Consider the following 537,038-nt stretch of genomic DNA (forward strand, 5'->3'; position numbering starts at 1 on the left):
CAGAAAGCTCTGATTTATCTCCTCATCTGGGCTTCGGCTTGGCTTCTTAAACCAGCACCCAAAAGAAGAAGGCTGTAATCAGACAGTATAATAGAAGAGCCCCACCCTCACTCTAGCTTTTTAGAAATGTTTCAGTGCTTGTCCAGTTTGTTGGTTAATGTTGCATTTTAATATATCAAAACTGCAATAGAATTTACATGACGCGAGATCAATAAAACTTGAGGAGAGGTGGTAAAGGTGATTTCAGTAAGGGTAGGGGCTTGGCATGCTCCCATTCAGGATCATAGGCAGGGCACTAGAACTCGGGTTCCTGGGAACATTAGACAAGATCAAGCATGTAAAATAAAACACGTTATAATTTCATGGCAGGCTCACTTCTCAGTTAGGCACTGCCCCCTCCACTCCAACGACACTACCACCATCTGCCATTCAAGATGCAGATTCATTGGCCCTTACCCCATCCAAGAATGTCCTGCAAGCAATGGATCCTAGAAGGAAGTTCACTTAAAACGTTCTGATCTTTTACCTGGTGAAAGCGTGCGCAATAGAAATAAAAAACTGCAATGCTGACCTGGCAGCCTTGCCTCACATAGTACCAGGCATTTGGGAGCCAGACCAACCAAATACGTAGAGACTATGGGGTTTGTGAGATTATAAGATCATGAGGTTTCTGCTAATCCAGAGCTTATCAGCATTTTTATCTTATTTCAAAGAATCTTTTTGGAATGAGTAAGGGTCCCACCATTCCACCATCCTCTGGATTGCTCCCAGCTGTTGTTCTGTCTTGGTCCAGACACAGTAGTCTTTAGGACAGACTTTCACTCTCCAAGTGCCCCAGAGCCGTTGAGCTCAGGCAGGGCGACATCAGCGGCACTGAAAGCCCTTCTCTTGATGGTCTGCAGGGATTCCTCTCATCTGAGGAGGAAATACATCCCTCCGTGGCCTGGGATGCCAGGCCCCTTAGATTTCCAGAGCCTCCATCACTTCTTTCTTCTGTCTGGGACTTGTTACAAGCATGAAATCACTGCAGTCCATAAAATCACAGCAGGCAGGGGCTCTGATCAGAAGATGTGAAATCACAAGTGGAGACAGGCCTCCTGCCGAGGGCCTCCTCCTCTCTCAAGCCTAGTCACACCTTCTTGAGACTTCTAGTGAGACACAAGCAGAGGAAAGGTAGCTCCAACCCGTCAGGGCCGTGGGTGAAACTCTGGAAGACTGTGAAACCCTGAGCATAGGGCACCTGGGAGGGTGGTGCCCTTTAAAACACAGAGAAGGTTGTGACCCATCTACTGCATATGTACGTATTACATATGCATGTGTGATCCAGCAGAGAACACACACCAACACCCCGCCTTCCCCTTTCCTTAGATACTTGGTGAAAGACAGATGGACTCATGACAGGGGTCTAAAATGTCACTTAGTGATTCATTATCCATTAACATCTGGGCAGCCACCCTGACTCCCGTTTCCTCCAAGATGGCCTCTCGGGTCCTGTTGTTTAGTGTTAGAAAACGAGGGGTCTCCAGATGACAAACACAAGAGCACACGACTCTCCTAAGAGCTGGAGGGGAAAACGTGGCGTGAGTTATGACAACAACCATAAAGACAGTGACATTCATCCGAGGACCCAGAAGAGGGTGTGCTCTCCTCCCATCCCCACCACTCCCAGCGTGTGCACATGTGTGTCAGAAAGCACTTGGACGCGACCTAAGATCCATTAAGGGCAAAGTACATAAAGAGAAATTTTAATAACCTCAAAATGGGGACCACCGCTTCTCCAAGCCAATCAGAGCTCCAGGTGGGTAAGAGGCCCCTGACCACCACACCCCCCAACCCCTGCTTCTCTGGCCCCTCCCCATCACCGTCCCCAACATGCCCCCAGAAGTCGCAGAACAGGAGGCTGGGCACAGTCCAGATGATTCAGGAGGGAGAGAGTGAGGGTGAGGAAGTGGTCTGGCTCTGGAGTTGGCTGGGATGTGTGATCAGAGAAAAAGCAGAGGTAACTACGCCCCCTGCAGGACACGAAAACATCACCCGCCCCTTCCTCTGTGTGCCTGAACCAGCTCCACCAAGTTCTCTGTACTTGTCTCCAGAACATCTGGGTGGAAAGAGGAGGAATTCGGTCAAGAAGCCGGATGTGGACAGCAATCCGTATCAAACATCTGCTTGCTTGGCTAACATGTCATGCAGATGGCCTTCAGTTTTCTGGAAGTGGGTTGCCCATCCCACTCCCGCCCACTGAAGGGAGTGAGGAGCCCTCCCCTTAAAGTGAAGGTCTACCCTGTGCCTTTGGTGCTACCGGGATGGGGTGAGCAGCCTGTACCCAGGTGTGTGTTAACATGCAGGGAAATTTACACAACAAAGTCTTTAAAAGAGCCGTTACCTGTTTTCCTTTCATATTACGAGGGTTTCTATGATACATTCGTAACACACATGACCAAATAGTTTCTACGTTTAAAAGAGGTGGTATATTAATTTGATATGTTAAATATTCTATACTCTGTGCTTTCCTTTGAATTGTACTAAAAGCAAGGCACTGCCATTGCTGTCTTTGGCTTTTATGCTAAATCATACCTTGGCCCCTTTCAACTGACTTTCCTAGAGATGTAAGTAGCTGCTTTTAGAATTCATGTAACGTGAAAGTGTTCTAAGCTATGCGGCTTTTGTGTGAAAAAGCCTGAGGTCTGATCACCCGGAATCCTTGGGAAACTCCACTTCACATACTACATTTTTATCTTCGACATTAATGTAAGGACTTGAGTATTTCTTAATACTCATTTCTAAATAGAATAATTTGCTCAAACTTGAAAAATATCCATTTGGAGTTGAGTGAAAAGGAAATATGGTAAGTAAATGTCTGCAGAGTATGAGAAATGAACATTCGAGAGTTAAATAAATATTGCTTCTGAATGCTACACCTGTAAGACAGCCTTCAAAATACATGTCTCATCCAAAAGTCTGTGGTAACACTTACATTCACTCACACTTTCCTTTTACTGTCAACTATTCAAAAATGCAGGGCATTCACACTTCAAAATATCATTCGAGCCATCATATTTTCCTACCCATGAAGGACATCTGGTGGCAAAGAGAAAAACTAATACATAAATCTGTTTCCAGAGACTTTTTTTCCACACTGTAACCCAAATGGCAAATCTGTTACTTGTGTATGCTTCAGACTTTGCGCACCAGCTCGGATCTTTGTCACTTGGGGATTTAGGCTGGCTGCATAACACTGAGCAATGGAATCTTTAGAAACATCCAGATGATTAGTTTTCGGAAACTGTCACTGGATAACTGACATGTGCAGATTAAGCGTTAATTTTTTTTTTCTGAGCAAAACAATGCTTAACGCATTTCCATGACTAGCTCTACTGTCCCAGAAGAGTTCTGTTTCAAGAAGTCATTGGATATTTAGCTCCACTGGGTAGAGCTCCACGGAGGCGCCATGGCTTGTGCTGGCCCCCGAGCTCTGCCCCAGCCTGTGGTTCCTTCTGCGCCCCATGTCCAGGATGTGTCTCTTGTGTGTCAACTAGGAGGTCCCATGAAAATCTGCCGTCATTGTGCTGCCATCCCCCTTCATGAGCAGAGCTGTAACCAGTGGTGTGTGAGAGCCAGGGAAAACCACACTGGCTGGATAAATTCAGGTTAAAGAGAAAACCAAGGCCATCTGTTAATGAGGATGAGAAAGTTCTGATGTGTACCAGTAGGAAGGCAGATATCCATGCTAATTATCCCGTCTGCATTCATTCATTCAACAAATATTTGAATTCCTACAGTGTGCCAGGCACTGTTCTAGGCATGGGGATACCACCGAATCAGATTTTAGAGGGGGAAGATTGACAGAGAACAAAAGAACTAAGAAATATATATTGTGGTAGGTGGGATGTGGTCCCCATGATTTTTGCCCCTCCCTCCTCCTCTTGTTCCACCTATGAATATGTTACTGCACATTACAAAGGGGACTTACAGATGGAATTCAGTTTGCTAAACAGGTGTAGAGCACAGGGAACTATATTCAGTATCTTATAGTAACCAAGAATGAAAAAGAATATGAAAAGGAATATATGTATGTATACGTATGACTGAAACATTATGCTGTGCACCAGAAATCGACACAACATTGTAAACTGACTATATTTCAGTTTTTAAAAAATGGAAAAATAAATAAATAAATATGAAGACTATCCTGGAATAACCAAGTGAGCCCGCTGTAACCATGGGGGTCCTTAAATGCAGGAGTGGGAGGTGGTTGAGACGCAGGAGGAACTGGACCTGCCTTTGCTGGCTTCGAAGGTGAAGGGGCCATGAGCCAGTGGGGGTTGGGGGGTGGGGAAGGGGAATAGCTCCATCTGGATGCAGATGCCAGCAAACCTCAGCCATCAGCCAGAAAGGAAACAGTCTTAATTCTGAGTTCTGTCCACAACCTGAATAAGCCTGGGAGCAATTCTCACCCATAAACTCCAGGTAGGAGCCCTGCGCAGCTGACTCCTGCATTTCAGCCTGGTGGGGCCAGAGGCAGAGAAGACATGCCTACCAGCTTCCCACCTCCGGAACTGTGAGATAATAAGCTGGTGTTGTTTTAAGCCACTAAATGTGTGGAATTTTGTTTCATAAGAACAGGAAACTAGTATGTGTATAGTATGGTAATAAGGGCTGTGGAGAAAAATCAAACAAGGAAGAGGGGGCACAGAGTGTGTGGATGGTCGGGAAAGGCTCACTGAGAACGCAACACTTGAATCCAGACCCAACAGAGGAAAGCGAACCAGCCACAAGGTTAGCTGGGGAAAGAGATTTCTGGGCAGTGGAAAAGAGTAAGTGCAAAGGCCCTGAGGCAGATGCATGCCTGGTGAGTTTGAGGAAGAGCAGGGAAACCAATGAGACCGAGCCGAGAGGGGATAACAGGAGAAAAATCACATCAGAACCCCAAAGAGGGTGCGAACTGGGGCCAAGCAAGGACCCTGAGTGTTCTTGTCAGGAATTCGGCTTTTAAAAAGCATAAGATGGCACAATAACATGGATAATCTCACAAACACAATGTTGAAGAAAAGACACCAGACACAGAACATGTATCAGGTATGTATACATACAATGGAAAACCACTCAGCCATAAAAAGAATAAAATAATGCCATTTGCAGCAACATGGATGGACTGGAGATCATTAGACTCAGTGAAGTAAGCCAGAAAGAGAAAGAAAAATACCCTAAGATATCACTTATATGTGGAATCTAAAAGAAAAAAAGACACAAATGAACTTAATTACAGAACAGAGACAAACTCACAGACATAGAATACAAACTTATGGTTACCAGTTATGAGGGGTGGGAAAGGGATAGGGGAGGGACAAATTGGGGGTTCAGGATTTGTAGATACTAACTACTATGTGTAAAATAGATAAACAAGGTCCTATCGTATAGCGCGGGGAACTATATTCAATACCTCAGAATGGCCTATAATGAAAAAGAGTACATGTAAGTATACATGAACCACTACGCTGTACACCAGAAATCAACACAACATCGTAAATTGACCTTACTCCAATAAAAATAGAGCACATGTTGTAACTCCATTTATATAAAATTGAAAAACAGACTATTCTAGAAGTCAGGTTAGTGGTTACCTTTGGAGAGAAGAGTAGGACTAATTGATCGGATGAAACCAAGAGGCATGTTGCTCAGAGTCGGTCTTCCCCATTACTTGGGTTACACAGGAGTGGTCAGTTTGAGTAATTCATTGAGTGGTACACATATCATTTGTACTTTTTTCATGTATGTTACATTACAATAAAAAATTTTGATTACAAAAACAATTACATGAAAGACTGCCAGTGACAACTATAAAAAGTGTGCGATGGGAGGGTCATTGGATGGTTTTGAGCAGAGTGACAGGAGGTGACTTCAATTTTAACAGATTCCCTCAGGCCTCCATGTTGAGAACAGACTAGAGCATTGCCAGGGCAGAATCAGGGAGATCAGGTGAGAACCTCTTGCTAACACTCAGGTGGGAGATGACAATGGCTCATGGGGAACCTCAGATGGAAGCAGTGGAGAGGGAACTGGCTGGACTCTGGACACGTTTTGAAGGCAGACCCCAATGCCAAGACGACGCACTAACGGCATGTTAATAACAAGTCATGCCCACAACTTCTCTCCCTGTTACAGAGCCAGCGAAGCGCGGTCCCCCTGTCCCCGCCCACCACTGCACAAGGCCTGGGGCAGCAGCTGTGGCCTGAGGAAAACAGGGCTCATGCCCTTGAAATTGTGGGTTAATGTGATTACAGTGACAAGGGGTGGCCCGAGGGTTTTTAGCCAACCCGTAATCTCCATCAGCACCCACACCACAAAAATCAATCAAAGAAAAAAGCACACTTGCTACACAGGAAGAGCTGTAAGACAAGGGTCCTGACAGCTATTCCAACAAGACTGGTAGGCAGTAGGCAGGAATACAGGTAGGTCGAATGTAATATAATAGCTCCATCTGCTCCACCGACCATTCCAGGTAGTAATAAAGCAGCTCTCTCTGAATACCAGTCTCTTCCAAGGTATGAAGTTTGACCATTAAGAATTAATTTTAAAAGGATTTCTATACATGTGGTATCCTGGATGGAATATTGGAGCGGGAAAAAAGGCTTTTAAGGAAAAGATAATGGAATCTGATCAAAAAGTAGAATTTAGTGAATAATAGTATCAATGTTGGTTCACTAATTGAGACAAATATACCGTAATAATGTAAGATGTTAATAATTGGAGACACTGTGTATGGTATATACAGGAACTCTTCGTACTATCTTTGCAATTTTCTGTCAATTTTAGATTATGCGAAAATGAAAGGTTTATCTGAAAGAATAATATTCTTATAGCTTTAATCTTAAAATTTAATAATTAAAGCCCGGCCACCTCCTCTGTGGAAGAAAGTAACACCACGTGTCTTGACTCCACATAGATTTATAATGGCGATGGTTCTATTCACTTTGATCCATCTCTTTTCTCGGTTTTTCAGAGAGGGTGAAGCTCACTGACTGTCTTCGGTTATCTCCAATCTACTAGAGGCCATCTGGCGAGTGTTTTATTTCTGTAATTGTATTCTTTCCATTTGACTCTTTTTGTAAAGATACCTACCGTTTCTGTACTGAGAGTTTCCGCTTTTTCGTTTGTTTCCAGAGAAAATTTGTAATTGACTAGGTTTTTCTTCTTGGTTTTTTTCTGAGATTTTTTTTTAAACAATTTCACTTTTTTTTTTTCTATTTTGTTTTGAGGGGGAGGGAATTAGGTTTTTCTTTATTTATTTTTAATGGAGGGACTAGGGGCTGAACCCGGGACCTCACGCATGCTGAGCTATCCCCTCCCCCACCGTAATTGACTGACGAAGCATTTTTATGACCGCTGCTTTTACATCCTTGATGATTTGGATGAGAGGGGAAAACGTGACATCTGATAGATCTCCGTGGCTGTGTCAGCTGATTGTCTTCTCTCACTCAAGTTGGGATCTTCGTGGTTCTTGGTATGACAGGTGGTTTGGGGTTTGGTTTGGGTTTGGTTTTTGAGTTTCTTGTGGGTTTTGTTTTTGGTTTTTTGTTTTGTTTTGTTTGTTTGCATCCTGGCATTCTGTCTATTATGTTAGGAGTCTCTGGGTCCCACTTAAATCTACCCTAGGTCTGGCAGAGGTCCTGGCCTCCTTCCGTAGGCTGCGGTTTCAACGGCAACTTAACTTTCTGAGGCTCCGTGGTGTTTCTCTGGGCTGTGTGATTTATCGGGTACTGCTGGGGTTCGCGTCATCTCTGCTAGGGCTACCAGGGGGGTCTTCCCCATACAGACCACCAGCTGTCCCTCCCAGGAGCAGGGGTCCTTCAGGGTAAGGAGGCTCCCTTGGAGTCAGCTTTTCAACACTCACGTATTAATGATCTACAGTAAAACGCTGGTTCCAGGATGGCTTCCTCCAGTGACTGCGTAAGAGTCATTTGTTGTTGTTACGATATGGAGTCCGTGATGTAACTGATTTTAACTTAAATTCCACGGTGTCACGAACACAAATAGAGGTGACTTCTGGTATCAAAACCCCATTAAAGATAAATAGAGAAATCAGAAGTTATTAGGTTGGAACCAAATAATTGTGTTGGTACCTAAAATCACAGCAAATTAAGCACTGTATTTAGCTCTGAGATTCCTGAGAGGCCAGACAAAAATGGAAATAGTGGATTATACAGTTCTCATAGTTTACTAGGAAGAATGCAATTTTATCTGGAGAAATTTTTTTAATTGAAGTATAGTTGATTTACAATGTTGTGTTAGTTTCTGGTGTACAGCATAGTGATTCAGTTATATGTATATATATTCTTTTTCATATTCTTTTTTATTATAGGTTTTTACAGGCTATTGAATAGAGTTCCCTGTGCTGTACAGTAGGATCTGGTTGTTTATCTATTTTGTACATAGTGGTATATTCTGTATATAGTAGTTTGAATCTGCTAATTGCAAACTCCCAATTTATCCCTCCCTCCACCCTACCCTCCTGGAGAAATTTCTCTTGCATTGAATCCTAGGAGAAGCTTCTAATGTCTTTTCTTTGATAAATAACTCCTTCTCCCTGTTAATGACTACATGTTCATTTTTCCTTTCGCCAAATAAGTCAAATCCATGCCAATAAAATTCATACAGTATATTCCAGAAGTAAGTAGACACTGCAGTGTGGGCTCTCGTGTGGCATTCTTTTCCCAGATTTCATGTGGAGGTGAGCGAATTTACCCTGTTAACGAGCAAACTAGGGCGGAGGGCAGAGCAGGTAGCAACAAGCTAATTTTAAGTCACCCTCCAGATTGGCAGTCCGATGAGTGCAGGTAACAATCCAGCAGACCTCGCTTTTCCCCAGCCAGAAATCTAGACTGTAAGCTCTTTTGTATCCCAGTACTTAGCACAGCAACTGGCACATGCGAAGGTGCTAAACAAACATTTGTTGAATAACAGAATTTTATTGGTTAAGGGCTTGGGTGGAGACAGAGAACGCACAGGACCCTCCCCTATCGCATACTTTACCAGGAGAAGATGCCAACACACAGAAGACTAGGTGCCTTCGTAACAGTTAAACTAAACTGTAGCCGATGATAAGAAATACTAACTTATTCACTAAATATAACCAAAATGGCAGGGCCCTAAAACTACATTATTCTCTTCCTAAACAGACATCAGCCTGGGATCACAGAAACCAATTTTAGCACTCCCCTCTACTCCTTAAATGTGTATAAATCACACTCCTAAAAACGAGACTTTCATACAGAAATAAAACTAAAATTTGCCAATACACCTCAGAGTAAAATGTTATTTAAGGATTAGTAAAACATTTATTTTCCGAGCATGTGAATAGGACACTTGTTCTCCTAATTTTCCTTCACGTCCCTCACCAGAACTGAATCTTCTGGCATCTGGAACAGATTCTTTCAAATGCATACATACACCTGTTTTAAATTCAGACTCCCCAGAACCCGTAAAAACAAGCTCTTCCAGGCAGCATCAGCAAGCTGGGGGCTCCTGCTAAGGACAGAAAGGGACCTGCCCCCGCCATGAGAAGTGAGCTAAAAGGGGGATGTTTGAAATGCCACTTAGGTTAAATTAATAAAATGATATTATCATCACTTACAGGTTTAAGAAAGTGTGTGTTTCAAGTTAAGTGTTTTACCATAATTACCCTTGTTGGATGTCATTTTCTCTTACTTTTTAGCAGAAGAACTTGAGGAACATCCTTTTTGAGACTTCTATGTTCTAGTTATGAAAGTTCTAGACTGCCTCTAGTTAACTGGACCATATCGTGCACTTCAAATTTTGTTGAAGGGAGATCTCATGTTAAGTGTTCTTACCAAAAGAAAAAAGAAAAAAAAAGGTGGAGGAAACATAAGGAAACTTCTGGAGGTAATGGAATTGTCTTTGACCTTGATTGTGGTGTTGGTTGCACAGGTGTCTGCATACGTCCAAGCGCATCAGATTGCTTCACTAAATACATCCAGCTTTCCAGATATCAATTATACTTCAATAAAGCCGACTTTTAAAGTGACGTGAGGTTGAAAAGTAAGCAAGAGACATATCAGACAGGATCTTGAGATATTCAGACTTTCAAAGGATAAAGGGACAGCACCAAAGGGTTTTAACCAAGAGAAACAGTCTGATAAAGTACCTGAAACTATTTAACTGGCTGCTTTGCAGAGCATAAAAGCCAGAAGGCCAGGAGGGCAACATTGTAGTACACCAGGTGACAGAAGATGGTGGCTTAGATGACGGTGGAGACAGTGGATGGATTGGACATATACGTGGAGGTGGGAAAATTATAGAACTTGGTGATAGATTGGCATGGGGGATTACGGAAGAAAAGAGATCCAGGATTTACACTTGAGCAAACAAAGTGGCTCATGGCCCATTATTGAAATGGGAATTTGGGGGGGAAAAATAAGTTAGGGAGAGAGCAGTTGGAAAAGAGAAGTTCTATTACAGGCATTATGTTTGAGTCCCTTCAAGATTTCCGAAAGGAGTTACCAAGCACACAGTTAGAGAAAACACTCCATCATTCAGAGGAGGCACTGGCCGAATAAATGAATTTCCGGTTCATCTGTATATACGTGGTATTTAAAACCCTGGAAATGGGTGGGGTCACTTATGGAAAGAGGGAGGGAAGGAAGACAGAGGGCAGCCTGGGAAACACCGAGGTTAGAGCACAAACAGAAGACAAGCCAACAAGGAGGCCAAAGGGGAGCGACCAGAGGGGTTAGAGAAAACACATCACTGTGAACGGGAGTGTCACGGAAATCAGGAAAGGAGGAGGGAGACGAGCCACCGTGTCACAGGTGATCAAGGACAGAGAACGCCCCCTGGAGGCGGCAATGTGGACATCACTGGTGACTTTGACAAAGATAATTTCAATGGAGTGAGATGGGCAGGAGGCTGATGGATGGGAGCCCATGCGTGAGTGGGAACCGAGGCGTGGAGGGACCGTGGGAAGCCAACTTGTTCAGAAGTCCTTTGCAAAGGACAGTGGAGGAAGGCAGTGGTCACCTGCAGAGGACAAGCAGCCTAGCGGTCATTTTGTTGGAGACACAGGAGGGCAGGACGATGAGCAACTGTCCACGACAAGAGGAAAGAAGGGGAAACGGCTGACCATGTAGTCTGGTTCAGAGACACCTCTTCCCCTCTCTCTCCTGGGCCTACCTCCTCCAGATACAAGGACTAGAAGAAACAAACAAGGAAGCAGAGGTTATCCTAAACAACGGATGTCCTCCTGGCGGTGGTGTTGGGGTCCACATTTGATCCACTCTGGTTCATCAGATGCTGCCGCCCTCTGCCGATATGGTGGCTTCTGTATACCCAGTACATGTGTGTTTTTGGGGGGAGGGGCGGTTGGCGTCGGTGCTCAGGTTTACTCCTGCCTTCTCCATGGCTGAGAATCCCCCCAGAAAGGGTACCACGTATCTCTTTGGCACCGACAGTGGTCCATGCCCTCAATCATCTCCCCAAGTTCAGCATCCCCTGACTTGCTCAGATGCCTCCTGGGAAGCCCTCCTTCCGGCCTCTCATCTAATGTCCATGCTCCTTAATTTTGAGCCACGGAAACCACTGAAGTCCTTTTCCATGTCCCCTGAAGGCCAAAGAGAACTACAATGAAGCCCCCAACATCTATCTTCTTCATCCAAAGCATGTTAAACCACGGACCTCACTCACCCTGCTGGCAAGAGTCAGAAAGCTTCTCCCCTTAGAAATTTCAGGCAGAGGAGGCACCAGTTTCTATGGCTACATGGGCTCCTAAACACCAGGGGGCACACGTCAAGCCCCCCGACAACCCCCGCAGCACCCTCCCCCTGCTCCTATGGCAACACCAGAGCAGATAACAGGTTTCCAGCTTCATGACCACGAAGCCAAGAAGTGAGAGCCCAGCCTTCCCTTCTTGCGATTCGCTCATCTCTACAAGCGATTCTCTCGATGCTCCCCATGTGCACTTGGCTTTGGGGGAGAGAGGCTCCCGCCTCCCTGGTAAGGGAGTGAAAAGGCCACGCATGCCCCCACCAGGCTGCTGACTCCTGACTCCGTCGGAGCCCCCTCTCTGCTCTCCCTGGGAGAACGGGGGAGAGGCGGGAGTCACGGCGGAGGGCCGCAGGGAACCCCCTGCGGCCTCTTTAATAACCCTTGGTGGCGTGTCTGCCCCTAAACGTGGGCAGTTGCTGGGACTTATCACTTCTCTGTCCTTTATTTTGGACCCCCAGTTTCTCAGCCAGGAAAATGGTAAATGTCTCACTTTGTGTGACAAAGAGTCACTGGAGGACACTGCAGGGAGAGGGGATGGCATATGCAAAGGCCAAGGAGCAAGAAAGACCAGGATTCCTGACCAGGAGATCCATATGCTTGATTTTCAATGGCTCTGAAATCTGAGCCAAAAGCTGGGGCTAAAGGCACAAAAAGAGACCTAACTGTGGAAAGCCCTACACGCCCTTCTAAGGAGTAAAAATCAAACACAGCAGGTGATGCACAGTCACTGGGGAATTCTTTGCAAAGGAGTGACAAGACTGAGTTTGCACGTTAGAAGAGTGAGTGCTGGCAGCTGGCAGGCAAATTATGTCCACGCGTCTAGAAACAGGAGGAAAGGAAGGCAGGCTGTTGCCATTCAGGAGAGAGAGGAGAAGGACTCAAACTATAGTGAGGGCAGCTGTGAGGTGGGAAGGGAACAGAGGTGAAGGGATGTAGGACGTGGACCAGACAGGTCCCTGTGGTTAATCAGATGCACAGCAAGAGGGAGAAGGAGACTTTTACAGGGGTCCGCTGGTTTCTTACTTGAGGAACCACGTGGCTAGCAGTGATATTTGCAAAGACAGCGTTCAGCAGAAGATGATGATGGGTTCCACTCTGGACGGACTGAGTCTGAGGCCCTCAGAGGACATCTACGTGGACATCTACCTGCTTGGACACCCAGGAGTATCCCTCAGCATCACCTGGCTGAAGACGCTGATTTGGACGTTGGAACCATGAGTGGGGAGTGGGGTAAGCAGAGAGGGGTAAGAGCACTCAGGACGGAGTTCTAGGGACCACTGACAATTTAGCAGTAGGAAGAGGAAGAGGAAACCAAAAAAGACACTAAGAATTTACCACTGAGGTAGGTGGGAAACGAGGAGAGACTAGTGTCATGCTATGGGTTAAGGAGGAGATTCCACGGTGAAAATGCTACAGGACGTGCCAAGTAAGACACGTTGGAAGAGTTTCCCCTGGACTTAACCATCAGAACAGCATCTGAGACCTCAGGGAGTGAACTGCAGAGAGAGTAGAAGCTGGTGCAGAAGGCAAGTCAATGGAAGAAGTCGACAGGACAGAAGGAGAAGAAGGTCTCCTGTGAAGGAAAGACAAGACAGGAAAAGCTGGAGGGGCTGCAGATCAAGAAAGGATGTGTGTGGGGGCAAGAGGGTGTGCTTGCTGATGGATCTACTGCAAAGCAGAGAAGGGGGGAGAGAAAGCCTTTGAGGGCGGACTGCAGTTCTGCCCTCTGAGATGACTGTGGATTCTAGAGAGGCATACTTCTTCTTTTTTTTAAATCATATTTATTTATTTATAATTGCAGTACTGTCAGTTACAGTGTGTTGATTTCTTGTGTACAGCACACTGTCCCAGTCACAGAGACGCACGCTTCTAAACTAAGCATGGAACTTACTAACCTCTATTTACCAGCCTCATGAAGTATGTGATACTCCAGTAGAATTTAGGAGCCAGAAACTTAAATTTCCAACTTCTAATTCTTTGCCTAAATCTCTGCTTTTAATCCCAAGAAAGGAAATAAAGAAGCCAGGAGTCCTCTGTGGGCGCCACTGAACACCCGTGAATTCAATCGGTTCCTCTTGCAGCATAATAGCCACGTCTAGCATTTTGATAAAGTCTATAAGCATCTTCAAAAGCATGCCTAACTGTAAATTATCAATCATCTGAATCAACCAGTAACTCTTCCAGTATCCCCCCCAAACCTAGATGAACCCCAAACACTGCCTGTGTGGAAACTGACATCAAATCATACCCATCAGTTTCCCGAGGACCCTTCCTATCGAGCCTTCTCTCCACCTATACTTCAAAGTAAAATAAAAAGAAAAGAAAAAGAAGTCAGACTGTGATATCTATTCTCATGTCAACTTTAAAGGGTATCAACTGTCTCTTTAAAAAAAAAAAAACATTCTAGTGAGAGGGTATAGTTCAGTGGTAGAATGCGTGCCTAGCAGGCACAAGGTCCTGGGTTCAATCCCCAGTATCTCCACTAAAATAAATAAATAAACCTAATTGCCTCCTCCCAAAATAAAAAGTGAAAAATAAAATTTAGAAAAGGAGATACATTAAAAAATAAAAATAAATAAGTTTTTAAAATAAAAAATTTACAAGTACGTTCTATACACATTAATACTAACATATTCTTTCTTTAAAAGGGTGTTTACTTAGATCTGACTTTTCAAAACCAAAATCAGTTTTCTAATTTAGAAAAATTGTTTTTCACCACTATATATCTAGCCAGTTCCACTGAAAGGGCTTTTCATAAAACTAGAAAAATAATTCAATAGACCAGCCTGATGGTTTATTTTTGCTAAGTTTCTTTTTTCAGTTTTATAAGACTGCAGACAGATAAGACCTGCCAACACCTGTGTGTATCATCCTGGTGTCTAAAACATCCTTTGTGACTGCTAAATATGTGATAAAACTGTCAAAAGTCTATGGAGGCAGCTGCTTGAATCTTGAACCCAAAGTCAAAGCTCTGTTTATTCTATGAGAGTGTAAGACTTGCGAATTTTACAGCATATGGAAAGAAAAACCCTCACCCCAACTTCTTTTTTATTTTCTTTTATTTTATGCTACTGGGGATTTCTTTCCAAGTGCTAAGCATTTATCAAGTTGCTCTGTTCCTAAGATGAAATGCTATACATATTTTTTTCACTTTTGACTGAAGTATAATAGACTTTAAGGAAAGTGCATTTATGTCTTCATGCACAATTCGGTGAGTTTTCCCACACTGGGCCCACATGTATAACCAGTATCCAGATCAAGAAACAACATGACCAGCCTTCAGACCCGCTTCCAGCAACTGCTCATCCCAGAGAAACCACAGTCCTGACTTCGAATCATCAAAGCCGCTGTGCCCGGTTTGGGACTCCATGTAAACGGAGTCACGCAGGATGCTGACTCGTGTCTGGCTTACTCGGCTCCACGCTGCAGTTTCAACGCCTTATTAACGTGTCTGTAGTCGAAGGTGAGCCTCTACAGCACTGTAGTTCTCAGTCAGCCATTCAACAGCTGTTTGTCAAGCTCCCCGTGTGTGCCAGGAGCGAGTGAATCTTCATTCCTATATATAACATTTCAGTGCCCCCCTGTTGACGGAAAGTCAGTACAGAAAACTAGTTTCCGAACGCGTCTTTCAAAGCGGATTGCTTTGCCAAATTGAATTTCAACAACTTAAAAAATAATCGCAAAATCATGATACACATAAGGATACAGGCAACATTTTGTTTTTCTTTCAATAGGCACAAATTCCATTTCTATTCACATTCTCAGTGTTTACTCAGTATCCTGTGTTTTCTCTCATGACATTTTGTGATCAAAATAATGTTTTTTTTTTTAAGATTTGTGAATCTGAATTCTTGGGAGCAGTTAGTTCTTTGGGACACTTTGTTCCAAAGCAGGTGGTGTGAGTCCAGGGACATACTGAACCTAGCTGTGAATCCCAATCTTACCACAAATTAGCTGTGTAACTTTAGGCAAGTTCTTTAACCTCTCTGAGCTACTTTCTGCATCTACAAATAAAATGATAAACCTACATGATCTCTACAGAATCTCCAAGTTCAAAAATTCCATTAGTCTCTCTTAAAATAAGAACTAATTATACAGTGCTGTATTATTCAGCCACGAGAAAAGAAGGAAATCCTGCCATCTGCGACAACACGGATGGACCTTGAAGACATTATGCAAAGTGAAATGTCAGACTGAGAAAGACAATGCTCTTTGACAAGTGAGTATATGGATCTCATGAATATATAGAATCTAAAACAAACAAACAAAAAAAAAAACTCAGATAAAGAATACAGAGAACACACTGGTGGTTGCAGAGGCAGGGTGGGGACGGCGGGAAATGGATGAAGAGGGTCAAAAGGTACAAACATTCAGTTATCAGGTAAGTCCTGGGGGTGTGAGGTACAGTATGGCGACTGTAGTTAACTTTCACATATACAACACAGTATTGTTAAGAGAGAAGATCTTAAGAGGCCTCACCACAAGAAAAGAACTTTGTAACTCTGTGTGATGATGGATTTTAAATAATCTTATTGTAGTGATCGTTTTGCAGTATATAACGTATCAAATCATTATATTGTACACCTAAAACTAATACAATGTTATACGTCAATTATATCTCAGCTTTAAAAAGAGCTTCCTGCTCTTTCTTCCATTACAATGATACAATAAACCTCCTAGCACAAAACTATTTTCAAATCACTTTAATTTTCCTAGCTTTCAAGTATGTGTAAGCACTCACAAAACTAGTAAGGGAAGCTGGCTACAGAAAGCAAAAGCTCCATCTCTTTGAATTAAAAAGGAGTCGGTGCCTCTGTGTTCTGTAGACCAATCTCAGATGGCCCACTGGCTCAGCAGTGTCCCCCATTTTCTGTAGAGTAGATGCCTGAACACAGTGCATAAAGAAGGATCAGCTACTTGCCTTGGAGAGAGAGTTCCTGACCACACCCAAGGAGTATTATAGAAATAGAATTGTTTTTTAGGCTAACACACTTGCTCCTGGAAGAAAAGCTCCAAAATTATATTTCCACATTTTAAACTGACCTTCCAATACCCAAAATGCAGCACTGAGTCTGGCCCCAGTGGCAGCGTGCATTGGATAGCCCGGCTCTTGCCAGGGAGCATCCTCAAGCCTGAGCGATGGCAACAACAGAACATAAAATCTGGATCTACTTCCCAAAGAGAAAAGTTATCAGATGTGTGGCCTTCTCCCGTGGTTCTGTGAAACATTTGCTTAATGAGACATCTCACGAAAAACAACAGTGAAAACACCCAAACACGTTAGTCCTTAGAACTCCAAAGTCTAACAACAAAGCTTAAAAACACAGTAACTGAGGAGATAAGGGACAAGTTCCACCGTGTCTACTGCGTCCCCAGAGGGCAGAACTGGGATGTTCAAGTTTCAGTGGTGATTAATAACATGGAGCTAAACATCTAAAGAATGTTGATCAATAGACTAATAGATTGTCCACTGAAGTCCATGCCTGCTTTCCAGCCGGTCAGCCCGGAGGCCGATGGCCTCATGTCATGAGCAGACGGAGGAAAAAGCAAAACCCAAAACAGAACCAAATGATACGGGCTCTCTGACACCTCCGAGTGGGAAATTACAAACCTTCAAGTCCAACCCCAATCCTATTTTTGGTTTGTTTGAGGGAGAGATATATCAACACAGATTTTTTTTTTTTACCTCTGAAGAGTAAGTCACAACTGACGTAAAGCAAACACCCCAGAAAGGAAAGTCCGCCGTCCCCAGGCTGCAGCGGGGTCTGGGGAGGCGCTGACGCAGCTCGGAGGTTCAGGTGCCAGACAACAGCTGAGCTCATCTGTATGCAGTTGGTAAATTTGCAAAGGTAAACTACGAGAAATGTTGCATAATGACACCATAAGGGGAAAAAAGTCACTTCTGGGTTCGCTGTTCCTTAAACTCTTTGAATTCTTGCTTCAGCGGCTCTGTTGAGTCACAGCGGTGATCCGTGTTGGCAAGAACCAAAAATAACACGACGAGCTGCAAAGGTTACGTGGTTGGGGCCAGCTTTTTATGGCCACACAGCAGCGCCTTTCTGTGGAGTGGAAATGTAACATGTAGCTTGTAAGGGAAATCTTTCTCAAGCAGGTTCTTATTCAAACTTGTCTCAGGTCTGCCCAGAGGGTTGTTTCTGCTCTGCTGAAAGCAGGCAGCTAAACACAGAATTTAAAGGACACAGTTATCTTCGAGGGACCTTCTCTGAACCTCCAAGGCTGGACAAGACCCCTGACGGAGAAAACTTCGCACGTTCCTTAAGCAACACAAAATCAGTTCGACATCTGACTTTGATTAGAAAACATAAACCCTTTTCAGAATCTTTCCCCTTCCTTCCCTTCCTCCCCCCAAAATGGCACTGCTTCAGTTTTTCCAATCATACAGTGATATTTGGAAAGTTCCATTTGCTTCCATTAAGAAAAATACAGAGAAGGGAAAAATACATAATAGCCATCTATCATTTTGTATGTGGGGCTTAGTTACAGGATTCTCAAAAAACAACTGTGTTATGTGAATAATTTAGGTCTGAGGGTGATAAGACTATTCGGCTCTAAGAAACGACTGGTATATTTAAGGGATGACTCGTAATCTCTCAACAAGGGGTTGCTTTGCCCTGAATTTCCTCTCACTCATTGCATTATTATTCACTCAACACATATTTATGAAACACCCAGCATCCTCCAGGCTCTGAGACACTGAGGTGAGGGGCATCAGGCAATCAATCTAGTGGGAAAGACCGATCAGAATCAGAGGATCACAAAATAAGTCTGACAGAACGACTGCGATCAGGGCGCTGTGGGAGAACGTCGCACTTTAGAGCACGGGAGTTGAACCTAATCAAGGAAGTCAAGAAAAGCATCGCTCAGCTCAGCACTAGTGGAGCAGAGATGGAAAGGGTGGGGCAGCTCACTGGGAGTGGAGGGAGCAAAGAGCGATCCAGCTGAGGATCGCTGCTTCCCGGAGCAAAGTCCCTGCGGGAGAGCCCGTGGTGCATCTGGGGAACTGGAAGCAGGGCTGGGTGGCCGAGGGGGCTGAGCAGAGCCCCAGAGAGGGTGGGGATCAGGGGATGGGGCTGGAGAGCTGCTGAGGGCAGGGGCCACGCCGGGACTAGGAGCCACTAATAAACATTTCAGCCTTTCTCCTAAGAACAGTAGGAAGCCATTAAGGTATAATAACGAGTAAGCAGTGGGTGACTTAAACAGATTTCAGTTTTGTGTTTGTAATACAAACGAATAATTGACTTTAAAAAAAAAACTCCAAGCAATCCAAAAATGAATCATTGCCTTAATTATTAATTATTGCTAGGAACATCCCTAGCAACACAATATTAAGAATAAACTTGGTCCATGCCAATTTCCTAGCAATGACAGACAATGATTCTTCTCTTCACCGTCATAGAAAGTTGACCCAAACTCCAGTAACCTTTGCCATTTGTCATGTCCGTTTTGGCCAATCCCAACTCACCTAGTTCCAAAACATCGGGGAGGTGCTCGGGCAAGACAGGTCCGATGCCCTCAACAGGCCAGTCAATCCAGGTAGCCTCAATCCTGGGGCATCTCCAGACGGACATGGGGAGGAAAAGGCAAGGGCCAGAGGCAAATCCCAAGAGCCAGAGCAGCGACTGCCTGTCAGGATGGGAGAGTCTAAATGGAGCTATCCTGCCAGAAGGCACTCTGGTGTCTGGGTGTGTTTTGTGTGAAAGAGCCCTCAGACTTCCTGACACCACCCTGCCACGCTAAACTTCCAGGTTCTGCCTCCCTAAGCAGAGATGTGCAGGATGCTCCACATCCAGCCCACTGGGGGTCCCATTATCCTGCCCTACTCCAGCGGCTACCAGCCCCTCGCCAGTTCCCAGCCTGGCTGGGGTCCCCAGGCAACCCCGCCCCCAGCCCTATTCCCCACCTGCCTCAGCCGGGTCAGGTGCGGGGAGGCACCAGCCAGATCGGGAGGCCACCCTCGCCCCCAACACATTCCACGTCAGCTGCCAAACTGGTCCCTCTGTCTCCCTGGCATCTCGGGTTGGGTGTACAGGTCGTGCGTCACCTCCCTAGTTTCCTGATGCAGGGGATACAGAAGCGGGGTGTCTGCCCTCAGCAAACGCAATAATACCCTCCCCCTCTGCCACCCCCTTGCCCCTAGGGGAGCCCCCTCACTGGGGAGTCCGTTACCTCCGCACGGGATACATGAGTCTGCTGTCAACACCCCATCTCCCGCCCCTGCTCTATCTGTCCCCCTCAGCCCAGCCCCAGACAGAGGGGGCAGGAGGCATGATGGCAGTGGGCTTTGTATCTGAATTTGCCGTCTTGAACATAAAGAATCTACCTGCTGCTGGGGGAAGAAGGTGAGTCCACCGCTTGGAAGTCGTGGCCTGTTTCCAACTGGCCAAGGCCCGCCCAGAGTCACAGCCTCAAGACATCAACATAGAGGGGAAAAAAACCAAAAACGTGTGCAAAGTTCTCCCCAGGGAAAAAGTGTTTTTTAAGATTTTTTTAAAAAATGTTTCCAAGAACGAGGAGGGGGAGATGATGATGGGGAGGCAAGGCCCGCTCTCCCCGCAGCCTCCCTGCACAAGCTGCCCCTGCAGAGCGGCCCAGTGCAGCCGGGAAATGATGCAAACACAGGGGACGGAGCAGACCCTCGACCAACAGGGACGGTGACAGGCAGTGCTGGAGGTGGGCTGAAGGAGCGCAGGCCACACGTCGGTGGGGGACCCAGGTCGGAGGCTCCGGCGAGGGCTCCACCTCACAGCAGACTAGTATGATGAGGGACCCCGGGACTCCTGTGAGCCTTCGGCGTTTTGGCCTTCCTGGTCCCTTGGTATAAAGACATATTAATACTACATATTAAGACAGATTCTTCCAAAGTGAATCTTTTTTCTTCTGCCTTTAGAGGAAATGAGAAAATATTCGTGGATCCCTACAAATATTGTGGAGGCTCAGCCCTGAGTGCCCTGTGCCCAAGGGCCAGGCTGGCCCTGACTGTGATAACTGTGCCCCGCGGAGACCCATTTACACACCCTGATGCTTCCAGTGCTCGGTGTGCAGGTGGCCCCGGGCGCACAGAACCCTCCTCCACGCTCCTCTGTCACAGCCCTCACCCTAACAGTGTGATGATCGCTCTCACATCCCCGTGAGTCCTGGAGCTCTTTGAGGGCAGAAACATACCCTGTGCGAGCCTTCCTTCTCACTTAGCAAAGTGCCCAGCGTTTCGTAGCAACCAGACGAGCATCTGTTAAGTGAGTAAATGTATTGAGCAGGAGTTGGTTAAGGCTTGGCTGAGAAGGTAAACCCAGCCGCGGCTGCTGTGGTTGGAAGACGGGTGAGCCTGGTCTCAAGGCCCTGCGACGACCCGTTTGGCGGATTGCTGGAGAACGCAGGCTCCGGGTTAGACCTCTGAGTGCGAGCTCAGGCTGAAACTTCACAGCCCAGCAGCTTTGGGCACCTTGCCAAGCATCTCCAAGACTCCATTTCTCCATCATTAAACTGGAGGATCATGGAATTAGGAGATAATGGTGTGGGGAACTCAGCACAGAGCCTGACCTTAGAAAGAACCAATCCGTGTTAAATGGTGCAGCCACTGTGGAGAACACTATGGAGATTCCTTCCAAAATTAAAATATAGAGTTATCATATGATCCAGCAGTCCCACTCCTGGGCATAATCTGGAGAAAACTCTAATTCAAAAAGACACACGCACCCCAATGTTTTTAGCAGCCCTATTTACAATAGCCACTGGAAGCAACCTAAATGTCCATCAACAGATAAATGGATAAAGGTGGTACACACACACACACACACACACTGAAATACTACCCAGCCATAAAAAAGCAATGAAATAATGCCATTTGCAGCAACATGGATGGACCTAGAGATTACTGTATTAAGTGAATAAGTCAGACAGAAAAGACAAATATCATATGATATCACTTACATGTGGAATCTAAAAAAAAGTGACACAAATGAACTTATTTACAAAACAGAGACAGACTCACAGACTCAGAAAATAAACTGTGCTTACCAAAGGGGAGTGATGGGGAGGGATAAATTAGGAGTTTGGGATTAACAGACACAAACTACTATACATAAAATAGATAAACAACAAGATCTCACCGTATAGCACAGAGGACTATAATCAACATCTTGTAATAACCTATAATGGAAAAGAATCTGAAAAAGAATAGATACACATATATGTGTATGTATAACTGAATCACTTTGCTGTACGCCGGAAACTAACACAACATTGTAAATCAACTACACATCAATAAAAATAGACAAATGTAAATAAATACATAAAAAGAACCAGTGCACGTTAAAAACTGTCATTTAGCCCGAATCTCTTCATCTGCAAAACAGAAATCAATATACCTGAGTCCCAGGGGCACTGTGAAAATGAAGTGACGTAAAGGCTGGAGGCCCTTCTTACTTGCAACGCAGTGAGAAGGTGTTACCACAGCGGAAAGCACGCGGAGACCGGAATCTGTATCGCAGCTCCAACTCCTACAAGGCCTTCAGCACAGTATTTCCCTTACAGCACCTCACTTTATTCACCCACAAAATGGGGGTAATGCCTACCTCAGAATGTGGCTTTGGAGATAAAATGACATCAAGAATGTGAAAGATAAAAAGCTTTGTAAAGTCCACGGTGCTATTAAAAAAAGTTCCTGCCCACCTCTCATGACAAGTATTCAAACCAGCAAACCCACAGTTTAGGTTCAACAGTGGCCATCACTGCGCTCAGCCTCGTTCCTCTTAATTCTTTCCAGTCTCCCTTCTTTCCCCCTCCTCTGCTTTCAGATTCCTTTGGGTTTTCACGTTGTTTCCCTAATGAGATCGGCCTTGGAGTTTTTGCATGTTCTCAACCCCTTAAACTTTGGCTAATACCCATTGCTACTCCAAGGTCCCTCAAATGATTCGTTCCTGTGGAAAGTTGAAAATCACTCGAGGTGAAACCCTCTGGAAATATCTCACTTCTCAAATGGAACCACCCTGGTCTGTGTTGAATGAGAGAACATCAAAGTCACCAGCTACTCTATTCCCTTCCCCCCCCCCCCCCCCGCCCCAACCCCCAACAGACACAGGAGGATTTCCTGCCCGATTATAAGGCTATTGTTCTAGGTTTAGGAGGAAGTTGTAAAACAATAAAATAGAAAGAAAAAAAAAAAGCTCTCTGATAGGTTTATCCTCAAAGGTAAGGTCAAAATGACCCTCACTGCCTTGCATTAAGCCCCCAAAAGAGTCAGGCCTGACTTTGCTCTCAGACCTCAGGCATTACTACCCCAGCCAGTGACTCACCCTCCCAGAGGAAAGGGTGGGGCTGCTGAGAGTAAACAGTGAGCAGGACACCTAAGTCTGAGAACCTTGGGAAACTCTCTGGGGAGGAAGCCGCCCGGCCCCACGGATCATCAGGTTGGCGATTCGGGCTTGCTGGAGATCACTGAGAACCAGCTCTCGGTAACAGTGCCAACTTTTAGCTGAAATGCTAGAGAAGTCTGCCTGTGATTCAGCCAATGTTTCCTTTTGATTGTACGGCCATAAAGTGTAATTTCCTCAAATTTCTGAAGTTACTTGGAAGGATTCTCCTTTCTTCCCCGTGCCATCTGCATCTTCCCCCCTCCCCCGACACCTCTTCCCTGGCACTCCAGACCTGAGTGGAAGTGGGTTAACGCTCCTTCGTATGAGCATTGCCGCATCAACTCTACCCCCATGCCAGACGTGTCATTGTCTAGAGGACAGACGTCACCCAGAGCTTAAAATCCCTCCTCGAGTGGGCCCTTCGGGGTTGCCCCCTTGGCCTGGCTTCTCTAAGAACCATCAGCCCTGCCGGGTGCCCCACCTCGCCTCACACCACACAGGTGGGCCCAGGGGCCTTACCTGGACTAGAACACTATGCTTACCTCAGGGCAGAGGCGCGTTCCGCACTTGCCAAGGTAGATGCTCCCCTGAACAAGGAATTGGAAATCGGAGACTGCTAGTCAGTTTCTGTTTATGACTGAACAGAAGTCAGACTGAAAGTGACTGAAGGTGGGGGACTATGAATGTACAGGAGTTGAGAGAGAGCCATCTTCTGCCGTCTGCACCGACGCACAAGACCTGACGGTCCGCAGACAGATAACAGAGTCCTGGGAGATGAGCCAGAGAGAGAGAGAGAGAGAAAGAAAGAGAGAGAGGAGGGGAGGGGAGAGGAGGGGAGGAGGGGGCAGGGGAGGGGAGAAAGGCCAGTCTGGATGTCTGATGGCTCCTGATTCCTGACTCCTGCCCCTACCCCCGGCCCCCATACCCATCAGCTTCCCTGTCCTCAGATTCCACACCTGTATCTGTGTAATTAACTCCCACCCTTTATTTCAGCCTGTTCAGGTTGATTTCTGATATTTGCAACTACAGTAGACATCAGAGTTGCCTCCTTACAGGCACTTCCCGTTTCTTGGCAACTACCTGGATTTTCTTCCTGTTACCCACATTTCCTCAGTGCCACATACGTGCTGTAAGGGAATGTGATTTTGGAACAATGCGTATGACTCAGGCTTAAGTGAACCCATCAGCCGTGGAGGCCAAGGAGATGTGAAGAGTGGTCTTCTGGGGGCTTCCAGAATGACCCCTCACTCACTTCAGGGTCCTGATAAGATGCGGGCAGACCAGGGAGTTGCTGACATCTGTGCTATAACCACAAAAGAGGACACCACAGGAGCCTAAGTGGAAAGATGGAAAAGAAGCCTTGTTTCAGAAGACATCACTGGGCTGCCAAATCAAACCATTCCCAGCACCCACCCTCTCTCAGGCTATCCACTGACATGGTCCAATAGACCCCTTTAACTAAACAGCTTAACCGAAGTGCCCGAGACACTCCTCAAATGTACCAGCTTCCACTGCAGTAACCCCAAACTTCCTCAATGTATTCTGGGAGAATAAAAAGGAAAATAAGAAAAGAGTGCTTGACTGACAAATCAGAGGTTTCCAAGATACTGTCCCTTTTCTGTCACTAATTACCAATGGAACCTTAGGCAAGTCATGGACCTTCTTTGAGCCCAGTAACTCATTTGCTGACATTCTGTGATTTGAATTGTGGACCCTTAGCTCCAAATTTAATTGAGTCCTACGGGGTAGTTTATCATTACATGTGTGAACTGGCCTATGCTCTCAAACTCAGGAACTAACAACAACAGCAAAACGTCTGATTTGCATTAAAACTCTCACCACAAGGCAAGAAACCCAGGGTTCGAATTCTAACACGGAGAGGTTGAGAGAGGAAAGGAGCGAATACAATTGAAGAGTCTTCCGGCTGAGCTCTGTTCACAAAGGCCAGTCCTCGGGGCATTTCTGAGTTATAATAACCAAGGAATCCAGGGTTGGGTGGGCCTGCTGGTCACACCCAGCCGAGGGACATCCTTCCCTTGAGCGGTGCGGTTGTGGGCGACGCCAACAATGGAAAGAGCAGCTGGCCCATCAGGCTTCGTAAGAAGGATCTAAAGGCATAATATTTAATTTAGGCTTTGAACTAGTTGGAGAACACACTGAACTCCTAAAAGTTAGTATTGGTTACCGATATTATTTTTCAAGACGTTTTTTGTCAGAGGTTGTTTTGTTTTTCCCTTTCGTGGCGTGGTTACTGCTGAGAAAATAAAACCTGCCCCAACCCAGAAACTCAGAACTGATACTCCAGTTTCTCTCACTGGAAAGAATAACAAAAACAAAACCAGCATAATTGCCTTCCACCACAAAGGGCACATGCAAGATTGCACACGTACACACACACACACACACACACACACATTCATAAAGAATCTTGGACCCAATTGTGCAGGAATCACAGACCTGCCATATGGATTTACTTTTCCTGGAGGCGTCCAAATATTCAATTTTAGAGCAGACTTTGGTACTGTATTTTTCAAGAAGTTCCTTCTCCCCACAACTTTAAGTATAGCTGAGCAAAAGTCAAGCATGATCTCAAAAGAACAAAGCAAGAAGAGTTCACAGATCACCATTTGGTAAAGTACCAGGGAGGTATCGTATGACAAGCTCAGTCTATCAGGCCAATTTTCAGACCGATGTCTACTCACACGAGGGAAAATAATACTGCAGGAAAATATAATTCTAGAGAGCGTTAAAAAAAAAGTACAGTGTGCATTTCCCAAGTGCCTTTAGATTAGCTTAAAAAAAAAGAAAGGTAAAAAAAGATGGTTAGTTTGGTTGGCCAAAAATGTATTTCAAACCAAAAATATTTCACAACTTTCTCAACTCACAGTCTCCAAATTTGAGGACTACAAGAAATTATAGTGATTACCCATCCAGTCTCCACATCTATACTTATATAGAAAACTAGTTTGAAATATGACTAAGCCTATTAAGGGTGCAATATTCAATAAAGGATGATTTTGTTTACGTGAAGCTCAAAACCAGGCAAGACTGATCTATGGTGTTAGAGGTCGGAATATTGGTTCCTTCTGGGAAGAGGAAAGCGGGTGGTGGCAGGGGGCTCTGGTGATGTTCCTTCTCTTGATCTGGATGGTGGTTAGTTAAGCACATGAGAGTTATGACATGTATAATCAAGCTGTATGTTTATAATTTGTGCATTTAAAAAAATCTGTTTAGCGGTGGTGGGGAGATAATTAGGTTTATCTGTTTATCTAATGGAGGTAGAAGGGGATTGAACCCAGGACCTCATGCGTGCTAGGCATGCACTCCACCACTGAGCTATAACCTCCCCCAATTTGTGTATTTTTACCTGTATGTTATGCATCAACCTAGAAGGAGTTTATTTCTGAAAAAAGGATTTGGGTAATCAAATCTAAGTCAAGAAACAAACAAACAGAAAGATGTCATTTTCATTTTGATCCAACATTTAATTTAGAAACACATTAGCTTTTTGCTCCCTTTTTAAATTTATGCACAGTCAAATTCACTGTTTTGGTGTACACTTCTATGACTGGGACAAATGCAGGAAGTCAGACCCCCTTTATCAAGATATGGAACAGTTCCCTCATCCCCAAAGATTGCCTCAAGCTGCCCCTTTGTAGTGGACCCCTCCCCCCAGTTTCAACCCCTGGCAACCACTGATCTGTTCCTACGATTTTGCGTTTCCCAGCAGGTCATAGAATTAGAACCACAGGAAATGTAGTCTTTTGAGTCTGGCTTCTTTCACTTAGCAACAGGCACTTGACATTCACCCACGTGAACCAGTAATTTGCTCCTTATTGCTCTATTCTGAATCGTATTCCAGTATTTGGATATACCATCCTTTATCCATTCACCTCAAAGGACACTTGGGGTGTTTCCAGTTTGAGGCATTCATGTGCAAGTTTTTACATGAACAAAAGTTTCCAGTTCTCTTGGATAGATACCCAGGAGTGGGATTACTGGATTATATGATAAATGTATGTTTAATTTTATTTTAAAAACTGCCCAGTTTTTTTCCAAAGTGGCTGTACCATTCACATTCCCACCAGCAATGAATGAGAATTCCAATGATTCTGCATCCTTCAAGCATTTAACATTGTCTTTCTTTTGAAAGTTATTCTATGGGTGACAAGGCCATTTTCAAAGAAAATATTTGCCCAAGATTGTGCTGATAGTACACATAGTAAGTTTAAAGTAAAGAAAAAGATAGCATACATTAATACAATTCTGAGGCTCTCCTCCCTTAAAAATAATGAACCACCTTTTCAATCTGAATTTCTTTACTATTTGATATAGAGTATCTTATATTTACTGGCTATTTGTATTTCTTTCATGTGAACTGCCTGTTGAGACAATGTGCTCATTTTTGTATTAGTAGTTTAAAAGCTAATCTGAGAACTCTGTATTTTATGGAAATCAGACTGTCACTGTCATTATTTTGTAAATAAGTTTGCACTTTTACTTTGTTTATGAAGTTTGTTGCCACAAAGAGATTTTCTTCAGTTTAGAGTCAAATTTATAGAAGGCTCTTTTCCACCCAAAGATTATTTTAAAATCCTCACCAATGTTTTCTATTGTTTTTTTACTTCATTTTTTCTTCTGTGTAAACACTGATCTATCTAGAATTAATTTGAGGGTGACAACTAAGGAAAGGATGTCAACTAAGTAAAAGAAATTAAATCTGCAGGTAAAAGATGGAAAAAAATTTTCGTAAGATTAATAAGCTTCTATCCAGAAGTGTTTTTTTTTTTAATTTGTTTCTTTAGTCACTGTTGTTTGATGCTATACTCCAGCGTTATAACCTTTTGAGACTTTTACTTTTTTTCAGCTTTAATTAAAACTGAATGTGATAGAGACTTCTTGGGGAAATGTGGTATCAAGATCTGCTCTTAACTGAAATATTCGGAAAGTAAAGGTAAATTTAAATGACATAACTTGATCTTGAGTAGCTAAACAAGGTACCCAACACCATTTATTTTATTTTATTTTATTTTAATTTAAATTTTTTTTTTTTTTTTTTGGCAGAGGGGAGGTAATTAGGTTTTACTATTTATTTTTAGAGGAGGTGCTGGGGACTGAAACCCGGGACCTCATGCACGCTAAGCATGCGGTCTACCACTTGAGCTATACCCTCCCCACCTAACACCATTTATTTAAAAAAAAACTCCATTGGGAAAAATGTAAATTCAAATGGCAATAGTTTAATCCCAATAAATGTAAATTCAAATGTATCGTGTTATCCTAAATAAGTGAGAATATTCCCTATTTAACATCTGTTAAGCAATTCGTATTTCCCCTCCACCGACTTGAGGTGCCACTTCTATTATATAATAAATTCCCATTTGTTCTTGGGTTTATTTCTTGATTCTCCATGATTTTTCCTCAATCAGTCTATGAAATGGACACTTTTACAGTTTCATCACGTTATGTCTCTAAACATGAAAGAGACTAACCTGCATTTGTTTGTTATTTTATTGTGAAAATCAATAGATACAGAAAAATGCATAAAATATGTAAAAGCATTTAAATAAATAGTTATAAAGGGAACACCAGGGTAAACACCCCCCCCCCGGTCAAGAATCAGGACTAAAATTTGTTTTTTCACATTGCCTCCCACAAAGTTCCTATTTAAAACAAAAATTATCAGCTAGTTCTGATGGTTGGGCAATCACATTTCAGTCATTGAGTAAAAATTTGGATGTAAATTGATTGTGGAACTCCCAAAGCTCCAGTACATAAGAAGCACTTGGTTAATTTTGGTATTTTTTATAAATAAATGGCGTTTGAACCACCTTATAATTCCATATTGTACAACACAAGATTTTTTCCTTATTGCATAAAAAGATTTCTCTAAGTAAATCAATCTTGCAAAGAAGAACATTTAACCTCGACCCCTTTTCAGATGTTCAGAAGCATTCGTTAATTTATAAACAGTTAGGTCTGCACTGTCCAACATGGCGGCTAACAGCCAGAGATAGCTACTTAAAGTTAATTAAAATTACATAAAAATTTAAAAATTCAGTTCCTCAGGTGCACTAGCCACATTTCAAAGGCTCAAGTGCCACATGTGGCTGGTGGCTACACCCAGGGGCTCAGCACAGATACAGGACATTCTCATCATCACAGAATGCTCTGCTGGTTGGCTCTGGTTGAGACAGACCCTCCTTGGCTTCCACAAATGATCCGGAATATCTTAAAACACTAATCTGGGTTGTCTTTAAAATAGCCAAGATATACAGTTAAGATAAACATAGGAAACAGAGGTCAGAGATTACAGAGAGAGAAAAAGAAACGTCCTAGGAACAGGTGATATTATACAATTGGGCACCAAACCTTCTAGCCTTGTTCAGCCAAAGTTGAACAAAGAAACAAAACATTCCATGAATCATATAGTTCTCATTAGGCAGAAGGAAACATATACTTTTATTTGGCAAGAGTTCCTATTTCCTGGCAATAATATTTGGAGACAAAATATTATGGGGAACCTTATATCAGTGGCTGGACTATTTAGGTGGCCTCTGCTCACCCCACACACCTTGCAGTTGACTCATCACATCAAAAATGCAGCAAAAATCCTTAGTAAGTGGCGTCGATTTTCCTGAAGGTTTTTCAAAGAGATGGAGGAAAGAATTATATCGCCCAGCATGTGGCCAACCCTTATCCAGTTTCGCCTTAGCTCGCTCTGTCCTTGTTCCCGAGGACTCTTCTCCAGTCCCCCTTCAGCTAAGTTTTCTTTTCCTCCTCTTCCCCCATTCACCAACTCCTCACCAGCCTCTAAAAATTCTCTTTATTGGCCCAAGCAATTCAGCTCATGCCTTTCCATGCCTACCTCACTCAGCAAAGCAAAAGCTCAGGGAGGACCCAAATGGTGCCCCACGGAAACGCCTCCAGCCTGCTTCCGGGATATTTCCCTTCATCTTGCCTTGAAGGAAATACTGAGCCACCATTCTGAATAATGCCTTTAACAGCAATTTTGAAGACCGAAAGAAGTATTTAAAGCTGAGGCGGTGACATTATAATTTCGTCGAAGCAATTCTTTAGAGAATTAAACTAGTTTGGTCCAAGTATTTTGCCTTCTGGTAAATTTTGTGGCCCTCTAGACAAAATGGAAAAACAAACTGACATACATACAGGAAATGATACATCCTCCTTGGGCAGAGGGAAGACGACAAGCTCTCACTGGGAGGACATTCTCTCTTCTGGTTCCACAGCTGGTGACATCTGGGACTCAGGCGAAAGGATTCTCCAAGCCCCAGGGATTGTTAAGAAACAGCTCTGAGATCCCCACATATGTCCATCCAAACAACTCCATTACACCACAGTGCCTCCCTTGTCGACCACAGCATGGGAGAGGAAAGAAAGCAAAAGGTCCTCATGGTAGCTTCTAAACCTGGCTCCTTCTCAGAGTCCAGTTAACCAACTTCAGTCGCCATAATGAATTCCCCTAGAGAGGCAGCCCTCTGTTGACACCACACACTTCAGAGGAAGGAGCATAAAAGATGTGGCCCCTGTGTTTCCCACTCTTCTTTGCAGGCGGAAATTAATTAGAAATCTATCTAACTCTCCCAGACTTCAGACAGTACTACAGAGCTACAGTCATCAAGACAGCATGGTATTGGTACCAAAACAGACATACAGACCAATGGAACAGAATAGAGACCCCAGAAATGAACCCACAAACCTTTGGTCAACTCATCTTCGACAAAGGAGGCAAGAATATACAATGGAATAAAGACAGTCTCTTCAGCAAATGGTGCTGGGAAAACTGGACAGCAGCATGTAAATCAATGAAGCTAGAACACTCCCTTACACCATACACAAAAATCAACTCAAAATGGATCAAAGACTTAAACTTAAGAAGTCTACCTAAACATTGAAATCACAGAATCGTAGAAGTGGGAAAGATCCCAGAGCTCGTCCAGCACAGCTTCCTGCCCCGTTTCGGTGCGGCCACAGGGTCCAGGGAAGTGAGGTGTTTTGTTTATGATCCTAGCAAGTTCGAGGCAGAACCAGAAGAACCCAAAGTTGCCTGCAGCTCCAATTCTTTAAATCAGAGACCACAAATCAGTGGCCTGTACTGTGCTTTTAACTTTTTAATTGTTGGCTAAGGGTTTTAAGTCAGGAAATATTACCCCATAAGCCTGCATTTCTGACTTAAAAAAACAGAAATCAGACTTGCTAACACAGAATCATGCTGCCTCCTTTAGGTGAGCTTTGAGCCCCTGGGTTCCTAAGTGCTACATGCTACCCACGCTCCAGGTCCATGCCTGATGTATTTTTGAAACCCCAGACCAGGGTCTAGCCTATGATTGCTACTTAAAGCACATGAATTTTTGAATGAGTTGAACGCATTGACATTTCACTATCGAAGGTCATGAGAAGAGGCACCGCCTTTTTCTGGCTCACGGTTTAGCCCTTTATCCTGAGGTGCTGGCTCGCTGGGTGACATTCACATCCGTGGAGACCACCTGACCGCCCACGCCTCCCTTGGGTGCCCGCCCACCTCAGCTCCAGCTGCCTTCACGCTGCTCCCCACATGTCCCGGGCAGAACCTCGGAATTCCTTTGAGGAGTGAAACCACCAACAAAGTTCTCCGACCGAAGCCCCATCTTGCTAGCTCTGTCACCCCCCTGCTTCCACCCCACCCAGGGAGACACAGCTCTCTGTCCCTCCCTTGTCGCCCAGCCTGTCACCAGCGCTCCCCGCTACCCCGTGCTGCCTTCCTCCACCAGCCCAGGCTCTGCACTCCAGGTCACAGAATCTCAGAATGCTTTTTCAGATGCAAAAGGAGGACCGCGGTCTAATCGGTCTAATCGTTTCAGAGCACTTTTCACAAACATTTTTAGGGCCCAAAATGTGTCATTTAGCAACTTTAAACAAATGCCCTGCTTTGAGGAGGTTTTTGCTCTGCCCTTTATCTTTGTTTGGGGTTTTTTTTACCCCTTGTGCCCGTAATTTTTTCTTTGTTGAGCACAAGGTTTGTGTTGTGGTGTGTGTGCGTATTTGAGTTGTCCATCAGATAAAGCACGGTGTTAACCTGACTGAAAACTCCGGGTTTCTCACGTCTAGGGTGACCAATTAGAAGAGGGGAAACACCACAGCCCGAGCTCGCCTGCCCACTGTAGACGCGTCACATTCGAGCACGCGGAAACCTCAGACAGCCGGCTGCAGAGGCACGGATACCAGCCACGACGGGGGACATGTAACTCTGCCATGCAGGGATTGTGCTATTTCCAAATAAGACAAAGGCCGCAAGTGGGAAAGAGAGAGAGCTGAAAAAAAAAAATTCAAATTTCATTAACGTAACAGTTGCCAACAAACTGAATTACCTTTGACAGTCATACTTGCATGAAAACAGCTGTTCTCACATGTGTGTCAAGAGATCCAAACATCTAAAATTAGAGTGTGAATGGTCCATTGTTTAGTCTGCAAAAGGGTAAGACTGTGTAAGTGAAGATACCATTGGAAAAAAAGGTACTAAAAAGAAAGATTCCAATAGAAACCTTCTAATAAAAACGCAAACGCGTGCACAGAAACTTTGCCAAAGACGGACAAGAGAACAAAGATCCTGAGGGAAGAAAGAAGCAAAGTGAGAGAAGGCGGTTCAGGGGCTCAGGGGCCTGAAATAAAACTGGAAAGGAGGAGGGGTCAGTTTCGTGGCTGCAGCGGGAAGGAGGGGTGCTCGCAAGAGGGACGTGGTCCTCCCCCAATGCCCCAGCAGAGCCACTCCCAAAGAAACATGGTGAGAAGAAGTAAGGAAAACAAGAGCTGGCGTGCCTTGTAGGATCATCTTCCTGCTGTAACAATGATCATTTCATTATTATGATTAGGATGAATAGCTAAAAATGTATATTTCGACCTCATTTGTTTTGCCAGAAAGCAATTAAGTCAACAATGGAAGCCAAAGAGACTCCTGGATCTCCCATTTCCAGCATCGCCTTGTGATGCGGTGCATCCACAGCCCCTCCCTTCAGAGCCATTTCATCCGGACACGAACCAAACCACGGCTGAACCGTCCCCAAAAAACGGCACCGGGAAGTCAGCCAGGAGGATAGCTGAGCTCCCCCACCGTGGGCTGCGCCAAGAGCAGGCCTGGAAAGCTACTTCCAGGGGAGACCCCAGCAAGACAAGCAAGCGGCTTCAGAAACACCGTGTCTGGGTACCACAGACGTCCTGCAGCCACACTGAGTCTCCGTTAGCCATTTTCACAGCACGTCCTGACGACTCAGGGTCAAGAGGAAGGAAGCTATGTTACCACCGCTCTCCCCAACGTCTTCCCCCCGAGTGTCTGCGTCCCTCCACCTCTCTGCTCTGGTTTCTGATTTATCTGTCACATAACATCCTCTCCCATCCTTCCTCAGAAATGTTTAGAGTCACTTCAGTACCGTCTCTGATTTCTGCATTCGAGGCCTCTGCAAATTGCCTCCACTTACCGTTTCACCTGACTGCCCCTGTTTCTCCGTACACACCCTGCAATCCTGCTCAAGAGGAATGCTTGCTTGCTCTTTCTCGAACACTCTCTGAGCTTCCCTCCCTGGTGAAGCTCTCCTCCATCTCTGGTGGTGGGTGAATTCACTACTCTTTGAGCCTCCATCCCACTTTCCTCCTTTCAACACACCACTGCTCCCCTAGTTCTAAAATGTCACTGTCCCAAGAAGAAGGGTATAAGGCTTCCCCTCAAAAGTTCTGGAACTTTCTGGTACTTACTTCCACACTTTCTGAGGGTCTGCTCCTGACGTCAAAGGCAGGCCTTCACGTTCCCAGACTCACATGCCTCCAGCAGCTAATGTGATGTCTTGCACGTACGGGATACTTAATAAATATTTGATTGGCCAATAGGCACTTGAAAAAATGCTCAGTATCACTAACTATCAGAGAAATGCCAATCAAAACTACCATAAGGTATCACCTCACACCAGTCAGATTGGCCCTCATTAAAAAGTCCACAAACAGTAAATGCTGGAGGAGGTGTAAAGAAAACGGAGCCCTCCTACACTGCTGGTGGGAATGTAGTTTGGTGCAGCCACTATGGAGAACAGTATGGAGATTCCTTAAAATAACTAAAAGTGGATTTATCATATGATCCAGCAATCCCGCCCCTGGGCATATATCCAGAGGTAACTCTAATTCAAAAAGACACCTGCACCCCAATGTTGACAGCAGCACTTTTCACAACAGGCAAGACATGGAAGAAACCTAAATGTCCATCAACAGATGACTGGATAAAGAAGTTGTGGTGTGAATATGCAGTGGAATACTACTCCACCATAAAACAGAATGAAACATTGCCATTTACAGCAACATGGTTGGACCTGGAGATCGTCAGAGTAAATGAAATAAGTCAGATAGAGAAAGAAAAGTGCCACATGATATCACTTATATGTGGAATCTAAAAATTTGACACAAATGAACTTATTTACAAAACAGAAACAGACTCACAGACATAGAAAACAAACTTACGGTTACCAGGAAGGAAAGAGGGTGGGGAAGGGAGTTTGGGATTTGCAGGTACTAATTACTATGTATAAAACAGATAAACAGCAAGGTCCTACGGTATAGCACAGGAAACAAGATTCGATACCTTGTAATAGCCTATAATGAAAAAGTATATGAAAAGGAATAATATGCATCTATATAAATAACGAATCACTGTGCTGCACACCAGGAAATAATGCAACACTGTAAACAGACTATACTTCAATTAGAAAAAATTTGTTTAATATTTGTGGTTGAACTGCATTGAATTGTATAATGAGGTTTATGTGGTTTAACTTGCGGTACCCTGAAGCTAGTTTCCTAGAGTCATAGAATTTTAGTACCGGAAAGAACTTAAAGACCATCTAGTTTCTAGATGGGGAAACTGAGACCTTGGGAAATTTTTCATTTGCCCAAGGATACTCAGTCAGAAGCAAAATCTGAGATGGAGAACAAGCTCCCCTGGACTTAATTCTGACAATCATGTGGAAAAGTAAGGCACAATATTGATATGTTAATTTTAAAACATCTCTTGAGAAAAGTGTCTGATTTCTTAGCCACCAGCGGAGAGCCTGCAGTGTCCCAGGCACTGAGCTACAATGTTTAGGGGAGGGGACCACAACCTTACAAGCGTGTAAGTAAAAACAGTTATGATTAGGGGGAGGGATAAATTAGGAATCTGGGACTAACAGATACGCACTACTGTATATAAAAGAGACAAGCAACACGGACAGACTGCAGAGCACAGGGAACTATACTTGATATCTTGCAATAACCTACAATGGAAAAGAATCTGAAAAAGAATAGACCTATATACACATAACTGAATCACTTTGCCATACATCTGAAACATTGAAAATCAACTATACTTCAATAAAAAATAAATTTAAAATAATAAAATAGTTATTATTGTTTTTAGAAAGGCAGAAAGTAGACTGTCACTCCACCCAGACTGCACACAGCATGGCCGCGTGGAACCAGGGAGGCCTCAAATCCCGCAGTGTTTTTAACTCACCATATTGCCTCTGTACATACAAATTTCATTTCTGCCTTCCCGTTTGTTCTCAGCTGTGCCCTCCAAAAGAAAAGCCTTAGTTTTAAGTCCATGCCCGTACTGCTGTCTGCTTTCACTTTCAGCTCCTCTACAATCACTCCTGACAGCAGCTGTATACGCTGTCGCTTCTGTCTTTAAGACAGGTGACGGATGAGACTCAAATTTCTGAGATTGTGAGGTTTACCATGGGTCATTTTAACCTAGAAGATACACACCACCTCCCCAGCTTCCAAAAGAAGGAAAGGAAAAGAGGGTACCTTGAACAGTTTGAACGATTTTAATTCCTAACTTGGCCCTTCTCCTCCCCCCACCCTTTTAATCTTCGCTTTCCTTTTTAATTTTTTCGAACTGTCATCTAACAGAATATGGAAAAGAATGAGGTGATTCTTAAGACGTATCCTAGATGAGACATCTGTAAATCAGCCTCTGTTATGTGAACTTCTTCATGGCTTCTCACTTCTGTTTCTTTTTAATTCTGCCAACAGACATGAATGCTTTGGGACATGTCACAGGGACTGCTCCCTGAGCAGCCTTACTGCTTTACGGGACCTCGTTCCTTCTGTGCACATTATTTAGGAGCTAATACCTCACTCAATACAAATCACCTTCAGAAAGCTGACATTTTATCCTTTGCATGGGACTTCTTGTTCAAATACCCAACCATTTTCCAAGCATGGAGCATTGCACAGAGCGTCAGAACTCCAGCCAAGCCTGGGCGGAGGAGGGGTAGGTCAGAGACAGACTCAGTCATATTTTAAATTTTCATTTCTTCCATTGGCTTGTGTCCTAAATGCTATTTAACAGTAGTTAGTGCCAATTTCCTTTCCTTCTGGGAACGTATCCGATGTGTACCCAACATGAATTTAATCCCTTATCAGAACTGAAAGAAGAGTTTGCAGGAAGTACGAACAATCCTCTCTGCAGACTTAAGAGTGAACAGCCTTGGATTTATCACTGGATTGTGGGTTCTCCTGTCTAAGAGCGTTTTGGCCGCTCTGACTTCAAACAGGGAATGTCAAAGTGGGACACATCGTAAAGGATTTACAGAAAATAGGGGAAGTCTGAAGAGGGACCTACTCAATCCATCCTATGCCTGAAAAGTGTAAGACTGGTGGTTCTCTTTTGGGTACACCTCATCACCATTTGTAACACCGTGTTGATGGGGAAATACATTCAAAACCATCAGTCAAAACACCCATGGTATCCTGCTTGTGCTGATGAGCAGAAACCAGAAGAGAAGTTACGTTCTTGGCTACCAGGAACCTTTTTTTTCTCTACATTTGCATAATCATAAAAAGCCATCACTCTATATTTTTACTTGCTGAGTTTCTCTAACCCAAACAATCCCTGGTACCCAGGTGTTTATTCCAGAGAACAAAGAAAATGTGGTCTTGAGAGATTCCCTTTTATACCTGTTTCCATAAAAAGATTATTTATTACAACAGGTCCCACCTATTTAGATAAAAGCAGAGGAGTTGATTTAAGTGCTAGAATGACAGCATTCAGTTGGGATATGAAAACTGGAGTTAACTTTTTTTTTGTCCATGAATATGCAAAGGCATGGAAATAAGAACAGAGAATCTAAATTGTGTATTGAAAAAAGCAGCTCACAAATCCCAGTGATGTGCTAACATTTCAGTTACTCTGTTACTGGGACTGAGGTGTACCTAAAAGCTCCCAAGCCGATAAGGGCGGCAGATACAATGCTATGCATTGAACAGCTCCCATGTTAATTTCCTCCTCCTCCTCCTGGCCTGTTTCCTGGCCTCCCAGCAGTTAGGGACATGTGACTGGGTGCTACCCAGGCTGAGCTGTCGGAAGGAAGGTCATGCCCGGCCAATGACCCCCCTGCCCCGACTGGCAGGACTGTCCACAGTCTCAGCCCCTCTTTTGGCAATCTCACGCACCACACATTCAAGGTAGCAGTGTCACAAGATAAAAGGATCCTGGGCCCCTGAGACATTGCTTGATAAGGAGCCACCAAAGAAAGCCATCTGACTAGCACAACATGAGCAGGAAAAAACCCTTTGTGGTGTTAAAGCCACTGCAATCTGCGGTTTATTTACTAAACAGCATGACCTATCCGGTCCCGATAGGATGTTCCCTAAGTCTTGTTATCTGACACTAGAAAACATTTCTTAAAGCAAGTAGTGTAGACTAAAGGAGATTTGTCATGTGGAACATGATTCAGAGAACAAAAAGTAACATGAAGGATTGTATAAACTGCTCGAAGCCTGTTTATCTCACGTGTAGAAGGCTCCTTCGTTCAGCTACTTCCCGTATCGGCCAAGCTTCCGGCCTGGCGTTTGATTCCCTCCACGGCCTGGCCATGTCCTGTCTCGCTAGTGTCATCTTCTTCTCCTTGCTTCTTATCTGATTTCTGGAAATACCAAGCCAGCCGCCCGTGGGTCCCTGCAGATACGCTGCCATTTCACGACTCTGTTCTTTCTTTGCCTCTTGCCAGGACCACATTTCCCAGCCATCTTTAACTGGTCCACCGGGCGCGTTTCCACCAGAGAAGTGGAACCACTGGCGTGACACAGAACGAGGGGTCTGCTCCCCAAACAACCAGTGGGAGCTGGTTAAATGGTGGGTGCGTGGCTGTTGCTTCTGCATCTGGTGCTGAAGCTGAAAAAGCCCACAGGGCAGGCAGCAGGGAAGGAAGGTGCTCGTGAAAGGCAGCCCAGAAGCCGCTGGGAGCCCTGAAGACCGAGCGGGGCCCAGGCCGACCTCTCACACCCCTACCTTTGGTGATGCTGCTGGGGAGGCAGGCATCTGTCACCACAGAGCTGAACACACCCCGGCCCAGGAGTCTGAGAAGTTGAACGAGAAAGTCCAGCGGGAATGGAAGTCCCTGCAGGCCTGGTTGCTGCCTCATCCCAACAAGGTAAGTCTACAGATCTGCAACCGCAGGGGGGCCACAGCCAGCCCCACACTGACGTCCTGGAGACACACAGGGCTGCTGCCTCTCCTGCATCTCCCGGGCCTCATACAAGTGTCCCCCGTGGCCTGTGCTAACCCAGAACCGCACAGAAAACGGGATTCTGGGGAATGTAGCTTCAGCTTGGTCAAGTTGACCAGTCCGAAGTCACCATGTGGGCAAACTTCTATTCATTTTTTTAAATTGAAATATAGTTGATTTACAACATTGTGTTAGTTTCAGGTGTACAGCAAAGTGATTCAGTTATACTATACACACACACACACATTTTTTTTCAGATTCTTTTCGATTATAGGTTATGACAAGATACTGAATATAATTGCCTGTGCTATGCAGTAGGTCCTTGTTGTTTATCTCTTTTATATACAGTAGTGTGTATCTGTTAATCCCATATTCCTAATTTATTCCTCCCACCTGCCCCCTTTCCCTTTTGGTAATCATAAGTTTATTTTCTGTGTCTGTGATTGATTCTGTTTTGTAAGTAAGTTCATTTGTACTACTTTTTAGATTCCACATATAAGTGATATCATGTAATATTTGTCTTTCTCTGTCTGATTCACCTCACTTAGTATGATAATCTAGGTCCACCCATGTTGCTGCAGATGGCATTATTTCTTTCTTTTTTATGGCTGAGTAAGATTCCATTTTATATATATAAAGTACATACCACATGTACTGTATGCAAACCAGGAGCATGGTTAGAAACACAGGAGAAGAAGAGCAGTGGAAGCTCTCTTCTCTCTAGCGCTCCGGCCCAAAGGCAGGTGTACCCCATGCTGGGCTGCCCCAAGAGGGTCACAATGTGGAGCCGCCCCCTATCTGGGGGACTGAGGATGGGTGAGTTTAGAATAGGACGTAACAGTCCCTGAACCTCTCTTAGGTAACAGACATTGCTCTGAACATCTCATGCTTGGACTCATTTTGACTGGAGTTCTGGAAGGTGGGCATTTCACCCCCAAGGAGGATACAGGGCTGGGAAGCAGTCTGCCCACAACTGGTGCAGATCACAACTGGATCTGTCCGACTCCAAATGCAGGCTTGTTGCGCCGCCCGAGTTTCCTCCCCAGCCCCAGCGTGGGGACCGCAGGTGGCCGGAATGGCCTGGTGACTCAGAGGGGCCTTAAACTAGAAGAGAAAGATGCAGCGTCATCAGCTGGTGCTGAAAAAAGTCCCGAGATGCTGATAAATGGTCCTCCCTGAACTGGCCCCACCCTCCTCCCGCAGAGGCTGGGCAGTGAGGGCTGGACGGAGGCTGCAGTTCAAAACACAACCTCCCTCCTCCCCTACCCCGTCCTCCAGCCCCTGGGGCTGCTCTGGCCCCAGCCGGCCTCTCCTCCCCATCAGCTTCTTCCTTCCTCCCACGTCTTTTCCTACGGCTGATATTCTTGGTGGCTCTACTGCTGAGGATCGCCCTGGATAATCTTGTTTCAAATAGAATCCTCCAGTGATGGTAATGTGAGGGACTGGGTCATAGGCTGGGATTTACGTGAAATCCTCAACATCCCACAAGTGGCCTGATTCTACTCCCAAGCTCTCCCACCCTGAATACATGTTGTTTCAAAATGCTTGGCTTTGCGAACAACGCATGATCCCTCTGGGAAAATCATGGAGGGCAGCGTGGTGAGGTGGCCTTGGGACTGAGGCCAGCCTGAGTGTGAGTCTTGGTCATGTTTCTTACTACATGATTTCAAGCAAGCTACTTTTAAGCTGGCTGGGCCAGCCTTTCCTCATTCCCAAAATGAAGAGAGAGCCCACCGTTGGGTGGCGGGGAGGACACCTGGGATGGAGGCATAGGAAACACTGAGCGCAGAGCCTGGCTCACAGCAGGTGCAGTCGTGGGGGCATTGTGGCGGCTGTCAATGGCACTGTCCTACTGGGAGAGGTAGAAGGAAGTGGCTGGACTTGGAACAAGTCCACGGTAGCACTCAGGTGCTCAGCCCATGGGGGACTCTGACCAGTGCAGCTAAAATACAACCCCTCGCATTTCTCCATGTGAAAAGTAAATACTGCTTCTCTCCTTGATCAAATGGGATTCACTCATCCCCTGGAAGACCTACTGTGTGCCCCACACTGGATGGGGGAGGCATCTAAAGACCTCAAAGACGTAGTTCCTGGCTTCAAGGAGCTTTCAATCTAAATGTTGCTTAGAAGGAAGATGTGGATGGTGTGAACAAGGGGTTAACAGCGGCTCTCTGTCTTCCTGCTGTTGCTACTTACAGCAGTAAATTCCCATCTGAACTGCAGCTGACCCTGTGCACACAATCATGTTATTCATATTCTTATAAACAGAGGGTACAGTATGTATAATTTCCTAGATTTCTGGGAGGGGATGTATCATAACTAAACTCCAACTTTTCCTTTGGAGAACCAGCCCCATTTGTGTCTGCTTAACTTCAAAGCAGAAACTAATTTTTTCCTTGTATGTGTCAGTAACTTGAGTGAAATTTGTCACTTGTTTTTATGAAAAATTCTTTGCCCTTGCCTTCATTGCGTAAAAAAAAGAAAAAAAGAAACCCGCCCACAACAGCTCACACTTCCTACATGGTACGAGGCACTTGAGACGCAGTGACGGGAGGCCGGTGTCATTTCTAGCCGTGGAAACTCACAGGAGTCCCGGGAATGGCCTGACCCCGTCTGTCTGACAAGAGTCTATTTTCAAGTGTCTACCGTGGAAGTAAGACCACTGGTGACATCTTGTTCCAATTTAAGCAAGGTTGAGCTGGGAGCCAGCTCCTTCAAATCATAACCAGCACAGAAATTACCTCCTACCAAAAAACCACAAGGGTTAGACGCTGTAAGAATGAATCCCGGAAAAGCTGGAACTCTCCGATCCAAGCATATTTCTGAAGCAATCCAGTCGAGAACAGCGTTTTCATTTTCTTTCGTTGAGGGCTGTCTTGTTTGCCATGGGATGAAGTAAAGGGTGGTTGGGGGTGACAAAGGGTAGCTTTATTTTGCCTTAAAACGAACTGATGTCTCTTTCACCACTCCGCCGTGAGCCAGAGCTATTTAGAAAATGCTCGACCTGTTTTTACCTTTCTATAGACATCTTTAATAGAGATACCGTGTCATTAGCAAATTACCCCAAAACAGGAGCTGACACACTCGCTCAGAAATGACTCAGAGTAAACAGGATGTCTCTCTAGGAGCGCGGCTCTCCCAGGGGAAAGCCTCCTCTGGCCTGCATTTTCCATCGCAGGCCTGCCTCAGTTCCCCCAAAGGGCCAAGAAGATGGTGACACTTTAGGGAGGTTCCCTGTCTACCTCCTAAACCCCAAACATGATTATGTACACTGTGGCTTTGAACTCTCAGTTTATTTAAAGTCTTTAAGTTCAAGTGACCAACGAGTAAGGAAAGAAACAGGAGGGGCCCTGAGATGATTCAAATAGGTGGGGTACCCCCAGGATGAATGAGCAGCGGCCAGTTCTCATTCAGGATCCAGGAACGTAATGTGTGTGTCACTATGGAGATGACGTCGGGCCTGAGGAGGGAGGGGGAGTGGCCGCAGGCCGTGGTTAGTGGTGGCCACTCTGACTGCTCTTGCGATGGCGGTGGGGAACACTGCTGGCAGGGAACCATCTGGCACCACAGTCCCTCCGAGATGGTCACTGGTCACAACCTGAACTCTGTCCCTTCTTGCCCCCACAAAAAAATGCATCTATTGAAGTTTTAACACCCATTACTTTAGAATGGGGCTGTGTTTGGAGGTGGGACTTTAAAGAGGTAATTAAGGTAAAATGAGGTCACTGGGGTGGGCCCCAATCTAATCTGATAGGTGTCCTTATAAAAAGAGACTAGGACACACAGGCAAGGGCAGAGGAGAGGCCACGTGAGGACACAGGGAGGAGATGGTCATCAACCCGCCAAGGAGAGAGGCTGGACCAGACCCCTCCCTCACAGCCCCCGGAAAGAGCCAACCCTGCCCCCAGCTCCAGCGTGGACCTCCAGCCCCCAGAGCTGTGAGACAACCCGTGCCTGCAGCTGACGCCCGCAGCCTGGCGCCGTGTCCCAGAGAGGACAGCAGCCCTAGCAAACAAGCACAGCCATCTCCTCGGACGGGCAAGGTCAAGCTATTCCGGAATTGCTGCTAACCTTCATAGGGTCCCAGAAGTTTCTCCAATTAGGCAAATTCCGAAAAGCCTTTCTTCAGGATTTTTTTTATGTATTGCTTTTTTTTTTAATAGGGGGAAGGTAATTAGGTTTTCAGGGGGTTTTGTTGTTTGATTTAATTTAATAGAGGAACCAGGAATTGAACCCAGGACCTCAAGCATGCTAGGCATGCACGCTACCACTGAGCTATCCCCCTTCCCGCCTTCTTTGGGATTTTAAAATTAGGGAAAGTAGTAGCCTCTGAGAAGTGTGTACCACCACAGACCCTAATCTATCTCTATTCTCCTCACTCCGTTCATTATCAAACACCTCTCTCCCAGGTCCTTTTGAATCCTCGCTCACTTGGCTTCATCCCCCAACCGCACCACTGGACGTGCCCACAGGTCACCGACAGCACCTCCAAGCCACTGCCAAGTGCTTCCCCAATGACCATCTTTGTCACTGTAGCGGTTGACATTATCATCACCCCCCCAACTTCTCCCCTCAATTTTTTTTAACAGAAGGAATACTTGCTTTCTGTGAAAACTGTATACCTTACACAGCATATGGGGTTCAAAGTAAAGACCCACCCCTACACGGCAGCCTCAGCCTCCTTAAAACAGCGGCGCTCAGTCAGGGGCGAGTTTATTCCCAGGGGACATCAAAGTCTGGCGGTATTGTGGGGTCTCAGGACTGGGGCGGAAGGGCAGTGGACACACTGCTGGCCCTTGGTGGGCAAGTGCCAGGGATGCTGCCACCCGCCCTGCAGTGCACAGGACACCCCCACCCCAGCGGGTGAGCCGGCCCCAAGTACCAACAGCGCCGGGGTCGAGAAGGCCTGCGCCGGGAGCAGCACAGAAGTGCATCTGCATGGCCAGGCGGCGTGTTAGTGGCCCCGGGCTGTGGTACCACGTGCCATGGACGGGGAGGGGGCTGAAACGGTAGACGTTTATTGTCATGATTCTGAAGGCTGGAAGTCCCAGCCCACGATGCCAGCAGAGCTGGGTTCTTCTGAGGCTTCTTTTCTTGTGTTCTGGACTAAGGAGGGTCCCCGTTAAAATCCACAGGCTGAAGCCTCCGCCTCCAAGGTGACTGTGTTTGGAGATGGGGCCTTTGGGGAGGTAAACGTTAAATGAGGTTATAAGAGTGGGGCCCTCATCTCATAGGACTGGTGTCTTTGTAAGAAGAGAAAGGGACATCAGTGTGCCCACGTTCTCTCTCTCTCTCTCTCTGCAGGCACACGAAGGGAAGTCCACACGAGGACTCAGAGAAAAGGCAGACCCTGCAAGCCACGAAGAGAGCTCTTTCCAGAAGCCAGCACTGCTGGCACCCTAATCGTGGGCTTCCAGTCTCCAGAATTGTGCCGAAATAAAGTTCTGCTGTTTAAGCCACCCGGTCCGCAGTGTTGTATTTATCACAGCATCCCACACAGACTAACACACGCTGGCCTGCACGCAGCCATCTTCGCCGTGGGACTTCACGTGGCCTTCCCTCTGTGGACACACAGATCTGCGCACCAGCCCCTCCTCTTAAAAGGACATCAGTTAGATCAGGTTAGGGCCCACCCTAATGACATCATTTTAACTTAATTACCTCTTTAAAAACCATCTCCAATTGCAGTCCAATTCTGAGGTTCTGGGGGTTAGTACATCAGCATATGGATTTGGGGGGACACAGTTCAGCCCCCAACAGGCAATATTGAAGGTGACCCACGGGAACTAGCACGAGGGAAGGTGCACATCTGCTCCACGGCACCCTTTACCCAGGAGAGTCCAGGCCGCTCCCAGCCACGGGCTCACGTCCTTTAGATTTTTTAGGCATGAGTCACACATCCACCAGGTCCCTTAAGCTCCAGGAATTAAATATCGAGCTCCTTGAGGGATCCCATTAAAGCCCCCTTTCCTTGGGCTGGAAGTGAAGGAAAGTGAGAAAGGCAACCCCCCACCTCCTCATGGGGCGAGAGCAGAAATCAGAACACTAACCACTCTCCCCAGAAACCTTCTGGACTCAAGCCTCCTGCATACTTGCTGCAGTTTCTTTTTAATACTCTTGGACATACAAGTGGCCAAAGGTTGCAAAATTGATTTTTGGCGTCTCTTTTCCAAGCCCTGCCTAAGCGGTCCGGCTTTGGCTGGTGGGAGTGGCTGGCATGGATGGCCGCGGCGCCTTCACTGACCGTGCAGCAAGCAGAGCTCCACGTCAGCGCCCTCTTAGGCCTGCGTTCGGGCCGGGAGGTCTTCAGCTGCTAGTGACGGCTGTCGACGATAAGGGCCTGAGTTTTCCACCTAAGAGGGGCGCCCAGGCCCATCAGGACGCCAGCTCGCTTCTCCGTGGTTCCCGTGGCTCTGCCCTCCTCCACGCGCTGGCTTCACCCTCAGACTGGCAGGCAGCAGGACGGCGGTGAGCACGGACGTCACCCAGGGCCCAGGCGGAGGCGGCAAAGCTCCTCACACAAGCGCCCCCCGGGACAGCTTGCCGAGCCCCACGGACCAGACTCAGGCTGCGTCTCCTCCCTCACACCAGCCGGCGGGAAGGAGGGTGTGCCTGCTGTGAGTAGTTTAGTCTGACCAGGATTTGCACCTCCTGAGTGTGTCCAGAGTGGAGAAGGCATCAGCCCGGCCCCACCCCACCACCACCACCACCTCCACCCGGATCCAAACCCGAGGAGAGCCTGTGACAGCCCGCAGCTGTGCTGACCCAGGGGGATGGTTCCTGCCCTTAAGCCTCTCCCTCCCGGGCTGCAAACCCTGAGGGGGCCGGCTGCGGGGGAGGGCACCAGCCAGCATTGTTCTTAAGATTTCCCTGATTTCTGAGGAGAGTCTGGTAAGCAAAGACACTGAAGCGGGGAGGGGAATTTGGAGCGGGATGACCTGCTGCCCAGCTGCCAATGGGGATCTCATCATGGGCGGGGGGTGGCGCCCAGATTGCCCCAGGGACGAGGGAGCAGCTGAACGACCGGGACTCCCGTCTGAGGCGGACTTGATGGGGCACCAGTGAAGCCAAACGCGTCAGCTCTCAGGACATATCAGGTGTGTGCTCAGCCCTATGGATGCATATTTTAAACAGATGCTTTTTCTAGGATAACATACACTGCAAAGCCAACCCCAAAAGGGGCTGTGGAAGGGTAACTAACAGTCTAACTATCACAGAAGGAATTAACGGCCTCCGCCACACACACGCACGCATGCACGCACGCACATGCACACACGCTCACAGCGAGAAAGCTTAGTCCTTAAGGGCTAAATGATCCCCAAATCTGTTTAAACTTTTCTGGAGCTCGGCTGAAAAAGAAAATATCCCAATTCTTTTTATGAAGCTTCCACGCCTTCATACCAAAGCGTGCCAAAGATAATAACTGAAGAGAACATCAGATCATCACCCTTAGGAATGTCAGAGAAAAGATGGACACTGGGAAATCCAGTAACATAAATCACACATGCTATCACTGCAAAACGTGAGCAAATTGCCCGAAAAGTATTATACAACAAGAAATGCAATATAATGTGACTAGATACATATAAACAGCAGCCAGCCAGAAAAAGATGAAAAAGTATATTTATAAAAGTAACATGACATACAGAAAGCATCATCGCCTAACTCAAGTTCTCAAAGATTTACCATTTTCTTTTCTTCTAAGAGATTTGTAGTTTTATATCCGAATTGTAAATGTAAAAGTTCTTTATAAAAACTTTTGTATAAAGTATTATTTAAATAAATGATAAAATATATGCTGTTTTTAGATGGGAAACTTCAATTGTATTAAATATAAATTCTCCCCAAATTAATCCATAAATTTACTACAATTTTGGAAAAAATATCAGATTTCTTTTTAAAAGAAACACAAAAAATTTAATTCTGTATGACAAATTGATTATAATATATTCACTTTAATATGCCACTGGTTTCCTTTTGGTAATATTTTAGATTTTTACATTGACATTGTTCATGAAGTGTAGAGAAAACAGTGACTAGAGGGACAATGAAGTTGGATGATTATTGCCAAGTTTAATTGACCTCTAGGGGAAAAAGTTAAAAGCTGAGAAGGATTAAAACTGACAATTAAAAGCTAAGTGTGACCTGGACAAATAAGTGGGGAAAGAACTGTCTTTTCAACAATTGGTTCTAGGCCATTATTCAAAAGTCCACAAGTGACAAATGCTGGAGAGGCTGTGGAGAAAAGGGAACCCTCCTACACTGCTGGTGGGAATGCAGTTTGGTTCAGCCACTGTGGAAAACAGTATGGAGATTCCTCAAAAGACTAGGAATAGACTTACCACATGACCCAGGAATCCCACTCCTGGGCATATATCCAGAAGGAACCCTACTTCAAAATGACACCTGCACCTCCATGTTCATAGCAGCACTATTTACAATAGCCAAGACATGGAAACGGCCTAAATGTCCATCAACAGATGACTGGATAAAGAAGATGTGGCATATTTCTACAATGGAATACTATTCAGCCATAAAAATGACAACATAATGCCATTTGCAGTAAAATGGATGTTCCTGGAGAATGTCATTCTAAGTGAAGTAAGCCAGGAAGAGAAAGAAAAATGCCATACGAGATCGCTCATATGTGGAATCTAAATAAATAAATACATACATACATACATACATACATACATACATACATACAAAACAGAAACAGACTCATAGATATAGAAGACAAACTTGTGGTTGCCAAGGGGGAGGGGAGTGGGAAGGGACAGACTGGGATTTCAAAATTTGTAGATACTGACAGGCATATGCAGAATAGATAAACAAGATTATACTGTATATAGCACAGGGAAATATATACAAGATCTTGTGGTAGCTCACAGTGGGAAAAAAATGTGACAATGAATATATGCATGTTCATGTATAACTGAAAAATTGTGCTCTACACTGGAAACTGACACAACATTGTAAAATGACTATAACTCAATAAAAAAATGTTAAAAAAAAAAAAGCGAGTTTGCGTGAAGGTCTCTCGGTATCTCTAGGTAGGTTTGTTTCACAAACACAGAAATTCACTCTTCCTAACAAGGTAGATAAAGGCCAGCTTCCACACACATTTGGATCCCAGAATGGAACACGTGTAGAAGCGGTCATTCAGCTAGGCTCAAGTAAAAGGGAATTTCTAGAAACACTTACCCCACTTCTCAGGCTGTTTCATAGAGCCGGTTTCAAGGTAAAATCAATCTGCCTTGTAAAACTGAGTTGGGGCGAAGGCCTCCCTGTATCTCTAGGTAGGACTGCCTCCCAAACAAAGAAGTTCTGTGTTCCCAACCAGGTAGATGAAGGACCGCTACCACAGACATTTGGATCCCAGAATGGAACATGTGTAGAAGCGGTCATTCAGCTAGGCTCAAGTGGAAGGGAAACTCTAGAAACAATTACCCCAATTTCTTAAAAAAAAAAAAAATTGGTCCTAGAACAACCGAAAATCTACATGCAAAAGAATGAAACTGAACTCCTACCCCACATCATACACAAAAATTAACTCAAAAGGGATAGAGGCCATGTGATGGCACCTCACTGTCAGAGGCCAGGTGGAGGCAATGATCATGTGAGTCTAGGTCAGAGGGGCAGCCAGGGGACCTGACCTACAGGGAGTTAGGGAAATAGTCAATAGAACACAGAGCCCCTAGGAGCAAAAGAGATGGACAGACAGTAAGGAGAGCATCCCAGCTATGCAACCAAAAACCCAAGGATGGTGAGCTGGAGGCTGCAAGCAGCTGCCCCAGTAAACACGCATCACCACGCCGTTCTTTGTTTCTAGACCTAAAGCAATGTTTAGACCCAGAACTCACTGATTAGAGGGGAGCCTGGGCCCCAGGAAGAAGAGCCTGGAAATACCACAGGCAGTGTTCATGGTCATGAGTCGCTCAGCTCTTCCCTAGAAGGAACCACAGCCATTAACTCTGGTAACTGGACACTAGAGAAAGGGAAATGTTCAAACATTTCAAGGCTCTTGGCTACAGAGTCCAAGTTGGCATTGATACCTGATGACTCAAAGTGGCATCATGCCTTGCCCCCTACTAGAAGGGGACACAAATGGGGGACAGGAGTCCTGGCCATGGTCCAGGTCACTGTAGCTCTACTGGTTCCACAGACCCACCCAGTGGTCACTTCCCCAGTCTCTGACTGTACAAGTGCAATAGATGTGCTTGGCAGTCCCTTCCATCAGTTTCTTAGAAGCTTCTGAATCTGCCCCCCCACCCTGGCCAACAATATTGTATCTCAGGGAGAATGGCTGAGATTATGGCCAATCTTCAAGCCCTAAAGGGGGAAAGGGTGGTGATCCCCGTCGTAACTTCAGTCTGGCCCCTGCAAATACCAGACAGACCCTGGAAGACAACTGTAGACCCAAGGAGCAGCCCAAGAGCAGCCACTGTGCCTGATGTGGTGTCTTTCCTAAATGATGCCGATGGTTTGCCAGCTGCCTAGATGGAGCAAGATTGGAAGATCGGAGACAAGGAGGTCTGGGAAGAAGAGGCGTGTGGAAGAACACATGGGAATGAGAGGAAGGATGAAGTTTTTGCATCACATGTGAATGATCACCAGAGAGCAGCTACCATGGAAGAGGCTAAAAAAACCACATAGAAAATGATCCAGCCAGTTAGCACCCAGCAGCCTCTACTGTCAGCCACCCAGGACTGGTGAAAAGGCGCAAGTGAACAGGGAACCCAAAGTGGCAGCGATGGAGGCTAAAATGCACCCAAAGGCATAGGCTTCCACGTACCAAGGGAGACTGAGCTACCACAACTGCTGAACGTCAGATCTGCCAGCAACAGGGACCAACGCTGAGCCTCTGGTGAGGCACTGTCCCCTGCGGACACCAATCAGCTTCTTGGTGGGTAGCTGACTCCATTGGATCTCCTCCGCCTAAGAAGGGGCAGGGATTCCTTCTGACAGGAATAGACACATATGATGGATATGAGATGATTTTTTTCTACTCATAAGCCCTCAACCAGCACCACTCTCCAAGAGCTGACAGATGGATGGACCCACCAGCACAGGAGACCACATCACACCACATCAGAAAAGGAGGTCCATTTTCTAGCAGAGGAGGTGTGAGAGTGAGGTCATGGCCATGAGATCCAGTGGCCACATCACAAACTGCCCAGCCTGGAAGTTGCTGGCCTGAGAGAGTGATGGAAGGCAAAACTGAAGTGCCAGCTCAGACATAATATCTTATGTGAAAGGGTGGCACCCTCCAGGTTGCAGTGCACCCTTTGAATAAATGACTTTCATGGGGCATAAATGTCCTTCATGTGGCATCCACTTGAAAGATAACACGGGTCCAGGACGCAAAGCACAGAAGCAGGAGTGTCCCTACTTACCATCACTTCCAAAACCCGCCTGGAGAATTTGTCTTCCTCTCCCTGCACCATCGGGCTCTGCAAGATGAGAGGCTTCGGAAGGGGAACCTTCTGCCAGGGGACACAGCAAGAGTCCCACTGAAGTTTCGGTTAGGACCGCCACCGGGCACTCCAGACTCCTCTTGCCAAAAGACCGCCAGGCGCAGGGCGGAGTCACCATCCTGGCAGGGAAACTGACCCTGATTTGGAAGGAGGTGCAGCCGCAGTTCTTCAGCAGGATCAGGAGGTGGTATAGTTGGCATTTGGGTGATCCGCTTGAGCACCTGGGTCCTCCCTTGTCTTGTCTGAAAGTAAATGAACGCATGCAGCAGCCACGGCCCGAGGAGGCAGGGTGACCAGAAGTTCAGGTCCTCAGGACCTGGGTTGTGGCCCCAACTAAGCCGCCGAAACTAGCAAATGTGCCAGATGAGGGTGAAAAGAACTGAGTATGGATAGTAGAGGAGGGTGGTGCTGAACATCAGACCAGCTCCAGTGGCAAGAGCTGTGATTTATCCCACTCATTTTCCTCTTCTGAGTGTCCCTGGGAAAAAAGGCCTTTGGAATCCTGTAGGAACTGCTCCCAGGCCTTATACGAGGAAGCAGATTCAAGCAGCGCAGGGGTGGACTGTGACGGATGCTGCGATGTGCTGCCAGATCCCCCTTGGCCCCGGCAGGGATTCCCTTGGCTGAAGACGGGTGCCTCATTCGAGACCACACCCACTTCACAGGGTGGCTGGGACCCAGGGCCTGGCTGCTGCGGGCATAAAAAAGCCTGGCAGCCTCACCCCAACTTGGGACAATTCTGAAGGCTCACCTCAACTCCAGAACAACCGGCAGAACCATCTGAGGCCCCATGGAGACTGCATCACAGCTCAGCTTCTCCCTGTGCCCAGTCCTGATTCCCTCCCTTCCAGGTTACTGATCCTAAGAGCATCCCTAATAAACATCCTGCACACTCATCTCAGAATGAGGAGCCTGACCTGTGAAAAGACAGACCTGCCTCTTCTTTTTCTCTTATGTGTGACACCAACTTAATTTTCATTATCCTCCCCCACGTGCCCTCTCTCAAGAAACTACAGAAAAGTGCTATCCACCTAAACATGGGGGCAAATCCGGGAAGCAAGGGGCCCAGCAAAGGAAAGAGGAGAAAGGAAGCTCCAGACGACATCTGCAAAGTGGGTCTGCAGAGCGACCAGTTCACTCTGGAGCTGGAGGACGGAGGTTTCCAGGAGGGACATCGCCAGCAAAGCAAAAAAAAAAAGGAATAAAAGCCCTGATACATCTGCGTACACCTAGAACATACTGGCCCCTCACAGCTGCAGTAGGGGCTGGAGCCGCGGTCCCCAGGAAACTGCGCCAGCGAACAGGTGACCAGATGAGACAGTTATTAACATCTGAGAAACCAAAACATTTCACAAGAAAGAAATAGACTCTGAGTTCACTCCTTGGCTGGGCTGCGAACAATATTTACCTGGTTCTCATAGTGCAAACACGGAATATTGATTTAACCACACCAAAAAAAAAAAAAGCTGTTGGGAAAATAGGAGAAGAGACAAGTTTGGATGTCGGGAGGGTGATGTAAGAGAGTTAAATCGTCACTGTCTTCGGTGGGAGGCCAAAGGGTTATACCCCAAATTGGAAAATCCAAGAGAGAAACAGGATAAACAGATTATTTTGGCATATGGAAATAAACAACTTGAGAAAGAAATCAAAGAGTTGGAAGTCACAGCTCTGGCAAGACGAAACCCAAGGAGGGAAGAGCAGGACAAAGAGTCGCTTGCTTTTTGGTTGTTGTAAATTGTGTAGAACTGTTTGACTTCTTAAAACTACGTACATGTGTTACTTTAAAATAATAAATATTAACTTTTTAAAAGGGAACCCCATATATACTTGACTGACTGATCTGTCTAACACACACCAATGAATTATTTGAGTTTCAATAAAAAGGGCCAGGAGTAAGGAGTGGATCTGAGCTACTATATAAACTCTCAGCTTGTCTCATCCTGCGTCAGCCTCAGTCCTCACCCACCCGCACCCCGCTGAGACTCAGAAACAAGCCAAAGTCAGGGCCCCTCGCCATTGCCGGGACACCCCCCTACTCCAGAAAGAAAGCTGCTGCACCTGAGTGCTGGCTCTTTATTTATTTAAGAAAGTCTTGAATTCACTCCCAGATTCAGAAAATGTTCTCTTTTTTCACCCCCAACTTTTACTATGCAAATGTTTAAACATGCACAGGAGTGGAAAGAACCCCCATTTACCCCTCTGCCAGCTTGGACAATTACCCACATTCTACCCATTTGCTTTATTTGCACCCCTACCCCACTGACCCATCTATTTGGTCTGGAATATTTTAAAGCAAATCCCAGACTTGATAGTATTTTACTTGTACATATTTCAGTATGCATCTCCAACCGACAGGACCTTTTTATTTCCTTTTTACATAATCACCATGCCATTATCACACCCAATAAAATTAACAATAATTCCTTGATATCAGCTAATAGCCTGACCACAACCAAAGTTTGCTGATTATCTCAAAGGCATGATTTTGCAGTTGTTTTGTTTGAATCAGGATTCAAATAAGTTCCATACATTGCATTCGATTGCTATGCCTCCTAATTCTGTTTTGTTCTCTAACAGCCCCTCTGTTTATTTTTAATGTCATCAATCTGATGAGGAAGCAAGGTCTTTTCTCCTGCAGGATGTCGTGTGTTCCAGGTCTGCCTAACTGCTCTTTGGTGCCCTTTCACTTGTTCCTCTAGCTCTCATGTTTCCTGTTAATTAAGTGGTCAGGTCTATATGTCTGAAGAGATCAATTTTTGGACAGGAATGTTTGTTACGTGATGCCAAGCACATCACAAGGCTCAAAATTCTGGTTGCCCCACTTTGAGAATCGCCAAGACTGGTTTTTAGATTCACAGAGTGTCAGTCTGAACTCCCTGGCATGAAGTTCTCCATCAACTTTTCACCTAAAGACTGTGTCTGTAATGTATTGCTTCCAAAGATTGCCACCAGCAACTCTCCCCTCCTCTGGCTCCAGAACTGTGGGAACTGGTGTGTGTGTGTGGCTGGGTGCAGAACTGCTGTGGAAGAGAGTCTGCCATGTGCGTCCCAGTCTTCCCTCTTTTGACCAGGAGTGCCTCCTGCAGTCTCGACACTGTATACTGGGTGTGTGGAGAGAAGATAACTTATCTTCTTAGTTCATAGGTCCTGGATCCATAGGAGCCACACTTGAGGACCTGGCTTAGATAACGAAATCCTGGACTTTGAGATGATGCCATAATGGAGTCCCTTCCAGGAGAATTAAGTGTATTTTGCATGTGGACAGGATGTGAACTGTTATGGCTAGGGGGCAGACAGTGTTAAATTGTTCCCAAGGTTGGCCACGCCTCCCAGCAGAGCTGGGGTCTGTTTCCCTGCCGTCTGAACCTGGATTGACTTCATCTTCTGCTTCAACCAACAGAAGGTAGTGGAGGTGACACTGTGTCCCTTGTGGGTTTAATCCTGAAGAGACCTGTCAGATTTGACAGCTTCTGCCTCCACCCACATGGAAGCCAACCACCATGTAAGGAAGCTTGGGACAGGCTATGATGATGAGAGGCCACCTGGAGGACAATCGAGGCTCCCTGGTGATAGCCAGCACCAAGGCCCCCAATGAGAGTGGTGCCATGTTGGACATTCCAGCCCTGGCTGGTTCCTAAACAGATGGAGCTACATGAGTGACCCCAGCTGACCCCAGCTGACCCACAGGATGGTGGTTTGCAGGCATCAACAGATAGCTGAGACAGATGATGGATGGATGGAAGGATGGATGGATAGATGGATAAATGGATGGATAGATCAACCCATCGATGACCATTGCCTGTTTTCATTAGAGGCTGCAAAATGTGATTTTCTAATTTCTTTTTCATTGATTAACTGGAAATCTGCAAAAAAAAAAAAGGCGAACTTTTCCCCAACAACAATTTATTTTCTCTGAAAGGATAAATATAAGAAAGGGAGGACAAACACTTACAGCTTCCTTTAACTCGTGAATTTTCACAGTGCCCTGTAATTCCGATTACCATTGAGGTTTGAGATTTTTTTGCTTTTATTGTTTTCATTTTTTTGGTATCAGTATGAGCCCTTGGGTATTTATAAGCTTAACATATTTCAATCCTTTGTAGTTACTGTCCTTACTGATACTCAGATGGTCCATGGGAGCCTCCTCAAGTTGGATCTGTGTCCTTGTGACCTGAGCTCCTCAGTCTTAATAGCTTCCTTTCTTTCTGGCATAACAAGATGCCCCAGGTTCACCACGTACATTTCCTGCCCCGACCTGGAGTCAGCCGTTTCTCCAAGGAATTCTAGTTCCCTTAGTGGGAAGTGGAACCTATTTATTCTTAATTTACATTCAGTTCCAACAAACTTAGAAATTAAATTTCCTGGCCCCAGATGCTTAGAAATATTACATTAGAAATGGGCTGCTATACACATGCCCTCATGGCTGTGAGAGGGGCAGCTAATAGCCTATTAATAGGAAAGAAAACTGGAAAAAAAATTATGAAAGGCAGACATAAGAACTCCAAAATTTCAGCAATCTGGCTCAGTTCCTTAGAGGATTCTAATAGGCCTCTGGGATACTAATCTAGACAAACAGACCAAAACAACAATGACAACTTGATCAATATTATAATAGAGATATAAATAAAATGAAAAGAAAGAATAGTTTAATTGAGAGATAACTGACATATAACATTAGTTTTAGGTGTACTGCATGATGATTTGATATATGTACATATTGCAAAATGATCACCAGAATAGGTCTAATTAACATCCATCACCACACATCATTCCATTTTTTCCCTTGTGATGAGAACTTTTAAGATCCACTCTCTTAAACTTTCAAATATACAGGCACAGTTTTGTTAACTATAGTCATCACGCTGTGCATGACATCCGCAAGACTTATTTATCTGGTAACTGGAAGTTTGTACCTTTTGACCCGTTCATCCACTTCACCCACCCCACACCCCTTGTCTCTGGCAACTGCCAATCTCTTCTCTGTGACTATGAGTTTTTTGTTCGTTTTTTTTTAAGATTCCACATATAGGTGAGATCATACCATTAAAAGAATAATAAAATAAAATGATGTCTGGGTCCTACTTTCAGAGTCATATTCAACTAGCTGGAATGGGGCCCTGCCATCCATATACTTTTTAAACTTGCCAGTGATTCTGGTAGATAGCCAGGGCTGAGAATCACTGGTCTGTCTAGCCTATGACCCTGGAAAGGTCGAGACTCACCAAGTATCTTTTCATCTCACAGAGCTGCGTTACCCAGCACTGCCATTCAATCGATGCTTATTGTGACTAGGAATCCTGAATCAAACATGGTGAATCACTTTCAAGATAACCAGTTGGAGAAAGTGTCCCACCTCATCTCCTCAAAGGACTGGACCCAGAGCCATCTGGGGAGCTTGACTGTTCAGAACGACAGATTTCATGTATGTTCAAATAGCTCGGGTTTTCAATTATTTGGGGGAAAACATTACTATCTTTCTGAAGCTTTTACCCCCAAACGTGAAATCTCTAGCTAGAAGGAAGGGTAGGCGGTAAAGACTCCTAGGGGTACAGAGTTGAAATCCACATGTGGACAACACTCAGGTGGGAGGCATGGTAGTGTGGCTTGGGGGTAAAGCTACTGTGATGTGACCAATGGTCAATGGGAGGTTTGCTGAGCAATGCCACAGCGACTGTCATGGTGACACATAATTCCAGGTGCCCCTGCGCTTATGTGGCTCATTGGAACCCCTGGTGGAAAGGGGCCAAATGTAACTTGTGTAACATACTTTTTGGTATTCCTTCAGCACTTAGCAGTGTGTTAGACATGGTGCATACTCAACAAGTGTTAAATCTTTTAGAAAGGAGCCACGCACGTGCTTACTACCTGCCTTGAATGAGTACTGTATCTAACCTCACTTAGGGCCGCATAATTTTACTGTCCTCATTAACATGATACAGCCGCAAAGGCATTGAAAATATGATCCTTTCTGTTTCAGGCATTAACAAAGAACTACAATTTTCTCTAAAAATAACCAAGATTGGAATTTTCTTCCACCCATGAGAGCACTCTGTTTATGAACACGCAGTCCCAAGACCTGTGTCAACAACATTCTAAAACAATACTTCACTTTGATAATCACATATAATAAGCATTTGGTTCCTTAAGTTTTCATTAGTTTGGGAAATTTTTTTTTAATCCTAACAAAACCAGGATCTTTTCTTTCTCCGTATAACACAGCCCGTCTAGTCGACAACAATTCTATCCTACAGGGGAACAAAACATGAATTATGGAAGGAGAATTGTGCCCCACCCCCTGAAGCTGGCCCAGGCCAAAAGGATCCAAGACTCCAACACAAGCTCCAAGATCAGACCTGGTCCTGAGAAAAGCCCCATTTCAACCCATGTATCTATTTCCAATCACTAGAAGCAGAATAGCTTAGAATAAACTCTAGAGCTAAAGTCAAGCCTTGACGTGAGATGTTTAAGGATCTGTGGTCTTTTAGAATTTCCTGGAGCTATTCTGGGTGAGAATCAAGAGCTTAACCAATCTAGAGTCCAAGCCCCATGATGCAGAATAAGCTACTTCTAGCGGAGAATGTCTACCCTTCAGGATTCTTCCCGAAGACGAGTGCAGATTTGCCACGTGACTCCCAGACACCCTCGGGAAAGAGGGTCCTGATTCCTTTAGTGCCCCCCAACCAGGCGGGGTGTTTAACAGGTGTAGGGGCTATTTTGGTCATCACATTCACTGGGAGGGTGGGGCCCAGGGTGCCACACATCCTGCAGGGTACAGGACAATCCCTCACGCCAAAGAGCTGTCTTGCCTAAATCCTGATCGCATCTACTCTGAGTTTAATCAATTAAGACATTAAGACCCATACTGCTTATTTGCCTCTTCTGCTATAGGCAGATCATCTGTGTACTACGTTATATGGACAGGCAGCCAAACGCACCTAGAAAAAGGAGAGAACAACACACTTCTCCCCCAGGGAGAGGATCATCCATTGGTGGGACGTGATCGTCAGGATCTTCTTTAGCTACAGTCACAGTCCAGCATGTAGGGACATTTAGAGGACTTAACACTTGACGCCACCTTCTATTCAGCCCATAGTCTGAATTTGAAGATGGTGATAAGAAAATCTAGACATCAGCTTCAGCAAAATGATGCCAACAAAAAAGAAAATTAAACCAAAAAGCAAGTCCAACAGTAGCAAATGTAATGGAGCCAGTCTGGAAAATTATCAGATGAATTAAATAACTGAACACAATGACGATTTACATGAAATATGTTTCCTGTGATGAAGCAACCTGGTCTACATTCTCTTCTACGGTTGATAGTTACTAAATTATTCTGCTTATGAGGCAGATGTTCTCGGTCCTTTGGTTTTTCCAGTTCATACCTAAAAATAAAAGCGAGGACCTAGAAAATCAAATCAAATTGCTTTCAAGAAGATACAACCCAAAGTGAACGTCCTGAGAGGCAGTGTGTTTGAGAGCCATGCCTCAAGTGGAGTCCTGCATTGTCTCCTCCTGGTTCGGGAACAGATGAAGAGGAATGTAGTCGGGGATGGAAAACATAATCCAGAATCCAAGATAAGCTCTGGGTTTTAAGCAGTGCTCCAAATATAAAGACGTGAGATGCATTTTGATTAAAGCACTAGAAGGGTAGGAATATTACAAAAGTCTGCCCCCCAGAAATATGTAAGCAAAACACCACGTATGAATCAAGTATTTGCTGAGCCCTACTGCACACCTATGCCAGGAGGCCAGCACAGCCAGAGGTTCTTTCCCAATATGCGTTCTGATTCCATCCAGATAAGGGATAAGGAAAGGATGGCGGGGTAGTGATGGAGCAGACTAGCAGGAAATGGAAGCAAATGGATCAAGCAGGATTCAGGTGGACTGACTGCCTCCAAAATGCAAGTCCTCCTTGGACACAATCCCCCGGTTTTCAGCAAAGACAGGCGGTTCAGGCACGTCCATAGGAAAGCCTGCGGCAGCTCCTGCCTCCCGGAGCCTGTGCTTTGCACAGCTTCCCGGTGCCCTGAAGAGTGTGCTGCGGCTCTTCTTGATTGACCTGCAAGATTCTGTGCCACAGAGAATCTCTGTCTGATTCTGAGTCTATTATAAACATAGCTATTGAAATATTCGTCCAGGATATACTGGAGGACATGGTGGCATCTGGGTGATACTTTCCAGAACCAGGATACAAACTGCAGGCTATAATAAGGTGGCTGGAATGCTCTGTGAGGCAGGATCTCACATCTGTTTACAGGTGGTTGTGGCTGGAACGGATGGAGACCCAGCACAGAGCATCACAGAAGGCATCCTTGGAAGCGTCTGCCATTACTCAGTGCTCTGTGGGCCCAGGAAGAGTAGCATGGGGTCCATGTGCATGTTTCCCAACAGAGTTCGGGAATCAGGAATGAAGCTAACTCTCTGGGTCTTCCATTGTCCTGGGTCAGAAAATGCCATGGTTATTGTGACAAAGGGCATCATCCTAGATACAAGGCTTCCAGAAATCTCTGCAGACCATGATGAATATTTTGCAGAGCAGGGTCATAGCAGAAATGCAGCCCTGATGGTTGGGCTTTCCTTTTTCTGGATGCATTAACTGCTTATTTGGGCAGGAGGAGTCCTTCTTAAATGCTGGATCCTTTAGGGAATGTACGAAAATATTCTCAGGACTTGAAATAGTTTGATTAAATGCCTAAAATTGGTTAGGGGAGGGGGTGTTAAGGATCTCTAGGATTAAAAAGGCCTCTGTCCCTTCCTACCCTCTCTTTAGAAGGGACAGAGAAAGGGAAAGATTGATTCTCCAGGAGGTACCGTATAGTTTCTTCTCATGACAAGGTATTTTTGACTAAAGATAAAACAACTTTCATGGCAGGATGTATTTGCTTTCTCTCTTATTTAAAAGCAAAAATATTCAAACACACAATTATGCAAAGATACAGCCAAGTGTCTGTGTTCACTGCTTTAGCAGTGACATCCGGGAAGGCTTGGCTACCAGTGAGAGGTCGTCTGGGTAGAAGGTGGTCCAGTAGATCTGCATGGGGTAAGATCTTGCTTCAACACACACACACACACACACACACACACACCCCAAGATCTGTTTCCTGTCTGCTATCCTACTGGCCTTTACCCACGGCAGCCTCTATACCCCAGTGTTCGGTTATCTCAGCCTTGCAACTGGGAGGCCTCAGAGCCCATACCAACTGAAGGCATGATTCCATCAGCCTCCAGATTTCACATCCACTCTCCTCTTCGACTTCTCTCAGGGACAAGACAGCAACAGCTATATCTGGTTGGCAAGCTGTCAGCCAAGTTAGCTTCCAAAATAAGTTTTAAATTGACCGAATAATTATTCGACACACAGGCAGACACAATTATCTGGAGACTCTGAGAAGACATACTCATTACATGATAGTTTTCCAGAAGGGAGGCACCTAAGAAAAAATTCCTCAGGTTAGGTCCTTATATTCTCACGTGACATCCCTTGGCCTGGCTTTCAGCCTCTGTTAGCACAGAGTAGACATGGAATTCAGGTATGTCACGGATTAGCCTGCCCCCGTCAACGGTGAGCTTGAGCTGCCCTGGCTTGTCTCGGCTTCTTCAGAAGAAGAGAGCCAGGTTCCCTGTTCACTGAGTTCTGGATCCACCCAAGTTTGGGTCTGGACTGCTTAAAGGTTTCTGATTTTTAGAACCGTCTTCTATCCCACTGGCAAATTTACCTGGGTCAAACCAGCTTTGAGGAGTTGGCTTAAGGGCAGAGGTAAATTGTTCTGGAATCCTCTTATGAAGAGACGCTCCGCCACCATGATTTTGGAGACACCAGTATGATGATTTGGAAGAGTTATACTGGGAGAGGCTACGTCCAAGGCAGGGGCGAGCAGGTTCTTCTGTTCCTACTGCTGATTTAAAGAAGACTGTTACTGGAGAAACTGGAGAGGAGAAAATGGGAAGTGGGCTGTGTGGCTGGTGCCTGTGGCACACCACGCCGCATGCCGCTGGCCCACCTGGTTTCAGCACATCTGTGATGAACAGCTCTGTGCATTCAGCCAACATCCCACATCAAGTGCACTTTCTCAGGCTCCCTCTGCTTGGCTAGCTTTGAGCTTTCTCTAAAACTATGGGAATCTGCTCCAATCGGCTATTTGCAATCCATATGCATGCTGGAGTTAGGACTGCTCAGGGCAGCCTTCAAATAACAGGGAATGGGGGCCAGTGTACAAATGTCACAGATTCCCTGTCTCCTGGTGGGACAATTTTGAGTTGCATTTCACACAATTCCTCAGAGGTCCCCAGTGGGACTGACACTTCCTATCTCACCCTCCCTACTCCCTCATTTCTGCTTCCAGGAATCGCCTCTTGAATAAACTACATGCCCCTGGGCAAGTCCTTGGTTCAGGCTCTCCTTCAGGGTAACACCTTCGGGCATCTCTGGGAGGATGGTATTTGTTCAGGATATCAGTTGAGACTCTTCCAGTTGAAAGTGGCAGGAAATCCAACAAAATGTATCTTTTGATAAATTGGAATGTATTGGCCCATTACCTGAAAAATCTAAGGACAGAATTTACTTCAGGTACCATGACATAGAGATTTAAAATATAACCTCAAGATCCCGCATGAGTGTCTCTTTGCTCAGCTCTGCTGTCCTCCAGATACTGGCTTTATCCTCAGATAAGCTCTCCCTCTGTGGTCGGAAGGTAGCCACAGCAGTTCCAGGCCTTCTCTTTTTAAGCTTCAATTCCAGCTAGAACAGCAAGAATCTCTTCCCCAGAGATTCCAGAAGTCTCATCGTGTTTCCTTGGCTTCGCCTGGGTCATGTACAGATGGGGAATTTGGATGCTCCGGATCAACATGTGGATATGTAATCAAGGGAAGAGGGAAGGAATGACCTCCCAGAGGGAAGTCACATACAGCTGTCAGAATAAAAGTGAATGGTTGCCAGGTAGCAAAATACAACTGAAACCCATTACATCCCACTCCTCTGGGCTGCCCAGAATACACACACACACACACACACACACACACACACACACTTCCTCCCATACTCCCACACTTTGTAAAGCTACCACCACTACTTAAAACACATTCACCACTTCTCCAAAAGAAGATAATCTGAATCCAATCCAGAACCAAGCCTAGGATCTCTGGAAGACATGCAGTTTTATCAGTGACCGCAAAATGCCGTGCCTCATAACCCAGACCTAAATGATCGCTGCAGCAGCCCCTGACATGCTCAACCCTCTACGACGGTGGGGAGAGAACAAGAGGACCGACGGGTAACTGCCCTTCGAGAAAGGCAAAAATTGGAAATAACTCAGTGTTCCCCAATCCAAAGCACGTGCCCTGTCCTGCTGGACAAGGGTAACAAGGCTGACTTCCTGGCATTGGCCTTCGTAGGCCTGAAGAGTATCTTCAAAAATGGAGCAATCACAAAGTGTACTTGACCTAAGCTTGGATTTCCACTGTAAGACCTCACTAAAGACCACAAAAAGTAACCAGCCTTTTCCGACACCAGGAACTCTTCCTGCCAAATCCCCTGGTGTCACCCTTGGTAGTCCGCGGTGTGAGCGCCAGCATACAGCAGGTGAAAGTTTAACCAGCATTTTTACTACCACTTAACAAGTACTGTCACCTTTACAACCTGGGACAGAGGATTCCTTGTGCCTTCCGCTCGGCATCAGCTCAGCCAGTTCCCTGCTCTAGATTTGCCAGTTGCTAATTCTTACCCTTGGTACTAACTTATCTGTCACTCATTTATTCAACAGATATTTCTTGAGTACCTATTATGTGCTAGCCATTTGTTCTCAGTACTGTGGATACAGCAGTAAACTAGGCAAGCAAGATCCCTGCTTACATGGAATATATAGTTAGAATTTATTCAGTTCCAAAAAGCCAAAAAAAAAAACCGAAATAGGCTTATATGAAAAAAAGTAATTTATTAGCTAAGATAACTGAAAAGTTCAGGGGTAGTACTGGCTTCAAGCGTCGCTTTGTGTAAATGCCAAATAGTGTTGCCAGGACCCGGTTTCTCTTCATCCCACGGCTACTGGCCATAGCCTGTTCTGTATTTTGGCCTTATTTTCAGACAGTCCCTCTCTTCTGATCACAAGATGTCTACAGAAGATCAAGACTGTATATCTTCCAGGCTTTAAGCCGAATAGGATTTCATTTTATTTACTTTGATTGAGTCATATTGGGTCCTTGGCCAGGGAACTGAGACACCCTGATTGGCCAGACTTGAGTCATATGTTCTGTACCTCTAAGGAGCCAAAACTACCAGAAGGAGATGAAATGAAAGTGGATTACAGTTGGCTCCCCAGGGCAATTTGGGGTGTGGTTATCAGAGAAGAGTGAATGGATACTGAACATCAAAACACACCCACCAGATCCAGAGCAGTGTGGACGCCCGGACTCACATACACGCCCAGCCCAGGCTCCCCAGGAGCCGACCAGGAGCTGGTGGGGCCACATCTAGTTGAGAAATATCTAAATCAGTGATTCACAAGAGGCCAGTGAGTCCACGAAGTTGAAGTCCCAAGTCAGGAAGCTGTTTAAAGAAGGTAAGGGCGTTGCAATGTGCCAAAGGGCAAACTGACTGTCCTGAGCTCGTCTGGAAAGTCCTTTTCCACTCATCACCCTCTAAGACCTGGGTGAGGCTATGTGTCTCCACGGTTGTTTTACAAAGCCCTGGCCTCCTCAAAGTTGCCCTAGAAGACTGGAGGGGAGGGGAGTAAGAAGGCTGTAATTCCATATTACCAGACTTCTCAAACTCATGGCCAAGAATTACTCAAAGCTAAGGAATAACAGGATAACAAGATGGATTATGACACATCTTCCCAGAAAATATAGTTTGCTCAATAGAAAATAATTTAAAACATCACTTGTCTAAGAAACAGAAATATAATGGCGTAGGATGCAAAATTCACATCCATTTTTAGATAAACCATACACTTCAAAGACATTTTCAAGCTTGCTGTGACTCCTCAAAGGAAAATAACTTGCAGAATGGAGAGAAAAAAACCCAACCTCTTTTCCCCAGAAATCAGGAAGCTCGATCCTTATCTAAGAAGTGAATCCAGCCTCTCCGAGCAGAAAACTCAGGTATTGGCCAGGCCTTTTTAGTAGCCAAGGGAGCAGCCACTGCTTATGGCTGAGTAATGGGCCTGTGTATTATTCCCAGCAGACTCACCGGGAAACAATGTGAAATCTGAAGCAAACAAGAGCTCCATTGTGAATAAGCAGGTCTTGCAATCACAGGACGGAGAGGAGAGCACGCGTCTCTTTCTTCCTGCCAGACAATCGGGAGAATAAGCACGCGCTCCCACAGCTCGCACCGGTAGGCAGGGCACTGAGAACAAGCCAGGACACTGTGCCCGGGCAGCCGCACAGAAGGGTCTGGCGCAGGATATTCCGAAGCAGCCGTACCAAAGTCTATCACCTGGACAACTCTAGGGGACTCAGAGTGGCCAAGACCATCACAGCCTGTCCTCCCAACGCCCCTAATATGCTATTTCTCAACGGACTTCCTAAGACTTTGGGAAAGTACTGCTGGGAGGAGAAGGGTGTATCCCGTGCAGCAGGGCTTCCCAAGTGGCAGGCAGGGCGTCGAGGTGGGGCGTGGAAGGAGGAGGCACATGGCACAGAGGGTTGGGGGCGTGAGGGCAGAAACTGGGTGCATCAGAACAGAGCCCCCCGTTGGAGGCTGGCTACCTTGCACGCTTGTCCTTAGACCACGGGCACTGTCAGCATGTGCTCTGCGATTCTTTTCACTCTGTGTTGTCATTCCCTTTAGTTGTCCCTAGTCCTTCAGTAACATCGGATCTGTCCAGATAGTCATGAGTGGAAGGCTGTAAAGAAAAGCTCCGCATTGCTACAAAGAGGGGCATGAGGCCTGTCTCACTGGAGCAGAAACAGATGGAGAAACGGGGTGGCCGCCCAGCTCACAGTTCCCGCTGCCGTCACGTCCACCTGACCTTCTCCTGTGGGGACATTGCTTTACCCCAACACGTGGCCCACGGGTGAGCGGCAGGGCGCCACCCCCAGCGCACACGCGTCCGAGGGAAGCTCTCGCCTCCGTTTTGGCTCTTCCAGCTGGCCAGCCCGGGGTACAAGTCAGAACCCTTCCCTGGTTTGGATCAGCTGAAGCTGGAGGAAGCCCTTTCCTCTCAGAGGGTAAAGATGGGAAGGTGTGGGGCCAGTGACAGCAGCAGCCATGATTCTAACCCTAAGGAAAAAAATAATTTAGGAGAATGACAGAAGGTAGAAAGAAAGAGGAGAAAGAGAGCACCTCAGTTCTCGGCATCCCTGCTCTTTGGACCACTTGCTTATATGAGGTAATATACTCCCCCTTGTCCTAGGCTGGTTGGCGTTGGATAATTACCACTTGAGAACAAAGATCCTGTTCAGTCAGTGTCCTTTACACAATACGCACATGTGCGTGTGCACACACACACACACGCACACACACACTGCAGACAATGGATTGTCTGAGACCAACAGTGAAGTAGAGCCTAAAGTAGAAGAGATGGGAACAGAGCTCTAAGAAGCCAAATGAACACCTTGGGAGCAGATGGGAAACATCCATCCCTCTTTCCCAAACATTATGGAGGAAAGAGAGGTTTTAAAGATGGAAAAGTTGGCATTTTAGATTTGCAAGTTCCAGAGCCAGAACTAGAACACAGCTTTGAGACGTCTCTCTTCCTACTACACAAAGTGGACCCCACAAGTTCAAAGGAATTTTGAACGGTAATAAGAATGTGTGTTTATAGTAGTAATTTCTACCAGAAAAATAATAACAATCATTAAAATATACCTCGGGTTAACTTTTACATCTAAGGCATCAGAGTCGATCTTGGAGTTTTGTAACATGCAGTTATCATCTAAGTAAACTTTGACATTCCTGAGAAGTTGCTGGTAAGAATCACTCTTCAAATATTAAAACCGAGATAACTATCTCTTCCTGAATGTGTCCCAGAAAACCAGAGCTCAGATTCTATTATGGAAGAAAGATACCTAAGGGAGGCTACAATGGATTGAGTTGTGCCCCTCCCCAAATGTATACGTTGAAACCCTAACCCCCACTGTGATGGTATTTGGAAATGGGGCCTTTGAGAAGCGATTAGAGTTAGATGGGGTTATGCGGGTGCAGCCCTCATGATGAGGCCAGTGCCCTTGTAAGAAAAGGAAGAGACTCTCTCTCCCTCCCTCTGTGGTGTAAGGACAACTCAACAAGGTGGCCATCAGCAAGCCAGGAAGAGCGTTCTCATCAGGAACTGAGCTGGCTGGCACTTTGATCTTGGACTTCCACCCTCCAGAACTGCAGTAATGAATTTCTGTTGTGTGGCTGCCTGGTGTGTGGTACTTTGTTACGGAAGCTGGAGCTGACTAACACAGAGGCCAAGATACTGCAAACCCGTGTCCTGGGTTTCCTAATTTCCAGCCTGGCTGTCCAGTGGGATGTCCTATTGTCAGGTAAGGCCCCTCATCTTCATTTAAGAAAGGAAACAGACAGGAATGGATTGTCCCTGAGGGTCTGGATGTGGTAACCTACGAAGATCTTTATAGAACCCTGTGTCCTCAGTGACTTCTTACTAATAATTCTTGACCTAGATAGTAACTTGAGCAATTAGATTTTTTAAAAATATGAAACATTGCTATAGATAAGATCCATTTTAATGGGAAGGAAAATCTATAAACATAGAGCCACAGCCTCCCAGTTGAGAAAGTTCCTGGTCACCGACCTATACAGAACCTGTCAAAATACTACCTTATACTCCAAAAGGATGTTTTTTATTTTATTGTGGAGAAGTGGGAGGTCGATTTTTTTTTAAAGCATTAGGTACTAAAACAAGAGTAAAATCACTTCAGTCAAAAACCTTTTTGCTAAGACATGAAATAATTAAAACGGTATGGATAGTCTGCTCATGCAAGTTTACAGCTTGAGTCACTCTCCTGACTTCATGTGCTTGAAGGGCAAAAATTATTTCTGAAAATTGGTTGTAAACACAAGCAATGGAGGGGTAACCAACCATGAAAGCCATTAATTAAAAGAGTTCCCACATAGTTGTGCATTTTCTACAGTAAGACCCAGATGCACCATTAATTAAATCTTCATTTAAAAAAACTGAACCACGTACAGTTACCCTAAGATGTTGGCATCAGGGCAGTGCCCCACCCCCACTCATGAGCACTAGTCTCCTAAGAGCCCAGGATAGAGTTGAATTTGGAGAAAGACTGAGGCAAAAAAATAAGACAGGAAGGGAGAAACTGCAAATAAACATATGAATGCCATTATAGTAACATTTTACATTCCCCAAATTTAAGCATAACAACAACATAGGAAGTAAATAAATTGCCAGTGATATTTTTTACTGTGGCAAAAAAGAACACATAACATGAGATCGACCCTCTGAACCAATTTTTAAGTTAACAGGACAGTACTGTTAACTACACGCGTAATGGTGGACAGCGGATCTCTAGAACATTTTGTCTTGCAAATCTGAAACTCTGCACCCACTGAACTGCAACTTCTCATTTCCTCTCCCTGGCCCCTGGAAACCTCCATTCCACCTTCATTCTCTGCATCTGACTACTTTACAAACTTCATATAAGTGGAACCATGCAGTATTTATCCTTTGCTAACTGGCTTACTTCACTTAGCATCATGTTCTCAAGGGTCATGCGTGCTGTAGCCTGTGTCAGAATTTCCTTCCTTTTTAGGGTTGAATAATATTCCAATGTATGCACGCACCACAATTTTTTTATCCATTCATCTGCAGGTGGACATTTATCACATGACCTTGGACAACTTTTTAAATAGGGTGAAAATTATGATTACTTATGCTCTTAACTCCATCTCCACAGGTCTCCTCCACATAGCAACCATGTAGCATGTATGGTACTACATCTCCCTCAACTCCATGGGTAGACTTTGGTGGGTCTATGGGGCCAATTATGATAATTCCATCCCCACTGGCACATGATTAGCTAAAGCCTAAACCAATCAGTGCAGATTCTCCTGGCAACAGAGATTAGTTTGAAGCAACCCAATCACACCAAAGCCAACAGAAGTGGTGGCAGTGGCTCTTTCTCCCCAACTGTAAATGAGGGAACCTGTGGTCCTGGCAGATGAAGGCAGCCATCTTGTGATTCTGACAGAAGCCAACCAGAAAGTGAAGCTGACACATAGCAGGGTAGAGACAAAGTAATTACAGAAAAACTGAGCCAGAGCCCTGACCAAACCATACCTGAAGCTCACACTACCTCTGGACTTTTCAATTATGTGAGCTGACAAATCTCTATTATTATTTAAGAAATTTTGAGTTGAGTCTTCTGCTACTTACGCTTTATCTTCTCTGTGCCTCAGTTTCCTCATGTACAATGTGGGGACAATATTAGAACCTTCTTCACTGACTTGTTGTGCCGACCAAAGGCAATAATATATGCAGTTTTTCTATCAGTGCCTGGCGTAAAAAAATGAGCTTAATAAAGCAAAGTATATGCAAACATAAAGCTAGGACTAAGGTTAGGTACAGTTCTCATGCAACAGTTAAACTGAAAAACTCAACTGGCTTAATTTCTCTGGAAAATATTTCAAATCACATTTAAAATGAAAAACAAGTTTATCGACTAAATTTGAACTAGCAGAGGCACTGAAATTACGTGGCAGTACTTGATTATAACGTGGTTATTCAGATGATCTAGATTATGCTAATATTGTCTTATAATGTCATAGAAGTTAAAATAGAAAATATAAAATCTTCATCAAGAATTCACAAGTCTCCACAGACATAGAACACAAACTTACGGCTACCAGAGGGGAAAGCGGGGGACAGAGGGATAAATTGGGAGTTCGGGATTTGCAGATACTATTACATATAAAATAGATAAACAATAAGGCCCTACTGTACAGCACAGGGAACTATATTCAATATTTTGTGATAGCCTATAATGAAAAAGAATACGGAAAGGAATATATATATATATGAATCACTATGCTGTACACCAGAAATTAACCAATGAACACAACATTGTAAATCAACTATACTTCAATTAAAAATAAATAAAATAAACTAGAAAAAAAAAACTCACGAGTCTCCTAGAATACATGCATGACCCTAACAGAAACCAAAATGTCAATTCAATACACATCTAGGACTTTTCTACCGAATGAAGAAGCATAACAAATGTGATTTGAAATATTTTCCAGACAAATTAAGCCAGTCGAGTTTTTCCATTTCTATTCAAAATCCCTGAAATCAAAGTGTCACCATTCAGTCCAGGAAAAGTCTCAGAAAAATGAACTTCAAAGAATCAATTGAGAGAAAATTCAGTTTCACAAGACATCACCTAACAACAGAAAAAGAGCTGTTAAAATCCTCAAATAGAGTTCATTATATTAATCAATGTAACACCAGCTTCCTTCTTGAGAGGAAATCGTACTGGTCCTTTAGATTTTTTCAGTTTCCTAACAAGCCATTACATTCAGAGGACCACCTGGCAAACACAATCCAGCTAAAGCAGCTTAAATTCAATTACACGTCCAAGGTCCTAGAGCCAAGAGTTACTCACTTTGAGTAAATAATGTTGATTTTGTTTATTTTATTGTCTGTGTGATCTACACTGAAGCTTGAGCAGCTGGTAAATTTTGTAACTTAAGATATTTTTCACCCTTATCTGCAAAGCTGCATTCCACCATGTTCTTTTCTCTCTCCCAAATACAGCGGTACTTCTTCGGAGAATTCTCCTGGTGAAAACTCCCAGCTAAAGACAGTTGTGATATAGATTAGGTTTACATTTGACAGGAGACCAACCTCACCCATCGCTCTTTTGTCAACACTGTAACGGAGACAGAGTCATCTGATCCTCCAGGAGCGTTTGTCGGATAGAAGCGTGACCTGGGGGACAAGTGGAATACTATTTTGGCAGCAGGCCCGGGTTTGAGCCAAGGGTGCATGACCAGGAGATTTCAGACCTGCACAGTTGATGGACCGGTAGAGCCTCTCCCTTGGAAGTCTATTTGCAGGGAGGCTGAGACTTAGCAAGAAGACCCCGGCAGACATGTAACCTGGCACCAGTCAAAGGTAAGCCTCCCAGGGGTGTCTGTGACTCTCCTCCGGAGAGAGGAGAAATGTTTAGAAGAATCCTTCTTTCTGGGTTTTCCTTACAGTGCAATCTCCAGGAATGGACTCCATCAAGGTGCACCAGGACGATGTCTGAATTCTCTGCCTATTTCCTGGGTGGCAGCCATGCCTGTTCCAGTTATCTGTTGCCATATAAACAAACTATCCACAATGTAGCGGCTTAAAACCTCAAATTTCACTCACAACTTTGTGGGTCAGAAATTTGGGCAGGATTCAGTTGGGCAATTCTTTTGCTCCTTGTGCTGTTGCCTGGGGCCACTAGGTGCTGTTCAGCTGGTGGCTGGTCCAGGTCTAGGGGGTCTGAGAAGCCCTCACTCACATGTCTGTTACCCTGATGGAAAAACCTGGAAGACTGGGCTCGGCTGGATCCCCCTGCCTCTCCAGGGAGTCCCAGGGCCCTTCCACGTGCTCCTTCCTACAGGAGTGTGGGGACTTCTTACCTGGCGGCTCAGCCCTCTCAGAGATCGTTGTGGAAGTGCATTCCCCCAAAACCTAGACCTGGGGACTCCCACGGCACTGCCCCCACCACACGCAGGTGTGGGAGCAGCCACGGGTCAGTCCAGGTGCAAGGGGAAGGGAGAGGTGGACTGCACGTCTCCACTGGAGAAGTCCTCCCAGAACGGCAGCTACCACAGTGCTCTCCTTCCGTTGAGTAAGCGCAGAACAGGGGCCTGGGTGAAGACTGAGGCACAAGCGAATCCTACCAGTGATGGCATGAAAGTTGAACTAGATTTTGTTGCCAGGAAACCAGGGGGTTTGGCCTCTGCCAGAGCCCATGCATTCGAGGTCACATCCTTCTACCGCTCTCAGTGGGACACTCGACACGATCAGCCCAATCCTCACCCTTGCACTGCTTCTGCCCTCCCTCCCTGTCCTCCACGTTTCCTCTGAGTGAAACAGCTTGTGGGTCTGTCCATCTTTCATCCCTTAGAAGCTGAGCTGGTAGAACAGGTCTCTAATGTCTTCTGAAAAACTTCACGAATACTCAAAAAAGATTTAATGAGGTCTCATCAGAAAGATTTTTTTTGAACAAAAAAAAAGGAAAGAAGAAGGAACTTCATGCTTGAAAAATATATAAATACTTGGTCAGCTTCTGCAGAGCGCTTCAAAGAAAGAATGTTGTGTCTACATCGGAATGTGAACATAAAAGTTCGAGAGATAACACGATAATGCTGGCTTGGCAACCCCATCTTCCTGATGGAAATGCAAACAGGCAAAGGCAGGGCCTTTTTTTTTTCCAGATGGATTGTAAACACTAGGCCCCACCACCACACTAATTTGAAGATTATTTTATTACTGTGTACTTTTCAAGGCTGAATTGGAAACATCTGTCTTCCTGAGAACTAACTGGGAAAAGATTACAATTGAGACCGTGAAGGCAAAGTCTACTTCAGTTGCCTCGTGCCGAAGACGGAAGCATCTCCTGGTCACCCCGTTATCTCAGAAACTACAATGAAGAACACACTACAAGTACATTATGCACCCCCAGACTCCTATTTATTAAACATAAGTTAATTCTTTAAGTTGCTTTAAAAAAAATTTCCACAAAGCATCTGGAACCACATAACCATAGGACTTACTGACTCACGTGTTCAAGTTACTCAGGTTACATTAACTCCACGTCTAGATATTCTGGTTCTTCATTTACTTCTTCGCTGCCTTGAGTCACAGGAAGGCATGTCTTTTCCCAGGATCTCCTTCTCCAGTAGTCCCCGAAGTCCCAAGGGAATTGTACATGTAACCAGATCGTTCCCTAGGCTTTCTCTCCAGGTCCCAAGGGAGCTTACCTATCGTCGGGGCTGCTGCCTGCAGCATCCTAGACCCTCCAATCCAGGGTCCACTGCCCTCTCCATCCTTCTGGCCCACTGACTGTTACGTCTCTGCCTCCCTCATGTCGCCTCCCCAGCCCCGAGCACCGCTGATCAGGGAAACCCTCACCTCCTACTGCCTGCTGGTCTCCCAGAACTCCAACCACTGAGGTTTTCCTTCTCAGACTGATGGGAAACGCTCCCTGATCCTTCTGATCAGCTTGTTCAAAAGGACTCCCCACCCCAGAGCTGCTGAGCTCCTAAGCTGGGTATGACTGTTTTCTTTACACGAGAGCCCTCTTCCCAGCACGCACAGGCACTGGAAGTCGGGGAGAGGGATGCTGGAGGCGGGACCACTGCGTTGAGAACTGATCAAGCCAGCCTCGCCCCATAACTCGAACCACTGTGCCTTAATCAACCCAACTGCTGTTCAACCTGTCAGCTCTTTCAGCCTTCTTTCTCGTCACTGTTGATCTCTTTTCTTCTCAGCAGGCAAGATGTCCTTCCTAGAAACATGGCTTCCTTCAGGGGCCCTGCAGTCAAGAATGGCTAAGAGACTTGAGCCCCATGTTTCAGGGGAACCTCTTTAATTTTCTAGATGTGCTCCCTCTCACAGGGTGAGACACACCCACCCAGAGACCATGGTCTTCCACGCTCCCGGTACCCAGGATCCTGGAATCCCTGCCCAAACGGCCCCAAGATCACTTCTAGCCTCTGCACACCCTCTTATCTGGGGTCTGTCCTCCCAGGGAACATGCAGTCTAGACCTGGGAAGTGGCCAAGGAACAGCTGTTTGAGAGACGCTGTGAAGAGAGCTTAGAAGTGGGGTCTGGAGTGTCCGCGTAGGTAAATTTGAACCTTCCTGCAGTGACAGATGGAGCTGCATGTGCGAAGAGAAGACAGAACACAGGCCAGGGCCTGGCTGTCCTGCACTGTGGTGTCCAGAACTGGGAGTCCAAGAAGTCTAATAATTCTTAATTTGAACTTGACCTTTTAAAGGTCACTATGAAAGTATATTTGTCAAAGTTGAAGGATATACTGTATTTAAAAATACTCTATTTGATAGTTTATTGGGTGGATTTTTAACTCTAAAACATGTGGACATGTGGTTGTGGTTCCTGGCCCATGCCCCTTGGACAGGGCCAGCATGTGCCTGAAGCTTGTCTGTGGATAGGCTCAATTTCTTTCCTTTGAAGCCCTGAATTACTAAAAATCATGGCTGTAGCTGAGCAGCTGGTGTAAATGCAACAACAAATGGTGACACCAACATCCTCTGGTTAGGGGACTAGGGTCAAGAGTTTGCCAGGTGACCTCTAGGGGGCGGTGTAGCCTAACCCTCAGCGCCGGCCAGTCAAGGTACCCAGGTATTTCCAGAAAATGTACAAAAGGAAACTGGTGATTCTCCAGCGCCTACATGACTTTCCCTCCCACAACCAGGTGAAATCCAGCTGTTTCTGAGACTGAGTTTTACAAGATGAAGTCCAGTGGAAGAGGAAAAGCCAGTTCCTCCGCCTTGCTAAATATCACTTCCCCTCCCCTCCAGGAAGCCATTCCTCTCTCCTCCTTCCTCCCCACCAGGAGATGCAGCATAGGGACCAGGCTGCACAGGTCCAAGGGGACACAAAAGGCCCACAGAAGGGAGAGACTGGTTGAGCTGTGAGTCTCATTCCCGCACTGGGCAAACCAGCCCCGTGGTCCTGGGCTGTGGGTTACCCCAAAGCCTGCACTGGTTCCTCTGCGTGAAATGCCTGCAGGCCTAAATTTAAAGGAATCATCCTTCACATCCTTGAGTGGGGCTGATCCAGGTGCCAGCACCTGGATGGAGCAGAGGAATAGACCCCAGAGTCTACATCAGGGCTTTATAATCAAAGGATCCTACTGCTTCTCCAAAAGCTGATACGAGAAGTAATTAACTTCGCCCGGAGAGTTATGTCCACCAGCCTCAAGTAACACCTTCAAGAGCATGGGGTCACGTGGGCAGGAAAGAACCACCGGCTGAGCACCTGCTCCGTGCCACACTCACTTCAGACTTCATTTAGATGACCTTCCCCCGTCCTCCCAGCAGCCAGACAGCACGTCCGTACCTACACTTATCCACGTTTACAGACCAGGGACCAAGGTACGGAGACATTGTAACAGGATGTTAAAACACAAGCTTTGCCTGAAGCAGGAAGAAAACATACACCCTACTCTAAAGCGGGGTGAGAGCTGGTGATACACATTTTCAAAATTGATTCATGACGCTGGGGTCCCGCAACCACATGAAGAAAAGAAGAGCCAGGGGACACTGACAAAGGAATGTGTGGAGAGAGTTCTCAGCGTGTGTGTCCCCCGCTACCCACCGCAGTGGGGTGGGGATGCTTTTCCGTCGCTCAGTCCTAGGGAAAAGGGCTTTAGTGGGATCACTTAGGAAGTATAATGCGTGTCCCTTGTTCGGGGTACTCAGAGGTACAGGTGTCTGACTCACGCCTGGTAAGTCTAAAGGGGGCAGGATTGGTTGGTTCCTGAACTGTGGGCAGAGGCAAGGAGAGGCTACTGCTGGACTGCATGTGGCCCCAACCAAAGATGGTAAAGGATGTCGTGGTAAAGGATATGTGATGGGCGAAGGATGGGCCATGAGATAAAGCCGGGGAGGGACAGTCTGAGATACTGCCCTAAAAGGGCTTCCCTATAGGGGACCCCTAATAGAGTCCAGGAGGTACAGCCAGATGCCAAGAGACTGTGAAGGGGTCACAGATGACCAGCTGTTACAGAGATGTACTCAGTTGTGTCAAGAGAAAGAAGATGCGTGATCCAAGTTGATGGGCTCTTGGAAGAGCCCACAAAAGAACCCTCTAAAGAAATGCTCAGCTCTAAACATCTGCCAAGTCTAAAACACATTAAGGCTAGATCTCTAGGTCAGTCTCAGTCAAGAAGACCAGGAAGGGTAAAGAAGTTGTGGTATATATATATATATACAATGGAATACTACTCAGCCATTAAAAAGAATGAAATCATGCCATTTAAAGCAACATGGATGGACCTAGAGATGATCTTACTAAGTGATGTAAGTCAGACAGAGAAAGAAAAATACCATATATCACTCATATGTGGAATCTAAAACAAATGACACAAATGAACTTGTTTACAAAACAGAAACAGACTCGTAGACATAGAAAACATAGTTACCAGGAGGGAAAGGGGTGGGAAGGGATAAACTGGGAGTTAGGGATTTGCAGATACTAACTACTATATATAAAATAAATAAACAATAAGGTCCTACTGTAGAGCACAGGGAACTATATTCAATATCTTGTAGTAACCTATCATGAAACAGAATGTGAAAAGGAATATATGTATGTACAGGTATGACTGAAACACTATGCTGTGCACCAGAAATTGACACAACACTGTAAACTGACTATACCTCAATTTAAAAAAAAAAAAGGAGAAGAAGAAGACCAGGAAAGCCACACATCCTGCCTGAGCATTCATCCAGGGTCAGGGACACACCCAGCCCACCACTGGGGACCATGGGACACAAAATCCCACCTGCTTCTGATTACCCCTCAGAATGGTAACAGCGGTTTCCCCAAGATGAGGAATTATAGATTATTTTCATTTTAGTTTGTACTTATTCATTCAGTCAGTTTTTAGCACTTACTATGTGCAAGGCATCATTTATTTTGTTTTGGTTTCTTACGATTTTTAGAAGGTTAATTTAATTTTTTTTTGACGGAAATACAGTCAATTTACAATGTTGTGTTAACTTCTGGTATATTTTAGAGACGCAGGAAAAGAAGTCCATGGAAGCAAAAGCTGTCTCTGGCTATTCCCTTGGCAAGCAAGATGTAAGGCGAGAATCCGGGTGTCAGGAGTGAGCATCTGGCATAAACGAGCTCTCCATGGCCTGACCCAGAACACACAGCTGCACAAGGATGATGTGTGAAAATAAGACCCACTGGAAACATCCCTTAGGTGTAAACACAGGCCCCAGAAAATGTGAGCAGAATGTGCGCATTCACCCTCTACTGACCCAAGAACCAGAGCGGGATCCAGCGACACAGAAGAGTGATGTCTGCATCTTCGGGTCTGCTCTGCACTGTACATATCATCACATCATCCCACTGACAGACTCTGCTCCCAAAATGAAACTACATAAGGTCGCCTTCCACATTCACCGTATTAGCACACACAAGCTCAAATCGTAGGGTGATCTCAGGTGTCCATGCTTGTGTCTGCAGCCTCGTGTCTCCCAATTGCCCTTTGTGTGCATGTATGCATGCACCCACACACGCAAAAACACACGCATGGACACACACGCGCGCACACACTCTCTCCCTCTCCTTACCCCTCCCTCAACTCCACAGGTCATGGTAAATTTTTTTGTTTCTTAAATTCGTCACACTCTCTTTTGTTTCTGTGCATTCTCCCGTCACCCTTGGTCACCAGGAAAGCTCCCTTAAACCCCAAGGCAGAGTCAGGTGCAAGCCCCATCACACAATTGACCTCTACATTTTCACTATCTGTTTTCATGTGTATCCTCTAAACTTTAAGTTCGGTGAAAGGTAGGAACCTATCTTCCGTACATGCACTTAACACACAATGATTGAGCCCTCGCTCTGTGCCCAGCCCAACCCCGAATAAGACATCACCCAGCTCCCTGTCTGGAATACTATAGGTAGCTTCCAAAAATTTGGCTGATTAGATAGATGGATGGATGGATGGATGGGTGGGTGGGTGGGTGGGTGGATGGATGGATGGATGGATGGATGGATAGGTAGGTGGATGGGTGGATGGATGGGTGGCTGGATAGGTAAGTGGATGGGTGGATGGATGGATAGGTGGGTGAATGGGTGGATGGGTGGGTGGATGGTTGGACGGGTGGGTGGATGGAAGGATTTGTGAGAGAGCGTATGTGTTTGCACCTGCACCACTACTGGTGTTATCTCTGAGACTTTGGCAATCCACAGGTTTGGTGTTTTATCGGCACTTTGCTGATTATCACTAAGGGCGAGAATCCTTTCACAGGTTTGTTGACTGCTTCCACCTCATCTCCTTTTTCTTCCTCTGTGAATTCACCAGCCATGGTGCCTGTCTCGCCACTGGCTTGCCTTTCTTCTTCTTACTGACTTGCATTTGCTTTCTATATATCGTGACTATTAACCATTTGTGATTAGAGGTGTTACAAAGATTTTCACCCAGTAAGTTGTCTATTGCTAATCTGTCATGCAAAAGTATCAAATTTTTAGTGATCAATTCTAATAGTCTTCCTTCGGCACTCTGCGTCTTGCTTAGGAAGCTTTTCCCACCCCAACATCATGGAAAATAGTCCCCATTGTCTGAAGATAATCAGTACCAAGGAAATAATGGGGGGGGGGAGTTGGGATTGAAATTTTATCTGGAAAAATAAAATTACATAGGTGTTTTTATATTAGATCTAACAATATCTGATTATAATTTCAACTTCAGCTAATTTTCACAACGAACAAGAAATAAATCAGGCTTTTATGGAGGGGAATAATTTTTCTGATAAAATTCTACGATTGCATGTTATAGCCTCCTTCATTTTTTACAACACATTTTTATAAAAATATTTACGGATGTCATTGGTTCTCCCAAAGGTCTCTTAATTCTTCGATGTCTAAATCATCCCGTTTTGAAGAATCTATCCAAATTTTCTTGTCAACTTTCTCTTCTTTGTTTCTTAACTGGTTCCATGCTTTCAGTCTCATTTGCTGATGGCTTTGCATGAGGTCTGAGCAGTGATCTACCAACATTTTCATCAGCTTCATGAAAAATTCTACCTCTTTGGCCAGATCTGCATTGTCATTATGCAGTCTGTTTATTTTGGCATGGTATCATTGCGTGCGTGTAACACCAGACTCTGATCAGAGAAAGTTGGTATCTGGGACAGATGTTTGAGCAGAGGCTGACTTTATTCGTGGCCAGTTCATTACTTAATATTTTCACGATGTGTACATTTTTTGCTTTCTGTGCAGCTCGTTAACTGCAGGAACTCAGATCATGAGTCCTGGGATAAGGGGCCCTTAGCCTGCCATTCCCTTTAATTCACCCAGCATTGAGGGTGTGTGCTGGGAGCTATTCTAGACCCAATGAATAAGGCACCACGTTAGTCAGGGTTATCCAAAAAAAAAAAAAAAACAGAATCAATAAATGTAGTATTTATATTACATATGAATATATCATTATGAGAAGCTGGCTCAGGTGATGATGGAGACTCAGAAGCCCCACGGCCTACTCTATGCAAGCTGGAAGCCCAGGGAAGCCAGTGGTGTGGTTCCGGTCCAGGTCTGAAGGCCTGAGAACCAGGAAGGCCTATGGTGAGAGCAGACCCACATCCCAGCCCCACAATCAAGCAGAAAAAGGATGAATTCTCCCTTCTTGCACCCACGTGTTCTGGTCAGGCCTGCAGACTGGGTGAGGCCCACCCCCACTGGGATGACAGTGTGCTTCACCCAGTCCACTGATCCCAGCGCTAATCTCTTCTGGAAACACCCTCACAGACACACCCAGAAACAATGCTTAACCAGGTGTCTGGGCATCCCGGGGCCATCATGTGGACGTCAGATTCAGCATCATAGCACTTTGACGGCCGTACTTCCTGTATCTGCAACAGATGTTCCCTTTTCTACTGAAGGAACAATGCACACTGAACAACCCTCCCTGTCCCCCACCCTACACCCCCCACACACACACACCAGCACCACCCACCCCACTTCCTCCCAATCGTTCCCACGAAAACCTCACTTCCTCCCAATCGTTCCCACGAAAACCTTGAAAGGTGATTTCCAAAAACAACAGGGAAAAACCAAACTTAATACATGTGAGGAAGTCAAACCCTGGCCCAGGTGAGAGGGAAGTTTGGGAGTGAATGACATGGTGAACACACGGGCTTCATCCTCTCGCCTGACTAGACGGCGGACGGGGTCAAGCTGCGAAGACCACGAGCCCCGCCCCACGCGCCTCCGCAGCTCAGCGCTGGGCTGTCTTGAGCCATAGGGGACTCGTGTTAGACCAAGCTCCCCAGCAGACTGCATGAGACACCTGCGTCTGAGCCCCTGACGGTGCCGGGCGCTGTGATGAGGGAAGAAAGATGAAAGGACCGTGGTCCATGCTCTCAAGGATGCTTGGATACAGTTGTGGGATAACAGGTAACATTACAGCCAATGCTGAGAGGGTGGCCCCTGAGCGCGTGAGGGTGGGATAGTGCGTTCACACTGGGGTCCACTGGGCCCAGGAGGCTCCGCGGGGGGTTTCTACGTGGCCAGGCTCTGAGCCGCCTCCCACCTACCCAGACTTTGACTGGAGCAACTGCTTTTACGAGTCACATCCTGGGTGTGATCGAAGATGTTATTTAAAGAAAAGATTCTGTTTTTGAAGATTAAAACCACGGGATCCAGAGTAAAGGTCAGCAAATGACAGCCTGGGGACCAAATCTGCCCATCCTCTAATTTTCGAAATAAAATTAAATCGGAACCCAACCGTGCTTGTATTTATCGCTCATGACTCCTTCGTGCTCCAAGAGCTGAGTGGAATCGTTGAGACAGAAACCGTCTGGCCCACAAAGCCTAAAATATTTACCCTCTGGTCTTTTACTGAAAAAGGTTGCCAATCCCTGATTTAGAGGCAAGACATCTGGAGCGAGACGAGCTCAGACAACTGTGCTCCAGTGGAGGTGGTGAGTTGTGCTGTAGAGGCAGGGCAAGCCCTGTGGCCAGAACTCCCGGCCGTGATCTCCCAACATTCACCATTCGAGTTCCTCTCCGCTCCCCAGGGATGCTGGGCAGGTGGCCTCCGTGCCCTTCTGTCCCACCTGCTCTCTGCCCCAGCTGATTCACTGAGGAAAGGAAGCTATGGTTCAGGGCCCCTTCCACAGCCTGGGACTTGATTTTGCATTTTTTTTTCTTTTTTCGGGGTGGGGATGGTAATTAAGTTTATTTATTTTAATGGCACTACTGGGGATTGAACCCAGGACCTCACACATGCTAAGCATGCACTCTACCACTAAGCTACACCCTCCCCGTCTGCATTTTTTTCTTAAAAAGGGCTCAAAAAAAAATAGCATCCACCCCCATAGCTCTTTACTAGGTTCCAGGTAGTTTGGGGGCTGTGGGGCAGAGCCTTGACCTGTCACTCCTTCAGACCTGCTGAGTTCAAGGGCAGTGAGCTCTCCACCCTGTCCTTAGGGCAGCCGCATCCCTGCCGCCCAGGCTCCCTCCTGGGGAAGGAGAATCATTTCCCCATCGATGAGTCGATGACCGAGGCTAGGTGGATGTGATGCTTAACTTTATGCGGCTGGGCCCGGATACCCAGACATTTGGTCAAACATTATTCTGGATGTTTCTGTGAGGCTGCTTTGTGGATCAGATTAACACTTAAATTAGCAGAGTCTGAGCACAGCAGACTGCCCTCCAGAGGGCAGGTGGCCCTTGTCTGAAGGCCCTCGTAGAACAAAAGCCTGACCTCCCTGGAGTGAGAAGGAATTCTGCCAGCAGATGCCTTCCTTGGGCCTTGAGCCGCAGCCTGGGCTCGGCCCTGGGGGGCCCGCCTGCCAGCCCACCCTGGAGGTTCTGGACTTGCCGGCCTCCACACTGGTGTGAGCCAGTCCCTCAGATACATCTCTCTGCATAGATCTCTGCACTTTCTATTGGCTCCATTTCTCTGGAGAACCGTGACCGACACAGTGGGGAAACCAGGCCCGGCCTTCCTGTCCATCCACACAGGTTCAATTTGGGGCAGGAAGTGCGAGGTCTAGAATATTCTCTGACTTGGCATTTCAGGGCTGGACACTTGGAGGGTCAGTGGGCACTTGCTTTGTTGCCATTAATAAAAATCAATGCGTAGACCCCACTTGGGCCCCGTCAGTCAGTTCTCCATCAGTTGCGGGGGGGGGGGGGGAGGACCGGCCCTTGGCACCCATAACCTTAAACTTTCATCACAGTCAGTTTCCAAGGGCTCTGAAATTCATTCAGTCAAAGGTATAAATGATCTTCTGGGGGGGGACCTTTTTTCCAGAGATACCTGATTTCCAAAAGGAACAGCTTTTACTGGTTTTCCCAATGGTTTCATTTCCTTCTTTATGCTTTTGTGAATTTTCCATAGAGTCTTCAACTAGCAGGTATCATTTTTGTGTTCGAAAAATAAAACTTAAAATATAAATGTACTGGGTCTCACCACTTCCTGCCTCCCAAACACGCTGTGATTTTCCCCTTGTGTTTGGATTCGGGGTGACCCACGTTGTCTAAATCTAAAGCTGGGGTTCAGCCCCTTGTTCTGGAGGATCCGTGTATCCATGCACTGATCCCCTCAACCCGTCCTCACCCAGCACCTCCAGGCTCGCTTCCAGGCACCGTAACAGGGGCTGGGTTCTCTGGAGTCCGTGTGCCGGGGTTCACATCCCTGTTCTGCCCCTAATCAGTTGCGCAAGCTCAGTCAAGTGACTTCATCGTAAAACAGGACCAACAATATGTGAAATGGGTTAGCAGGCGAAGCGGTTCAGGCCGCCTGGGTGGTTGTACACTCAGCACTAACCAGCTGTCACCATTCCAGACACCGGTGAGGGGGCAGCTTAGGCGGCAGGAGTTTCCGGCTGTTGGTTTCTGTTTTCAGACTGAAGGGGGGCGGGGTCAGACTGTCACTTTCAGGAAAGCAAAGAAGACATGGAGAGAGAGGGAAGTTACCAGGATGGAGGGCAGTGACAGGGGGCCATCCTCCTCTGGCGGCACTGGGCTGGGGTCTTGTGATGTTCTCCAGGGCACAAAGTGGGGCAGAAAGACCTGGTTTAGTCCCGGCTGGGTATCACCTCGGTGTGATGGACAGCCGAGGGCATGAGGGTCACAGGCAAGAGGGGACGTTGTGACAGACAGCAGCATACACAGGCATGGGGCACCCGCCTGCTTCTACAGAGGACCCCAGACGTTCCGCAACTGGAAGAAAGCTCCCCGTGGCTCAGGGCAGCAGGAAGGCACGGTGCTTGTATTTTTCAAATTGAACCTGGCTCAGGCTGCAGGATACCAGATTAGTAGGAAGTTCGGTATCTCTGCTGGCGGCTTCTCACCACCTCCTAGCATTGTCCAGAAATCCCCGTGCTTACTAGAGTCTCCAAGGCCAGTCCCATCCAGCCCCATAAAGCAAAATTCAGACAAATGCCCTCGGATCGAAGGAAACCACAGTCACCCCGCCGGAACGCAGCTGCTCCAGAATTAGCTGCCTGGCCAGGCCGTGGGGATCACAATCTACAGTTAAGGACTCCTCTTGTCTGATTCAGAGAAATCACTGATGCTACTGTGGGTTTCAAGATGTACAGATTCTTCACGCAGAATCCCACTTTGTAAGGCTATTTCTCTGCAGGAAGCTTCACACCCCAAACCAGCCCAGACCCCCAAGGTCCCATGGCAAACAGCTACCCCATACAACAACTTGGTGACCAGAGGGATAAGTGGCCTCAATCAAGTCACCACAAAGGCCTGTCCACCCCTCATAGGGCAGAAAAATAACTAGCAATGGCACCTTCTCTCCACGAGGGAAAAAAAAAAAGAAACTAAAAATTGATGAAAACTCAACAGTAAGAAAATAAGCAAGGCAACTAAAACAAGGGCCAAAGACCTGAACTGACACCTCACCAAAGATGCAGAGACGGCAAACAAGCACATGAGAAGACGCTGCACAGTACGGCTCATCAGGGAAGCGCAAATTCAAGAGACAATGGAACACCACCGCACTCCCATTAGAACGGCCAAAACCTGCATCGCTGACTCCACCAAGTGCTGGTGAGGATGCGGAGCAACAGGAACTCTCGTTTGACTGGCGGGAAGGCAAAATGGTGCTGTCACTTTAGAACGCAGTTTGGTGGTTTCTTACATACTAAACAGTGTCTTACTGTACAATCCAGCAATCATGCTCCTTGGTATTTACCCAAACAAGTTGAAAACTTATGTCCACGCAAAAACTTTCATATAGAAAAAAAAACCACAAAAAAACAGAAAACAAGCAAAAAACCTGCATACAGATGTTTATAGCAGCTTTATTCGTAATTGTCAAAACTTGGAAGCAACCAAGATATCCCACCACAGGTGAGTGGATAAATAAACTGTGGTGCAGGCTGATAATGGAGTATCGTTCAACACTAAAAAGAAATGAGCTATCAAACCACGAAAAGACATAGAAGAACCTTAACTGCCTATTACTAAGTGAAAGAAACCAATCTGAGACGGCCACATATTATATAATTCCAACTATTTAACATACTGGAAAAAGTAAAACCATGGAGACAGTAAAAGGATCGATGGTTGCTAAGGGGTATCGGGGAGGGATGAACAGGTGAGGCATGGAGGCTTTCTAGGGATGTAAAAATACTCTATGTGACGTCACAATGATGGACTTCCAAGGGTTCGACACAATTTTTCACCTTGACAATGGTGCAGAAGCAATACACATTCAGTAGAAACCATACTTTGAATTTTGAATTTTGATCTTTTCCGGGCTAGGGATACACACCTCCCTCATGATCCCGGGCAGCAGCTGCTCCCGGTGAGCCTCGCAATCATGAGGGTAAATCACCAAACTCAAACACTAACCACCGATCCGAACCCGGACAACCATTCTGTTTTTCACTGTCAGTACAGTACTCAATACGGTACATGAGATATTCAATGCTTTCTTGTAGAACAGGCTTTGGGGTAGATGCTTTTGCCCAGCTGTGGGCTTACGTAAGTGTTCTGAGCACATTTAAGGCAAGCGAGGCTAAGCCGTGATGTTCAGTAGGTTAAGGGGATTAAATGCATTTCCAACTTACGGTAGGTTTATTGGGACATAACCCCCACCATAAGTGGAGGAAGGTCTATTTGTTAGAATGCACAAGACCAAGAGTGAATCCTGACATGAACGATGGACTTGGGTGAGGACCATGTGTCGAACATGGTTCATCCGTGCAGTGGGGTTGGGGGAGGCTAGGCATGTGTGGGGCAGGGGGGTGTGTGGGGAATCTCTGTACCTTCTCAGTTTTGCTGTGAACCTAAAATTGCTTTAAAAAATTGTCTCAAAATGTTTGAAATAAATAATTGATTAAAGATTGTGTTGCTGTTGCTTTGTTCCAGCAGAAGTAGATGGGTTAGAGAGAATGTGTTCCTCTAACCGGAGACAGTGGGGTCTTGGACATGTGGGAAGCGTTTCAAGAAGGGACTCAGGATACATAAACAAGTTCCTTCCATATGGCACAGAGAACTCTAGTCAATATCTCGTAGCGACCCATAATGAAAAAGAATATGAAAACGGATATATGTATGTACATGTACGACTGAAACATGATGCTGTGCACCACAAATGGACACACTCTAAACTGACTATACTTCAATTAAAAAAAGAAGGATTAAACAAGTTTATACTGTGTAGCCTAGGGAAATATATACAAGATCTTGTAGTAGCTCACAGTGAAAAAGAACGTGACAATGAATATATGTATATTCATGTATCACTGAAAAATTGTGCTGTACACCAGAAATTGACACAGAGTGGTAAACTGACTATAACTCAATAAAAAATTAAATTAAATTAAAACTAAAATTGAAGAAGAAGGAACTCAGCAACGATGTCAGCCTCACTTGGGTCAAGACGTGGACTGAGACTTGGCCACTGGATTTGGCGACAGAAAGTCACCTGTGGCCCTGACCCCGCAGTGCAGGTGGAGTGTTAGAGGCAAAAACCCGACTGGGAACAGACTTGACATATCAGAAAAGAGCACAGAAAACTCTTTGGAAGAGGTTTGCCACGAAGGAGAGCAGAGAACGGGGTGGCAACTAGAGAGAAGTCTAGTGTGAATGTCAGGTATTTGAGGGCCTTTTCCTCTTGGCTTTGTTCTGTTTTGTTTTGAGATGGGTGACCAGATTTGCATGCCAATGAGAAAGAACTGACAGCGCAGGACAGAGGGGATTATTCCCAACACGGTCTCTGGGTGAGTGAGGGAGGACAGTTGCAGTGCATAGGAAGAGGTGCTGTCCTTGGGGTCGAGCAAGATCACTCATCCACTGCAACAGCGGAGACGACCAGGCTTTTAGAAGTGAGAATTTCACACCTGGGAGTTTCTTTTCAACTTTTTGCCAGAAGGTGGCAGCAGACAGCTTCGTAGAAACCCAACAACCCTTAAAGAAGACCTTTGGGAAAATGGCAAAAGCTGAAGCCCATTTAAAATGTTTGTTTTTTGATAACTCGCTGGGTGTTTTGAAGGACCACACTGGTGCCTCCTCAGCCTCTTCTTAAACAGCTTCTTCTTGGTCAGTCCTGCCCTGTCTAACCACCCTAAGTAGGTCCACAAGTCCTTCCCAAGGAGCTGATAACACTTTTAAGAGGATGGGTGGTGCTGTCCTGGGAAGAGCACGGGGAGGGAGACCAGGCGGTTACCGAGGCAACTACAGCTGGGACTGATCTGAGAGTGAGACTGAAGGCAGAGAGGGAGGAGGGGACGGCGGCAGCCATCTAGCAAGAGATGCTTGCTGCTGGACTAGCACAGGGAGGTAAAAACAGAAAGGGCAGGAGGGCTAACCCCTTACTTGCAGAGATAAAAGTAGCGGTAAAGGAAAGGGCGACACTGAGACTGGCTCTCAGGGCTCCAGGTGGGTGAACAGGAAGAAGCTGACGTGAACCGAGTGCAGGGGACCAGAAAGCGGGAGGCCAAGTCAATTCTGGGAGAAGATGACGACCACAGTTTTGGACTGTAGAGTCTGAGGTGTGTGGAAAGTATTCAGGGGAGATGTGCAATTTTACACATAAACGTGGTGCCTGGAAGAGAGGCCTGGGCTGACTTCACTGAACTATGGTGAACACAGTCAAAACACAAAACAATTGGTTACTGTCAACACAGCTGAAACCTACGAGCAGGTGACATCTGCTGGGCAGAGCCACTCGAATGAGAAAGAACATCAACACTGAGGATCATCAATATTTAAGGATGCACAAAGGACAAAAAGTCTCTCCAGAAGGAGGATATGGAGTGGGAATCCAGGCAGTAGTGAGTTTCACAAAGAGGGCTGGATCCGTCTGCTCCAGCTGCCGTAACCAAGTACCACGGACTGGGCGGCTAAAGCAATAGAAATTTATTTTCTAGTGGTTCTGGAGGCTAGAAATCCAAAATCATCGCCATTGGTGGGGTTGATTTTTTTTTTCTGAGGCCTCTCTTCTTGGCTTGTTGACAGCCACCTTCTCCCTCTGTCTTTACATGGTCTTTCCTGTGTGTGTGTGTGTGACCCAACCTCCTTTTCTTACAAAGACACCAGTCACATTGGGCTAGAGTCCACCTTCATGACCTCATTTTAACTTGATCACCTCTTGAAAGTTCTTCTCTGCAAACAGTCACAATCTGAAGCACCACTAAGAGTTGGTACTTCAATATATGAATCTGCGGGGGTTGCAATTCAGCCAATCACAGTGGGTTTGACAGAGTCAAATATAACAGAGACTCAGTAAGGTAAAGACCCAAAGTGTCCTTCGGGTTTGGCGATGCAGAAATCATGGTTGACCTCAGTGGCGCTTGCTGAGGCCAGATGACAGTGCGTTGCGGGAAGTTCTTCAGTGGAAACAAATACTCTGGAGCAATGGGATAAATGCATAACCTCAGAGTTTAGAGGAGTAACTTAATCTCTCTGCCCAGGTTTCTCATGTAGAAAGCAAGGTATAAGGATAATGAGCACCAAATATTTGAGATGTTATGGACACTCTGATCTCTAGAGTAGAATGGTTTCATTTATTGAGCACTTTTTTTATGGGCTAGAAAAATTCATTCTAATCCTCACAACAGATCTATGAGCTCGTATTTGTTATGCTCATTAACAAGTGGAGGAACTGAGGCTTTGGGGGTTTAAGCAATTTGCCCACAAAGAAACGACTGCAGATGGCCAGGCTGGGCCTCACAGCTGTTTGAGAGCTTCAGTACCCTTGTCCTTAACCACTTCATTATCTTGTCTATATTTAAAGTAGGCACTCAGCACATCAGAGACGGGTTATTTACTAAAAGTCTGTAAGTCCTTTGCTTAGACCTTAGAACACATCTTCCCATGGAAATGTGATTGGTGGTGGCTGGGTTCCCAGCAGCCCACAAATGCAAGTTTAAAGTACAGCGTACAAGAAGATGCTTTTTTTCGAGAAAATGCTTTTTATTTGAGAAGATGCTTTTTACAGACTACCAGAAAAAGAAAACTCCAAGGCTCTGCCATAGTCATGATAAAACAGCAAAACAAGAATATCACTGAGCAAGGAGTTTTTTTTTTTTTAATTATCTTGAAAGATAGGACCTGAAAGTGCCCATAAGGAAGTGAGCAGGAAAAGACTCTGGGGCCTTTTCTCTTTTTTGAACATTTGCATTTGAAACCCATTTCTTTATCTTGTCCAATTTACTTCGAACGTATGGTTTCCCTCCACTTTTCTTGATTCAAGTCATTCATTGGCCGTGATGGGGGAGTTTCTTAATGTATAAATGTAATTTTAAGATGAACAGAATTTTTTCTTTAAATAACAAAGTCCTACTGTCTAGCACAGGGAACTAAATTCAATAACTTGTAGTGACCTATAATGAAAAAGAATATGGAAATGACTATATGTACGTATAGGTGTGACTGAACTATGATGCTGTACACCAGAAATTGACACAACATTGTAAACTGGCTACACTTCAACTTAAAAAATTTTTTTCTTGAAAATTAGTTAATATATGTAAAATTCAGAATACTGCCTGGCATAAGGTGATTAGGTTATATGTGCTGAGTACTGGACTAGGCTCTGTACTATTTAATATGAACGTGCTTAACTCTTATGTAACAATTCTACTGTTGCCCTGGCTTATATTGGGGAAAGAGGGGCTCAGAGAGAAAACGAACTTCCCCAAGGTGACACAGCCAGCAAAGGGCAGAGCTAGAGTCCAAACCCTTTTAATGCCTTTAAATGGGAGGAAAGAGGCTAATGAAGATGTTTGTGATGGCTAGTTTTATGTGTCGGCTTGGCTAGGCTATAGTATCCAGTTGTGTGGTCAAACACCAGCTGAGATGTTGCTGTAAAGGTTTTTAATTTTTCTTCCAGCTGTGATTTGTATTTAAATCAGTAGACTTTGGGTAAAGCAGATTACTGTCCATAATGTGGGTGGGCCTCAACCAACTAGTTGATGGCATTAGGAGCAAAGACTGAGGTCCTCCTAAGAAGAGGGAATGCTGCCTCTAGACTGCAACACAGACATTCGGCCTGAGCTTCCAGCCTTCAGACTCAAAACTGCATCCACTTTCACCTTAATTTCCAGCCTGCTGGCCTGCCCAGCAGTCTTCAGACTTGCCAGTCCCAACAATCTTGGGAACCAACTCCTTAAATACCTCCGTCTCTCTCACCATCTCTCTCTCCTAGTGGCCTGTTCTGTTCTCTAGTCTGAGAAGCCTGATTAATACACGTAATAAATACTGCCCAAGGTCAGCAATAAAGCTGTGAGTGAAAGGCAGACACAAAAGGAAAAGCCTGGCTCGCGCCGCTCCGCCTGCCACAGAGGACGACTCGTCGGGAAAGGCTCATGTCGGCCCACGTGGACTTGGCGCCCGACACTGGTCAGGAGTGTTGGACCCAGACAGCGTGGTTCCTCACCAGGGTAAGAAGGGGTACTGACCCCTCTTTCCCCAATATAAGCCAGGGCAACAGCAGAATTGTTACATAAGGATTAAATGAGTTCATATAAAATAGCACAGAGAACCTAGACCAGTACTCAACACATACAACCTAATCACCTTATGCCAGGCACTATTCTGACTTTTAGAAGGTGGTAGGGCCTCCTTGACCAGAGCACTGGGGTGGGGGTGGGTGGAGGGAGGGAGGGTGTGCAGTTCACAAGCAGGACAAGAAAACTGCCATCAGCTACCGGGGAGTCCTTTACACTCGTCTCTCAAGCTTCTTCAGGAATTAGCTTTTCAATACCTAGTATCTGACTCCACTCAAACTACTGGTGGCGAGCAAACTGTCACCTCCATTTTGCCAGATCCAAGGTCACTGTCCAGAGCTCACCCCCCGGAATCACCCAGTGATTCCCCGGCACTCGTCCCAGCAGATGGACCCTTCCTTCCGGCACACCCTCTCCTCTTGGCTTTGTGACATCACCTTGTTTTCCGCCTTTGTCTCTGGCCAGTCTTCCTCCTTGCTGGCCCCCATTCCCCACCCGGCCTCTCTGGGGTGGCATCTATCCAGCTCAATCGTACAGATTTGAATCTCATTAGAAGTTTCCACTGTATCATTCAGCCTGTCTGTAACTTTCCTCCCACCTCTTGTCACAGCTTACAGTTATTATATGTATTCACCTGGGAAATTATGTTTGAATTTCTCCTCCATTAGTCAGAAACTCCGTGAAGGCAGGTACTGTATCTGCCATGGGGTCTCAGTCATCAGCAAACTGCCTGACATATGCGAGGTGGGAATAAAGTATCTGTTGGATGAGTGAATTATTTTATCAACCAATCAGTCAGGCAATCAATCCATGACTAGGACCAGGTTATCCTCTCACTCATAGTAACAGCCAGCCACGCCCTCCACGTTGATTCTGGGGTGTTTATGTGTGTGAAGTCAGCACTGACAAGCCTACTTGAGTAAAGCAGACTTACGATACGGTGGGTACTCTGCCACCTGCCAAGGTGGAGGGATTTAAAGCGTGGATCCTTCATGTCTTTTTGTCCCTATGCAGCTTACAAACTAAGAGACAGCAGACAAGTGCCAGATGGAAGGCAGAGGACAAAACGTGGTACACACACAGTGGGGTACCACTCGGCCTTCGAAGGGGAAGAAACTGACGCATGCTTCACCACAGAGGAACCTGGAGCCAGACACAAGCGATAAACACTGTGCGACTCCACTCTCATTAGGGACCCAGAGCAGTCAAATTCAGAGACAACGCAGAATGGTGGTTGTCAGGGGCTGAAGGGAGAGGGGAATGGGGAGTTAGTTTTAATGGATGAAGGGTTCCAGTCTTGCAAGATGAAAAAATTCTGGAGGTGATGGTGGTGATGGTTGCACCAGGTGAATGTACTTAATACCACTGAACTGCACACTTAATAGTTAAAGCAGTAAATTTGGAATTTTATCACAATTTTTTTAAAAACTTTTAAAAATTATAGCCCACCTGTATAGCACAAGGAACTATATTCAATATCTTGTAAAAGCCTATAATGAAAAAAATATGAAAAGGAATATATGTATTGTAACTTACTCACTATTCTGTACACCAGAAATTAACACAACGTTGTAAACCAACTATACTTCAATTAAAAAAAATAATAAGGTACAAATGCTGTGGGAGCTCAGAGCAAAGGCTTCCGTGCCTCCCACGAGGATTCTGATGTCCGGTGCTAAGACCATGCCTAGGAGAGTGTGTAAGATCATATGGGGGAGGGGGTGTTCATGGATTTAATGAAAGATTGGTGAGACAAGAGAAGGAAAATGCCTATCTTCAAGCGTCTTCCGTGTGAAAGGAGGCTTGGAAGCTCTCCCTGAGCAGGCGTGGGGCACAGTTTCTGAACAGCCGTTTCAAATTCTGCTCTTGATCCTGAAACACTCAGACTGCCTGGGCCACCACTTCCACCTCAGTGTGGATCCCAGAAATGTTCACTAGCAGCGAGATTTGCCAGGGAGAACAGAGCTGCTCAATAACATGAGCTGCTTCCAAATCATGGGTTTGTTTGGGGGCTTTTTTCCATATTTAAAAAGCAAATTTCATATTACTGCCAATTGCAGTCAGCACTCAACCACACAACGACCTCATATATCCCAAAACGCCACTCTTACCTGGCATCTCTTTCAGGCCTCCTCTTTCGCTTCCACCCTCCGGCCCAGCTCAGGCACTGGTTATTCCCACCAAGATGGCCATGAGTTCCCGCAGCCGCAGGAGTCGGTGTGGCCTGGATAAAGCGGTGGGCCACCAGCCTGGACCACCAGCCCAGCCCCCCAGCATGGGCCCTTGGGGTGGTTCTCCCAACAAGAGAGCCGAAAACATATCAGAGCTGACTGGTTCCACCTGATTCTGTCCCCCTTCAACGATGGAGTTCCATTTTAGCTCCTTTTAGCATTCAATGCCCGTAAAATAACAATGAAAACATCCTTCTAAGGCACTCAGTCTTTCTGAGAAGCACAAAAGAAACCACAGATTTACAACCTGGTAATTCAATCCCTTAAGACATAAAAGCAATGTTATCTTTGCTGAACTGGAAGTCCCTCTTTTTTTCTCTTTGTTTCTAACATATCTAGGATAAAATTTGAGCATTTACAACCTCTTGTTACCAAGCAAATGCTCGCTGTCTGACTCACATAGAAGCCAATGCCGTGGCAACAGCTTCTGAGGGAAGAAAGAGGCATACTGTGAGGCTGACGGGCGAAGCCCGCAGCAGGCGAAGCCCGCGAAGCCGTCTCCCCATCCCGGGTGGGCGGCAAAATTTGAGGGGTTCAGGGAATTTCAAACTTGGAAGCGGCTTGGTTAGTCTTGAATCAGTCCCCACGAGCTACCGGGGCTGCTGGAAGCCAGCTCTTCCTCACTGAAGGCCTTCCCCCTTCTTAAAGGACTCCGGCCGCAGCGTCTCTCTTCTCTGAGTTGCGGCGGCGGCGGCGGAAGGTTCTCGGTTCCCGCGGTCCCGTCTTGCACATGCGCAGTGCTCTCTGTAGAATAACTCAAGGTGCGATGAATCAACCTATTTAAGGAGGCAAAACCAGTTGAAGCTGGTCAGCCTCTTACCTGCTGTTTCACTTTCACATGAGACAAAAACTTTTATAAAACGAGAAAAACTGGAAGGTTTGTCTCCCTCCAGGTAACACGCTGCTGCCTGTCCCTTGCCACTTGCGGTGCAGCAGTCCTGCGAGCGCTGGGGTCGGGGGAACCGGAAGTCAGCAGGCAGAGAAGACCCACCCCTCCTAAGACTGCTGGTCATTCTCCTGCTTTCAAATGTCAGCTGAAACTTGGCACTTGCCATCTGCCTCTGCAAGGATTACATCACGAGGCGCTGCAGCCGCTGATCTTCAACTCAGCCTGAAAGTTCAGGGTGGAGATCAGCAAAGAGGCGCTCTGTGCTCTGGAAAAACTGGCGGAACAAGCCTTCCGAGGGAGAAATTTTCAGATTTTATGGGCCCAAATTCTTGTATCTCCTCACCTAGAAATGCACTGAAATTGTTAACAGTGACATCTGCTCCTCGTGACTAGCACAAGCCTCTGCCAAAATGTGTGCTTAACTCTCCCCCTCTGCCTTTTCAGAGCAGTTCCCAGAGCCCTCTGAAATGCTCTCTCAGGCTATAGTCCTCATCTTGCCCTGAATAAAACCTAAAACAATTGTCACGTGCATTTTTTCAGTCGACACAAATAATTAGGACCCAAAGACAGGATTCTTCCCACAAACCAGTCTCAGCCATGACCATTCTTGGTTGACTTAATGACTGTCTCTTCAGCCAAATATGGTGGAGCACGTAAGTGGGAGAGCAGCCCTCGATGGTTGATTGAAAGTGTTTCTAAAATAGGTGATCCCTGTTTCATTCGACGCTGGACCAGTGGACAAGAAATTAAACCACCCCGTCAGTTACCGCACAGCCACTGGGTACCCTAGAGGTTCCCATGGCCCGAGCTTCCCCAAAGGCTATTGGGTTCTGCAGCTCTCCACCCTGGCAGCATGTCTGAGGATTGCAAGAAATGAGTTTACATTAATTTGTCCAAAGCCTGTTGTTTGTAACAAATGCTTTTATCTGTGCATATGAGAATCCTGGGAACTTCTGAAAGAATACCTTGGGTCAGATGACCAAGCAACTCCTGCTCTTGGGAGTTTCAGCTGCTCCTCAGAGATCTCTTCCTTCAGGTGATAGCATTGGTGCCCTTTTAGAAGGGACACCACTTTATGCTTTTTCTTCCTGAGCATGCACAAAGAAGAGGTCCCGTGAGCGTACGTCAAGAAGGCAGCCACCCACAAGCCAAGAGGAGATGCCTCAGGATGGAACCTACCCTTGACCAGCACCTTGATCTTGGGCATCCAGACTCTAGAACTGAGAACTAAATTTGTGTCTAAGCCACCTAGTCTATGGTACGTTGTTACAGCAGCCCAAGCAAACTAACACCGGGAGGGACTGCTATTGGTACAGGGTTTCTTTCTGGAGCAATGAACGTGTTCTAAAATTGACTGTAGTGACAGGCGCACACCTCTGAATACACCAAACCTACAAATCGTACACATCAAATGGATGAAATGTAGTTAGATGAATTATAGCAATAAAGCTGTTTAAAAAAAAAAAGCAGTGATAACATTTTATACACTGATTTCTACAATTTACAAATAGCAGAACAAAGTTGAAGTCAACTTCTGGCAGATTCTACCTGTCAAATGTAAAACCAGGGGAGTTAGCAGGTTTCAGGCTAACAGTGACTCAACAATAAGGACATTTTTATCTCACGTGTTAGGAAGTCCAGGTGTGGGGTCTCCCAGGGTTGATTTATTCAGTGTCAACAAAGTCATCAGGAACCAAGGCTCCCCCCACTCTGCAGTCTTCAGTGTGTTGGTCCGTCATCTTCTGCTGATTCCACTCACCATCACAAATGGCTGCCGGGGCCAAGCTTCACACTTCACACAGCCATGTGCTGAGGTGACAAAGTGGATTTTCTTCTAAGACATCTCTTTTTCAAAGCAAGGAAAGCCTTTCCCAGGAAACCCCCAGGAGACTGCCTCTCATGTAACATTGGCCAGAAGTGTCACATGACCAGTTCTAAACCAATCACTGGCAACAGAGATAAGGTCACATGATTAGCTCTGACCAATGAGGATTCACACCTGAGCCCAAGGAGGCCCTATCCGAGTAAGAAAGGAAGAGTGAGGAATGGATTTAGATTCGCAAGCAGTGGTATCTACTAACTGACCTGAATGATCTCAAAGGGTCTTTGCAGCTCCAATACTCAGTCAGTATGTGAGAAAGCAACATGGAACCCTCACTAAGGCAGGCTCCTTATTTCTAATGTAAGCATGCCATAGGAGTTTTAGTTTTTTGTTCTTTTACACCAGCTCAGATGTTCCACCAAAAATTCCAAAGTCATCTGGATTCATTCAAGAGCCCAGCCCAGGACAGGTACTTAGGGCTACACTAAAAAAGGACACAAGAGTCACGGAATAGTTAGGATAACCTTGGTAACAAATTAATCCTGAACTAACAGGAGCTTAACATAATGAGGATTTATTTCTTCCTCACACTACATGAGGAAGGGGGAATATGTTTGTCAAAATTCAATGAAATGTACACTTAAAATGAATTTTTTTATTGTATGTAAACAGTACCTCAATAAAGTTGACTTACAAAAAACAAAATAGTATATTTTTAATTCACAAGTGAAAACATGAATACGTTATTTTTAAAAAATTAATGTATTACAGATAAAGCTAGTTTCCTTTGACCACCCTCCCAGTCCTGGTTTCCATGTTTCTCTGTCCCATCTATACCTCCTCCCTCAAATAACCCTGTTTTGAGTTTTGGACGAATTCTTCTGAACCTTTAAAAGTGCATTTACATACATATAGAGGCACAGAAAACATACAGTATTGTTTTGCACTTAGATGTAAGTTACATGTGTTTCTGAAACTTGCTATTTTCATTTAGCTTCATGTTTCTGAGATCTCTCCATGTTAACACAGATAAACTGTATTTCTTTAAGTTTACATAGTAATCCATCACATGACTATACTACAGTTTATTTAGCCAGGCCTTTCCCCTTCTGACAGATATTCAGGTGCTTCTCCCCTATTACAATTCACCAGTGGAGTGGGAAGTAGTGGTCACCACAGGGGTGGCCACAGGGATTACAGACAGTGTTTCAAGGGGACTTTAGCCTTATCTGTAAGGTTTAATTTTTTACAATGAGAATGCATTTATGTATTATTTATATAGTTTAAGTATTGACTTTGGTTAAAGAATTTTCTGATATATAAATTATCAAAAAGAATGAAACAAAATCAGTAATAGGGAGCAATCATCTACTAAAATGTAAGGAAAACAAAGTTCTGGGACATAACTGTGTACTCATGGTTTGAGACATAAGTATTTATTGAAAAATAATTATCTGAGCACTAAACAGTTCATATAAACACATTCTACTCAAAGCAATTATGATAAAAAATATCAGCATATTGGTTACCATGGCATAAGCATAATTAATACATGCACAAATACTCCATTTATATTTTCTGCTTTCTTCTTTTATGACTATGATGTCTTTCCCCTTCCCTGAAATGAAAGGGATGAAAACAGTTTTATCAGATATAAACCAGAACAAGTTAAAGCATACATTTAGAACAGTGACTTTTTTCTTAAGAGTAAATATAAAAAATGCATCATTAAAACTACAGGACAAAATCGAGATGGAGATAAGCAAAATGGATTTCTAAACTGCGCTCTGGAGCTGCACTTTAAAACTAACTCTGAATATACCTACGTGGTTGATGACCTGAGAATACACTTCAAATAGAACATACATATCACAGGAGGAATTCAGACCCTGTCTGATCTCCTCATCCTGGCTCCCGTCTCAACTCCCCACAGTTCATTCCATCTCAGGGGTGGACAGCAAAGATTATCCTATTAAGGAGTACTTCCTGCTACAACTCAGTTTACCCTCTCTAAAGGAAAATTATTCATACTTAGATTTTGAGGGTACTGAATGTATTTAAGTCATCAGGGACTGATCAGACATGTCAAAGATTACTAACAAACCAGAAGTTAAAGAGCCCAATTTCTGATAGCTAATCAAGAGCTAATTTGTGCATAATTATCACATATCATTCATTAAATGAATAAAAGGGATTACTAATCAAAAATTTCATTTTTATAAGAAAAAGACTAAATCATAGCTAGCTTTAAACCTATGAAGTGAATGATACTAAGATGAGCAAAATTATTAAACGGGTAAACCTTACTAATTCCTGATCTCCACTGGTCCTGGAGAGAGATCATTTAAGAGCTCATTATTAGATACACACTGTGCAAATAATACTAAATAAGACATGGACCTGCCTCCAAAGAGCCCAGTCTGGCAGGAAGAGTAATCATTTAAGGTCAATAAAAAGTTTGTGCTGGGCAGAGTGGCTACCAGATGGAAAAGATCAGCTCTGTCTGAATGAGTGAAAAAAAGGCTTAATGGAAATGACTAAGCTGGGTCTAAAGGGTGAGGAGTTTACCAAGCAGGCTTAAAAAACACCAGGCAGCAGAACATGACGTGGGAAGGCACGGATGAGCAGTGTGGATGAGGAACTGTTTGTACTTGGGGCAGGCAGGCAGCTAGAGCAGAAGTTACTTGTTTCATGGAGCAGAGGGTAAAACACAAGGTAGACAGGTGGGTGCCCTGATCCTGGAGGTCTTGAGAGCCATGCTAAAGAATGTGGACTTTACCACTAAGAGTCTTAAGAGGTGAAATTCACTCTGGTAGTAGGATTGGATGGATCCACATGGAACAAGCCTAGAGACAGAATGACAAGGAAAACGGCCACCGTCTTCCAGGTGACAGCACTCAGGATGGAGAGGTGGCGGTGCACATGGAACCGACAACATTAAGGCCAGACAGTGCGGAATAAAAAGGAGCATCTAACGTGACCGCTGATTTTCAGCTTCTGTGAGCAGGTGCTGGACATCCCTTAACCAGGACAGGGAGTGCTGGGGGAGCTCAGGTACACACCTGATGCACCTGAGATCTAAGCAGGTGCCCAGGCAGCAGCTGGAGTACAAGACAGACCGCGGTCGATCTAAATTCATTATTTTAGTATTACTTCATCTCTCTCCAGCCATCAAAATGCTATCAGGAATATTAACAAGGGCGAAGCTGACGGACACTAAAGCTGGGATCTTCTGACTTGATAACATCCTTTGAGGAATTAGCGAGAAAGAAAAAAGGAGAAAGAGAAGGAACAAGAAAACAAGAGAGGGAGGCAGGAAGCAGCAGAAGAGCGAGGCAAACACTCTGTTAACGTGGTTAACTTTCTACTTAGACATTACTTTTGTTAAGTCCTGGTTAGGAAACACGTAATAAAAGAGGGAAATCCGCATCAATCAGGCAGATAGAGAGCTATGTCACCAGAGCTGTGCAGATTCAAACAGAAACAATCGTTTAGCCCGCTTTACGCCTACGATCCATTTTCTCAACACGGTTTGTGACAGAAGGAAGTGCTTGCTTCTCAAAAGTAAACAATTCGACCCCGAACGATGCCGTGTTAGACCTACCTCTCTCTCCTTCTCCCTGAGCCCCAGCCTTTATCCTTCTCTTGATGTCTCTTCCGTTTATGTGGGCTCCTGCTCCGGTCCCTCCTGTGTCGGGAGCACTCAGCACCCTGATGGCTCCCCGCAGACTGCCGGGAGTCTACCGACGCCGACCGCCTGTCTTCATTCCTGAAACATGAAGAACATGCGTGGGTGAGCTTTAATCACCGGTCACCAGTGCAGACCAGCCTGAAGTCCGCTGTTCCACATCAGACCAGTGACTACATCTAAGTGAGTATGGTAACCTCACACTCCGTATGAGAAATACAGCGCTTAATAATATGCTTTACAGCCCTGGTAAAATAAAGAAACCACAGGTGTCCTGATGAATTACAGTGCGCTACTAAACAGACTTGGAAGCGCTGACATGTAGTCAGGCAATCACAGGTCACAGATTGAGAAGGGAACTATTTTCAGGACAGATGCAACGACGTACTTCTCCGGGCCATCCTCCGCTTTCTCCCGCTCCTCCTGCCAGTGGCTACTGAGTTCCTCCATGTGCACGTTGATCACATCCCGAATCACCTTAGGGGAGAGAAGACCACATTTCAGATTAGAAAGCTGTTCAAAAAATTAGGACTCTAAACACAGCTAGGAAAACAATCACTGCTAACAACAGTCAATCAAATATTTACTAAGAGCTGTGACATAATGGACAGCGGGACCTGTGCAGTTTAGAGAACGCGGGAAAGGCAACAGGCAACGCCGGGCGTGAAGGGCGGGTGAAAGCCCGGCAGGAAGGCGGCGGCGCTCCCACCGTGACTGCGAGGAAACGGCGCCTTCTTAGGAAACGCACACTAAGTACTCAGGGGTAAAGGATCACGATGTGCGTGACCCGCCCCTGGGGAGTGGCAGAGCCACACGTGCCTGAATTCTGATTACAGCTCCAGCCCCTCCGGGGCAGCCCCGCGTGACTCCCCCACCAGAGGCTCCACCTGAGCTCCGTGAGGCCCCAGTGCCACTGGACACGGGCTCCAGGGCCCACGCAGCACAGGTCCACCGCGGGGGAAGAGCCATGCACGGTGCTGCCCTCGCCCCATCTCCGCTTCTCCCTTTCTCTCCAACGCTGTCTCCTCCGTGAGGCCTACACCAATCTTACCTTTCAAACAGAACTGCCCCCTCCTGCATGCTTTGATCTCACCTTATTTTGGTATTTAACAGTCTATTTTGAAAGGTCTGTTTCACCTGTTAAACAAGCTCCCTGAGGGTGGGGCCGGGTGCCATCTTTCTTTGCTTTCCCCACAGCCGTGTGCTACGTGTGCACAGCGGCTAGTCTGTGGTCAATCTTTGCTGACATCTGTCAGTTCAGGTTCCAGTTCAGAGCAAACAAAAATGATGTAAGAATGAAGCAAGGAATGAGTAAGATGTTAAAAAAAAAACAGCCATGACCAAAAATATGATTAATCACTAAAAGATTTGTAAACACAGGTTTTACAGAGGAAAGATATCTGGGCTCTGTTTTTAAAATTACCAAGTGCTACAGGGGGAGGAGACAGGTAGCGAGTAGGACATAAACAGAACAGGAAGCCTTATGCTGATAATGGCTGAGGGTGGGAGATGTGTGTCTAAGGGTTCATTACACTATTCCATCCACTTCAGTGTATGTCTGAGTATTTCTACAACAAAAAGTTAACCGTAAAAAAAAAACCTGACCATAAAACTGTAAAGAACACCAGGGGCAACACGGACACCTGACGACGCGGTTATGAGACCAGAGAAGAAACACCACCAAGCACTGGAGGGGCCGCAAGACCACGAAGGTGAGGGCATGGTCCCACACTCTCCCGAAGGTGGTCAGTCTGAAACACGTACTTCAACTGTAAAAACAGCATAAAGTTAAGCGCTGAGCCCTGCGGTGCAGAGCGCAAGTGCAGTCAGCCAGCAGATGGCTCAGAGCCAACAGCACCTCATGCAAACAAGATTTAAAAGAGCAAAACAAAAAGCATTTCAGATGAGAAAATGACACATATTAGGACACAGAGGTAGGAATAATCTGTGATCAGATACAGTTTAAGAGACGCGCCTGACTGAAACAAAAGAAAACACTTGGTAAAATGAGGCCAGATTACAGAAGGTCTGTGAAATACAAAGGAAAGTAAGAAATAATGTGGTAACTAGAGATTCAATGAGGAACTTATTTCTAGAGTCGGGGCAAAGTGACTCGTACCAAAAAGTCATCAACTCTATCTACTAAATGACATCTGAAAATAAGTCTAGATGGATATTGCAGCTAATGATATTAAATTTTATAATATACATAATATATATCTTACACTATAAATTATACATAATTTATACCAAGACACTTCTTAAGTCCAAATATTTGGTAGAGTATGTAAAAGCACACTGAAATTTCTGCCCAAAAAAGGTAACTATTCATTGAACAATTTCTTTGTTCACATGCATTATGTCAATCACTTCTCACAATAACCCTGCAAAGTCTGTATTATTATAAAATGAAAAAAAATTAAATCTTAGAAAGCTCACATAACTTGCCCAAGTCAAACTGCCAACGATAAACTGCAGAATCAAAACTCAAGCCCAGGTCTCCTCTCATGATGTAGTATCATTTTCTCAAAAGTGGTACTTTTCTAAGACTGTACAACCTCTTTATAGAAAGTCTCTGTACCCTGAAAAGCCTTTGTCTGGTAAAGGGCGGGTCTGAAAATGACGGAGCAAATATAAATCAGGTGTGGCTACCTTGCGGCCACTCTCAGAAAATCTCTAAGGAACTGTGTAAATCCACAGGACAGATGACAACTCTCTAAGGGAAATTTCTGTTTTCAACAAAGCTCTGTAAGATTATGTAAAACTCACCTCAGTATATGATTTTTTGGTTATGTGAACATTCTTAGCTCTATAGGACTGGCGTCTCCTTTTATAATCTCTCACTTCTGCCAGGATTTCAAGGTAAGATTTTGGACTTTTTCGACTATTATCTAACCAAAAAAACAAAATAAAATCATTACATCCTCAGAAGCTTTAAATTCTTATGAATTAGCAGGAACACCATAATCATCTGATATTTCAACATGTTTTAATGTAGCACTCAAAAATATTCTGAAAATTCTGCATTATGTAAATGGACTAAGTTTTTTATATCATGCCTTTTCTCTAGCCATCAGTTGAAAGTAAGAGTGCTTAGGTTGGGAGTCTGTTACAAAAGTTGGCTACTATATATAAAAACAGATATAAAAAAAAAGTTTCTGCTGTAAGCACAGGGAACTATGTTCAATATCTTGTAATGACCTTTAATGAAAAAAGTATGAAAACCAATATATGTTATGTATATGCATGACTGGGACATTGTGCTGTGCACAAGAAACTGACATGTAATTGACTATACTTCAATTAACAACAAAAAAACTAACAGAGCAGCTATAACATTCTTACAGAAGGAAGGCATGCTTAATATAAAAAACAGAGAGCAGCATTTCAAGCACTAAGTAAACATCTTAATATATGTGTGAATAGCAGATGATACAAAACCATCCTATTCCAACTCCAAGTGGCCTGACAAACCACCTTAATAACACTCAAAGGATGCGAGGGCAATTAAGAAAGAGGGAACTGATATTTGTCTCCAACCTTGATTGACTTTGGCAGCCAAGTCTACAAAGAGATCACTGTCATTTTCAATAATTTGGGAATCCAAGCGCTTTTTCTTTGTCTCCTCGATTACAAAATCATAGAGGGCAAGACGATCAGCTTGGGTCAGATCACAAACCAACCGTTTGTGATTCAGAGGAACTTCAACAGGCGATGAAGAGTAACTCCCTAAAGTAAAAATAAAATCACAAGAATAAACAATACATGAAGCACTGTGGATTTAAGATCTACTGTACTTATCTTTAAACATGCGCTTTAATAATGCAACGTTAATACAAGCAATTTGTCTTCACAGTAATCCCTAAAAATACAGAACATCAGCCTGTGTGATAAATGGTCAGCACTGACTCTACCCTGAATGATCCGTCCACAGAAAGGACGTACTGCAGACGTTCACCACTCTCTCCACCAATACGCAGTAAGACAGACCCCACGAAGGCAGGCAGTCATAACCATGAGACAATATGCTCATAAGAAAACCTTTTAAAAGGCTACCCGTCCTGTAAAAGCAGGTATTTTCTTTCTGTTTATATGCTTTCCCCATAAAAGACGGGGGAAAAAATGCTTTCAATAGGTAATATACATTATAATCCCTTTGAAAATAAACTATAGAAACATGAAAAATATATTAAAAAAAGTTTATGAGAGACATCAAGCTAGATGCTCCATGTTCAAAATGCATTTCACTTGTGCAATGACTTAGCACAAGGGACCAAAGAACAATTAAGTAGCAGAAATCTGAAACTTCCTCAGACCAGAGAAAAACAGACTGAGACTAAACCTGTTTTAATTTTCCAAAGAGGAAGCATATTGGCTTCCCCAAATTAACTGCAAAAAGTTAACAACAGCACCCCCCACAGTCACAGAACTTTCTAAAATCTGCTCATTAATGAGAAAGAGTAAATACAATACCTTGATATGATGTATTAAACACTGAAGAAAATTTTTGTTTTGAGATTCAAATTTTCTCAAAGAAATAAAAAAATTATTGTAACTGTAAATAAAGCAATTTAAAACAATTCTTTCTAGACTTCATTATTCACTAATGTAAACAAAGAACATGATCTACTGAAGGAATCCTGAATCAGTGTTTGCTAGGTTACCTGGAAGTACTAACTCAGGTTCACAGAACAATGTAAAATCTGTAGCTACTCTCAGATACTCATATTTGATAAAGTCTGACCCCACTGACTTCCTAGGTAGAGAGACAAAACAAAAATTCAAATAAGGGCATATTATGAACACAAAAAAAAAGAGATGGCTTTACATTTGTCTACAAATTAAGAGGAGAGCTACACTGAATCTGAGCCCATGATTTACCAGCTACGGACACGACCATCTGTACTAGCAGAGGGGTTCTGAATTAGTGCAGAAGGGTTCCCTCCCTTTCAATCAAATCTTACTCTAATTCTGGTAGACACTAGGAAAAGCCCTCTTACGCAGTCAGATGTTAAAACGTTTAATTTTGCAATCTAAAAATAAGTTAGCTTTGATAAACTAGATTCATTTGAATATAGGCTACATATTCTGGGAGAAAAATATAAAGATTAGAAAACACTAATGTATTATAAACAAGCTCCACATTCTTTTTAAACAAAGAAGTACAATTTGCTCCTTAAAATATTTGGAGTTTTCTTTATTCATCTTAAATCTCTGTATGCTGAAGATTGATACTTAAATTCTTTGAAATTCAACTAAAATTCCAAATCAAGACTGAAATATTGTGACAGTGATTAAGATAGTTCAGCAATCTGAGTAATACTTTTAAAAGGATATCATTTGCAAAAAGGATACTGCATATCTTTAAATAAGGAGTACATTCAGGTTCCTAATTCCTCTTTATACTCACCCCAATTACTGAAAAAGAAAAAGTACAGGAAAAGTTAAACAACAAAGTGCATTCAAATCATTCAGAACAGATATTTCTGACAAAAAAAGGATAAACACTTAAATAACCTTACATTTCCATAAAATGTAAATGTTCAAATGTTTCTATACAATTTAGAGGTATATCTGAATGAGCTATAATCGTACTAATTCTGCAACCGTCTTTTTTTAACAGTAGTTTTTTAAAATTGTGGTAAAATATACATAACATGAAATTTACCATTTTAACCATTTTAAGTGTACATTTCAGTGGCATCAGTACATTCACACTGTTGTGCAACCATCCCTTCTCTCCATCTCCACAACGTTTTCATCGCCCCAAACCGAAACATTAATCTACTTTTCTAATAACCTGAATTCTCATCTTCATATTAACTTGTGTTAAAGATACTAATTCAGAATTTTACAGAGAATTCACACAGAGTCAATTTCCTAACATTAGAGATTAAAAAAATCAGGCCCATAGAAGTAAAATGATTTGTAAAAGTCTCACAAGTGGTAATAAAAGATTAGGTCTAGAACCATCGTATCCTGTCTCTTCAGGATTCTTTAGCAGGGTACACTGATGTTCAAATCATGGCCACGACCCTGACATACGCCATGAAATCAAAGCACAGCAACTTGAATCTCTAACATTGAAGGAAAAAGATAAACCACTAAAGGATAAAATGATTGTTTGGGATTGAAATTAATATCCTGGTTATAAAATTAACCAAACAAACTATATCTATAAATAAGTAAACAGACCTAATGGTTGTTCAAGCTTTCACAAAGATTAACGGATTAAGAATTCTATACCTTGAGTTCAGACCTGATATGACTGATGAAAACATAAAAACCTTACAATTTAATGCATAAGCAACAAAATACTAATTAAACAGGAAAATGTAAAATTGTTTGTTACTCATTCTCTCATTAAAGTAAACATCAATAAGACATTAAAGAGATTTTTGTCCTGAAGTAAAAAATTTTAAATGTGTTAAGATAGTAAATGGGCCACAAAAAATAATCTCTATTGAGAAACTGCAGAACTCTACATAAGATGAACAAAAGTTTTAAAAAGAGGGTTACAGAACATATAAAAAGTTATTCTTAACAACTAAATCTTTATTTAAGATACTACAAAAATTCAAAACCAAATAAAAGTTCCTCTTAATTACCTATTGAAAGAAATATTTATTCAAAGTAATTCTTCATTTTTGTAAAGAACTAAACTCAATGTCTAAACCGGTAAAATTCAAAACTTGGTTCTCAACCCAACTTTCCTATTATAGCAAAGAAGTGTTAATTCACTTCTGTGCACCTCTATTTCATCACCTAATATGAAAGGGGAAACACTTGTCCCATCTATCACAAGTCTGTTGTGAAAGAGCAATGAAATATATAAAAGAGCTTCGGAAAAGAAGAATCTCTTTTAAAATACAGAAGTATTGAGGGCTTTTAGAACGAACACACCAGAACTTCCCCACCTCCATCAGACAGGGCTTGTTTCCTTATCTGTCAGACCCAGATGATGGGTTAGATGATCTCCAAGTTCACCCTCAACTCCAAAATAAATTCAGTAAATCTATCTAACTAGCTAAGGTCAAATAAAGTCCTTTAACTAGTAACTCCTCCAAAAACCAACCAACCAAGCAACCAACCAACCAACATCTCGATTTTTGAACTGGTTCATTAACTGAACCAATAAAGGCTTCACTGGCCACAGCTCAGGAATTAATTAAGATGAGAGTTAAACATCTCCCTCAAAGAGTAAAACCTGGAATTCAGCACGAGCGCACTAAGTGGGACCTTCAGGACAGGAAACACAAGACACATGCTTCTGCTGTTATAAGGGACCAGTGTGACGTACACCAGGGGTGGGAGACTCCCTCCTTCTGAAGTCCCAGTGCAACTGCGGGAGAAATCCAGCCCAGATACTGGCTTAGCACAATGAGTTAAAACCCTGAACATCAGCAAGCGAGAAAAGAAACCCTAACTACGGGCTGGTGAACATAACTCAGCTAGAAAGAGGAGTGAGGGAGAAAAAAGGTCAGAGGTCCAGAGAAAGCTGCCTGCAGAAGGCTCAGAGAAGACAACGGAGAAGTCCTCGTGAAAGGAGCCGGCCACGCTCTGGCTGCACGTTACACCTAGGTTCAGAAATCTATTAACTCCATTCACTCGTTTACTTCTAGGATTTTCAGGATTTAAGTTTTCTTTAAATTTCCTAAAAGCTCAAACTTTAAAATTCTAACCTAGTCTCTGCTGAAGTCCGTCCCAGGCAGAAACTCTTAACCCGGGTCCACAGCTGGGCAGGAAGGGACCCACAAACCCTCGGAAACTCTACGTAAAACTGCGCATGTGCTTTACTCCGAGGTGCGGTGGTAGAAACTGGTCTCTTTTCACCTGTCTTTCCCTTCACTTTGCAGTTCAACATTCTTACACCTAACAATGGGCTAATTCTCAGGAGAAAGGAAATCTCAGACAGTCTACTCAATGGGATATATTTACTAAATAGTCACAATTTTTAAAAAATTTACAAGGCAATCTCACCTAGTAGGTAATTCTAAAGCATGAACCCCGAGCTAAAATAGTGTCCTTGTGAGACTCTGGTGCATTTGGGCAGAATATATCTAACAAATGAAGCAGACACCAAGCATATCAGTCTAATGTCAAATGTAAAACTTAACCTTTCCCATGTCACTGTTTCCACAAGGTTTTTTTCTTGAAAATTAGTAACATGTACTATGGGAGAAAAAGTTTAATTAATTAGCTCAAACTATGATGCCACTTACTTTGATTAGAATAATCACCATCTTTTCCAACTGCAGCTCTAGCTTGTTTAATTATCTGGAATTGTGAGTCCTTATCTGTCCAAAAAAACAAAATAAAATCCGTAAACACAAAGCATCAGTGTCTACAATGAAATTATTAACTGAGTTCCAGTCCAGACTCTTCGGACATACTGAGAAACCTTCCAGAATCTTAAGAGAGGAAACATGCACATTGCTGCCTAGGCAATCTGAATGCAGAATTCTTTCAGATCTAGCTAGAACCCAGTAAGTAACCAGACTTCAAGTCGTTCAGAAAACACTATAATCAAGCACACACAGTGGCTGCTACAAATTTTAACAACCAATATCTAACATTTCTTGAATCCCAGTTAAATGTCACACACTATTCTAACCACATTACACATATTATGTCATTCAACCCTCACAAGGGTGCTATTATCATCATCCCCAAAGAAATTTAGGTGACAGATTACCTTGCTGAAAGTCACACACCTATTAGTGACAAAATTAGTTGAATCAGGATATTCTGATTCCAGAGGCCAAGATTTTAACCTCCATGTATTCTATGAACACTTGGAACACACTCCCGTCCTCAGTTCTACCTTCAAACTATGTGTGTGGCCAGATTTGTGTTATAACCAAGAAGGAAGGCGTCTGTCCTACTGTACAAAGCTCTGCAGGGTTTTCACTGCCTATTAATATACACCTGGTCTCTAAATTTCAGATTAAGCAAATTAGCGTCACTGTAAGAAACACTCTTCTTAATCATAAGCATTTATAAAACCCGTTCTTTTGATAATTCAAAAGTGAAATATTAATACCTATATAGATGTATCTCTACTAAGACACTTTAAAATTGTAACTATATTAATACTTACTCAAAGTAATTGAAGGTATCTTCGCATTCTCATAGAAAAAATCAGAATTATACATTTTATCCTAAACAGCAAAAAAAAACACAAAATCTTAGTGTTCTTCGGCATCAGACAATGGACTATTTTAAGATTTAACATAAACCAACAACAGATTACCATCCAATTTAAACACTTCCTTGTAATAATTTGTAAAATTAGGCAAGTACCATTGTATCCCACAAATGACTATTGTCAAAAAACTTCACACCATACCTTCCAAATATTGTGAATTTACTAATGCGTGAATTATACAACATATACATAATAAACATATGGTACCTCTTCTTCTTTGGTATAGCCCAGTTTCCTCAATCTACAAGAAACCATGTGCTTTGCTAAAGATGACTTAGGCATGTGATGATTGGAATCATAAGGGCATATCACAACTTCATCCTATAAAAATCAAACAGAAGCAAAGAAAAAAGGGTACATAATTAAAAAAATAATTATATATCCTTTCCTGCAGGCCTCTTGTGAGAGTATGTACACATTAAAAAAAAACTCCCTCAGTCTCTCTCCCCTTTACAGCCTCTGCCCCTTCAACCCCTTCAAAGTCCAATTCTTGAAAGATCTGTTTACACTCACCACCTGGACAACTTCACTTAGCAGCCTGCGAGTCCTTTTTACTCCCAAACAACTCTGAAATCCTGCCACATAATCCATCCCCGCTGCCACGTCCCCATTCAGGACGGCCTGTCTCTCCTGGATTACAACAGCCCGTGCCCTCTCTACTTCAGGTCTGCTGTCCGCTCTCCACACTGCACACTGCCGCCAGCTCGAACCCCAGGCCTGCTCTCACCGACTGTATGAACTCAGTCCAGGTACTGAGCCTTTCTCTGCCTGAGTCTCCTCATCTATAAAATGGGCATAATAGCAGAACCTCTCACGGAGCTACTGTGAAGATTCAGTAAATTATACAAGAGTTTATATACATAAAGCAATTCGAACAGGGCCGGGAACACCCCAAGCATTCAATAAATATAACCAATTATTATTTTCTTAAAAGGCAAATACAATTATGACATCTTGGCTTAAAATACATTCATGCCTCTCCCACTGCTCTCATTTTAAAAAAAACCTGGTGGAGGAGGGTACAGCTCCGTGGTAGAGCACACGCTCAGCATGCAAGAGGTCCTGGCTTCACTCCCCAGTGTCTCCATTAAAAATAAATAAATAAATAAACCTAATTATCTCCTCCCCTCTCAAAAAAGAAAAATCTACATTCCTTAACACGGCTGACACAAGGAACTTTAAGCTCTGGCACCTACGGACCACCATTCGCCTCTTTCACATCCTATGCCCGTAAATATCCTTAACAACCTGGGGTTTCCAGATCTGTGCACACCTTGTCTCTGGATTGTGACACATGCTGTTGATGCTTTCTCTCTGCTTCCCCTAGCGAACTCAGCTCCCTTTTTTATTTGTTAGCCTAGAATTCACTTTATCCAGAACATCTTGGCTGTCCCACCACGCCTACAATAACCTGCCCTACAGCAATTCCAATCCACCCGTCACAGACTCTGTCCCATTATAGCATAATGGCTGATTTCTCTGTATTTCCCCTCAGCACCACCAGACGGTCCACTCCGTGAGGACAGGAACTGTGACTGCTGTTCACACTTCAGTATAAAACACGCTGGCAAGAAAGTGAAGATTGGTTGGCTGCCAGACTGCACCTAGTCTAGGAATGATCTCACTTACCAGGATTTTTAAGCCAGTCACCCTCCTGAATATCAGATACTGGTTTTGCAAAAGTCAGGTATACACCGACAGCTGATTGTCAGAATTTTGGAATTTCAGAAAGGAGCTTTACAAAGGCAGGACAGCAATTAAGCACACAGACTCTTAGGAGTAAAATGCCTGGGTTCAAATCCTAACTGCCACTTACCAGCAGTGTGTCCGTGGACAAATTACCACTTCTCTGGGTTTCTTTCCTCAACTGTAAAAGGCAGCTAAGAGTACCTACCTAACTCACAGGGTAATTACAAGTATTAAGTGAGGTAAGGTACAGTAAGTGGCAGATACAAAGCGCTATTTAAGTACTAATACAAGAAAACTAAATTTACTACAATGCTGGGTAAAGGATGGTGTGAAAAGGCTTGGGAGGCCCCACTCAATGGAATTCACAACTTGGACTATGGCTCTAAACAATTTTTTTAATTCCACTACGTTTTTAATACAACAAATGTGAGCGGTTTGTACATAAATCAAATATACTTTTAATGCCTCTTGGGAATCAATTATGTTAGTTAAACCTGAGATAAATTATGACAGCATGGTGAACGCAGAAATAACAGCGGAGATCATGAATTATCCCACACGAGAGCGCTTCACTTCCTCCCATTCCACTGAGGGTAAAAACAAAATTAGGACTGTTCACCCTAACACATCTGCCTACATCTTTTCCCAAAGCAATCCTAACGTCCAGGAGAGTTGCTAGCACCGTCTCCTGGTGAAATCCTTTAATAATCCTAGAAGCCGTGCTGCACAACCGTAAGGCAGAAAAAGGGTGAACTGCATCCTCAGGCTCTCCAGACACCGAATCTGGTGCAACTGCGGAATCCGTGCGACAGATGACAAAGCAAACCGCCGGTGGCCCCCGAGCAGCCCTCCGAGGCCCGCCCACGTATTTCGAATCACACCGCAGGCCTGCCACCCGCTCCGCACCCACCGCGGTTTCCGGGCTCCTGCGGGGCTAGGCCCGCGCGGACCGCGTTCCGGGGCCGCCGGGGCGCCGCAGGCCGGTACCCGCGCGCCCAGCGGCCCTGCAGAAGCCGGGCCCCCGCGCTCTCGACACGGTCCCACGCGGACCGCCCCCCCACCCCAGCCGCCGCCAGGGCGACCCCAGGCTGAGGGCCCCCGGGAGGACCCCGCGCCCCTCACCTCCGCCGCCGCCTCCTCCCCGGCGTCCAGCCGGTCCAGGCTCCAGCCCAGCGACGCCGTCACCTCCTCCAGCGTCCGGCAGCAGCTCTCCACGAACTCGCTGAGCTCCTCCCGCAGCCGCCGCCGCTCCTCCACCGGCGGAGGCTCGCCCTCCATGGCTACCGCCCGTCCTCCCGCCTGTCCGTCCGTCCGCCCGCGGGAGGAAGCCGCTGGAACGCCGGCGGCGCGCGCGGGCCTCTGGGAATTGTGGGCGGAGCCACGCCGCCGCGTGACGGGGGCCGCCAATAGGGAAGGGCGCCGCGAAGGGCGGAAGCCATCTTTTGGAGCCGTCTCTTCCGTTTCGTCCAGATGTCGCTGCCTTTTGCAATTGTTTTTGGATGCGTTTGCGCTGGGCCGTCCCAGATCGGAGTTCGCTGCCCCACCAAACTTAAGAAAAAACGATTTATATCTACAGAGAAGTTAAAACACTAGTACAATGAGCATTCGCGTAGCCCTCCTTCAGCTCATTAATTGCTAACATTTGGCCTCTCTCGCACTCTATACAAACCACACAGACACAGACGCCCTTATTTTTGCCGAATTGTTTTGATAGTTGCAGATACTTCACCCCCAAAATGTCCATATGCCTCTCCTAAGGACATTGTCCTACATAAGCACAATATATGGTCAAACCTAAGAAAATTTAAGATAATTTCATAATATCGAATGTAGTTCATATTCAAATTCTCCCAGTTGTCCCCCAAATTCCTTTTATAGACGTTTGATTTTTTTTTTTCAACCCTGGTTCTTGTCTCTCTTCATTTAGAACAGCCTCCTCCACTCTCCTTTTTAAATGAAGTCGTTGAATTTTTGTCAGGAACCTCAGCCAGTTGTCTTGCAGAATGTCCCTCTTTCTGGATTTGTCAGATTTTTTCCCCCTTATGATTAGATTAAGTTTAAGCACTTTTGCAAGATGTGTGTACCTCTTTATCATGTTTCATAGAGGACATATATTAGATTCTCCTGCTATTAATGATGCTAAATTTGATCACCTGGTGTGGGTAGTGGCTGTGTTGCCCCCTTGTAATTGTACATTTTCCTCTTGGTAATTGGTAAGTAATCTGAAGAATGATACCTTAAGGCGATAGGAACGTTCTGTTCCCAACAAACTCACACAATCCCTCACAGAATCTGTGATGACATTAGGAGTTACTAATGACGACTCTCTAATTCTGTCATGGCTCCCACATTTATTAGATGGGATTCTTACCATACCTTCATTTTGTTGTTTCACTGTGGAATCAAGGGGTTTTTTTTTTAGAAAATTATTATGCATTAAAGGGTTTTAAATTCATTATTACATACTCCATTAATATAGTTCTTTTTGATGCTCAAGTCGTCCCAATTTGACCAGTGGAAATCACTATAACCACCCATGTCTCTTTGACATGTCTCTGTTAGTCCTTGAGGACATCCTTGCTTCGATTAACCCAGGTGTACTTTGTACATCTGCTACCCAAGACCTGGAATCAGCCCTTTAGTTTTCCCCAGATGGTCTTAACTCCCAGAATCTAATCCCTCTAATGTTATTTTTTATTTTTCTTTTTCAAGCCTGATGCCAAATCTTTGCCTTCCTTTGCACTTGTCTCCTCCAGGCCCCCCTCCCACCCCAAAAAACCCCCACCATGAAGATTTTTGTGAACAGCTATTTTCAAAGGCGAATAGCACAGTTCTGTCACGAATGAATAAATGCATAAATAAATAAATGATGATAATACAGAAATAGGCCAGTAGCTACACGTGGATGTGTGGTAAGTAATTTATACCCTGCCCACCGCATCCTTTTTATTTGCAGTTACATAGTTAGCCAAGCCTCCTGGAAAATGTGAGACTATTTTGGGATGTGAAGTGATGACTGCTATTGAAAATTTTAATATATGGTTACCTTTTCTGTGAATGTACAGTGTATGTGAACCAAATCCAAACTCAGTCCAGAATAAGTATGTCCTCTCCAGGACCCAACCCTCTCATCTCAGACCTTAACTGACAACTTTGGCAGCAGCTTGGAGTGGGTGGACTGTTTCAAGCCAAAGGACTCCTTTACATAGATGTACGTTTATCTGTTGGATCACCATGTTCCTAAAGAGGTCTTCTGCTGCCTGTTCTAGGTTAGACCTCTATCATAGGCTGAATTGTGTGCCCCCAAAATTCATATATTGAAGCCCTAACCGGCAACGTGACTGTATTTGGAGATGGGGCCTTTACAGAGGTAATTAAGGTTAAATGAAGTCAGAAGGGTGGGGCCCTAATGTGACAGAACTAGCGTCCTTATAAATTGAGAGACCCTGGAACCCCTCTGCTGCTTGTTAGCCAGGAGGAAAGCTCTCACTAGACACCAGCCCCGATGGCACCTTGGTCTTGGACTTCTAACCTCTAGAACGGTACTAAAGTGAATGTTTGTTTAATGCATCCAGTCTGTGGTATCTTGTTACAGCAGCCCGCGCTAATGCAGCTTCCCAGCTCTGGTCTACAGATCCGCCTTTATTTCTTCCAACACAGCCTTTACTACATATCTGCCTTCCTTTTCTATTACACAGGCTGTATTTGTGCCAGGTATTCCTACCATGAGGTCTATAGCTTCTGGAACAACGCGTGGCACACAGAACTCAGTATTTAGTGAATGAAATTAATTACCAATCTTCCAAATGGCAGCGAGGGAGGGGAGAAGAGGAAGAAGAGTAGAGGTGACATAAAGAAATGAATGCTGTTTTCACACTACGTACCAAAAGGCTCCAATCATTTAAGGATGATCTTGAGTATGATTTTTTTGTTCTACACAATTAGCATGTCATTTGTTTTCCTATTTTCTATTGTACTATAAGATTTGTTTGATTGTATTAATACACACTGCTGATACATGCAAGTTGTTTTCCCCACTGTTTCACATGTGTCTTTTGTCCCCATCCACACTGCAAATGCCTAGAAGCCAAGGGCTTATAAACTCTACTGAATCCTCTAGTACCTCACCCAAGACTACACATACTAGGCATTCAGGAAAGTCATGTTAATTTAATAACAAATGTCTGAGTTTCAAGTTTTTCTTTGATCCAAAGAAAAGGCTTATATTTCATTGTCTTTTGAATGAGCCAAGGATTCTTCAGGATCAATTTCATAGACCCAAGGACAATTCTTTCCTCTTAGGGGACAAAATGCAACCATGTAATTTGAGACTACCAAAATGGAGTCTTACCCACTTCACGTATTTTAAATGGTATAATGGTGACCTGCCCCCATGCTACTTACTGTCCGGAAAAAAACAGAATTGAGTATTGATCTCTGGCCTGGCCTCTTTATATAGACTTCTTTCCAAGGACTCTGCCTGGTCAAGAAATGTTGAAAAACTAACTTCAGAAGACCAATGTCTAACAAGAATTCAGAACTGAAACAGGTTTCTAATGGTCTTTCTTAGCATGTGTTTAGTAAATAGTTTTTGACATACGTTACAATAAATAAAAAGCTTCTGCTAAATGCCCTTGTGTGTATGAACACATTAGGAAATCAAAGCACAAAAACTTCAAACGTCTAAAAGTTTATTGCCAGAATAGCAAACTTCATCAAGACACCTTATTAAAGTACATAGAAAATGACAAGCAAAATAAACAGAAAACTTTGACCAAAGAAAAGTAGAGACTGCTGCTGTCATGCACAAATAGTCAAATTAATACCAAACCGAACAGGTACATTTAAGAGGATATGGGGTCTACAATCCGAGGAGACTCATACCAAAATGCTTGGGTCGGGGGCCGGGGGTTCTTTTTTTGGTGGGGGGAGGAGGCCAAGGTAGGATAATTTTCTCCTAATACAGAAAAAGGAAATATTTAGCTGAGAAACAGAATGCGGACTACAACATCAATGGTCAATTTAATTTTTATCTCCGAGAATAGAAATCTGTATTATAGGCCAAAAGAAGTTCAAGAAGAAGCAATCAAAAATCTAAACAGAGAAGTGATTCAATTTGTGCTATCCTTACAACTGATTACCACGTCGTACACACAACACCAGATGAAGTACATTCTCGAGGAGGGGGCTAAGATCAAAAGCCAAAACAGCCTTTACTATTTGATTCCAACCATGGCTACATTTTCTTAAGCACGGAAAGTTCTATCACTATCCCCAAGCGCTGGGCTTTCTTTTTCTATTATTTAGTAAAGCGAAAATTCATAGCAATGAAAGCCAAGGTAGAGCAACCACGTCCCACCGGCTCCTAGTGCCCGATAGAGCTACTGCTAAAGGAGTAGGAGTAAGAGTAGGAAGAATTCCCTGTGGCATCAAAGCTTCCCCGCCGGGACCCACTGCGGGAGCCGGAGCGCGAGCCGGAGCGGGAGCCAGAACGGGAGCCTGAGCGGGAGCCTGGGGCGGAGGACACGTTATACGGGCTGGGCAAGCCCTTGGACGAAACAGAGGCGGCCTCCAGGAGGCGCAGGCCGGTGATGTCTTCCACCATGGAGCGGTTTATGGCATCCTTGTAGGATATTTTCAGCTTGGTTTTGGGGCAGGTCAGGATCTTGGCATAGCTGCTGGTGTCTTGCAGCCTCTGAGCCGCCCGGCCGTCGATGAACCCCTTTCTGATGGCTTCTTCCGTGCTGATCCTCCCGTGCACTTCAGGGTCAACGAGGCCTCCCGTGAGGTACTGGAACTCCAGGAAGCGCTGGCCCGCCTCGTAGGGGAGCCATTTTTCTTTCACTGCCTCTGCTGCTGACATCTTCTTCTTTCCCTTCACTCCCTCGAAGCCGATGAAGGCTTTCTGAGCAGGCTTCAGCCTGGTGGCCATATCCTGGTCGATCAGGCCCTGGGAGGCCGCATCCTGAAGGGACAGCCTCTGGCCGGTGGTCGGGTGGATGATGCCGCCTGTGCAGGCCTGAGCCTCCAGAAGCCTCTGCCCAGTGATGCTGTCAACGATGCCTCGCTCGATCCCTTCGGTGATGGAGATCTTCTCCAGGTTTTCCGTGTCGAAGATGGCTGCGATGGGGCTCGACTCCTCCAGGGGGTCAGACAGGGAACTGCTCCTGATGGTTAAATTCCTGATGCTGGATATGGTGGAAATCTTATTCACGGACTCGTGTCGGGAGCTGCTGAAAACGTCATCGCTGACGCTACCTCCCTCGGCACTGCTGCCGCCAACCCCATTTTTCAAGGAGATCATGTCAGCAAACTGAGTGAGGCTGAGGCTGCCGGATCGGTACTGGTCAAAGAACTTCCTGTCGATGAGGCCCTTGTCGATCGTATCTTGAATATCATACTGACTGCCTGTCTTCCTGTCTACCAGGACTACCCGGGTGGAGCCGTCCGACCCAGTGATGGTTATTTCTTCCCACTCACACTCCTGCTCACACAGTTCTTTGAAGGTTTCGTAATCTATGAGGCCCTTCTTATAGGCCTCCTGGACAGACATCTCCTTGTTGGTTTCTGGGTCAACTATGACCACTCTGCGCTTCCTGAGGGTATTCTTTTGTGATGTCTGCACCTGTTTCTTCTTCTCCTTCAGGGGCAGAAGACAGAGCCCCGTTTCCTCGTCCTTAATGCACCTTTCTTTCAGCTGCAGATAGGTAAGATTTTCTTCGGTGTTTGGGTCAAAGAATCCTTTTGTATCGTCGCTTGGATCGGAGAGAATCTCACTGAGCTCCTCATTGAAGTAGCCCCTCTTGTACGCTATGTCAACCGGCAGACGGTGGCTCTCCTTCGGGTCGATGATCCCGCCGGTTGCGATCTGTGCTTCCAGCAAGCGAATACCGTGGCCCTTTTCGATGAGTTCCTTGTTCATGGCCTGGAACAAGGAGATGATGTTTCCTGTTTCGGGGTCGTTGTACCCGGTGACAGCACGTTCCGCAGACAGGAGCTTCTCTTTGAACTCAATACCCAGCAGACCTCTTTTGTAGGCTTCTTCCACCGGTAACCTCAAGTTTCTAACAGGATCCACTATGAAGCCAGTAGCTGCCTGGGCTTCCAGCAGCTCCAGAGCAGTGCCGGGTCGGACCAAGCCAATTTTCATGGCCTCATAAATGCCAAGCTTCTGTTTCGTGGTCTCATTGTAGATGCCTGCTATGCAGCTCGAACCCTGAAGGAAGTCCTTAATTCTCTCGCCAACCTCATCGTAAGAAATCTGACCGGATTCCAGTTCGTTGACAGTGGATGGTCTCAATATGCCAGAATCCACCAGCTCAGAGACGGTCACAGGCTGTCTGATTCCCTGGAAGGACATACTTCTCTTCTGTACCGACAGCAGGAGCAGGCCGGTGTGCGGTTCGATCCTGCACCGTTCCCTCAGCTGCATGTAACTGACCTTCTTCTTGGTGACCGGATCCACAAAGTTCTTCTGACTATCTCGGGGATCATTCAGGGACCGATACAGATCTCTGTCAATCAGCCCACGAGCCAAGGCTACGTCTTTCGGCAAAAAGACACTGTTCACGGGGTCCACCACCCCCCCTGAAGCAATCTGGGCTTCCAGTAAACGCATTCCGGTTTCTCTATCGATCAGATTTTTCTTGATGGCTTCTGACACAGACACTGTCTTGCCTGAAAATGGGTCATCAAAGCCAGTGATGGCTTTCTCTGCCGTGTATATCTGCTGGCGGTCATCAAAGTCGATGAGGTCCCGGGCTATCGCGCTGTCGACGGTCAGCTTTTCGTTCCGATGGGGATCAATGATCCCGCCGGTAGCTGCCTGGGCCTCCAGGAGCATGACTGTGGATTCTGGGGTGATCAGTTTCTTCCTCTTGGCCTCTACCAAAGAGTACTTCTCCTTCGGGGAGGCAGAAGCCCCCGCAATAGCACCTGCTCCCCGGAGGAAAGGCTGGATCTCGGAGGCCACTTCCTCCACTGACTTCTTCCCCTTCAGCAGTTTGTCCAGGGTCGTCTTGTCAATCAGCTGGCACTCGTAAAGCTGCATCGCCGTCACCTTCTTCCTCAGTCCGTCAAACACCAGCTTTGAGGAGTCCACGGACCACTCGTACTCAGTCTGGGTCTCCCGGTGGGACCCATACGGGCGCTGTTTGAGTCTGTCGATTTCCTTCTGAAGCCGGCAGCGTTCTGTCTCCATCTGCGACTGCGTCTCCCGACTGGAATCCTCCAGCTTCCGCCGACATCTCTCCTCGATCCTCTTGATCTCCGCCTGGAGCCTCTCGATCTCACTCCGAAGGCTGTTCTTCTCTCTCTCGCTCTTTTCTCTTTCTGACTCAATCTTCCTGATAGCCTCTTCCTTGCGGGAATACTGCGTTTTCCACTGGTTCAGGTCATTCTGGATTTGCTGTTTCTCACACTCCAGGCGCTGTTTCACCCGGCTTTCTGCCTCGAGGGCCACTTTGGCGCGATTCAGCTCATCCTCCAGCCTCTGCAGCCTGGTCTTGTCTTGCTCCAGAACTTTGATCTTCACCAGAAGGCTCTCTCTCTCCTGCACCACCTGAGTGCACTGATTCTTTGATTCCTGAATCCTATTAGAAGCCTAGAAGGTGAAAAGAAAGAAACAGGAAAAAATGATTTGATCATATCATAGGACTACCATCACTTAACCTTTTTCTACATTAAAAAATAAAGTGTATTTACATATTTGCCCTTTCTCTGTTTTCCTCGGATATACTGTTATTTTGTTATCTTACAAGTTCATGGAAAAAAATTCTGTACATGTATGTTGCCACTCTGATAAATGGCTTCTATACTTACTGTATTTTCCCACAGAAGGAAATGGGAGCAACTGCAGACCTGTCTCATTCTTAATAGTAATTATGGTTTGAACAAATAAGGGGAGTTTTGTTCCAGGTTATCACACCCGCTATACCTACATCTCACCTGCTACAGCTATACTAATATGTTTAATAAAACAATACAAATCTATGGACATATATACACACACCCCACACCCAGCCCCACACAAATATTTTCTACCTAAGTCAAACAGTTGTTAGAAGTTAAAGAAGCTGAATGTTTTAATTAGGGGTTAGAAGAAGAAAAGTCAAACAGAAAGAAACACAGGAGGGCCATGATCAAGAGAGAACAGGATAAGGCATGCAGCAAAACCATGCAGGTGAGAATTAAAAAATGACTTAAAAATTGCATAGAAAACCCCTTTAATGGGACTTTTCTTTAGCAAAATTTTAATTACGAATATAGTCACAGCTCCCAAAGAGCCAGGTGAAAGGTCTAAAAGCAGAGCCAGGCCTGGGTCACACACAGAGGGACACTTGATGCAGTGACAGAAAAGCCAGGCAAACAGCGCTGAAATCAGTCCACAGCAGCAGACAGCCAGTGGCAGACAGCAACCAAAAGAAAAGTGAGACATTCTGCAAGCAGCCACCCCAGCAGCAAGAGCACAGCTGAGATCAGAGGACTGCGGAGTGCATCATTCAAGACACAGTGGAGCTGCGATCAAATATTTGTGAATACCTCTAAAGCCTGCTTTTGGAATCTCTCAATTTCCTGTCTCAAATTTTCCCTCTCTCTCTGTAAATCATTAATCAGGCCCTGCAGCTCCAGGGTCCGGCTGTTGCTGATCTGCAGCTGGCTCCTGAGCTCCGAGATGGTAGCGTTCTTGCCGCTGTCGGCCTCGCTATGGCCCCGCCGGACGTCGTCGTACTCCAGGCGCAGGTTCCGCAGCTCCTCCTCCAGCATCAGGTGCTCCTTGGTCAGGTTCTCGGTCAGGGACTGCAGCCTCTCGATTTCTATCTTGCTCTCGTTCAGGCTCCTGCTCTTGTCCTCTATGGCCTTCTGGAAGTGCTCATTCCGCACGTGAGCCTGCTTGACGTTGTCCTGCTCCTGGAGCAGCTGCCGCCGCAGGGCCTCAACCTCAGAGGCCAGCCTCCTCAGCTCGTCCTGGGTCCTCTGCTTCTCCCGCAGGTGGCCTTCCAGCACGTCCCTCTGCTGCCGCAGGTCATCCTCACTCTTCTTCTTGCCAATGGACGCCTGCTCCAGCTGCTGGGTCAGGCTGGTGATTTTCACCGCCTGCTCCTTCAGAGTCCTCCGCAGGCCCTCTAGCTCCTCCTCCAGCCTCTTCCTCTTGGAGGAGTCCTCGGAGGCTGCCCTCTTCAGCCGCATCAGCTCCTCCTCCGCCTTATGCTTCTGCAGCTGCAGCTCCTTCAGGGAGCTCTGGAAGCGGGCGATGTCCTGGTCCTTGACGGTCCTCTCCTGGGACAGCCGCTCGTAGTCGATCCTCAGGCGCGACAGCTCTTGCTCCTGAACCTTCAGTTTGCTAATTGTCTCCGTGGCACTGCTGTTGGCTTTCTGCAGCTCGTGCTGGGCCCGCTGCAGTTTCGCATTTTCCTCCTCCAGGCACCTGCGCTCCTTTGTTTCTGTCTCTATCAGCTGCTTTAACCTGTCTATCTCCTTGTTCTTGTCCTGGATCGTCTTGGCGGCATCGTCCAGAGACTGCTTGTACCTCATGCTCTCTTCCGTCCGCATCTGCGTGACCTGCCGCAGCTCGATCTCCAGCTGCTGCTTCCGCTGAGCCATCTCTGAGCCCGTGGCCTTTTGCTGCTGGACATTCTCCTCGACCCTCCGGAGGCTCTCCGTGGTCTGGGCCAGAGAGCTCTTCAGCCTCTTGACCTCCTCCGAGAGGCTCCGGTTTTCTCTGGTGAGGTTGTCCACCTGGGCGCGGTAGCCGCTGGTGTCCTCTTCCTTCTGCAGGGTGAGCTGGTGGATGGTCGTCTTGGTGATGTTGATCTCCGTCTCGAACTGGTTCTTTAAGCTAATGATCTCCTCATCATAACTGCTCCTTACCTTAGCCAGTTCGTTCTCATACTCCCAGCGGCGCTTGGCCTCCTCCTGAAACTCAGCTTTGAGTCTTTCGATCTCTTTGTTTTTGTCCTGGATGGTCTTGGCAGCCTCCTCCAGGGACTGCTTGTGCCTGGCGTTGTCCTCGGAGCGCTGCTGGATGAGCTGCTTCAGCTCCACCTCCAGCTGCTGCTTCTTCTGCTGTATCTCGGAGCCGCAGGCTTTCTGCTGCAGGGCATCCTCTTCCGCCCGCCTCCGCTGCTCAGTGGTCTGCAGAATGCTGTCATTGAGCCGGACGATCTCCTCCTTCAGGTCGCGATTCTCCCTGGAGAGTCGGTCGAGCTGGTTTCGGAGGTTTTTGGAATCATCCTCTTTCTGCGTGGTTATCTCCTTGATGGTGGTCTTCGTGATGTTAATCTCTGTTTCATACTTGTTCCTTAAATTACTCATCTCCTCATTATAGTGGTTTCTTACCTTTGCCAGCTCATTCTCATATTCTCTCTTCCGGGCGCCCTCCTCCTGCAGCAGGACCCTCAACCTCTCTATCTCGTACTCCTTCTCCTTGATGGCTTTCTCAGACTCCAGTTTCTGCCAGCCCAGGCTCTCCTTCTCGCTCTGCCTCGCTTTCTGCAGCTGGTCATAGTCGCTCTTCTGCTGGTCAAACCTGTCTTCCACGGCCTTCCTCCTCCTCTTCTCATCCTCAATCTCGTACGTCAGCCGGGTGATCTTTTCATTGAGCTCTTTGATTTGGCCGTAGCACTTGTCTAGGTTTTGCTTGGCTGACTTTCCATCCAGCTCAGCCTGTCGCTTCAGCTCCTCCAGGCTCACGAGCTTGGCTTTGAACTGGGAACACTCTGCCTGGTACTTCTGTAGGTTCTGATCCAGGTATTTGTTCTTATTGCAGTTTTCAGAGTTGGCATCTCGGGCCAGCCTGAGCTCCTCTTCCAGAACTTCGATCTTGGTATTTTTCAGCTGTGGAAGTGAAATCAGAAAGCATGTTGAATGAGGGGCCTTGAGATGATCATACTCAGCGAAGTTAAGTCAGACACAAAGACAAATATCATAGGAGATGACTTATATGTGGAATCTAAAAAAATGACACAAATGAACTTATCTATAAAACAGAAACAGACTCACAGACACAGAAAACAAACTTATAGTTACTGAAGGGGAAAGGTGGGGGACGGAAAGATTAGGAGTTTGGGATTAACAGATACACATGACTATATATAAAACAGAAAAATAACAAGGTCCTACTGCAAAGCACAGGGAACTATATTCACTACCTTGTAATAACCTATAATGAAAGAGAATATACAACTGAATCACTATGCTGTATACCAGAAACTAACAAAACATTGTAAATCAACGATATTTCAATTTTTTAAATAAATATGTTGGAAAAAAAAAATGCCTCACATCATAAGAAGCAGTACTCTCTCCCCATAAGACCAATGTGCTTTCTCATTTCTTGTTACACACCTGCACACACACATGCACACACACACCACACACATAAGTACACATATAAAGAGTGATACAAGACAAAGGCTACCAGATAAAAATTCAAGAGATCTCTACTCCAGTCATAATTCTTCCATCAACTGCTTATATCATGTCAGTAAGTGATGTATCACCTCTGAGTTATCAGCTTTCTTAAATGAGGTGATTTCTTCTGAAACCAAAAGCTTATGATTTCATAAATTATGTTTCTTTTATTTCAAAGTTATTAGTTTCCATATGGACTCAAATCAAGTATTAGAAATGAGGAGTGAATTAAACAATCACTCGACGTGCAGAATTCAAATCCCGCTAATATAGGGTGTTCTCCATGATTTAACACAAAGAAATAAAGCAAATTCCTTGACCAAACATTAAATGAAATTACTGGATTTGGGGGGTAAGGTAAAGTAGCTGTAGTTTTGCAAATGCTATCTAAGCTCATTCAGAGCAGGGTAGCAGAGAAGAGAACTGACCCCTGACTTCTGAACAAACTATATTGTACTAACTGTTTGGAGGAAATACAGTTGTACCAGTGGGTATGTCCAAATCCATGTTATAATGAGGCAGTAATAATAAAGTTCTATCCTATTTTCTTTTTGGATCCTCCAAGGAGATAAAGTAAATTACCTTCAGATCTTCCAAACTCTTCAGCATCTCACTTAAGAATCTGTAATAATCTCCAGACCTTGTGAGAAGTTCTATGTACCGAGCATGCATATCTGCAGCCTTGGAGAAAAGGAGAGAAAGGAAAAATAAAAGCTGTTGCATTTAAAAAAAGTCCTATTAGGAAAATGAATACATGTATGTATATGTATGACTGAAACATTATGCTGTACCCCAGAAATTGATACATTGTAACTGACTATACTTCAATTAAAAAAATTAAATTTTAAAACATCCTATGCCAGTTGACCAATTTTGTTTTCTAAAACCATCAAATGATGACCTTATAATTTAAGGAGTGAATTCTCTTTCGTTCATGTGGGCTGATTCCCAAACCCAGATGTACCACTAAACAAAGGGCTGAAAACACTGCACTCCATTCTCATCACTCCAGGGTGTTCCCCCTAAACCACTGAACAGATGATGGTCTCTGATACCTTTGAGAAGTTGTCTTTTTGAAATCTACCAGGTATTTTCCACTTTTTAGAAGTCTCCCTCACTAAACCCAGAATTTAAGCCCAGTTTCTGCAAAGTCTCGAACATATAAACAACAGACCCAGACTTCTCAGTGATCATTTCCTAAAATGCATCTTAAACTGATGACTCACACTAGAGAAAGCAGAATGTATTAAACCTTTCTGAGTGGCTACCCTGTAACAAGAGATGAATTCAGAGAGTGTAGGGAGGACACGAAGGGAACGGGCAGAGAGAAGATGTGGAGGGGCAGACTCTAAGAGATATGAAATGAGATCTGTACCTCTTGCAGAATCACCCCAGAAGGAGACTGAACCATGGTCCTCTTGATAGGTATGTTCAGCAGCGTTTCCAGTCCCGAGGTATATGATGCCAGCTGCAGTTCATAATCCTGCAGAATAATGAAGTTTGAGAAAAACATGCTTAACGGGCTTCAAAGGAATCACTAACAGCTACAAATTCCACAGTTTTAAATCACCAAGTTGCATTTCTAATGACCAACGCCAAAGGCTATCACATGCTCCTAATGTGCAAGCAGCTAACATCACATTATTGAACCAGGCAGCACATCTTTATATGCTAAATGGGGATTTTTGGACACACCAGTTTCAAGAATGAAGACCAGCCCATTCCTGGAGATACTGCCTATGCAAAATGAATTCAAGCTGATAGATAACAAGCGTTTACGGTTTGTTCAGGAGAGAATATACAAAAGCCATAATCGCTGTCCCCAAGAAATCTATAACCTTTGAAGTCAATCAGAAAATAATGCAGTTAATCACATTCTTTTTTTAAATATGAAACACTTCATGAATTTGCACGTCATCTTTGCATAAGGGCCATGCCAACCTTCTCTGCAGCATTCCCGCTTTAGTATACGTGCTGCCGAAATAAACACAGTGAATAATATTCTCTGTGAAAAACCGACATCCTCTGTGAAACCAACATACCTTAATGGAATTCGCACACAGTTCGGCAATTTTTTGTACTTCCTCTGATTTGTCTCGTTTGCCACTTATTTCATTGTGCAAGTTCTTTACAAAAAAGAAAATATTTACAAATGTTAAAGTGCGCACCTATTTTAAAATAAATGTTATTTTACTCTTTAAACCACTGTTACTTGGTCTTTTCCCTCAGTTTATTACTACATGTTCCGACCCGTATTCTCACAGCGAAACCTTAAAAGATGAGCATGTTTCCTATTCAGAAAAGAGAAGGAAGATCTTCAACTTCTTATTATCTAAGAGGTTACTGTCTGGTCAGCACTCTTTTCTGGTCCTATCACTTCAATTTACAAAGATACTTTACTATGATGTTACATTATTCTACATTCATAAGCACATTTCTTTGTAAACATCTCCATTGCTTTTCCTCTGGGCACGATTTAAGCATTCACAAAAGGGACTAGTAATTATTAAATATTTATTATTTCAAACCTGGGTACTGCTATGAAAACACAACCAGAGGAAAATACATCTTATGCCCAATGAAATCTAATGCAGTGGTAAATTAGCTCATACCTTCTGCTCATTCAAAAATCGCATGACCGTGTTGGAATCTCCAAATTTCATGGATTCTAAGGAATCCTGGCGGCGTTTGGCATCGTAGAGCCACTTGCAGAAAGCCTGATAGTTATCACGGTAATTCCTCAGTTGCTTGATTTGTTTCTCCAGGTCCCACAGTCTGGGGAAAACAGATACAATAAAATCATTAAAGCATGGCTACTGCTCCTCAAAACATTTAACACAGATTTACCCGATGACCCAGCGAGTCCACCCAGGAGAACTGAAAACAGACATCCACACAGTAAGTTCTACATGAACGTTCATAGCAGCATTTTTCACGAGAGCCCAAAACGGGGAACAACCCCAATATCCATCAATTGATGAGAGAATAAACAAAATGTGTTACAGCCAGACAACGGAGTATCCCTCAGTCGTAAAAAGAAATGAAGTACTGGCACGTGCTACACCCTGGATGAACCTTGAAGCCATTATGTTCAGCGAAAAAAAGCAATCACCAAGGACACATATCAGATGTTTCCGTTTAGATGAAATGTCCGAATAGGCAAATCTACAGAGACAGCAAGCAGAATGGTGGCCGTTTGGGGCTGGAGGGTTGAGAGGGGATGGGGAGTGACCGCCAGTGGGTATGGGGTTTCTTTTTTAGGGTGAGAAAAAATATTCTAAGCTTAAAGATTGTGGTGATGGTTACACAGTCTGAATACACTACACAACACTGAACTGTACACCTTCAGTGGGTGTACTGTGCGGCATGTGAATTACATATCAATGATCTGTAACTCAAGAAGCACTCCTGGTAAAATAAACTACAAGCAGGATTCAGGATATTTGCTTAAACCTCGCTTTGCAGGAAGGCATTTCTTTTGTGTAAGATGTACAAGCATCTACTCCTGAATTTATGGGGCATGAAGGAGCTTGATCAATGGCTTCCACTGTTTCCCTAAGAAACTGGATGGCACTTGGCATCGAGCTTGGCTATTGGGAGGTTCCCTGTCCCATTCCCAACAGAGCTGCCTCCGGTACAGCGAGGCCACGAAGAAAGCGCCGAGGCTGCATAACTTACACACACAACCAAACCACTGGCTTTTACGGTGATCACTTCAAGTGACATGATGTGGGGAACAACCAAACGGGAAGGAAGCGTGGAAGGAGGTTGGCACACCTGAAGTCTATCTGCTTATCAATTCTTTGCCAGCGATCGGTCAGCTGGGTGACCTTCTCGCTGAACTTGCCCAGGTCCAGGTCGTAGAGCGGGTACTGCTGGGAAGTCTGGGAGTGGATCTGCTGGGCTTTCTGCAGCTCTGTCTTCATGGTGGCCAGCAATGACTTCTTCAAGTTCAAGTCACTTTTAATTTTCTGTCACAAGAGGGAAAAAAAAAAAAAAAGAGTACAAACCAATTTCATCTCCTGCCGGACACTACACTGCAAGGAAAATGTATTTACTGACGTCATTCCCCAGTATTTGTGCCAGCGATCTTGCTCCTGGTGCCACCCCGTTAAAAAAAAGTATGCAAACTGTCAATTAGTTTGGGAAATGCTAAATATGACACCCCATTCCTGAAAAATTATAAAATGTATTAACCATTCCATTCCTGAAAAATCACAAAATATACTAACACAGTAAAGCTTCTGAAAAGTACAACAGTAACCAGCTTAACTATGTTTAACTGGAATTCCCCAGACTACTCTCCCCACAGATGACTTTCCCATGTGGCTCCTGCCAACACGCCCTGGACAACAGTGCACCAGAGATAACGGCTGATGTCAACCATGTGTGGCCGACGAAATCCAGTCATCCTTGAATCTCATGAAAGCTTAGGGAAGCTTTATAACTGGGGACTGAGTAGTCCTGTATTATTTCCCATAAGCGGGGCCACTGTGCCAGCCCTTCACATCACCTTCAGGCCACAGCGGTACGCTTCCACCTTATCCAGATCCAGGCAAACAGTTTCCTCTTCGGTGAGTCTGGCTTCGTACACCTTTAACATGTCTTCTGTTTGGAGAATGGCCTGCAGGAGTGCCCGGACTGTGCACAAGCTGTGAGGAGCAAGAGGTGAACAAAACGGACGGGGACATAATCAGACTTTGGACATTTGGCTCTGGCCACTATTAATAAAAGAGAACTGTATTAAAGTGGAGAAATATTTATTTTGCTTATTTTATAAACAGCAGAGCAATTCATTTTTTCCCTCGCTATCATGATTCTGACTACCATGTTGCATTAACATTAAAATCTGAGCTCTGGCCTTTAGAGGATGCTTTAGGTGTAAGGGACATTTGATGTCAGAACAGGGGGATGAGGACACTGGACGCGAGGACCCTCTTTCAAAAGCACAGAATGTGACTGAGCCTCGAGCGAAAAGAGAAATGGAAAGTAAGCAGCCCCGAAAACAAATCAAAAATGAAGCTGCAGACAAGCCAAACGTCTGAGGTGAGCGTCAGCCGTGTTTACCTATTTAAATAGCCGTCTGTCACGCCATTGATGTTTTCCAGTTTCTGAAACAATCCAAATACCTCATTCTGTAAATAGCAGTATTTCTCCGAGCCTCTGAAGTTAGCTAGCATGTCCTTCAGCTGGTTGAGAACTTCAGCAATTGCCTGGGCATCAGCCTGCACACTCTGTGCAAAAAAAAGCAGGAGAACACTTTGGATTTAGCTGTGTGCTTCTCACCGTCGCCTGCGTTCTCAAAAAGCCCACAAAATTTTTTTGAGTTTTAAAAATTTATTTATTTTTCTTTTTTGGATTAAAAAAAGCCTACAAAATGTCAAAGATTCAAGCAAGAGTTGCCCTTCCGTGCGCTTCAGCAGGGAGGCCTTACCAGCACTGGATAAACGTGACCCACTTGCTTAGGACACATGCCTTGGACCGCCCAACGCAGTGCCCAGGCCTGGCTGTGTGGAAAAGAGCTGAACATTGAAATATCTGGGGTGCCGTCCCAGCTCTGCACATGGCCTGGAGTTCTCACATCCCCCACCCCAGCCTCCCACCCAATCTCTCCATGTCAGTTTCCTGTCTATAAGTAAAGATCATTCTACCTGTCTAGCCCGTATCATAGGTTGCTTCAGGCAGAAGCCGAATTAATGTGTGGTTAAAAACTTGACACTGCAGAAAAGGCAGATACTGCAGCCTGAGCCAACAACTCACACACTAACAGCAAAGATGGTTTGATCTCTGGCCCAGGTAACCTTCTATAAATTTGGAAGCAGGGGAAACAAAAAAGGAAATCATGCCAGAAGACTGTTTCCTTGAAAAATGAAGGTTTTCTTGCCTTTAAGTGTTTAATTAGTTCATGGTTAAATATAAAGATACCTGGAATCAAGCCAAATGTTGAGGGATCCATACCTTCAGCTCGTTTATTTTGACTGTGATGTGATGTGAGGACCCTTGGTCGGCCAGGAAAAGGTTTTTCAGGCTCATCCTGCCCTCACAGTGCTCCATCTGCCTGCGAATCTTCTGCAGCTCAATCAGCATCCACGTCTCTTGCTTGTCACTTTCTCTGTTGGTTTCAATTACTTTATTACGGTTGACATCTTGGCAGGAACCGAGATGAGTGATTTCAGTTGTGGTTACTGTAAAAATACATTAGGACCACAAGAGTCAGAGGATTCCGGGCCAGAAGGGGATGAGACCTCAAAATACAAAACCATCCACACTGCATGACAGCGTAGCTACTTCCTTTGATGTGATTCTGAAAATTTAGTGTATAAATGGCTTTTGAGATATTATCTTTCAAAGAAGCAATTCTGAAACTGGTTTTTGGCAAACTACCGACTTGCTTTTTAAAAAAGTAAGTCAGAGAAAGACAAATACCATATGGTATTACTTCCATGTGGAATCTAAAAAAATGAGACAAATGATCCTATTTACAAACAGAAAGAGACTCATAGATACAGAAGACAAATGTGTGGTTACCAAAGGAGAAAGTGGGGGTGGGGGGAGGGATAAATTAGGAGCTTGAGATTAGCAGATACAAACTACTATATATAAAATAGATATATAAACAAGTTTCTTCTGTATAGGACAGGAAACTATATTTAATATCTTGTATTAACCTATGAATATGAAAATGAATATATGTATATGTATGACTGAAGCATTATGCTGTACACCAGAAACTGACACATTGTAAACCGACTACACTTCAATAAAAAATAAAATAGATAAACAAGGTCCTACAGTATAGCACAAGGAACTATATTCACTAGCTTATAATCACCTATCATAAAAAAGAATGTATGTATAACTGAATCACTGTGCTGTACACCAGAAATTAACACAACACTATAAATCAACTATACTTCAATAAAAACAAACCAAACTGTATGTATGGTGGATACAAACAGAGAGCAGCTCCAAACCAACCTGTCTGGTGCTGGGGGTGGCCAGGGAGCTGAATGACCAGGGTCTGGTAGTGCTTCTGCGCATCCGTGAACTGGGTCTGCATCTTCCGCTTGTCATCATCCCCGAACATCTCTGAGCCTTGGCTGTTTCTGATGAACTCTTGGTAGTGCAACTCAAGGTCAGATATTGTCTTCATGTAATCTTCCTGCCGCATGGTTTTCAGCTGAAAGTAAACCAGGCAGGGGTGTTTCTGACGGCCCCAAAGTGTGACCAAGAAGAGTTTGCTTGAAAATGCATTAGGCTCAGTTGGGGTCTGGGGCAACACTCCGAGTGGTGGGTTGTCAATTTTTCTCTTCCTATGGAATTTTATTCTCTAAAGGCAGTAGGACTCAGAAACCCCAAATGTAAAGCAGATCACAGCAAAACTGCTCCGACTCGAAAGAGGAAACGGGTTGGGGGGAGCTCCCAGCCCCCTCATTCCATGCCCCTCTCCTCCCTGTTGTCCTGGGCATCCCAAAGGACTCCCTCACCTGGGATCCTTGGACCCCAACATGAAAACCACTGATCTAGAATAACTAATGCTTTGGGTGTTCTTCCAAGAATTCTATCCCACCTTTTACTTCTGTGATACCCAGTCAATAATTACAAACTAATTTTCCATTACATCTAAGGAGGATGGTACCCAGAGCATCACAGGACCCATGCCTTTTCCACAGGTACTTCTGGCTTGTCAAGCAACTTTAACTAGTACTTCTGTTTGTCAGTAGTGAGCCCTGTGCGAATTCCTCCCATTCTCGGCTGGACGGACTAGAACCTCTAAGGAAGGCTCAGCTGATTCTTGCCGAGACACAAAAGCATCATCTGCACAGCTAGAAGGCTCGCCTGGCGGAAACCTCCAGGCGGCCGGGTGGTCCTGAGGACGTACCTTGGCGATGGTCATGGCCCTGATCTTCTCGATGTCGATCAGGCAGTAGTGCCAAGACACCAGGCTCTTCATGTTGATGTAGAGCTGGTTCCACAGAGCCAGGATGGCTTCGTAGTACTGCTCAATCCTAGCAGGCACCAAGGAAAAAACACGCTAAAGACTTGCTCTCCATCAAACGAGCTCATTGCGCTACTGTCCCCACCCCGAGGGGGTGGAAGCCTTCCACCAGAGACAGTCTGGAAGAATCTGCCATGGACAGTCTGTGAAAGGAACACTCCACCTACTGATGGCCAAATATAGATGCTCAGGGCATTTTTCTATTTGAGGCTACAGGCAAAACTACTGATTGTCTAAAAGGAAGAAGAACTTTGAAACAACGCCTTTCAAGTGTAGGACAAGGACGATTACTCAAAGGGGGAGGGTACAGCTCAGTGGCAGAGTGCGTGCCTAGCATGCACGAGGTCCTGGGTTCAATCCCCCAGTACCTCCTCTAAAAATAAATACACCTAATTACCTCCCCCCTCAAAAAAAGCAGACATTCCTCTTCTGCAGTAATAACTGTAGGGCCTTCACATGAAGCAGATGGCATGGGACCCTCACCAGGTTCCCCTCGGTGGGGGGGGGGGTGATCAGTAAGGAACGGTGTGTCTAACTGTCCAATGTGAGCATCGGCCCGACTTCTCCCACCCGTGGTCACATCACAGCCAGGAGGAGCGCCCACCACGTACTTGCCCGAGAGGTCCACGGCCAGAGGGTTGGGCGGGGGGATGATGAGGCCCACGGAGGGCACGAGCATGTCCACGCCGCCCGGGCCAGTCACGTACCACTTGCTGCGCTCGTTGTTGTCCTTCAGGATGCACTCATCCCCTTTGTGGACGATTTTCTGCAAAAGGCAAGCAGTCCCAGGTTTGGGCTTTATTCACGAGTCCACGTGTGTATCTTTTATCTCAAAGACAGAAGCAGCAGTGAAGACAGAATGCAAATGGGTTTTTCAGCTTTTATCTGACTAGCGTTTCCTCCACGGAAGCTGGTCCCAACAACACCCAAGACTGATGCTTTACACAAGACAGGGGAGCCTGCGAGGTGTGTACGAAGTGAATGGGGAGGGGGGGCAACTTTCCAGAGACGGCCTGGGGCATCTACCGGTGAAGTGAGGGATCCTTCAGGAAGGCAAAAAGTCACCCTCTGGCTTTTCTATTTTTGTTGAGTTTGTGTTTTATCTAGTAGATTTCAGAGTGCAGGAGTTGTCTGTCCCACTCATTTGCTCTTAAAAATAAAAACAAAAATTCTGCTATCAGGGCCTCAGAAAACTTTCTCAATTAACTCCAGCATCTAAATAGCTTCTTTTCTAAATTAACTCTATCGCTTCTTAAAAGGGGTACTTAAAATATGACAACTCTCTTAACTAGTCAAATGTAACAAGCTTGACATCGAGGTATTCCAAGCTCCACTTCACCTTTCTTCTCTCCACACAAGTTCTTGAAACATTTCTGCGTGGTAGGATGAACTCCACTGTTTTCTGACATCTATTTAACCAACTGATCATATTTGATGTTTTTTTTTTTTATATTTCTCAAATCCTCCTTAATTTTTATAAGAAAATAGAGCTGGGAGAATTACATAAATAATTACTAAAAACAAATCATCTTCCTGTATAAATGTTTGTATGTACCACTGAGCCTAAAGAATTGATCTTTAATTACCGCATAGAATCTGCAATGACATTCAGTTTACATGCAGCCTAATGGTCATGTTTCTCATTTTCCTTTTGTCTCAGAAATTCAGAGATAACAGTGGTCATGGATAAGTAAGTTTTGCATATTAGAAGAACCAAAAGTATTAAGCCTTAAAATTAGCATAGTTTATAAATAACTATTGTTCTAATTACTGACAAATATCAGATGATGCAGAACAAAACCATTGCATTTTTTCAAGAGCTTGCTGCTTTGTGTACAAAAGGAAGATATTTACTAGGGTGTGCACTGAAACTGCAATAAAATTCTGCTCTCCTAAAGGAAAAGTCTGTACGTAAAGGGAGGAGAAAGTCTGGCAGCATTCCGGGGAACCGAGCACACACCTGGTCCTGCTTGTAGTCACAGAGAGCCCGGAGAATGATGGGCTTATTGCTTCTGTAGTCCGGGTTCCGCGGCTTCAGCTGCACGATCTTCTTGGACTTGTTTACCAAGTTCTGCACCTGACGCTTGTATTCAAGGATTTTCTCTCGTTCTTTCTGTCGTTGCAAATAAAATCATACTTAAACACAGATACTCTGTGAATGTTACGTGAGATCTTCACAGGGCATGACTACAGCTATCGTGACGTTACAAATGAGATACCAGCAAAGGTGCATCAGCTGTAAAAAGCCACCGGTTCCTCCAGCTGCAGGGACCATGGGTGCCTTTCCCACACAGCCCCTGCAGAGGCACCGCAGCCATGAACTAGGTGGGCGGGAAAGACCATCAAGGCGTGAAAGGACCGTGCTGATACAATGTGAAGTATGCTTTCCCAAGGGAATTGGCATTTAAGTCATCAGCAGTCTCTCCACTTTTGCTTTGAGTGACAGGAACTACTGAAGTGAAAGTAATTTTCATCAGTGGCTGAGTGTGCAAAGAATGCACTTTGAGAAAAGCCACTGAAAATGAAGACGATGCTGGCTTGCGCTCTGGGCGCTCATTCTGCAGAAAAGCCCAAGCCTGAGCTGTGTCGGAGGGCACGCCTATTGCCACCCCTGGGGAGGCCGCTGAGGGCCCGGGCCGGGCGGTACCTCCAGCTCCTTGATCTGCCCCAGCAGGCGCTGCAGGGGCGTGCTCTTGTCACACGGGTACTTCTTCCTGATGGAGTCCTGGAGGTCCTTCAGGTAGGCTTCTGTCGACTGGGCCTCTTCAAAAAACTATGAAGAATGGGGGGGACCTCAAGTCAACAAATAGCAACTCAATAAGCAGTATGGCTTAGTATTTCTACTTCAGGGACTGTCTTCCCTATGAGTCTATCTGACAGGTGGTTCGAGGAAAAGAGCAGAGCAGAAAGTCTATTAACTTACATGACACCAAGAGACTACCTGATTGGTGACCAATCTACGTTTTTCTAAACTAAAAACCAATAAATAGTATTTATGCACCACTGTGAAGACTGCTCCCAGTGATTTTTCAAACACCTTCAAAAGATAGGGTATTAATAGGTGAGGGTATAGCTCAGTGGTAGAGTGAGTACCTAGCATGCACGGGGTCCTGGGTTCAATCCCCAGCACCTCCATGAAAATAAATAAATAAACCTAATTACCTCCCCCCAAAACTTAGAAAAGAAGTGAGATCCTTGAAAGTCGTATCGGGTCCTCTGAAGAAAAAAAAAATCTACCCAGTCACATGTAAACGGGGGTGTGTGTGTCTATACAGCTGTGTGTGGATACCAACATATGATACAATGTTGTAAGATACAAACAGAAGTTTCCATATTCATTTTTTTTAAATGTCCATCAAAAATAGTTCATTCAGCTCCATCAGGTGCCACTTCCCATTTAAAAAAATAAACGTAATTAGCTCCCCCCAAAATAAAAGTTAAAAAAATAGACTACAAAGCCAGTTCCAACGTAAAAAGAAAAAAAGATAAGGTATTAAGACTTAAGACACAATTCAATGATTACAAAGTATAAACACCTGAAAGTAGGCAGCATTCTCTTTGAGATGAACATCAATGCATTTGGTGATCTGAAGAATCCAGCTCCACTGTGTCTGAAGGGTATCCATGTACGCCTGAAACAAGAAAACCACCGCTGTCCCTCCACAGAGAGGCATCCACTCATCTGGAGGTGGGTGAGCCTGAATGAACGATCTGAAGCCTTTGTCATCTGATTCCAAATTGAGCCAACTTTTTTCTTCTAAAATTTGAAACCAAACTTTCCCAACAGGGAACTCCTGGTATCGTAAAAATCAAATTTAAGTTCTAAGAGACGGAAACCATTAGGGGTATCAGTCAAAAGATTGACCCAAATGGGGGACAGCCACTGAGCAACCAGAACTGACACTGGGGAGGGCGCTGGGGCATCAGCCCCGGTCCTGTACAGCTGCTAGGTCACAGGGAGGCCCAAGGTACCCATACGGAGGGTTTGAGGGGCTTAAGGCAATGACTCTTTACCAACTGGTATGAAAATATTTTGATTTGTTTAGCAACCAATATGGCCACACCAGCGCTACCAGCTGGTGTCAGCCTTGAGTGCAGCCCACGGATGGTGATCTAGGACACAGGTCAGCACACTACAGTCCAAGGGCCACAGCCAGCCCACCACCTCCATTTATCAATAAAGTTTTATTGGAACACAGCCACAATCGTTCGCTCACAAGTTCCCATGGTTGCTTTCACCATACAATGGCAGAGTTAATTTCAACAGAAATCAAATACCCTGCCAGTCTCAAATATTTATTATTTGATCCTTTCCAGAGAAAGCTTGCCAATCCTGGTCTAGGGTGGTGATCTCAAAATATAAAATAAACTCGGCATGGCTTTGTGATGGATAAGAATCATTTATCTGTATAGTCTTTCTTTTTGAAAAGGATCCCTTCCTCCCCAGACCCCCTGACAAAAATGTGAATCTCATGAGACCTACCTCAATTTTGTCTGAAGCTGGGTGTTGATTCAGGACAAGTTGGTCACTTTCTTGTTTTAGCTTATTGAGTTCTTTCTCTTTAACTTCCAGCTGACTCATGCGAATCTGTGAAGGAAAGAAAAACAAGTCCTTGAGAACAAGTCACCGGCGGCCCTCCATCCCTCCCACCGGAGTTATAGGAAGTGAAATACAAAACTGCACTTCGGCAATGAATGAGGCCAAACAGTTGTCTTATGCTTTCCTCAAGAATCGTGGCATTTTTAAGACCAGAAAGGATGTCTGAGACCCTTCAGTACGTGGCTGAGGCCAGACTGGTGACACGTCTCGTCCGGGTTCATGCAGGTGAAGCCTCCAAGCTACACACCCTCAGTGGCACCTGAGGGGACTCATCTTACCCCGTCTACTGTCTCCTGAGATGCCGAGCCCTGCCCGGCCCCTCTTAAGCCACTGAAGAGCTGTCGGGAAGGAATGTTTTGTTTTCCCTGACCGTTCAACTGAAGCTGAATTACAAGTGGCCGATTAAATGACTCCAAGCCCACTCCTGGCCACCGCGCAGCCGCCGAGGCAGCACCTCGAGGGAAGGGCCCCCAGCTCCCGCCTCTGGGGGCTTACTGAGAAGGCCTCCTGCTTCTGGGCGATGTTGGTGTTCTTGTCACTCCAGTCGTACAGCAGCTCCTCCTCCTCGCAGTCGTTGATCCACATGATCTCGCGGGACGTGGCCTGGATGATGTTCTGCAGCTGCCGCAGGTGGTCCATCCTCTCAAAGGATGCTTTCTGCACAGGAGGGTCAAAGCAGCATTAGAATTACCACATGCAGGTGAATGGTGCTCTCTGCGGATTTCACAGATAAACCCAGGTGGTCCCTTTGACCCACAAAAATCCCAAGAATCAATACAATGTTAACCTCTTGTGTTTAGTGACCACCTGGTATGTGGAAAGGAGCCACCCCAACTTGGGGGCAATTTTAGATTCAAGGCAACAGCCTAACCCAGAAGAGTCTTAATTCAGACACTGACGTTTGGGTTCAATACTTAGTTTTAGACTATGAAGGGTAAATGGATTCTTAAAAGGATAAATCAAGCTTTTCCTTCCCTCTCCCACATCCCCAAAATTCAAGGTGCCATCAGTCACACTTTGGAAAAGAGTTGTGTCACCACTAAGCCCCATTATTTAAAAAGTATTGTGACCAACAAGGAAATATGGAAAAGTGAAGATGGGGTGACCCAAATAGGCAGAAGAAAGGGAACAGTTCTTCTTATGAGTCAAGTATAATAATTCAGTTTGTCCTCAGCTAAATGGTGGTGATGGTCTGCTAAATCTTTCTCTAAGGAAAACATGTCTTATTTTTGCTTATACAGCATAAAAAGGCTGCAATTCACAAGTGGAAAAGCTTCATGGCTTTAATTGCAAGTACTGAACAAATGCCATTTATGTGACACTCAAGTGACAAACAGAACAGCACCACGCACGGACTGTTTTCAGAAAAAGTCTTTCAAAAGTCCCTTCTAAAGGGGAGGCAGCAGTAGAAATGAAGTTAGCATCTACAAGCCCCTCGGGATACTTTCCAGGTACTTCCAGGGTCCTTAACACCCAGCAGATGACTTACCTTCATAAGCCCCATGTTCATGGACCTGAACTGCCTTGAACACGGACCCTTTAGAAATAAGTGGGCTTACCAGCAGGTTCTCATACTCCTCCTCCAGCTGGTAGATCGCAGATTTCTCACGCTAGAAGGAGACCAACAGCAGGTACTTATTTAATTCCCCCCGAGGGTTTGCACAGCAAGAAGAGCCCTTCTAAACCTCCTTCTCGTCAGATACGTACTAATTTCAGCTCCCCCAGGAGAAAGGGGGATTTGCCCTATGAAACCATTCACCCACGGGGATCTTTCCCAGTTGGTCTGAAGGCAAACCCTCACTGGCATGGGGGTGGCACCTCTCCAAAGCAAAGGGCTCATCACTGTCACTTAAAGACTCACTGTTACACAGTTTTAAAAGTTTGGAAATATCATTTAGGACTCCCTAGGTCTTAGAGAACAGAGGGAAAATTCTGATCAGATACTCAGGTGGACAAAAGAAGGGAAAAAAAAAAAGAAAAAAGGGCATAAGAACAAAAATCAGTGATTTAAAAGTGTAGAGACCTGGGAGGAGGGGGCGGTGGAAACCAGGCACTTAAGATCAGATCAATATTTCAGGCTATAATTCTGGACCCAGCTTCAAGTCAGTCTTTTCCTCCAGGGAAACATACAGGATGAGACACAATTTCCTTTACTAGAAATACACATTCAGGGGGAGGATATAACTCAAGCGGTAGAGCACGTGCTTAGCATGCCTGAGGTCCTGGGTTCAATCCCCAGTGCCTCTTCTAAGAATAAGTAAATAAACCCAATTACCTCCCCCTCCAAAAAACAAAATAAAATAAAAATAAACATCACATTTTAGGATGGGGGCCAGGTATAGCTCAGTGGTAGTATGTGTGCTTATCATGCCTGAGGTTCTGGGTTCAATCCCCAGTACCTCCATTAAAAAAACAAACAAACAAACCTAATTAGCCCCTCCCCAAAAAATTTAAAAATAAAAAAAGGTCTTTAACACCAAGATCCTACTGTATAGCATAGGATACTCTATTCAATATCTTGTAATAGACTATAATGAAAAAGAGTATGAAAAGGGATATATATATATGTATAACTATGCTGTACACCAGAAACTAACACAACATTGTAAATTAACTACACTCTAATTTAAAAAGAAAAAAGACTCCCCAAAAAAATTTTTTTAAGTAACACATTTTAGGCGGGGAAAGTAATAGCTCAGTGGCAGAGCTCATGCTTAGCATGCATTAGGTCCTGGGTTCAATCCCCAGTACCCCCATTAAAAAAATAAAGAAGAAATACACTTCAATTACCACATGGGAAAGGACTCAAGGATTCACCAAAATAAAACTACACAATTGTCCCATTTTCTCCATGTGAAGATTGTGCTCTGCTTTATGCAGAAACGAATTACTACCCCCCAAATATTCATTTACCAACTGCACTAAATGCATGCATGTGCACCCTCAGTCCTGGAAAAAGTTAGCACCATCTGGAGTAGGTCTATCTGAGTCCACGTTCCCACTTACAAAATGGGATTTTTTTAAATTTCCAGTCTGTTGGGGAAGGAATCACAGACTTTTGCTTCAGCCACCACTGCTGGGGGGGAGTAATTACAAAAGCCTTCACTGTGCTCTCTGAAGACTCAGAAAGGAAAGATTCCAAAGTACCAGGTCGGCTTTGATTTTGTCCAGCTGCCAGCGGTAGTCCCCGATGGTGTTGTGGATGCTCCTGTGGCTGTGAATGCTCTGCTCCACCGAGGCCAGGTCCACACCCCAGGCCATCAAGTCCATCTCCGCCTGCCGAGAGAGAGAGTGCATCCTTCATTCCCACCCCTCACCTGCAGCATCAGGGCACCGCAGGGATACACACTTCCACTCAGATTACACAAAGATGGAAATAGTCAATATTTTTGAAACCAAAAAAAAAAAATTTCGTAAAGGTTTGGGATTTGCAGCTAATGGTTGGCAAGGGTGGGGTTGCCAAATATGACTTCCCTTAACTTACTTGTCCCCAGCTCAAGATGGGCTGAGGAGAGAGGATTCAGAAATGAGGTCCTTAGTTGGGGAGGGTATATCTCAGTGGTAGAGCACAGTGCCTAACATCCACAAGGTCCTGGGTTCAATCCCCAGTCCCTCCGTTAAAATAAATAAATAAATAAACCTAATCACCTCCCACCCCCCAAAAAATTAAAAAAAAAAAAAAAAAAAGGAATGAGATCTTTGAAACCTAGATCATATCCTCTGAAGGGAAAAAAAAATCTACCCGGGCACATGCAAGTGGTATATACAGTATACACAGCTGTGTGTTTACCCACACGTGATATAATATTATAAGATATGAACAGAGGTTCCCACATTCAGTTATTTTTAAATGTCCATCAAAAATAGTTCATTCAGCTCCACTAGGTACTACTTCCCAAGCTAAACAGCTGACCTAGAAGTATTTCATTGTTTCTTTCTTTAAATTGTTTTCATCAGTGCAATTGTTGACTCTGTAAATCCAGGATTTAGCATTGCTTTTCTGGACGCAAAAACTCCCCTCAGCCCATTTCAAAGAGAAATTACTATATATACTCAACACCTTCATTTCAATTAATGTTGGCCGTATTAAGATTGTGGATTTACGTTGGCTTTTTAAAAATTAAATCTAACTAACTGGAGTCTCCACTACTTCAAATTTAAGAATGCCACACAGAAAGAATCAAACATTATTCCACAAGTTTCACACTATGTAGTGAGTCTATTATCTCGTCTTTCGCATGAGCTCATGTAGATTTCCAAATCATCAGTGTCATCTCTCGGACATGCCAAGGGCAGACGTTCCAGTCTGGTGTTGCAGCAAGAACATAACACACATTGTTTTAAGCCACATCCACGTTCTCATGTCCTTGGCGAGCTTTCAGAACAGACAGCCATCAGACGACTGTTAAGTTACCCAGGACTCTGACCTTTGTCCCCAGAAGCGCATTTCAGCTTTAAAACAGAAACACTGGGAAGTTAATGAGATGACCGAGCTCCCGCTCCCGCCTCTCATTACCAGCCAGGTGTATAGTATCTGACCCGTGCATCAGCAGAAACACAAATCAGGGAAACAAAAACCTGGCCCGGGAGATGTGTGACTGCATCCTGACTGTGCTTCTGGGGACACCACTCCCTTATCAGCTGGGCCTGCAGCTCAGTCCTCTGGGAGGGAGAGGAAGAATGCAGGCTCTGCTGAGGGGAAGACGGGATAAGAGGGAAGGGTCCGAGAACCCCAGAGCAAACCAGCAGTAAGTGATAAAACTGCTTTTAGTCCCTTTGAAACCACAAGGACCGCGTGATCTGAAAATCGCCACTCATCAACTGTTTCTATTAGGAAATGCTCCTCCACCACGATGGAAAACTGAGTCCGTGTGATAATCCCATTTGCCCAAAATTTTAAATGTTCAGCCTCTGCAACAAAGGATCTGCACAGAGCTACACCCAACATGAATACAGAAAATGACAAGTTATGAGCTGTCATTTTATAGAACAGTCATCGTGACTAAAAATGAGAGGATGTGCCCTTTCAGGAGTAATTTGGTTCAAAGGTTGTTTCACCCACACCACTGATCCTCCTGGGATAGCTGGAGCCCTAGGAACTCTGCCCTCTCCCCCCGCTGGCTCCTTTCCAAGGGGCTGGTGTGCCACCCCGCCCCAGCTCCTCTCTGAGCAGAGTTCCATCACAGCTGAAACCCCACAATCAACCCCATGCTGCTCTGCATGAAAATCTGGCATCTGAGTGTATGTGTCTCATTTTCTTCAATAACACTCATTTTTAGAGCTATGGGACATAATCTTGGCACCCTCATTTCCTGGCATGGTGCCAATACCTATTAAATGCTCCAGAAATTTGTGGTCAAAGATTAGAAGGGGATTGGGAAACATGTAAATAGGTTCACATTTAGGTTTCCAGGATTCAGACTGACTTTTCTCCTCTATAAGCCCTACCTTCTATGAAGGTGTTATAAAGTCTTTATAGTAAGTGGGAGAAAAGGTTAACTGAATGAATGAATGAATGAATGAATCTTTAGTCCCATAAGCCCTCACACTTAGGAAAGAACACACACAAAAATCTTTGAGGGGCTGAGAAACTTCAGACCCACAGCTAAACTGGTCCAACAACGAGGGAAAAAACCCGTTTCCGACAACGACAGTTCTGCACAACTGATGCGTCTAACATCTCCACCCTCTCCACAGAAGGACGGTTCGTCAGTACCGGGTTTTCATTATAAAATTCCCATCGACATGATGACGACCTATTTCTCCTGCCACCTGTTCATTACAGCACATAATAACTGCATAAGACAACAAAACAATAATTAGCATTGAAAAATCCTTTGTAGAAACTCCAGCTCTAGGGAAAGGCTGGGCACATCTGGTGCCATTATTTGACTTCACTCCCACACCAGTGACGTAATGATTGCACAAGAACACAACTGACACTTAGAACTGTAAGGTGAACAAACCCAAACCAGCAGATCCAGTTTTACTGCGTGTCCAGCTCCTCCAATTTGTGAACATTTTAAATGAACCTCCACAATGTTGTTTTTTAATCTTAAGTACCTATCAGTAACACCAGATGAGCTCAGTGACCACTCAAGTTGGAACGATGAAATTTTTCAGCACATTAACTCCCACAACTGATTTTCCAGTTGGGGTGGGTACAGCTCAGTGCTAGAGCGCATGCTCAGCGTGCACGAGGTCCTGGGTTCAATCCCCAGTCCCTCCATCAAAAAAAAAAAACCATGCCACAATTTGATTTGCACATTCTACCAATTAAAGGATACTTACAAAATATTACCTGTGTGGTTAAGTACAACCATAAAGCAATGAGACTGGTTCCCTAGGCCACATGGAAGAAAAAAAAAACCTGAAGATTTCACTTATTTCAAAATAAAAGCCTTCATTTCTAAATTGGATATGGGGAAAATTTGAAAACAGCAAGTTACTCTCTGTGGCTGGACCCCCAGGGCCACGTCTACAGACCTGGCCCAGGCAGGCTGGGAGCTCTGAGAACCAACCTGTTCAGTCCGGAAGCTGCTGACTTACCCTCTGCTGCCTCATCCAGCCCAGACACTCGCTGGTGAGGCGCTTGGTGAACTCATCCCACCCGGAGCCGCTCTGGCAGGTGTACCCGCCGCCTCCCTTGGAGCTGGCCCTTCGGACTCGCGGGACACTGATGGCTTTGTAAAGGGCCCGCATCTGCTCCTGCAGCTGCAGCAGTCTGGAAGGAAAGGGAGACAATCACACGGCTGCTGGAAAACACGTCCCGGGCCGGTGTTCCCCTTTCCGCGTCTCCTCTGGGTCAGTACAGAGAACACAGATGTTTTCCTGGAAGACTTCACCTCTTGATCACACTCAAAACCTTAAGATATTCTGATGCTCCAAGCCTGAAGCATCAGAGAGCATGTAACTGTCTCTGCCCAACCCAGCAGCATTTTGTACTTTCTCACGGGGTCCCCTCTGGGAACTTCCTAGGACCCTGCGCCCTGGGCGCCATGATCGCAAAATCACACCACACACCTCTGCCTTCAACAGCATTTTCGACAAGAGAAGTCTCATTTCTGTGTTCGTTAAACTGAGCAGGACTTAACATTAGACTCTTAAAGGTCAGCTACTCGGCCAAGCTGCTTCTGCAGCCCCTGAGGCAGAAGCCCAGTGAACATCTCACAGCAAACTCGACTCTTCAGAAAAAGCACCCCCCTTGAGCAGGCCCGCTGAGTTCTTTCTCCCGGCAGCTTTGCGATTCCACAAAAGAGGAAGGTAGTGGGTTAAGTCCGTCTGTGTTAGAGACCCACAGAGCTGCAAAACACCAAGCAAGTGGGCCTTTCCGCGGGGAGTATCTGTGCTTCCTGCGAGGGAGGACCTGGGACACGGGATGCAGTGTAACTCCCGCCTGCACCTCGCTCTGCGGACGGTACCTTTTCTGATAAGCATCGCAGGGCTGGCCCATCTGCCGCATCTCCCTGATCAAGCTGTCGGTAATCTCCATCTGCTCGTTGGCCTGGGCGAAACACTCATCCAGTTCTCTGCTCTGAGCCAGCTGTATCCCATCCCCGTATTTCAGTTCCTAAGAGAAAGAGTTCACATGAAGGAAACACACAATACTGGGAAGAAAAGCTTCACGTGAGTTAATGGAAGCAAAAGCTTCTGCGATCAACTTACATATTGTGAGTCCCCCACCCCTCTGCTTTCAGGTGACTGCAAACGGATCCCTCTAACTGAAATGAAGATTCTCCTCTTAATTTGAAATAGGGAGGTCAATATAGGGAGCATCAGGCACCAACACGTGCAGACGGTCCTTCCAATTTGCAGAGGCTTTTAAAAGCGCATTCACCGAATGCTGATCTGTCCCTTGCTTCTCTGTGTTACATGCCTGTCTTTCTTATTCACACAGGACACTCATCTAACTGGAACTTCACTGTGATAAGGACACTGTACTGTGACACCAGATAAGGTCTTCTACTCATCAGTTGAGCTCTTCCTGCCTCTTGTGGGAAATAAAGCTTCAGTTCTTTAAAAGAAAGCTGTCTAGTTCATTGTACTGGGCCAATCAAGTTCCTGGTTTTGAGGAGGGGTGACACTTAGTGAATTGTCACCGTTGGGGGAAGCGGGGGGAGGGGTATACAGAAAACATCATGGATCTCGTGACCCCTAAGCCTGTTTCAGTGAGATGCAGAGCTGTCTCAGTGACGTCAAGAAACATCACGAGGCCTTCATGAATGTTATCACTTTCCCTCAATTTTCCATTGATCCTTTTTCCCAGGTTTTTTTATGTTTCTCCAGTAGAACTGCTCTCACCAGATGCTAATTTTTTTTCCTGAAAAGAGACATTAAATTGGTGGCGCACATCACAGTCCATGACAATCTAGTGACATACACACGTTGGGCTGCACTTCTAGGAAGAGAAAGCCATGTAACAGTAACAGGCTGGATGTGAAAACTGGTTCCCAGTGTGAAGTGAACAGAGGTGAGGAAGACAGACTTCCCTGTCTAGTCTGTTTTGCAAAAGATCATCTCTAAACGCTAAGGATGCAAAGGAGGGCAGGGAAGGCGAATTCAGGGCAGGGCTGTGAGACTAAGGTAACTAGGAACCCAACTGGGTACAAAACCAGGAACAAAACTGGATGGGGACGACATTTAGGAGAAAAGGGAAACTCACAGGCTGCACAATCAGCTCTGCCCGCATCAAACAGTCCGAGCAGTTCTGCAGGAGCTCCTGGATGGTGTTCTGGTTCTGGTGCCTGGACATGGTCCCGGTTTGACTGATGAGACAAACGCAAAGAAAGCAGACAGGACATTTGTTTTTTCAATTTGGAAATGATTCTAAACGTTCAGAAAAGTTGCAAAAACGAGACAAAACTCTTCCTGTAGGCCCTTCGCCCAGACTGCCCAGGTGTTCACACCTCCCGTGTCTCCTGTCCCCCCTCCCCTCTCTTTACATGGAGGTATTTCTGTGTGTACATACATGTTTTTCTGAGCCATTTCAGAACAATCGTGTTCCTTTACCCCAAAACATTTCAGCACGTTATTCCCTAAGAATAAAGACATTCAAAGATAAAAACGCAGGACAACTGTCAAAATCAGGACACTTCAAAGTGACGAAATACTATTTTCTAATCTACAGAACTTTTTCCCAATTGTACGAATTAGCCCAATGATGATCTTCACACCAAGTTTTTCTTTCCAGGTCCAAGATCTGCTCCAGAAACATCCCTCTGAGTTGTGAAAACACATTTCTCGCCGCTCATCTGTCACGCCTCCCACCTCACCCCACGACGGTCCCTAACGCCACCACCAGTGCCTCTGGGGAAGGTGACGTCAGACCCACAGCCCGACGGTTCCACTGGCCAGCCTGGCTGAGGACAACTGTAGGAGACAAAAGAAAAGCTTATTCTACAAAAATAGTTTCTGTGATCATCGTTAACAGACGATAATGGTAAAGAAATAATGGTGCGAAGGGAGTGATGGGAAATTCAAATATCTTTAATGCAAAAATAAGCCACTTTTCCTTTCAAAGGGCCCGAGAACATTCTCCTGTACCATGATGCTTATTCACATGTACTTTTCAAACGCAGCACTTTCCTGGAAGACGTGGCAGAAACCTTAAGACAACAGTGGTGTTTAAACACGTTTTACCACATTTTAAAGAGCGAGCTTATAGGAATTTAATGTGCTCCAAATGTAAGTAAGAATAAACTGTAATAAAACAAGTCTTACTATTTAATTTGCCAAGATACATTCTGCCACAGCCCAGCCCACTGGGGCTTGATTTAAGAGAGATTTAAAGCATATTAAACTATTGTTTCATGTTTAAGAAAAGGTCTTATGAACGTGCCCGAGTTCCTCCCGGACTGCAGAGCCATCCAGGCCTCCAGCCAGACCGGCCTGCGCTTGCAGATAAAACTGTCTGATGCCTGTTTGATGTACTGGACTGTCTTTTCTGTGTGTGTCTGTGTCGGGACGGGTGTGTGTGTGCGTCTTAAAGAATTTCCCTGTTTAAATAAAAAAATAAAAAAAAAAAGTGTGAAAAGCCCAGGCTGGACGAGGCACAGCTCGGGTAAAATCACAAGAATGTGGGAAACTTCTCCCACTGCACCAGATTCTGCATCACTTCTCACTGGAGAGGCACTGACTTTCTCTCCATCGCCCATTTGCAGTCCCTCCCTGCCAGCCTGGCTCCCCTACAGGCCAGCACTGGCTGAGAGTATGAAGGTGCGTGGGTGAGGACCCAGCTCTCCTGGGAGCCACTCCCAGGTGAGGCCGCGGCTCCTCCAGGCAGGTCCCAGCAAAGTGCCGCCCACCTAGCAAAACCAGGACGCCCCACCCTCACCCTCACCCTGCATGAATGCAGCCCTTCTCTGCCTCCTACTCAGGATCGGCCAGGAAATCTGGCACACTTCTCGTCTTACTGAGATATAAACAGGACTCCAGCCGTTGTCAAAACTTGCGCAAAATTCCAATGGACAGAATCAGAACACGTTCCCAAACGCACCTATTGTAACGGACAGGAAAGCAATTCAAAAGACAAAGGGAGAAATTAGGAACTACAGAAGCATCACTCAGAACTCTAGGACAGGTAATTAAGGAAGGCCCTGTGTAATCATCTATGTTTTCCTGATTGAAGCAGGGCGAGAGTGCCTTTCTTCTGAAGCATTTACTAATCCTGTTCAGTAATCTGGTTCCCAGGGCGACTCCCACAAAGAATGCCAGTCTCTAGCACACGAAGAAAATGGCTCTCAGCGCAGTCGAAAGCCAGAGTTTCTTAGGTGATTTAATAATGTGTGCTTCTGTAAAATCTAACACACACAGTGAGCTCTGAGACAGAGGCAGATGGGGAAACGGGGCGAGGGTATACGAGAACTCTCCTAGGTCTCTGCAACTTTTCTACAAACCTAAAATTATTTCAGAATTAAAATGTATTAAAAAAAAGAGAGAAGCAGGGAGGCGAAACTCACTTGTGAATGAATGTTCCAAAGTGTACACACAAGTCCTTTTAAAGTGAGTTTATGACACTCAGTTCATTTGACAACAAAATATGAAACTCATTGGCTCTTTTTCCAACTACTAGAATAGTTAATTACATGACACCTAGAAATGACCTGTGTAGTGGTGGCAGGGAGGGTGCAGCTCAGTCGTACAGCACGTGCTTAGCGGGCACAAGGTCCTGGGTTCAACCCCCAATACCTTCATTTAAAAATAAATTAATTAATTAACCTACCTACCTCCCCCCTCCAAAAAGCTTAAATAAATTTTTAAGTGAATTGAAGCTACAAAATCATACAGTGAAAGTTGAAAGAACACACCAAAAAAAAAAAAAGAACTAAATCCAGGAAAAAGAGGTGAGGCAATTAAATGTTGGCTTAAAAAAAAATGTTGCCTTAAAATATTGGTGGACTTGCACTTTTAAAAAAAGGTAACTGTATATGTTGTTAATAATACTAAAAAGAATTCTTCAGGCTTTACTAAAAGACTTGGCTATATTCACCATAACGTTCCCTTGACAGACGCTAAAACCCTATGTGTTTTGCTTGGCATTTCAGGAAATAGATGAACAACTGTAATGCACAAAAATCTAATCTCTTTAAGAGGCAAAAAAAAACCAGGAAAAGCTGAAGTGATATAACAGTGTCATGAAGAATCTTTGGTACTGTGATTTGTCTATGGGGAAGTATGACCTGAGTAACCAAATTTCATCTCAGACACAACTTTTCAAGACTGCATCTGGTCTTTTAAAGCAAGATCTTCAGATCCTGTCTATCATCTGTTAAGAATCTCCCTTCGGTTGGAATGTCCTTCGGAAACAGACCAAGGTGAGAAATGGAACCAGGTGGACACCTTTGGAACAGCTCAGTCCATCAAAACGAGATGAAGGAAGGGAGAGAGAGGCCCCCTGAGGTTTACTGATGAGAAGGGAGAATCCACCTTCACGTTTCAGCTTGCTTGTCTCCGCCCAGGGAAGGATGCGCCAGAACGGGCTGTAATTAAACCAAGGAGGCACCGTCAACAGAGAGAGGGTTCTGACCCACCAGCCACACTGACGCTGTGCAGAGCTGGATTCTTCAGCTCGAAAGCCAGGAGAACTTGCTTCAGGGAACACGGGTGTTTTTTCAAAGTTTGTGTATCAGTCAAAACTTTTTAAGTCAAAAAACATATTCTTGCACCTAGTTTTGGATTTTTTTAAAAAATCTCAGATTTTCTGGATCTGTTTTCTCATCTGTTGGGCTAGATTATATCTAAGACTTCTTGAGCTCATTTGCTCTCTAACTTTATTTTATGAAACCACCAAACTCATTCCTCCTATTGAAAATAATCCAAGTCTACATTTTGTCTGAAGGTAACGAAGTTTCCTCTTTAATTCGTACAGTACACGCTGGAAAAATGCAAAATTCTATCATATAGGAAGAAATCATTTTTAAATAAATACTTATTTAACAAGCATAAAAGGAATTTAAAAATCTCTAGCTTCAAAGAAATTTTCCATACCATCTTGATGTTAGAGGTGTAGAGATTCCAAACCATGTTAGCAATTGAACTAATAAACTCCAAGTTCAATTTTTTTTCCTTTTTTTTTTATTTTAATTTTTTGGAGGATGTAATTAGGTTTGTTTACTTTGGGGGAGGTACTGGGGATTGAACCCAGGACCTCAAGCATGCTAAGAAAGCGCCCCACCACTTGAGCTATACCCTCCGCCTCCACCAAGTTCAACGTTTAAATCCCATTTCAGTGACGTGGAAGTTGGAAGATGTCATGCAAAAAAATAATAATAAATAAGAAAACAAAACTAGTTAGGGTAAAATCGATCAAAAAATATTGACTTCTAAACTAAAATTAATAGCTGACCTTGAAAAAATAAAATTTGTCTTTAGAAGTTAATTTTCCCGAAATTGTTTCATCACAAACTCACAGAGACAAATGATTCACACCACCAAGAACCTGCGTGCACATTTTTTTTAATTCATTCTACAACTTGTTTAAACAAGTAATGGTTCCAGCAGTTTACAGAAAGATCCTTTCATCAGTGGCTAAAAGGAAAACGTAGGCTGGATTTTCATCCAAGGATGGGCCACGTGAACATGTGAACAATATTGTAGAGCTTTATCTGCTTTAACTGACTACCTCCAAACAACACTCTTTTCTTAAAAAGTGAGACTCCAAAATTAACTGTGAAGGCAGTAGCTTAACAGTTTTTCCAAGATTATTTTAGAAAAAAAATGCAAGGCAAATATTTTGAAGAGAGGCGTGCAACATTACAAGGTAAAAAGTATTTTTAATAGTTGCTCTCTGTTTTATAAAAGTCATTTTACAATAATCTGTGCTGTTCATTAGACCCTGGTCTGTGCCACCTAATCCTATTTCTTTTTGTGAATATACTTTCTCTTCCACCAGATTCCTTCTTTCCTTCCTTCCTCTTCCAGTTTCCCCTTCTCTCTCCCACGATCTCTATTTCTCTCCTGTTTTTGTTCATCCCATCAACATAGGGTCCTGTATGTGTGCCAGATACAGTGTCTTATGTGTATCCAGGTTCATGGAATAATGGCCTTGGAAAAGCTCAATAAATATTTGCTGGAAGTCATGATAATTGTGTGATGCATTAATATCGATTTAAAGTCCATTTGCTTAGCTCTTTATAATTTTCAAAGCATGTTCTATATACGATTTTGTTTGAGTGTCTTCAAAAGACCTTAAGTAAAAAGAAAAAGATACATGAAGTTTGTAAGAAAAAATTGTGCTGCTTCACTTAAGGACAAGACCCCACCTCCAAGACCCACCAAACACACTGAGCGTCAGTGGAAATGTCACAGATCATCCTTCAGCAGTTACACACCAAGTGCTGCTTCCTCCACAGAACTCTCCCTGCCCCGCCTCTGCCCGAGTTATTTACACACCTGTCTGCCCCACTCCTGGAGAGCAAAGTCCCACATCTTAGTCACCTCGACTCCTACACGCACTTAACAACACAGGGCTGCACACGGAAGGTACTCAATGCATGTTTGTTTGGTTGAAGAACGTAGAAGAAAGACAGAGGCAAATACAAAACCGATATAAGGGCATTACTACTCATTACCCTGATTTCAAGAGCTCAGTCAGGGAGCCCGCCCTAACACACACAACTCCGACCCTAACAGTGAGCAAAAAAAAAAAAAAATTTTTTTCTACACATTTTAGAAAGAGAGCCTCCCCTGAGCCTTCATTTCATCCTCACCCAGATCTGGAAGCAGTGCTCTAATAAAGTTCGACTTCCTGTCCATGTTTACTATTTTCACACCGTTTTCGATGGATTCAGGGGCAGGAGAGCAACCTGATCACATGGCATTAACTTCATAAAGAGCCTGGGGTCCACCCCCTGCTCAGTCACTGCCGGTTGTACAGCCGGTGACTTTGAGCAGGTTGACTTTAGACGCACTGTCCCTCGAGTTTCTGCACCTGTGACTTGTAGGAACACAGCCACCCCCGGGGCTGGCCAGATGCTTAGAGGAGACACCAGTACCGCCTGCAAAGTCCCGCAAAAAACGAAGTCCTGTCTGCAAGATCGCTGTCACAGGGGAGCTCCTGCTGCTACTGGGACACGATTCTCAGACTTCATTTTTATTTTTCATTTTGTGTTTTTTTGCCCCAGTTCACAATTTTGAGCTTTGCCTAGTTCATTATTTTAAGGATATCTCACAGCAAATTGAGGGAGGGGAGTGGGGGAAGTGAGAAGCAAAAAAAAAAAGAAAGAAAGAAAGAAATGAAGATTGGGTATTAAGTGTGAGGCCTTTCAGCAGTTCCTAGAATTACCTATAAGGCCTAAAATAAGGTTTGAGACACTCCAAAGAGAGTGATACATTTTAACTGCAAGAAATTTATTGATGGGATAAGAAAATTTAGAAAGAGATGCTTTCCTTTCCCTTATTAAGTGGGCATGACATACAAATATTTGACCTTACAAAGTCAATGCCAAAATAGAGATTTCTATTTTGCATTATTTTTTTTGTCTGAAAACGTGTATTCATTCTGAAGCCTAAAAAAAAAATCGTTCAAAATTACCTGGTTACCCATCAAGAAGCCAATTCCTTTCTAATTTTTTTCAGGTAACAGACGAAGCAAGGGATGTTCTGTCTGCATGTCAAAAATGTTCATGCCAAGCAAAAACTTAGACCTATAGGTTCTCATTCCTGTGTCACTGTCATGCAATGCAGGTCTCACGTTTCTGAGGCCTCTGAGGGTTCTGGGCCCTCCCAGCCCAAGGTGCTGGTGGTGAGGTTCACAGCGTGCGCCTGCACTAGCATTTTCCGGGATGCTGTTTCAAATGAGTTTCACTGACACTTGGGGTCTGTGGGGCGCTGGCTTCAATCCCAGAACCACACCTGAGCATTTTCCCAGGAGTGCAGGAAGGAGAAAGAGGAAAGCCAAGGGTGGGGCAGCAGCGCCCCAGGCACCACGGCCTCGGGACTGGGGCACGCCTTCCAGAACCTCCTGGGCTGGAAAGACTGGTCAGCTGAGGGCTGACTTAGACTCCACAAGTCACAAGCACCCAAGCCGTCCTCAGCTCCACCCGAAGTCAGCGTGGGAGCATCAGCACTTTTTTCTTTTTCCCAAGACATTTCAATCACCTGAACAACAATGAAGTTATGCCCATATTTAGAGAAAAAATTAACTACTTGCTGGAAGCTGTTTTGCAGATCTACCCAGCAATTAGCTGGCTTAATGCATCACACTGTTTTATTCCTAAGCAGATGCAAACTCTCTAGGAGTATTAGTGAAAGAACAGAATGGTTCTGAAATAAATCTCTCCCAGGAATGCAAGAAGTTAAAAAGAGACCAAAACTCATATTGGATAGAAGAGTTTACAAGCCGAAAAGATGAATTCTAATAATTTAGGTCTGATCTTTCCTTGAGGCATTGTGTTATACCGGATTCCAATGCAGCTCAACCACTAACTAGCTGTGTGACCTGGGCCAAGTCATCTCACCACTTTAACCTCAGCTTCCCATCTGGGAAATGGGAAGGTTGTCATAAGGTTACAAACAATCTACCTGGCACATCGGAGGTGTTTGCAGGTGATGGTAACTATTATTAACCACTGATCTGATATTTGTATAAAATATATAATTGACAAACATAATCAGCATGTAAATGTTTTCTGCCATTTATTAAGCTAAACCGAATCTTACTTTGCCATCGTTTCCAGAAGTATATTTAGGATAATCATTCTATGAGTCACCCAACTCTAAGCCTGTGTGCTCCCTTGCCTTCTGATCCAGTTCTGAGCTGAAGCTGCCACACTACTGTATCCATCTTCCTGTCCCACTGCCACCAACCTCAATCCGACTTTCATCACCTCCCTCCTTCACTGGCACAACTGCTTCCTTAAGCCAGCTCCCTTCTGCACACTGCTGCCACAGAAGCGGTCCTGAAGCTGACCAGGACGGTCTTATTTCCCTGCTCCTTCAACAGAGGAGAACTTCACTGGCTTCCAGGTAACCTGCAAGGCCTCCCCTGTGCCCATCCAAATTCCCCACCGTGGACTCAAGGTCTCCCAGGCTCTGGCTCCAGGCAAGCTCTGCTTCCCTTTTATGTCTTACTACTTCCCCACTTAAGCAGATGCCCCAAAGGAGAGCTCTCTCTAGGCTTCGAATTTGCTCCTGGTTTTCCACCTCTGACCCTCTTCTCTGCCCTCCCCATGGAGCGCTCTCTGCCCACCCGTCTTCACCAGCTGAAATTCTCCAGTCTAATTGGACACCACTTCCTGTGTGAAGTCTTACTGGTGCCGCCACTCCAGACGTTATCTTCTTCCCTCGTGAAGCCTCTGAGTCATGTGCCCCCCTCCTGTCTACTAGCCGTCTGCATTATAGTCCTGATGGACTTATCTCCCTTTAAAGAGCATGTGTGTCCTTCCAGAAGTCTGCATTTCCCCTCTGAATCTCCCCGACATCTAACACACAGCAGATGCTCAGCCAATATTTACCGAATGAATGAATGACTGGAACTGAGATTCTTTCATCCTGTAAGTACAGGGCTGTCCAGTCTCACACAGGTACATGGTCTAAAGGCTCAGGGTGACAGATGACAAAGGGAAGAGGTGACCAGCCTCTGGTTCTAGTGCCGACTCCACCAGGAGTAGACTCTAGGATTTGGGTCAAGTCTTATTCTACTTGTCTCTCCAAAAAAAGTGAGATTTCTGTCCTAAGCACTTCCCTTCCACTCTAGAATTAAATGCAAATAGATCTGTTAATCTTATGCTAAGAAAAAGGCTTCTTTTCAAAGTTACTTTAAAACAAACTTTACAATATGTTTCAAGTAGTGATTACACACATTTTGGTTTTGAAATCAGCAGTCTTGTAGAGAAGGAAGCATTAATATTTTTAACCACATATTTTTGAAGCTTAATGACTCTATTAGGCTTTTAATCCTCCCACAAATTCCACACTTTGATCAGCGAAAGATCTGACTGTGGGACTTTGTCACTGGGCCATCAAATTTCACTACAGATTCGTAGGAATTTCTTTTGACTACAGGAATAAGACTAGAGTAAATCTACCTTCATTGAAAACAATATAACATCCTATACAAGAAAATTTGAAGTTTAAATTTTCAAAAAGAAACCTATTAAATTATCAAGCACGTAACATGTACCAAACTTTAAAATACAAGTAAAGCACAGAAGGAGATAAAGTAGTTGCAGATTCCATGCAGCCTAAAACAAAGACACAGGAGACAGAGGGGGAAGGAGGCATTATCAGAGTGAGAAATAACACTGTCCAGAACAATGACAAGTGTTATTAATGTAAAGGACAAAGGAAGAGGCTGTAAAATCACTTGAAAAGAAAAATCAGATATGGGCTCTGTACACACTCAAATTAATTTATTTAGGGAAGGGCTAAATACAAACACTGATCATTTTAAAAAAATCACCAGTCCATTCAGCCAGTAAGGCGGCAGTTTTAGAAATAAATGAGTTTAGATTCAACCAGTCGCTTTCATGCTGGTTGGGGGTGGGGGTTGGTTCCATTTGGGGTTTTCTGTCGTTTTGCTTTTTTGCTTTAAAAACAAAAAAAAACACCGTCTGAAAAACTTTCCATCAGAAAAGTGCTTTTAAAGTCCTTGATCATCTATGCGGCAGCAGGCAGTCGGGTGGGAGATGGCACCCTACTTCAAAGTGCGTGACAGGGACAAAGAGATCCCTCCGCCCAAAACCATAAATACACCAGGATAACAGATGAGGTGCACGCCCCGACCCTCGCCAGTCTGCCGCCATCATTCTAAAATGCAGAAGTCAGCATTTGCAGGCCACCTGGTATTGTGTTAATTCTCAGACTCTAAGGGCGTGCAGCACTAGTGCAGGCCGGGACAGGCCGGGGGAAACTCCAGTACCTGGACGGGGAAATGACGACGGCAGGCTGAGTCAAGCCCCCAGCCTGCCGCCCCTGGGCCCTGCAACTCAACAGCCAGGCAAAGAAAAGCACCTTTCCTCCAAGTTCGGTGATTTTTCACTTGAGTCTGCTTTCCCTTCCCAGAGAGACGCGAAACCTGACAGGTTTCTAAACAACCTTTAGGCTGGAAAAATCAAGCACAAGAAATGATGCTATGAGAAAACATTAAGCCTCCCCAAAATTTAACATTTCAGTGAAGAATCCTCATAAACCACGTATCTTTACGCAGTTCACTAACCAAGATATTAATTACAAATTTACTTCTACAAGAAGCCAAGGGAGTGAAATATTCCATTAACAGTAATGTTTATTGTCCACTTAAAATATAGGGACTCTGGGATAACAGAAGCATTAAAAAAAAAGCATTTGGTTCATAAAATGACAAAAAGAAGCAGCCTTGCAAATTCTGACTTGGAATTTAAATGTATACACTCAGAAGCGTGTGTTTTCCAAATACTGGAAGACTGGGAGGTAAAAGTAAAGTTTCGGAGTTAAATGGTTGGGCCAAGTTTTCAAACAAACTTCAAAACCAAAGTGAAAACTGGCACACACACAAAAAAATCTCCCTACTCTCCTTAATGGCTTGGCACATTTTTCCTGGAAACCCCCAGGTGCATTATGTTCATTAAACAAAGAGCTCCAAGACTGAGGCAATTCTTTCCTAACTCAAAAAGAGAAACGAAATTTTCAAGATGCTCCGAGAAGATAAAGGAATAAATCGAAGCAGGAAGCAAGCTGCAACTCGGAGTAATCGTCCCTGCCTCCAAAACTGCTGGCAAAACAACCCCCCGCCCCGGACTGTATTCAGTTTGCTCCTCCCCAGCCTAAGGGCTCAAGGCAAGGTCGACAAAGTCCTGAACTCGGGCTTCTTTCCTCAAAGCCCTAGAAGGGAAGGTCTTGCAGGGGCCCGGGACGGGGTTGCGGGCCGCAAAATTCTCACGGCTCACGTGGGAATCCCGAGTCGGGCTCCAGAGATCTGGCAACCGAAGGCTCATTATCTTCCCCCACCCCCACCCACCCAACTGACTCCCACGATCGGCTTCCGCATTGATTTTCAGAGGCAGACCGGGCCTGGGCTGGCCCCCAGCATCGCGGGCGGCGCCTCCCCTCCCCGAGCCCCTGTCCGCACTCGTCCGCTCCAAGAGCAAGACCCTGCGCCCCAGCTGCGCCACCCAGACACCGAGGCCGGTCCTCGGGTGCTTTTTAAAAACCAAGAAAAAAAAGGGCGCAGACCTGGGGCCACAGGTGTGCTCGAGGGCAGTGGCAACCGTGTGACGAACTGGGCCTGGGGGACAGGAAACTTGGTTTGGGGAGCAGGGGAGGCCAAGGTGGGGCCTTTTCGACCCGGGACCCGAGCAGCCGGGGCGCACAGCCTCTATACAAAAGCCGCCGGGTGGCCGAGCAGCCCAGGCGCCGCTGCGGACGTGGTCTCGGGGTGACCACGAGTTTGCCGAAGAGCCAGTAGCGACAGCCCAGCGCCGCGTCCGCCGGGCCACCGGACAGGCCCGAGCCCCCGCTCTTTTACTGTTGGACTTTCGGTTACAGTTAGCGAGGTTGGACCTAGTGGTGGCAGCCCCGCCCGCCTGACCTCCCACCTGTGGGCCGGGACAAAGGAGGTGCCCGCCGGCCCGCCGCGCGGGGGAGAGTCCGGGGGCAGCCGGGCCCCCGACCCTGTCTGCACCCTCGTTGGCCCGCCGACGGCCCCGGCTCGTGGGAAGGAACACGGGGAGCCCAAGTCCCCGCGGGCAGGGAAGGAGCCGCTCCTATCGGGGTTCGCGCGCACACAAGAGTCCGCTCTGCGCGGCGCCCTCGGCGTCGGGACACCTGGCGCCTGCCCGAGGGCGGACAGGAAATGCGTGCATGACCTCAGACAAAGAGACCGTTCCCCTTCTGGACCTGGGCTTCCTCGTCGGTCAGAGGACGAAGGTGCCTCCCGGCCCCAGCCTGCTGGGATTCCGCTAGCGGAGTGCGGAGACCCCGTGGCCCCGGCCCACCGGCCCAGTACCCACCCGTAGCCGTCCGAGTTCTGGTCGGTGACCGTGCAGCGCCGGGAGTAGTACATCCTGGTGGTGCCGCCGCCGCCGCCCCCGCCGCCGCCGCCGCCGCCGCCGTAGGTCATCTCGTAGCGCAGGTCGGGGCCGGACTCCGCGCGGGTCATGCGGCCCAGCGTGTTGATCCGCGGGTGGGAACCTCCGTTGCAACTCATGTCGGCGGGCGCTCTGGGAGCCGCTCAGCGCCCAGGCAGACGCGAGGGCCGACCGGCTCGGAGAGGGCGAGGGGCTCCCAGGAGACGCCAAGACCGGGGAGTGAGCTGGGGGCGCAGAAGGATCGCGAGGACGCGCTTCTCCACCGGGGCCGTCTCGGGCGCCGGGGACGGCGACGGGCCGGGAGCGGGAGCGGGAGGGAGAGCTGCGGCTCGCAGGGCGACGAGGGCGCAGAGGAGCCGGGCCACGGCTGGGTGGTGGTGTTGGTCGGCGGGGGCGCGAGTCTCCTCCCCGCTGGCACCCGGCGCCGAAGCCACACCTGGTCGGCTTCTTCCCAGGGCGGGGTGCGGCCGCCGCGCCTCCCCGCCCCCCGCGGGTGTCGCCGACGCGCACCGGCCGTCCCTCCCCACCTGCGCCGCTGGCCCGCGGCTCCGCCCTGCGCGCCAAGGCTTGAGTAACAGCCGAGGGGCGGGGGCCCGGGACCCGAGCGCCCCAGGCGCGCGGCCGGCCCTGGGGAAGACGTGCGCGCAGCGCCTGGGCGTCAGTGGCCGGGGAAGCGCGGCCCCCGCTTTGGGAGATTTCTCCGGTCCCCCGAGCGGAACTCGGCTGAAAAATAAGTCATTCGATTGGACAGTTACTTATTAAACATTTACTTTTGCTCGTCCCCGGAAACGGTGCCAACCAAGTTTTGGCTGGAAACAATTGAGGAGAGAAGGCTTAGATGATGAGGTTTTGTTTGGGGGCTTTTTTTGAATTTACTTTTATTCCAGGAATCCAGAAAATTACCTACAAAGTCCGTTTTCCGACATGTAAAACGATTTTTACGCAGAACCACCACTTTCTGGAGAAGTCTTCGCCATAAATAACTGGTTTCTTGGGCATGAAAATAAAGAGGAAAACACTACAGCCAATTTCCATGGGGTCACATGAAACTAGAAATTGCAGTTTCTTTTATTTTGCTTGTTGATGGTCAGTCATTTTAAACGAGAAATTGCAAGGACTTCCAGCCCGAGAGTCAGTTTCCGAGTGTTGTAAAAGAACATTGGAAACACTTCTCTCGCTCGCGCCCCTGAGCCCTTCTCCCTGGACCCATCCCTTCGAAAGAGCTTTTCCCACGAGTCAGTGGCGGAGGCCTTCCCAGGACTTCAGTCTACTCGAAAGCAACAGAGAACCCTGGACAGAGATCTTCCACTGGGTACAGATGAGTAACTCAGAGCTAGAACATTCCAGCGATTTGATCTAGGGCGCCTCCCAGTTAGTGGCTGAGTGTGAACTACACAGTTGTTTCTGTGACTCGAGTTTAGAGCCAGTCACACCACCCGTAAAAAGCTGTTTTTATCATTTGGAAAACTGTTCAGTTATTCTTTAATAAACACCATTTAAAGATCTTCATAATAAGTATTTCTTATCTTCCTAAACAATGCCAATTAACTTACCTTCTTATACAATATATTTCTGAAATGTTAATAAACCGAAAATAACAGAAATCAAACTATATTTGCATGCTATAAAGGGAGTGGAGGGAGTTCTCTGAAAGGTCCCATATTATAGCACCCCAAACTACATGTCAATTTTTAGGCACAAATCTTTGACAAAATGTCCTGTTCTCTTTTTTCACAATTAACCACAGACTTGACCAGCCTAAATCCAGGGAGTCAAAGATACCCTGAAATAAAAGTTTACCACTGTTGGGGGAACGGGTATAACTCAAGTGGTAGAGTACCTGACTAACATGCACAAGGTCCTGGGTTCAATCCCCAGTACCTCCTCCAGATATAAATAAATAAATAAGCATAATTACCTCCCCCCCCCAAAAAACTTAAAAAATAAAAATGCAATAAACATTAGGAAAGAAGAAACTTTACCACTGTTAGCACACCCTGTCATTCCCATCATTTTCTCAATTTCCTCTTCTAGTAAAGGCAAATGTGATAAAATGTTCAAATGATTTCATAAACACTGATGTATAGACAAAAACAATGTTTCTTCTGCAGTTAAATCAATGGCTAAAAGTCAGCATCAGCACAAATGGCCCACATATCCATGGGTTAGAGGGAAGAAAAGCCTTTGGGGCTGTCAGTCCATCATGGTCAAAATAACTCTATGTACTTCATTTGTTCCGCAAAAGTTACAACCTCCTTTGTGGAAGGACCAATGCTAGACTTTGGAAGATAACACAGACTGTCCTTAAAAACAGGATAGTAAAACTTCAGTTTAAAAAAATTCAGGGATGCCTTCATTCCAATCGCGTGTAATAAGAAGCCGTACTTTAGCATGGTGGCATATTCCTTGAACGCGACACGCATCTATGAACTACCTCCCAGTGATGGCGAAAGCTCTGCTCAGCCAAGGGGTCCCTCTGAGAGCTCCTACTTGGTAGGAGCAGATCCAAACACCACCCACACTGGCAGAGCCATTTCATCTGTTTACAAAACGGGAAGAGGTGGAGAGCAAGCCCACCGTTACACACCACAGGCCGCCTTGCTTCCCAGCCTACCCCACTGCTTCCCGCGATCCTTCAGGTGTTCCCAGGAAGGCGACCTTCTTCCAGCCAACCAAAGATGCTGGGTCTGGGAAGACAATGACTTTCATTTATCTTTCTTTCAGGATGATAAAGGAAGATAGGAGGATGAATCAAAGATTGACATGATCGATGGAATCCAGACATACATGTGTTGGTCATCTAAAGTGGCTGGTCTTCCCCTCCGGGGAAGACTGGGGATCAGAAGACTGTCGTTCTGATCTCAGTGCTGCGGTTTACTTGGGGGAGAGCTCCATCTCCTCATGCACTAAATGGAAATCGTAACACTTGCCCTGCCAATTTTCCAGACCTCCAGTGAGGATCAAATGAGATGAAATACGCACACGTTCTTGAAAACTGTGACATCCAGAAAGTGAAGGTACCACTCATTAAACCAAAAGCTCTTTGCTGGATGTGAAATTTTAACCTTTAGTGTTTGTCTTTATCCCACTTGTGACTCAGTAAACCTCCCTCTAGGAGACACAACATTGTCTCATTTAAAAAGCAGTTCTCAGGGGATGGTATAGCTCAGTGGTAGAGTGCATGCTTAGCATGCATGAGGTCCTGGGTTCAAGTCCCACTACCTCCATCAAAAATAACTAAACAAACAAATACAATTATCTTCCCCCAAATTAAAAACAAATGGAATCATAAAGAAATTTTAAAACTCTGAAATGTTTAAAAAATTTAAAAATAAAAAAATAAAAAGCAGTTCATAAACATCGCCTGTGTCACACAGCAGGCTCAGTGCTGGCCACTCAAAAACGAATAAACCACAGCTCTGTAGGTTATCAAGTCTGCGACGGGAAAACGGGAAAAGAAATAATTACAATACAATGTTAGGTCTACTCTTACAAAGGTACGTTTTCAGAATTGTGGGGGTACAGCAGAGGGGCTTAAAAATAGCTGATTTCTTACAACTAGGTCTCTAAAGTTCAGAATCCAAAGTCTGGCAAAGTCCTCACTAGCCGACCTGATGAAGGTCAGCTATTTTTTCCCTGCCACTTGTAGATACCTCCCCTTGTACTATTAGAGACAGATCACTGACAAGTAACTTTCTCTCTGGCTGACCTTAAAAATGACCTTGCGGTTAGGAAAGAGGCATCAGTCGTATCCTGAGCATATTGTTTAAACTGAACAGAGCACCTTGATTTCCATGAGATGAAGAGGAATCATTTACTCGCTCAAAATCCCATGGGAACGCTCTCATATCCCTTTGTTGGTAAATGATATCCCTTTACTGCAGAAGATTTACAGCCCGTGAGTTAAAACAGCTGCTCTGCCTGCCAGAGTGGTATCTTAACAAAGGAGAACCACAGCGACTAGGACTGGAGCTGCAATGCGAGGTAAAGGAAATGCCTATTAAAATGGCAGGCAATTTGGGTTTTAGGAATTGTATGCATTTTTTAACCCTTTCTTTCTTACTCTTCCATTTCCATGAATAAGTTAGAATCTTCCAGAAATAACGAAATCTGGGTTCTCCCTATCCCCAAAGTAAGACTGATCTCTCCCAGCCAACGTGACTGAAACTAGTCAAAGCTTTCGATGCAGAAACCAGTTTGGCACATCACTTAAGTTCCATTTCAGAAATGGGGAGATGTTTGTGAGATACGTCCATGAGCCGAGCACTGTGTTCATTTTCCTTGTGTCAAGTGTCAAAAGAACATCCTCGGCGGCAACGGACTCCCCCAATCTAAGGTTGTGATAGTTCGATTTTGCCAGACTTGGTAAAATTACAGATCACTGGGAAGAAATTCGGTTCGAACGCCTCCATTGTACACAGAGAAAGCTGGTCGTGAGAATTTGCATTTCTGCCCTGGTCTGAGCCTGTCAGGGCAAATGTATGTAGATGAGATTGAAAGTCTGCTAGCAAATCAAGTAAGAGACTTGCTTAGAAGGATGAGTCTAAAGTTGGGGGGGTTCCCCCCGATTATAAATTATGTATGTTTGCTGTAGGATACTCAGAAAAAGGTAAAAGAATGCAGAGCAGGTGGGACCAATTCATCTACGATAGACCATCCAGACAAAAGCAATCACACTAAGCATTTTTTGTAGATTTCCTTCCAGTTTTTTTTCCAATGAATTTTTTCCCTAACTGATGTCAGAGTCTTTATACAGATTCATATCCAGCTTCTTAATTTAACACTATGTCATGAGCATTTTTAAACCTCACTTGGAATGTCTTCTTGGCATTACTTTTAAAAATGCGTACCATTTCCTCATCTTTTTTAAAAAGGCTTTATAAAAGTGGCAAGGGCAGATGCTGGAGCTTTCCATACAAGTGATCCACCCCTGTTCTAGAGCTTTCACATCAATGGCAAACAGCATTCCCTGTGGATGAGAAACAAGAGAAGGTGAGGCAGGGCGGAGCAGTGAGCAATTCTTCATGGAAAGCAGTTATAGCCATCACCAAACGGTGTTTATTTGGGAAAACAGTCCTGCCCCGGGGGAAGCAGGCATGTCCGTGTGGGGTCTTCCCAGCATCCATAGAGCTGCAGACCTATGTCAGAAGCCAGAATTCCGTCTCCTGACATGTTCAGTAATCCATGGACAGTCTCACTTGGGAAGCTCTGAGACACAGGGCTACCTGTGATTTCTTTAACCAGCTTCTCAGGATTTAGTGGACTGACTGCTCATCTCCAAATGAGAAAGCTTCCCTTTAGCAAGAGTTGGGCCCCAGAAAAAGTCGTGCAAAATCAAGAAGAGAGCACAGAGGATTGTTTCTTCTGCCATAAATCAATGCCCTTGACAACAAATCTAACTTGATGTAATTTGTGGGGTTTTTTTGTTTTTGTTTTTCACTGATTTGCAGAATTTAAACTGAAACATGGAAGCCTTGCTGACATCAGACAGAAACGTTTCACATTCAGGAAAAAGTAGCACAGTGCCACGGCAGTTTCAGCAAACCCTGAAGCTGTTCTGTCTTGCAGAGGTGGGTGTGGAGAGCTATAAGTCATTCTTGTCAAACCTGTCTGACGGCTCCTGTGAGTTGTAACTGCTAAGCAGTTTGGCTCCAGGTGGAATCATTAAAGCATCTGAAGTCCTTTCCCACCCAGGCTCTCAGAAGAGATGTCATCTGTCATTTCTAAACAATATTTTCTTTTTCTTTACTGAATAAGGAAAAAATAATCTCATGATTTATAATTGGAATTACTGTGTTCTTAAAACAAAAATCAGTATTCCTATTTAATGCATCCCTGAGAAAATATGTAATACACAAAAGGAGGATTTTAAAATCTACTTTTGAACTACAGAGGCACTTGTCTTTGTAAGAGGGACTTATGTTAATTTGAAATACATCTTGATCCCAGAGTTGTCATTGTAAATAAACGTTAAGAATATGAGTATGTAAATCTAAAACTGAAAAAAAAAAGTAAGAAAATGAGTGTATTTACATATACAGAAGGCAAATGTACTGCAAAGTTAAAAAAAAAAGACAATTTTTAAACCATATATAGTCTGGTCAGATTTTTTACATTAAAAAATTGTGTCTTATAACAGAAACAGACTCACAGACAGAGACATAGAAAACAGAATTGTGGTACCAGGGGAGAAAGGGAGTGGGGAGGGATAAATTGGAAGTTCGAGATTCGAAGATACTAACTACTACATATAAAATAGATAAACAGCAAGGTCTTCCTGTGCAGCACAGGGACCTATATTTAATACCTGTAATAGCCTATGCCGAAAAAGAATATGAAAAGGAATCTCTCTCTCTATATATATATGACTGCATCACTGTGCTGTACACCAGAAATTAATACAGTATAAACAGACTATACTTCAACAAAAATTATGTGCTAATGAGAGACATATAATTTTAAGGTATAGTTATCACTGGAAGACCTATTTGTTAGAATATGCATTTCTAATAATAGATCATTTTAAAAGGTATGTAATTTTATAAGAAAAAGTAGCTTTTGTACCTGGTTTTTTAAATGAAAGTAAGGTCCCCAACACCTGAATCTTAAAAATCTGATATTTATCAGTATGAGAAAAATAATTATAATTCAACTCATTTGTACAGCACCTTACAGGGTTTTTTGTTGTTGTTGTTTCAAAATTGTGAAAAAATACACATAACATAAAATTCACCCTTTAAACTGTTCTTAAATGTACAGTTCAGTGGCATTAAGTATCTTCACAAAGTTGTGCAACAATCACCACCATCTGTCTCCAGAAATCTTCCATCATCCCAAACAGAAACTGTAACCATTATAGACCCTCTTCACCCACCCTCAGTCCCTAGGAACCTCTATTCTACTTTCTGTCTCTCTAAATTTAACTATTCTAGGTACCTCATATAAGTGGAATCATATAGTATTTGTTACATTTTGTCTGGTTTATTTCACTGAGCATAATGTCTTTAAGGTTGTACCTTGTGACAGAATTTCATTCCTTTTTTAAAGCTGAATAATATTCCATCATATGTCTACTGCAAATTTGTTTATCCACTCATCAATTAATGGACATTTGGGTTGCCTCCACCTTTTGGCTGTGGTTAATAGTGGTGCTATGTTGTTTTTTTAAGTAGTAAAATTATTATAGACTTTTTCTTTCCTTTACAACTTCCCCTCGTCTCAGAGTTAGTAACTGTCTTTTTTCTTTTTTTTTTTTCACTTTTGCTTGATTGTCAGTAGTTATCATTAATTTATCCCCAAACTCTCCCTGAGTTAATAGATTCTCAACACAAAGATTCATATCAGATATTCTATTAATTTCACCTGCTTGAAGAAATCCTTCCTGGTGGGCAAAATGGATGAAGAGGGTCAAGAGATACAAGCTTCCAGTTTTGCAATAAATAAATCATGAGGATATAACATACAGCATGGTGACTATAGTTAATATCCTTATATTGTATATTTGGAAGTTGCTAACAAAAACAGACAAATAGATCAATGGAACAAAACAGAGAGCCCAGAAATAAACCCACATACAGCCACAGTCAATTAATCTTCAACAAAGGAGGCAAGAGTATACAACAGAAAAAAGTCTCTCCAGCAAGTGGTGTTGGGAAAGCTGGACAGCTGCGTGTAAATCAATGAAGTTACAGCACTCCCTCACACCATACACAAAAATAAACTCAAAATGGTTTAAAGATATTGTATGACATGACACCATAAAACTCCTAGAAGAGAACATAGACAAAACATTCTCTGACATAAATCGTAGCAATATTTTCTTAGATCAGTCTCCCAAGGTAAAAGAAATAAAAGCAAAAATAAACAAATGGGACCTAATCAAACTTAAAAGTTTTTGCACAGCAAAGGAAACCATACACAAAAACGAAAAACCTACAGAATGGGAGAAAATATTTACAAACACAAATGACAGAGGGTTAAATTCCAAAATATATAAACAGTTCATACAATTCAATAGCAAAAAAAAAAAAATCAAAAAATGGGCAGAAGACCTAAATAGACATTTCTCCAAGGAAGACATACAGGTGGCTAACAGGCACATGAAAAGATGCTCAACATCATTAATTATTAGAGAAATGCAAATCAAAACTACAATGAGGTATCACCTCACGCAGGTCAGAATAACCATCATTGAAAAGTCCACAAATGAAAGATGCTGGAGAGGGTGTGGAGAAAAGGAAACCCTCCTGCATTGTTGGTGGGAATGTAAATTGGTGCAGCCACTATGGAAAACAGTATGGAGGCTCCTTCAAAAACTAAAAATAGAGTTACTGTATGATCTAGCAATCACACGCCTGGGCATATATCTGGATAAAACTCTAATTCAAAAAAGATACATGCACCCCAATATTCATAGCAGCACTATACACATTAGCCAAGACATGGAAGCAACCTAAATGTCTATCAACAAAGGAATGGATAAAGAATTTAATAAATATGGTAAATGAATGAATTCCCCTTAAGAATAAGAGAAAGAAAGGCCCTTTTCTTTCTTCCATCTTTCTTTTCCTCTTTCTCCCTCCCTTCTTTTTTTCTCCTTTCTTTCTTTCTCTCTTTTTCTTTCTTTCTCTCTCTTTCTTTCTTCCTTTCTCTTCTGTATGCATTTCCAGAAACTGTTACCTTACCTGGAAGACTAACTTCCTGCACAGAGAGACAGACCTTTTTCCTGAAAATGTAACACAAGCAGGCTGCCTGCTCCCACTCCACCTCCCAGTCCCCACTTGCCTCCTCAAGGGAAAGTGGAGTGACAAGGGAGGTCCTCCAGGGCAGCCAGGTGACGGGAGGAGGAGGGGTGAGCACACCTGGCTCTCATCCCACCAGGCTTTACCCAGGCACTTCACCACTCAGGACCCTCCAGCTCCTTCTCTCCATCTCAGCCAGTCAGCCCTGTGTCCCCACCCGCAAGGGGCTCCCACTCAACCGCATCCAGTTCACCTTTCTCCTTGCAACTGGGTCTCTCTCGTGGGCAATTTAGCTGCTCAGTTCAGTTTCATGTTTCTTGGATTAATCCATTTCCACTGCCCACTCTAATATAGCCACTGTTTATCTTCTCAAGTTGCTAAGAGAAAAAACTTGGCCTAGACCTCAACTCACCTTTACTTCTTGATTCCATTGATGGCACACGCTCCACACACCTCGTGGATCCAACCCTCCAACTGAAGCTTGTCTCCTTTCCAGCTAAACATTCACCTGCAGTGATTTGCAAAGCCATCTTGTATATGTCAGAAGTGTCAGTTTGCAGGCTGGTAAATGGTTTAAATGACCACGTTAAGAATTCATAGAGAACAGAGAAGACACCTCTAGCTACGCTCTCCTTAATCTTTCCTCTATTATTTCCTTTATTATATAATTAAACTGTCTGTCTTTATTTTCTTCTCCTTATACTGGTCAGGGACTTGACCGTGTCCTGCTTTGAATGGACATGTGGTGTGGACATCACGTTCCTGCTCCACACCACACACCAGCACCAGACTAACCTTCTGGAAGGTTCTCTCCTCAGGCCATTCACCCTCTCAAAATCTCACTGACTCCCCACTGGCAGCAGACAAGACACACGCGCCCCCGCCTGGCATCCCCAGGCCTCACCCCTGCATCCCGACCTGCCCTCTGCCCACATTGCGCTTTCTGGCTTCTGTACCTTGATTCCTGCCCGTCCCCCAGCGGAACACTCTTCTACCTTCTCCGTGCATTCTGCTAGATTCACCTTAAATCTTGCTTCTCATGAGATCCCTCCCAGGTCCCCAAATCCCCTGGTTCATTTTTAAAATTCATTTCAACATCTAACCATCCTTTCTTCCATCTTTTCATTCTGCAAACATTTTTTTAAAGCGCCTAGTATGAGTCACGCATTGTGCTAGATTCTGGGCAAAAATAAATAAATAAAGCAAAAATAAACATCCTCCTTTCTACGCTGACAGCATTGACCATCCAATAGAACGAATAATAGCCACCATTTAGTCGGCACACCCCTTGTACCAGGTGTAGTACAAAGCATTTAAATCACATTGTTATAAATTATCTCCACAATAACCCTGTGAGGGAGGCATTATAATCCTGATTTTATTGACAATAGGTCAGAGGCTCAGCAGGGTCAGGTTCCCCGTCCCTGGTCGCTCTGCTGGTAATTATCAGAGTCTATAAAAACCTGCCCTGATGCCCAGACTCCTGGGTGACACTCGCTCTCACCACATCACCTACCTCTTTATCTCTCTCGCTCCTACCTGCCTCCCACTCTTTCTCCTGAGCTCAAAGCACTGGGCAATTGATCAAGTGCTCTATGTTTTCTCTTTGCATTTTCTTAACTTTTATTTAATTTTTTGTGTGCTGATACCATATTTCTCCAACTGGATTTGTAAATGCCTGGAGATAGAGGGAGTCGGGCAAGGATGCAGTTAAGAACAGTGCAACTTTTACAGAAAAGGATTCATAATTCCAGTTACAACCGTTTTATAATGTCAACACCTAAACATTTCATGCAGCTAGGAGGAAGTCATCCATGAGTTACACGTAAACCACTAACACTCAGACAGTGACTCCCGAACTTCTAAATTATGAGGGCACTTTTATTATTAAAATTTGGAAATCTGCCTATAAGCAAAATTATGATTCTTTTAGCAACCAATGGGGGAAATACATAATGACTAAGATGTAGTCCATGCATTTAACAACACTTTTAAACAAATCTGTATTTTGTTAATCACAAGTGCACACCTTCCTGCTTTTGAAAAACAGTACAGGTAGGTGTAACATGATTTTTGCAGTTACAGATAGTGCTTGCAAACCCACAACAAAAACTCCTCGCCTCCTCAGGCATCCACATCCCAGAGACTAGGAAGCACTGATCCATGAGTTTGCTGACCCTGACGGGGTGACATAACGGGCATTCTCGCCTTCTGAGTCCAGAATTCTTTATGGGGAGGAATCTTTAATTTGAGGCAGAACTCTAACATTTATCTGATTCCATCTTCAGCAGGAATACAAAACAGGGGGCTTGCGGGGTTAGAGGGGAGTGTCAGCCCATTGATTACACAATATAATTACTACAGGTGTCAATGAGATTTACAGTAGTGGATTTGGTGGGACAGATTTAAATACCATTCAGGGATTTCATTTCACCTGCATCTTTCCTTCCCGAGGTCCAGGTCTCAGAGAAATCTGAGCTGACAGATACGAGTTCAGTCAAAGTTGGAAGTGAGCCAAGGGTCAACTGGTAACAGGATGTTTGCCACCGGAAGGGAAGAGTCCCCCTCCACCCCTGTGCCCTTGGACCAGCCTCCTCCTGGAACTCATCTTTGCATTTTACCAAAGGCAGTGAGCCTGCAGGAAGTCGTCGGAAGCATAAAACACAACTTCTCATGTAACACGAAAAGGCTATTCGATGCGTTGTACATCCATCTACCAAGGGTGCCCTTAAAGAAGTTTAACCATCCTCCCGACGGGAGACTAAACCTGCAGCAGTTCACGGACGTCCGCTGTGACTCTCACTCGTGTAGGGGAGTTGAAAGGATGGGGCGGCCTGAAAGTAAGCGAGCTATCACCCCCAGAGAGAGGAGTCCCCGCCCCCGGGGAAGGACCGCAATCCATTTTTGGTGCTTAACAGGCAAAGGGATCGGGATTCATTTAAAAAGTAATGATGGTCTGGATTCATTTCAGTCTAACCAACCCAGAGTCTATTCTGATTCATGATAGAGAAACATGCCCAGTACCATTATCTTCATCCCCAAATGTGTTTAGAGCGCTTATTCTGTTCATGGCATAATTAAAAGCAACAATATTCTACTTTAGGAACTAGGTGTTTCTTGTACTCAGAAGGTCAGATCTATAAATACCCTATTTCGTCTTCCAAGTCTCCCTCCTTGAAGAGCAGACACCTCCTCCTTGGAAAGTCCAGCCTCTAACACAATTCCTGGGTTCAGGAAATGAATTAGTGAATGAGTTCACGAACGGGATGCCTGTGGCTTCAGCAGACAAATAAATAAACACAGACACCCTCATTCAATGAAACTCGGTCTCGAACCTCAGGCTGATAATTTTAAAAGCCACACATTCTAACAGGTTGGTTTTAGTATCCGTTCTCCCCTTCCAGGTCAGACTTCTTAGGGGCTTTACGTCAAAAGCAGAAGTAATAAAGGAGTTTTCTGAGGTTGAGCGTGCTTTTTGTATGAGGGATAGTCAACTCAGTTCAAGGCAGCGTGTGCAGTGGTGATGAATTCTAAAAGTAGGGTTTGTTGAGGAAGGTTTTATGCCAGGACAGCATAGGGTAGAGAAGGCAGTCCTCTGGGGATGGAATGAGGAAAACGAAAACTCGAAGCAGGAAAAACAAGGGAAGCTGTGCGTGCGTGCGTGCGCGAGTGCATAAAATTAAAATGTGCAAAGGTATATGGCTTAAATGTGACCCACAAATAAGCAGTGAAGGGCCCCAGCTGCCCAGAGATGTTCACAGCACATCTTGCTTCCTGGGTGATCTAAGGATTAAACAAAGAGACTGACCTCATCTCTGGGAAAGATGCTTCTACCTTTGAGCTCTGTGACTTTACAGCAAGCTTGTCCCACTCTCAGGTGCGGAGGGAAATGGTGAAGAGAACTAGCATTCTTTAGAATTACGATTGCTGAGCAAAAATATTAACAAGGGGGCTTCCTGTCCACTGGAGCAGATTCAAACTGGTTAACTGTGAAAATGAGCAAGTTCACAATCAGACTTTATGCGTGTTAGAATGTGAGTGATTGTCATGTTACCTTGGGTGGGAAGTGACTGGGGGCTTTCTGGGGTGAAGGTAATATTCTATTTCTCGACCTGAAGACACAGAGGGTACACGGGTCTAAAGGTTCATCCTCCTGTACACTTATGATTTGTATGCATTAATGTAGGTATATTATGCTGAAAAGTTTACTAAAAATGCCTCATTAGAAATTTCAGGGCTATTTCATTGGCAATTGAATAAAAGAATAAGCAATTTCAAAACTATACACGTTTCCTTTAAAGAAGGTGGCTGGTGGAGAGAAATGAACAATTAAGACACTGAGAGCATCTCCGTGAGTCAGGTGTTTGGCTCTTTCCCAGGAGAAGGGGAAACTCGTCTTTCCTGACTAAAGGAACCGTGGGCCGTGCTTGTCTGAGCGCCCAGACCGACGGGCCAGTTAAAGTCCAGGCTGTGCAGTCAGGCGGCCGTCCAGTTGGTCCTTTCCTAATTGTTCTCGTCTCTGGTATCATTAAAGGCCTTATTCACCTGCTGGCAAACAGTGAATCCAGATGAGTGGTCATTAATCGAGGTCATGGGTCACCTAAAAGGATGGCTCAGCGGGTGTTTCTGTTGGTCTGAGCATCCGATGAATCGTCAGGTGACCAGTCAGCATAGCTGCACCAGAGCCGGGCTCCCGCTCAGCAGGAAGCGCCCCCTCACCCACAGCCGCCCTGATGGACAAAGGCAAACGCAGCGCAGGAACGCCGGGCCCGTTTCCACGCCTGTTAGGCCTTCAGATTCGGGGCCTGCCGGCCAGTGCCCCCCATCCACCAGTGGCAGTGGCAGGACTGAGAGCTGCTGGCTCCCATAGCCTCACGGCCAGCGTCCGCCCTTGGCCTTGTTTTCTTGTCTTAAGAACTGGCAGAAGTGACAAGGAATTCCCATGTACAGAAACAAACGAACAAAAACCCTCTAAAAGGCTTTTCATCATTTTTCATCCTCTGAAGTAAAAGCCTTGGCAGCCCTGCATGAAGAAGCAATGGGATTGTCGAGTTAAGCTCATCCACGTTCCACAGAAGGGCACCCCCACTTCACAAAGACAGTTCTGCCTCTGTTCGCTTGTTGTTGTTGTTATTGGGCGGGGGGATTAGGTTTATTTACGTATATACACGGATGTCATGCATGCTAGGCACGCGCTCTACCACTGAGCTACGCCCTCCCCCCACCTCTATGCTTAATAAGCACTGGATGCAGCGGGAGATTTGGCAAATGGAAAGGACTGGTGCCTTTACAAAGTTTGACAACAGGAGTCCCAGCAGCTCAGGGGTGGCAAGAGCCCCAATGTCCAGCCACTCGAGTCTGCAAAGGCTCTCACCATGCAGTCCCCACAAACACCCAGTGCTCCCCACCACGGCCCCTGCAGGGATGTCCAGGAGAAAGGGCAGTGCGGCTCACAAGGTGTGTAGCTGACCCTCCGCACCTGAAGTTCCACATCCGCAGATTCAACCAACTGCAGATCAAAATAAAATGTTTTTTTAATTCCCGAAGTTTCCTCCAAACAAAACTTGAATTTGCCACTCAGACAACTATTTACAAAGCATTTACATTGTATTTACACATCATTTGTATTATATTCAGTATTATTAGTCATCTAGAGATGATTTAAATAAAATACAAGGGAGGATGTGCGAAGGTAATATGCAGATACTACACCCTTTTATATAAGGGACTTGAGCATCCATGGGTTTTGGTATCCATGGGGTCCTGGAATGAATCCCCCTGATTCCAAGAGATGACTGTAAAGGGAGAATCCTGAGAGAGACCTGCCAGGCGTCATCCAAACCTGCTCCTGCAAACATTGATTGATGTAGGGGAAAAAAAAAAATCACCATGCCAAAATAAAAAAATAAATGCAGACAAAAGGGGAAAGGCATGCAGAAGGGAAACAAGCCAAAGTGACCAACCAAGAAATGAAAGGAGACTCACCTGCAGAAATCGAGATGCTAAGGCCAGGAGAGGCTGGCCTCTGACCGAACAGGGGAGAAAGAAGCCAAATCTAATCACATAAAGGGAGTCTCGCGGGTTGTCCCTGGGGCCCCTTCTTGTGCCATCCGGAGGAATAGTTCTAGCAACTACTTTGTAAATGCAAGACTTTAATTGTTCTAGAACTACACTTTTAAGAAGTAGGAAACCCATTCTATGCCTTAAATAAAACTTTTTTATAAGTGTAAATACGTTTAAGAAGTGAGTTCATGGTCTGGTTGCTTTCTTTTTTTTTCAGTACAATCAGAGATGAATAAAATATCAAATAAAAGGAGGCTTTGATTATAGGCTGGGGGTGTGGGGAGAATGCACTGGCAGTTTTTCACATCCTATAACAAGAAGCACAGCCAAATGGCAGTTTGAAGTCATAATCACACATCTAACTTGTTGTAAACATTTTCTAGGACTTAACTTTATCCCCCTGTCTTTTGGTAGAATTATTTATAAAACCGTTCCCTGATCCTGGCTCTTAATTGGGTGTTCTCTGTGACATCTTTGTTCTCAGTAGGCCAAACTGGAAACTTTTCAGTAGGTAGTGTATACAATACGACACCACGACAGATTATCAGTGTTCTAAGGTAACGGTATTTGAGATCCTCCAATTTTTTTCTAGCTTTATTGAGATATATATTTATATTTATATATTTTTTGCAGCAGGAAAGTAATTAGGTTTATTTATTTAGTTTTCCAATGGAAGTACCAGGGATTGAACCCAGGACCTCATGCATGCTAAGCACACACACTTCCACTTGAGCTATACCCTCCTCACCTTTTATTGAGATATAATTGCAAGAGAACAGTGTGTGAGTTTAAGGAGTACAATGTGGTGATTCGATACACATATATGTGTATCAAAATGATTACCACAATAAGGATAGTTAACGCCTCTATCACCTCACGTAATTTCTTGTGTGTCTGTGTGTATGTGTGTGGTGAGAACATTTAAGATCTGCTCTCTCAGCGAATTTCAAGTATATAATACAGTATTGTTAACTACAGTCACCGCACTGTACATCACATCCCCAGAATGTATTCATCTTATAACTGGGAGTTTGTACCCTTTGACCATTATCTCCCATTTCCCCCACCCCAGCCCTGGTAACCACCACTCCACTCTCTGTTTCTATGAGCTGAGCATTTCTGATTCCACAGATAAGTGAGATTATGCAGTATTTTGTCTTTCTCTGTCTGACTGATTACCCTTAACAGAGTGTCCTCCAAGTCCTTTGAGAACCTCTTTTTAAGAACAATTTGTCTCCAAATTTTAAGCTGGAAAGTCAATAGAATAACTGTTTGGAAAACAATCGTGTCGCTTTAAAATCTTTCAACACTTGCATGGAGAACTGTGTACAGACTGAGCATGTTTATGTATTGGTCAACAAATAAAAACCAGCAGAACATCAATTAAGGAAGGGAGAAAGTCTGACACACACAAGTCATGCTAGAAATCATAGGCAGGCAGACTGGGGCTCCCATCCCAGAGAGGTTCTGTCCCTTGTCTGACGTCACAGAGCAAGACACGCCTTTGGGTCCTGTGTGCCCAGCCCAGGGCTGTGTCCATTACCCCTCAGAGGTAACTCATCATCCCACAGCCATGCATGGCTTCCAAAGCCAAAGAGCCAAAAATGGGTTCAATCTAGATTGTCTCGTTCGCTAGGTTGCTGATGGCAATGATTCTAAACACTTACTATGTATCAAATCACCTTACGGAGCGATGAAAAGATAGTTTCTCAGATCCCTTTTCCACAGATTCTGACTCACTCATTCTGGGGTGGGGCCCAGACATTTAAATTAAAAAAAAAAATCTCCCCAGGTGATTCTAATGTGCAGCCAATTCAATGAAAATCAGTGCTCTGTGGTGCTGGTTTTCCACCCTGGGAACCCACTGGAGTCACTCAGGGGAGCTTTAAAAGCTGCACGCCAGGGTCCCATCTTCAGAGATGCTGAATCATCTGGTCCAAGGTGCAGCCTCAGCACAAAAGCTTCCCAGGTGCCTCCAACGTGCGGCCAGGGACGAGAACCATTGCTCTCAGGCGCCTCAGACCGTGACTGTCTAATCTGTCATCTCTCAGGGAAGCATTTTAGGGCCCCAATCACTGCTGTTTTTAAAATTCCAGGGCTGTCAGTGTGCAATAAATGCTTGTGGATAAAATTGCCTAATGAGGCTCGGTGTCAACGGACAGGTGAGAAGGAAAGGGCAAACTGAAGAAATCACAAGCATCTGAACCGAAAATGTCCTGAGGGTGGATGACACAGTCGGTCAAGCAAATACCATGACATTATTTGACAAATGCACAGGTGACCATTTTTGGGGTGGTAGAGGCTACTGTCCTGAGCCTGGAATCCCCTTGTCCCCCAGGATATTTCGAGAGTGAGAATGAGCACATTCTACCTACCTTACCTAATTCCTATCACAGACAGACTCACTCTTCACCGAGTCTAACAGTAGTCTCAGCCGAAGGGATATGACCCCCAGTGGGAATTCAATACCACAGAAGAGCTATCTTCATGAATGGATTTGAGAAGATTAAGAAAAGCAATTTCTCCATTTAATGTTATTTAACAAGAATGATGCACGAACAAGTAAGAGAGCAAAGCTGTCCAGACTGCATAAACCCCACGTCTGGAATAAACATGGTGGGGAAGAAATTTATCAACATTTTGACAGGGTTTATCTTTGGATAACAGGAGTATGGTGATTTTTATTTCCTCCTTTATATTTTTCTATGTTTTCTAAATGTTTTATCAAGTATAAGTGTTACTTTTTAATAAGATGAAAGAACACAATCCCTTTCTTAAAAATGTGATTGTTCTCCAGCTCGGGGAAATGGTTGTCCAAGGCATTTCTACACCTGTTGGCACGCAGGTGAGGAGCAGCAGGTTTGTCCTGATGTTTGAAAATTCAGCAGGTCAGGTTGTGCTTTCTTAAGCAGTTAGAGATTTTGCAATCCTGGTGATGTTCTTTGCCAGGCTCAGCAAAGTTGGTATCAGACAGGTGACCAATGAAGATGAAGTTTCCAATAAACAGGCTGTCCACCCATTGTTTGCCAACCCTGACAACATGGGAGTGAATTAAATGCTCTTGATGTTGGATGGCCACTGTTGATGGACAATGTGAAGTCGTGGGGGTGTGAGGAGAAAATGCTTCGAAAGATGCTGCTCTAGCATCCTTGGGTACTGATGCTTGACTAAGTTGGCCTCAACATTTATAAATCAGATGCAAATAACATATAATTTGAAAATCAGGAGATGCAAATGACATGTAAGACTTTTAGAGAAATTCTAGTGCTGAGCTTAGAATTTCTGCTTGGTTGACCTGCTAAGCCCAGAGAATCAAATGGGCCAGTGGAATTTACAATAGCCAAGACATGGACACAACCTCAGTGCTCATTGACAGATGACTGGATAACACAGATGTATGCATATATACAATGGAATACTACTGAGCCATAAAAAAGTAATGAAATAATGCTATTTGCAGCAATATGGATGGACCTAGAGATTTTCATAATGAGTGATGTAATTCATGAAGAGAAAGACAAATATATGATATCACTTATATGTGGAATCTTTAAAAATGACACAAATTAACTTATTTACAAAACAGAAACAGACTCATAGATATAGAAAACAATCTTACAGTTAGCAAAGGAGAAAGGAAGGGGGAGGGATAAATTAGGAATTTGAGATTTGCAGATACAAACTACTGTATATAAAATGGATACATAACAGGGTCTTACTGTATAGCACAAGGAACTATATTCGATACCTTATAACAACCTATAATGAAAAAGAATATGAAAAGGAATATATATGTACAATTGAATCACTATACTGCATACCAGAAACTAACACAACACTGTAAATCAACTATACTTCAATTTTTTTAAAAAAAATGATGAAATAGAAAAAATGGGCCAGTGGAAGCTCCCAAATAAAACCTCAAACTCAGGTTCCTGTACCTGCAGCAACAAGTTCTCTTTGCTCAGAAACCTCCAAATCTTCACAACCATCTACAGGCTCTTTTTTTAAATCCCTGATGCTCGGTCTCCTCCCCTGTTCATTTCTTCCACCTCGTTCCTGAATGTTCCAGCCTCTCCTGTTGCTTCACACAGATATTCCTCACTCACTACTTCTCTGAAACAAAATTCTTCCTTTTAATACCCTCCACCCCGAATATCCCTCAAAACCCCTTCAATAACCATCCCACTTCTTTGCCATCAGAAAACCTCACAGTCAGGATGTTTTATTTTCTGCTTAACTCAAATGCCAGCTGTTACCAATTGAATTGCAAACACCTTATTCATCTTCGTAGCCCTCTGAAAGCGCAGAGCTGCGGTTATCACACATTTGTTGAACAAGTGAATTTCCTCTCAAGGAAGAACAGGAGCGCTTTGTAACGATAATATGTGTTTATTTACACGGAGCCATTTTCAAAGTATATGTGGCTTGTAACTCCAAATGGGATGCTCAGAATTGCAGAGTTGACATCTCCTGGGAATTTCTTTAAAATGCAGTATCTTAGCCTTCTACTTCCTCCCTTTACTCCCTCCTGCAACACACACCCCACTGAATCAGTTTCAATAAAAGTTTTAATAAAGTCCCCAGGCGATTCCTATGCAGTTCAGTTTTGAGATGCATTGGTCTGGAGCATTGCCCATCAATTATGCATTGGAGTCAATGGGAAATACAATCTGAAAATACAGATTTTCAGGCTCCAGCCCCCAGTAGCCTGATTTAATCAATCTGGGAATTAGGATTCCTAAAAATACCCCCAGTATGCAGCCCAGATAAGAACCACTTGCACAATGTCCTGCTGGAGCTCTCCAAAACTCCTGCAATATTTTGTATGCCAGAGTCTCCCCTACACAGCGATTTCTCTCCTCTTTACCACTTCGTCTTCCCTTATGGTTTGACTTCTCATCCTCCAAAACACACCTCATAGTTCCGTTTGTCAGTAAACTTTTGGATTTGTTTTTAAATTTTTTTGATGGGGGTAATTAGGCTTGTTTATTTATTTATTTATAGAGGAGGTCCAGGGGACTGAACCCAGGACTTCATGTATGCTAAGCACACACTCCACCACTGAGCTATACCCTCCACCCCATTGGTACATATTTATTGAGCACCCCGAATTTGCTTAAATACCAAACCTGTTTTTAGACTTCTTTTCACAGTAAATTATCTACATTCTCTTTCTTGACTTCTTTCTTCACTAATCCTGTTCTCTAATTTTTGTAAGCATTCATTGGTGCCACTAGACTTATGGCTTATTTCCTGAGCAAGGAAAAGAAAATTTGTTACCTTTTTGTCCAGTTTTAAAACAACTTAAAGATTATTTTGAGCCACAGAGACATCAAAAACTGATTACATTTAAAAACAAATCTGTTCTGTCCTGTAACATTTAAAAAAAAATTTTGTGTTGAAGTGTAGCTGATTTACAATGTTAGTTTCAGGTGTACAGCAAAGTGATTCAGTTATGCATATACATACATATATATTTTTTCTTTTCAGATTCTTTTGCATTATAGGTTATTATGAAATATTGAATATAGTTCTCTGGCTATACAGTAGGTCCTTGTTTTTATTTTATATATAGTAGTTTGTATCTGCTAATCCCAAAGTCCTAATTTATCCCTACCCCCCTTCCCTTTGGTAATCATAAATTTGTTCTCTATTTCCTTTAACCTTTGTAAAGGTACCAGTCTTCCACTTTTCTCATCCTAACTGTAACAGCTAACACTTCTAAGGGGCTTGCAATGGCCCTGGAGTTGTGCTAAGTGTATTTCCTGTGCTGATTATCTCAGTTAATCCACTCAACAACCCTCTGAGGTACATTCTATCATTATTCCTATTTTTTTTAATTGAAGTATAGTCAGTTATAATGTGTCAACTTCTGGTGTACAGCATAATGTTTCAGTCATATATATACACACATATATTTGTTTTCACGTTATCCCTATTTTTTTATGAGACAACAGTGGCACGAAGAAGTTCAGTAACTTGCCCACTGTCACCCAGCTTGTCTCCTGGATTGAAACCCAGGCATTCAGACTCAGAACCTGTTCGCAACTGTTCTGCGGCTTCTTCTGTCAAGGATGCTGTTTGGGTTAGGCTTCCGGGACACGGGGAACCTCTTATTCTGTCCCGGTTTTCCACAGATAATTTAATGCTTCTTTCTTTGGAAAGAAGCTCATAAAGCTGTTTCCCAGGTATTGCTCATAGTGAAGTTTAAAAGGATTTCATGTTTGGACAAATTTCTTTTGCAGGTTGAGCAAGATAAGAAACAAGTTCTGACTCACACAGCAAAGGTCTAAATAAAGAAGCCCTGAATAATTTATAAAGAAATTTCCTCTCCTAACCAAATCCAATTTTAAACGTTAATATCTCTATGGCAAAAAAAGAAGATAAATCAATGTAATAAATGTAGCCTCTGGTCAGGTGTGTGGGGGTGCGGGGGTGTATGTGTGTGTATGAATATAAAGATAAAAAAGTTTAAAAAGGCCAAATAGTATACAAAAGGCATCCTTTTTCTTTGGACCTCCTCTCTAACCACCCAATTTTAATAGCTCTTTTCTTTCCTCTTTTTCTCAGCTAGGCAATGATTTTGTGTGTGTGTGTGTGTGTGTACTACTACCTTCTTTTATTTGAAGTATAGTTGATATACAATGTTGCATTAGTTTCTGGTGTACAGCAAAGTGATTCAGTTATATACATATATTCAGTTGTATATATATAATATATATACTTTTTCATGTTCTTTTTCATTGTAGAGTTTTACAAGATTTTGAGTCTAGTCCCCTTGCTCTACACCAGGACCTTGTTGATAGGAAGGGATTTCTTTTAATCCCTTCTGGTTTTTCTACAATAGGATTTTCCCCACCCTTGGCCCTGTTGGCAATTTAGCCTGGAGAATCCTTTGTGGTGGGGGGCTGTCCTGTCCTGAACTCTGTGGGAAGTCCAGCAGCACCCCAGGCCTCTAACCACTGGAGGCCCCCCACCCTCCCATCCACCGCCAACACCCCCACATCCTCACCCCTGACACCAACTGTGACCAAAAAAAAATGTCTTCAGACACTGGCTGCACATACCCTGGGGGTGCAGTGCAGAAGCGTGAAATCGGCTCCCCCCTCCTCTGAGTTAAGAACTACTGTTTTGGAAATATCCACTGGAATTGCAATACCACTCATGCGTCCCTAGCTATACTTCATCCATAAATACTGTCTGAAAGATCTTGAGTCCAGCTGTTAGATCCCTAGCATTTTCATCTGCTATTCTCACACTTGTCTTCTTGAGCCTTCACCGCATGCACTTCCCAGACAAGCCACGGGGGTCAGCATGCTGGCTGCTGCAGCAGGGGGCACAGAGACGGCCCTAGAGGGTCCCTGTGTGTGATTCAGGGGTGAGGACTAGAGGGATGCTCTGCCATTGTTGCCACGGTAACCACAGATCTGACTTCGCTCCTGCAGGTCTCACTCTGAGGTTTACATGGACAACACCTCAGACATTATTCTAGCAGTTCCGTAGAAAACAAAAGTCTAATCTGTGATGCTGCCAATAAACACAAAACATCCCTGCCTTACACACAGTTTGCCTAAGGGTAAGGCAAGACGGATAAATTAGCAGGAAAGACAAATCTAGTGAGGCGGGAAGCCCCATAAAAAAGTCCTGCAGGACCCCCAGGCAGGGCCACTACTCTCCTGCCAGCACCATCCGGTTCCCTGGCCCAGTGGCTTTATCTCACTCTTTGCCTCTGAAATGGCTTACTTCTAGGAAAGTGGAACTTACCCCTAAAATTCTATTGGTTCCCTGAGCTAACTCCTGATTGGTCCATTTGTAGTACTTTATTTGCATGGAATTCACTCCTGATTGGTTATTTCTCTCCCTCCTGATTGGTCCATTTTTACAAAGCTTGTTCCTAATTAGTGAACTTTTGTTGTATCTTATTTGCATATGATGTTGCAAAGTGTAAACTGGCAGCCTATAAAAGCCTGTATAAACCTACAGATGGCGTCCATAGCTAGGAGTGTTAACTCTGGGCCCGCTGGCATTATAAACCTGAGTTCTCCAACTCTCTGAGTGTTGCTTGGTCTCTTGTCCAAATCCAGGTAGCTGTCACAACTGAGCTGTAACACTGAGCTTAACACACTTTTCTGCAACACTAGAACACATGAGATTAATACACTGAGTAGCACTGTTATCTTGCCTTTACTCCATGTGAATGTGGAACTTCATGGTGTGTGTTTTTATGGGTGTAAATGTATGAGATAGGAAATTATTTTATTTTTTGGATCAAGGGGAAAAGGACAAGTTAAACAAGACACTTAGGTGCCAAACTCTGTGCCAAGTGCCCTGCCTGACTTGTCTCATTTTAACCTTACAATGGCCCTAAGACGTGTGTAGCAGTATCACTTCCATGTCAAAGGTAACAAAACCTCAAGTTGGCCGAGTAATGTGACCAAGCTCATGTTTCTAGCAAATCGGGAAACGGATTCAGACTTACAAAGTTTGTCCCCAAGGTTTGTGGGTGTATGTGTGTGCATGTGTGTGTATGTAAATTAATTATGGTAAAATACACATATCATAAACTATACCATTTTAACTATTAAGTATACAGTTCAGTGGCATTAAGTACTTTCAAACTGCCATGCAACCATCACCACCATCCACCTCCAGAACTTTTTTGTCTTCCCAAACTGAAGCTCTGTACCCAGAATTAAACAATAATTCCCCACTCTCCCCTCCCCCAGCCCCCAGCAACCACCTTTCTACTTTCTGTCTCTGTGAATTTGACTACCCTGGGTACTTCTTGTAAGTGAAATCATACAGTATTTATCTTTTGGGGACCAGCTTATTTCACTGAGCATAATGTTTTCAAGGTCCATCCATGTTAGAGCCTGTATCAGAATTTCCTTCCTTTTTAAGACCAAATAATATTCCACCACGTTTATATATACCACATTTTGTTTATCCATTCACCTATGATGGACACTTAGGGTGCATCCACCTTTTGGCTATTGTGAATAATGCTGCTATGCACATGGGACTGCAAATATCTCCTCGAGACCCTACTTTCTTTTGGGTATATATCCAGCAATGGAATTGCTGGGTCATACGGTCATTCCATGTTTAATTTTTTTTAATGTTTTCATTTATTTTATTTTAACTTTTTGGGAGGGAAGTAATTTGGTTTATTTATTTATTTTTAATGGAGGCACTGGGGCTTGAACCCAGGACCTAGTGCATGCTAAGCAGGCACTCTACCACTGAGCTATACCGTCCCTATCACGTTTAATTTTTTTAAGGAACTGCCATGTTGTTTTCCATAGTGGCTGAGCCATTTCATATTCCCACCAGCAGTCCACCAGGGTTCCAATTTTTCCACATGTTTGGCAACATGTGTTTTGGGGTTTGAGGGTTTTCTGAGAGTAGCCATCCTAATGGATATGAGGTGTGTCCCTTAGGTTTTGAAAATTAGGTATACACCAAATCTTTCCCTTCTAGAATTTTTCTTCTTCATTCGGTAGCAACTGTGCACACGTGCGCGCGCACACACACACGTTAAGATCTTGATCACGGCGCGGTAACCCGTGAGGGTTCACGCCCGTTCCATTCCTCTCTCTACTCAGCTTGGTTTCTCTAGCAAGCTGGCCAGGAGGTTGGGGGGATGTCTCCCTCGAGCCCCCGGCCTCTGCAGTACCAAAGTGTCTCCATCTCTTCTCTCTTCTACACTGTCAGGGTTCTCTGTAAAGCACTTAGGAAACATTTGGGAAAGAAAAGAGAACACGTTTCGGGGGAGATCAGCCTGTTTGGGTCCCATTCATTTTAATGGGCATGATCTTTCAGGGAACCTGTTCTGACTTGATCAAGGGAGCTTGGCGTAGGCAAATTCTCCACCTGGCATTCAGAACTTGGGCAAAAGGTGTGGTCGCTGAGGCAGACGGGAGTGATTCACGCCTGCTTACCACGGGCAGGGCCCCGCCCTAGGCGTGCAGCTTTCTCCTCCTCCCCATTTTCCCTCCTTGCTTCCAGGCTCCCTGGGAAACTGTGGCTGGAATAACAAGGCGATGAGTCACAATCTCTGATCGCTGGGGGGAGGGGCGGAGGCAGGAGCAGGTCCAGAATGACTCCTGAGGCATCGAGGCCCAGGCTCCCAGCTCTGAAGCCAGGACAGCTTCAGAGCACATTCTCGTGCAGAGGCTTCCTGACCAGAGCTGCTTGCTTAGGAGAGGGGACAGCTCCCCACCGGGACCACAGCTGGCTTTAATCAGGATGTCCATGAACTTGGATGCCCGGGCGAGTGTGGTCCATCAGGTTTGGGTGTGTGCTGACAATTTAAAAATCAGCCAGTGTTGGAATTGTAGATTTGTAGCATTTTAGGGCTGAGGGGGATTTTCCATCTCTAACTTCAAAGAATTTCAGGATTAAAATAACATATGGTATTGATCTTTCCCAGATTTGCGCTGGAACTGGCATACACTGTCTCACCAGAACCAACTGTTAAGTTTTCAGGAAATTTATGAACCAGTTGACTTCAGGTCGGTAGCTTAAAAGGGGCCTTTGGTGGGATTCTTACACAGAAATGGACGAACACTACAAATCAGGGCTTCCCTCTCCCCCTTCCTCCACCAAGAACTGGTTGTTTAAAAATGTATTAGCATGTCATTGACCTTATCCAAGCCTTTCATTTATAGATGAGAAAATTGAGCCCCAGAGAGGGGAAAGGGCTCATTGGGAGTCACACTATAAATCAGTGTCAGAATTCAGAATCCAAATTCTTTGCATCCTATTCTAGTGAATGTCTACCTAAAACATAGCCCTGTCACCCAGGGCCCAGCATCCTGCCAAAATATAGAGCCATGGTAGAGGACATCATTGCAATCCCAGCAGAGAGTGAGAGACAAACAGCTAACTCGAAAACAGGCTCTCAGGGGAAAGAGATTGCCTGCTCGCTATTAGGCCCACCCTGGAATTTGCCCTAATAGTTTAAGCCCTGTTTTTATTGTACTTGTGTGGACTGCAACAGGGAGAGGTGGACACAATCGAGCCATTGTGACATCCCCAGCAAGAAGAGGCTTGGTTGCCCTTGAAGAAGTGACAGGTTTGGAAGCCTTGCAGTCAACAGCCTGACCACGAGGAAGAAGAAGCTAAGACTCGTAGCCTGAAAAACCATCACTTTGGATACATTATCCGACTTGCTCTACTGTCTCTTGTGATTGACGTGGTTCCCGAACAAAAGCAAATGATCTTTGAGACTCACACCTTCTATCCACAGTGTGACTTTGCGGTCCTTGGGCAGCTGAACTTGGCCCTGGTTTAGGACTTTCATAGGCAAAAGGAGAGAACGCGGGCAAGGGAAGGACTGATGGAGGAGGTGGGAGGGCCCATTTCATGTCGGTCTCAAGAGCTTGGCTCAGAAAGGTGGGGGGTCCCCACTCCAAAGAGGGCAGGGGCCCTGGAGAAACGGCCAGACCGCTCTTCCTGCTGGTTGAACCACCCACCTGTGATGCCCATGCAGGGACTGGGGGCGGCCATACTGCCCGGGATGAAGAAAAGAGGGACCACAATACTTCCAAGGCAGGAGAAGAGAGGACGTCGCTAGGGGACGGTGGATTCCTTTCCCTCCACGTTCCTTCTGTGACCCCTTGGAGTTACTCTCGTCAACCCGGTTTCACTGCTAACGTGCTCTGCCAAACATCACCGCTGCCGTCCCGTCAAATTCCACTGGCTCTTTCTCCATCCCTTGGCCATCACGATGTTCACTCCCTCTGACTCTGGGAGCACTGCCTCCCGCTCGCACACGCCCCCGACCCCACACTTCATCATTCTGTTAACCTCCGTAACCCATGACTGTCCTCTTGGCCCCGAGTACAGTCACGGTCTCTTCTGAAGAGTGATCTGACTCCTAGTGTCACTGACCAGGACAAGAGCTCACTCCGATGGGCAAAGAGAACTCAGGCCCTGGATGGACGGCCCTCCTGCCCAGACTCCACAGCCCAGGTGTCAAAGAAGGGATTCTGTGTAAGGGGGGTGGAAGGAAGCCAGTCGAGTGGAAATACCAAGTCCCTGGGAGGAGGGAGCCCAGACTAAGACCCCCTTCGAGGCGGGGGTGTGGAGAACTCTGCCCCTTTGGGATGAAACCCAGGAGCCCTTCGGAGCAAGCTGGCTGGGCCCGATTAGGACCACAAACCTTGCAAATCCAGTATTTCCTGTATTGTTCTTTGTTCTCCATTTAGTTCTTGGAAAAGTCTTCTTTTCAGGTTTCAGTACATCACAGCAGTAGTAAGAAGAAAAAGGGGGAAAGTTGTATCTACTCTTTGGCCAAAATACGACAGCAGTGGCAGCATGCTCCATCGTCAAGGTTCTGGGGTTTTAAAGGGATTTTTCATTTATGCCACCTCCTCTTTGAAACGCCTCTTCCAGACCCGGGAGCCTCTCAGCCGGCCTCATTCTCCTCCTACACCAGCCTTCTTGTTCTCTTTCATCTCCACTTCCTCCCCCTCCCTCTGCAGGGCTCTTCCCAAGGTGATGCTCTTCTCCCTCCCGTCTGTCTCTTCCTCTGCCCTCAGCAGAGCCGTCCACTGTCAAGACTTCAGCTGTGACCTCCCTGACAAGGATCTCAGAACTTTATTTCTAGTCTTGACCTTTCGCCAGGCAAATTTCAACCTTCTTCTGGGTCACGCCGCCTGGATGGGTGATCAGTGTCAAAAACCAATATTTCCAAAACGGAATTTCTTTCTTTCCATCCAAGCCCCCAAATTTCAAAATGACCTTGGATGACCTCTCCATCCTTAAGTCTTAAATCTAGGTACCAAAGGCCCTCGACTCCATGTCCACTAATCTCTTTACACCACCATTTTCTTCGCAACACCTGTGGCCCCCGAATCTAGGCTGCATCACCTTCCTACCTGGGCTCCACCTCCACTCTCCACCCATCTGACATCACCAAGGTCAACCCTGACAGACGCACCGTCATCAAGCCTAGCCAAGGATGTCTGCTCCTCTGCCGGAAATGCCTTGCTCTGCCTGTGCGCAAGGTCCAGGATGGTGCTCCTTCACCAAAGTCTACCACTGCCTCTCCCCAGACACAACCTCGAGGCCTGCTTCTTCTCCACAGAAGGCTCTTCCTTGCGATGTCATCCGCCAAAATCTCATTTCTCCTAATTCAAAATCCACTGTAAATGACACAGCCCGCTTGGCTTCTTCTCTGATACCCTCAGCCAGGGGCTCTGCCTCCCTGTCTCGCCCCAGAGCACTGAGGAAGGCCTGGGAAAGCTGTCTGCATTAGTCCGCTTGGGCTGCGTAACAAAGTACCTCAGACTGTGCTCGAACAATAGCAATGTATTGTCGCACAGCTGTGGAGCCTGGAAGTCCAAAACAAAGATGCTGGCAGGGTTGGTTCCTTCTGAGGCCTCTCTCCTTGGCTGGCAGATGCCACTTTCTCCCTGTGTCCTCACATGGCCTTCCCTCTGTGCGTGTCTGTGTCCTGATCTCATCTTCCTCTTCTTATAAAGACACCAGTCTTACTGGACTACAGTCTGCCCTGCTGACCTCATTTTACCTTAATTACCCCTCGAAAGACCCTAATTCCAAATACAGTCACATTTGAAGGTACTGGGGATTCGAATTTGGAGGGGACACAATTCAGCGCACCACACTGCCTGCATCTGCGGTGTAATGAGTGGTGGGGAAGTGGCTGAAAAACTGAATGAATGAAGCAAATGTGGTTGCTTTGTTTGCGGGTACGGCAGGAAGTTCATGGGACACTTACAGTAGGAAAGATCGAGGAAGGCCTGGCGCCCTGGAGAGAGAAGCCCAGATGAAGCTCAACACTCAAGCAAACAAACACCATGATGTCGATATTGTTGCAGGCACAGAGATGGCTCTGGTTTGCCCTGTGGGTTGGAGCAGAGGGGAGGCTGGAGGCAGGGAGGTCAGATGAGAGGCTAATTCAGTCATTCCAGGTGTGGAGTAACCATGACCAGGGTGGTGCCCACAGAATGAAAGCTGGAGACAGATGGGAGTGCCTGGTGGTTGTTCCAAGCTCCTGCACCCAGCTAATGCATCTGTGAGGACCACATTCCACCTTCACCTTGAGAACAATGAGTCCTCTAGAAACTGGAAAGGCAGTAGTTACCAAAGTCATGTGTGATGAGCTCATCGGCCCAGGGACACCAATGATTCCAGACAACTCCTTTTGATTCAAGGCCCTCTCAGTTTGGCCCCACCCTGGCCCTGCAGCTGAGTCCTCTCTCCTGTCCGAGATGGGTGCGTTACACTAAAACAGATTCACACTGGTTCACAGAGACATTAAGCTCACTTCCAATGGGCCTTGGATTTTGTGGTCACTGCCCCGCATCACACTGCTTTCTAGGAGGATGTCCTCTCTTCTCTTCCCGATTTCTGGAAATCCTATCCATCTTTGAAGTGCCTTGTCCACACAGCCCTCAGAGACGACTACTATTCAGCTGGCACTCTCCCTCGGCTGAATCCTAATCACACATATTTATACCACAAAATGCACCGAGATACCAAATAACGTGTTAGCCCATGCTTGAGATGTTTGGAACATTCATATGCAACGGCAACTCCCCCATGAGACTCTAAACTCCTTGAGGTTATACATTTGGGACTTCTTATGTATTTATTACCTGCCAAGTCCAGTGCATACTGGCTGCTCAAGAAATTAATACTGAGACGATAGCCAACACCCCAAAGGTCCTTGTGGGATTTTCCCTTGGCCCAGGCAATGGGGTTAGTGGGGGAAAGGAGCAGAGATAAAAGATAAGCATGTCATTTCAATCCATAGGAATGACCTTTAAGTCGCAATCCCAGAGGTCTCCCCTTACTTCCTTAATCCAGCTCAAAAAAGCATTCACCCCAGGGCAGAGGGGTTCTTACACTTCCAAAAGGAGCTTCATGTGTGGAAACTCAAAGTTGACTTATCCTCACAGGCATAATGTTGATCAGAGGGTTGAATGACCAGACTCGTGGCAGGCTGCATCCCAGGAGATGATTAACCTGTCCGGGGAGGCAGGTAGGACCAACACTCGTGATAAGGATCAGGCAGAGGGCCTGAGGGGTGCTGGCACCAGGGTGGCCTTTGGGTAGGAAGACAGATGCTTAATACTACTTATGGGAAGAGGACAAAGGAGAAGTGGCAGGGATTTTAGCAGAAAGGGAGAAGCTGACCCTCAAATTCATACGGAATTACAAGGGGCCCCAAATAGCCAGAAGAATCTTGAGAAGGAAGAACCAAGTTGGAAGACTCACAATTCCAATTTCAGAATGTACCACGAAGCTACAGTAATCAAAACATATCAAAACTGGCATAAAACCAGACATAGCCCAGTGGAATAGGATAAAAATCTAGAGATAAACTCCTGTGTCTATGGTCAAATAATTTTCAACAAGGGTGCCAGGTCCCATTCAACAGGGAACCCCAGTCTGTTTAACAAATTATGCTGGGAAACCTGGATTTCCACAAGCAAAAGAGTGAAATTGGTCCCCTATTTTACATATAAAAAATCAAGTCAAATGGATCAATGACCTAAATATAAGATCTAGAACCATAAAACTCTTAGAAGAAAACACAGGGGGAAATCGTCATGACCTTGGATTTGGCAATGGATTCTTAGATATGACACCAAAAGAAAAATTAGGTACATCAGACTTCAAAATTTAAAACTTTTGTGCACCAAAAGACATCATGAAGAAAGAGAAAAGATAATCTACAGAATGGAAGAAAATATTTGCAAATCAAATATCTGATAAAGGTTTAATATCCAGAATATATAAAGAACTTCCAACAGCCAACAGCAAGAAGACAAACAACCAAAATTATGAAATGGGCTAAGAATTTTTACAGACATAGCTCCAAATAAGATATACAAATAGCCACCAAGCACATAAAAATATTTAATATCACTAGTAATTAGAGAAATGCAAGTCAAAACCACTTTGAGATACCACTTCACACCGCTTAGGTCAGCCATTATCAAAAACAAACCGAAACTGGGAAATTGTAAGTGTTGACAAAGATGTGGAGCAACTGGAACCCTGGCACATTGCTGGTGAAAATGTAAAATGGTGCAGCCACTGTGGAAAACAGTTTAGTGTTTCCTCAAAAAGCTAAACATAGAATAACCATATAACTCAGCAGTTCCACTCCCAGTTCTGCCCAAAAGTATTGAAAACAAATGTTCAGAGAGATACTTGTCCACCAATGTTTATTACAGCATTATTTGCAATAGCCAAAAGGTAGAAACGACCAAGTGTCCATCAGCAGACAAGTGGGTAAACAAGATGTGTCATATCCAAACAATGAAATATTGTTCAGTCATAAAAAAGGAATGATGCTCAGATGCAACATGGGTGAACCTTGAAAATATTATGCTACGAGAAATAAGCCAGACACAAAAGGACAACTATTGTATGAGTCTGTATATAAAATATCTAGAATAGGCAAATTCATAGACACAGTAAGTGTATCAGAAGTTACTAGGGACTGGGGGAAGTGGCAAATGGAGAGTTATTCCTTAATGCTTACAGAGTTTCTGTTTGGTGGTGAAAATAGAAAATCTGGAAACAGGTAGTAGTGATGCTTGTAAAGCTTGGTGAAAGTACTTAATGCCACTGACCTGTACGCTTGAAATAGTTAAAGTGGCAAATTTTCTGTTAAATATATTTTACCCCAATAACATTTTTTAATACAATTATAGGAGAGTTGGTGGATGTGAGGAGAGGCAAGGTGCAATGTGGATGTGGCTCTTTGGAATAGGTAGTCACTGGGACAGTAGGTGGTACTGGCCAGCTGTTTATTTCAGAGATGTTTTGTGTTAGACACCGAAACATGCCTAAATGCACAGAAGTCCTCGGCAGAGGAGACTTTCTCCAGCAAGTCGGGAGAAGCGAGATCGACCCTCGGAGTCAGGAGACTGACCCACAGGCTTTCTGGACCACCCTGCTGAGATAATGATCTCTAAGTTCACTTTCTATGCCCAAGTTCTATCATTCTGGTGGCACTTACTTCCTCTGGCACGTTAAGTTAAAAAAAAAAATCTTGTCTGGCAGATGCCTGAAAGCTTGCTTAGCTAGAAAATAATCTCCCAGCCTCTCTTATGTTGGGGTGAAAAGAAGGTGCTATGGCTTGTATAGGCTTTTTTAAAAAAATTTTTTTATTGAAGTGTAGTTGATTTACAATGTTAGTTTCAGGTGTACAGCAAAGTGATTCAGTTATACATATACATACTTACTTTTTTTTTTAGGATAAAATGTCAGTCTCCTATTCTGCCACATGACAAATTCTGTTATCATAAGAGAAAGATACACAGAGTCGTGGTCCCTCCGCAGAGGGGTTTGATTTCACGTCCTCCTGCCGGGGTGTCCAGGGACTCACCAGCTGTAACAGGTTAGAGCTGCCCGACGCCCTCCTCCACCCAGGACACTGGCCCCAGAGCCCTGGCGTGTTCCCACCCTCTCTAGAAAGGCACGGGCACTAAGATAACGTTCGTGGCAGTGCTTGGCACAGAGCAGATGCTCAAAATACATCTGTGGAATGTGGAGCATCCCAGTTCCCTGTGAAATGGAGAAAGAAGCATGAGGAGGTGATGGTGATGAGACAAGAAAATGACATCCCTGGGATGGTAAAGAAGTCTCAGTTCAGTTTTCAAACAAGGACGTGTTCAAAAGAGAGCGTATATGGTCCTTTTGTATTTCAAGCTTCTTTGAATATCTCTGCAAATTCATTTGGATGATTCTAAACCTTCAGTTGAACCGAGGACTGATTTTCAGGGAAATCCACTATTGAAGAGTTAGCCGCCTGCAAACTGGACTTGTATTCAAATATTTAAATGTCCTAAATGAAACGGACCTCTTGAAAAGCACCAGTAAAACAGTGTGACTGGAACATCATACTGGTTAAACATGAATAGACACATACTTCCATATAAAGTGACACTTGGTTAGATTAGATCTGACGCTAGTTTGCTCGGTTGCATTTCGGTTTCTCTGCTCTGTTTAAATTGGACGATGCAGGTATACCACACAGCTGGCCCTAAAGACTCACTGCTGAGAGACAGCTCTTGCAGGGAAGCAGGTCCAGTTTGCATCACATCTTTAATTACACTGCATATTATATGCTTCACATGCATAATTATTTACTTTATGGCATCATGCCATCTTACAGATAAACAAAGACTTGGAGAACATTTACTAGCTCTTCTGGGAGTGTCCCCAAAAGGGTGTAATTTTCTAACCAACAACTAAGATGGAAATAACCCCAGGAGTAGACAGTTAACCTGTTGGAGGTACAATAACTTCAGGAATTCCCCTCATGAATTTTTTGGCTCCTCATGTAAAATTGCAGAAATGTTTATCACACCCCCATGAACATGAACGAGGAACAGCCATAGTGCCGGAAATACAAACACAATATAGAGATTAGCTTAGTGGCTTAGTGGTAGATTGTGTGCTTAGCATGCACAAGGTCCTAGTTTCAATCCCTAGTGTCTCCACTTAAAAAATAAATAGATAAATAAATCTTATTACCCCCTCCAAAAAAATAGAGATTTTTGTATCCAAGGAACTCATAGTATAGCATGGGACACCGAAATATAAGTAAGTCTTTAAAATAAAGCCTGTGGAAGGCACAAAAAAAAGTGAGTAGGGGTTGGAGGGTGGTGATGTTCTTCCTGGGGGTAGGTAAAAATCAAAAGTGAATATTGAAGAATGAATAGGCATTTTCATGGCTTACAAAAGTCAGGAGAACACTCCAGAAAGAGTGAACAGCATATGCAAAGGCACAAAGAAAAAGAGTGATGGCTTTGGGACAACTCCATGTAGCTCTACATTGCTATGGGGGGCAGCGGCAGGTTAGTGGGGCACGAGACTGAAAATAAAGAGTAAGACAAGGGATTTCTATATTTTATCATCCTCAGTAAGTAATACCAGGTCATTCATCTTAACACACACAACATTCATTGCGTTATTGGATTGTAAAACGTGATTGAGGTAGAACGAGCAGTCCTGGGAATAACTGAACCAAGAACCTTAAAGTTCAAGGACACTCTTCAGAGAACCAGCGGCATCGAAAGAAGAGTCCCTCTTGTCACCCCACCCCCACCCCCACCCCCAATTAAAAAAAACCTGTCAATTTATTACAGGTAAGCAAAGCAGAACAAGTCCAATCAGAATTGCATGTCATCGAGGAAATTCCCAGTGGGATGAGTGACACTGGGGCCCGGCTGTTGGCTGCTGGTGTCCTGGGTCCAGACTGGGAAGAAGTGGAGAAGAGTAAGGGGTCCAGCGGGTAGGATGCGCTGCATTCGGAAAAGCGGGCTGGAGAGAGGAGTCAAGCGCCCTGCAGAGGGGCGGGCTTCCCTTCTCTAAGAACGGCTGTCACTGGCAGTCCTCACTCGGTGCCTGACCACTTCCTCGCCTTGGAATCTATTTTCTCTTCTGATGTCCTCCAGCCTCAGACTGTCTCTGGCACCCAAGCCCTCACAGTGATGCTGTCTGTCTCACACAAAGCTATCTGGCTTCTTTTCTGGGCCACGAGGGGGGCTCTGCCTCTCACTCCTTGTTTCCCTCTGATCAAGACACTGCAAAGTTCACTTACACGTTCAACAAATTATATTCTTCTCGTAAAGCAAACATACTTTTAGTAAGTTATCTGAACATCTAATTGAGGAAGAGGATCAGGAAGGGAGATAATACTGTTGTCCCTAGGTATCCGGGGGAAAGATTCCAGAATCCCTGCAGACACCAAACTCTGGGGATGCGCCAGTCCCTCATGTAAAATGGCATGGACAGTTGGCCCTCGGTATCCACGGTTCTGCATCTGCGATTCAACCAATTGTGGTTGGAAATCTGTGGTTGGCTGATTCTGCGGGTGCGTGAGCCTCAGATCTAAGGGCTGACAGTATTTACAAACACAACATGTGCTCCATTGTGTGGTGGGTGCTCTAAATATATCATCTCCTTTAATCCTTTCAACACTCTTGTGAGGTAGGCATTGTTCACCCATTTTACAGATGTGGATATAATCACAAAGTCCATGTTACTGGGGACTCCAGCAGCCACCCTTACCCAGCCCCGTTCTGAGCACAATGGTCTAGGCAAGTATCCAGCACAGCAGATGTCTAATAAGTGATGGATGGTCTTGGCTGGATGCTTGTCCTGGATCAAGCTGACAAAGGTTTCCCTAGTTTTTCCTGCCCTCTCGCTCCCAGTTATCACGACTTATTTCAGCACTCAGAACGTGTGCTGGTGGAGAATGGGATTAGGCGCTGTAGAGGGAAAGTCAAAGTCTCATATGCGTTATTTACACCTCACTTTCTCCTTCAAGGGATTTAAAGTGATTTACCACGAAGATACCCACAGTAACGTGACCAAATACAAGCAAGAATAAAATCATAGGATCACGGATAACGTAAACCTGAGTAGTTAAAATAAAACTTCATAACAGAAGAGGCAAAGAAAAGTCATAGACCTAAATGTAAGAGCTAGAACTATGTAACTTTTGGAAAACTAGCACGTGACCAACAGGATTTATCCCAGGAATGTAAGGTTGTTTTAAAACCCCAATCTAACTAATGTAATTCACTGTGTTGATAGAAAAAAGGGCAGAAACCACAAGGCCATCCCAACAGCTGCAGAAAAATCACTTCTCAAACTTCAATTTACATTTACATTACATACAATAATTTACATACAGTCGCTCAATAAAATAAGGATAAAAGGAAGCTTCCTCAATTTAACATCACACTTCATAGTCAAAGACTGAATGTGCGATGGACTATGATTCAGCCGTAAAAAGGAACGACATTCGGACACAGGCTACAACCTGGATGAACCTAGGAGACATTATGCTCAGTGAAATAAGCCAATGACAAAAACAGAAATACTGTATGACTCTGCTTATGTAAAGAACTAGCCGAGTCTAATTCATAGGGGCAGAAAGTAGAATGGTGGGTATCAGAGGCTGAGAAGGCAGGACAACAGAGAGTTTTTGTTTAAAGGTACAGAGTTTCAGTTTAGGAGAATGAAGAGTTCCACGAGTGATGATGGTATTGGCCACACAACAGTGTGAATATATTTAATGGCAGTGATAAAATGGTTAAATATAATGACAATATACATTTAGTTACAATAAAAATGGTTAAAATGGTAAATTTTATGTTATGAAATTTCATACTTCACCACAATTTTAAAAGCAAAAATGAGTAAATAAAATAGTGAAAGAATGAATGCTCTCCTAAGACTGGGAACAAAGCAAGGGTATCTGCTCTCACTACTGCTGTTCAGTGTTGTCCCAGAGTCTCCAGCCAGCGAAATAGTGCAAGGAAGACAAATAAAACGTATATAGATCAGAAAGGAAGAAGTAAACCTGTCTTTATTCACAGCAGACACAATCTTGTATCTAGGAAATTCTAAGGCGTCTCCAAAAACTCACTAGGATGAATAAACCAGATCAGCAAGGCCAGAGGATACAAGACTAATATACAAAATTAATTGTATTGCAATATGCTAACAACGAACAATCAAAAATGAAACCAAAAAGCAATTCCATTCACAACAGCATCAAAAAAAACAAAATACTTCGAAATAATTTTAACAAATGAAGTACAAGATTGGAGAGGGTACAGCTCAGTGGTAGAGCGTGTGCTTAGCATGCACGAGGTCCTGGGTTCAATCCCCAGCACCTCCAATAAATAAATAAATAAACCTAATTACCTCTCCCCCCTCAAAAAATTTTAATTTAATTAAAAAAGAAGTGCAAGAACTATGCATCAAAACCCCATAAAACATGGCTGAGATATTCACCCAAAGACCTGATTCAATGGCGAGGGGTATCATGTACAAGGATTAGAAGGCTCGATCATTGCCAAGGAGGTGCTCCTCCCTAAACTGGTCTAGAGATGGATGCCACACAATCCCTACGAAAGCCTCAGGAGGGCTATTTTTGTAGAATTTGACAACGGGACCCTAAAATTTATATGGAAATGCAAAGAACCTTAGAAGAGTCAAACAACTGTGAAAAAGAAGAACTAAGTTGGAGGACTCACACTACCTGATTTCAACGCTTACTGGAAAGCTCGAGTAATCAAGACAATCTTGTATTTGGCATAAGCGTAGACATATGGGTCAGTGCCACAGAAGGCATGTCCAGAAGTAAGCCCTTACAGTTACGATCAACTGATTTTCAACAAAGATGCCAAGGCCAAAAAAAATGTAGCCTTTATCACACACTATACTTAAAAATTCATTTACAGACCCAGGTGTTTAAGCTAAATAATTATTATCTACACTAATGCCAACTATCTACTGAAAGACACATCCCAACTAAATAGCTCTTTGCTTTAGTTCACTCAGGCAGATGACTAAGGTTAAAGGTGAGCCAGACATTTTGAATGGCATTGTCTGTTACTTCGGACGTCTTTCCCGATATTTTCCTCTCTGTGACTAGATTCCTCAAGCCAAGTCCCTTGGAAGAAAACCCCATCACGTTACCCTGATGCACAGACATCTGCATTGCAAAGAAAGGTGCTGGGATTTTTAAGTTGATCCCAAGGATACTGAAAAATCCTTGATGGATTCTGAACTCAGATTCTGTTCTAAAGAACAATCTGTTTTCCATCTAGAGAATTTGATTGACAATTGCACTAATCATTTCTCAAATTTAAGCTGTGATCATTTACCCTAATTTATTTTGAAGACGTGACAAGGAAATGAAGACCTGCCCAGGGGTGGTCTGAGTTTCTTTGGCCCTAAAAGGCTGAGAGGGTCTACAAAGTTCTAAGTCAGCAGCTATGGGGGGATTTCTTAGACGGAGGTGCCCCAGTGTGTCTGTCCCGATGGCCTGGAACGCTGCTGGTCAGGACAGAGCCTGCTGAAGTGAAATGCCTCCGAGGCAGGCAATCCCTCATTAATCTTAAGGCTTCGGTATAGCTGAGAAATGAACAGACACACCTTTCTCTCTAGGGAGCAGCTGTGGGTTGGTCTACGTCTTCTGGATTCCTTCCAGCTTCTGGGTAGGTTCTTTCCTGTAGTTCAGCAACGGGTGTGGGAAGCAGCAAGCTTCTCTTCTCCAAGAGCGTCATAAATTCATCGCCTTCCAACGCAAGCAGCAACTTGCAGGACCAACTTCACTCCTTTTGTCTAGAGATTTGGTGCAAAGAAAAGCAGATCCCCTTCCCATGAGGCCAATGTAAGAAATTGTATTTAAAATAAGGATATATACCCAAAACACAATTTCTATCCATCTCCCTACCTACCCACAAATATAAATTAAATATAAAAATAGCCATGCGTTACCAAGTGAAGTAAGTCAGACAGAGAAAGATAAATATCACATACCCCTTTTTTTGTTTGTTTTGGGGGTCTTTTTGTTGTTTTTATTTTTATTTATTTTTGTTTTGTTTTATTGGGGGAGGTAACTAGGCTTATTGATTTATTTATTTTTAAATTTTATTTATTTAATTTTTTAGGTGGAGGTACTGGGGATTAAACCCAGAACTTCATGCTTGCTAAGTATGTGCTCTACCACTGGAGCTATCCCCTCCCCTCCTTCATTTTTTTATTGAAGTACAGTCAGTTACAATGTGTCAATTGCTCGTGCACAGCACAATGTCCCAGTCATGCATATACACACATATATTCACTTTCATATTCTTTTTCGTTAAAGGTTATTACAAGATACTGGATTTAGTTCCCTGTGCGATATAGAAGAAATCTGGTTTTTACCTGTTTTTATATATAGTGGTTAACATTTGCAGATCTCAAACTCCCACTTATATGTGGAATATAAAAAAATGAGACAAATGAACTTATTTACAAAACAGAAAAAGACTCACAGACATAGAAAACAAATTTATGGTTATCAAAAGGGGGAGGGGTGGGCAGAAGGGATAAATTAGAAGTTTGGGATTAGCAGATACGAACTATTATACACAAAATAGATAGACAATAAGGTGCTATAAATTGGGAGTTCAAGATTTGCAGATACTAACTACTATATATAAAACCGATAAACAAATTTCTACTGTGTAGCACAGGGAACTATATTCAATATCTTGCAGTAACCTGTCATGGAAAAGAATATGAAAAGGAATATATGCATGTATATGGATGACTGAAATGCTGTGCTGTACACCAGAAATTGATGCAACACTGTAAACTGATTATACCTCAATAAAAAAATTTAATTTAAAGTATTGCTATTTAAGCAGCACTGTTTACAATAGCCAAGACATGGAAACTGCCCAAATGTCCATCAACAGACGACTGGATAAAGAAGATGTGGTATATTTATACAACGGAATACTATTCAGCCATAAAAACCAACAACATAACGCCATTTGCAGCAACATGGATGTTCTTGGAGAATGTCATTCTAAGTGAAGTAAGCCAGAAAGAGAAAAAAAAATACCATATGAGATCGCTCATATGTGGCATCTTAAAAAATGGGACATAAATACAAAACAGAAATAGACTCGTAGACATAGAATACAAACTTGTGGTTGCCAAGGGGGCGGGGTGGGTAGAAAGGGACAGACTAGGATTTCAAAATGTAGAATAGATAAACTAGATTATACTGTATAGCACAGGGAAATATATACAAGATCCTGTGGTAGCTCACAGAGAAAAAAATGCAACAATGAATATATATATGTTCATGTATAACTGAAAAATTGTGCTCTGCACTGGAATTTGACACCACATGGTAAAATGACTATAACTTGATAAAAAAAAGTTATAAATAAATAAATAAAATATTGCTATTTAAAAGAACCCAGACACCTCACACCCGTTAGGATGACCCATTTGGAAACAACGGAAAATAGCAAGGGTTGACAAGGATGTAGACAAACTGAAACCAAAACAGAATCACGGTTTCTCAAAAAATTTAACACAGAAATACCAGCTGTTACAGCAAACCCATTGCTGACTGTTCCCCCAAAAGAACTGAACTGCGGGGCCTCAAAGAGGTACCTGTATACCCATGTTTACAGCAGCAATGTTCTCAAGAGCCAAAAGGTGGAAACAACTCAAGTGTCCACCAACGGATGATTGGGTAAGCAAAATGTAGTCTGTACGCACAATAGAATACAATGTAGTCTGTACGCACAATAGAATTCAGCCTTAAAAAGGAAGGACATTCTGACACAGGCCACAACATGGATGAACCCTGAGGACATTATGTTCAGTGAAGCAAGCCAGACACAGAAGGACAGACACTGGATGATTGCACTTACATGAGGTCCCTAGAGCGTCAAACCCATAGAGACAGAAAGTAGGACCGTGGTTGCCAAGGGCTGGGGGAGGGAGGATGGGAGTCAGTGATGAATTGGTACAGAGTTTCGGTTTGGGAAGATGGGAAAGTGCTGGAGATGAACGGTGGTGATGGGGAGAGTACCTAATGCCCCTGAGCCGTGCATTTTAAAAGGGTTAAGATGGTAAATTATGTTACATGTATTTTCCACACAGAAAGCAAGAGGCACAGATGAATCCCTCTGTAAAAATCTCTTAAATAACGAGACGAATCACCCCTCCTCCCCCTAACTAATCTGGCAAGCTCAGATTGCGTAAGTGGAATTTTCTAAAGCCAGGCACGTCTGACGTATGTGTTGCTCTGGGAGCTGCCCGTTTGCAATCATTCCTTCCAGGAGATTCTGTGAGAGTCACTCACTTCCAGACACTTTATTCTGTGCTTGTGTCTAAAAGTCATTTAGAGAGTCATAGCCATGTAGTCACCTCCATCGCTGTGTGTTGACAGGTGTGTGGTGACCAACCTGCCGCCTGCCCACGCCGTTCTGTAACTGCCCGACCCCAGCGGGGCTGTGGCACAAGAGCGGCGGTCCCCCGCACATCACTGCAAGGAGACACACTGCTCCTCTCAGCCTTCCATCTGCGAGAGCGCTGGGGCCCGGCGAGTGATGGATCTCAACCACAGGTGAGGCTCCGTCTGACTCATCCTTACCGAAGCAGATTTATCTCCTGTGCCCCCACCCTTGCTCCCTCCCCAGCCTCTCCTCAAGACAAGCCGGGACTGAGACAAAAGTGGGCACCCTGAGTCCGAAGACCGAGGAGGCTGCTGTATCAGGAACCCGCCTGCCTCCCAGCGATGGTCCCAGGAACACCTCGTGCCTGGGCTAAGCCTTTGATCGGGAACCGCAAAGTCCTTAAAAGCACTGGCTTATGAATCCCCATGCTGGCCCCACCCCGGGGAATGACTGGGCAATTTCAAACTCGGGGAAACTAAGGCACGGCAGGGGTCACGTTGCGATGACCATCACACAAGAAGATGATCCACCGAGTGCTCAGGACTTCCATGTTAATTTTAACCCTTCCTCCTCCACCCTTTTTTCCTGCTATTTTCTGGAATCAAACTCCTATTTTCAATGGATGGGGGAAAGGTATTAATGACTTTGTATAAAATGTAATTGACAAATAGCAACTTGATGCTTTCAGACATTCCAGGGAATGTCCATTTTAAGAGAGCTTCTCTTCCTGAACGCCCCTGAAGTGTCTCCCCTTTCTGAAAGCTTCATTTGTTACAACGCCAGTGTCTTTTTTCAGAAGGCAGTCGCCTCAGGTTATAAGATGGAGTGCTTCTTAGACTTTTATGTGCAAAAAAAGTCACCCGGAGATCTTATTAAACTGCAGAATCTGATCCAAAAGGTCTGAGTGGGGCCCGAGACTCTCGGTTTCTAATAAACTCTCAGCTGCTGCCGGTGGTCCAAAGATCACACGCTGAGTAGCAGGGAGCCAGACAGAGAAAGCCACCTGTGGACACCGCCCGTCCTGCCGCCCGTCCTGTTTCCCTCAACCCCAGCTTTCTGGGATCTTAATCATCTCAGTCTTTAATTATTCTGAGTTTAATTATTCTGACTCTTCAGAGTCTTGATTTGCAAACCATGCTAACGTTAGCACATCACAGCACTGGACGAAGGTAAGGAAGTCGTGGTTGTTTAAAGCCTACACAAACTCGTACCTCACGGAGTTAATAGACAGGCTCCTTCGAAGAGTAAGACCAGGTAAAACTGTTTGTTAAGCAACATTCCAACGCAACAGACTGGAAGAAAGAGAGTAAAATTAATAGGCGGTCACTTGAGGGTGAAAAGAAAAATTACCTCTCAAATCAGCCATCCGGTGCGTCTCAAGAACATAGCCCAGGCACAGAAGAGGTTTTACTACGTGCATTTTTCAGGGTCTGACATGACCTTTCACCTCTGCCGTGTTATTCATGTGCCCAGTGGTTGTCACGGCAATGCTGATAACCAGCAGGGGCTTCTCAACGCCTATGGAATGCCACAGTCATCCAAGGAGTCTCATTTTAAGCCTTCCAGCCTATCACCCTACAAACTAAGAGACGGGTGAGGCTCTGGGGCACAGTATCCAAGTACTAAGGCACAGTGCGGAGTCTAGGTCCTTCCCAGACAGAAGACTTCTACCCCACCGCCTCCAGGAATGGGAGACAGTCACCGCAGGAGCAGCCGTGTCTGGGCTCCTCTGGCCCAAACAGCAAGGACAGGGACAAAGTGGGCACCTGGTAACACCCACTGCCCACCAGCACCTCCCCCGCTGCCTCGGGGAGGGGAGGATGGTGGAGACGGCGCTGGCAGCGCGCCCAGCGTGCTCCCCCGACCCCCGCACCCCGGGCTGGGTGGAGGGGGCTGGCTGGGGGTCGAGGGGGCAGTTCCTCCAGCTCCGCGCTTCTCCTGGGCGGCAGATTTTCACTCTGTCCACAAATTCCTCCAGCCCAATGACATAAAACGCCATTCCTCTTTTTAATATGGGGAGAGATTTCAAATATACTGAAAACTGCAGATGATTTTGCAAATAGGTATATACTAGCTTTATCAAATACCGACAGTCAATATTTTTGAAACACATATCCAGGTGTAGTTGATTTGTTCCCAATCCTCTTTCTCTTCTTTCCAGAGCTAATTAGGATGACTTTGCTACTTGTCAACCCCATGAACGTTTTACACTATCACTTCATATGTTAATGACAATAAAAATATGTTCTTTTGAGCATGGCTTTATATAATTGGCATCCCATTGTATGCAGCTTCTTTTTTTTTTAATTTACTTCTTTTTAATTGAAGTATAGTCAGTTTACAATGTTGTGTCAATTTCTGATACACAGCATATTACAGTCATACATGTTCATACATATATTCCTTTTCAGATTCTTTTTCATTATAAGTTACTACAAGATATTAAATACAGTTCCTTGTGCTATACAGGAGAAACTTGTTGTTTATTTTATATATAGTAGTTAGTATCTGCAAATCCTGAACTCCTAATCTATCCCTTCTCACCCCTTTTCCTCCCTGGTAACCACAAGTTTGTTTTCTACATCTGTGAGTCTGTTTCTGTTTTGTAAATAGATTTGTTTGTGTCCTTTTTTTGGTTCCACATGTAAGTATGGTATTTTTCTTTCTCTTTCTGCCTTACTTCACTTAGTATGATAATCTTTAGGTTCATCCATGTTGCTGCAAATTATTTCATTCTTTTTTATGGCTGAGTAGCATTCCATTGCATGCATATACCACCTTTATCCACTCATCTGTTGATGGACATTTAGGTTGTTTTCATGTCTTGGCTATTGTAAATAGTTGTACGTAGCTTCTTGAAAACTTTTTTTTCACTGAAAATAATGTTCATGAAATGTATCCATGTCAACACATATAACTCTAGTGTGTTCATGTTAACTTGCTGTAGAGTATTTCATTCCATGGATTAAAAACAATTATTTATCCATTCATGGGCATTGAAGTTGTTTAAAATTTGCACTCTTACAACTAAGGTTACCATGAACATACTTGTAAAGTCTCCTTGTGCACATGTCCCAGATTCATTACCTAGAAGTCAAGTTGCTGGGGCACAGAGCAACATAGCTTCCATTTTGCTGGATGTCGCTGTCTGCTCTTCCAAAGTGTACCAGCTTATGCTTCCACCAGCAGTGGGGAGAGCTCCGATCTCTCCACATCTTTGCCAACACATAGAAGAGACAGACTTTTTAGTTTCCACTAATCTAGTAGGAAGAGAATGTTATCCCCTCTCCCTTTAAGGACAGCCTGACTGAGATGTAATTCTTAGACCATACAAGTCATCCACTAATGTGTACAGTCTGATGGCCTTGAGTCTATACAGAGTTGTGCCTCCATCACCAGAATCAACTGGAGAATATTTTCATTATCCCAGAAAGAAATCTGGCTCCCTGTAGCCATCACCCCTATTCATGTCCCCTCCTCATCTCCCCAGGCCTCAGCAACCACTGACCCACTCTCCGTCCCTATGGATTTGCCTGTCCTGCACCTTTCACGTAAGTGGGACCACATTTCCACTATTGTCACAAATTCCTACAACTTGACCACATAACACTTTGCTTAATGTTTTTCTTTAATTTGGGGCAAGATTTCAGTATGTGGTTGTGCCCATTTTAATGGACATTTCCCAAATGACCAGTAATTCATACAAAGTCTTCAAATGCTTATTGACCCCTTGGGATTCCTCTTCCTGAAACTGCCAGTTTACATTCTCTTCTCCATTTTTAAATAGGATTGCTGACCTCCTCCTTGTTTATTTGTAGGACTTAGTTCCATATTTGGTATGGCAATCCTTTGTCGGTTCTCTACCTTGTAGATATTGTTGGAAGGCAGTGCTCCCTGGATTTCTCAGTGCTCCTGCCCCGTTCAGACCTTTCTGAGCACCAGATATTGACATGTTATAAAGGCTGGTCTTTCTCCCCAGACCCATTTTCTCTTCATTTTCTAAAAGTGATAAACCCAGACATTTGTTTACATTCCAGCCGGTTGTAAAAATCCAGAGACCTTGCCCTGCTCTCTCTGGAGTGGAATGGTTTAGGTTAGAGAGCAAAGGTCTGTCTCTCCGTCCACCTCCAGAGCAGGAGGGAGAGACAGACGTGCCAGTAGCATCTTCAGACCCGTCTTTGTACCGCTCTCCCCTGTTTGAGCCCCTGGCCCTGCAGGGCACAGCTGACCTCACTGTGTTGCCTCTGGGGAACTGCCAGTAAGACTGATAATGTGAGCAAAGAGTTGGTCTCATCTCTGACCCAGAAACCTCATGTTTCCAGTCCGAATAAGAAATGAATATCGATGTAAAAACTTAACAGATAAAAACTCTCCTGGTCTGAAGCTTATCTTTTTCGTTTATGCTGTCTTTTTTTTTTCATTCTAGTAAAATATACACACATAAAATTAACCACTTTAACCATTTTTTAGTGTGCCTTTCAACAGCATCAATATAGTCACAATGTTAAGCAACTATCAACATTATCCATTTCCAGAAACTTTCCATCTTCCCAAACTGAAACTCTGTCCCCACTAAACATTCACTCACCATCCCCCGCCCCCAGCCCCTGGCAACCACCATTCCACTTCCTGTCTCAATGAACTTGGCTACTCTGGGTACCTCACAGAAGTGGAATCACACAATACTTGTCCTTTTGTGACCGGCTTCTTTCACTCAGCATAATGTCTTCAAGGTTCATCCACATTAAGACATAGGTCAGAATTTCCTTTCTTCTTTTTTTTAATATCGTGGTAAAATACACAGAATAGGGAATTTACCATCTTAGCCATTTTTAAGTCTCCAGCTGGGTGGAACTAAGTGGATTCACGTTGTTAACTACTGGCACCATCTCCCCAGAACAATTTTCATCTAGCAAAACTTAGAATCTGTATATTCATTAGACAGTAATGCCTCTTTTCCCCTCCCCCCGGCTCATTCCTCTTTAAAGCTGAATATTATATCCATTGTATGTGTATAGCACATTTTGTTTATCCATTTACCCATCCATGGACACTTGTGTTGTTTTGCCTTTTGGCTGTTGTGAATAATGCTGCTACACACACCATTGTGCAAGTATTTGTCTGAGTCCTTGCTGTGTTTAGGCTGTCCTTTGATGAAAAAAAATTTTTTTTTAAGTTTTAACTCATTCGCTTTTTTCACCCTTTCCCGCATGGTCTGTGATTTTTGTTTTGTTTTGTTTTTTCTATATGAAACCACTTTTTGAATTGACCGTTCCTGCTGCAGTGGCCTGCCTGTTTCTGGTTCCCACTGCCCTGAAATCGTAACACTGAGGCTGTTTACTCCCAGCTCAGGCTCTAGGCCGGCCTCCCTGGCTGAGGGCTGTCTACTCTCCTTGGTTCTTCTAATGAAGAGTCTTGTGCGTGAACTTAATCCCAGAGACCGGGGCCTTGCTGTGTCCTGTGCCTGCCCCCCAGCCTCTCTCCACCCCTTAGACCGCCTGGCGGCCTGAGTTCTACTCAGCTGCTTGCTCCAGGGATCTTTTGTGACCCTCTCCCCAGGCCAGGGAGGTCTTAGAAGACCAGGATCTTGGGGTCACTGCCTCTTCCCCAGCACTGTTTAGACGACAACCAGAGGTTCTTACATTCTTCATGTAGCCAAACTGGGCGTTATGCATTCTATCTTTTTTAATGTGAAAATTAAAATAATCAAGGAAGCGCACTAATCTGGAGTCAGGAGTCCAGAAGGGGGCGCTCTCACACCTGGACCACTCCACATCGTTACAGATCCCAATGGGAAGAGACTTACCTTGCCGTCTCTCACAGGAAGTGACGCTGCTCACCACCCAGCAGGAGGAAGAGAGTCCTCCTTGCGTGGCAACAGCTCAGCCAATGAAAAGCCACTACACTCTGACCTTGCAGTTTCTTCCAATGAACTTTTTGTTTATAATAATTTCTCCCAACTACCTTTCTCCTCTATAAAAGTTGCCTTTCCTTTGCTTTACCAGACTTGCATGTGGTTCACCGTAGTTGCATGCCGCAAACTGCAGTTCTTTGCTGCTCCAGAATAAATTCCTTTTGCTGGTAAAATAACTGGCTGTTTTATGGTTTTAGGTTGACATTTAAGACCACCTTCTGTGTGCCAAGCACTGCTTGAATACAGACAGACAAGACCCATATTCCTCATGGGTCTTACAGGCTGGTTGGGGAGCAGACAATAAATAAGTAAACATGTAAACAAATGAAACAGAACCTAGAAGGCTCTGAAGGTTATGCAAGGGTGTTAAGCTAGGGAGTGACTTGGCCATGGGGGAGCTACTTGTGTGGTGGTTGGGGAAGGCTTCTTTTAGGAAAAGGTAAGAGATCTGAGCTCTAGAAGAAGTGAAGTTGCTGGAAAGGGAGCATGCTAGACAGAGGCTCACTGCAGCTGCAGCCTGTAGAGGCCAGCTAGCGAGTCGACAGCGGCCAGCTGGGACGGAACCTCAGCTCCCGAGCCTCAGCTGAGGAGCCCCAACTCTCCAGCTGGGCCCCTCATCTCAGCAGCCAGCTCTGTCACCCCCAGGGCACTGACTGCGCAGCCTGGTCCGCTCATCTCCGTGTGGACCTCCCAGAATCTCCCCACCATGGGCCTCGGCAGGGCTGCCGTGGCCATTCCCGCTGCCAAGAACCTCATACAAGATTTTAAACAAGTGTTTACTGAGGAGCTAACAGGGGCCAGCCCTGAAGGTGCAAAAGTAAATAAACAGAGTAATTGAAATCAGGGTCTCAAAGAGATATTGGTACACCTGTGCTCACAGTGGCACTATTCACAGAGGTCAAAAAGTGGAAGAACCCAGGTGTCCCCCAATGGATGAATGGGTAAATCATGTAAGTGGAATCATACAGTCTTTGTCTTTCTATGGCTGGCATATTTCACTTGGCATAATGTCTTCCAGATTCACCCACTTTGTAGCAGATGACAGGTTTTCCCTTTTAAGGGCTGAATAACTTCCAGTTGCATGTATATACCCCATTTTGATGTATCCACTCATCTGCTGGTCAAATTCAGAGAGACAGAAAGTGGAATGGTGGTTGCCAGGGAGGGCTGGGGGAGGAGACATGGAGAGTTCGTGTTTAATGGGGACAGAGGTTCAGTTTGGGAAGATGAAAAAGTTCTGGAGAGAAACGGTGGTGGTGTGTGCACCACAGTGTGAAGGTACTTAACACAACTGCCCTGTGAGGACTGCATAAACTCTCCACACGGGAAACTCCCTTCAAACCGCCCACTAAGTGACTTGACAGAACTCTTCCGTGGCTTCCGGCAGCCTCAGGCCCCATTCCCAGGAAGACCCTGCCCCCCTTTCTCCTTGTCCGGAAAAACTCAAAGCTGCCCAAAGAAATTTACCATTTGCTCCAGCCACCACCTTACTGATAGACCCCTGGCCTCCCGTTCTCAGAGCATTTTAGTACAAAACAAACTTACAATTGTAAATCATTCCTCTGTCCTTCTGAGGTGTGTGTGTTCCTGCTACGACCTCAGGAGGGTCTTTCTCAAGGACCACAAAGCCATCCTTTGAAGTGTAAACATCCAGGGAGAACAGGGCGCCTGGCTGCCATTCCCTGTGGGAGGGAGAAGCCTGGCTGATAAATGCCAGTTCGTGGACACAGCTGGCCGAAAGGCATTTACACTGCCCAAGGCTCTCACAAACTCTTCGTATCATCGGGTCCCTGACTCTGTGTGAGCCCAGCCTGCGGCTCCTCCCAGCTCCCGTTCTCCCTTAAAGGCCCAGTCATCCCTTGCAGACGGGAAAGGAGCTCAGCCGTTTCCCCTTCCGCAGCAGTTACTGAATAAAACCTGTTTTTACCCCTGTAACTAACATCAGCTGTGATTATCTTCGACGACCTACACTCAACAACTGTTAAGATGGTAGCTTTATGTTGTGTCTCTAAGCAACAATTAAAATTAAATTACATTGACAAGTTATAGCGGAAAAAAAATTTTTTTTTTTACAAAATTAAGCAGACATGGGGCTTTTAGTCTAGAAAAAGCTTGTCTTCTAGGAGAAGAAATCCAACATCTGAGAAAAAATAGTGAAAAGTGTCATATTTGAGGGACAGAAAAGGTACCGAGGTGTTTGGAGGAGTGAAAGATGACTTCTAACAGCAGAAGGCAAAAGAACACTCTAGGAAAAAAAAAAATCCAGTGAGCTGAAGCTCAAGGGTGAAAAAGCCAGGGATGGTCAGGCAACAGCAAAGGTTCAGTTTGAAGGGAGATTACAAGAGGGAAATTTTGAAAGGTAGCAGAGAACGAAATCAGAAAAGATTTTGATTTTTCTCTGTAGGCCAAGAGGAGCCCCTAATGGTGTTTAAGCAGGAAGAGGGTGTGATCTTAGCCTTACAAAAGTCAGAGAACGCCAGCAGCCTGGTAGTACGTGCTAGAGAGAGCTCACGCTTGTCCCGGTGAGCCAGAGGTGGAAGGGGGCATAGACAGAGAAGGGCCGTGGCCAGGCCCCAACAAGCGGCTGATGTGAGGAGTCCAGAGGGAAGGCAGAGCCAAAAGGATGCCCAGGCTGGGGGAAGGCAGTGAGTGTCCCAACGGGAAGATGAGGAAGAATGTATCTTGGGGGCGGGGAGTGGATGTAGCTCAGTGGTAGAGCACATGCTTAGGATGCAGGAACTCCTGGGTTCAATCCCCAGTACTTCCATTTAAAAAAAGAAGAATATATCTGGGGGAATCCGAACAGTTCAGCTTTAAATTGGTTGAGCTAGAGAAGCCGACTGGAGATCCATTAATGTACAACATGAATCTAGTACTGAGCCATTAAATAAACCAAGTCTGCGTTTATTCTAAGCTGGAAGGAGAAGTCCTTGGAAGACTTGATCAGGTTATTAATTCGATAACCCTGTCTAGTTGTCATAGAATCTGTCCAAGAGGGTTCCCCAGAAGGGCAAGGAGAGGTCAGCAGACAGAAGCTGCCATGACCAGCTAAAGGAAGCGCATTCACCTGTGCTAAAGAAAGTTCAGGTGAGACCTCAGGGATCCCATCGCCAGCATTATGAGAGACCGAGCATTGCTAAAAAGTCCATGAAGCATTTCACAAGATAGAATCAGCTACAAACTTCTGCCAAGCCCAGAGAACACAGGTGCCAGCACAAGCTAGGACCAGTCCAGTACTCCAGAAGGACAGTATGCAGCTTCCTTTAAAAATCTAAAAATAGAGTTACCCTGTGACCCAGCAATTTTACTCCTGGGCATATACCCAGAGAAAGCTGTAATTCAAAAAGACACATGCACCCCAGTGTTCATAGCAGCACTACTTACAATAGCCAAGACATGGAAACAACTTCAATGTCCAATGACAGATGATTGGATAAAGAATTTGTGGTATATATACACAATGGAATATTAATCAGCCATAAAAATAATGAAATAATGCCATTTGCAGCAACATGATGGACCTAGAGATTATCATATTAAGTGAAGTAAGTCAAAGACAAATATCATATGATACCACTTATATGTGAAATCTAAAAAAATGATAGAAATGAACTTATTTACAAAATGAAAACAAACTGAGACATAGAAAGCAAACTATGGTTACCAAGGGGAAAGTGGAGGGAGGCATAAATTAGGAGTCAGGGATTAACAGATACACACTACTATATAAAAAATAGATAATCAACAAGAATCTACTGTAGAGCACAGGGAACAATATTCAATTTCTTGTAATTAGCTATAATGGAAAAGAATCTGAAAGCATATATATATATATATACGTATATGTATAGCTGAACTGCTTTGCTATACACCTGAAACTAACATTGTAAATCAGCTACACTTCAATTTTAAAAAAAGATGGAACTAGTTCAAGAAGACTTCTCTTGTCCCCCACCCCCTTACCTTTGCTAGCACTTCCCCACCTTGCTATGATGGAGGAAGAAGCAGAACCATGATTAGCAAGTTGAAGGAGGAGGGGTTCAATCTTACGGGAGGAAGTAGTGATGATATCTCCCCTGCTGCTGGCAGCAGGCAGCCTAAAGCAGACAAAAGGCAAGGGGGAGGAGAAGAGGGTGTGCCTGTAAGTGAGGTGCAGAGATGCTGAGTTTGACTGTTACTTAAAACCAGACATCTGGATTACTAAAAAGAGACAGATTTGCAGGACTTAAGGTGACCAGAGATTTTTTTTTTTATCCTCTTAGAGCGACAGACAAGTCCTGGGATCAGCTGTAAATTTCACCTCGGGGATGGGGAAGAAAGAACCCGAGGAATGGGCTGGAACAGGCTGGGGCCTAGGGGGAGCGGTGGCGAGTGTAGCCCAAGGACAGCAGGTCGGCTTCCCGGGATAGCTGCTCCCAATAGGTGCGTGAACAAAACTGACTGCTAAGCCACTCACTAGATCCTACCGGGAATAACCTGAGAAAAGGGTAAGTTTAGGAAAATTCCAGGACTCCCAGCTAATCACTGAGGGGGCATTTCGGAGCAGCTGATTGAGATTCATCTCAGGCGCCATTTCTGCAAATAGAGACTATCGCTCTATGGCTGGGTAACAAATTGCCCCAAACGCCACAGCCTGAGACCACAGTGAGCAAGCCTTATCTCCCGCAATTCTTGTCGGTCGAGAAGTCGGGGACAGTTCCAGGAAGCGGTTCTGCTCAGGGTCTCTTAACGAGGATGTAGTTAATGTAATATTGTGCATATGTTAGGAAAGAGTGGCAGAGATATATGTGCTGATGTGGCAAAGAGTTCAACCAGATACATCACCCAGTGAAAGACGCAAGGTGTGGAACCAGGGAATATCTTTATTTGTTTAAAGAGGGAGGGGCCAGTTTTATATGTATTTCCATTTGCCTGTGTACACGAAATCTGTGAAAGTCACATAAGAAACTGGTGATGTTGCTTCTGTTTGGAGAGGGGAAGGAAGTAGCTGGGGGATGAAGGGGAGTAAAATATCCTTTTATATAGCCTCTCGGATCTTTTGAATTTTGAAACATGTAACTAGCAATACTATTTCCAGGAGGGAAGAGGTCTGAATACAAACAAAACAAAATGAGTAGTCCCAAAGCTGAGGTCAAGTCATGGAAATGCAAAAATCTTCTCTTTTTAATTGAGATATAATTCCTGTATTATAAAATTCACCATTTTAGAGTGTGCCATTCAGTGGCTTTTGGGATATACAGAAAGTTGCTCAACCATCCCTGTTGTCTGATTCTGGAAACTTTTCATCATTCCGAAGGGAAACCCCTTCTCTGTCGGCAGTTTTTCTTGTAAATGGGATCACATGATACGTGGTTCTTTCTGACTGGCTTCTTTCATTGAGCAAAATGTCTTCAAGGTTCATCCATGTGGTCGCGTGTGTCTGCCATTCCTTTTTATTGCTGAAACATGTTCCATTGTATGGAGATACCCATTTTGTTTACCGGCTGATGGACAGCGGGGTTGTTTCCGCTTTTGGGCTCTCACCAGTAATGCTGCAGAAATGCAAAATTCTGATCCATCCCGAGTCCAGGATTTCCTAACACTCAATACAAAAATTGGGCAGTGTGTCTGGCGACATAATGGATATTTTCTGTACACATTTTAAGACACATCTAGAACATTTCTCTTTTTATTTTTATTTTATTTTATTTTTTTGGCTGAGGAAGGTAATTAGGTGTATTTATTTTTAGAGGAGGAACAGGGGATTGAATCCAGGACCTCAAGCATGCTAAGCATGCACTCTACTGCTTGAGCTATATGCCCCACCCCTTTAATACACATCTAAAAGATACTCTGGTGCAACTATGAAATAGTCAGTTTCATGTAAGTCAAATCTTTCCTTTCCCAGTCCCTCCCCCGTCTCCTGTCCCAATAAATAACCTTTCTTCCTTTACCAGGCATTTTTTCATTCCCCCTCCACTTGCCAACATATATAATCATCATTTCCAAATTAATTCATCCTGGAAAAAAAAATCAAAAGGCTGGCACACAGGAGCTTTCTTTGAACAGTTACATTTGCCATTAGCTATTTACCTGCAGGCCGAGAGGTTTGTTGAAACCCGCCCGGCCCCACTTCTCCCACAAACGTGAAGGGAGCTGTGGTCTGGTTAAGCCCCAGGTAACTGAGCCTCAGAGACTCTCTTAACAGAGATTAGCATCAGCAGCACCTGGACAATGTTCAGCTGCAGTTAAGATCTGGACAAGCAGGAGAGAAGTCACACACACACACACACACCCCCTCCCGAGAAACCTCTGTGCCTGGAGTCTCTCCAGTCAGAGTAAACACAAAAGATGAGGGCCTGGGCTCCTCCGCTGCATCCCCATCCATCCGGCCTCCAGAGAGAATTCCTAGGAGAAGAGGCCTTGCTGACAAGCGAGGCGGCCGGGAGTGAGAGATCAGAGTTGCAAGTCCATCCCAGCTCAGAGGCTGAGGTCATTCTGTGACCGCCTGAACACAGCTTGTTTAGATTTTTAAATTATATTTATCATTGTCCTCTCAGTGGCTAAAATGCTCTCTAAAGAAAAAAAAACCTGAAGTATAGTCGGTTTACAATGTTGTGTTAATTTCTGGTGTACAGCATAGTGATTCAGAGAGATATATATATGTATATACATATATATGTATATTCCTTGTCCTATTCTTTATAATAGGTTATTATAAGATACTGAATATAGTTCCCTGTGCCATACAGTAGTTACTTATTGTTTATTTAAAATCCTCTCTAGTGGAACACAGACATGTATCTTTTTAAACTCTTTCCTTGCCTCTATGTCCCCCTCTGGGAGTGGCCCCTGGAAGCGTCCCCTGGGGAGATCAGTTCTCCCCTGCACGCCTGCCACAGCGCTGACAGCTCCCTCCTCCTCTCACCTTGCCAGGACCCATCCATCCCACCCAGCGACCCCAGTTGATCTCCACCCCACATCTCCCTGTCAGCCAGCCCCAACTCTAGACCATCCGGTATCTCCCTGGTGCCCGCAGGACCAAGTCCCGATTTTTAGCCAGGTGCGTGGACATGCCCCAGTGCGTCCCTGGCTGTCACTCTTCCCTCCCCGCCCTACACCCTCTATTCCAGCCAAGCAGGTTGACTCACTCTCCTCCAAACACCCCAGGTGCATCCTGACCTCCGCCCAGACCACACTCTCTCTGTCCACTATGCTCTTTATTTCTTCATTCAACAAATATTTACAAAGTCCCCACCATGTGCCAAGAGGCAGGACTTCACAGGACAGGGCTAGTGAGGGCCGACAAGGAATCAAGCAGTTCTAGCTGCCCGTGGGGTGGGCAGCAGCGTTCTAGGGGAGAAGAAACCAGCTGGTGGGGGGGAGAATAACATCAGACCCACTTAACTGTGCACTTCCAACAGCTGTCAGGGAGGTGTGGTTACTCCCAGTCTAGAGCAGAGGAGCCCAGGGCAGGCAGGTAGCAGAGGTCAACGTGCTGCGGGCCTCTGGGCTGCATCTCATCCGAGGCCGCCTCCTCCACCAGCCTCCTCCACCATGAGACCGACCGAAGAACCGAAGCGCCTACCTTCTGCTTTCGGTTTGGAAAGCAGTGGCATCCACCTTGTTCTTGGCGGTGTTTTTAAACTTTGTGTGCCTGTCGCATCTTGTCTCCCGGGCTGGCTGTGTCTCGGTGGGCGGGGCGGAGTTTCAGCCGCACGATCTCGTGTGCGGAGCAGGCAGCCACTAAATAGCTGGTGAATGAGTAAGTGAGTGCCAAGTCCCCCGGGCACCAGGTTACCCACTCAGAATCTTCTGTCCAAAACAGAGCTCTACGAAACAGACACAATTGCTCTTGCCCACTTTATAGGGGGTGAAGAGATTTGCGTCCCTAATGAGGCCTGAATTCTTCAGATGAAAAACGCTGAGTCTTTAGCAGACCGGCAGATACAGGGAACAAATCAGTGGCTCCCACTGGAGAGAGGGAAGGGGGGAGGGGCAATGCGGGGGAAGGGGATTAAGAGGTACAAGCTGGTGGGTATAAAATAAGCTACAGGGATGTATTATACAACATGGGGAATATGGCCAATATTGTCTAATAACGATAAATGGAGTATAACCTTCAAAAATTGTGAATCACTATATTGCACACCTGTAGCATATAATATTGCACAGCAACTATACTTCCATAAATATGTATACACATATATGATTAAGGAAAAAAAAACCCACTAAAGCCTGGTGGCTGAAAAAGGAAACAAAAAATAGGATACATTTTATCTCATAATTAGTGGGCCTGATTACCCTCCTTTAACAACCATGAAGTGCTGTTTAAACTCAAAACACAAAGCGCAGAGAGCACAGGATAAGGGAGAAAAGAGGTATTTTTCCCCTTTAAACGTCACTTCGCTTTTTGGCCCTGTCTAGACTGACTCTGAGTACGGGGTGTACGCTGCCAAAATCAGAAGAAATGGACCCAGCAATTCATAGCTCAGAGCCAGCCTCTTCTCCGAAGGTGGGTGCCCCGGCTCCTTCCAAGTCAGGACAGCAAATCTCTGGAGATGCTTCTCACTCAGCAAAAGGCTGGGGGAGGCCCGCCCAGGCCCCAAGCACCCGCCGGCTTGGGAGAAGCTGCTGCTGAGCCCTGATGGCATCTGCAAGGAGATTAACAATAATTGAGGGCGATACAGAGCTCCGGCCCCTCCCGTCCCCTCCAGGCGTGCGCATGCGCCCCTGCTCCCAGGATGCCCCAGCCGAGTGGGAGGTGGCCTGGGGAGACGGAGGCTTGGAGGACCGCACCCTTCTTTCAGGCTGTCCTCCTCTGTTTGGGGGACACTAAGCCCTTCGTTTTCCTCCCGGCCCTGTCACTGCTCCTCCTTGCCCATTTTCCTCTCTCCTTCATCACTCCCACCCCACACGCACAGTCCTCCCTGCCTTTCAAGGTTGAAAGTAATGTTCTCTTCTCTCTCTACTGCTCACACTCGGTGGGGCAACTCACTTACTCCTAGCATGCCAAATCCCCACCACCCCCAGCCCCCCCAAGTGCCAACCTCCAACTCTTCACATCCATTTACACACTTGCAAACTCATTAAGGCCCCGAAGTGTCTGGTTCTCTCTCCCCAGACCTGATCCTGGCCTGGTTCTCCATCTTGGCGGGCGGTGCCACTGTCTCCCCTGCTTCCACTGGGCCCGAACCTGTGGGGTTCAGTCAGTGAGGTGCTCCCCTCCCTTTCCTAGGGCCGCATCACCGTGTACTGTCAAGTCAAATCTCCTCCATCCTGAGGGCCACGGCCTTGCAAAGGCCCCGCTTCCCCACTCGTCTCCAGTCTCTTGCCCAGTCCAGCTTCTACCTTTTTTCAGCCAAAGGGATCTTTCTAAAATGATCTTTCCAATCTGACTGTGTTCTCTTTCTACTGAAATTCCTTCAGTGGAACTGCACTGTGGAAATCACTAGTGTCTAAACCTGGTTAAGAGACCTGGGAGCTTTTAAAAAATGGATATTCAGAAGACCCAAGAAAGGACAAGCTCGAATCTCCAGGGAGTCGTAGGCAGTTAGCCACACCATGGACCTGATTTTGAAAACCAGTTGCCTAAGAGATGAACTTTAAGTCCTTTTGCCCCGTCTCTCACCCTGCTCTTCAGCCATCCTTCATGATTTCCTTTCCCGCAGGGACACCCATTCTCTGCCAGAGCGATTCTGCTACCTGGATGTCCTCTCCCACTGAAGGTTTCCTGTGTCCCCACGCAAAATCAGTGTCATCCTGCTCTGGGCCTCCTCTGGACCGTGTAGTCAAGAAAACTCTTATCACTTATCACCTTGTCCCTTTAGTGCATTTTTTAAGAAGACATGTCTCTCTTCAGCTAAACTACAGACTAACTCCCTGAGGCAAGTCTTAAACAGCTTTACATCCCTCAAGACCTCGCACAGGGCTGGCACATCACCAGTTCTCAATAAATATGTATTAAATGCATGACTACATGAAGACAAACACGAGGAAACACGTTCTTTCCACCTGCAGACTTTTATAGAGCTAGACTACTTAGAAGAACTGCAAACAATTCTTACAGTTTTTGAGGTTATAGAATGTCTGTAGCCCCAGAAACTTGCCATTTTCTGCCTGAAGTCTAAAACCTCCACATCATCACTACAAGCCTCTTTTCCCAGGATCCTCAAACTAGAACCAGCAAGCAGTGGTTTGTACACAAGGAGAGGGAGACGTCAGCTCAGCGGCAGACAATGAGGGATGGCTTTGTCCGTGAAGGTGTTAAAGACAGTACTAAACCAATGAAAACTCCCTCTGCTTTTTATTACCCCCATGTGCCAGCAATTCTAGACAACGTGAGTGATAAAAGCCTGCTGGTCCTTCTGCTCATCAAGTAACTCTGTTCCCTTGTGATTGTTTTTCCATCATTATTAGAGATGTATGATCTTTAAAGCTTTATCAATTAAAAGGAGAGGAGAGACCAGATGTCTATCCATAATGAGTCAATACTGCCTCTCTTTGACCTTCCTTGGCCTGCTTGGAAAGATTCATCAGAGAACAGAGAGAGAAATGAACTGGGCATTAATCTGAATGTAGTATTTTTATTTCCTTTTCTCTCCGGGGCTCACACCAATGAAATACAAGCTGTCCAGGCCATCCCTGCTGTGTCTGAATATCCTTAATCAAACAGCTCTGTTAGACTAGGAGGTGTAGTTCTGGGTAAAGATACAGGATAAGCAGACACGCCTAATTTCATTCCTCCTGAAGTGCTAAAAGCCAAATGAAACCTGCACAGGGACAGGGAGAACGAGAGGAGACAAAGCAAAACTTTGGAAGCTGGAAAACGGATGGACCAGTGTCAGTGACTCAGCTGACCTGAACGGGCTGGATGCTAACCAGAGGGGGAAGCTGAGAACAAGTCCATTTACAGCCCAGAATCCTTAAAAGATGCGCAGATGGCAGCTCTGGGGACGTCAGGAAGCAGCAGTGGAGGAGGTGTGACTTTCACCCTAGGGAGGTCGCAGGCTGTTTAAGAAGCTGTGAAATCCAAACGGACTTATTTACAAAACAAAAACAGACTCACAGATGTAGAGAACAAACTTATGGTTACCAGAGGGGAGAGAGGGTGGGAAGAGACAAATTAGGAGTTCAAGATTTGCAGATACTAACTACTATATGTCGGATAGATCAACAACAAGTTTCTACTATAAAGCACAGGGAACTATATTCAATTATTGTCTGGTTACCTATAGTGAAAAAAATGAAAAGAAATATGTATATGTATGTGTATGACAAACATGATGCTGTGCACCAGAAATTGACACAACTGTGTAAAGTGACTAGACTTCAATTTAAAAAATGGAAAAAAAAAGGCAGTGGAATCCGTGGAGCCCCTCCCCCACTTTATGGCTGCCCCTCCCCCAAAGCAGCAGCAGTGACGCCATCTCTTTGTCTTCCAGGGGAGGTAAAGGAGAGGGTCTCTGGACTGGGGGACATAGGCACACTTAGGGGTGAGGAGACCCTACGGAAGGCAGAGGATGGCATGAATGTTCATGCACTGAAAAAGGAGGCAATCAAATCTCCCCTGCGATAGGCTGTTCCCCCTGCAGGACACTGGACTATGCTGTGTGTGTGTGTGTGTGTGTGTGTGTGTGTGTGTGTGTGTGCGCGCGCGCGCGCGCGCGCGCGCGCAAGAAAGACTTAAAGATATGGACTTGGCAAATCCAAGGGTCCACCCAGAGCTCAGCGAGGTCCCAATCAGGTGCTTAGTCCCTTTCTTAATTATGAGCAGGCCACCAAGGGTTAACAGACACTTGAGGAAAGCCTCTAACAGGAGAGAAACGAAAAGGAGAGTAGGAGGCAACCTGGAGGAAGTACGAGACCTAGGGGGAAGAAAACTCCCAGAACCCGCCAGCATTACGAGGGGGAACTGATGCCTCCAGCCAGGGAAAGTGCACATGTGCGGGAGGGCTTGGGGGGGTGGGATGCTAAATCCTCATCTTTCAGAGAAAAAGGGAAATAATAATGCCTTAAATTGAAAAACTAAGCAATAGAAATGCAAGCTTGTTAATTGGAGATGAACGCCAACAGGGAAACACCCAGAGAATCAACCAAAAGAACACAGCTGACACCAGGCAGCGAGAAGCTGGGGAGCCGGGAGCATCTGGAACGGGCGCTGGGACTTCTTTTTGTTTAACTTGATGATTTAGTTGACTTTTTCTATAAATCACGTATCTATTTGTTTAGTTTTTTATTGGAGTGCAGTTGATTTACAATGTTAGTTTCAGGTGTACAGCAAAGTGATTCAGTTATACATACACACATACTTTTTCTTTTCAGGTTCTTTTCCATTATATGTTATTACAAGAAATTGAATGTGGTTCCCTGGGCTATACGGTAGATCTTTGTTTATCTATTTTATATATAGTAGTGTGTGTCTGTTAATCCTGAACCCCTAATTTATCCCTCCCCACCCTTTCCCCTTTGGTAACCAGAGTTTGTTTTCTACGCCTGTGAGTCTGTTTTTGGTTTGTAAATAGAATTACATATAAATAACATATCTATTTGACAGAAAGTGAAAGAAACAAATATGGGACTTATTTGCAACAGGAAAAGGTATTTATTGTCGACTAAAGCAACATAATCATATAAAGTTAGATTTTTTTTTTTAAGTGAAGAAATAGAATCCTCTGGCTAACACAACTTTAGGCTAATACTAAAGTGAGTCAAATTCCTCACCGTCCGCAGGTGGAATTATTCAATTTCTGTGAGAAGTTCATGACTCATTTTTTTAAAGAATGACATAATAATGACACAAACTGTTCACACAACATACAAGTCACATGTAAGGGAAACATACTTTCCACCAATGCTTTTTACAGAATTGAACGTCTTTGTAAAGACCAACCTTCCACGTTTCAGTATATACATAAAAGGAAATCGCCCTTACAAGTTTTCAACCTTTTAAGAAAACTTCCCAATCTTTTGTCCTAATCAAGGCAAAAACTAATTTTCAGAGTCAAAGAGGCTCGATGCTTTGGATAAAGAGTCTCCCATCCAGGATTTGGATATTAGGAGTCTTGGACCAAGCTTTCTTAGAGGAACCTCAGAGCAAGCCTTCCAGCCAGGCCACAAAGCAGTGCAACTGAACTTTTCCTTCTTCCCTCCTCACCTCCCACGTCCTCTCAGCTCAGAGATGTGGACAGATGCATCCTACCAGCCTTACCGTCACTGCCTGTCCTGTGTGGAGGGGACAGTCCCTCTCCTCTGAATGGCCCCCCTCCCCCACACCTGGCTCCATTTCTCAGCCAAGTGGCTCACAGAACAAGACTGAGAACCTCTGTGGGGTGATCTCCCTCCTTCTTTCTCGAGCCCCAGGCTGCTCCAGGACCATCAAAACTCAGTTCCAGCTCTGAGGTCCTTCTGCTTCCCCACATCCAGATCGAAAAACTCTCTATTGTCTTAAGACTTAGAGCCCCCGACATGAGGATGAGGCCACCTGAGTCTCTGAAATGTTAGCATTCCACACGTGAGTCCAAGTGTTGTCTTCAGGGAGGATTCATCATTTGATGACGTGTGCTCCCTGCATGCCTCTGTAAGGGATATTCTTTTTTTTTTTTTCAGACACGTGGACTGGGGTTTTATTTTTACCTTTTTTACTACTTGGGCTTTAAGCTTTCCTTCATTCAAGTGAAAGGTGCATTGGGGGGATGGTTAAACCCAATAAATTATGTCTAAGATTATTGCTTTTTTTCAAAACCTTGTTCTCATAATGATCCTAAAAATTTCATCACAATCAATGATTACATGAGAATAATGAATGTTACTAGAATAAGGTAATGTAAAAACTAATTTTCATTGTCAGGTTTTATGTCAAAATCTTGCACAGGAATCTAGTCACTGTCGCACTGGAATTTGCTACACCTTCCCTTATCCCTCCACGAGGGGTGGACACTGGCCACAGCAGAGACCCTCCAGCACCCTACTCCAGCGCCATGGCCACGGTCCATTCTGATTGGTTAGAACATTAAAAACCATGCTGAAACTGTTATAACCTTAAAAATTTTTTTTTTTTTTGTCTTCACCGTTTAAGCCACATGAGTCAGCAGTCCTACCCTCAGCTGGGGACAGCGAAATGGGCCTCGGCCCAGAGATGCCTCAAAGCCCTTCCCAGCGCCTGGCCCTCCTCACCTTCCTCGCTTGCTTGGACAAGACATATCTGAAGAAGGGGCAGATGACCACTAAGAGTGGCCACAGAGGACAGACCACCAGGTCCCAGACCGCCCGATCCTCACCTACCCCGTCCACCCAGCGGGCAACCGAAGCTCCGCGGGGCAGGCGTCTGCAGGTTCTGCTCCTGCTACGTCCACAAGCACCAGCCTGAGCACTCTCACAAGCATGGGCGACCCTCTTCATTGTCCTTTATTGTCTGGAGACACGTGGGTTTCCATCGTGAGTAGGCAGTACACGCTTGGCTTCCCCATGTGACCGCAGCTCCAGCAGGCACCCCCGGCCTCAGGCGGCCCCACCCACACCCAGCCTCCAACAGCCTCTCCTAAGCGCTCCTGATGCTCCACTTGGATTCTTCTCCCCCTCGACGCCATGGAAAACAGACTCCTGTGCGTGCGGGGATGCTGATACTGGCTGGCACGTGCCCAGCAGAAGGTGGTTGGACCAGGGAGCCCACGGAGGCTGGCCGGGGCCTCCCCTGGACTTGAAGATGGAAGCAGCTGAAATTTCAAACCCCAAGCAACCATTCACAGGTCTTTTCCGCACTTGCCTTCTCGCAGGGACTTGTTCTTTATTACAAAAATGTTTTCCCATCGTTAAGATCTCTGAAGGATTTTTTTTCGTTTTTTTGGGGGGGACTGCCTTGTCTGCAACAAGCCAGTTCCAGCCAGAGAGCTAGATGTCCATCTTTGTGACACCTTGAGAAACTATTTCATTCTGGAGAGCTGTCCCCAGAGAATCTGCTCTTTGTTCCTCGTGCCCAGACTGCAGAGGCAGGAGCATTTCAACCCACTCTGGCCCTCCCAGGGCCGCGGAACCACGCCCCTAGGTGAGAGCTATTTCAGAGAGATGCTGGGAGAGTGACCCCAGCTAATGGCCAAGGCTGCTCACCGCATTCTTGGTGAGGCCACTTGCTTCCCTGGCAGGCGCAGGCTAAAAGCAACAAACATAACCTGGAGGAGCAGCAGTCAGGCTCCTGCAGGAGGGACGGGGAAGTCCTAACCAGGGCGGGCTTTCCTGCACAAACAAGAGACACGGGCTTTCCACTTGCCAATAGGTTGGGTAACTAGGGGCTGCCATGAACCTAAAACCAAGCAACCAAGCAAGCAAGCAACCAAAAACCAGCCAAAAAGCAAAGCCAGAAAACAAACTCCTGAACCAACAGAGGGCTGTGCTGGAGAATCCTAATTACAGCTTGGCCTGTCTGTCTGCCCAGGGCAACTCGGGTCCCCTGGTGGAGGGAGTCAGCGCTCACCTGATCTCACGGCCTCAGCCCCACAGCCCACCCCCCGGGGTGAGAACACACCCCTTCACGTAACTGGGAAGGCCAGCTTCTCCTGCTCAGGTGCGAAGTGTGAGGCCCAGAGCCCAGGCCCGAGACAGGGAGTGGCTTCCTAACAGGATGAGACGGCTCCTCCCACCGTTTAAGCCAGGGCTGGGCCCCAGTAAAACTGTGAAGTCAGTAAGTTTGGCTTTCGGACTCCTCCACCCTCCCCATTCTATGCATTTCTTTACTTCCCACCCCACCTCTCTGGCAGTCCATTGGCCGCCACCTTGTTAAGGTTTGCTCCCTGGAAATTCACCACGTACAATTTGGTGTCAATTCATCTCCAGATGAAATAAAACCCCTTGTCTGCTCCTAAAACCCAATTCCAGAAGCAAAGGGTTGGTGGTGAAGGTCATTTTCTCATCCCTTCTCCACTTCCCCAAGGACTGTCCATGGACTTAGACCACTTGCTCTGGAATTCAGGATAATGGGGAACTTAAAAACCAAGAATTCCACATATTCGTGTTGGAAGAGGAAGATGGAGCAAAAAAGTGACACTGCAAGGGAGCTTGCTGTAGAATATCCTAGAATTCTTTGGGGAGACCAACGTCAATTGAGCACCACCCTCATTTCAGATGAAGAAACAAATTCAGAAAGCTTGGCTTGCCCAGGTTCAGCCACCTACCAAATATGGAGGTGGAACTTGAAACAGGCCGTCTGACCTGTAAGTTCGGTGCGTAGGAATGGAAGAGGCCTTACAATCACCTGGTCTAAGCCCCTCCTTATAAAAAGACGAGGAGACCAGGGCTTCTGTCAAATGACTTCCCCGAGCCCAACAACTCAGGGAGTGCAGCCAGGCAGCAATCTATCAGCCTATTGGTTTTTGCTAGTGACTTCGCCCTTCCTCCAGATGGCTTGGTTCCTTTCATTGAGGATTAATTGATAAGCCAGAAAGAGAAAGAAAAATACCGTATGATATCACTCGTATGTGGAATCTGAAAAACAAAAAACAAAAAACAAAAAACACACAAATGAATTCATCTACAAAACAGAAACAGACTCACAGACACAGTAAACAGAATTGTGGTTACCAGGGGGAACAGGAGGTGGGAAGATACAAATTTTGAGTTTGAGATTTGCAGATACTACTACATTTAGAATAAATAGCAGGTTTCTTCTGTACAGCACAGGGAACTATATTCAAAATCTTACAGTAACGTATAATGAAAAGGAATGTGTGTATGTATATGTATGACTGAAACTTATGCTGTACACCAGAAATTAACACAACATTGTGCACTGACTCTGCTTCAAAAAATTAATTGATTAATTAAATGTCCCTTCAAATAAAAAAAAAGAGAATTGAAAAAATCAACCACCAAACACATACCTGCGATCAGGATCTGTTCATGTAACCCTTCTTTAAGGGGACTGTGAAGACATGACCTTGACTAGTCTTCTGCCTTCTGTGCAGTCAGTACAGATTCTGGGCCATTCCTGCAGCTGGCAGTACATTAATGATTAGAATTTAGGAGCACACCTCCCCCCAGAGGAGCAAAAGTTATTGCAAGGACAAGGAATGGGATTCCCATCACAAAATTAAAATGGAGCACAGTGAAAAAACAAGCTGCCTTACGATACACATGAGAAGCAGAGACCTGTGTGATAACTGGCACCTTAAACCCATTCATTGTATCTTTAATAAACAAACTCCTTTAAGAGATGTAATTCTAACCTGGCCCCTTGGCCTCTGAACAGCCTTCTCTAAATCACTGATCTGCTATGCTTTTTTCTTTCCTTTATTAATTTTCTAGAAAGCCAGGAATTAAGTAGATAATACACAAGGTACAGTATCCATGAGAAAAACATGGGGCTTCTTTGAGCATGAAATTTGAGAGGTTTTTGATGATAAAAATATAGTGCTTTGCTTAACAATATCCAGGACTCACATAAAACACAATTTCATTTTTTTTTAACAATCGATGGCTGTTATTTGTCCTCATGTGTACTTTTTGTTCTTTATTCCTTCTTCCACGTCAAGCCTTCATCTGAGATCACTTCCCTTCTCTCTGAAAGTGCGTTTTCCCCGACTCCCTTCAGTGAGAGTCATCTGTGCTCCCCTTTTAAGAATAATTAGAATTATTAGTAGAGAAGAAATTTGATGACCACCTGGTCCAGTCCCCTCACTCCACAGAGGAGGAAACTTCCCCCCAGGGGAAAGTGCTCTCCTGGTCCCGCAGCCCCTTGAGCAAGCCTTGACCATGTCCACAGGCTGGGGCAGCGGGGGGCAGGCTCCCACCACTACCGCCAATACTGGCATCATTTAGTGAAAACCCGGGTTGGGCAAGACCAAGCACCTACCAACAGTCACGTGGGGGGGCGTTTATGCCCTGTTGACGGTGCTTCACGGTGGGAGTTTGTCAGCTTCTCAAGGAAGCAGAGGCCTCGCTGAAACTCAGAACCATCTTGTGAGGAGGACGTCAAGATGGGGGAAACACAGCAAAAATACATCTTCGTCTGGAACAATTCTCACAGAGTATCAACGGAACCACCTCTCAAAATCAGCTCTTCTTAAAAAGTTGCAGTCTGTGTTTGGGAGAAGGCAAAATGTGTGAATAGAAGCTTTGGTTTATATAAAGTCTCCCATTCGCACATATTCAGGTGACTCAGGACTGAATAATTCATCACTTGATCTATTGTCTCAAGCACTTGGGATGACAGTCAAATGGTCTCACATGATCCAAGTCAAAACAACAATCCAGTTTAAACTGCATCTGTTCCATTGGCTTGAGAGCTGTGCTGATGCCAAGGGTCTGAGGACAGAAGACCACGGTGGGGACAGTGCTGTCGTCTCCAGACTCAGCCAGGTCGGTCACCTTAACTGCACAAGAGAGGGCCAGAGGGCACAAATGAATCCACATCAACCTCTAGTCTTCATTTTTACCATCACGGGGGGTGCATCCAATTGACATAATAGCCTTATCTTTAAGAAACACAACATATTATTCACTTAAATATTTATTGAGCATTCATGGTATTTAAGACACTATTCTAGGTGCTGGGACACAAAACTGAACAAAGATAAAAAAATCCCTGCCCCTGTGGAGCTTACATTCTAGTCAGAGACTGGGAGGTGAAGGCAGACACAGTATAGATGTAAGAAAACTAAATACGTAACAGGCAGACCTCAGACATGCTGTGGGCTCGGTTCCAGACCACCACGATAAAGCGAGGATCGCAATGAAGCAAGTCACGTGAATTTTCTGGTTTTAGTGTGTATCAAAGTTATGTCCACACTATACAGTCATCTGTTACGTGTGCAATAGCGTCATGTCTAAAAAAAGTACGTGCCTTAATTTAAAAACTCCTTTATTGCTACAAAATGCTAACCATCATCTGAGCCGTCAGCGAATTGTAATCTCTTTGCTGGTGGAGGGTTTGAATTATTGCGAGAATTATCAAAATGTGACACAGAGTCACACAGTGAGCAAATGCTATAGGAAAAATGGTGCAAGCAGACTTGCTCAACACAGAATCACCACAAACCTTCAATTTGAGAAAAAAAAAAACACTGCATGTGAAGCACAGTAAAATGAGTTAGTCTGTTAGAAGAGCTTTAGGAAAATAATGTAAAGGTAACAAGGTACGTAGGGGCCAGAGGTACAGGTGCAGACACAAATCCAGACAGAGTGGACAGGACGGGTCACAGAGAAGGGGACGTATTCCAAAATGAGGGTCGGGTTTGGCAGAACTAAAAATTCTGCCAGCATTCGTTCAATACCCAAGTTCTGTGCCCACTAATAGAATCTGAATTTCAGAACTGAAAGGCATTTCAAGTGACGTCGAGCAAGGCCAGTTCCAGAAGCCACTGCAGCTGTGCCCCTGTGATTAAACCTTGACACCTGGGCCAAAAAAGTGACTTAAAAAATAACAAGTAAAATTAAAATATGGATGCTTGTGCAGTACAGTACTACTATGTGACAAGCCCTGTTTAAGTACTTAATACACTTTGACTCATTTAAAAAAAAAAAAAGCCCTTTTCTTACAGAAATTGTTACAGAGCGAGAGCAGTGTAAATCCCCCCACCCCCAGGGCTCAGCTTTAACAGCTACTACCCTCCTGCTGTCCTCGCTTCGTCTACCGCTGTCCTTTAGGGACCGCTTAAGGGCAGAGAATTTTGACGCAAACCCTCGCACCCATTCATCTCACCCAGCAGGACCCAGCCCCTGCTCTGAGGGAACAGGTCAGTGAGGAACACCACCACTGCCCTGTCCAGCAGGATCAGCAAGTCCTGAGTGTCATCCAATACCTACTCCATTTTTAGTTCTCCCTGTTTGTCTAAACAGAGACCCCCCACCAAAGCCCATCTTTTCACAATAGGTTTGACCTATCAGGGCCCCGGCGAAGTCCCGCGACACTGGCGTCTCTGCCCCGGGACCTCTTTCCCTAATACCTCGCCCTCCTCTTTTGTCCTCTTTATTCTGAATGCAGCTGACTGGCCTGCCAGCACCACTTACCCCACCGCCATGAGCTGTGGGTTTCCTGCGAACCGTGATTACGTCCAGAGGCTTCAGAGGTTGAGGTTCAATGTTTTTGGGGGGAGACAAGAGACTTTATAGGTGGTTCTGGTTTTTTTTTACAACACATGGGGACACCTAAGCGTCTGACTGTCCCCCTTGTAATGACAGCACTGGCTTCAGCTCATCTACCAAGCCTGATAGGCCCCATCGACCAAGCTCCCCGGCTCTCCACAGCGTCCTTCACACTGGCCCCACAGCAGGCACCACTCTCGTCCCCGTGGTCCTCCAGGCACTCGCCTGCTTACTGAGGTCAGCTTCCAAGACCCCACAAACTGAGGTCAGCTTCCAAGACCCCACAAACTGAGGTCAGCTTCCAAGACCCCACAATGAGGCCTGCACCTGGGGTCAGACACCTTCCGCCTCACTCCTCAGACACTTCCCCGGTGCCATCTGGACCCACAACTGGTCAGACACCAGCCAAAGCCTCATCTCCTTGACTTCTACTCCGAGGCCTTCCTTACCCTTTTCCCATTAAACTTTGGCTCTGCCGAGGGCACCCCCGTCATCAGACACCACTCACTGCCCTCCGTGTTGCAGGCATCCCTCCCTCTCCCCCAGCCCACTGAAGACTGAAGCTTGTCTCTCACCAACACTCGAAAACGGCCTGTCCTAACACGAATGGTCCTTCCAAAACCCTGGCCTCAGTTCCTGGACCTGCCAGCCTTCCGGGCTTCCGTCTGCGCCCCCTGCACCACCCCTGCCCACGGCTGCACCTTCTATGCTACCAACAAGGGCAACTCTGCACAAGCACAGCTTCCAAAGTCCTGCCCCATCACCCCAGCCTCTGACCCCCGTCACCACGTCCTCTGACCCCCACCCCATCTGAACTCTGGCTTGCATGCTCAAGCATTCTAACTCTAACAATTCGTTGGCCCCAAGGACCTATCACTTTTTCACTAACAAATTTAGGACTCATGACAGCTCTACAGAAACTTTGCAAAGGCTAAAATTTCACCCAAAGATGATTAAGCTGCCCGGCCTCAGAGCTGTGAAGAGGCATTGCCGAGAGACGCGGAACCCTCTCAGACATGGAGACACAGCTGTGCTACCGCTTGGGTGGCGCCTTTACCGTTCTGGGGAAAAAATTAGAGGAAAAAGGTTGTGTGGGTGTGCGGCGGCTCTCAACAGTACGAGGGCCACCTCCTCACAACCAGGGACTGGCAGCCATCAAAGCAGGATGTGGAGTTGACACAGAGAATGAAGGAAAGCTGAAAACCAAAGCCAAAACTTCCACAGCTGCAAGCCTGGATTCTCCAGATTCAGAGGTTCCCACGACACGCTCACCGGGGACTGAGGTCTCTGGAGAACACAGAGGCAGGAAAGGCATCTTTTCTTTTAGAAACTAGCTTCGACGATTTGAGACCCGACATTGCAGTCTCCCCCGGAACATTTATAAAAGCCCTTATGTCCAGGGCGACACAAACCCAAAGGATGCGGAAGCTAAAGACGCCAACCAAAACGAACGGGAGGCGACAACCTTATCTCCATTCACGACACAGGACGTGGGATCTCTGGCTGTGTGGTCACCGATGGTTGAAAATCTTACCCATTTTACGTGGGCACAGAAAACCTTCGCAGGAAAAGTACTCTGAGGACTAGAACTCCCTTCAGCTGCTGATTCATGCAACTCTTTCACCATCAAAAAGTAAACCCCAGAAGTCAAAGCAAAGCTCTGAGTGCTCGTGATCATTACTTATTATGTGCATAAAAAACTAAAAATTAGAAAACCCGCAAGCTCTTGAAAATGAGGATTTTTAGAAACGTCATCATTCAGAGACAATGACACTTGAGATGCCCTTAAACCGAATTTTTACCAGCTTCCAGCAGAACTTTTTCAATGCTTCATTTGCTGAGCCAAAAGGTTAATGAAATCATGGCCACAAAACAGGACAGACCCACAACCAAGAAACAGTGAGCCGCTTGCACCGAATTCAACAGAAACTCCTGAAAAGGAGAGATCTTCTCAAACAAGTCTTGGTATCAAATGACAGAGTTCTGCCACCTCTCTAGTCCACCTTCATCCAGTTAACAGAGAAAGCTGAAGAAAACTTGATGCCAGCCCCGAACATGGACGCATGTTTGACCAGACCCAGACAAGCAGCTGCGCGGTTCCTTCTCTTCACTCTAAGACCAGCTTCTGGGCCAGAACAGAAAGTTGTTTCCTAAACTGCTTCATCCAAGGAAAAATAAGAACCAGAGCAGCATACGAAATCGCCGTGACTTCCTGCTTCAAAGATATCACCCAGATTTCTCACAATCAACTTTTAGAAACCCCTGCGTTATTTGAAGGGACTGGAAAATTAACAAAATATGACAGAAAATCAGATACACTGACAACCAGCAAAATGATGTCCCAAAGACATCTCGGGCCAAGAGACCCAAAGCTCACCTCTCCAAATGAAAAGTCAACTGAACAATCAACAATCTGGAGACACGAAGAATTCTAAATTCTACTGCAGTCGAAGCCAGCAAGTTGCCCTGTAAGTCTGACAAGAACAGGCTCCTTCTCCAGGCCTCTTGGTGAGAAAGAAACAAGGGAGGAACAGTTTCGGAGAAGTCTGGCAAGAATCCTGCCGGGGGTTCTTACCCAGCTGGGGATAACGGCCCAGAACCCAAGCGGGGAAATGGCCACATCAGCCAAGCTGTCAGCAGAGCGCTCCTCAAATCACACTCTCCCTGCAGTCCCAAATCTCAGCGTTTCACGAGCCACTTCCTCATGAGAATGAGATGTCCCTCTGGCCCTGCCCAGACTCCTTTCTGCTGAGTGGAGCTGATCCCGAACCTACAACTGCAGTAGAGTCACGGACGATGGCGCTGAGCCTGACCAGTGATTCAAACACACCTGGTCAGAGAGGAAGCCCCGAGAGATGCAAGAACCAGAGGGTCTGCAAGATGAAACCCCCGAAGGTGTCCTGGACCCATCCGTCTGTGTTCGCTTTCTCTCTGGCTGTGTTAATTGCAGACTATTTTAGAGAGGTTGCCATTGTGTGTTTCATTGAAACTGTATTTCGTATTTTGAAATTTTTTAAAGTCAGGAAGAGAGGACATTATGAACATGATAAATCTGACTTAAAATCTTAAAACCTCAGCTGACCACCCCTCCTTCAATAACCCACCAATTCTCAAACAAGCAGGTGTAAGCTTCAGTTTAAAGGAAACTATGTTTACTTATAGAAATTGCTTCTGACTCAAGGGCTGAAACTGGCATTTCTAATATGAAGTATATGGTTAAAGAAGTCTTTTTTAAGCTAAATAGATCATTTCTTTCAATCTGCACTTTATTGCAACATCAGCTTTTGTCTCAACCTCCTGCCCCCAAACCTGCCGCACCCGCATTCCTCCCTCTACCCAGTAAGAGGCAGCGGCAACAGCCTCTCCCAGTGGCTGGGGTCAGAGAGCCTGAAGCCACCCTGCACTCTCAACACTCCTCCAGTGTCCTCAGCACACCCAGTCCCACCTGTTCCCCCTGCCTACTGCTACCATCCTAGACGAAGCCACCCGCATCCCTCACGGGGGTTACCACAATAAACCGCCAGCTGGGCCCTGATCCCCGCTTCCTACTCCATTATCCATGGACGTCAGTATGACCGCGGTCCTTTCAAAACAGAAGTCAGATCATATCATTCCTCTGCTCAAAACCTTCCAAGCACCTACCACCACCTTATCTCATCGGCTGCTTTCTCCCTTAGCCATGGTGCTCTAGGCTCTTGTTTCTGAGACACTGCAGGCACACTTCAGCCTCAGGGCCTTTGCACTTGCTGTTCGCTTTGCCTGGAAGACTGTTCTCTCCTGATATGCACGTGACACATCCTTCAAGTATTTACCCACATACGGCCTCTCAATGTGGCCTGTTTTAAGGCTGCACACTCCCACCTCCCCGGGCAATCTCTCTTCTCTGCGTTATTTCTCGCTCCAGAATTTATCATCTGCCTTTACATTGCTCCTTACTTATTCTGTTTAATGTCTTTTCTTTCTATTAACATGTAAACAACCTGAACGTAGCAACTTTTGCCCATTTTGTTTACTGCTATATCCTCAGTACCTAAAATACTCAAGCGTTTGATGAATGAATGAACAGGCCAAATAGTTGTGAAATTGCTTACAAACCAGGAGGTCCTAGCTCAAAAAAGAATATTAAAGATGAAGCTGTAAGTGCTTTACAAATGATCATCAATGCACACAGAACAAAGCTGCAAGGACTGGTCGTATCAACAGCCAGCTGAATTCTCTTATAAGTGAAACACCCTTTTGCAGAAACCACAGCCTCACAAGTGGTTTCAGACGGGGCTTCGGCCTGCACAAAGCAAAAACAGTTTGTCCAAAGAGCCCTTAACACTTGTATCAAAGCTACAGATGCTCAATACATTTAAATAGTTAACAGTGCTTCAAAAACCATACTGCAGGAGGAAAAAAACATACAAAAATAAAACTGTATAAAGTTCTTCGTTAAAATAGCAGCTTAAATAAATCCTCGGTCAGTACCATACAGAGCCAGAAGTTCTAGACAGAACAGCTTAGGGCTTTTTACATAATTACATGAAAATACTTGAATTAGTCTTCACAGACACTGCTGGAAAAACTGGCCAGTTAAAATCAATAACCCCGTCCTCCAGATGCAGCTTCGTGCAGGCGGGAAAAGTGACTGACGGAAAATTACTGCACAGAATATAGTTCTGGTTCTATTTGCCCTTTTTCATTTTGGCTGTCTTCTCCTTTCTTTTTTTCACATGTTTAGGAATTTTGTTTTTTCTTTTCTCTCTCTGGGCTTCCTTGACCATTTTTTTTCTTTCCTATAAAACAAAAACAAAAAATTTTTAAAAACCTGCAAAATTCATTCATTCAGAGTATTCACATTATTACAAATGAATTTTAAAATGTATGTAAAAAGATAAAAATGAGTGTCACATGGAAAAATTGAGAATGATTATGGTTTTGGTGGTGGAATTTGGGGTGAAAATCGTCTTTAAAATTTCTTAACAGAAATCTGAAGACAGCCCAACAGAAATACCCATGAGGAAACTGTTGTTAAAGGTTTTCACTACTTGTCCTTGCATGTTTCATATTCTCACAGAAATAAAGGTTGAAAAGACAGCAAAATATTTATTTCCAGGAGACAAAGAGAAAGCGCACTAGGGAGTTGGGGAGGTCTCTCAGAAGTCTCAGAACCCACACTTTTTAAGGTTGAAAGAATTAACCTAAAAAGAAAGAATACATTACACAGCAGTTGTGTGTCATTTAATTGGCAGTGTCTCCGATGTCCACGGCTAGGAGGGGAAGAAACAGCCTTAGATTCTGGAAACAGGAGCTGGGCCATAAGTCCCCCTGACATGGCTCTTCAGTATTTCACCACGGAGCAACTCCAGCATCGCTGGTACATCAAGTGAATGGCAGTCACTTAATCAATGGACTGCATTTGGTGCATCCTCTCTCTAGTGCCCAAGGAGCTCCCAGCAGAAGCCCAATCTCTAGACAACGTCACCACTTAGGAACTGAAGCCTGAGCTGGGGGGAGTTACTGATCAGCGTGTTCAGCACCCACCACAATCTAGATACTTGAGTAAAGAGCAACGAGAGAGGTGGTGCCGCCACGTTGTTGAAGGGCAGGGAACCTGAGTTCTCGGCTAACCTTTTTATCAACTTCCAGGTCAGCGGTGGGCTTCTTGGAGCAGGCATGGTCTCCCTGCTCTTCAGAGTCTGTGTCAGGACACTCAGAGCTTCCAGCATCTTCTGAATCAGAGCAAGTCTTTACCTGAGCTTGATTTTCCAGGAGTGCAGGGACCTTCAAAATATCACAGATCCGTGTTATTCTAGAACCATCGGTCATCTACTGTTACTAACTGTGTTAATGCCAGGATTCCGACCGCAGCCTTGCAGGCAGATGGTGAAAAACAACACCCCACACTGGAACATCAAAACTGTGCGATCAGTGTCAGGGAGGAAGCTTGGGGTACCATCCCAGGACGGCTCAAGGACAGACCCCAGTGCAGGAACTGGGGCTTTCCTGGGTGACCTCCAACAACAGGCCCGTTCTGCCTCCTTCAGTAAATCTGGAGGACTGAGCTGGGATCTGGGAAGACGTGAAATACAGCTAGAAGTGAAAAATGAAGCTACTCAGATAACTTCACAGCTGCTTTCCTATGAATCAAATTTCAAGTAACACTTGTTCATCCAATCAAGAGGGAAGACAATATTTAAAGAAGAGAAATATTCATTTTTCCTGAGGTTTACCACTTTTGAAAGGAGCAAGAAGCATTTTTTTTTAAACATGAGGTTTTCTAAGAAAGAAATAAACCTTTAAAAGGCAACTGTACAAAAAGGTTTTCTAGCCAGCTGCAACAGAATCCTCCTGCTCTGGAATTTCGAGCACAACTCCCCTGTCATACCCAGAAATCCATGAAGTCCTAGAATTCTCCTAATCCACTTCTTCCCATAAAAAAGACACAGTCATTTTTCAAAATGTAAACTGTGATCCTTCATATCCAAGCCTTTGATTAAGACATTAAAAGAACTAAGAAATAAGGAGCCGGCTTTGTTAATGCTTAAATTAGAATCAAGCCCTGTTGCTCTAAAGCGTCAAGCAAAACAAGGTGGTTGTAAGAAAAAAAGCACTCCAGGAAATCACCATGAGACTCCGCAACTCGGGAGGCTGCCCCTCAGCCTGCACACTGGGATGAGAGCAGACCCCACTGCTGGTTTAAGCCGGTTGTAAAAGCATCAAGAAGCACGTGGTCATGGTTACTAACTACACAAACGAAGGTGAGGACACAGACAAAAAGGATCAATGCCTCAGCTGCAACAACAGAACGATTCAGAGGCCGAGTGAAAAATAAACGCTGCATTTCCATATTTCAGTCTCCTGGTTAAAAAGGACGAACATGAAAAGGTCATTTCCGAAAATGCCCTTGGACTTTTGAAAGTATTTATACCAGTAATACTGTACCACTGTTAATTTAATTCTAATAATACTTTACATTAAACTTCACACCCTTTAAAAGAGCTTTACGTAAATGAACAGCAACGCATTGTCTCCATACCTTCTGAACTCCTGACAAATCTTTCTTTAATCCCGTGACAGTCTGGTACAGAATCTTGTAACCAAAAAGGAAAAAAAAAAACAAGAATCAACATAAAACTAAACACTGAAATCCACTGCAGTATTAAGGAAGAACTGTGGGCTAAATGATACCTGGTGTGATTATCAAAAGGTGCCTGAGATTTATCTCCCAGGAACACAGAAGTTCATAGCACAGGCGTGAGTCTCACCCACCAAGCACACTAAGGTGCCAGCAAACTGCGGTCCACGGGCCAAACCTGACCTGCCGCCCAATGGTCTTTACAGATAAACAACTGCAATCAATTTGATGATAGAAAACTCTACGTTTGTAAGGGGAGGGTGTAGCTCAGTGATAGAGCGCATGCTTAGCATGCACAAGGTCCTGGCTTCAATCCCCAGTACCTCCACTAAAATAAATAAGTAAACAGATCAATAAACAAAAGCTAAATTACCCCCCGCCCCGCGAAAGAGAAGAAAACTCTAACTTTGAATCTCAACTAAATGAAGTGTTTTCTCCTCCCTCGAACAACTCTATTCTTCTCTTGTGAGTAGACCTGTATCACAAAAAGCTGTATTCAGTTATTATTAAAGTTTTTAATTTCATCAAAAATTGGGGGGAAACTTTTTCTCCTACATAATAGCTCCAATTTTGCTTCTTTGCCTGCAAAAGCCTAAAATATTTACTATCTGGCCCTTCAGCAGAATAAAATTTTCTAGACCCTGACAGGTAGATGTTAATAGATTTGGTATAATAACCATTTATAGCCTAGACTTCTATATAAATCTTCCTTTTTCTGCAACTATAGTTTGTTGGACTTACTCAAGTGTGTCATTTCCTTTCATAAATACGAACGGATTTCCTTTACAACCAATGTGCATAGAGCAGGTGCTAACGCAAAGGGAATCAGCCATCTCATAGGTTAGGGGCCAACATGTAAGACCGCAGGCTGGGGACGGGAGCTCCTTGGTACACTCGCCGGCTGAGGACAAGCCAAGCTACTCACGTTGTCTTGCTGGGCGTTCATGGCCATGTCCTCTTCCTTCAGTTTCATCATTATGTCCATATCCCTCTCGTAATTTTTCACTTCATTCAAGGTTCTTGGAATATAAGCTCGCTTAAACACCTAACGGACACAGAGGAAGAGTAAAGTGGAGACTTACTCACACGCACTCGGCTTCCTCCCCTGTCAAGTCACAGAGGAACCTATCGCCACCCTCCACCACGCAGGCTCGCAGCTAGGCCGTCTGCACACACTGTGCTGTGAGTGCTGTGCGTGTGCCCGTATCATTTGTCCCTAACAGTAAAACCTGACACGACCTACGGTTACCCTTAGAGTAACACTCTCTCCCCGGTCAGCATCCCAGAAAGCCATTCTAAGCGGGAGACAGCAGCTGCCCTCAGCAAGCACCACCTGGCCGTGCCTAACCCAGAGACGTGTTCTTGCCTGGTCTACCCTGTGCTACAGAGAAAAAAGGCTCAGAACTGCTGGTAAGTATAGGGTTCCTTATAGTACCATCACACCAACAGCTGTGAGAATTTAAAAATCCAAAAAAATAAAAGCCAGAGGTTGAGTCAAGATGGCAGAAGAGAGACTCCCAGCTCGCCCTCTCCCACAAATACACCAAGAATTACATCTACAAACCCACAGAATCGCACAGAACACCTACTGAACTCTGCCAGAGTGTCTCTCGTTTTGAAATACAGGAGGATTCTCACAAAATTCGATGAACAACAAGTTAATACTGTACAGCACAGGGAACCATATTTAATACCTTGTAGTAAACTTAAAATGGTGAAAAAGAACATGAAAACGAACATATGTGTGTTCCTATATGACTGAAGTATTATATGTACACCAGAAACTGACACATTGTAAACTGACTAGACTTCACTAAAAAGGTTTAAAAATTTTTTAAACGCCAACTATGAATCACCTTCGCAAAAAATATACTCACTCCAAAGATTTAAAAAAGGAAAACAAACTTCCTTTTTAGCGAATATAAACACTTAAAATCTACAATGGCACTGGACCCAATAATCAGCTCATTTCAAAGCTCACACCAGCTAACTGACACAGGCTTTTCCTTCTTGAACCATATCCTCCAACAGGTTCTGTAAACATGCTCTCCACACAGGACAGCGGCCTAACGGGTCGCCGAGCGGAAGGAGGTAACGGGACATAAATTCTACAACTTGGCTCAGCTGAGTTACGTCTCAAGGGAACATCACCATCATTTAAAAAACTTCTTTTCTGTGAAAATCAAGCTCATGCCCCTGCGGTACTAAAAAAAAGGCCCCAAGACACAAGTGTTTCCTAAGGCTGTTAACAAACCATGAATCTCACCTCTTCATCCACGTGGTCTTGGCTGGACCTTTCTTCCCTGGTCCTTTGAGATGCTATTTCCATGGCCTTGGAAAGAAAACAAAGACCACTTTCCTTTACATTATTGCACAACAATGTTCTTAATGCCATGGAACTGTACCCTTGAAAATGGTTAAAAAGGTAAATTTTATGCTTCGAGTATTTTACCACAATTTTTAAAATTCTATGATTCAGAAAGGCCTCTGAGAAATAAGGGAAAGGAATTAATGACCAAAAGCTAACAGGTTTCCTACTAAACATTCACAAATTTGATAGTCTGTGTCTCTTGCTTGATGATTAAAGTCAAGAAACCTGGCTTTCCTTTTGGCTTTTTGCTACACTTTGACTCCCCATCTGTGAAATCAGAAGGAAAAGGTGTCCGGAAGCTGCCACAATGAACACAAGTTACGCTGAGCCATGAGTCCCTCAGAAGCGCCACGTAACTTTGATTACTGTGTTTTCTGTTCCTCGCCCTCCTCGCCCCGCCTCACCTTGGAGAGGTAGGCGTCCAGGTTCTCGTGCGTAATTGATGGATCTGTGACAAATTCAAAGAGCTCCCGTACAGTCATCACAGCAACACCGTGCTTCAGAAAGAAATCTGTCAGAAGGAAAACAGTGATAGCCTCACGAGGGCAAAGGTTGTTGTTCCAAACCCTTTAGAGGGAAACAAAGAGGTAAAATGCACCATCGCCCAGCAAACGGTGGGTATCACTGCATCAGACCATTTAGTGCCAAGATCTTCTATCAACAGCTTAACTGAGTTCACAACCAAATAGGCACGCAAGCTGGAGGAAGTCCGAGTGTCCACTCACCATTGACATTGGCGCAGTCCTTCCTCAAGAACTCCAAGGCATGTGGGTGGTCGTGCTCCACGGACTGAGAGACGTCAATGATGTACACGCCTCCGCCCTGGTACCTGTGGGCAGGTGCACAGGGGCTGTGAAGCAGCAGCGAGGCACACGTTTCCACTACGCTGCTGCCAGGGCCAGGCACGCAGGGCAAGGGGAGACCACTGCTTGCCTATATTTCGTGTTTTAAAAATTCTATTTTAGGGGGGAGGGTATAGCTCAGCAGTAGAATGCATGCTTAGAATGTATGAGGTCCTGGGCTCAATCCCCAGCACCTCCATTAAAATAAATAAATAAACAAACCTAATTACCTCCCCCAACCAAAAAAAAAAAGCCTAAAAAATTCTATTTTAAAAGCAAGGGAAACAAATAACTAATAAAATGAATGAGTTCCCTAGGGAAAAGAGCCACTTGGACTAACAAAAGATGAAGACTGAGAACATTTCCAAAGTCCTTTAACTCTGTTAATGATTAGAGTGGTCACTTCTGTGACTAAGGTCACCAAAGGCAGGGAACGCATCTTCTACCGTGACACTGTGGACGCCAACTATGAAACTAGAGAATTGAGCATGACGTCTTGGATTTTTCTCAAGGACACGAAATGACGTGCGGGACAGCACACTCACAGCATGTTAAATTCACTGAGGTCCGCGTGCACGAGCCGGGCGTCCTGATACATCCTCCGCATGCACTCGATGACCTGCACGTACAGCTCCCGGGCCTTGGATTCTGATAACTGCACGTTTTTCAAGAGTGGCGCTGGCCTTGAACAAAAATAAAACAAACAGCTAAGATAATAAACTGCTCCAGACCAAGTTCTCCTGCTCGACACCCCACTGACACCCACACTTCTCTTCCACAGCTCATCAACAGTTTGGTTCCCTACAGAGATACTATTCTCAAAACTGTCCATAAGCAGGTGCTCTCCCAGCTTACTGTATAAAACATTCCTCCACAACCAGATGAGCTTCGTTACTCCAATGCATTTTGAGCCTTAAAAAGGTAGAATACGTGAATAACTCTATGCACTAACACAGTCGGGAAGATTCATAAAAAATATCCCAAGATGAAAGCTCTTTAAATGGGAAATCCTCATGTATTGGAAAATTCAAAGCACTTAAAATACAATTCTGAGCATGTAACTACTAGGTCTTCCACATACTCACATGTCATCTTTACCAATGAACCCCATGACAAGAACATGGCTTCTCAGCAGGATAGGCTCTGGGCACGGGATCTCTGCGGTGTTTAGCCTATGACATAAAAACAGATAAAGGGACATGAGAAAAGCTGAAGCAAGCCATCTGACACAAGTAACCTAAAACAACCCACAGCAGCCACAGTGCCCAAGACCAACGCTGCTCGTAGGGAACAGCTCTGGGGCCTCTCACCTGGACTCGCTCAGCCCATCCACTCTAAGACACCAGTGATTTGAAGTGTCCCCATTATGCGCCACCAAGAATGACACAGCACTGGCAGCTCAGACATGACCTCCCATGGGCTCTGACACCCAACTCAAGCCCAGAGACATTAAACTGCGGGAAAAGGGCCCCTCGGGGCTGATGAAACACGGCAGATGCGTCTGCGGTTCTCCTCTGAGCTGGTCAGCGTGAGCAGTGATTAATAGAAAGTGGATTCACAGCCAACAGCTAACAGAGCACGAGAACACTTCAGAAGGACTCTCAAAACAAGTACTTTGCTTAACAATACTAAAATAGCCAACGTATGTCACCTGTGTACAGCACATCAAAAGTTAAAAGGTATTTGAAAGAAAGAAAAAAAGAACCTTCAAATTCAAAACTTCAAATGAGGAAACCTAATCTCAGGTGCCTTTACTTGATACAAAGGTGCCAATGCAAACAGAGAACATATAAATGTGTCCAAAATTGGACTAAAGAGAAGAAAACTGTGATAGTGAGGTTAGGACCTAACAAAATTGTCTAAAAACTCCAAAACCTATTAAAAAAAGACGCATCAGTCCCACCGCCTGATGGTGTCACCGCTCTACTCCTTATCACCCTCAATTCTAGATCTTTTCACCTGGCCCCCAGGGCGCTTCACCTGACCCAGCCGTGCAGAGCAAATGGGAATGGTGGCGACACGCTTCCGCAATGGGTTCACAGAACAGAGAAGAGGAGGTAGTTCCTGTTCCCCAGAAATGTGCTGCTTCTGCTTCCCTCAGCAGATCAGGGACTGAACAGCCCTGCCCGGTCCCTGTCTTTGGACAGAACCAGCCTGGGCTGTGGTGGGAGGAAAGCGCCGAGGCCGATGTGCAGGCAGAGCACAGACAGACAGACAGACAGACACACACACACACACACACAGAGTCACCTGATTAAGTTCCTCATTTCTTTTTCTGCCCACGTTTTCACCATCTTCCTGGGGTTGCCTTTACAGTAGCCATGACGAAATCTTGAACCAGAAAAGTGTTTACTTCCATCATTCCATTATTCTAGTTTTTATTTTTTAAGATACAGAAATTAAGCCAACTGGGAGCGGGGGTGGAAGTCTGAGCTCACCTGAATTCCCCGCTCACATACTTGTCCCGGTCTTTAAACACCAAGATGGAAGTTTTATAAATTTTGATTGCTCTGCTCTCTCCATCTGGTGTGCTAGCATGGTACACATTGGCCTATTTTAAGTCAAAAACAAAGAAAATTAAGTTGTACTAACCACAAACAGTATTTTACTTTTTCAATCTATTTGATTCTATCTTCAAAAGTTAAAAAAAAAATCAAGTGAACTGAAATAATATGCATCAGGAACACCCTCATCTTCTGAATACATGAGTTAAAATACAAAACATCACACCAAAATACAGTAAATATACTTCCAATTTACACACACAGTAAAATTCAAGTTAAATACATGTGAGATGTGTTTTCAAACATTCCTGCAACTCAAAGCATGTGGGAAATATTTGAAGACATTCTTACATCTCCTGACTTATACATTGCATTTTACTGAGAATGCTTCTCACAGAATGAGTTGCTAATTCATTGAAAAACAGCAGGCCTGTCTTCTCTGTAGCCATACATAAAGGAAAAATGAGAAAGACATTTGCTGGCTAATGCAAATTGGCCCATAATCCCCTGCCCCATCAGTAACCATGTGAGCACCTCAGCTTACTGCTGGGCACGGCTGGCTGGGCTCAGCGACCCAGGGTAGTGACAGCGGTGGGGCGGCACAGTTACGTGCACAACTTCCCACCCGGCCATGGGTGCTAATAAAGTCGTTTTTAAGAAACACTGATTTAAGTACCCTGACTTGTATATGGGTTTTTTTCCCCTCTTTTCTTTTCAAAGGCACAGTTTATTTACTAAGTGCCTTAGCTTCAGTCGGTACCTGAAATAAGAAAACTAACATGAACACACTCAGGCATCCAAAGAGTAAACTCACTTCTTTCCCTGTGCTGATGCAGCCGTTGATCTCTGATATGACGCCTCTCGTCAACATCTTGAACAGGATCATCCGCGTCCTGGGATCCAGCACCTACAAGGAAGTGCAAAACACAGAAAGTCTGGAAAGGGAATACCAAGTGTTTCTTACTGGAGCATTTGACAAGAAACTGTTCTGTGTGGTCCTGGTCGACTACAGGTGTTTTTATTCATTCCCACTTCTAGCAAATAAATGTGGGTGAATTTTAGTGAGTAAATGTGAGGTGAAGACCAAAAGACCCAAAGAGACGAGAGAGCAGCAAGTTCACTCAGTCGTGGAAACCAAAGGCTGCCAAATCCAAGGGAAGCAGAAATTGACTCTAGACCAACATTACCCAATAGAAATGCAACGCAAATGAGAGGAAATTTTGTATTTTCCAGTCATCATTAAAGGAAGTAAAAAGAAACAGGTGAAATTTACCTTAATTTATTCTAATAAATCTAAAACACTATCATTTCAACGTGGAATCAATATGAAAAGTTATCAGGGAGAGATTTAACATTCTGTTTTTCACACGAAATCTTCAAAATCCGGTGTGGATAATTTCTAGCACCTCGCAAGTGAGACTGGCCGCATTTCACATGCACAGTGGCCACAGCTTCGGATACACAGCTTTAAAGGAGGGGCCAGCATCCTGTAGTTAGCGAGTCAAATCAGCCACAGGCACTCCTGCAAGCTAAAGATGGTTTTTACATTTCAAATTATTGGGGGCAAAAAAAAAAGAATTGTGACCCACAACAGCTAAAGTATTTATTACATAGCCTTTTAGAGAGAGTTCACAGACGCCTGCTGGAGATGAGCAAGTCAAGGAAAGGATCTCCTTCTAAGTCAGAGTAGTCGATCTTGAGTAAAAAGGACCCTCAAATCCTCTAACAAACAGAAGGCCATGAATTGAAGGCCTGTTCCTGTTCACACCTGAAACCAACAAGGCCAAGCATTTACACGCAGTTCCCAGGGCCAGGGCGAGGGGCTCCCCAAGGTGCGGGAGCACCCCCAGCTCCAGGCAGTGAGACTGGGGAAAGAGGCCAGAACTAATCAGACCTTAGGGCCTCTCCTTCAGTGAGGTGGCAGCGGTGACACCAGAAACCAAAGGTTAATGGAAACAAAACCACCCTGGAAGACTGTAAGATCAAAAGCAAACTACAGGGCCTCACAGTCTTTAAGGCATTAGCTTGCTGTGGCTCCCTTTGCCTGGCAAGGGAATAAAGCTGTTCTTTTCTAATTCTCCCAAACAAACAAATAAAAGCAAACTACAACCACTGCAACTAGAGAAGGATGAAAGGAAAGTGAGTAAAGATGCAGTAATCGCCAACTCCTCCTCTACCGCCCAGGTAGACAGGGGGCTAGTACCACCGGCTGAGCGGGACTCTGCATAGAGACCCGAGCGTCTGCAAAACCGCAGGCAGCCGGCTTAGGGGTGAAGGAAGAACATTCCAAAATGGCTTAAAAGCAAAATAGGAGAGATGGGATAAGCAAAACCACTTAAACCGTCTTTTTAAAATATGTATGTGTAAGACTTAAGATATATGTTCTCACCCAAAATTAAATTCAAAAGAGAAAGAGAAAGGATTTCCTGCCTGAGAGATTTCAGGGTCTTTGAAAATGAAAGCTGCCTCATCTCTCTGAGCTGGACTGTGCTTTGTTTTCAATCACAAAAGACATCACACAAATAAATAAATTAGAGGACACTGACAGTGCAGACCCCAGACCTGTTCCTGCCTGAGTGAAGTTGGCATTCTTCGTTGGCACAAGGGGGCTGGAGCTCAGGTTGGGTGTTACTCCCTGGGACTGAGGTGGATGGAAGGGGTGCATGTGTCTTAAACAAAGGTCTACAGGGCAAAGAGGTTACGTGTTTGTGCGTGTTGTGTATGGATGGGGAAGGGTGGCGGGCAGCGGTAGCAAAGTTCTGACTCATTTTATCACTTTCTTCACATCAAAAATCTGGGCCAGTCCTAATATCCAATCACAACCTTCTACATGTGAGAAAGTCAGGGGCTGATTTTCCCCATTTTGGAATGAAGAATAAGACAAACATAACTTCAGCGGGAAGGGTATAGCTCAGTGGTAGAGTGCATGCTTAGCATGCATAGGGTACTGGGTTCAATCCCCAGGACTGCTATTAAAAAATAAATAAATAAACATAATCACATCGGCTCTCAAAAAAAAAGAGTAACTTCTAAACCAAAAAAGGGATTCTAGCTGAAAATTTGAAGGCACTCTCTGTCTGTCTGTCACTCTCAGACACACACATGCACTTTGTGGCAGAAACCTGACTCACCTCATAGGAAAGCTCACAAAGTTCCCGCAGACCTTGATTAAGACAAAAGAAAAGATTCCTGGTCTTATAGTCAATTCTGCTTCCCCCTAGAAGATGAAAGCATTGCATGCTGGTTTCACAGGGACACAGCAGGAGGCGGGGCATGAGTCTAATTTACCTACTAATAGCCCTATTAAAAATAAAGCAAAACGCAGATCTCTAAACTCAAAACCATAAGAAGGAGCAATTTTACAGAGGACTCATTCTAGGTGACATCAGCATTAAGCAAGAAGGATGAAAGCAAATTACAAGTCAGAGTAGAAATGCTACTTTAAAACAAGAGCCTGCCACACAGTTAAGCATACCTGCTCCACAGTTGCTCTGTCCGCCTTATCTTTGATACGATACCTAAGCAGAACCAAAAAAGCACAGGTGACATTCAAAATTCAAAGAAGCCAAAATAAAACGTTTCTAAATGTACATATCATTCCACGAAATTCCTAAGCAGGTAGTTTCTCTAATAACACATTTCATGACCTCACTGTAGTTTCATCACTCCACGAAACTTCCTTCACTTCCCCTTAATGAGCAATTCTGTCTCCTAGGGCAAAAGGAGCTTATCTGCAGTAGGGAAAAAACAAAATTCCCTCCGCATTTCTGAAGCATTAAATAAATGGAGCAGTGGGGTAAAGTGAACCGTGCTGCGAAAAAGAAAACTCCAAATCTGCTGATACTGTCCTTTGACCTTTAATGATTCTATGAGCACAGAAGTAAAGTCATTTATAAAGCTTGCTCCTCGGAGTCCTTTCCTACAGAGACACAAGATTTTATCATTTCAAGACAGTTACTGCGTTTTGCATTACACCCAGACTCTGATCACTTCGGCTCACACACTGATTCAGTTAGCACAATAATCTAAACTGACCCAGACACGAACACAGACAAAATCAGACAGACACTTCAACAAAACAACAGACAGCATTGCTCAAAAAGCTGGTATCTCCTGGGCACGGCAATAAATCAGAAGAAAAACCAGTTTTTAAGTTCAGTTCTAACCCTACTAGCTCTATGACCCCAGTGTCATTTTCTGTGATATATTGTTAATGCCTTAGAGCTATTAGCAATAGGTTAGCCAGATCTTGAGAACAGAAGTGTAAATGGAAACTTTCTCAGTTATATCACTGTTTACTTTTAAATCTGCCCTTGAATTTTTAAAAATACTTCATGGAAGGGAACAATTCTTAATAAACTCTAGAACTGGAACATTTTTACACTCTAACATTATAAACTGACATCTAAGAACACTGGGAGCACATTCGTGAATTTCACAAGACTATAGTTTTAGCACAGATTTCTTAAGAAAACTCACTTAATATTTTCAACCTACAAAGGCATAGGATATCCTCATTTAAACTTAAAAAAAAAAGGAATTGGTTTAGGTATCCAGAGGAATATTGTCTGCAAAAGAATTATGACTAAGATGATACTTAATTTGTCTAGAATTAGTTCCTACCAGCCATGTTTTATCTTATTTATTTTTATATTATTGAAATGTTACTTACATATCTGCTTCCTTTTGTCTAGACTTTTCGGTGACTTTGTTTATGACAGAATCAGTAACATTTAGTTTATCTAAAAAATACAAAAAAGTCCACAATGTAAACAACATGTAAGACAAAAAGACAGCAGTTACTGAATAGGGTATTTCTCTTTTCCTTCTCTATTTTCGAAACACTTTATTAAACATAGTATATATTTTAGTAATAAAAAAAGTTTTATGTTTTAAGGGCAAGTGCTAAGTTGAGCTTCCTTAATTACAAGTGGTGTCACTTTCATCACTACAGCTGTCATTTCTTTTTTTTCTTTTTAATTATATTTTTTATTGAAGTGTCGCTGATTTACAATGTTAGTTTCAGGTGTGCAGCAAAGCGATTCAGTTACTCACATACATACATACATTATACATATTTAGATTCTTCTCCATTACAGCTCATTACAAGAAATTGAATATAGTTCCCTGCGCTACACAGTAGGTTACAGCTGTTATTTCTGAGCCACATAAACCTGTCCAGAAATCCTTTGAAAATATTTACCTGCATATGCTGAATTTCAGACAATTGTTAATACTTTGTACAACCAGCATAGATAATATAACTACCTGAATTACAAGCGCTTTGTGTTTTTTTTTTTCTGAATTACAAGTTGAATTCTAAAAACTTCCGTTGCATTTCAAATTACAGGTCCGGGACAGGAAGTGACAGGATATGAGACGCTGTGCAAGCTTTATTAACAGTGTCCACGAGAGAAAGAGGGCCCTGCATTTTCAAGTGGTGTTCGCATTCACATTCGGATTCCTTGCATTCCACAGCTCACTGAACGATGAATGCAACACACAGTTTCTAGTAAAACGAAATGTAGTCCTATTCAATATTCTAGTATTTTCAACACTCTCCTACGAGATAATCCTACTACAAATATAGACAACGGGTGTCAGTAATTTCATATTTCCACAACAGGAGAGAAAAGAGAACTAAAAGGGTGTAGGCTAAAGTCTTTCTTCGAAGCCATGTTTTTAAATTACTAAGTTTTAATTTTCTCTAAACATTATTACTTAGTAGCACTGTGTGTGTTCATTGCTTGATCCAATAAAATTTTCTAACACTTTGTGGTTTTTGAAGAATTTCATCATAACCCAGCAACGAACTGTATCTTATAAACTCACCTAGATTAATTTTATTCTCAAATTTCCGTAAGACCTTGTCTGCTGGAGTAGACATTTTGGCTGAATTGCAGTTGGAAGTCTGTCGATTTGCCTGGAAGAAATGAGTTCCAGAGACTAAGGCTCTAGTTACAATTACAAGCCTAAGGTCCCCCACATTTCTTTCCTTAGTTCACAGTTCATTATTAAAGCATCAATACTTACGGAAGTACCCTAAGGGAAGGTAAGAATCAATCAGGTTTGCCCAAGAAATGTTTTTAAAGGACAAAGTTACTGACTAAGAGTCTGCATTTTTGTTTTTGCTTTTAACCCCTCTACAAAGTATTCCTCATTATTGTAAATAACAAATTAAAATTAAATACATTTTCCTAATTTGACTGCTTTATAGATTTAAAATTTGAGAATGTTCATTTACTGCCAAAGTATATAATAAAGAGCTATGACCAACAGTAAACTGGTTCTAAGGATTTCACTTTGGGCCTAGCGTCTCAAGAGCAGGAAAGGTAAGTACAAGGCTCAGCCCTTAGACAGTGCAATGCACAAACTGAAACGATGGCAAAAAAAGAGAGGGGAGATGGTATCTAGGACCTACAGACAGAAGGTCAGAGGCCAAAAGGGCCTGTGACAACGGCCTACTCAAGCCTGTTATCTGCGCATGGACTTGAGGGCCCAGTTGTCTCTTGTTTGCAGAGATCTTACAATTTTCTTCTATTAAATATAACTTAAAATACATTTTAAATTACAATAATACATGTTCACAGTAGAAACCACAGGTAAAAATTTAATTACCTAGAAGTCCAGCACCCAAAGATGAACAGTTAACATGTAAGGACATATACCTTTTTTGCCCCAGCTTTATTAAAAGAAATTCCAGTCTGTGTTGCTCAAAGTCTCACCAATGAATCAGTGGTAGGGTTACCAAAACAAGGCCACGGGTAAGTGTGAAATTTCTTCAGTTATTTCAAGAATAGGAAATTGGACTTACATACGTTATCGATTCTAGTCCATGATGTAGTTGTCTGAATCTGCAAAGCAGTCAAAGAAATATTGTTGGTTTTTTCCCCCTCCCTGTCTTTACGTTCAGGAAGATGCATCACGTGAATCCCATGACTCCTCACACTTAATACTTCCAGTCTGGGAAGCAGGCTCTACATGGCTTGGTAACTTGTGCCTGCACTTAGTGGAAGACGGCAGATCACAGACATTTCTCCACATTAAGCCCTCCGCTGCAACCTATTTTCTGGCTACATAATAGCCCACTGCGTGTAAACTTAATCAAGGCGGTTTCCAGCATCCCTCTGCTAGAAACAACACGGGGAATCCCTAACTCTTGTAACTCAGTCTTCGGACACACTTAGAACTGCTGAGTCAAAGCACTTATTTTATATGGTTTTACAGCTTTTATCATGTACCAGTGTATCCTCCAAATAATCGTACCTATTTATTAACTTGACCATCAATTACATGATGTGTTTTTGTCAGTTCATAGCTGAAAAAAAGGCATCTCTACATATTTAATCTGCTTTTCTTTAATTACTAATTAAACTGAACTTTTTCTGTTTCTTAACCATTTATAGTCAACTGCCTATTTGTCTTTCCACAGGCAGATTTTTAGGCTCATTATCTTACGACAATTTAAATGACTTTTTAAATTTATGGATCATGGAAAGCATCTACATCATAATCAGAAATATAGGAAGGAGGAAGAATGAAAATCAACTAAGGCTGGGGCTACCACAGTAAAGGTGTTTAAAAAAAAACAAAACTTATTTTGAAGGAAAAACAAATAAAGAAAACATAATAATTAAAAAAAAAAAAACCCACAAAGGCTGGGGCTACAGGACAATATAACCTGCTGAAAATCTTCCAGTTACTCAATTCCAGAACCACAAAAAAGTCCTTTTGAAAAAGAAGACATAAACGAATAACACAAAGACGTATAAAATCATTTATAAAATACCTGCGGATTCCCTGCTCCGTGACACCTGGTGAGTCTTCCAGCTCCAACATCCCAGTCCCAATCATCGTCGGCGTCATAATCCTCCTCCTCCTCCTCTTCTATCTCACCTTCAATCAAATGCTCATTCACATTGTTTTGAAAGTCTTCAAACAGAACATCATCTTCCTTTTTGGTTGTCTTCAAGTCAATGTTTTCACTAGAAATAACAGTGTTTCAGCATGTTTACACAAAAACTGGACTCAGATATGCATTTATTTATGATACAAGAGACTAAATCTATACCAATAAATCTGAAAGTTTCCATTATGACATCTCCCAATAAACTCAAACTGAGTACCAAGCTCTCCTGTTTTTCAGAGTTCTGTTCCAGTTGTTTTGCTCGTTCTCCAGGCCCACTAAACAAGAAGTAAATCAGATTGTTAAATCCACTTGTCTTAATAAAGTTAGAATTTATATTGTTGTCTCCTCTGCTCAATGAACTGACTCTGATCAGGACACCAGACCTGACCTCCAGGAAAACCATTCACAGAGCTGCTTTAAGAGAGGAAGGGGGAAAAAAAGCTTTCTGACAAAACGTGGGAATAAGTCTAAAGCCGTATTTCGAGCCTTAACCTCGAACTCAGTATCACTTTACAACAAAAGGAGCTGTATCAAGACTCATGTTACACAGAACTCTTCCCCTCACCGTGTTCACGAAAGGAAAAGGATGATAGGTGGGAAGCACCACAAATGAGAGAAGGCAGCTGGATATAATTAAACAGGAGAAGTGGGGGCTGTCAAACCCAGGGAACTGGCCCAGAAAAGGGAGCACAACAGGGTCTTTTTCTACCACATGAGAATTCAGACCAGTGTTACTGCATCTTCATTTTTCAAGAGAAGCCAGACTGTATTTTTGTGTAAAACGTCTCACTTTACTGGTATATTCAACTTTAACAAAACACTGTGCATAACAAACAGACATGCAGGTCAGATTCAACAGAGGTAGTCCTGCCAGTTTTGACCTCTCAGGTAGAGAGAAAACAAGTACAGAAACCACATAAAACATACGATGATGTGTATTGCCAGTTTAAAAACAGCCAGACAGGAGTTTAAGTAAATGCTGATTATCAATCCTGACCTATTAATTAGCCATGGCTTAGAGGGTTCCAAATCTCTATAAATATCATTAAACCTCTGCTGTTTACTAGGATTTCATAAACACAATCCATAAATTGATCCTTTAATTGTCAATAACCTAGGTGGCAGGTCACACCTTCACTTGCACCAGGGCAACCACGGCCGGACAAGTCCTTGTTGTGGGAGGTTGCCTTGTGCCTTGTAGGATGTTCAGAAGCATCTCTGGCCCCTGCCTACCAGATGCCACTAAGGCACCACCACCCTCAGTTGTGGCAAACAAAAATGTCCCCAGAGTCCCCGAAGTGGGCAAAATTCACTGGTTGATCCTCAATATATCCAGTGCATACTCATTACCGTTAACTATTCACCAGCCACACTGGCTGTTTCTTCTTCCCATTTAACTTAGTCCCTTAGAGCCTTCTATATGCTCACCTGAAAACACAGATCCACAACGCCCTACTCATTTCTCTGGCTAAATCCTACGTATCTGTCCAGTACTAACTTACAATCACTTGCTCAGGGAATTCTTCCTTATTCTTCACTCATTTCTCCTTTGTACTATGTAGCCAAATTTAATACAAATAATTTTTCTAATTATTTTAAATGTTTTCCCTGCGAGAGTGCAAGTTCTGTGTCATTCTGGGTAGTATCTACCAATGTATTGCGCCCAACTAACACTATATCTGACACACAGCAAGCGATCAACCTATGTTTATTGGAAAAAACCCCAACTGATTAATAAAATTTAATGTAATGAAACCTTACCGTAAACATAAAGTAAAAAACATTTTCTTGGAATTCTAAAATAAACTGTTTCATTTTGCTTTCAAGTAGGAGTGACCCATAATTCCTTTTGCCTCCAACCCCACATCTAATCTACTGCTAATCCCTGTCACTGCTACCTACAAAGCATCCCTACGATCTTATCTCCCATCATCTTTGAACTGAATTACCTTAATACTTTTGAACTGCACCCACTAAAACCACTCCCTCCATAGCAGAATGATTCCTTTAAATCATACATCAGATGATGTCACTGCCCTGTTAAAAACCCCCACAATGGGTTTCTGGAAGACCTAGAATAATGTCTCAAGTCGTTACCATCACTTGTAAGGCTCAACACGCTCTTACTAACTCTTCTTCTCGACTGCCTCCAAGGTGATCTGGGCACAATGGCTTCTAGATCTTCCTTTTACAGCCAAGAGGGATCTCACTGCAGGGACTTTGTACTTGCTGTTCCCTCTCCTGAACTGCTGTTCCCTCTGCTCTTCCTGAAGTTGGCTCCTTCCCTGACCATTAAGTCACTACTTACGTCTATCAAATGATTTTACCCTGTCTGCATCGTATATAAATCATCTGTTTCTTTTTTAAAAATATCTCTATGTACTTAAATGTCTGCCCTCCCTCCCAAGTAGAAGGTAAAAACGGCAGCAGGGGCTCAGTTTGCCTTGTTCATCTCTATCTCCAGCGCCGAGGACAGAAACAGGCACACAGTAGGTGCTCAGATATTTCTTGAACGCTGAATGAATGCTAAAGCTCAAAAACCTGTTTCCCAGTCGCTCTCTCCAATTCTGCCTCTCAGTCATGCTAAGCAACCGGTGACAAGCGGCTCTCACTGACTCTGCGGTCAACTGGAGGGAAAGGCCCGGCTGGGATGAAGAAAGCAGCAACAGAATGTGAAGAGAGCCCCCGAGTGATGAATTACAAGTGTCACCTCCCAAGGCGCGGCGGCGGAGCTGAGAGCACAACCCCCAAAGCGTCGGTGTACTCACGGCCGCCTACCTGTCGGAGGAGTCGGCGTCGTCAAACTGCCCCGGGACCACCCGACTCATCAGCAGCCGCCGGTAGTCCATGACGCAGGCGCGCAGAGCCTCAGCGCCACCGGGGGCCGCTCGCCCTGCGCTGGGGCGGGAACGGCACAGAGACGGTTCCACCCGCCGATCCAACGGCCTCTCCGCGGATGCCCGCTCGCAAACCGCTCAGAAGTCCTTCCGCCCAGAGCGCGAGCCACGTGCAGCGAGGGATCTCCACCCCCGTCACCCGGGCCCTCCCTGACCGGAAGCCTCGCCCTGATCGGAAGCGGCGCTCTCACCGGAAGCCCCGCCCCGCGCAGGGGAGAGCGCCGGAAGTTCGCGCCTCGCTGTGCGCGACCCATCGATCGGTGAGGCGTTCTTGCTGAGGGCGTTCTTGCTGAGGCCCTTCCTCCCGGCCTCTTTAGTCCCTGCGTCCCGGTTTGTTTCCTCCCGTGGAAGGACGCGTAGGCTAGCCCACGGCTGCTGCACCTGAGGCTCACACCCGTATAACCTCCCGGCTCTGCGATCAGAGACTGCGAGGCCCCCGAGGCCGCGGCCGCGGGGCCGTCGGAGGTTCCCCAGGGCGTGGAGCCTGGCAGGCGCGGCTCCCCGCCGGGATTGGCCGGCGCGGCCGGGCGGACGTCACACAGGGACGATCCAGCGCGTCCGCCTCCCGAGTGCGAGTTGTTAGAAGCCATCCCTGGATAAGGTTGAAAAGCGTTCTCCCTCCCGCGGAAGCCGGTGCGCAGGGAGGAAGCCAGAAATCCCTTATTGTGGATCCGAGAAACTATGGACCCTGGAAGTGAGCACACTTTTGCAACTTAAAAAGTTTGTTGCGTTGTTTTCAGGTGAAAATAAGTGCTTTTCAAAAGTTGAAGTTTGACATACGGCTAAAAAATTATTAAAAAACAAAGCCTTAGAATCTTTGCCAGTAACTTCGGGTGACACCTTTTTTAGGCGCCCATCCTCATATTCTTCGGAGTGTCTCTGGGATACCTAGCCAAACATTTGAGTAAGTTTTTTTTTGAAAGTCTAGCATATATCTGGTAAGGACAGAGTGAAAGATTTTACAAAATAAGCCTCCCTTTAAAAGCAAAGTAAATTGGTAGGTTGTGCCAGATGAACAAAATTGTAAAAGTGTAGTAATTGGAAGTTCTGAGTTCACAGACAAAAATTTTTTAAAGAAATAAAGCCCTTGTGGTTTTTTGTATTTCGAAGACAAAACAGGGATTTTTCAGATCCTCTTCACAGCCCGGGCAGCATTTATGTGTTTGGAAGACAGCGAAGAGGTGAGCCTATGACTACCCTGCCTGGCTCACTGGCTTTTTTATACTTCCCAAATGATAACAGGTTTGAGAAAATTAAACCTGAATAGATTATTTATTAGTTTGATAATTCACTAAAATTATCCAAGCAAATGAGTAAGTGACTGTAGATTGAAAAGTTTTAATAGAAATAAAGCATTGGAGTGCAGGATTTATTCAATCACAATTTATTCAATCAATATGTACTCTGAAAAACACTGGTTGGTTTGCTGTAGAGGGTATTGAAAAACCATAAATGGACTCCTCCTCGGTGTGTCTAGTATGTAAGTGCAAACACTAACACGCTTGAAACAGTGGTGAAGTCTAAAACAGTAAAATGGGTGCTGAATTGTGAGGTACAAATTTAGGCTAAAGACACTGTAGGAATTTAAAAAATGCATGAATGCATAAACAGGAAGGTTTTAGGAAGGAGAAGCACTTGCTGGGGCAAACCACTGACGTGGTAGGGAGCATGAGCTGTTCGCAGGGAAGTAAGCCAGATCTGACTCCAGCAGAGGAGTACTGGGCAGGTAATGTGGGTCCAGGCTATGGAAAACCTAGAAAGTCAGGCAGAAGAATTTGGACTCTGGACATCCCTTCTATTCCCATCCCCTGGTAGATCTGAGGAGGTCACAAGAATATGGACCAGAGTGAAGCCATAAGGGATGGAAAGAAAGCATGCGTTATGGCAAACGTTTTTAGAGGAGAAATGGGCAGGACTTAATAATTGAATAGCTCATGGTTGGGGTGATGAGTTAGAAAGATGCTGAAGATGTTTCCAGGTTTTCAAACCCAAGTGCCTGAGAGAATAAGTATGGTGTAGGGAAGGGAGAGAAAACTGATTTTCAATGTTGGATTTGACTTACTGAGATATTTGAATAGAATGTATCACGTAAACAGAAATACAGTGTTTTGTGGACCCTAATAGGTCTCTGATAATATTTTGTAAATATTTTTTTGGTTAAGTGACCGAGAGATCCCTTCACCTTCTGGGACCCAAGCCTTTTAGGGAATCACTGGATAGTAGCCACACATACTGACTTGTTTTTGTCCAAATTAGTATTTACTACCTACAGATTTATCAAGACCTTGTACTAACTTTTTATTTTTTCCAGTAACTTCATAAATGACATTTTAAAATTTAGGACAGTGAACTGTGCTGCTTTCTTAACGTGAGGAGAGATGAGGAAAGAAGCTTTTTGTTTGCAGATACTAATAGACGTTAAAATTTTCTTTTAAAAAGGCCTTTCACCATTCAACAGTTAGGAACAAGGACTATGAAAGGGTTTGGTCATCACCTTCAGATCCTGTCCATTTTGAGGTGGATACTTCTCATGAAAAATTAGAAAGCATGTCAGAAGCAGATGCTGTGAATTTCAGCAGTCTTTCTCGAGACTTAACTCAATCAAATTCTCCCTTCTGTATGGAAACCAGCAGTGCCACTTCAGACTTGCCTCAGGTGTGCATTGTTTGTAAGTTCCAGGAGGTACAGATGTCTTCAGCCTTTACATTGTCTTCTGTATTAAATTTCATCAAAAGTATGAGGGACAGTCTGCAGTGGAGGCATGAAGGAAGGGAATACAGGGTCTGATTTTCCTAGTTGCATCAGTGTATGAAGAAAGGTAGAATTTTACAAATGGAGCGAACTCCCTGGAGTGCTGCCACGTGATGTGGCCACAGAGACTCAGATTGCAGCATCTGGTCTAGAACATCTTCCGCTAGATGATTCAGATATCGTTCAGAATGACATTGACAGTGCCCTGCATGTAAATGACTTCCCATCTCAGTGAAAATTCCTAGTGCCCTTTCTTACGAGATGAAAATTCGTAATGTCCCTGGATTTTCATGACTGTTCTAAATGCTTGACAGTTATTAGCTTGAGTATAGGGAAACAATAGGAACATATTAGGTTGTGCCGTATGAAATTGCCTTTTTGTAGTTCAAAATGGATGAATAGTGACGTGTCATGTGATTTGGGCCATAATTTGGCATAACCTTTCTAAAGGGCTGTTCAGTGATAAGGCTGTTTAATCAAGAGTTTAACTGCACATTTTACCTTTAATTCTACCTGTAGGTAAAATACAAATGAGATATTTGCAGAGTGATCCATAATAACTAAACATTGGAAACAACCTAAATTTTCATCAGTATGGGCCTAGTTATTACACAGATGTACAGGGGATATGTAAACTTAAAATATGACAATACAAGTATATATTTGACATGGAAAAGTGGTCACATTGCTTCTCACTGGGTAGTGGGCTTTTGAATGTTTTTTACTTTTCTCTTTTTAAACAATGTTCAAGATTCTTTTTTATAATTATAAAAAATTATTTTCATTTTTGAAGAAAAAATTTGATCATAACATTACAGTGTTAGTCAGGGTCTAAGATACTATATACTGAATTGTAAAGAATGAATATTCTTTACCCTATAATAATATGTCTTAAATTATGTAAGAGTTCCTTCCTCTTGGATTTCACAGCATTTTATTCTTTATAAAAAAATGTATAGACCACAGGAACAGAAGGCATGTTTTAATTAAAAACAGTAATATCGTAGAATACTGGAGTTAGAAGGATCTCTAGAATTTGATGAGGAGTTCCAAGAAGTTTGTATAAATATAACATCAATACATGTCAGTAGTGCTTTATTTTATTTTTCAAGTATATTATTCTTGATACTTTTAAACTCTAATTAGGAGGGATGGTCTCAACTGACAAGTCTAAAAACAGATTGTCATAAAATACAACATGGTTTTTATAGTACTTTAAATGCTTTCAATAAGTCGAACAGTGCTATAAAGCATTACTGAATACAGCTTTGTAACCAGCTGACTTTAATAAGGGATAAGAATTTTTAAAGACTTTAATAAGGGATAAGAATTTTTAAAGAGCATCATTTAGGCCACCTTACTTGATACACTATTCATGATTAAACCAATGTTTTCCTCAAATATTGAAACTATTTCTCTTACTGTCTTATTTCTGTTTTTAACTTAATAATCTCTTTCATCTTATATAGCATTAAGGTACTTTGAGAATAAGCCCTACATAAATTTTTATAGATTTCTGTTTAGTGGAGTCAGATTTCACCTTATACTAGAATGCCTTTTTTGCGTATCTTTAAAGTTAAAAGCCACAACTGAGGAAGGATATAGCTCAAAGTGGTAGAGCACATGCTTAGCAGGCATGAAGCCCTGGGTTCAATCCCCAGTACTTCCTCTAAAAAAGTAAATAAATAAACCTAATTACCTCCCTCCCCACCCCCCTACACAAAAAATGTTCTTACAAAAAAAAAAACTTAAAAAAAAGCATGACTAACAACTGCCCTAATGTTTAGACCAGATTTAATGAACAGCAAAGAATTATCAGTAAGAGATATAAATGTTATATATATTCATGTTTATAGTATCATGATTTGACTTATCAAAAAAACAAAATAATCAAATAGCAAGGTACTTATTTAATTGTGACTTAGTACTATAACTCTATTAACATGGTTTTATTAAACGGGAGCTCAAATATACAGTGGGGAAAGATATTAGAAAGCACATTCTACCCTTGCAACAAAAAATACTGAAAGAAAAATTATATAGCAGTGTACATACACCTTTGGAAGAAGCTTATGATGTTTGAAGTATTAATATTAATGCCTTTTTATTATTAATATAGAATGAAATGAAGAATATAAAAAGGGAAAATAAGTCTAAACTCACACTTTTCAAAGAAATTTATAGTATGCTAGGCAATATATTAGGTGGTGAGTATCTCTTTGTTGGCAGTATGCAAATAGAGACACTTGAGATTTTTGTGTGTGTGTCATATGATAGTAACAGTAGTAATAATACCAGGTATTCTGCTAAGCAATTTATATGCAGTATCACATTTAACCCACAATCCTATGAAATGGGCTTCTTTTTTCTTTTTAAGCAAAGGCTGCTTTTATTTCTATTTTAAGATGAAAAAAGTGAGGCTCAGGGTTCTGCAAGAAATATAAACAATAATCAACACATTTGACTATGTTAAAATGAAAAGAGCTTCTGTATGACCAAATTATAATCAACAAAGTAAAAAAAAGCCACATATTAATTGTATACATGCAATGTATACAATTCACAAAGGATCAATATACAAAATAAAGAACAGTAAGGAGAAGACGCATGTAACTCGGTAGGGAAACAGGCAAAGTGTATGTATTCATTTGCTAGAGCTGCCGTAACAATGCCACAGACTGGGTGTCTTCAACGGAAACTTACTTTCTCACAGTTCTAGAGGCTGGAAGTCCAAGATGAAGGTGCTGGCAGAGCTGTTTTCTCCTGAGGCCTCTCAGATGGTGGTCATCTTGTGTCTCCACATGACCTTTTCTCTGTGCCTGGGTGGTGTCTCTTCTGGTATGGATACCAGTCATATTGGATCAGGGCTCCACCCTTATGACCTCATTTAACCTTAATTACCTCTTTAAAGGCCTAATCTCTGAATACAGTCACATCCTAAGGTACTGAGGGTTAAGCCTTCAACATATGAATTTTGGGGGGACACAGTTTAGTCCGTAACAGCATCTAATAGGCAGATCATGCAAGATGATAAATACCTGAAAGGATATACATTCAAAAGACCACAAAATACCATTTCATTCATATCAGACTAATGTGTCGGAGGGTCGTAGAGCAGAGGAACTCACGCTACTGGTAGAAGCATAGATCAATACCACCACCTTGGAGGGTGATGCAGTGGCTTGTAAACTTGAAGGTACATATCTGTGTAATCCAGCAATTCCACTTCTAGGTGTATAACCAGAGCCTGAGCAAACATTCTTAAATTAGTGTACAAGGCAGCTGTGAAGATGTCTTGGAATTTGTTGTAATGGCATTTGACCAGAGTGATATATAACAAGTTTTTTTCTTATAGTAGTTATTTGATCATTTTGTCCTCCATGTAAAAAAGTTTTGTTCTGTCTGCTAGCTCAAATCCACTCAATGAAAAAGGTTGAAATATATAATAATTCTTAAAAGGTTCCAACAGTTTATTTCATATATGTAAATATAACTATTAACACATAAGTATATGGTCAGCTAATTCTTACTTCCATCTTTCTCTTTCTAATGAGATCTCAACATTGGAAATTACTCACAGAATGTGCTAAACCAGCCAGTTGACATCAACATCTCTTCCTTCAGACAGTTTGAACCCCTGTGCAAATTTCATCAGAGAGAAGCATTTAATAATGAAATGATAACATTTCAGAATCTGACAGAAGGCTTACCTTATGCCAAGGAGCCAGAATTGCAATGTCATGTATATAATGATGCAAAAGACACCAATATACAGAAAGATTCATTTAAGGAAGAAAGTCCAGTGGAAAGTAGCACTTCCGCAGATCAAGATCAACTTGCTCTAGAGTGTGTCAGACAATCTCCCAGAAGCCCGTCTCTAATCCACTGCACTGGAGGGACACTGAAATTCATGGAAGTGTCACTGGCTAATAGCACTGCCATGGAAACTGCCTTCAACCCTAGTCAGCCTCAGAACTTCTTGTGTAAGGAAAATGTGCATGGAGATGTTGAACAACTCGTTTATAAAGAGAATAGCTTTCACCTGCTTAATCAGAGAGCTAATTATAAAGCAGAGGAGGTAAGATTTTTAATGGTCAGTACAGCCTGTAGAGTATTAAAGGAGGTGTTTAAAAAAAACACTGTATATAATCTGAGATTTTTGCAAGTAGTGCTAAATCATCTGCTCAGTGTAAGGGACATTGCTTCTCTGGGGGAAATGCCATCTGAGATTGTACTCAATTTAGGAATAATTTTTTTCTAATAAAATCAAGCCTATACTTGGATATTAGCTCTACTAAATGATAATTTCTTTGAGGTTCAGAGCTCTGTTTTACTCATCCTTTTATGCACCCTAGCATCTACATGGTGCCTTGAGTATATAAAAGCATATACTATGCTTTTATATTTAGTGAATCATTGGTTGGAATTCAAAATGTACAGTGAGGAAAGGTTGAGAAGAAGTACAGAGGTGTTAAATTATTTGGTAAGAAAAGCTTACGATTTTTCTATCACGGGATTTCTACTGACAAGCAAAAAATACTTATTTTTATACAAAAGTGAAAACATTAATTTGTCTTTTGAATTATTTATTCTGGGCATGTATGTATGTAGTATCTTAAGAGCACTGAACATGCCAACAGTATTAAGTCTGTTACTCTCTGAATGAAAAATAAAACTTTTAAGAATTGTTGTGGGCAAATAGATAACAATCCAAGAATAGCATAAGTAATACTTTTCTGTTGTGAGTTTGATGAGAACAGCTATGGCTATTATGTTTCATTTACAAGCGTAAGTTTTTAAATTCATTTATTTGAAAGCAGCATTTAAAAGAGAACTTCATTTACCTATTTTGGGTTCTGGAGAATAACATGTAAGGAATCTATTTTATTAGGGTTTCTCAAGATTATTCCTTTCTGTTTCCATTGCATCTTGTCATTAAGTCAGTCAGTTAATATTTTCAGGAATCTTTCAGGCATCTATCGTGTGCTAGGCTCTGTGCTATGTGCTGGTTATATAATGGTTGGGGGAAAAAATACCCAAAACAAGAAGATGGGGGTTTTGTCCTCGTGAAATGAACATCATGGTAAAGGAGGTAGAGATTAATCAGATAAGCATATAAAGTAAGAGTAAGTGTAAGCTTTCAACTAAAACAAGTGCTGTGAATAAAAGTTACATATAAAGTCTATATAATGTTCCATAAAATTACACAAACTTGCAACTCTTAAGTGTTGTGAAAAAAAGATGAGAGCCTTTTTACTGTCCTGGTCAGGGAGCTTGGGTAAGGCTTCCCTAAAGTAGTGGTAATTGAGCTGTGCTCTGAAGGATAAATGGGAGTAGTTTGGTAAGGGTGGGTGGAAGAGCATTCCATGAGAAAGTTAGAACATGTGCAAAAGCCCTGTGGCCACAGGGAACATAGCACCTTCTAGGATCTGAAGGAAACTCAGTGTTGCTAGGTTGGAGGGACCAAGAGGAATGTTGTATATAAGGATGGAAAGGTAGCATGGATCTGGTATCAAGGTCAATATCAGGACCTTGTAGGCCTCAGTAAGGATAGTTGTCTTTATTCCAGAACAATGGAAAATAACTCTAAAATATAACAGTCCAATATATTTAATTTCTAGAAAGTTATTCAACCCACTCCTATGGAGATAAGTGACTGGGTTGTTATGTCATATTCATTTTAATGTTTTGTTACTACAATTTAACTGTCCTTTTTTAACCCACCCCAAAACCTGTATTGTGAGCAGAAAGCCAATCATGAGGTATGTTCATCTGACATTCTAATGTTCACAGGAGTCATAGCACAGTGGGGTATAAAAGTCTTTATTCAAAAGAGATGTAACATCAGCATCATGGTGGATTGAGATGCTCTCTCTCTGCCCTTCATTCTACAACTAGTAGAACTGTCCCAACTCAACAAGGGTGCCTCTGCCCAAGACACCAGGATGCTGGAGAATTCCACACATCTGTACGTCTAAAGGAGGGTGGACTGTCATACATGGAAGAGGCAACACTTGGGGAACAGTGGAGGTGGTGCCTGAGAGCCTGGTCCCACAGCCTCAGAAAACCCATTAGCATCAGGGGAGGCAGCACACAGGATTCAAGCCTGGCCACAGCAGTGCTTGCAACCATGGATAACTGGGCAGCAGCAGCAGTGGGGCCTGTGACCCCATCTCTCCAGTTGCAGAGGCACCCATAACTCTGCCCCCTCAAACCCAGTTCACAGTGGCAGCACCCACGAACCTGACAGCATCAGACGTGGCAGAGGTCCCTGTGGTCCCTGTTGCTCCCCCCACTGGATATGGCAGAAGCACCCACCATCCCAGGGCACCAGGCAACATCGGTCAGAGGTGGTGGAGGGTGGAAAATGCCAACTCTCAAATGTAACCAGAGGTAGCTCAGGTAAGAGAAACCAAAAACTTGTGCTATAGTGCCACTTACAAAACAAAAAGAAAACAAAAGAAAAGCCTTTGATTTCTAGCCTGTTGAATCATTTGAATCAAGTTTAAAAAAAAAAAAAGCTTTACCTAAAGAAGAAAGATGTTTACTACTTCAAATGCACTGGCAAAGGAAAACCCACAGTAACACTGTACCACAGAAGGAAAATGACAATTCTCCAGAGACCAAACTCAAAATCACAGAATATTGTGATCTAAACTGATAGAGAATTCCAAATAGCTATCATACAGAAACTCAAGGAACTAAGGAATCAAATCAATGAACAGAAGGAATACTTTAACAAAAGATTGAAACTCTGAAAAAGAACCAAACAAATTCTAGACCTGAAGAACTCAAGAAGAATGCATTAGAAAGTGTTGGAAACAGAGCAGGCCATATGGAAGAGAGAATTAGTGAGTAAGAAGATAGAAATCTAGAAATGATACAGGTAGAAGAGGAAAGAGAATTAATCTTTAAAATATGAGGAAATTCTGTGAGAGCTATACAACTCTTACAGGAAGAACAACAGTAGGGTAATGGTAATCCCAGAAGAAGAAGAGAGGGAGGAAGGAGCAGAGAGTTTACTAAAGAGATAATAGCTGAGAACTTCCCAAGCCTGAGGAAGGAACTGTACATACAAGCCCAGAAGCTAAGAGAACACCTAATCACTTCATTGGAAAAAGACCTCCAAGGCACATTATATTAAAACTGTCCAAAGTCAATGACAAAGAATTTTAAAGACAACCAGGAAAAAAAGGGTGGATACCTCCAAAGGAGCCGCCATTAGGCTATGACTAGATTTTTCAGCTGAAACTCTACAAGCTGGGAGGGAGTGGAATTGCATTCTCAAAATGCTGAAAGATAAAAACCATCAGCCAAAAATACTCTATACAGCAAAGGGTATGATTCAGATATGAAGGAGAAATAAAGGCTTTCCCAGACAAAACTGGGTTCTGTGTTGGCAGGGGTGGTCATCAACACTTGAGCTGCCTTACAAGAGATACTAAAAGCAGCTCTTCTACCAGAGGCAAAAAGGCAAAAGTACGCAAGACTTTGAGGAAGGTGATATAATCAGAAAATTGCAACTCTATATCAGAATAGGTTATTAACACTGTATTTTGATATAAATGTCAAGGGAGGGAAAAAAAACAAAAAATAACCATAGCTACTTCAATTTGGTAACAAACTCACAACATAAAAAGGGATAATTTGAGACAACAAAAACAAACGAGGAAGAGGAAAAGAACAGAACCTGTATAGGCAAATGAATAAGCTATTGGCAGAAAAAGGACTTATCTATAAGGTGTTTTATACAGACTTCATCAGAACCACAAAACATCAATCTAGAGACATGAAACAAAAAAAGAAGAAATTGAGAAAAACATTGTAGAAATTCACCAAACCAAAATAGCAGAAACAGAAGGAAAAAGAAACAGCAGAGATAGAGTAACCAGAAAACAAAAGAAAAAAACATGGCACTACCAAGTCCTCATCTATCAATAATCACCCTAAATGTAAAGTAATTGAATTCAACAATAAAAAGGCACAGAGTAGCTGGGTGGATTAAAAAAGACCAACTGTATACTCCTGCAGGAGACTCATTTCAGCTCTAAAGATAAACATAGATTCAAAGTGAAGGGATGGAAGATGATACGCCAAGCAAATGGCAGCCAAAAGAAAGCAAATGTCGGCATATTCACATCAGACAAAATAGACTTCAGGCCAAGAAAAGGTAACAAGCAACAAAGATGGACAAATAAAAATAATAAAGGGGACAATTCATCAAGAAGACATAACAGTGATTAATAGCTATGCACCTGTCATAGGAGCACCAAAATATATAAAGCAATTATAATGGACCTAAAGGGAGAAATTGACGGCAACACAATAGTAGGGAACTTACAGCAATGGATAAATCATCCAGACAGAAAGTCAGCAAAAAAACAGAAGCCTTCAATGAAACGTTAGGCCAGATGGATCTGATAGATGTGTACTGAACATTCTATCCAAATGCAGCAGAATACATATTCTCAAGTGCACATGGAACTTTCTCAAGGATAGACCATATGTTGGGACAAAAAAGAAATCAATAAATTTAAGAAGATTGAAGTCATATCAGGCATCTTTTTCCAATCTCAATTGTATGAAACTAGAAATCAGCTACAAGAAGAAAGCTGGAAAAATCACAAATATGTGGAGACTGAACAACATGGTACTAAATAACTGATGGGTCAATGAATAAATCAATGGAGAAATAGAAGAATTTCCTGAATACATATGAAAATAAAAATACTACATACCAAAATCTGTGGGATGCAGCTTTTAAGGGAATTTTGCAGTAATACAAGCCTGCCTCAAGAAACAATAAAAATCTCAATCTAAACTTAAACCTAAAGGAACTATAAAAAGAACAAAGCCCCAAGTCAGTAGAAGGAAGAAAATAATGAAAATCTGAGTGGAAATAAATGAAGTAGAGACTAAAAGACAATAGAAAAGATCAATGAAACTAAGAGTTGGCTCTTTGAAAAGATAAGCAAAATTGACAAACTTTTACCTAGACTCATTGGGAAAAAATAAAAAACACTCTGATAAATAAAAACAAATGAGATTAACAGCAGGTATCACAGAAATGCAAACGATTATAAGAGAATACTATGAACACCTATATATTAACAAATTGGGTAAACTAGAAGAAATGGAAAAATTCTTAGAATCTACAACCTTCCAAGACAGAATCAAAAAGAAACAAAACCTGAATAGATGAATCACTAGTAAAGAGATTGAAACTAATGAAAAAAAACTCCAAAAAAACAAAAGTCCAGGATCAGACAGCTTCATAAGTTTATTCTACCAAACATTCAAAGGAAATTTAATGCTTATTCTTCTCAATCTCTTCTAAAATGTTGAAAAGGAGAGACTGCTTTCTAACTTGTTTTATGAGGCTAACATTACCCTGATAACAAAACCAGACAAAGACAACACAGAAAAAGAAATGGCAGGCCAATATTTTTGATGAACATACATGCAAAAACTTCAACAAAATATTAGCAAACCAAATACAACAATACATGAGAAGGATGATACACCATGATCAAGTGGAATGTACTCCAGGGATGCAGGGACAGTTCAACATCTGCAAATCAGTCAATATGTGATACACCACATTAACGAAATGAAGGCTAAAAACCGTATGTATATAAAACAGATAAACAAGGACCTACTGTATAGCACAGGGAACTATAGTCAATGTCTTGTAATAACCTATGATGGAAAAGAATCTGAAAAAGAAAAAAATACATATATGTAAACTGAAACTAACACAACATTGTAAATAAACTATACTTCAATTTTTTTAAAAAAGGTGATCATCTCAATAGATGCAGAAAAGCATTTAACAAGATTCAACATCCATTCATGACAAAAAAAAAAACCCTCAATAAAATGGGTATAGAAATATCAACATAATAAAGGCCATATAAATCCACAATCACCATCGTACTCAATGGTGAAAAACTGAAAGCTGTCCCCGTAAAATCAGGAACAAGACAAGAATGTCCCCTCTCACCATTTTTATTCAGCATAATTTTGAAAGTCCTAGCCCCAGAGCAATGAGACAAGAAAAAGAGACAAAAAGCATTTAGATTGGAAAGGAAGAAGTAAAACTGTCACTATTTGCAGATGACATGATTTTATATATAGAAAATCCTTAGACTTCACACACACACACAAAAACTGTTAGAAATAATAAACAAATACAGTAAAGTTGCAGGGTACAAGATCAACTACAAAAATATGTTGCATTTCTATATTTGCTAACAATAAACTAGCAGAAAAAGAAATTAAGAAAACAATCCTGTTTACAATGGCTACAAAAAGATTAAATACCTAGGAATAATTAACCAAGAAGATGAAAGATCTGTACACTGAAAACTATAAGACATTGGTGAAAGAGATTGAAGAAGACACAGAAAAATGGAAAGATACTTCATGCTAATTGATTAGAAAAGTTAACATTACATAAAGCAATTTGTATATTTAATGCTATCCCTATCAAATCCCAAGAACTTTTTTTTTTACAAAGATAGGTCAAACAATTCTAAAATTTATATGGAATCACAAAAGACCCCAAATTGCCAAAGCAAAAGAAAAAGGAATAAAGCTGGAGGTACCACATTCTCTGGTTTCAAACTATATTACAAACATACAGTAATCAAAACAACATGGTATTGGCAGAAAAACAATGGAACAGAATTGGGAGCCCAGAAATAAACACACAAAATACAGACAATTAATTTACAACATGGAAGCAAAGAACGTACAATGGAGAAACGATAGTCTCTTCAATGAATGATGTTGGGAAAACTGCACAGCTATATGCAAAAAAATAAAAGTAGGCCACTGTCTCACACCATACACAAAAACCAACTGAAAATGGATTAAAGGCTTGAATGTGAGACCTGAAGCCATAAAACTTCTAGAAGAAATCATAGTCAGTATACTTTTTGGCATTGATTTTAGTAATATCTTTCTGGATATGTCACTGCAGGCAAGGGAAACAGAAGCAAGAGTAAATAAGTGGGACCTCATCAAACTAAAACACTTTGCATGGTGAAGGAAACGACCAGCAATTTAAAAAGACAACCTGCTGAATGGGAGAAGATATTTGCAAATCATATATCCAATAGAGGTTACTATCCAAAATATGTGTAGAGCTCATACAACTCAACAACAACAAGATGATTTAAAAAATGGGCAGAGTTGCTGAATAGGCATTTTTCCAAAGAAGAGACACAGATGGCCAACAGGCATATGAAAAAAAAATGTTCATCACCACTAATTATTATGGAAATGCAAATCAAAACTACAATGAGCTATCACTTCACACTTGCCAGGATGGCGGTTATCAAAAAAGCAAGAAATGACAAGTGCTGATGAAGATGCAGAGAAAAAGGAACCCTCATACACTGTTGGTGGGAATGTAAGTCAGCACAGTTTCTCTAGAAAGCAGTATGGGGATTCCTCAAAAAACAATGAATAAGGTTACCATCTGGTCCAGCTATTCCACTTCTAGGTATTTATTTAAAGAATACAAAAACACTAGTTTGAAAAGATATGTGCATCCGTGTTTGTCACAGCATTATTTATAATAGTGAAGAAATGGAAACAACCTGAGTGTCTTTCAATGGATAAATGAACAAAGAAGATTTTATACACACACACGCACACACACACACATATGCACACATACACACACACACGTACAATGGAATACTACTCAGACATAAAAAGATTAAATCTTGCCATTTGTGGCAACATGGATGGATGGATTTGAAGGTATTATGCTAAGTGAAATAAGTCAGATGGAGAAAGGTAAATATCATATGATTTCACTCATATATTGTATATGAAAACAAAGAAACAAAAAGCCCAAAATAAATGAAATAGGTAAAGGGGACCAACTGTATGGTGATGAATGGAAACTAAATTTTGGGTGGTGAGCACACTGAAGTATATACAGAAGTAGAAGTATAATGTTGTACACGTGAAACGTAAAATGTTATAAACCAATGTTACCTTAATACCAATTACAAAAGAGGCCTCACAGACCTAGGGTAATGGATAAATTTGTTTTAATTCATTCAAAGTCAAAGAAAGTATATGTGTTCAGAGAAGTCTGTGTCATAGAAAATGGTGAGAGTATCAAGTTTAACTTTTCTTTTGTAAAAGTAAGTTTAATGCACATCTCTCATGTACCTACTGTTTGTGTTCTGTGCACTAAGGTGCTGTATGTACATTTTGCAATTTATGCTTAAGTATTTTTGTTAAGTAAATGTTATTGCTGGAAGTAGATGTCATCATTGTTATTTTAGAGCTGAGGAAACCACACTAGGGATCTAGGATTCAGGGCCAGCTCTATCTGACTTCAAAATTCAGTCTTTCTTCTCTTTCACACTTAATTTATTTACTATAATTTACAGATTGCAGGTTCTTCCAAAGGAATACAGAATTCTGCAGATATTCCTGAGATGTCAGTCAAGCACCAAAAGGAAGTCGCAGTGGAGGGCAGAGAGAGTTCAGAGATTGTCTCATGTTGGTCTCCGATAGGCATTTCTTGGAGTGGTGGGGCATCTCGGGAGGGCTGCATGACACCCAACACAGAGCAAAGCTTGGAAAGCCCATGGCCTCTGGAAGAGGACATGGCTTTAAATGAAGTCCTGAGGAAATTAAAACATACTAACAGAGAACAGCAGACTCTGATCCAAGACCTGCAGCGTAGTAACATGTATTTAGAGAAGAAGGTTGAAGAACTGCAGATGAAGACTACTAAACAGCAGGTGTCCGTGGACATCATGAATAAGCTAAAGGAGAATGTCGAGGAATTAATTGAAGACAAATACAGAGTGATGCTAGAGAAGAATGATACGGAGAAGACACTGCGGAATGTGCATGAGGTTTTAGTTGACACGCAACAATGTCTTCAGGAGTCCAGGAATGAAAAGGAAACCTTACAGCAAGAGCTTAAGAAGATCAAGAGCAATTATGTCAGTCTACAGGAAAGGTACACGACTGAAATGCAACAGAAGAAGCAAGCTGCAAGTCAGTGCTTAATGATGGACAGAGCCTTGAGCAAGAAAGAAGAAGAGGTCGAGAGGCTGCAGCAACTCAAAGAAGAGTTGGAAGAGGCCACCGCTTCCGCTCTGGGCTTGTTGAAAAGGGAGCAGGAGACGCGAGAACAAGAGCTCCTGTCTCTACAGGAGGAGTTCCAGAAGCGTGAAAAGGAAAACCTGGACGAGAGACGGAAGCTGAAATCTAGGCTTGAGAAACTGGTCGCTCAAGTTCAAAATCTGCAGTTCACTTCTGAGAATGAAAAGGCCAAGAATACAAAACTTCAGCAGCAGATCGACGAAGTGAGAAATGAGAACGCGAAACTTCAGCAGCAGGTTGCAAGGAGCGAGGAGCAAAATTACGTCCCTAAATCTGAGACAGTGCAGCTAAAGGAGCGCTTAGAGGAAGTGATGGAGTCAGACATGGGGAAGGTATCGTCACAAATTCAGAATCTCGTGCAGAATTTCGGGAGTTTCTAATAGTCTACTGATGCCTATTGCGGCACAGCACGTATACAAGTGTGTTTACAGAGAGAATTGTTAACAACAAAAAGAGATAGAATGGAAAATGCACCACAGGTTTGGCGAAGGTTCTTTGGTTCGTGGGTACCCACATTAAAGAACAGTCATTTCTGGCCTCTTGTAATTATTTTGATAGAGGTGAAAATTAATGTGGGAATTTTGTGGGTACCTATGACCAACTATCTGTAGCATCCTTTGGGAAAGGATTTTCTAGGTGGGGATCTCAATCTTTTCATTTCATGTCTGCCTGTTCAACAGTAAAGCTCAGTAATACAATGGCGTATTTGGTTTACAAGGTAAAACAAACCTATATTTTATCACACAGTAATTTTGTAAAGTGATAAACATTTTATTGAGAGATGATTGATACACAACATAATAGTTTCAGCTATACAACATAAAGGTTCAATATTTGCATATATTGCAAAATGATCACCAAAACATATCTAGTTACCATTCATTAAAAACAACGTGAGAGCCTCATATCAATGTGTTTTCTTTTCCCTTAAGAAGGGGAGGCACTGGGGATTGAACCCAGGACCCTGTGCATGCCAAGTATGTGCTCTACCACTGAGCTAGCACTGAATTATACTCCCCTGGCCCCCAAGAGAGGCTGTAATTTTGTATTTGCAGTTCAAATGGCTTTTTTTGGCAGACAACCTGGAAGCACATCCCAGCAGCAATAATTTTCACAAGCCAGAGCACATCTATTCTATTCCAGTTTTGTTGGCTTGCCTCAGCATATTTATAGTACAATCTTATTAACTCTGGCTACTTAGAAAAAAGGCTAGTCTGGACTAGAAAAATGTGTAAGTTTATTTTTATATTTCTTACAATAACTGGAACTGAGCTGATACGTAGCCTTGAAGATGTCCTTGATGGACTCTCTTATGGATCTGTTATCCGTATAAGTATTGTTTGCAAGTAAATGATTCTATTTTTAATGATTCTTGGGAAATATTGTTCTTTTATGTTTAAGAAAACTCTGTGTCATTTTTTCTCTGAAAAGAAAGGAGGATTATCCAAGCCAGTGTGGGTCTCAAACTTTAGCATTCATCAGCATCAGCTGTGGAAACGCAGACTGCTGGGACCCACCCTGCATTTCTGACTCAGCGCGGGTGCGGTGAGGCCTGAGGACGTGTGTATCCAACACGATCCTGGGCCTCACTGGTGCTCCTGGTCCAGGGATCACACTTTGAGAACAACGAAGCCAAGCAAACATGACCTTAAGTTTAGCTGCTCAGCCAGATTACGGCAAATTTTGAATTAGTTAGCTGAGTGAATTAGTGTAGCTATACAGAAGTTTATCCAATATATAATCTTCTTGAACTTCCTTTTTTAAGAAGCTGGATAGTTCTTTGTTTTATCTTGACTCACCAATTTCTTTACTCTGCTTTTAGTCTTACTTTGCATTAACTTTAGGTCCATTTTCTCAAAGGGTGTTCTGGGAGTGTCTGTGAGGTCCAAGGCATTTTCATAGCAATATGAAGACATTACTGCGTTTTTCACTCATTCTTTCACAAGTGTACAGTGGAGTGTTCCAGAAACCGTGTGACATGCAATGGTGTAATTGCTTTCATGGCTGGTGGCATGTGGGAAGCACTTAAGAGTACCCAGCTGTCTCCTGTGAAGCCGACATTTAAAATATTTGCGAAAAGTGTAAACATTGCCACACTTTTCTCTAATTTTCATTTTGGAAAGTGTAATTTTTTATTAAAGTGTTTTGTATATTGGCACTTAGATTTATTGTTACCTAAATGAATTAGTAAACAAATAATTTTGTTCTCAGTTGTAATTTCTAATACAATAAATATTGGTAGATATAACACGTAAACAAAAGGTTTTGGGGATTCTCAATCATTTTTAAAAGGCATCCTGAGAATCAAAAAGTTTGAGACCCACTGCCCTGAGTTTTTAAGAGTCGTCTTTTATTCAACCTTCTACCTAAAAAGTAATCCAGATTCTTTTGTCTTTGTTGTGACAAACCTGAACTGTGTACATGTAGGATGCAAAGATGATACATTCTGATTTGTTCCTGACTCACTCACCTTGTGAAGGAGAGAACCTGAATCCTCCAGATATGAAAAGAATGTCTCCACTGACCTCCAAAATTCACAGTCTTCTGGCTCTGATGGTAGGACTTCTCACATGCCAGGTAATTTTTTTAAATCGTATCTAGTATTAGGGGTGGGGGAAGAAATTCCGAGGTTGGATAATTAAGTTATGGAAGAAAAAAATAGAAGACAAAATACAGACCCTTAAACCAAACATTCAGGCCTCCTTTCCTCCTCCTGCTTCTTTCTGTTTGTCTTTCTTCAATGCCTAATTCCCACCAACCTACAGTGAGATAATATAATAAAATTAAAAAAAATAAAGACATCAGGAAAAACCCTTCATTTGGTGCTTGCTACATTTCAGGAAAGCTCAGAGCAATGGTCTTGCGCTCCAGGGCAGTCTCCTCATGATTAATCAATGCTTGTTCACAGGAATGAGCAGTTTACTGGATCTAAAATACAGCTTCAAAAAAAATAAAGTAAAATAAAATACAGCTTCGGGGCACAGGGAAGGCTGTGCAGAGCTGTGTACATTAGTAGAATGAAAAATGAAGTTAGTGTCAGCTGAGTTCCAATCCCGGCTTCACCTCCGCCTGGCTGTGTGACCTGGCCAAGCACGTTTTCCTCTCTCAGCCTTAGTTTTCCCCTGTCGCCATGGAGGTTGCTGTTCTTTCTCAGTCTTCTTTGCTGGTTGCTTCTTCCCTACCAGACTTCTCGGTGAGGGAGTCAGTCATCAGCCCTCCTCTTAGTAGATTTTATCCCAGGCCAAACCAACATCTTTGCTTAAGCCTTCAGGATCAGAGACTCGATGAGTATGTCATATGCCCTCTTCTTAATGGAAAGTAAGGCCTTAATAGACACTCAGCAAATATTTGCTGACTTCCCATCCTGTCCTTGGAGGCGTGTAAGGTTACTCGGCTTTTCGTGGGTTCTCTCATTCAATCCTCGCGCCATTCTTTACCTTATCAGGCTTTTTCTTTTTTTTTTAAACATGGAAAAACAAACTGAGGCTTAGAATGGTTGAGTTTCTGGTCCAAAGTCTCACATACGGTTAGGGGGCCGAACTCAGATACAAATCCAGGTAGTCTGACTCTACTGTGTGCGCTTTTGACCCTTAGGTTATATTGGTACAAGTATCTACATTGTGGGTACCATTGAAATATTGATATTTCACTGAAATATCAGAGTTTCGGTATTATTGAGGATGTCTGATTGTTCTGGTGTCAGGTATAACAGTTTGTCTAAAGTTAGGATTTGTAAACTGACTAGGAGATGGAGGTATGAGAGTGTAAGCATGTACAGTTATTACAGATGACTGTAAACTTCCCAGCGATTATACTAATTTGTCCCAATAACAATTTATGTACAAGTATGAATCCATATGACTTCTTTCCTCATTAACCCTTTGTTAGATGTCTTATGATGAGTAATTGAAGAATTGAGTTCAATACTATTTTACCTCCTTTGGTTTAGCCACTTACTTTGGAAGGGAGATTTGTTTTGTTTCTGTTTTTCCCTTCTTCTTTTTAGCATTACTGAAAACTTTTTAATATAGCTTCTCAAAATGTTACCCCTAGGACATCACCAGTCCCGATGCTGAACATTTCAAAGAGACTGAGAAAGTTAGTGATATAATGCTACAAAAACTGAAGACTTTTCATCTAAAAAAGAATAATTTAGATAAAGAGGTACTGTATTTATTTTTCATTCTAAAAATTAAATCATGTTTAGTGAAAAAAAAAGTCAAAAGGGTAATATATAAGTATAGACTCCTAAAATTTTGATTTTTTAAAAAGAATTACTTTGGGGGACAAGATTTGGGGCCCTCACTAAGGAGATAGACTGTTCAACATTTGACTTGTTTTAGAACGTAAGTATGTATTAGAAAATCTCATTCAGCTACCAAAAAATTAGTATGATTGTTTTTTCACTTTTGTATGGAACTACTGATTGCTGAAGAATAGTGTATTTTGACATTCCTATAGTGATTACAAACTTTATCACTTGGGATAATGGATCCATTGAAAAGAAATTTTATTTCTCAACTGGGATCAAGGGTGAGGGAAGAGGCTCTCAGGATGTCTTCAGTTTTTCTTTTCTTGGTGTAGTGGTACAGAGATTGAGAGATAAAATTTACAAGTGTGTTAAATAGGGAAGGTGATAAAAAGGTGTGGATGTGTGCCGTTTTTAATCAGAAGGAATGTAGAAGTGACGAATTTATCTGGCTAAACGAATAAAAACACATTCAAATCTAGGATCCAAATTCAGTACTATACTGTCAGGGAATGACTTCTCTGAACTGAGGTGGATAGAAAATTTGTTGCAGAAAATTCCAGAAAGTCTCTGTCTCCTAGCCAACCTGTAGAGAAAAGGATCAAAGAATAAACAGACATGCAGAGAAACTACTGACCTCCACTTCCTAAGCCAGCCTTCAGACATAAGCCCAGCTGAGGGTTCGAGCAGGCTGTGACAAAAATACAACTTCAAATATTTATGTTCTCTTGGTAAATTTCTATGTAATTACTGAAATATTGGCAGATGAAATGATACTACTTCTGTGATTTGGTTTAGTGAAGGGAGTTGCAGGGAGGAGGAAGTGGTTGGGGTATTAATGATATAAGATTGACCATTAACTGTTAATAGTTGAAGCCGGATGATAGTTACATGGGGGTTCATTAAAGTTTTTTCTCTCTTTTGAAAATTGTTCACAGTTAAAAAAAAATTCTGGGCAGCACACTTCAACCTCCCTGATACTTGGACAGGTTAGAATATTGAGTATTAAGATTTGTTATTACATAGAACAAATGGGAAATGATTATAAATTGCATCTAGAAAAAGTTGGCTAATTTTTTCTCTTTAAAGAAGAATTTTAATAGCCCGACTGTAGAAACAATTGAATATTAGGATAAGCTCTCCGGAGAGCCCAAGCCCACCCTCAGGTTCGGTGATTTGCTGGACCCACGGGACTCCGCGCCCAGATGCTCTCACAGCTGCGGTGTGTTATTACCACGAGGGCATCCAGCGCAAAATCAGCAGAGGGAAAAGGCACCTGGGGCCGAGTCCCGAGGAACTGGAGTCAAGCTTCCAAGAGTCCTTTCCCAGTGGAGTCACATAGAAAGCACTTGCTTCCCCATCGGTGAGTTGTGGCAGCAGGTGTGGCTGTTCCCAGGGAAGCTCATTAGAGACTGAGTGTCCAGCGTTTTTATTGGAGGCTGGTCACCAGCACCCTCTGCCCGCCCTGTACCAATGGGTCAGACCCTCCGGAAGGAAAGAGGTGTTCAGCATAAACCACATCCTTTGTACAGATAGGTTAGGCGCAGTGAGCCTTCATACCCGGAAATGATGGAGACCCTCCCACAGTCCGCATTCCTAGATGCCAGTCGGGGGGCAGTCCAGCGAGCAGGCCTCTCAGGACGGCAGGCTCAGGTCTGCTGTGTGGTCTCTCAGATGCACAAGAGCTTTAAAAACCATACGTCTTTTGGAGACCAGGGATTGGACTGTGCAGGGCTTGGTGATCTTACAAATGTTATGGAATGTAGTTTCATTTCCTCTCCTCTGAAATATAAAAATTTTTTTCCCTTAGCTACTGAAACATAAAGACAGAATCACAACTTTCAGAGAGTTAATTGCCAATGAAAAATCATTTCAAGATCAGGTTACTGAGGTGAGTTTAACATTCCCTATGTACTGTCTTTAACACACAAAAATACCATTTTAGGTAGTTATGTTCTTCTGGTGAGCGAATTTGTTGAAATCGTTCTGGCTCAGAGTTCTTCATGTCTATTACTGAAACTGCTGAGGCCCTCTTTGTTAAACTGGTAGAGTAGTCACTGTCCAGCGTTCCAGGGCGTGTGAAGGTACGGAAGTGAGTGCAGGTATGTTTCATCTCAGGTTACAGACTTTGATTCAAATGAAACCAAGAATGTCAGAGACATACCTGTCCTACTGGGAGCCAAACTGGATCAGTACCACAACCTAAACGAAGAGCTTGATTTCTTGGTAAGAGGCACCTTTTGCTGCTTTTGATAAAAATAAGATATTCCTTAACCATTACATAGGAGATACCCTTTAACCACTGCTGTGGAATAGTTGAAGATTAAAAACTGAAATCCTATCCTGGAACAGACCGCTCCACCATAGCTCTCTATGTGGCACATAAGACAGTTCCCAATTTAATATTTTGGTAGCCTTTCAAGTTGGAAGTTTGTTAACTTGTAAAGAAATACTCAGGAGGAAACATTTTATATAGTATATACTTATTTTTATCCTCATGTTCATCTCCTGCAGTCATAAAAATAAGCTCTGGCATGCTGCTCCCTCCCTAAACTACCATCTGTTTGATTCCCAGTGGTCTGTATTTCCTGCCCGATTAAGTCAAGCGCATATAAAGTCACTTTACTAGCCCTCAGTTTCTCTTCCTTTATTCAGATCTGCTTACTTTTGGTGGAGACTGTGAGTGGGTTCAGGGGTCCTAGCATCCAGCTCTGAAGCAGTACAGCACCTCTGAGACATCAAGGCAAAGACACCACGTTAAAGGACTTTCATTAATAGTAGTCCAATAACCATGTTCAAGGTTATCTCGTAGTTATCTTCCTTTACAGAAAAAAAATGTTGCCACCACTCTATCCTTTAAATTATTACATAAATATTACTTCGGATATTAAAAAGTTCCTTTTGGTATACTTTCATGAAAATGATTTTTCGACTTTTTCAGTGATTTGATTTTAATAGACTCTGTCTTTAAAATCTTTTCTACTTTAAAATATATTTTTAAAATTTTTAAATAATGCGCTCTCAATGAAAAGACAAGTCATGGGCTGGGAGAAAATATTTGCAAATCCCAGTTCTGATGGGATTTGTATCTAGAGTATGTAAAGAATCCTCAAAAACAGATAACCAAAGTCTACAAATGGGCAAAGAGACTTTAACAGACACTTCACTAAGAAGTGTATGGGTGGCAAAAAAGCACATGGAAAGATGCTCAGCACCATTAAGATGCAAATTAAAACCACAGTGAATACCGCTACACACATATTAGAACATCTGTTAAAAAGACGAACTGTACCAAGGACTGGCGAGGATGTGGAGCAACTGCAACTCTCTCACACTGTTGGTAGGAATGCAAAATGGAAAACGTCTTGGCAGTTTCTTAAAAAGTTAAACGTGCACCTGCCATCATTCTACTCCTACGTATTCTACGTATTACCCAAGAGAAATGAAAGCCTGTGTTCATACAAAGACTTGTATTTGAAGGTTCCTCACTGCTTAATTTATAATAGCCAAAAGCTGAAAGCAATTCAAATGTCTATCATGAGATAAATGGATAAACAAATTTTGGTACATCTGACAGTGAAATACTACTCAGCAGTGAAAAGGGGATGAATTACTGATACACATGCAACTCAGAGTAATTATGCTGAGTGAAAAGAGCCAGACAAGAGTAAATACTATTTGGTTCTGTTACGTAAAACTAGAAAATACAGACTAATCAGTAGGGACAGAAAGCAGATGCGTGTTGCTTGGGGCTGACATAGAGTATGGGAGTCGGGGAAGGACAGACAGAAAGGAGGGAGGGAGAACTCAGAGGCAAGAGGAAGCTGTGGTGGGGGTGGGGGGTGAAATGTTAGTTACCCTGATTATGGTGATGGTTTCATAGTTGTACAAAACTTACCAAAACGTATCAAACTCTACCCTTTAAAAATATATAAAAACATATCAAACTGTACACTTTATAAATATCTGGGGTTTATTGTATGACAGTTATGCTCTTAAAGTGGTTAAACTCTACATAGATTCGTTAGCAGAAACTTAAAATTGGGTTATTTTTCTCTGTAATCCCCAAAACTGGCTTTTACAGAGCCATTCCTTTGTCTCTAAAATAAGTATTAAGGACTCTTTTGTTCTTCTTTCTTTAATCTGAGGTTAGCAAATTTTTTAAAAAAAGTATCAATCTGAGGACTTAAAAGGGTTATTACTTAGATCTCGAAAGCCAATAAAGAAATTCGAAATGTGCCATTAAGTCTGTGAGAAAGAGCAGAAGTGAGGAGGAGTTCCATGTTGCTGCAGGAATGTCATGAGGTACGTGGAGCTGAGAGTGGAGCTCCACCCTCCAGGATGCAGTGGGAGACTCAAAGGGATGGGCTAGGATAAGCCCGATGCTGGTGGCCAGTAAGTATGGATTTTAGCCTTTTCCACTTCTAGACATGCCCTTTTAAACATCATTTAAATTCTCTTCACCTTGGATCCATTAAATTAAAGTAATGTCTGTACTCATCCCTACCTCAAATAATGTATGTAGTCAGAGGAGTCGGATCCCCTGATTTGCTGTTGTCCCCATTAATACATTTACATAAAGAGAAAGAACATGAAAGCTGTTGTTTCTGCAGCAAATTTGTTTTGCCATTGCTTCCTCTGGGGTTTCACACTACAGACATGTAATTATGTATAAATAAGTATATTTAAATAAATATTAGAAGTTTGATGGCCATTCTTAACATTGTTATTTAATGGGAACATTTCTGTCCCTTTTCTTCTAAAGTTGCTCAGTGAATCCCCTTTCCTGATAATTAATCCTAGATGTCACTTTTAGAAATACAATTTTTAAAGTTTCTATTTTTTTTGCAAATAAAAATTGGACCATAAGTCAGAGTGTGACATATGTTGAGCTGAACCTTTAAAAAAAAAAGAACTCATTTATGCAAGTGAGACTGTTTATCAAACCTGAAAATGCATCACCCAGCACAACATCAGGGCTTTACTTCGGATAAAATCAAATGTCTATCCATTTGTTATACATGGAAAGATGGTGGTGAAGATTTGGGGCTAATGAATAGATGTATTCACTAACAGGAGTTTAATTATTTGCAAAGCTGTCTCATACTATTAAATTGGAGAAAAGCTGAACCATCATTTTAATTTCTGCTTACCTGGTCGAAGTACAGTCTAACTAGGACCTGGCTTATAGCATCTCTTGAGTCACCTGTGGTACACAGCAGCTTAAGGGAATGTTGGAATACAGCTCCGCTCACTATTCTCATCTGTTCTTAGCATCCATATGTGGTTTTCACGGCAGTTTCCAGGTAAGTATTTTTACCGCTGTTTCTCCATAGATAGCAAAATTGGGACATCTTCTAGAGTCGAAAAAAGACCACTGCAACAGACTCATTGAAGAAAATGACAAGTATCAAAGACATTTAGGCAGCTTAATAAATAAGGTACAGATTTTCTTCCAGAAATATTTGTCCTTTTAAAACTGTGTCAGATGTTAAAGCAATAGACTTTTGGTGCTAAAAGGGATCTGACGGATGGTGTAACACAATTACGTTGTTTCCTTTCACTTCATCCCATAGCCTTTTAGCTGAAAGCTAGCAAAGAACATTGTGTGTATCTTTCTTTGTGCTGTCAGCAATTTCACCTCCAAATATTGCAATTTCATTTTGAGGGTCATTCTAAATCTTGCCCAAGGTGGTGTTCTAGTTTACTTTTTAGAAACTACGTAAACTTTAACCAAGTGGACTGTAACCCTGAGCTGATAAATACACCACTTGAATGTATCACAGTTGACTGGCTACTGTTACCCATCTTTTGACACTTCACTTTTTCTGTGTGATGAACAGGCACCTTACAATTCTACTTGTACTCATATTCCTGATTTCAAAATATAAGGAAGATGCTCTGCCTATTGTAAAACTTTCTGCAGTGGGAATCATATAACTGAGCTTCAACTTGTACAGATTTTTAAAAAGCAAAAAAATAAACAAGTATTCTAGAATTTATCACAGAATAATTGTTTTAGCTATTTTTTCAAGGTTACATCATATGAAGAAATTATCGAATGTGCTGACCAAAGGCTCGTGATATCCCACTCCCAGATTGCGCGGTAAGTTGAAAAAGATTAATTTTTAATTTTGTAAACATCTGCTGATATTTCACTCTGGCTTGCTAAGTTCACTTTTTTTGACTCTTAGAGGAAAATGTGCTATTTTCTAAGTCAGGACCATTTTTCCTTGGAATTTCCATATGAATTTTAAAATCAGCTTGTGAATTTCTGTTTTAAAACCTGCTGGGGTTTCGACTGGGGTTGCGCTGAATCCGCTCCCACGCGGAGATCCGGCCGCCTGTTGGCCTGGCACCTTCACTCCACTAGAGGGCGCTGCTTTGCTCGTCTGGCTTGGGTTGGTGGTGCCTCAGACGGAGGACGCCGCTTCCTCCGTGGTAAATACACGACTGCGTTTACTTGGACTTGGGCTGTAGCTTTGATCTCTGAGCTCTAAACGCAGGAATAATGTGTGTAAATATATTCCACTGGTGCTTTGTGGCACACTTGGAAAAACTTCTCATTTTCCCTCCTTGGGTATCCTCATCCTCCAATGTTTAGGCCTTTCTTTTCAACTCCAGAAATACAGATTTACTCCATGCTGTTTCTCTGACTATATGGCATGATAGCCTCAAAGGGCCTGTTTGGTTTTTTATTTTAATAAAAATTTTTATTAAATTGTCACATATATAAAGTATACTAATTTTAAGTATTTAGATGAACCATAACTTTTTTCCATTTAAAAAAATTTTTTATTGAAGCATAACACAGACGTGAAAAGTACACCAATCTAACATATACAATGAATTTTCTTATTGTGAGAAATTGAATATAATTCTCTAACCATAACTTCTTTTTAATTGAATATAATCAATTTCAGTGCATCAATTCTGGCATACAGCGTAATGTCCCAGGCATGTGTGTGCTGACCAAAACACACACACATACATATATTAGTTTTCATATTCTTTTTCATTAAAGGTTATTACAAGATATTGAATATAGTTCCCTGTGCTGTCCGAAAGAAATTTGTTTTTTTTAATCTATTTTTATGTATAATGGTTAACCTTTGCAAATCTCAAATTCCCAAATTTACCCCTTCCCACCGCCTTTCCTCTGGTAACTATAAAATTGTTTACTATGTCTACAAGTCTGTTTCTGTTTTGTAGATGAGCTCATTAGTGTCCAAAGGGCCTGTTTAACATTGTTATCTCTTCCCGGGTTAGACAACTTCTCCTCTTCAACCTTTAAAAACAAAAGCCCAACAATCCCCGGGCACTAAGGCAGAGAGGTCAACACGACAGCCTGCAAGTGACGTCCTGAGGCAGATGTGCTTTGTTTGGTCCATGTGCTATACAAAATGTTTTTGAATTATTGCCAAAATTTAAAAAGGGTGATTTTCTGTAAAAATGTAGCTTTCCATCTCCCCTTTGAAAATAAGATCTGACATCCTTGCTACATACAGCATTCCCGCATGGCAACATTTGGCAAGAGGTGAAAAGCAGTTTCTTCCTCTAGGCAGTACATGCCCACTGGTTTGTCTGAATCTGCAGTTGTCTGGCTGAGTCTTGTCACATACTTGCCTGACTCTCCCACAGGCGTTTGAGGTTATGCCCCCGCAGTAGAATTTCCTGTCCTCTGAGGGTCTGTTTACCCTCTCTTGCAGTCTAAATAATGACCCCCACCATATCCAGATCCTAGTGCCAAAATCTGTGAATGTTTCCTTTCCATGGCAAAAGAGATTGTGTGGATGTGATTAAATTAAGGGTCTTGAGATGAAGAAATCATCCCGGGTTATTCTTGGGGGCCCTAAATGCACTCATAGTTGTCCTTATAAGAGGGAGGCAGAGAGGGATGTGATGACAGAAGAAGGCAGTTTGATTGTGGAAGCAGGGTTGGAAAAGGCGGTGCAGTGAGGGCCCGAGAGCCAAGAAGTGAGTGCAGCCTCTGGAAGATGGAAAAAACAAGGCAGAGGACGGCTCCTCCTCCAGAGCCTGCGGGTGGGGGGGCACATCCTCACCGACAGCTGGGTTCAGCCCAGCGAAGCTGCTTTCGGACGCCTGGCCCCATCACTGTGGGAGAGCACACGTGTGTGGTTTAAAGCTGCCGCCTTCATGGTGATTGGTCACAGCAGCCGCGGGACACTACATGCCCTCCCTGGATGGCAAGGGAGTTTGGGAGGAGACTGTCTTCAGTGACTTTGGCCTCCTAGGGGCAACGGGGGAACCCACCAGGATCTCTGTTGCTATGAGCCTGAAAAGCAGTAGATCTCTGGCAGTCCACCTGAGAGCTGGAGTCCTTCCTGTAACAGTATTGATTGCTTTCCCACGTTAAAGCAGTTCACAGCTCAGGGGGCGGGGGAGGGGAGGCAGTGTTTTGAACTTGTTACCCTCAGGATCGTGTTGGGTTTACTCGCAGAGCACTCAGCTTTCTACTCACTCTGGAAATGAGTGGAAAATCATCCAGGTGTCACTTTGTAGGTTTACCGCTTCCTCCTTGCCTTCTTCACCACTGCACCCTCTAAAGGGAAAGTAAGTCATTTGAGCTGCTGGGAGAGAATTCCAGATGCCCACCAAGTGAGGTGGGTGGATGATGGTAGACCACCATCAGATTTACCTACACAAATCCTCCAGTGAATCTAGCAAAGTGTTTGTTTAGAAAAGTCAATTTTAGTCATAAGTTTCAATTGTTTCTTCTTTCAGTTTAGAAGAGAGAAATAAACATTTGGAAGACTTAATTAGAAGGCCCAGAGAAAAAGCCAGAAGACCAAGGTAAATTCTTTCTTTTTCTAGACAATAATGTCTTTAACTTTAGTACATATGTATAATACTGTTACACATTTTTTAAAAAACCTTTTTTATCCCAGTTTATGATAAACAAGATAAATTATATAAAAGTGCTTGGTATTTTGCCTAGATAAAATAGTTGTTTAATAAATCTTTGGGGGGGGGACCTAAATTGGGAAGCCAGGCTCCCTGCCCTCATGGAACTTACCATCACTTCTGAGAAAGATACTATGAAAATTATGAGCTAAGATTTTGCCTACAGTAAAACAGCTTACCCTGATGTAGATACACAGCAGACCAGATTTTATAACCAGACTTTCTTACACTAATGTTAAATCTTATAATCCATTATTTTAGAAGACTCTCAGCTCTCAGTATTTCATGATACAAGGAATATGGACAAACCCTATGGGGTTGATTAAGACCATAGTAGGATGTTAAAACGGGGGTCTTCCTGGCTTAGTTCCTAAGATGCTAATAGAACGTTTACTGAACATTCCCATGATGAGTGAGTCTGCCCGTTGTGCAGAGGTCCTGGGGGAAATTTCAAAGACCTTTTGTCATGACTCATATCCCTTGGCCAGATCCAGGATACAGAATATTCAGAGAGTAGGGAAGGTTGCAGAAGAGATTTCCTTGACTCTGTCATGTTGTAAGCCCCCCCCCCCAGGTCATCCTGCCTCTGTTACCTAAAGCCTGGTGCGGGGCCTCTGGGAGATCACCTAAAGAGCTTTGAAATGTGCTTCCTTAAAGTGGGGACACAGAGGGTCAGTGACGGAGAAAACAAGAGCCCGACACGAGGCAGCATGACAGAGGGCTGGGTTGAGGGGGCCTCTTCCCCCCGAGCTTGTCATCAGGACGAAGAATGTATGTGACAGTCTCTTAAGAACCAGGCAGGTGAGATCTGAGTTATCCTGGGCTATTCCCAAGGCTGGCTGGAGGCATGCCGGCAGCTAGAGGTGGGAAGGGTGTTCCTGCATGCTTAGGGGCTGATGAAGCAGTATCCGGTGAGCACCGGGACAGAGATGCGTCAGTCTGGGCCGAGGGAACTGTAGGACAGAGCCCCCAGCAGTGGCAAGCTCTGCAGAGGAAGAACCAGCCAAGCCCAGGGGCTCTGAAGCCACGCAGCCAAGTGAAAAGGTCTCGTCGCCTGGCCTCTCCTCCCTCCTTCTGCAAAGTGGGGAGGTGCTGGGTGAAGGGAGTGCAGAAACTAACCTTCACGCACAGGTGGTGCCCATGCCCTCGAGCCTTAGCTTGGAGAGAGGGATGAGGAGTTCTGCTCCAGAATGAAGATGAAGGCGTCCGTTGTATTTAAGACTGGACGTTCTGCTTACTGAACTGAGCTGTGCTTGAGCGTCACAGTGCGGGCTGGCTGTCACCTTAGAGTGAGCAAAGAAATCACTGGGCCTGCAGCATATTCGGCCAACGGCAAAGGGGACAAGCTCCCCTGAGTGAAAAGAGTCTGAAGTGGAAGTGGGAGGCAGACGTGAAAGTGGCATTTGGATTATGTCATGGGTCACGTCTGTTCCTCATGCCATTTGCAAATACAACTGTGTTCTCAAAATTCAAAAGCCCTTAGCAGATTTATGGTATTATTTGCAAAGTGACAGGTGAACTATGATTTTCTCCGTAATGTGGAAGACTATGATCTGATGGTCTGGAATGTTATACAGAATCAGTAATTGCTCATTTAAACTGAATATGAATCTTCTCTGCATTGCTGAAACTGTGGAATATTTTTTTCCAGGATTATTTTAAAATAAGAAATTTTGCATATAAATTCACACATTTCCCTAGTTTAGACAGTTGTTGGCTTATACTTGGCCTATCTCCATGGCATATTTGAAGCCCATTGGTACAGATTTAGACTGGCCATGAAGCAAGTGTGTGAGATGGAGCAGAACTCTCAAGGCCCGTTCTAGCTGATGAGGCCGTTTCTTAGAAAACTTAAGACGTACATCAGCCTTCAGCCCCCACCATCCATGAAGCCTCCTGTGGACCAACTGACTTCAGTGAATTCAACACGTGAATACGCTTTAGACCACCTCTGCATCGTCTCAAAGCTGCGGTGCTGCTTTGGACAATTGTCTTCAGTAGTGGAAAGAGTGGGAAATGGAGAGAAAAAGTGATAAAGTGACTTTGACAGTCTCAGATGTCTTATTTTGGCCTCTAGTTCTTCATCGCTTTCAAGGAAGTTTGTTGGGTTTTCAAGTAATAACAAGAATCTGATCCTAAGTAAATCTATGAGAATGTTAAAACAGAACGAGACTGTAGCTCAGTGTCTTTCTGTCATTGCAGCAAGAACGATCCGCATATTATATACCGAAAAGCTTTGTCTTAGTCTTTTCTGGTCTCATCATTCTATCCTAAATCACAGTTTCTTTTTGAAAAGTGAGGGAAAGCACGTGTTACAGAACAGCATCCTTCGCTCACTGTATTCGCTGTTCTGGTCCTCACCGCCACCGCTCCTTTTCATTTGTTTATTTTACATTATTCTCTTTCTGTTTCCTACAGACGAAGAAGTCATCAGAAGTCCATGACCGTGGTAGGTCATACTGATGATCATTGTAAAGAATGCTACATTTCCATGTAATTTGACAGTTGCACCCGATTAAATACAAGTTCCTAAAGTTACCTTCCAGTGAGGTTCAGCTGAGCTTTCCCCTCTGTCCTCAGATGAGGGCCTCCTTGGTCCTGGAATTGGAAGCCCCTCCTTCCAGTGGTGGTGGTTCCCTGGGCTTCATGCCCACGTCCACTGCTTCACGTCAAGCCCTCGTCCTTTCACCTGGCCTGTTACGGTCATCTCCTTACTCGTGTTTCTGCCTCTAGTTTTGCCCCCCTCCCTCCATCCTCCACAGAGTAGACAGTGATCTTTTAGAAGCAAAATATGATATATCCCTTCCCTACATGAAACCCTTAAGTGCCCGGTCACAGTCAGGATGGAGTCTAGCTCCTCAGCGTGGTGTGAAGGCCCTCTGTGATCCAGCCCTTGCCTTCGTATCCCACCTTCTCATCCACTGCTTCCTCCTCCTCATCATGCACACCAACCGTACCGAACTGCCTGCAGTGTCCTGACCACGCTCTGTCACCTTTATGCCTCCGTCTGGCCCATGCAGCGTCCCCGACCTGGAGTGCACTCTGCCCACTCCTTTTCTCCCTACAACCTCAGTTCCCACCTCGCAAACCCCTGCCAGCTCCAGCTCCGGCTCCTCTACGAAGCCTCTCCCGCCCTTGTTCCTCCCAGGTGCCCACACTGTACCCTTTGATAAAATAGCACCTATCACACTTCCTTCCTGTTCTCTGCTCGCATGTCCCCTGGCTTGACAAGAAGTCTTTTAGCGCAGGAATTGTCTCATATTCATGTTGGTACTCCCAAGCACCTATCCCATAATAGGTACTAAATAGGAGTTGGCATTAGGCAGACTTGGGAGCCAGGCCCAACGCTGTACTTGCTGGAGTAATTGCCAACAGAAGGCACAGCTGTGCCGCCCTGCCCACCCAGGCCACGAGTGTGTGTGTTCATGAATAGCGGGGCCTCTTTGTGACCAAGCTTTGCGGGAGAGGGTGCAATCAAGGGACATGTTTCTGTGTGCCCCACTGAGACCCCACTGTTGCAATAGCTGAGTTATAAGGAACCTTAATCCTGCCAGCTGGCAACCAAACCAAGGAAGATGAAACTCAGCCAGCCTTGTTCCTTGTCATATTCCTTACTGGGAAAAGGTTGAATCAAACAAAAATTTTAATTAAAATATAGTACTGGTATTATCTGTGGAGTTTGTCTGTCTGCAGGTTTTCCTTGTACCCCTTTTCCATATGTAGTCAAGAACTAGCTGTTTAGGGAATAAGAATTCTGTATGTAACCAAGAATCAGCTCTTCTGTCCCTGGTGTCTTTCCTGAAAACTTAAGAAACATTTTCTCCTTTCATTTTTAGATGCCAGATATTTTAGAAGGAAAGAGAAATGACTTAGATTAAACAGGACTGAAGATTAACAATCATTTTTGTCAACCACTCCAGGAGCAGTCATTACTAAGTATAGTACCCAGATCAATCCATAGAAATGACACATTAAAATCTATATAAATGGTAACATTTCACATTCCAAAACAAAAGTGACGACTTTTTTTCTAATTTCTTCCTGCGAACAAGCATATTCTACTTTAACGTAAACAGGTGAACATAGTGGCTTCTTTTCCAAGGACCTGCCTGTTTTCACTCTCGCAGAACACTACTCCTGAACCACCAGGCCTTCTAGGGACTACCTAAAGCTAGCTCTGTATCTATCTCACTCCAATATTGTTTCTCTCTCTCTCTGGGCCGGCAAGCTCTTCCTATTACTAACCAAATTTTGCAAGACACTTAACACTGAAATCCTTTGGAATTAAAACCCACCTTAACGTAGTTTCAAGAAATTAGTTCTGAATTTAAACAAAGGAACTAGAGACAGCTGATTTTTTTTTGTGAGCTGTATCAGAAAAATGAAGTGTACGTAAAATACATATTATCCTTTTGATAAATCACAGAGCCAGGATGGAGGTCTCATTATTGAATCAAAATATACCTTGAATGGAAGGGAAGAAATTATTTTATTTCACTGAAATTAGTTTTGCACATAAATTAGTCAGGTAAGTACAAGAGGGAAGTACGTGAATAATCTCTATCTGGCCCTGAAGGAAGTTTTGAATAAATTAAAGTTGTTTGTTGAAGTTATTTTTGTTGAAGAATCTAAAGACAGGTCTTACATGTTTTTTGAAGCAGAAAATTTGTTAATTTCTCAAATTCAAAAAGTTGCAATACAATTTAAGACAAACCATGAGAAAGGCACAGTGAGTTGCAGCTGTAACAGTGCTTCATTTGAGAAAATTAATCCCTGCAAGCTTTGGAAATGATTCAAGTTGGGTTTTTTTTTTTAATGCATTCTTATTTTTTTCTACTGTTTGCTTTTGTTGGTGGTGGTGGCTTTTCTTTTTTTTTTTTTTTGATGATTCAAGTTTTAAAAAGAGACATTATTATTAGTTTCATGGAACCCTCTAGGGAAAATTAAGATATGATAGGAGAAAGACAAATATTATGATAAAGGTGGCTAACTTGGCATCAGAATCTGCACACGACTGTGGTGAACCCCTTGGAATGGGAGGGTTAACACGGTTGTCTACAAGCAGGGCTGTGTGCTAAGTGCTGCCTTGGACATTTATGATCTTTCACCTGCGGGCTGTCTCACAGGGAGTGTGCCTCCTTTGGCATGTGGCTCAGGGATGCAGAGTCTAAGCCAGTCCACCTTTCAGTAAATATTTAGTGACTTTCAATAAACCACGTGACGGCCTCTTTGTTAGATGCTGAGGATAAAATGAAAGACCAGGCAGGGATCGCCAAGGGCCACGTAATCTACTGGGGGAGGTGCATCCGTGACTCCCTTCTAGGTGGTGTGGGTCTAACTGTCCCAGCTGATCTGGAGGCACAGACAAGATGGCCCTGGACTATGTGAGAAAACCTCCGGGCGGAGTTCACAGAAATGATGACACCTGAGCCAGATCCTCGTCACTGACTGAATGGATGTTCCCCAGGTGCACAGGAGAGGGAAGCTCTGCTCACTCACAGCGTGGAGGTCCGAGGTACCTGTGAACCACAAGTAAAATGTAAAACCGACGTTGCTCATATGGAAGGAGGTGCAGATGATCAGGAACAGTGGTACGTGCCGTGCTCAGAAGTGTGAACTTACCCTTATGAGAAGCAAGCTCTGAAGGATTTTAAGCAGAGGAGTGAGTGGTCAGTTACGTGTTTTGAAAGATCCTCCTAATAGTGCCGTAAAGGATAGGGTGATGGTGAATGATGCCAGAATCAGAGGCACCGGATGAGATGCTCCTCCAGTGCTCCACGCTAGAAAAACCTATCCCGGAACTGAAGTAGTGCCGGTGGAAATAAAGAGGAAGACACGAATGCAAAGTGATTTAAAAGGCGAAATGAAAAGGATTTGGTGATTCGCTATGGTAGTGAAGGGGGAGGAGTCTAGGGAGCCTGGCTGGGGTCGGGGTTGTGGTAGTCTTCACAGAGGTGGGGAAAACGGGAGGGGAAGGTGGGGTGAGCGCAAGGTTGCCGTGAAACATCCGGGGACGTATTCAATAAGCAGTTAAAGACGGGCTGAGAAGGATCCCGTGGTCAGGGGGGACTGAAGACGACGGGCGAGGAGGGGAGCAGGGATCACTGATGAACAGTGGTCTCCGAGGCGGAAGGAGGGGCACAGCCCTGGTCAGGGCAGCTCCGAGCTGTGCCGTGGGGCGTGGAGGAGGCTGGAGGGAGGCCGAGGTCGGAAGTAGCTGCAGCCTCTGCCCTCACAGAGCGGAGCTCTCGCCACAGGGCAGGACGGCGAGGTGCAGTTTCCTCTCCTCCTCACCGCTTCTGTATTTTCATCCACTCTCTTCTTCTCCCCCGTGTTCCTTGTTTCCTTAATTCTGACCCATTGCATCTTCTTGAGGACTTGCTCCGTCAATCATTTTCACTCTCACACCTTTAGTTTATAACTCTTCATGGAATTCTTACCCTCGCCTTTAAAAATATCCTTCCTGCAGCCCTCTTTTCCTCTAAAGCTATCACATCTTATCTTAATCAAGTAGGCTGTCTGGACTCATAGTGTTTCTGATAAGTTTTTTTCCATATAGCCAGTCTCACTAGGCTGCCCTCTTTTTTAAAGGCTGTGTGATATTTCATTGTATATATCTGAAATAATGCATTGAATTACATTTTATGGGCAGGGACTCCAGTTCTTACTCTGTAGTCCAGAACTCACTGCCTTACATGCTCGGGCCGCAAATTACGAGTGTGCCTTTGCCCACACTGTTTCCGTGTCCTAGAACTAACTGAACTCCCTTCTTCACCTCCACCACCCGGTTCCTCCTGGTTAAAATGTGTATCTCTCAAGGCCTAATTGAAATGTCACCCTCATCCTTATTTGAAGGTAATAACCCATCTCCTCTACTCTGTGACTTTCTAATGACTCTTAGCACATCCCTTCCTAAATTATAGCTCCTGGGAGACCATCAGCCACAGCAAAAAGAGCACACAACCTGGAATTGTAAGATTTAGGTTCAAGACTCCTCCATACTAGCTGTTGTGAGAACTGAGTTAATTGCCACAGCATTTTAAGAATTAGAGGACTGTGTTAATATCAGTGTCAGAATGTAAATATTCCATACATCGTGTCTGTGGTTAAAAGATTATAACATTTGACTGTATAAATATAACTCTTGGTACAAGTGAGTGAGAGGTAAGCTGTGAAACTGGGTAAGGATCTTCCTGTATTTAGCAAGACCAGGCCTGCAAGAGAACAATTAGAATGTGTTTTTAAGAAATTCTAGTGGGGAGGGAAATAGCTCAGTGGTGGAGCACATGCTTAGCATGCATGCATGAGGTCCTGAGCTCAATCTCCAGTACTTCTGTTTAAAAAATTAATTTTTAAAAATTCTAGTGAACAGCACATAGTGAAAATCCAACAGTTTGGCAGCACGGCTGGCGACTCTTACAGGGCCAAGGCCAAAGACAACGTTGCAAGAAGGGGATCTTCAAGTTTCCACAGCACAGCTGCTCTGCTGCTGCCTTGCGTCTCAGTTTGGGTTAGAGGATTTGAACATCCCTAATCCAAGAGCTTTGGTGCTGGAAGAAGAGTGTTTAGGAAAAACTTAGTTTTTTTTTCCTCCTGTGTTTCCCCTTTATGCTCACTTTCCTACCACGTTCACAAAACCTCTAACACTAGTTGTGTGGTGGGTTTTCCCCCACCAAGTAATTCTCTGCGACACCAGCTGGGGGTCCCACAATTTAACTCAGTGTGGACACATCTACCTGCAAGTAGCATCAGATCCCACAGGTTAAGGGCTCAGTCCCCCAAGACTGCTCCCACCCCACTTCAGATGCCAACCCAAGTCCAAGTTGGCACCTCTTGGTGCCAGCACAGATCAGCTCTAAGTCAGGGGTTCCCATGACCCCTTCCTCCAATTCCATTAATATGCTAGAGAGGCTCACAAAACTCAGGAAAACACTTAGTTTAACAGTTTATTAAAGGATACAGATGAACATCTGTAGCTCAAGATGGAGATACATAAGCTGAGGTCTGGGAGGGCCCTAAGCTTCTGTCCCCATGGAGCTGGGGTACATCACCCTTCCAGGACTTGGATGTGTTCAGCAACCTGGAAGCTCCCTGAATCCTGTACTTTTGGGATTTCTACAGAGGCTTCCTCCTGCTGGCATGATTAATTATTAACTTCACTTCCAGCCTCTCTCCCCTGTCTGGAGAATGGAGGGTGGGGCTGAAAATCCTCAGCTTCTGATCATGGTTTCTGGTGACCAGCTCCTATCCACGAGCCCACCCAGAGGTTCCCCACCCACCACCCACCGTTAGAGCAAAAGAGACCCCTAGGGTTCTCATCTCTTGGGAATTTACAAGGGTTTCAGGAGTTTTGTGCTAGAGACCAGGGTTGGGAGACAGATAAAAATGTACATTTTTTTCTGTTATCTCAAATAGGTCTAAAAACTACAGTACACAAGTACATGAGGAATTACTACAACTAATAATTAGACCTTTTAAACATACGCTTCCCTATATTGAAGGATGATTTACATACTATAATATTCACCTATTGCAAGTGTACAACTCAATGATTTTTAGTAAATTTATAAAGTCATGCAGTTATCATCCAACCTAGGTTTAGAATATTTCCATCACCCTCCCCCACAGTGTTTCCTCTCACCTGTTTGCAGTCAGTCACTACTTCCCCCACCCCCGCCCCCTCCTGGGTTCTGGTCTGTCTTGTTTTCAGGGAACATGCAAGAGGAGGGTCAGTAGGACAAACCGTGATCAGCCGCTGCATCTGAGCAGGAGGTGCTGTGGCTAGTATTTGGTTACGTTTCAGGATTTCCCCATCATCTGCTATCCCATTTTTGCAGGGGCCAGCTGGCAAATTCAATTGGAATTTGACAGAGACCACCACCCCTCGGAGAGCAGTGCACATCTCTGCCATTCCCCTGGGATGTGGTTATGTTTTAAATTTACTGCCTTGGCTGGGGAGGGGAGTGGTGGTGGCACTTTCAGAGGCTTCCACTTGGCCTTTCATCCTCTTAATGCTCTTACTAGGAGCAAAGGTGAGGGTTCTTTCAGCCACCAAGTGTGTCCATTCCATCTGTACTGTCAGGAACCAGGTATGGGTGTGTCTGGTAAACTGAAGGACCCACTGCTAGTGGGACCTGGCAAGGACCCTGTTCATCTGGCTTCTGTGTACTCCCACCCAAAAGGGGGCCATGTTGGCACATCGAGTCTTGGACATAATAGGAGTTCTGACCTTCTGCGCAACAGTCCTCCAGGGTCCAGATGTTCCCCTTTCTGCAATGCAGGATTCCCGTGAGTAAACGCCCACAGGTCTCTCTGAGGAAGGATGGGGCGCTCGCTACTGCACAGCCATCGTGGTGTTTCAGGCTCCATGTCATGGCAGCCCAGCTCCTCCCCAGTTACTGGGTTCTAGGATTGAGAACAGGAGAGGAGAGCATGACTTTGTATTGGGGTCACTATTGTCAGCTTCCTGATGTTTCTTGATTTCTAAATTGTACAAGTTAAGCAATAATTGGAACACCCACATATCTTATGAACATCGCCATGGCTTTCGACACAGTACCCCTCCTGCCTGCTCCCCATCACCCATCTCCTGTTTTGACTTTGCAGCTTGTGGCGCTAGTTGCTCCCACCTTGTTTCTGATGGTTAGTGGTGTCACCTCCATTCTCACTGCTCTCAGCCCAGTTCTGTAACGGTCTATAGGGGACCGCTGGTCCTCTCAGCGAGGCTGGAGCCTTTCTCACTGGTGCGTTTCCTATCACTCTGGTATGTGGAGGTCCCCCAACCCTCTCACAGAATGTAGGCTGGTGAGGTTTCCAGTCCTCCATGGCATATCCATTCTAACAGGCCTACACGTCGGGCCAGGTGGAGGAGAAGGCAGCGGGGTGGGGTGGAGGAAACCAGGCTAGGATGGTGGCCCTTGAGCCTTGAGAAACAGGTGTTATAGAAGGGGGTTGAGGGAGGCTCAGATGAAGACTTAATTGAGATGGAGGTGTGTTAGTGCAGCGGGGGTGGGGGAATAAAAGCCCAGGGGAACAGGCGGAGGAGAAACTTGAGAGGTGAGTGGTGATGTTTTACTGTGTCCGAGGCAGAGAAACGAGGCTGTTGCTGAGGGGGACAGGGGCCACGAGAGAATTTTGGTTTTTAAGATGGGCACTATTATAGTATATTCGTATGTGGACGGAAGCCATGAATTGGAGAGGTTGAAATTTGTGATACGGTAGAGAAGAGGGGGCTGTTTTCAGAATCAGATGGTGTGAGCAGAAGATGAGACCAAACCAAAAATGGTGGGCGACCTTTGATGGGCCCGTAAACATTTTTTTGTTGGAACAGAGAGGAGGGCAGAGAGGGCACAGACGGGGGAAAGTGGTGGGTTCTGGTGCTGAGTCATCAGGTGGTTGTAACTTTGTTCTTTTTCAGGAAATACGAGCTGGGCAGAGGTCCCGACGGGGGATGAGATCTTATTTTCTGTTTCTTCCCCCCCCCAATAACTCATTCATTACACAAGGATCACAGAAGAATTTTTTTCTTTCAGAAGTGAAGTATGGTACAAAAATACCTAACTCACTGTTTTTAGCCCTTGTTAGGTGAAAACACGTCTTTGCTTGCATATAATCAATATAACTTTTTTTTGCTTGATAGTTTTTCATCTTGTACTAGGTCTACAATTGAATTTAGGCTGCAAATTTATGGAGGAAAGATATCACTTGTAACAATACAACAAATTCAACAAACGTTTTTTGAATTATCACTGGTGTCAGGCGCTGTGCTGTAACACTGACTAAAGTCACCAAGATCCCTGGCCTCAAGATGAGACAGACAGGGGCTGTAATAAACTACAGATTGTGTCAGAAGATTCAAAATGCTATGAAAAAAAGAGGGAAGTAGAAATCTCGCGTGCAAGGGAGTGTCTGGGGGGCTGTAATTTTAAACTGGGAGTGAGGGTGAGCCTCACTGAGCGGGTGACAGCTGAGCAAAGGTTTAAGGACATGAGGAAGTTCCTTAGCTACCTGGTTACCTGGGGGGGATAATACATCGAAACAGAAACTGGGGCTTAATAGACCTATTTGTTAATGATCCTGAGCATCCACAGCATATTCTGTTGTGGGGGGCAGTAGCAAATTAAACAAAAGGACATGTTTCTCAAAAAACCTGTCAGGCATCAGGAACCCAGAGCAGGTCTGATTTGAAACTCACGAAAAGGACAGTGCCTCAAAGTTGGGGAGGGAGATTCTTCCTCTGCCAGTAGAGAACTCAGCAAGATTCAGCCACATCAAAGTGGTGTCGGCAGTCCTGATGGCTTTGGCACAGCATGGTGGCTTTGGTAGCCGTGTGCAGGTGGGAGGCCTCAGCAAAGTGGAGGGCTGCTTCCTTAGGGAGTGCCTCCACTTCTCCCAGGTGCCTTAGCTGCCTCAGCGGTGGTGGCACTGGTGGCACTGGTGGAGCAGAGCCGAGCTGGTCGAGACCAGCACTGTCAGGCAGTGACATAAGCAGACAGAATTAGACGGTGCCAGCAGCAATCGCAAGCTGCCTTTCCAGGAGCTCCAGGGCAAGGAGGCCTTGAGCAGAGCCAGCGCAGGAGGAGAGCAGCAGGTGTCCTAGGCCAGGGGAACACAGAGTCTGGAGTCAGACTGCCAGGTTCAAACCCTGCACCTGCCATTGAGTAGCTTTTAAGCTTGGGTAAGTTACCACACTTGGTTTTCTTTTCAGTAAATAATATCCAACATTAAAGGATTTTCAGAGATTAAGTGACAGAGGTTGGCAATAGTAAGCACACAAGTGTTAGCTTATTTGTTTCATCATCCACATGACATCTCACGCTGGTCCAGTCCAACGGTCACTGGAATTCACGTTGTAATTGCATGACACACTAGATTATTGGTAGTGACCCAAAGTCCAACTAGATGAAAAGGAAACTGAAGGAAACAGTCCAGCCATTGCGGCCCCCACTATGTATTTCCAAAAAGCTTACTCTATTCCAGCCACTGTTCTAGGTGACTTATAATTCTGAAATTGTCAGATCAGAATTTAAAAACTGTCCCTATTTAACTGTGCGTGAGGGTGTCTGCAGAGAGAGGACCGGATTTTCCACTGTGTACTTTTTAATGCTTCTTGTTAAAAAAAAAATTATGTATTCCAGTTTTTTACATTGAAATATAGTTGGTTTACAATTTTGTATTCGATTCTGGCATACAGCAAAGTAATTCAGTTATACATACATATACTCTTTTTCAGATTCTTTTCCATTAGGCTATTACAGGATATTGAATATAGTTCCATGTGCTATAGAGTAGGTCCTTGTTGCTTATCTATTTTATATATAGTAATGTGTGTCTGTTGACCCAAACTCCTAATTTATCCTTCCTCCCCTCCCCCCTTTAGTAACAACAGTTTGTTTCCTATGTCTGTTTTTGTTTAGTAAATAAATTCATTTGTATCATTTTTTAGATTGTATGTATAAATGATATCGTATTTGTCTTTCTCTGACTTACTTAATATGATCATCTCTAGGTCCATCCATGCTGCTGCAAATGGCATTATTTCACTTTTTCTCCCAAAACATATTTTTGCTCTCCAATGCTACATACAGGCAGTTCATGTTATTTATAGCACTATTATTTAAAATTGTATGAGACTTTATGGCGCAGGGCACTAAGCGGATGGTCATTTAAATAAATTAACCACTAACGACGCTAATTAATTGGAGGGAAGGGGACGGGGCCAGCGCCAAACCGCAGGTTGCCGCCAGGGACTAGGACGGGAGGCGGACTCTCGCGGGAATCTAAGGGGCCCTAGCAACCGGCCACGTGACTCCCGGGCCGGCCGCGCCCCCCGCGGCTCTCGCAGCGGACCAGCCACGTTGGCGGAGTTCCTCGGCCGGGAGGGGGCGTGGCGACGGCCGTGCGTGGTGCGTGCCCCACCCCTCGCCGTCCGGAGCCCGGATGAAGAGTAACGCCATTACCGCCGGAGCTGCCGAGAGCCCTCGCGGACGGGGTCTGGACGCCAGACCGGTCGCGCCATGAGGTTCCTTCCCCGCCTGCTTCTGCTCCTCCTACTTGTGTTCCCCGCCACGCTGCTGCTCCGAGGCGGCCCTGGAGGTGAGGCGAGGGGAGTGGGTGACGGGGCTCGGCCGGGGGGAGAGTTGGAGGAAGCTGGGGGCGGCGGCGGCTCCGGGGTCCCTCGTCCCGCGGGTCCGGCGTCCCCCTCGCCGGCCTTTCTCCTCGTCCCCGCGGCCCCCGGCCCGCAGCGGGGCCCCCGCCCGCTGCACGCGAGCACGGGGCCGGGGCTCGCGATCTGGCTCGGGGCCGCCTGAGGCTCGGGCTCCCCGCGCCAGCAGCCGGGGCCGGGGCGGGCGGCCCGCGGGCGAGCAGGGCAGAGAGAGCCGGGGGCACGGCTGCGCCCGAGCGCGCTGCGGCCCCTGGAGCTCCCGGCCGCCGGCTCCACCCCCGCCCCCTGGCGCTGGGCTGACGTGTCTTTAGCTTCCACGCCGGAAGACCTCCTTCATTCATTCGCGGAAACCCTGGTTCTCTGCTCGCCTGGACTCTCAGAGCGGCCTTTCTAGTGGCCCCCTCCCGTTTTATGGCCCCTGAGCCCAGCGTCACCGGGGGTCTTGATTTTTCCCGAACGCCCCATCCTCCCCTGCTTGTCCAGCCCTACTCCCCGGCTGGGTGAAGAATCCTAGGGGGTGTCCGTTACTTGAGCCCTCCTTTTTCTCTCCTTTCTCTTTTGTAACTGTTTTTTTGTTTTGTTTTGTTGTTTTGTGGAAGCATCGCACTGTCCTGAAAAAATATAAACTACTTGGAGTTTTCCGTTTTTTCCCGTAGGTTTATTCCTTCCACCTGTTAACCTGGTGTGAAAGTAACTTAGAACGTTAAAAATGTGGACACTTGGCTTCATAACCCGCTTCTATCATGAACTTTTCCTCCGTGAAATTTAGTCTAAATAATTGTTGGAATTCGTTTTATTCTGTAAGTTTAAGTAAGCTGTGTAGCAAAATGAATAAGTGACAGGTATCCGTGAGTTCAAAAGAAGAGGAGTGCACTGACTGACTTCTGTATACTGGATAGGAAACCAAGTGGGAGAATTAACCAAACTGTTAAGTCACTTGCAAGTTTAAAAAGGAATTCTTTTCAATTAGGAGTTGCTTTGTTTTCACTTTCTTTACGAATATTTGATAATCGTTTTTGTCTGAAATCTAAACTATATTTTTAAAAGCTTTAGAACACTAAGAAACATCAATTCAGTATCTAAATTTAACTGAATTTCTTTGGACATTTTTGTGTGTGTGCTGAATGACCTATCTTTCAAAAGATGATTCTCTTAATTTTTCCAATAGCAAACTGTTAGACCTTATAGGCACAAAATTGTTACTGGTTAGCATTAAAACAAATTGTTTAATAAACTTAGGGTGAACAAAAAAGAATAAAAATAAATAAACAGGGTGAAAACCGTTGTAAATATTGAGAAATCTTGAAATTTAAGTACAACTTTATATGTCAGTTTTTTTTTTAAGAAAATGACTTGTAAGTTATGAATGCACTGTTTTAGTCTTTGTTCAGCAAGCAGTAGACGCTGTTTCTCGGTTCATGAAATGTGGTTAAATGTTCTTTAGTATTTTGCATAAATCTTAACAGGCAGTGGAAAAGACTTCAAATGAGTAGGTTTTAGTATATATTGTTTCTCCTGGGTATTCTGGCATGTGCACATGCTTCCTTTCCCATATTTTTTTCTCTACTGAATTGCCACATCATCATTCTTTTTGAGAAACGTTGGGAGAGTTACTAGTACTTTGAAATTTCTCTTGAGGGTCTGGCCCTAAATAGATTTAATATGACTTATCTAGAGTACTTTTGCTTATAAAATTATAGTTTATAATTTCTTGGCATTAGAGTTATGCTTAACTTTTACTTAGAAATTGAGTGTAGGGGAAATAAAAAATGCCTTAAAACATGTTTGAAGCTGTATGCAGAAGTAAACCCATGCTTTCTCTGCTGTCAACCCTGAAGTTACCAGTACATTTTTTACTAAACCAGGTGTGTTTTATGCGAGCCAGTTTTCACCATGGATGTCGTAGAGATATTTGTTCCTTGGAATTATGTGCTGTCCAGTACTAAGGGTTTTGAGCTGTAGTCAGCTCTTTTAACGGTGTTTCTCGTCTAAGAATTTGGGTTACTGTTTTCCTTTAGAATTTTTTCATTTTTTTACGGTTAATGACAGGGTAGCTTTTGGAGTTTCTTCCTTTTAAGACGATCTTTCCTTAATTTGCTTAACAAAATTGCTTGAATTCTTTATTTGGGCTTTAGGGCATCTTTAGTTTTAGCAGTTCATTTTTCCAACTCTTAGACATTTTTTAAAATTAAACAGCATTTCCCATTAAAACTAACGTGCAGTTGGTAAGATTACCAGTAAGATAAAATCGCATGAATGTTCTTAGATGTGTTGTAATTTGGCATCAATCAAGTGAACTGGGAGGTTCAGTTATTCTGAGGGAAAATTTTCATTGCCTATACCTGAGATTTAAAAACACTGATATCCCAGGGTAAAGGTTAACTGCTTGTTTCGTATTTTATTGTTAGGCTCGTTAGCAGCGGCTCAAGATCTTACGGAAGATGAAGAAACAGTGGAAGATTCTATAATTGAAGATGAAGACGATGAGGCAGAGGTAGAAGAAGACGAGCCCACAGATTTGGTTAGTGCTGCACTCGGTTTAATATGTGTATATAATAGGGTTTATCCCTTTTATAGACAAACTTGGTATTAAGATTCTTGCTTTTAGAGGTTTATTAATGGGATCAAAGTGGATTGAAATTGGGAGAATAGGGCCAGTCACTGAGGATGGATTGTAAGTATTTTCTTAGCACAAGGAAGGAGACATGAAACAGATAACAATCCAAAATTATGTCAACATGAGTCTGTGAGGGTAAAATGGCAGGACCACTGGATCACTTGCTGATGGATTTGGGATACATACTAAACTTTCTGACCTTGGGTAACTTACCTCTCTGGGTCTTAATTTCCTAAGAAACCAGATAGTCTCTCTGCTCTCTCATGTTCTTGGGGCAGCGTGTATGTATTTTGGTGGCAGGGAGTGAGGAGCAGACAATAATAAATACATAAGATACGTCCTGAGAAAAGAAGGGGCTTAGAGAAGATCTCTTAGAAGTTGTCCAGCTCTGAAACTTTTACTGTAAAATTATAGTATGACAGTAAAATACTATGCTAGAGTTAGGATCGTTGCAGCATGCTTCTAGCAAATTTTATTTTTCTCTCTTGGACTACTGTAGTTTATCCTACACAGGATTTTTGTTTAGCCACTTTTTTTTTTCAGTTTTATTAGAATTGTTACAATTTGACTGACATACAGTATATTGCGTGTAAACACATATATACAACATGCTGTGCATTTTTTTTTAGTTTACATGTATGTACTGTTCATTGTTTCTGAGAACAGTTTAGGACTTTAGCTTTTTAAACTTACATAGTTACCGAAAGAATAAAGCCAACTGCAAAATAAGAATCAACAGAATAGAGTAGTCCAATCATAAAGGACCATGAAATGTCCTTACACATATTTAAGAAATCAGTCATCTACGTTATAAATAATAAGTAGTTCATTTGTGTCCCTTTTTTAAAGAAAGATTATTCATATAAGTGATATGGCATTTTTCTTTCTCTTTCTGGCTTACTTAGTATGACGATCTCCAGGTCCATCCATGTTGCTGCAAATGGCATTATTTAGTTTTATGGCTGGGTAGTATTCCATTATATATGTATATACCACATTTTCTTTACCCAGTCATCTGTTGATGGACATTTGGGTTGTTTCCATGTCTTGGCTATTGTAAATAGTGCTGCTGTGAACATTGGAGTGCCTGTGTCTTTTTGAATTTTATTTTTCTCTGGGTATATGCCCAGGAGTGGGCTTGCTGGATCATACGGTAAGTCTATTTTTAGTTTTTTAAGAAATCTCCGTACTGTTTAACCACTTTTAAACTCCAAAATCAGTTCTCTCTGTGAAGTCTTAGCAACAACATTGCCATCGATGTCAGAAGTGAAGGCCATCAGGTGTGAACTCTTAACAGATTTTCTGCCATCTACTTTTAAATGTATTATTCACCCATCTTTTCTACATCTCTTGTTTAACAGTGAGTTGTCTTTCTTCTAAGGCTGGCCGTGCCACCTTCTCCTCACCTCGTCCTGTGGGATCTTGTTAATTACCTTCTTTCTTTCTGTAGCTTGAAGCATTGAATCTTCTCAGTGACTTGGTTGCTAAAACTACAAATGTCTTCACATCCTCTGTTTTGTGTTCCTCCACCTTAAGTTGCTACACATTTTCTTTTCTTTACCAGCACACTCCTTGAAAGAGTAAACTGTGCAGCTTTTCTCTTCTGCTCATTTCACATTTGTTCTCTAACTGTGGTTAGTCTGGTCCCATGTATCTGGTAAAACTGTTCTTGCTAAGTCACCAGTGACCTAATTGCAGAATTCCTGGCCTGTTTTCTGTTGTTACCCTGTGTGACCTCTTTAGCATCTGCCGAGTACCCCTTCCTTGATTCCCCTCATGTTGACTTCCGTCGCGCACCCCCCCACATTCCTCTGTTTTCTCCGTTCCAGTGGCTGCTGCCTGGTTTCTACTACCTTCTCTCTCTCTCTGTGGATAAAACTGGTGGTTTTAACTACAGCCACCTTATACAGATGACTTCCAGATCTTGTTTCTAGCCCCCTGCCTTACTGAGCTCCGTACCTCTGCTTCCAGCTCTTTGCAGGACAGCACATCTGGAGGTTCCATAAGTACCTCAAATCTTAAACGTCCAAAACAGAACGCAGCATTTCCCACCCAGCTTACCTCCACGAATGATTTCCTTTATTGATATGTCTCCATGCTTCAAGCTTTTACCCTGTTGCTTACATTTCTTTTTTATTCCACAACCTACTGATCAAATCTTAGGGATGATTTCTCTTAACTGTTTCTCAAATATATCCTTTTTTCCTTATTCTTACGGCTTATGGTTCTTACCTTCCTGACTCCGGTCTGTTTTCCTAATGGTGGGTCTGTTTTCCCAAAAGTAGAAACTCACTGTTACTAGATGAAGGTATTACTAAAGATATTGAAAATATGTATCATTAAAGATGCTTAAAATGTAACTTGTAATACAGTTGCACAGTCATCGAACAAATGGTTTGAGTGCCTTCTCTTAAGCACATGAGCTGCGTGTGGAATTTTTAAACTATAAGACAGTCTTTGCTCTTGAGAGGTCTGTCTATTGGGAGAGAATATTTACTTAAATGAAAAATAAAATGGCAGTAAGCAGTGGTGCCCTTCAACATCTCCATTTATTAAGGGCCTGGACACTTCAAATATTTGAATATCTGTAATTCTTATTGATGCCTGGAGAAATACTGCACTGGGGTTTAAATTTTTTAATTAAAATTTGTTGACTTTTTTTAACAATGTTACTGAAATATAATTTACACTTGATATTTGCTCATTTTAAGCATGCAGGTCAATGATTAACAGTAAACGCTGCAAGTTGTGCAAGTCTCCCTGAATTACAGGACATCTCCCCAGTTTTCCCTGGTCGCTGTTTTTTTTTTGAAAACCATTTCTTCCAAGTTGTGTGAAGACTTCTCACAGGGAAATTCTTTTGTTAATCGGGATGGAAAATCTTTTCGGGGATACCCAGGCCCTAGACGGGGGGCAACGTGTGGCTGCAGGCCAGCCGTGCCCAGGCCTCTGCCTGCTGTCTCTGGCCGCTTTCATGCTGCCGCGCAGGTCTGTAATCACAGCAGGGGCCTCGTGGTTCCCAAAACAGAAAGCGTTTTGTCTGAGTCCTCAGGCCGGCACCACCTTCCAGGCCTTGTTTCTTCAGGGGCGTCAGCAAAGACTGAGTGTGGGACTTTCTCTCTTCCTGGAGGATAGTATTCCTGGGATTTAAACTAAGGGGGAAAAATAAAATCTATTTTAACTAGAAATTAAATGTCCCTTTGAAAGATACTGTTTTTAAACTTTTTTTCAAACGTTACTGAAAATTTACCAACCCACACTCAGAACCTTGCATTGCAAAGTGTGGTCTGAGTACCAGCGTGGTTGGCTTTCCTAGGTTCTTGTTAGAAATGGAGAATCTCGGGCTTCCTAGGCCTGAATCATGGCTGCAGGGGCGCCGGGGGATCGCTCTGCACTTTTCTGTGTGAGATACGCTGCTATTGAAGTTGTATTTTAACTGATGAGATACAATGAAATTCATTCCACTCTTGGTCCCAACACAGTGTTGGGGAAGCAGTGTATTTTGTCCCAAATCTAGTGAAGTCATTATTCTTAAATGATGTGTTTTTCCCTCATAGTAATCTGTTTTTCATGTTTTTCTTAGGCTGAAGATAAAGAGGAAGAAGATGTATCTGGGGAGCCCGAAGCCTCACCGAGTGCAGATACAACCATCCTGTTTGTGAAAGGAGAAGGTGAGAGAATTCTTGGTTTCACTCAGATATGGGAATTTTAAAAATGACAGGCGTGCTTTTAGAGGAAGTCTTAATAATGATTAAGATTTTACTGTTTTACAAGTTTCCATTACGAGCATAGTGCAGACACACGTCGGCGGAAACCCTCTTCTGTGTGTGAATGCGTGTGTCTGTAAAACTAAGGGAAAAAATACTGTCCTCTCTAACTAGAAATTGAATGTCCCTTTGAAGGATACTGTTTTTAAACTGTTTTCAAACTGCTGCAGTATAACAGCATTCATATTTTGGGTGTAAACGTTAGTGAAATATTAAATCTTTACAGTTAGGCCTTGATTAGAGCCTCCGTTGCATTAAAAGAAAATGGACTAAAGGCTTGGATTTACTGAGTGCTGTGGCAGGCACTGTTTTCACTGTTTTGCTTGTATTATTCAGTCCTAACAGGACCCCTGAGAGAAGAGTTACTGTTGTTAAACTGAGATTTAGAGGGGTCAGGATGTGTCCAGGTTACTCAGTAGGCAGTGTGGACACAGGATTCAGACCCAGATCTGTTTGACCCCAGAGCTTGTGCTGTAGCAGATGGAACCGCTCTGTAGACCACAGGATATCATCGAAGGCTTATTATTGGAAGTTATTCATTTTCTTGGTCTTCTCAAGTTTTCTGTTTTATTCCCACGTACTTTCCAACTCTGTACCTACAGAGAGTATATTTCATTAAGAGGATTTTTTTTCCTTTTTTTTGTAGCTGCCTACTTGGGTCTTACTCAAATTTGCATTTTGACTCATTGCTTAAAGTAGATGAGGACTGCTCGATTCACTTTTTTATGTTCAAACAGATACTACACCTTTCAGGTGAACCTCTTAGACATTGTCATTCTTCCCTCCACTGTCTGCACAGATAGCAGACACTGAATTGGAGGTGAAAGTGACTCCATCAAGACCTGTAGCCCCACTGCAAGAAAATCTTACTGCTAAAAGCACACAGCTTCTTCTTAGACATGTAGCTTGGAAGTGATCTGGTCTGCAGTTGAGATGCTCAGCTCAGCTGTTGAGCTGGAATGCTGGCGTACAGACACAGGTTTCAGCCGATGTGCAGGCTAGTGAGTTGCCAGTTAGCGGATGTCTGGAGTGCTCTACTGAAAAGGGTTCTGAAACCAGGTCTGTATATAGCAGGAAATCTGTATGTTACAAAAATCCGTTTGTAATGTCTGCTTATTTTGTACCCTTTGAATGTTTCTAATCTTCCGGTCTCTTTTTTGGTTTCTTAGATTTTCCAGCAAATAACATTGTGAAGTTCCTGGTAGGCTTTACAAACAAGGGTACAGAAGATTTTATTGTTGAATCTCTGGACGCCTCTTTTCGATACCCTCAGGACTACCAGTTTTATATCCAGAATTTCACAGCTCTTCCTCTGAACACTGTAGTGCCGCCCCAGAGACAGGCCACTTTTGAGTACTCTTTCATCCCTGCAGAGCCCATGGGCGGACGGCCCTTTGGTCTGGTCATCAATCTGAACTATAAAGACCTGAATGTAAGCCCCTCTAAACTGTCTTCTTTTTCTTCTTCTTTTTTTGATTTAGGGATGGGTGAGGACAGTTGACATTGTTTAATGGATATTCTGTTTATTCATTCAAGTGCCTTTTTTGTGGTTGAAACTGATAGGCAGTGGGGAGGCAAAGATAAAATGCACATTCCTGCCTTCGGCTCTGTGAGGCACTGGGGCAGCTGGATGTAAACAGTATCACAACGTGAAAACGGTACATCCTAGAGGTGAGTGTAGGGCTATGAGAGTGGAAGTGACTTAGCCGGACCCCGAAGGAAAAGGAATAGTAAGCCACACAGCGGGATTTGCTGCTTATCCAGATGTTAACAGATGTTGAATAATTTTTTTACCTCCTTTTGTTGCTTGCATTTTGCCCATTTTACGGCTTCTGTTGTTAAGTATTAAAGACTGTTTTTCTATCATTTTATATACTCGTAAATAAAAATATAACCAAAGATTTTTAGGATATTAGTAAGGCTTATGGTTTATAAGAACCAAATGGCCATAGATAAGCTCTGTTGTCTTTCTCATGACATTTTGCTGTCTATAGTATATGTGCACCAAAGGAATGAATGAATCAATGAGTGAGAGAAGCCCGGCGAATCTCACTGCTGGGGGTTGACCTCTAGCTGCCAGCCGTTACATCCCCCTTCAGATGACAGCACATCTGAACCATGCCCTTTTCAAAAAGTCTTCAGAGAAGGAAATTCCATCCTCTCTTGGAAGCTTATTCAACTTTTTTTTGATACCCTGGTGTCAGCATATTTACTTTATGTTTGAGTTAAATTTCTCATACTGCCATTAAGTTTTCCCTTTTTTTGAAAACTACTTAGTGGAAGGTGAGAACGTTTTTTTTCATTCTTATCTTCAAAGCAACATTATTATACTTTCTCAGTTTTATAGTAAGTAGCTTGAAGGATTATAGAGTTCATCTTGTTTTCAAGCAGAATTAAACTTAATCCAACAAGCATATATGTTTCAGTTCCATTTTGAATGTTTCATCTTGGAATTGCCTGTGAGAGGAATGGTAATTGAAAGAGCCTGGAATAAAACTTAAATTATCACAGTTTAGCATTTGGTAGTGACAGTTTTGAAAAAGTGCTACTTTGATGCTTCACATAAAACACTGGACACAGCTATCTTTGTTTTTTCCAAGTGATTCTCATGTATTTGAAAACTGAAATTGTGTTGAGCTGACAAAATTATTTTGAGACCACCACAGAAAAATGTTTTGGCATTGAAAGTCCTTGGCCTATCTAATATAAACTGAGTTCCAATCCATTGTCAATGTAGAACATGAAAATTTGTAGCCATTTTTTCTTTTATAGGAGAAAGTAACATAATGTTAAGTCCCTGGCATTGCATTAGCGCAGTTACATGACTTTGCTGAGTCTTACTGACCCAAGTGATGAGAAAGCTGTAGATAAGGTGACAGTTCTAAGAAATCTTGTAAGCTTTCATTCTTCAGTGCATTTTTTTCCCCAATGCATTTCATATTTTTGGGATTTATTTTTTTTTTCCAACAGGGCAATGTATTCCAAGATGCTGTCTTTAATCAAACAGTTACAATTATTGAGAGAGAAGATGGGTTAGACGGAGAAACGTAAGTGAAAGTTGCAGTATGTAGATCTTGATCTTAAAAGGTGGGACCAGAAGGCTTGCTTCTGTCATATTTTTTTAATGGTGAAAATGGAGCAGGCTGGAGATTGAGTGAAATCCTGACTACTTAAATCTGTACTTTGATGGTTCCAAGTTAGGAAAGATAGTCAAAACTAACGAAAAATTGTTTTAAAAGGAAAGTTGGTTTTTTGTTCTTCCTTTTTAAAATTGTTTTCCACCCCATCCTTTTAAGCTGGTAGTAGCCTCATCTAGGTTGTATACCTCTAAAATTGCTACTGAGAACATAAATTAGAAAGTTGGAAGGTTTTATCTCAAGAAACATGTTCTTTGTGAATGATGATTCATTTTGCACTGTGTTCTGATATGTAGTTCACTAAAAGTCATTTTTAAATAAAGTTGTGCAAAATCGAATATTTAAGGAAGACAAAACCTAGTGTAGTTATTTTAATATAACTGAGCTTTGAATATGACACTATAAAGTCATTTATTTTAGATCACATGATTGCGTTTTCTCCCTTTGGACTAATAGTTCTTAAAGTAAAGGTAGATTTCTTACCAAACTTTACTACCTGGATCTAAGCTGAATTTTAAATAATTTATTCTTTTCTCCACAAATTATTTGGAAAACTTATATCTTGTTAGGGTTATAGTTGTAGTTAACTCATAATTCTTAAGAGTTAAAGCACAGTTATAGTTTTAATAAGCTGTGGTATTTCTTAGGAACTAAAACCAGTTTGTATTTTCTCCTTTTTATATCAGAATCTTTATGTACATGTTTCTGGCTGGCCTTGGGCTCTTGGTGGTGGTTGGCCTTCATCAGCTCCTAGAATCGAGAAAGGTAAGTGTGAAGGTGGACAAGCAGCCCCCACAGCTCTGCTCCAGGAGCTGTCACAGTTCTGCGTACAGTACCGTCTCGTTGTTCGTGGCTTCTTACTCTCACTGTGGGTTTGTATGTTCACAGGTTGGTTGTCCGTTTTTAAAATAAAGCCTGAAGATGAGGTCTTGAGTGTGATTGGGGTTTGTTTAGACTTGCAGTTAGTGTCCTCTGTCCACATCCTCCAGAGTGATCCTTACTTTTTTATTATTAGTGTAACTCTAAGTTATGCTGAAAGTTTTAAAACTCAGACAAGATTTCATACTTCTGTTTATTGTACTTTTTCATGGATATGTTATTTTATCTGTAAGCAGTAATATTTTTTACTATAAGGCTGATTCCTAATTAGCATTTAAATGAGTCTTCATTTGAAAAAGAAAGAATGAATTTCGCTGTATTGGTTTCATCAGTCAAAATTCTGTTTCCTTGTTAGACTAGTAAGTGGTAACATTGAAGCCTGCTCTAATCCTGGCTTCCTGTCTCTGAACGTGGCAGCTAACTCTGCCGCCATGTCCTCGTCTCCCTCCTCCTCCTGCCCCCCACAACCCCAAAACAAAATAACCCACACTGTCCCTCTTAATGTATAGCATGATTTAAAATCGCCAGATATACTGGGATCCACTAGACCCTAAACAGTTGGTAGACATTTTAGTTAATCTTCATGAAGCAGTGAGTCAGGTAGTCAAATCTGTATAAAATTAGCAGTAAATGTTATTAATAAATCCTTACTCTTTAAAAGAGAAATACTTTATGCTTAAATGCTAATTTTCATGACTTTCTTTACCTCATTTTTATAATAGCTTTTTGCTATAAATTTATGTATTAGGTATAAGCCATTTTTTCAGCTGTATTTCTGTATTCAGAATCTAATTTTTGCACTATAAAAATTAATATTCTGTTTCTTATGTAAATAGGTGGGTTGTTTTGGGTTTTTTTCAAAAATAGGACTAAACAGTGGAATTAAGTAACTTTCCTACTTTCTAGCTGTTCTGCTGCAAATACTGAAGGAACAAATTTTGAGGTGGTTAGCATAGATGACATTTTATGTTTTTGTTTTGTTTTATCTATACCAACTGTTTAAGTATATTTAGCTAACAATGCAGGAATCTGCCTGCATGCAACATTTCAGTAATTATCCCAAATTTTGTTGAATGTGGAAATAAATTTATTCTTTAATATTTGATTCCCAAAAGGAACGAAAATCATTGTATAAACAGAAATTATTACTTGATCTGTCAATTGTGTGATGAAGCTTTATAGCAGAGGAAAAGTTCTTTAGAGGCTGAAAATAATTGTTGTGAAGATTTATTCTCCATTATTCTTTATTGGTGTAGACATGATTTTCCTTGTCTAGTTAAAAAATATTTGAGAAATATGTTTTAGAACTAGAAGAGTACATGTTTATCTACTAAGATATTTAAATGGGTAATCTGTTAGGTCTTTTTAAAATTATAGTAAACAGTATAACAGATCTCCTTTAAAATAATGGTTTTATGTTCTTTTAGCGCAAGAGACCCATACAGAAGGTAGAGATGGGTACATCAAGTCAGAATGATGTTGACATGAGCTGGATTCCTCAGGAAACTTTGAATCAGATCAGTAAGTACTCTTACAAACTGGCTAGGAAATTTTTCTCTTAAGTGGAAATTAAATATCTTAGGTTTAGCAAAAAATGCTTGGTCAATGCTGATTACCACTTATCTTTTCATTACTTGCAAAGAGTGCTTTAAAATTTTACTGTGTACTATGTCTGTGCTTTAATTTAGAAATGCTTCCAGATCTGCAGTTTGTATACAAATGTGTGAGTTCTCTGTATTCCTAACCTTTTCCTATCTCTTTTCTTTCCTGTTGCTTCAGTGCAGAGTAGAAGAGGTGAGGTGATTAATTTCTTTATGGTGTCTGATACAGTCCTGGGGGCTCTTGTATAGCATGTGACTACTTTACAATAAGTGTAATGGATAACCGAACTGTTCTCTAGCACTCTATTAGAAAAACTAACTGCCAACTACCCACCATATGTGAAAGAATAAACCTACAATACTGCCCAGTAGTTTACCTAACATATATTTCAGTTTTATTATATATGCAATTGGTTAAATGTTAATCTTTATAGAAGAATGTAGGTTTATTTTTCCTCCAGTTGAAAATGGACTTTTTCAAAACACTGAAGCAATATGGTCTCATTGAGGGGGAAAAAAGTAGTGAAAAACTAAGACGACCTCCTGCCTCTACTAATCCCATTTTCCATAAATTATTGGTGTTGCCGTGTTATTCTGAGTGTTTTCTGTGCAGACATCGGCATGTCCGTCTGTCGTTCTGTATGCATGTTTACACAGACGGCATCACGCGGCACACACCGTTCTGCAACCTGAGTTCTCTGTCTTGGCTTTTTGTGATAATTGTATGTTTACCTCATTCTTTTTAATAAAGTGTGTCATGATTGATTAAGCCTGTTCTACACTGAAGGATGTTTGTTATTTCCAGCTTTTTGGTCTTAAAATTAAAACTGTATTGAATATTCTTATGTATAAACTTACGGGATAATTTCCTTTTTTAATTGAGGTATAATTGACATAACATTAGTTTTGAATGTACAACATAATGGTTTGATATTTGTATATATTGTGATGTGATCATCACATTGTCTAGTCAACACCATTCCACACAGTTACAGATTTAATTTTTCTTTTGATGAGAACTTTTAAGATCTAGTCTTTTGGCAGCTTTCAGATACACATACAGTGTTGCTAACTGTAATCACCATGCTGTATGTTACATCCTTGTAACTTATTTTATAACTGGAAGCTTGTACCTTTTGGCACCCTGTTCCTATTTTGTCCACTCCCCTACCTGGGATAGTTTTTTAAAAGCCAAATAGTTAGGTCTAAGATCATGTACATTTTAGTTTTTATGGAAAGTGTCCCATTTCCCTCCCAACGATGGTGCCAGTTTATGTTCTCAAGAAGGTGCAATATTGCCTGTTCTCCTCCCCTCTGGCTAGTCATTCTCAAGTTTATCAGTGTTTCAATTTGTCAAAATGATACAAAATAGTATCTCATTTTTCATTTATGGTTAAGAATGAGGTCTGGCTTCTTCACACATACTTGATTGGCCACTTAGTATTTCTTTTTCTGTGAATTGGCTGCTCAGGTCCTTTCCAGGTTTACAAGTTGAATTGTTGTTATCATTACTTTCAGTGAACTCTGTCTGTCTATGGAAACAGAAGTGCAGTACGGTAGGCGTTTTAGTGAGGGCGCAGGGAGGGACTTCCCCATCCAGGAGAGGAAGGGAGTCATTCCCAGAAGGGGTGGACATTTGGCTGGATTCTTGCGTTCTGTGAGGAGTCTTTAAGGTGTTACATGCTCTGCTCAGCACTTCTGACTTTCCTTCTAGGTAAATGGCAGCTATCAGATACTTTAAAGCAGAAAAATAACAAAGTTATCTTTAAAGAAAAAAATTCACAGTTGTGTGGAGGCTGGCTGACCAGCAGGAGCTCCTGGACGCAGGGACCACAGTTAGATACTTTCCACAAAACGAGAAATGACCAGGGCCTGGGCTGAGGCCTGGGAATAAAAGGGAATAGAAGGCATTTTAGAAGTGGAGCCGATTGGGCTCTCAGTGTCTTTCTGGTTGTTTTAGGAAAGGAGGGAGTCAGAGTACTGAGTTTAGGCAGCTGGATGACCCAGTAACGTTAGGAGGAGGGGGGTGCCTGTGTGCCAGGAGGGCTGAGTTTGGGTTGGATCTGGTCAGTGTGAGGAGCTCATGAAACTGTCACGTAAGGGTGTGTCCAGTAAGCGTGTGAAAGCTGTGTTGAGCAGAAGCAAATTAAGATGTGGAGGCACTGGGACGCACAGTGCAGGTCCCAGGGCCTCAGCGCTGTGCACGCTCCTTCTCTGGAAGGACGACCTCCCCGCATCATGCTGGCATTCAGTGCAGCAGCAGGCGGAATCGGGTTGAGGTGTAGGCTCTGCGGTGCCTCAGAGTTAACTCGTGTAGGTTGAGGGGTTGGTTTCAGAGCATCTTTCTCCCTGACATTGTTATTCGTGAACTTAAAAGCTGTGTTCTCAGTGGTTTTGAAGCTGCTGGTCTGGATCGCACTTTGAGAAGCATGGTCTTAGGACGTGTTTTTTTAGAGTGAAGGGGTTGAACCAAACTGAAGGTAATTTAGCCAGAGCCATTTCTTTCAAAGATAGGACATGGACTCTGCATATTTGAGGACAGAAAGCAGGAGAACTGTTGAAGATGGTGGAAGCCTCCTCAGGTGTGTGAGGACCAGCAGGTCCAGGAGGCCTGGGCCTGTTCGGCAGGAGCTTTTTCTCATTTTTCGCAGCTCTCAGAGGGCGAGTCTCACTCAGAGTGTAAAGGAACGAGGGTGGTTTGCAACAATTCGAGCTGTGACTGAAAAGTTGCCTCCTGTGTCTTACATTTCGGAGTAGGGTGCTTCAGCTTCCCTGAAGTCTTTTACCTGTTAGTGCTAGGTTAGCTGATTTTAGTAGAAAATTATAGGATTTCTGCTAAATACTAGGGATATGTCTGTCTAGGGAAACCTTAGTCAGAAGCTGTAAGCATGAAGTTTCCTGTGCACTTTGGCTTAGGGACTTGTTAGAAAACTGGGGCATAGCTTACTAACTTAAAACAGTCCGCCTGAGAGTCACCTGCGTCCACGTCCCGCAGGTGAGGCAGGAGGCTAGGCGAGGCGCGGCCCCAGGAAGGGGAGAGGGGCCGGTGTGGCCGTCTGCGGGCGCTCCGTGTTCTCTGAAGTGAGCGCGGTGCCGTGAGTTTTACTACAGCTTAGTCAGGTGACTTTCTTGAAAGTCTTTTTTTAGTGGGCAGGGGAGGGGTTTTTTTTTCCCCAAGTTTTTTAGGGTTTGGGGAGGGAGTGATAAGAGGGGGTGGTTTTCCTTTGATGGCTGAAAAGCATCGTTACACACACCAGTTACAGTGTTCTCTGCTGAAATAAAATGCCGCTTTCTAGGCTGTTAAGGCATTTGGAGCCATTGTCCCCAAACCTAAATGACTCTTAAGTTGCTCTCTCACTCAGTGTCTCATTTGTCTGCTTTATTTTGTGATGTGCTAGACAGGTGGATGGTGAAGGTTGTGGACTAATAGTTAAGGAGAGTTGATCGGCTGTCTTACTGCTGCGGTGCAGCCCGTGTAGTGAATGAGCAGGCGCTGCAGGTCCTCCGAGGCTCCCACGTGCTCCTGTATTTAAAGCCCTGCTGCAGGGGGGACGCTGTTGGGAGTCAGTAAGCCCACCTCACATCAGCTTGGTGACAGCCGTGTCCACACAGACAGCGACGAGATTCTGAAGTGGTTTTTGGGAAAAGGCTATATTCAGCATATTGTTTATTTTTGAAGATTATTCAGAAATAGAAAACGCACTAATTTGTTAGTCTAACCTTTTTGAAAACTTGGTGAAAGCTGTAGGCTGTCTTCATCAGAAAAATGCTTCTGTGCTCAGTTTTAGGCACATGGAACCCTCTTAACACATCATTATTAACCTACTTAATAAAGCACTGAGTTTTCATGTGATTCTTAGACTCAGTCTTAATATTTCAGTCATTAACTCTTAAGCAGATTTTAAGAGAATTTTTAGGTTCTACATATTCTTGGTTAACATTTGATTTCTGTTTTTTAAATATAGGTATGGTGATCTAATAATTTTGGAAAATAAAAATTAAGATCTTTCAGGCAAATTTTTCCGTATCGTCATTCATGAAACAAACCCCATACTTTGGTGAAAACATCTTTTCCAGCCCTTTCACTTTAGTTTTTAAACTGGAAAAATAATTATGGTTTGTGACACATTCCACCAAGGACATATCTTCCTATTATGTTAGGAGCTCCTAGAAAATAAGACAAAGTGGTCAGAGAGAAGACAGCCTTTCACTTTTTATAGAATCGGTAACTCCTTTAACCTGCTGCTCATTCCAAGTAAATTTATGAAATTGCCAAAAATTACACAAACTGCTTGGCTGTATTTGTAGATATTAAGTCTTTAATTTCTAAGCAATATAAAATTTTTAAATGTTCTCTCTAAAGAAATATAAACATGCTAAATTGTAGAATTCCAGAAGATTTTGTATGGTAGCTTCAACAGTACAGTGACGAAGATTAGATCTTTTATCGCCCTAATTGCGTAGGTTTTTTAATTGACATATAATATAATGCTGTGTTAATTTCAGGTGCACAACATGATGGATATTTGTAGACACTGTGAAATGATTACCACAGTAAAGCTAGTTACTGTCTGTCCCCATACAGAGTTACCAAAACATTTTTTTCTTGTAATGAAAACTTCTAAGGTTGGCGTACAGCAACTTTCAAATGCATAAAGTTTTACTTTGAGTTACCTCTTGAAGGATTATTTGAAAGGTTAGTTAAGAAACCTATGCTGGGTAAGAGGCATGGTCTTGCATGTGTGTTCGTTTTTTGAATTTAAGGGTAAAGCTGAAGGAGAGTGTTTCTGTTGAACACATATATAATAGTCAGGCAAGTTAAAACTTTCTCTTTTCTTCCAGATAAAGCTTCACCAAGAAGGTTGCCCAGGAAACGGGCACAGAAGAGATCAGTGGGATCTGATGAGTAAATGTTCTTTGTGCAACAATTCGGTCTTTACGTAACCTGCCCTAATGTTTTTCGGCCTGATGGGAATTAGTGCAGAGAAGCCGTGTCACCATAGGCGGCAGCTACTACCGTGTGTGGACTGAGCAGAGTCTGTGGCGATAATATTGCTGAAAATGCACTGCATTTATTTTTCTAAAGTAACAAATTTGGTTTTTTTAAACCATTAAAATCTGTGTGTGTGCGTGTGCAAGTATGCGAGCGGTTGGTCTTACGAGAGTCATTGTTGGACTCCCTGCAGCGTGCCTTAAGAATACCGACTGTCATGCTGTTGTCTCTTCCTTTTGGACGTTTTCCCCCAAAACTTGGTATTTGCCGAAGATGATTACAGATGTCCTGCCATGGGCTGATAAAGAAAACAATTGTTTCTTAGACTAGCTCAAGTCCCGACTGCTAGCACAGATTAGCACACTGTTTGTCTTTCACCTAGTATTCTCGAGGCACGCGCAGGGGTGGCTGCTTTTTAGCACTAGGATTGTTTTGGTACTTTGCTGCTGTTTCCTGTAATGCGCACCTTCAGAAGACTTCCCAAATGAGTGCAAGGAATTTGGGGATCTCTAGTACCAAGATTGTGAAACATGAAAATTCTGATTTTGATACATAAAACCAAGCCCTCTCGTTTTCTTTAAAAAAAAAAAAGGGAAATGGTACATTTATGGAAACGGAATTGGTGTCCATTGTTCTATTTCTGACCCGAGATAGCTCTGGGATGAGCTTTTTTTTTTAAGAGATCATATTAGAAGCATCTTGCTTAAGAAAAGTTGCCTTGGTCTACAGACTAAGCAAAATTCTGACTAACCCTAATGTAGTAAAGAGTTGGAGAATTTTTAATGGTTAACAGTTATGTGTTATCTGATCTTTTGGGTATTTTAGTTGTTGGTAAAAAAAATTTTTTTTGGTCTGAAGAATTCCCAATTTTTAAGCACTTAAGATCTCAGAACCAAAATTAATTGGACTTCATAAAATTCCTCTTTGTACCTTTGCCCTAGGTAGTAAATTAAGTTCGGCATCATCGTCAGACTGGATAGGTGGTACAGTAAATAGTGTGGGCAAATGAGAGGCTTTTTCCCTCCGTCTCAAAGCCATATTCTCCCATGTATATTTTGTAAGGAAATAAGTGAAATTTTAGTGGGTGTTTAATTACTGATAATGTCTCATTATAATGAACTGACCCCCCCCTTTATTATAGTCCCCACCTGCACCCAAGCCCACACAAAAAAAACAGAACATGCATATGAGAAATCTTTCCAGGTTGTTGAAGTATTTAAACATCTGAGCCAAAGCCAATGACAATAAAACAGAAGTTACTGTATAGCTGTTAATTGCTTTGCAAGTAGGGGCTGAGGTGTCGAGTGAACTATATTGGCAGTGCTGAGCTGTACACTTCCTGTACCTGTCATGTCAAGTGTTCAGTTTTTAATTGGGCTGGATGATCAGTAGTTTATTTTGAAAAAGCTCTGTGAGCTCTCTGAAACTGCATGAGTTTTTGTTTGATGTAACGTAGGAGACCCTCCACCTTCTCAAGGAATGGATTTCAGAACACTGTTGTGAATGTCCAAGTCTGTGAAAGTATAGGACCTAGTGAAGTGAGGTGTGATTACAGAAGTTCAGTGACCTCCGTGGAGTGTTTCCGAATTCCTGGTGGCCCGCAGGCGGTGCGAGGCCACGCTGAGCTCCGGGTGCCGGGCCCTCCGACGCCCGGGTACTAGCCCTCCCACTTCTGAGCTTCACGGTAGTGCTTATTGTGTTTTATTTTTTAGCATAGGTTGGGAACACTTAAACGCCTCGGTCCTCGGAGGCTGAGGTCTCTGTAGTGTCAGTGTTAGCAGAAACTAACTCCATAATGAATGGAATTCAATTCCACACATGGTTTGTTCAAGCACACTTAATAAGTAGCCTGTTTTTTTAAATGTCTTTTTTAAATGTAAATATATGGATGAAGTTTTTGTTTTGATATATTAATTTGCTACACCAACCATGGTTTCAGAATTCACCTTTTGAACAACTTGGTTCCAGAGTCTGTAAAATGAGCTGAAAAACTTGTGTATCAAGCCTGTCCTGGGGACGTGAGAGATGGCGTGTTCATAAAGCATGGATCTCACCTTGGTTGTGCAGCCGCATCATTCATTCCATGGCCTCACATAGGAGGTGACTTGTAAGACTCTCTCTGCCCCCTTGGGTGGGAGGGACCTGGGACTTCCAAGGAGAAGCCTGAGGAAAGAACACGTTGGAAGGCGGGGGCTGTGGCTTGACTTTAGCGAAGTTTTTAATTTTAAATAAGCTTCAGAAAATAGTGACTTTGAAAAGTCAAATTTAGATCTTAAAAAACAAATTTAAAGGCCACTGCAAAGGTGTATTTGCAGTGCATCAGCCTGAAATTGTTTTAGCTCTGCTGGGAAGAAGCAGATGGTGGTGACTTGACACTGAAATCTTTCTCCAATGACTTGTGTCGTTTTGGAGCTAGAGGAGTAGATAAATGTGCTAAAATGTGAGGCTGCTGTACAGCACGCATCCCCTGTGATACTGTCACATCCACGCCCTTCGTGTGAAGAACATTTATTTGGTTATTAGCACATTTAAATAATGTACTTTTTTTTAAACCCTGAAACTTGGCAATACCATCATTCCTACAAGATTTTGATAAGTGATACCCATGAATTTAAAGACATTTCCAGATACACTTGAAGTAATTTACCACAGTTTGGGACAGCATCATTTATAGCTATAAAATTAGTAAATTTGCTCTAGTTGAGTAAAATCCTATTTTTCTTTGAACCAGCACCCGCAGCTCGGTGACGAGCAGTGTCACACACACACAGAACCCTGGTGTCGGTGTAAGTGGAGCGCAGGGCCTGCTGTCCAGCTCACACGTCCCTGAGCCCGTCGTCCTTAGAAGGTGACAGGAGGGAGGAGCAGAACTGGGAACTGGCTTGTAAACATCTAAATTTCTTTAGGACTCTTAGGATTTTATCGTTTTTCCTTTACACAAAAGCCTGGATTTTACTGTAGTTAAGTGTCTGAAGTTTTGGAGTTTTTCTTTTAGACTTCAGCATCACACAGGAATACGACCCTTGAGGTCTGGATGCCGTTGAGCTGCATCTTAAGGCAGTAGGAAAAAATTCATTTGCTAAGAGTCTGCCACGCACTGTGCTGTGCTGGGCCTTTCCCGTCTCTCACAAACCTTCACAACAGCCCACTGGCAGGAGGTGACGCTGTTCTCATTTATACGCGGGAAGAACGCAGCAGCTCCCGAGTTGAAGCAGCTTGTGTGAGGCTGCACGTTAACTGTGGATTCGCACCTGTCTTACTCTAAAACTCCCCTGTTCTCTCTTCTGCACCGTGTTCAAGAGGGAACTGCAAAACCAAGCGTTTGGTTTACAAAGCTTACAAATAGTTGATTTTCCATAATCCAGCAACTGGCAAGTTCATATTTAACCTCGTAGTTATTTATGTCAAAATCATGGCCTTTAAAACCATTTTCTTCAAGGTAGACTTTCTAGTTTGATTGGATTTTCAAGGATTGTAAGATTCAGCTTCGTGTTAGAGGTGAGACTAAAGCCTCTCTGTTCCTGGCTCATTTAGCCAGACAGAGTGGGGCTGGGGTCTTTCTGTTCAAGTAGGAGCTTCCCTCAAGAGGCACAACGGAGCACTAAAAAGAAAGTCTGGGGTCACCCAGAGAACACATGAAGGACAGGCCTTATTTCAGGTCCACAGATCACAGCTGCAGGTGACCTGACTAGGCCTTGTTTCCCCGCTTTCCCTCGTGCCAACTTTGTTAACGTACCTGTGACGACAGGCCCCCTTGGCGTGGCCGTCCCTCTGCCCGGGTGCGGGCTCTGTATCCTGCTGGCCTCCTTTACGGTCGTGGCATGGAAACCTGTCACAGGGGTTTAAAGAAGACAAGATGACGTGGGCAGATTTTCATTGCTCAGAGGTGGTCCGCTGGTCACCCAGGGGCACTGGCAGCTCTGCGAGGTTGAACAGAGATGGGGGTGGCGTGCGGGAAGCCTGGGGCCAGGCTGCGGTCAGCCTGGCCGCTGACCAGCAGTGACCTTGAGTGGTCAGCCTGGCCGCTGACCAGCAGTGACCTGGAGTGGTCAGCCTGGCCGCTGACCAGCAGTGACCTGGAGTGGTCAGCCTGGCCGCTGACCAGCAGTGACCTGGAGAAGGCAGCTCATCTCTGGACTCCCGGTTGGTTCTTTTTAAATTGAAAAATACTTGACGTGTCAGTCCCAGACTGTGTGATGGGTACCTCTGCCTAGTACAATGTTACTAAGTGGTTCTTCCCTGGAATCTAGCTTACTTGGCTAAAGGAGAGGGACTAAGGTGTAGAATGGACTCGCGTCAGACTGCCTGGGTTCAAATCCCAGCTCCCTCTTCTTAGTTGGAGGCCTTGGGCCTCAGCTTGGGGAGCCTGCCTCCTGGAGTGGCAGGTGCCTAGAATGTGGCCTGGCCCCAGGGGGCCATGTGAGCGACTGAGCAGCGCCTGCTGATGGCACCCCAGGACGCGTGCGAGAGGGTGTGGCTGCCACCTGCTGGACTTCAGTGTGGAGCCATAGGTAAAATCTACTGAACAAAAAAGTTAAAGTGCTTCCTAATTAAAGAGTAAAAGCCTTAAGGTGGGCGTGGAAGGCGGCCGGCTCTGTGGATTTAATGATGAACCTGAGGACTAGGGCTGCCAAGGGGTGTCTGTGCTCGTACTAGGTCTGCGAGGACCTGCACCCCAGTCCAGAATCACCTTTTCCAGAAACTTGGAGAGGCTGGACGTGTCCCTGTGACGCCAGGGCTATTCAGAAGAGTTTTGCGACTCCTCTCAGTTCCTTAAACCCTCAGGCCGTGAGCCACCCAGAGATCATCGGCCTTGCATTTTTGCAGAAATCCAGCCATCTGGTCACCCACTTTAATCACAGTTGTCAAAACAGGTGCTCAAGCTCTAAAAGCATTTTAGAAAGGAGTATGAGGTGTTCTAGTCAGGAATCGGGGTTGAGGAGGGTTCTGTCAAGCATCTGCCCTGTGCTCTTCCACACAGATGCTCATTAATCCTCACCCCTGCCCCCCGGCCCCCGGACAACCCCGTCCATCTGCCCAGAGGCACCCCTGCCGCACGCCTGGCCCAGAGCTGTCGCGGGGAGGAGGTTCACGTGTGCGCACCGAATCCTCACCTGCGCGCTGGTCGCGGCGCTCAGATTTCCTTGATGTTTCCTCTGAGGCGGGTCCCTGCTGCGTTTGCTTCAGTGCGGTGGTGGCCCGGAGTCACGGCGCCCGTGTCAGTGCTCTGGGCGGCGGCTCTCTTCAGAGGCCCCGCGAGAGCAGAGCAGGCCCGCGGCGCCCCTCCCACCCCTGGGCAGTTTATTGTTGGAGCTGAGGGTCCTTCCAGGTCTTGCGTTTTACACCTCATCATGGCTGAGTGACCTTTTCAGGGCTAAATACTGATTCTGTCTTTATAAAATCTACCCCTACAAGCTGGTGGCACTCTGTGCCCACGGAGGGGATGAGTGCTGGATCTTGACTGCGCAGCTGGATCCCTCCGGGGAACGAGTCGGGTTGGCCCTGAAGCCCTGTCGTTTCAGGAACCTGGGGTTAAGGGTCTGCCCCGGCTGCTGGCCTGGCCGGCCGTGTCTGCCGCGAGGGCTTTCCTGTGCCCGGGCGCCCACCCAGGGCACTCAGAGCTAGGCTTGGGTCCCGTCACCAGGTCGCCTGGTTCCCGGGAGACGAGCATGCAGGCCCCTGCCCGGCGTCCTCAGCACCGCGGCCCCGGCCTGTCGTGCCCGCCTGTACCGGGGGCCTTCCCGCCCTCTGCCCTGCGCAGCGTGTGGCCCTGCAGCTGCACCCTGTGCTCTCTCGGCTTCCTTTTCTTCATTGGGCCGTCAGTCTTCCAACTTTCAACTTAGATTCTGACCCCAGGGATCCTCTTAGGACCGAACGCTGCCGCCTGGCCACTTCTGGGGCTCCATCCCCAGTCCCCGCCTGCGCGCCTGCGCCCTGGACACCGGCCTCGGTTCTGTGTCGTTCTCATGGCCGGTGATTCAGTTTCACTTAATTTTTTACTGTAACCCCAGACCAACAAATCACACTTATTTCTCTCCTTAAATCTCTCCCTCTGACTTCCTGTCCTTCAGTAACGAGACGCCCGTTTATCCAGCGTCACAGAGGCCCACGTAGTCAATACATGCTTGTAGGTTTTACCTCTGCAAGGAATGAAATTAGACTTCAGCTCTCTCCCCCCATTTCAAAATCTTAACAGTTTTAAGAACTTTTCAGAAATCTGAATCCGTTCAGTACAGGCAGAAATACCTCTGGTTCAAAATACTTTTTTACATTTGCTAATTCACTGCAGGTCTTGGGTTTGCTGTTTTAATCCTGGTGCTTGCTAACTTGAAATGTGATTTCTGGCAGTGCATTTTAATCAGGTCTGTTTAGGATAAAACGTGCTTCTGCAGTGTGGGTTTTATCTGGTGACTGTGTCTGAGAATGGCTAGCCACCTTTAGGACTGACTAGATGAGACAATGGAGAAACGTTCCCGCTCTGTGAGTATCTGGAAATGGCAGTTTCTCCAGGTTAGTAAACCAAGAGCTCCTTTTCCTTGGTTGTCCCCGTCGGTCAGACGTGCATCTTAGCCGGTGCTCTGTGCTCTCAGATGCAGCTCTTTTACTCACATCTCTAGTTAAAGCTGATTTTGAAAGTATTTGTGTGCAATGTGAAACGATTCCTAAAGCGCCAGCACACTTCCCTGCTGGGGGTGGAGGTCTTTGAGAAGCATAGAGTGCATCTAAAAATAATAAGCAAAAAAGAAAACTACAATCTTGCTCTTAACTTCCCCCAGGAACTTGTAAAAGGCTTCGCACATTTTCAGCATAGGCAATTCAGACGTTTCAAGTAACAAAGTCTGGTTTCAGAATGAAGACGACTTAAGGTGTGTTCCACACGTGCTGTCTGGCTGTCAGCTGTTTGACTTTTCAAATGATGGTCAAAGGCACCTCCCTCCCAAGATTTTTGGTTCCCAGTATTTAGACACTTAAACATTTTTAAGCAAGCAGAGATGCATTTTTGGTTTAACTTCATCAGTATGTCAGTGAGTCAGTGCCTAGAGCTTCCTTCTGTCCAGGATCTCGCTGTAAACAGTAGAGCTGCATTAACATGTTCATTGTAGAAAAAGTAGCTTCTGATTAGAGGTGGTGCACACTTTGGAGATTTAGTCTTTGTAACTATGTGATGTTTCAGTCTTTTCTGCTGAAAGGAAGTGAATCAAAAAATATTAGGGCAGTAAGAACCAGCATTTTAATTTCTTCTCGACAATGCTTGAAACACTCAGTATTCCTTAAATTTCAGATTATTCCCAATTCCGAAAAGAAATACACAAAATGTTAAAGCCATTTTTGTGGTAGGGTGGTGGATTTTCTTCTTCTTTTCAAAATGTAATGTGCTTATATTTTATAATGGAAGAAATAAATATAAATGTTCAATTTATCTGAGCCTCCTACGATGAGTGTAACAGTCACAGTGGTCGTGGGCAGCTTCGCTGCAGCCCGTACAGAAAGTGAGCCCATTTAAAAAGTGAGATGTTTTTGTCACTTTACACGTTCAGAGAAAATCAAGATAGATTACTGGCGGAAAATCCTTGAAAGGAACCCCAGCTGGCTTCTAGTCTGTTAGGTTTTTAAATTAATAAACCACCTGCATCGGGGCCTGTGCCAGGCTCCGCGCTCAGTGCTCCGCTCCCCCCAGTCTTGGCGCCCACGCAGCCTGTGGCTCCAGCCCTGCCCAGCCCAGCCCACTGGAAACCCTCCTCTGCCTCCAGCTGCATGTAGGCCGACCCAGAGACCCACCGTCACCCCTAGGCTACCTGCTCCTCACCTGCCTCTCCTCCCACCCTCCCCTCTTGGGCCTCGGCAGGACTCCCTCTGCTGGGCTCACCCCCACAACGGCCTCTGCCGGTCAGCCTTCCCCGACCAGCGTCCCTCATCCAGGGCATCCCCGCACGCAGCGCCTCACACCACCCTGAGTCTTCGCGCCCTCTCCACTGTCTGAAGTTGCCTGTCACCCCCTTTTGCACTGTAAACTTCCTGACGGCAAGAATTTTAAGTTACCAGATCACCAAGTCTTGAAAGAACACCTGGCAAGTGGCAGGTGTTTAATAAATAGGAGTTGGTGTCACAGCCACACAGTGAAGCAGGTACACCCCATCCTGCAGATGAGGAAGCTGAGTGCACAGGCTCAGTAACATCTGGAGGTCGGTCAGCCTTAGGTGGCTGCAAGCTTGTCTGCCCAGAACCTTCACCCAGTTCTGTTGCCTCCTTCCTAATCCAGAAGGTCTCCAGGTGGCCGCCTGGTCACCAGTCACTGAAAACCCAGGAGAAAACAGGCTGAATTGCCGGCCCTGGGTTCACACCTGCCCACGTCTCAGCCTCCACTGTGCACGTATCGCCCAGAACTTCCCGGCTCACAAGCCCCGGAGGATTCTAGGGAGAAACGGCGGCTGCAGTGGCCTCCTGGCTGTGCCACCAGGAAGCACTTACCAAAACAAAACCAAGGAAACTGGCGCAAGTGCCCGGAGTCACCGGCAGGGTGGCTCAGGTCAGATCCCGTAGGTGAGTTCTAGAAAAGGAAGTGACACAATGGGGACATCACAGCCGTAGCGTCAAAGTGAAGTTGGTTCCCAAATTGTGATCTTAAATATTTTTTCATTAAATGCATAATACAAGCTTAGCAAATGATATCAAACTGAGACAATTAAATAAGCTACCTGAGGTGACAAAAGCTGCCCACCTGGTTACAAGGACACCGCGAGGAAAGAGACCAAAGGAAGCTCCGCGGAGCGCAGGTCCCTTCAAGCCGTGTTTCAAGTCAAGGACTAGCTGTTATCATTAAGACTTTTTTAAAAAAATTACTGATTTCTTTTAAGGGAGTAATTCATGACTTATGTCTGTGTTTTGGTTTTATAACTTTAAATCAGCAGTATTCCTCCTCTGCAAGAATTTTCCAAACGACAGGGAGACATTTTAGGGCTTGACGGGTATTCCCGGGGCCCCTGGGAGCCGTGGGCGCGGGTGTGTCGCTGCCGCCCTCTGCTGCCCGCGGGCGGGACGGCAGGGACGGCGCCTTCCCAGGGCTGCCCGAGGGGTTGGGGGCGGAGCGTTGGGACCGACTGTCAGCGACCCTTCTCTCCCAAAGCAAACCACCTGCTCGGGCCGCCGCAGGCCCCCCAGCCCGCTCCTCCTGCGCTCCGGCCCCGCCCCAGGACTTCACACTGAAGGGAAAACGCTGCTTTTGCTCAGACGTCAAGGGGATGATTCGGATTTAAGCTGGGTGATCCTGTCAGAGGAAGATGAAAGCTGAGAGAGTCACCCCGCGGGGTCATGTGGGGAGCTGGCCGGCAACGCTCAGAACGTGCCCTGCGGCGTCACCTCGTCAGCCAGGAGGAACAGCTCTCGGACCAGCCGCCGCCCCTGTGCTTTGCCCCCTCCACGTCCACGCACGCTTACTTCCGGGGGACTAGTCACTGGACGTGAGCCTGGTGTGAAGGTTCGGAGCCCTTGATCGAAGCAAGTCCCACCCACTTCGGGGCGGGCCGTCTTAGGCAAGTCACTTAACTGGTCTCGGCCTATTCTCTAAAAAACTACAGTTACTAATGCTCAACGGTTAGAAAGCCCTCACTATGTGCCAAGTGTGTGGCTGAAGTTTCTAAAGATACGGCATGTCAAAAAAAAAAAAAAAAAAAAGGCTGATCCCTGGGCCTGGCCCAGAGTAACCTCATTTTCTCCACTAGGGGTGTTTCTTCTCATTACATAAGCAGTGTTCATCTGTCAGCCAACCGAAAACCATTAGCAGCAGCTTTTTTTCTTTCCTAGAACTGAAATTCCATTTAAAAGGTGTGGTTCTTTTTTTCTTTTCTCCCTGTACTTAACAGAGCCTCACATTATATTAACGTTGGAAAGAATCTGATGAGTTCTGCAGGCCAGCTTTCTGCCCACCTGGCCAGGGGGCCCATCCCATCCCTGGACAGACCAGCTCCTAGTTCTTTCTTGAACCACATGGACCTTCTTGTGGTCTGTGTCCTGGTTCTGCTCCCCAGATCATCTTAGAAAACATTCTCTCTATCTCATAACGGTCCTCGGTGTGTCCGAAGACCGCTATCACCTCCTCCTTTGTCAAAAAGCATCTTTTATCCAGGCTCAGGTAAAAATCAATAATGACCACCTCAACCTACATTGATTTTTTTTCCCTAAAATACTCCCATAAATTTTCCCCTTAGGAAACAGTGCCTTTATTAAGATGATGGGAATTAAGATGATGTCTGCCCACTTCAAACCTTATTGTACCGAATAATGTAATTTGCAGGGTCCCAACGATTACTTGAGATAAAAGATGAAAATAACTGCCATGCGTTCTCCCCCCAGAATGTATCACTCCAGCAACGACTTCTTGCTCTCAGGCAGCATTCGGCAACTTTGCTACCCCTAAGATGGGGTGGGTGCAGGGGAGGTCTGCTTCGTGGGCATTCCCAGAGCGGCTGATTCTAGCTCTGGGCTGGCGCCCAGGAATCTGCATTTGATGAGCGCCACAGGTGCTCCCATGACCACACTGCAGAACATTCCCCGGAGAGTCTGGGTTTCCCCCAAAGGGGCTGCTGGGTGTGAAATCTTGAGCCAGCCTGCCTTCCTGCCCCCAGGAAGCCCCCCACTAGCCGTGCGGCAGGACAGCACGTGCCCCACAGCCAGAGCAGCCTCCTCTCCCTGGTACAGAAGTGGGGCTGCTTCATGGTCGTGGTGGCGGTGATTGTGTTGAGGGGGCAGTGGCAGCAGCTGACCCTTTTGAGCACTTCTCTGAGCCAGGGGCTCTTGGAAACATTTCACTCGTGTTTACTTTTTTTTTAATGGAGGTATCTGGGCTAGAATCCAGGACCTCGTGCATGCTGAGCACGCGCTCTCCCACCGAGCTATCACACCCCCACTTGTGTTCACTCTTACCGCTCAGAGCACCCTGTCCTGTACGAGGGAGGATCTGCTGTCACTGTTACAGCTGAGGAATTGCAGGTGCAGATCAATAAAGCCACCTGCCCAGGTCACCCAGCTAGTAGGGGAGAGAGAGGCTGCCCCGGCACAGGACACAGGCAGGCTGCCCCCAGGAGCCCTGCCTGTCGCTCTGCCGCAGCACCTAGCCCTCTCCTGGGGGCGTCAGACCCATCCAGGCAATCACCGGACGCCCCACAGACGCCTTGAACTCAACACGGGAGGTGGTCATCCCTTCCCGGAACCTCTTCCCTGCCTCCGTGGGTGCTGTCACCTCCACAGGAAACTCCCTTATGACGGGTCCCCGTCCATCTCACCTCCTCGCAGCCTCCTCCACCCAGCTCTTCCTGTCCCCATGACACCGCCCTGTCCTGGTCCTCATCCTGAGTGGACGTGGGCGGGTCCCCGGGTTCCATGACCCGAGCTGCTGCCAGTCTTGTCCCCTCCGCCACCAGGCATGAGCTGCTGCCGTGACCCTCGGAAGATGAACTGACCCCCCACAGTCTGCAGGACGAGGACCTCCACTTCCACCGTTGGCCTCCCCATGACCTTCAAATCCAACCCCCACCAGCCCTCACTCTAAACCTGGGCCCCCAACCTCTTCCTGGATGAGGGCGCTGGCGCCTGCCACACCTGCCGGCCCGGCACCTAGTTTGTGGGGGCTCTTCAACCTTGATATAATTTTGAATTTGGAGAAAAGTTGTAAAACACTACAAAGACATTCCCTGTACCTTCCACCTTCACCAGGTCATGCTGACACCTGGTCACACACAGACGCGCAGCCGTGCAGACACTGCCCGACCTACCCCACATCGGGCCCTGCGCGGTCAGCTGAGGACACGTGTTCTCTTACGGAACCAGGTCACAGGGACCAGGACCAGCAAGTGGAACCCTGAAGCCGCGACTTCCAGCCCCAGCCGCAGGCGGCAGTCAGCCCCCGCCCCGCCCCGCCCCACCCCCCACAGCTGGTTTTCCACGGTCACGTCACTTGTCGTGTCTCCTTAGCCTCCTTGGACCCAGACAGTTCCTCAGGACACCGGTGCTTTTAAGGAGTGCGGGCTGGTGGCTCTGCGTGTCATCGTGACTGGGGGACTCGGATCACGCCCTTCCGGAGCGGCGCCCAGCCCCGCTCAGCCCCGGGCCCCCAGCACTGCTGGCCAGTCCTTGTGGGGATGTTGACACTGATGCTGTGGCAAAGGTGGGGCCTTACTCGGTTTTCCAACCTCCGTTTCCTGTTTCCTCCTTGAAGGAAGCTTTCTCAGGACCCCCACCCCAGGCTCCCATGGTCGGGTCGGGGGTCCGTTCCATCACGTCCTGGGCATTGACCTGCCCAAACCCAGGCTGTGGGCCTGCGCCCCACCTCCTGCAGCTTCCAGGGAGCCAGGCCCCACTCTTGCTCAGCTCCCGGCCCAGCCTGGCCCGGAGGAGGTGCTTGGTACATGTCTGTCGAGCGAATGAGAGAATGAGTGAGACGAGCTGGGAGCTGAGTTACTCCCAAAGCAAAACCCTCCAGATCTCCCCAGCCGAGTCCTGGTGGGTTTTGCTTTCTGCATGGAGCATGGCTATGTTTTCGGGTTTCTTTTTATGCCAGATTCTCACTGAAAGCATGGAAGTTTGACTAAATCCCAGTGAAGAGGCACAGCAGTTATCCTTCCTTTTGGGCATCCCAGAATGGACTCATTTTAGAAACTGAACCCCAATCCTAGATTTTCCCATTTGTTTCTTCCTGCGGGCAGGGTGTGGGAGTGAAGGGGAGGTCTCTGGGTCTTTTATCGCGGGAAGTATCTGGACCCAAAAGAGCAGCACGAGATGTCATTGGGCCCCAAGGCTGCGGCCCAGCCACCAGGCACTGGCAGGGAGGCAATCAGAGGACTGTCCCCAGCCTCCCAGGGCCTGACCGGCTCCCTCTGTCGTTTCAGACGCAGGAAGAGGGAGACGCACTGACAGTGATGCGGGACCCGGCTACGCTGCCAAGGCTGCTACGGGAAGACCCTGGCGATTCGTCCCTCCCTGCACCGTCTTGCTGTTCATTAAACTTTGGACCCCTCAGCGGGACCCTTGGCTGGCTCCACGGAGAAGCCACCGCAGGGACGGTTGTGTGACCCAGGCTTGGTAGCGTTTGCAGGACAGCTGCTGTGCGTGACGTCTGAGTAGAGATTTCCTTCTCTGGGTCCCCGTCAGTGGGAAGGATGGACCCTGGGATCTGCGGCCGAGTCCTCCTTCCTGCCTGCTCTGCCCCATCACCCAGATAGTGACCCAGGTGGGACGCCAGTCTGTGATGTAGTGGCTGCAACACACCTGAGCAGCTTCTGGTGTCATCGTTGGGGACCTCTGGAGATGCGCCAGGTGGGGAAGTGTCCCCAAAAGGGCTGGCCACCAGGGTGCTGAGTAGGCCTGGGAGGAGGAGGGCTAGGCGCCAAGCTGAGTGATGCTTTGGGTGAGAATCAGGCCACATGGTCCTTCCCCGCATCCAGGCCTTCCCGCGTCCAAGGCCGGCTTCTGTGTGTTGGGCTCCTCATGGGCTCCCATGGCTCCTTGTGCTGACATGAATCGAGGTGAACTGCACTGAACTGAACTGGATGGAAATAAATTGAATTGAAAGTTATATTCAAGAAGATGTATCTCTTGCTGAGCGCCCGGCTCTGGGGGGGTCAGGGACACACAGGACCACCCCTGTGTCTGCACCAGCTGGGCCATGGCTATGATGCTGTGGCAGGAACTCGTGGGGGATAGTGGGGAGGGACCTGGGGCGGGGATGCTCCGAGCTGAGCCTGCAGGAGCAGAGCAGGCGGGAGAGGGGACACGGTGGGCAGGGAAGGCCGGGGGCCGGGGCGCACCATGTCTGAGGAGCAGAAGAGACAGGGATGAAGCGGATTCAGCCAGCAGATGCGGCCACATGTGTGCAGACACGTTCACGTGGAGGAAGCACATCTCAACTGTGGCCTGTGAACCCCATGCGTGGAATCCCCTAGAATGGCCCCCATACCTGCAGCAGAGTTTCAGGAGCAGGCCCAGGAATCTGCATTTTAAATCAAGCTCCACAAGTGGACTTCTGTTAGTCAGAGACCCCCTGACGGGGGCGGAGTGACAGCCTCAGGGTCAGTCCTGAGCCGAGGGGCCCTCGGTGCACGTCGGCCTCCATGGAGGGGCTCCCAGGCCCTCCCTGAGCTCCAGGCGTTGGCTTTGCTGATGGGCTCCTGGTGGGTGATGGTGGTGCTGTGGGGACACCAGCAATTCTGAAGAGATGATCTGTGAGCTCCGGAAGATTCCAGCCAGACTGACAGCAGCCCCACCGGCTCTTCTGAGGCCCTGAGGACGCATCTTCCATAACTGTCTGTCCATCCTAGGTCCAGGCCCTCTGGGACAGGGGTGCTGTGCTTAGTAAAATCATGCAATGCCATGCCCGGTGCTCCCTGATCGGAAGGTGGGGCACCCCAGCCAAGCTGCCCGGGGGTCCTGGCTGGGCCGCTCTGGGGTGGGGGCTCCAGGTCATGCCGTCTCCCAAGCAGGCCTGGGAGGCCACTTAGAAGTGTTTCCCAGGAGCCATGTGATGCCTCGATTCCTGCATCCAGAGATGGCCTGCTTTCCCCAAGGTCACAGGTGCTACCCTGGCTGCCCCTTGGCAGAGCTCTCTGGAACACCTGTCAAACCCCAACAGAGATGTCAAGTGACTTTCTCAAGGCCACACAGCAGGTTAGGGTGGATGGGCGGGAGAGGGGAGGGGTGCTAAAGCCTGTTCTCCTCATCCCCTCACTCTGGTTTCCACAGGCGTTTGCTATTTAAATGGGCAGGTGTGCCATTAGCACCACCTTCCAGCTGGGCCCAGAGCCGGAGAAGCTCGTGTGAACGAGTAAGTACTCCATGCAGAGAGACGCGAGCCACAGGCGGGGCGTCTCCAGTTCCAGACCAGGGGGATTTCTTGCCTTTCCGAAAACCACCAAGCAAAACACTTCTTGTTTCTCCGAATTCTAAAAAGATACGTTTAATGAAACGAGAGGAAGAGACGGGGACAAGTGCTGCCCTTCAGGGACCCCGTCTGGCGCCGCTGGTGCCTCGTGGAGATCTGACTCACGTGGCCCAGTCCTCGGAACCTGGACCGTGCGTCCTGCATGTGAACTTCGAGATGACCGTTCTTCCAGCAACGCCAGTCATGGTCCCCGACGTGCGAGCTTCGCAGCCAGGGGCTCCTGAAACCCGGTGTCTCTCTCGTCCTCTAACGTGGAATAACCCGCTTGTCGGTGGTGCCAGCCACACACAGAAAACAAAACCAGGGCAATGTCAGCTCGGGCGGCTGTAACAAGCAGCCCAGCCTGGGGCTGAGATGGCGGGGTTCCCTCCTGGTCTGGCAGGCGGCAGGGCTGAGCTCGAGGTGTCAGCAGGGAGGGTGTGTAGACGATGGTCTTCTCCCCGTGTCCTCACACAGTCTCTCTCCTGTGCACGCACGTCCTTGGTGTCTCTGTGTCCAAATTTCTTAAGGACATGGGTCAGATCAGATTAGGGCCACCTTGAGGGCCTCCTTTTAACTTAATCACCTCTTTAAAGGCCCACCTCCAAACACGGTCCCATTCTGAGCTGCCAGGCGTTGAATTTGGGGGAACACAATTCAGCCAGTGACAGGCAGTGTTTCCTGTCCTCTCCTGCAGACGTGTGTGTGGTGATGGGCTCTGAATGATAAATCAAGTGCCATCTCTCAAGCTTGAGCTGCCCTTCCTTACCTCATGATCCAGGTAATTTTACCTTCAGATACACACGGAGTATTTGCAGACTCCAAACTCTTGACACTTCTGGAATTCTAAGTGGCTTCTTGGTGAGCCTCCCTTTGGTATCCATGTTCAACGCCGGGCCCAGGATACCCCAGCTGTCACCCGCCGCAAGGGGTGATGCAACACGGGGGGGCTTCACCCAAAGCCCTGGACACAGAGGAGCTCAGGACCCCTGTCGGCAAACAGTCCTCACACACCCACTGTGTGTCAGGAACTGCCCGCCTCGTCAGGCACGAGAGGAAGGCCCCACACTCCCTCCTGGACCCACGAGGAGTTGGGGACCCTTTCCGGTCAGAGCCTGGGGAGAGCCACGCAGAACAGAGATGCTACCTCCCTGACTCAGGGTTTCCCCCTGCCTCTTGGAAAACAAAAAATTCTGGAATGAGTAGATGCTAGATGATCATTTTGAATGCCACGTAGACAGGCCACACTGGGGAGGCAATGAACCCTTTCCCCTACAGTCAGAAGTAAAAATCAAAGCTTTCTTTCCCAGCTCCATGTGACTACGGCTGCCATTGTCCCAGTCACAGCACCCTTCTAAAGGGACTCACTGTTGGTCCTCACGTAGCCCTGAGACAGAGGCTGAGGGTCCATCTCAGTGAAGGCCTAAGTTCTCAACAAGACACAGGGACTAGTATTTAGGGCGGCTTCTATGCTCTGAAGCTCGGCCTGCACCTGGCGTTCTGGGAAACGGGTACTTCATACCCATTTTGGAGCTAAGAACGTCAAGTCCAGTGGTGCTGAATCACAGAGTGGGGCTGGGTTTGAACCCAGGGCTGTCTGACTCCAAATCCTATAAGTTTTGCCCCGTGTCACCCTCAGGACACTGGGAGATGGACGGGCCCAGCCTACTGCACACTAGCATGCTCCAGGGAGCTTTAACAGTTCTCACCGAGTTGCCCCACCCCAAAGGCTCTGTTTAATGGGCCTGGGGTGGGTCCCCAGGTGACTCTACTGAGCAGTCACGGCAGAGAAGCCCTGCCTTCCCCAGGCTGCACCTGGGAAGGTCAGAGCCTCAGAATGTGCCCTGGTAGGCAGAGTGGGAGCCATTCACGGAAAACTCTCGGGTCCACGTGGCCTGGGCAGAAACTCTGGCCCTGATGCCGGCCTCCTCGGGAGGAGGTCCCTCTGCCCAAACCACACAGCCCACAGGGCCTGCCAATCAGGGCTTTGTTCCCATCTGCAAAAACACAGGTATTGAGTCACTAAAATGTGTAGGCACCGGGCTTAGTGCTGGAGGAGACACAGAACAGAGTATTTGCTCTGCTGTGTCCTCCAGACTAGCTGAGGAGACACAGCTCAACTAAATGTAGAAAAAGGAGAAGAAAGGACAAATATATTCCAGCATAAAATAAGAACCAAGTAAGTGCTCCCCGGGGGTGTTGGGCAGGGAGGGCACCAGAGGAAGACCGTTGGGGGGGTGTGCTCCGGGAGGGACAGGCGACTCCCAGCCCTGCCTGAATCCCTTACACACACGCTCAGCGTGAAGGAGGTGAGCCTTTCCCAGGGACGGAGTGTGCTGTTGCCTGCAGGCAGAGGAAGCGTAGTTGTTCCGCCCAGGGGGAACCTGGTAAAGCTGCTTCAGCACCCACCCCTTCCACCGTGATGGTCTCATTCACTCCTAGAGCTTCAGCTCCCACAGGACTCGGATCCTGCTGTGGACTGACCTGTTCCCTGAGCTACAGCCCACCCCACCTGGACGCCTGCAGTGGGCCCAGCAAACTCCCCCTCCTGCTGGTGGCAGCCCCCGCGTTCTCCTCTGGGGAACCTTCCAAAGGGCAGTTCACAACACTGTCCCATTTTGGCCTGAGCTGGTCTAAGCTGGGTTTTTGTCACTTGCTTTCAAAAGCTCCTGGAACAAGCTCCCGGCGGCCCTCCTCAGACCCAGACCGCAGCCCACGCGGCTGCTCGTCCCACTTCCACCTCTTCACCTGGGCCCGCACGACCTGAGCAGCTTCCTGGCTGGGCCTCGGGCTCCGCCGCCCTGCACTCTGCCGCGGGAGGTTTCTAGCGCCAGCTCTGCTCCCGTAACAGACCCTCATCGACCCCACCTGCTGCCAGGACGGCGCTCTCCTTCCACATCCGCAGCTCCACTCCCGTGCCCCACGTGCGCTTCTCGCCGTCCCCGCCCCGCCCCCGAGCACCCCGGGGCCACTCCACAACATCGTCCCCTCCGGGGGGGACTGGCCTGCACGTTCCCCCGAGACCCCCGCACCTTTGCCTTTCCTACCTGGGCCCGCGCGTCCCGGCGTCCGCGGGAAGTGGCGGAGTGAAGGCGGGAAGGACACGCCCACCACGTGCCTCCAGGTCCCGCCCCGCCCCGCCCCGCCCCGCCCCTTCCAGGTGACTCCTCCCCGGCCCGGCTCCTCAGCCCCTTTCGGAGATCCCGGTGAAATCCTTGTGAAATTCACCTCCAAGACGACTACCCGCACTTTTTTGGTCCTTTCTTTCCCCCAATTAAACAAAAACGTTAAAAAAAAAAAAGGCAATGCAGCGGGGAGGGATGACCAGGTGGAGCGTGGAGGATTTTTAGGGAATGAAACTAGTCCATGTGATACTGCGAAGGCGGATCCACGTCGGGCACGTTTGTCCAAACCCACCGGACACCTGACCGAGAGCGAGCCCGCGTGTAAACAGCGCACTGTGGGCAGCGGTGACCGTGACCCTGCAGGTTCATCCGTCATATAAACGCCCCCGCGGTGGGGATGTGAGGATGGGGGGAGGGTGGGCAGAGGGCATGCGGGAAATCTCTGCACCTTCTCAATTTTGCTGTGAGCCTAAAACTATTCTTTAAAAAACTGTCTTACCGAAAAAGACAATAGGAAAAGCTGGCCTGGTGCAGGTTAGTTTCAATAAAAATTCTCACATGTATACCTCCTTTTGAGCTCACCATGCCACGCGCTTCCCCCACCTCACCCCACGCCCACACCAGCTCTGCCCACGCCCTTCCCCCAGCTCAGCCCACCCTCTCCCCGCCTCTGCTTTCACTCCCCTCTCAGCCTGGCGGGTCCCCTTGTCCCTTCACTCAGTTACAACGCCGGCAAGTTTCGGCCCCACTTTCTCTGCAGGATCCAAACCCTGGCGAGTGAGCACCTACCTCAGGGAGGGAGGGCTGGGCTGAGGCCCTGGCGCTGGTGATCTGGGAGAGAAAACAGGTGGGAATACTCTGGAAGATACTAGAAGGACGTGGGCAAGGCAGGTCGGCAGTCCTGCTAGTTCATATGGCCCCAAGGCCCACACGGCCCAGAGCTGGGAGGACAGCAACCTCGAGGAGTGGGAACAGGCCACACAGGGCAGAGCTGGCTGTCACCAGCCTACAGATGGGTTCCACCTCCTGAGATCCTGAGACAGCAGATAGGAAGTGGAATTTTTAACAAGCAACCTAGGAATTCTCTTTAGTGGGTGGGGGGGAGCTTGGCTGTGTGGGGTGTGGGTGTGTTGGGGGGATGTGGGTGTGTGTGTGGGGGGGGGTGGTGGGGGGGTGGGTTATCCACACCGAGAAGCTGAAGACCCTCAGCTTGGAGGTTCTGCCCTGACTGCCCTCTTAGGGAGTGAAGATGAGTTGGCCCTGCAGAGCCGTGCCCACCCACAGAATCCTGCCATCAAGTTCTGGGGTCGCTGCTTTGCAGCAAAAAAGCTGGAACAGTTGAAAATTCACTGAATGACCCTGGGAATACCTGGATGGCACCCACATCACATCTGCTTCCATGCCTCAGAAGCACGTGGTTTTCCGTAACTGTCCTTTCAGGGGACGCCACACACCATCACAGACCCCCACGACACTCACCTTTTGTTTTAGCTTTTCTGGTGGGCAATTTCATCCTCACAAGGCCACTCATTGGCCTTGAATCATTTCAGCCTGGTCTCCGCTCTAAGGTGGCAAGGATTTTTTTCCCTTCCCAGCTCACTGGACATGGGTGAAGACACGAAACAAACCTCACAGGAGCAGAAGCTGCAATGTGCAAGTGCCGGATAAACACATCCGAGAGTGAGGAGGGAACGGAAACTGGGCCCAGCTAAAGCAGCAACAGTCAATGAAAAAAAATAGTACTGAGAAACAGGATGATGGCTTTAATTTTTCCCCATGTTTTCCTGCAGCGCCCACATTTTCCAAGCTGAGCAGGCATCACTTTTATTTAAAAGAGCTGCCCTGGGTCCATGGACAAAGGCAGGGCTGGAGAGACACTGCACCCTCGCCGGCCTCCCTGCCTCCAGCCCTGACAGCCAGGCGGGGTGGAGGCTGCCAGCACCCAGCCAGGTACCTCCCTCCCTCCCAGGGCTGTGGCTTCCTTCCCCTAAAACCAGGAAAGGAGCACCCGCTGGTTTCTTATTTAGGACACTTATTTGGCAGCCGAGAATTGGAGGGGCCTATTTTGTTGTTGTTACAAAGTAACCTTCAATTTCAAGTTTAAAATAAACCCAGTCCTCTCCCTGGGGCCTGGCCTCTCCGGGAGCTGGTGATGGAATGGGGCCAAGGCCGCTGGGTGTCCAGATGAGGAGCTGGCTGTCGGCAGTGCCCTGGAGTGTCCTTGTTGCTTTTCAGCCCCTTCCAGGAGCCTTTGGAGCCGCTGAGTAGGGCAAAAAAGCAGACACTCGAGCAAGTTTTTGGGGTGGTTTGTGTTCAGGCTGTGGCAGAAGCAGGAACTCGGGGAGGAGCCGCCAGCCGGGCCCAGAATCCCCACAGTCCAAAATCCTGTCTGCTCCTCACCTCCCTCCCCCTGAGACGGTAGGTGGTTTCTCGGGACCAGACTCACACCTTCGCTGCGCGGTTGTTCTCTGGGCTCTCTTTCCCACAAAGGTGCTGGCTCTGAGGGTCTGGGAGGGCCCTGGGGCTCATTTCTAAGAGCTCCCAGGGAGGCTGGAGCTGCAGGTCCTCAGCCTGCACTTTGGTTGACTTGGTGGCAGGGCTGGACCCCATCCCAGGGTTCACCTGCACCCCCACCTGGCCTGCACTGCCCAGAGGAGGCAGTGACAGGCCCTCCTGGGGTGCTGTGTGGGGTGGGAGGGAGGAGAGCTCCTGGTCTGCTGGTCTGATAAACCCCAAGGCCACAATGGGGCTGGCCTTGAGCAGGAGGTTTTGGACCACAGGGCCAGGGAGGCTGGCGCTATCTGGGACTCTCCTCTGCAGGGAGCATTTGGGTGAGGTCACGACCCCGTGCTTCCCCGGCCCAGCCTCCTCCTTCAGTCAGGCTGCCAAGAGATCTTCAGGGCATCGCGAGGACGAGGCATTCTAAGGAGGAGGCGTCTTTAGCAACAATAACAAATGATGCGGACTCTCCCGCGGTGCTAATTGGGCAGCAGTTGCTGTTAATATTGTTCATTAACTCACCGAGTCTGCACGGCAATCCCACAAGGCAGAGACCTTGGTTACCCTCCTTCTCAGGGGTGGGGAATCTGAGGCCCCAGGCCATTCCCCAGGCATAAGGGACAGAGGGATTTGCACGCCTGCCAGCTTGCCCCCAGACCCAGCTCTGGGCCATCCCTCCACTCCTGTCTCTGACGTAGAGTCAGTGGCAAACTGTATCTTCAGATGGGAGGACCCTCCACCCAGGGCAGGCTCCCCTCCACCTGCCCCCTGGCTGAACTCCAGGCTTGCACATCCTGTGTCTCAGATCCTGCATGTCAGGCCCTCAGGAAACATGTGTTGATTACATTCTCGTTCAAACTTGTGCTCTACTTATACAGAACTCAGGGCAGTCAAGGTCTCGGAGAAGGAAAGTAAGGTGATGGGGGCCGGGGGGCTAGGGGAGCGAGTGTTTAATGGGGACAGCCTCAACTGGGGAGGATTAGAATAGCCCCATGGACCGATGGTGCTGGTGGCTGCACAGCAGTGAGAAGGCACTTCGTGCCACTGAGCTGCTCCCTTGAAGAAGGTTAGGATGGTAAATCACAAGATTATTCAATCACACCTGAACATAACATGTGCTGTTCTAACCTGAGACCAGTGGCAAGAGGTCAGCACTCCTTCGTGCTGCTCCTGGGGAAGGGGAGACAGCGACAATGGGACAGCCCACAAGCCGTGCCCCGACATAAACCCTCAAAGCACAGGGGCTGATGGGCGCCTTGCCGTCAGGAGCACTGAATTTGGAGTCAAGCAAGTCAAGGGCAAGCCCAGCCCCACCGTCTGACGGCTCCTCCAGCGAGGGCCAAACCTGGGGGCTGGTCGGCGCAAACAGGTGATGGACGCGTTCGGTCATCTGTGAGCCCGTGCTGATTCCCCACTGGGGAATGGCGGTCAGAGATCGAGGGCCGGGCCTTTTGGATTAACGTCCACTCAGCCCCTCAAACTCGCCTTGCTCAGCCAGAGCCAGGGGCTGCAGTCAGGAGCTGGAAACCCTCAGGCTTCCCCTCCCCTTGGTCTGGGGTGCCCCTTGGTCCTCACTCACGTTCACAGGGAATGGCTGGGCCAACGGCGACCAACCGCAGCCCGACCCTCCCAGGACAGGTGGGCAGGACAGCACTGGAGCACGCGGGGGAGGGGGTGCTGCTGTTCCTTTGGGACCCTCCCCAGAAAGTCTCACGGGCGCCGGGTTACAGGGCTGTCAGCAGGCACGTCCGAGAAATGGGGCGCATGTTGGGGTGGGGACCGAAGGATCAAGAACTATTTTCCTTTTCCTTGGCGACATACGCTCAAAGTTACTTTTAAGGGAGTGAAGCCCCCTCTTTTAAAAGTTAATTCCGGACCTCCGGAGTCAGGGCTGACCTCTGAACTTTGACCTCTCTGATGTGTCCTTCAATCCTGTTGGTGCCACTTGAAAAGAGTCTAAATCCAACCCCTTCTCAACACCTGTCCCCATCCCTGCTCCTAGCCACTGCCATCCCTTGCCTGCACCCCTGTGACTGCCTCTTGGGGGTTTCGCTGCAGCCGCCCTTGTCCTGTCATCCCCCTGTCCATACGTGCCCCCACGGCCCGTCTGCTGTCATCCCAGCCCCTCCCTGCTGCTTCCACTCCCTCCTCGGTGGCTCCTGCAGGGGCCAGGTGGCCCCCGGGGGCCTTCTCCTCCACTCTGGGTCTGCCTGCCTGGGTGACTTTCTGAGTGCTTGTGTCCTGATCTCTCAGGCCACCATGCCCCGCCCCCTCGTGGCTACCTTTCCCTCGGACTTACTGACTCGGCATCTTCCTGGTCTGGTCTGTTTCCTGTCACCCGTCGTTAAAACCTACATCCCACAGGGAAACTTCCGTCTTGTTCCCCACCATGTGCTCGGTGCCAAGGACAGGGCCAAGCACAGCGGTGGCCCTGGATACACTTTGTTGAATAAATGCACAGTCAGGGGGCCTGGGTCCTGGGTCCTGGGTCCTGGGAGGAAACAGGCAAAACGCCCCCAAAACTCCATTCGGTGCAAGGCCTGATCCATGTTGACAGCTGCAAAAGCAAAACTGATTTTTAAACTCACGTCTTTCCTCTTCCCCATCTTCTAACAGGGAAGTGAAATCGAGAAGGGGTTCCTAACGGGAGAAGCAGGGCTTCAGCCAAGATGGTCCTTGGTTCTCTTGGGTCACCTGGGCTTGCCTGGGATTCTTTGAAGGCACAGTAGAAAACCCAAGCCGACTCATTTACCTAATAAACACGTCATTCTTTTTTTTTTTTCCTTAAAGAGGGAAAAACTGGTTATTTCTTTCTTTCTTCCATACACGCTAAAAAATACATAATTTTCTTATTCAGTGTTCTCATTTTTTTTTGCAAATGCTTAAAAGATTCCTCGAATTATCCCCTTCCTTTTTTAAAATTGAAGTCCAGTTGATTTACAATAAAGGGAGGGGGCCCCAGCCAGCTGACAGCCCCAAGCACAGGAGGTGACAGTGCAGAAGTACTTCATCTCTTAAGTAACAGCCTTACTCCTGATAAATTCCACCTTCTCACCTCCTATATGCTTTTCCCAACGTTGCCCAGACCCAGGGGTTGTGCTGGATACACGCAGGCGTCCAGTGGGTAGAGGGGAATTTCCTGGGGTCTGCACCCCGTGTTTTTTCTCTCCTATTCCATAGGAGCTGCCACAAACAGTCCAAGTTCCCAGCCAGGAACGCCTCATCCACAGGGTAGGGGAGGAACTGCAAATGTGGCTCTTCAGTGGCCAGGAGCCACCTTACCCCGCTACGATTGGAGAGATCAAAGGCTGGTCTCCTGTGAGCTGCCTGTTTATAACCATTTCCGAGCTATTCGGTTGTTCTGTTAATGCAACTCAGGACTCCCCATTGGATCTCATCACAGCCAGTCTCCTGGGGCTGGATCTGTGTGTGGGGGGTGAGGGGCAGTTGCAAGGGGGCCCCTACAGAGGAGCCTGAAGGCCTTAAGGACCAGAGCACTTAACTCTCTTGTCTTGCTGGGCCCTGGTGCTCGTAACGTAACACGGTCAACGCATGTTAAGCATTGCCTACAATCAGCTTCCCCTGAACCCAGCTTCCTTCAGAGCTGCTTTGAGAACCACTCCCGTCTTAGGGGATTCGGGACTTTGCCATTCACTGCTTTCCTCCAGCAGATCCTCTAAGCGTGGGTTCCACCTGCTCCGTCCCCCAGTCCCTGGCTCCCAGTGCTGTCCAGGCCCCGCCCCTGCCTGCACTAGCGGATTCAGAGCTACAGGAGTTCTCCACCCGGGGGCAACTGCGTCCCATGTAACGGGCTTAGAGGACTCCTGGGAGTTGCTGCCCAGAACACACACCCCTGCCGTCAGCTGTTGTGAACAAGGACCCAGTTGCTGCCATCGCCACTCCAGGCCCTGGCAGACTATCCTGGGTGAGCCAGGACGAGGTCATGGGGTGGCTTTGGGAAGGCCGCCTGGGTGACAGCTCTCGTGGGGACCATGGGTGCTGAGCCAGTGCCGAGCAGATGCCGAGCAGGTCTGAGGACCCCCCCAGTGGCCCCCGATGACCCTCTTGTGGCCTGGGGAGGCGGGTGGTGAGACAAGCTGATAGCACTACAGCAAATCAGAGGACGGCCATGTGACCAGCAACCTGCCGTTTTTAAAATATAACATTTATTGCTTAGATGGTTTGATACAGAATAGGTTTTCTTCTCATTTTGAATTTGGAAGTACTATACAACTGAATACAAAGAGGAACGAAAGTACCGAAACCGAACGTGTGATTCTCTGTTCATGTGGCATAAACCAGTCTTGTACATAACATGTAGCAGCAGTTTTTAAGTTCCCTTTAGAAAAATATGAATTCTACACATTTATTATTGTTTCCTGTTTAATGCATGGGCTGAAATCTCTAGGATCAACTTCCTTCTGGAGGAAAGAGAGGAACAGAGGGTGGAAAGAACGGTGAATCTTTCTGAAACCAGCATCCGACTGTCACGTAGCTTCCCCGGGGGCTGGTGGGAAAAAAAAACCAGCCCTTTGGGTTTTTTGTTTTGTTTTCACAGCCGGGAGTTTCATGTAGTGATTGAATCTCAGCATCGTGTCCATAAATCAAAGAGAAAAACAAAAGAGAAACTTGCACCTCAAAAAACTTTTCAGAAGATCCATACATATATATTTTTTGTAAAAGCCCTGAGAGGAGAAAGAGAATCAAACAAAATGTATAGAAACAAATTAGCTGGACATGCAAACTAAGCTATGATTCACCCAGAGTTTAAACAAATCACAAATTTCACAGTTTAATATTGGGGGAGGGGACAGAACAAACAAATGATACATCTCTCAACCTCACTAATAAAACGTGGCAAGACCTTATCGACTACGAGGGTACAGATGAGGGCTAGATAAAGCTTTAAATCAATAGTGATTATTGCGAGCGGCAGCCCCGGCCGTGCTGCGGGGGCTGGTTCCTGCTACATCTCACCCCAGCGTAGAGTTAAGTCACGGCTTCTCCCCACAACGTTCCAAGTTTTAGTGTGGAGAGCTGCAAAGGAAAACAAAACACAAGAAACCCCAAATAATAATTAACAACGAAAACAATGGCGACGGCCGCCGTAAAGAAGTGAGGGATGCGTGAGCTGGTTTTAACTGAGCGGACCAAGCCTGGTCTCAAGTGATACGGGGGGCTCGTTGGTTCTGACGTGTGTTCACCTAGAGTAAAGAAAACCTTGTTTTGAAACTGGGTCACACATCCCTAATACAGTTAAAAGTCATATATACCTCAACCTTTTTCCTTTCACATGCAAAGATATCACTTTTTCATTATGTCAAGAATATATATCTTCCTTTGAAGTCTGGGCAGTTGGATTTTGGCCACCAGGAACTGGGGAGGAAGTGGAGAGAAAGGGGGGTCTCTGTGGTGGGCACACATGGAAGGGCAGGAGGGGCACTGGGGACCAGAAGAGGCGAGGGTCCCAGGAGGGCCAGTCAAGGGCAGAGCCCTCAAGGGGCAGCGAGGGTCTGTGTGGCGCAGCAGCACGGGAGGCCCCGCCACACGACGGCTCGGGCAGCCCAGAGGTCTGGCTGAAGGACAGGACGCTGAGCACAGCCCAGCTACAGTAGGACATGTCTCTTCTCACTGCTGGCGGCTACAGTGAGGGGGGTCTATTGCCTGCATACACTGCTCATGAAAGAAAATCCTGCCTCTGTGCACCCAGGGGTTCAGGCGATTTCAGAAACTAGAAACGTGTTTATCTTCAAGCACCAACCCCGAATCACAGGAAGGTAAATATACATCTGTTTTTCTTCTTCAATCTCGCATGTGCAGTTTTATTACCAGTAGTAGTATTTCCTTGCTCTGCAAAGGACAGGAGCACAGGCGGGTGAGGCCTGGGCTGGGTTTGGCAGGAAGACCAGCAAGTGACAGGTCTTCTGCCTGGCTTCCCCAGAAGCCCCGGCTCGCACCCTCGCCTCCCCTCCCCGGGCTGCCCCTCCGCCCCACGGGTGGGTGGGGGGACCGCACGGCCCCTGCTGGGCTCTGCAGTTGCGGAAGAAAGGCTTCTCGTAAGTACAGTAGAAGAGCTATCGCCCGATGGAGCCGAGGAGGGCTGCGGGCAGACGCTCATGTGGGGACCTGGGGCCATCCCAGGTCTCCCAGGACAAATATTGTCCATTTGTTTCTGCTGACTGCAGAGACCAGCAAACTGATGAACTACAAATAATAATAATAATAATAATATTAATACATATACCGAAAGGGGGGGAAGGGGGGCAGATACATGACATCTATGCATGTTTTCCGTCGGTTCAGTTGCCAGGGTAACTCTTCTCTGTAAGTTAGGAACAGATGTCTTGAAACTGGAACAGTAATAACACATCTAACGCTGAGAGAGTGGAAACATGCATGAGGTCGAAGCTAGAATCTTTCCTGGTTTTGGCCTGAACCAAATTGGAAACCTTCATCAACCACATCCTGCAGTATACCGAGGACCAAATTACAGCTCCACCATGTAGCAAACAGAAAAGAAGTCTATTTGAGAAATCAGCATCTTATCCACATTTCCTCCGGGAATTTACATGAAATTCACATCGCTTTCTTCCAGTTATTGGCCGTGGGTATCCAAGGGCATTTTTTTCCTTCTGCTTCCAGCTCACAGAACAAACGTTACTATCACAGATTTGCAAGAACAAGCTCACACACACCAAGACAGAAGGTAACGTTAATGCTTAAATGAAAAGGTCCTCTCCAGATAATTCATTAAAACATTTGCTTTGTTTTTTAAAAAGTCATTTGGGGAAAACACAACACCCAAGACGACACCAAAGGACTGTAAGTAGTTAAGGCACTCGAATGGTCCGTGCTGCGCCTCTGCACGGGTCCGTAAGGCTATGGCACTGAGCGAGGCAGCCCGCCCTGCTCCCCCACGACCTCCGTTCTCTCCCCTGGCGGCTGAAGCACTGAAGACCCCTCGTGAAATATCGGTTCAGGACACTCTGCTCCGCTGGCTTTCGTCTGTGCGCTGGGGGCAGGGCGGGCTGTCATTCCATGCCCAGAAGCGAGGCGCTGTCGGCAGTGGCGAGGATGGGGGGGGCGGGCCGCTTGCTGGGCAGCTCCGGCAGGTCCTGCCCGAGGGCCGCTGGGCTCTCCCGGTCAGGGTCACCCTGAGATGCCTGCTCCTTGGAGCTGCCCATGGGAGCAGCCCTGGGAGCACTCCTGCCGGCCTCGCTCTGGCCGGCACCCGCTGTCCGACCCGCCGCCCTCTCCTCCCTGCGGCTGGCATCCTTGGCGGCCAGACTCTCCTTCCGGCTCCGGGTGACAGACATGCGATTGCTGACGAGCAGGGCCGAGTCCGCCTCGCTCTCTGACGGGGGGTTGTTGCCGCTGTGGGTGGACTCGCTCCCGCTGTCCTCCTCGCCCCGCTCCTCCCTGTCGCTGTCCTTCCCGGGCTGTTCGGCGCGCCGGGCTTTCTGGTGGACTCGCTGGTGGCGAACCAGGCTGTGCTTCAAGGTGAAGGTACGCTCGCAGGTCTGACATTTGTACGGCCTCTCTCCTGGAGGATGAGGAGAGATTCATGTCTGTTAGGAAGGCCACCAGCACTGACCACCCTGCTTAGCACAGGAGCCAGTGAAGACCAAGGGGAAGGGTGGCAGGGGCTGGGCCAGGCCGGGCCTCCCCTCACTCCCAGGAAGCCTGATTTGTCTGAACTGGCAAAATGGGGAAGGAGGAGGGCAGGGGCCGGCACGGATCTGCCTCCTTGTCCCTTGAACCTGGCTTCTCACACAGATCCAGGAACCGGAGTCCCGGAAGCCGAACCTCAGGGGCACCCAGACAGGCCCGAGAGAACCCTGGGGAAGGACAGTGGCGGTGGCCCTCCCCAGGCGGGCACGGGCACCACTGCCAAGGCTCTGCAGGGCAGCGGCCCCTCCCAAGACCAAGCTGCAGAGAGACACTTGTGTTCTGACTTGGACCGGCTGGGGCTGCCCTCTTGCTCACACACACCGAGAGCAGCTGAGAGCACCACCTGCCTGGAGCCCAGGAGCCTCTCTGCCAGGAGCCAAACACCAGAGTCTCCGAGTCCCAGCACAGGGCTGAGGGTGTGTGGGGGGATGTGTGCGCCGCAGCCCAGGGAGGGGAGGGAGGAGACCAAGACACATGCGTGTGCTTTGTTTGGTGGGAGAAGAAATGCTTGTGTCTTCTGGTGTCACGAGTACGTCCAGATCTTCTCTCTACTGAACAACCGCCCTGCTCTGGGGTTTGGAGCCTCCATCCTGTTGATGGTGGGTTCCAGGAGGAACAAGGGTGTGGCCATGGGCAGCTGGGTGACCATCCGGTTCACTTGTCAGCCTGGCTGCTGCAAAGCCAAGGAGGGACAAGCTCCTTGCTGCTCTGCTAACCCAACACCCATCAGCTGAGGAGAAAACTCAGGTGTCCTCCCCACAGGGCCATGGGCCGGAGCCCCGCAGAGCCTGCTCCCAGGGCCACGCCCCCAGCCCCCCACCCCCAGGCCCCAAATGCCCAGCACCTACATTCTTACGGATGCTGCTATGAGACAGGGTAGCTACCATCCCCAGTCTGGACACAGGAAGGCTAAGGCTCAGAGGGCTGATGGGCTGCTTAAAATTTGTTTGAAAACACTCCACTGCCCACCGTGCCAGCCGGTGCGCTTCAAGCACTAAGAGGACACCTGTCAGGACTTACTTCCCGGGCCCTGCGGCAGGTGCTGGCTGTTCAGTTCTCCGGGCCCTCCCTCCCCCGCCACGGGGAAGCGACCCCGCCGCTGGCGGCCTCACCTGTGTGCGACCTCATGTGCCGGGTCAGGTCCTGCAGGGACCAGAACCGCTTGCTGCACACGCTGCACACCTTCTTCCTCTTGTCCGCCTTGCTGGCTGCGCTCCGGGGGGAGTCTGTCTTTGGCTTCTTGTCATCGTCACTCTTCTCGGGGGACTTCTTCTCGGCGGAGGCCTCCCCGTCCCCGTCCGAGGGGCCCTCCGCCTCCTCGCTCCGCTTCTCTGTGGCTTCGGACGGGGCCTCCCCCTGGGCGGGGGCCTGGGTCCCTAGGGGCTCGGGGGTCGGGCACGTGGCGGGCGGCGGCCCCTCGGCCTCCTGGGGCAGCGCGCTGTCGTCCCCGGGCTCCCCGCGGCCGTGCGCCTTCCGGTGGCGGCTGAGAGTCCCGAGGAACTTGAAGCTCTTGCCGCAGACGTGGCAGGAGTGCTTCAGGTCGTGCGGCGCCGGGCCCGCGCCGCCCCCCGCCTCGCCCCCGGCCAGCTTGAAGCCCATCAGCTTGCTGGCCAGGTTGAGGTCCAGGCTCTTGTTGCTGACCGCGTCCTCCTCGGGGCCGTCCGCGTCCTCGTCCCGCTCCTCCGCCTCCGCGCGCTCCTCCTCGGGCTCCGGGCCCGGCTCGGCCGCCCTCTCCTCCCCGTGCGCCGCGGCCCCCGTCACCTCCTCTGCCGGGAGCTCTTCCGGGGCCTGGCTGGGCTCCGTGGCTCCCTCGGGGGTCGGCTGCTCTCTCTCCCGAGACGTGAGGTCTAGCACTTCGCCTCCGGCGCCCGAGGCCTCCACGTCGGACTGGCTGTCTGCGGGGGCAAGCACACGGCGGCGGCTGAGACCTCGGCCGCCAGACACGCCCCTTCCGCGGGCTCTGCCGCGGCGCTCGGCGGGACCCACCCCGGGGCCTGTCTCCCGATCCCAGCAAGGACTTCTCCCACCCCAAGTCCTCGTCACCCCTCACACCCCTCAAGCGCCAAGATGAATCTGGGGTTGACTTTGAAAAGGCAAAAGGAGCCTACATACACACACGGGCTGGCGTCACAGGGCGGCTGCGCCTGCAACTGCTGCCTTCCCACTGCCTGCCAGCCGTGCGGGCCCCTCCACGGCCACACACAGGGATGCTCCGGGCCCCCAGGAAGGGGCGAGCGGCTCAGGTCCGCCAGACAGAAGGGATGGCGAGAGAGGACAGCTGGTGCATTCCAGAGACTCGCAGCACGAGGGAGGTTGAGGAAGCTGAGCCGCAGAAGTTATTGTCCAGTGCAAAGAGGTGGAATACACATGCAACATACACAGGACCACCCCCCAACTCCGGGGAGCCGCTCACAGGAAGTGGCCCAGAGCAGATATTCTGTGTGTATCGTACACACGCTGGTTTCCAGGTAAGAAGTCCCAGGTAACAGGAGATTCATGCACACCTGTATGCACACCTGCAGGCCCCCGGCTGCTGTCAGGACCCCATGGAGGGAGCAGAAACATTTCCTATCTCTCAATTTGTTCCTACTTATCCACTCTCCACCGCAAAACCAGCTGTGGACAGTCCACTGGTTTTTAACGGCCTTCTTAAGGGCTGGCACTGTGGTGACGTTATCGACACCACAGAGATGACAGTATTTATCCAAAGCACCATCTCCTCCCCATTCAGGTTGAACAAGGTCCTAACGATTTTAAGAGCTTTGCTGCGCCCACTATTTAACTACAGGTGCAGTGGCCAATGTATTGCTGCAGCATCAGGCTGACAAAATTCATTATTTCACAGCACACACAGGATATGCACCTCCCTCGGTTCGCCAGGTCTCTGACCACAGGTTCACACGTCTAACCTGGACCCTCACCACCGCGCCGACCCATGTCCACGGCTCTTTCTGAGAAACATGCTTCATGACTTGCCATCAAGGTGGCCCCAGGCTGGGGGTGAAAGGGCTGTACCAGTCCCGCCACAGTCACACTGCCTGGGGCTCTCGGCTTAACTCCGACTGTCTACACAGCAATCCTACTGAACCACACTTCACTGGCATTATTCTGACTACTCTTTGGCGGCCACTGTTTGAGTAAAAGATTTCAGAGGGAAACAGTTTGCGGTGTGGATATAAAATTTCTGACAATATATGATTTTTTTGACAATTATCCAAAAGCTTAATTAAAGAAGATGATTCCTGAGATATGCACACCAACGTCTAGGCCACATTCCAAGGAGAAAACTAGATGCTCGTTTTCTTGAATCATTCAAATAGAGAGCACCTAGTAAATGGATTGTGGTGTAAGTTCCACAATAAAAAATACAGAATGCTCAGATTCTTATTTGTTGACTCGTGGGTAGTTACATTAAAACAAAAACCAAAACCCGAAAACAAAACAAAAAAAGGGCTGATCTCTGATTACTTTCTGCTTGTCCCAGTATATTCTAGGCTGCTTTATTTATTAAATTTTTTCACCAAAGAATATGGGCTACTTAAAATTTTACCTGCAGTGTAATATATTGAAGATGGCAAACTTTGAAAAAAATTCATAGTGAATTCTGAAACCAAATCCAAGTACATATACTAAGATCAGATCATTCTCACTCCAGGGCCCGTCCTTGCTGTCGATAATGGAGAGTTCACCCTAAAGGCAATGAAGAGCCAACTCTGCCTCTGAACAGAGGGGACTTGTCGGTGCGCTCTTACCAAATGTCCACGAGGGGGCGTATTTAGCAGGCAGAAGGAGTCCAAGTTCTTGGCACTTCCTGGGAACAACAGACTTCACCTCTTGTCTCACCAACGTCCAACTCATAATGCCAAGTCCTGTCTTGATCCTGCCCTCCTCAGGCACCCGCCCTTCCAAACACAGGCAGCTGAGCCGGTGCCTTGGGTAAGCACTGCTACTTTTAAAATGTGTGGGTTTTCTGTCCCCATCAGCCAGTCCCTCATTTGTGACGCTAATCTAAGAAAATTGCTAGAGGAAGTGGACGGAATCTGAAGGTCCTAGAAGATAAGAAGCCCAAGCGCCTCCTATGGGAAAGTGCACTTCCCTTCAGCTCAGCTGCTTCCTGGCAACTCCGTGTTACTCAGCTGAGTAGTATGCCGTCAGCCACCGTCGGCCTCAGCACCCGTCTGACTGGGCAGAGGCTCAGCTGCCGAGGACGCGGCTCCGTCTCCACGTCACCTGGGGCGGCATTTCCTGCACTGAGTCCACTCCGGCAGGGGGACAGTTTGAGGGACAGCTTTTAAATGACCACGTTTATACTGGTTTGAAAAGTCACATGTAGGTGCCCACAAGCATGAAGGCTCCTACAGGAGGAGGAACCAGGAGCATCCCCCAGGGGCAAAGGGGGCCAGGGCACCTCTGCCCACAGGAGAGTGAATCAAAGTTTTAGTTTAACTTTGAATGATCAACATGCCCCTATCAGCTAAAACTGCCCCCATCAGAGCATTTTTATCATTCCTTTGGGGGAAAAAAAATCGAGGGTTCATTTTTGTGAGACCCTACGTGATTGAAAAAGTCAGACCGACATTACAAAACACATTCAGGCATTTTTAAGAAAATGCAACCTAGAAAGACCTCAAGAGCCGCCCCGGTTACTTCCTGCCTTTGTGTCTTTATGGTCCTCCTCCAAAGCCTCACTTTTAACTTCATGGGAGGGAGCCAGAGAGAGATCTTCCCTCCCTCCATCACGCTCACCTGGCTTTAAAACCTCTCCTTGAAATCACTGAACTCCGCCTCCCTGCCCCTCCTCCTTCCCGGCTTGCATCTCAGTCTTTCTTACCATGCATGGTGACCACAATTAAACCAAACCTGTATTTTCTCTTTGCTGGTTTCACGTTTCAGCTCTTACTGATCTGTCTTTTCCAGAGGCTTTGCCCCTCAAAGCCAACATGCACAACCTCTGGGCAGGATAGGGGCACGAAGGATGCTGACGGGACTCGGAAAAACAAAACTCCTAACTGCAATTTAAAAAAACAAACCCACCCACCATGAAGAGGTGGTGCCGCCTCGAAGCTAAGACATGAGTCCCCTTGAGCTTCATGTCCAAGGGCTTCTCTGGCTGCCCTCCGGCATCAGCAGGAGCCCGGGGGCGGGGCATGCTCACTCCTCTGGACCATCAAGGTGCTGGACTCCAAGTGAGCACCTGCCACGGGGTGGTCTCACTTTAAGGCTTGTCTGCGAGCGCGGGAAATCAAGGGCCACCCCCCTTCCCCTGACTCCCTCAATCCTCAGCTGCTTCCCCTCCTTCGGCACCATGGTGGGTGGAATCACAGCCACTTTCTTAAGCTGGGCCATGAGAAAATGGGCCGGGAAGACGGTGACGTGCCACTGGCTCAGACACTGAGGGGTCGTCTGCAGCAAAGGTGTGCTCTGCTGGCCTGGTGGCTGGCTTCCCGGGGTTCAATCGCAGGTCACCCAGCGACAAGTCATGGCAAGACGACTCCGTGGGCACCTGGACCTTTCTCTACTCTAAGATCCTGGCGAGTTACGTGGACATGGAAGCTGCAGGCGGGAGGTGGCAAACTCGCCTATGCTTTTATACCTCAAGAGGGTGTGATGGGAACCCAGGGCCTGGCAGTTCAAGGGCTGGGGACAGCAGGCTCAGTGGGGGGTGGGGGTAAGGAGAGGAGGGCGCCGGGCCAAGTCCTCTTCCTGGAAATGCTGCGCATTCACTGCACCCTCTTCCCCTGGGACTGAGATAAGGACAAGGGGGCTGGGGTTAAAGCCTGACCCTCGAGTCCACACTGACTCCCAGTGCAGGAGAGGGGGCCCCCAGACAACACAGCACCCCACCCCACCCAAGGCTGAGGAAAGAACACAGGCCACAATTACAGCCCTAGAAAAACACTCTTGGGGTGGGGTGGGGGGCAATCTCCTCAGCTTCAAGCAACAGGGAAACGTCAAGCTTTCAAGATGTGTCGAACTGAACCCATTCCTGCAACAGTCATTCCGCAGTGGCCAACCAGCCATGTGTCTGCGTAACCCGCAGTAGCCGGTCTGTTTGATTCTTTGTTTTGGGGGTGGGGAGGGCCCAAAACCCCAGCAGCTGGAGAAGATGGAATGTATGAAGAGGGACATGAGTAAACAGAGAAGCTGTGAGGGGAAGAAAGGTGGCAGGAGACGCACGGGGCAGCCGTTAATTGCTCTGTACGGGCCGGAGGAAGGAAGCACGTGGCAGCACAGGAGAATAATGCCCGGATTCAGGTCAAGCAGAGATGTGATTAAAGAAAGGACATGCAGAGTGCTTTTTCAAACAAGACAAAGTTTTTTTCTTTTTTTACTGGGAAGAGAGTTATTGAAAAGAGAAACACCCCGCCCCGCCTGCCCCTCCCTGTGGAGGCCTGGGCATCACTAGTTCCTGCAAAACTCTGACGTCTGAGCGAGCCCATCCCTGCTCTGTAGGATGTGGCGGAGGCTGGGGTTTCAGGAAACAACCCCGAGAGGTTCCACATCCCTGTTACACGTGTTCCTACCCACACAGCCCGCCTCCAGAGGCCAGCGGCACCGCCGGCGTCAGCTGGGGGGCACGTCTTCCCTAGCAGCTGGGAGAAGCGGCCGGGGCGGCCGAGGCCCCCACGCCCGACCTGCTGCAGGCGCCCTGCTGGGACGGGCTCGGGTCCTGCGGAGAAAGGGAGGCCCTCCTCTCCGTCACCTGGAAGCACTACCTGTGCTATCATGGGCTCCAACATCACTCTCTTTTGACTGGGGGATAAGCCCGTTTCTTCTCAGGGAACAGGCGGGAACTCCGTGTTTGCGCAACTGGTGGCGTTCACAGTTAGATTTGGTGGAAAAGAAGGCACCGCACTTTTGACAAGGGAAGGGTTTCTGACCTGAAGCAGGAAGAAAAATACATATTTATCTGGCTTTCTACTGCAACGTTAAGAAGAAAAAGTCCCTTTCAATTCGTTCTCCAGGGATTACTGGCATTTGTTTCCCCCTCCTCCACCCTTTTCTTTTAAGAAAGTGAACAAAACACGTTTAAAAAAACATACTGAGAACATCAACAACTCAAATAGTCACCTTCCTTTATCCTGAGTGGGATGAAGGCTTTGTCTTCAAAGTACTTAAAGTTAACAGTGAAACCAAGATACATAAGTTTAAAGTAAAATAACAGTATTACAATTAAAAACCTCACACAACAACAGTGAGTGAAGGGACTTCAGAGCCCGGCAGGAAAACACCTGCCCTACCACAGAGAGGAGACGCTGCGGCCACTTCCAGCCTGGCCTGGACCGCGGATGTGGGGAGGCCAACGGGATGAAGGGTGGTGCCTGGGCCCCGGGGGAACCTCGAAGCCCCTGGAAGTGTCGGGGGCCAGCCCTCTTCCTGTCCTTGGTGTGTCTAGCCCTCCCACCTTGACCAGAAGCACTGAGTTCTGACTTCCCAGCATGCCTCCAGCCTGATTTCTGTGCAAGGTCACTGTGGTCCTAGCCGTCAAGACAGGGAAGGTCTGCTCAGTGCACAAAGGTTCTCTGACCCAGTGCTCTACACTCTGGCTGGTGGCTGACAGGTGACCAAGTCCCTGAGTCACCTATCAGAGACCATGAACTCCACTCAGCAACCCATGTGGGAAGCCAGCACCGAGCAGCCTCCGATCCCACCGACCCCACAAACGGGCAGCCTGCCCGTCCCTCGCCCGCAGTTATCTGCTTTGGCTGCTGGCCTCTCCTCTCCTTCCATTCGGGTTCCTTTTGCAGGCTGCACCTGGTCCCGGGTCTGCGTGGATGGACACGAGGGCAAAGCAAGGGCAGAAAGTGAGGCCGGACAGAAGGAAAGCAGCAGGGGACCAGGGAAGAGAGTATGTGGGCTTTGGTTGGGGGGGGGTATCATTTACTGCAACACTGATTCTTCTGTTTTCCCCAAGTGCCACATCCTAAGTCCCAGTTTCTGATTTTACAGGGAAAAGGTTTTGTGTGCCAACAAACAGGACTCAAGAGCTGCAGCCAGCACTTCTGTCTCGTAACCCCAGGGTTGCTACAATCAAACACACGTCAGGAAATGGGGAAAGCCAACCAGCACAGCTGCCTCCGAACACCAACTAGGGGGCCTTCAGCCTTCCGTGCGCATTCAGGTGAGCATCAACGGACCTCAGGACCAGCGCAGGCGCACAAGCCCAGGCACCCAGCGCTCGCAGGAGAGGAAGGGCCGCACCACTTGGGGGCGCTGTTCACACGGAGCGCGCCGCGTGCGGCCCGGCCCCGCCCAAACCCCCACACCGCCAAGTTTGAGCATCAGCAGTAATCCAAGAAAGGGGACAGCCACTCGCTCTGGGCAATGGTTCCAAATCACTCATGGTGCTTTTTAAGACCACAGATGCCTAGAACCATCAAAGACCACGGAGTCAGAGCCTGGGAAGGGTCGAGTCAGACACTGGGAAATGCGGCACATGCACTCTGAAGGCGCTCCACCCACCTGGGACCCAGAGGATGAAGTGGAAAACCCACCGACTGCTTCACAAAGCTCCTAGGTGTTTTCTGCTAAATTTATAAAAATGCCCATTTTTTTTAAATGCGCTTTTTGCATGAAGACTAGTTGTAAAGTATTTTAATGTTTTTTGTGTCTCCTTCAAATTTCCCCATTTCCCCACTTCGCTACAAGTTGAACACAATATTTAGTAATTATTCAGGCTCTGTTTGAAGGAAGAAGAAAATACTTTTCCTTCAACATTTTATCTGCAGAGGCAGCATCACGGCTTCTCTGAGTCAGGCCAGTTTGAAAGCAAGAGAACCAGGCTGAGAGGAAAACAAGTCCGAAGCTGTGACTGCGAACTGTGATTCGGTTCCTGATCTCAAACAAAGCAAGTGGCTTCTTGCTTCTTCCTATTACATGATTTACTCTGTCATTTTCACACTGGTAAATGCTTCACTTTTACAGCTGGTTTGAATAGCCAGGCTGATGTCCCATGATGATGAAGATTCATGTTAAGGTTAAATTTAGAAAACAATTCAATGACCTGAAGGTATTGCATCCAATTAGGAAGATTCCGGAAGTGACAACTAACAGGAGTCTTTAAAAGTTCCCAATTCCCTGCGTAAGTCACACAGTCTAAACAGCAGTGTGTTCTCCAGGCTGCATGGACCGAGGGAAACAAGAGCCCTTTTAGTATTTTATAATCATACAGGTTTCAAAACAACCTTGCTGACTGGTAATCTATGTGGAAAGTATCCAGTGATTTTGTTTATTTGGTAACAGCCACAAAAGACTGCTTTAGCAAGGGTGTTTCTAAACGTACCTGTAACCACAAGGAGTTACCTTTGCACCTAAGACCTATGGTATCCTCCCCCCGATGCCCCCCATGTCAGCCAGTCATTTCACTCTCACCAAACAGTCAAGAAACAAAGAGAGCTGTCTGGCAGGCACCGGGGCAGGAGGGAGTGAAGGGCGAACAATGAAACTAAGTCTGATGGCTCACACTGCGCCCCCTCAGGCCTCCCTCCATCGCCCCCGCCGCCCCCACCAGCCTCGCGGTCCAGGCTTCCTTCTTTACATATTGCCGGCCTTTCTGCACCCGGCAGAGGTGCACGGAGCCAGCCAGGTGAAACGCGTTCAGAGCTGAAACTTAAGAAAGTTAAAAGCAGCCAACACAGCTGTTGTCAGAAGTGCTTTCCATGCTCAGGTCTGCACATCTTACTGATTTCAACTCCGGTGCCTGTTGCCTGTGAGCAGGGGGTGAGAGGGGTGGGTGGGGAGGGCCCCAGGCTGGCAAAAAGGGGCAGTAAAACCAACCGTGAGAAAGTGAGCAAGGAAGGGGACCAGGAATGTCAGAGCTGGAGGGCACCTCAGCCATCACAGGGCCCCGACCTCCCGAGCTCACGAGGAGGAAGCTGGGGACGGGGCTGAAATGGACTGTTTCCTGGTGTTCTCTCTTCCACCGGTGGCCTAAAAACACATGGGATGCTCCCGAGGGGAAGAGGAATGAACAGTTAGCCATCTTCTCCTGAAAAGGTGGTGGCACTGTTGAGGCCGAGAAGGAAACACGACTGTCCCCCATCAACAGGACGGCACGGGCTGGCAGAGGAGTGGAAGAGGAAACTCAGCCATGTGTGCAGACCACGCCAGGACATGAAATATGCTAGCAGATGCCCACTTCCTCATAAGACACGATTCCTAGAACCTGAGCCAGGCAGACAAAGGGCTGAAGCCACATGCCCATTGCCTGAGCAACAGCAAACCCCTGGCTGGACACTTGACATCTGGGCTACTTAACGCTGCCCGTTCGGGAGGCAGGGTGCACTGGAAACATGTCCATGAGACGACATGTAGATGTCAGAATGGTATGCACTGGCCGAGAGGCTGGAGAAAACTAACTCTCAAGATCCACAGTTTGCCTCAATGCAATTTAAACCCGTACACTGCTCAAAGCTTCTGGCTGGAACACAGCTAGATTTTAACATCACCAGAGAAGGAGGAGGGCGAGGGGAGAAGACAGGAAAGATGGGTCCTTTTCAGGGTCATTCCAGAGTTCATGTTTAATTTCTGTCCTCTTATATGTCCGATTTCAGGACTAAGGAGGGAGCTGGGGGCCAGGCACTCGGGGATTCCACAGCAGAGCCGTATATGAGGAGGACCTCCGTGTGCTGGAGGAGGGGCAGGTTGGGTCATCTCCCAGGCCCTGTTCACCTCTAACACAGCACCAGACGTGGCCAAGTGCTCTATACTATTGCTTCACAGAGGTGAGGCTGGGATCGGAACAGCAGAGGAAGTTAACTGAGCCCCCTGGGCGCCAGCCTTCACCCAGGCCCAGGCGTGTGGCTACCACCACCCCGTGGTCATGAGGTCTCTGGTCAACGGCATGCTGGTCCACATCTGGGTTCGACCTTATCTCAAAGCACTTCCCAATCCTCTGCATTGGGACATGTCAGGACACAGGGAGGCAGAAGAGGCACCCAGCAGACACACCCCTGGGGCCAGACCATGGGGCAGCTGCAGGGAACTTGACCCTGGCTCTGAACTCCAGCATGACTGCTCATGCCCAAATGCCTGTAAGCAAATTACTTAAGCCTCTCTAAGCCTCGATTTCGTCATGGCAAAATGCGGATAACATCACCCTCATGGGACTGTCACCAAGACTAACTCTGAAAGATTTCTCTACCCACCCTGAATGCTCCCCTCAAGAGACGAGGTCTGCAGCCCCCACGATGGGAACACGGGATGTCAGGGACGGGGCAGAAGCAGACACGGCCACTAAGGGAACAGTGACTGCAGGGGGAGAGGTGGCAAAACACACTTCTACTTATACCCACCCAACCCGTACTCAACAAATTCCCATCTTCCCGGCTCACTTCAGACATCACCAAGTTTTAAACCAGTGAGGACACTTTGGCATTCAAAAGCCAGGCCATGGAAGTGACTGGATTCACCAGTGGGAACGTCTATCAGGCACCAGCGAAGACACAGGCATGGCTCTTGAGAGGAAGTACCGGCTGCTGGCCGGGAAGGGAACGTCTGGGCATAAATGGTACCCTCTGAGCAAAGGGCTCCTAGCCGGAGGAGGCGGTGAGAGTGGGGCGTGCAGGGCGAGGCAGGACAAGGACACTCATTGTCAGATCCAGACCATCTGCTTGCTGCAAAGTGGTGAGAGGAATACTCACTTCTCCAGAGACTGCAGGCGACAAACAAGTGTTACCCAAAAAAGGGTAGCAAGAGAGAACTGCTTTCTTCATTAGAATTGTTACTTTACTTTGTCAGGCTTCAATGATCTCAAAAAGGTGAGGAAATGATGGCTTGAAAATGCAGCACATACTCCACAAAGCTAGGTATTCTGGATTCCGTTAAATGAATCCTCTGTGGACAGGCCCTCCTGACCGGCCACCATTCGATGCCTGGGTTCGAGGCCTCACCATGCCAGGAAGAAAAGCCATGTCCACACGGCGGCCAGCCTCAGAGACCCTGCGGCAGGCCCTACCCTCCCTGTCTCCCCTGCACCCTCGTTTCCCAGGGACAACTGCCACTCCCTCCCAATGTTCCACCTTGAGAATAGAAACAGCCTTCCTTGGGCTTCTGAAATCTTCACAGATGGTCCACCCTGAATGAAGCATTTCCATATGGGTAGAGAGTGTGGCTCACACCCAGCTACCATCTCCCCCTGGCCACACCATCCTATGTCTCCAAGCTACCTGGGGGTTGCTGGATTGAGCAACAAAAAATACAGGAGGCCTAGTTAAATCTGAACTTCAGATATATAACAAATATGTCTTCACTATATCCCAAATAGTGCATGGGAAATATTTATACTGAAAATTACTTGTTGCTTATTTTAAATTCAAAATTTAGTTGGTATCCTGTATTTTATCTGGCAATCCTGTACCATACAATTCTTTGTTTGGTTTTAGGTCCTATCAATTAATATCTGCACAGTAATCTCCAAAAGGTTAAAGGTCTCGCCCCGTTTGTCCTTACTCCAAAGACATAAATCCTGTTTGAATATTCAGAATTAAGATGAGAACTGTATGGTCATTTGACTACTAAGTACTTGGTATCAAGTTATTTAAAGTGTACTTCTTATCTTAAATGTCTCTTAAAAAATTAACATACAAAAACATTTGAAAAATACTTTCGGGATATCTTTTTGGCAACTTAAGCCTGCAACTTAGAATAGTATTTATATTTGCACGTCTCTTTGGAATAGCTGACAATTTCAGCATAAACAAAAATTTTAAAAAATTCTAAAACTATTCTGTCACTGATGTTCACAATGAACAGGAGAAGATGTGACTGCCTTAGTGAACTGAAAGGTAGCTGCAAAATTTGCAGTATTTCCCAGTGGAAAGAACTTCATGGAATGTTTAGAATTTTAAAAGCTGCTTTGAGGATGCAAATTCTTCTGCCAAAGTCCCCTGTCTCCCTAGCTGCCTCCTGTGCATAACCAAGTAGATAATCTTGAGACCCGGTGAGGCATCTGATGGCCCAAGACCATTTCACCTAAAAACACCCTGTTGAACACCTCCCTTCACCAGCAGCCCTCGGAGGCCCAGGCGACGGAAACAGGGCACTCTGGTTACAAGAGCACAGGGGGAGAACTCTTGGCCCCATCAGGCAAGCCCCCTGCTTCTGAGACTGAAGAAGAAGAGAGGCTAGGAATGGGGATGTGGGAAGAGGGCCCCACTTTCCACCCACCCCTTGCCGCCCCCTCACCCCTGCTGGCGAGCCCCAGCCTCCCCGCGAGGAAGCGCAGCCCAGGGCGGCGGGCCCTCTTACCAGTGTGTGTGAGCATGTGCCTCTGCAGGGAGCTGGCCCAGGGGAAGACCCGCGGGCAGTGGGGGCAGCTGATCTTCTGGAGGCAGTTGGCGTAGGAGTTCCGCTTGGCCCGCAGCAGCTTGTCTTCCGGCGGGCTGCCCTGCTCCTCATCACTGGGCCCGTTGTGGTCTGCGGGGGCCGCAGCCACCTCATCCTGAGCGCCGTCCTCTGCGCTCTGCAGAAAAGGACTGAACTTGTTGGTGTCCGTGGTGGCCAGCATCTTCTCGATGCTGGCGAACTCCCCACTGGAGTCTAGGTCCACCCCACCACTGCCACGTGGCCGGCTCCTCGTCCCCCTTTTCCGGCCTCTCTTCTTTGACAAGCCAGCTGGTCCCTGCTCGGTGGGTGAGGCTGCCTCTGGGCTGTTGGCAGCCGGGGGTGGGTCGCTGGATTCTTTTGGGCTGGTGGTGTCGGTGGTGGCTTTGGGGATGGTGGCCCCTATGCTGTCGGAAGCGGTGGTGTTACTGCCAGTGTTCGCAGGCCCTGGGTCTGCCACCTTGGTTTTCAGCAAGGTAGGGGCTGAGGACACGGATGAGATGATCTGGGCGATGGAGGCCAGCGGGGGCAGCTCTTCTGTCATGGGGGGCTTTGGCAAGAGCAGTGGGGGCTTGGGGCGCAGTGGCCGCAGCAAGGCTGGGCTGCTGATGAGGGTGGAGTTGCCCAAGACTGGGGAGCTATTGACCAGGGCTGAGGAGTAGATGGGAACGGCCAGCTGAACGGAGCCCTGCAGGGATGGAGCCGGGGCTTCCAGAGTGCTGGCTGCTGAGGCTGCTGCAGGGGCCTCAGACTTTTCCAGGACTCCGCTGGGCCCCATGGTCACCGGCTGGGTGGGGCAGGCTGGTGGGCAGGGAGAGGTCTGCTCGCTGCTCCCCGGTTCCTGCTCAGGCTTCTTGGCTAATCCAGGGGTGGCCGCATCCTGGTCTCCCCTCCTGAAGTTCTTGGGGATGGACAGGTCGATGGGCTCCATGGAGCAGTCGTAAGGAGCCGAGGCCGAGGGGCTCAGGAAGGAGGCCACATTCTCCTGCTTCACCTGGACCAGGGCCAGGCCCTTCTGGGAAAAGTCCAGGGGCTCATTGAAGTCCACTGTGAAGTTGCTGGCGGGTTCCACCTTGACCGCGACGTGGTGGGGCAGAGGCTGGGTGGGGCCTCCGTGAAGAAAGCCGTTCTGGGGCTCCAGGAAAGTGGCCAGGGGTTTGCGCTCGCCCAAGGCGTCGCCGCCCTCCTCCGCCCTCCCCGGGGCCTCGGCAGACCCGTCGGCGGGGCCCAGGCCATCGGCCGCCAGGACATAGCTCTCGATGTCGCGCTCGGGCACGTGCAGGTGCTGCTTGAGGACGTGGTGGATGCAGTTGCGCTTTGCCGAGAAGGCGGCGTTGCACTCCTTGCACTCGAAGGGCTTGCGGGCCTTGGGGCAGCCGCCCAGGCCGCGGCCGCAGTGCGCGCGCATGTGGATGCGGAGCGCACGGTAGTGCTTCAGGTCCTCGCCGCAGAGCCGGCACACCGTGTCAGGGGAGCAGAAGGCGTCCACCATCTCGGCCGCGCTGCTGGTCACGTACTCGATGTTCTTCTCGATGTCCTTGCGCGTGGCCTTGAGGTGCTTCTTGCGCAGGTGCCGCTCGCAGTTGGCCTTGACCGTGAAGGGGTAGTGGCAGATCTTGCAGATGTAGGGTCGCTCGCCACTGTGTGTGCGCAGGTGGCGGATGAGCGCCGCCTTGTCGGCGGCGATGTAGTCGCAGATGTTGCACTGGTAGGGCGAGATGCCCAGGTGGGAGCGCACGTGCGCGCGCAGCACCCCCGAGAAGGCAAACACCTGGTTGCAGAAGCGGCAGGGGTAGAGCACCTTGCGCATGGCGGGCGTCTTCTTGCCGCCGGGCCCGGTCATGATGGCCTTGAGGTCCCCCTCCGTGATCTCCTGTTTGACCTTGGCCTCCATGCTCAGGGGTAGCAGGGCCTCGATGATGCTGTCCTGCTCCAGCTGCGTCTTCATCTCGGCCTGGCCTGGCAGCTCGGCACGCGGCTGCTGCAGGAAGAGTGGGGCAGCAGCGTTCGGCGCGGCCCCGGACTTGGACTGCAGCAGGTGGGCGTTGGAGGCCGCCTCCACTGAGCCCTTGAGCAGCTTCAGCGGTGGCGGCGGCAGGCTGGGGCTGATGCAGCCCGGCGAGGCCTGCTGCGCGTTGACCAGGGGCGGGGGTGTGGAGGTGGCCACCACCGTACGCGGGGTGACCAGGGGCTTTGGCTTCAGGGGGGGCATGTGTTTGAAGATGGCCTGCAGAGGGGCAGCGGGGGCCTTGGACAGAGGCGGAAGACTGATCTGAGGAGGGGCGGAGGCCGCCATCTTCAGGATCTGTTGGATGTCTGCCAGCTCGATGGCCGACTCCCCGGAGATGGGCTTGACCACAATACTGCTGTCAGGCTGGATGAGGAAGCCCTTCTGGAAGGGCTGCAGGGACAGATGCTTCATGCTCTCCTTGGTGGCCGGGAGGACGGTGAGAGAACCGCCCAGGGAAGCAGCTTCAAAAGGAGACAGACTCAGCAAGCTGGCGCAGCCGGGGTCCTGAGGTAGCTGACACTTGAGTGTCTGGAGCTGTATTGCTTGGTTGTCATCCGGCAGTGGCTCCTCGGCTGGGGCCGGCCTGGCGTCGGTGGTGTGCTGCAGGCCCAGCAAGGCCAGGAAGACCTTCTGGTCCAGGGCGTCGCCGGGCGGGGCCCTGGCTTGCAGCCTCTCCCGTCCCTGGTCGGCAGCGCCGTGGGTCTGCTTGTGCAGGGCGAGCGAGGAGAGCATAGGGAAGGCCTTGTCACACGTGTCGCAGACATAACGGTGCTGCTCGCTGATGCACCTGCGCAGGTTCGTCTCACACCAGGCCTGCACGGAAGCCGGGCAAAAGCAAGGGAACAGAGAGCAGCATTTAGAAATGATCATGAGCTGAGACGCAGAAGTACAGCTGCCCTGGGACCTGGACCTTCTCCACAGCAGGGAGGGCGTCGACCTTCCCCTGCTTGCTACCTCTGGGACCGAGTAAGGAAAGCAACAAAGCATCTTTCAAATCCTATCAGCTTGAGGCACGACACCGGGCCTCAGGGAATCTGAGCAGAGAAGCACTGAGGTGCCCCAAAGTAGTAATACCACAGAGGTAGGGTGAATTCTCTTCGAATGTGACTGTGGGGGAGGGCGCTGCCTTGGGGAGGGGCATGAGGGAGCGTCACGGGCGGGGGCACATGAGTGCACACACATGGACGTGTGCTTGTGGGCACATCCACAAGGAATAAGTCATTGAGCTTGGGGCTTCTGCACTGGAACAATTTCACTGCTGATAAAAACAGTTCCAAAGTAATTTTAGCAGGTGTTTTATAAGCAAAGAACAAATACAGTTCAGGTTACTAACGACCCAAAATATTTTAGTAGAAACCACAACATTGGAAATTGGTTGTGATACAGATATTCAGGAGATATTTAAAACTTACAAATTCAATTCAGCGAGAGCTGGGCAGGGTAGGGAATAATTCTCTTTAAACCTAATTGCCCCCCAAACGCACTGATGAGCAGGACTCACACACCAGTTAACATGACATTCAACACAAAGTAAAAGGCCACCTACCCCTCTGACCTCAACAACCCGATGAGACAGAAAGGGCCAAGCTGTATTTCAAGGGACAGGTGTTGTTAAAGAGACAAAACCCAAATGACAGCATTTTAAGGAGAGGAAGCCCCGGGGGAGGAAGTCCCTCCAGCCCCGCGGAGCGCGGAGCACGGCTGCTGGTCATGGGCAGACTGGGATACCTGAGAAATTCGAGGAAACTTCCTGCAGGAGAAGTCGGTGAAGCCCAGGTCGTGGAAGCCGGCAGGGATGGAGGGGTTGTTCTGGATGAAAGGCCTCCCCACTGCGTCCCTGGGAAGCTGCTTGTGGACAAGTGCGTTGTGGCGGAGCAGCCCTCGATGTGTTCGAAAGGTGACACAGCAAATGTCACACCTACGAGAAGACAGGGCGGGACGTGAGGAGGCAGCCAGGTCAGTGTCCACCTGTCCGTTAGCCTGTGTTTTCTGTTTTCTGCTGCTTCACCTCGACTGAGCAGTAGAAAGACGAGAAGACATCAAGAAGCCAGTGAGCAACAAAAACCTCTTCCTTTTTAAAAAAAAAAAACCTATGTCCTTCCAGACTCTGGATATCCGGTCTTTGCAGACGGCCGAGGTGGGAACCTGGGGCCACCAGCTCTTACCTACCTTACGCCATGTGGAGAGAACTTTCCCCTCCCTGGCTCTGTGGATTCTGATTATCAAGAACATTCAAAAGCCAAAATTTCCACAGCAGCTAGAGCAATCACGTCAGCACCCCTGGTGTGTGACTGGGATAACACGATAAATTCTCCAACTGAGTTAGCCGCACATGACAGCAACTGTGTCTTCAATTCTGGTATCATTACCTACTATTATCTAAGAAACAAGCAGAGCCCCCAGGTACTGAGCCCGTGCTAAGTCAAGGGCACCCCACGACCTGGCAGGTGGGGTGGGCATCCTGACCTTCATCTTCCAGATGAAAGCACTGAGGCTCAAAAAATGTTAAGCCACGTGGTTGAGGTCACGCAGCCAGTAAGAAGCAAAGACAAAACGTGAGCCCTGGTCCTACTCCCACCCTCACCTACCGCAGAGCCGTCTCCCTATCCTAGAAAGACTCTGACAAACGCGGTCTAAGACTGCATCACGCTTCGCTTCAGAGACGACCGCATATATCTTAACCGTTCAGGGCCATGCAGATGCGCAACAAAGTCCACTCTGTAATGACGTCTCATTTCCTCCATGGGTCACACCAGTGTTGTCTTCTAGGTCTTCACTGAGAACCGTCTTAATAACCAAGTATCACTATGAGATCATCCACATCCTTTAGACCTGAATACAGTAGCCACGAGAGACACACGTGGCTGTTTACATTTAAATGTAAATAAAATGTCCTCAGTCACATGAGCCCCGTCTCACGGGCTCAACTGCGCCAGGCACTCCAGGATCACCAGAGTCCCGCTGGATAGCACTGCGTGCCCAGCATCGTCCTAAGGATTCACATGTCCAGACACATTTTACCCCCCCAAAAACCCTTAAGGGGGTCTTATTCCTGTTTTACAGAGAAGGAATCTGGGGCCCAGAGGGCAAAGCAGCCTGATGAGGCTTACACCACACACACCTTAATGGAAGCTTTTTCTTCTTTGACATTCTTCCCTGGAAATAAAAGTGCTAACGGGATCACCTGTGAAGCAGCTGAGCTGGCATCTGTGTGGCACTGAGGCAAGTGCCACATCTGTGTGGCTCTGTCCCCCCAGCGGGCGGTGGCCGTCGCAGCCGCCCCGCGACCTCAGCCTCCTGGCCCCAGCGCTGAGGTGGCCACATCTCGCCGTCAAGATGCCTGTCGTCGTGCAATTAAATTCAGCCGGCTGGGCTCCCGCGAGCCACTCAAAACACAAACTCCTTTTGAGGGACTTCTGCTTAAGCTCACTGGTGCCCCAAGTTCTCACAGCCCCGGCCCGCACCAAGCAGCTTCCTTCTCTCCCAGCTCCAATCCTGGCAATCCCTGGCATTGTTCAGACTTTCTCTCCCCAACCCTGTCCTCTTCCCCTCTCTCCTGGCTGGGCCGGAAGCAGGTGAAGTCCAGGGAGCTGTGGGAGCTGGAGGCCGGTCGGTGCCTTCCCTGAGAAACGAGACTCAGAGGACAGGAAAGACCGGACAAGTGCAAAGGCAGCTAGAGAGACGTCACCCGGGGCGCTCGGGCTGGTGCCACCTGACGTCCACGATAGCTCACTCTTCCCGAATGAACAGTTGGCACCAACTACACGGACTTCGTGTAGAGTATTTGCAAAGGGTTTAAAATTACTTTCTACCAGCGCTGGGACACTGCAACAAATCCTTCAGCTCGTTTCATCCCGATGACCCAGGAAGTGCCGACTGTCCCCCTACACTGAAGTCCAGACCTGGTCTTGCTTGCCCTGGGAAGACAGCAGGGCTGCCTCTGTCTGGCAGAAAAGGGCTCGTTAATCAACGTCAGGTAACCGGGGGGCCTCGTAAAAAAAGTCACGCACACGTTCAATATTTCACTCGACCTAAAACATTCAGTGGCTCCTCATTAGCTGTAGATTCTGTGTTTGTGAATTTGCCCACTTGATAACGAGTATCTGTAACCCTGAAGCAATGCTCCCAGCGTTCCCGGACTCGCAGCACAGCAGGGCGGGAGGAGCGTCGGTCCCCACCACGCACGCTCCCAGTGGGCTCGGACAAGGAGATACTCTGCCTTCTCGTTTCAGCGCCTGCTGTCAATGAGCCTCCTTTCCACCGTCTGCATGGTGCCACGTCTCTAGTGTTTTAATGCTGCTTCTTACGATTCTGCTGTTTAAACTGGTGCCCAGGCGTGGTGCTGAAGTGCTGTCTGGTGTCCCTAAGGGCAAGAAGCCTGTGACGTGCTTCACGGAGAAGACGTGTGTGAGCTGAGCTGAGCTCAGGTGTGAGCTGCCGTGCAGGCGGCTGCGTGTCCACTGTGGATGGGATGAGTCAACGGCATATACTAAATACTGTCCTTAAACAGAAATGCACTTAATAAAAAGTTATGTCTGGATCAATTGATGACAATGTGACCAGAGGCTCATAGGAAGCTTAACCCTGTTTCCCCCAGGAACGATGGTTCAGTGTCCACTGATTCTGTGTTTGTGGAGACTTCACAGAACATTAACTACTGTGAGTAACAAAAACCCACTACACACTTGATTGGCCCATCTTCTTATGGAAGGCCAAGGACTCACACTTGAGTCTGGTTCCACCAAGTGATGATCCAAACTGCTGTCACTACTTTTAGATTCTTTAAGGCCTGGCATGAACTTAGATTTTTGCAAACTAAAGCAGCATCCTAGGTTCTTATGATTGTTTCTCAACTGTTCACAGTTGCCCACCCTAAATTTGCCCACCCTAAATTTGATAGCAAAAAAAAAAAAAACAAAAGGAGGGGGAGAACAGCTCAGCGGTAGAGCGTGTGCTCAGCATGCACGAAGTCCTGGGTTGTATCCCCAGTACCTGCATTTAAACAAACAAACAAAACTGTCCAATCAGGATTATGTACAAGTCTGCCCAATTCAGTTTTCAGGGATTACTCTTAAAAAAACCCCCCAAAACAGTATTTCACTGGCTTGTTAATTAAACTTTAATTAAAATATAGCAAATAATTACAAGTATAACAGACATCAACAGGTACGGAAGGGGTAATACTGACTCCTGGGAGCCTGAGAGTCTCCTGCAGGAGGTGAGCCGGTGGGCCTGAGCACTGGGCTGCAAGCTTCTTGAGCCGCACGCCACCTTATAGTTATTTAAAGTGTTTTTGAGCATGTATTCCATGTCGGTTTGTTTGAGAATTGTGTAGATTATGCATCTTCACGTGTTTCTATGCATACATATATTTGCATGCATATGTAATATACCAGGTCTATCATAAAATAGAAAACCAGAAAATTTTAAAGTGTGAGCAAAGAAAAGTTCTATTATTTTGCTCTTGTGTCTCAGAGATCTTTCTGAACACCCCCCTCTTTTGAGACTACGACACTAGGGCAGGGTCTACTGGCCGTGAAGTGAGTATTCCGCGTGAGGGCATCACGTATGTGTAGGTTTACATGAGGGAATGGAGAGGGTCTTGGAATCCAGCAATGAGAACTTACTCATCCTTAACACTGAGTTTGCAGGGGGAGGGTATAGCTCAAGTGGTAGAGCGCATGCTCAGTATGCAGGAGGTCCTGGGTTCGACCCCCAGTACTTCCTCCAAAAATAAATAAGTAGACCTAATTACCTCTCCTCTGCACAAATAAATTAAATAAAATCTTAACACTGAGTCTGCACCATTTATCTTGACATATCTACCTCCTCCTCCATTCTCTTGTTCACCTTCAAATTCCTGTTTTTGGCATCTAGGACTGAGTTTCACACACAATAGGCACTTGATACACACGTGGCAGAATTAACCAGCGCCAGCCACAGGCTGTGTCCTCTGAGGAAGGCAGGTGTGGAGCTGAGGGGGATGGTCTCAGGGACCAGAGACGTGGGGAAAGGGGAGTCAGACTGGGTGACCTTGGACGTATCTCAGCTGCCTGCTGTGTAAAATTCCCCAAACGTGCCTGAGATAAGAATCCCCTCATGACCTTGTTAAAAAACTGGATACCTGGGGCCACTGCAGATGGACTATAATCAGAATGACTGGAGGATGGACCTAGGCATCTGTATACGAACAAGCACACCAGGTGCCTCTTACAGTCAGACAAGTTTGGAAAATAAATTACAGTGAGAAAGAAGTAAGCAGTTCGAATCTATGAACAACTTAGGCTACGAGCCGGGCAGAGCTCTCGCCCCTCCCTGTTGTGAGCCTCATCTTCCGTCTGTGTTTGGGGACCTTGAGAGTTACTATGAGTAACAGGTTAACAACATGCTCGGAGAACTACCAAGTACTAGACCACATTTAACCATTATTTTATAGTGCTAGGAACAAAAGAAACCAGGAATAACCCATTTCCTGGCAATCACAGCAAACACAGAAATGCAGGAAAAATGGAATGTTCATCTCAGAAGGATGCACTCTCTCCTCTTGCTCTCGAGAACTTCACAGCTGTTGTTTAATCTCGAGACTGGCAGGGAGAAATGTGTGTTCTCTCTAGTTATGCCTCTGCCCTGCACCACCTGCTTCCGCATCTCGCTTGCACCCCTCCTGCGGCCACGGCCCGCACGTGCACGCAGAGCCTTCTCGTGACGTCCTGGCAAGGCCACTGTCCACCCACCTTTGTTTCCACAGAATTTCAACCTACGTATCTGTCTTCTGAAAAGATACAGAATGTCATCTCACAAACAAACTTCTCAAAAGTGATAGAGGGAAAAAAAAAAAGACCTACTCTGAAATCAGAAGCACGTCAAGAGGCTGGTTAAAAAGAAGGAAAAAAACCCTCACGGAAAAACACTGCCTCCCATCGTGGAAAACTGTCACCCAGAGATGTTCAGATCGCCCGTCAGCCAGACACCCCCACAGCCCACTGGAGGTCACTGCAAATGCGCAGTGACGCTGCTGGCTGCAGGCACTGACCGTGGCTTCTCCTGACCTTACTTGGGTCTGTCAGCTCCATCACGGCTCGGCCGTTGGTCGGGTGGTCCCCACCACTCTCCCCTCACCCCAGGCTTGGGGGATCTCACAACCCTGCCAGGAACTCGTGAACAGCACGCTGTAAAATATTTAGATGGAGTAGAACTGCACTTAGAGTCACAGGAGAGGGGAGTGCCGGAGGACGAGTTCATTTCGCAAGTGATCAGACGACGTGCCAGAGGGAGATTTTACAGATCCGAAAGGCTGCTTTCAGATTTTTCTGGCAACGGAGAGGGCCCCTAAGTTGGAAACTGAGGGTAACTTTTCCAAATGGAAACTAACTTTGCTGTCAGTAAGATAAATGCAGTTAGTGGGGGAAAGTGTATCTACATGTAAGATTTAAAGAAGCTAGTAAAATTCCATCCATTCTCTGAGAACAAAACTTTCTTTTTTTTTCTTTTTAAATCACATACTGAAACGGATTTCCATAATGAAAACAAAAATGCACCAATGGAAAAAACTCCAAAGGACAATTTAAGGTGAGACACAGGGACAAAGGCAAACATGGACACCCAGCCTGCCCTCGGCTTCCGGAAGGATGACTGCCTGTAGGTGAACTCCAAAATCTCTGCTCGCAGAAAGCGTGTTTCTGTACCCAAGGCAGCTCACCAGAGCCACTCCTCCCAGAGGACACCTGAATTCCATGTGTTATAGCAAATGCTTCTATGCGAGAGTAAGAACACGCAGTGCAGAACGCCAGGGTAGGTGTTTCCATCCCCACTCTCGGGGCTGGGGGTCCTGCCTCTGGCGGGGGTCCGGCCTCTGGCAGGGCTGCTTGGTCCCCGGGGCAGGGCTCCAGTGGCTCTGATGGAGGTTCTGGGATGTGCAGAGTCTGGGCTTCTGGAAGCAGAGGGGAGAAGCAGCCGTCTAGTTGTCTTCTCTGCCTGCCGTAGCAGCACCCGCAGTGTCACTGAGGGGGGCAGGGCAGGTGTGAAGCAGAGACGGGGGGCTGGGGTGGGGGTCCCAGGGGAGGGAAGTGTCTCCTGGCGGCATGCAGGGGAGTGAGCCAAGTTTCCACTGTGGCCCCCGGAGTACAAAGGAACAGATGGCAGGATGGGGGCTGGAGGGAGGCACTGAGATCCCAGAGAGCCCTCATCACGTGCTCGACCCACAGCCCTTCTCGTCCCTCCTCCTTCAGAAATCAAACGGACGTGCACCACCCCTCGGCACACTGGCTCTGGCCTTGACATTGGCCAAGCTGGAAAGAGCACGTGGTTAATGTGGTCACACAGCAAGGCCGGGGCCTATCAGGCCGGCCCCCGGAGGTCCAGGAACTCCTCTCCTTTGTTAGCTGGGGGTTTAATGCAAACGAATGTTGTTCCTGGGCAGGCCCAGGTCCACACTAGTCTCAGAAAAAGCCAACGGCAGTCGCTGGACTGAGGCCTGACACCACCTGCCCAGGCACGACACTGCAGAGCCCGCTCTTTTACAAGACAGGCCCCTGTGGGGAGACACTGCATCCTTCCTTCTTATTTATTTTGTAGAAGAAAACAGCATAATTCTGGGCTGGGGGAGACGTGTGTGATAAATGTGCTACCAGGGTGTGGGTGCTCTGGGCAGGGAGGAAGGGTACAGGAAGCCGTCCACAGAGCGGTTCACAGCAGCGCAGCAGTGACTTGTCAGGAGTAACTCTCACCATTAAAGGCATCAGACGTGAAACAAGGAACGGGTAACCGCTAACCGGAGCAGGCTTCCCGAACAACCTTCCTGAAGGACCTACAGTGGGAGGGGAGCGCGCGTGCACCCAGGAATCAAGCCAGGATCAATGTGGAGGCAAATTCACCAGCTGCAGGATCTACAGAAATGGAAAACAAGGCCGCTAAAATGCTTACAAAATTTTTTTTTGACCTTGGGGCTAAACAGTTCTGGGACTGGCTCCTCCCAGGGTTTGCTGCAGTAATCCTGTGCTCATCTGGTGACCTTAACTCTCCAGAGCAAGATGAAAACCCTGAAGTCAACAATAAAGTGAAGAGGACCCCCCACCCAGTGCTTCTTGGGGGTGCCTTACTTTCACATTATCCTATCAAGTCTGCCATCGGGAGTCAGGGGACAGACAGATGACCGCCATCACCAAGAAAGGGTTAAAAAGCAATTTTTTTTCCCACTACACCAAACATATTTTCGAAAGATTGCTTTGGCAAATTTCAAACATCAGGAAACACATTTCTTTAGGTTCTCAGGTTTCCCTAAGAATCTAAGGGAAACGATGTGCAGTTCTAGAATTCAAAGGTATCAAGTCCTCTTCAGCTTCTGTCTGGGTTTCCACACAGTTGGGTCACAACATTTGGGAGGCAACACTCAAACCAGATTTAAATAGCCACTCAATTACTCAATCTTTACAAAAGCAAAGTTAGGTAAAAGTGGCTCTTTATAACCATGAAGGCTAAAGGCCAACGGCTTTCATGTTCTCTGTCATCAAAAGGGCACCCAGGAGAAGCCCGGAGGTGGCCCCTGCTCTACTTCACTGGAACAGGATTCCCAGAGAGCGACACAAACTGTAGGTGTCACATGGTTTACAATATTTAAAAAGACACCTGTTCTAAATAACAGTATCAGAAGTAAACGCTCACTAAGCGTTACAGTCCGAGGGCTGTGGGTGCCCCCTTCATCCTTAGGACAGTCCCCAAGTCCGTTTTCCAGACGGGGAAACTGAGCCCAGGGTCACAGAGATGCCAGGCGCAGGTGAGGCTGGAGTCGGCCGCCTTACCTGCCCTCTGCGACCCTGCTACGCTGTCCACTCCGAGGACCCTTACTGCAGATGCCCCAGCTCCTTCTACAACCCGTGTCATCCTTAATGCCTGGTAGCTGGACAGCGGCCCAACGGGGAGTCTTTCTGACACTCCCGAGCGGCAGCAGGCCTGGCCCTGTCACCAGAACCTGTGAAATACCTTGCTGAGAAAGCGGCAGCACCCTTGGCTACTTCCTTGAGATACTGAATTTCTTGTTCAGTATAGTGGTTTAATTGAGAGACTGACATTCCTTTTTTAAAGGGATTTCATGCTTCATTCTTCCTGTTCTGTCTCCAAAGGCAAGAAGGGGTGAGTGCAAACAACCTCCCCTCGGAGCCCCACCCGGTTCAGACATTCCTCGCCCCTCCTGCCCCCCTCCCCCGCTCCCATCCCGGCCAGAGGATTGACATCCAACAGCTGCACTAATCTCTCCCGTTGCTGGGAGCAATGGTGACAGCCCTGTGACAGGCCCGGCCAGCGGGCAGCCCGCCCACCCCGCGCCCAGGGATCCACCGGGTGCATGCCGCGTCCCGATGCCCTCCTAGGGCTGTTCGGCCACAGCAGTGCAGCGCCAGACTGCGCAGGTCTCCCCAGAAGCTGGTGGCCATTCCCACTCTGCATGGCCACCTCACGGGGAGCCCCTCAGGCAGCGGGGGAGGAGGCAGTCCTGACAAAGGCGCCCCCAGCTTCCGGCCAGCCAGGGGACGCGTCCTCCCCTTCCTCAGCCCCTAGCTTTATTTTAAATCTGCCTCCACCTGGCTGAAGCTCAGACCCCTGGGCCTCTTCAATACAAGACACTGATGGACACTTTGTTATACCCTTTCCCTGCTTTTAGCATTGTTTGACAAGTGTGAACCAGCACCATGTGAATCAGTTTAGGGTTTCCCTGCAGGTGCTGGGGATGTGTATGTGGAGAATGGGGTGCAGCGAGAGAGTCCAACATTCCTTGGAAAACTTGGGAATCCAGAAGAAGGTTCTGGCATGCCTCCCCACCTCTCAGCCCGCCCTCCACACCCAGACACCTGCACCACCTTGCACACAGAACCTACTCAGTTCCCTGCACCCTGACTCCCAATGTGGATTTAAGGGCATTGCCTTAAAATTTGTTCACAGACACCCAGGACCAATAGTTGGATGGGACCGAGGAGGGCCCACCCGGGCAAATGCAGGGAAGAGCCACGGCATCTGATGCAAAAAGCCGAGAGAAGCTTCCTGCCAACCGACCCGGCTCCCTCTGCTTGGACCCCAGGCCACAGGCCCTGAACTGACCCACTCTGCTCCGTTACAATTGCTCACTTACTGTTTTCTGATGGCCCCTGAGGGGCCCTGTGTCTGCTTTTTTCTTAAGTGTGGTCAAGGCCTGGCACACAAGCCCTTAGTCATTTACTGGACATATTTTAACTGAAATAATTTTAAAACATTTATTACCTGGTCGCCTTTAATCAAGAAGCCATGTGAGATTATACAGTAACTTTTGCCAAATTTTGCCACACTGCCACCACGACCACCTGACTTGTCCCCACTCAGGGCCCAGCCCCCACCAGCTGCAGACGAGTCATTTAGAGAGAAGGCGGGGGCCTCCAGGACAAAGCCCTCCCAGCCACAGGCCCCCACCTGCACAGCAGGCTGCTGCAGGCTCAACATGTCTGTTGCAACTGAGATGGGCTGTGGTTGTACCCCAGACTGCAGAAGCTCTGAAAATGAGAATGTAAAACACATCACTGACCATTTTTGTGTTGATTATGTTGAAGTTGTATTTTGGATATACTGGTATAACAGCAAATTGAAAATGACACTGGTGGCTCTCCCCCATTTGCATCAGTCGGTGCTGACCTGGACTTCCCTCCCAGCTAAGTTTGCTCACGGCAGCGGATGGCCTGTTACTCTGTTCTATTCTTATAACCAAGCACGACATTCAACACCGAGACATCCTCACACAGGGATGTCCTCTCTGCATCCACCTGCTCGCTGAATACTCTGTCCGTCACCTCTAGTTCCAAGTGCCAGCTCTCAAAGAGCCTGTGATTCTCCTTGTCCGGGGGGCTGTACACAGCGGCCGAGTTACTGCTGGTCAACACTCAGAGCCTTGATCGCTACAGCGGCTTCCTGCCTTTGTTGTGCTCCACACTCACGTGTCGTTAACTTGAAATGCAGGGGACAGCAGGGGAGTGCCCTCAGCATTTACACGAGTTTGGATTTCCAACACTTTTTATTAAGGAACAGCGGGCATCTTGCCAGCTTTGGGGGTGGGGGGTACAGGCAGGAGAGAGGAAAGCCAACAGCTGTTTTGAGTTATAAACTTTCTGTCTAAACTGGTAGCATCCCACTGTGGTTCTGCTGCCTTTGGGGTTTGCAAATGGAGCTGGTGCCTATTTTGGCTCTGGGTTAACAAGCAATCTCTCCCACCAGCTACTGTCACAGTTCACTGCCTGGCTGGGCCCTGCCGGCTCATGCCTGCCCCCACAGCATCCTCTGATAGCAGGCTATTATGTGGAGGGCAGAGCAGAGAGGAGAAGAGGGAAATTAACTATGTTCTGTAATCAACTCCCTTGGTTTCTAGACGCAAGCCCCACCCACACAGCAACAGCCACCAGACAGGGGACGGCCTCCTGGCCCCCACCAGGGATGCAAAGCAACTTCTTACGCCACAGCCAGGAGGGGCTGAGTTCCCTGCCAGACTACACAACTCCTCCAGCACCCCCTCCCCAAACAAAGGGCGCTGTTCCTGAGTGGGCAAGGAAAGCGGCGGGGCTGGAGGCTTAATGTCACGGCCTTGCAGTCACGGCAAGCGAATTATGCATCAAACTGTGTGAAGCAGCGAATCAGTGTCCAAGGCAATTCCCTGTCTCCTCCTCTGGAGAGGGAAGCCCAGCCCAGCGCTGGCTTCGGTGCTCACCCAGGAGCACCCACACCCTGGGCCCGGCCGGCATGTGAGCGGGGACACGAGCTCTTCCTCTGTCACTGCTATACACCGTGCTGTGCAGCTCTGGCTGCCCAGACATCTCTCCTGAGGGTCCAGTTATTCCCTCTGTCAGACAGAGTCATCTGGAAGAGGGCAAGCGGGTAGTTCCTAAGAAGGCATCTGACCAGAGAATAAAACATGAACTGAAAGAAAACCCCGGGAGGAACCCAGGGGCAGTGGTGTGTGAGCTCAGGCACCCTGCAGTGCCAGGTTAGAAGCACCGACGGGGGTTGGGGGCCGCAGCTTCTGTTCCTGCCTCTGCCCACGACTCACCACAGGGGGCTCATCTGGTGACTTCACCTCCGCCTGCTTAGGTCCCGGGTCTAGAGAACTATTTCAATAGTTGCCACCCACCACCAGCCCACATCCTGGGGATGCTGTGGACGTTAATGAAACCATTAAGTCAAGTTCCTGAATCTCTCAGAAGGACAGGGCCTACAAAAGGAAGAGGCAAGTGCTTTTTCTTGGTAGACTGAAGAACGACTGTTAAGAAGCAGGTTTCAGAGTCACAGAATCTCAGGCCTGGAAGGGACACGGGAATGAGCTGTCCAGCTCTCCTTCCAGGTTCAGATGCAGCTGGTCCAGGCCCCTTGTGAGCAGAGGGGGAGCTGGGACCCAGGGTCCTGCCCACCAGCCCACGCCCACCTGACGCACTGTGGGAGCCACCTAAAGACATCTTCTAACATTTCAATTGCTCAGGGTTTAATCTCTTTGTAGATTCTTTTTTTCCCTCTAATGGAAAAATGTCAAGCTAATGTGATTAAGGATATCTGACACGGCTTTAAGTTACTGGACAATTAGGCTTTCCCCCCCAAACACAAACATCTTTAGCTGGCACAGACCTTTGCACTCCTAACTCACAACCAAACACGTGTTCCCAGGAAGGAAATCTGGTCCACGTATCGGTGAGTCAGACAAACAGATGTCCAGATTTCTACCCTCTCAAGCTGTCTTCTGAAACCCAAAGCTGCAACCACGTATGAGCTCGTCTCTGCTCTGGGAACCTTCAGCTGGGCTTCTCAGGACCTGCTACTTTCAAGTCTCACATTGCCTGAGGCTCCCCTACAGCAACTTAAAAATCACACAGCAGCATTCTCAAGGTGGCAGCTCTACAGGAAAAGGGTACCCATGCAGCAAAACACAGGGCTTTCTGCCTGGTGAAAAAGTTCTCCAAGAAGGTCGGGAAAGAAAGTTGAGTTCTCCCCATCCCAACCCCGAAATCTGCTGGAGGTCTTATTGCCACCCACACTCCCCGCCTGTGACGGCTGAGCATCAGGAAACTGGGGCCAGAGAAGACCGACAACCAAGCCCGGACCAGCAGAACCGTCGCCCGTCACTGCTGCTGAGACAGGCTTCACGTCGGCTCCCATGTGCTGCACGGCAGAACTTCATCTTCTGAAAGAACCCCAGATGCTTTCTTGGGTTTCTGTGCTACCAGCCCAGTCCAAACTCTGCGAGCGCCTGACCTGCCCTTCCTGTCCTTGCCACATGTGCGCGCAGCTAACAAGCACTCAGATTGCAACGCCTTCTGTGAAGCGTGACAGGTGGCTCCACGTGCACAGGGGTTGAGGCGATCGCCCAGGGTCCCCGCCAGAAGGCAGCACAGCGACCTGTGCTGGTGAACCCTCCTGGGGCTGCAGCCACCTGCGCTGAGTCCTCCTCGCCCCGCTTCTTTTCGCAACCCCGGCCACCCCGACCCGGAACCCAGGCTGGAGTCACGGGAGGTGAGGTGCGTCACACATCATGAGGAAGAGCCGTGGAGCGCAGGCCCGTCCCACCCGGGCACCTACCTTAGCGGGTTATCTGAGTGGGTCTCTATGTGGGTCTCCAGCCCGTACTTGCACACGAACTCCTTGAAACACAGTGGGCAGTGAAACACTTCATCAGCTTTGTTCTCCCCGTCACCCGACTGCCCGTCTTCTACCATCTTAGGGGAAAGGAAAAACGTCAAGTCACAAGGGAGGCCTCCCATGGGGGTCTGCTTCAGAGGAGAAGCCGAAAACAGATCCAGAGACTAAAAGGAAACAGACATCTCCCCCCTCGGCGTTAAGGATGCTACTGACCAGCCCTTTGAGGAACAAAATCTCACCAAACGCTGCCACCCTCCTGTCCACCCACTCACCCACTCACCCTCTACCCACTCATCCATTCAACAGACGTTCATGGCACACCTAGCATCGGCCGGGCACTAGGGGTAAAAGTGAGGACAAAGGGTCCCTAGAGTTTAGGAAACACCCCTTCTAGCTGGAAAAACAAAAAAAGCCCAGGAACAATGAAACAAGCTCGTCACTCCGTCAGTGGGCTCAGCCGGGGGTTCTGCAAAGGAAGAGCCACTGCACGCTCTCCTCTCCAGACCCCTCATGAGACAGTGTGGGAACACACAGGTTGAGAGCCGAGCGTGGGTGTCTGCCAAGTCCCCAGACGGTGAAAATAAAGGCTGGACGGATTCCTGCCAAGAGCCCTGTGCCCAGAGGGGACCTTTTTAGCAGGCGCTGGGTCTTCCTTCTCCGACTCCGCGTCGTGACTCAGTTTCCTTTTGGAGGACAGCCGCCTGCGCTTCAGTGGGGACGGAGGGGCTGCAGCGGTAGTGCTGCTGGGGTCCTTCTCGTGAATCTTCATGTGTCTGCAAAGCACACACAGGCACACAGCGTGAGGCAGCCGAAAACTGAGCTGGTTTATGTAAAACGTTTTATATTTTCTACCTGGGCATTGGCACTTAAATTGTCCTTAGTTAAGAGAGAATCGGGTAGAATTCATACTGGAACTTCTTTTTAAACCCTTATAATCTCCTTGAACCCCTCTTAAAGCTCTCACAACCAAGTGCTATCCAAAAGCGCGGCTCAGTGCTGTGCTGTCTGTTGGGAGATATTCATGAACTTCGCTGGCACTAACGAGAGTGAAGACAAACAATCTGATGCTCTGTTCTACTTGCTCAGACAAACTGTACTATTTTAGGGCACATAATTCTATAGAATAAAGACTTCCCAGATACCACGAGTTTGTAGACTGAGAGATCGCGCTGTATTTGACTCCAGCGCCCACTCCCTGTCTACTAGTAGAATGTGAACTCCCGATTCTGGCTTTGGAAGCATGCTGGGGGTCAAATGTGAGGAGTGCTGGCAGAGCAAACGTCTGAAGGGCCTGAGGCCTGAAAGCCTTCCCATGCTATTCGTGGTCTTACACGCATTCGGAGATCACAGGAGTAGCCGGGACAATGGGATACGTTACACGCTGCAACCCTGACAGCGACAGACGAGGAATGCTCATCAGAAGATGTTACGTTCGTATGCGTACGTCTGCTCCCCCCAAAAAGAGTTTTAGGGGTGACCTGACTTAAGTGACCTTACTTTATCAAGTTCTAAAATAAACATCGTAGGAAACAAGGTCTCAAGAGCTACAGGAAAAGAAAGAACAGCATTATAGAAAGACAGTCAGTCTCGATTTCCTTACTTTGTGACATTAAAGGGCTAGTTTTCCTAATGACCATTACCGTCAGCAGCAGCATCTCTGATCGGGTTGAACGGTGCCAGGTGTGGGAACGGAGCCACAGCTTTTTATAAACAACTCTTGTATAGGATTATCTTACTGGAGACACTCTCAGGAATGGGAAAAGACAGCCACGTTTTCACAAGCAACACTGTCACACTTCTAAAAAAAGGTTCGCTCAGCTCAGCTCACTTTTTGTCGCATCGTCCATGCAGGAGCTCCGCAGGCTGAAGGAAAGGCCTAAGAAGCTTGTGAGCAGCCACGAGCAGCAACGCGGTCGTGCAGGTGAGACCCTGGACTTGCCTGGTTCTACACACACACCCTCCACGTCAGCCCCTGACCTGCTACCCACCCCCCCCATAAGGCACGCCAGCCCAGCCGTCCACCAGAAGGTTAGATGTGGCCCTGCCCTTTGAGGAAATGGGCCTCAGGAAGGAGGCTCAGGCCAAACCTCTGTTCTCTTGGGGGACCAGTGTGGTGGAGTGGACAGGTCTAGTGGGGAAAACGGAAAAGAATCACAGACAACCATCACGCTCACGCGCATGTAATTCCTCGCTGAGGCTGTTAGGGAAGGATGCTTTATGATTAGTTCCTGGTCACCTAAAGCCTTGAGAAAGTTAATGGAGACAAACAGCCTTTTCTAAGTGCACCCTCTATTCCAAGGTCACTGGGATTTAAGAAGACCATCACTTAAAACCAGTGTTTAGAGAAAAAAAGAAAGGCTGGCAAGTTTCTTTGGACATTTACTGCAAGGCATATTCCAATTTTAGAAATGAAAAAAAACCTTTTTTAAAGCATCTAAGAATTGAGGAAGTACAGTGATACTAAGGGGTGTAAGTTGGTACTAGAACCTATCCTTTCAGTAAATCACTCAAAATTAACTTTAAAAACAAGTACCCTTTTCTACAGCCGACAGGTCACTTGTGCAGGTAACATGAGGCTCCAACAGCCTGTGAGGATACTGGGAATCAGACAGACAGCCTTTAGTTCACTGGCTTGGGTCAAGCTCCATCGTTTCTATCATATGACACTAATATTTATAAAATGGTGCTTTGTCATCTAGCTCCTGGGATTTATGGCAGCAGCTGTTTTCACAGAGCAGAGGAAGAGGAGGGCCTGGGGCGACATTCAGTGATGATCTGCTGGGAACTGTGCCTGTATTATTACTCCCATTTTGCAGAGGAGGCCGTTGAGGTGCAGAGAGGCGGACATGCCAAGGCCTCACGGGACGGGCCCAGGTGTGCCGATTCCAGCCTGTGCTTTCCGCTAAACCGCCTCCCGAGAGTGAGCCTCGGCACAGCTGTTCCAGATCACGGGCCGGGATCTACGGCTCTACCCTGAAACCCGGATGCTTCCCCTCGCAGTGACTGTGGCCCCTGTCTTGCAGTTGGTACCAAATCCTAACCTAAATTCAACAGGAGAACGAAGGGTCCACAGCTTAGGCCTGGAACACTCCCACCCCCAGTCCTGCGTTACCACCAGAGGCAGGGAGACAGGCCAGAGCGAGACCGTCTCTGGGGCTTGGTGACAAGTGCCAGGCTTCTGAACACACCAGCCGCTCTGACTCTCCAGCCGAGCCCAGCGGGGGCCTCAGTTCAAAGCTCAAGCAATGCTCCATTTACAGTTAAATCTCCATTTGTTGGCCAAGACCTGGGGGTTCCCAGTCTGTCCTTCCAGCCACGTGGTGACCAACTGCTGTAGGCTCATTTAAGAACTCAGTTCAGTCCATAACTGAGCTGCCGGGTGCTGGGAGCTCCGGTCATTTCTGAAGCTGGATGTGACATGCAGTTAAAGACTCTCCCTGCCCCCACCTCTTCTTCTCCCCTGCCTCCCAGCAGCAGGAGTGGCCACATGAGCTGTCCATTTCCTCCCAGACACTCACAGGAAGTGGGGCGAGCCACCATGATGAGCCACTAATGGCCTCTTCCCCACAGAGCGTGGCCAAAACAGAGAGGGTGGGCCAGAGGAGACAGTGCTGTTTCTCCTTGAGAAAGCTTGGGTCTGGTTTCTTCTCAGGTTTTATGTCAAGGGCTAATTCATCTAGTTTCTGTGCACCCTAAGAATTAACAAATTACATTGAGCCTCAGGACTGGCAGGGAGATGAGCTGCTATCCAGCCTCCCATGCAGCACAGAACAGCCCTCTGCACAGTGTGCTGGCGAGACCAGCATTTGGTTCTGCTTGAAGACTCCGTTGTCAATAGGGCCAACTGTTAAAACCATCTTCCCCACATTGGGTCAGAAATTCCATTCTGCCTTTAAATGCCTGTCCTCAGGGGCAACAGAGAGTCAGTCCCCACTCTCCTCTGCAGGGGGGGCCCTTCAGATAGTTCACGGTGAGGTCTACACTTCTCCCAAGTTTCTCTTGGATGTGGTCTGAGCACAGGGTACCGGGCTGGGATGACCATATTCCAAGGTTGTGTAAATGGAGCTGGGGTCTTTGTGCACTTTTAACAGCAGTGTTACACCCTCAGATTCCCGTGGTTTCTTCACTTACACTGCTGCCAAGCTGTGCATCCTCCATCCTGCACCTGAGGGAACGGCTTCTCACTTTCCAGGTGGGCAAGGACGAGACAGAAATGGGCGGTGTTGGTGTGGTGCAGAAAGATGGCTCTCACACACTGCGGATGGGAGTGAAAACTGGCAGCAACCTTTCTGCAAAGTGGCTGAGCAACAGGGATCCAAATTTTAAATACATATGCCCTTTATTCCAGTAATTCCACGTTTAGAAATTTGAAGACCAGTAACAGGACAAAAGTGCAAAGACCTATGCACAAGGACTGATATATTGTTGTAACTCACAGACGGATACACTGCAAAAACACCAACCACCACAGGATCCTCAACTGGCTGGTCTTAACATTGTAAACTGGCTGCCCTGCTTCCCCTCTTGCCCCCCTCACCCCCTCTCGCTCATTCTCTACAAGGCAGCCAGAGCAAGCTTCTAAAACATGAATCAAATAATATACTCCTCTGCTTAAATGCCTCTGACGGTCCGTTCTTAGATCTGCTTATTCCTCGGGCCCCCTCTGTTGGCACTCTGCCCCAGTCCCAAGGCCCACTCAGGCAGATGCTCTCCAGCCTACCCCTCCCAGTTTTATTTTCTTTATGGCACATACTAGTAACTAGAAATATCATGTATTTACTTGTTTGGCTGTCTCCTTGGCTCCAATTGAAAATAAGTTTCATTATAACCTTGTCTTTCTTGTCCTCTGCACTCGCCCCTGGCGGCATGCAGTAGGTGGTCAGTAAATATCTGCCCAGCGGCTGGATGGATGAGCAAACGAGCGCCTCCATGACTGCTGAGTCACAGCATGGCTGGCGGGCTGGCTGAAGTGGAGGCAGAAAAGCTGCGACACTCGCATCCCTGCTACAACGTCCTCAGGTTCCAAGGCACCTTTCTCACTCACCTCACCAGGATTTAATGTGAGCAAACTGTATGTGAGAAGCCAGTGCCACAGTGATAAGACGTCGATGCAGGATGCCCCAAAGATGAACACGAAGGACCGGGCTGACGTCTTCCCTTACTGGAATTCATCTGTGTTTACGCATTCAAAACTACACCTACATCCACAGCAGAGAGCAGTCCATGGAAAGTCAAAGTAAACATCTGCTTTTCACATAAAATTCTAGTTTTCCTTTGGAGGCACGCCACGTCAGTTGTAGAAATTCTGCCCTATCGTGGTCTAAGGAAGGAATTTTATCACAACTCGAGGAGTCAAGTGAAATCTTCTCCCATTCCTAACACCGCCCCCCACGGGGGTTAGTGAGCTTCACAGTAATGAACAATAACAATAATAACAATATTGTAGGTGTTTTTAAAACTACGGAGAAAACCTAAATCTGAGTACTTTTTAGCACTGAAAGAAGCCCACTCTGAGTTCTGAGGTCGATGTGTATTTTCAGCTCAAAGTCTTCCTCCTGTCAATGTTATCATTTATCTCCTGAAGTGCGAAAAGACCGGGTTTAGCTAGGGTGGGCCGTCTGTAAGAACACCGAACACAGCAGAGCAAAGACAAATACACCTTGCACAAGAGCTGAACGCCAGTCCAGGGGCTGCAAGGAGACAGACCGACTCCTGAAGCACACCCTCCCTTCCTTCCCGAACTTCCTCGATTCCACCTCCAAGTACAAGAACTTTCCGCTCACCTTTCCTAGGTATAATTCGGAAACAGAGGGAAGCTCCTAACCATTCAAGCACTGGCCTGCTCTGAGAAGCAAGCAAGAATTCAGGTAGACAGAAAAGCAGATCTGAGCGGGACGATGGTGCAGCAGGTGGAGACACCAAGCGGGGCAGCTCAGAGCACCGTGCCTTTCTAGACGGCACGTCCTGGTTCTGCCATCTAGTAACCACGGAGACTCCACTCCTTACTCAGGTATCTCAGCTTCAGTTTCCACGTCTGTAAAATGAGGATGCCACCACCAGTCTCCCAGAGCGCTGTTTTGCAAACTGTGGTCCTCGGACCAGCAGCACTGGCATCCCCCGGGAGCTTGTTACAAATGGCAGTCCTCGGGCTCGGCCCCAGACCTGCAGACTCAGAGACTCCGAGCCAGGACCCAACACCCCAGGGTCCACACCAGTGATACCCCTGCCTGCTCAAGTGTGACAACCACTGGCTCACAGTTAAATTCTTTAACCCTTCGCACTGTTCCCAGATCAGTTAACTGTCAGACCAGGATGTTGCCTTTTTTGGATACATGCATTTGGATGTAAGCATTAAACCTCCCCCAGGCTCACACTCAGGCTCAGTCTGCTGTAGACCAGCAGCCCTGCACAAGTTACCGGGTATGAAGACGTAACAAAAAAACTGGGAGATTTAACATTCTTAAGATTATCCTGGGGGTAAACTCCTTTAGGAAACTCTCAAATTTAAAGGATTCCCTAGAAGGTGCCCCCGTGGCAGGTTCTCTAAGCTTTCTCATATCTAACTTACAAGTGAAGGTCAAAGCTCCAGCCAGATCTAGACACTCCCAGTGTTTGCTAACCTCTCAGTCTGAGTTTTCTCATAGGTTTTACTAATCCAGGGGCTGAATTATTTGATCCTCTGAGTGAATGGCATCACAAGGAAGGTCACTCTTTCAGTTAACAGAACACGAACCACACACAGCACCCGGCACCACCCGGGGCCCTGCCAGACTGAAGTCAACAGGTTTACACAGGTTTTTACGGCCTGATTGCAGACACATCCCCGCCCGCTCCTGGTGCTAGCTTTGCTTTTCCAGCAAAGCCTTGTGATAACCAAAGAGGGAATGAATGAGATTAAGAGGCATCACAGCTCGACAACCTACATTTTGGGCCAAAGAAAAGTCAGTCTCCAGAAAGATTTGTGTGCGTTTTCCCTAACAGATGTTTAGGGGAGAAGTTTCAGGGTGCAGAGCTGAGCGTGACGCCTGTAAGCCAATCAAGTCCCATGGCAGCAGATGAGGGGATGGGGGGAGAAGACAGAGGTGGACGAGGAGCGGGGGGTGGGGGGAGCTAGTCCCCCAGGGGCCCCACCTGTGAGCTCAAAGGCACCTTCGAGTAATTCGGGTGTCGTTCAGGCTCAGTCATGCTTATCTAGAAGGCAGGGCACGCCAGCTGTGCCAGGGTGTGGAGGAAGGTTAGACGATGGTGTAAGCAGCCTTGCTGACCAGAGAGGAGCTCTTGGAACAGTCCAGAAGGCAGCCTGGTGTGAGGCACAAACCTCAGAGAGGCGTCTCTGGCCGTCTGCAGGCCGGCTGGGGGCGTGCCTCTACCAGGCTGCGCCCAGGGCTCAGGATGCTCTCAGTGAAACGCCCGGACGCTGCACCCCCATCGTGGGCCTCCGACACGGGCCACGTGGCTGGAAGAGGCCACGACAAAGGAAGCTGACTCCTCCTGCCTCTGCCTCCACCCAGGGCCAACAGATGAGGGAGGTGTCCTGAAAGACCACGTCCCACGCCGAAGGCTTTTCCCCACAGCTCCTCTTCCCCTGCAACACTAGCGACACCCCCAAGAGCAGAGAGTTTCTCTCCTCTTGCTGACCACAGCCTGGCACGCTGGTGCTGCCAGTGCAAAGATAACTTGAAACTGTGGGCAAAGTTAAGGAATCTTAATTCAGAGCAGGGTGTACCAGGGGTTCAGGTCCACGTTACTCATTAACAAACACCTTTGAGCTCGCCTCTCCCACTGCTCCCCAGCCCAGAGAGGCTCTCCAACCCCGACTCGGGGCTCCAGCTCTGGCTGGACCTGAGTTCTTCCCCCTGGTGCCCCCGTCCCACCTCTGGGTTCCTCTGTAGTGATGGAGGAGGCGGTTCCTTGGTCTTGTGACACTCTGGTACAAATACTTCCTCACTGATGGACAGAGCTGGGGTTATGATTCCTGAAGAGTGTTTTCCCTCCTGTCCCCACCCTCCCCGCCACCCTCAGGTGGGAGGGAAGCCGTCTCCGGCTGCGGCATTCCCTTCCCATGTCCACACTGACCCTGGAAGCCGCTGACTGCACAACAGAACTGAGGTACAACGTTCTCTGGTTATTGACAGACCACTTAGAAAACAGAGGGCCTGCACTGCTGGCTCTCAAGCCCCTTCCTCCTCCCCTGACTTTCAAATCCAGTCAGGGAGCTTGGCAGTCGGCCCATGTCAATAAATATCAACCTGTAAAAAAATCTTCATTCTAGACTGTTTCCAACTGCCATGCCTTTGAATCCAAAAGCTCTGAGCCCGCTTGTGCTTTTCCCCCTTCGCCTGCCCTTGTTTTGCTGAAATACTTTTCACCTGTTGTAACACTCTCCATGCGTTACTGGCTCCCTGGATACTTGTTTACAATACCTTCAAAGATACTCAGTACATATTTCCATGTAAAATTACAGAATCTGAAAAAAACAAACAAAAGACCTCAGAGGTTGGAGGAGCTGGCTTCTCTCTCATGCAAGGAGAACTCATTCCCCAGAGCTGAAACCAGCCTGCCGGGTCCTCCTGTGTTAACCCAGGGAACCCATACGCACAGTGACCACGGTCCCCCGAACAGCCCCTTAGGTATTTCAGGGCAGCGGTCGTCGTACTGGGCTCTTCCCCCCGCCCCAGGGCTAAACTCCTCCACTTCTTCAGCCTTCACATCCAGCCGGGGGCCACGCCCACACCCAGAGCTGGCTCCGTCCCAGGGGTGACTCAGGACTCAGGGTCTTAGGTGATGGAGGCCCTCCCTCAGCCTGGAGCCACCACCTCTGAGGGAAGCAACTGCCACTCCCCCACCCCTAGAGAACGCCTTTCCGTGGCAAACAGCTAAAAAAGCACAGGCAAGCCAATTCCCGAGCCTGGGTTTCACGGTAGAATGGGAACACTCAAGTCAGTGCGCCCTTTCCTCACCTCAGCCCCGAGGGAGGTTAGCCCTTAGCCTTCTTCCCTGACGGCAGGACCTGCATTCACATCCTTTTTCATTTGGCCAAGGAGGAAGAGATGACTATCTCCACGAGGAGGGGGGTGCCAAGTCCCTGTGTGCTGCTCCCCGGCCCTTTCCAAAAGAGGCACCAGAAATGCCTGGGCTGGGCCATGCAGGACGGCCCACCAAGCACCAGAGGGAGGCGGCAGGTGTGGGCATGGGTGCAGGGAAGTCACCACCGCTATGGGGACACCACACCCTGTAACGCAGGGGGCCAGTGAAAGACAGCTGAGAGGCAATGGGGTAGGTCTGGGACGGAAAAAAATGAAGAGGACTCCAAAGAGAAACCGCACCTGCAAAAGCCAGCAGGGCTGCTGAGCCCTCGTCTGTGCCCACAGCGTCCCCAGTCCCCTGCTATCTAAGTGGGACGAATATGATGCACACAGGTCTCTGCTTGCCGGGGGGACAGAGGCTCATACGATGCGCTGTGGGGGGAGCAACACGCTGTTCTATGGACTGGAACCCAGGGAGAGAAGCAGGGAGGAAGGAGGGTCCACGACGTGCTTATGATCTTAGCTGGACCCCTCAGCATGACACTGCGAACCTCAGTCTTCCCGCCTGCAGAACTGGCACGGCCCTCCTGAGGGCGATGGGTTATATAAGCGTGAAGAGCGAGCCTGCAGCGCGGTCACGGCATACCAATGAGCCCATTATGCAACCGAACCTCCGGTTTGAGGAAACACAAAATCTCTCCCCACTGAAGGCCAACAAGCTCTCCATCAACCTAGAGCCCTGAAGGAAGCAGAGGAGAAAGGCCACCGGCACACGGATGGACACACACACACACACACACACACACACACACACACACACGCCCGCCAGTGGGAGCAGAGCTGGGACCCAGTGTGGTAAACGCACGTGCTAGGATTTCTGTGCTGCTTGTTCGTATTGGGGGGGGGGGTAGTGGGGGAGTGTTGCAGAATTTGCTGCTAATCACCTTCCTTAACAAATCAGAAAAACGTTGACAGTTTCGATGTTTGCTAGCACCAGCTTGCTCAGCCCAAACAGGTTAGACAGGTTGAATATTTAAACAAAGGCGGAAAAATTCAAGGTATAAAGCAGGAGTGCTGTGTGCCCGAAGCCAGCGCCCTGCAGGTTTAAGTTTGTGATCTGACGCTGGCAGTCAGGCTCGCTCTCCTCTCCCTGCTTCCTCCTCACTTTGCTACTTTCACGTTATAAAACTAAACGGGACAGACAGGCACTCAGGATCTGCTCGGCGTTCTCAGGCCGTCAGCCGGGGTGGGGGGGGGGGGGCGGGCAGGGGAGAAGTGGGCAGGGCCAGCTCCCCATGCCGCATCCCACCCCAGCAAGCACACGCCTTGCCTCCTGTGACCTGATTTCCAGCTCTGACTGCCAGGCTGCTCAAGTGTAGGCAAGCCAGGACGCTCCAGATTTTGATGCCATTTACCAGTTTTACCTGGTGCAACCGAGCGTGCGAAATATTTCAACAAGACGGGTCAAAAATACCACGCCACCCACACTCAACATTTCTCCTGCATCTGCTTCGTCTCCAAACACACGCCGACAGACAACCAGCATCTCAGAAGAAGACCTAACTCAGAAGCCTCAGCATCCAGCTGGCCAAGGGATTGGAACTGCAAGGCAGATCACAAACGTGGGGAACAGTGACACAACGGAAAGCGCCCGGCCGGCGCTCACCGCCCCCCTGCGCTGGGACGTCCCGTGCGCAAGCTCTCCCCAGCGTAACTGAACCTGAACCGCGTCTTCAGAGGAAAACGCCGAATCAAAGGCGAGGGACGGCCACGAGGACACTTTTCAGATATCCTTTCCAAAACAATGAAATAAGCTCCGCTGATCGTTAAAGGGGTATCAGGAAAGAGAAAACACGAAGTGGAAGGAGGAGTGTTTGGGAGAACGTCAGTCTAGCCAACACAGGACAGGCTGTACAAGGGACTGTTGACGGAAAAGGGCCAACTTGCAGCTTGGCCAGGTGCTTAGGCTTTGTGTCTTGTGTGAATAAAATTCTGCGACAAGTCACTCTGACCTGTTCTTTTTCTCGGAGAAGAGTGGGAGCTCTCTACGATGTACAGATTTCTAAAATGTAAAGTGAGAATTCTGAATAGGACCAAAGACTCTCATGCAAATCCATACAAAAAAGGTAGAAACGCCACACAACAAGCAATTAAAAAAAAAAGTGCTCAAATAATAATGAGGATCCGTACAATTCAGAAACGGTGTGTGGCACACAGTTACTCTACGGAACGCTGCTCCCAGACCGTCAGGTGCTCAGCATGCAGCTAGACAGCCTCGTGGTCCAAGGGCACGGAGTCTATTTCCCTGCGGTTGTAAATATACCTGCTCACCGGCATGGAGAAAGGACCAGCAGGTTAAACTGCCCTCAGAAAGAAAAGAAATGAACTACAATTTGCAGAACGTCTTATGTGGGCCAGAGGTATGGATACATACCATAGCATCTAATCCTCACAGCACAAACTCTGAGCAAAGCGCCACTCCTGTTATGTAAGATGGAGAAACGGAGGGTCTCCTCCCCGTTCTGAGGAGCATCCTTATCAGCCATGGCCAGGGAGGATGGAGGAGCTCTCAGAGCACCCACAGAGAGACCGCCTTTTTATCTGGACAACTAATGAAGTTAAAGTAAAAGCATACACGTCTCAGTTCTAGTCAATGAGATGTAAAGAAAGGCTAACAATGTTTAAATACAACCAAACAATACACTCACTTGGTGAAAGATTAATAATGCTATTGGGAGAAACCAGTAACTTAGACATTTTGCTGTGATAAATAGATTGGCAAGTGTTCACTCTCCAGGGGAAAAGTCTGGGCCTCTCAATGATGCAGACTCTCAAGAGAGTGAAAAGCATATTAAGTGGAACAATCAGAGAATGAGGTAGCATACTTACTTGCCTTTTTTTTTCCTGGTGAAAAAGAAGTCTCGACCCTCGTTGAAGACAGTGCTTTCTCAACCACACCTGAAGTATGTCTGACTATTTCAGTACAGAGCACTAAAGACACAGGAACTGCCTTGATGCTCACGTCCTATCATGAAACTACCAAATATTCACCGAGCGCCCACCAGATGTGAGGATCGTGTGTCCGGCACAGTCTACACTGTCACACCAACGGTGCTCCAGACACTAAAATCTCATTTGCACAAACCCCTCGACAATTGTCTTAGGGGGCTGCAATATTTATCGTCTTCTAAGTGGACTTGACTGTGTCAAGAGCACCCTGAAAGGTATTTTCTTCTGACTCGTCTTCCCCTCTCAAGGACAGGCACTTGGCTGTAGATAAGAAAAATGTGATTCATTTCCCCCCTTCTTTTTCACAGAAACATTTCAAAGGGAACAAAATGTTCATATAGCACTGGGGAGGGTGGCCCACGGATTTCTATCCCACAAATAATTTCTTCCCCTGTGAACTGACCTGATACCTTCCTTCCCGCAAAGGACTGTGCCAGGGAGCAGGCACCTGTGATTAAGACAGATGTCAAGATGGGACCGGCTGAGCCTCTGGGTGCTCACCTCCACTTCTGAGAGGTAGCAGGGACAAAACTAGCCACAGGGCACCCTCAGAAACTCGACTGTTACCCCGACAGACGCTCACAGGGCCCTTCCTTTGGCTGGGCTCCAGAGGTGACGGAGGGTTCATCCCTTCCTGAGACACTATCTACCTCTGCTCCCACCGTCCTTTAACGCTGGCCGCCTGTCCAGACAGCCCCGTTCAGTCGTGCATGCCAAGGGCTGGCTGGGCCCGAGCATCTGAGAGCAGTGCGCTAAATTCAGAGCCTCCGTGGTCTCATTTGTCACGGAGCAGGTCACATTTCTGTGCAGTGAATGTGTGCTTCCAGCATAATAGGAACACATAAGCCTCTGTTCCTGAAGACTGTCCATCACCCAGCGGCATCCTCAGGGCCTGCGCCTCCTGCACTTAGCGACAGAAAAGGCGTGCCTGCTGCAGAAGGAGAGCGAATGACCAGATGGCATGCCACGGCCCTCCTTGCCTCACCTTCAGCTTCTAGACGCAGCCGAAATGATAACACAGCCCTCCTCTTTGGGGGATGTGTTATCCTCCAAAGGATGTATTGTCCAAAGAATGGAGAAGTTAGTTAGGAAAGCTTGCTCGGTCAGGGTCTCTCTTCTGCATGCCCCTGACAGGACACGCACTCCACGACTCTCTTTATAGCTTAAAAGCCTATAGTCAGTAAGATGAGGAGCAAAGTGGAAATGAATTTCCTATTTTCCCAAGGCAGTTACAATCTGCAAAAGGAAAATACCCATTTCAGAGGTCAGATTCCTTCCAAATGAGATCCGTTTCAATTCTCTCTTTCAAGAACTGTCACTTCTTCACAGCTCTGCCATCCAGCACTTTCTGGAAAGTTTTGCAACTTGCAAAGCTCAATGCCCTTTTTCCTATACTGAAGCTCTCCCAGAGGGCGTGTTCTGGCTCAGTTTCCCAAGTTTGTTTTGGAAGACAAGTGCCGCTCAATCCAAATTTTCAACATGGGAGCAACTGATAAAGAGTTCTGGGAAGTTAAAAGCTGGAGCCACGGTGATGTTTCCGTGAGACACGTTTTGCACTGTGATTGCAGCCTATTATTCTGCTCAGGAACTGAGCTGTGGTTAGAAAGGTTTGGGATAAAGGATTTTCAAACCTCAAAAACATGAGAACCCGCAGACAGGAAAGTAACAACTTGAAAAACTGTACCAGAAATGGTAATAAACTGAGAAGGTCTCTCTCTGACCTTTTTCAGAATGAGCGGGAATTCGCATCACTTTAGTCTCCCTATTTACCAAATATACAATTACTTTAAAATATCATTTAAATGTATTTACTGGAATTAAATTATAATAAGTTACGGGCTGTGTCAGGGCTACACTGCAACTATCAACATGACAACAGATAACATAATTTAATCTGCTACCTGATTCTATGAAGTGTATTTTCTCTTACTAATATGACAATTCTGAGTTGATTATGTGTTGGTGGTCCTCTATAAAACTAAGGTAAGGGAACCTCTACAAAAAGACCGATTAGCCTAATAAACAAAGATAACCCTCTCATAAAATGACCAGTGGGCAAAGTGAGGCGCTGTATAAAGTGGGTGGCTGCACAGAGTACCTCGCCATCAGCTAGTAGTAACCTGAAATGGAAAAGGATGCCGTTCGTTCATGGAGTCCATGTTGCGAGATGCATAAGGAGGCCCTCTGGGTGTTGAAGCAACAAAACTCTGGGGTGGAGCCCAGACCGGCCTCCTGCAGCACCCTGCTCAGCGGTAAACGCGGGGAAGGCAGGGCTTACCCAGAACTCACACACCCGGAGGCGTGCAGCACGTGAGCTGCAGGGACGACCTTGGGACGGGGGTGAGCAGGAGGCCGCGGGAAGGTGCACCAGTTCCCAGACCAGCCTTGTGGAATCAGGTCACAGCAGGGGTCTCAATGAATCCAGCCCCCCTCCCCACACCGCTGAGGGGAGGGACTGAAAATCAGAGCACAGAACCATGTCACGTAAAACCGGCACAGGAAAGAGGGCCCCAGGTAGGTTATAAACAAGGCAGAACAAGGATGCAGGTGGGTGTCCAGGATGCACAGCCGTGGGCTCCTGGCTCCACTGATCCCAGCTGCTGCCACAGACCTTGGGAAGCGGCAGCAGCAGTAGGAAAATGAGAAGCAGAACGTTGGTCTCGAGCACCCAACACACAGTCCACTGACTCCCTTCCATGCTCTGAAAATCAAGCGATGATGGAGCTCATCAGGGTTCGGGTTCTCACTCTTCTCTTTAGTTCCCGCACACACATCCCAGGGCAGGTCTGGCCCCTGATTAATGTAACACAGGTACGTGCTTAGGAGAGATCACAGCTCACCGTTCGAGTATCAGATTCTGGAACAGACCCACGGGGACAAATAAACCTAACTCCACTCTCTCTGGCACGTTTTTGTAAAAGTTTTTCTTTCTAAAAGTACAGTTTCACCAACAAAGGAAGGTGGTAACGTTTGTGACTAATTATCGAAAACAAACGTTCTTTTAAACCATTGTTTGCAATTTTCTGCAGAAGACAAAATAAATGTAGTGCGACAAACTCAAATCTTCTAGATAAGTTTTTGTTATTTGTTACAGGTTTAGTATAGCCAAAAAAAGAAAGAAAAAACAACCTCTTCATTTATTTTCTGGCATTATATAAATGTTTAGTCGTTATATTTTTCTCAGTGGCACATACAACAATAACAATAATATTAGCAACCATTTAAACTTACTTATAATTACTAATTAACTAACACTATCCTAAGTGCGTTACATGTATTAAATCCTTGAATCCCCACAATGTTCCCATCGGTACAGATATCACTTACTGCCTTACACAGATGAAGTAACCAAGACACAGAGAGGTCAATTAACTTGTCCAGGGTCACACAGCTAGAAGGGCACACCACTCGAAGATTATACATATGTGCTTTCAGCTCCAACTGCATAAATTCAGAAACATTCCTGACCCAAGACATTTCTACAGTACACTGTAAGCCTTCAGAATGCTTTCACAAATACTGCATTTGAGTACAAGTTCTAAATGAGATTTTACCATGCCATTTTGGTAAAGTATAGAAAAATCAAGAGACTTCTGAAAAGTGCTGCAGAATTAGGACTAGAACTAAGCCTGCAACAATTAGTCCTCTCCTCCAAATTAAGATGACTCACAATAAATAAAATCATCACAAAATCCAAAATTAGCACAAACAACCCTAAGGCCTGCTTAAAAAAAAAAAAACACTTATAAATAGTAATTTACAAACGACTCCACTATACATTGTTCATAAATGAGAAACGTATCTTAGGGTAATATCAAGGGTTGTGCTATAAAAAATTCAAGGTCATTTCTGTCTATGCATTTATATCCAAACAACACACTGTTATAAAATTCAATAAAAAGCAATTCCATGCTCGCCAGGTAGAGTGTACTCTGCTAGTAAGATGGCTGAAATAGTTTAACATGGACAACAACACTCCACAACAATAAGAAATTGTTTTGGAAGAGGGTAAAGCTTGAAAGAGTGCTTTTTTCCTTATATTCAAAGAGACATGAAAGCTACACCAATGATTTCTCATGGCCTCTAAGTCTGGCAGCCTGTGTTTAAGCCTTAGCACTGACTCTGATCCTAAGCAAGTCTCCTCATCTGCAAAGTGGTATGATAACTGTACAAACCTTACAGGGGGAGCACATAAAGACACATGAAGATCAGCATGGAAACAGAAGACTTGAACAATGTATAAATAATGTAGCTAGACCAGACCAGTCCAACCAGAGAACACTTCAGCCAGCAACAGCAGAATGCGTGTCCTTCTCAGACACCAGACATACTCCAGGACAGAGCATGTTAGGCCGTAAAAACCAGCCTCAGTGAATTTAAAAGAACTGAAATCATAGAAAGTATGTTCTCCAACTACAATAAAATGAAATTAGAAATTAGTAACAGAAAGAAATCTGGGAAGTCGCAAATCTGTGGAAATTGAACACACTCCTAAATAACCAACGAAGAAATCACAGGGAAATTAGAAAATGCTTTGAGATGAATGAAAAAGAAAACACAATATAAAAAAAAAACTTATGCAACTAAAGCAATGGGAAATTTATAGCTGTAAGTGCCTCTATTAAGTAAGAAGTTCTCAAATCAATAGTCAAATCGTCTACCTTAAAACACTGTAAAGAGAAGAGCACACTAAACCTGAAGCAAGCAGACGGAGGGAAATAATCACGCTTAGGATGTAAAATTAATGAGACAGAAAACAGAAAAGCAGCAGAAGAAAATCAACAAAACCAAAAGCTGTTTCTTTGAAATGACCAATAAAAGTTAACAGATGTTTAGCTAGACTGACTTAAGAAATAAAATAGAGAAGACTCAAATTACTAAAATCAGGAATGGAAGAGGAGACATCACTACTGACCCTACAGAATAATGAGGATCGTGAGGGGACACTACGAACACCCGCGTGCCAAACAAGTAGATGACTCAGCCAAAATGGCTCCATTTCTAGAAAAGACATAAACTACCGAAACTGACTCAGGAAGAAACAGAAAACGTGGACAAGCCGATCACAAGTAAAGAGACAGAATCAGTAATTTTAAAACTTCTCATAAAGAAAAGCCCAGGTGGCTTCAGTGGTGAATTCCACCACACATTTAAATAAGACCTAACACCAAACTCTCCTAAAAAACAGAGGAAGTGGGAATATTTCCCAACTCACTCTGCGAGGCTAGTATTACCCTGATATAAAAACCAGACAGGACATCACAAAAAAACTACACACTAGCATCTCTTTGTCTATGAATACAGACAAAAATCTTTTAACAAAATACCAGCAAACCCAATCCATCAACATATAAGAAAATGATTACACACTGTGACCCAGTGGGATTTATCTCAGGAATAAGGTTAGTTTAACACTCAAAATAGAATAAAGGACAAAAACAACTTGACCATCTTAATAGATGCAGGAAAAGCACGTGACAAAATCCACCCCTTACGCGATAAAAACACCCAGCAAATTAGGAGCAGAAAGGAACTTCCTCAAACTGACAAAGGGCATTTATGAAAAACCTACAACTAACAACATATTTAATGGGAAAAGACTAAATGCTTTCTCCATAAGATCAGAAATACGACAAGGATATCCATTCTTTTCACTTCTATTTAATATCATCCTGGAGAGTCTAGCCAGGGCTGGAAATAAAAATAAAGAAGAGGCTTCCAGATTAGCTTCAAAGGAGGAAGTAAAACTCTCTCTGCAGATGACAGGATCTTAGATACAGAAAATCCAAAGACTCCACCAAGTAACAATCAGAATGCACAGACAAGGTCAGCAGGGTTACAAGAAACAAGATCAATGTAAAATTTGAATTGTACTTCTATACCCTAGCAATGAACCATCAAAAAATGAAATTCGAACACAATTCTATTTACAATACCACCGAAGAGAATAAAACACGCTGGAATAAATTTAACAAGATAAATATGAAACTTGTACTCTGAAAACGGTAAAACATAGTTTAGTAAAGAATCCATTAAGACCTAAATAAATGGAAACTATCTCATGATCAAAGGATTTAATAGTTAAGGAGGCAAAGCCCCCAAAATGACCTACACATTTTGCAATCTCTATGCCTATCCCAGATACCCCCCTTTTTTTTTTTGCAAAAATTCATACAGAAATGCAAACAACCAAGAACAGCCAAAACAACCTAGAAAAATATCTAAGTTTGAGGATTCACAGATCCAGATTTTTGAAACTTAACAAAAAGCTACAGTAATCAATACAGTGTTAGGCCTTAGGATAGATACACAGATCAGTGGAGTAGAACTTAGAGTACAGAAATAAACCCTTACATTAATGGTCAATTGAATTTTGATAAAGGTGGTAAGACAATTCAATAGGGAAAGAGAAATTTTTAAACAAACAGTACAAAAGATAACTCGGACTCCATCCTTAGACTATACACACAAATACTAACTCAGAACTTAATTGTAGACCTAAACGTAAGAACTAAAATTGTGAACTCATGGTATTTCACTTCACACCCACTGGGGTGGCTGTAATGAAACAGACTGATAGTAACAAGTGTTGACAAGGATGTGTCAAACTGGAACCCCCACACTGCTGGTGGGGCTGTAAAATGATGCAGCTGCTTTGGAAAACAGCTTGGAGGTTCCTCAAAATGTTAACCTGGAGTTATCACGTGACCCAGCAATTCCACTCCGAAGTGAAATTCCAAAAGAAATGGAAACACGTATCCACACAAAAGGCTGTGCAAGAATGTTCACAGCAGCATCATTCACAAAGGCCACACAGCGAAAACGACTCAAACGTCCACTAGCTGATGAAGAGGTAAACAAGCTGTGGTGTGTCCATATGACGGGCTGTTACTTGACAATAAAAAAGAATAACAGAGTACTGATGCATGCTCCACCGTAGACGGATCTTGAAAACATCAATGCTAAGTGGAAGAAGCTATCCACAAAAGACCACGCATTATATGAATCTGTTTATATGCAAAGTCCAGAACAGGCAAAACCACAGAGGGAAAGGAGGGCTGGAGGGTGGGAAGTAACAGGAAGTGGCTCCTAACAGGTTTAGGGGTTTGTTATGAGGGGATGAAAATGTCCTCAAATCGAGTGGGAGAAAGTGGGGAAACCACCTGCGAAGGAAGCACATAACACGCCGAGGACCCGACTTTGAGAGCGCAAGTATGCAAAGGAGGACCTTTAAAAAAATTTTTTTTTTGCCAGTGGGGGTAGAAGGAGCAGGCAAAATAAAACAAATGGCAAACAGAAGGCGAAATGACACTAACAGGCTGATGTGGAGGTAAGAAAACAAAAAGCTAAAATGTACGAACATATTGAAAATCGGTGACAGTATTAACTTCCTTCTTTGTACGTCAAACACTCCTAGGAGATGAGGAGCAGTGGGGGTTGGAAGGTATATGGGGAAAGAGAGTAAAACTCTTTATAAAAATTCTTTAAAATACTGATACTCTACACCTTCCTTCCTGGGGTTCAGAATGAGAACTCCACAGACTTCCAATTCTTGTGGGATTACTCAGAAATGCAAATAATAATAATAAGTAACACTGGCTGAGGGCCTACCATGTGCTGGACCCATTTTCTCCCATCCCTCTCCTCCTAGTCCAGTGAAGTGGATACTATTAAAAAATCTCATTTTAAAGAGGAGGAAACTGAGGCACAAAGGTTAAGTGACTTGTGCAAGAATGGAAAATTTAAAAGTTCCAGAGTTAAGATGAGAAATCAGGAGCTTAATTCCAAAATCTAGAAATTTACCACCATTCCCAGTACGTCCCAAGCACATCATCAGTGGATCATAAAATGATTTTAGGTGGAATAAACTGGACCATCTCATTTCAGTATTTAGGCATAATAAAATAACATTTTCACAATAACTGAAGTTTTCTTTTGAAATAAATACATTAAAAAATGTTAAGTCAACTTTTAAAAAAGAAATCAATATAACACCTAAAAGGAAATACAGGAAAATTAAAATAGCCTGATTTGCTGAGAAGGAGAAATTTTGAGTCCCTTTAAAACATTTTCCTAGAGTTCCAAAATATTTGTGCAAAAAAAAAAAAAAAAGCATTAAAAAAGTCTGTTCTAACCCCTAAAAACATAAGAAATCATTCTAGAAAGTACATTTCCATTGGTTCCTCCCACAAGATCTTAACACGCCCACCACTGAGCTCTCCCCCACTTCTGAGGGAGCCTCTCTCTCCCTCAGGAAGTAAATTCCTGACATTTATCAGATTTTCTTTTTCTTCATTTTATCCTATCTCATCCTGAAGCTCTGGGGCCAGCCCACTTAACTATTTATTCAGTGCTCCAGAAATTTTTCACCTCGCAGGGAATCTGGTAGGCATGTGCAAACAGTTCTAAAAAGGCAAGAGGTACCGTGTTAATCCTCGAGGGCTCCTCTGGATCTGATAAGCTGCCCACCTCTGGCTCCTAAACAAAGAAACTCCAACTGGCAGAGGGTCACCCTGAAGACTCCCGCATTGGCCAGAGACCTAGCCCAGGTACTTGCATTTCCCAGGAGCAGACACATCAGATACACTGGAGATTGTATGCAGAGCCAAACAAAACCATCTCTGGCTGTTTCATACAGTGAACAGAACAGGGAACTCTGTAGGTAAGATGGCTTAAAGGCCACTTTGCTTTCTGTCAACCTTCTGTCAACTCCAGCCAGCAGGCAAAGGCTGCCCTCACCCACCTGTGCATGTTCCCGTTGGTGGTAAAAGACTGCCCACACACAGTGCACTTGTAAGGCCTCTCTCCAGAGTGCACCAGCATGTGGCGGTCCAGGGAGCTGGCCGAGCTCAGCGACTTCCCGCAGATGCTACATGAATGGTCTGCCCCTCCAGTGTCCGTGTTATGCTGCAGGAAGTAATCATCGCAGTGGTCACTTAGAAAGATGGGTTAAAACTTGACGATTATGAAATGCAAATTCAGAGCTTTATTTAAAGAAAAACAAAACCCAAAACAGTAATGCTTCTCAGCTATTTTTTTCTGTGTCATTTTCAATACCTTCCCGAACATCAAAATCTATCAGGACCACAGGCAAATAAATATTTGGTACAATCTTCTGTTCCCATGTTCCAGTTTTGACAAATACTTCTGCAAGCTTCAGAAAGAAGTGGAGTCTTTTTCTTGGAGACACATATAGATTAACTGACCCCAAATATTAACATGAGCATTAAGATTCACTATGAGGCAAACATGAAATATGGTCCTCATGTTAATTCTTCTAGTTTGATGACTCAGTCTAGCTGTCAGAAAAAGAGAACTGAAACCTGCCCAGTTCAGAGAGTTCTGGCCTCTGAAATATGTTAAGAAGGAACACTTCTATCCAAACCCAAGTTACTAAATGATGTTATTATTCAGTACCATGTTATGATTTGAAAATTGTCAATCCTTCACTGCCCTGGATTCATGAATACTTGGCCAGGAACCAGCCATAGCAGGCAAGGGAAAAGGATAAATCTCACGGTAAAGAAGAAAAGCCAGAAGAGATCCCACATCAAGGAAACTCCCTGCTGCATGACGTAAGTTCACAGCAAGGTATAGAAGAGGGGTCTCCACCTACAACCTCACTGTACTGTGATGAGACTGGGTTCCTGCTGGCAAATCGTGTATGATGGAAAGTCTTCTGCAATATGTGGTCAGTTAACCAGATGTTTGCTAAATTCTGAAAAGGTATTCTGTGTTGACCTGGGACTTTGTCACAATAGCACGGACACACAAAAATTGTTTCATAACTGCCCCTCAAAATTATTAGAATATGAAATCTAAGTTAAACACAGCCACAGCTCATCCGTTAAAATAAAGTCGCCTTGCCCTCCCCTAATGAGGAATGATTTAAAACAAAAACACAAAAACAGCAGCAAACCTGGCGGATGTGCATAGTTAACTGATGCTGTGTAGTGCAAATCTTCTCACACAGAGGGCAGTTGTAGGAAGACTTTTCCTCTTTTGTTTCCTGAAAAGACAGAATAAAAGGGAGACTCTATTTCAGCTCAGTGGACCAGTGCCCCTTGTTTGTGTTATGATCATCCGGGTCTCAAGAGCGGCAGCCACAGAACAGCTGGAGCATGGGCTCTGGAGCATGGCTGGGTATGAGCTCTGGGTGAGTGGCCGTCCTGTCTGCCCTCAGTTTCCTCATTTGTAAAGTGGGGGAAGTAACAGCACCTCCCACATCAGGGTGTGATGAGGATTAAATCCATTAGCGCATGGAAGGCACTGGAATAGTGCCCAGTAAGAGCTCAAAAAATATTAGTGTTCTTGTTAGACACTATTTAGTTGAATCACCAGGGATGGTGAAAAATTAAGCACCAAGTTACAGCTGAGCCAGAAAAGGGGTGTATTTCTCCCCACGTCTGACCCAGGCTCCAGTCACAATTTTCCACCTGGTCCTGAGGCCCTCGAGACACACGAGTGATAATGGAGTTCTTACGACAAAAACCCACCCTCCTGAGGGCGGAAGGGCTCAGTGCCCAGCATGCCCCCAACAGACATCAAGCGGGCCCTTCCACTCGCTGCCAGCCCCTGGTGCCACTGCTCATATGTAAGAAACAGGAGTGAGAGTAAGAAACTGTGACAGGGAATGACAGCCCAACCTGAGGACTCCCAGAGTGACAAGAGAACCAGCTCACTGCTCGGCAAGGTGGCTCATTTTGTGCTCCCTCCAAACACACAGGACAGGCTTCCCTCAAGCACCACAGTTTGCGGTTTTAAGGAAAAGGATGAGCTCTAACCACACGCGACAGCTCCTCCTTCCAGAGAGTTCCCGGACAGTGCCATGGTGGTGCCTGCTGTCACCTCCTCACCCACGCGGTCCCTGCGCAGCACAGCTCTCTGTTTCTCACCCCAAAATTAATGGGATATCAAGGCTTGAAGGCCTCTCCCAGGATTTGGAACTGAGATGCTTAGAGACTGAGGTCGGGGGTTTCCAAAGATCAGTAGAATCACCCGGGGAGCTTTGTGAAGCCCAGATTTCTAGACCAGACTCGTGGCATGCTGAATCTGAATCACTGGGGCAGGACAGGAGCTGAGCCTCAGAAATCTGGGTTCCACAAGTCCCCAGGAGAGGATGACTCCTGCCAGGTTTGGGGTGACGAAGTGACTAAGTTAGGTAATGTGAAAGTTCATGCAAAGTTGGGGTGGGACCCAGCACTGTGGTGAGCCCAGGCCACAAGAGTGTAGCTGGGGAAGCCGGCAGCGCTAACGGAAGTGGGCACCCAGGCAGCCTGAGAGAGGGGAGGGCACCGAGGGTGCCGTCTCTAGGGCTGGACCCTCCAGCACCTTTTCACTTGTACTTATTTAATAAGTTTCTGGTTCCTTGCTAATGATACCAGTTATTGAACACTACTATGTGCTAAACTCTGTACATGTTGAATGGTGTTTTTTCCCTACAGCCATAAGAGATAGCTGCTATTACAGATTCCGTTTTCTGGGTGAGGAAACTGGGGTTCAGAGAGGCAAGCAAGTGGCCCCAAATCAGAGAACTATGAAGCAGTGGAGCCAGGATCCAGGCTCAGGCCAGCGCTCAACAGCCCATGCACATAACCACTGTGCTCCATGTAAGCCTGACCCCGAAAGGATTCACCCCAAGGCACAGAAAGGAGACACCCTCGTGGTTGGCTCATGAGAGATGATGAAAATGAAAGTCACCCTGAAGACCATAAAAACAAATGGCAGCATACACCAGATGCGGTGGAGTGAATGGATGATGGGTCTAGGACATGGTTCCTACCGTGGTTCCCTCTCACTTTTTTTTTTAACTGAAGTGAAGTCAGTTTACAATGTTGTGTCAATTTCCGGTGCACAGCACAATCTTTTAGTCATATCTGTGCGTACATATATTCCTTTTCACTGCAGGTCACTACAAGATATTGAATATAGATCCCTGTGCTAGGCAGTATAGACTTGTTGTTTATCTATTTTATATACAGTAGTTAGTATCTGTGAATCTCAAACTCCCAATTTCTCCCCTCCCAGCCTCTCACTCTTTAAAGACTTTTAAAAAGCCCCACTTTAAGCAACACACGCCTTCTCCTAGTCTTAGGTCTGAGAACTAGGTATGCAACACATTTTTTTTCACTCTCAAATTTTAAAAAATCACAAATATGAATTCTAAGGAAGTTGATTAACCCAAAGACAATTAAAAAACAAACAAAAAAAGACCCTGCAGCCTCACCAAATCATCACACACTTTCACTCCTGCCAGAGGCACAACGTGTGTGTCTGGTGGGGACGGGCATAGGGAGGGGGGTCGCACCCTCTCAGCCGCTGTGCTGCAGTCACAGCGGAGCTGGCCAAGAACCACCAAACACAGATGCCAAACTCCAGTGTGAACAGCAAAGCAAGGGCTCGCGTAGAACGAGGGATGCCTCACAGCTGGGCAAAGACTCAGTCTCTGGGGCATTTTTGTTAAATTATTAGGTTAGCAATAGTATAGCTCAAACAAATTTTTTTTTCAAAAAAGGGATTCTTTGGTGGGAGGGAAATAAATGTTAAAAAACCAGGCCTCCAAGTGGCCAGCCTCTTGAGGAGGCAAATTCTTTTTAAAAAACCACCTTGCATTCACCTTGAGGCAGATACAGACACACCGAGCAGCCTCCGAGGCTGAGGGATTGACTCGGGGTTGACCATGAACCGGAGCCCGATCCTTCTCTGGGGCGGGCAGCGGCGCACTGCAGACCGCAGCGCAGGTCCACGAAGTCCACGCGGTCTGGGAGAAGGAAGTCTCCAGACTCAGATTTAATTTTTAAAAACAAATCAAACAGAAAAGGGAGCATCGTGACGCTGGAAGAGGCCCTACTGGAGAGAGCTGAATCCAGTTACAGCGGCCACGCTGGTGGAAGGAAGGAGCGTGCTTCCTGAGCTGACAGATAAAATTAGCAGCTAATGTGATAACTAACCATTCCGTAATGAAACAATCTGGCACCCCTGTCGGCGTCCGGCTGTGGCTAATCTGCCCTGGAACTGTGTGAGCTGCTGGGACTCCTCCCCCGGCGCCCTCTCAGCCCTCCCGCCCGTCCCAGGTGCGGATGATGCACTGTCTCTCCTGCACCGCACTTGACTTTATTTTTTCCCTAATGCACTGTCTTTCCTATCCTTCCTCTGGCTCAGACCGCCTTTCAAAAACTAAGCCAGGGCCTCGAGGAATCCTGGAGGACATAGGAGCTGGATGGAAAATGGCCTAGACATCTCTGCGGAGTCACCTCCACTCACCATGCGGGGACGGAAGTGCCGGGGGTCCCTTCTACAGCCCTACCTCCTGTCACTGAACCACTGGGAAGGGACCAAAGCCTGGACTGGGGCTGACTCTACCTGTGCTGGGCTTTTTAAGGAAGAGCATGGCCCCGGGTTGGAAGTAGGAGCCAGGTGTATATTGTGAAATGGGGGGATGGATGGAGAGATGGACAGATAGATGGATGGATGGACAGTCATGTGAGAGTGGAAATAAACCTTTTCTTCCCAGAGCTAGCGCTCCTTCTTGGCTCAGGCCACAGTCATACAGGCTGAGAATTTTCTCAGGTACCCATAGGAAGAGAGGCACGTGGAAGCAAGGAAAAAAAAGAGAAAAAGCATCAATGCCCCAACTCTAAAGCATCATTTAACTCTGCCAAGTCTTCGGCCTTGAGAAAGAAGTGGAGAAAACGGACACTCCCACGCTGCTGGAGGGATTTTAGGCTGGCACAACTCTCCCTGGAGGGCACATTGTGTCAAAAGCCATAACCCATGTGGTACTTCTGTGAATTTAGAGAACATCACAGCTGTACTCAGACAATTCTGTATAATGACAGGGTTATTAATAAAAAAGAAAATTAGGGTTATTGATAAAAAAGAAAATTAACTCACAAAAGCCCAACAGGGTTACTTTCCTGTCCTCCCCTGGAATCTAGGCAAACTCAGAAGACTGCCTTCTCCTGGGAGTGTGGAAGAACCCATTAAATCAGTGATGCCAAATACTGAACATTCCTATCGCACAGACCCAGAGCAAAGGGGAACTGCTCACCTCACTCCTCGAGCTTCGAGGGCCGTGCAGCACACTGCTGATAGGACAGCAACCGCTTCTCCACTGGAGCTTCTCCAGTGCCCCGTTTGTACGTTAATTAGAAGGCTCATCTTACTTCCCAAGGGAGGAGATGGGAACTTTCACACTGTCCCTGCTCCCATGTGCTCTTCCCCACCCATCCTGATCTGATGCCCTCTGAAAACTCAAGAGGAATAAATCACATCTTGAGCGGAGTTCTCTGGAGCCAAACCGTGTGCTTGGTCCAGGATGGGACATTGAGAAGCACAGTCAGGAATTATCACCACCTCATCCAGAGACTCTTAAAAAGAATCAAGGAGGTGGCATCAGAAACCCAACCAATCAGCTGCGTGAATGAGGAAAGGATTCACATCGCAGGAGAGAAATGAGTTGAATTCTCTGCCTTGTCTGTCTCGTGAAGAAAGCTTGTGTTCAAATCAAATTACGGAGCAGAGAATAATAAAGGTGTTTTCACCAATGATGACACCACAGCTCAGAATACTCCCTCCATGAGAGGATACTGACATGCGCTATGAGAAGTTTGCTCTTGAAAAAGGACTGCGGCCTCTGGGCGTGTCTGTTTAGTTCCCACCGCGTCCAGGGTTCGGCTTAGGAAGCTGGGGCTCAGGGGAATACCCTGCTCCCAACACCCTTGCAGACGTCACCGCCGGGCACACCGATGCTTACCTGGTTCCTTCGGCCAATCCGATTTGGTCCTGGAGGCTTCGCGGGGGACTTGATGCTCTGGGGGCTCCCGCCATTCTCCGCAACCTTCCCTACGCTCATTACCGCTGACATCATGGTGTTGATGGAAGACAAGTCTGAACCTTCCAAGCCAACGGGCGAACTTGACGTCATTGGGACAATGGTTTAAGCTTCCAGGAAGCCTCGGCCACAGAACTGAAAATCGGAAATTGCTGATGTGACGGCTGGGAAATGTCAGTGTCTGTCAGAGCCAGGTGGCATGGCCATGGCTCCCGTCACTGCGAGCTGGGTCAAAACCCCTAAAGCGCTCCTTCTTCACTTCACGCTGACCCTCCTGCCCATATGGCATCTAAACCATGTGCTGTCCCAGCAAAGACCAACTGATAACCTTGCTTCCTTTCTGAGCATGCGCCACCGACAAAGTGGCCTGAGGCAGGCCTGTTTGCCCTTCCCGCTCTTTCATTAGGCAGAGTGGGAAAGATTACAACGATTAAGAAGCCCAGGGGCCGCCAGCTCCCTCCTCCTAGCCTAACTCACTACCACTCCGTGCATGTTCTAGACCAACAACTAGTGATGAGAAACCTAGGCTTTCGCTCAACTCCAGGCTTCAATGCTGTGATTTTAATGGGGAGCCCAAACCGTGCAAGACAACTGAGAAGCCAGTGCTTTCAGAATTACAACCAAATTTCAAATCAGCATAAAAAAGACTGTTTCTTAAAACATTCAAGTAGGTAATATACCTGAACCCCAGAAAATGGACAGAAGGGAAACCCAGCCTCCACTGCCAATTACCTCCATTCTCTGCCCCAACCGACAGCCTGCGAGACCTTCCCCTGCTACAGCTATCATCCACGGGGAGCAGGAAGTGAGGCTGGTTCACTTCTTTTTTTTTCTTCTCTTGGTAACACTTGCTGACACTGGTAGGGAAGCAAAGGCAAGAAGATTCAGTGAGTGTCTCTTCACTTAGTGAAGAAAAAACGGAAATCATTTGTCTGCTGTAATCTCAGACCAGTATATTCATGAGACTACAGGGAGCTATGAGAGGCGATGTCAAAGTCTTCTTTTTCTTCCAAAACCACATTCTGTGGTTGTTTTTCACCCTTAACTGATGTTCCCTATGGTGCTGTCACCCTCACTCCCAACAGCCAAAACGATTCTGTGGTATTTTACTTGCTGTGGCTCATATTTATACACACAGTGAATTTTGTTTTATAGTCCACCCCTGCGCCCCACAAGGACTCTCAGACTCCCACGTCACCCACCTCCAGTCTCTACCTAAAGCTGACCAAAGACAAGGCAGTAAGAGAATTCACTCAAGGCTCAGAGTCTAGAAGGAATTAGGTCAGCCCTTTAGGAAACCTGGTAATATGAACAGGATGACCCAAAGGAAAACTATGGCCCGTGGACACATCTCCAAACCTTTCTTAGCTACATTCCTTCCCGAGAAGTGCTATGGCTGTAGGAACAGCCAGAAATAAGTCTCCAGGCAAACTGTTCCCTTATTTCATCCGGGAAGACATTCTCTAGCAAAACCCTGCCGGTGAGCCACGTGCCCTGTTCCCCTACAGTGTGCACTAAATTCTGCAAGTCCACAGCTGCCGTCAAAGCTCAAGCTATCTCGGGAGCAGAGTGAATGCTTAGGAGCAACACAAGAAAGAACATGACTTCTTGCGGGTCCTCCTCCAACTCTAGGGGAAGTGACCTAGGATGTGACAAATGGAAACACCCAGAGCAGCTGCAAACACGTCCTGCAGGAAAGCCTGGGGACAGAGCTTTACTGACTGACGCTGCCATCAGCTGAGAAGCCCTGAGCTGAGACCTTCCCAACAGCCAGAGAGAACCTCAGGAGCAGCTCTGTCTTAGTTGAGAGACAAAATGAGCCTTCCTCGTCAGCAGACGCTTCAATGATACAAACCTACAGGTTTTCCACGTGGTAAGTAAAAGGACGAAGTACACAAACATGAAACCTCAGGCCACTGATCCAGTGGGCCCAGGTTCACCCCTCACATCTTTCCTGTGAAAAGAAGGAACCTAGGTCCAAAATTTAAAAAATAAATAAATAAAAACAAAGCTGCTGTCTTTCCATGAAGCTTCTCCCCTATGGAAGACCATTTAAACTTATTAAAAATTGTGCTTCCGAACTTCTCATTTTGACTGACTTTGAAAGTTTATTTGGGAGACTCCTCTCTAGGAAATAAAAAACTTTCAACACAAGTAGACACACATAAGCACACACACACACACCCCTCCCTTCTTTCTTAAAGGATTTCTAACGGAAGTATCACCAGTTCCCCTGAACTGTTACCATCAATCCACATATGACTGCTTGCTTGATTCAAATAAGCAGACGCCTTCGATACCAAAGCCCTCTCATTCTTTTAAACGTATGTCCTCCATAGTTTTAACGTATAGCAAATTATAAAGTAACTGACTAGGAATCTTCTCTATTGTAATTATATTATGTCAGCAAAGAGAAAGTTAACCTTCCCCCCAGTTTACAGTAGTTTAGATGAACTTTCGTCCTACACTTCTACACTTAGAGAAGAAAAATGTGGTAGAGTTTACTCAGACCAGGAATAGATTAGGGCAAACACCTTTCGGACAAATATAAAATTGTAAGTTACAAAATACATATTCTAATTCTTTTACTGAGTAGGGAAAGAAAATGGAGACTGGAAACAGTCGATATGAAAACTAACAAAAATATATTCACCGAAAAGAGGCAAAGTGCCAGTAAGAATTTTTGTCACAATCATTGTAACATCAAAGATACATTCTTGCAAACTATATAAATGTCCCAAATATAGAATACCCAGCAACAGTCACAGTAGTTAACCCACCTAAGGGCTGAGAGTTGCAAGGGCTCAAATCCCAACTGGAAAAGGAGAAAAGTCATGCAAACTTGCTATTTCCCACTTTGTCTGGACAGGAAGACATTTGCTAAATTTATTTCCTCCTCTGGGATAAAGTGTAAAGTGTGACACTACCCACTGATGACGCCAAGATCACCCACATTCACTTCCTTTTCCTAGTTTAAATGTAAGTAAATCATTTCTGATCGGAAAGTGTAATTAACAGAATGAAATTCCCAGTTACACGGTTGAAAAGAAGAACAGGGTCCCTGGACTCATCCCTGAAGAGCTGTTTCAGAAGCTACCCCCACCAGCCTCTTGGAGCTATTCTGAGATTTTCCTCCAGCTTGCGGCTTGTGTCTTACACTTGAGTTCTCCTTTTGGGAGGACCGAGCAGGAAGAAGGGAATGGACTTGGTATAAAACAATGCAGCTCATTGTTCCAGGTCAGAAAAAACAAATCCACCTTCAGGCTAAGGTGCATTTATCCACCCATTTAAGCAGAAGCTAGTGGCCTGAACTGGTCAGTTCTCCCCCACGCCTGACTCTGGACCACACTACAGCAAGAACCCAAACCGACCAACCTACACCTTCTGATACTCAGCCTCAGAGGATGAAAGACTGGTTTAAGAGGTTAAGGTCCATTTACGGAGCACGTTTTTCTTTACAGGTGTTTACAGTCTTAATATTTCCATTCCCTCCTTTGCTCCCTGACACCATCCTACACATCAGCCCCGCCACTGCAAGTGGGAAAACAACGGCAGCCATAACGAACAGAGTGAAAATAAAAATCACGGGCCCCATTCTAGTATGACCTCCTCCAGCTGGGACCAGAGACGGCAGGGAACCCAGATGGAGCTCCCAAGTCACAGACGCGAAAGGAAATCATCATCTCCACTGACACGGCCAAGTGGACTGGCCTGGTGTTCCAGTTTTGAACATAAACAGTCTGAATTTTGGGGTGGGAAGGGAAAAGCAGGGAACGGGGGTGTCTGCAGCGCTGCTTCCTGGGAGCCAGACCCTCTGCACCCCTCTGAGACTCCTCACCCGACACCCCAGGCCATTAGGTCAGGAAGAACCAGCAGCTCACAGTTATACTGTCACTGTGGTCCTGCATCGAAGCCTCAGGAGGGCCCCAAGCAGCGGGGAGGCCACTCAGCGGGGACGGGAGAGGAGAGGGAAGACAACGCTCAAAGTGACCGTGACTCAAGGAAAGTCAACGAGATTTAACAGACCTGTTTCCTTCGTCTTAAAAAGCTGGCCCTCCTGACTGAGGAGCTAGTGCTGGCTGGGCCCAAGCGTGGGCAGGGTCACACCTCAAAGCCACCGCCTCTGGAGCAGATTGGAGCAACCTGCAAAAACAAGAAAAGGTGACATTAAGAGGAAGCCCAGGCAGGAACGGGTCCTGTCTCAGTACTACTTTCTCCACTTACACCACCGGGAGTCACAAATTAAGGACAACAGAGCATATCCCACCCCTGCCCGCACTTACAAGCACGCTTCGAGCAACTAGGTCAGCTCCACTTGGGCAAGAGGGACCGGATCAAGTGTGACTTGGACGGACAGGAACCCCAAAGCGCCCCGACAGCTGCAATGGCAACACCCGTGGGAACGGCCAAGACCTCCGGGGGCCCCAGGTGGAGCTCTGAGCGTCTTAATGGCTCGCTGACAGCAGATGCTGACGGGCCACCGGTTTAAAGGGTGGAGAAGAAAAGACAGCAGTGAGTGCCTTCAGAAACACAGAGAGGGAAAAGGAAGAGCGCTGAAAGTAAACAGATGGGACTAAAACAGCCCCCTAATTTGTAAAGGAGTGACTGCTACACTTTTTCCTGAGTGATGGGGAGAGTTCAAATAGGAACAAAGGCAGATCTTTTCCTTTCTGTAGGGAAGATACAGAAAACTCAAACTGCACACTCCTTTCAAGAGTTTGAGGAAGTTTGCTCTGCGAGTGCCAGGGGCCTCAAATCCCTGACCCGGGAGAACGCTGTGTCTGGCCCTCTGCGAAGTGAGAGCAAACTGGAAGAAAGCATTTCCCAGTGCTACACGCTCGGCCACATTCTGTTTCTAAAGCAGCCTCTGAAGAGTGCAAAGCGAGAGACAGGGGAAGAAGTAAAGTAACTGCCACGCGGACAAAACCTGTCGAGGAACGTTTCCTTGATGTAAAACGTTTTTATCAAACCCTTTCAGAGTGTCTGCAGAAAAGCTGTCCAATACATCGCAGCCCAGTTATCCTCCTGAATCTTACTCACTTTGTCCACAGCTCCCGAGCGCCCGAGGCAGGCATGCCCCAGCTGGACTGCTCTGATTGGGAGTAAAAGCTGCACCAGCCCCCTCCACGATCAGAAGCAGCTCCTCAGTGATTTCTGGCTCTCTCTCTTTGCACCTCACTGCTTCAGTTCTCCATCTTTTTCTTTGGGCCATTCTCTTTTGAAAAGTTCTGATTTTGAATAAAGTATCAAGAAATAAGGAGTAACTCTTAAGGACAGCCCCTGAACGGGCCAGAGACCCCCTTAAGCTTCAAGGAAATTTCATTCTCGATGGCTTCTTGGGGGCAAGACCCTCCTTGAGGATCTGATGAAAATTATGGACCTTCTCACAGAAAAATACCTACTCTATACCCAACATTTTCCTTCAGTATCAGGCAGGTCAGGGGCCCCGGAAACTCATCTGGGATTAGTAGGGTAAGACTCAGTTTTACTTGCTATATAACCCACCTTCCTTTAAACTACAAACCAAGTCAGTTTTACTAAAATCCCCATGAGGTTTCAGAAATGCACAAACAAAACATCCTTTCAGATCCTCCCCACCCACCTAAATTTAAAGATGCCTAAGGTGAAATTACATGCTGTTAAAAAAAAAAAAAGGCAAGCCAAGTTTCCCTACATTGTTATTCATTTGTATATTAAGGGCAAGAATTATTAGGAAGAAAGTCTGGAGAGGCATACCTCCATGGTTTTTCTTAGAAACTGCCAAGATCTCCAAATAAGAAAGTGAACTATATTTCTATACATAATGAATAAAAACACACGTCAGAGAAACAAGCCTCTGGAATTAAAAGTTTCCAGCATATAACTAACACTCTCATTGAAATTTGGGCCCTCTCCTTCCCCTCATTTAGAAAAGATGCCTTTAAAAGTCCAACCAAGGAACCTCTGCAATCCACAAAAGGAGCCAAGGGGAGGAGAGGGCCATCCTGGCAGACTTGACCCTGGAACATCCATCCTCTGCTCTAGGACGTAAATGATCTGAATATCAAGAAAGTCTTGCAATTAGGCTGAGAAACAAGAGTCACTACCCTGTTTGTTTTGGGTTCCACCAGGCCTGAGGGATTCACAGAACCCAGACAGTGGAAAGGTATAGGACAGCTCTTGGAAGAAAGTTCAAGACACCCCTTACCTCTATCACCACTGCCTCAAGAAAAAGAAAGAAAAAAATGGCCCATGAGGAGGGATCATACCCTAGAGGATGACTCCTGTAGGGGCGATGTGACAGAACACCACCAGGAGGGGCGGGTCTCCAGCTCGAGGGAGGGTCCTGAGCTTCTGGATCTGCATTCCCACACAGGCTTTGCCCAGATCCGATGGAAGCAGGACAGCTGAGAGAGGGCAGAGGTCCCTAGGTGGGGATGGGGGGAGGGGAAGGCCAGCCCCAGCCCCAGCCCCAGCAGAGATAAGGAACAATGCTATGTGAAGCCAGAAAGAAAAGATTAAGGATCCTGTCTCCAGGTCCAATGAGACAGCAAAGAAGAGATGAAAGATAAAGGAAAGATGGTCTAGAAACAAAGCTTCCCAGCTTATGAAAACCGGGAGGTTTCTTGAAGTGAAATGTGAAATCCATCCTGAGGCCCCCAGGAAAGACGGGGTAAGCCCGGATGCCAAGGATGAAAGCAGAAGCCCCCAAACCGTACAGCGGTGAGCTTCACAACACCAAGCTGGGGCGGCGGCGGTGCCGAGCTGACACAGATGTCCGCGCATACTTGGGATGGTTGATCCCCTGACTGGAAAAGCCCAGTGAACAGCCTCGCTGGCCGGTTTGAGCCAACCCAGGACGGGCTGGAAGAGTGTGAGTTAAGAGGGGTTCAGACATTGAAATGCTCTGGGCTGTGAGGGCAAGGACATCTCTCTTAGGACGGGCTGAGGCAGAAAGTCTTGGCTAGGCTGGGGATGGAACCCCAGCCAATCTAGCTGCTGCACCGTGGCTGTGCCTGCGAAGCTCGGGGCAGAACTGTCTCCTCTGACCAGGCCAGCCTCGCGTGTGCTCTGAAGGCTGACAGCTGGGATGACGGCTCTGAGTTCCAGGAAGTTGATGTGTTTCTTGGCTGAGGGTTCAGTCTATGCCTTGGGTAGGGCGGCAACTCTTGCGTGCCCCCCCCGCCCCCGTTGCTGGCAGGGGCTTAGGTCAAACGGAGCCTTGGAGTGTCACGTAGAGCATTCGAGCAGGCCCGGGACAACCAGGCACCGTGAGCTGCTCCAGCCAGTACTGGACCCTCCTCCCTGGGTGAGGAGGGGTCACTAAGAAGGGGGGATGATGCATCCCTTGGCACAGCCCACGTTCAAGAGAGCAAAGCCGGGAGGTGAGGGGAGGGCAGGAACCCTGGGTCCTAAGGTGGTGTATGTGGCCTCCAGTTGGGTTGTCTTCTGAGCTCTGCCCCCAAAACATGCCCCCTTTTAACGGCAGACTTTCTAACCTGCCGTTCAAGCTCTCCCTGCGCTGGCCTTAGTCTGCTTTCAGGCCTTCCTGCCACAGGTCCCCACACTGTTCAGTTTCTCCCCCAGAATGTACATCTGCACCCTTCCCCATTCTACCCCCTAGGGACCGCTTTTCACAGGAAGCCTCTCTAATCTGACCCGAGGCTCTGTTTGGAACTCTAAGTCTGCAACACCAAGACTACAAGGCTGGGATGAAGACTGATGAGGACGAGAGCCGTGGGCAATTTCTGACCACTGCCTGCCACATGCTAAGCGTGTTCTCCCATTTAGTCCTCGTAACAACAGCCCCATGAGGGTTCGACCAACTGTGCAGCCCCCAAGATCACAGAGGGAGAGCAAAGCAAATCTAGATTCTCAACTCTGCTAAGTTTCTTCTGGACAAAATTCCCTGACTTCTGGCACAGGGCTTGAGAGCACAGATGCGCTCCCTCAGTCACGTTCTCTGACTCTGAACAATCAGACTCTGAGTCATCTCTGCCTTTCCAGACTGCTCAGCGCCTGGCCTCCCATTTCCGCCCGTTTCTGGGCAGGAAAAAGGCACCTCTGCCTTCCCCTCCGGCAGGAGGCAGGACTGGACTTCCACCCCAGACTACAAAGTTTATCGTAGAGCCTGCGTCCACGCGCTGCCCCTGCTGTGCAAAGGGATGGGGGAGCCCATGATCTACAGCCTGCTGCTCCCCACACAGGAGACTGGAAGGAAGCCATCAGGCTCCTGAAATCCCCACCAGCCCAATCCTGAGAGACTGGATCCAACTGATCCGCCAATGTGAGTTCGAGCCCCCCTAGGCCGCTGTGTTTCCATGCAAATTGAATGCAGTCCTGGAGTTCCCACTTTCTTTCCTGGGGTTCCAAGGAGATGTGCATACAGGAAGTACTGGGGGGCAGCAGGTGGGGAGCATAGGCAGTGGGGAATGAATAGCCAGAACCACACAGACCAAAAGTTAAGCAAACAGCACGTGAAAGAAATTTTACAGGCTTGCCTAGTCACTGAGGGTCACCACTACGGACCCTCCCTCCGACACAGCTACCCCAAAGAGACGTCCCCATCCACTGCTCAGCACCTGGCCTCCCATTTCTGCCTGTTTCTGGGCAGGAAAAAGGCACCCAAGGTCCATCATGGACCTCAATAAACGTGAGTCAATCACTATGCTACACACCTTAAAATGACACTGTGTTGTGTGTTAATTACATCTCAATAAAACTGGAAGGAAAAATGCAGGTTCTCAGGTGCCGCCCACAGCTGCCGCCACCAGACGCTCCCCTGGGGGCAGGTCCTGTAGGCTGTGCTGGCTCCTGGGGCATTACATTCGGTTTCGAGAACCTGCACTTTACATCTTCACATAGAATTCTGGAAGAAGGGCGACACAAAACCAAGGATCTCCCTGAAAAACTTTCCTTCTAAGAGGACTCAGAAGAAGCCACTGGTTTATCACGACTGACAGAGCAAAAATCAAGGTGCTGGAGCAGAGATGCAGATCCCAGTTCTAACTTCAGCTTTACTGACCCAAAGAAATAATAAAAAATAAATAAATAAGTGGAGAGGGAGGGATCAACCTACGCAGGGCCTGTGTTAGCTTCCCTGGGACTGGAGATGCGTGGGATGTGAGCTCCAGACAAGGCAGCAGGGCCAGCCTGCAGTGCGCAGAATTGCAAACCCACTCCACCTGGGCACCTGGGCAGCTCTGGGTCCTCCAAGCCCCCTCTCCAGCTGCCACACTCACCAAGCTCGTGTGGCTCATGGAAAAGCTCCTTCAAGGGTGCTGTGGGACGGTCTCCAAGGTTGAGCCCTTCAGCTAGGCTTTCTGGTGGCCCTGGCCACCCCCACAGACCCCCTAGACCCCTTCCCTCCTCTGTTGCTCCTGCCAGTAAACCCGCCACAGGGGCAGGAAGGCAGCCCCACAGCTCCCCACAGCCTCACCAACCGCTGCGGTCTCTCTCTTAACGGGACCACGGTGGAGGAAGAGAAACAGAATGGAGATGGTTCCTAGAGCGGCTGCCCCTTCCTGCCCAGGATGCGAGGGCCCCAGTGGATACCAGGAATAACAGGCTACTGATGCTGCCTTTCAAAAGGAACGTCCACTGTCCTTACGTAAAGGGACACTTTAATATTCAGTGAAGCATGGGGGGAAGGGGCAGCTTACGGGAGCGGGACAGGCTCCACGCTGGAAGCAGTTTCTCTCTTAAAAATAAAAACCACTTGGACATTTTGTTACATTAACTAAAATTTCAACAGGAAAGCAAGTGTCGACTCTGAAGACAGGGTTCTTGCTCACCAAATCTATCTACACGAGTCACAGTAAACTGACAATTTAAAATGGGAACTGCTGGAAAGGTGGGAGATTTTCTGGTGCACACTAGATAAAACCATCCTGTGGTACCTGTTCTCCTTCCCGCATCCCTCCCCAGGGCTCGTGGCTTCTCTGCAGGGAGGAAATGGGGCCAAGTCCCAATGATATGCTTTCCTGTAAAGAGCTGACTCCACTCCTGCAGCTCTGCCCGCTTCCCCACCTGGAACACGTCTTACTGACAGGATCTCATCTCACTGCTGCCAGACTGGGAGCCACGACTTCGGCAGCTGCCACGCGGCACCCATTTGTTCCCATGGCCTGTCTTCCGGGAGGGGCCTGGCGACCCTTGGGTGAGCCCTGTCCCTCTCCCCAGGTGAGCCAGTCTTTTCCTAGCCACCAGGGTCTGGCATATCATCACCTTCTTGCCCAACTTGGCAGAAACCTGCACGGTTCTCTACTCTACCAAGGAAGTTGGTGAGAAAGGAGGTGGGTGGCCTGGGAGGAGGCCTCAAGCTGAATGGAGGCGCGGAGGTCCCAGGGCACCCACACCCATGTCCAGGGCAGGGCCTTCCCTAAGGCAGAAGATGTCTCACAAGAGTACCCTGAAGGGGATAAGAGTTAGGAGAACCCACCCTAACCCACCCTTAGATCTGTTCTTGCCGGCTTATCAGGAAGAGTGGGGAGAGGCCCACATCATACCTTGGCTGAGGAATTTAAAAATAGAGAAGAAGGCTACTGCTGAGAAAGAAAACAGGATTTAAGTCAGAGGATGTCAGAAGTCTAGTGTTTACGTGTCTTTCAGAGTACCCCTTCTCTCACAGCTTACTGGGGGCATAAACTCTGGGCCAGAATACGTGTCAGGCACTTTACGTATATTTAATCCTCCCCCAAATCGTCTAAGGCGATGTTAGGTTACTTGCTGGCTATCACACTGCTCTTTAGGGGCAGGGCCAGGATTCCAGCCCAGGGTTGTCTGACTACAAAATTCCTGTGCTTTATCACACCGCAGAGAGCATCACGGTAAAGCCATTCAGAGAAAGGTGATTAGCAAGCTAGGGGACTGGGAAACCAAGGCATGGCTGAAGGGACGGGAGACATCTGGAAGCCTGGTGCAGGGGTTGGGGGGCACACTCTTCCCTGTGTCCCTCACGGCAGGAATGAGGTTTGGGGAGGAGGCACAAAGAAGCTGGCCTGGGACTCCATGATTCTTTACACCAGAGCTTTGAACAATTCAGAGGGAGTGAGGCCTTATAAAGTAACGAGCTTGCTATCTCTGGAAGTATTCAAGCAGAGGGTGGACCACCACAACCTGCAGTGGGTGGGAGACCAAATCAGATCATCCTCCTGACTGCCAGGCTCAGTGCTTTACTTCTAAGAGGACAGTCTTTTTCATCCCACTGTAAGATTCTGAAGGAGAGGCCAGCCCCACCACCTGAAGGATAAACCACAGCAGCATAGCTCTCAGGGCACATGATGTGGAGTCTGAAATCTTGGACTGGAAACTTGGTTTGTCACCAGTGGAGCTACTTTTAAGTCTCTGAGCCTCAGTTCTCTCATCCGGAAAATGAAGCTAGCAATACAGACCCTCCACACTTCACGGTGCAGAAATCAATGAAAGGAATATTAATTAAACAATTTACAAACAGCACGGCATGCACCAGCGTGAGTTACCGACGTTGCACTATTCACCTCCCAGCACTCTGAGCTGGTGACCCCGGGCCGGCTCTCCCCAGCTCCTCGATCCCCTACAGGACTCCCCCTTTGAATGGCCAAAGCTTGGAGGGCAGAGCCCAGTTTGATGGTCTTAAAAAAAAAAATCTGCTCCATCCCCCAAGTTTAACAATGAAATATAAATATAATTGAGCTTATCACAAATGCAATCCCGTGGACAATTAGGAGGAGAGCAGCTGCCGCCAGCTCGCAGTGCTGCATGGCCAGCAGGAAACAGAACGCCTCCGGCTTCAGGTCCCACTGAAACAAGTCCTGGTCAGCTTCACACTCGCCTCATCAGGCAAGTCTACACCGCCGGCTCCCACAAGGACCCGCTTGCTCTGCCCCACCATCCCCAGCACCGCTTCCTTCCCAGCGCTGGAGCCTGCACCCAGTGCCGCTGACACCCAGCAACTGCCTGGCCTCTCGGGCCACTGGGCTGCAGCGATTGGGCTGTCCTGGCCACTCCTCTGACGTGGCTTCAGTCACATTTACAGCTCGGGGAGGAAGCTGGGGTAAAGTTCAGTAGTTTGCAGTTTGCAGTTTGCAGAGGGGTTTGGGCAATATCCTGCAACTCTTTCACAGGCCCCGAGGTGGTGGGGCTTGGCCTCTCCGACAAGCCCGGGTAAAGGGTCAGTGGCCGCAGAAACAGGAGTGTCTACTTTTCTCCTGAGGAAGAGCTGGATGCAGGCTGAGCACCCCCAGGGCAGGTGGCTCCTAGGATCTGGGCTGCACATTCCCAGAATTCAGGGTGGGTTCAGCACGACACCTCTTATGAAACTAGAATTGCTTTGTAGAAGATAAAAGTGTTGTTGGAAATGCTTCTGCCCAAACAGCTCAGTGGAAGGAGGAGATCGCATCTTTCCCCGCCCAGCCCATCCCTAGCCCATTGGAAAGGCAAATCGGCTGGGGTCAAAATTTCACAGTGGGAGATCAGACATTACCAACTGTCAGCTGAGAATGACTGTGAGTTTACTGTGTCCAAAGACCCAGGCTCCAAGGGCTGCCCGCTATGCCTCCTAACGGGCGACCATTTCCCCCTCTGTTTTTGCCTCTAAGAAAATTATTCACCACTGTATCCACGAAGAAAAACAGATTCACAGAGATACAAGTGGTTGATATGTGTTTATCACAAGCCAACCAACCAAAAACACTAGCAAGCAAATGGTTTTTCTTAAAGTAAACTGAGTAAAACCCAAAAGCTGCCTCAGGGCAGGATGGGGCGCTGGGAGGGAAGGGGGCACGTGGGGCCACTGTCCCCCAGCCCCAGCTCTAATGAGCTGACCTGCAGGGGCACCTGGGAAGGAAGGTGGTGGTGGATCAGCAGGTCCTGGAGGAAGTCAGAGGCACACAGACCCTCTTGGCACTTCTCCCCAGCTGCTAGGAGGGTGATTAGTTCATGACAACTGCTCTCCGTGGGGTGGCTAAGTGAACCCACACCAAGGGCTGAGCCCCCAGCCCCCAAGGCCTGAAACAAGCACACTGGGCCCAGAACACATTTGTTGTGTGGGTCTGACTGAGCCCACGCTGGGCACTGACCATGCCTGGGCTCTTCAACACGGGTCCACATTTTACAAGCCCCACCCTGAGAAACAGCTACCCTTTGCAAGCCCCGAATCCCCCCCAACCCAGAAACTCCGCCTAAAGTCACAAAGAACAGGAAGGAAGATCTCCAACTGGAGACCAGCACCAGTCGGACAGGTCCCTCCCCTCAGGCTCTCATACCTGACTGAGAACTCACCAGCACCAGGAGGGAACCCAAGAGGAGAGGACACACCATGGAGAAATCAAGGAACCAGTGCTGGCCTGCGCGCCCGCTGGCTCTGCTGCTGCTCAGCCCCCCACCAGCCTGACGCTTCCCCCCTGCCCCACGGGTCCCACACCTCCACAGGGAAACCTCTGGGGCACAAAGACTGGGAAACCCACGCTAAGGCCCATTTAACTTAAGCAGACGTAGTACAAACACTCCCGGTCAAATGGACCACTGTGGTCGAAAGAGATTGGCCTCGACCAATGTTTCCACGACACAAGGTTGTTCTCTTGTTTTGGGGAAACCACGTCTGGCTTCTCAAGCAGAGTTCTCTGACACACTCTCAACCATAAAGCGGAGGGTCTCCTGCTCACTCCCTGGCTCTACTTGAACGCCTGTGATAAAGGCTCCCTCGTGTTGTTCAAAAAGAACATCCCTGCTCTTCCCTTTTATCTTCCCTTAACAGTTTGCCATCCAGTGATAGGAGGGGCCTTGCCTCCAACAGTCCGGCCTTTTATCTCCCTGACCTGACCACGGAATAACATGAAGCCAGGGGCTGGATTTCCTGCAGCTCGCCTGAAGGGGCTGTTTGACTTGTTTAAAATATGACTGGCCTCCAAAACCTTGGAACAGTGCCGAGCAACACCCACCCAGCATCCATTTCAGCTCCAGCTTTAAAAGCCTCCGAGTGCAGTGTACCAGCACTCCCTGTGCCTCCGTGTGGGAGAGACTTGCCACTTCCAAGAAGGAGAACTCGCTTTCCGGGCTCATGTATATCATACATTTGCTTTCTGTCCGCGGCAAACCGAAGAGCTCCCTTCATCTAAGTCCAGAAACCCCAGAAGTTAGTTACAGTAGCTCCAGTTAAACCCTGAGTTTATATTGCTATTATTAAAATAATTCAGTAGCATTTAATAACATCCCTTAACCACTGGAACGCAGGCAGCACACCACGTGCTTCCTTGCATCATAAGCAAACAGCCTGGGATACACCAGGCACCTCGCCTGCAGGGTGAGGACAGGCCGTGGTCTTTGACGTCCTTCCAGGCCTAACCCTCGGATGAGGCTCAGCCCTGCTGGGGTGCCTGGGTGTTTCTAGGTCTGGTCCCAAAGGCACTTCCGCCCGCCTAGTGCTACAAGCATTCCCGTGAACGTCCAGGACCAGGAAAAGCAGCAAAGCCCGCCTCTTAATGAATCGAGGCAGATGTGGGGCTGTGTGCCACTGACGGGGTGGGACGCCAGGAGGGAGCCCACACATCAGAGCACAGAAGACCCGGACTCCCTGCGTTCAAGGCCAGCACCCCCATTTTCTTGGCATTGCACCAGCATATGTGAAGTTAATGGGTTCTGAGGATGATAAGATCAGATGTTTAAAACAGTCCCCCAGAGTTCCTTTCTGGGGAATAAGGAATCTTTCCAAGGCCAATTAAAGAAAAGAAAAACTTCCTGGCCTAAACAAACATCCCATAGCCCCACACAATCTCAGAGGTAAGAGGGCTGGCTGGGAGAAAGCTGACGGAGTGATGACATACACAAGGCCACAGAGAAAATGGTAGCAAATGAGTGACAGAGGCCAGGTTACGCATTAAACCCATGACACCAATTCCTTTGCCAGCGCTCCAAAATGGAGCTGGTGTTCTTCGGATCTTTTTTAATGAGGCAAGATAACAGAGTGGAAGAGGGCGTGCAGAGACCCGCGCAGCCAGGCTGCCCCCACGCAACCCGCAGAGCGCTGCCTTCCGTGCAGCCCCTCTCCTGCCCCCACGGGGCCCGGCCCTGCCACCGGCCTGTCTGAGAACAGGAGCCAGCTAACCAGTTCGGCCCCACCGGCCAAACGGCAAGGGCTCAACATCCTCAATTTCCTCCCAGCCATGAAGTCAGGAACAACCTGTACAGACAAAGAAAATAGGAAACTTGCGAAACGGCACCTACCGTGCTCCCGGAATACGCCCGAGGAAAGCTTCCCAAAGCCCTTGGAGATGCTTCACCGCAATTGTGGAAGGGAAATGCAGCCCGCTGCACCCAGGCACACACGTGTGCATGCCAACCCGACTTCATGCCCTGCCGGCCCCGCAGCTAGAACGCAGAAGCCAGAAAACACAGCTCGAGAGTGGTCCTGGTGACTTAACAGATCTGAATTGTAACTGACACGCTTCCAAAACTAGCAGGTTTCCAGTCTGAAAACAGAATCTTCCTAAAGGGAGGGGAAAAAAAAAGTCTAACAGATTATACAACAATTTGCTACCTGGCCACAGTGAAAATGCTGTTTGCAGGAAAGATGGGAATGTGAGAGGAAAAACTAAAACAAGCAACCCCTGTCTCTTCACTTTTGTAGTTACCCCTAATGCTGTGCTCTGCCCAAGGCAAGAAGCACCCACGTGGGCTTCACCCACGGTAAACTACTAACTGTGGCAACGACTTCTTCTACCCTCTTAGCCAAGAGTCAAGTAATGGCACCAGACTTTCTGAAGATGGATATGCAAAGTAATTCTGGTTCTACCTGGCTTACTTGGAGATTTTGAAAGTACCAGGCGATTGGTGCCAGTCACGTATTCTGAGTAACCCAAATTTATAGTCAAATGTTATTATTCGCCTTCACAACATTAGGCAAATGCTTTTAAAAAAATTTTTTTTTAGCTTGGAGAAACAGAAAACAAATGGACATATTAATCCTCAAAGTTGCTGGGGCCTAAAATATTCACAGCTTCTTCCCATTTATCATTTCTACTGCTTCAGGCACCAAACAGGGTTTATTTAAAAACTGAGTGTCTTTCAGTTTCCTGCAGGTTGAGCTCCAGGACCATCCGTGCTGCTTCCAAGGTGCTCAAGCCAAAGCCTAGGAGAGGGCACAGAAAATGTGCATTCTCTGCAAGGGGTTCAGATTGGTTGGATGCCCTATACTATTTTTGTAACCGAGACGTACAGCGAGATTTGGTATCAAAGATGAAACCCTGAAAAGGAATGACGATCATTCTCAGACATGTCTACTAAGGCTCCCGACACCACGACCACCCGGAGCTGAAAGGCAGAGCCCCCTGGCCTCCAAGGCTGATGCTTAGAGCTGGGGAGACAGAGCAGACAGGACACAAAGAGGTACAGTCCAATCCGAGGGAAACTGGATTATGAGCCCCAACTTTAGGGGCCATAGGGCTCCTCAGGGGAGCAAGTCCTCAAGGGTGAAGGCAGTGGGGCGGAAGCAAACCTGAACGTGGCGGAAAGACCCGGCTTTCAGAACACAGGGCACGCCAGGCAGAAGGAAACGCGTGGAGACCTGGAGGGCCATCTAGATGGGATGTGGTGTCTCCACACCCTAAATGCCTACGTTTCCACCTTCCTCCAGCGAAATGAGGAAAGTCAGAAGAGTTACTGAGATTCTTACAATGCTGAATGCATTCTTTTTTTAGGTTAAAATGCCCCCTTTTAAGATGAAATGATAAAGACAGTAGATAATTGAGACTTTTTTTAAATGACCTTACTTGACAAAAGTAAGGGCAAAAGAAAAACATGACAATCCCATGTGTAACTGTCAAAGTTTGGCCTTAGGTGCCTGCCCCATGCGAACAAAACCCTTGGGAGCCACGAGACACCAGCGCGTTGTGCGGAAGGAAGGAGCATGGAGTGAGGGAAACGGCAGAGTGAGGCTGGGGTTGAGGCTCTACCTCACAGGGACGAACTCTACCCTGCACTGTGGGAACCCACGGAAGCCCCAACCTCCCTTAAAAAAAAAAAAAAACTCTGGGATGAAATAATCATAAGCATATTTTAAAAAACTCTTGGCAACAGTTTAAAAAATTGACAATTAGAGGCACATCACCCCAGTAGGAGGGACAGACAGGAGGAGCCCAGGGGTCAGGAAAACATCGGCGAGGGACCAACCTGGCTGAGAGGAGTGAGGGCAAACGTCAGGGAGGCGCTGGGCTTCCCGCACTGGCATCAGAGTGGGCCACAAGGCAGTCAGCCACGATGCAGGAAAAATTCCCAGTACAGGAGGGAACAAAGAGATACAGCAGGAAGGGACTGGTTACTGAGTAGCAGGAGTAAGCAAGGAGTTCTGTTTAAAAGAAAACCAAAGACTGTCCCTAGCCAGGAAGGAGCAGATGGGAAAAGGGAGAAGGTTCTGGAGGAGGTGGGAAAAGAGGGCCGGGGGGGAGGGTGGGGGCTGCTGGGCACAGGAAGACGAAACATTTGTGGTCAAACAGAATACATAACATATGCAGCCATACAAATGTACGTACTCATCGTCAAATTGATCGCTGATGCGGGGGAAGCGCTTCAAAAGCCTTAACCTACATGTTACACACAAAACCTTACCAAATACGAAACAAGAGAAAAACAAAATCCATCCTTCTCTCTCTTTCAAAGAGCCCCGCCTATAGAACGAACATGTTAGATGCTGGTTAAGCATTTTATTGAGTCAATGTGGTCCAGAGCAGTGCTGTCCAGCTGAAACTTCTGCAACGGTGAGAAGAATCTGTGCTGTCCAGTCTGGCAGGTTCAAGCCACGCGTGGCTGCTGAGCACTTGACATGAGGCTGATGTGACCAAGGAACGACATTTTAAATTTTTATGTAAGTTAAATTTAAATTCAAATAGCCACATATGGCTAGCAGGCTGTTGTATTAGACAGTGCAGGACTATGTGTTTTTCCTTCAGTAACTCTGAGTTACTGGACTGTAGTCCTTAATTTACTGGCTTCCTGGGGTCTTCAAGCCCTAGGTCAGGAACAAAGCGGATCCAGCACGGCTTTCCCTGCAGGCACGGGGGGACGATCAGCTGAGCCCAGAAGTAACTCATTTTGCTATGATTCCCCATTCTTTCCAGGATTTCACAGAGTCTGTATGAAGGGACATAACCCATCAAACAAGCGGGATGTCTGCTGAGCGAGGCGGACTTCTTCCCGGTGAGTCACCAGCACCCTGCCCCATCTGCCCAAAACCTGCTAGGGCCTGGTCCCACCTCACACCTGAAGGTCAACGTGTGAAAACATGGGAAAATGTTTACAAGCTAGACCAAGGTTAAAAAAACAAGTTAATACGTTTAAGCATTCTATGTTACAACCTATTTAAAGTCTGGAAGAGGCAACCTGAAGTAAGTGCCATGGGAATACAGTGAGTCTTTAAAAATGAAAGTATAATTTAACATCACCGTAAATTTGATTTTTGTAATTTCAAGGTTTTTTTTTTAAAAAAAGACACAAGAAAGAAAGTAATCAAACGGCATTCCTTCTTAAGATGTGAAACTGTTCCCTCCCTCCCTCCTTTATGAAATATATGTATCTTTAGTCACAGCCCAGTGCCTGGCACACAGTGGGTTTTTCAGTTCATCCTATAAATACATGCCTATTTTGGGTCATGAATTAGGGGTGATATGCTCAGGCTGATAAGTCCTGCTCTACAGACAAGCACAAGATTCATACCCTTGAAACTGTAACATTTATTTTGTATTCATTGGCGGGAGGAGTCAATAAATTTGAATAGATTTTCAAATCTTCCTTTCTCTTGTGAAGATGAGATTAACCATGTAATTCACTTCAGTGTCTGATTCATGGCAATAACTCAAAAAGTTAGTGAAACCAATGCCCTCAACAAGCTCCCAATGTGCGCTATAAACAGGCACAACGTTGGCACAGAATTCCACCTACAGAAGGGGCATGGGGGAAGATGACTGTGTCCTGTGTTTACGTGGTTTTGTTCTGTCCCTCTGTTACTCCAGAGATAACTGATGGAACCAAGTTAGTTTCTGGATGCTATCAGGTTACATCTGAGCGCATATCACCACCATCTCTAGGCCACCAAAGGCACGAAGGAGGTCTTCTGCAAGATCCACATGTGGATGTAAATGTGGCCTGAGTACTAGCAGTTCCCGGGAATCTCGAAGTGGTCCCAGAACAGGGGGTGGTCTTGGAGAGGATGTTTGTTTTGCAATCAACAAAAGGTAATGGAGGCATTAGTGAGCCTTTTAAATAGAAACCAAGAATTAAAACCGAGTCCCTCTATGCACTGAATAGTTTGCACTTAAATTTAAATGTATAAATAAAATACATTGGCCATAAAAGGGAGGATTATATAAACTATAAAATTCAAGAGTCACAACCAGGGGAGGAGGAAAAGACTGATTAAAAGGTGTTGAGGGAGGGGCTGCTGGCCTTCAATGTGTCCTTTGAAGGTGAAAACTAACCAATTTCTTCTGGCCTTCAAGCTGTTAAAGGTCAAAAAAAAAATCTGTCTGAAAAAATAAACAAATGGGACCTGCGATCTCCCTTCAAAAGGTGGGGGTGGGGTGGGGGTTGAAGGAGAGATAATACTCCACCTAGGGCCCTTAAACATTCCAATTAGTAACAATCCCTCTGCTACGAGAATGGGGGACGGGGCTGGCGGGGGTGGGGGCAAGAGGTATTCCAGGAGCTCACCATCAGGTGAGAAGGAAAAAGAAAACATGAGAAGGTAAGAGAATTAAGTGCTGTCTATGCAATACCGATTTTAAGTCCAGAAAAAACACTGGCATGGACAGAAGGGGTATCAGAGGTGGAAGAGAGGATGGAAGGAACATCCCAGAAAGGACCACGAGAAGCCCTGGAGCCAGGTTCTGCTTACAGAGGGCGCGCGGGGCAGTCACGCGGAGTCGGGAGGGCTGGGATGGGGCGTAGGGGTGTCGGCTTGGTGCGGGCGTGAGAAGATGATGTCAGAGTTTTGAGAAAACCTGTCTGAACACGGAATGGGACCTCAGGGGAGGAAGACCAGACTAGAAATGGGAACAAAGGGAAAAGAGAGGCAAAGATAAACCTGAATGCCTTTCAAAGAACTGCAGAGGCCTGGAAGCAGGCCGGATGATCCTGCTAAGAGCACAGGGAGCTACGGAGGAAGTCTCTCTTGCCACAAGCTCCACTTCCCCAGCACAGTGATGGGAAGAAGTTTTCAACTATTGAGGGGGTTGAACTAAAATATTTTTCAGATGCTTGGCAACTGAAGAAATGGAGTAGAATGAGACGGGAAGGTCTTGGTGCTTGGGGTTAGGGTACCGGTGAGAAATGGGGGCTAGTTAGTGCAGGGGGAAACTGACCCCTCCCAGTGGGGGGAATGGCTGAGCCTGGTGAGCTGAGACTCAGAGATGAGACGGCCCAGAGCAGAACGTGAAGAACACCCACTTTGAGCCACAGACACAGGAACAAGCTCTGGTAGGAAAGAGGTCCCCAGGAAGGACGAGAGTAACTGCGAAAGCATAAGCAACGGAGGGGCATAACCCTTCTGAGTCTGGAAAGATGTAAGAGTGAAGGAAACACCTGAGGCGGAGCTCTAGGGCAGGCACACCTTCAGCTGGATGGCCTTCATCCTGAGTACACAGTGGGCACTCAACGAACCTACTGATTAGTAATCTCCAGAAAACAGGCAGTGGGTCATATGCTGTGAGGAGGAGGAAGAGAAAAGGGGAACTGATGGCTTCAGGAGCAAAGGACCCCAGGGGGCCTGTGGGAAGGAGCCCAGTGGCAGAAGAGGGGGGCCCTTAGTCAGCTAAGGAATTCACAGCCACGTGATCTCCAGGTGCTGGGGAACAGGAATGGGCGGCCCCCTGGAACCCTCTCCTCCTACTCAGGGTGAGTCTGGCTTCCTGTTTCCTACTCTGGATGGCTGGCTGAGGAGAAGGGAGGAAAACCGTGTTATTTCAAATGGTTGCATCTTTTATTCCTGCTATTTGAGGCAAGCCTGTTATGTTTCTTCCAACAGATGCCCAATTCACACACGTAGCTGCTCTCCTCAACAGTAAACAAGTGGATTCTATCTGCAAACACCAAGGGCACCAGGTCTCCAAGAGGAGAGAAAATTTTCTAAACACCCAACCCACTCAAAATGGCTTTCACAGGTTTTCGTTCCCCAGGCTGAACTTTGCAGCTCTAACCCAGATGCGCCCGGGTGTGGAACGCAGCCGGGAACCCGCACGGGACCCAGGAATTGTTCTTACAGGGCACACGGCCCGCCGAGCATGAGCTTCCCGCCTTCTCCCGGGGTCAGCTGGTCCCGGCAACTCGGCCCGCAGGGCTCGGTGATTCAATTAGTGGGAGTTCAGTTGCTCCTTTTTAGGTCAGTTCTTTCTTCTTTTGTTTAGATCTGACTCAAGATTTACTTCAATTATCTACACCTCTGTTAGAGTACCTAAACACATTAAATCGTTTAAAGTGATAAAGGCAAATGGAGTGATGAAGGGAAAGGAAGGACCAGGGTCTTTAAAGAAACATATACAAATGGTCTCCTCCCTCCCCCACCCCATCTCTGCTCTCTTTAAATTACTGAACTAGACAAGCAACTGCTTCTCACAGGAAAACTCCAGACAGTCTGAATGTGAAAACCCCATGGTTAAGCTCTGGCTTGCAGAAAACTAAAAATGTCGGCAATTCTGGGATGAAATGTGCTGTTCAGAGCTATACAAAGCCCCGCAGCTGCTCCAGCCAACGTGAAAGCCGGAAAGGGAGCTGCTGTCTTTATCCTCTACCTACAGTCGGCTGGTACCATCCTGCACAGGGCTGCCCAGGACCCGGCTCAGTTCTAGGCTGCTGAGCACAAGAGACAAAGTAGGCATGGGGATGCAGGGGCCACCAGAGCACACCTAAGCGACAACACACAACAGACCCACCTGGAAGAAAGAAAATGCAGTTAATCGTTAAAAATTTGTGAAGGATGCAAGGAAACGGAACTGCTTGAAAACCAGCTCTCAGTGCCATTTGGAAAATCCTTTTCAATCATCTCAAAATTCAGAAGGTTCGATCGCATCTAACTTGATCTGATTTTCCCAAGTGGAAGGAGAACCCTCTTATCAATTTTCTTGGAAGAAAAAAGCATATTCTCTCTATCCAAGCTCAGAAAGCTTGACCTCAGACCACCCTGTGGAATCAGGCCTCAGATGGGCATCTCGGAGAGAGCAGAGATGATGGAAGACGAAAACTGGAGAAGGATCAGAAGGGAACGGGGTGAGAGCAGGGCTTCTCTCACAGTTACACGCAGGTTAACTGAAGAAGATGCTCCCGGGTGTAACCCAACTGCCTCACTCTGAGCAGGCACTTCCGACAGCCCGCCCCGTGGACGGCTCGGGACTAAGTGGCCGGGCCGCTGCCGCCTCGCCGGGCGCCGCGGGGCTGGCCGAGGCTGTCGGCCCCCCAGCACACACGCAAACCACCAACAGTGGAGCTGCGGCGAGGGGGCCGGGCTGGCGACGGGAAATGCCACCACACACCACACTTCCTGCTGCTTCTGGCAGGCTGTCTCCATTCAAGAACAAGTGAAAGCCCACAGCAGGCTGGGCCCGCGGGGCCAGCTGGCAGGATCGCCCGGCAGGTAAGGAGTGGACGCGGGCGCCACGCCGCCCGGGTTCACAGCCCGCCTCCTCCACGTGCCAGCGGTGGTGGCACCGCCCTTCGTGACAGAACCGCTCTCTGCCTCGGTTTCCTCATCTGTGAGAAGGAGACAACGGCAGGCCCTACTTCGAGCGGCTGTTGTGAGAAACAGAGGACTTCCGTCTGCGGAGCGAGCGCCCAGACGCAGCCGGGCACGCAGGGCACGGGCGCCCACCCAGCGGACGCGCGCTGCGAGCGCATAGCAGCAGGCGCCGGCCGACGCCGCAGCGCCGATTCACTACCAGTTCGACGGGTGCCCAAGACACTCCGCTCATCGAGGGCCGTCGCCCTCCAACTTCAGCGAGCCTCCAGAGAGCGTACTGCAGCAGATTTCTGGGCGCCCCCTCCAGTCTCTGACTCAGGTGGTCTGGGGTGGGGCCTAAGAATTTGCGTTTCTAGCAAGTCCCAGGGGGCGCTGGTCGGGTGCGCACACTTTGAGAACCACTGCTCTAGGACCAGTTAACTCCTTGGGTTCGATGCTTCAGGCCTAGGCTGTACTGAGTCTATTCATCTGCACTGGGCCTGAGAGAGATGAAGTAAGGAGAGTGGCAGAGCCGTTGACTGCTCAGGGGACATCCACCTGTTCTTCCATACCGCCTGGGCCTCCGCATGCGGCAGGTCACGTGACACGGTCTGGCCAATGGGCCCGAGCAAACATGACACACGCCCCTTCCAAGCTGAAGCTTTTAAAAGCTGCTGTGTGGCCTGCCGGCCCTCTCCTCGCCTCGGCAACCTGGAAGCCTGTGTGGGGGCAGGGGTGGCTATCAGAGGAGAGTAGCCTGGATGCTGGGTGGCTGCTTGGAAGGAAGCTATCCTAGCGAGCTGAGCTGCTGGACCCGCCGCGGATTCCACAGGAAAAGCAACGACAATTTATGAGCTGAGCCACTGAGATTTTGAAGTCTGTTTGATACTTCAGCATAGCTTAGCTTAACTCCACTAAAACAATTCCTGCCATCGTCACAGGAAGGACCTTCACCTCAGTCTTAAGTCCACCTATCAAACACAGATGTGAGGTATTTTATAACAAAATCAGCTAGGATTTCTACCCTACTCTCATTCAGTTCATCAAATACATGAGTTTTTTTTTTTAATCCTCCCATTTTGGGTCTGTTTTTCACCAGATATAAAAATTCTTCACTGCAACATGATTATGTAACAGTTGCCAATAATTTAGAATGCTAAATATGCTCAGAAGTACTGAAGATGTGAAAAGTAAATACACTGAACGACTTGGATCAAAAGCCTCATGAAACAAAGCGGGTGTGCATGTGTATACACGTGCGCGCGCGCACACACACACACACAAAACCAGAATCCCTTGACTCTAAAAGGCTGGCCAGAAGGAAAGGGTTTCAATTTTACTTATTAAATCATGTGCAAATTGATATGCTATTTTGCACAAATATGTAAAAACATCACCATTTAACACAAAACTACTCTTAAAAAAATCATGATTTCTAGTCAGCCTAGGAAAATCTGCAATTTAACATGCAGGTAATGAACTGTCCACAGTATACTACTTTCCAGACTGTGGAATTAAACATACTAAAGATACTCCTCTCATTAAAAATTACCACCAACCCAGCACACACACAGCCAAAACAAAATGTAATCTAGAACAACTCAACAACTCAAAGTAGAAAATTAATGAAATGCACAAAATTAAAAGAACTGGGGAGAGAGAGTTTTAAAATATGTAACAGAATCACACAGGTCCCTCTTGGTCTGTGGCGCAAACAGCACTTCTCTGGAGGGCCCCCTCTATGAGGATTTCAGCTGAGTGGGATTTACAACAAATCTCAAAGGTGGGGTAATTTCTTGCTAGAATTCTCCCTAGCCCTTTCTACAGAGGGCAGGCAAACAATCCCCCTGTGAACATGAACACATACACACACACTTAAAAATTCATCTCCAAAGGGGCTCAGTGGCTCTCTCTTCCCCAATTGGCACTGGTGAAGCTACGCTGGAGGGGAAGGACCCTGCTGCCCTGGCGTCCCCAAGCTCCTCGGCCCTTGAGCACCTCATGCTCTGGGTGTGTCACACTCCACCTCTTGAGGTGCTTCCACGTAGCCAAAAAGAAAAAAAAAGGTAAACACTCATATAATGCATTTGGTCACATATTATAACTCAGCTGTAAAATCAGAGTTGAAAACAATCAAAAGGCCCCAATACTAATTTCTCTAGTATGTTTTATAGCTATTTAGCAACTGCTGGGTTTTATTGGTGAGATTTTCTTTTTCATTTCTTTCAGGAGACATGAAAAAGTCACTTAAAAAAGTAAAAACAGGAAAATCTAAACATACCTATTTTTTAAAAATCTTATGCCATACTACCGTGAAAACACTGGAGAACCCAATAAAGTGTCCATGTATATCCTAAAACAGAATTATTTCTTTACTTTTTGTTAAGGAGCTAACACTGGGGGACCTTCTCTTAGGACCAGGGATAACAGGAATAATGTGCAATCAGATAATAGGAGGATCTATTACTAATCACAGAGCTAAAGAAACTCGGCATCGCATCCTGCTAGTACTCTCCTGTAAGGCCCCTGAAAACTCCTTCTTATTTAGCAAGTTGATTGTATAACCCTCGCTCATAATGTATCTGCACATCAGAGTCACCCTGTGTACATCTGCCAGAGAGACATGATGGGAACATCCACATTTAGAAAATGAAAGCCATGGAAAAGCGATCTCATATGATTTCTGGAGTCTAACTTGCTCAGTTTATTTCTTCCATAATCATGTTCATAATGAAAGAATCAAGCTGTAAGAAGTCCCGGGAGTTTATAAACACGATGCTTTATGTAGCCAAAAGCCCCATTCCATTACTTATGCCCAAAGAGGCTTGTGGTTGTAGACTTCTTTCTACACACTGTCCACGTGTCCTGGATTTATGTGAGGGCGTAACAGGCCGGTTCTCCCCGTTCCCCTGCCAGCCCCGCCGGCCCTGGCTAGGAGCAGGGCCTGCGGCCACTCGCCTCACACTCACTCTGCTGCCTCCTCCAACTTGCACCCAAGTAATAAATCTCAGGCCATACAAATGTCACGTCCCTGTGATGTGCAACTTTTATGCAGACCTAAGGCTATGACCAAAACCAGTTCTCGGCTAAATGACTCCCAAGCCAGCACATCCCACGCACTCCGAGGCTCCTTCTCTCCATGGACGCCTCGGCACAGAGATTGCCTGCGCCTGCTGCCCCCGGGGCTGGTCTACACATCATATGACTGCAGAAATCCCTCGGATACAAGCAAGCATTGTCCACTTTTCCTTGAAATCTCAAAATCCTGGATAAGACCAGCAATCAAGTAACACTTCAAACCTCCAACAACCTTAAATCAATTGACCAAATTCTTCTCTGCAGTTCTCAACTCCCCCCTTATAAATAAGGCAATGTCCAGTAAAAGCCATTTTAGCCAGCTTTTAAAGAAGATCCATAGCACTTACTTTAAATAAAAGATTAGGGTTATGTGAAGGGGATAAAGCATTTAAACAAACAATGAACGTTAGGGACTGAGATGCTAATAACTGACCCGCAAATTTCCACAGTGCCTTTAAAGTGCTCTGGGGGCAGCGTATTGACTGAATGCATGCTCCCTTCCCTCTCCACGGCCGGCCTCCAGACCCCCACCTGAGTTCTCTACGCCTGTGATTCCTGGAGGCTGAGCTCCAGGCAGCCAGCAGCTGTTCAAGTCCATGCCCGGATGCTTCCGTCCCTGCACCTCTAGCCCCACCATCCCAACCTCTCAACAGGTGTCCTTGAGGCCGGCCTACCCAGTGGATGCTGAAGCACACTATCTCAACTGAGCCAGCGCAAGGAGCTGTTTCACAGGAGACACAAGCCCTTCCACCCTCACCCACATCCCTCCCCTCCTGCAAGCCCTCTCTGCTCTGTCCACACCCCAAAAAGCCAGCATGAAGACCTGCTCCTTGCTTCCTGGGAAGTAATGGTTTTTATTACTTTTCCATCTGCTGTGAGAATCTAACATCCAGAGAACTAACTCTTATTTCTTATATGCAATTCATACATATTTCCCTTCCCTGACAGAGACAAATGTCTTAACCGTAAGAGAATGCTTTCCACCTTCAGGATGGCAAGCAGGAGGGATAGTTTCCATGCATACCCAGAAGAACAAATTTCAAAACTTAATTACATTTTCAAAGGGAACAATTTCTCTTAGTTGAAAAAAAAAAACCCCAAAAAATCCCACAAAACAAAACAAAACCCAAAACCACAACACAAAACACAAAACCTATTTGATTCAGGAGCAGAACTCTACACCGTTTTATTTGTTAACTATGCATTACAACAATCTAAGTGAACAAAAGACTTCATTTAATACCATTAGAAGCTAACAGATAAGTATTTAAAATGTATCTATGAATATGATTATTGAAATCTAGGCCCACAATGCTCCATACTTAAGCAGTAAACTCAAAATGCTTGAGAACTATGAGCAGGTATTAGCCATGGAGTTTTCAACCACAGGATTTCCATGAAAATGTCCAAAAATAGATAATGATGCCAAGAGAGATTTTAGATGTACCACCATGGAGTGCCGCAGAGGTCTCCATCTGTAAATGGATCTATTGAGAATAAAATTAACAAATAAACCCCCCAAATATAATCATCTCTGCCAAGTGAGCACCTTTCATTTTTCAAGTTAGGATTAGTCCTGCCAAAGAAGCCACATGAGCACTACTCCAGGTGACATGGTCCATTCTGGGCACAGACGCGAACTGGGGAAGAATACTAAGTAAAATAAAGGCAAACTCATAAAAACAGGCAAATGACCTTTAAAGTCCCTTCCAGCTCTAAATTCTGTGGTTCTTAGAATAACCCTATAGTTGGGACCAGGGGGAAAAAAAAATCACTCCTTCCTTCCATTTGTCATTTGATGGCTTACAATTAAAATTTTGTAAGTATTTAAGTTGTCCGAGGTGTTCTTTAAAGCTTGGAGCTCCTTTTCTATAGAGACTGCGTCTCCCAGGGCATCTGTGACTTCTCTGGTACCCACCAAAGAGAGTCTTCTCTATCCTCTGGTTTACAAAAAAAAATCCATGATGTTTCATGGATTATTTCAATTAAAAATATGAAAGAACAATTCACATTTGGAATACAGATAAGCAACCTAATAATGGTATTTGGATATCATTTGAATCTGCTAATGAACCACTTCTTTTTTTTCCTTCATATCTGGGCAAAATGAATAATGTTAGTATATATCTAAACACACTGGAAGATTTATTCTAACACTTCATGTTAACTATAAAGCAGCTGGACATCACTGAGGAGAGCTGTGGGGGGGGGGGAGTATCAGAAATTAATTTTCCATACATACAACTCCTGGGTGTAAATCACTCTCAAGTAGCTCTCAAACTTCCCCATCTCCTTAAGCAGAGCATGGTGAATCAACGTATGATTAACCCGAACTTTTTGGGTGATGACTCAGGATCACTACAATGAACAACTATTACCCAAACTGCCCTCGGGAACTAGGGTAACATCCCTCCTACTTCAGTTTTGCTCCTGTACCACACGGCCTCAGTCAGCCATGCTTTTTTTTTTAACTGAGGTTTTTACTGACAGCACGCAGGGATACATGCAGTTGTAAGAAATAAGATAGCTGGCTCCCCTGGTCACTTGGCCCAGTGTCCCCCAGTGGTAACCAGCCGTGCTGTCTAAATTCTCCTGTCTCATCCCCTGACATTCTTTTTTTGCTGCTCCCAGTGTGTCTCCTTCTTTTTGGCTTTTCTTCGCAAACCACCAATTCTGGCCTCTAATTTTTTGTTGAGTGGAAAATGGAAGGCAAGGTGGTCAGGGCCCTTGCTCCAGTGAGAATAAGTAGTGCTGAAGTATGGGCCTCAAAGGACCGTCATGAATCAAGGGGAGGAGTATCAGTACCAGGACTTCCTATACCTGCCAGGCTCTTGAAAGCTTTATTCTGCATACCCCTGCCCCCAACCCCACACCCCGCTGGTTCCTCCTCACTCACATGCTAAATATTCTGGACCTACGAATGCCAAATAAGTGACCTCTACATAAGTGATATATTACTTTTGAGTCAACTGAATACTAGCTAAGCAACTGCTGTTTCCATAACTGGTAACTGGTGCTCTGGCAGTGCCCCGCGTCTTACTCTGAACAGTATCTACCAAGCACTGTTGAGAGCTTGAAGTGAAAACACATAGCCTAAAAAAATTAAAAAAAAAACTTTTTTTCTGGACTCACTGATTATTTTTAAGGAAGTTTTAACTCTGTACTACTTGGAACAATTCATATGTAAGTTAAAGAAGTATAGTTCTAAAAAAGATACAATGAAGAGTATAATGAATTGTGCTTTAGAGACTTCAGTAAATAAGAAAACTGTCACTTTGTTCTTCTACTGCATTAGGAACTTCTCAAACAAAGAGGCTTGATGGAGGCAGACAGAAAGGGGCTTATCAGCTTAAGAAACGGGAAGGTTGGTACAATTAACTGTCACACAGTCAGATATAATTCACTCTGACGAGGCCAATGAAAGAAAACAAGGCAAAGAAAGTGCCCATCTTGTCTCTACATAAAACCCGAACATCCCAGACTTGCAAACCACCTTTTCTTCAAGTCTTATCGATACATTTGTCTTGAGAAGAAAAGCAGTAGCCTTTGCACGGAGGGGGGAAGGAAGGAAAAGAAAATAAGAGAGAGAGGAAGAAGTCTCTTATCCGAACCACAAATGCCTCCCGCTGCTCACCCCAAGCTGAAGTGCTGTATCCTAGGTATCCTTGGGAGAAGGGAAAAAAAAGCCAACTGCATTTCTTTCTTATTGCCGGCTCCTCTCTGCTCCACAGACCCAGCCCCGCCAAGCGCGACGCAGCTGCCGCCAGCCCGGCGGAGAGCGGGCGCCCTGCTCGGGCACAGCCAAGGTGCAGAGCTGCAAACGCAGGAGGGTGCGGAGAGGAGCCGGGGACCGTGAACCCAGCTTCTCCGCCGGCGCCAACAACACGTTGCTGGGGGACAGCTCCCCTTCACGGCGTTAAAGGACGCTCCAAAAACAAGCAGCTGAAGACTGGGGACCATAAAATGCGAAACGTGTGTGGTGTGAGAGATACTAAGGAAAACAGGGGTTTTATTCTAAAACAGATGTACAAAGAGAATCCAGCTTCTCCTCACGTGACAATACGGTTTCTTGAGTTTTCACAGAGCCAGACACACGAGGACCAGAAACATGTTTCAAAGAGTGTGAAGATGGAAAGGAAAAAAGCCCCCTCCCCCTCCGTCCATAAGAGAAAAAAGCCGGCGGCGGCGGCGGCGGCACCAGAAATAGCCCGAGCCGGCCTGAGCGCGGGCCGTGCGTCGCGGGCCGCTCCCCTGCGGCGGGTGCTATAGCGAGCGCGGCGTGACTATATATGGTGTGTTTACGGGGATGAGACGCAAACACCACGCGGCACTCGTGTCAGACCAGAGCTGGCTTTGCCAGGAGCTCGGTTTCTCCGCACTTACGGCCACAAGAGAGCCCCTGAGTCCACACAAACTTCAGATGCTTCAAGAAGCAACAGCTCATGACTCACGGGCACTCCGGGCGTGGGGGCTCCCCCTCGCCGCCCTCCTCGTCCCCGTCCCGACCTCGCCTCCCCCGCCCGCCGCCGCCCACTCCCCCCACAGGCTGCCCACCGCGCAGCCCCACAGAGGCCTAAACGCGCGCTCAAGAATGTCTCTGCTGAATGGGGCCTATGTTACATGACGAAGGGCACACAGACATCGATCTCTCCAGAAACAGCTGGCAAGGCTGAGGCCTCTCGCACAGGCTCCTCATTGCCGCAAAGTATTTTCATCACATCAAATGTCCTACCCGCTAGGGGGAAAGCCAGACACTGAAGTGGGGAGGGGGCGGCGGAGCAGGGAATAATCTGAAGATGTCTGAAAGTCCTGGGAACAGAGGAGGCAGGAGAGGAAGAGAGAGAGAGAGACAGAAGGGGGAAGGCTTCATCACTGGCTTTAACAGTCTTGCTCAACCTGTTCTGCGGTGTGTTGTTAACTCCTTTCTGGCAAATGGATGCACACAGCAACCTTTTTCTTTCTTCTTCTTTCCCCCATAGCCAAGCCGCAATTTAAGGCAGCCTTACAGAGAAAAAGTCCCAAAGAAAAAGGCCAAACCCATTCCTGACTGGACTCAAACCCATAATTTGTATCTCACAGTGTGAGACCTTCACTGCCAGTGCCGGGAGCCGTCTTCTCTACCAACTTCCCAACCCTCTCCATCTCCTAACTCTCCTCACCTCGAAAATATGGAAACCAAGGTTAGGGCTCACAAGCAGCTTAGTGGAGGTGAGGTTGAGCTAGGCCCAGTTTTCAGGCACTGGGACAAAGCACTGTGTAAGAAGGAAACAAAGATTGGTTTTTCTTCTTGTTGTTTTTGGCTTGACATTAGGCATTTATGGGGTTAACATACAGCCTGCAGACCAGAAATTTACCTGCTTAGCAACAGAAGCATCAACTAAGCCACATTGGTTGTTTTGACACAGGAAAAGCAGTTTCTACCTGGAGAAAATACCTGGTGATGTTTCAGTTGCCATTTTAAGCAACATACCTATTAATCACATGAGAAGAGTAGTCAAGAAACCATGGTAAAAGGAGAAAAGTCCAATGAGAGTTTACCTAGCTTAAAGGTGCAGATCAAAACCAAGCATGAAAACACTGGGCCGAGTAAGGAAAACGTGTTCTGGAAGTTAGGAGCAGACTCCAGGTGGGGATAACTGTTCTTCGAAGCCCCAAAACCTGGGTTCTCTTGCCCCTTAACTTGTCTGTAGCGGCTTTATGTTGACTAAAGACCCTTCAGGTGGTGGGAAGCAATCTTTAAAAAAAGACATCTCTCCCCACCACCCAGATGATGAGATGAGAAGGAAAGCATGAATCTCACAAACAATTACACCTTCTTCCTTCAACATAACTGTATGTCTCAATTTTAAGAAAAATGCAAGTGTAACCCGGGCCTCCATATCCTCTTTGAAAGAGAACTGAATAAAATCCTCGCAACCTAAATATCTACTATAAAATTCAGCTACAGAAAGTTTCTTCATTTTCAGCAAGCGACTGTTTCATTTTTGGAAGCTCCAGGATGCCAAGGTGTGCAGAGTTGGTTGATGTAGGATGTTTACTGCTGTTCTAACAGAAATGTGTCTCCTTAACCAGAGCAAGGCCTAAAAGCAATTAGAACAATCTGGTCCAGTTGGTGAATATGTAAAGCAGAGCAGAAAAATATGTTAATGTACTCTTTTACCTAAAATACAACTAAATAAAATGCAAAGGAGGAAGGATGCCAATGTATGTATATATAACACATACATAATTACAGGACCAAAGAATGCATAGGAGAGAGAAACAAAACAGAAGTGAAATTTTAACATTAATGGTATTATTTTTGGATAGAACTCTGTTTTAAGAGAAAAGAATGATTAAACAGTAATTTGTAATGATAATATTCAAATACTCTAGAAACAGCTCCCTTAAAACCACCTGGTACAGTCTGCTTTTAACAGCTTCCCTTAAAATCTAAACTGAAGACACTACTTGATGACAAAGAAATTCTGTGTAAAGCTTAGGAAATATAACTATCTAGGGAAAAAAACAACTTTCTAACTTCAATGCAATTTAAAATAAAATTTCAGTTCCATGGTTGAGGTTGTTAAAAAAAAAAAGGCATGTATGTAAAACCAGGCCACAAAAATAATCTCCTTCAATTAAGTAAAACACTTAACACTTATTCAGAATCCCTATACTAACAGTTTGAGCAAATTAAACCTTATTTCTGAAACTTACATTTGAAAAATGTAAGCTGGGTAAAGGAAACTGTAGTGTGGACAAAATGGTGGTATTTAAAGCAAAAATCTGGCCTACGCAGAAACAAAAAAAAAAAAAAAAAAAGGGAAAGAAAGGGGGAAAAAAAGACCACAGTGATGCACTCTGGTCACAGGCAGAGTGGGCTACAAGGCCAGTGGCATCTAACAGTTGTGCTCAGAACAACAAATGGTGCATTCATAAACTGCAAAAGCAGAGGCTGTTCAGAGGCTGTAAAGTCTGCACACGAAATGATGAGCGGCCGACTTTCCTGTTGTTTCACAGTAAAGGAGTGAAAAAAAGACTGAATTCAAGTTAAGAGGCACAGGCTGTCCCTTCAGCTGTGGCAAAATGGTGAGCAACAGGGTCTAGATAAAGAGGCCCAAGTACCATTTACCCTCTTCTAACAAGAGCTGGGCCCGATGATAATTGAGTAAACGCCTCTACATAAGATAATACCGCAAGAGCAGTGGGGGATGGGGAGAGGCCGAGTAGAAAAGAGAACGGACACCCTCCCCAACCTTTCTTAAAGAAAATATTCAGCACCCCCAAATCCATAGCCTCAGACCAAGGGATTAAACATCCGCAGCTTCACTGCCTGTGACATTACCTCTCCACAGCCTTAACAAAAGAAACATCTGGTACCAGCTACTCAGCATCCCTGATAATTGTCAGAGCGCCAACTCCTTAAAAAATTAATTAGTGGCATTTACACCTGCCAGTGCAGACGGCCTATCAGGGGTCTAGCACAGGTACCACAATGCCTCGCTTAATAGGAAACTCAGGATTGCAACAAGCAAGCATCAGATGGGAGAATTTCAAGGTTTACGTGTCATTTCCTAACTCTATTAAAAAAAAATTCCAGTGGCTCAAATATATTCAATTGTTTCACCAGACATAAATGTACAAATAACCTTTTTATAAATGCAATTTTGAAAGCTTATTATGAGGCGTCTTCATTAGAATTACCCGGGGATGCTTTTTCAAATGAACAAGCCCCAGCCTTGCAACAGGCCTACTGAATCTGAATCCCCTGGTTTTAGGAATCTGTTTTGGATGGTGGGGCCCAGTGAAGAGCTATCACCGAAGAAGGCACACCAAATATGAGACAAGTCACAGAGCAGAGGGCTCACTGGAAGTGTTCTGGGTACTAAGTTGTTCATGGCAGGGGGATGAGGAATCCTGGGTGTTGGTGGCAGCGCCCTGGGTGGGTGAGCTGGCCACCTCCAGCACTGCTCCCATCACCAATGACACACGTGCACACACGCCCACTGTGCCAGCTCAGCACAGAGCCTGCAGGGAACACTCGTCAGGGCAACTGGTGGCAGGCAGGCTTCAGCCCCCAGGAGCAAGTCCGAGCACTCCCACACGCCCTGCTGTCCTCCCTGGTGGGGGGCCGGCACAGAACACGGAGACAGAGCCCCAGCTCACTGGGCTCATCACTACTAGGACCACATGGACCCTGGAGGGGTCTGGAGACAGGTGCCTGGGGTGGCCGCCAGCACTCCTGGGAAGAGGGGGATTCAAAATCTGAGGCCACGGTGGCTTGTTTGGTTCTGTGCTGCCCCCTCAGCCTCCGTTTGCAGAAGGCGGGTCCCATCAGAGAGACAACAGGTGGCCAACACTCAACAGAGAAGGACAGACAACCACGCTGCCCTGCTTCTCGCTGGGCGCCTGGCGTCCTGTCGCACAGAAGCTGCCCCTGCCCCTCCTCCACTCACTCCTTTCCCTCACCGGGGTTCGCCCGTACGGATGTCTGCACCCCTTCCTGGTCCTGTCCTCCGGGTCCTCGTCCTCCTCCTCCTCATGTTCCTCCTGGTCCACTCCTCCCTCTGGTCTTCGCCCTTCTCCTCGTCCTCCTCCCCCTCATCCCACCAAGGGCTTTTCGGACACTTACAGACACATGCTGTTCTCATTACAACAGCCTTCAGGTAAACCAAACCTTTTAACATGGACTCATCCTGGGCAATGACTACACAACACGAGTGGGCACGCTCACGCCTATGCAAAACTTCTCAAAATTTTACAGTGGTCACAGGCCAAATGGCCTCAAATTAGCCACCCACACAAAAAAAAAAAAAAAGAAAAGAGTTGGAAAACTTCACTCAGGATGCGCACATTTTCTCATCTCCCTGAAGGGAATCCATTTCTAAAACACGAGCTCAGTTACTGAACGGGCTGCTCCAAGGCCTCCGGCTGTTCACGAATTGCCGCCCGGCCGCCGCGGGCTGAGGCGAGCGCGTCAAGGTCTTCGTGGAAGCGACGCCGGCGCGGCCCACGGGAAGGCGGCCAGAGCCCCGCCCCCGCCGGCCGGCCGGCCAATCGGCGCCCGCCGCCCTGACTGACGGCCCGGCCGGCCGCTCACGGGGCGGCCCCGCGCGGGCGCCGAGGTGGGCGGGCGGCGGGGAGGCCCGGGCTGGACCAGCGCCCTGCGACCCCGCCGCCCGCCGCCCGGCCGTCGTCCGCCCGCTTCCCAGGGGCCGCCGGGACGGGACGGGCAACGGGCGATTCCCAGGACGACGGCCGCCACGCTCGCTGCTGTGCGACAGCCCTCCTGCTCAGACGGCGCCCCTGTGCCCGAAGGTTCCGCGGCCCGAGGAGGGCCGGCCCCTGCCGCCGCGCCCTCCCGGGCCCCTCCCGGCCCGGCCGCGGGGAGCCCGGCCCGAAATCCATCCTGACAGCCGGGATTCGGTGCCTCTGGGAGGGACACGACCCTCGGGGGCGGCGCGCGCCTCGGCCTGCCGCCGATGCCCAAGGGCAGCCCCACTCAGGGAACGGCAGGAAGAGGCCAGTTCCTACTGTCTCAGCAGTTTTTCGACCGTGCAGATCCTTTTCCCTACAGAGAAGCACAAGTCACATTCCTATCTTCGGAAAGGAGACACAGGCGAAAGTTTTAGAATATTACACGATTTCCCAGACAAGCACGTTGTATTCGGCAACATTTCTTCCTAGTCCTTGATTTACGACCTAACTGCTAACTCCGGAAACGAAATTATGATCAGAGGGCAATCTCAAATAATCTGAGAAGGGGAAAAAGAGGAGATCCCTATGAAATCAAAGAGATCTTCTGAATCGTCACGATATATGTTACAGTACTTCTTTGCTGGGACCTTGAGAACCTTTCATTCTAGAAAGCAGTCATGAGTTTTTTTTTTCCTTTTCTTTAATTAAAAAGTTTTAAAGTCAACTTGCCTCGCCATTCAAAGGGATCATCTGAAGAAATCTGTTTTAACCCCACTACACAGAAAGGCCAGGCAGAGTGGCTTTCTCTTAGGCCAACATAACTGAAGATAGGCCATGTCCTCTCCCTAAATTCTCAAGTTTTTAAAAACGCAACATCCATGTGACCTTGGACTCTCTCTCATTTTCATCTGTCTCTCGCAGTACACTCTCTCTGCGAGCCATTCAACACACTGCAAGCCCTGATAAAAGTAGTTAATGTTTACTGAAACCTGCGTATGAACTGTACTAAACCTGATAGGAGTGAAAAGGCAAAGTTCTGTTAACAGCATCCATGCACAATTATTAAAAAAGAAAAAAGAAAAAGGAGGCAGAGGACCAAGAACGGAGGAATCTTCTTTTCTTCCTACTAATCTGAACTTGAAACCTCTCACTGATGAAAAAGTCAGTTACACATCACCAAAAGATGCTTTTAATCTTTTTTGTTATCTTTCTGGAATGTTTTTGACACAAGTAATTCGTTCAACGTTTTTCTAAACTTCTCAGACCTTAAAACAGAAATGAATCTCCTTGTATCTCATTCTCTCCGACTTTTTCCAGAAGGCCCAGCCACCGGATCAGTAACCAATTTTAATGACACTACTTACTCTCCAACATTTATTCATTTGAATAGCTGCTTACGAGTTACAGCTGAAGAACTATATTTCATACAAAAATAAATTTTTAACATTTCGCCGGATACCATCTAAAATACTCTTCCTTCCCTTGACTCTTTACTTTTCAAATGTAAAAACAGCCAACTTCAGTCAAATCAGATCTTTAATTCTAACATTTCTTATACCATACCTTCCCTCTAAGTATATCATTATATCAGAACTTCCTGTTAAGCTATCTTTCTCTATTTCCACACTATCCCTTTTTCTCCCATTACCTCAGTTAAAATAATATTTCAACTTACACACATACACACAGACTGTATCCAGAACAGGATGCTCTCAGGTGTTTAAAGCCAACTTTCTCTCTTCCCATCCCCCCTCCCCTTGCTTAAAGGGCAGCAATAGAACCAGTCACCTTGGAAACAAACATCACCCAGTGTTTGCAGAACAAACAATGGTACCTTTTCAGCCAGTACCAGGCAGGCAGGCCAAGGAGCAGCCGACATAGAGGAGTGTTAACATATTGCATTCATTCAGTGCACGAAAAAGTAGTTCAGTACTGAAAATGAAGTGCTCTCAAAAGTGTGAACCTTTGGCTAGAGACCACAGACAAAGCCAGTAAGGTTTAAAGTCAAATAAGGCTATCCCTAGTTAGGAAAAAAAAAATCTCTTCATTTTTTTTGGAATTGTTTTACATACCTCATGAATAAGGTAAACTACCCTCTGTCACTGAGAATTACCTTCTCCAAGAACTACAAAGAAGTTGCTTAAAATCTTTAAAATTAAAAAAAGCACATTTCATCTCATTACTCCTCCAAAACCATCATGTCCTTTTCTTTTAATATGCCACTAAATATTTGCTTTTAAAATATGCATATTGCCTGGTACCTTAACCCACTTGTGAATTACTAGTATTGATAAAGAAATCTTACTTTAAGCTAGAAAATTAAATGCCAATTTTTAAAAACAGTGCCAAACGGATATATGAATCTATAAAGGCCCTAAATAACACCAACCACTTTTCGACCTTGGATAACAACAATTACTAAAGTTTCATTTATTAAAGACTTATAAAAGCTAATCATTTGGCAAAGCTCAAGTGTGAGGGGAGATTCTGTTGATACTGTTTTTAAAAAGCTCAACTGGATGGTTAATAAAAAATATATATATACAAGCGTTCTTCAGATCCTTCGGCATGAAATTTTTAAATGTTAAATGTAAATAACAGTTTCCTCCTTATTCTGGGTGTGTGCCGGAAGTTTTCCTTCCCACCAATTAAGAGAGAAGGCCTGGCCCGATGGAATTATTTGGACAGGAGTTTGATGTCAGTTAAATACCACAGTAACTGGCATTTTCTATCACCTCCAGACTCAGGGACAAATGCCTAATTAACATGGACCAACATGCAGCTTAAACTGGAAAAGTGCCTGTCCTTTCTCTTTCTTTTCTTTTTTCTCAAAGATTTAGGTCTTTAACATCCTTGAGTTAAATTGCACAAAGAGTGTCTAATGCTATCTGACTGAGGTGTAAAAGTCTAATTAACTAATGCTTTTTTTGCAGCGCCAGTAAATCAGTTAACATTATTAATCTTCCTGACTGGGCCTGAGTGAGGGAGGGAGGCTATTGAAAGGGAGCTAAACACTTATACTGGATGCCCTTGAAAATGAAAAGGAACCCTGCAAGCGATGACCGATAATCCTAAAAACGACTGAGACATACTTTAAAATACCACCGCTGGGCGTAGCACCAGGCCTAGCCTCTAAAAACCGAAGCTGCGGCTCCGGGGCAGGGAGAGGAAGAGGAGGAGTCACCTCCCATCCTTTGCTTCCAGCATCACAGAGAGAGGAGAAAGCAGAACTGAAGCCTCCATTCCCTCCTCCGAGTGATTGCTTTTAAGAGACCAAACAAAAATGACTAGTAGTTTGGGCAAATGACCCCCACGCTCTGGCCAGTGAGGCTCCTCTCAGTTTATCAGGAGAACACCTATCTTAGCACTGGCTGCTTAGTTGTCTGCCTTCGCTTTACTGCCTAGTCACCACCCCAGAAGTGCACACACATATCATAGTCATGTGAGTGAACCGTCAATGTATCGAGCGCAGTCACCGGATGCCAAAATCTGAAGAGGAAAAGCCAACAGTCAGGACAACAAACTTCCAAGCCTGGTCTGTGCGGAAACAATGGCAGTAACTGCCCTTGGTCCCTCCACCCTCTGCTCCAGATTCCCACTCCCTGGCCCCCTCCCTGCACCCCTTTCCAGAAAGCGGCTCCTTCCCCGGTGGCCCAGGGGACAGGGGGAGGCACTCTCTCAGCACCCACCCTATTCTGCCTCCTCCCAGGCCTTCCCTGGAGAGCTGGGGACAGGGCGAGTCAGCACTAGGATTTGGGGAAGGAACCCCAAGTGCCAAGCCGCTCCCGTCCCCAAATCCTAAGGCACAGGGAGACCCAGGGTGATGACCCCATCTTCTCAAAGAACGTCTCAAAGAGGCAGAGTTAGGAAGGAAATAAAAGAAGGAGGCCCAGGTGCCGCGGTGGCTTTATCTCGTCCCCTCCTTAGTATTTCTATCAAGTTTCTGTTTTGCTGTCCCCTCTCCCAAGGGGGATGTGAAGCCATGCACACCTTTCGATGGAATTCTGCGGGAAACACAACAGATCTGATTAACCATGTGCTTTACAAGCCACCTGATAATAACGCACGCCCGAAAGCATCAAGGTTCAGAACTCGATCCATTTTGCTTAAAGATATTTATGTTTTGTTAATAAACTTAAAATATCTTTAGAGACAGTCATTCATTACTTTGTGCCCCATTATGCCTAAAAATCATCTTTTCTCCTGTTCAAAAAGTCAGGTAGGTTCAGAGAAAACTACTTATGTATTCCTAAGTTTATTATGTATTCATAACCCCCCCTCAAATAACATCTCTTACAAAAAGCTGGACTATTTCACCATTATCTCCATGTTGCCTAGTCATTGGGACCTGAAGCAAACTACTGAAGGGTTAGGGTGAAAAAAAAAAACCAGCTGATTAAAAATTCTTCAAAATAAACTAAAATCCTTAAGATACAGTTTATAACTCACTTCTTTTTTTTTTTTCAAAAAGATAATTACTAACATCTATAGAACAAAGGCAGGAGAAGGTGCTGATCGAGTCCCGTTTCAGATCAAACCTCTCCTAGAATCAGAACTGTGAAACTGCTTTGGAATTCTTGAAATGATGCTTGCAGGGTTTTTCCCCCTGGAAACCTTTGTGAGGTCAGCATCCATCAGAAGTGACCATCGCCCTCCATGGGTACTTGGGAGCCTCATCGTGGTGAGTGCACCAGATAGGTGAGGTACCGGTCCCATTATACAGATGGCCACAACCCTGTAACTGAGACCAGCTGCCTTTCATGTGCCACTCTCTCACCAGGTCCACTCAATGAAAGCAATTCTTCCACATCAGGCTCAGCTGTTATGTGCTACTACGCACCCTGTTTTGCTAAGAAACCGTTGGAGATTCTTTTTTAATGACCTTAATTTGTGTTTATTAAGGTATGTATTTTTTTTTTACTTTTAGTGGAAGTACTGGGGATCAAACCCAGGACCTTGTGCATGCTAAGCGCATGCTCTACCACTGAGCTACCCTCCCCCCAGTGGAAGATTTTTCTAGAGCAATTAAAAGCCTATAGAAGCTTGAAATAAAGATTATGTTCAACATTTTGTTTTCTGAAAATAAAGACACCACATAAAACTTAAGCAGAATACCTGCTCCCAGCCCTGACTCCTAAAAAAGGTGAACACTGGGATGGTTTTGCTTTTAACAGAAAATATGGAGGCATCGGAAATGAGGGAGGTAGGTAGCTTCTCCCACCAGCACTCTGAGGTGTTCAAGCTGTGGGAGAACTTTGTTCTCAGAGCCCAAGACCAGTGTTACAAGAGGCATCGCTGTTGAATAATAATTACTAACAGGAAAAACAGGCCTGTGGGAGAATGGAGATACGGTTTTTGAGGAAGGGCTCACTCCACTAACAGGTCTTCTGGCTGCTGCCCTGCCTTAAGGAAGCTTTCAGGATGCTTAGAATTTCCCCTCATTTTATGGTACTTTTTCCTTTATATGAAAGGGCAACTGCTTCTGGCCTCACAAAGGTTTTTCTGTTTGTTTTCACTGATTAAAAAGAAAGAAAATGCAGCCTGGAGGCATCACTATGTCATCTCCTAAGAATATGATAAAGCAAAGAGATTCTTCCCATTTTACAGGTGGAAAATCCAAGGCACAAGGTGTAAGATCTTCGTATTAACCCCAATCAGGGTTGGGCTTGGGTTTAGGACCTTAGTCTCCTGGCCAACAAACCCAGCCCTCTCTCCAGCAAATCATATGAAATTCACGGAAAGGGCCATGGGAGATGTTTCATGAGGTTTGTTGAAATGTTTCTGATTCAGTTCGCTTCTCCAACAACTATTCCTTTCTCTGAAATGAGGAGGAAAACAAGGTGGGGTGGGGAAAATGCTTCTTCCTAATGCTGGCCCTCAGATCCTCCAGTTGGAGTGAGAGAATTCAGAACTGATCTGATTGTTATTTTCCTAACATTAGACCCCAGAGTTATTCATATGCAGGCTCTAACTTCCTCTGGGGCAGGAGCCTTCTAGGAGCTATTCCAGGGTGTCCACTTATTCATATGTCCATCAAGAATCTACACACCTAGTCAATCACACACGTGTATCTACTATTATTTGGCAAGTGTATGAAGATGCTGTTGAATTAATAAAGAAACATTCCACCTAAAGTGTAATTTTCAAGAACTTTTTGTCAGTGTCCCAACAGATTCTAAAAATACATCTAAAATTATGCTTTCTCTGGAAACATTTTTTTTATGTTAGAAGAGGTCCTTATATTGGAAAAGATTGGGAAAAACTGCACTAAAATGTCCAAGTAACATGACACTGATTAAAGCAAAACATCCAATTAAAAATACAACCACAGGTAAATAACACATCACATCAGCCATAATATTCACCGTAGCGTCCCATGTAAGATGGAAAACACCACCTCTCAAAAGAGAACTTGACTCTTGGGGTGGGGGTCTAGCTCAGTGGTAGAGGGTATGCTTAGCATGCAGAGGTCCTGGGTTCAATTCCCAGTACCTCCATTTAAAAAAAAAGAAAAATCAGAGGAGAAATAATTTTTTTTACAGTAAATAATTTTACTTTCTTCTCTTTCGTGTTTTATTAGTTTTTTCTTCCTTTCTGTTCATGTAGAATTTTTCTATGGGGAGTATAAGTTAAATGTGCAACAAAATAAAAATCCAATGAAAAAAAAACCTGTGTTTAATACTTAGGACCATCAATATAATCTGCTCACTAACATCCTTCATAGGAATAATGGTGGTTCCAACACACAAGTGTTCAGACAGGCTCCCTTCCAAAGACAAAGCTCTGGGCATCTGGAGTCAGCAAGGTCGCTAACACTGAAGAGAACCCAACACGTAAGACCAAGCCCCTCCCAACCCCCCCAGCCCTGCCCCTGCATCTCCCAGGCCTGACGTTCCTCACCTGTAGGCTCAGGGGGTGTAAGGAGACTCTCCGGACAGGGGTCCCCCAAGGCCCCTTCCAGTACAACATTCAGGCTGGAAACAGACAAGATGCAAATACAGCTGAATCAAATCTCGCTAGTCATGACCCCTTGCCCAGGGTAGATTTAAACCGATTTCATCAATTTTACCCCCACTTGTATCACCTGATAGTACAGCAAAGATAGGGACGTTACACTAAGAGCACTTTTTAGCAGTTTCGGTGCCTAGCACATTTTCAGCCTGGCTAATTGGTATTGCTAAATGGCAACTCTGCCCCAAAGCCAGGCAAACAGACAGGAGGCTTGAAACAACCAACACAACAGAGCTCATCGAATGCAGACACAGTGCCAGACACTGTAAGTATTTATAGTGTTTTATATCACGCCCTACGATCCCATGACATAGATCTGATTACTCCCTAAATTTTACACTATGGAAAAGATCTGCTTAAAAAAAAACAGAAAACAAAAAACCCCAAGAGATCTGAGTGAGGTGTGATGAGTGTAAGTTGTTTGTGCCTATAGGCAAGTCACCCGCCCTGTCGAAATGCCTCCACCTATGATGGGGGTAAAAGGACCCACCTCATTCATTCAATACTGATTGAGCACCCAGGCTGTGCCGGGCACTGGGGTAGGTGCCTGGGATCATGGGTGAACAAATAAAAATAGAAAAAGGAGCAAAAAAGTCCTCATGGAGTTTACACTCTGGTACAAAGAGAACGGATAATAATACCTAAAATGGAGTGGTTGCTTGAGGAATACGAGCTCCCCCCACCTCCTTTTAGAAATGGAAAAAGCATCAGAAAACAAACCCACTAGAAGCCATCAGCTCTAAGTCAGCCCCGAGCCAGAAAGTGCTACCTGATAAACAAATAGAGAAGAGCAAAAATTAAGAGCACTAGTATCGGACCACACCAGCTTGGGCTCAAAGTCACTCAAAGTCACTGCAGTGGCCTCAGGCAAGTTATTTAACCTCTCTAAGCCTCAGCTTCCCTGTCTGTAAAATGGAGATAACAACGACCTCATAAAGTCGATGTGAAGATTAAATGAGACAAAGTACAAAAACGGGCGGGGGGTGGGAACGGTGCCTCCTGTACAGGAAGGGTACCCGGTATGACTGGGACCATCTCCTACGCCTGCAAAATGTCGACAGTTCCATCAGCTCAGTAGCGTGGTGTGAGGACCACAGAGGTAACACATTTACAGAACTGCATAAGAGGGTACGTGTTTGCTTCTTTAAAATGACCACTGACCAGTGAATGAAGAGGGGGCCAGGATGGCATCCCCAGGCCAGAGCTCGAAAGAGGGAAAGAGCGAGGGAGGCCACACCAGAGGGCTCAGAGCCTCTGAAGAGCACTTTGGTCCTGGCACAGGTGCTGAGTGTATCCCAGACCTCCTCTTGCCCAAAATTAGGGCAGGTGAGGGCACCTTTTGGGCTGCGGCAGGTGCCACAATGGGAAAGCCAAGGCTCCAGAACTGGACGTGGGGGGAGGCGGCACCAGCCAGGGTCAGGCCCCACGCGCGGCAACAACACCTGGGACCAGGGCAGGTGCTCATATACATCTCAGGACACACACGTGCCAGGAAAGCCTTTCGGCCCTGGTTTCAGTAAACCACAGTCGTTAATGTATTAACCAATATAGCCAACATTATAAACATCACCCAGGATTTCAGTGGACCAGCCTCCAAAAGAGCTAGGCCAGACCACAGGGTCTGAAGCCAGACCTTCTGTGTCGGGGCCCAAACTGGAATCGGGTCTCCTGCTGCCCTGGGCACCCACTCTACCACCTCACCCTCTCAAGATGGCTCCCCGAGAGCTAGTAACTGAGACGTCAAATAGTAAGCCAGAGGATGTGATTCAGCTTCCAAACAAGTCTGTGGCTGCAGAGCAAGCCAGACCCCGTGCATCTGCACAGCACTTGCTTCAGACAGTTCAGAGATCTGAGCACTGCGGGTTGCCCGGTTCATCCTGCACCAGCGGACAGCGTGCTCTGCCCGGAGCCACCAATCAGCAGTGAAGGAGCCCCAGCAGCCTCCTGGGGCCCAGCTGTGGCCACCTCCTCCTTCCGAGGACGTCTCCAAAGCCTCTTCAGGCCACCTGTCCATTCTCTGCTCAGAATCTCAGGACTCACTCCCACTTATGGAGTAAAAAGCGCCACCCCACCCCAGGGAGCCTTCCAAGCCCACTTCCTTCCAGGACATGGTCCTCAACCCCAAATTTACACCCGGAACTCCAGAGCCAGCCTGGCCCCTCCCCCTGGGACCACTGCCTTCCCAGGAGTATGTGGCTCTGGGACCACACAGTGCAACATCCTTCCACGATGTAAACTCCCAAAGGCAAGAACCACCATGCTCCCCCACGCCTGAACCGAGGGTCCTCAACATAGGAGCTGCTCCATGCAGGATGTTTCTAACAAATTTTGAGACTTTCAAATGTGTTATGCTCAATCCAAGTGAACTGTTAATCAAGACAAATGAATGAAATCAAGGTTCAGAACTGCCAGGCTAGGAGCTCCCCAGGTACCGAGGCATCATGAGGTTCTGTGTAACAAGAGAACATCCTTTAGACCGTGGGGACGGCCTACAGCTTTCCGGCAGGCTGACACTGGCTGGGCGATCTCAGAAAAAGGTGATTTCTCTAAGCCTCAGTTCCCTGTCTTTAAAAAGATGATACCTACATCCCATGTACGGAGTAGCACACAGGCTTCCGGCACAAGGCCCCGGCCGTCAGCAGGGTGTCCTTCCCGGAGGAGTCCACCCTGGCTGGTCCCAGGCAAAAGGCATGCCCCATCAGCACTTTGAGACACCTCCCCGCCAACCCCCTGCCTGCCCCCCCAGGGCCCCATCACAGCTCACCAGGACCCCACCTCCTCCTGCGCGATTCCAGCTCCACTGAGGGAACACGGTAAGAAAGAAAACGAACGAGAGAGGCTGCCAACAGTTCATAAAATCGTAACACATAAAAATCAGTTTTAGGTGATGAAATTATTCACTTTAAGGTATGTGTTCCATCCCACCTGCCCAGTCTCCAGGGCCTTCCCACATTTTTCACAACCCTCTCAGCCAGGTCCCTTGGGCCCTGAGTATAGGCTTTGAAATGTATAAAGCCACACACATTAAAAGATGGATCTGTCCTCCCCAGAGGAGAAGGCAGCGTGTGTCTGCACAATAATTATAAACCACGATGTCTCTGGGGCCTGCACCTGACTGCCTTCACACTCCACATCCCAGCGGGCATGGTGAGCCTTTCCCCGCTGACCTCCCCTGTGGGGGGAGCTGCGATCCCCACCGAGGGCTGGGAACACGGTGGGCACAGTGCAAATGCTACCCAGGTGAGCAGAGGGCAGGCACCCGGCCCGCTCAAACACAGCCTCGCCTTTGTGAGCAGGTTCTATTTCCACCCCGGAAACCTTCAACCACGGGGCCCACGAGACTGCAGATCAGCTGGCCCCCAACCCCTGCTCCCAGCCCAAATCCACTCCCAGCTGACCAGCTGGAGAGCCTAATGAGTAAATGGCCCTCTCTGGCTCCCAGCGCCCACCCTCAGCGTTTTCCAGGGAACAGAAATGAGCCTGTGTGTCTAGTTCCACTGCCTGAGGAGCTTAAGTACCAAGGAGTAAAACACCACTAAGGAAGGTTAAACGTTGTTGAACTGTATTAATCCTATCTGCTGAAAACAAAGGTCCCACCTTTCAGTGGTCATTTAACACTTCAGAGTCACATGCCCTGGGCTGAAAAACCTCTTGGGGAAAAAAGGGGAAGAAATATTGTGTTCAACATGGCACCAACTTCCACGTTCATTCTGCTGCACGTGTCTCCTCCACTGCCTGAGAGTTTCCTAAGCCGTCAGCAGTGTTCTCTCCGGGACGGTGCAGCTCACACCTTGGCCCTGCATCAGAGCACGACCCGGCTCACCATCGCCTTCCCAACCAACCCATCTATTCTTCCAGAGCCACATCTCAATAACCCTCTCGCCGCAACTCTATCCCCTGGTCTCACCCTGCTTCATACCCATCCTGTCCTCAGATAAGCCCCATGCTGTCGTCCCCCAGGGCTGGTACTTACTGCTCTCTGCCTAGACGAAGGTCTTCCCTTCCCCACGCGGGGCCAGCCCTTCACCCCTGAAGACATAATCCCTTCCCCTCTTCCTGACCGCTTCCCACTTCCGGGTCCTCTGCCAGTCCTCGGGTCTCTGCTGGTCGTAACGCACTGGTCGGGTCTTGGGGCTGGACCACGTTTTACGCATCCTTGCCTCCCTGGAGCCGAGGGCCTGGGGGAGGTGTCACGAAGCGTTCAGATGCAGGAAAGCTGCTGGTGGGATTCCGCCCCTGAGAACCCGAGAGCACCAGATGCTGGTCTCCCAGTCTGGACTTCCTTCACGACTCTTCTGCTGAAGCTGGCAAACGGCCATGAGCAAACCAACAGTGGTAACAGTAATAATGATGGCAGTAAGTGGAAGCAGCCCAGTTCCACCTGAGCCGCCAGCATACCAGGCTGAAACTGTCTGCTCGTTACTAATTTCAAAACAACCCTTCATCACTGACCCCCTGGAAGCAGGAAACAGCCCATCAGGTGCTCATCGCGATTCCAGACCTGCAGGTTCCACAACCTGCTCGAGCACCCCCACAAAAGGGCAGGAAGAGTGCACCCTGGACACCCCCATCCCAGATACATCCTGAGGGAGACAGGGCGTCCTCCTGTCACTGTTGTCCAGTGCACGTGGCTCCTACTTCTTAAAAAGCAAACAAAACAAAAAACAAAACAAACCTTCCTAGAGGCCATCGCCCCGAATACGGACAAATTTAAACATTGGGTTAGCAATTACATCAATTATTGGGCCTACGTCCCTGGTACCGCAGACCACTGGGCCTCTTACATCACTGATTCTGACCCCCAAAACCAACTCCAAGGCAAAATCTTGAATTTACATATTAAATAAATTGATAATAGCCTAGTCTAACATAAAACAAGAAGGGGCCTGTTTTTGAGGCCTTGGCTCTACAGAATAACACTCAACCCGTCCGATGCTTACAGAACATCTAGTGTCCAGGCTCTTCAAAAGCGGCCGACATACCATCCTTACTTTGGAAGGGAGCTTGAGCACTTTCAGTGAGGTTACAAGTGGGCGTCCACAAGAAAGATGCTGAGGGACAGGCATGAACCCCACTGCCCACCACAGAGAGCAGAAGCCCCCAGGTTCGGGTCCACCCTCTTCGTTCCCTGGAATCTCTAATAGGAACTTAGGGGAAATTTAGCCTCCAGCAGGATATTCAGGGCCTCCCCCTACTCTCCACAGGGTCCCCAGGACCCCAGGTGCTGGGGGGACAGCCACTGTTGGTTTGTCAGCCAACAGCCCCTCTGCAAGCCTCTCACCCCAGCGACGCCCACCCCCACTCCTGATCAGCCACAGAAGTGATGCTCCAGCTCAATTCATCAAATGCCAGACAGAAGGACCTGTTCACCGCTGAGTTTTAATCTGCTATTTCCAGAAGCCAGCAGCCCCATCACACATGTGTTCCTGCCCATCTTTCCCCTTGCCGTGGATTTTGGGGCTCTGCACACAGCAGGTTTTCGGGGGGGGGTATTTGTTTTGTGAGTATCTCACATCACTGTGGGAGGACGAGGAGCCGCGGCCACCAGCACAGGCGCCAGGGTCAGCCTGCACTGATGGGCTCCTCCTAGCTGGCTGCCTCACTGGGTCCCAGTTTCCCCCTCTGAATAATGGAGATAATCACTGTACCAACATCACAGGTCAAAGAGTTGTTGTGAGGAGGAATGGGATGGCCCCTGTCGAGAACCGAGGACAAGGAGATACCAGGCAGGTGCTGAGAATGTTAGAAGGCATCCTGTGGTGCCCACGACCCTCATGCTGAGCGATCTTCCAGGCGGAAAGCCCAGCAGCCATGAGACGGTGAAAAAGTACAATAACTTGAGATTTCCTGACTTACCAGGTTGATGTCATATCTGGATTAAGTCTAGAACGGGCAGAAGAGAAACTGAAAACACGGCATCTGGCTGATGATTTAAAGCAAATACAGGTGGGCTCTGATGAGCGACGCTTGTCACCAAGGGTGGTCTGTACCCCAAGTGCCGGCCGCTGGCCTTGTTTAAATGCACTCTCTGGCAGATGCTTTTATGAGCAACCACATCACAGTGTCCGCTGTCCGAGGCTGGACTGCCGTGTATTCCACTTTCTGTAGATACAGGAGGCAGCACTGAGCACTAGCAACCATCCTCCCAGAGACGAGCGGGCCAAAGGACCCCCCACTCCCCTCCCCCCCAGTTCCATTTGCCACAAAGATAACAATGAAATAAAGCTGCCAGCCATTTGGGTCACGTCTCTAAGTGTAGTAATGTGACCACACCACATCCCCTTTTTTCTTGCCCACACCCCAGCACGGTCACAGGTCCACATACCATCCACCCTGCAGGGCACAGCTTCTGAACACACGTGCCATGATCATTTACTGCATCAGCACCAAGAACTGCTCAAAGAACCAGAAATGACCACGGCAGGGAGGCGGTGGGTAACTGTCCTGTTCTCAGCACTTACTGCCTTGACAGCACCACCGTGCGTGGCACTCACCCACCCAGGGACAGAGCAGCCGCTTCCTGAGGGAAGAAGTAATCCTGACAGCGTGCCCCCCAAGGCCACATCCTCAGCATGGCCGTGGGCTGACAGTGGACGGACCTGTCACGGACACCCTGAAGCAGCCTCCCATGGCTGGGTCCCACTGGTACCGCTCTGAGCTTCTCTGAAGAAAGCTCACTAAGTTCCCACCACACACATACCCTTACTAACCTGCTTCATGAACCTCCCTGAGAGCCGTCCACGGAACACATTCCACTCTCATGCGCGTCATCTCCACACAGCGGACGGTCTAACGTCTCCAGAGGGTCACCCGGTAGAAGACATTACAACATCCCGCTGGGGAACCCCGCCCAAGCCCCTCAGCAACCAACACCAGGGATGAAAGCACACAGTGGTTTAAAGAAAGAAATCACCCGATAGTGCTGGCTGTCACCACGACCTAGCAGTCATGGGTGGATCATCTGAAGGGGAGCTTTACATACACACAGACATACACCTTTGTCGCCAGAAACTGGCCACCGAACGTACTACCACACTGATGCCCAATACGCATGACAAGGCCGTCTCTAGCAGGCTATTTTTATAACAAACTTACTAGAGCTCCAAACCCGCAGTTCTGCTGAGGTCACAGAGAGATGAGAGACTGAGTTCTGTGCACAGCACCTTACGATTTTTTTTTAAAAGAGTTAAGTTTTTAATTTTTTTTTTAAACGGAGGTGCTAGGGATTGAACCCAGGACCTCGTGCAGGCTAAGCAGGCGCTCTATCACTGAGCTACACCTCCCCCTTCTTCCCCGCATGGTACCTTAAGACTTAAATTTTCAAAAAATATGCTTAAACCCAGCTTCTAAAGCTCCCTTCCCAGCATTTCCTGACCAAACTATTTCAGCCAGAAAGAAGCGGGAGGGGGCAAGGTCTCTGCTGAGCATTTTCCCCTTCCTCAGCTCATCTGATCAAACGTCAGGCTGGAATAACTTTCGGGGTCTGTTCTGGTGGGATCTGGGGTTGTGGTGACGCGGGGACATCCGTGCTCCTAAGTAGAGGATGGGAAGTCGTGTTCTCCCCAAGGAGGGCAGCGCTCTCTGGGGACAGATGGTCGGAACTGATGCCACATAAGGGAGAAGTATCTGTGGGGTACGCTGGGGCTCACCTGAAGTTTTGATGAGTCATTTATATGACGTCAGAGAAAAGTGTCACCAGGAGCACTGCTAATGCTCTCTTGGGAGATGGTTTAAGGGGGGCCTCCCAGCCCACACACAAGGGGGCGGCTGTGCAGGGAGCGAGGCAGGCCCCCCTCACCCCCCCAGGAAGCAGGAATTCCAGTGCAGGAGGAAGTGACTGGGGGTGGTGCTCCCCTGTTGGACTCTCTGGGGGTCAGATTGCACAAGGCAGCCGGCCTGTGCTCCAGCTCTGAGTTTTTACCAACTCAGCGGAACACACGCCACTTTCTAGCTCGTTCCACAAAGATTTTGTTTGCCTTGAGGAAAAAAAAAAGTTAATTAATGCAGCAAAAACCCAAGGACTGCCTGCAGGGAGCAAGTCTGCCATCAGCAGAAGTGATCAAATACAGGCTGGACCATCGCTCTTTGGGGACAAGCCCTGTGGAAGGATGAAATCTCTTCCCTTGGCACCCATGGAGACACACAAGTTTTGTTTACTGAATGAACTTTGTTTTCACACAGATTACCGGTTAAACAAAATACTGATGTCGTTCTAAGACCGTCAGAGCGTCAGGTGACCACCAAGAAACTAAGAAGTAAGTTGGAAAGTCAGGTCATGAGAGGAGTTCTGAATGTCTTAAGCAGAAAGCTGGACCAATTTTGAGAGTCCTAACTTGCTTCTTACCCGGAGTCTCTTTCCGCTGAGTCCCATGCTCACAGGTCCAAGATAAGGCATCACTAAAACAAACAGAAATTTAAATATGCTCAAGACTTTAGTTGTGTGTCTCATCTGAAAATCCTTCCGAAGCTCAGGCCATTTACAACTTTTCCATGTTCCTCTTGGCCTCAGGAAATCAAAAGGAGGAGGGGAGGGGAGGGGAGGGAAGAAGGGAGCCATTGGTTTGTGGCCAAAGGTAAGCACCTAACTTCCGTTTGTCACATTCATAGAAGTATTTTTCAAGTGTTATCCACGCCAGGTATGTTACATTTTAACCAATGAAAACAGTACAAGTAGAGAAAATGCTGATAAAATTCAAAATCATATAAATATAACTCTCCAAAGGGGAGGGAGCGTACCTTGTTCATAAACCTGGCTTTATCCTGCAATCCGATCTCAGAGAAAGGCACCACCAACCATGGGATACAGAAGCCAGAGACCTTGCCCATCCTCCGCCCCCATCCCCCACCTAGCCTCAAGTCATTCCTCCACTGCCATCTCCACCAAACCCACCTGGGCTCCCCATCTCTCCTCCTGCCCACTCCAAGCCACCATTAGTTTTCAAAGTTTTGAAAAATCAACCTTTCTTACCCATCTTTCAAACAGAAGGCAAAATATTGCTTCCTTCTAGTCACTTCTCCACTCTGGGCAGGAGTAATCTTTAAAAATGCAAATCTCATCATGCTGGTCCTTGGCCTAACCCTAACACCCTGTCAGGCTTCCCAGAGTTCTTAAGGAAAAACTCCAAATACCTTCTAGGGACAAGCAGCAGCTCTAGCCGCACCCACCTCGCCAGGTCACCCTTGCCTGTGTCTTTTGTTCCTCTTGGCACTCCTCCCCAACCTCAGGGCCTCGGTACCAGCTGTCTGCTCTCCAACCCTCTCCTCCTCTTCACTGTGTGTTAGTTCAGGGGCCAGGAGGGTGGGATGCTTTCCTGGGCCTGCCTCCCAGCATCCCCGCCCTGCCCCCACACCGCATGTCCTGGGCTCTTATCATATGCTGAGCACTGAGCACAGATGGAAACGTGGTCCAGTTCTCTTTCTACGTCTCTGAAGCTAGCCACTGTCTCTCCTTCTCATACTAGTACCCTTGAGGTTTATCACAGCCATTGCAGAAACTCACATTTATTAAATAAATAAAAATTCATAAATAAGGATCTGAAAATGGTTAAACAAAACAAAACACTAGGAGGTTTGCTCAAATTTGGGGGTGGAAAAAAAATAAATACCTGTTTTCCAAAAGAAAACTGACCCCAACTTGACAAACTACTTTAGGAAAAAGGAGTTGTAAAGCTTTACTAAGCTCTTAAACAACAAATGGTTCTCGGACGGAAACATTTTCATGATTTAGATACAAATCTCATTTAGAGACATGCGAGTTAAGCTTCCTTTAAATTATACCTGGCTTACATTTTTAAGTAGAACAGTTTGATCCAGCATAGGTTTAACTAACCAAGTCATGAAAACCTGTTTGAGATAGCACTAACCAATTTTATATAATTATCCCTCAAACCAATTAAAAACCCTAAAGTGGAAGAGAAAATGGCTCTTTAAAAAATTTGCTTTTCACACCAGTGAGGAAAATCTACAAGCCTCCTCAGAAAGAAGACGAAGCTGGAATGTTGTATCTGAATGTATCTGCCAGATCTGAGCCTGACCTCCAGTTACTGGGTAAGCAAACTAAGGAGTACTGCAAGGTAGCAACGATGCACTTTTAATCAACTGGGGCTTTATCTTGTATAAAGTATGCCAAGACTTTCCAATCTAAAAAGAAAATTTTTTTGTCTTTTTTTTGGGGGGGTAATTAGGTTTATTTATTTATTTCTTATTATTTTTTGATGGAGGTACTGGGGATTGAACCCAGGACCTCATGCATGCTAGGCACGCACTCTACCACTGAGCTATACCTGCCCCCCAAGAAAAAACAAATTCTTTTAATAAAAAAAAAATGTTTGGAGGGGAAGTAATTTATTTATTTATTTTTAGTGGAGATACTGAGGATTGAACCCAGGACCTCGTGCATGCTAAGCACACGCTCTACCACTTGAGATATACCCTTCCCAAATTTTTAATTCCTTATTCAAAAAGGAAACCCATTTTCACAGCTACAGATGTAAAAGGTACAACAGATTTATTAGCAAATGCCTCTCTCTCACCCCATCTTTATGGGATCTCCCCTATTTCTAAAGACATATGTACCTCTTTTAAAAGAAAGTTAGGAAAGGATTTTGAGATGATTTTGTGTATTCAGAATGGGCCTTTTTTTTTTTTAACAATAAAGTCTCAGCATAAAGGAACTTCCCCCTTAACAGTGAAAATGATCCTTTCTGTAAAGATGATCTATAATCCACTTCTATCACGTACCTTCGCAGAGCGCGTGCACGAACACAAATAAAGCAAGGTCTACACCCTGTTGGTTTCTGGTCTGGCATTTTGTTTTAAATTCAAGGAGTAACGGAAAAAAAGAAAGTCAAATTATACACAGACCAACACTCCTATTAACTCATACCACTAATGAAACAAAAATCTAACTAAGCAGAGAAAATGGGCCCACACACTGGAGCTCTGAAATGATTCTGGTCTTTGATCTGCATGCCCATCTCTCCTATTTAATATAAACTTCAAACCAAGAGCCATGAAAAGTGGTTATAATTAGTAAGGGCCCTGGTGTGACAGCTTTTAGTGCAGTCAGGCATTAACAAAGTTTTTTTGTTTTTCTCTTTAATTTCGAGTAAATTAAGCTGAGCAAACTTTTATTCTAAAATTTCTGTAATTCCAAATGCTTTCCCACCAGTGTGCACTTAGCACCAAATTTCTGCAGGATGGGCCTGCTGAAAAATGTTAGTTTACTTGTTTCCTTCTCTTAATTTGTACTGATATTTAGGGCTTAGCTTCCAAATTATATGTGCTCGTCTCCAAAAATAACCTGCACCTCTTCAGAAACTCTGGGGGTTTTGTATTTGAAAATGGATCCAACAATAATTATCGAATAAGCAAGAACTATACCATCCTTGAGCTCAGGACAGAAGATGCAAAAATATGAGTTGAAGTCACTGCCTATTCTCCAGGTGGTGAAAATATGCCAACAGGTAAATTACAGTAGACTGACCAGCCAGATGGGACCAGAGTTATTCCGGATGGAGGACTGAATTCTCCCTGCAAGAGGTGGTATTTGAGGCGGGCCCTGAGAGAGGCCTTAAGAAACGTTGTTTGCAAGGAGAAGGGGATGTGGACAAAACAAGAGTGAATGTGCCACGGAAAAGCAGAAGCAGGAAGAGCTGAAACTAGAAAGGCAGCCTGGGAGCTGCCGATGGAGGTCCTCGTGTGCCAAGTCGAGGAGTTTGGATTTCCTCCGGCAGACAACTGGGAGCCAAGAGATGTTTTTCAGCAGGCAAACCCCACATGCAGCTACAGTGTTGGAGCCGAGCGGGGCACACACTAGACTAGGGAGACGCTGGTGGCAGGAAATTAACTTCGGAGGCGTTTGTGACATGATGAGGGCCTTAGGGCAGGACAGAGGGGCAGATGACACGAGTGCCAGTCTGGACAGGCATTTCGGGAGGGTCCGGTGTCTACACGTGGCGGCTGAGAGAGACTAGAGTCAGGGACTGGCCTGGAAGGCTGGGCGGATGGTGAGTTTCAGTTCACCTTCGAGAAGTAGGGAGAGACTTTTATTCCTGCAAGTTCCCTCCAAGGTACCTGCAGGTGATTCCCAGCTTGGAGACAGCTATAAATGGAGACAGGGAGCAGGGAGTGGCCGCTTTATAGGTGAGAGGAGAAGGCGGCAAAGCGCCCGAACCACGGCTCCTAGAACCAGGCACCGGATGGCAGCATCGGCACAGATGGACATGAACGGGACAATGACAGTCTGCCCGCGGGTGGGGATGGCAAGGACACCACCTGCAAGTGTTACACTTTTCTCCTGGGTAAGCGGGAGCCCACACCATTCTGGGGGTTAACTGTCACTCCCCACCACCAAGAAGCCCTGCCTCTTCTGGAATTCATCCCCTCTCTTCCTGCCTCCTCCTGGCTCCAGGGCTGCCTCCTCACTCCAGCCTGTGAGGAGGAGGGTGGGGTGGACCAGGACAAGGGTCAGGCAAGTGGCACCTGTGGCTGAAAGGTGGCTCCTGTCACTCCCTATCCTAGCCATTTCTGGTCTGAGGAAATTCACTTTAATGTTTGCATACCACGTTTTTTTTTCTTTAAGTCAACCACCTTTCCGTGTATTTGAAGTGCAGTTGTCCCCAAACCATAAACGTCACCACTGTCTCTCCCCTCCCCTCTCCATCCCTCCCCATCCCTTCCAGCTAAGGCAGCAGCCTGCCAGCCACGGGTTCCAGAGGAGATGTACAGACATACAGACAGAAGACCCGGCTCCCAAACACTGCCCTATAAAAAGGGTGCAGAGTTACGAAAGGATTTTGCAAAAACCAGAGAAGATAAAATAAGAGAGACTACGAGGACAGAACATGAACTGTCAAGCGAGTAAGGGCGAGTTTAAACACCGAAAAAAAAAAGAAAAATAGTGGGGGCGGGGGTGGGGTGGGTGGGAAATAATCGACATAACGTAAAACATGAGGGACAACCAGCAGATGACAGCACTAGAGCCAGTTTCCTGAAGCAGTGGCTCCGAAACTCTGAGCCACCTACCAGAGCAGCTTCCCAGCGCCAGTGAATCTGGTTTGGTTTAGAAGCAGATGAGTTCTGGAACTTGAATTGACTGTGGGGGTTTTAAGAGCTATGCAATGCCACTTAAGGCCTTCCCCAACCCCCAATGTTCAGCGACACCTTGAACTTGCCAACCGCGGCATCCCATAGGCGTGTGAGAAGGACTGACCTGCTCCATGGAGTTCCAGATTTCCACAAATCGCGCGTGCGATATGGTGGGAGCGCGGCTGTCTGCCCGTGACACAGGCCACGACGCCTGCACCTTTAAAGCAGGCTTTCTCCACCTCCACCTACTGACATTTTGGGCTGGATAACCCTTTGTGGTGGGGCCTTCCGCTGCACTGCGGGATGAGCAGCATCGGCCTTGGCAACTACCCACCAAAGGCCAGGACCGCCCCTCCCCCGAGCGAGGCCATCCAAAGTGTCTTCAGACACTGCCAAAAGCCCCCTGGGGCAGAAGCCCACCAAGCTGAGAGCCACTGCTCTAAAGGGGGTGCCCAAAGCTTACCACCTGCCTTTCTCGTAAAATCCATCCCTGAGTGAGCTTCATTAAGAATAACTCGCTAGTCTGTTTTCTCTTGGCACTCGAAGCAAACATAAGCTCTGTCTAAGTACTGGAGTTGGGCACAAGTCTGGAAAGGAAATCCAGAGTGGATACCCACAACGCTTCCTGAGCTCAAAATATACCACTTTCTTCCATATATAGATTGTGACTTTCTGGAACATTTATTTTACCCTTACAATAATCCCATGAGGTAGAAAACTTATTGGGGACAAAAAAATGTGTGTAATTGTGTTCATCAAGAGACACACGGCCAAAGGCTAAAAAGTTGCTTTTTTAATTGCCTTACATCTTCAAATTCAACCACAGAATTATTGTGAAAGGCTCTAGTCTCATTTAAAAAAAAATGCACACATCAATAAACAGGCCCTCTATATTTAATGCTCAGTCTTCTGAAGCCAAGCACTGACTTTAAGAAGCAGGTGCTGTTCGGAGTTAGGCTGGGGTTGGGAGTTCTGGGTCCCAGGTCTGATTTATTACCAGCCACCGGGTAGGAGTTGGCACAGCTGGAAAACGGGTTAATATATCCACCTACTCCTCACTGTGTTGCTCTGAGGGTAAAATTCAAATCTCTGTTCAGGTCTTCACAAAAGCAGGGTAAAGTTAACTTTGTCCAGACTATGTCCTAATGAAAATGAAATTTTACAAGTAATGAAACCACTACAAGCCTCCAACATTCTTATTAACAACCTTACCCCCACTCTCTGAAAAGCGGGGAGAAAGAGATGGGATACCAAGCTGGCCAGGGGAAAAACAAATAGAGCCATTTCAAAGCTTTATCTGATTACCCCCACTGAGACTTTTCCTCTTCGTCTGGCTGGCTGACAAAGACTCGTGGGGCTTTTGACTGGGCCCTCTCCACCCTGTCAGGACCACCCGCCCTGGCGGAGTCTGAAAGGCCTCAGGTGAATCCCGCAAGAGCAGCCAGTACCCAGTCTGGGGACTTTACAGAGGCTTTCAAATTCTATTAGCACTGCTTGCTTGAATCACACTGAACAAACAGTCTCCACCCTCTCCCACTTCTTTTGTCTAAAGCACCTATTCACAGGCAGCCACCTTTACTGATGGGCAGACTGGCTCACCTGTACCCGAAGTACCATCAGAAACAAGATGCACCAGTAGCTGGAAGGAACAGCTCCCTGCGCCCTCCTCCCTGGCTTCCCTCCCTCCACCCCACCCCACCCCATCTCCACCAACCAAATGCCAGCTACACTCGCTTGGCTCCCGTTCACACCAACAGTGAACACCCAGGGAAGGTGACATAGAAACAGAGACCAGCACGGTGGATGACACTGTCCCACAGGGCAGCTAACCGAAAAGGAAAAAGTCCATCACCCTCAGGCCCCATCTTCCTCATTCTGCACTTCAGTCATCATGAAAACACAGCAGATGGTTTTCCTCTCTGTATTCTGCCTTCCATGGGAGTGGGGGAAATTAAAAATAAGTGATGCATTTCAGAAAGCACATCATATGCCTCCCTCTGGGTTTCACATGGTACACCTTTTACCTCTGATTTATGGGGAGACCCCCCAGGGCGTGGAAATCAGTCTGACCCCTGCTTTTTGAAGACAGCCATGGCTATTTCTACTCAAAAACCACTTTCTAAGTCTAAAAAGAGAAAGAAAACTCATTTACCCTGCCTTCCTCCCCCTCAGAAGAACCCACCTAATTTCCTAATTATATTTGGATAAAAAATATCACCCAGTTTTACCCGTTCAGTTAGGTCAGATGTGGAAGTAACCTGGAAGCGGGGAAATTTTTGAGTTGTAGTGGGCTTGCCTTTCAACCAAGAGATGATGGTTACCAACCAGGACTTCAGTTAGATTGCAACCCTTTTATCTCATTGAAAAACTGCAAGATTCTTGAAGTGTTGTTTTTGAACACTTCTTTCCAAAGATACTCTATACCTCATGTAATTATTTTTCTAAGGGTATTAAGAACGGGGCTGAAATAAACTGAGATGGGGAGGTGAGTGAAAAAGAGGAGCCCTATGAAAACCTAATCTAATCTCAGGAAAGGGGTCAGAAGACTATTGTCCTGTTATCAGGGGAGACTATATTGCATACTTTCTACTGATAATATACTGTATTTCTATCTTTTGAATGCAAACCTGTTTAATAAAGAGCAAAATAAGACATCACTTTATGAATTACGCAGGTTTTCCAAAATAAACTAAGCAATCTGTTATTCATAAATGAAATAAAGTGATGTTGCCCGCACATTTCTTAGGGCATGGAGGATTTAACCTGAACACACAGGGAGCAGACAAGAAGTCCGCCCAGACAGGCTGCCATCTGACACCAGAGTTGGTCAGAGAGCATGAACTTCAATTAAAAGACACTTACAGTAGGGGGAGGGTATAGCTCAATGGTAGGGTGCGTGCCTAGCATGCACGAGGTCCAGGGTTCAAACCCCAGTATCACCATTTAAAATAAATAAACAAATAAACAAACAAACCAATCTGATCACCTCCCCCCCAACAACAACAACAAAAAAGCCACTTACTTACAAAAGAAAGATCATTTAAATGTGATAACAAAAACAAAACAAACTTAACATCCTTCTTTCCTAGGTCAGAAGACATGGAGAATTCAGAAATTGATTAAATCTACTTAAATAATGTAAAACAGGGGAGAACTCCTTTTCAAAAATGCTTTGGTTAATTTTAGCATCCTTCTGTTTAGCTGCTTAGCAACCCTTATCCTATGACCTTTTAAGCACCACCTACTTTTCAGAAGGATAATGAATAGAAACATCAAAAGGATGCACTTCTGACTAGTACTAGTAAGCGCGTTGAACCAATTTTTGCAGGAGTTTAATTTACATTAATTATGCCATACAAAACCCTAAAAGGGTAGAATTTTTTCTCAACTTCATTAGCCGAGAAATTTCCTTTGCTGAAGGTAAGTAATAAATAATGTCAGCAACTGAGCCTAAGACAGCCAGCAAAAATTTCCAAGCAGATCTTAGGAAGTGGACCAGCACAGCAGTTCAAAACTGAGGAGCGAAAAATGGAAGCCTCATAATAGCAACTACCTAGGGCCAGGCACAGAGCAGGTAACCAACAACTGTGGATGGGATACAGACTAACTTGGTAGGTTGATGATACTCCTTCAGTATTCTGTACCTGTGCTGGATGCAAAGGAGCCCTCAGGGGGCTGCCTGAAGACACCTGAAACAGAAGACCCTTCAATCAAAAGGTCACTTGTGCGATGATGTAAACAGTGAATGCACCACCTGCGGCAGCTGAGTCAGACAGACCCATCTTCGCCATCACATAACAAATGCTTGTCTGATCTAAGGGCTGAAGCTCTGAATTTCTGATGAGAAATAAACTAGTATCTAGGAAAACCCAGACAAGAGGCCAACAAGAGTAAATGTCAGCAACATTTCTTAAGAACATCACATCACCAGCCAATCCTCTTTGAAAACAAAACATCCTAAAATGCAACCCGTGTTAACAGTATTTTTAAGGATGATAGAACAGTGTAAGTTCATTAACCACCTAAAATGGAGCACAAGATAAACACATAACTAAATCAAAGGGCTCTCCCTTTCTTTTGTTAAAAGGGGGGTAGGGGGTGGGAGGGAAGGTGTTTTTTCACACTTTTAAAACTTGATAAAAGCCATTCAAATGTTTAATTCATCAGTGTAACCAAAGCTCAAAACACATCAAAGCAGGATCCATCAGCGGGTACCCAGAAGCTCCCTCCAAAGGGCAAAGGTAAAAGAAAAAAGAAAAAAAAAACACTAAAATCAGTGGCTCACCTTTGCATAAATTAGAATAATTTCGAACTCACTCCTTCAAAAGTTCTGTGTGCCTCTTGAAGGAAGCAAAGAACTAAATGTTTAAAAAAAGAAAGAGGAAAGAAAAAAGAAGTTTCAGCCAGGACTTCAGCCTCTAACTCAAGACTTCCGGGTTACATATGTCTTAGAACCATACCTGCCTCCTCGAAAAGCACCAGACCTAGAGGATGCTTTTAAGGGCCATGGGGAGAAAGGAAAAGAAAAAAGAAAAGGAGAAGAAAAGGAGAAGAGAAGAGAAGAGAAGAGAAGAGAAGAGAAGAGAAGAGAAGAGAAGAGAAGAGGAGAAGAGAAGCCAAAAAGCAAAACAAAAACCATTATTTTCTTTGCAGTTCCCTTTTCTCCACTTTCTACACCAATTAAATTTGTCAGAATACACTTGCATGCATTCACACACCACTGCATATCTGAAAGAAAAAGATCTCAAAAATATACGATGCACATTAACAACTCAGCCCTTGCAGAAATCATCTCGTCTCCTCTTCAAGACAGAAATACCTCGCTATTTCCAGCATCCCTATCCACAGGCAAACTTTATTTCCACTGGCTTTTAAATCTAAACTCTAAAACGAGCATGAGGGGGAATTTTTCTGCTGATGAAAACCCTGGAACAGGTTTTCTCAGCATACCCCAAAGTTATATTTTTTAATCACCCTTCTCTCTCTCTCCACCACCACCTTCTCCCCCCAAAAAGAAGCAGCAAAAACTCCAAAGTGCCCTGAAAGTGTGCTGCTGCTGGCTCTGAAGCCGTGTAGAATTTCGTAATGGAATGTGAACTGCTCGTCCGGATCTGGGCTCACGTTCTATCTTCTAACCAGTAAGGAGCGAGGGAGGGCAAATCTGCTGAGCAAGGAGAAATACTTTCCTCCTCTTTTATAACCCATCACGGATGCACCGCGGACGCTGGACGCGAACTGCACGCGGCGCCTGTCAACCAGCCCGCCCGCCGGCCGGTCCCCGCGCCCCTAGGTCCTCGGGGCCCGCCGCCCCCTCCTCTGCCAGCCCCTCAGCCCGCCCCGCACGAAAAGTGGGCTCCCGGGGAGAAGTGGGCTCGGCCGCCGCGTCCCGCACTCACGCGCCTCCCGGGCCCCTCGAGCGGCGGGGAGCGGGTCCCCCCATCCTCGACGCGACCCCTCGGCCCGGTCCAGAAAACACGCCGCTTCCAGGGAGGGGGGCCGGCGACGGGAAGGACCTCCCCTGCTCCTTAGCAACCATTAAGGTCGCAGTTTCCTAAGAGACCGCGAGCGGGGAGGGGGCGCGGGGGGCCGGGCCGCGGCGCGGGGGGGGGCGCACTGAGTCCAAAGCCCCTCGACGCCGGCCCTCCCCCCACCCCGCCCTTGCTCGGCGCTGCGGGCCGGGATGGGAGGAGGCAAGGAAGCCCCACAACTCGCGAAAAATTGGTCCAGCGGGCGGCGGACAAAAGTTTCCGAGTGCGCTCCACAGCTGGGCGGCGAAGCGGGCTCCGGCGGCCGGCCCCGCCTCGGATGCTCCCGGCCTCCTTCCTGTGCTCGTGACGGCGCCGAGCGCCGAGGCTCTCCCCCCCCCCCCACCGCGATGCAGGCTCCGCTCCACACCGATGGCTCCCACGAAAACACGTACACACCGCCAACGGAAGGGCAGGGGAACAATAAGCGCGGACACAGCCCCCGCCCCGGCCCCTCTCGCCCGGTCACCCGCGGGCGGTGGTCGGCGTGACCACCAGCCACGAGCTGGGAACGGCGAGGGCGCAGGGCTGCCCGCGGCCCCCTCCCGGCCGGCGCCGTCCGCTGGGGAGGATCAAAGTCCGCAGAGCAGGGCGCGGCGGATGCTCCCACCGCGCGGCCCCAGCGAGCACCCCCCAAGCCAGCACCCCAGGCGGGCACCCCGAGCCGGCACCCCCGGATACCTTACGGTAGCGGGCGGGTGCAGTCATCTCCGCGCTCCTCGGCCCGAGAGGGACTCGAAAGTATGTAGGAGAAAAGTTTCCCCTCCCACATGGGGGGGAGGATGTCGGGGGAGAGAGGGCGGAAGATGGAGAGCAGCGCTGGGAAGATGTTTCTGGCCGGCGGTGCGCGCACCATCCGAGTCCCGGTGGTGCTGGTTAAAAATAAATTCCGCGGCGGGCGCGGCGGCGCGGGTCGGGCCGGATTCCTGCGCTCGGACGGCTAATATGGATGCGCATCAGGTCCTGGCGGTGGGGCGCTGCGGCGGCCGCGGTGGCTCGCGCTGGGAGCTGGTTGGCAGAGCCGGCAGCTCGGGAAGGGGAAAAGGAGCGGAGGAAGGGGAGGAGGAGGAGGAGGGGGAGGAGGAGGAGGAGCGGCCCGGCGCGCAGCCGGAGGGGAGAGGGCTGCCCAGCTCATCCCGGGCCGGCCCCACCGCCCCGAGCGCACGTAGCGCGGCGTGGGGCGCTCGGGTCCTCGACTCCGGGAAACGCTGAGTTTAAAAAGTACAACGCGCTCTGCAGACTTCACCCTCCCCATCCCCAAAAGTTCTTTAAAAGGTCGCTCCCGCTCAGCCCCAGACATCTCGCTGCCACCCAAGGACAGCGAGCTGGAACCCCGGGCGCGTACTTACAGCCCGGCAGGGCGCTTGGCTCCCAGGCATGATGCAGTGGGGACCGGTCGGCTTCGGGGAGAGAACGAGGAGAGATGCAAACTTGTTCCGGAAAAGGAATCAAAATGGCGTTTCTGGATGTGCAAAGTTCATCAACTCCGCAGTCACTTCCCCTCCTCCTCTTCTCCCACAGGGAGGGAGGTGGGCGAGGAGCTGGCGACCCCAGCGCCCCAGCCGTCGTCCCGGCCCCCGCCTCGGCCCCCCGCCCCGCTTCCTCGCCCGCACGCTCAGAGACTCGCTCTCCCCCTCTCACCCTGATAAGTAGACACATCACGTGTTGCTCCTGCGAGTCTCCTGGGGACGTGTTACTGAGCGGCGGCGGCGGCGGCGCTTGGGCTAGGGGGTGGAGGGGACCGCGGTACCCGCCGGTCCCCACTGCAGCCCCCGCCCAGATTTTAGCGGGGTGACCGCAGTTTTCCATCCTGGGATGGATGGAGGCGCAGTCCCCCACCCCACCCCCACTGCAGCCTCAGGTTTGCCCCACGCCCTCCGCAGGCGCCCCGGGCCAGGGGAGGGCCGGGCAGCCCCAGGGGAAGGGTCTCGGCGGCGGCAGCTGAGCGCGATCCCGACCAGCCCACCGATCGCCGGCCGGCCACCCTCTTGGACCGCCGCGCCCCCTCCCCTCCAGCCCCTCACTACTGGCGACTCCCCGCCTCCGGCTTTCCATCACTTCACTCCGTGGTTTGTTTCACTATTTTAACGGAGGAGGGGGAGAGGGAGAGATGCCCCGGAGGCGCAAGAGGGGCGCCTCGGAGCCCGGGAGGGGGTGCCGTGGTGGTGGTGGTGGGGGTCCCTGGCGCGGCGACGCCCCTCTTGGCCTCGGAGGCAGATGGGAGGGTGAACCCCACCCGCGCGGTTCCCTTTCCACGCGGTCCTCGCTCCGCATCCAGGTGGGACGAGTAGATGATGGGGCAGGAGATTTAGGAACTGGCGCTTCACCCCGCCCCCAACTTTGGGCTGTTTCTTTCGCTGGGGCACGTCCTTCTAGCTCTGGGGCTGCCGCCCCGGGACCGTGTTCTCCGTCCAGCAAATTCAACGCTGATTCGGCTTTTGTCACCTTCCCTTCCCTGCACTCCACAACTGATGCTTAAGCGGGGGCTGCGCTGCCCCCGAGGGGGCACCACTGTGTCCCCACCCCACGATGGCACGGCTGATGCTGTGTCATCTACGTCGCCCTCCGAGGCATCAGGGAAGCCACATGCAATATCTCTTTCTCTCAGAGGGCTCCTGTTTCAACTCTGAAAAGCAGGGGCCCTCCTCCGAGCAGCTCTCTGTCCCCACGGCCCCAGCCACCACGCTGCGCCCTGGCTGCAGCGTCCCAAGTTATCACGGGAGCCCAGAGAAACCAGGCCTGGGCTGTGCTTCCTCCATAAAGCAGCTGACATGGTTCCAACTGTTAATACTTTCCCTACCGAGCTTCTGAAAGGGGTCTGTTGTCAGCCTTTGGAAACATCTTTGAACAGATAAGGGTGATTGTGGTTGTGGAAAACAAACACCACACACTCCCCAAGCTCTAAAGATGACTGTGTCTCTTAACTAAATGCAGAGAATACTGCAGAATTACCCATTTGAGACTTGTTAAGCAAGATGATGTTATAAGTACAGAAAGCTGGCTACTAGCTACTTACTATGACCTTTGACCCTGTTCCACACCAGCTCCTCTGAATATACTTGCACACCATAGAAGGTTGTCAGCCCAATCACAGGCTTTTAATTTGCGGCCTTCAGTGGATCTCTGGCTTTCAGGGCTGCAGCTAGAAGTGTCTGCCGAGGGATGGACTAAATGGATGGGTTCTGGCCAAGACAGAACTCTCTAGAACCAAGCAAAAGCAGTTGGACCATTACCTCTGACTTGAGATAATCAGTTGCCCAAGAGGGAACTGATTCAGCTGGCAGTTTCTCTGACGTCCAGAGTCACCAAAATTGAGTTTTCAGAACCTGTTATGTTTCCCAGGGTCTACTGTTTACTGAGGAAAACTCAACCCAGAGAAACTTCAGCAGTTGCATTTTTCTAAGTCTATCCCCTACCCCCACCTCAGGTCCCCATTCAGGAATTATTTTTTCCTGGTCTCCCCATTCATGAATGTGGTAGATTTTGAGTAGGAACCATACAAAAGTTGGAATTTTGCTTGTAATCTAGCTTATTCTGTAAAATACATCGAAATCAGCAAAGCTACAAGAACTTTCATGACAAATCACCTTTATAATGTCACCTAGATAATACAGGCAACTAAAAAGAGAGAAAACAGTTTACAAGTAACTTTTAAAAGTTGAATTCTAATGATACTGAGCACCGTGTTCATCTTTTCTAGCTAATTCACAAACTTGGAAGCCAAACAGCCCGTCCAAAGGTCTGTTTGTTCATATGTATAAATATCACTGATCGGACAAATATTTATTGAACATCCAATAAGTAAAAAGATTCATGCTATCAAAACCACAATGAGATACCACTTCACATCCACTAAGGTAGCTGTAATTAAAAAGACAGTTAATAACAAGTGTTGTCAGGGAAGTGGAAATGGAACCCTTACACACTGTTGGTGGAAATGTAGAAAGCTTCAGCCACTTTTAAAAACAGCTTGGCAGTTCCTCAAAATGTTAAGCATAGAGTTGCCATCTGGCCCAGCCATTCCACTCCTAGGTACATACACAAGAAAGGAAAACATATGTCCACACGAGAACCTGTACAAGAAAGTTCACAGCAGCATTATTCATGAGAGCTAGAAAGGAGAAACAACCCAAGTACCCACCAATAGATGGGTGGACAGGCAGAATGTGGTACATCCATACATGGAATATTATTCAGCCACAAAAAGGAATGAAATATGCACTACCACATGGATCAATTTTGAAAACATGCTAAATGAAATAAGCCAGACTCAAAAGGACAAATATCATTCTGATTCTGTTTATATGAAGTGTCCAGAATAGGTAAATCTACAGAGACAGAAAGTAAGTTCATGGTTACCTAGGGCTGAAAGTTTAGAGGGAAATAGGGATTGACTGCTAATGTGTGTGGCATTTCCTTCTGGGGTGATTAAAAAAATGTTCTAAAATTGATTGTGATGATGAACTCTGCATGTACTAAAACCATTGAACTATATGCCTAAAATGGGTGAACTGCATGGTATGTAAGTTATATCTCAATAAAGCTTATACACACACACACACACATGAAATTGTGCTTTGAAATTCTCTTATAGGTTCTATAGTGGAGAAGTGATTAAAAAATAGATAATTTGTAATCCATGCCTTAGAAGAGTTTATAATTTAATCTCTGCATCCACATGAAATAATCATGAAATGCTATTCAACATATAATAAGAACCATTAAATAGTACAAAATTCAGAGGTTCAGAGAAAAGAGATCATTTCAAATAAGAGTAATTGGGGAGACCGTCTCAGAAGAGAAAGTGATGGGTTTGTGCCACAGAGGATGGCTTGAAGTTTTGCAGATGGAAGTTGGGATTAGAAACAGCAGGTGTGGGGGGAGGGTACAGTTCAGTGGTAGAGGGCCTTCTTAGCATGCACAAGGTCCAGGTTCAGTCCCCAGTACTTCTATTAAAAAGAAAAGAAAAGTAAAGGAAGAGCAGATGCAAAGGCCTGGTTGCAGCAAGTTATGGGCCCTGTTCAGAGACTGGTAAGGGGTCCAGTGTGGCTGGAACCTAACACATACAGAATAGCAGGTGATGAGACCAAAAGGTCCACAGGCTGAGGCGATACCACAAGAACTCAGAACGCCATCCACAGACAACCTCAGGAACCAGGCCTGAACTAGAGTGGGGTAGAAGGAATGCAGAACAGACCATCAGGAGCCACTTCAGAAGAACGGACAGAGAAGCTGCTGGTGAACCGGGAAGCAGGGGTGGGGAGGAGTGAGGGCCAAGGCGATGCCGGGGTCCTAGCCCGGTGATGGAGTGAATGAAGGACAACTCCGAAAGTCAGAGGTAGGAGCCCACTGGAGGTGGAAGGTGGCAGAATGAGGTGATACTGAGCTGGAGGGAGAAACCATGGAAACCATAAAGCTGTGCTGTAGAAGAGAATCAAGGAGAAAAAGGAGGTGGACGTCGGAGAAGGCCCCTAGGAGGAGGTGACACAATCCACGGAATCTCAAGAGATGTGTAGGTGTCCCCCCCCATCCCTAGAGAGAGGAGGGGCGGGGCGCCCCGGACAGGGAGCAGTGAGTAGTGAGCACGAGGGCACAGAGGAGTAAAACAAAGTCAGTTTCCTGAACTGCAAACGCCTCGCTGTGTGGCTGGAGCTGAGGGAGGAGGGCTGGCAGCCAGAGGTGGAGCTGCAGAAATGGCCCAGGAGCCAGGCGGCCGGGAGCTCCAGGCACACCTTGCAGCTGACGTGAACTTTATCCAGCGCTGAAGCTCTGAAGGGGCTGAGGAGGAGGTAGGTACAGCCTCCCTCGTGGGACCCTGGAGAAGGGTCTGGAAGACTTGGGACAGGAAGGCTAGTTAGGAATTCACAGAAGAGCCTGCCTGAGAAAGAACAGGGACCCAGTCAGCCGCTGGCTGTAGAGGCGGAGAAGAATGCATTGGTTTGCGACATCATTAGGATGCACGTGCAATAGGATTTGACCAACTTGACATGGAAGAAGGGAAAAAAATCCTCGGGAGCACTGACCATGAGTGTGGCATCAGAAGGGACATCACTCTGGCATCAGTAGGGTGACAGGTGACAGTGTAGGGGTTAAAGTAAAAAGAAGGGGACAAAATTTAAATAAATAAATAAATAACCCCCCCCAAAAAAAGATGTAGATGAAAAAGAAAAGAAATAAAAGAGAAGGGGACAGAGGTGGGAGTGAGAGGTGGGAGACATTAAAGAAGATGCAATCCACTGGGCCAGGTCTGGCTGGTTGTCGTGTGAGAAGGGGGACGTGAAGAGGGCCGCCTCCCTGGTTTCAGTTTGGGAACCTGGTTGGGTGGTGGGTCCAGGTATCCGGGGGGAGTCGCGGGTGGGGTGCAGAAGATGAGAGGAGGCTGGACCCGGGAGAAAGGCCTGGAGAGACATCTAAGGGACAGAGAGGATGTGCAGTAAAAGGCTGGAGGCTGAACCCAGGAAACACCTGCAATTAGGTGGAGGCAGAGGAGGGAGGGACAAGGGTTCTTTATCCTCTAAAGAAGCAGAACAGCCAAGGAGGCGGGGCCCGCCCAGGAGAAAGGGGGCCAGAGGTGCTAACATACAGAGAAATCAAGGCAAGTAGCTGAGAAGGGGGTGAGTGAGATCTGAGAAAGTAAACTGCTCTGAGAGTGGAAGGCGGAGGCCAGAAAGCCAGGGGTTAAGGAGTGACTGGAAGGAGAGGAAGTGAAGGCCTGAAGGCCGGGCTCCATGAGGAGGTAGGTGATAAAAGGGAGGGAGAGAAAGGAAACGGGACAAGAGTGACCCAAGAGAAGCTGACACACTGAGACCCTACTGTGCGCCGGGCACTGTTCTCAGGGCCTCGCGAATGATCCTGCTCCATCCGCTCCGCCCTCCAACCTGGCAGGAGCCGTTATCACCCCCAGCCTCCAATGGATGAAACCGAGGCGGGGTTCCCAAGGTCCCCGGGCTGGCTGGACTGGCTGGGACCTGGCAGGGCTGAGCTGCACCCCAGAACCCACTGCTGTTGTCAGTCAATGGAGAATTAGTTTGCTAATAACAAAATGCCTACTTGATTGTCTTGACTAATGTGAATAAAATGCTCCTGAATGGAGTTTGGCAGAAGGGCCATTGTTGTCTGTGCAGTCGTTTAACAAGGATCTAATTGGAAATAGAAGCCAGCGTACAGCTTTAAGCAGGGCCAATTGGGTTTATAACCATCCCTCCTTCACATAAACCTCAGATACAAACCCCTTTCTGTCCTCCACAGACATTTATGTCAACAGGAAAGGAATGGAGACCCAGATAGGGGGACAATACAGATCTATGAAACAGAACACAGCTTTTGAAGGAAAGTAACTCTGTGTGTGTGTGTGTGTGTGTGTGTCTGCCTGGCTGCCTGGCTGTGTGTCTGTCTGTCTGTGGCAGAGGAGAACTGGTAGAGAGATCAGCCTTGGGGAAAAGGAGGGCTAAGCCACAGTCCATGACAGGACGGAAGGAGAAAAGAACAGTAGAAACAAACAACTATCAGCGGGAAAAAGGCGCGTTCCCATGGGACGGCTTTGAACGCAGAAACGCAGCTGCACCACAGGTGGGGACAGCAGCATGCGGCTGGGGCTTCAGGAGAGAGGAGATCAGGACGAGGTGGGAGAGACGTTCAGCTGTAGCGTCGACGCCACGGGGCCACGGGGAAGAAGACGTGTGGTCAGGACTACTGACGGGTGGACGCTGAGATGAGGAAAACTCACGGCCGGGGGATGAAGCTGTGAGAACTGGGAGGCGCCGAGGGCCCTGAAGATGGGACGAAAAGCTGGTTCAGGGATGAGGAGGGTGAGGCAGGGGCTGAGGAAGAAGGTGGCCTGAGGGTGGGAAGCAAGGGATGGAGTCCTCGAGAGACAGGGGAGCAAACAACTCTTGGGAGATGGAGAGCGAGCCTATTCATGGGGCTGAGGAGATGGAGAAAATACTGAAGAAAGAACAGGACATGAGTCCTCGACATGAAGGGTCCTGTCACCGAAAACAAAGACGGGCCCTGAGAGGAAAAACGTGACACTGGTCACTTAGGCTGCTGTGAAGGGGGTGCGTCCTGGAGAGCCGGAGAGGGCGGGGTGCAGGTGAGAACAGGCAGGTGTTAGCAGGTGACAGCAACATCAGCGTGGGTGTCATGGGCTAACCTGTGTCCCCTCCAATGTGTATGTTGAGGTCCCAGCCCCTGGTTCCTCAGAGCATGACTGTATTTGGAGGTACGGCCTTCACAGAGGTCACTAGGGAAAATGAGGTCGTGGGGGTGTGCCCTGATCCAGTCAGACCGGCGTCCTTACTAGAAGAGGAGATCGGGACACAGACACACACAGAGGGATGACCGCGTGAGGACACAGGGAGAAGGTGGCATCTACCAGCCAAGGAGAGAGGCCTCAGGAGGAACCAACACTGCCAGCGCCTCCGTCTTGGACTCCCAGCCTCCAGAGCTGTGAGAAAACCCACTTCTGCTGTTGAACCCCTGAGTCAGCCTGAGCTGACGAGCAGGAGAGGACGGGAGCCTGGTGGGGCAGGAGAGCAGAAAACATGGCCTGGACTCCACGGCCTCCCCGCGACCTGGGAGAACCAGCCTTCTTGAGACAAGGCTTCTGAAGGAAGTGATCTAAGGACAAACAATGCTTACATCAAGCTGTGGGAGGAGGGCAGTGCTGCGGAGAAGCCAGAGAATTGGGGTTTCTCAGAACAGGGGTTCGCACGGCCTCAGTGGATGGGACGTCTTGCAAGCAGGGGCCTGTCCTGACTGGCCCTTCCTTGCCCGGGCAGCGAGCAGAGGACTGGCGCAGGGCAGCGTCTGGATGGACATGTTCTGCAAGGTATGCGGAGGCGGGCTAGGCGTGAAGGAGGTCTGGGCATGGCCTGGAAACGGGGGGACAGAGGGGAAACTGCTGGAGGAAGAGCTGCCTGGGAGTGGCAGGTACAGCAGCAGGCTGAGGGGCATGGGGCGAGATGTCCTTCCCGATGTCCAGTCCGCTTAGTGCAGCAGCCCGTTCAACTCTCCCTCTCCAACAAGCAGTGCAGAGCACAGGATGCGCTGCCTTTACACAACTTCCGTGACCCCAGTACATCAGTACTTTAGCTGCCCAGATACCTCGAGGAATGCATTATTTCTGATGTTTGATGGTTTTCCCTTTAAAGGTTAACCACCTGGAGCAAACTTTTTTTCTAAACCATATTATACACTGCCTCATTTTCTCCCCTTTCTAAAAATTCAGAGTTAAAATATGAATAAAATATTATCATAAACTTCAAATATGTTATTGGATTGTCAAGTAAAGATAACATTCTTTTTTTTTTTTGCTGGTTGATTGGGGCTTGTGAAACAAGTCAAAGGGTGTCTTTTTTTTTTTTTTTGAGTAAAATTAGATTTATTTAGAGAGATACATAGTACATAGAGTGGAGGCCATTTCAGAAGGCAAGAGAAAGGTCATTATGCGTTGGGGTTGGGTGTGCAGGTTGAAGTAAAAGTACACACATCCTCCACAGACAGAGTGCTGGCGGTCTGAAGACGAGGGAGGCGGCCGTGTCTTCTTTTTTTTGTAATGGAGGTGCTGGGGATTGAACCCAGGACCTCGTGCATGCCAAGCACATGCTTTACCACTGAGCTATACTCCACCCCCACGAAGGTAACTTTTTATAAACAAGTAGGCCACAAGATGGTTACATCTTCAAGAAACTATCCATCTAAAGAGGTATGCATAGCTATATACATGCACAGGTACACAGCAAACCCTAGGACTCCACAGTAAATTCCAGTTTGATTTTTTTGTTTGCTTTTAGTCATTTTTCCTCCCTATCTGGCTGTGTCTTGTCACGTCTTTCTGAAGTCAGTGTGCCTACCAGCAGCAACCTCCTCTTCCCCTCCTAATTGATCATTTCTAATCTACAGCGGTTAGGAAGCTGGATAACCAAGGTTGTCAGCAATGTGTCATAAGTAAGTGTGAGGACCAGCATCTCCTTTTGCTGCCCAGAAGCCAAAAGTTGCTGGTTGGGTTTGAGATTGATGAGCTGTTAGCATGCTTCTAAATTATTAAATTGTTTCAAAGATATCAGAATATCAGGGAGGGTTAAATAACTCTTCTAAGCCAGCCTTTTCTCCATGACAACAGTTTATTGCTTATAGAATTTTTAAATGATTTAACTTCACCTCTTCACAGAAAGGACCAGTCATCTCTCCTTCTGCCTTCAGATGAGATGGCAGATATTAGAAAACATTGCTCTGCTCTCACTGGATGAAGGTTCTTTCTTTCCCTAACAGACTTGTACATATAGTTCAACATTTGTCTCTGTGGAAGATAGCACTCTTTCTTCATGAACCAGAGTATAAATAAGTGAAATAAATACTTCTTCCATAAGTAGTACGTATGTGCACCTTTGTGGGTTCAATTAAGAACAACCACAAGCAAATTCAAATTTCTGCAGGTCCCATTAAGTAGACCCCCACATGGTACTTGTCAGTGGAGCCCCTGACAGTGCTGTAAGTATTTACAATAACTCTGGCCATTGGTCCTCTTGCTTACAGACGAGGTCCCCATGTTCCCAGGTCAAAGGATCAGACCAAATTCTCAACTGTAAAAAATGCTCAAGAAGTTGCAGTAGGATGGTGGGTTTATCTCAGTAGTAGAGCACATGCTTAGCATGCATGAGGTCCTGGGTTCAATCCTCAGTACCTCCCTTAAAAAAAAAGTTGCAATAAATCACACAACTAGATTGCCATGAAAGATACTGACCACTGTAAACACTGAAAACAGCAACGTGTCTATCCTAGTGGACAGAAAACTCTTTCTTTCCCTCAGAAAGAAGGAAAGTCGTACCTAGGGCTTGGGTACTCCTATAAGGCAATGGACTTAGCAATTTCATACAGTTTATCAAACGCACACTTCAGGGAAGTGAGGGAGTGCAGGCTCAAAAAATAAGAACTTTTAGAGTATATAGGCTGACTGTACGTTACTTCTTCACGTTACTAAAGAAACTTGACATTCATTTACTCATTCATTCAACCTCCTCAATCAGGTAGGCACTGATGGAGTTCACACTCTATATACAACAGTGAACAAAGCCCACGAGATCTCTGCCTAGTGGGTCTTACAGGCTAAAGAGCTGTCATATGTCCAACAAAATGTCATGAAATCCGTAAACACGACACTACAAGTTGCCTCCTCAGCAGGACCTCTTACAGTAAAGCCAGTGCGTGCCTCTGTTATAGGCTGAGTTGTGTCCCCCCCAGATTCATATATTGAAGACCCCACCCCCTGTACCTTAGAATGGAGATGACTTTTTCAGAAGAATTAAGGTAGAATGCAGTCATGAGGGTGGGCACTTGTCAGTGGACTGGCCCTACTCCAATAGGACCACAGTCCTTATAAGAGGAGGAGATGAGGACACAGACACACACAGAGGACCATGTGACGATGCAGGGTAAAGGTGGCATCCTCTGGCCATGGAGAGAGGCCGCAGGAGAAACCAACCCTGCCGACACCTTGATCTTGGACTTCCAGCCTCCAGAGCTGTGAGGGAAGACGTTTCTGTGTTTAAGGTCCCCCCCTCGTATGCAGTGATTTGTCACGGCGGCCCTTGCAGACTAAGTCAGACTCCAGACGCTAGACCTCGTCTCCCCGAGCACAGGGGACATCCGCAGGCCAGGACAATCTCGTCAGAGCTCTAAGTGAGGATCTTGGGATGCAAGTGCCTATGTGAGCGCACAGCGGAATGAGAAGCTCTTACAGGAGCAGTATTAGGTGAAGTTATTGGAAGACACAGTCATGATGGCCCTAAAAGGAAAGCCACTGGAAGCACCCTGTTGAAGAATCTAAAATTAGCTACTAAAATGGTCATAAGTCCATGAAACGAGTACTTTGCACCTATGAACATGGTTCTGGAGAAGACTACATAATCCCACGTGAAAAGTTCATGAGATATTTTTAAGTGAAAAAAGCTGGCTACAAATAGACAATGCCATTGCTTAAACAGCAACAAAGCGTTACCCTCACACATAAATAAAACAAGAAGGGAGGGACACGGAAAAGGTCAATGGTGGTTATTTCCGGGCAGTGGGACGATGCGGGATTTTATCGTTCATTACTCTGCTTATCTTTTTTTCTCTTTTCTCCAATAAGCACGCAATGACTTTGTTACAAGGAAAAATAAAGAAATAGCTGCATTAAATCCAATACATGAAACGACTACCTTTAATGTCACTATCTTTAAAGTCTCTGTCAGAGTTGAGGATTTGAAGCAGTCATCTACAGAACATGACAGACAACACAGGTAATTCAAATTTTAAAACATGCAGCTCTCTCCATACCAAATCCATTCCTCTTCCCCGCAATTTATCTTTACACTACGGTTGTCTCAGTTCTTTATACTTCCTATGCCTTACAGCCATAACGTTGTCTATCAGATCACGTTTTTTTCCTAAACTGAAACCCAGGTTCCAGGCTTTAGCTAAAAGCAGAGTTTGTCTTTCTTCTCTAGCTTCTCAGAAATTGGACTTTATAAAGCAAAACAAGGACTGCAAATATACCTGGAAGCGGCAGGTTACAGTGTAAAGAGCATGGGCTGGGCCATGAGGCAGCCCTGGGTTCCATCCTGACTCCATCACTCACCAGCTGTCACTAGTACAGGTGTCCAGCTCCAGAGAACTTCAGTTCCTCCAACTATAAAGCAGATGTAATAACTGCCTGGACATTGCCATGACGATGAAAAGAGACAACACGCATAAAGCATGCAGGAAAGGCATCTGGCCTTGGGGAGGTACGTGCAAACTGCCGCTCTTAGTACACATTTTAAAATTTGGTGCCATATTTACATGTTGCAATCAAACAAGTATATCTTAATGCAGTGAAAGTGTTATGGTTACATCAAATTCCCTGTGTGATTTTTTTTTTAAACAGAATAGTCCCCATCAAGGTCATTATTCCTAACCTGCTACCTGATAATCATCTGTGTATGAGGATGTTTGTGTAGCTGGATTTACATATGTGTGTGTGTGTACACATAAAAGCACTTATAGACAACAGTTGCTAAATGTTACTGAAATTATATTATGATGACAACAGACAAGATAAAACAGTTTTAACCGAAACACTGAGTTAGAAATTTCCCACAGTCAGTAAAACAATGGCTTACTTTTTCTGTTTGTTTGTTTGGTTTTGGGGGGGTTATTTATTTTGATGGAGGTCCTGGGATTGAACCTAGGACCTTGTGCATGCTGCGCACACACTGAGCTGTACCTCCCCCCACCCCCAACAATGGCTTATTTCATAGAAAGGGATAGACAACCCTGAGTGATGGGGCTCTGATTGGTCAAGTTGGTCCTGTTATTTAGGCTGATTTTCCCGTGATTACTTCAGTAGAGGATGGAGGCACCCAGAGACCACATAATATGCCCACCTTTAATAGCTAGTGAGTGGAACCAGGTTTGGAATCCTCGTCCTCTGAGTCTACAGCCCAAGTTCTTTCTACTGTAAGGTATAGAATGACAGGAAACTGTTTATCCCAATCAGGTTATAAGTCTGTAGCTGCATATAGAAACAAACTTTCAGTTTTGGGGGAAGAAAAAAAAAAGAGGGAGGGAGATGAGATGAATGCACCCAGATATGAAGCATGCAGTGAAGCTAGAAGGCAGATACATAATGCCTACGTGCTACCTCCTTTGCTACAGTGCCAATGCCATGATAGGTGTGTCAAGGAATCAAACAGAAAACCCAGAAGTATTTGGTATATGATATAGACGCCACTTCAAGTCAGCAGAGGGGGAAAGGAGAGATTAATCAACACCATTGGAACAACTGAAAGGGGAAAAAATGCACACCAAATACCAACTTCACACTAACTTTACACCAAAGGCTAAAACCTACTCAAAGTTTCTGCTGTACAGCACAGGGAACTGTGTTCAATATCTTGTAATAAGCTTTAATGAAAAAAAAAAAAAGAAAGCTAGCATATGTATGTATACGCATGACTGGGACATTGGGCTGTACACCAGAAGTTGACACATTGTAATCAACGGTCCTTCAGTTTAAAAAAAAAAAAAACCTATTCCAAATAAATGAAATAATTAAGCATAAAACATAAAGTGATAAAAGAATCAGAAGAAAAATAGGTAAATATTTATCTAATCTTTGTGGGGGCCTACAATGATTTTTAAGGAAAAGGAATAAACCATAAAGGAAAAGATGCACATTTCCATTTGCATAACAACTTTTTTTTTTAACTGGAGGTACTGGGGATTGAACTCAGGACTTCCTGCATGCTAAGCATGTGCTCCACCACTGAACTATACCCAGCCCCCTTGCTTTACAATTTTAAATTTAAATACATGTTTTAAAATCTATAGGCTAAAGTGAAAGGGAAATTACAAACTAGGAAAAAAGTATATTTATATGCAGAGTTGGAAAGGAGACTCCACATAATAAAAGCTACACTTTATTAGGTGTAGAAGATAGGTTAGCTTTGCACACAATATCCACCATAATCCTACAAGGGAGATACAATTAGTCTCACTTTTAAAGTAAAGAAGTGGAGACAGTGAGTGGCTAAGAAGTAACATACCCCAGGTCTCATAGCTAGTAAGTAGCAGAAGAGAGGTATGAATGTAGAACTTTTTCTGAGTTCCATGCTTTTACTCTTAATTTTTATGCTCTACTGACTCTTACAAGTCAATATAAAAAGAACACCTCAACTGCAAAACGGACAAAGGATATGAAGAAGCAACTCACAAAAGCAATCATATAAATACTTAATAAACATATTAAAAATATTTTTTAATGAAGGTACTGGGGATTGAACCCAGGACCTCTTGCATGTTAAGCACACACTCTACCACTGAGCTATACTCCCCACTGCAATAAACACATTTTTTAATGTTCAATATCTGTAGTAATAAAAGAAATGCAAATTAAAATTTGCAGTTAAGATTTTTTTCCTTTTCAAACTGGCAAAAAATATTTTAAAATTTCAACAATCTAATGTTGGCAAAGCTGAGGAAAAGAGATAGATATTTGCTGTTGTGGCAATGATGTTGTCTTCAATTATCTTGAACAGACATTTGAAAATTTGAGCATTATGTCCTCAAAAATGTGTACTTCTTTCAGCCAGCCATTCTACTTCTGAAAAAAAGAACTCTAGAAACTTTTCTAAAAAGACATATACAGGGATATTTGTATAAGGATGGTTGTTATTAGATCATTTGCTGTCATGGAAAACTGGGAACAAGCTAAATGTCTACCAGTAGGACTTTAGTACACAAATGGCAAAATATTCATCTGGTGGCATAACATGTTAACCATGAATAATCACTAAGTGTTCAAAATACAGTAAGTGAAAAAAAATACAAAACTGTATGGGCTGTTTTTACTTTGCTTTTGTGCTTGTCCACATTTTCCAAATTTTCCACAATAAATACATATTACTTTTACATCAGAAAAACAATTATTATTAAAACACCAATAAACCTGAACCAGGAGAATACCTAAGTTTAAGATTACAGAGTCTAAATACGGTTTCTACCTAAAACTTAGATGTTCCATGTTTAGGAATTCAAAGTAAGAATCAAGAGATAAAAAGGTTCCTGTGGAACCCAAGCCAGACATAAAGGCAAGGTACAGATTTCTCCATATAAAGAAACTGGTGGTTAGGCCACTAAAAGGAAGATGACCCCCCCAACCCATCCCCAAGGAGGTTAATTGCTTTTCAGTATTCAAATCTTTAAGAAGACTCACAAAGACCTCAAACAGAGATGGGTATTTTTAGAAGAAATAATAACCTGTATGTTCAAGATAGGATTGATCCTTAATTTCTATCTTCCACTTAGGTTATGTTAATATTGCGATTTGTAAATAAAGTTGTTCAAATCATATGAATCTTCCATGACAAATTATTCCTAATTTAAAAGCACTTAAAAAGTAAGATCTGAAATATATATCTCCAACATATAAAGAGTATACATTTCAAACCACAGCCAACTGTGAAATTATACTTCATAGTGAAAAGCTAGAGAATCTTCTTTAAAAATAACAACAAAAATATCCTGGACAGAAAAAAAATTATTTACTATTGTGCTGCAAGTTTTTCTGGCCAATGCAATAAGACATGATACAGATAAAGAGACTTAAATACTGGAAGGGAAAAGGTCACATTATCCTTAATTATTAATATCAGTGTGTAAATATAGAAAACCCAAAGAAATGAATGAAGAACTATATTCAAGATAAATCTAATCAAAATAGCTATCATTTATTGAAATCCAATGACCAACACTGCTGTGCTAAATTCTCTGAGTCAGGCATCTGGTAAGTAGTAGAGCTGCGATTCAAACCCAAATCTGATCCATTCCAAAGAGCGCAAAGAGTGTTCTTTCCAGTATGTTCTTGCTTTGCTCTGTAAGGTGGACAGTTACAACACACGGACACAAACACACACACACACTTCCTATGTGAAAGCAATAACCATCAAAAAGTACAATTTAAAAGACTCCATTCACAAGCCAACAGATTCAACAAGGTTTGTGTGTAATCAATAACCTAGACACATACATAATAAGATGCAAAGGGAGATGAAGCAAGATTGAGCTAGGAAGGCTAACATTTTATTTTTTTAATGTATAGAGTAAATTAATTTATATGATAACTGCAATTCTGATCAAAACCCAACTGAATAAAATACATTATGGGAAGAAATAGAACAAAATAATTTCCATGTGAGCCTAAAAGAAGCAAACAGGTAAAAACATAAGAAAATGTTGCTACAGAACTATAGGAAGAAGGGGTACGAAACAGCAAAACCATTATAAGTCTACAATTAAAAGAGCACGGGGACTGTGCATGAAAAAAAACTAACTAACAGAACAGAGTAGGTAAACTAGGAATAGATCTGTCTGATATACTCATTAGGAGTCAGTTTATGAAACAGGAAGCACCAGGTAATCATCAGAGAAGGACCGTATTATTCAGTAACTAATTATTGTTAGAATATTTGGGTAGCAATTTCGGGGAAAATACCAAGGCAAATTCTTACCTCACACCACACACCAAAATAAATCCCTGATGGATTAGCTAGTTAAACAGGATGTATTTTTAAAACAGAAAAATAAGATAAAAACAAAATTTGTCATACTCCTGGAGAGAAAAAAACATAACATAACACTGGAGGGGAAAAGTTTTAAAACTTGAATGCAAATAAAGAAGAAACAGAGATGAAATTAGAAGTAAAAGAGACACTGACAAAAAGACCATAGATAACTTGACTGCGTAGAAATATGAACCTTCTCTATGTCAAAAATGAAAAAGCAAAAAACAAACCAGGAAAAACATCATTTGTTTTTCTACAAAGGAAATAGAAGGTAAGCCAAGTAGTTTTAAATTTTTCTATATTAAATTAGAAAAAAAAATGCCCAAAGTCCACCAGGATATAATGAATGAAATGAGTGGATACTTTCACATGCTGAAGTGCTCCTGGCTTTGTAAGTGGGCAAAATCTTTTGGAAAGCTTTATTTGCATAGTTTATTTACATATTATCACAATTATGTTTTTTTTTCTTTAAGTAGGTAGAAAAGACTGGAAAGAAAGGTACCAGAATTGTAAAGAAATAATGTCAGAGTGGTGGGAATGGGTTACACTTTTTCTATTTCCCAAATTTTATGTAACTGCATTACTTTACTATTTTACTAATTTAATTAGACTTATTCTTACCCATATGAACTTTACCTGCTGTCTCCTTGTATTACAGAATCTCAAGGAATTTTGTAAAACTAGAAATCTGGGATTGGAGCCACGATTTTCAAAATCACCTAAAAATCTATCATTCCACTTAAAACATAAACCTGTGATAAATAGGTCTTGCACTGTATTTCCATTTACCCTAGAAAACTAATGCTTTTGTGGTAGGTGAGCATCTTTTTAAAAAGCAGCAGAAGCTGGATTTGTCTGTAAAACCAAAAAAAAGTGTCACTGGTGAGTTAGCCTCTCAGTGAAGCCGGTCAAAGTCAGCTCCTCTGCTCCTGCCCACGTGCTTGGGAGAAAGATCTTCAAGGAGTCCTAACCGACCCCAAGCTGCTACGACCTCCTTCCTTCAGGAAGGAGCGAAAGGCAGCCCTGGTCACATGTCTCTTATCTGCAGTTGCCCCAAGAAGCCGCAGGGCTTAGCTAGAGCAGACCAGAGTGAGGTCTCAGATCTAGACTCCGGGGAACAGAAGGGGTACGGAGCCCTCTCCTCCTGCCTGTTGCACCACACAGAAACCCAGCAGGAGGCTTCAGCTCTGCCTGCCACCAAATACCAACATTAAAACCACCACTGTCCCAAATGAGATACCGCCCCACACCCACTGGGATGCTTAACACCAAAAACCAGAAAACCACAACTGTCGGCGAGGATGCGGAGAAAACGAAATCCTCGTGCCCTGCCGGTGGGAATGGAAAATGCAGCAGCCTCTATGGAAAACAGGGCGGCAGTTCCTCAAAAAATTAAAAATAGAATTGCCCTATGATCCAGCAATTCCATTTCTGCATCTATACCCAAAAGAATTGAAAGCAGAGTCTCAAACATATTTGTACACCCATTATTCACAACAGCCAAAAAGGGGAAGCAACCCAAGTGCTCACAGATGACAAGTGGATGAACAAAACGGGGTCTACACATATGATGGGCTGTCATTCAGCCTTAAGAAGGAATGAAGTACTGACACGTGCTACAACATGGATGAACCTTGAAGCCACAAAAGGACAAATATTAGATGACTCTACTCATATGACATCCCTAGAGCATCAAATCCACAGAGACAGAAAGTACAATGGGGGATACCAGGGAGAGAGGGAGGGCGATGCAGAGTTTGTGTTTAATGGGGACAGAGGTTTGGTTTGGGAGGATGAAAAAATCCTGGAGATGGATGGAGGTGCTGATACCACAACAACGCGAAGGTACTTAATGTCACAGAACTGCACATGTAAAAATAGTTAAAATGGTGAATTTTACGCAACGTCTATTTTACCACGGTAAAGACCATCGCCACATGACTGTTAAAGGCACCAGTCACGTTCAGTGAACCTTTTATTCGAAGATGCAGGCTGCTCCTGGGAACATCCCTGTGCCAGAGCTCACAGCTGAGGCTGGGGACACAGGACACACACGAGGCCATTCCCAGTCCAGGGGACTGAGGGCAGGGTCCTGCTGGCTTCCGAGACCTCGCCTGGCTCAAATCAAAGTAGCACCCGGGACATCACAGGAAACTGAAAGCTGGGACTGCAGAGCTTTTCCTCACTGCCATCTCAACTCAGAATTTTTTACAAAAGTAATTTCCAAAGGGGAAAGCTCTCCCCCCACGGGACTCCTGGGGTTCGGCTCCCCCGGTGCCGACAGGGTTCCTCCATGTTCCACAGAGCATTCTGGAGGGGGCCCCTGGGTGGAGCTGCAAAGGATGACACCACGTCATAAACGAGAGGCTGAAATGAGGCGGGCTGAGAGGTCCGGTCTGAGGATTTGCTTCAACAGTCCGAGCTCCAGTTTCAGGGATTATTTTGAGAACTTAATTTAGCTATAGTCAAACATGTCAACTTGTAACTTGCCTAATGTAAGTCACCTGTCCCCAAGCTGGGTTCCCATTCAAATCCTCCCGTATTGTTCGCTGTACAAAGATCCAAGTACACTTTTCTTTTTAAAACCTGGTCCAATAGCTCTCTGAAGCTGTCTTTAGTCTTCTAAAGACTCTCTGGCCACCTACTGGATTTTTTCAGTGCGAGGGCTGGGCAGAAAAAGAGCAGCTCATTGCCCTTGTTCAAAGGAAACCGAGAAGAGTTACAGACCAGCAGCTAGTCAGACTTTACCAACAAGTACCCACGGGGATTTGCAAGAGAATAGCTCAGACAGTCTGTACTACCCTCGTCTCAGAAAAAAAAAAAAAAAGCCAATTATTCCTGCTGCCTAAAGAGTTGAGCAGGAGCGTGGAACCTAAAAGCGTCTATGACACCTTTATCCTGGGCACAAGCAGGGAAAAACGAAACGTGACAAGACTCAAGTACCCTGGCTGATTTTTTTCTCAGTTACCAGGAGGAAAGGGCTTTAAATGGTCTCACGAACAGCTCTGGTCTTCTAAATGAGTCCTGTGCGAGGCATTTAGTTTAACGCAAAGTCATTTCGATTAATAGAGAAAGAAATGTTGGGGGGAAAAATACTTTTTTTTTTTTAACACAAGTATCTTGTCAGATGTGGCCCTTGAGATCAGAGACCAGAGTTGGAAAAAAAATAAATAAATAAAAAAAACCCAGTTACAACTCATTTAGGAAGAGCACACCGAAAGTGAGATTCATTGATGAGTTTCTAACTCTCAGACCGTGTGGTAGAAGAGAGGCAGGTTCATGGTGGAGGCTGAGAAAGGCCGGCTGTGCTGGGAACTGGGGAAATGTTCAGCGAGCTCGGTCACAGCTGTGTGGAACAGGGGTCCAAAATGACAGGTTCTCAAAACCAGAGCAGGACTGGAGAGGTGGTGGTAGTGAGGGACCGCCCCTCGGGTGCTAATCCTGACAGGTGGTGCTGCCTCGAAGGAGGAGGCCTGCAGAGATGGCTGCAAATGCATTCAGTCGCTTGGGGGAGGATGTCAGGGCCCGGCAGTCGGGTACACGTAAGGGCACACAGTTATTCATAATCCTCACGCACAGGAGGAGACCGGGGGTCAGAGCTGATGTAACTTGGGAAGATGCAAGGCTACAGGAAGCCGGGACGTGTGTTCAGACCCCCTGCCTCCCAGAGCTGAGTATTCTCACTTCTTGAAACCTGAAAGTACTCCCGGGTACTCACAGCAGCCAGAGAGCAACTGACAAGGCCACGTGGCCGTGCCAGCGCCTCTGGCGTCTGCTGTGTCATCAGGAGGCGTGGCATGGGTGCAGACGCCCGGAGCCCTGCCAGGCTCTTCAGGGGTCTGGTGACAGCCTGTCCGGTGGTAAAAGAAGTCAGGGAGGGAGGAGAAAGCACCCCAGCAGCCAGCAGGCTGGGGTGCAGACACGCAGAAGCGTCCCAGCCCGAGCCTCCCTCCCTGCTTCTCATCTGCCTCCAGCCTTGCTCTTGGCCCTCCTGGTGACGCAGGTTGCTGGAAGCATGGCTTTCTCTTGCCTCTCTGTCCTCTTCCTTTTGACTTTCCAAGCAGCCGAGGATGCCCTCCAAGGAAGGCTCTCCTGCTAAGTGTAGCGGGTTTCAGAGCAGCAAAAACTTGCACCGGAAACAGGTCTGCATGGTGAAGTTGGACACAAATGAAAGCTCACATGTCCCAGGAGCCCTGACTCAAACTTGAGCCACGTGGTTTGCCTACATGATCTCATTTAACCTCTGCCACTGCCCTTGGAGCCAGGCAAACGCCCCCCTTTTGTAGAAGGGAGGTTTAGTGAGGTTGAATCTCCCAAGGTCAGAGCGAGCCTGTCTCACTCCAAAGTCCCCGCTGTTCCAGAAATCACCCCAGTGGGGTCCCTCTGACCGGCTTGGCCTCTGCTTGATATGAGGATTCAGACTCTTCAAAGGGGCTGAGGTTAGAACAGACCAACAAATCTAACCTGCTGTCAGCGTGCATCACCTTGAGGACAGGAAGTAAGAAGGCTGCGAATGCCAGGTGTCAGGGAGATGCTGACAGCCCACCTTCTGAGATGCCAGCTGCAAACACACTCAGCTGGACAAATCCGACTGCAATGGCTCCTCCTTCTTTCCTCAAAGGCAAACCAAGACCCCAGGCTCAAGACAGCTGGGGAAGGGCCCGGATTTAAACCGCGGTGGGAGGAGCTACCAGCGGGCGCGAGGACTGCAGGATGAAAGCGGGAACGCTGTTCCGAGCCCAGAGGTGCTGTCTCCCTGCTGCACCGCGAGTGGACCAAAGCTCCACAAGCAACAGGACAAAGGTGAGGGACGGCTGAGAAGCTGGGCGAGGGGCCGAGGCTGAGACAGCTGCAGCTTTGCGACAATGCCGGGAGGAGCAGCCCCGGGAACGAGAGGGATGTGAGAAGCAGAAACACCACTTGCGTGGTGACAAGCCTTCGTGGGCAAGCTGACTACAGCCAGTAATTTTTCAAGAGAAGAAACCATCCAGTGAGGGGAAGGGTAGAGCACGTGCCTAACATGCACAAGGTTATGGGTTCAATCCCCAGTGCCTCCATGAAAAATAAATTAAAAACTGAATTATCTCCCCCCTAAAAAAAAAAAAAGAAACCATCCAGAGGAAACTGGTCAAAAGTGGTCAAAGTGAACACCCTGAACTCAGACAGATGACCGCTGGATGTTCCCCTCTGCAGAGTCTCCCATGACCTGCTGCACTGGTCACGGGTGTTTCAAATCATTGGATGACATGAGCGGAGTTAGCGTGTAACTAAAAAATCTGGCAAGTGGAGGTCCCAGTTCCATCCTGAAAATGAAGACTCCGAGGGTGGGTGCATGCGTGGGCACTCCATTTAGAAGAGACTTATTTCCGGTTCCTGAGGCCTCTGAAAGAGTCCAGAGCTGTGCACAGGTTTTCAGGCTGTTTTCTGGAGGGGCTGATACACAAAGCTGTCACCACACTGGGCTCTGACCACAGGTCACAAGTCTTCCTGGCAGTTGGCAGAGAAAGTTCTTTGGGAGGTGGGGGGGGAGGGGGGAGTGCATCACAGAGCTCAGAGGCAGCTCCTCGGGGACCAGAAATACCCACCGGGGCAGCTGCCACAAAAACCCCAGTAGCCGAAACTGGCTTTGACTCTAAAGGCGCCCCTGGATTAGGCCCAGAACACCTATCGGGGTCCAAATTAAACCACGTACAGGCCCAGAAAGGTCGCCTCTAGGAGACGCTGAGCAATAATCTGCCCTGGCAAAGAAAAAAGTGATTTGGAATCTTAGCTGGCTGTGGCAGAAAGACGGGACAAGGAAACGGGCCTTGCTGTGGTTCTTTTACTGGTGTCCAGGACCCTCTGAGTGGGTGCTCCTGCTTAACCACGTCCCTCGCTGTCCGAAGCTCCTCTGTAGATCCTGTCTGTCAGATTCACCTGGTTGCCTCTGCGATGGAAGGTTCCTGGCCTGGATATGAAGGCTGCCTCCCCATTGCTCTCTGCACCTGTTCAAGAACACAGTCCACAAGGTGCCCAAGGCCAGGCCCTTCCTCCAACACGAATGTGGGGAGAGAGAAAGAGAAAATCTATTGTTGCCTTAAAAGAGGAAGACTCCCTAAAGCAAAGGTACTATAAAAATGCACAAACTGGGGGGAGGTATAGCTCAGTGGTAGAGTGCACGCCTAGCATGCACAGGGTCCTGGGTACAATCCCCAGCACCTCCATTAAAAGATAGGAAAAACAAAACAAAACAAAACCCCAAAAGACACCCAATTACCTCCCCCGCCAAAATAAATTTTTAAATTAAGAAATAAGAATTTTTAAAAGTTAAGAAAATAAAAAGTAAAAAATAAATTCAAAACATTGCACAAACCCTGGTTCTATCTTTTTAAAAAATATTTTATGTATTATTGCATTATTTAATTATTTTGTTTTGGCGGAGGGGAGGTAATTAGGTTTATTTACTTTTGGAGGAGGTGCTGCGGATTGAACCCAGGACCTCGTGCATGCTAAGCATGTGCTTTAGCACTTGAGCAATACCCTCCGCCCACAACCGGGCTCTGTCTTTTACCAGCCGACAACACAAATGATCTAACCTCTCTGGGTTGGGACGTCTGTCCTCATGAAGACATAACGACGTTCTGCACCGCGTGGGACTGCGGTGAAATTCGCTAACACACACCACTCAGCGCAGGGCCTCGCCCACAGTGAAGAGCCCTGTTCATTCGCTCAGAGACCCGCTCTCTACCAACTCTACAGTCGCAGCTGTACACCAACTGTATACGCTGACCTCTGCTTGGCTGCAGGTTCTTAACGGTTCTGATTTCTTGACACACTTTCATTAGAAATAAGTCCCATGAGGGGAGAGGTGTTGTCTGTTTTACTAACTGCCATAATCTCTGTGCTAACTCAGTATCTGTGGCAGAAACACACTGATAAACAAAGCTGAGATGCCAACGCTATTTGGAATAATTCTGTGTGCTTACTTGCAGGTTTGTGTCCAGGCAGTGCTGCATACACCTCCTTGTGTGCCATCATTAGTGCATGGTATCAAAGTCTATAGTAAATATACTGCTCACACAGGGGTGCTCAAACTTTTTGGTCTCAAAATTATTGACCCCAAAGAGCTTTTGTTTACGCAGGTTTATCTCTCTCAGTGTTTTCCATATTACAAATTAAGCTGAGGAGAAGGTAAATTTATTATCTAAAAATGGCAATGATAAACCCATCATGCTGGCATACATAGCATCTTCCTATGAAAAGTTCCAAAACAAAACTTTTAATGAGAAAAGTACATAGTTTTACATTTTTGCAACTCTCTCTGAATGCCTGGATGTATACAAGATGAGTGGGTTCTCTGCATTCTGTTGATGTGTCACACATTGTGTTTCCTCTGGGTAAGTCCAGAGAGAGAGAGAGAGTGAAAAAAGCAAATTTTCTTGTTATAACAATAGTTTTGACCGCACAGAGCCACTGAAAGGATATGGGAGGTTCCCAGGGTTCCAGACCAGGCTTTGAGACTGACTGCTTCCCCAGGGATGGCAAGAAAGCCCCATATTTGCTTCTACTATTAAGGGTGGTTTTATTGGACAAGTATCTGAGTTTCAAAACTAAACCCCATTCTAAATCATCTGCCTCTGTGTATATAGCTGGAATCTGCCAGATACCGTGGTTAATATAATGGCAAGGATACATCTGTGTGTGTATGGTGTGTGTGTGTGTAAATTATAGCTTCTCATAGGTGGGAGGCTACAAATCCAACATATCTCAAACAATCTCTTTATCTCAGCCCTAAACCTGTTTCTCAATAGTGACAGACTATAATTTTTCCTCTTCCAAATCCAAATCCCACAGACCCAGGCCTGGTCCATCTCTCAGACTGTAGGGCACACCGAGAAAGCCCACTTCACCTCAGTTTCTCCTAACCCCCTTTCCCCAAGCATGTCCTCAAAGTCATGCTTCCTCCTCAGAATCTTCTTTAGAAGAGCAGTTGGAAACTCCTTCCCCTCCGGCCTCGACGCAGAGTTCCCACGTGCCACTCCGCTGCTCGGAGGGCCCCTCACAGGGGGAGTTACCTGTTATGTGCAACCAGCCTGTATTAATTTTCCCTGTATCACTGAAATACACTGGAGAATAGAATTTCATCAGTTTATGGTCATTTGTAAAAGTCCTTTTACTAAACTAGGCGTTGGCTTTGTGCCACCTGCAGGGAGGCAGAGGCTGAGAGCATTAAAAGCAGGTGATTTTATCAATTACGTGGAATCCTACCACTTTACATCAAATGTTCTTCGTGAAGACCCACAGAAGGAAGGTCTTGGTGCCAAGGAAGAAAAGAAAACTGTTTCTCCTGCACCACGGGTTTGTTTTCTGATCACAAGGGCCCTCTGAGTCTTATTACTGATCATCCCCCAAAGCCAGCTCTGAAGCCCACACCCAGCAAACTGCCTGGATGTCACGACATCGTTTGGTGCAGCAACCTTGCCCCAAGCTCGCTCTTACATTTCTCCTTCTGCCTTGATTCCCCACCTTATCTATTTTAAATACTTTTGTACGCTGTGTGTTTCTATGATCCCTTTTGCAGCTGAGGCAGGAGATACATGAGTGAGTAAATAGGGTGAAACTTCAATCTACTTCAAGCCAAGCTTCTTCCATGAACCCCTGAAGAGACTGGGCCAAAATCAGTTGTAGGCCTTTGTTTTCTACCGTCCACACTGTTGCTATTATTGTTATTTTTAATGGAGATGCTGGGGATTGAACCCAGGACCTCGTACACACTAAGTATGTGCCCTACCACTGAGCTACCCCTTCCCTCCCTTCCACGGTCCATGTTACTAACTAGACTTCCGGATACATGTGAGCAGTTACTTACCATCACACACTTGCAATCACCACACACAGAACCCGCCTGGAAGGTGCCGGTTGGCAGGGGCTCTCCTGGGATTAGAGATGAAGAGGAATTCTGGGTAAGTTACCCACATGACCCTTACTTTTCACACATGCCTGAGAAATGCTATTGCCAGGGGGGAAACTGAGGCTCAGAAAGGTTCAGCAGGGGGAGAGGGTATAGCTCAGTGCTAGAATGCATGCCTAGCATGCACGAGGTCCTGGGTTCCATCCCCAGTACCTCCCTTAAAAAAATAAGTGTATGTATCTTTTTGAATTAATTCTTATTTTGTGGTTGTTTTTATTCCTTTTAAACTATGTAAGTTCAAAAGCTAAAGCTCTAAACGTTCTTAGAAATAATGAACAGTACATACATGTAAATGTTAAAAAACATGTGCAGCATAGTGTGTAAATGTATTTACATGCAATATGTTGCATACATGTAGTCAAATTGTAACAATTCTACCTAATAAAACTGAAAACTGAAAAAAGAAATACACCTAATTACTGTCCGCCCCCCCCAAAAGGCTCAGTAATGTGCCCAGAGCGACACAGACAGTGACAGCAGATTATGGAAGCAGGTCTGTGGTTCTCCAAAGCTCTCGGGAGTAGGTTCTCCTGGTGAAGAATCAGGGAGCTGTCCATTTATGATACGTGCACTTTTCTCTGTGTGTGTCACACTTCAACAAAATGTTAAAAAGAAAAGAAATAGGCCACGGGGCTCTTCTCTATCTCAGCGTGAGGTCAATGGGACAAAGCTCGTGCTGAGCAGAGCCGAAGGCGAAGCGAGCCCTGATGTTACGGCCTAAACAGGTCCACGTTGGTGGGATGCTTTATTTTTCTCAATTGTAAATTTTACTTATGGATTGTTGTAAATGGGGGAACTGGGGACTGAACTCAGGATCTTGTGCATGCTAAGCACATGCTCTACCACTGAGCTATAGCCTCCCCCTGGTGGGATCATTTTTAATAAATGAAATAGTAAACAGAATGAATGAATGGACTCTTGACTAGGCCTCCTCCACTCACGTATCCACCGTCCAAGGACAGAGGTGGGTCCGAGGATGGCTAAGTTACAACCCACTCCCATGGGCCCGAGGCCTTGTCGGGGGTCTAGAAGATGAAAAAAGTAACAAAGACGCTGACAACGACAGGTGCCTCTTCCTTTTAGCTTTTTGTTAGGTTTCCCTCTTCTGCGACGAAAACACGCATTAGCCAGTGGAGTCTCCCAAGGTGGGGCTCCTGCTTGGCGGGACGTGGGGTCCCCAGCAGGCCTGGCCACATTTTAGAAGAGTCTCTCCCATCACCTACCAGTGTACGTTTAGAAACGTGAAGTAATCTCACCAGCCTAAATAATGCGTAATTAGGAAGGTAAACCTGCCTTCAGAAAGAGAGTCTTGCCACATGAATCATTCTGAAGTCGAAATTCTTATGGCTTATTCACAACATGACTCAGCTTGGTGAGGGCAAGGCCGGAATCAAGTCAGATCGAAGAGGTCGAAGGCGCCGTTCTGGGTGTCGGGAGCTGAGTTCTAGGCTTGCCACCAACCCTCACCTGGAGCAAGTCTCTTAATGGGCAGGGCTCTCTGTGCCTTTTCAGCACGACGGAGAACTTGGGAGAGATGACTTGTAAGGTTTCCTGCGATCACACACTACAATTCTGAAGTGGCTGGAAAGTAATCAGACTGGCCTCCCGCCCGCCTGTGCTGTGATACCAGACCCTGGACCTCCGCCCGTGAAAATTAAGGCACCCACTCAGAACACAGGATGCCTCTGCACAGTGTAAGCGAATGGTGCCCGTGTGGGGACAGCTATGATGTTCCTTCACAAACCAGTCCTGGGCCTCCTCCTGTCCCTAGACAGTGGTCCACCTTGTTATAGGCCATGAACCTGGCCATGATAATATTAGCTCGGAAGGATTCTTACCTGGTCCAGGGGCCAGGCAAGGACAACAGAACCAGGGGATAAAACAGGGGAGGCCAGAGCAGTGAGTAGAACTCAGTGGTAGAGCACATGCTTAGCATGCACGAGGTCCTGGGCTCAATCCCCAGCACCTCCATTAAAAATAAATAAATATAAATAAATTTCTTTTCTTTTTAAAAATGGGGGAGGCCAATTAAACGATGAAAGACATTATAAGCCACTGAGATCTCTTTAAACCCCACAGTGAGCTTAGGGACTGGGTCGTCTGGGTCACCACTGGATGGATGGCAATTCTCCCCTAGAAAACAGGATGTACTTGATGTATAGCCAACAGCAGAAAATACTGTGGATCAAAGCTGGGTTCTGGAGAGAGGCAGGCATTATCTTCCAATCACAACCGCGACGCAGAAGTTATGTGACCCTGGGCAAGCTTCTTTACGTCTCTGAGCCTTAGTTTCCTGTTCAGTTGATGATCGACAGAAGCTAACAGAGAGGTTTCTTGTGAGAATAAATGAAAAAATATCCATAAACACTCAGCACAGAGCCTGGGGCAGGGCAGCAGCTCAGTGGACAGTAAGCCCTCTCTCCCACCCCACTGTCCTCTCACCCATACGTGGCATCTGCTAGGAAGTTACAGGTTTGTCTGATAGACTGTAATTCCCCGGGTATGCTTTCCTTCTGTGGAATCCCTACACAAGCCTTGAGCACTCTGAATGCTCAGTAAGGTCCTGCGAAAGGAATGAGTCAGTTACAAGGCACAGGACACAGCACCAAGGCACAATTTTGAGCCACAGAAACCCTGGGGGCCCATTTCTGCTAGAGACGAGTTTATTTTGTAATTAACAAAGGCCAGGATTTTGCTTTCAGGATCCACAAAGGCAATGACACTTCTGGGCAAGTTATTTAACCTCTCTGTGCCTCAGTTTCCTCTCCTATAAAATGGGGCTAATTATGGTCTGCTCGTGAGTTTAAACATGAAGTTCCTGATGCGTGGCACCTAATAGGTGTTAGCTGTATTACATCAAATCTCTCTGAAATTGTCCATCGCGTGATACGTGATTGATGAAAATCTGAGCCTCCCACACCATCTGCAGTGTTCCCAGGTCCTGTCTGCCGGTCAGTACCACCAAGGAATCTTTTAAGATATGCAAATCCCTGCCTCCTCCTCCGCTCGGGTCTTGGTCAAGCCCAGGAATCTGCATTTTCAACCAGCCCCCTGAGTGAGTCCCAGCGATGATCACCGGACTGACAAACACCGCCTGGAACACACGAAAGAAATCGGATCCGAAGGTGGGTGATTCCCCTCTCCCGCCAAGAGACGGATTTATGGTTTGGGTAAAAACCATTAAGAACACATTGGTTTTCTCGTTGGTTTCACTTTGAGTTTTGCGTCCTGCGACACAAAGTGAACTCGCACAGAGCCTGGGGCCTTGCCTCCCACGTGGGGAGGAACCGCCACGTGACCAGAAAGCTTAGAAGCGAAACCAGAGGCAGGCACAGGTTGAGGAGAATCTATCTATCTATATATGTATTTTTTTCCTTTCTTTTCATTCTTTAAAAAAAAATTGTGACTCCTCAGAGACATGTGTGACGTGTGACAGACTGCCGGCAAAGGAACAACATGAGTTTTCACCCAGAGAAATTTTACTTACACTGGACGCGAGTCTCCGGGTACAGAGCTGAGACTCCAATCTCAAAGAGTGTGGCACCTCTAGGTCAGAGCTTAGGGGGAGGAAGAGCCTCGGAAATCAGGCCTAAGAGGGTCTCAAGCGCACTGTGGGTGGTCCACAAGCAAGCAGGGAACTAGAATGATGTCACAAATTTAAAAGAAATAGCGGACTGAAAACAGCCTGATCTGCAAGATCAAATGAACCAGACTGCCAACATTCTCACACAGGTTTCCACAACAGCCATCAATGAGGTACAACAGTGTAAAGTCATGCAAAACGGGACAATGTTCAGTCCTGTGAGCCCAGAGCAGGGCGTGTGACAGGCAGCCACCCAGATGGAAGGGTCCACATTTTCGCCTGTTCCAAGCTGTATCTTGTGCAACACACACACTAAATAATTCTTCATCAAAGATTACCATAACCAGCTGATAAAACATACTAAATAAAAACACAATAACACAGTACACTCCCCAGAAAACTTATAAAATACCATTTACAACCACATCACAATTGTTAAGATTCTTAGGAAGATATATTATACCTATTTCTACATCTTATATATTTATATGTAGCAATGTATTTTATCTATATTACATACAGTTTTAGAAAATTATAAAAGTTTCTTGGGACACTGACGAGGAGATAAGTAAACATGGCAAAATCAGTGTTCATAGTAAGTACTAACATAACATACCTACTATGTGCCCATCAGGTATTAGGCACCTCCCACAGACTATATGCAACACATTTAATCATTTAAGCCTTCTGATTTCCCTGTAAGGTAGGTACTATTATTATTTTAAGGAAATAAGGAAACTGAGGCTCACTGAGAGCACACAGATTCTACAGGGCCACGTGCCCAGGAAAGGCTGGTGTCAGGATCTAAACCCAGGACGTCGGGCACCAGTCTTTGAGGACTGCACGTGGCCTTTCAATGTGGTGGACTTGCTGTTGTAAGCACGTCAGGTCTACAGATTCAGGGCAGTCCAAATAATAGCTCCGACAGGTTCTGTTAGGAAACTCGTTCTAAAATGTATAGGAATGGGCAAAAAGCCAGGAACCCAAGACATGCGTACTGGAAGAACATGCCCCCCCCGGGCATCAGGATTCACTGTGACCCTGCAATAAGTAAGGGATGGACAAAGGGACCAGTGGAAGGGGGAGTTCAGAAACCGACACAGCACAAGTGTCCATGTGACTGATGACACAGGCAGTGGGGACTCGAGATTATGTGGCTAAATAAGTAATCAAATAAACCGTGCCCGACAGCCACATACTCTGTAAGACAAAAAAATGAAAATTGTCCCCGACCTTACAACATTCACAGAAATCCATTTCCGATGATCAAAATACAATAAAATCACACGTGAAAGGCAAAACTCTAAAACAGACAGGAGAACAGCCTCATGAACCTGGGCTAGGGAAGACTTTTTTTAACAAGAGAGGGAAGTATTAGCCATAAAGGAAAAGATAGATAAATCTAATAATACTAAAATTAAGAGTTTGTGAGCATCCAAAGGCATCGTCGATGGGGTAAAAAGACAAGTCAAAATGGGAGGAGACATTTGCAGCACACATCGACTGAAGACGCGTCCAGACTGCAGACCCTACAGATCAGGAAGGAAGGACAACCTGCGCAAACGTGGGAAGACGCTCTGAAAAAGGGTCTCGGAATGGCCAGTAAGCTTTACTATTTATCAGGGAGAGGCAAACTGAAACCACAACAAGACACCATTTCATGTTCTTCAGATTGGCAAAAATTAGAAAGTCTAACAGTACCAAGTTCTGGTGAAGACGTGGAGCAGTAAGAACTCTCATTCACTGTTACAGGGAGTATGAACCAAAACAAGTCCTTCGGAAAATAGTCTGGAATTACAGTGAAGTTAAAAATACAAATAGCCTACAACTCAACAATCCGCCTCCCACAATACACACACCCAAAAAGAACTTTTGCACAAATGTACTAGAATATATATATATATGAGTGTTCTTGACAGCCATTTTCGTAAAAGCCAAAAGCTGGAAACAGTTCAAATGTCCATCAACAGGACAATGGACAAACTCATGATTGTAGGACACAGGAACCCTGAACAATGACCCTGCACGAACCACAGGTATAGGCATGAACTTGGCAAAGTCTCACAATTTGATTGTTGATGAAAACAAATGAGTAAAAAGTAATATATACCATGGGGAAAACTGGGGAAGGGATAAATTAGGAGTTTGGGATTAACACATATAAAATAGATCACCAACAGGGGCCTACTATATAGCACAGGGAATTATATTCAGTATCTTGTCATAGCCTATAATGGGAAAGAATCTGAAAAAGAATAGATTTGCATATATATATATATATACAAACCTAAATCACTTTGCTGTACTGAAACTAACAGAACATCGTAAATCAACTATACACCAATAAAAATTTTTTTCAAAAATTTAAAGTAATATATAGCAAACACTTGCAAAACTAAAAGAAGTCACTGGAGGATGCCCACATAGCTGTGAGCTTCCTGCAGACAGAAGAGCGCGGTGGTTCTAAGGAGAGACGGTTCTAAGGCAATGCTCTATTTCTTAATCTGCGTGAGGGTTACATGCATGCCCACTTGCTAATTATTCTTTAAACTATATATTTAGTTTCTACATTCTTCTGCATGTAAGCTGTATTTCATAATTTCTGACTATCCTCTTAAGAAGGTGCATGACTGCCTGTGTCCTGAGTAGGAAAGAGGCCTGCTTTTTAACCAGAAAAGCACACCACGATCAAACTTTCAAATGTGAAAAATTCAATGATGTATTTCAAAAGATCGTCCATTAAAGACAGCAAGAATGTTCAGTTACAAGGATCCCTAAAGAAAAGTAACACTGCAGCTCACCAAACTCTGATTACACTACCGTTTTTATCAAAGACAAAAGATGAGGGCTGATAATTAGTGTGGATGTTGGATTAGATGACACACTGGAGGAATGACCATAAAAATAATTTAAAAAGAGATAACACATGCAGAACAAATACCTGAGGATGGCTTAGTCACAGTTTTCAAGGCAAGCTATAAAATTTTAAAATATGTAAAACCAATACTTTTCATCTAATAATTCTTTTATATTTCATTTTTGCCTTGAAAAAAATAATTCACAGCCAGACTTCCACTCTGACTGAAACTAAGTACAGAATTCTACAGAAAGTACAAATTATTTCCCCTTATGTCTAAACTCACGCTTCTAACAGCAAATAGATTTCTGCTCAGCTAAAGTTTTCTGAGAATGGTTCTACATTTGTTTTTACTAGGAGGCCACTTAAATCTTACCCACTTGTTTAGTAGCAAGGATTGAAACAAAATGTTTGCTGGCAAAACAAACACTGGTTTTAAAATTCTCCACTTGGGCTGCTGGATAAAACAGTTGTTTACTGAAACAACTGTTTTATTTGGAAAACGCCCGCCAGTGTGGACACTTTCCAAGAAATACACCAGGATGTGCTCGGATGGTGATGTCACGCGCTTGGTAGAAGTTGGCATTTTAGGGTAAGTTCACAAAGTTTACTTTCAGAGAACAGAACAACAATGGGAAAACCAACCTGTTAAAAAAAAAATTAATCCTCAAGGCCTAAAATGCTCTTACTGGGTCATTAAATAGACCAGTTCCATCCCCCCAAAACTCATCTCTTTACATAATCAAATTAGTTTTATAAATGACATCATCATCATTATCGTTTTAGAGCCAAGCCTCTTCCTTTCTATTTCTTCTATGCCTTTTGGCTCCCCTGTGGAACATGGCATGAAAAACCACTCCCATCTCTTAATAAGATACACTAGAACCTTGAAATGCCATTATGAGCCACAAAATAGGACTGAGCACAGGCAAGCCTAAATTGAAACCCATCCAAGGAGATTTACTTTCTTAAGTACCAAAAGGAAACATCCCAAAAGATAGTCCTGGGACCCTGTGGTTAGTTTCATATGGAGGCTCCAGTAAACACACTACATTTGACCAAATAAGATTCTGCCCCCTTACCCAATAGAGCTTAAGAATTTTCATCAATATTTTCCTGCTAATGTTAGGCACTAAGAAATAAAATGGATCATTGTTATAGTTTACAATAATGGTCTCCAAACTTTAAAAAAAATACATCCCCTATCTTTAATAAACATTCTGCATATAGCCAAGTATATGCATATTTTCTTTATAAATGACTTACTATGGTTAGGCATGACATAACATACACAGAAATGGACAGTGCCAAGGACTTGACAGGCATTCTCTAAAGAAAACACACAGCTGACCACAGGCACATGAGAAGATGCTCAGTGTCATTCGTCACCAGGGAAATGGAAATCAAAGCCACCAGACACCACTTCATACCCACTAGGGTGGCTGAAATCAAAAAACGGAAAATGACAACGGCTGGCAAAGATGTGGAGAAACTGGAGCCCCAGGACTTCGTTTCTGGGAACATAAAATGGTGGAGCCACTATGGAAACCAGTCTGGCAGTTCCTCAAAGGGTTAAACATGGTGCTACCACATGACCCAGCAATTCCACTCTTGGGTGGACATACACCCAGAAGAACCGACCAAGGGGATTTCAACTGACACTTGTATACCCACGTTCACAGCAGCATTACTCAAAATAGCCAGTGTGGAAACACCCCAAATGTTCATCAACAGATGACTGGATAAACAAAAGGTAGTGTATACACAGACAATAGGATGCTGTTCAGCCATAAAAAGAATGAAGTACTGACATGTGACAACATGAATGAACTCTGAGACCATTACGCTAAACGAAATAAGTCAGACCCCAAAGGACATATATTGCATGATTCCACTCATACAAAATGTTTAGAATGTGCCTAAGAGGCAGAGAGTAGATTAGAGGATAAAGGTGGACGTGGGGAGTTATTGCTTAACAGGTGCAGGGTTTCTGTTTGGGGTGATGAAAACTTTTGGAAATAAAGACGTGATGGTTGCACAACATTGTGAATGTAATTAATGCCACTGAATTGTACACTTAAAATGATTACAATAGCAAATATTATGCTATATCTTTCTTTTTGCCACAATTTTAACAAAGTCAAAAAAAAAAAGACAAGCTTGGGGGGAGGGTCCAGCTCAGTGGCAGAGTGTGTGCTCAGCATGCACGAAGTCCTGGGTTCAAGCCCCAGTACCTCCATTAAAATAAATAAACCTAATTACTTCTCCCCTCCCCCTCAAAAGGGAGAAGCTAAAAATACAACTGAGGTTCCAATATTTTCTTCTTAAATTCCACGGGGTCACCCTGTGTGCTCTGGGGCTGGGTGGGGGTGGAGGCCGAGTTACCAAAGACAAACCGAGAATTAGTGAATTGGATACTGGGGAGACGACGAGGTCTGAGTTACGGGAATGCCAACAACCCCAAGCGAATTTTATTTTTAATTCCAAAGGAAAGGGGACCCCATTCTGTGGCCTTTCCATAGAACTAAACGCAGACCCTCCATGAGTTCTGGCCATCCCTCAAGCCCCAGGCCTGGACACGAGACTCACTGCAAAAACACCAGGAAAACCCCTTCACTTCTACAGCGAAGTGTCCACTGGAATCCAGCTCACTCAGTGCGAGGGCGGAGGCTCTGCCTGACAAAACAGACTGTGCCTTCTCCATCGTTCTGTGGTCCCAGGTAAGACCCAAGCCCTACTTGAAATCCTCCTTTGCAAAGCTGTTGTCGAGGTGATTTTCATCACTTTTCCCCTCTCCAGTTCAGGAGCATCAACCATGGGGAAGAGTGACAGGAAATAATAAAAAGATTAACAGCTCAACAGCAGGCAGCACCTACAACTGCGTAAGCCCAGAGTGTCAAACATGAGGCTGGCCTAGAACCAAGGTAATCAAAAGGAAAACACACACGGGTCTGAGGAGTGAGGCTAACACTGCAGGAGGAAGAAGGCCCTGTTAACACAGAAATGCCACAGTAAAGGGCAGAGCTATAGAACAATACACACAGCACAGAAATTTCCTGGGTTCACCATCCCCGGCATTCACCGGAAAACAGGCACCTGTAGATGGCTGGGTGAGTTTAAAAGCTGTGGTATTTTTCTAGGAAAATGTAAGAACACAGCTTTAAAAGAAAACTCCAAATTGAGATGTGTTAGACTCCCAGGAACAGCTGTACTTTCATTTTCTGTGGCCCTGCGACGCAGCAATATGAGTTAACAGCTACTTTCCTTTGGCAAATCAGCTGAAGCTCATGGCGTTGAAAGGGACAAACGTTTCCCAGAACCGCAATATGAAATCATTGGTTCGCACCCTTCAAATCGCTGGAGTGACTATACCTTATAAGTAAAACCCTGAGACTCCCAAATGAATCCTTTAGAAAGAGCTCTCATCTGAAGTCTGTATTTCTATACCAGTTGACTGCAAAGTGTTCAAAAAACCTACATAAAGTCTGCTTCTAAACAGAACTCAGTAAATTGCATTGGAAGCCTACGTGCGTGCAGGATTGTCAATTTGTAGGTATTCACACAAAAGAAACTATTTTCCAAGTTCTCGGTGTGACTCTAATTGACTATTGCCTGTTATTGCTACCAGAGGAAAACTTCCCATGGGTAACTCAGTTCTACCATGACATCTTGGCTTTTAAAAGATGAGTCCTTCAAACACGGAGAAATATACATTATGAATATTCTTGTTTGAAAGCATTCCTATAATCTATTGTTTCAAAACTCTTTCCTCAAGGCTCTCTAGCATGCTATATTAAAAAAAAAAAGTTGCCAAGCTGGTTTTAACACATCTTCTCGGGACTGATAAGCAGAAGTTTACTAATGCAGTTTTGAATAAGATAAACTCAGAACCATTCTGTCGGTTTTCTCAAATTCAGCAGCACTTTTAACATCGAGGGCTGTTACACAAGCCATAAATTTCCAAAGCTGTGAGGAGAGAAAGGAAGACATCTTCCCTTTGGTAAAACCTGAGCCCGCAGCTTCTTTGAAACTACAGCTGACATCCTGTTGGGCTGACTAGCTTCAAACCTGTTTTGTGGGTATTATGAATGAGGTGCAAACAGTAAAGGGTTGTGAAAATAAATTTTCTAATGGAAAAAAAAAAAAGTGAACTGGTAATAAATGTGGGTTGCCTAAGAACTTCCATGACCAGCAATAATGTTTCTGATCTTTCTTGTGAATTTCACCTATTTAAGCTTAAAAATGTTTTCATTTAACCATGCAATCACTGACATGATCAGAAATCGAGAGGTTCTTGCTCACTGAGTTTTTTTTTTGGCTGTTGACAGTCACATTTTCATAAATAATAATAAAATGTATTTCACTAGAAAAACTAGGATGACAGCAGTAAATATTACCTGTCCCTCTGTGCGTGTCAAGAGAATGCAAAACAGATAGTATACAAAACTCCATCCATGCCACAGAGGACGCAAAACAAACTGGAAACTGGGAAGTTGTGTAAAATCTGTAAATTCTCTTTGAGCATTTCCTTGCATCCTACATTCACAGCTTCAAGGAAACTTTAAAATCTGTATAAATACCAAGATGCTGGCCCTATTTCTGGCATCTTAAAGGAATCTCAAGCACGAAATTGCCTTTTCCCCTGCACTCATTAGCTTCACAATTAGCTGCTGAAAAAGGATGTTCTCGGGCAAACTCCTTCGCCAGAAGGGCCGTCCATCCACCAGCCCACCCTCACCTCGCACATGAGCACTCTAAGTGTCTGCACTTACCATGATTTCTCTCCCTCATGGTTTCTTGGGTGACTTGGTGTCATGTTCTGACATTTTTAGAATACTCCCTTATATTCTAAAATTCACAGACCCTGATTCTGTCGCGTAACAATGTGAATGTGCTTAACAGCACCGATTGTACACAAAAATGGTGAAAATGGTCCATGTAATGTGATACGTATTTCACCACAATTTAAAAAAAACAACCAGATTCGATATTTTCTACTGTTCTTTGTTGGGGGTGAGCTAAAAAAAAAAAAGTTCAACAACAACAACAAAAACCCCACCATTGGCTCCAACAGTTAGAGATTTAGAAATACGGACAGTTTAAATTCTGAATGTGGGGACAGGCGGGGAGAGGACGCTGCCTCTAGCCCCTCCACCATCAATTTTCATCATCAGTTTCTGCCTGTTAATCCATCAGACTAACACAGACATCTGAGTGTGTCTCTTCATAGCTTCTAAACAAGAAAGGAGAAGAGCGAAGGAGAATTTGCAGCCAGATAATCAGCATCCGATTAACTGAAAGTGAGAAAGTGTTTGCTGCTGCTCAAAAGGACAGGCATTTGTTTTTTCTGACAATAAAGAGATAAAGAGCTGGACAGACAGGGTGTTTCCAGCCATCACCTTTTAGACATCCAACCCCAAATTTGGGACTATCCACTTCTCTCTGCACTGAAGACTCTGGTGTTCAGAGCCTACAGCTGGCCTTGCCTTACCTCTGACAGCTCAGCTCCCTTGAAGAGGATCAGCCAAACAGTCGCCTCCCGAGAATGCTGCCAAATACCACGCCCTGGGTCTGCGAATCCAAAGGTACAGGAAACAGTCTGCCCGGGGCCCAGGTTACCACGTCATCCTCTGCAGGCTTCGATGGGCAGATGTGAATCAGCCCCGTGCACCGTGCTTTGGCCCACACCTCCTTCCTACCTAGCAGGGCAGACTTCTGACACATCCATCCCCGCTCCCAAACCCGGGCTAAATCTGGAAAGCAGCAGGTCCTCTGGATATAAACAACTGCCTATCAATGGCTGTCCATCAGATACAAAAGCAAAAGAACAGGTTGAAACCAACACAGGAGACGGAGGAACTCCCGCTCTCCCGGGGAGGGACAGGCAGCTCTGGGGGAGGTCTCAGACTGTAGAAGAAACTGACTGAGGCTCTGGGTCCCCAAAAGGAATCTGCATCAGAGTGGCCTGGAATGCTTGTATAAAAACACACAGCCTGCCAGCCCAGGAGATTCTGATTCAGTGCCTGCGGGGTAGGACCCCTTAATCTGTTGAGCCGTGTTTGAGAGCTGCTGGGTAAAGCAACGGGGCTGCAACAGTGCTGATTCAGTAGATGGGCTCCAACTAAAGCCTCACAAGACTACCTTGTGCTTTACAAAGAAGGAGGAGAATTTTGAAATGTGTATATATGTATATATAAAAATCCCAATCATGAATGTTCCCTAAAAACTGGTCCTTTGCCAGCACATTCAAATTTAGGACCAATAATCACAACTTCTATGTAGATGACTCACATCTCTACTTTCAGCCAAGAACCATCCATCTTCTGTAAATCGCCTAAACCCAGCTGTCAATCACGGCTTCGAATTCCATTTCTGAAATCAACCCTTCAATTTACCTCGAACACTGGCTTCCTGTTCCAATTTCTGCTGATGGTGCCACCTGCCAAGGCATCTAGTTTGAAATCCTCTGTCATCTTGGACACTTCAAATCCACATCCAAACAGTATAAAGGATTGTCAATTTTCCTGTTACAACAACTCATAAAGCATCACCCTCCAACCAGGTCCCATCGATACAACCCTTGTCCAAGCCCCTGGAGCCTTGCGATGGCCGCTGTGGTCCCTAAACTCCCACTCTAACCTAACTCACAAGATGAACCTCCCCCACATCCAACTCCGACCTTGTGCTTCCTGTGCTGGAAGTCCTGTCATAATTCTCCATCATCTGCAGATAAAGTCCTAACACCAAACCTGGCCAGGCTTTCAAGGTCTGACGCTAACTTATCATTGCAATGACAAAGTTCATACTTGATCCCTCCCTAGTAGCAAAGCTGACCTATTTAAATTCCCCAGATGTGCCCTGCAACTTCCTGCCTCTTGGCTTATCTCACTTCTACCACTAGGAGTGCCTTTCTCTCTCTGGCTATAAAGATCATGTACATCCCATAAGGCCTAAGTTCAAGTTCTACCAACTCCCTCGGGAGCACTTCCTGATGGCTGCCACCTCACAGCTACCCTCCCAGAACACACCCAGCACCCTTCACCGTCTGAGTCTTTGCTCAGTGAGGGTGTGCCCTCTCCCTTTTTCCTTCCCTCTCACGCTCTGCTGTCTGCCCCTCCCTGGCAGTTCCTGGGCACTCAATGACTGGCTTCGCACTGACGGTCAAGTGCACACGGGCTGTCTGGCAGCATCTCTCTAAAAAAGAGCAAACCCTCATTCTTACATGGAAGCAATACAGGTTCACTGCTCACTTTTCAGAGAACACAAAGAAGAAAAAAAAAGGTTTTAATCTCATTACCTACTTCTCAATTCATTGTAACTTTCACCTATGAACCCATCATCTCTTCTTATGCAGATAGGCATGTATTTTTTTTTTACTAGTGTTTTTGTTTAACCCCTGAACAACTAAACTTCTTATATTTGTCACCTAGCGGTCACCCCCAACTAAAACATATTCGACTCGAGTCTTTTCACAACATGAATATGCCTCCCGGTAATCTCCACAGTTAATCTTAAATTAACATGGCTCTATACAAAGTAGGTGGCTAAAATGTTTAAAGCAGATGTTCATTCAAAAACATATTTTGGGGGTGGCAAGAGTAACGGTTACAAATACATTGTCCATAATCTACATGAAAACTTGCTACACAGAGATGATTTCTTGAAAAGTGCCCCCCAGATTATGAAACAAATGTTTCAAACATACAGGAACACTTCGCAAGATTAAGGACTCTATTGTTAATCCTTTCTTAACAGATATTTATTCCTTAATTTAATTTGCTTTACAAATCTGATTTATAACTAAAATGAAGATCACCCTATATAGTAATGTTCCCTGAATGCAGAAGAAATCTGGAGGTGGGGAGAAGGGATGGGAGGAAAAGGGATGTCTGCCACTTCATTTTTTCCCTTAAATTCTCAATTCCTTTCTACAGCAACAATACTGGTTTGAACCAAGATTTGAAAGCCTTATTATCTCACACAGAAGGAAATCATGCTCCTTAACAGAGTGACAAAAATCTAAGATCATGAACGTCTTCATTTTTTTTCCCCACATTTCCATCCAGAAAAGTTCTGTATAACTTGGCCATTTTCATTCAAATGCAAGACTGTTCAACGTCAAGGATTGCTCAGCTTCCAAATTCAGCTGTCCTACAGTTCAGGAAACACCATAAGCAAAAAGAAAGACTTTTGCCAGTTGAACTGAAGATGCCCTATCTAGTAAGTAATGGAACAAGTCCAGTCTACCACCCCAAAGACCAGTCATTATTCGTATTCCCATTTTACTAGTGAGAAAACTCAAGAGAGGTTAAAAAATAAAAATCAACTAGGGATGGTCAGAGCTCCACAAGTTTTCACAACAAAATAACCTCCCCTTATAGATATAAGTTTAGACTATGATTCAATTTACAACAATTCAATTTACCAGTTTTGGCTTCCTATGAATATAGACTCTTTAATGCAAAATGCATCTCAATCTAGGGTTGCCTTGGAAACAGAAATTTACATTAATTCCTAAGTCAGCTTTTCAGATAACTCTTAAGATCTCTTTAGAGGGTCACACACCCCTTTTGGCTTCTGAATAAAACTCCAGCAGGTGCACATTTCTTCTAAGTCTGAAGCTTGAAGCCTCTTTGGGCCTTGCTTCTGCAACCCGGTCCTGCACTCTGTGACTAAGGTCCACTGGACAAAACCAGCAGCAGGAAAAATGTGACAGCTCTCTGGAAGGCTGTTCAGTGAGTTTGGGCTACAAACTCAAATGCTGAGCTTTCTCTTTGCAATCTCATCGTTTATTATTATCTTTCCCTTGACCCTGCTGGTGTCACCAGCATCCAAACCCAAAGTCCATCACTTTAAAATCCGGATCCTCCCTCTCCAACTCACACGCTTGGGACACCGGGCTGGGGAGGGAACCCACCGGACTGTTTTCACTTCTTCTGCTTTGAGGAGGGCGGGGAGTTCGTTCTTTCTCCTTCTCCTTTTCATAAAGGCCTTTTCGTGATTATTTCTCAGGACTTCCCCAAATACAAAACTGTCACTGTCCCTTACTCCTTCCAACTCTAAGATGTCAACTTCAAACCTTATCAACTAAGCCCGGGTCTGTTAAGAACTTTGGTAAATTCAGGGCAGCCCGGGGCCTGCATTTGGAAGACTCAAACTCCAACGCAAAAACGTTGTTCCCTGAGTCGGTAAAAAACCAAAAAACGAAAAACCACGAAGCAGGGCAAAAACCCACCTCCTCTCCAGCTCTCCTTTCACGTCTTGGTTCAGTAATAAGAAAAGTTAATCCACCCCCTAGTGCGACTGCAGCCTCCTCACGGTCAGGCTCACCTAGAACATTCACTGCATCATCACATCCAAGCCAAACTCGGTTACTGAGGAAACTAAGTTTTTCTTCCCAAAGGGTCACAGGGAAACACATCCCTCGGGATCCCCTGGTAACCGCCCACCGATATGCAGGGGAACCACAACAGCAGAAGACTCGCTTTCCAAGCTGGCGCGAGCGGCCGCTGGCGGCACGGTGCGGGGGGGCGCGGGGGTGCGCAGCGTCCAGTTACATTCCTGACCCACTTTCGCATCCCCTCCCTCCCCCTCCTCTCGGGCAGGCGGCGAGGGCACCGGCGCTCCGGAGAGCCACCCGCGAGCAATCCCTAGGCCGCCGCGGGCGGGGTGCACCCGGCGTCGAGCTCTGCGGGGGACCCGGAGGGAGGGGCCAGGGGAGGGGCGGAGGGAGAGAGGGAGCCCGCCCCCGCCCCCACCCCGGCTTCCCCTGCGCGGCCCCTCCCCGGTCACATGGGCTTGCGAGCACCTGTTGGCGACCTCATCCCCGAGCGGAGCCCCTCCCGCCGCCGCCCCAGCGAAAGCCCCTGCGGGAGGGGATGGGAACGCTGCCCGGTTCTCGTTCTGCAAACCCCGCTACGGCCGGGGAGGGCGCGGGGGCCGGTGGGCGACCCCTACTCAGCCGCTGAGCTTTGCAAAGTGCAAAAGCGCCACGGCGGCGCGGCGATCCGGTGGGGGGGATCCTACCCGCCCCATTCTCCCCTCCCCCGGGCGGAGCGGGGAGGCGGGGTGCGCCCACCCCCAGCCCGACTCCGCTGGAAACCTGGGCTCCTCGCGGGCGCCGGGAGGGGATGCTGCCGAGTCCGGGCCGGGGTGGCGGGGGCGAGGGCAGGTAGCGGGTGGTGACGGGTGGGGTGTGTGTTCCGAGCCGCCGAGTCCAGGAAGGGGGCGGGAAGCTGCCGTCTCAGCTGCAACTTCTGAGCGTGCAGAGCAACTCAGCAACTTTGCCTGCGCCGCGCCCCTCCCCCGCGCCGTCGGCCGGGCCGGGGGCTGCACTGCGCCTGGGGCCCCGGCGCCGGGCCCGGCGGGGAGCAGACCGGGGTGCGGGCGGCAGAAGCAGCCCGGCCGCCCTTGGGGGTAGGACCAGGGGGCGCGTCCACGCACCCGCGCCTGGGGAGCGCCGCCCGGGTCCCGGCGCCGCGCACGCCCCCACCGCCCCCACCGGGCCGGCCGCGCCCGCCGCCGGGCTCTGCGCGAGGAAGGGGGCGGAGGATGGCGGCGGAGCCATGGAAACTGTCGGCTGGAAAAATAAGGAGAGGGCCGCGCGGGGCCGTCCCGGGCAGCCAGCATCTCGGCGGCGGATGCGGCGCCCCGGGAATCGCGGCCAAGCTCGCACAAGTGTTCCTCCGGCCCCGAGGGAGGCCGGCGCTGGAGACCAGACCCGGGAGGGGAGAGGGCTGCGAGGCGGGGGACCGAGGCGAGGGTGAAGGTGACCCGGGCCTCCCGGGGTCAGCGGCTGTTTGTTCCGGTCCTGCTAGCCCCGAGACCTGGGGAAAGCCCCAGATTCGCGTCCAGAAAGATGGACTCGCCCGGTTCAGACGTTCAGAGGGGCTGAACTTCGGCATCCGGGGGAAGATGGGGCGCCTGGGCCAGCCTAGGGTGGGACTCTCCGGCCCCGAAGCCCTGCCCGCAAACAACCCCACCGGAGAAGGGCTGGCAAGATGGGGAAAGATGTGCACGCGCTGACTTGGGCCCGGCCCTTACGCTTCTGCGCCGGGAGTCTGCAGGGCCTGGCCATCCGCCGCACCCTTTCTCTGGAAGCAGATGTAGGAATCCTCCAACTTACCCCCAACACTCAAAGACATCATCTGACTCACTGTGGAGTTACTGATGCTTTATGCCCAAGCCTGTTGCTTGGAAAGTGCTAGGGATTTTAATGGTGTTGTTATGAAGTTGAATCACTTCAGGGTGTGAGGCACTTGAGAGGCACAGGGTTGCTTCAAGTGAAAGCTACCGGCGTGGAGAAGCCTGTCAACCGGCTGAATGATTTAATTACATGCCATCTTAATTTAAAGAGATTTACATGCTCAGTGAGGACATCTGTACTGTTAGATGCTGAGGTGGGCCCGGAAATTACTTTTTAACTGAACAAGGTCTATTTTGCACCACAAACGAGTGACCAGTGCAGTATCAGGGGGATTGGTTCCAGGAACCCTTGCAGGATTCTCAAAACTCATATAAAATGGTGTGGTATTTGCATATAATCTGTGCACATCCTCCCCTGCACAGATTACTTACAATACCTGATGTAATACCGTTGCCAATACAATAAATGCCCCATGGATAGCTGCTGGCCTTCCACAAATTCAAGTTTTGCTTTTTTGGAACTTTCTGGAATATCAGATATTTTCTATTCAAGGTTGGTTAGATCTGCAGGTTGCAGAGAGGGCCAACTATATATATGTTTATTTTAACTTCAAGATTTTTAGTTCTTTTACTTCTTAATAGATAAAATAACTTTTTTTTTACTGTGTTCCTTTGAAATAATTATAAAAGCGCTAGGCTAGAGCATAGCTTTTCCAGAGTGGTCCAAAGTGGTCCTCAGTATGTCTGTAAGTGATGTTTGAAAAATGGTTCTGTGGTCAAATACCACATTTCATTGATTCTAAGGCCTTCCAGTCCTCTGTGTGCTAAAGTGTTTGTGAATCACCGAGAAGGGGTTATGCAGACGTTCCAAGATGTACGTGTCCAGTCGCTGGTTTTATGAGCATTATTACGGAGGACTAGTACTCCTTTCGGGAAATGCTGCTCTCGGGGTTGTCCCAGATTTAAACACAGTGAAGGGAAATGTTCACGTTTCAAAACAGCCTGAGCGTAAGCAAGAATCTTTAAATGATAAGCTAAAGTTAGTGTCATGACGAAAAAGAAAGAGCCCGTTTGCGGAAATACTCACAGGCAGAACTGTTCACGTTCAGCTGTAGTAGAAACTGAATCAGGATCATCTTTAGGGAACTAATTCAGTGAACATTTTGTTCATCAGAAAATTCATCTGACTGACATCTACAGTTGCTTTTCCCTCCTCCTGCATTACTTTGAGTTGTAGAAGTTAATTGAGATGTCATTTAAATTAGCACTAAGCAGCTAACCAATTACTCCAAAAAATTCCCTCGAAGATCATTATGGAAAAAATTAAGTATGGTGGTGAGTACATAGAAATAAACTTTTAATTTAAGAAAGAAGAAGAAGAAGAAGAAAGAGGCATCTAAAAATTACCAGAGATGAAACTTAGCCATTTTTTTTTCTTTCCTATGCTGCCATCTATCCCTTACGAAAGCTTAGAGGCAAGGTCAGGTTTTCATAAGTGAATAAAATATTCTACTTGGAATGTTTCAAATACTAATAAGAACATTTAATATTTTTACTATGTAACACAGAAAGTACATTTTCACTCATTTCACCATACAAGAGTCCTGTGAGGTGGACGGAGCCCTCACTTCCCCTCAGAATGCATACCCAGCGTTCATTTATGTAACAAACGTGTATCAAGCACCTACCTGTTTCCAGACACTAGGTTTTGATGATAGAAAGATGAATATGAGGAATTCCCACTCTGTGGAATTTTACATGTAGTAGGAGAGATGGATCAGTAAAACAAATAATTGTAATACAGTATAACATTGAGGCTTCGAAAGGTTAATGATTTATCCAAGGAGACTGGAGTCAGGATTTGAGTGGTCTTACAACTTCGCATACCCTGCTCTCTCCTGTTATAGACAGGCTCTCATCCTTGCCAACAACAGCATGAAGATGGAGTATTGGAAAGGAATTAAACTTAGAATCAAGTGGGGGAGGGTATAGCTCAAGGGGTAGAGCGCGTGCTTAGCATGCGTGAGATCATGGGTTCAATCTCTGGTACCTCCTCTAAAAATAAATAAGTAAAACTAACTACCCCCCCAACAACAACAACAACAAACAACTTAAAATCAAGTGTGCTGAACCTTCAGAGCCAAAAAGAAATGCAGAGATTACATAGGCTAACCCACTCATTTCCCAGGCTTAGCACCTGAGACAGAGAAGAAAGTGGATTTGCTCGAGGATATACCGTTATGTAATTAAGATTTGAATTAAGGCTTCCTGACTCCCCACTCTTTGCACTGGAAGGAGCGGCCCTACAGTGAGGGGATGAGAAAAGCTTAGTAGAGCCTGCCTCTGCTGTCAAACAGCGCGTGGGCCCATCCCAAGAAAGGCCCAAGGCCCAAGGTGATTGTTGAATCTGTGATAAAATGTCTCATGACTAAGCACTTATTTAAAGAAACGTTTCTAAGAGGAACTGCAAGGGGATTTCAGCTATGGGAGTTCCTTAAAAAACAGCCACTATCCTTAAAAGTTGAAGATATGTTTGATGAAAAGTAAATATGGGACATTTGGGGAAATTTGAACACTGACTACATTTTGGAGAATCTTAAGGGATTGTTGTTACTGGCTTAACAATGAGGGGATTTGTGATCGTGCTGTTTCAGCAAAGGAGTTCTCATGTCAGGCATATATTGTGAAATATTTGCTCTGAAATTATATGATGTCTGGGATTAAAATAAACCAGTTTTTTGGGGGGAGGGGTGTTGGGTAGGAGAAGAAATTAAGACTAAATGCTGAAACTAGGAGGTAGGTATGTAAGTGTTCCTATAATTGTTATCTCCACTTTTGTGTCTCTTCAAAATTTTCCCAAAGAAACTTTTTGGCTCTGTAAAAGAAAAATATATTCGTCCTCCTCCGCCAGCCTCCAACCCCAAGAAAAAAAAGATCTCTTCATAATGTTGAAATACCTTCTTGCTGTAAGGTTCAGAGAAGTATTTTTCCCAACAGTTGAGTCAAGGTTAGGGAGAAGCGTCACAGAAATTTTGATTGCGGACATTTGCATAGGCTGGCACCTCATAAGTCACTGTTGATTTGCATCAGCACAGACCTCGCCTCACTCTCCTGATTTGTTAAGCCTGAAGTTGAAAGGCAGAGGATCCAGACTGTGTTCTCCACAGAACAAAGCCTGAAGCCCTGTCTGCAAATTACATTTTAAATGGCAGTAAAAGTCCACAGGATTTCTAGGAACACTGAAGCCAGGCCCACGTTAAGCTGCTTCTGCCTTGCAAGGTTTTTTTTCCCCCTTTCATTTTAGGTTCGCGGAAGGGGATGTGTTTATTTCAGCCACTTAATGTTCTTCCTACAGAATCTTCAGTCAATCCCAAAGCCACATCACCATGAAATCTATAGTATTTTCAAGGGCCTCTTTGTGGCTCAGAAGCATTGGTGTGTTAGTGTTATTATTATAAGATTTATGGAGCTGGTTTATAATACTGTATTCTTAATTGTATGGGTAAGATATTTAAAACACGTGTGGTAGCTACAGTTCTGGTTCTATTCTGAGTGATTTTGGGGTTTCCCCCCTCTTTCTATTCAATAAGGTACACCTGTATCTGGAAACGATCAAACTATCACAGAGACAACACAATGAATGCGCTTAACGGGAGGGGAGGTTAGATCACTATCACTCAATAAATATTTTATTGGCAATACTTCTTGTTTTGTGGAGAGCTGAAAAACTTGGGTGGGATTACCAAGCACACAGAAATGAAACTAATTTCAAGATAAACTAACTTCGTGTGCTCAGATGTGCAGGGGAAAGTAGCTTCATCTCGCCTTGCTTAAATTACAGAACACAGTCTAATGAGGTGTTGAGCTTCCATCTGTCTTGCTTTTGGCTCCAAGTGGTTTTCAGCTGGTGGCCTTCAGGGATACAAGTCATTGCAAAGGATGCTTTATGTGAGATGTTTTCCGTGGCAGACTGAATGATAAAGTGCCTTGTCCACATGTACATGTGTGTCATTAACTAATAAACTGCAAATTCATGTAAAAGATTTTCTAAATTGATACTATCAGCTTGTTCTTATGTATCTTTTAAATTAATGAGTACAGCTACTCTCTTATATATGGAAGGGAGCCAAAGAGGAGAACCAGCTCTCCAGGCGAGAGGCTCTTCTTCAGTTTGGTCAAGCAAATTCTCTCTCTAGCCTTTTACTGTGTAACACATAATGCTTTTGTTGCTGTTGTTTAATTGTGCAGGATATGACGCAGGAAAGAAAATGATGTTGAGGATAATTCAGAGCACTCACCCGATGTGTCTTATCATTTGCTCATCAGAACAAATGATAGAACCTACCTTCTTTGCTACTTTTTTAGGCTTACCTACTAGGCTCACTTTAGTGTCCAAAGCTGAGAGAAGTTTTCACAATCTGTGCACACTGTCAGACCTGAATTACCCAGAGTCTAGTTCCCTGCAGGAACTTTTTACAGTAACGGAGACTCAGGTTTGGGTGGTGCTTGTCAGAGACCCACGTGTTGTTCAGAGTGTCTCAGAAGGTTCTATTTCAGAGTAAATTTTTATTCTCTGCATTTCTCCACTTGCTTATTATCCCTTTCCTTTCGGCAGGGTTCTTTCTTTCAGCAACGGCAGCCTTGGGTTCCGGCAGCCGGCAAGCAGGCAGATGGCATCACTGCTGAGGGGGCTCCAGGATGAAGGATGAGTCACTGAGCTCCCAAGTCATAACTGTAGGTGCGATTAGTGGGATGAGTCTTGTTTATTAAAAAATTCTCTTCATTTCATTTGTTCTCCGATGACTGTTTGCACTCAGCCCTCACTCTGCACCTGGCGTACCTGCTAATCTTCCCAACAGTCCTACCAGGCGAATACTATTGTTTTCTCATTTTGCAGATGAGGAATTTGACACTTCGAGAGGCTAGCTAATTTCTCTAAGTGATAGAGTCAAGATTTGAACCTAGGTCTGTGACTCCAAACCCTTAACCAGCACAGACTACTCACTTTCCTCCTCAGAGAAGAGTTTAAACTCACGTGGGGTCTCCTCACCAGCTCTCGGGTCTGATGCCTTAAGCACCTGCCTGCTCTTCTTTTTTCTTTCTTCCTTTCTTTTTCAATTTTGAGAAAGGCAAGAATTGCTGTAAACTGAACCAAAATAACGACAGCTGTTTCCTTCACCGTCCGTCATCAGTTATGCCTTCCTTTATCACTTCCCAGCAAATTGTAGGTTAGTAAGTGGCTTAACTGTTACCAAGATCATCTGCACATTCGGTCCACAGATGGCACTGGGCTAGTTATGACTTAACCTAATTATTCTGGCCTTTCTGCCTTTTCACTTCTACAAATAGTTGTTTTACAAAAAGGGAGAGATTTTGAAAGACTTATTGAGGTCTTACTACCTTAAAGGAGAGGAAAAATTACTTTTGAGGCAAAGGAGTCCTCAATTTCCTGCAGAAAGGGAGATTTTTATTCATTATTTGTCTAAGTAGAAGTTAATGAAGAGGATTTGCACACAAAAGCCGTTAAGTCAGTAGTGGTGCGTGGAAGCTGAAAGGTCCCACTTTTCGACACCAATGGTGGCTAAAAAAATGGGGCATCTTCCCTGGCATCTTTCGAGTGCTTGGATGTGGAACACACTCTCTCACCTTCTGAACTCTTCGCAGGACCCCAGCTTGTTTTACCAGCAGCAGAGGGCTTTATCTGTTCATCTTTTTCAGGGTGCCTCTCATTTTGAGATGGATGGAGATGAAGCCTTTCTAACCACTCCTACTTTAAATCCAAGAAGATTGTCTGCCAGAAAGAAACTCTTCCCCATCTCTTACTAGGAAGACAAAAATCAAACGTAGGCTGGAGGACGGCCGGCATCTCATCCGGTCTCCTATGCGCTGCGTGCATGGTCACTGCTTCCTTGGTACAGAGATAAAAGGAAGCCACTTACATCTGGGAGTTGGGAGGAAGGGGCGTGTCTTAGCGAGGCCAGAAACAGCGGTTTCTGGGTCCGAGCAAGCAGCAAGTGCTAAGTGTCAGGTAGCAAGCCCTGTGCTGGCCCTGGCGCTGGGGGTGGGGAGGGCTGGGGACAGGACGTTAGTGTTGTGGAAGACCACAACACTGCCTTTTTTTTTTTTTAAATTATTTTTAGTTTGGGGATTTTGGGGGGGCGGGGGGAGATAATTAGTTTATTTATTTTTTTTAATGGAGGTACTGGGGATTGAATCCAGGGCCTCAGGCAAGCTAAGGCACTGAGCTATACTCTCCCCATCTAACACTGCCTCCTACAGCAGCTGACATCCCTCAGCGAGACTGAGAGGCTGCACGCTTTGTGGAAATAGCTGGAAATATAGCGTGAGGTTAGGCCTGAGAACTGGCTGCCTGCCAGCGGCAGAGAGAGAAGCCAGGGTCTCCCATCCATGAGATCAAGACAGCGAACTGGGTTTTTGCACGCCCGGGGCCTGACACGCCTGCCTGCCTGCCTGGGATTCCAGCTCAGCCCTGCCTGGTGGAGAGGGCTCAGCTTTTTAATACTGTTTGTCCTTGTGCTGAAATAACAAAGAGATGGCAGTCAAAAGGTGTGTCTGTGGGGGTTTTCCCCTGTGGGTTGATTTGGTTCACACTGTGCCCAGACATTTCATGTTGAAGGAAAAGCAGGATTTCAAACCACAGATCCAGCTGCTGAGAGAGACCCTTGGCTCTGGCTGTGCCTCTTGGCCAGACAGGTTAGACCCTTGTCCGCCGTCCATGGATTTGTTAACACTGCCTGTGTCCCCGGTAGCAGGCTCAGATGGGTCTCAAAAACAGAGCAAGGAAGGAGGGTAGAGCTCAGTGGTAGGGTGTGTGCTTAGCATGCACGTGGTCCCAGGTTCAATCCCCAGCACCTCCATTAAAATAAATAAATAAATAAACCTAATTACCCCCCCAAAAAAAACCCAGAAAAAAAAATAATAGAGCAGGTACACCTGGCTGATAAGATCCCAGTGGGCAGAGGTAATGTTACACCAGCTATGACATAACTTCGGGCATAACCGCTGCCGCCCTTTGCTCCAGAATCCAGCCCCAGTGCCTTAAAACGTGGAAAGTCCTCAAACAGTTCGGGGCTTAGTGTGTGTACTTTCCTTGAAGTTGGTTAAACTTCCACTCGGTTTTGGAAGCTGATAATAAGCGGTTCACAGCCTTTTCTTTCTTTTCTTTTTCTTTTTTTTTTGCTTTAGAGGGACAGGTCGCCAAACAAACTTTCCGGTGGCCGTTAAAAGGACACAATTCTTCGCCGAAGCACGTGCCAGCGTTGACAGTGCCCAGGGCACAGGGGAGGCAGTTGGCACACCCCCTGGGGCATGATCGGGTTCTCCAGGACAAAGAGTGCGGGCTAATTTGTGCAGACGCTGCTTTGGAATGGTGATGGGGGAGGACCCTCATTTAAGGAGCAGGGAGTCAGGGCATCTCGGTAAATTGATTTTCCAGGCTGAGTAATGCTGGTGAAGGAAGGGGAAAGCCCCCTCTGCATAGAAACTTCAGGACCTGCTGCCCCGGGGGCCTGATGTCAGGTATCTCGCCCCTCCCCAGAATGACCTGACTCTGCTCTCTTGGAAAGCTGCTTCTCGAAGAGAATGTCCTGTAATATTTATAGAGAAGGTGAGGCGTCGGCTTCTTGGTCCAGCTGCTGACTCACACTGTCATCTTTTGGTTCATTTCCTTCATTTCCCTGTACCTCAGTTTCTCAGTTAAACGAAGGATGGAGACGGAATTCCCCTAGAGGCATCGGGAACACCTAATTAATGTTTATGTTTCTTGGAGGTAACTGGGATGAAGAGGTCCTATTACTACAGAGCATCATTACGTGACAGATTACATCTTTATTGGCAACTCTAGACATACCCCGAATAAATAGCATTCAGTTTTTTGGGGGTCATCTTTCCAGCTCTCACCTATCTGCTTGGCAACATCCCCTCCTCCTCCTTTTATTCTTTACACATTGACCTCAAGTTGCATCCTTTGCAGGAAGTGTTGTTTCTAAAGGGAAGGAGACTGATTTCTCGTTGCTCATTCCAGAACCCGGTAGCCTGGGTACTAGCATGGCTACAAGTGTAGGAGAGAGAGAGGGAGGGAGAGAGAGAGAGAGAGAGAGAGAGAGAGAGAGGTTTCCCGGAAAGGGCTGGGGTGCTGCTAACTGCCACTCCTTCAGACAGAACCCTCCGTGTTCTTTTAAGGAATTCCGACTGTCTCTTTGTACTTGGATTTTTCTTTTCCCCTTTCAAAGTGCTGACTTCATGGTCTGACTAGGGTGCATACGTCACTTCCTCTTTGGGGTGCAGGGTGGGGGGGTCTGTGTTTTGTCTCCCGCTGGGTTGGAAATGTCGTGTCGTTTGTTGGGTTTTGCTGGTTTCTGTTGGGGGTTTGTCTGCTGCTTGGTGTTCCCAAATTGTCGCTGGTCACCAGATCCCTGGCCATTCCTCCTCCCTGATGAATGAGGTGATAGAAATCTGCAACCCTCTGTATTTACCGAGAGATATGCGTTTGTCTGTTACTGCACTCTGGGTTCTGCTGCCTGTAAGGGGAAGTCCTCTGAAAGGGCAAAACCCGACAAAACCCCACACGGCTGTTATCTTTTCTTCCTGCTGTGCCCCCAGGCTGCCCTGGTGCTTTGCTCCTTATCTGAACTTCACTGAAGACTGGCTGTCCCTGCCTCCTGTCTAGAATGTGGTGCAAACCTCAGGTCTTTGCCTCTTCAGATGCACCAACCTGTCCCCGTGGTTTGTCATAGATGACTTTTCCATTCCTGGAAGCAGTGTTTCTCTGCTCTCCTAGGTACCTGTTGGTAGACCCATTTGGAATTTGTTAACTCATTCCATAAGCTTTACTTACTTACCACCCTGTGCCAGCAGACTGGACACTGGGTTTCTGATGGAATTAAGACTGAGTTCTGCTCTCTGAGAGCAAGGCTGGGGGCAGGGCAGGGTGGTGGAGGTGCAGGTGGTGATGGCGAAGGGTGAGAAAGACCCACAGGCTCATAAGGGGCAGTGCAACGAGAAGGATTTCTGAAGGGGCCTGGCGTCCAGTACTAATAATATTCACCCTGTTGGTAGCAGGAGCTCGTGATTTATTATAACAGAGACGTTTCCCTGTGCGCTTACTGTGTGCCAAGCACCGTGCCAAGCCATCTCATTGAATCCTGACTCAGCTGTGTGTGCTTTTTCTAGTCCTCCTCGTTTTCCAGAGGAGGGAGCAGAGACTTGAGAGGCTAAGTCGTGAGTGCAGGATTAGCTGGTGGTTTCCAATGTAGGCAGCGAGGCTGTGCTGTGCAGAGAAAGGCAAGCTGGCCGGAGGCCCTTTTGGACAGGACCCCACCGATCCCTGTGACAGCGCTAGACATTAAGTCCCCTCCCTGTGTCCCCCCGAAAAGAATTTGTTTTTTATGAACATTGGGGTGCATGCATCTTTTCAAATTAGAGTTTTCTCTGGATATATGCACAGGGGTGAGATTACTGGATCGTAAGGTAAGTCTATTTTTAGTTTTTAAAGGACTCTCCAGACTGTTCTGCTTAGTGGCTGCACCAAACTGCATTCCCACCAGCAGTGTAGGAGGGTTCCCTTTTCTCCACACCCTGTCCAGCATTTACTGTTTGGACTTTTTAATGATGGTCATTCGGACCAGCATGAGGTGATACCTCAGTGTAGTTTTGATTTGCATTTCTCTGATGATTAGTGATACTGAGCATCTTTCCATGTGACTATTGGCCATCTGTATGTCTTTATTGGAGAAATGTCTGTTTAGTTCTTAGCATCACCTTTGATTCTCCTTCCCCCCACCCCCCCAAAAAACAAGTCTCCCTCTGTTGCTTCTTACTCCATAATTATGCAAATCTTTTACTTTTCACCGTCCAGTTCATTCCACCACCATCATTTGTGGGCATACCTCCTAAAGGTCTTCGCTGCGTGAATGCCTGCTCCTGCCAGCCCACTCTCAGCTGGGCAGCCAGGGTGAATTCTCCAAAATGCAAATCTCATGATGTGACCCCCTAGTTAAAACTCTCCAATGGTGGCTTCTACTCTTAGGATAAAATTTATTTTTTTTATTTTTATTTATTTTTTCAGTCATATAGGACCTTACATACATTCCTTTTCATGCTTTTTTCCACCATAAGTTACTATAAGATATTGAATATGGTTCCCTGTGCTCTACAGTATAAAGGATAAAATTTAAGTGCTTTGACACGGCGGATGAGACCCTGTATGACCCAGCCGCAGCTTTTGCTCGGTTCCCTCCCTTCGCACACAGTCTCCAGTTCAGCACGCTCCATCTTGCCTGTGCGGCCTTTTGTACATGCTAATCCGTCTGGACTGTCCTTTCGTCTCCTCCATCCTTTTACCTGGTGTCATGGGCTGAATTGTGATCCCCCCTCCCCAATATGCATGTTAAAGTCCTAACCCCAGTACCTGAGTGTGACCGTGTTTGGGGACACGGCCTTTCCAGAGGAGTCAAATTAAAGTGCGGTCATTTGGGTGGCCCTTCATCCAGCGTGGCGAGTGTCCTCACAGAAGGAGGAAGTGCGGACACAGAGATGTGCAGAGGGAAGACGATGTGAAGTCACACGGGGAGAAGACGGCCGTCCGGCAACCAGGGAGAGACGCCTGGAGCCCATCCTTCCCTCACAGCTTCCCAGGGAACCAACCCTGTGGGCGCCTTGATCTTACACTTCCGGCCTCCAGGACTGAGAACTAGTGAGTTTCCGTTGGCCGAGCCACCGGTCTGGGGTCCTTTCTTATAGCAGCCCTCGCTCACTAACACCCCTGGACAATTCCTGCTTATCTTTTATTTTTAAATTTATTTTTATTTTTTAATTGGAGTACAGTCAATTATAAAGTGTCCATCTCTGGTGCACAGCACAATGTCCCAGTCATGCATATACATACATTTTGTCGTTTTCATGTTTTTTTTCCCATTGAAGGTTATTATAAGATACCTGCTTATCTTTTAGATGTAAACTTACGTATCACTTAGCTTTGACCTCCCGGGCTAGGCTAGGTAAACCTCTTCTGTGCTCCCCCAGGCCTCCCCTTCATGGGCACCTCTTCTCTCCTTGAGCATGTGTGATGCGGTCTGTGCTTTTGTCTGTGCTGCTAATTAGACTGCGCTCCATGAGGGTGGGCCCGGAACTCCCCCACACACCCCTTGTCTCCAGATCCTCCCGGATGATAAGGTAGAGGTCTGTATCAGGTATTTATCGCGGCATCACGAATGACCCCACAACTTAATGGCTTAAGATGACAAACATTGATCATGCTGTGGTGTTTGCAGGTCAGGAATTCCGGAGCAGCTTAGCTGGGTGATTCTGTTGTGAAGCTGTGGTCAAGAGGTCCCTGGGTCATCTGAAGACCTGACTGGGGCTAGACCTTGTCCTCCAAAATGGCTGCTCATGTGGCTGTTGGCAGAGGCTGCTGGTTCTCACCCCATCTGAGCCTCCCCAAGTGCCTGTGTGGGTGCCCCCCTGACGCAGTGGCAATTTCCCCCGAAGGGGATGAGTCAATGCCTTGTGTGTCCTGATCTCAGCTGGACCATTATTTCAGCCATCCTGGCCACGCTGTATAAATTAGAAGTGACTGAATGGTGGGAGGGAGAGATAAATTGGGAGTTTGGGATGAGCAGATACAAACTACTATATACAAAACAGATAAACAACGAGGTCCTACTGTGGAGCACAGGGAACTACCATCAATGTCTTGTAATAGTTTGTAATGAAAAAGAATATGTGTGTGTGTGTGTGTGTGTGTGTGTGTGTGTGTGACTGAATCACTATGCTATACACCGGAGACTAACGCAAGTTTTTTTTTCCACAATATAATTTTTATTTTAAAATCTTTTTTCCCTTTTTCAGTTTTGTTATGTAGAATTATTACAGTTCGACTGCACATACACATTCTACTGCATGTAAATACGTATACACAGTGTACTGCACTTTTCTTAGTTTTCATATATGTACTAATTACTGTTTCTAAGAACAGATTAGATCTCTAGCTTTTTAATAACATGACACAAGCTGAAGTAAATCAACTCTATTCAATTAAAAAAAAAAGTGACTAAACACAGTCACATGTGACAGGAGGGAAATGAGCCTCTGCTCTTTGAAGCAAAGAGTATCAGGGAATTTGTGGACGTATTTTTTTTTTAACCACCACAGGACTTGTTGAATAAATAAAAAGATGCGGAATTAATGCACCAAGACCTCTCCCCTCCATTGACTGACTGATTCAGCCAGGCATTGACTGAGCACCTGCCACGTCCCGCGTGCCTTCCCTGGTTAGAACATCTCCCGGGGCCATGGGAACCGCAAAGCAGTGGGGGCAGTGATGCGTCATCTCTCAAACGTGTGCGTGACAAGGACCAGGGGACTGCTCTGCCCCGGGAGCCCGGGCGTCGCTGCCCCAGGATGGTCCCAATTCCCGGTCTAACCCCATCTGGCTCCGCTGTGGGTCCTCCCCCCAGCCCTCCTGAGCTTTTAACAATAGCCTGTTCTCATTTGTATTTCCTAATGTGTATTTTGGAGTCATTTTCACGATTTTCTGTCCATACCTCTTCAGATCATCAGCCCTTGGAAGACAACCTGAGGTGTCTCAAGTTCAGCGCGGAGCCTGGGACACACTGGTCACTGAATAAATGTTAGTGGACTGTGTGTGTCCGTCTGTCACGCGTGAGCCCCTGCCAGACATAGCAGCTTCGGTTCACCCAGCACAGGGGCCAACGCCGCTGTCACAGCTGGGAGCGGGGGGCCACCGGGCCCCTCCCCGCCCCTGCTCCTGTCCCACAGGCCCCGGGTAAAGCGTCAGGGCCTTGACCTCACTTTTTGATGGGTGGCCAACCTCTGACACAGCCGTTTCTACTTTTTAATGTTCCTTTGCAAACATTGCCTCATTTCCTTCCCCAGCAGTCCTCGAGGCTCTGGGAGGTCATGCGCGAGCTTTCTGGAAAATCGGAACGGAAGAGCTAGAAAACAGCGGAGGAACATCGTTTGGCCAATCATTGTCAGACCTTCCTCCGTTTCACTCAGTGTCTGGGAACAAGCCAGCGGCAGACGTAGGACGGAGACCAGGGCAGTCTCCTGACTCCTGTCCCGTGCTCTGCCCCTCTGCACAGCAGGTGGGCGCTGCAGCTCAGCGGCTGAGAACAGGGGCTGTGCAGGGGGGCCTGGGTGCTTAGCTCCGGGCTGCCACCGGTGAGACGCTGTACGACTCAGCTGGTCGTCTGTGAAATGGGAATAATGTCGGTCCCTGCCTCCTAGGATTGTCGTGAGGCCGAAATCACACAACCCAGGCGGAGCCTGGCCTGTGATAAGTCAGTGAATACCAGCCATTATCACACCGCACCATCCTGGCCTTTGTTTTACGGGGGTGGGGAGCAGGCAAACGGGAAAGAGTCCCGTTACCCATGTCCGCAGAGGATCTGCATCTCCTCACTTCTGTGTCCTCAATCAGCGGCCCCAGAAGAGTAATTCATTATTAATTATTAATTTATTATGGTTAATTCATTTATGCTTTATTTGTTCATCTGAAACAGACAGCTTGCTGGGCACAGTCCTGACAGTTGAAGACGACGGTGGGGTGTGTGTGTGTGTTTGCATGTGTGCTATTTGCGTGATGTTTTGCAGGAAGCTTTTACTGTAGCTCTTGGTTATGAGATGTGTTGGTGAAGCTACTTCTGTAAGATCAACTGATTGGAGACTCCTGTCCTGTACATACACAATTGAGAGAGAGAGAGGAAGAGAGAGAGGGAGGGAGAGAGTCTTTTGGATTCTGCCTGACACTGACGAAAACTTAGGCTTGGACAGAGATTGGATACTTGCTGCATGAATCACGGAGAGTAAAAGGTGGAAGGATGGGGCGTGCCCTCCTTAACCATTTGGATAAAGGAAGAAATGAGAAGGGAATTTTCGGAGGTGGTGTCAGCATCTGAGGAAGAAGCCACAAAGTAAGGCAACAGGTCCCAGTTTGGGGAAGTTTCTTCTTCCTGCTACTTTTGTGTTATTAATGACTGCACCTCCGCCGAGATTTTTTTTTTTAATTGAAGCCAATTAAGAATCATTTGATTTGAGGACAGAACTACATTACAGGTCCCCAAGAGAATGATGGGGACAATGAGGCTTGTTGGGATGAGCCCCAGGAATCCCTGGGCACCTCCCTCCCCAGGTGTTGCATCTGCGTGACCGAGTGTGGCTCCCGCACCGACTCACCTGTTATGCTCTGCTCCTGAATTCCTTCCTTGTGCTTCACCGTTTTCCAAAGCATTGGGTTTTTTTTTTTTTTTTCCTTCTTCTTTGAATTCTTCCAAAGGAAATCTTTCCCTTAGAAAATAAAATAGCTGCTTTATTTTGCAAGAACAAAGTCCAGCTTCCTACCAAACCCTAGTGGCTTCAACCTGTAGCTTAAATTTCTTTTGATTCTCTTATCTTCATACAGATAACTTAAGACAGAAACTTCAGATAAGGTCCCAGGCAGCAAACGGATTATTTGTGGCGTAGACCGAATGAGGGGAGGAACTCGGGTGGATTTATTCACCCAGTTCCAGCTTTATTTTACTAAGGAGATTTAGGGATGGTGGGAAGAGGGTGGGGACAGGGACTTGCGTTCTGCTTATGAAGTGCTGGAACGCCCTTTTCTCCCCTCCTTCCTCTTTATCACTTTTGCAACCGGTGTAGCCCTGCTGCTCAAGAGCCTCCTGGTGCGTGGAGCACAGTCCCTTCTGAGCCCTCAGGGCAGGGAAGGCCTGGCTGATGTCCCCAGAACCCTGAAGCGCTGCTTAGGGAGGAGTTTTTCTGTTGAGAATTTGGTCAAATGACCTTAGTTGTGTTTTCCCGGCTGGGGCCTTCCTTTCTCCTTCTGGAAATTCCGGGTCTCGATTCCAGGAGGCAGATCTGACTTCATCACATCGCGGTGGAGAGAACAGGGTGACCGCGTGCCCACAGTTTGGGCTGGGGGCCCCGCGCCTGGCGCCCAGTCAACGTGCGGGTGCTGCGATTTCCCTGAACCCCTGCCTGTGAGCCTCTGCCTCGCCTCTCCTTCCCGCAGGGGCCAGTCTCTCCAGTTCTCAGGTGCCTGTTCGTTTCTGGGTTTCCTCATTTTCTTTCCCATCCTGCCCCGTCCTGGGGCTCCTCCTCTCTCAGACTCAGGCAGCCAAAGAGGAGAGAACACAGAGCCCGGAGGGAGCAGGGAAACTGCTCAGAGAACATTGCCTGGAGGGCTTAGAATTCAGGGTCAAGGCTTCAGTTTGGTCCTTCACAGACGGCGGAGAGCTGCTTCCTGTGTGCAGGGGGCAAAGGGGGATCTTTCTTCAACTTTAACGTGTGCCAAAATGTGGGCTGTCTCGGAAGCAGAGCCCTGGGGTGTAAACTCATCAGGAGTGTTCAGAGCATCTCAGTGTGCATGTTGGATTAGGCTTGTCTCCTTGAAAGGTGCCTGCATTCCAGAAACACATGCCAGGCCCGTGGGTCCCAAATACCAGGGAATGAGAAGGAAAACCACACAAAGTGGAGTTGGAACTCCTTCCTCAAGGTCGCCCTTTTGGCCTACCGAGTGCCAATTTAGGCACCGTGGACAACGTTTGCAGACGGGGGAGGGGACTGGAATATGGCCTATAATCCAGCTGGGCTGCAGTGCAGGGTCCTGTCGTGGGCAGGCCCCATGGGGCCCTCCCTGATCTCTTACTCAGATCAGGGTCTCCTCTCAGTGAGATGCCCTGGCCCTGGCACTGGGCCTCCTCGATGCTGGACTTCCCATCACCTGTCGCCACACTTGTCACTGCCCATCTTCTTCCTCCCCAGAGGGACTCCCTCCCTCCCAGCCACTCAGAGGTCTGGCTCTCCTGGAGCCCTGCGGGAGGAGTGCCAGCCGGCTGCAGTGAGCCTCATGGGCCCAGGCCACCCCGAGACTGGACACCCACAGAGGGGCAGTGGAGACAGGGGAGAGGCAAGTTTGTAGTCCATTCATCCGGCCACCCATCGCCCTGGTCCTGAGCTCTTCTCTGGGCTGAGGGCCAGGCTGGTTGTCATGGCGGGGACTCCCCATCTGGGAGGGACGCTTCATCTGTGAGCAAAGACTCCGGTACAGGATGCTGAGAACTAGGAGACAGAGACACACGGACTAGGGGATGTCTGATGGGGACAGACACAGAAAGGTGGAGCTTCCACGGGCAGGGGAGTCTGGAGGGCCAGGAAGGGAATTCCCTTGTTGTTTCCTGAAGCAAGTAGTGACTGGGCCCCTGCTTTGTCCCAGGCAGTGGGCACCCGGCACGGGGGCTGGCGGGGGTGGACACGCAGTGAGAAGCAAAACCAGACTGGGTCCCTCCTTCGTGGAATTGTGTCTGTTAGGGGAGACGGATAGCGATCAAATAAGCACAAAGAGAAATGAATACTTACAGGCTGCGGGAAGGCTGAGGGCGCTTCGGGGAGTGCGACGGGGCCCTGGCCAGCCTCGGGGATGGGGAGGCAGTGGGGAAGGCAGAGCGTCCTTTCAATCGAACTTTGAAGAATGAATCTCAAGTGACCCAGGTGAAGGGGGGCAACTGAAAACCTTTCGGACAGAGAGGGACGGTGCTGACGTGGACTCAGCAGCGGAGGGGGGCCGGACATCCCGGGAGCTGGGCAGCAGAGACGGGGTAAAGCCGGTATGGGCTTTGTTTAGGCTTTTTGCTAAGGATGATGGGGACTCCAAGGTCAAGTTTCAGGCTAGGGGGCAGGGTGGGTGCAGGGATGGTGACGGGATCAGATTAGGATTTTGAAAAGGCCCCTGGCAACAAAATAGAGAATTACAGAGAACAGGAGAAGCCAACATATATTTACTTCTACTGAATGGAATCCTACTGTATGTATTGTTCTGTAGCTCGCCTTTTGTTTTTTTTTTTACTTATGTCGTATTGATCTGTCTCATTTAGCTGAACAGTGCCGCCCAGTTTTCCATAGCATAGATGCAGTCTTTGTAACCACTCGTGGTTTATTGAACTATTGTAAGTTGTCTCTACTTTTTTATTTTCACAAACTCTCCTGGCAGGAACCTCCTTGAACATGGGTGCGGCAGGTGTGGAGAGATTGGGGCTCTCGCCTTGAGTGTGGGCGAAACCCATGGGTAAAATGGGATGAAGTCCTGCGATTGGCTTAATGGGCTCAGATTGTCCCAGGTACGCCCGGTTTCATCACGGAGCCCTCAAAAGAGAAGTCTGAAGTGCGAGGGGCTGCAGGCGCGGAGAGTGGCCTCTAGTTGCTGTGAGTGACAGTTCGCAAAATGACAACATCCCCCAAACAACTGCAAGGAAGTGAGTTGTGCCAACAACCCGAGGGGGCTTGGAAGCAGATCTTTCTGGAGTTGGACCTCCAGGTGAAGACGCAAGGGGTCCCCGTCTTGACTTCAGTCTTGTGAGATTCTGGGCAGAGGACCCAACGAACACATGCTTGACTCCTGACCCTTAGAAACTGTGAGATGACAATTTTGCGTCGTTTGAAGCAGCTAAGTTTGTGGGACTTTGTTAGACAGCAGTAGAAGACGAATATCATGGATACATTCTCTCCAGGACAGACAGAGGTACAGTTCCTGGAGTGGGAAGGGATGAATATTTACATCTTTAAGAAGTATTTTCAAGTTGTTCCCCCAAAGGTCGCACCCATTTAACATTCCCTCCAGGAGAGAATAATTCCTACTATTATTCGTTTTTTCAGGTTTGCCAATCTGATGGGTCAAAACGGCATCCCATTTTTGTTTGAGTTTTTCCTTCCTTATTATTCCTGAAGGGGAATCTCTTTGGATATCTTTCCTTGCCTACTCATTGCCTTTGCTTTTTATTCTATTGTCTTTTTCTTCTGTGGAAAAAAAAAAGTATGCAAAGATCCTGGTGCGTGCTAAGCGCTTGATAAATGGTAGTTGTCATGATTGTTACTGATTTCTGGGAATTGAACACATCAGGATTCTATTAATCCTTTATTACAGTTGTTACTTGCGTCTTACTTCAGTCTGATTTTAATGAAAAAATATCCCAGTTTTTAAATGTCAATAATTTCAGCCAATTAAAATTCACAAACAGAGCCGGTCATGTGGGTCAGACAAACTCACTTGTGTCCAACTTTCGCGCTCTCTACTTCCTTCCGTTTTGCCACCCTTCCCCGTTTCTCAGGACAGTGATCTATACCCTCCTTAGATGAGGGAGGAAGCCTTGGATACTTTCTTATGTCTGGAAACATTTTATAAGTAAGAATCTTTCTTTGAAGGATTGGAAAAATTCACTTATAAACCTATCTATATCTGATGCTCTTTTTGGAGGTGGATTTTTTTTTTTTTTCGCTACCTTTTCGATTTTTCATCTGGCCATTAGTGTGGTCTGGTTTTCTACCTTTCCATGGATCAAATTTTGACATTTATATTTTCTTGAAAATTACCCTTTTCATCTAGATTTGTGTATGTATTGGTGTGAACATTTCAATGAGGTTCTCTAGTACATTTTGATTTTTCGTAGTGACGACCCTTTTGTCATTCCTAATGTAATTTTTTTGGGTAAAATATTTTACTTATATGTTTGTGAAAAGGTTATTGTCCAGGTGATAAAAATCCAGTAGGCACAAGGGCATACAGTAAAAAAAATCTATACAGGGACATCCTTGTCCCCCAGCTGTCAAGTCCCCCTTCTTGTGTAACCTCCACCAAATTGATTTTAGAACATTTTCATCATCCTCTAAAGAAACCATGGACCCATTAGCGATCACACTCCATTTCCCCCCAACCTCCTCCAGCCCTAGGCAACCACAAATCCACTTTCTGCTTCTAGATTTGCCCATTCTGGACATTTCATAAAAAAAGTATCACAAACATGTCATCATTTGTAAGTAGTTTTTCACTGAGCATGACGTTTTCAAGGCTCATCCATGTTGTAGCACACACGTACCCGTACTTCATTATTTTACTGCCAAATAATATTCTATTGTATGGACATACTACATTTTGTTTATCCATTCATAGTTAATGGATATTTGACTGTTTTCACTTACTGGCCATTGTGCATAATCCAGCCATGAACATTCTTGTACAACTTTTTGCGTGACCGTGTTTTCATCTCTCCAGTTGTCTCATTGCTGGGTCACGTGGTAACTCCCTGTTTAACATTTCGAGGAACAGCCAAACTGTGTTCCACGGTGGCTGCACATTGTACACTCCTACCAACCATGTACAAGGGTTCCAATTTCTTCACATCCTCCCCAACATTTGCAATTTTTATTTATTTTTTTGTTTGCTTGTTATGGCCATCCTAGTGAGTAGGAAGTATTTCCCCAGTGAGAAATGATACTGAGTATTGGCTCTTGTATATCTTCTTTGGAGGAATGTGTGTCCAAAACTTGTGCCCATGTTCCATTGTTTTCTTTGTTGCATTCCATTGTTTTCTTAGGAACAATTTCTCAACAATTAAGTTTCACAGCACACTGTCCTCAATTATTTAGACCGGCACTGTTTAATTGAAATACAATGGTAGTAAAAAATGCAAGCTGGATATCTTATTTAAAAATTTCTAGTTGCCACACTAAAGAAAGGCAAAAAGAAACAAATGAAATGAATTTTACCATATATTTTATTTAAGAATATATATTATTTAACCCAAAATATCTAAAGCAGTATCATTCCTATGTGTTCTCTATACAAAAATTATTTACATTCTTTTTCTCTTGTATACAGTTTTTTAAGGTCCTATTTTGCATTTGTAGCACATCTCAGTTTAGAAAGTCACCTTTCCAGTGCTCAGGAGCCTCGGTGGCTGCTGTCTGCCATGCTGGACAGGCCACATTTAGATTTCACCATAAGGTTTACAACATAAAAACTGCTGTTTTGCCTGCCGCTGTTTCTTCTGTCCCACATTTTCGTCTGGGTTGGCTTCATATTTGGGATGGGAAGTTGAGAAACTTCACATCTAATGGTTCCTTCTACTCTGAGCAGCATGAGTTGAGTCATGGCGTCTGGGACTTGAGGGAGCACAAAGAGATAAGGACATACCACAGGCAAGAAGACCGACTGTCCTGCCAGTCACCTGAAATAGTTAAGGCGAGTGAGAGCTGTAACCCAGATGGTTGGTCTTGGAGAAGGAGAGTGGGGATATAGTCCAAGGACACTGAGGAAATAACATAGAAGGTCTTAACTGATCAGGTGGGCATGGAGGTGGATCTAGGCAGAGGGAAGATTCGAGAATGATTGAGGGCCTGGGTCAAGGGGAGCTTCATTAGAAGGAAATGGCTCGGGGACGATGGTGAGCCATCTGACCCCACTGACCGGAGATGCCGATGTGATATCCAACAGCGCCACGAAGTGGGCGTGGCGCCCAGCAGGGAGGGCGGAGCCACAGAGCAGGGTCTGGACTCCGCCTTAGACGAGTAATAGCTGGAGACAGCCACGTGGGTCGTGCCGCAGAGCAAGGGATGGAGGCCGGGCTTTGAGGAGCTCCGAGGGTGTGAGAGGATGAAGGAAAAGAAGGAAAGACTGAAAAGGTGCAGCCAAGGAAGCAGCAGGAAAATCAGAATCAGAGTAGTCTGGTGTTGGGAGAAGGTGAGTGAGCCGCGCGACCTGCGGTAGGAGGTAACACCCACCAACAATAAGTAAGGGCCTCGGTCGCCTGGTGGGTCAGCTCCACTCCGCTCCCCGTGAGCGCCAGGGAGTGAGAAAACCATTGTTCTGTGTGTAAGGAAGTAAAGACTATTCATACCTTTTAGGGACTCTGAAAACCTGTCCATTTTGGGTCTTTGAAGATAACATTTATTCCACATGCCTGGTCCTTGCTGCCTGGGGAACCCATGACTTCGGCACCACCGACCCATCCGTAAGCAGGGGAGTGTCCTTCTGGAGTTGTAAGTGAGCACAATAATAGTACCTGTTTACACTTGTTAAGCTAATGATGCCTTGTGAATGTGTGATCCACGGAGAAGCCCCTGCAGTTTCACCTGCTGATGCTGTCTGTCTGCTGGAGAATAAGTTTTGGATGGTTCTTTGCCCCCTACCTGCCCCACCCCCCAAAAAAACTGGGGAGTGAATTGAATGAGCCTGGGTTGCGTCAGCCCTGCTGGGAGGCCTCCAGGCTCATGTGAGAACCTTGGTGGCCTGCCCCGGCTGGCAGCTCTGGCCGCACATCCCCTGGACAGAGCCACCTGTCCCAGGGCCTTTGCACATGCTGCTTCTCTCAGGCACTCATTCCTGTCATCTCCCTGGCCTGACTGAGCAGCTGGGATGGCCCTTTTAAAACACAAATCTGATCCTATCACCTTCTGGCTTAAAACCCTTAACTTCCCACAATGCAAACAATAAAATCCAAACTTGTAACTGAATCTGCAGTCTTGTGTGACCTGGTTCTGACTGATCTCTCTGACCCCAGTCCTTTCCCGCCACCCTTGACCTCTGCGTTCTCCCCCACCCAATGCTTTCCCTGCTATTCCAATAGCACCCAAGCTTGGCCATTTCCTCTACTTGAAAAACCCTCCCCTCCATCTTGTCATTGCAGTCTCAGCTTAAACATCACTTCTTCGGGCCTCTCTGGCCACAAGGCAACTCTCTGGCACAATCCTCTGCCTGCTATTGCATTCCCCCTCCTGGAATGTAGGTTTTTTGATGAGAAGGACCTTGTGTGTTGGATCCACTGCTCTGTCTCAGCAGGGGCCCATGAGAAGGACTCCATGTCTGAATGGATGTAGGTGCTAGGGTTTTCCTCCTCCAGGCAGTCTTCTCTGATTCCTGCTTTACCCCAGCTTGGTGTAAGCTCTGCTCTGTTGTGCTTACATGGAGTCCAGGTTTCTTCGGGTTCAGCACCTTCAACACTGAGTTGCAATTGCCTTCTTGCCTGATGCCTGACTGTCCAATAGGCTGGAGGCTCAGAATAGATCATTTTGGTATTCCCAGTGCGTGGTGCAGCTCCCTACCCACGTCCGTCCTGCAACCAGTGTTTGCTGGATATTGAGTGAAGGACGAGTCCCCTCTCCCTGTGACTCTAGGACAACGTGCCGGTGCCTGCTTCCATTCTTCCAAAGCAAAGGCCCCGCCTGCACCCCTGGGCGCTTCATTTCCCTGTATGTCTGTCCTGGACTAATGCCAGTGAATCTTCCAGGGAGAGCCAGGTCTTTGGAGTGTACCTGGGGGAATGGCCCAAAAGGTACGGACTGTCCTGGAGGCCCATCTGGGAGGGAGGAGCGTAGTGTCCAGAAACTGGCTGGGCTGATCTTTATCAACCTGCCTTTCGGTAACATCATATGGGGAAAGAAGTAACAATACAACCACTGTCTGCAAAACCGTTTTAGCAAAAGCAGTTTCACTCAACCTGAGTTTGGTGAAGTAACACGAAAACTTTAAAAAGTAAATGCCCAGGATTAAGTGCCAAACATTATTTTGATTAGCATCAATAAAATTGAGCTTAAAAAAAATGCCACCCTTAGGCATTAACCCTGCTACCTTTTTATAGGTGGGATGCTAAGACTGAGGTGGTGAGATTAATGAAATAATATGGGCTGGAAGAGACTTGATTCTGGCTGCTAAACAGGAAATACAATAATACAGAGCACATGGAAACAGGAAATTAAGAGAAGGAAATCCAGCTGAATGAAAGTCCTTTTGCATTTCTAACTCCACTCTTTCCCTCTCATTTCTGAACTTCCTGACCCAGTCTCTTCATCCCTTCTCCACCAATTCTTACCTCCAAGTCCTCCGAAAACGTTGGATGCCAAGTCACACTTCCTTGTTCAAAAGGAAGAGCCGAAGGCATGGCCTCAGCTGGCTGGATGGAATTCAGGTTGTGAGTCTCCGCTGTGACAGAAGCCAGGGGAAAAAAGTGGATGGCCGATTGGAGCCTTGAGAGAGAAGGTAGTGAAATAGAGGTTTGTGATTGATCTAGTGTTGTATGCAGGCACACAGCTGCGCAGAGACGGACTGACCTCGAAGCCGACAAGGCCCTCCTGCGTGGTTCTCACCGGAGCCCCACAGGGACAAGTCCGGAGCTCCACCCGGCGACCTCCCTGATGCCGGCCCTGCCTTGGGGGACTTCTCAAGGCATTGCCAAAAGTGTAGGTGGTACAAGTGACTTTATGATATTTGCTTTTTCATTGCAAAGTACTTTCAACATGGCCCCCATCCTTTACCTGTATTTTTTTCCCTTCCTTCCTTCCTTCCTTCCTTCCTTCCTTCCTTCCTTCCTTCCTTCCTTCCTTCCTTCCTTCCTTCCTTCCTTCCTTCCTTTCTCTCTCTTTCTCTCTTTCTTTCTTTCTTTCTCTATTTCTTTTGAGAGACTTGTATTATTGTTGCCTTCTGGGCAGATTGGAGTGAGATGAAGGTTCTCGGAGGCCCTAATCTCCAGCCCTCGTGGAGTCTGCTTTTCCTGGACAGGTGCCTTCACTCCGCCTGTGCTCCTGATGTCCCTTGTCCCCCACCTTGACTGAAAAGGATGCTCTTACTAACTCAGCCTGGCTGGTCAGATGGGCCTGCTGGTCAACCTCAAGCCCACGCACTTCCAGGGACACTCATGGGAGCTTCTTCCAGGGTCGGGTCTGCACCATGCCACGTGGGATCCTAATTTAATACATTGGCTTTCATGGTCGCTCCCATGCAGAAAAGAAGTCACAGTGTCTCCAAAGGTTTTTATGCAGCTTTTAATACACTAAATTATGGGGATTTTGTTCCCCATTTTTTTCTCCCTCAGGCATGAGCCTCACTTATATTTTTGTAAGGGCTCTCCATGCAGATGGCCCGGAATTTCCTATTTCTGTCTCGGGTACATAGCTTTGCGCCATCTTTCCTCTTTTGTTCCCTCCTGCTTCCTGTGTCTCAGCTGTCACCAGGGCGTCTTGGACAGACCCTGCCACTCTGATATTGCTAGGTCACTTGTCCCAGCAGCCTGCAGCCTGCCTTCCCCAAGCCGGTGGCCCTTGGGGACCTTGGCCTCTGCGGATCTGACCACAGCTGCAGCCGGAGCTCTAAGTGGGGTTTGAGAGAGAGGGGCCGGTTTTCCAAACCTGATCTCCTTGGAATACCCTGCCAAGTGCTGCAGGGTGTCAAAGACAGACGGGCTTTCCTTGGGGAGCACAGAGCCTGGTAGGGGCTAAGAGAACTTAAACAAGGTTGACACCCCCAAGAAAGGGGGCAGAGGGCTCTTTAGGGAGATGAGGGTAATTTACTTTCCCACCTAGACCCCCCTTCCATCACAGACCCACTAAAGGAGATGTCAGGGAGGAAAAAGGAAGCAGGAGGGAAAGTCCACCCTTGTCTTCCCCATTTGGCATGTTGGTCTGGTCCACGACCACCAAGCCTGCCTCTGGGCCCTCACCCCATCTGTGTAACTGCACCCCCCCAGGCCTGGGTCACATGGCCTCCTTGGCACTCTCACCCCACCCAGCAAGCCCAGTAGATTCTCTGTCCTGCCCTTTCCTCACTGTCCTGTGTTCTCTCTCGTTGTCGCCCAGCTTCCAGTGGCCTCTGCTGGCACACTTGGGCCCCTTCTCTCCCGTCGGGCCTGCGCCCTGGGCTCCGACTCCCGGGTGGTCTGCACGCCGCCTCTCCGGCTTCTGGGATGTGGCGCTTGCTCCTCCGTGCTACCTCCGTTCGTCCCTCTGGGCTCCAGCACGGTTCCTGGTCAGGGCAGAGCCCATCCCTCCTGGCACAACGTCTTGTAGAGACAGGCAGCTCCTTCACTTTTGTATGACCTTCACTCAGGTGAGAGGAGCTGGCCTGAGAGACCTGGTTGGAGGGACACTGGAGGAGCCAATGCCCCCACCTCACGTTTCTGCTAAGGAGCTCACAGAGGTCCTCCGTGAGATCGGGAATCTGAGCCGTGCTTGTTAAACAAAACGCGTTAGGTGTAGAACTGCGGGGAAGATGTGTACACATGGTTAGAGAAGGTGCTGGAAGAATTTATACCAAAGCGACAGACGAAGTGTTCTGTGCTTCCTTTTATGTAGTCTTTTATAACAAGAAAGTATGTGTTAATGTGCTTTATATACATAACTTTTTTCAATGGAAAAATAAAAGCCAGCTTACAAGCGCTTCCGCTGGCCTCCCTGACCGTCCCAGCCCGGTTCCCAGCGGCGGTCTGCGCCGGCATGGGCTCCGCCGGGGGGGCTGCTCTCTGGCTCTGCCCAGGGGGGTCAGCTGGAAACCGCCCTGGGTGCCTCCTTGGCCGCAGGAGACGAGGATTAGGAGACCTCTGGGAAGGGTTTTAATAGGTAATGTGAACTTGGCCTCCTGGGAAAGGCGAGGGAATAAAACAGATGTTGACTCAATTAACTTGCCAATGAAGCAAACTAAACATCACCACAGTGGGAATTGGATTAATGTTACTATTTTATTTTTATTGTTTAGGCTCATTTGGTGTGAACCGATTTTGTTAGTGCGGACTTTACTTACCAGATACTGTACACAGCCCCATGGCAGGGCCCTGGAAATACAGCTTTCTGGTTTTCACCAGAGTGTGATAGATTCCTAGTTTCACAAACAATGTAGCTCGTGTGTATAAACGTCCCTAATGACTATTATCTGGCTCTGTTTTAATGACTCGATTTCTATATCCTCCTGAATTCTCTGCAGACCTATTCCATTGCTCAATTAGTTTTTTTTTTTTTTTAAATTTTAACAAGTAGAAGGGTTCTAGCATCATTGGCTTTGACTTTTAGGGTTGCAAAAGGCACGAGACATCATTTGTGTTTATTTTTTAAAAATTTTATTTATTTCATTTATTTTTAAATGGAGGACCTCGTGCATGCTAAGCATGTGCTGTACCACTGATCTATTTCCTTCTCCCCTCGTTTGTGTTTGTTTTCAAGTATGTTGGTAGGTGTTGGCTTTCCTTGGGCTCCCACAGTTCTCTAGCCAAACCTCTTACACAGGCACAGGGGAAGCACCTCACAGCTTTGGGGTTGGACGTAGAAATACCCCTTCCCTGAAGACCCAACCTTGTTATTACGGAACCAGCGCAGTTCCCACGTTTACAGACAGCACCTTCTGACCCATGGCACGTGCAGCTGCCTGTGCTGATGGGCCGTGTTATGGGGGTTCTCCCATCTTCGGACACTTCCTTTTACGGGCAGAGCTACCTCAACGCCGTCATGAAGCGTCGGGCGGCTGGAGGGATTGGAACCTGTTGAAGAAAATGACTTCCTCAGCTGGTGACCTGTGTGGGTATTTTCCATTCTTGCTAAAAGAAAAAAATAAAAAGTCTTTCTTTGTATGGCTGAGAAAACCTAGCAAAATATTTCATTAGCATCCAGATTGAGTCATGGCCATAAATCATCTGCAGAAGACCTGTCCTTGGGCAAGAGGCATGAAATAGAGCAGCAAGCTAGCTAGAGAGAGAAACTTAATATTGCCTGAGTTGGTCTGTTTTTTTAAATTGAGGTATAGTTGGTTTGCAATATTGTGTTAGTTTCTGGTGTACAGCACAGTGATTCAGTTATACATACACATGCATATTCTTTTTCATTATAGATCATTACGAGGTATTGAATACAGTTTCTTGTTGTTTGTCTGTTTATGTATAGTAGCTTGTATCTGCTAATCCCAAACTCCTAGTTTATCCCTCCCCCCATTCCCTTTCCCCTTTGGTAACCATAAATTGCTTTTCTATGTCTGAGTCTGTTTCTGTTTTGTAAATGAGCTCATTTGTATCATTTTAAAAAAATCCTACATATAAGTGATATCCTGTGATATTTGTCTTTCTCTGTCTGACTTACTTCATTTAGTATGATCATCTCTAGGTCATGTTGCTGCAAATGGCATTATTTCTTTCTTTTTTATGGCTGAGTAGCATGCCACTGTATAAATATAAATACCACATCTTGTTTATCCAGTCATTTGTTGATGGACATTTAGGTTGCTTCCATGTCTTAGCTACTGTAAATAGTGCTGCTATGAACACTGGGGTGCAGGTGTCTTTTTGAATTAGGGTTTTCTCCAGATATATGTCTGGGAGTGGGATTGCTGGATCATATGGTACCTCTATTTTCAGTTTTTTTAAGGACTCGTTGTACTGTTTTCCAAACTACATTCCCACCAGCAGTGTAGGAGGGCTCCCTTTTCTCCACACCCTCTCCAGCATTTATTGTTTGTGGACTTTTTGATGATGGCCATTCTGACCAGTGTGAGGTGATACCTCAGTGTAGTTTTGATTTGCATTTCTCTGATAGTGATATTGAGCATCTTTTCATGTGCCCATCTGTATGTCTTCATTGGAGAAATGTCTGTTTAGGTCTTCTGCCCATTTTTTGATTGGGTGTCTGAGTTGGTCTTTAGTTGGTCTTTTCTCACATCTTTTCTGGATCTTCAGAATCCAGACAGGCACTGATTACCCACTGGGTGCCTGGAACTCCTCAGGGGATGACTGTCTCCTTGCGGAGTATCTATGCTTAACATTCCTCATGACACTCCCCCCTCCCTCTGCACGGAACTCTCCCGTGCAGGCTCTGGTCTCCAAGAACCCCACTCTAAGCTTACTGTTCTGTGGAAAACCAGTCTTTCAAGACAAGGGGTATGGGTCCATTACGACTTTTCCTCAGAGCTCTTTTTACTTTACTAGGAGATTCCTGGTAGAAGTACCAGCGCCTTCATCTAAGTAAATAAAAGTCCAGTGTTGGGAATTTGAGGTATGTGGCCTGACAAGTTGGTAGATATTTTTGCCTGGGAGAAGGGTTCCCCTCCTCCCCAATCGTAGGAACTGAACGTTTCACAAACCATCCTAGTCAAGTCACTTCATGTCTGTTTCCTCATCTGTAAATAAGTACAGATGAGGACTTTGTAACAGTTTCCTGCTCTTCTATTTTCTGATTCCATGAAATGAGTGATTTCCCGGCACTGGTTAGATAGAGGTCACCTACTTAATTTTCCTGAACACATATGGCTCAGCAGTTCTTAAAACTTGCCCTGAATATTTGCACACCTGTGTTCATAGCAGCATTATTCATGAGAGCCAAGAAGTGGAAGCCAGCCAAGTGTCCATCGATGGATAAATGGATAAACACAATGTGGCACATACATGCAATAGAATATGATTCAGCCTTAAAAATTAGGAAGGGAATTCTGACACCGGCTACATCATGGATGAACCTGGAGGACCTTATGCTAATAAACCAGTCACAAAAGGACAAATATTATGTGATTCCACTTACATGAGGTTTCTAGATTGGTGAAATTCATAGAGAGAGAGGTGGGGGTGCGAGGATGAGGAGTAAGCATTTAATGGGGACAGAGTTTCAGCTGGGGATGACAAAAAAGTTCTGGGGATGGATGGTGCTGATGGTTGCACAACAATGGGATGTGCTTAATGCCACTGAGTTGTGCACTTAAAAATGATTAAAGTGGTAAATTTTATGTTGTGTGTATTTTACCACCATCAGAAATTTGCATTGACCTTAGAGTGAGTACTCAGTGCTTGATAATTGATCAGCACACGAACATGAGCAGTGTGGTGCTGCAGTCTGTCATCATTTTATTTTCCCCAGTTGGTTGTACCTGCTAAACATCATTGAACCATGTTTCCGCAGCTCTTCAGTTGGTTTTTCAACAGCAGGTTCTTAGTTGCAGTTGATTTAGGAAGGTCTGGGGATGAATGGAATCATGGTGTTACTGGAGAAGATACACACTATGTAGACAGAGTGTGGCTATCTCAGAAGGCGGGGGAGGTGGTGGCCCCAAGAGATACACATTCTGTAGGCAGAGTTTGGTCCCTCTCACTCAGAATGGAAAGGGGCCATGTGGTGCGGGGGTGGTTAGTTTTTATGGGCTGGGTTACTTCATATGCTAATGAGTGGGAGGATTATTCCAACTATGTTGGGGAAGGGGCGGGATTTTCAAGAATTGGGCCCTGCCCACTTTTGGACTTTTTATGGTCAACCTGGGAACTCTCATGGTGCCTGTGGAGTGTCAGTTAGCATCCTAATATGTTACAATGAATGTGTAATGAGGCTCAGGTCTACTGGAAGTGGAAACTTCCGCCATCTTGGGCTGAGTTGGTTCTAACCAGTTTATGTTGTATCCTCAATGGCTGTGTCATTCCTTCAATCGTTATGCCCTGCCCCCTTCCCTCCTGCCTCAATGACTCTGCCACATCTTTTGCTGATTATGGAACAGGTAGGTGCAGCCATTTTTGTCAGCTATTGTCACTCATCTAAGTGACACAAATGTGACCATCCAGGAAACTCACAGTTCATGGGACAACCTCAATTTCTCTTTCTTGTGATTATGAAAAAGGTTTTTAAATGCAAGTATACCTTATACTCCCAAAGCACTGAGTTTTTCTTTGCTCTTTCTCTCCGTCTCTTCTTGGTTAATACTTAGTATAAAACACCAAGCAACTTATTAAAAGAAAATAATTAAAAGAAAATAAAAGAAAATAAAAGAAAATAACTTATTAAAAGAAAACACTTAATTCTTTCTGCCTAAATAAGAGCTTCTCCCTGCATCTGAGTTTTGAGTCTGGAGCTGTCTCTTTAGGTCAGCCTTGGAGCACTCATCATGTTTATGCTGAAGATGAATGTTGAACATGGTATTAAGTCTGGAACGCTAAAGCTGGAAAAACCATCTCGTTAAAACCAGCATTTTGATTTAATTTTTCATTCATTTTCTTTTTCCTCCGAGTATCAGAGTAAAACACATACTTATAGATTAGTTTTCTTTAAAATATTTTATTTTGATAAACTATACATAGCATGAATTTACCATTTAATTATTTTTAAGTGTATAGATCAGTGGCATCAAGTACATCCATGTTGTTGTGCAGCCATCACCACCATGCATCTCCAAAACTTTTTCATCATCTCAAACTGAACCTCTGTTCCCATGAAACACTAACTTCCCCTCCTCCCTCCCCCAAACCTGTGGTACCTATCACTCTACTTTCTGTCTCTTTGAACTGGATTACTCTAGGGACCTCATATAGGTGTAATCACACAGTATTTGTCCTTTTGTGACTGGCTTAGTTCACTTAGCCTAATGTCTTCAAGGTTCATCCACGCTGTAGCATACGTCAGAATTTTCTTCCTTTTTAAGGCTCAGTCATATTTTATTGTACGTGTATACCACAGTTTGTTTATCCACTCATCTGTCATTGGATATTTGGGTTGTTTCTCATTATAGAGAATTTTGAGAAATATAACGACAAAGAAAAAGAAAAAAAATAATAAAGTTCTATCATAATCCTCTTGCCAAGGAGCAATCATTGGTAACACTTTGGCACATTTCTGTTTAGTGGTGAACACTGACATTTATGGCTAACTCTTCCCAATCGTAAGGGATGGTATCTTTATGTGTGTCTCTGTCTGAATTTCTGGTAATGTTTCTTAGAAAGGGAATCACTTGGCCAATGGGTGTAAACATTTTTAAAGCACTTGATAAATAATGCCAAAATTCCTTCCAGAAATAACTCGGTAATTTTAACACAAGGAAACTGGGAAGCAGAAAGGCCTCCTTTGTGTCTCTGTGGCTCTCTTTACAGTGAAAAAATATTCTAATTAAAAACCAAATTTACACATTCAATTGAGCAATTTCACATGTGCATACAATTGGTACCACAAAAATAAGATATCTGGATACTTGATGGATTTCTGTCCCCCTGTGATCGATCAGAGATTTGGTGCCTTGAACATTTCTCTTCATCCCAGGATTGAATGACTGCATCTATGTGTGGGTCTGGTTGGATCTGGGATCAGGGACTGGAAGGGGCTTAGGGATTTGTACTGATTTGCATGAGGTGATGACAGTCTGAGGGAGGATGTAAGCTCTGGGACATCATGTGAGCTGTGTCTTGCCTCACTTCCTGCTGCCCCGAGATAGAGCTGAGACAGAGTTTCTCCCTCTCGAATGACTGGTGTGAGATCTGTGCTATGTGGGGTGAAGACTGGGCACTTGGCCTCACCCTGGGGACCTCTTCATGTGATGTTATGAGCAAGCCCAGCAACGGTCCTGGTCCTGATGAATCTTTGTGCATGGTGGGCATCCACTTAGTGATACTAATCTGCCCAGACTAGCCAGTTTCTTTCCAGAGGCACCATGGTTTTGTCAACAGAGCGTCCACTGGACGTAGCATTGGAAGTCCAGCCATAGCCTTCATTAACTCAGTGACTTTAGGAAAGTTGCTGGCTTCTCTCAGTTTTGGTTTCCCCATTGGTTTCCTCAGTGAGAAATCAATTCAGACAGCTGTGTTAAAAGGACATGGAAACCAGAAAAGGTCTAAATAAATATCTGGTGTTATAATCAGTCCAGGGGCAATTCTTCAGTGCTGCAAAGATGGTGGTGTTTATTAACTTTGAAAGTAACAGTTTTCTGCAGATTTTATTATCATCATAGCAGTGTCCCTTTAAAAAGGATATAGCTTCGCTTACTCATATTATTGCTTAATGCATTTCACAGAATACCATTTTATAGTTACACGGTGCTGTTACTTATTAAATTCCTGGGGCGACACCACAAAGAGGTGCTCCCACGTCTACGACCAGTGAGGTCTAGTGACTTATCCCAGGTCACAGAGGAGCCGGGCTGAAACGCTGGTCCCTTCCCTTCAAGGCCAGTGTATCCATAGCAACCCCCAGAATCTGAATGTCCTTACATGGGAAGATTTCGTAGGTACTTCCTGCTTTGCCTTGTGTGAACCTGGGCCAGTGATGGCAAACTGAGGACCAGGCAGGGTGGAGTTCAAGGAACACGGAGGTTCTTTGTAGACCTGGATGGATGCTGAGGTTCTCGGCCGTCACCACCCCTTCAGACAGGTTTGCGCCTGCGTTGCTTCCCTGGGGGGGGGGGGGGGGGCTTCCCGCTGCGGGGGGCGGAGTCAGAGCCCCTCCGGCTGCAGCCCCGCCCCGCCCGGTGAAAGCTGCTTCTTACCGCGGTGCCCTAAATAACACGCCGCACTTCTCTGTCGTTAATTTGGAAGGCAAGATGCTTATTAATTATTAGTCATTCCGAGACAGTCTATTTAGAGCAGTTATTGCCTATTTTGCAAACACACATTAGTGATATGTACATATTGTGGTGTTTGACCCTGTAAATAAGAGTGTATTATTATCCTGGGATGCTCACCCTGCCGTATAAAAAAAGTGACATTAATATCTGACATTTTCCCTCACGGTGGTCAACACTAACTAGCAATCTGTCTTAACCGTTTTCAGACTGTCCTCACAGGGAGGGGAACAAAAGGCCTTCTTATGCTATTTGTGAATGGAAAATGGGAGGCAGTTGGGGGAAAGGTGAATGGTTAAGGTCTTAGTGCTTTTCCCGCTTTCAGACGTGTGGAACCCCCGTGGAGATCCTCGCTGGGACGTGGGGTGGGAGTAACCAAACTGGGGAATGCTGGGTCTGATTTTACACAAACCTGGACTCCTGCCCAAACCCGGTTTCAGCATGAGATGTCCAGACAGCCCTCTGTGGACTGTGGCCGTCGAAAACCATCTGCTGAGACGAGCAGGTCCAGAGTCTACTGAATACCAGCAATTGTCCTGCCGAGAACAGTTCTGTGCTCTGTGAGGCTGGTGAGGCGGGTCCAGGAAATTATAGGCTGCCCAGCCACCCGGCCTTCTGAAAAGATTATGGGGTGACTGACTGAGCTTTAGGTGGGTCAGGGGTTTTGAGGGAAGGTTAGATTTAAAAGCATGCAGTTAGAGTGGAAAAGACTGGGTTTGGAATCTCAGAGTTCAGGAGACAGGACCTAGAATCGCAGAGAGATATAGGCAGAGTGGAGAAGGCTCCAGGCAAAAAGAGATGTCGCCGGTGGTCCTGGTTCTGACCCAGCTGGTGGGTGGGCCGCCTGTACATCCTGTGCGGCTCCTCCACTCCACAGAGCAGCTCAGCGAGCAAGTGACGGCCCAAATTTCTCCCGCTGATGGAAGCCAGACCAGGACGACAGCCCCACATTCCACATCCAGGCCAGGACATCTTCTATTCCTCGAAATCATTTCATTTCAGTGATGCTCTGTCAGATTTCCTCTTGGCAGCTTTCCTGGGGCCGCAGATATTCCAGTTTTAATACATTTCATATTTAATGAAAGAGGTGTCACCAGGGACAACCGTAAAGAGAGGGAACATGGGAGAAGGAGTTTGGGATGGGTCAGTGCAAATACTGACCTTTGCCCTTGTTCTGGACTGAACTGTGTCCCTCCAGATTCATATGTTTAAGTCTTAACCCCCAGCCCCTCACAATGTGACATTATTTGGAAACAGGATCATTGCAGATGTGATTAGTTAAGACGAGGTCATACTAGAGTTGGATCGGCCCCTAAGCCAATATGGCTGTGTCCTGATACAAAGAAATTTGGACACAGACATACATGTATAGGGAGAAGGTCATATGAAGGTGAAGTGGAGATCGGGGAGGGATTTCTACTCGCCAGAGATTGCCAGCAAATCCCCAGAAGCTAGGAGAGGGCCTGGAACCTATCATCCCCCTGGGTCCCCAGAAGGAAACTTCCCCACCAACACCTCAGTTTTGGACTTCTGGCTACCGGAACCGTGAGACGATACATTTCTGTTGTTCAAGCCACCCGGTGTATTTTGTTACCCGGCCCCAGCGCACGAATACACTTCCCTACTCAGGGTTCTCATCACCTACATATTTAATGCTCTCAAATATCTTTTATTTTTAGTACTGAAAGGAGCTTGGTAACAGGGAAAAAAAGCTAAGGAAAAGTAAACGCCTCGTTTAATTTTAAGAGTTTTTAGTTAGGCTTTTTTTTTTTTAATACAAAATGTAAAAACACCATCTAAAGCAATTTACTTGACCGTTTTTCTCAGGGACTTTATTGGTATACTACTGCGTAAGCTGCTCACCTCAGGTTTCCTATGCCACACTCCGGTCCTGCAGTTCATTCACCTGTGAGATTTGTGGCCCTCTACCAACCTGAGCATACGCTCTTCTTCTTCAGCTTCAATACTGTCCACCCTTCCTGTGATGTCAGGAGGGCTACCAGAGCCAGGGGTCCTTTGTTCTGTGGAGCAGTTGCTGAAAGGACCCCCTTATTGTGCTGGGTCCCTCTGAGGTCCCCTCTCCTGGTTATGTCTTTGGCCTGAGTGGACCTCTCAAAAGCCATGCCTCGAAGGGAGTGGAGCTGCCCCCCTGCAGTCAGGTCTTCACAGGCTGGACTCGCATGTGACCATCACATGCTTAAGGGCCATCCTTGACTTTGTCACTTTATTTTACCCTCACCCAGAATGGTTCTGACAGCTTTGTGAGACTGAAACTGTTAGGGGAGCGATATGTAAGCCTGCGTATCTTCCTGGGTATTGGGGTACCCGCCCTCCCAGCACAGATGCTGCCCCATGGAGGTGGGTCAGAATGAAGTGGCGTGGTACCCTGAGGATGCCTCAGGACCACCCCTGCCCCACAGAGCCACTGAGTCCTCATACTCCATGCAGACAAGCCTACGTCTGTTACCAAAGCTCTTCAGACAGGTTCAAATACAATAGATTAGGTTAAATATTTCCTTTAGATTAATTATATAGTTAGCAGTATGAAATTGCCATTTTTGTGGGTCCAAAATGGTCCAGTATTGGTATGTTCATATAGTTCAACCTAAAAGCTTTGAAAGCTTTTAATTTTGATTTAATTATAGATGAACAAGAAGTTACAAAAATAGAGGTCCCATGTGCCCATCACCAGCTTCCCCCAGTGGTGGCATCTTACATCATATGGTTCACTGTCAAAACCAGGAAGTTGATACTGGCACCGTGCCAATGACTACTTTCAGGCCATCCTTGGATGTTACCAACCTACTAGCTTTCGGGGAGCTATTCCTAGTGACTTCCATGGTGACACATTGAAGACTCTTTTAGGCTCTGTTTATTTTAGAGATGATAGGGCTATCATCTTTTTTTTTAAGTTTTTGCAAATATTGCATCTTTTGTTTTAATTGAAGTATAGTCAGTTTATACAGTGTTGTGTCAATTTCTGGTGCACAGCATAATGTTTCAGTCATACATGAACATACATATATTGCTTTTCAAATTCTTTTTTCCTTACAGGTTACTCTAAGATATTGAATATAGTTCCCTGTGCTCTATAATATCAACTTGTTTATCTGCAAATACTGCATTCTTAAGATAAAAATTCAAACAGTACAATGTGTATAATAGTGTAGGGTGTGAAAGCTTCCTCTTTTCTCTCTTGTGCAGTAGAAGTAACTACTGTTACACTAAATTTATATACACCCATAAGCATATGTAGCTTATTTGATTTTAAAACATTGTTTTCCTTCAACGGAGGCCCTGGGGATTGAACCCAGGACCTCGTACATGCCAAGCACACTCTACCACTGAGCTATACCCGCTACCCCCAGGTAGCTTCTTTTAAAAACTCGGATTTTGTAAACCGTTTCTCTCACTAACGTGTTAAAACACCATGCTTTGGCTGCATCCTGTTTTCTCGTATGTTTTTCACTGAGTGAAAGATGCAGCTCCGACAGGGACTTTCTTGCCCGCCGTGGCCGGTCCCTATGCGCTCAGCCCTCTCCTTGAACTCAGCCTCCGCAGCGGAGATTGTCTTCTAATACCTGCCTCCTTGTCGTTCAGTTTTCCCCCAAATGGGTCTCCGTTTCCTGTGTGAACTCTTCAGCGGGTGGTTTCTCTGCTTCCCCGCTCCACCTGCTCACCCTCTCCATCCTGCCTGGCCGTGTGGACTGACTGGTCTATTTTTTCAATTGAAGTAGAGTTGACTTACAATGTTATGTTAGCTTCAGGTGTACAGCAAAGTGATTCAGTTATGCATTTATATATTCTTTTCCATATTCTCTTCCGTTATAGGTTATTACAAGATACTGAATACAGTTCTCTGTGCTCTACAGTAGGCCCTTGTTTATCTATTTTATATATAGTAGTTTGTATCTGTTAATCCCAAACTCCTAATTTAGCTCTCCCCCACCTTCCCCTTTGCTAATGACAAGTTTGTTTTCTTTTTTTTAAGGTTTTCTTTTTTTATTTTTCAATTTTTATTTTTTGACTTACAATATTGTATTAGTTTCTGGTGCACAGCATAGTGATTCAGTTATACATATATATGTTCACGTTTAGTTATACGTGTATATGTGTATACACACACACACACACACATATATATTCTTTTTCATTACAGGTTACTACAAGCCATTGAATATAGTTCCCTGTGCTACACAGTAGGACTTTGTTGTTTATTTATTTTTTATACAGTAGTTTACATCTGCTAATCCCAAACTCCTAATTTGTGCCTGCCCCCTTCTCTTTGGCAATGACAAGTTTGCTTTCTATGTCTGTTTCTGTTTTGTAAATAAGTTCATGTGTCTCGTTTTTTAGATTCCATATAAAAGTGGTGTCACATGACGCTTGTCTTTCTCTGTCTGACTTACTTCACTTCCTACGATAATCTCCAGGTCCATCCATGCTACTGCAAATGGCATGATTTCGTTCTTTTTTATGGCTGAGCAGTGTTCCATTGTGTAAGTATACCACATCTTCTTTATCCCACCATCTGTGGATTGACCAGTCTTGATCCTCTTCTCAACCTGCCATACTGGCCACTTAGTGTTTCTCATTTGCTTGACCAATGTTGTTAATTTAGGGCACGTTTATTCAATCTTTACGGACTTGTGTTTCCTCATCTGTAAAAGGAGAGTGCCAGGTCACCTACAAGGCTCTATGTTCTAGAGCAGGGATGGGAAAGCTTTTTCTGGAAGGGACCAGGTAATAAATATTTCACTCTGGGGCTGTACAGTTTGTGTCACAGCCACCCAGCTCTCCCGCTGTGACACAAAAGTAGCCATGGACGATATGTAAATAAATAGGTGTGGTTAGGTTCCAGTACAAGTTTATTTCTGGACACTGAAATTTGAATTTCACATTTTTTACGTGTCACAAAATATTCTATTATTTATTTACTTTTTAACTGTTTAGAAATGTAGAAATTATTCTTGATTCATGGGTAGCGCAAAAATAAAAGTGGTGGCCTGATCTGGAGTTTGCCAAACCCTGGTCTAGCAGAAAGAGACTGAACTTTGGGGTCCGACAGATAAGGGTTCGAGCTGCTTTTGTCATTTGCTACCTGTGTGACCTGGACAGGTTATTCAATCTTCTTAAACTTCAGGCCTTGAAGAGTTGCGGTGAAAATCAGGGGTAACGTGTAGAGGTTTCCAACACGCAGAGGGCACTCAGTGTGTGTGAGTTCCTTTCCATCCCTCGAGGATGTTTCCAAACCCGGGATTCAGTAACTTGCAGCACAAAGTCCAGATCTGTCACGAAGCCTTTCAGTGGCTTTAGCACACTCTTTGCCCTCATCACCAGTGCACACGTGTGAGGACAGAGCCCTTGTGTTTACACACGGGCTCCATGCCTCTCCGTGACAACAGGGAGAAAACCGCCCCTCTCCGTGTCCACCTACAAGAGGTTCTGACTTTTCGATTGCGAAAGGGTCTATTTAGCAATTCCTTAATCTTTTACTATTTTATAGCACTTTATGCTGTGTGTATGTGTGTGTGTGTGTTTTCCTTTCTAAAATTTAAAAATAGACTTTATTTTTTTTGGAGCAGTTTCAGGTTCACAGCAGAATTGAGCAGAAAATACAGAGTTTGCACATAGCCCTCCCCACCCACACACATATACTCCCCAACCCTCAACATCCCGCATAAGTGTGACATGTTTGGTACAATCCATGACCCAGCAAGGGCACATTATTATCAACCAAATTTCATGGTTTACATTAGGGTTCACTTGATGTTGTACATTCTACGGGTTTTGACAAATGCATAATGACTTGTAGCCACCACTATAGTATCATACAGAATAATTTCATTGCCCTAGAAATCTCTTGTGTTCCATCTGTTCATCCCTCCCTCCCTCCTTCTCCCCAAACCCCTGGAAACCTCGATCTTTTTGTTTCTGTAGCCATGCCTTTTCCAGAATGTCATTTGGTTGGAATCGTACAGTTTGCAGCCTTTTCAGACTGGCTTCTTTCATTTAGTAATATGCCTTTGAAGTTTCTCCCATGTCTTTCGTGGCTTGATAGCTCTTTTTTTTTCACTGAACATATATTTTTAAATTTACATATATGTACTGTTCATTGTTTCTAAGAACATTTAGAGCTTTAGCTTTTTAAACTCACATAGTTATCAAAGGAATAAAGCCAACCACAAAATAAAAATTAATTCAAAAAGATACATATACCCCGCTATTAACAGCAACATTATTTATAATTGCCAAGATATGGAAGCATCCTAAGTGCACATCAGCAGTTGAATAGATAATGAAGATGTAGCATATATATATGTAATGGAATACAACTCACTGTGTGTGTGTATTTTTTAACGGAGGTACTGGCTCGGACAGGTGTCAGGTTTCTTAACCTCTACAGGCCCCATCTCCTCATCTGTAAGGTGGAGAGGTGAGTTTCTAACTTGTGACGTTGTAAGGATGCGAGTGCCTGGAAGATGATAGTGCTCAGAAAACAGGAGCTATGATCAGTAACAAGCAATCAATCAACTACCGAGGCTGCATGGCGGTCCAAGGGCTCCCGATCCCAGCAGCTTACCGCTTTCTTCCCACATCCTGATGCTCCACATCTGTCGTGGCTGAGCCGTGGCTCTGCTCCAAGTCCTCTTTCCTTGGGACTCAGGGTGACGGAGAAGCTTCTGTCCGGAACACCAGGGAGAAGAGCTTGGCAAGGCCCTAACTGGCTCTTCGCGCTGGACATGGCATACTTCACCTCTCACCTTCCGCTGGGCAGCTCGAGTCACGTGGCCAAGCCCGACAGGATTGGGAAGAGAGACTAGAATTCTCCCCTGGGCAAAGGCAGTGAATACTCTGGAACGCTAGTATAATTTACCTCAGTATATATGCAAAATAACCTTAGGTAGCACAAGAGAGGGAAGTACAGAAAAGACATGTAAATGCTGAATAAAAATTAACATGAAGTGTGCTTCTGCATTTATTGCTTCTTGAAGAATTTTCTGAGAAAGGCTTGTCATTGTCACTCCCTTGTCAGGTTTATATAAAACCAAAGATTACTGTACATACGCTCCCAGCAGCTCTCACATATACAGAGTTCTCTGGAAGCCAGGCTTCTGTTTATCTGTTTATCTTCCTGAAGGCTTTCAGAGGCAAACACTGATCAAACCAATAGCTCCTTTTTTGTCAGCCGACCTAGGCTTTTAAAATAAATTTGGAGAAATTAATGGCATTTTGGAGACTCATTAATATAAGCACACATACACGTGCACACACACTACTGTCAACCCCTTGGATCCTTTAGTTACGAACAACAGAATGCATTCTTGGGGGGAAATCTAGTAACAGCAGTTAGGTAGCTCAGAACATTTCCAGGAGAGTTGTGCCCTTAGAGACAATGGCTGAATTATGCTGATGGCATTGCCTGACTGTCCCCATGGAGAATTAACTGCCCCAACATTGGGCACCAGGCGCCGTTGCCAGAGCCTCTGCCAAGTCGCCCCTGAAAGCTGGATATCCCCCTTCTCTGTGCTCCGCCACCTTGCCACAAGGGGTTCTGGGCCACCTCCTCCTCTTTCTTCAATTTTAACTTTTTACAACAATCTTTTCCAAATCAAAATCTCCCACATTCAGCACCTTAACCCAGTGATCGGATTTTGCCTCCCAATAGTGAGAAAATCCGGCGTGGGTCTGCTGTGTAGCAGGCTGTCACACAGCTATGAGCTGTTCTTTTAGCAGGAAGCACAGAGTGTCTGATAATCTTTATTTGTGTGATGACTGCGGCTCTTGGCAATTGTTGCCTAAATCCATTAATTCACTGGGAGTTGCAAAAGGGTGATATTCTAATTTTACTATTTCTTTAAAATTTTTTAGTTGGAAAAATTTAATAAAGATTCTCTGCCCCTTATCTACTTTTGGGTTACCCAGTTGTTCAGAGCATAATAGAAAGGCAGGATAAATGTTTGATTTTTTCCCTTTTATTTATTAGTTTTCAGGATCAGGAGGTGGTTCCTTTTCACCCTATTGTTCTCTGAGGATGAACAATTTGTTTTAAAATATGCATATATCATCATGACTCCATGACTTAAAATGTATTTGATGATTTTCAATCAATTGCAGTTATCATGTTTGAAGCGCCCACTAGTCAATCTTTTGCGGGTAGAAGCCTCTTCAGTCTGGCTCCAGAGTCCTTTTGACAGGACTCTCGTGGTCTTTAATTGTTCCCTCACTATTTGGCATGATAAAAAGTCTCAGGCTCATTGTGTACGTTTTATGCCTGAGACCAGAACAAGTCATTTCTCCAAGAAGCCTTAGCTTCTTTGAGTGGCATTTGAAGACCACAATCTGGCCACAAATCATGTTTGCTGCTACTGGCTTGGCCACTGTTTCTAGGTCTCTTCAGTGGACACAGCTAGGAGATATATATATGTAATATTAAATATGTTTTTAAGTTACAATAAAAGATAAGATAAAGTACCTCATGGGTTTATAATTGGTACTTCAAATACATGACTAGGTATGACGAGGTTTTTTTGGCTTAATCTTTTCTATGTTAAATCGATATATCCTTTCTTTCCTACTGAAAATCCAGATCTTAAAAAATACAAGAGATATAATTAGAATATCCTATAATTACTCACTTATTTTATCTCACGTTGAGGAGATAACAGTCTCAGAATAACATGACTACTGCCATTGCAATTGGAATCACTGCAAACAGTTAAACATCTTTTTCATATGTTCTTATTTTCCCCATTTTTACATAGCTGTGCTATATCTAATTTGCCCAAGTCTGATTTACAGAGTCATTTTGCACATTATAGCCTCTCCTCTTCAAACTTCATTTAGTCTTAGTTCTACAAATAACTGTGTGTCTAATGCTCATCACCAGTCCTCACATCGGTGTCTCTCTGGCCACCTGGGTTGTCTGAAGCTTGTTCTCGGGTAGGTTCTTCCGAAAGGGCTTATGGATGGCAACAGTGTTCCCTGACTTCTTATATGTTACCAGTTCACACTCATTCTACCTTAAAGTCATTTGTTTTCCAGGATATGGAATCCTCAGATCACATTTTTCCCTTGAGAATCTTAACACATTATTTTATTCTGGCACCAAGTCTTGCTGTCAAAAAGTCTGATGAAAACTTAATGTTCTTATCTTAAATGTCACTACCTATCTTTGCCTAGATGTTCCAAAGGGTTTTTTTAATCTCTAAATGTAGTTTTTTCCAGAACACATTTCGGTGTTGGTCATTGCTGGTTGGTACTTTCAGCTACCCCACGTGCTCCCTCAATGTGTAGTTTCAATTAAGTTTTCCTTTTTCTTGGATAGTTTTTCCCCTTTTGGATAGGTTTTGAAATAAACTCAGGGCTCGTCCTGCTCGCTTGCTTTGGTTCCTCCTTCAGTGTCTCCTGTTGCCTTGCGTGTTGGATCTTCTTTGCCTGTTGTCAATATTCGTGACTTTCTTTCATATCCTTTTTTTTTTTTAATTTCTTTTTTACTTAAACATTTCTTAATTTTTTTTCTGTTTGTCTTAAGGTGTTATCTATTGTGTTTTGTCATTCTAATTTTTTTTTCAGTTTTGAAATGATGTTTTCTTCTGAATGCAATTATTTCCTGAATTCTATCATCTCACTTCTGAATTTTTCTTAGTCCTTATTTTTTAATTTTTAACTTAATTTTTTAAAATTGAAGTACGGTTGATTTATAATGTTGTGTTAGTTACTGCTGTACAGCATAGTGATTCAGATATATATATATATATATATATATACTTTTTCATCAAACCCATGATTCAAATGATACTCCAATTTCTAAAAATAGGATTCCTGTACTGTAGGGGAAACACTGTCCTTTCAGTAAATGGTGTTGGGCCTGAAGAACATCTTTACAGAAAAAAAAGTAATTTAGACTCCTACTTCATATGCAAAAATTGGTTCCAGGTATCCTAAACGTTAAAAAGAAAATGCAAAGCTTCTAGGTAGTAAACATTTTTCTGTTTAAGAAAAAGGAAAAAAAAAAAAAGAACACAGCTTTCTTTAATTCTTTCATCACAATGTCCCAAGCTGCCTAGGGGTGAAATAAGCATGCAGCAGATAAAGTCGACAAATTGGCGACATACAACATCTGTCTAATCTTTTCAGACTCTCATTTCTGTACCAGCCAAGGGTTCCTGGTAGAATATGTTATTTATAGCTCTACATCCAAGTGCTCGCAGTAGAGTCTGGGCAAACATGACAAATAGAAGTTAACTCCTAGGGGAAGGAAGCTTCCTTTGACATTGCCTTGTTTCCTGTTTTGCTGCTATATTTGCTAAGAGTGTCTGAAGCATGTCATTTAATGAGTGCCTAGTCTGAAAACATTTTTACCAGACAAGCCAGGACTACCCTGACTTTTTCTATGGAGATGTTGGCTGATGGCAGTAGATCCTGCTGCCAGGATCCACTGTTGATTCTGAGAGCAAATGGGGTTGAGCAGCAGCGTGAAAATCCTCGCTGTGACTGTGAGTCAGGCTCAGCGCACACGTTTCTCACTGAATCCTACCAAGAACATCAGGAAGTGGGTACTGTCCTCTTCACTGTACAGAGGAGAGCTTTAAAGTTCAGAGAGATGAAACCGTCCAGCCTCACGGGTCCCCGATGGCCATTCTGACCAGTGTGAGATGATATGAGAGGAGCTCTTTCACGAGGGACTGTGTGTTAATTTTGGCTCTTCTAAGGTCTTTTTCATTCACGTTTCTAGTTTCTCAGCCCTGTTCTGGGTGGTTGGAATTGCTCCTGGATGGGCCCCTGGGCTGACCTTTGGGTCTCTAAGTCCGCATTCCTCCCTACTTTGACCACAGGGGTCCTGTGCCCACTGCCTGGCTTGCATCTCTGTCTCCGGCCCCCCACCCCGTACACACTCCGTGCACCACTTATGACCGTCTTGCTTAGGGGTCTCAGCCCCGACCCCAGTCTCTTACTTTGATACTGAAACTTGTCTGTGTGTCCCTGAGCTCAATTTTGTGTCCCAGACCCTGACCTTGGCTTTGCCTCATGACTCATCACATGACACCCTCTCTTAGCATAGGCACTTTTCAGAGCGCGGCTGCCTAGGAGCCGGGGTATGAACGCCGGGAACCGCCAACCGCATCCTTGTTGGTCATACCTGCCTGCTACCCCTCGACCCACCGCCAAGTCCTGACTCCGTACACTCGCAAAAACGCTGGATACTTCCCCTCCCGCAACAGAACTGTGAAACTAGTGGCAGTGTCCCCGTTTAGGACAAGTGAAGGAAAGAGTACAGAAGAATGAAATGACCAGAAAGAAACCGCCCACCCCAAAGGCGATGCATTCCACAATGAGTTCCCAGGCCACATAATCGAATAGGGGGGTCAACCATCTGGTTTGCCCAGGACAGTCTCACTTTTAACGCTGAAAGTCCTGCATCCTGGGGGGCCCCATGGTGGCAGCCACACCAGGAGAGATGGCTCACCTAAAACTTGAAAACAACTTTGAAAACACAACCTGTTTTAATCAGAAGCAACTCTTGTATCTAGTTTACCTGATGAAGCAATGACATTGTAATCTCAAGGTGTGTTTATCGACCCAAAGAAGAATAACTTTGAGAGTCCAGCTTTTATAGGGTATGCCCATCTCTGGTGTTAGCTAGCTGTGTATCTCTTTTTTCAATGCTTCTGGGCTTGGTATTGGCTAGATTGAGGACAAACACAGGGCTAACCTCCCTGGAGAGTCCAGATATTCACAGGTTCACGTCTGGAGTTTAGCACATTGTCAGATCACTAATGCATCAGCCACTTTGGTCCTAGAATGTCTATAACCATGCAATGCTGCACTGTGGGAGGGGACACTTTCTCCACCTCCCCATGCTCAGGAAGTGCCTGCTAGCAGGAGCTCTATATTTTGGAAAATCTACTAGGAGAAAGCAAAAACGAAGACAAGGTGTGCTCCTAGCCCTTCTCATGCAGGTATGTGTGCTCTGGATGACGGAGACTGGCGTCCAGCTTGTGGACGGAGGAGATTCATAGCTTTGTTTCATGCTTTTTCAGCCTTGGGAGAAGGACATTGTAATGTCACTGAGATTTAGGCTGTTATCAATGAAATAAATCTTTCTCAGCACATATCTGAGATTCAGGGAAAACTAAAAAACAGATCTGGAACTCCTGTTGGTGGGGTGATCGGCAGAGCAAAATCGGACACCTAGACAGCTGGGGATGGCTGAGGCTGGGGAAGCAGGGTGTAAAAACGTGAAGACTGGAATCATTGTCCAGGCAGAAAGGGATTCGTTTTCAAAACAGTGATGGAGACTAACATCCATATTAGAGAAAGGCAAGTTCATTGTGGGCTACAAAGCTTTGGGGTACAAGGGGATACCTAAATCAGGTCCAGAGGGGATGGAGGTGAATGGCAGGGGGATGAGGCACATCCTGGACACACATGCACATACATGCATGGTTCTCACTCTCACTACATGGGGACTGTCATTTTTTGGACTTCCCCCACGAAGTGTCATAGCAAGCACTAAATATATATTCCTTTTTTTTTTAATTGTAGTATAGTCAGTTTACAATGTTGTATCAATTTCTGGTGCACAGCATAATGTCTCAGTCATACACATACATACATAAATTCGTTTTCATATTCTTTTTCATTACAGGTTACTACAAGATATTGAATGTAGTTCCCTGTACTAGGCAGAAGAAAACCGTTGTTTATCTATTTTATATATAGTAGTTAGTATCTGCAAATCTTGACCTTTTTATCCCTTCCCACCCACTTCCCCTCCTCCCCAGTAACTGTAAGTTTGTTTTCTATGTCTGTGAGTCTGTTTCTGTTTTGTAGATCTGTTCATTAGTGTCTTTTTTCTTTTCTTTATTTTAGAGTCCACATGAGTGATATCATAGGGTATTTTTCTTTCTCTTTCTGGCTTACTTCACTTAGAATGATGATCTCTAGGTCCATCCATATTGCTGCAAATGGCATTATTTTATTCTTTTTTATGGCTGAGTAGTATTCCATTGTATAAACATACCACAATAAAGATATTCAGTCATCCATCGATGGATTCTTCTTTTAATTGAACCAGTGAAGTTATTATTTTTGTTGAGGATCCTGGAGTCTCACAACTCTGGATTTGAATTCTGACCAGGATCAGACTCATTTTTCTCTTTGCCTCTCAGTCCCTGAGACCTTACTGTGTGCTGTGTCCTAGTGGCATAAGAAGACAAATTGCTTGCCCTCAAGAGTCTTGGGGAGGAGACGGAGGAGCAAACTGTGACCACTGCTATTGCAGAGGTTTGGACCTGCTGTGGGGAGAAGGCTTCTTTCTCCCTCATGGAGGAAAGGGGAGCTTTTGGGGAGTAGAGAGAGCGAGGGTTGAGATCTAGACAGGGTTTCTCATCATTGGAGCTGTTGCCATTTTGAACCAGACCCTTCTTTGCTGTGGGGGCTGCCCTGTGCGTGGCAGGGTGTGGAGCAGAGCCCCAGCCTCTGTGACTAGATGGCCAGGTGAGCAGCCTCCTTCTCTCCAGGTTACAGCACAAAAAAACGCTTCCAGAAGTAGCCCAGTGTCCCCTCGGGGACAAAATGACCCCTGGTTGAGAACCACTGAGTCACCACGGAAATTAGAGAGGAGAAGGGCCTTCTGTGCCCAGTAGGGCACCCTCAGTGGGTCAGAACTGGGTGGAGCTCCGTCGAGGGGGAGGCTGGAAGG

General features: G+C 46.0%; 6 protein-coding genes, 5 long non-coding RNA genes and 2 other non-coding genes across 35 annotated transcripts; 5 read left to right on the forward strand and 8 right to left on the reverse strand.

Annotated features, from left to right (window-relative positions):
- Positions 1-94,138: 94,138 nt before the first annotated feature.
- SNRNP48 (small nuclear ribonucleoprotein U11/U12 subunit 48) lies at positions 94,139-108,621 on the reverse strand. The gene is made up of 9 exons (XM_031688086.2): positions 108,432-108,621; positions 105,828-105,941; positions 105,513-105,573; positions 104,635-104,709; positions 99,953-100,141; positions 99,182-99,303; positions 96,801-96,889; positions 96,329-96,493; positions 94,139-94,342 (listed from the first exon to the last, which is right to left on the reverse strand). Exons 1-9 carry the CDS (start codon positions 108,585-108,587, stop codon positions 94,294-94,296), a joined length of 1,020 nt encoding a protein of 339 aa, XP_031543946.2. The 5' UTR covers positions 108,588-108,621; the 3' UTR covers positions 94,139-94,293.
- A 3,362-nt stretch (positions 108,622-111,983) lies between these two features.
- DSP (desmoplakin) lies at positions 111,984-153,188 on the reverse strand. 2 transcript variants are annotated; one of them, XM_072945705.1, is made up of 24 exons: positions 152,746-153,188; positions 140,982-141,084; positions 139,741-139,889; positions 138,869-139,043; positions 135,467-135,595; positions 133,879-133,929; positions 132,815-132,976; positions 132,203-132,307; positions 131,256-131,351; positions 130,367-130,492; positions 129,680-129,832; positions 128,331-128,485; positions 127,603-127,729; positions 126,699-126,900; positions 125,679-125,905; positions 124,788-124,954; positions 124,234-124,372; positions 123,498-123,691; positions 122,333-122,495; positions 121,763-121,846; positions 121,096-121,203; positions 120,303-120,401; positions 118,647-119,144; positions 111,984-115,911 (listed from the first exon to the last, which is right to left on the reverse strand). In XM_072945705.1, exons 1-24 carry the CDS (start codon positions 152,940-152,942, stop codon positions 112,675-112,677), a joined length of 6,846 nt encoding a protein of 2,281 aa, XP_072801806.1. In that variant the 5' UTR covers positions 152,943-153,188; the 3' UTR covers positions 111,984-112,674. The 2 variants fall into 2 exon arrangements, with proteins under 2 accessions (XP_072801806.1, XP_072801805.1); XM_072945704.1 differs by having other exon boundaries at positions 116,850-119,144.
- Positions 121,604-121,710, reverse strand: LOC116284513 (U6 spliceosomal RNA). The gene has a single exon (XR_004194301.1). It is a non-coding gene; the product is annotated as a U6 spliceosomal RNA (small nuclear RNA).
- Positions 153,189-157,668: 4,480 nt separating the features above from the next.
- Positions 157,669-195,729, reverse strand: LOC140687639 (uncharacterized). Its single transcript, XR_012062039.1, has 3 exons — positions 194,602-195,729; positions 190,578-190,766; positions 157,669-157,792 (listed from the first exon to the last, which is right to left on the reverse strand). It is a non-coding gene; the product is annotated as an uncharacterized lncRNA (long non-coding RNA).
- LOC140687638 (uncharacterized) lies at positions 177,782-178,960 on the forward strand. Its single transcript, XR_012062038.1, has 3 exons — positions 177,782-177,926; positions 178,063-178,144; positions 178,633-178,960. It is a non-coding gene; the product is annotated as an uncharacterized lncRNA (long non-coding RNA).
- A 26,761-nt stretch (positions 195,730-222,490) lies between the features above and the next one.
- Positions 222,491-243,143, reverse strand: RIOK1 (RIO kinase 1). 2 transcript variants are annotated; one of them, XM_006198654.4, is made up of 17 exons: positions 242,881-243,143; positions 239,983-240,178; positions 238,026-238,116; positions 236,866-236,935; positions 235,669-235,711; positions 233,008-233,100; positions 232,128-232,240; positions 231,940-232,020; positions 230,775-230,861; positions 230,235-230,372; positions 229,573-229,676; positions 229,252-229,358; positions 228,743-228,808; positions 227,402-227,521; positions 226,378-226,431; positions 224,970-225,122; positions 222,491-224,134 (listed from the first exon to the last, which is right to left on the reverse strand). In XM_006198654.4, the coding sequence occupies exons 1-17, from the start codon at positions 242,949-242,951 to the stop codon at positions 224,024-224,026; spliced, it is 1,698 nt and encodes a 565-aa protein (XP_006198716.1). In that variant the 5' UTR covers positions 242,952-243,143; the 3' UTR covers positions 222,491-224,023. The 2 variants fall into 2 exon arrangements, with proteins under 2 accessions (XP_006198716.1, XP_072801816.1); XM_072945715.1 differs by lacking the exons at positions 239,983-240,178; positions 242,881-243,143 and adding an exon at positions 239,008-239,042.
- Positions 243,144-243,257: 114 nt separating this feature from the next.
- Positions 243,258-277,693, forward strand: CAGE1 (cancer antigen 1). Of its 12 annotated transcripts, none has more exons than XM_072945706.1 (13): positions 243,261-243,693; positions 248,464-248,588; positions 249,305-249,828; positions 258,167-259,225; positions 261,321-261,470; positions 262,947-263,057; positions 264,953-265,033; positions 265,261-265,368; positions 268,479-268,583; positions 269,178-269,248; positions 271,888-271,956; positions 274,486-274,560; positions 275,904-276,100. In XM_072945706.1, exons 2-13 carry the CDS (start codon positions 248,486-248,488, stop codon positions 275,917-275,919), a joined length of 2,472 nt encoding a protein of 823 aa, XP_072801807.1. In that variant the 5' UTR covers positions 243,261-243,693; positions 248,464-248,485; the 3' UTR covers positions 275,920-276,100. The 12 variants fall into 12 exon arrangements, 10 of the variants coding, with proteins under 10 accessions (XP_072801811.1, XP_072801810.1, XP_072801814.1 ...); XM_072945707.1 differs by having other exon boundaries at positions 243,262-243,693; positions 274,486-274,516; positions 275,904-276,098; XM_072945712.1 differs by lacking the exon at positions 275,904-276,100 and adding an exon at positions 277,535-277,693 and having other exon boundaries at positions 243,371-243,693; positions 274,486-274,516.
- Positions 276,538-283,807, reverse strand: LOC140687823 (uncharacterized). The gene is made up of 4 exons (XR_012062435.1): positions 283,262-283,807; positions 281,297-281,472; positions 277,690-277,868; positions 276,538-277,586 (listed from the first exon to the last, which is right to left on the reverse strand). It is a non-coding gene; the product is annotated as an uncharacterized lncRNA (long non-coding RNA).
- A 1,159-nt stretch (positions 283,808-284,966) lies between these two features.
- SSR1 (signal sequence receptor subunit 1) lies at positions 284,967-304,279 on the forward strand. The gene is made up of 8 exons (XM_072945716.1): positions 284,967-285,162; positions 287,641-287,753; positions 291,433-291,520; positions 292,786-293,048; positions 294,587-294,663; positions 295,440-295,518; positions 297,060-297,153; positions 302,076-304,279. Exons 1-8 carry the CDS (start codon positions 285,084-285,086, stop codon positions 302,141-302,143), a joined length of 861 nt encoding a protein of 286 aa, XP_072801817.1. The 5' UTR covers positions 284,967-285,083; the 3' UTR covers positions 302,144-304,279.
- A 6,934-nt stretch (positions 304,280-311,213) lies between these two features.
- LOC140687640 (uncharacterized) lies at positions 311,214-315,793 on the forward strand. Its single transcript, XR_012062040.1, has 2 exons — positions 311,214-311,756; positions 315,108-315,793. It is a non-coding gene; the product is annotated as an uncharacterized lncRNA (long non-coding RNA).
- An 11,109-nt stretch (positions 315,794-326,902) lies between these two features.
- On the reverse strand, positions 326,903-449,425 carry RREB1 (ras responsive element binding protein 1). 10 transcript variants are annotated; one of them, XM_072945719.1, is made up of 13 exons: positions 449,146-449,425; positions 391,289-391,405; positions 387,995-388,119; positions 387,185-387,397; positions 382,349-382,438; positions 381,173-381,336; positions 361,023-361,167; positions 360,335-360,471; positions 347,492-347,681; positions 343,678-346,576; positions 337,146-337,310; positions 331,542-332,324; positions 326,903-330,301 (listed from the first exon to the last, which is right to left on the reverse strand). In XM_072945719.1, exons 4-13 carry the CDS (start codon positions 387,353-387,355, stop codon positions 329,790-329,792), a joined length of 5,256 nt encoding a protein of 1,751 aa, XP_072801820.1. In that variant the 5' UTR covers positions 387,356-387,397; positions 387,995-388,119; positions 391,289-391,405; positions 449,146-449,425; the 3' UTR covers positions 326,903-329,789. The 10 variants fall into 10 exon arrangements, with proteins under 10 accessions (XP_072801820.1, XP_072801826.1, XP_072801819.1 ...); XM_072945725.1 differs by lacking the exon at positions 449,146-449,425 and adding an exon at positions 448,483-448,865; XM_072945718.1 differs by lacking the exon at positions 449,146-449,425 and adding an exon at positions 448,478-448,865.
- Positions 449,426-456,043: 6,618 nt separating this feature from the next.
- Positions 456,044-460,818, forward strand: LOC140687824 (uncharacterized). The gene is made up of 3 exons (XR_012062436.1): positions 456,044-456,626; positions 459,927-460,077; positions 460,285-460,818. It is a non-coding gene; the product is annotated as an uncharacterized lncRNA (long non-coding RNA).
- Positions 457,354-457,430, reverse strand: TRNAA-GGC (transfer RNA alanine (anticodon GGC)). Its single transcript has one exon. It is a non-coding gene; the product is annotated as a tRNA-Ala (tRNA).
- Positions 460,819-537,038: the final 76,220 nt, after the last annotated feature.

The sequence above is a fragment of the Vicugna pacos genome, chromosome 20, assembly GCF_048564905.1.
Source record: "Vicugna pacos chromosome 20, VicPac4, whole genome shotgun sequence".
Classification (NCBI taxonomy): domain Eukaryota; kingdom Metazoa; phylum Chordata; class Mammalia; order Artiodactyla; family Camelidae; genus Vicugna; species Vicugna pacos.

What these genes read in the sequence shown, in the direction of transcription:
- SNRNP48 (XM_031688086.2), bottom strand. Translation starts at nt 108,587, where the DNA reads ATGGAGGGCGAGCCTCCGCCGGTGGAGGAGCGGCGGCGGCTGCGGGAG. An exon ending in GGGAGGAGGCGGCGGCGGAG is followed by an intron (nt 105,942 to 108,431) that starts GTGAGGGGCGCG and finishes TGATTTTTATAG; the next exon opens with GATGAAGTTGTGATATGCCC. An exon ending in GCGGAGGATGGCCCGGAGAA is followed by an intron (nt 96,494 to 96,800) that starts GTACGTCGTTGC and finishes TTCATGTTTCAG; the next exon opens with GAATGAAGACAGGCGGTCGG.
- DSP (XM_072945704.1), bottom strand. Translation starts at nt 152,942, where the DNA reads ATGAGTTGCAACGGAGGTTCCCACCCGCGGATCAACACGCTGGGCCGC. An exon ending in TGCGATGCTTATCAGAAAAG is followed by an intron (nt 139,044 to 139,740) that starts GTACCGTCCGCA and finishes CTTTCCTTCCAG; the next exon opens with ACTGCTGCAGCTGCAGGAGC. An exon ending in ACAGACGGCTATTTAAATAG is followed by an intron (nt 124,373 to 124,787) that starts GTAAACACGGCT and finishes TGCTCCTCACAG; the next exon opens with CTTGTGCACAGTCCGGGCAC.
- RIOK1 (XM_006198654.4), bottom strand. Translation starts at nt 242,951, where the DNA reads ATGGACTACCGGCGGCTGCTGATGAGTCGGGTGGTCCCGGGGCAGTTT. An exon ending in TGAACGCCCAGCAAGACAAC is followed by an intron (nt 226,432 to 227,401) that starts GTGAGTAGCTTG and finishes TTTGGTTACAAG; the next exon opens with ATTCTGTACCAGACTGTCAC. An exon ending in ACCTGGAAGTTGATAAAAAG is followed by an intron (nt 224,135 to 224,969) that starts GTTAGCCGAGAA and finishes TTTGTTTTATAG; the next exon opens with GAAAGAAAAAAAATGGTCAA.
- CAGE1 (XM_072945712.1), top strand. Translation starts at nt 248,486, where the DNA reads ATGAAGGTGCTGGCAGAGCTGTTTTCTCCTGAGGCCTCTCAGATGGTG. An exon ending in AGAATAATTTAGATAAAGAG is followed by an intron (nt 263,058 to 264,952) that starts GTACTGTATTTA and finishes TTTTTCCCTTAG; the next exon opens with CTACTGAAACATAAAGACAG. An exon ending in ATCAGAAGTCCATGACCGTG is followed by an intron (nt 274,517 to 277,534) that starts GTAGGTCATACT and finishes GATGTTCCCCAG; the next exon opens with GTGCACAGGAGAGGGAAGCT.
- SSR1 (XM_072945716.1), top strand. Translation starts at nt 285,084, where the DNA reads ATGAGGTTCCTTCCCCGCCTGCTTCTGCTCCTCCTACTTGTGTTCCCC. An exon ending in GCTCCGAGGCGGCCCTGGAG is followed by an intron (nt 285,163 to 287,640) that starts GTGAGGCGAGGG and finishes TTTTATTGTTAG; the next exon opens with GCTCGTTAGCAGCGGCTCAA. An exon ending in TGAACTATAAAGACCTGAAT is followed by an intron (nt 293,049 to 294,586) that starts GTAAGCCCCTCT and finishes TTTTTCCAACAG; the next exon opens with GGCAATGTATTCCAAGATGC.
- RREB1 (XM_072945719.1), bottom strand. Translation starts at nt 387,355, where the DNA reads ATGACGTCAAGTTCGCCCGTTGGCTTGGAAGGTTCAGACTTGTCTTCC. An exon ending in ACCAACGGGAACATGCACAG is followed by an intron (nt 361,168 to 381,172) that starts GTGGGTGAGGGC and finishes TGTGCTTTGCAG; the next exon opens with ACACATGAAGATTCACGAGA. An exon ending in GCACATGAGGTCGCACACAG is followed by an intron (nt 330,302 to 331,541) that starts GTGAGGCCGCCA and finishes CTCATCCTCCAG; the next exon opens with GAGAGAGGCCGTACAAATGT.